Source organism: Phyllostomus discolor, chromosome 3, assembly GCF_004126475.2.
Source record: "Phyllostomus discolor isolate MPI-MPIP mPhyDis1 chromosome 3, mPhyDis1.pri.v3, whole genome shotgun sequence".
NCBI lineage: Eukaryota > Metazoa > Chordata > Mammalia > Chiroptera > Phyllostomidae > Phyllostomus > Phyllostomus discolor.
In genome coordinates this window covers 203,637,703-204,171,364 of record NC_040905.2, presented here as the reverse complement: position 1 = coordinate 204,171,364, position 533,662 = coordinate 203,637,703, and the positions used below count along the sequence as shown (strand labels likewise).

Genomic DNA, 533,662 nt, shown 5'->3' with positions numbered 1-533,662 from the left:
GGTCTGCTGGATGCACTTGGTGCCCAACTGGTTGATGCCCCCCAGCAGGCCCGACTGGGAACCGCTGGCCGGTGCCTTGGACTTGCTGGTGAGCACTGGGGCAAGTGAGAGGAGGAGAGGCAGGGAGACTTTCCCCGTGTGGGCCGCAGTCATCGGCCAAAAACTTTCTAAATAATCCATTTTAACCTAAATCATAAAGACCTTAATTTTGGACATACAATTTTCCATATCACCAATAAATAATAAACATTTAAAATTTTTTTAAAAAATAGAAGTGAGCACAGCCTTTTGCTTCTGCTCAATCAGTAGAGACACCGCTGCATAGCTCATGCACTTGGACAAGATCTACAGGCTCTTTCTTGGTGGTGGCGGTGGTGTAATGCGGCAGCCAGGCCCGGACCTGCTGCGGCTCCTGCTGGATCTTGCCCTTCGTTTCTTTGTCTCATGGGTCAGTTTCTTCAAGAAAACCTTCTGCTTCTCCTGCAGGTCAGCTGCAGGATGGAGAAGCTGGAGGCTCGGACACAAAGAGAGACCCGTGTGAGTTCCATTCTGTTCCCACGGGGTCCAGCTTGCCTTGCTCTTCCCAACTCCTGACTATATTTTATTTCTCTATTGCCTGCCAGCTGGCCTCAGACCTGCCTCTGAATGCAGAGGCCACAGCCGTGCATCAATTATTTATGCAGCTGTTAAGCTCCTATAATTGCATAAAGTCAGGTCCCTAAATATATCCGGATTTTCTATAATACCTAATGGTTCTGCTTCTCCAGATGAACACTGACTGATGCATGGAGTCTTACCTGACCCCAGGTGGGGGGTGGGGGGTGGGGGGTGGGGGAGGGTAAGTGATAGGAAAGGAGAAAAGAGGTGGATGGTGGCCCGGGACCTGAAGGTCATAAACGTCTGACCGAGGGGCTTGCAATCTGTGCTGCCTTGAATGAGGAGCCGTGGAAGGCCTTTGCCCAGGGAAGCAGCCTGGACAGAGCCCAGACGTCCTCGTTCTCTCTAACATTCTTTTTTTTTTTTTTTGAACTAAAAAAGAAGTTTGTTTATTGAGGGCAAGAGGATGAAAGCAATATAAAAATCAAAAGCTTATCTGGCTTTAATTGGCTTTTCTTTCTCTTGTCAAATGGGGGTGGGATTTTATTTGTACATTTTCTAAGGGTCCCAGTCTGCTCATGAAATCCTCATACAGGGAGAAGCTGTGGGGCAGAGATTCCTTAAGCAACCCATTGGGAGACCTCTTTCTCGGGGAGGAAGTAGCTGCTCAGCTGCCCACTTCTTTCCCTTCTGCTTCATGTGTACTACAAAATAGTCATTGCACGCGATGGTGAGCCCAGTGATGAGTGAAAAGAAGCTCTGGAAGCCCACTCGGCCATCTCGGCATTGGTCCAGGTCTTTCATTATTTTGTCTACGGCCAGAGAGTCTTTTTGATTTTCCAAAAACCCAGGGAACTCCTTTTCCATGAGCACTCTCAGGTCCTCCTTTGTTAGGTAGCCTTTATCCCCAGCAAATTTGTGAAACGTGAACATCATCGTTTCCATGGCATGTTCCATTTGAGACGGCATTTTGGTGAGGTCTTGGCCCGAGGCGCGACAAGATCGCTAGGCTGGCTGGGACGTGCGGCCAGTCCTCTCTAACGTTCTTGATCCTTTGGATTCTGTGTTCAGTGTGAGCAGAGCCCTGGCCGGGATCCTGGGAAAGACAGAGAGGTCAGACGTGGATCTCGCCCCTTGGGGGCTCATAGGCACGTGTGAGTTAGGTCTCTCCCATGAAAAGCAACTCCAAGGGAGAGAGTGGTCAGAACCGCTAGAGGAGAGAGCTGGCAAAAGTGTATTTCCTCTGCTAGAGTATAACTTTCTTTTAAAAAAATTCTTTTAAATTGTAGAATAGTTCCAGATTTATTTTTTATGTTTTAAAAGATTGTATTTGCCCTGGCTGGCGTAGCTCAGTGGATTGAGCATGGGCTGTGAACCAAAATGTTGCAGGTTCGATTCCCAGTCAGGGCACATGCCTACGTTGCAGGCCATGGCCCCCAGCAACTGCACATTGATGTTTCTCTCTCTCTCTCTTTCTCCCTCCCTTCCCTCTCTAAACATAAATAAATAAAATCTTTAAAAAATACCAGGCAGAAGGGCATGAATGCTAATTAAAAAAAAGATTGTATTTGTCTATTTTTTAGAGAGAGGAGAAGGGGGAGGAAGGGAGGGAGAGAAACATCGATGTGCCGGAGAAACATCTATCCGTTGCCTCCCACGCACCCCCAACCAGGCACCTGGCCGACAACTCAGGCACGTGCCCCGGCCGGAAATCAAACTGTCTACCTTTCGGTTTGCAGGACAGCGCCCAGCCCACTGAGCTACAGCCGTCCGGGCTCCAGTAAACTTTCTTAAACCACATTTCTCCTCTACTTCCTTCTCCGGGGCTGAGCAGACAGCAGTTGCTTTTTGGATTGACTTGAAAATGTTAACCCCTCTTAACCAGAAAGAGATGAAAAACTTAGGAGCTTATACTAAACAGGGGTTTCAAAATTGTCCTTTCTTCTCTTGTCTTCATTTACCTAAAAGTGTGGGTGGATACGGTTATTAGCAGAGATGGGACGAGGTGGCCTTGATCCCTAAGTCCCGGACATCCTGGCTGATCAGAGTGGGGTTCAGAAACCTTTGGACACATGCCCAGTTAGGCAACACCCCCCCACCCAGCCTCATGCTGTTTGCACCCGCTGATTTAAGAGAAGGCTGAGGAGCTACCTGGGAGAGAGACACGTGACCACAGTCAGGTTCAGACTTATACAGGGATGTGTGGCCGGGTGGGGTGGAGAAGGAGGGAGGGCCTGGCTGGCAAGGCGCTCAAGGGTTTGTCCAGAGGGCAAAGAGTCTGTGTGGCATAGCAGACTCAGCCGCAAGACCAGGGAGGAGGCCCCGGGGCTTGGCGGTTGCTGCTGGACACTGTCCTCATCCCAGGGGTCCTTGTGGGACCTGCAGGAGCTGCCTCAGTAAACTGGACCACCGCCGGGGCCCTTGGCTCTGCTGTGGGGCTCTGAGACAGCGTGCAAGCCCAGAGGGGAGCCTCCTCTGCAGCAGCGGCAGCATGGCACGCGGCAGCAGCAGTGTGAGGTCTTCCAGCGTAGGGGCGATGCTGCAGGCCGAATGTGCATGGTGGGGCCTCAGAGAGGCACAGGGATGGCTGTGTCAGATGTTGCCTGCTCAGCTAGGAGCAGCACTGCCACGGCTTCTGTCGCTTTCTACCTCCTGTCCAGTGGCTTTCCCCTTCCCTGGGCGAAAACCAAGGCATTGGCAGGACTGCATTGCTTCCCGGAGGCCTGACAGGGACAGCCCGTTTCCCAGCCTCCTGCAGTTCCGGAGGCTGCAGCGTCTCTCGACTTGTGGTCTCTTCCCGCCCTCAAAGCTGGTGACAAGGGGCTAAGTCCTTGCATTGCATCGCCCCGCCTCTGCTTCCTTCTCGGACTCTTCTTCTGCCTCCACCTTCCAGTTTTAAAGGGTCTTGTCTTGTGCTCACTCAGATGATCCAGAATTTCTACAATTTTTTAAAGGCCAGTTGGTTAACTGCTTTAATTCCCTGTCCACCACCCCTGCAATTTCCAACCCTTTTTATTTCATTGCATACACGAACTAATCACTAAAATTCTGTGGCACACCAAGAAAATATATTTTTGTCGATTTGACAAAAAATATAATTTTGATTGATTTATAAAAAAAATAATAGTAGTAATTTCCTACCCTCTTTGCCCCAAAATAACTTTTTTAAAAAAATCAGGCCCTGGCTGGTATAGCTCAGTGGACTGAGTGCAGGCTGCGAACCAGGCATCACAGGTTCGATTCCCAGTCAGGGCACATGCCTAGGTTGCAGGCCACAGCCCCCAGCAACCACACATTGATGTTTCTCTCTCTCTCTCTTTCTCCTTCCCTTCCCTCTCTAAAAATAAATAAATAAAATCTTTTTAAAAAATCAGGTGCCTATACTTGTATATCAGGTTTTCTGGTTCCAAGAATTAACCAATCGGACACAACCTTATTATGTGATACAACCAGTAAGATGCAACTCTATTATATGGACCTATACTTGTGGTTCAAGATGGCAGTCACACTGGACAGCTATTGTTGTGTTGGCTGTTGTCATTTTTTCATTTGACAGTCTAAGGGATAGTCAGGTATGGCATGTTTTAAAAATTCTTGCAGCACAGATGTTGAAAACCGCAACACTACCCCGATATTCTGTTTGCCGTGTAAATGGCACGCACTCCCAGGTTCTGGGTTAGGGCGTGGATGCTGTTCCAGGGCCAGCGTTCCGCTTCCACACCTCGATGCACTGCAGGTTCTCTGCAGACAGGGATGGAATCACCGTCGGTGGCTCAGGAGTCTGCACATGACACCTGGGCACTGGGAAGGCGAGCGCTCCATCAACCCACGTCATTCCAAAGGGTCTTCTTCCCTTCAGCTTCCTCATCTGTGTCCTCCTCCTCCTGTTCAGAGAAACCAGAAGCCCTGGAGCAGGGCTGGGGCAGCCCTCACGGCGGGGAGATTAGACCCCAGGTCAGAAGCGTGTGTGTCTGTTTGTATGTGGGAGGCCAGAGGTGGGGAGGCAGGTGGGGTGCCCAGGAGGAGAACTGCAGCTTCTCAAGTGGATCCTCCTGCCTCTCAGAGACCTGACTTTCTATTCTGAGGATCTGTGCTGCCCTGGTGACCTTTGGGCCGTTGATAAGACCCCTGAGGGTCACTGGTGCAGCTTGTGCTGGCAACAGTTATTTCTAGGTGTCTCTTTAAAAAAAAAAAAAAAATATATATATATATATATATATATATATATATATATATATATATATATATTAGAGAGAAAGGAAGGAAGAAGGAGAGGGAGAGAAACATGTGCCAGAGATACATCGATTGGTCGCCTCTCGCATGCCTCCAACTGGGGACCTGGCCCACAACCCAGGACAGTGCCCTGACTGGGAATCCAACCAGCGACCTTCAGGTTTGCAGGCCAACACTCAATCCACTGAGCCACACCAGCCTGGCTAGGTGCCTCTCTTTGAGATCCTAAAATACCTGCATTCTGAGTCACTTAGGGGTGGTAAGCAGAGCATGTGGGGGGCCTGCTGGAGCCTGCAGAGGCACCCCATGGGGGGAGGGGATGTCTCAACAAGGTGGAGAGGAGTCATTTTGTCATGACAAGAACTGGAAGGTGACTCCGCTGATCTGGAATGAGGAGGGCCCTGTCTGAAACCCTCAGGCCTCTACTGCTCTCGGGGTAACGGTGCACGTGCCTGGCCTCAGTTCAGGTTTCCTAGCATCATCGGGAGAGTCAGCCTTGATATCAGGCTTCCCATTTTGCCAGTGAGGAAGCGGGGGCTCTGAGAGTTCCAGCTCCCTGTTCAGAGGCTCCCAGTTCACCCAGAATGGGCGTGGCACTGGAACTCAGGTTGTCGGCCTCCAGATCTCCTGCCCTGTCTGTGGCTGCTGCAGGTGCTGTGGCTCGCCTGGCTAGGAAGGGGTCCTGTCGTGCTGCCCAGCCGGGGGCGGGGGTGCAACAGGAGGGAGGCAGAACAGGGGCTCCCGCAGCGGGGCCAGAGCCATGGTGTTTCCTCCCACAGCGTCGGAGCCAGGGGACCAGTTTTAGTTGAGCTCTTACAAACTCACCCTCCTGGTTCCCACAAAGGAAGCAGAGTTAACTGAGTGGGCGGGAACTGCTCACAGGCTGTCAGGGGCCCTCGTGGCCCTCAGTGAAGTGAAAAGAGAACCGACCAATCATACAAAACCATAGTCACCTCCTGACTTGGGGAAGGGAAAATGAACCCGGGCCTACTGGGCTCCCTGCACGCACAGGTGCCCACAAGTACACACCCTCACAACACACATGCATGCACACATGCACACACACCTTCACAGCATACCCTCACAACACATATGTGTGTGTGCATGCACACGTGCAGGCACACATCCTCACAGCGTAAATGCACATACACATGATGCACACACATACCCTCATCACAAACACACATTCACACATGCATGCACCCACATGCCCTCACAGCACACACCAGAGCCATGCTCACGCACTGCCCTTGCAGGCAAGCTCACAGCCTGCAGCCTCACGTACTGAAAGATGCACCCACACTTCAAATGTACACTCACACCTATGTGTGGGGACACTTACTTATGACACATACCCAGACACCGACATTACATCCGGGCTTCACCCACACCACAGAGAACAAACAGGCACATTCAGATACTTGTAAACATACAGGAATGCACACTCAGCCACACACATGCATAACTATACAGACTCTCTCTCAAGCATACACACATACAGATGGAGCACCTAATATGTGCCAGGCACTGCCTACGCATGGACATACAATGTTCAAACATAGGCACACGCACATAGATGCATGCTCAAGCACACTCACAGTCACAATGACAGACACACACGCAGTTGTGCACACATACACAGGCAGGCAGCGAATAAACACAACTGCCCTCCAGGCACACACCTAGTTTTGGATTTTCCCCCAGCTTTATTGAGATATAATTGACCACACACCGTTGGACTCCCGGTAAGCAGAGAAGACACAGGGTGTTGTTTCTAGAGTCTTGCCTTGGCGGCCTCTTCATGCAGACCCTCCCACATCCTCTGTCCCCTTCCTGCGCTCTCTTCCCATTTTATCCTCTTCTCTCTTCTCCTCTCCAATCTGTCTCCTATGTTCCTCGGGAGTGTGTGTGGCCACAGTGCCGGTGTTACATTGATAAGAAATTCAACTTGCAGTCCTGGCTGGTGTGGCTCAGTGGACTGAGTGCCAACCTGTGAACCAAAGGGTTGCTGGTTCGATTCCCAGTCAGGGCACGTGCCTGGATTGCAGGCCAGGTCCCCAGTAGGGGGCGCATGAGAGGCAACTACACATTGGTGTTTCCCTCTCTTTCTCCCTCCCTTCCCCTCTCTAAAGTAAATAAATAAATAAAATTTTAAAAAAGGAAATTCAGCTTACAAATTGTGTGGACCTGGATTTCTTTCTTCCTTTGCATTGCTCCCAGCACTTCTTCTCTTATTCAGATTAACCTGACTGCCTTTAACTGAGAGCAGGGCTGGGCCCTGGTGGCCTCCTAGAAACAAAAACTAAAATCTGTCCTAGAACTCACAGTTTAAAGAATTTGGTTAGGAAGCTAGAGGAACAAGGGAAGGGTCTAGTCTTTGGCCATCAGGTACACCCCTTGCCCTAACTATCAGGCCCAACCCACTTACCTTAAAAAGAAAAGACCGAAGCTGGGGGGGGAGAGGCAGAAACTTGCTTGAGCAAGGGCTGTATCCAGGCATCTGTTGATCCTGTTCTGAGCAGTGTTCCCCACACCAGCCACATCAGCACCCTGACAGGCTGGGTAATGCGGATGACGGTGGTGGGTGGTGGTGCTGGTGCTGGGGGTGATGATGACAGTGATGGTGTTGGTGGGAGTGATGAGGCTAACTGCTCACATCCAGGCCCTACTCCATGTCAAGCTATTTTCTAAACTTGTTAGTAAATGATTACTCTCGGATGAGGCAGCTGAGGCACAAAGAGGTGACATCACTCACTCAAGGTCTTAAAACTAGTAATAGTGTCTGGCGAACTGGCGAACTGGGAGAAGACTGACTCATAGATGCCCCAGAGGCAAGACATCAGAGCAGAGATGGGCTGGGGAGACCCTCCCACTCTGCTGGGTCACTGTAGAGATGGGACATCTAGAGCCCAGGGGAAGGGACTTACAGACACAGGCCACACAGCAAGATGGCAGCGACGTTTCTTCCAGGGAACATTCTGATGCTGACATTCAGTCAGACCAGGATTCTTCAAAAGAGAAGGAGACGTGACTAAGTCTAGTTTGACTGGGCTGAAGAGGGCGAGTCAGCCAGAGAATCTGACACAAAATGCTACTCGTCAAGCTTACAGCACAAAGCTGAACACTCAGTAGCATCTCAGGGAGTGCTGGCTCTCCTTCTGTCCTAAAAAAGAAACTGGACCCAAGGGCTGCCAATGAAAGAGGTCAGAATGGGGTTAATGTGCAGATGGCCCACCCACTGCACACAAGGCAGGTGGACTTGTGTCTCAGGCATAGGGTGTGGCACGTAGCTGGCACTCAGTGAACTGTGCCCACGTTACAGAGAGAGAAAGTTGTAGAAGACCGTTCTGTGTGGCGTGAGCCCAGCTCTGACTTGGAGATGCACAGGACTCATGCCCATGGATAGGTTCTCCCTTGGGGAATCAGGCCTGCAATGTGCCTAGGCTGCTTTGAGTCTGGCTCTTGCTAAAAAACTCTCTCATCCTGAATTGAGGACATTCACTGCAAAGTAACTTCCTAAAATCCATGCTAAACCTTCCAAGGATGAGTGTAATGGGTTCAACCACTTTTGCCTTTTCATTTGCAAATAACCCTCTTCTATGATGTGATTAACAGCATTGGTTCCTTTGTTTTCTGTGAAAGATAACCACCTAAAGCCAACCGGTGCATAAAAAATGAGGACCATCATGTAATGTCACGAGAAACCCAATAAAGGCCGGTCATGGCAAGGACCAAGGCTTTTGCTCCCCTTGAGAGAAAAGCCATGCTGTCCCTTTTCCTCCACCGGACTCAGTAGTCCGTGTGAATGTCTCATTTCATCCATAATGACGCAGACACTGCAGGGCTGGTGTCTGCATCAGAAAGTCATGATTATAATCAACTGTAGGATGAACAAAAGCATTGACATCCTGTAGAAACGATCCACGGCCAACGCAGCAGCTCAGTTTTGTCCAGGACCCCAGCGTGGTCAGCGTACTGTGTGAGGAGAGACCAGCCACCATAGTGAGCATTCCAAACGGAGGTTATCCCCCACCTCCTGTGCAAAGAGAGATACAGGTCTGGATTCTTGGGTGCCAGAAGCTGGTTATTGCCTACAGTTAAGATCTGAAATAGCCCAAGAATGCCTACCCACACTCTATATCTTCCCGATTGCCTCTTCCAGTTCCTGACATTCCCCCACTTGAGGTTTGCTCCTCCATGTCCTGATAATCATCATAGCTGTCATATATTGCCAGGTGCCTCACACACCTCATCCTATCGGATCCTCTGAGGTAGGATGCCTCATTATACAAACAAAGAGGCCACGGTTCTGAAAGGGGCAGCATCTCGCCTAATGACCCCAGCTAGTAACAATCAAGCCAAGGTGGGGGCCCAGCTTTGTTAGAATTCAGGAGCTTCTCTCTTTGCTGGGCTTGCTGTTGCTAACTCTGGGGTCCTCCGGGCTGTGACGTCTGCCTTCAAATATGGGGTAACACGGGGCCTGCATGTGGGACACTTGCGGAGAGCCGGGTGTGTGGGAGCCTGTGGGCACAGAGGGTGGTAAGACAGAAGAGGAAGCATCAGGCTGTGAGTCTGCCTGGTGGGACACACAGGCCCAGGCAGAGAGCCTCCAAGCAGGAACCTCTCGATACGGTCAGGGAGCAGAAAAATGCATCAGGCTTCCAGCACATGGTTTTGTTTGTTTGTTTGTTTGTTTGTTTGTTTGCTTATTTGTTTTGACAGTCCTGTAGATCATAAGCCAGGGGCCAGATTTTATTTTATTTTTTATTTTTTTTACATTTTATTTATTGCTTTGAGAGGGAGAAAGGGAAGGAAAGAGAGAGAGAGGAACACTGATGTGTTGGCCCACTTATTGATGCAGTCATTGGTTGAGTCTTGTGCGTGCTCTGGTCGGGACCGAACCCACAATCTTGGAATATTGGGATGATGCTCTAACCAACTGAGCCACCTACCTGGCCAGGGCCAGGAGACAGATTTTAATACATGTTCTTAGTTAAAGAAGTTTTCTTTTGAATAAAAAATCTCAGAGGTACATGCTTACCACAGGTAGAGAAGTGACTGTGGGTGCAAAAAGGGCCGCGTCTGGACTGTACTTGGCCTTTTTGAAGGACAGTGCGGCTGGAGCCCAGGGGCAGGGAAGAGTGGCCGTGAAGCTGGAAAAGCCGGCCTTCGTGCTGTTTGTTTCTACCAGAAGCAGTAACTAGAGACAAGGGTTGAATCTTTACGGGCACGTTCTTGCTGGCAACCTGAGAAGACAGCAGGTTCTGCACCTTCCAAAACCGCCTGAACACCTCCTCTCAAACCAACCTTTTTGTAAGGAGAAGCAAGGCCAGGTAAGGGGCTGGAGAAACAGTTAATCAGATAAGAGCTGCAGTCCGGCAGTGCTCTGCTAGTCCTTCTTTGTCTGTTGATCAGCAACTCAGACACCTTCTCCAGCACTTGCGGACCCCCTGGGGCACAAAGGTTGAATTCCCTGCTGACATCCAGGAGTCTGGCAGTCATGCGCTCCAGTTCCTGGAATAACAAGTTTCCACAAGCACTAATCACTTAAGCCTGGCAACTAAGACTAAAATCTTTCTCTCTCTCTCTCTCTAAAGATTTTTTTTTTTTTTTTTTTTTTGGTTTTAGAGAGAGGGGAAGGGAGGGAGAACGAGAGGAAGAGAAACACTGATGTGCAAGAGAAACCAATATTGAACAGTTGCCTCAGCACACCCCAGACTGGGGAACCGGCCTACCACCCAGGCACGCGCCCTGACCAGGAATTGAACTGGTGACCTTTCTGTTTGCAGGACTAGGCTCAACCCACTGAGCCACACCAGTCAGGGTTAAAATTTTTAACTTTTGAGTTTCTCTATCAATAGGCAGAAAGAGGCCTGGGCTGAGACCTTCAGGGGGGAGGAAGGGTTAACGAGGAGCAGAGGACTGGGTGGGGCCCAGTAGGGTGGCCCCGCCCATTCCTGTTGCTGTTTAGTGACTAAAGAATTCCAAGAATCTGTTTACATAATTGATGATAGGAACCCACATTTATTGAGTGTCTATTGTATTTAGAGCCCCTTTTGCAGGGACTAGCTATCTCATCTCTTTAGTTCTTACAAATCCCGGAGAGGCCAAGATAGTTATCCCCATTTTAAAGATCAGATAACTGACGTCACCTCAAGTGACTCTTCCCCCTCAAGGTCACACAATCTGTGGAATCCCAGGGACAGAACTGAAGCCCAACCTGGCTTGTTCTGTGACAAACTTTATTTCTAGTGCCCAGAAGTTCGCATTTGAACCCTCGAGGAGACCCAGCACATGAGCGTTTTAAAGTTGTGTTTTTATCTTATTTTTGTATTTAATTTGAAAAACAGATAAGACATTCTCATGGAACAAGAATGCTCCTCCCAAGTGGGTGACCTCTACGACCTTGTTTGAAGGTTGGGAGAATACTTTAATACTGCTGGAATGCAAGTTTGGTTGGGTAGATAAAATCGTATTGCAGCTGGTAGAATCCTTTGGCCCTGGGAGCACGGACAGATTTTTTGAAAAACAGACCCAACAGCATGAAAAGACTTTTCTGCCTTTTCAAACTACATCTACATACATGATGGAGGTGGAATTGAATATCATTAGAAAACAACTGACTTCCAATTGCAAAGTGCAGTGAAAAATATTTCCCTCCCTGGAAATGATTTTAACAGCGCTCAGTGAAGGACAGAGAAGTCGATGGACGTTTGAAAGCCAAGTCATCTTCCTGTCTCCTGAGCTTGTCAATTCCTCCCATCTTATTTATGGTGCAGCTGGAATGAAGGCAAGGCTCTGACCCCGCCCCAAGTCAGAGAACCTTTCCTACCCTCCTTCTCTTCTCCCTCCCTCCCTCCCTCCCTTTTCTCTTTCCTTCCTTCCTTCCTTTCTGTCTTTCGCTCTCCCCTTTCTTCCCTCCCTGCTTTATTTCCTTCCCTTTGACTTGTGGTCACAAGAATGTCCGAACCTCTACAAGAATTTTTATACGATTTTATTTAAGTCGCACTGCCAGGAAGCAGGGTCTCAAATGATACGGAGAATGGAGTTTGTGGTTTTCCTGTATGCGTTTGAAATTGAGAAAGGGGGCTCGGGAAGATTGCCTGAAGGTGGGAGAAAGCTCAGCAGGGATGGGATTACAGGCTAATTTACAAGATTCTGTGCTCTCTTGAGGGTGGTTATTTCCAAGGCGTGTTAATCTAGGTGCCCAGGAACAATGGACAGCGTTTGTTACAGCCAAGATAAATCTTTTAATTAAGAAGTTATGTGGCCTGGGGCGTGGCTACCCACCACGGCCTGCCCACGCAGGAATTTATGAGAGGTCATACAATGAAGGTCCTTCTCCCAGAATTCCTTTTCATCCACAGACTTCGTGTTTCAGCGGTGACTGGGAGAGCAGGGGCAGGAGTAAAACCTTCAAACACAACTTCCACCACGCTCTTCTCCCTTCCCCTAGTCCTCCCCAGAATCCTTCTGTGGGAAGGATGCCAATCCCTGGTCTTCCCCTTCAAAGCCTCTCTGCTCTGACTCGAGCTTGGCTCCTTGAGCCCCGGGGCTGATGGCCAGGGCCTCCTGTATGGACCTCGCCCGTCTGGTCCTCCGTGCCTTTGCAGGCACAGCTCGCCCTGCCTGCCGCGTCCTCCTCCGTGCTCTCTCGCTCGGCTCAGCCCCACTTCCTCCAAGACTCAGCTCTTACACTAGCCTTCTGTTTTTCCTGACTCACTCTACCCCTTGGTCACTACTTTTAAACACCTTCCCGCTCTCGGGCCCTGGGGATTTCCTCACTTATCTCGGGCTAAGGAACACGTGGGAGAGCTGAGGATGAGCAAAACCCAGCTTGGAAAATTCCTGGTTGGTGATTCTAAGAAACTCACACCCACGTCTGAATCTCAGTTCCTCACGCTAAAGAAAGAAGTGAGGGGCAGGACTCTGCCATCTCAGGATCGCCAGGGCAGGACTCAAATTTCCTTGATCTGGAGTCTCTGCAGAGGGCTCAGCAAACTCTGGAAACCTTGGCCCACCGTCCCCACCCCAGTCCAGCCCACCCTTGTTGGTAGTTCCCTTCCCAAGGCCTCAAGGAGGCGATTTTCCCTGCCAAGGGCCTTCTGGATTTGCCTTCCAGATCCAGAAGTCACCTCACCTCCGTGTTTCCAACAGGGAACATCTGAGGAAGAAAGGGACATTGGTGAGACAGGAGGGCAGGGCCAGGAGAAGGAGGCAAGCTCGACATCTGGAAGAGGCAGCCTATAACGAATCTCACTGAGTGTTCTTCATCCACCAATTTAGGCATCCGTTCCTCCATTCGGTTAACACACATGCTTTGCACCTACAGCGACCCTGATCCAGGGACGTTTCATGCAGGACTTGAGTCAGATGGGAAAATTGAAGAGTACCTGTCTTTTCCTTGTATGGAAATTCCTTGTATATTCTAGATGTCAATCCTTTGTTAGCTATTTATGTTGCAAACATCTTCTCCCAATCTCTGTTTTGTCTATTAATTTGTCGCAGTATCTTTCCTATATATTTTGCATTTTCATGTAGTTAAAAATATCCATATTTTTTCTTTATGGTCAGTGCGGTGTGTGTTTAAATAAACCTTAATTATTCTGAGGTAATAATATTTTCCTTTAAAGTTTTTAATACTTTCTTCATCTTTAGGTCATTTGCCCATCTATTATGTGGGGGCTGTGTATGTATGTGTGTGGATATGTATTAAGAATCTAATTTTATTTTTTGTATGGACAGTCAATTTCGCAGAGACACCTTTTTAAAAATTATAGTAAAGCTCAAGACACTTCTCCAAGGAGGACATACAGAGGATCCAAACACACATGAAACGATGCTCAATATCGCTAGCTATCAGAGAGATGCACATTAAAACCACAATGAGATACCACTTCAAACCAGTCAGAATGGCCATCATAAACAAAGCAACAAACAACAAGTGTTGGAGAGGATGTGGAGAAAGGGGGTCCCTAGTGCACTGTTGGTGGGACTGCAGACTGGCACAACCACTATGGAAAGCAGTATGGAACTTCCTCAGAAAACTAAAGATAGATCTGTCTTTTGACCCAGCAATTCCACTGCTGGGACTCTATCCTAAGAACACTAAAACACCAATACAAAAGAACCTTTTCACCCCGATGTTCATAGCAGCACAATTTACAATAGCTAGGTGCTGGAAGCAACCTAGATGCCCATCAGTAAATGAATGGATCAAAAATCTATGGTACATTTACACAATGGAATTCTATGCAGCAGAAAGAAAGAAGGAGCTCCTACCCTTTGCAACAGCTTGGATGGAACTGGAAAGCATTATGCTAAGTGAAATAAGTCAGGCAGTGAAAGACAAATACCACATGATCTCACCTTTAACAGGAACCTAAACAACAAAACAAAGAAACAAGCAAAATATAACCAAAGACACTGAAATAGAGGACAGGCTGACAGTGACCACAGGGGAGAGTAGAGGGAATTTCAGGGGAGAATGGGAAGGGTTTACAGGAACAAATTTAAAGGACACATGGACAAAAACTAGGGGGAGGGTGGTAATGGGAGGGAAGTGGGGAGGGTTGGGTGGGTGGGCTGGAATGGGAGTAAAAGGGAGAAAACTGTACTTGAACAATGATTAAAATAAAAAAATTATGGTAAAGTTCATATAACAGAAAATTTACATTGAAAATGGCTAAGCCACTTTTAAGTGTATGGTTCAGCGGCAATTAGCACATTCCCCGGGGCGTGGCCGCCAGCCTACCTGGCTCCAGGGCGCTGCTCATCAGCCACCAGGAAACGCTACACCTAAGCGGTAGCTCCCACCTTCCCTCTCCCCGTCCCTGGCAGCTACTTAGCTGCTTCCCGTCTTGTGAATTCACCTATTTTGGCTATTTCATGTGACTCAAATCATGTGATGTGTAGCCTTCTGCATCTGGCATCCTTTCACTTAGCATGATGTTTTCAAGGTTCATCCATGTGGTAGCATGTGTCATTTTGTCAGTATTTCATTCCTTTTTATGCCGAATAGTATTCCACGGTGTGGCTGTACCACATTTTGCTTATCCATTCATCAGTTCATGAATACTTGGGTCAGCCCCAATTTTTGCTATTGTTGCCAGTGACCCTATGAACATCTCTACACGCGTTTTTGTTGGCTCAGTTCTTTGCAGTCCGGCAACGCTTGCTGAACGGTCTGTTCTGATCTGTCCAACCCTGACTTTCCACTCAGGTGTGGGGCTCTTTCTAGGCTCCGAGTTCTGCTCCGTGGGCCTAATAATCCACCCAGAACCAACGCTGTGCTACAGATTCTTCGTCAGAGCTTCGCAGTACGCAGTACGTACCTCTCAAGAGCTGGTGGGCCAACGCCCAGTCTCCTCTCCCTGCTTTGTCAAAATTGTCTTGATTGAATTCGACCCTTTGCTCTTCCATACGAATTTTAGGAGCAGCTCGTCAAGTTCCAAAAAACTCTTTTGGGCTTTGTTTTGAATTTTTAGGTTGATTTGAGGAGAACTGCTATTTTTATGATGTGGAAGCGGTCTAGCTCTCTCTCTCTCTCTCTCAAACACACACACACCAAGACTTTTGCACGTGGCTCTGGCTGGGTCGCTTTCCCCCAACTCTTCACCTAGTGAACTCCTCCTTCCCATCTCAGGGTCCTCTGCACCCTGTATTCCTCCCTCAAAGCCCTGCTCCGTTGATTAGGTGGTTCTCGGTTTAACGTCTGGGCTGCAGACTCCTCCAGGGCTATGCCACTGTCTCTGTGTCCTCAGCCTGAAGAACACAGCTGACAGATGGCAGGATCCCAATAAACATCTGTTAAAAGAATGAAAGATGTACAGGGAAGTTCTTCTGGCCCAGGAGCACATGGGCCACACCTGCAGAGACGCTACACCAAGTGCCTTACTTGGCATACCTCCGCGTCCTTTCCTAGAGAGTGGGGGTGTCATTAGGCTGTGCCGAGGGGGAAGTTGAGCTCAGGAATGTGTGAAGTTCTTGGAGCAAAGCCCGCCCAGTGGTTGGAGCTACCTGTGTTTCCTGACCTGCCCTTCCCTCCACGGACGTTCGGTCTCACGCCCACAGCCTGTTCACCACCACTTATCCATCCTGATTTCACTGCTCCCACAAACTAGTCATCTCATCCCCGTTTTGCATCAGAGACCAACGAGTCTCAGAAGACAAGATGAACCCATCTTAGGCCTTAGGCCTTTAACTCCTAACACCAAACCCAATGTATGTATCATCTTTAAGGTGTTTTCTAGTTCATTCGGTCAGCAGAATTTCTAGTTAGATTTTGTAAACTACATGGCTCCTCTCAAAACAAAACAAAACAGTCCAGACACAATGTTGTCTTAAATTATTCTTATTTTAGTGTTATCGACATAGACGTAAGTCTAAAATTAAGCCCAAAGTCTTCACACTTACAGTTCTATAAACCAGCCATAAAACCAAAACAAATCTTCTAATACAAACATAACCACACCACCAATAAAATCCAAATTAACAACATCAGTTTAATGTGGCTGATCCTGTGTTGCTGAAACCAAGACCCTGACATCAGGTTTAACGGGAGCAGAGTCGTGTGCTGACATGTCTTATGTTTCCCGCATCATTGTATTTGATTTGGATCATGAGTGACATTACTTGAGCCACCGTCAGAGTTAGTCATTGTTTGCTCAGAACACAAAAACTCGTTTGTAGTTCAGTCTGATGTGCCAAGTGATTTCAACAATGCTTTCTCAAGTTTGATAATGAAAAGTGGGAAATAAAGCACTTAGTATAACATTGCTCAGTGCTTATTTACTGTGATACTCACTACCAATGAACTACTACAAGCGTGATCACCAAAGACAATAAAGGCACAATTTATGCTCTGGCAAAGGACCCATTTTGCTCACTAGGGCTCATTCCTGAGGCACCACGTGGGCCTGATAGTTCAGTTCTCCCACCACTTTACTCCACTGGACCCATCACGAAACTTTGTTCTCCGAAGCCCAAGATGACACCTGGCCTGCCTCCAGCCTCGGGTGCATCCTTCAGGTATTTAACCAGACCTTCACCTTTCTCATTAGCATGAAACCATTCAAGTTTTTTCATGAGGTCCATGCTCTGTGTCACTTTTCACGGTGTCAAATTACATTTCCAATGCACTAAAATATTTAAGAAGCTAATCTCCTAGTCTCTGAAATTGATGTTCAATGGAAATGATCTTGGCAAAAGCAAGTTTTGAGTTTTCACTGGTAAAATAGAGGATCCTGAGCTCAAGGTTGGGACTGAGATGACTTTTGTCCTTACAAGTGTCACTGTAAAAAACAAAACATCCAAACCAGTAAGAACTGTTACGAGTTTGAGCCAAACTGGTGACAGTTGCTGGGAAGCAAAACCTCAACAGATTGAGGAAATGCTCCAGAGAATGGCATTTTGCAGCTTTTTTAATACATTACAACCAAAGGAGGACCTGTGAGGGGGTTAAGTGAAATTCACTGGCGATAGATTAGGGAGGCGGGAGAAAGCAAAGCGGGAGAGACCTCTGGGACTGGATAGAAAGTAAAAGGAGACAGGTACTTCTTTCCATCCGTGGGTCCAGGATAGTTAGCAGTTAACAATTAACATGGTAACAATAACAACGAGGGGATTTGTGGTCTCTGGTTGTTCTTTAAGGGGTCCAAAAAAAAAAAGGAAACTACTTTGATATTCCAAAGTTACTGTTATCAGGTATGTTACGTAGATAAAAAAAAAAAAAAAAAAAAGACAGGCTTAGTTAAGGTAAAGATTGACCTTTGTTAGAGAAAAATATCTGCCTAAGGCCAGACTACCTGCCATGAACTGCTTTTAGTTAGAAAGTTTTGATTTTCAACCATCCTATGTGGTTACTTTGGGTCCCCGAGTTTGTAGGGCCACCAGGTGGGCCTCCCCCAGCTTGTCACGTGGCCCCTTTCCATCCACACAAACCGGGAGAGGGCAGCCTGATGCGCCCTCAGCAACTCACCGGAAGTGAGTCGCTGTCCTCCTGGGAACGGAGCACACACTCTGCAATAGACTTCTTTTTGGTTCCTTTCTGGACAATTTTTAAAAATGAAATCATGTATTGATTACTTTGAGAGAGAGACACAGGGAGAGAGAGGAAGGGAGGAGACATTGCTTTGTTGTTCTACTTCTTTATGCATGCATTGGTTGATTTTTGTTTGTGCCCTGCCCCGGGATCTAACCGGCAACTCGGTGTTAGGGTGGTAGGGGCTGGTTGCTGTGAAAGAATTCACAAAGAGAAGGAAGTGTAGAAAGTCAAGTTTTATTTTACTCTCCAAGAAAGGAGAGGCACGTGGTGTAGACAGATACACCAGCCTGGAGGGGTTGAGGCTTTGAGCTTTTAATGGACTATAACTGGATTAAAACAGGGTGGGGTTGCTGCTGTGCGGCCCCTGGGCTGTTGGGGCCATGTAGCCCGAGGCCGCAGTTCGTCCCAATGTTATCTCCTGCCTGTGGCCCTGGGGGCCAGTTAGTAATGCTGCGTTCTGGCTGCCCAGTTCCTTCCAGTCCCGGGGCAGGAGCTCAGGCGAGCAAAATGGCAGTCGTGTTTCACAGAGTCCGGGGCCTGCTCAGCGAACGGCGCTGCCGTGACCCGTCCGCTCGGCACCGCAGAAAGATGCTCTAACCAACTCAGCTGCCCCGCTGGGGCCCCATCTAAACAGTTCCAGCGGAGAACCACAGGGGGTGCGGAGAGCCCGGTGCAAGAAACTCTGGGCTCAAAGATCGCTAAGTCTGTGAACAAGCACAGACAGGACCCGCACCAGATGCCCGAGGAAGAACCCCTGACCTCCCGAGCTCAGGAGACCTGGGGTTGGCGGGAGGGGAGGGCCAGGGCGGCTGGAGCCCTCCGGCCTGTCGCGGCCATGTCTACGCGCTTCCTTCCCCAGGAAACAATGGTGGCTTGGACCTCCCAGGCTCTCCGCTTCCCCACGGTGTGGCGGTGCGCCCGGGCGCGGAGGCCACTCCTTAAAGAGCAGGGTGACAGACCCCACCCCCTCGGACTCAGGGTCGCCCACCCCCACCCTCACCACGTGCCTGCCCGAGGTGGCAAAGGCCCAGCCAGCCACCGTCACCAGGGATTTTCTTTTCTCTCTCTCTCTCTCTCTCTCTCTCTTTTTTTTTTTTTGCTGGTTTCAGGGTTTTTTCTGCCTGAGTGAAATGAAACAAACACCCGCTCAGCCTCCGGGCCACCAGACGCGCAAGCACTGCCCTTCGAGCCCTGTCGCGGCCAGCCTCTCCGCTGTCTGTGTCCGGGGCGGGATCCGCTCTGCATAAATAGCCGCGGGCGGCGCCCTACCCGGAGTGCGCCGCCGCCGCCGAGCGCTCGCCGCTCCTCTGCGCTCCTGCAGGCTGCGCTTTCCCTGCTGCCCCAGGCGGCGCCCGGCGTCCGGCCGGAGCGCAGGCGGCACACCCGGCCGGGCTCGGGCGGTGGCGGCGTGAAGCCGAGCGCGTGTCCCGACAGTGGAGGGCGCCGCGGAGGCCGGGAGCCGAGGCGCGGTCCGTTCCCGAGCGCACCCAGTTTCTGCGGATCAGGTGGGTCCCGCGGGGCGCCGCCCGAGGCCACCGGAGGCCGCGAGCAGGGCCAGATCCCCGGGTTGTGGGCTGGGGCGCGGGCGAAGTGGGGAGAGAAGGGCTACCGCTCCGGCCCTGCCCGATTTCTGCCTCGCGCCCCTGCTTTTGTTCTCGTCTCTGCCTTCCAAATCGGACCTCATCACTGTCCCCATCCGGTCCCCGTCGCTGTCTCTGCTCAGCCTTGCAGACTGGGGCCTGAGGGGCTGCGGGCGGAGGCCTCCGCATCGGGTCCGCGGCGAGAGGGTGGAAGGGAGGAGGCTCAGGGGGCAGGAGTAAGACCACCGAAGAAGTCTCAAAAGCAGTGAGGAGTCTGTCCCCGTCTCTGGGACAGGAAGGAAGCATGGCTCTCGCCCAGGACTGGATGGGAAGAGGCTGTCCCTTGGGAAGGGGAGCCCGGGCGTAGAGCGAGGGGCGCATGGACGCAGGGGAAGAGGTGAGAGCTCGCAGAGCCCAGCACCAAGCCAAAAACTTGGCGTGCAGAAAGTTTCGGGTTTTGTAACTTTTGCAGCGAAGGGCATGCTTCTTTGGGGCGATGGGATGCGAAAGGGCCCCGTCAACTCTGCAAAGAAAGAGACACCACCCCACGTTGGAAAAGGGCAGAAAAACAGCTAAACGGAATGATTACACAAACTCTTGAAAGGCGGCCAAGAAACAGTGGGGGAAAAATGTCAGGCGTGGGGGAAAACGAGCGACCAGAGAGATTCCCCAGTCTTCCCGCTGGCCCGCGGGGGAGAAGGAGGGCCCCCGCGGACAGTGTCAGCGTCTCCTCTCCCCTCAGGAGGAACCCAGACCCGGGCGGCTGCGTTAGTGGCTTCGCTTGTCTTTTGCCCTCTCTCTCAGGGTCGTGAGCAGGCCTTGTCGCCTCATTCATTCACCTGGAAACTGGTGTGTCTCAGGAGGCAGGAGATGCAGGAGAGAACCCTGGCCTTGCCGCCTCCTGGCCGGGAGACGCTTTCCCAGACACGACCTGAGTTTCCGCAACTCGGGAAAAGGAATACTGCTCTGAGTCAGGACGAGCCGAATGGGGGGGGGGGGGGGGGCTTCCGTGCGTTTGGGGCGCCAGGGAGAGGATATAGTTGCTCTGGTGCACTTCTGTGCTGCTTTGGCTGCCCTAAGCCCTTGTTTGGAGTTATCTCTGGGTATACCTTCCCTCCCCTACCAGATGGGGGGCAGGTGCAGATCCCAGTTACTGTTCCAAGTAACAGGTGTCATTGGCTGAATAAGGCAGGTTGGAAGCGGGGAAAGAGTCCCTAGGGTTTACCCGGTCCAGGGGATTTCACATTATGCCCCAAGGATCCTGGTTCAAGGGCCAACACAGTGGAGAACCAGTTCAGTTCTGCCTTTATCTCTTCTATATACTGGGAACTCCCAGAGGTGGTGGTGGTTGTTTTTAACATTTTTTTTCTTTTAACATTTTTTTCTTTTACTGATTCCAGAGAGAGGGGAAGAGAGGGAGAGAGGGAGAGAAACATCAGTGTGAGAAAGAAATGTCCATCTGTTGCAAGTGCCTCTTGCAGGTGCCCCAACTGGGGACCGAACCCGAAACCATGTGCCCTGACCAGAAACCATGTGCCCTGACCAGAATGGAACTTGGGACCTTTTGATCTACTGGTCCCCACCCAATCAACCAGGCTGCACAGGCCAGGGAGAGGCCATGTTTAATACCCAATTCCTCAGACCCAGCCTGCAGATACTGAGCCAAGAGGGGTGCAAAGTGATTTGGGCAAGATCCTCCAGTAGCTAAATCTTACCTGGCCTAACCTGTAGGCCAGGGGTACCTCTCCCTGGCCACTGTGGCGCTGAGCAGACATTTCTCCAGCTCTTAGCCCCAGTTCACTCAGACCCTAACTCCACGGCCCCAGGGTCCCCGCCACCTCCTCACCCGTCTGGGAGAGGAAGCCAGTGAGTCTCAGCCTCGGAGCTTTTCCAGGACTTCAGGGGCTCTCCACATGTGAGTTGGTTTCACAGGCTGAGGTCAGACAGAATCGGGTTCCCCAGCGGCTAGTCAGCACGTGGCTAGGTCTTAGCGCAGCCCCTCAGGGTAGGGTGGGTATTGTTAACCCATTTCACAGTTGAGGAAGTGAAGGCTCACTCATCGGCTCTTAAATTGCAGCTGCGTTTGAATGCAGCTCTGCCTGGTTCTAAGCCGTGCGCTCTTTCCATTGAATCGTCTCTCATGGTGGCTAGAAAACGGCTAATGGACAGATATCCTTAAGATCGGAACAAAGGCGGGGAGAATGACTGAAAGCTGCGGGGGGCAGCATGGGGTGGGGGAACTGGCACTCATTCAGGTGAATTCGTGGCAGAAACGCAATTTTCTTTGAAATGAATGTGTTCTGCCCTGTACTTTCACTTTACTGTTTATTTTACGGATACTTTAAAAGTATGTGCTTCTCAAATTTTGAAAGTGTAATGGATATACAGTAAAATCCACACAACTTAAGTGTTGTGTTTAACAAGTTTTGACCGTTGTTTACACCTGTGTAACCGCCACCCAAAATAAGATATAAAGTATGACCACATCCTAGAAAGTTCCCATTTCCAATTTTCCTTCTGCCCTTGGAGGTAACCACTTACTGATTTTCTCACCATGTATTCACTTTGCTGGCTCTTGGACTGCACATACATGGAATCATACTGCATGGCTCTTTCGTGTCTGGCTCAGTGGAAGACGCCACTGCCCTGGCCACAGTGTCTGTCAAATTCAGCGGTGTGGCTGCTTGTATGAGTGGTTGGTTCCTTTTATTGCTGGGTAGTGTTCCGTTGCATGGACATACCATGATTTGCTTATCCACGCTCTTGTTGTTAATGGACATCTGGGTTACTCTCAGTTTTGGCTGTTATTTCTTACAGAATTCTTTTTTTTTTTTTGAAATTTAATCTTTATTGTATGTTTTCCATTACCTTTTAGTCCCCTTATACCCACCTCCACCCTGCAATCACCACCCTGTTGTCCATGCCCGTGAGTCCGTTTTCCTTTTTGCTCAATCCCTCCACCCCCTAGCCTCCCCCACTAGTTGGTAACTGCTCTCCATCTAGAATTCTTTTGTAGACATTTGTTTTCACCTAGGATAAAACTGTTGGGTCACGGGGTATACCATTGTCCCTTCCACAGCAGTGTACTAACTAGCCTTGTGATTATTCCACATCCTTGACAAGAATTGGTGTTGTCGATCTTTTTGATTTTAGCTATTTCAGTGATTGGGCAGTGGGAGCTCATACCTTTTATTTTATGATGGAACTTTAGGAGTCTCTGGTGAGGACAACACGAGCAGGGTACAGAATACAAAGTAAGATGATGGCGTGGAGGTCAGTAGGAGCCATGACCCAGGAGGGAAGGAATCAGGTGGTGGTTGGAACGGTTGACCTTAGGAAGAGGAATTTCTGACTCAGGAGAGCTCCCTGTGTATCACCTGAGATTTCAAGGTCTTATGCTCTGTAAACGAGGTGAGTTCACCCAGACTCAAGGCCTTAAATGCTACCTCTATAACAATCGTCTTTATCTCCAGATCTCTGTTTTGGGCCCCCCTCCCCAACTCACCTGATCAACTGCTATTCGTGTATCTCTCTTTGAATGTCTCAAAGGCACTGCAAACTTGGCAAGTCTGGAGCAGAATTCATTGTCTCGTGTTGGCTTTCTGCCACGGGTCACCGGGTGAATAATGGTTCCGCTAGCTGAGAGGATACGCAATGAGGACTGTGTGGGGCTGGGGAATAATGAATTTGCTTCCGTGCTAAATGGTGTGGAGCAGAATCAGAAGATAAGGACTGGAAAGTACACTGGGCAGTTTGGAAGATTACTGAAATACATACTGGAAGCAGTTTTGCTGGAATGTGGGGCAGGCTGGCTAGATTGCTGATAGGTGAGAGAGAAAAAAATGGAGATGGTGAGTATATGCAACTCTTTGCAGGAGTTTGAAAAGGCCAGTGAGAAGATTGAGCTATAGAGCTGTAGGAAGATGGAAAGAAGGAAATAATTTCAGGGTAGAAAAGACAAGTGAGATATGGGCTCCGGGGAAGGATCTGGTGCAGGAGAGGGCAGGGCTGGCTAGTAGAGCAAGGTGTGAGAGGAGCAGGAGGAAATGGGGGGGGTTGGCTCTGAAAGGAGGACGGTTGTCTCCACCTCTGAGATTAGATGTCAGCGAATGAAGGGGAGAGAGTTCATCAACGACACAATTCTCTGTTGACTGTCCACGTGCATGACTCCTCATTATGACGTGTAAGGTTCTTTACCATCTGCTCCCTTATCTCACATATATATTGTGTATCAGTTAGCTCTTGGAGCAGCTGTGCTGCATAACAAACAACCCCCAAGTCTTAACTCCTGACCACAAAGGTTTAGTCATTGCTCACACTGCAAGACAGTTGTGGGGCGGTTGCAGCTGCATGGTTTCTATGGCTCTGCTCCATTTATCTCGTCCCAAGACCCAGGCTGGAGGAGCGACTTCTCTCCAGTACATGTTACTTCTACAGCAGGAGCTGGAGGAAAGGTGATGCGATGCCTCTTAAAGCCCCCACTCTGCACTGGAACACTATCACATTCACCCACATTCCACTGGTCAAAGTCAGTCATTCGACCAAGCCCAAAATCATTGGGGCAGAGGTATATGCTCTGCCTCTTGGCAGGGAATGATACTTGGGAACAATAACCCAGTTGACCACATAGATTTGTTAACTCCCTGATACAGGTCCCCAATTATCTCTCTAAACCAACCCCCACCATACAGACTCCAAGTTGGTACAATTGCTATCAAGTATGGCAGTGCCCTTTCAAGTCTCGATATCTTTGCACACATGGTCCCTTTGTCTGGGAGTCACCTGCCTGCCCTGCCCCCCTGCATCTAAATCGTCAAATCTATGAGGTCGTTCAGTTAATCCTACCCCTTTAACAACTCTTCAAATAGTGCTTTCACTTCTGTCCCCACAGCTCCTGCTTAGTTGAGGTGCGCTCCTCTCCACCCCAGACCCTGGCTCTTTGCCTTCCCCGTTCCCCACTCCAGCCTTCTAGTGCAGTCTCTTCACTCAAGTCTTCTTTCCAGCCATCCAGCTGATTGGGTCTTTCAGTCTCTGTAAGCCTCCTCAGGATAAAGTATATACCCCCTCAGGTGAATTTAAGGTCCTGAATGAGCTGTTCTCTGAATCTCTCTTCAACCTCACACCTTCCTCCTTAGAATTTCTGCTTCAGCCTCAAGGAGCTACTGTAACTCTTGAAGCCCTCTCCTGGCTTTATGCCTCTGGGCTTCCCCCGCCCCCCAACCTCTCCCTCTGCTTGGAATGCTCTCCTCACCTCCTCCCCAACCCACCTGCTGTTCCTATCCATCCTTCAAGAGCTAGCTTCATCCTCCTCCTCTCTGTGAAACCAATCTCTCATTTTGCCTCCTATGAGTTAGGTACTTCCCCTTCCTCCCCTCCCCCAGCTCCCTGGGCTCACTCCAGTACACCGCCCCAGTCATATTCTGTTGGGTGTCGTTGCTTCTTCCCTCCTCCTCCACTGTGAGCTGCTGGAGCTCGAGGGGACACTGCTCAGGACCACGGCACTCTTTACGTGACCCGCTCTGGGGGGTCAGTGTGCTCTGGAGGCCGCTGCCTGAGTTTGTGTCCTCAGTGGCTGTCAGACCTGGGGCAAGGCACCTCACTTCCAGCCTAGAGGAGTGGAGTCGAGGTGGGTTAGTTGGCGAAGTCAGAGTGAGGTAGATTTGGTCCGTGGACTGAAAGCAAGGGGGTCATCATTTAGTATACTCAATCCAGACTTATTTCTAAAAGTCCTTCAGGTTGAGGTTGTGGGGCTGGGTGAAAAAGGTGAAGGGATTAAGGAAAAAAACAAACAAAGAAAACTCGTAGACAGAGACAACAGCGTGGAGATGACCAGCGGGAAAGGGGACAGGGTGGGAGGTAGAAGAGGGTAGAGTAGGACTAAATGGTGATGGAAGGAGACTTGACCTGGGGTGGTGAACGCACCATACAATATACAGATGATGCATTCTAGCACTGTACACCTGAAACCTGTATCACTTTATTAACCAGTGTCACCCCATTGGTTAAATTCAGTAAATTCAATAAAGCCCTGGCAAATATAAGAAAAATTAAAAAATAAAATAAAAGCCCTTTAGTTCTAAAAAGAGGAAGTAAAACTATGTCATCTAAATCTCCGGCCCAAGAGCCGGTCTGCTCTGTGTGTCCGATCCCACAGTGGAGGCCGCGGAACCCAGCTGCACGCCATGCAGACCAGCCGTGGACTTGCCCGGACTTGAGCTCCTGGGGTCATGGCACTGTCGTTACCCCAAACAGCCTCTTATAAAGCAGAGGTGTTGGTGGCAGTGGGGTGCAGATCGGAGAGGCCTAGGGCTCACGTTTGTGAGCACCCAGAAACCCCATGCAAGCACTCGCAAGGGAGTTGGGTGGTTGGTGCGTGCTTCCTGTGGTTCTTCTCCGAGCCCACGTGACCTCGGCAGCTGTGAATGGGAGTGAAACCACGAAGTTGCCGCTCGGGTCAGGTCCCCACGAGAGAGGGAGGGGTCTGAGGTGGAGGAGGAGAGCCCTGGAGAGAACCCGTCTGGGGAGTGGGAGGAATGGGAGGTTTCCGGGTGGATGTGGTCAGGAGGGTGGAATGGTGTGGCCAGGTTGGGTAGAAAACATGGACCCTGCGAGAGATGGACTGGTGGCTATGGGTTGACAGCAAGAGCCAGGGGGAAACAGAAAAATAATGATAAAATTATTATTAGAGCTCTCTACCCTAGTCAACAGTTTGAAAAGCGAGGCCATAGATCCATCTTGCTTGAGCCTCACAAAAACCAAATTGGGAATTATTTTACATATGGGGAAACCCAGGCCTAGAGATGTACTGTTTTGGTCCAAGTCTTTCAAGAATAAAGTGGCAGAACTGAGGCAGGAGAGCCCACTCTGACTCCATAGTATGGCTTGGAAACTTGGGTGGGTTGGTGGGGGGAGGTGGTTTCGAAGGTGGGGGCAGCTCCAGAGAATTCGCTGGGGCACAGATCCATCCCAGCCCATGAGAGGGACCCTGCCTGCCGCTACTTAGACAGAAGTCAGCCAGAGACAGCGAGAAGCCGAGATGGGAAGAGGCCGCAGAGAGAGAGGCCAGCCAGGTCTTGTGATTAGTTAATGTAGTTAATAAATGTTTTTAATTCCATCCTAGTTTGGGTGCTCTCGTCTTCATGCCACTTTTGTTTATTGTATTTTTAGAGAGAGGGGAAGGGAGAGAGAAAGAGAGGGAGAGAAACATCGATCGGTTGCTTCTTGAATGCACACTGACCTGGTACTGAGCCCACAACCCAAGCGAGTACCCTGAGCAGGAATGGTTGCTTTATGGGACGACACCCAACCAACTGAGCCACACCGGCCAGCGTCATGCCCCTGTTTTAGGATGCAAAGCTGCTAACGGGTCAAACTTGAGCTGCTTTCCTGCATTCCAAGTACACCTGGTTCGCTCTGCTCTGGTGGGGGTGTAGGGGTGAGGGGGTGGGGGCTCCTGCCACCAAGCTCGGCAGTCACAAAGTCCACCAAAGCCACCGGAAATGGGGGAACCTGTAGTGCCACAGAATCCTGCAGGTGTAAAGTGCCCCAGGACTGAGTGCAAGAGGGAAAAGCCTTCTGGGGACCTCTTGGAGGGGCAGCCTGGTCTTAGTCAAGTTCTTAAACCACTGAACCTCAATATTCTCATGTGTAAAACGGGTTGGTGTGGATTTTAGAAATAATATAACTGCCTAGTGCTTGACATGTGCTACTAATAAAGGGCACTGTTATCGTTACTAGTAGTAGAAATAATAGTACCTTTGGAGAAACAATAGTAACTCGGCTACTAGCAGAACAGTTATGTCTTGAAGGAAGGAAGCTCAGCACGTGGAAATCTAGAGGAATTCAGAAGTGACCGTACACATTTGTAAAGAGATTCTCCTTAGGGTCCCTTTATATTTTTTAATGGCTGGGTACTCACCACAGGACTTAATTTATCAAAAACAAATACCTCAATGAATCACTATCTTACAGACTCTTGAGAGATAGCATTGAAGAGCATTCTCTTGCAGGAAGAGACAGATCTGTTGGGAGACCTCAGATTTGCTTTCTGGCAGTGGAAGCATTGAAAAAGGAAGAGGGAAGTTCACACTCATGTGACAGCAGGCCCGGTCCCCGCCCCGCCCCCGCCCCCCAGAGAATTGGGCTGCACCACCACAGCCTCTGGCTGAAGGCACAGGTGGAAGAGACATGGAGGGCCTGAGTGGGAGCCCGGGGCCGAGGAGGGGCTGCGGCATGTGTCATGACCAGCTCTTCAAAAAGGGAAAGTCCTGGTGGGTGGTAGGTGCCGCTCTTCACCATACCAGTGTTTCCACAGTGACCAGTCTCCAGCCGCCACTTGAGGAACTGGGAGTGCACTGTTTATTTTCCACTAGGTCTGGATACAGTAGGGTTTTGCAACCTCGAGAGTTGAGACTTTTGTGAAATAATTAGGAAGCGATGAGTTTTGATGATTTCCTTCTTAACAGAATTCATTTAGTCATAAGTTTAATTTTTAATCACGGCTGTGTAAGTTTATATAATTTAATTTTTAATAATGGCTCTGTTGAACGACTTGCTTGCCAAATTCCTGAAAATTTACCAATGGCTCTGGCAAGCCAGCGTGAGCCAGCCCCAGCACGCTGCGGGCTGGGGAGGTCCTGGGGGACCCCAGAGAGATGCCAGCACACACAGGCCGCCCCCAAACAGCAGCACCCCACCTCGCCCCAGTCACTCCGACCTGTCGATGTCTCTGATTTGCTTTATAGCCCCTTTTACCGCCTCAAATCATTTCCTTATTTAACTATTTGTTAAATTTTAATGTTATTTATTTATCAACTAGAATGTGAGCTCTGTGGGAACAGAGACCTTCCATGTTGGGTTCAGCACCAAACCCCAGGCCTTAGGACACTCGTACACACAGTGGGCCTGCAGGAGCCACAGGCTAACCGAATGAATGGAGGCAGGGCTGGAGCCTGCAAGGGTTCAAACCTGTCTGTGTTCTAAGGCGCACTTGCCCTGAGTGTTTTCTTCATCTGTAGAAGAAAAGGTTTTTTAAAAAAAATTTTTTTAAAGATTTTATTTATTTATTTTTAGAGAGGGAAGGGAGAGAGAGAGACATCAATGTGCGGTTGCTGGGGGTCATGGCCTGCAACCCACGCATGTGCCCTGACTGGGAATCGAACCTGCGATGCCTGGTTCACAGCCCGAGCTCAATCCACTGAGCTACGCCAGCCAGGGCAAAGAAAAGGGTTTGAGCAGAAACCCGCAAAGTCCCCTTTAGCTATGAAAAGTCTCTGCCCCTAACAAAGAGGGGCGGAGCCAGTGCCCCGGTTCTTCGTTTTCATTCCTCCCCTCTGGACAGCTCTGAACACTGAGGGCAGAGGGCTTCCCTGAGTGTCCATGCCTGTTCCCTGCCCGGCCTTCGGGGCTGTGCCCAGCAGAAGCCAGGCCCTCCCTGCCTCCTCAGTGGCGGCAGATGTTGCAAGGTCCCGTGCCTTTGCCGCGGGGTGAGGTGCTCTAGGGTCCAGGAGGGAGTTCTGCCTGGGGGGGGGAGTCATTCTAGCGAGTCAGGGACCCCCATCTCCACCTTGAATGTGGAGCCCACTGGAGCCAAGTGGGGTGGCCCCAGAGGGCAGAACAATGTGTCTAAAGACCGTGTGGTAGAAGAACCCCTTTTCCCTCCTTCTGTCCTTTCCAATCCTCCGTGGACTGATACTTTGGTAAAATACAACAAAAATGAATTACTGCGGATTTCCACGCCTCCTCGTGGAAGAGCAGACAGCATCTGTCTGTAGCACCTGTCTGTAGCACCTGTCTGCAGCACCTGCCTGCAGCACCTGTTGAGAGGCATGCCCTTGGGCACATCTTCACGGCTACTTCCCTTCTCCCAGCGGCCGGCCTGCCGGAAGCTGGCATTGGAAGTCCCTGGCCTTCACGGTCTGGGCAGGGATCCAGAGCCTCCCGTTGAGGGCCCCAGGGAGGGGGTGCTGCCCACACCTCCAGGTCCCCAGAGGTGAGAGGCCAACAGTCCCATCAGATGGAATCATCTGTAGGGTCTGAGATGACTGAGTCCAGCCTCCTCTTTATCTGCGAGGCACAGGGCAGAGGCAGCAGCCACGGAGATAAACAAACCCGCATCTCCGGTGTCTCAGTGCTCTCCTCTCCGAAGGCACGTCCTCTCCAGGGCGAGCTGGGGATGGGCTGGACCGTCCCTGCAGTCCTGGGCCTGAGTGCAGCCAGAGGCTTTGGGGCCTGGCAGCCCGAGGCCGCAGCTGCCCCTAAACCCGTCTGCTCTGGGGCAGCATCCCAGGATTTTCTGCCTTCCCCTACAGTTCCCGTTTCCTGCCACGCTTGGCTCACACTGAGGTTCATGTTTTGCTTCCTCTGAGGGTTGGGGCTTGGACGTGGCTGTGCAGAAGAGCAAGAGTAATTATGAAACAATAGCAGCTCACGCTACCTGGGCATTCACTGAACCCCAGACACTGTTCTGGGAGCTTGACAGGGACCCTGCCTGGGGTTTCATCACCCAGAAACCCCAGTGTGGCGAATGAGGACCCCGAAGATTCAGAGATTTCTCAGGCCACAGGGTGAGCGGAAGATTTGGGACTTGGACATGAGCAAGGAGACGGTGCCCTTTACCACAGCCCTTACGCTCTCTTCAGAGAGAAAGACATCAGAGGGATCAGGCAGCTGGCATGGCCCCAGCTGGAGCCCCCTGGGAAACCCAGGCCCAGGGGGATATGGGAGCTCCCAGAAGGCCACACAGGGCCTTGCTGGGGCCCAGGAGTCCTGCGCTTCACCTTCTGCTCTGTCTTGGGGTTTTATCACCTTCAGTCAAGCATCAGAGTAAAGTCACATGGTACCATCCCCGAGACCGTTTACCTGCTGAATCTGCCGTGGGGCCTTCTGGGAATACACCGGGGTGGCAGTGCCCCCGGGAGGCCCAGCAGACACCACAAGGTCCCTCCCCCCATGCCATTTGAGAAAGGTCTTGGGCACGGAGTCCTGGCTTGGGCTGCAAAGTCCAGAAACTCTGTTCTCCCCTCAGCCACCCATGCTGCAGAGAAACTAGCTGCTACGATGCTCCTGGGTGTCACCTTTTTTCTCCGTGTGCCTGGGCTGAGGTGGAGCTTGAGGTGAAGGGCAAGGGGGAGGCAGAGCCCTCCTTTTAGGAATTACAGTTGTTAGAGACAGAAAGAGCCTAGAAGATTGTGCCTAAGTGTTTTGTTTTGTAGATAGGGAAACTGAGGCCCAGAGAACACACGAACCTGTCAGTTCACAAAGCATACCAGAATCACCGCAGTTTGGGTTTGTTTTCTGCGTTGTTGATTTTTTTTTTTTTTTTTTGAGATCATAGACTCACAGACTGTGTGAGCTGGCAGAAATCTAGCAGGCGCCCCAGCCTACCCCACCCCCCCTTCCATGTTTCAGAGATGAGAACCTCAGAGAATGGGGGGGGTGGCGAATGGGGAGGGCAGGGTACTGAAGACCAGACAGCTGGCCTTTGAATCAACAGTTACTGGATCAACACACAACGAATACCGTGGATTCTGGGGCTCAGATGATTGGACATGTGTGTCCAGAGAGCGGTCAGTGCCCTACAGGACAAAACCAGGTGTCACCCAGGAGAATCAGAAGAATATGGGGTGACTTACTGAGGAAGTGACTGTGGCTGAAACTGAAAGGACGAAGTGACAGGTGAGCGGCTGTGAGGGGGCTGGGCAAATGTGTCCCAGGAAGGGGAAAGGACACACGCGAAGGTCTTCAGGCAGGAAGAGCCTCATTTTGCAGATGACGTTGGAAACCTATTGTTTTTAAAGGACAGAGGCCGGAGGTAAACAACTGACTAAATAAAGGAGCCAGTGGCAGAGCTGGCATGACTGGGAGCTCTCCCCAGCCCATGCCAGGGGAGTTTTAGAAAACCCTAAAACTGACTGTTTCCTAACTGTGTGACCTTGAATATGACACTGAACCCCTCCGAGCCTCTGTGTCTTTGTTTGTGAAGTGGAGTCCACCTTCCTGCTCCTGGATCTCACCCAGGTTGCTTGTGAAAGGGCCCTGGGCCTGCCAGTCAGTGTGGGAGCCGGAGCCGGCCGTGCGGCTGTCGGGCTGCCCTCCCACGCCTCCCGCGGGCTGTCCCCGAGCCCCAAGTCTGCAGGATCCTGTCTCCATCCCAGTGAGTCACCCTGATCCTGCATTCGGCCACTCAGCGTTAACCACACTAGGTACGCGCCAACGCCCTCCAGCGCCCCACCAAGACACAAAGGAATCTTGGACAGTGAACGTCTAGGAAACGAAGAAGGAAGTTTATGCACACCTACTATGCATCCAACGTCTTAGACACTTTTACTCGGGCAGCATCATTTAACCCTCACAACAAGCCGGCAAGGACGGCCCTGCATGCCCTTCTTCCCATTGGTTCGGTTGAGGGCGCTGAGACCCCAAAGGACACTGCCTGAGGTCACACCGGCAACGAGGGGCCGCACCTGGGTGTAGCCACAGCATGCTTCTCCTGGAGGCTACTTTTGGTCTGTCTGCCCTGGGGCCAGCCCTGAGCAGAGGGACCCCATGGGGCTAACGACAGAGGGCAGACACCCTGGCTGCCCTACAAACCAATAACCTTTTTTTTCCTCCAGATTTTATTTACTTATTTTTAGAGAAAGGGGAAGGGAGGGAGAAAGAGAGGGAGAGAAACATCAGTGTGTGGTTGCCTCTCACATGCCTCCCACTGGGGACCTGGCCTGCAACCTGGGCATGTACCCTGGCTGGGAATCGAACCAGCAACCCTTTGATTGACAAACTGGCACTTAATCCACTGAGCCACACTAGCCAGGGCCAACCCAATATTCTTTAAATATTTGTTCCACATTTATCTGGGGTGGGGCGTGTTGGAAGAAATGGATTTACAGTGAATACAAATGGTGGGCTGCCTTTTGGATTCTTTTTTTTTTAAATTTATTATTTTTTTAAATTTTAATTGTTGTTCAAGTACAGTTTTCTGCCTTCTACTCCCATCCCAGGCCACCCTTTGGATTCTGAATTCATTCTACACAATAGCGTTTTCCAGAAGCCAGGGAATAGAAATTCACCGACAAAGTCCCTTTCCCAGCTGCAGTGAGTTAATAACCTAAAAAAACATTGGCGGTTCCCCACGTTTTGGTAGCTTTCTTTCTTTCTTCTGTTTGTGCTTGAGCTTTTTCAAGCCAGACAACTTCTCGAGAGGCTTATTAGAAGATTTATTTTGGTTCCGTTTTTATTTGAAGTTTATTTAAATATAGACGGGAACGACTAATCTTAGCAAGGAGGACCACTCTGCCTGTCATTTGTTTTGACTGAGTAGTTTGGGCCATACTTTAGCTGCCGTCCTTGAACTTGGTTCCTATTAAAGTACAGAAAGTGTTGCTTGCCTTTACATAAATGACAACAATGCATTTCTGGAACGTGTCAGAGAACCGCCGGGTTTATGTGATGAAACAGCGTTGTGTTTGGTTTTAGAAGTGATGTGCTCTCACTGGGAAAAGCAGAGAGGTAGGACGGGTACATTGATCCCTTGGCCATAGCCCGATTGCTGGGAATTCCGCGCTAGTGCCCCACGAGTGGAGTTTATTGTGGTAAAGTACAGGGAACATAAGACTTACCATTTCGACACTCTGCTGTCTCTGAATTTGACCGCCCCAGGTAACTCATCAAAGTAGAATCATACGACATTTGTTCTTTTACGTGATGGCTTAGTCTACTCTGCGTAACGCCTTTGAGATTCTTCCGCGGTAAAACATTTGTCAGAGTTTCTTTCCTTTTTAAGACTCGATAACATTCCACTGTATGTGTGTACCTCATTTTGTGTATCCATTTATTCACCCGTGGACATTTGCGTTGTTTTCCATCTTTTTGGCTGTGGTGCATAATGCAGGTTGGATATCGGTGTGCGAATACCTCTTTGAGTCTCTGCTTTGGTCTTTTTGGATACAAACCCCAAAGTAGGACTGCCGGGTCATGTGGTCATTCTATGTTGGACTTTTTGAGGAACCGCCCTCTCGTCTAGTAACTTTGATGTGTAACACCTATAGCTGGGACCAAAGTCTATGTACAACTCTGTGTGACTTTCTCACTTAATTTTCCATTTATTAACTATTCTTCAAAAACATTGTTTTTTTTAAAGGTTGCTTCACATCCATTGCATTGTTATGCCACATCCCCCCCCCCCCCCCCGCCCCAACTCTGATTTCTGGATCACAGCAAAACATTTTAAATTATGATAATAAAATAATTTGCTTCTGGTAAACAGCCTCGTGCCCTGTTCATACTTGTTAGAGAAATCCTCAACAAAAATAGGTTCCTGCCTTCACGGAATTTAAAAATTTCTCCCTAGGGATTCTTGGGGGTCATCCAAGGCAGTGGTTTTAAACGTTCTTTGTAGCCAGGGATACTTGACTACAAACAAAGTACCAGATGAAAGCACAGTGTAATAACAAGCAGATAAAAGGAGGGGAAGATCTAAAGAAGGGTGGATGGGCGCTCGGAGACCCGCCCTCCTGGCCTGTCCTCTCCTCCACAGGGAGAGCCTGCCGGATCCAGGGCCCTTCTGGGCTTCTCTGGAATGCAGTTTGAAAACCACCAGGCTGATCCAGCCCTTTAAAGATGGGTAGACATCTTGAGAGAGAAAGGGACTTCCCTGGGGTCAAGTTCATTTTTGTACACGCATTCGTTTCTTTCCTCCACATGAAGCAGCTACGGCCTGCATGCTGGAGCCACTTACGGAGCTTGTTAAAAACACAGGTTCTCAGAACTCTTCCTCCGGGCTTCAAAGCAGGGGATGTAGGGAAAGACCAGGCTGGGCCCTGCGCGGTGCTCACCATCCCCTCTCTGAGTTTGCAGGTGGTTGTCCCCACCTGCAACCCCACCCATGGGACTCCTACTCACCCTCTGGGGCCTACTTCAAAAATAGCTTCTTCCTCTTTGAAGCCCGGCCGCACAGCCCCATGCGGGGCCGCTGACTCCCTCCTCTGCGGCCCCAGAGCACGACGTGGCACTCCCAGCCCCACCCAGCACTTCTTTCTGTTGTGTGTGTGAGAGCTCGTTGCATGGAGGCCAGGCTCCTCTGCCTTCCTTGTGGCGCCGGCACACAGTGGGTGTGTTGTGGTTGCTTATTGACTGGACTCGGATCTGGTGTAGCCCCCTCTTTGGAGGATAACATAGCCAAGGCTCAGATCGTCAACAACTTGCAGAAGGTGACACAGCCCATCGGGTCAATGCCAAGGCCGGCACTGTCCCGAGGCTCCGCACTGGGCCCTGGCCAGCTGGCAAGCAGAGCAGCTGTCTGGTCCGAGCAGAGAGCGCTGGCCCTGGCTGCTGTGTCCCTCAGTAGCCCCGGTTGTCTGAAATCCAGAGGGCTCTGCCTGGTTTGTGATTGGTGTATCTGTTTGGATGCCTGGAACTTACTTTATAAAATTCTAACACATTCAGCAGGGGATATTATGTGACTCCTACCTGGACTGAGTCAATGTGCAGATGCTAAGAAAGCAAGTCTAGTGGGGAATGGTCAGCCAATCAGGGCTCAGGGATGCAGAGTCTGGGGTGGGGGCCAGCTGGCATCATACCCAGATGTGGCCGCTGCAAACCCTTCTGTCACCCACCCCGAGTTGTGATCAACAACTGATGCTTTTCTGGTTAGCACACTGAGGGCTGCGATTTGTTTTGTAACTGGGGAAACAAGCGGCTTGTGTATTACGATGAATGTGGCACATGGGCTCACGGTGCTGCGGTCAGAGCAGTTGTGATATTTACGGATTGACGTCGCATACATGGGCTAACGTAGCTATTAGTCATGCCCACCCAGCGTGGAGGTGGGAGAGGGCCCCTCACCCGGTACCAGCCTGGAAGTCTGGGTTCTGTGGCATAGATGGGGGACAGAATCTGGAACCCTGGCACCTGCCTCCACCCGTGTTCCCAACCTTGATTGTGCATGGGCTGTGGACTGCCCCTGTGGCATCTGATGAAACCTGCAGACAGACCCCTTCTGAGAACATCTCAAAGTGGAAAAGGTAAAATAAACAGGATTATAGAGGAAACGAATCATATTGAACTATAGTTATTAGAATATTGATACTGGGAGCAGGATTTCAGCTCAGCCCGAGATGCCTCGTCATCTGTAAAATGGGGAGTGGCTAAGCTTTTGTGCCAGCTGGACTTGCAGCAGTTCTGGCTCTGACTTTAGCTGTCTGAGCGTGGGCAAGCGATACCACCTCTCTGAGCCTCGGTTTTCCTCTCTGTAGAATGGGGATAACAGTCAAATCTACTTGACAGGGATGCTGTGAGCTCCGCCTCCTTCCCTCCCATCAGCCAGTTAAATCACATGTCCCTCTCTGTGTTTAACCACTTCCCTCTCTTTGACTTTCTGGCTGGCCCACCCCCACACTAGTCAGTCCCTGACTGCCAATGAATCCAGCAAGTTGCTGACTCTGCCATTGCCCCTGGACTGCTGAATGGGACCATGTAGCTGGCTCTGTTACAACCTCAGCAGGGTTGCAGGGCTGCCTGGCACCCTGTGTCCTCATCTGTGGTCAGGGTCCTCTCTCCAGCTGCTAGCCCCACTTGCTTTCATTGTGACATTGCTCCTTATTTCACAGGAAAGGGAGGCCACAGAGAACAACACTCTGAGCTTCCATCTCACTCCTTCAAATTAGGCCGAATGTTCACCCTTCTTTGTGGCTTAGGAGAAAAAGATTTATACAGGACATTGGAGAAATGATCTTGCTTCTACTTCACTTTCCTTTATTCCTGTAGGCCTCTCTTGATGAGGAAGGTAAAGGTTTTATAGGGAAGTGGGTAGACTAATATCTAGAGAATGCCCTATCCTTTGTGAGATGGGCAGTGTATCAGTCAGGATGGAGTAGGTTATGCTGCAGTAACAAACAGCCCCTAAATCTTAAGGGCCAAACCCACAAAAGTTTATTTCCTACTCTAATTAATAAGAGCATCTTGGGTCAGCTGGGGGCTGTGCTCCTCATTCAAGGAGGCAGCTGATGGAGCAGTCACCTTCTTGAATGTATTATATGGCACAGAGGAAAAGGACCCTAGAGAGTCTTGCACTGGCAATGAGTTGCTTGGGCTCACTTGTATTGGTCAGACTAGTAACATGGGCCTACCCAACCACAAGGGGACCAGGAAATGACATCCTCCCATGAAGGTGGAAAGCCAGAAACATTTGATAGGGCATTAAGGAGCACCGCAGGTGAGATATGCCCTTCAGTGCCTAGCAGAAGTCAGCTCAGCAAGCCGCTGCTAACGTCAGCTCAGCAAGCTGCTGCTGTAGCCATAACCAGCCTGGGCCGCACACACACAGCAGCCTCTAGACTTTCCACAGTGAGTGCCAAGAAACCACACCCAGAGGGGAAAAACTCCAAAGCTGCCTCTCAGCCCCAAGTGCCAAGCAGAGGAACAATAGGGCAGCTACAGCTGCCAACACTTCAGTGAAGAATGCAGAAGCCATGAAGAGGGAAGGTGATACCCAGAGCTCTCGGAGCTAAGCCCATGGGGAAGGCGGAGGCAGTGGGGTCCAGTCAGGGCTTCCAAACTACAGTCTTCGTAACAGACACATGTGATGTTTCCTAAGTGGGGCGTGTATGTAGGTGTTTTTACTCCATTTCTGAGCTATTTTATGTGTATGTTTGAGTGAGGGGTGTCCTTTCTGAATGGGATGCTTCGCTTATCTTCAGTCCACCCACTGGTCACCTTTTATTCTGTGGCATTTCTGCACGCACATCAGAAAGCTCTCCGTGGCACTCCCAGATAATGCAAGAGTGGTGGGAAGGGAAGCCATCCCCGGCAGATGCTTCTGGGACTTTTTCAGGTGGGCCCAGATGCGGAGACTCAGGAAGGAGACCGTTGGCTGCAGCCCCCAGCCCCTTCCCTGAGCTCATCCATTTCCTGTGCTGTGGTTAAAAGGCAGCTGGTCTGGGAGAGGTTCATACACCTGAGTGCCAGCTCTGGGCTCCTCCTGTCATTGCCGAGTGGCCTGGACAGGTCGTTTCTCTTCCTTGATGCCTCAGTTTTCTCATCTGTAACACAAAGGGACCTGGGTAGTGAGGATGTCCCTCCAGCCTCGTGGGCAAAGTGGCGTGTGTGATCCGTGGGGCTCAGAGTAAGCGAGTGCCAGAATGTTCCGGCGTCTTTTGTCATTGCCGTCACAGGACGATGACCTCAGCTGCAGCATGCCTTTGGTGGTGTGAAAGTTCTGTTCTGGGCTTAGCTCCCCGTTAGAGGACATATTGGCTAATCCTTGTAGACCTACCAGCCCGAACAGTGCCCGGCACATGGCAGGTGCCAGTATTGGCACTAAAAAAATATTTATTGAGTGAAAGAGTGAACCAGTGAACACATAACTCCCTTCAACGTTGAATCAGTGACTCACAGACTCTCTGTGGGGCAGGAGGAGGTTGGAAGAATTCGTGGCTCCATTCCCAGCGAAGTCACCTTGGGCAAGTCACCAGGCTCATCCCCTGCACACGGCGAGAGCCTCACAGGCTGCGGTGGACGCTCCAGCTGGCCGGAGGATTCAGAGACACTCTGTACAAAGAGCGAGCTGTTGTTTTTAGGACACAGGAACATCGTGGACTCTTTGGGGACGTAGAGCAGGTGGTGCCAGAGCCCGTGAGGTGGAGGGTTCTGGAATAATCATTAATGAGAATTGAGTAGCTACCACTTATGGGCCACTTGCTCCAGCATCAGGCCCTATGCCAAGCACTTTCTGTGGCCATATCTCCTTTACAGCAGTTTAGCGGGGAGGCGTTGTTGCTCTCACTTCACCGAGCCCGGAAGGTTCAAGCGGTTGCCCACGGTGATGCATTTCATCAACACCCCGGCCTGCCGCAAACGCAGGCTCTGACCTCTGTGCGCTCCTGCCTCCTGCCCCACGATGAGGCGCACACGGTGCTCATAGTATAAGCTGCCTTTTTCTAAGTGCCTACTAGGTGCCAGGAACTTTGCAGATGCTCCTGGCCATCCTTCCAACAACCCAAGGAGGAAGGAATTATTATCCCTGGTTCAAAGATAAGTAAACTGAGGCTCAGAAAGTATGAGGTCGTTTATCCAGGATCACACAACAAACAAGTAGGGGGACTGGGATTTGAACCCAGGTCTGTCCCATTTCAGAAACAGGTGGGGAAAAGCCATCTCCACGGTGGACTCAATTAAGAGTTGTTCTGTTTTGTTTTGAGTTTATTGCTAGGGTTCCTGGAAACCAATCATTAGAGACTAATTCTTGCAAGGCCTTTCATGTTCAAGTCAGCTTATTACAAGAAACCCAGGAAAATATAGTAGAGGGGGAAAAAAAACCCAAGACAAAACAACCTAAACATTTTCCAGTCAATTGTTAGACTTTGATGATCTCTTGGCCTGCACAGTGGAAGCAGCGCACGCTGAAACACTCCCATCACAGGTGTAGGGAGGAGCGGGGACAGAGATGCATCAGGAGGGATGGGGCTTGTGCCCCTCTAAGCAGCCTCAGGAGAGACTCCGGATGCCCGAGATGGGTACCCAAGAGGCCAGGAGGAAGGAAACCCAAGCCCTGAATCCTAGAATCAGGAAAAGATCCTGAAGAGGACTTCACCAAACCCTCTTTAAATTTATTTTTTAAAACGATTTTATTTATTTATCTAATTTGTTTCCTGAGAGAGAGAAGGGAGGAAGAAAGAAGGGGAGAGAAACATCAAAGGGTTGCCTCTCACACACCCCCAAATGGGAGCCTGGCCAGCAACCCAGGCATGTGCCCTGGCCTGGGATCAAACCGGTGCTCTTTGGGTTGACAGGCCGGTGCTCAACCCACTGAGCCACACCAGCCAGGGCTGAACCCTCTTTATGTTACAGAGTGACCCTGTGATTCACCCTCCAGACAGGCATACCTTTGGGAGTGAGGGGGGCAGTAAGGCAGTAACCTGTGAACGGATCTGCAGCAGGTGTAAACCAGAGCTGCCCTGGGGAAAGCAGTTTGTTCTGTCTCCCTGATTTTTACACGAGGGGCCGTGACCTCCGCCAGTGGACGCCGTGCAGCCCGGCTCAGTGCCAAGCCCGGCAGCACGCTGGCAGTAGCTGAGCTCTACAGGCGGCATTTGGGATTTGCGGGCACACGTGTTTCTCTTACCTGACGGGGACTTTAAAAGTGCAGGGTTGTCTTGGCTGGTGTGGCTCAGTATTATTAATAATGTTCTGGGAAGCAGAGCTTAGCTCCACACTGAAAAGATGTGTTTTACAATCAGAATAGTCTAGAAATGAAGCGGGGCGGGGGGTGGGGGGCCAGGGAGGTGGTGAGTTCCTCATCACTAGAAGGCTGTAAGCAGAGGCTGTCTGGCACGGGTCCCGTAAATGGGGTGACCAGCTTTGGGAGGCTGGCTGGCGGGACACTGGGAGAGCTGACAGATGGCCACTGCTGTAAAAGCCTGAGGGGCTTGCAGCTTGAGTGTCTGCTATGAGAGTGCTGTGTTTATTCCTCTCGGGTCACCTAGAACACTGTGCCATTGGCCGGCCCTGGGGGTGCCAGGGGGGGTTCCAGGGGTGGGCAACAAGGCTGGGACTGGGAGCTGGCCCCTTGAGAGCCTGTATCTGCCTCCTAGCGGCTGCTGGAGGGAGGACAGGGACCAGCCTGGGCCTCCCATTTCGGCCGAGGGAGAAGGCGTCTTTAGAACTTGACTCTCAGCAGCTCCGAAGGCAGCCCCATAAGCCGTGGATTCAGCACTCCTTTTGACGGGGGGCTCCCTACCCACTGTGCCCTCTCTCCATCCAAGGGCCACCAACGGATCCCATTCAGGCGTCTTCACCCAGAGCCTGCTGCTGGGTGGGAAAGGTGGCGTGAACCCCAGAACTGAGACACAGTGCCGGTGCCGAGTAAGACACACTAGCCCAACTTTTCCATCCAGCAGAGGGGGGTGGGGTGGGAATCAGTCAAGTGCAGCAGGGGGTGCCTGAAGCCAGTGGCAGAGCTGGGAACAGAACCTCTTTGTGCCACACCTCTGTTTGCCCGGGAGCCCTTGAAGTTTGCACCCTTGCCAGGCACATGCCCAGGCCTCCTTCTCTCTTCTGAGGGCAAATGGGACCCAAGGTGGTCCACTGGGAGCGCCTCAGTGGGAAGGGAGGCCGGCGAGCTCAGAGTCTAGACTGGACTCTGCTCCGCACGCTGCGTCCTGGCAGCCTTTCCCACCTTGTCCCTTTTGTTCTCGTTCTCCTGCTTCTGGGCTGTGCCCCTCACCCAGGTTTCAGGGAGGTGCCCATTAAGGACGCCCCTGCTTGCCCTCATTAAGCACAGATCGGACCTGCCGGTTCTTGCCCTCTTGCTGGCAACTTCCAAATCGGGCTGCGCCCCGGGCTGTCTCTCTAAGACGCCTTTGCCGAACTGGCTCCAGCAGGTTCTTTCAACTCAGCACATCTAGAAAGGAACTCAGCAGCTCCCCCACCCCCCACCCCTGCTACTGCGTTTTCCCACCAACGGCAACACCATCTTCTCCCCTTTTCCAACCGGGAGCCTGAGAACCAGCCCAGGACAGAGTTTGGCAAGTTGGAGGAGCACAGGGATCACCTGGAGACCTCGGCAAACACAGATTCCCGGGACCACCCTGGGCATCCCGATCTGCTGGGGCTGGGGGGCTCGGTGCTGTGCATTTCTAACAGGCTCCCAGGGGATGCGTTCGTGGCCACACTTTGAGTAGCTCCAGACTCGTGTCTGTCTCAGTCCCTTGATCCCCTCGCTCACTATCATTGTTGATATTGTTGCCGCCATCCATTTTCAGTAGTTTGTAGTATTGAACGCCCGGGTGCCAAGCACCCAGTACATTCAGTATGAGGCCTGTGTGTCGCCTGCAAAGGTGTGTGAGTGCCAGGTGCTGTCATAGCTACTTTCACATGGTGCAAAGCATACAGAAGTATCCGCCCATACCACTGACATGCTGGTAGAGGAAGAAAGTTAAAAGTTAAATAGCTACACTACAAAAGGAAAGTCATTTTCAATCCAGGAAGTTCTCACCAAGAAGGTGACAGTTATGCCAAGCGTGAAAGTGATTTTGTGTAACCCAAGATCTCAAGATGCGCCCCTCCTTCGTTTCTCTCAAATGGCTGCCACGTTGTCTTCCAGCTCAGTCCCTTTGTTCGGGCCTCCGCTCTCTCACCTGGACACCAGCCAGCAGCCCCCACCCCCAACCAGGCTGGCCCCCCCTGGCTGGAGAGTTTCCCTCTCCCACACACCTTCAGCCAGCAGCCATGCAATTCTTGTAATAAAGCAAATCATGTCATTCCCTTGGCCTACCGTCACTGACGGGTTCCTCAGCACAGTGAGGATCCAGGGTCCCCAGTGATGATTCTGCACGCCCCCCCAGCTTGTCTGCCACCCCTGCAGCCCACCCACTTTGTCCTCCGTACTTCAGCTGCTGTGGATTAGAGCTCGTCAACTACCTACTTTCTCCCTCAAACTCATCAGCAACCCACCCATCCTGTCTCCTTCCCTTTTGCACGAGGGGAAGCAGCTTCTGCCTGTCTTGGGGACACCCCGCATTCTCCCCCGCAGGGCTGCTCTCCTACACCTGTCCTCTCTTCGGCTCTGTCTCATCAAGGGGTTCCCGCTGCCGACAGTACACTCTGGGGTCATCTCCCTTTCTCTCCAGGCTCTCTCTAGCTGGCACCCTCTCCCCGACCCTTTCCCATGCTGGGAAGAAAGAGGTCCCTATGTTTACTGACATCACTTCCTCAGCTGAGGTTCATTCCGTGACCCACTGCAATCTGGCGCCTGGCTGCAGGTGTAGAGACAGAGGCAGAGAAAAGTTGCCCAGGATTGCACAGCCCCAGGGCAGAGCCGGGACTCAACCCCAGCCAACCTCGCCCCAGAGTGCATGCCTGTACCCACCACACTCTGCAGCCCCCTCACCCACTCGGGAGGTGGGGATGATGTTTATCCCCCACACAGAGGAGGAAACCAACCAAATTGTTCCATCACACACAGGCATCGGCCAGACTGTCCTTCGTGAGTGCCCCAAACATATTTAGGATTAAACAAATAGTGGTGGCTTGCAACCTGTTGGTCTGTGGTACTCTTTGCCAAGAAATATCCTCACAGCAGTAAGCACGGGGGCGGGGGGCGGGGCTTGACCTTCCTTTCTCCCAGAAGGAGGTGGTCTGGGACGCAAAGCCAGGGCACACCCAGGCCGTAGTCCCCTTGGCTACAACCCCCATGCCTTGCAGTCCCCTGACTCAGCATGTGGCAGATGGACAGGCACCGAATGCTGGCTGTTATCTGACAGACCCATGGGCTATTAGGACTGGAAGGGGCCTTAGTGACCCATTGAATGATGAGATCAGTCAGCCCTGCCAGGCACCGTGCCACGCACTTACCTGGGCAGCCTCTCGCCTCCTCTGATCAGCAGAGCTGCAGGGCTGAAGCTCACTTGCTATGGTTCTTCGTCTCAGTTAAGGAATGGCCACAAGTGTGGGCTCCTTTGTTCTGAGAATCTGAGCATGAGAGAGCGCTAAGGAAGAGGAAGGTCATGGTGGATACTCCAGAAGTTCAGTGTTTTGACTTCCAGTCTGTGGGCTTTGTCCAGCTGTGGCTACACAGCCTGGAGTCTCATTCCACGGACCTGTAGAACGTCCCCTGGAAGCAGCTGAGGGGAGGAGCAGTACCAGACCCACAGCTGGTGGCCATGAGCAAGGCTCTGAGGCCCCCGGAGCCTCCACTGTTCCCTGACCACCTGCGGGTGATCCTGAGGATCACCGAGATACAGGAGAGGCTGCTTTATAATGGTGAAGTGGGAGACCCATCTGACCCACGATCAGTGCTTGCTTGTCAAAAGGACCACTTTACCTTAGCCCAGCTCCTTAGCCTCCAAACTCTGTTGCCTTTCCCTTCCCACTGACCACAGGTCCAGATTTCCTGGATCGTTTAATGCAACAGATCTCCCCTGGCCCCCTAGTGAGGTATTTAGTGGTGCCTGGCATTGCGGCAGAGGACCCTTGTGAAGGAAAAGGCAGGGCTGTCCACCGTCTTGTGGCCCTGCAGCCAGTGTCAGGGGAAAACCATGTCCAAGGGAACGCAGCTTTCAACAGGAAGGTTCCCGATCATTTTTATTCTTTACACGCAGAAAAGGCCCATGTGTGATGAGTTTGCACAAAGTGGACACATCTGGGAACCACTACCCAGTTCACGAAACATGACTGCACCCCCCATCCCATCCCCTGGTACCTCTGGGCCGTCTCCCAGTCTCTACCACCCCCATCCTGTCTTCTGGCACCACAGACGGGGTTGCCTGCTGTTGAACTTGAAATAAATGGAAACATCCAGGGCTTCTTTCACCCAGTGCTGGGTGCGTGTGAGATTCACCCTGTTGATGTTAGTAGCGGCGGTTGGTTCATTCTCAGTGCTGTGTGTAGTATCCCAAGATCACCACGGATCTAGGTTTTGTTTTTCTGTAACTGTGTTTAAAAAGCCTCAGTGCATGTCACAAAAACAAATAATTTAGACTAATATTTATCAATGCAAGCGTACTTGATTTTTTGCCTTCTATACACAACCATCTTCGAAATGCTAAAAGTGAGTTCCACCTGCGGTTCTTTGGAGACACGGCAGGTGCGCGTGGGACGATTGACGTTCTCAGCGTTCTCTGCAGGCAGTGGGAGGTGGCTGGGCATTGGAGAATCCGGGGTCCAGTCGGCTGGGCAGACTTCTCCATGGACTTCCGCTAATGGGAGCGCGGTCACCAGGCGGAGGGTCTCTTCCTCGCTGTGGTCCAGGGGCATATTACTGACACTCAAATGCTCGATCCCTCCACTGGCTCAGTTAGGGCTAGGCCTCTCGGCCCTGGCTGGGTTTCTCAGTTGGTTAGAGCGCCACCACGGTTGCACGTTTGATCCCCAGTCAGGGCACACAGAAGCAGCAACCAATGGGTGCGTAAATACGTGGAACAAGGAGTGGATCTCTCCCCCCACCCAGCACCGCCCCCCTCTTTCTAAAATTAATTAATAAAGAAAAGAAATAAAAGTAAAAATAAAGAGACTCCTTAGTGCAGGACCATAGTCTCAGAACATCTGCTCAGTCGTGTGTGACCACAGGGCGACGTCGCGAGGCCCCCGCCGCCACTCGCCCTCCGTGTGTGGTCCAGGCCAGTGGCCAACGCGGGCGCGCTGCATGGCCAGCCTCTGCACGGGTCCCATCGTGGGGCCCTCTGAGCTTTGTCGCTCAGAGCAGTAATTCCTGTGGGACACAGGACGGCGAACGCCCAAGGACAGGGGGGGAGCACCCAGTAGTTCCCCTCACAGTCACCGAGGCTTCGTTCTGGCAACTCTCCGCGGATGACGTGGCCCCTCCCAGCAGGGCGTGTGCGGGGTGCCCGCGGGGGCGCCGCAGGGGACGGGCGCTGGGAAGCAGGCCGCCGCGCACGTGCTGCACATGGGTCCCGAAGCAGCCGGCCTCGGCGCTGCAGGCGCGGGGCTGCTCGAGAGACGGCGCGCGTACCTCCGGCCACCTTCCCGCCCGCCATCTTCAGCGCGTGCGGCCGCCATCACGCATGCGGCCGCCATGTTGCCCGCGTGAGCGTGGGGACGGTCCGAGGCGGGGGGCGGGGCCTGCGGGGGCCGGAAAGTTAGGAATGTTCTAGAGCGGCCTGGGGTCTTTTCCAGCTTCGGGCGTCCTCCCAATGTTCTAGCCCACGTGTTTTGGGGAGCTTGTGTGCGTTTTACTTGTGGCCAACCAGCTAATGTCCCCGGAGGAGGGCACTGTGAAATTTGCCCTGGAGCCCTCGCCGGGTGGCTTGGTTGGTTGGAGCATCCTCCCTGCACCCGAAGGTTGCGGGTTTGACCCCTAGTCAGGGCACATACCTAGGTAGTGGGTTGCAGGTTTGATCCCCTGGCTGGGGTGGGTACAGGAGGCAACTGATAGATCTTTCTCTCATATGGATGTTTCTCTCTGTCTCTCCTTAAACACATCCTCGGGTGAGGATTTTTTTTTTTTTTTTTTTAATTTGCTTTGGAGAACAAGAGGACGATGCTGGTTAGGCAGCCTTTGGGGGTGGGGTCAGCCCTCGGTGCCTTCCTCCTGGGGTTGTCCCCTCTCCTTAGTCTGGGGTTTCCGGACTGCACTCCCATGAGGTGTCCAGGAACGGGGTCGGGGGGCTCTCTGTGCTTCACCTCCCTGTTTCAGCGCTGGCGCTCCGTAGCCTCTGTTCCCCTCACTGGAGTTCTGAGAACGACTTCATGTGTTTTTGAAAGAGTTTTGTTTGGGTGTTTGACCTTACACTGCTTCTGAGGTCCCTTCCCGCTGGAAAACTCTATTCTGGGAGCAGGAGGTGGGTGTGGGAAGGGTTAAGCATTATTCAGCCAAAGAGCCGGGTTGGGCCTCATGACCTTTTAAAGTTCTTATGGCTTGGTTTGCAGCGCGGGAGATCTCGGAACATTCTATTAAAATAGCGTTCACACGAAGCAGCTTCCAAAGGCCAAAGGATGCAGAGGACTGGCTTCACTCTGAGGAGCGTTTAGGTAGCATTTCAGCAAGAGTCTTGAGGGCACTATCCTTCACCCAACCCTCTGCATGTACAAGTTTTTTTTTTATTTTATAATTTTTAATTTTTAATTTTTTGTACTTCTCCATCAGCCGTTCCTAGTCGCAGTCCGTTGGGGTTGTTTGGGTTCAGAACAGTTCCCACTTTCACAGAGGAGGAGGAGATGTGGGCAGCCTGTGCATCCCTCTCTGGGGTGCTGGCCTTCCCTTCACCAGCAGCTGGCCCAGCTTGGGCCTGCAGTTTCACTTGATGGAGGAGGGGGGGGCCATTCATGGGCCCAGACAGAAACATCTCTGCCTTGGCCTGTGTAGCTCTGAGTCAACAGGCCTGATAAACAGCCCCTTTCCCAGGGCCTGCGAGGAACAAAGCCCCTGGGCTGCTCTGGGATTTGTCTGCCCCGGTGTTCCTGAAACAGCTGTTTATTCTTTTGACAGGAGCTAGACCACGGCACCTTCCCTTCCTCCCAGCTCTGCCTCCTTCTGCAGAACGGAGCTGGACAGAACTTTGTTTTGCCTTTTACTTTGCGGGGAGAGAAGCAGACGATGAGGTATGTGGAATGTTGAAATGATTTACTTCTGCCTCGTCGGGGTCATTGGGGGAACTGCGAGCTGGCCGTGGCATGGATCCACCTGGGGGGAGGACCCTCGCTGCCCCCCTAACCTCTTGCTGGTCCCCTCTCAGTAGTTCTGGAAGAAGCCAAAGTCCTCCTCTCCCTGGCATGGGATCGAGAAGCGGAAGCTGGCAGGATGCTGTGGATTTTGCTTCCTCTGGCAGCACCTCTTGGGGCTGTGGCTGCGGCCTGGGGTTTTCTCTGCGGGATTCAGCATGATGGTGCAGGGCCAGCCTGAGCCTGGCCCAGGGACTACGCTGTGTGTGGGTGGGTGCGGAGACCTGTTGCCTGGTGGCCCCTTCACTTACCTTGCCTTATTTCTCTTGGAAAACCCCTTGCACAATGTCTGGGCTAGGCAGCAAGGCCAGTCTGGCTGGATCCAGGCTTGAGATCTCCTGAAGGGACTCAAGAAGAGGCATGACAAGATGTACCTCAGAGATCAGGTTGTTCTGTTTGTGACGGCGGGCGCGACACTGGGCCGTGCATGCGGTCTGAGACTTGTCTGCTAGCTCGCTAGCTTCCTCTGTCTGTGTTTGCCCTGGCCCTGGTAATGAAAAACAGAACTGGGAACAGCTTTCCATGCACTTTGTTTTCCCAGGACTTGTACTGAAGTTCTTCCAATGGGGAGCATTTCTCTATAATGCCCACTAATTTATTTATTAAATATTGATTGATTGATTTTAGAGGGAGGGTGAGAGAGAGAGAAACATCGATTTGCTCTTCCTCGATTTGCTCTTCCACTTACTTATGCATTTATTGGTTGTTTCCTGTACATACCCTGACTAGGGATTGAACCCACAACCTTGGTGTATTGGGACAATGCTCTCACCAACTGAGCTACCCAGCCAGGGCCTATGCTCACCAATTCAGAGGCTTCTGGGTAAATCAGCACTCTCCCTCCTCACCTCCAGCATCATCCCCCTGCCAGGAGCTGGGCCTGGGGGTCAGAGGGTCTGTTTTTCAAATTGGCATCCCCTTCTGGGTGAGCCCTGCCGTCTCAGCCTCCACTGAAGCTCAGTTTCCTCATCCAAAAGCCGCTGCACTGACCATGGTGAGGGATTCCCGGATGGGGAGAGGAAGAGCCACACCGGGCACGCAGGAGGTGCCCGGGCATGGCAGAACAGCCAGTGCTCGCCAGATGGGCAAAGGGGAAGCCAGCCCCTCCGCGAGGCTAGCCTGTGACTGGCTAGCTTTGAGCCAGTCACCACGTGATAATCATGAGAAGCAAAATGAGAGAATGTCCCAAAGAAACCTGAGTGATTAGCCCATGGGGAGGCCCTCGTGTTTTCTGAGAAGAGAGTGGTAAAAATGGTGGTCACCAGAGGCCAGTGCCTGGGACCTGAATCCTGGCTCTGCCACTTTATGCTGTGTGATACCAGGCAAGTTACTTAACCTCTCTGAGCCTCCATTTTCATATCTTTAAAGTGGGGATAATTCTGGAATGACTGGGATTGTTGTGAGGCTTAACTTCATTGAGAGACTACTGTTAAAGTGTTTAGCCCAGGGCCTGGCCTGGTTCATTTGGGGAGCATCCCAGTGTTGTTAGGGCCCGTAGCTTATTCAATTTCCAGGGCCCTCTTTAGAAAAGAATGCACAGTTGTAAATACAATATTAGGCATGGAATGCATACTTGAGCAACACGAGTTGGGACTGCACAGGTCCACTTATATGTGGGTGTTTTCTAATAAATACTGTATGTATATTTTCCTTATGATTTTCTTAATGTTTTCTTTTCCCTTGCTTACTTTATTGTAAGAATACAGTATGTAATACATGTAACATACAAATATATGTTAATTGACTATTTATGTTATTGGTAAGGCTTCGTCAGCAGTGGGCTATGAGTAGTTAAATTCTCGGGGCATCAGCTGTTAGGGGCAGATTCGGAACTGCAGGGGGACTGGTGCCTCTAAGCCCTGCATTGTTCAAGGGTCAACTGCATTTAAAATGGGAGGACACATATCACAACAAATAACAAACACTGACAAATACTCCAAATAGGATAAAATTTAGAAAGCATAATGACGTGAAAATAATGTAAAAATGGTATTACGTAGGTGTCTAATGCACCTGCCATATTTCTGCTGCATACCCTCGGGTTTCCTCTTTGTTTGACAAGGACTTTGTAATACCATTTTTGACAGAGACGAAAGAAAGACAAGTCACTTTTGCCCCTAGCACGGTTAATCAGCGGTTGCTTTTTATTACTGAGAGTTTAGAAAAGTTCCTTTTGGCTTCATGACTTGTTACTGGTGATGGCGCATCTGTAAGTCCTTCGGCAGTTTCTTGCTCAGTGGCTCCAGCCAGAGCGCCAGGGAACTCGGCTGTTGGTCCAGCCTGGGGGGCGGGGGTGGAGGGCTCGGGTGCCAGGCCGCAGTGTCCTTATCATCCTGAGCCCCAAGCAGGGAGCAGAGCAGCACCCAGGGCAGCTCCTTCTCCTTGGGATCCAAGTGGAGGGCTCCTGGGTGTGCAACAAGGCCCACCCGGGGACGGCTGTTACTGGGACCCGGGCGGGTGTGCACATAGTGGGGTCAGTCCCTCAGACCCGCCTGCAGCCCCAGTCCAGGCACCGAGGCTGGAGTGACTGCCCCAGCAGGGGACCACCCCTCACCTGTGGGAAGCATCCGGGCCTTACTCACTCCTGACCCCGGTCTGCAGGGGGACCTGACACCAGGCTTCATTGACTTCTGGGTAAGGAGGCCTCTGCATTCAACCTGTGTTGGTGGGTAACGTTTTGTTTTTTAATTGTTCAATTGCACTTGTCCTGGTGGGTGATCTTCTCATTCAGTCATCACTTTAAGGAGTCTGTGGGGCCAGTGCAGTAAGATGTGCTCCTAATGAGACTTCCAGCCCGCGGCTGATTTCTCTTGCACGTCCTGGGTCCATCAGGAAAGCCTGTCGTGGAAAGTTAAGTCTGGATGACTTCTTTCAAGGACAGGGAGACTAAGGCCAGAGACCTCCGTGACCCTGGTTTCCAACGCCTGCGCTGGTGGAAGATGGGGCTGGCCAGCCTGGGCTTCTTCCCCACCCAGCTCGGGCTCCCGGCAGTGGGGCAGCCACGATGCGCAGCTGGGCCCTGAGCCGTGGACAGTGGGAGGGGAGCTGACCGTCACAAAGTCACAGTGGGGGTGGTGGGGGGCTTTCCCTTGAGCTTCTGGGTGGTGCTACCCCGGGGAACCCACACTCCTCTCCCAGATGGAGCTGCATCTCTGCCTTCAGAGCCACCTGTGGCGCATTTACTGACCACGGGTGCAGCGTGCTCTGTACACGCGGTCTCCTCTTGGACCTTTAGGGCCCCCGCAGGAGGGTGCTTGTGAGTGCAAACCAAGGTCACAGTGTCAGAGGACTTGCGCAAGGCCGGCGTCTGGGACCGCTGCTTTAAGAGTCAGCGCTGGCCTGATTCCTCTCTGGAATGATGGATCTGACCGCTGCAATGGAGGGTGTGGAGGACAGAAGACTGGAGTTTTGTCCGGGGGCTGTCATACCCAGTGTGCTCCTGTTGCCCCCTTACCTGTTCACGATACTTGCCACTCAGAGTCTTTGACCCCTTCTCCATCGTGCAAGAGTGGCTGAGGCTGGAGCATGCAGGGGCAGCTCTGGGGAGCAGGGAATGGGTTCCAGGGGCTGGGGGTCGGGGAATCACAGGCAGAGGGGAAGGTTGGGTTTTCTCTGCCACTGCTTTCCCCCTGCAGACTCTGGCTCTCGGAGATAATGGCTTTTCCAGGGCTCCTGAGCACTGCTCTTCAGCGGAGACGTTCATCTTCCCCTGACGTGAGATGGAAACAACAAGGTCCACAGCCCACGGAACTCCTTTCAGGGAGGGCTTCTTCTGTGTGGAGGCAATGCCCCCACTTAGCCCAGACTGAAGTTGTGTGTGTGTGCTGTGCTTTAGGGGACAGGTTGGGGGTAGGCGAAGAACAACTAATTTTTGAGCCACATGGGAAAGTCTGACACTCCAGGGAAATGCAGCGGGAAAGGAAGAGGAGGAAAGGGAAGTGGGGAAGGTGGAGACTTTACAAGGTGGCCCTGCCCTTAGAAACGCCCCCAGGTTTTCAGCAAGAGTTCCAGGAGAGAGGTGTGTGACAGGTGGTTTCCTCTGGGAACCGGTACAGGGGCTGAGTTCTGGGAGGGGCCCGGGAGCTGCCCCTGTGGGAGGTAGGATGGACTCAGGGAGAAACCTTCAGCCCTGGGACGAGAGGGCCCGAGGGCTGGTGGGAGGGCTCTGCTAGGACTGGGCGTGGCTGTGTTCACCAAGCCCTCTGAGGGGCGGGGGCCAGGTGACCCAGAGTTCACGTTCCCACGTGAGGCTGGGTGTCCATATTTGGCAGTCCTAATTCTGTGCTCCGCCCCTTACGTGAAGAATTTAGAAGCAACCCACAGTTTCCTAGTTGGTGGCTAAGATAGTCAACCACTCCTCTTCAGAATTATGCAGTTTTGAAAATTCTGAGAGACAAGCGCATAAGAGAAAGATTTTTAGATCACGCTGGCTGCCACATGCCTCGTTTTTGTCCAGAGAGAAGTACAAAAATGTTTTAAAAGACTCGTTGGCCACCCCGCCAACCCCTCCACCTCTGCAGACATGCATTCCAGATCCCAGGAAGCAAGTCCACACCCACTCCCAGTGCTTCGCTAAAGAACGGGGTGTTGGCTCACTGGCACAGCATCCAATTGTAAGTCTCCAACGAGAGTGATGACTGGCCACAGCAAAAAGTAAGCCGATTCGAGCAATGCGTGAAGTCCAGGAAGAAAGGGGCCTCGTGACCTGCCTCTCATGCTGATTTCTGAAATGAGAAATCGTAAACACTGTGCATGGAGGGGCGATTGGGAGATGTGTGTGGGTTGGGCTCTTCCTGACATTCGTCTCGGTGTTTTCTGCCGTGAGAGTTTGCATGCTTCTCCTTTTCACGTTTTTTCTACTGGGGGACAATTGCATTTGATCCTCAGCTGGTGGGGCCAATAAAGCCTGGGACCCACACTGTGCAGCGTGGTGGCCTCCTCGGCACCCACTGTCAGGGCGTTGTAGTGGGGCCCTCGCCTCAATCAAAGAAACTCAGTCTCCTCCCACTTCCGTGAGCTTTGTGGTGCTGCAGCGAGGAGCAGATGGATAACCTTCAGGGCGCCTAATCTGCATCTCCCTGCACTTTGTTGCTTCTCGTGTTATTCTTCCAGAACCCTCGTTTCTCTGCATTAAATGTGTCTTGAGCTCTGGCTAAATACCAGCCACTGCGCTATCGCACGGGGTCCTCCTGACAGCCTGTTGTATGGATACCAGTAATAAGAATGAGCAGTTTTTCCACATTTGTATGGTACCAGGCCCCATGCTAAGTGTTTTATGGACCTTATCTCTTGCAATCCTGGCCATTTTTGTCTCCATCTTAGAGACAAGGAAACAAACCCGCAATCCCTGTTCCGGAACCTCGGGGCCTGGAAGGCAGGAGGCGCGAACTGTAGATCATACATCATGTAACATTCCCAGTGTGGCAGCGCCAAATGATAACATGCATCCGTGTTTACACAAAGAAATGTTTAAACAGTCTCACTAAGTGGGATAAGGAGTATAAGTAGCCTCACGACAGGGCCACAGTGCCAACTGAATGACAGAAAGGCTTTTGGTTTTCAGAGCTTTCTGGAGACATGGATGAGGGACTGCCACGCGTTCAGGGTTGCCTGGTTTGGTGCGTGTCAGTGCCGGGAGTCCAGTCCCCACCTCACCCCAAAGCCCTTGGGTTGGGTCACTATCCCACTTCTCCGGGAGTGAAGACTTCCGTGTGGAAGGGTGGCCGCCATCTCGATGCTGATCTGCTTGCCCCGAAACCCAGGACTTCCCTAGCGCTCAGCGCTGGTGCCGTTGATGTAGACTTCGAGTGGCTTTTCCAAGAGGGGGGGGCAGAGTCATGTGCTGTTGCATTTTGTGACTTTGCCACAGGCCCCAGGCCAGCCTGCTCACGAGGTCCTCAACGGGCAGAAGCTCAAGAGTGAGGTTTACATGGGCCCGACAGGCCCACCTTTACACGGAACACCACCGATCATAGGTGCGTCTGAACCTGACTGAGCTGTGACCTTGAGCTCCGCATGGGCTTCTCTGCTCCGGAACAGGGCGTACTTTCTAAGCAGGGAGGACTAGAGTGTGGTGGCCGATAACCATGTCCTTTCACTGAATTGATAATAAAAGTGATGTAGCACGTGAGATCCAAGACTGGAATCGTCTGAGGCCAGCCCTCTTGGAGAAGAGTCGCAAAATATCCCCTCTCCTTGAAAACACAAATTTCAGTGTCACTTTCATTTGATGTAATTCTCTCACCGAACATTTAGAGAGGGCCTGGAGGTGCAGGATTGAGGAGGACACTCCTCCGGCCCTCGGGAAGCTCAGACTGGCCGGGAGGAGACTGGGCCGAGTTCGGATGCTCCCGTGTGAGCTGCCTCCCGAGGGGACGTGCGTGACACTGTGAATAATGATGAGGGAGCCCAAGCAGAGACAGGGCGTTTCGCTGGTGGCCAGGGCAGAGGTAGGAAGTGGCTTCACAAAGGCCCATGATGTTTGATGAATGGTACAGCTGGCCACTCTCGCCTTTTGGCTTCTGGGTATCCACCCTCTTGGTTTTTCTCCTGGCCCCCACCCCCACCCCCCCCGGGCCCTCTCCTCCTCACCTCCTTCTCTGTCTTTCCTCTGAGTGTCACTGCAGCCCAGGGCCCTCTTCCGTCCTTTATATCCCTCCGCATCCTCTCCCTAGGTGATGAAGTTCCTCTCCCTCACCTTAAATACCGTCCATGTAGACGACGCCTCTGATTGCATGCCCCGCCCACATCTCCCCAATGAACTTCAGACCTGCCATCTCCGTTTAGATGTTCACACACTCCTCGAGAGTAACACATCCAAACAGAGTTCCGGACTCTCATCCCCAGACCTGGTCCTTCTCCAGCCCACCTGAGGGAATGCTGCAGCCTACCTGCTTAAGCAGAAACCTTGCTGCTTCCCTCTCCCTCATCCCCGATGTCTCAATTGCCAGCCAGGACCTATCAATTCTCTCTTCAGAGTATAGGAATTAATTGGCTTCTGTCCACCTCCTCTCCTCCTTTCCAGCAAGGCCACTCCTTTTTGGCCATTGGAATAGCCTGCCACCTCACGTCCCCGTGTCTGCCCTTGTCCCCACACTCATCCCCTACCCCCAGCACTCCCGAGCACCCACAGGGGTCTCTGAATGAAGTCAGACCAGGTGATACCCCAGCTGTAGATGCTTTCGTGGGTCCCCACCCCCTTGCCATGCCTTCCCAGGCTCTGCCCTGCCCACCCCGCACTTGTTTCAGCTGCTCAGGTGAAAGAACGTCACTCTTTCTTTCTTATTCAGGCTTTTCTTTTGCCTTTTTTTTCAAACACGAGAAACTCTTTCTCCTGTCAGGCTGTCATAGATGCTGTTCTGAAATATTCTCATCCATCTCATGGCCCGCTCTTCACCCCTTTCCTTCCACCCTGTCTTCCTTCCTTGGGAAGCTCTAGTCGCCTCCCCAGCGAGGCTTTCCCTGACCACCCTTAATTAAAGTCCTCCCCCACCTGCTGTCCCCCACCCAGCACCCTTTCCCCCTCAACCACAGTCAGTGCAGCAATCAAGAAATACTCACGTGCTTACTGTATACCAGTTGTTGGCTTGCTGTGGGTTCGGAGGGGGGAAGCCGGGTGGAGTGGGCAGTGGGTGAGCCTGGACTGTCAAGGGGCCGAGTGGTTCCCCCTCTGAGTGCCGGCCGTGTGGTCAGTGTATGAAGGGAAGCAGAACTGGTACACGGATGGCCCCTGCTGTCATTTGCTGAGAGGTGGGTGATCTGAGTTCCGGCAGTTGGCGCCCATGGGAACCATTTACAGTTACCGCCTCACACGTCCCATCCATGGTGGACCTCGAGATCATCGGGGTACTTTCCCTCTGAGCCCCAAAGTGGCCTTAGCATCATTCCCAGCACAAGAGCCCTGTCAGTTCCTCGAACTGGCTTGGTTGGCCTGTGCAGCCCTGTGCACTTCCAGGTAGAGCACCCTCCCTGGGTCTGATTATGCATTCGTGGACCTTTCCCTTTAGAGAGGGCGTGTAGGTAGCAGCAGTCCTTAAAGGCCATATCTTGCTCAGGAGTTACTGAGTCTATTTTCCTCGTCTTTTTTTTTTCTTTTCCAGGAGGAAATAATGAATGTCAAAGGAAAACTGGTTCTGTCAATGCTGATTATCTCAACTGTAATTGTGGTGTTTTGGGAATATATCAACAGGTAATTATGAACCACAATGAACTGATGTTGATGAAAGTCACTCTGATCCCCTAGCATCAGCCAAATCACCGCGCTGAACTAAAGGTGGACTTCACCGAAACCACCAAGAAGAGATTCCACCTTTTCTATATCCCTGAGCCCTGAACTGTCTTCATTTTTTTAACCTTTATTTCTCTTTCCATTACCATTAGTCCCCTTATACCCCCTCTCCCCAGCAATCACCACACTGTTGTCCTTGTCCGTGAGTCCTTTTTCCTTTTTGCTCAATCCCTCTACCCCCTAACCTCCCCCGACCTCTAGTTGCCGTCCTGCTCTCCATCTGTGAGTCTGTCCCCATTCTCCTTGTTAGTTCAATTTAACGCTGAGCAGTGTGTCAAAGTGTTAGAGCTCCAAGTACCTTCTGACTGATGAACTGTCTTCCTGCCACGTTCCTAATGTCTTGATTTTTGTGCTCTTGCAGTTCCGGGCAGGCTGGATCCAGGAATAGTAAGGTCTTATTAAGCCCAAAATGTAATTTAAAGTTATTCATGTGGCCAGATATAGAAATTACGTTAAGGAGTTTCAGACACAAATGCCACAAGAAATCCATCCATGAAATTGGCAATTCTGAGGTATTTGCAGAGTTTAAAGGAGCAACTCAAGTTGTTGACTTTTGCCGCAAAATACACTTGAGTCACTGGTGATTTATGTGTGCCTGGTTAAAACTTTTCTTTTTTAAACTCTGGAAGCAAAGTGGATTAAACATTTCTGAGTGCATTCTCCAAAAGCTGCTTCTGTGCTTTTGGAGACTACAGTGCCGTGCAGGTTCCAGCTGGAGAGGCTTCTGATAGAAAGAAGTCTCCACCAGCAGCTACAAAAATGTGCGACGCCTCTGACTTAAAAAAGCACTGGTATGGTTCGTCCAAAAAGTCCACCATACACCTCTGGGCAGGGAGAGCTGTCTTGGCACCGCTGATATTTTCATGGTGCAGTGTTTAAGTAGCCACCAAGTTCACGGTGACAGCCTGAATTAACATTTGAATGTCTTCCAGTTCTTCAGTCCTAAGACTTAATGAGCCAACAGGACCATCTTGGCTACTAAAAAAGGAACTGCACCTTGAGGTCCGTCAGGAGAAAGAGAATTGCTCCAGAATTGGGGAGCTGTTCACCCCCACCCCTGCCCCGGGGTGCTGCATAGATCTGTTTCTGGAGTGTCTTTCCGTTTCCTTCTGAACAGCTCACCGGTGTGACCAAGGTAGAGGGGTCGGCTAACCAGATCGTTCAAACTGAGAAAACTGGGGCACTTGGTCTGAAGTGCAGAGGGACCGGAGTTGGGCACAGGCGCCTGGAGCCTGCCTCGTGGACTCGAGAGCCGAGGAGATCCCCTGGCTGGAGTCTGGAGCTCGGCTGCTGCCGGGGCTGGTCCTGTGGCACCGCTCACCTCCCCTGTGACCTGGGGCAACTTGCGCAGCCACTCCGTTCCTCACCTTCCCTGTCTTTAAACAGGGGGACAGTAATTCAGTGCCTGCTTCATAGGACTGCTGGGAGGATTAAATAAGTTACTGCATGTAAAGCAGTTAGGGCAATGTCTGGCACTTAATAAGCACTCAGGAGATGCTAGCTGCCGTGTTTATCACCATCATCTTCATCATCGCTATTACCCTCACCCTCTGCTCCAGAGAGCAGGCCAGCACAGGGGACTGTGGCAGCTTGAAGGAAGAGCTCTAGCAGTTGGAAGAATCCAAAGAAGTACAAGTTCCCTTTGGGGGACCTGCCCTGAGTTAGGCTGCTTGTGTGGATAACCTTCAAGCTGTGGCTGCTTGCCTTGATACCCTCAGTGTTCTGAATTGCAGCCAGAATTGTGCTTCCGTATTTTGGGTGACTCACAAAATTAAAATATGGAGCCAAAGGCACAAATGTGCATATTGGCACTGGCCTCCCACAGAGAGGGTCTTTCTGTGGTCCTGGGCACCCTGTCTTTGCTCGGGGACCAGAGCAGGTTCTGGCTGCTCTCCAGGGCCCCGTGCACCCAGACTGGGGCCGCACCGTGACTCACTGTGAGGAACCTGCCCGCATACCCGCAAGGGGCTCGGAAGGCAGCAGGTCCTCTGCCACCTTGTGAATCGGCTGTGTGATGATTGGAGGTGAGCTGAGAGCACCAGCCTTAGACAGGCAATCAGTGCTAGGCTCAAAAGGGTTTTAAAATAACCTAACCGAACACATCAGCTGTTCTCAGCAGAGCCTCCTGGAAGAATGTCATCCAGGACAGCATTTGGTTCGAGGCTGGATGGAAAAAAAATCTTAGAGTTTTAGAGCTGGTGGAAAGTGGTAGTAAAAGGACGATGGCGATGGCGATTGTGATGACAGCAGCTACCGGTGACTGAGTGTTGGAGTGCGCCAGGAACTGTGTGCACACCCTCCAGCTCGCACACCAGCCCTGCGAGGAGGTGTTCGTCCAGGTTTCCAGATGAGGACCACCGAGTCTCAAAAGCTCCCACCTGGATGCAGCATTAGGCTCTGCAGTCATTCCTTGTCCTGTTTCCTGAGGGACAGTGAATCCTGTGTGGAGGACAGCTGAGCCATGGTGATCCCAAGGAGGTCCTGGGAGGGGACCCGTCTGTGAACCTCTCCTTGGTGAAGCCACAGTGAAGAGCTGTCGCCTTTTTACTAAGAGCCGAGTCTCCTCAGACCTCCTTGCCGTGGGGAGCGCTGGGGTGACGGCGGCAGAGCATCCCGGTCTCCCAAGATCCTTGGTTACATCTCCAGGAAGGTGGAAACCTAAGAGGAGCTAAAAGGAGGCTTTCAACTCAGCCCATAATGGTTGCAAAAAAGCTTTTCTCAGAATGAAAAGTAACTCGATATGTTTTTCTTTCTTGTTTGCTTTTAGCCCAGAAGGCTCTTTCTTGTGGATATATCACTCAAAGTAAGTGCTTTGAATTTTAGATGGCTCTGGAGCCGCTCCGGTGACCACTCCCGCACCTCCTACAGCCCCCTCTCAGCGTGGTGGCTGGCGGCAGTGGGGCTCTGGTCAGAGGCGGAGGGCAGGGTAGGGCTCCGGGGATCTGGACAGCCTGCCTCGGCCTCCCAGGCAGCCTTTAGAGAACCGTGGCCGTGTTTCGCCCTTGCTTTTTCTCATGACATGTCTCTTAAGTGGTGTCATTTGGAGAGCATGCCTGCCTTCCCAGTAGAAAGTGTCAGGGTAGATACTGTCCCTTATGCTGCCCAGTACGTGTTGTGTGTTCTTCCGAGAAATTTCTGTGAGACAGGATCATGAAAAAAGTTGGGGACTCGGATGAACTCGTGGGTCTATTATTGTTATTATTCCTGGCAGGAAGAACTACGCGAGCCTTCGTTTTTCTGTGTTCGGCTGGGTTGCCAGGAACCTCAGAGCAGAGTCGTGCTTAACTGCTTGTGCTTTCCTCGGCCTTCGTTTCTGATACAGTTTATCCCCTGGCACTAAGTCGGAGCGTTTATGTGTACAGAGTGCCATGGGACCTTGGCAGTTTTCCTAAGCCCGTTCAGCCATATTGTAGCTACAAGTGAAAGTAAAGGCGAAACCTTTATTCTCACACGTGGCCCGGATGACCCAGGTCATGTGAAAACACCTACCTGATAGACTGAGGAAATGTTTCCCTGTTCCCTTTTGTTTGTTGTATGCTCGCATTGTTTCTCTGCTTACTGCAACCATAGCTTCTTGATCGTAAACCATCTTGAACACTTTCTGAAAGGAGATGAGCTTTCAAACAGATTTACGATGCCTGTTCATGCCTCACCACTCAAACTCGTCCAACCGAAAGGCCTTATCTCTCGGTTTCCCGTGTTTCCCCATCTCCAGAAGGCTCCTGCCCCGGGGAGGCTCTCACAGCAAGTGTGGAAACTTCCGCGTGTGGGCAGGGAAGGTGGTTTCTGATGACAGGTTGTGGGTTTCCAGCTCGGAGACCCTCAGATTCCCTGGGGCTGCGACTGCTGCCTTGGTGGCAGCCTGAATTCTCCTAGGTCGGCAGAAGAGGTCATTCCTGGAAGGGTGCGCTGGTTTCTTTATTAAGATCACAACTCGTTACAGTTATTTTCAACTTATAAAGCTCTTTTATGTATGTTATGTCCCTTAGTTTTCAAAGATACTTTCATAATAGGTTTATTATTATTATTGTATGGGGTTGGGCAAAAAAGGTTTACAACTGTGAGCACACAAAACAGTTCCTGTATTATTATTTATTAATTATTGTACTATATTCCATATGAACAACTGCAAACCTACTTTTGCCCCACCCCGTAGTAGTAGTATTATGTGACTTTTCGGAGGAGAAAAACCAAGATTCAGAGAAGGAAAATGTCTTATCGTAGCCACACAAATAGTGAGTGGCAGATCCAAGCCCCCGGTTTGTGTATCAGGCCCCACCCCCTGCGCCCCGTCGTTCTCCGGCTCCCTGGACGCGGAGCTGAGTGCCGGTCGGGCCGCCCCTGGGAGGCACGGTCCAGGCACCGTCCGGCCGGTCTCTGCTCCTTCCACCGGAGCAGCGCCACTGCTGTCTGCTTTACCAGCTGGCAGTTCAAAATAAAATTTTACGTGATTTTCTGTCATAAAGAGAGTTTGGAAACCCCCAGTTTGGGACAGTCTCATTTTCTAAAAATGTTTCTCATCTTTTTTGTTTCTTAGAAGCCCAGAACTCGGTGACGGCGGCAGCCCGCAGGGCTGGTGGTTTCCGAGCTGGTTTAACAACAGGTGAGGTGCAAGACGGAGGAGAGCTGTGCTTCCCCCACTGAACACTGGCCGAGTCAGGTAGACAGTTCATGGTCACAACCTTCTCGGTCATTCGTCTTCTGGCTTATTGAAGTCATACAAGGTGTTCACTTTGTGGTTGGAACTAGAACATTAAAGGTTTATTGGTTTTGGTTTTCCTTTAAGTTGGGGGTGAGTGGGGCTTGGGCTGAAGTTCAGGTTGCAGAAATGTCCTCGTGAGGACAGCTTTATCAAGTGTCCCCCCCCCCCCCGAAATAATCTGAGGGCTGCCGGGCCGCTAAACTGCCAACTGCGTTGACTTGGAAGGATGACGACAAGGATAGGTGCTGCTGCGCCTTCTCACCCGCAGCGCGCCCTCGGGAATAACCAGCTGGTGCCACGAGCCAGCCCGCTCCGGCCAGTCACGTGCCGCAGGTGTTCCTGCCTCCAGACGCGTTTTCACCGACCGCCCCCCCTGCCTCATTCAGCTTGCTTTCCCTTTGTACACAGGACCCACGCTTACCGAGAGGAAGAAGAAGACACAAACAAAGAGAAGGAAGACGAAGAGCTTCAGCTGTCAGACTGGTTTAATCCACAGTAAGAAAGGGAGATGCCCTGGCACAGTGAATCCGAGGTGTAGCGGGAGGCGGTGGGGGCTGTGTCAGCGACAGTGCCGCCGAGAACATCCCGGAGCGGGGAGACGGGGTCCTCACCTCTGTTGGACCTTTAGCAACAGGTTAAATGAGAAACCAAGAGTCCAGATGTTCTGACTCAAATGCTGGGGCAGTAACGTGGTGACTCTGACAGCAGCTGGCCGATGGCAGCAGGTGAATCACAAAATACTTGGCCAGGAGGGGTCTGACAGGCTGCGGTGTGCTGTGGAAAGCCGCAGGATCCAGAGTCAGAACAAGAAAATTCTCTCTGAGATTCAGCTAACTCATCTGTAAAATGGCAACGAGGATGCAGAATCTCAGGGACCATGTGTGCATCCATTCAGCAAACATAAACAGATGTTTATCAAACATCTGTGACAGGCCAGCTGGTGTCTTCAAACCACTGATCACTATCATCAATGTGTCTAGCTTAAAGGGTTAACACCAGCTTTTTTTTAAAAAATTGAAGTTAAATAGAAGATGAGAGGGTACCACTGTGAGCCAGAGGAAATAAGGATGTGCTGTCTAGTGGAATTTTTGTTTCTGTATGTGTATGCGCGTGTTTTGGGTGTGACGTCAAGTGTATTTCCCACTATGAGTCGTGGTCACATATCCTGTACTGGACATTGTGTTGGACACTGTAAACGGAAGAATCCAGCCCTCTGTGGATCCCCTATGTGTCTTCCAGTGTCATCAGTGTGGGTATGTTCAAGAAGTTCACAGTCTTAGAGTGGCACTTGCCAAGATTCATAAGAAGGTCTGATGAACCTGACTTAGAAGGATGTGGCTTGGGGAGTAAGGAGGTGGGAGCTGTCCAGGATGACCCTGAAGCCTGAGGGGCTGTGTGGGAGTGGGGGTGCTGTGGATCAGGAGAGGGCCCGGAGGAGGAGATGGTCTAGGAGGTGGGGGGAGGTGATGAGCCAGCTAAGGATGTGTGTGAATTCAGGTCTAGATGTGGGGGACATCTAGATGGAGAGTCACAGGGTGCCTGTCTCAGTCTCTCTGGCCTGCTGTAACAGAACACCGTAGACTGGGCGGCTTATGAACAACAAGAAGCTTGTCTGTCACGGTTCTGGAGGTTGGCAAGTGCAGGATCAAGGCACAGACAGATTTGGTGTGTCTGGTGAAGACCCACTTCCTAGTTCCTACCTGGCCATCCTCTCACTGTGTCCGCACGTGGTGGAAGGGGCGAGGGAGCTCTCCGGGATTTCCTTTAAAAGGGCACTAATCCCATTCACGAGGACTTCATCCTCATGACCTGGTCACCACAAAAGCCTCACTTCCAGATACCCCCACGATGGGGATTAGGTTTTAACATGTAAATTTGGTGGGGGCGGGGGGACAGTCCCATCTGTTAGCAGTGCCTGAGCTCGGCAGAAGATATGAAGACGGAGGATGGGGAGCCGTCAGAATACAAGTGGCAGTGGGATCTGGGATGAGGCCACCCAGGCAGAGGAACAGACCTGAGTCCCGCCTGACATCAGCGTGTCAAGGGCTGGTGGAGGAAGAGAGGTTGCAGACCCAGCTGTGGAGGTGGTAGGAGGGTGGGAGAGAAGAACCCTATTCCATTGTGGGGGATCTTGGACTCTGGAAAGACTGAATATGTTCCAGCAAGTTCTTTTATTGTTTTGGGATACGGATGGGAATTTGGGGTCCCCATGTGCCATTTGATCAGCTGGACATCAGGGTAGCCATCTATGAGATGTTCCCATTACTGGAAATGTCAGAGTATGGACACCCCGTTGTTTTGATAAGTCCCTTAGATGTGTGTGTGGGGGGGTGGTGGTGGTAGTGGTGGTGGTGAAGGGCCTCAGACCTCCCAGGGAGCAGGCTTGATAAGCCAGAGATGGTCACCAGGCTCCCTTCTAAGGAGGGTGGCACACTTTTACCGTGACACTTGTGCTTCCTGAATAGAACTTGGGTGGTGGGGTCAGGGCTGAATTGCTGGGGGTAAAGAGGAGGGACAGATGAGAGCCACCAGCTGCCACTCTCCACACGCATGGCTCAGCTTCTCTGAAGCAGTGGTGAGCAGGTATTTAGAGACTATTGGTTGGAAGTGACACCAAATTAAGCCTTCTCAGGGCCCCAGAGCACACGTCTCACATAAGTGAGTGATCAGGCAACCAACTCAATGAACGATTAAACATATTTCTACAAACATGTACTTTTCTGTAAACTACCCAAAACATGTAGTATATTGTGTTCACATTTGCACATCAAGCCCGCTCAGATTCTGTGACATCAGAACCTTGTAGTTTTCCTCCTCCTTTTCCGTCCTCCCTTCTTAGTCTCCTTGACGGGGGCTTCTCCCCCTCCCCAGCCCTCACTCATTAGAGCGTCTGCGGGGCAAGTCCAGTGCCCTCATACCTCGTCTGTGCGCGTCACCTTCCAGGGTGCTCTCACCCTTCCAGGGCGTTAGATCCGTCCGTGTGCGGAGGATTCCCGCACGTAGATCTCCGGCCGAGGCCTGCTCTCGCTGCCTGCCTGATGTCTCTGCGTGCCTTGCGTGATCCCACCCCACCCTGGTTTTTCTAGTTTCCCCTGTCAAGCCCCAGAGTCTGGGACACCTCTCTGATGCAGTGTTCTCCTCCATCTGCCCCTCCGTCTGATTCATTCACGTGTTCTGTTCATTCTTCCTCCAAAATTCTTCCCCTACCGTCGTTCTCTGTGCATTTCACAGCCACCCTCCTTGTCCCTTTCACCATAGGCTCTTTGCCGGATCATTCTCCAGCAGCTGCCACCTGGGAGTTCAGTAAACAGTGCGTTGTATGCATTCCACATCTTTGTTGACATGCACACTTCGTGGAATTTTAACACTCCTTCCACCCAGCCCTTGGATAGGTACCATGGCGTTCCCATACATAAGTACCTAAGATAAGAAAGCTACCAACATCCCGAGCAGGTGTGGGTTTGGGTTCTGGAGCCTCTATTACCTTGTGGGAAGCCTTTGACCTGTCCTGGTGGAACCACGCGAGCCAGCATAACATGGCGGGTGCCCTGCTTGGAAGGGAGGTTTTGGGGGGCGGCTCCGAATCTTTTCCTGCAGCACTTTTTCCTCCTTTTGGAGCCCCACCTTGGTGATCTTGAACATCTCTGGCAGTTGAGAGCAGCAAAGGCTCTTACACATGTGTGGCCTGTCATCTGTCCCTTCTTTTTGGTGGGGGAGGTTTGTGGGTTTTAATGACTGAGTTGTCTTGATACAAACAGAGGTTCATCCAGGAAGCTGATCTCATCCTCTCTCTGCCCCCGCCCTCCCCCTCAACCATCCTGCAGTAATAAAACAACCGAAGTAGCTAAGTTAGATGGCAAAAATGACGGACCTGGCATTTAACCCCAGCTGCATCAGCACAGCACATAACTGTCCACATAGGAAGTGATACAGGGTGGTGGCTTAGCGCACAGGCTACAGAGTTAGCTTATCTGGGTTCAAGCCCCAGCTTTGCCCCTTCCTGGCTATGTGACCGCAGACAAGTTATTTAACCTCTCTGTGCTAGTTTCCGCGTTGGTAGGAGAACCGACAGAGCCCCACTTCTGAAGGGTGAAGCCCTTAGTGTAGTGCCTGGCACTACAGTACTCAGTGTGTGTTAGTTACTGCCATTGGCGGCCAGCCCTGCGGCCTTGGACAAGTTAACAAGCCTTTCTGAGCCTTGACTTTCTTACCTGTACAATGGACATAATATGTGGCAGGTCTGTGGCAAGGACCAAAAGAGAAAGTGCTGTGATGTGAGGTTGCCTGGCAGAGGTTGGTGCACCTCTGAAGGAGCTGTCCTCCATGCGGCCAGCACGTCTGGGTGTGAGGGCAGAGCTGAGTCTCACTTGGAGACTCCAGACAAGGCAGGGTCAGGAGAGCAGCCTGAAAGTGTCCCCCCGTCCCTGGAGGCGACTCCGGCTGTGCAGGGGGCGGAAGAAAGCAGGGCACAGGGCTGTGGTGGGAGGGCAGAGTCGGCTGGAGAGTGAGAGTGCAGAGCTAGGTGACAGAGGGACAGGAGGTATGAAGACAAGTCTTCTAAGGCTCTTTTTCTCTCTGGGGCTAAGGCTGGGGCGAGGTGGGGTCGACGCATCCTTGCCCAGCCTCACTGCGGAAAGAGCCGGCTTTGCTGAGTGAAAACCTGCCTTCCACCCATGTGTGATGGGAGGGGAAGTTCTGGTCGGCCGGATATGTTCTGTGTGCTAACATTTCCCGGTAGCCTCCCCAGGCCCACAGGCACACAGCCAGCAGGAACCTGACGAAGGGGACACCGGGACTTGCCCCCAACACTGGTCTTCTCCCTGCAGTGGATGAAGTACAAGCAAATGCCTAGCCGAGGCCTGGCCTTCGCACGCTGGGGTTTAAATCTAAAGGACTGTGTCTGAGTCTCTGCTCCCCAGTGGGGGAAATGCAGCCGCTTCCTGAGCCAAAGGGAGTCAGAGCCAGTCCCCACCACCCCTTCGAGGCTGAGTCACACCCCCGTGCTGGGCCCCAGCTGCCGCTCAGCTCTTCTGCATTATCCTTTACAGTTTGCTGTAGCTCTGACGTTGCTTCCTGTGTTTGTGTTGGCTTTGCCAAGTTCCTTTCCAGTGTTCTGAGTGCAGAAAACACGCTTTCCCGCTTCCCTTTGTGCCCCCAGTGACGCGGCCCCATGGGCTGAGGAGGGGTCTGTGTGGGGGTCTTCCAGCCTTGGCTGTGGGGCCTGTGCTGTGAGTCCCTTCTTTTCTGGGGGACTCTGTCTCCTTGTGTGTAAAATAACCCCCAAATCCCCTAGTCCGGGGCCCTTTTTGGCCTCTAACCAGGTTCTTACACAGAAATCCTTCTCTGGTAAAAGGCACATTGCAACCGTTTTCTCTCTTTCCGCTCAGTATCACTCTCCCGTCCCCATGCCAAGGACCAGGACCTTCTCAGGCTCAGGTGGCACCCACAGGGATAATGACACCCAAGGATGCCACTGGCAGTTTAGGGAAAGGCGGGGAGTTAGGAAAGGGCATTGAAAGGGAGCAAAGAAAGCAGGAAAAAGGAAAGCGAGCATGAGACATGCAGGTAAGACCCCCCTGAGACAGCCCTCTGAGGCACCTGGGCCTCCGTGCCCCTGCCAGAACGTGCTGCCCCTCAGATGCCTGCGACCCAGCCCCCCCGTTTGCAGTTAAGCTGCAGTCGGGATTCGGGGACAGTGGCCGCAAGTCCCAGCTGACCCCAGGTTTCCCCGGGCTCTGCCCGACCTTAGCGAAGCTGTCCCCACTGACAGGACTCTGTTTGTCACCAGGAAACGGCCGGAGGTGCTGACAGTGACCGGATGGAAGGCACCAATTGTGTGGGAAGGCACTTACGACAGAGCCATCTTGGAAAATTACTATGGCAGACAGAAAATTACTGTGGGTTTGACGGTTTTTGCTATCGGAAGGTAGGTGTCACTGTTAAAATTGAACTTGACTTCTTGTTCCAACTGTCAAATGTTTGTGAGGGTCCCCCTGGGCTAATGAAGGCCGTTCATGACCCATTGAGTCATCAGTTAGGAGAATGGTACCATGGGACCATTTTGGTCTCATTGCTGCTAAGGCCCCCAAAACGTGAGGACGGAACAAGAGTCAGTGAGTCGACTCCTTCCCACCTCCAAGCAAGGGCCGTCTCAGGGTACAGGTAAAAATGTCTGCTATACCCACGGAGCCCAAAGACTACAGCTCACCCACAGCCACCTCCACCCCCGCAACCCCCCACCCGTGGCGCTCCCTGGAAATTTCCCAGAATGCCAGCAGCTAGCCCGAACGTGCAGCATTCTTCCTCCTACACTCTCAAGACCCAGGACGAAAGACAGGAGGACTCAGAGCAAGTGCCTGGTCCAGACCCACCCAAGTGCGGTGGTTTCCACGTCACAGCGTGTGACCGCTCTTCCCTGGGTCCCCCGGGTTCCTCCCTGTCGGGCCCTCCTGGGTCCTGGAGGACTCAGGCCCGGGGATTGGCTGGCCAGGACTTCCTCTCCCAGAGGTTGGCTGGGTTCCTCTTTCAGTGTCCATTTCCTTGTTTAGAATGTTTCTCCCCAAGCTACAATGGTTCCTACTGGAAGTTGGTAGCTTGCAATTTTGGTTTTAAAATATAACTCATTGTGCTCTTTTGGAGAATTCTTTTTTTTCCAAAACAAAAGCAAAAGTTTAATTTTCCCCTTCCTTCCCCGCCCCCATCCTGGCCTTTCCATCTATCTGTACCTTTTCTGAAAGCCATGTGGGAAGCTGACCTTTTTGCCTTGGACAGAGGACTTGAAGGCCAAGGTCAGTCTGAGCCTGAGCTCCGCCACTGTGGGGCCCAAAGGAGAGCACTGTGTGGATCTGACAGTTCTCCGAAGTCCTCCTCCAACTCAGGGCTCCGAAGCCATTGCCGGCACCGTACCAACTGAGTCCTAATGTCACTGACTGTGCCGATCCCAGGGACCTGTGTGAGCAGCTGTAATAGGAAAGGGTAACCCCGGAGTTTTGATGCTTTTACTGAAAGAATCTATATTGTTATGAGTTGGGAGCCACTGCTCACTCAGCTCCCCTCATCCTTTGGCAAGAGAGGGGACAAGCCAGCCACGATGCAAACTGATTCGATCCTGATGTTTCCAAAAGAACCAAATGCTGCCCACTGTCCTGCAGTAACCTCAGCCAGCAGTTGTGTCAGCAAAAGAAACATCCAGACCTACAAAGAATTTTTATAGGAATTTATTTGACCCAAACTGATGACAGTTGCCGAGAAGCAAGACCTCAAATGCTCTGGAGAATGAGCGTTTTGCACTTTCTTTTTTGCATTTGAAACTAATGAGGGCACGTAAGAAAGATCACCTGTATTTTGCCGTGCGTAATGCGCTCCCGTGTATAATGTGCACCCATGTTTTGGGCCCAAATTTTCAGGAAAAAATCTTTAATTTTTTCATTCAATTGTTTATTTGCTTATTTTTAGAAACAAAAACCGATTATCATATTCCAGGGTATTGTTTTGCATATAGATATCGTTACTGTTTTCTAGAGTTACACTTTTAACACATGAGCATAAATAAAAGAATTTGAAAGATTTATATACATATGGAATTCATACTGCCCATGTCTAATGCACATCCGTATTTTTCCCTCAAAAATTTGGGCAAAAAGTGCGCATATACACAGCAATATATGGTACAAGATGGTGGAAGGCGGCAAAGAACAGGATAATTAGGATTATGTGCTCTCTTGAGGGTAGTTCTCTTATTTCAAAGGTATGTTAACCTGGGTGTGTAGAAACAATGGGCAGGACTAGACTAAGTGGAAAATAAACCTTTTACTGAAGAAGTTACGTGTCTGGGGCATGACTGCCCACCATGACCTATCCAGTTAGGAATTTATGATCAGATCACCTTGCTCACATTCCACAGAACCCCTTTTTTGTCCACAGTTGCAACTCTGCAGAACTAAAGGATAAATGGCATATCCTGGTGAAAGCCCTTTGCCCTCTGAGGCAGGAGAGGACTGTAATCAGCAGCAATAAATCCTCAGGAGAGTGGATTTGGACTTTTTAGGAGGTGTGACATTTGGTTTACTGTCAAATAACAGTGCAACCTAAGTGCTTTAATCTCCAAACAATGTTAAACCCTGCTGTAGTTCACTTCTTCCCTTTAGGATTGTCTCCCAGCCTCAAAGCACTATAGATTTTTCTTAAAGGTGCAGAGCACCAAAGAATTTCCCAGCCATCAGCCACAGAGCCATATCAAAGCCCTTCTTTATAGTGCTCAGATATGTGCTCTGCTCTCCATTTAAAGACTCAATACTGTGAACCCTTAGGTTTCCAGAGGCCACCATTAAAAACCCATTTAATTAGGCAGCAAAGAAAGGGAATCCAGGCAGCAACCTCACTGAGAAGTGCCAGTTATTGCTACTCACAAGACATCGTGATTGGCCGGTGCTATGGGAACCCATTAAATTCAGTCCACCTTCACCGAGCGTGAGTCCGGTTTGCATGAGCTGGGTTAGCCGTCTTCCTGCTCCTTCCTCTTCTCTCTGATCTTCGTGGCTTCACAGAGAGAGTGTAGCTGGGTTACAAAAGGCGTCTACACAATATTTTTTGAATGAGTAGACTAGTAGCTGAAAAACCACTGCTCACCCCATTACTATGGCCCAAATCCCAAAACACTGACAACACTAAATGCTGGGAAGTAGCAGGAATTCTCATTCATTGTTTGTGGGACTGCAAAATGGCACAGAGACTTTGAAAGACAGTTTGGCAGTTTCTAACAAAACTAAACATACTCTTAGCATGTACTCCAGCAGTTGCATTCCTTGATATTTACCCAAAGGAGTTGAACACTATGTCCACATAAAAACCTGCAGACAACATATTTACATCAGCTTTACTCACAATTGCCAGGATTTGGAAGCAGCCAAGATGCCCTTCAGCAGGTGAATGGATAAACGAACCGGGGGTCATACAGACAGGGATATCTTATCAGTAGCATCAGTATTCCAAAAAGGAAAGAGCTAAGCCATGCAAAAGACTTGGAGGAATCTCCCATGCATACACTAAGTGAAAGACACCCATCTGAAAAGGCTACCTACTGTATGATTGCATACTGTGACATTCCAGAAAAGGCAAAACTGTGGTGACAGTAACAAGATCAGTAGTGGCCAGAAGCCGGGGTGGGGGAAGGAAGGAATAGGGGGAACAGGATTTGGGGGGCAATAAAACTATTCTGTATAATACCGTACGTAATGATAGGTACGTCGTTGTACATTTGTGCAAACCCTCGGAATGTGCCGCACCCAGAGGGAACCTTCCCATGAACCCCGGGCTCGGGCGCTGGCCGTGTGTTGCTGTAGGGGCTGCTGACTGCAGCATGTGTCCCGTCCTGGCGCGGGCGTTGGAGGCGGAGGAAGATGGGGGAGGGAGGGGCGGCCCGGGGAGTATATGGGAATTTTGTGCTTCAGGCTCAATTTTTATGTGAACCTAAAAATGCTGTAAAAATTTAAGAAAAAATAGTTAAGGCTAAATCCAAGCTTATTTGCATCAGTATTTAGATAGATCTTAAAATGGTGGTGTCTGAACAATGGATCAGGATTTTGGGTGACCAGTGAGAGGCTCACAGGGCGAATCTGTAGTACAGAAGGATATCCGTGTCCTTTCACCCACCCATTCTCTGGGTCCCATCCCAGAGTGGCGATTGTTAGGCCTAATGCCTCCCCAAAGGACCCGAGAGTCACATCATGGTCGCACCTGGTAGGGCGGTAGCAACACTGGGGTGTGGGCTGGGGTTCTTGAAGGAGGCTCAAGAACTAGTGCCCCCGATGTTAGTCCAAGGGTATAAACTTCCCGTTGTAAGGTGAGTGAGTGCCGGGATCTAAGGTAGAGCATGGTGACTACAGTTAATGATACTGTACTATATATACTTGAAAGTTGCTAAGAAAGTAGAATTTGAATATTCTCACCACAAAAAAATTGTAATTATGTGACACGTGGAGGTGTTAGCTAACACTATGGTGGAGTCATTTTGCAAAATATGAGTGTATCAAATCAACACTTTGTACACCTTAAACTTACACAATGTTGTATGTCAGTTATATACCAACAGAGCTGGGGAGAAAAGAACTTCAGCCCCTTTGCCTGCCCAAACGCTAATGAAGGCAGATGACGGTAAACTTAGTCTTCATTACAGTGGAAGCTGGTACTGGAGAATGTGGCTTGTATCTGCAGGCCTTTATAAGGCCTCCTAACATTGAACCACAGAATTAGAAGGACTTAGGGACCCAGGCATCTATAGCACTAGAAATTTCAGGGATCCGGACATGGGAGCAGGGCCTGTACCACTATACGCACTGCTAGGCCCAGAGTACCCATACATCTCCAATTGGTCAGCTTCTGAGAGCAGGAGGAGGGAAGGGGTCAGGGCTGTTCACGGACACTCGCCTTTCCAAAACTGGCAGTCGGATAAGTCACTCCACCCCCCCAAGGCAGTGTGACTGAACAGCAGAAAGTAGTCAGGAATGTCACATCTGGAATGAGGAAAAGACTCCTAAACCTCAAAATACAAACGAAATGATGAGAATAGCACATGGTCTCCCGTCGAGTCCCAGAGATTTCATTTATCCCATTCTTTGTTTCAGGTACATTGAGCATTACCTGGAGGAGTTCTTAACATCTGCCAATAGGCACTTCATGATTGGCCACAGAGTCATATTTTACATCATGATGGACGATGTCTCCAGGCTGCCTTTGATAGAGCTGGGTCCCCTGCGTTCCTTCAAAGTGTTCGAGGTCAAGCCTGAGAAGAGGTGGCAAGACATCAGCATGATGCGCATGAAGACCATCGCGGAGCACATCACGGCCCACATCCAGCACGAGGTCGACTTCCTCTTCTGCATGGACGTGGACCAGGTCTTCCAAGACACCTTTGGGGTAGAGACCCTTGGCCAGTCAGTGGCGCAGCTACAGGCCTGGTTTTATAAGGCAGATCCTATTGATTTTACTTACGAGAGGCGGATGGAGTCCTCAGCATTCATTCCGTACGGCCAGGGGGATTTTTATTACCACGCAGCCATTTTTGGAGGAACACCCATTCAGGTCCTAAACATCACCCAGGAGTGCTTCAAGGGCATCCTCCAGGACAAGAAAAATGACATAGAAGCCAAGTGGCATGATGAAAGCCACCTAAACAAGTATTTCCTTCTTAACAAACCAACTAAAATCTTATCCCCAGAATATTGCTGGGATTATCATATAGGCCTACCTTCAGATATTAAGACTGTCAAGATATCTTGGCAGACAAAAGAATATAATTTGGTTAGAAATAATATCTGACTTTAAATTGTGCCAATAGATTTCTGAATTTGGGAGAGTATTCTGGCTACTTCCTCTGAAAAGTAACATAATTTTAACTTTAAACAATACTAACAAGACACCAACCCAGCAAGTACATACTATTCCTCCTTGTAACTTTGAGCTTTGTATTATGGGAGAATCAGATGTAAATTCTGAATGATTTCTTACCTATTCTGGGTTTGGGAGAAATACTATCAGTCAAATAAAAAAAATTGTCATAGGCGAAGAAAAAGCCAGAAGCGTTCTACACGCACCAGATAATGGACTGTAGAAAAGGGTGCTGACTCTGGAGCAACACGGGTTGCTTTGCAGCAGGGGAGCTGGACGTGAGGACGCCGTCCACGTGGCAGTCCTCAGATGGTTTCATAGCAGGCGGCTTCAGGCCATGTGTAGTCCTTTCCTTTTCTCAGGATATCTGGCTTCTGTGGAAAAGACTGGTTGAGACTCCCAGTGGATAGCACGGTGGTGAGTTTTGGAGTCCCAGAGAATGTGAAGAAAGTGAACACAAAGCGTCAAAGTGAGTTTGCTGTGAAACAGCGGAGAGAGGGTGGGAAGAGAGGGAGGCTGATTACGGCTGGGCAGTGCCACCTCAGAGGAGCACGGGACACGGGTTGGCACTTAAATGCAGCACGCGTGGGCCCAGGCGCTGAACGGGAGGGGCGACGTGGATGGTCTGCAGCCTCCCCCACCCCATGACAACTAGAGCAGAGAGGACCTGCACGGAAGATGCTTCTGGTTTTGCCCAGGTCATGTTCCGTCTGCCAGATTCTGTAGCTCGTACCTTCAGGTTCTCGGCCAGAAGACATGGACAGTGTCAGAGAAGACAAAGGCCCGCAGTGGACTGAAGAGGCTGGTGAGGAGTTACATTTTCCCACACTCGGGCCTCATGACCATCAGTCATCAGCAAGTCCTGCTGCCACTTGCCCTGACCTTCAGGGTCCCTCAGCCTATCGTGCCCCACCTGGAGGGCTACCAGCAGGAGTGGACTGGAGGAGAAGCCCTCCCATCGAGCAACCTCATTTTCCCCTGAGCCGCTGAGGTGCAACAACAGCTAGACACATTTCATAAAATGGTTCATTGATTTTGTATCAAAAGCAGAGACCCATTCCTCATGACTGAACAGCTTACCATTCAATTCCCTTCTCTAAGAGAAGTTATGAAATCCTACATGTTATTTAAAGTAATGCAATCCAGTGTAAAGGAAGTTAGGAAGCAACATTTACATATTTATAATTTTCTTGTGTTCCAGTTTAAGTCATCTGTTCCCATTTGTAAGCGGTTTATTTAAACAGCCATTGCCTTGATGTCCACCACGAAGGGCTTCTCGGATACAGAAAACCGGCGTTTCGTCTGCCATTGCACTGCGCCTCCTCCTCTTCGCTTCTTGCCAAACAATATCACAATCAGCAAAACACAACGAACCGACCAAAAACCCGGGAATGGGCTTTGTAAAAGAAAAAGGAAATCCCATGTCACTTAGGACTTCTGTTTCTCTTTATCTCCAGTTTTCCGGAATACATTCTGGAGTAGGGAAATGGTTTCAATCCTGAACCAAAGAAATGATCTATCCTGAGTGATTAAATAGATGTTTACTTTTGAGGGAATCTTGATTTTTTCCTTTATTCATGTAAATGGGAATCCCAAACGAACAAACTCAAGATCTCATGAACAGCTCTGGCCCGCGTGGTTCAGTGGGTTGGGTGTAGTCCTGCAAACCAAAAGACCACTGGCCGGGTTCACGGTCAGGGGCACGTGCCTGGGCTGCAGGTGTGTCCCCAGTCCGGGTGCCTGTGAAAGGCAACCAATGAATGTTTCTTACATCCTTGTTTCTCTCCCTCCCTTCCCCTCCCTTACTATGAAAAGAACCTCATGAACAGTTATTCTTAAACATTAAAAGAAAATAAAATTCCTCGCTTACAATTGAATAAATTATTTTTTCAGTATATTCTGGTCTGGTCATGGATTGTGCATTTTCTCTCAAAGATGTTTAGAACCGTCAATTCTAGAATTTTAAATTCTTAGACTATAAAAAGTCCTCATGTCCTAAAAATGCACTTGCTATTACAAAGCTAGAAGATGGTTGAGATTTGCAAACTGTTAAAACAAATGCCCCAATAGAGCTTTCCAAAGTGATACGCTGGAGTAGTCGATAACCTGCCAGTGGGAGACCCAGTAGGAAACAGCTTGTTCCTGAAGCCCGGGGTGGGCCCAGGGCAAAGGGAGAAGACAATGCCTTAACTGTATCTGGGCTTACTAGTCCTGACCTTTGGGGACTATGTCTGGCCACGGAAGCCTGGGGAAGGGCTGGATTTCCAGCCGTCTGGGCACCCGTGTTTGTAATGAACAGATTAAAGGGGACCAGCTGATGGGGTGTGGTGCACTGGATGTGCAACAGGGCGTGATGTCTTCACAGTAGAGGATTATCCCCCTTCTGCAGATGAGCAGGCGAGGTTCAGAAAGGTTAGGGCACCCCCGGCTGGGAAGTGCTGAGCTGAAGCTGAAATCAGACTCTGACAGGGATAAATGTGTTGACACCGTAAATACTCGGAGGACCTCGTTTCACAACAAGGCAGATGCAGCTTTGAAGAGGAACTTGTAAAGGGCCATCTCTGCCCTAAGGATATCTAAAAAACTAGGTAGGTTTCCTGCCTCTACTGTTTCCCACTCTTTATGCGCTAAACCGGCCCCAGATGCATGAAATTAAATGGATCATGTGAACAGAACAATACGTGTTCACTCTTTACATAGTGCGTGCAGGGCTGAGAGACGCCCTCTGGGCATTTGAGCTGTTCCGCCCGGGCAGTGCCCTAGAGGGTGTCATTGGGATGAGGGGCAGGTGGGAAGGGACAACCACTCCTCCCACTCCACCTCTAATGGGGTTGCACACTGCTGGAAGGGGAGAAGCTTCTTTAAGGCTAGAAGGGTCCGGTGTTGGGGTTCTCCGTCCTACAGAGCTTCCCCCTGCCACGGAGAATGAGAAGTCTACCAAGACATGATCTGCTTGGGGAGGAACGGCTGACCAGTCTCAGAGGAGAAGGGTGTCAAGCCTCTCTCAGTGGGCTTTCATTGACTTTCGCTTGCACAGGGACACACAGCAAAGAAAGGAGGTGTGGTTTACAGATGACATTTCTGGGATCAGGGGGGTCCTTTTGAGTCAGGGTCTGGTGAAGCCAGTCGGCTATAAAACCTTGGGAAACAAACTTATTTTGTGCTCAGACCCTTAGCATTTAAATTGAGGACATTCTTAGCAAAGCAGGTTTCACAGGACTTTATACATTCTTTCTTAGGCCTGATGGCCCCCCACACACACACCGTCTTGTTTTTTTAAATTTGAGGATGCAAGGAATCACCATCAAAAGCTCTCAATTCATTTGTTAACCATTAAGGAACTCAGTAGACCAAAAACTCTGCAGGAACAGAATGTGGGTCTAAACCCATCACATAGCCAAGCTGGAGAAGCAGTCAAAAGCTGAGCAAGACAGGGCACAGGGAAGTTGTGGGCTAAGGGAGTGTGGAGGAGGAGGAGGAGGGAAGGTTGCCAGTGATGTGAAAATAGCCTTGGAGGAGCTGACTCTGAACTGAGTTTGGAAAGAGAAGGGGGTCACTGTGAGGAGTAGATGATGACATGTCACGGGGAGGTGTGGCACATGGAAAGCGCAGAAGACTGTGATAAGACTTAGAGACCCACGCAAATGGTGCTGAAGCCTTGGGACTGATGAAATCGCCTGGCACAGCCTGTGTGAAAAGCAGCAAAGGCCATGGGAGCCCTTTGGCTGGTTGCGAACTCCGCATTCTCCCAGCATTTGTGGCTCTCTTCCCCACTCCCAGCAATGCTTGGGCTCCTCTACGGAGTCTGTGTGATGTCTATGGACCACTGGGGCAAGTGGTCTCGGCTAAGCTAATCAGCACCTTTCATTCTTTTGGTGGCAATGGCTGCTGCTAACACCTCTGGGTGACCGCAAGAGGGGTCAGCATTAGGAGGAACCTGACAATAGCATTAGGGAAACTGAAGGAAACCCAGCCCTTGATGGCAACCCTTGAGCTACTGGCTCCAGCCTTACTACTGCCTGTGGGCTTTTCAAATGTGTGAGCCAATGAAGTTCCGTTATTGTTTTAAGTCAGCTGGAATTGGGCTTTCTCTTATAATAACAAAATATCCCTGTTGGTCCCATCTAGAGTAATTAGTTTTTTATAGGAAGGGCCGTAGTCTGCTTTTGCATCAGCTCCAGCACCTATTACGTCACCTAGGTCAGAAGCACTGCTTAAGGAATATCTACAAAGATGAATGAATCATCACATCCACTCCCATCAGGGCTCAAAAGAAGTGCTTTTTTAATTAAAAATTTTAAAAATCTTTGATTATGAACTGAGATACTTTTATCTCTGGCACTTGGAACTTTTCCTCCTATAGGGAGTGCACACAGTACAGGCACTCAGGAGGTGCAGCCCGAGCTTCAGGCTCTAACCTGGCACATAACCAGGCTCAGTGCTGCGTAAGGTTCGGTGCTGCTTAGCGTCAGTGATACGTGAGACGAAGCTGCTACGGCAGTATAGAGCAGTGGTTCTCCACCAGCATGATTTTCCACCTCCACTCCCCAGCCCCTGCCCTGACCCCAGGGAGATGTGGCAATGTCTGAAGATACCGTTGGTTGTCACAACTTGGGCAGGGCTGGTACTCACATCTACTGGTAAAGACCAGGGATGCCGCTAAACATCCCCAAATGCACAGGAAAGCCCCCACGACAAAGCACTGTCTGGCTCAAAATGTGCTGAGCTTGAGAAATCCTGGTGTAAAATGTCCCTGAGCTTCATTAAAAAAAACGTGGGAGAGGCAGTATGTGTAATACCCACTGGTGTCTACCCTAGAAATAGTCCCTGATGAACGTCAATGCTTGGGACTCACTCCTTGGTCTTCTATAACTTTCACAGCTAAGAAACACAGAGCAGTTCGCTGTACTGGACACTGGAGGGCAGGAATTTCTGAAAATAAGTTATTCTAAGCAACCGCAGTGATTAAAAACAAAATCTGGACCTGGTGAAGACTACCCATTTGTACAAACAGATATGAATTTTACATATAAATGAAAATAGCTACACATGTTTAAAGTATGGGGCTTTATGGTGGAAAATCAACCAAAGTTAGAATACACTTTGAGTGAACTGACTCTAACTGTTCAGAACAAAAGGGGGTCATGGTAGCTAGGCGTTTAGATAAAGATATTTTGGTTGCAAGGAACAGGCATGCCCCTTGAGTGGTCTGAACCCAAGAGAGGTTATTGGGAGGCCACTGGAGAGTTCCACGAGCTTCGAAGGCAGAGCTGACGACCCACAAGGAGAGCCTGGTGTCCACAATGCCGCCCGGCTCCCTGTTCAGTGACTCCACTGTGGTAGCCTGGTACGGGCCATGGTGGGAGTCTTTACACCATGGGAATCAGCAAACACCAGAAATCAGATCTTTTTTTCCTTTTCACCTTTCTTTTTTAGGAGTTAGTTGTGTAAAGTTTTAGCTGTGCACATCCTTACAACCAGCCCATGAGCAAGTGCCAGGGAAGTTCAAGGGCTTCAATAGCGGAACATTAGGAAATTCCCCTGGAGGTCTGCCAACATGACCCATTTCCAACTACCTCCAGTCTCAGGGTTTCCTCCCTCAGGACTCTAAATTCCTGGGGAAGGAAACCAAACGGCATGACCTTCACTCCTGCTCCCAGCAGCTGTGCCCTCAGGCAGGTTTACTGGAGGGTGGGTTACACGAGGGGGCGGTGTCTCAGACAAGGGCCTATTGCTGTGAGCTGGGCAGATGCCTCTGAAAATGTCTACCGCTTTCCACCTAGAGCTGTCAGGCTATCGATCATCTCCTCCCACATATGTGCAATGTGCCCTGCTACCATAATCCCCAGACATTAGGCACTACTGTAGCACATCCCCATCTCCTCATAGCAGATCATGGAATTCACAGATAATGCCAGAGGGCCACGCTTCTCACAGTCTACCATATCCAGATTCTCATTTGGTTCCTTAGAAAACCCATCTGACTATCCTGCAATCTGTAAAATGAATAATAAAGTTCAGTTCACAGCCAAACACTATAAAGTCAATAATGAGAGGCAAGGAAGGATGAGGGGAAAAAAATTAAGAACTCCTGTTTAAAAAAAAAATGATGGTTATCTGCTCAAGGGGCATTTCCCCGCCCAGGAATTCAGTTGGGCCTCTGCTGTGAGTTCTCTGTCAAGGCTGGCCACAGCCTTCATCCATCACCACAGTCCACTTCAGACCCTCTGCACTATGTAAGATGTCATTGGTCCGAAGAGATCCAGTGCCAGGACAATTTACCTGCAACCTAGACCAACCAGGGAGCTTTCCCTTGTCCAGTGTCCCACTGGAAGCTCATTGCTTTTATATTTACCAGGAAAATGGGAGGCAGCTGGGTACTCTCACATGTGGGATATCACCTCCAAAATCCAAAGAACCCCGTGGGAGTTATGCCTCTCTCTTAGTTGTAGGAGGCATAAAGCACTGGCTCTCAAATTTGGCTGCATTCTGGAATTTCCTACAGAGCTAATATTGATGACTGGGTCTGACCCCAGAGATTCTGACTCTCTTGGTATGGGGCGGGCTTTGAGACTTTAACAACCTCCCCAGGTAAAGAGGATTCTGGGAATATGGTGGAACAGGAAGCACCAGGAATCTCTCTTCCCCACCCAGACAATAACTGCACTGGCAAAATCTGTCTGGTATAATTCTTTTGGAACTCTGCAATCTACTGAAACTTGGATGTAAATTGAGGTTAATCTCAGTCAATGTGTTGAAATTGACTGAAATTAGTGCATGTTCCTGGAGCAACTTTCATGCAGCTTGGGCAAACCAGGGTGGGTATAACAGACCCTGTGTTCCAGGTATCAGAAACCTGTGCTCTGATCACTGAGGTTCAAAGAGGTGGGAGCCATTGTTCTTGCACCTCCTCCCATTGTTTCAAACGCCCTCCCCTCCAGCTGAGGTGACTTTCAGGGGATTACAGAGTCAGTGCCCTCTCTTTCTCCCTCAGTTTTTCTCTTTTCCCCTTTCGTTTCTCCCATTGGGGCATATATTGAAGAACAGGACATTCAAAAACAACTACACATATGGGGAAAACTAGAAAGTGACTGTGCATTCTCAGGAAATGTATCTGAAAAGACCTTAAGTTATACCTTAGGCTGATCCTTGGCACAGAGACAGCTTACAACAACCAAAAAGACAAAGCAACAAATGAAAACAATAACAAAAAAATAGCTAACCCTTGGGAAGGGACATAATCTCCTATCCAGAGTTATGACAGTATGAGATTCAAATGTAGAATTTCAACAACAAAAAAAAATCATAAGACACACAAACAGTAAAGTATAGCCCATGCAAAGAAAAAAATAAACAGAAACTGTTCTTGGAAATCGTGTGGTAACAGATATACTAGACAAAGACTTCAAAACAACTGTCAAAGATACTCAAAACTGACTTCTGGCCAAGATGGAGGCATAGGTAGACAACCTTACACAACCAAAAGAAGGACAATAATTTAAAAACAAACAAACAAAAAACCCAGAACTGACAGAAAATCGAACTGTGTAGAAGTCGACAACCAAGGAGTTAAAGTAGAAACATCCATCCAGACCAGTACGAGGGGCAGAGTTGGGCAGCCAGGGCAGAGAGGACTTGCAGCAAGGTGGTGGCTGGCAGACCCAGCAAAATGGTGGATTGCGGAGCAGGGGAGGAACACCTGGGGAGCCAGACAGACCTTGCAACCGCGCAGGGAAATAAAGCCTCAAACCACCAATTGAAAACACCTGTGGGGGTTGAGGTGGCAGTGGGAGAAACTCCCAGCCTCACAAGAGAGTTTGTTGGAGAGACCCACAGGGTCCTAGAACGTACACAAGCCAACCCACCTGGGAATCAGCACCAGAAGGGCCCACTTTGCTTGTGGGTAGCAGAAGTGACTGAAATCCAGCAGAGAGTGGAGAAAGCGCCATTGTTCCCTCTTGACCCCTTCCCCATGTACAGCATCACAACCCAGCAACGTGAGTTGCCCCGCCCTGGTGAATACCTAACACTCTGCGCCTCACTACATAGCAGGCTTGCTGACACAAAACAAACAAAACAAAACAAACAAAACAAAACAAAAAAAGCCCAAATGAAAGAACAGATCAAAGCTCCAGAAAAAATACAACTAAGTGACGAAGAGATAGCTAACCTATCAGGTGCCTGGTTCAAAACACGGGTAATCAGGATGCTCACAGGATTGGTTGAATCTGGTCACAAATGAGATGAAAAAATGAAGGCTATGCTAAGTGAAATAAAGGAAAATGTACAGGGAACCAATAGTGATGGAAAGGAAACTGGGACTCTTAATCAACAGTGTGGACCAGAAGGAAGAAAGAAACATTCAACCAGAAATAAATAAAGAAACAATTAAAAAAAAATGAGGAGAGGCTTAGGAACCTCCAGGACATCTTTAAATGTTCCAACATCCGAATTATAGGGGTACCAGAAGGAAAAGAGGAAGAGCAACAAGTGGAAAACTTATTTGAACAAATAATAAAGGAGAACTTCCCCAATCTGGCAAAGGAAATAGACTTCCAGGAAGTCCAGGAAGCTCAGAGAGTCTCAAAGAAGTTGGACCCAAGGAGGAACACACCAAGGCACATCATAATTACATTACCCAAGATTAAAATTAAGCAGAGAATCCTAGAAGCAGCAAGAGAAAAGGAGACAGTTATCTACAAAGGAGTTCCCATCAGACTGTCAGCTGATTTCTCAAAGGAGACCTTATAGGCAAGAAGAGGCTAGAGAGAAGTATTCCAAGTCATGAAAGGCAAGGACCTACATCCAAGATTACTCTATCCAGCAAAGCTTTCATTTAGAATGGAAGGGCAGATAAAGTGCTTCTCAGATAAGGTCAAGTTAAAGGAGTTCATCATCACCAAGCCCTTAGTATATGAAATGTTAAAGGGATTTATCTAAGAAAAAGATGATAAAAAATATGAATAGTAAAATGACAGCAAACTCACAGTTATTAACAACCACACCTAAAACAAAAACAAACTAAGCGAACAACTAGAACAGGAACAGAACCACAGAAATGGAGATCACATGGAGGGTTATCAACAGGGGAGTGGGAGGAGGAGAGAGGGGGAAAAGGTACAGAGAATAAGTAGCTTAAATGGTATGTAGAAAATAGAGAGGGGGAGGGTAAGAATAGTATAGGAAATGTAGAGGCCAAAGAACTTATATGTATGACTCATGGACATGAACTAAAGGGGGGGAATGTGGGTGGGAGGGGGTGTGCAGGGTGGAGGGGAATAAAGGGGGTGAAATGGGACAAGTGCAATAGCATAATCAATAAAATACATTAAAAAATATTCAAAAGTATAGGATGATGTGGGGAAAAAGTCAGAAAACACTTTATAAACAAAATGCAAATGTCAATAAAGAGTGAGACAACCTATAAAGTAAACAAAAATCATTCTAGAGCTGAAAACTACAATAACTGCAATGGAAAAAAACTCGCTAGAGGGATTTAAATGCAAATCTGAGCAGGCAGAAGAATCAGTGAACCTGAAGATAGGACACTGGAAATGATCAAGTCTGAGGAATACTAAAAAGGATTGAAGAAAAGTCAACAGTGCCTAACAGACCTATTGGCTACCATTAAGCTGAGCAACATATGCATTAGGGAGTCCCAAAATAAGAAGAGAGAGGGAGAATACTTGAAGAAATAATGCCTGAAAATTCCCCAAGTCTGAGAAAAGACATGAAAATAAACATCTAAGAAGCTCATTGAAATCTACTATGATGAACTCAAAGAGACATATTATAATAAAACTTTTGAAGAAGAGAGATAAAGACAAAGACTCTTGAAAAGAGCAAGGAGAAGTGGCTGGTCACACACAAGGAATCCTCAGTAAGGTTCTCAGGAGATTTCTCACTGGAAACTCTCACGGACAAGAGGGGGTGTCCTGAAGGGTGAAATGAAAGAACATTAGAGAGTGACTCAAAGCCAGAGGGAAAAATAAAGATCTCAATAAAAGGAAATGTAACAATAAAAGCTAGTATTATAACAATGGTTTATAACTCCACTTTTTGTTTTCTACACTATTTAAGAGACTAATACAGTTTCTAAAAAATGTCTAAGCCCTGGCTCTGTAGCTAGGTTGGTTATAACGTCATACCGATACTCCAAGGTTGCAGGTTTGATCCCTGGTCAGGGCACATACAAGAAGCAATCAATGAATGCATAAATAAATGGATGCATAAATTGATGGTTCTCCCCCACCTCTAAACTTAATGCATAAAAAATAATTTCTAATCTAAAAGCTAGTATTATAACTTTGGTTTATAACTCCAAAATTTGTTTTCTATATAATTAAGAAGCTGATGCATTTAAAGGAATTATTAGTTTATGTTTTGGAGCACACAATGTATAAAGGTGTAATTTTATGACATATGATGATCACAAAAGGTAAAAACAGAAATGTAAAGGAACAAAGTTTTGGTATGTTATTAAAATTAAGGTGATATAAATTCTAATTTGAGTATTATAATTCAGGCTGTTAAATATAATCCTCATGATTAACACAAAGAAAACAGCTATAGAATATATACAAAAAGAAATGAGATAGATTTTTAAATATTTCATTATGAAAAAATCAACAGAAAACTTTCAACATCGATATGGATTTTATTCGCTGTGTGGGTCATGTATGGTATGTATTATTTCAGGTTACTATCAGCTATTGGGCAATAGTAATGACAGTTCATTTTCTTAATGGTGTCTTTTGATGAGCAGAGATTTCTTATTTTGATGAAGTAAAGCACATCATCTTTTTAGTTCTCTCTTACTTGTGTCAGAGAACTTACCTGCAAGCTGCAAAGATATTCTCCTATATTTTTCTCTAACTGTGGATTTTGCTTTTCTGCTTAGATCTAGAATTCATTTTGAAATAACTTTTTCTTTGGTGTGAGATACACAGAATAATATGGGTGAGTTGCACAACTTTGGAGTAAAGAAAGCTGTATGTAAAGAGTGTATGTCATACAAGTTTGTTTGCATGGAGTTCCACAGCGGGAGTAACTCAGCTGCGGTAATAATAGAAATCGGACACCGGCGTTTTGGGTGGGAGAGGGTATTGACTCAAAGAGGCACAAGAAAAGTTACTGGGGTGGTGGAAACGTTCTATATCTTAATTAAAGTGGTTTTTACATATATATGTAATATATATGTACACACATATACATATATATGTAGATATATGTGCATGGGTAACAAACCCAATCAAGTATACAATTAAACTATATTTTACTTTATGTAAATTATACTTCCTTTAAAATGCATTATAAAAGCTTTAAGAAATCTACAAGAGAAGAAAGAAACTTAAATGATCCTCTTTTTTTTTAATGGGACAAAATCTAGTCTCCTGGCAATGACGAAGCGAAGTGACAGGCATATGAATTGTTATGATTGCAAGCGTCTAGTTCTTTCATCACCAAGACAGAACCCGATGACATCACCATTCACAGAAGACTGAAACAGTAAACACGAAAACTGGAAAGCATCGTAGAACCAGTAATAGGTTATCTGATTTACGATTTTTCGAAAGTCTCAGAAGTTCCTGCTTGAACACTGTCTGTCCTCTTAATTTTCTCCACGTCTTCCCAAACCACCATCCATGAATGTCAGCTCTTCAGGGAAGAAGCTGACTAAAATTCCTACATGATCTGAGGAACACAAAAGGTAAGAGTGTGTCCCTAGTTTCAACCAAATTAAGCCATAGCCAGTTTTTCTTATACACAGACAATTTTATACTCCACAGATTAAATATTACAAAGGGGTTTTGTAAACTTGATGGCTACAATTCCAAAGTCGATGCACAAATAATCTAAAAATTATAGTTTAGCCTCCACTCAGTGCTCCGGATCAATGACATGTTCAAAGACTTCAGAGAAGGGGCACATATTTTATACTGTTATCAGTTCTAGCATCTGCCTTGGAATGATCAACTTAGTAATATAATGTAATTACAAATAATGAATATGTTCCTTTATAATTATACAACTCTTTAGAGTCCAAGTAGGTGTTTTCATGATCCCTTTTTCTCTGTCACTCTACCCTGAAAGACTCAGGAGGCAAAGTGGTGTAACTTTTCTGTAGAAAAAAAGCCCTTTGTACTTTAGAAAAGATGAACAACGTTTGTAAGATCTCTTGTATCAAAACCAGCTTAGACCAGTTACCATCCTCGGACTCTGGGTGGATAACTCAAATGTGTGGTGTCTTGTCACTAACATAACTCTGTTCTCATATAAATCAATATCCGATGACCAGAAGTGCCCGGAATCCTAGATAGAATCTGCTAAGTCATGTAGTTTAAGTCACAGAGAGGTAGAACTCAACACAGCTTACTCTGTATACATCGTACTTTATTTAATCTACTTCTACCCGTTTCCTTTTCCTCCCAGTGAAAGATGAGATACAAAAGAAAAACAATTCTATTGTCACTATTCTTATTGTCTCTATGGGCCTTGCAAAGAGAGTATCAATTCAGGTAACTTAAAAAAATTAATGAATATTTTATTCTGGTGTTTGGTAAGGGTTTGGTTATATCATAAAAGTGATAGGCTCTGCAAACCAAAAAGTGGCTGGTTCGATTCCCAGTCAGGGCACACGCCTGGGTTGTGGGCTGGGTCCCCGGTAGGGGGCACGCAAAAGGCAACCACACATTGATGTTTCTCTCCCTCTCTTTCTCCTTCCCTTCTCCTGTCTCTAAAAATAAATAAAATCTTTTTTTTTAAGTGACAGGCTCATCCCATGAATAAATCACCATCTATCTATATTAATCCAAATATACCTAAATATATCCAAATGACATCCAAACATATCAGCATAAATGTAGCCTTCAGCATAAAAATTCTTTGTTTCTAATGGGTCAAAGCTAAATGTAATTTTTGTAAGCCGATATGTGTGCAGAGAAGCAATGTTAAGCTGCCAAGACAATTCCTGTGTAATTATGGCAATGTAATGTTAGTAAGCATGACAGAGAAACTGCCATTTTAAATAGGTGGCGTCGTCTTTAAGAAACACCCTTAATATTGGTGTCTTGTGGCACTATGTGTGGTATTTGCCCTCTATACATTTGAGGCAAGCAGAAAAACTTCATCTGCAGTTAGCAAACCCCATTGTTTTAATAATATTAAGTAAGTGCTCTCATGTGTACCTCAAAGAATGGTTTTTTAAGATATAATATATGAGTAATATTTATTAGTCAAATCACCTCAGTGATTTTTAGCATGTTTATTACTGCACTCTAAAACCAACAGTGTCCTTGGCACATAGTATGTCTTGGTCCACGTGGGCTGCTACAACAAAATACCGTAGACTGGATGGCTTGCGAACAGAAATTTATTTCTCACAGTTCTGGAGGCTGGCAAGTCCGAGATCAAGGCACCAGCAGATCTGGTACCCAGTGAAGGCCTGTTCCTGGCCCCTAGCCAGCCATCCCCTCCCTGCATCCTCAGATGGTGCACGGGGTGAGGGAGCCCTCTGGGATCCCACTCTGGAGGACTCCACCCTGCTGACCTAACCACCTCCACCTCCTAACACCATCACATCGGAAGTTAGGATTGCAACAGGTGAATTTGAGGGGGACACAAACATTCTGTCCACACTGTTATGTGTTCATTAGATGTTTGGTAAGATTGGGTAATAAAATTGGTAATAAAATGAATGAATTGACTGAGTATAATCCTAATCATTTTAAATGTGGAAACCCTTCATATATGTTTAAAAGTAACATCATGCTTTTTATTTATCTTAAGCACAAAGAATCTACAGAGGATGTATCGGTGCTGGTAAGTATTTATACACATGCTATGACCTCTTCTTTGAGGACAAAACTTGTTGGAGGGTGAGGGAGAACCTGCAAGTCCCTGGTTCTTGCAGGCAGGGCAAACCAAAGCAGTTTTACAAGCACATGCGGGGACATTTGTTTAAGGTCAGAAAACCAGGAGACAAAAAGAGCAGGCTGGCAGGGCGTTGTCTCTGATTGGGGAGCAGGAACTGGTTACGGGAACAAGTTACAGGAGTCAGAACTCAGTCTGCAGGAACCTTGTGCCTTTTAAAGCTATGGGCAAACACACAGGAATTAAGTCTTGGCTAAAAGACTCTCCGGAGATTGTATCAACCACATGCCACCTGCAAAATCACGTCATCAGAATGTCTTCAGAGAGGAAAACTTCCCCAAAGACTGTGCAAGACCCAGTATCACTACATGTTCTCCAGTGTCTTCTGTAGTCATGGGAACCTACATGAGGAAGTGAATGCAGCGGGCCTTTCTGATGCTTGTTGTGTCCAGGGGCCTTGCCTCTCTGGCGGTTCTGTGATTCACAACACCCCCACTAAGACCGGGACTCCATACTTGGGTGAGCTGTGCTGTGCGTGCAAGTGATATAGTAAGAATGTGTTCATGTACCTGGGAGACTTACAGCCATGGCTAGCAGGGGCAGTAACTTTCGACTACCTGAAAATAGCAGGGAAATCTCTAAGAAAAGGTGGGAACATTCAAGAAATTCTGCTGAAGTAGAGTCTGGGAGAAAGAACGGATTAAAATGTTTTCTGGAACAAGGTATTCAGTGCGACATAATCTTCAGTGCAATACAGTCTAACAGTTATTCTATTATCTAATCAGAATTCTCTAGCCTTTCCACACTAATGCTCAGCATTCAGAGGCGTCATTGTCTGTGGACATGGGTGCTGGTAGAACAGCACATCTCACTTGCACCCCTGATGGTGCAGGTGAGTGCGAGTGCACGTAGCACAGAGACGGTCTCGTGACTTACGACTCAGCCCCGCAGCTGCCCAATCCCCTCATTAACTTAGTCTGGGGTCAGCTCTCCAAGGATGTCCTAGCCAGGGTGCCATTAGAGTGTATAGCGAGGAGGGGAAGTAAAGACTCAGGCACAACTGTTTTTCCTCCGATTCTGCAATTATGGACGAGGTAATAGAGACTCTTTGTGCCTTAGTTTCCTTATCTAGAAAATGGGGAGAATAATAATAATAATAGCACCTATCTCATAGGTGTGGATTAAATTAGATAATACTTAGGGAAGTATTCATATTAGCTTTTATTTTTTTGGTTTGGTAGTGTCTTTTTAATTTAAAAAGATGTTCAGTTATAGTAGGCATACATCTAATCTCATCTAGCAGATTAGGAACTATTTCCCTTAAGAAGGGATATTTAAAATGAGATCTGAAGGCTATGGGGGAATCGGCAGGTTGATTTTACGGCACGTTTAAGGAAATTAAAAAAAGGCCAGTGAGCCTGGAATATTGTAAGTGCAGGGCTAGGTAGGAGACGTGGCTGGAACAGGGTGAAGAGAGAGCATGCGGAATACTATGGCGGTATAAGGAATGAGGGCGTGATCCTCGGACAGTGATCCTCAGACAGTGATCCTCAGACAGTGGAAGACACTGAATTGTGTTCATCAGAATGACATGGAAACCAACACTGGAACTTCAGAACCGTAATACTGGAAGCAGAAGGGAAACACGGAGAACGGGCTGGAAGGGCGACACAAGGGCAGGCTAAGCGGGTACCGCATAGCTCCTTGTGGGGGATGGGAACATCCATTATACTGTATTCGTCTCTTTACAACTGTGTACCTTTGACATTTTTCATACTAAGAAGACTCTTTAAAACGTGCACTGTGGGACCAATTAGGAGGCTACAGTAGTGGCCCAGACAAAAGATGATCGTGACTTGAAGACAAGAGGTGGCCAGGTATGGAGAAAAGGGGTGGGCCTGAGAGATGTTTTGGTGGTAAGCCAGCAGGGTTTAACGATGGAGTTGACGCTGGGACTCCGGGAGCACTCCGAGTGTGGCACAACTCTCACGCCCGGCCGAGTGGGTCCAGGGAGGTGAGGCAGCCTGTGAAGAGGACCTACTCCAGGGAAGAAATGATGACTTCAACACCTTCATTTTGTGGTGCCTGCGTAAACCTCAAGCAGAAGACTTCAGAACATCATTGGATATGCAAGTCTTATATTTCTGAGAGAAGTCTAATTGTACATAAAACTTGAAAGCCACAGGAAAATGTCCAGGAGACTGTCAACTGACCAAGTACAGGGCCTTCCGAGACTAATCGTCACATCAAGGCTCCTGAGCACACAGGACATTCCAGGCTCACCTGAAACAGGAAGTAGGCATGTATTTCCAGTGTGACAGAAGGGATACGTATTTAGCACTATGGGTAAATTTGGATGTGAGGTGGCGGAAAGTTGAGGGAGTTTTCATCTGATGGCTGCTATTTCCTCTGTGAATTAATAAGAATGAGAACTGTGGAAGCAAAGGTTGCTGGGCAGCACATGGAGGTTGAGGTTGAGGAAAATGATTTTTCCATGCCACTACTATCAAAGTTCATCCCTGTTTTTCTTACTGCTTCATGCTCACTTCACATTCTACAGCTTATTATAATACAGCCCATGATTTGACACACATTCCGTTATCTCAAACTCTAATAAGATATAGTGTGACTCTGCGTTATTTTTCTTGATAGGTCAGTGACTCCTCAACCAGAATTAAATCTGTCAGATTGGTTTTTTCCCAGGTAAGAATGCCGAATATTACGTGCGAGATCAATTCATAGATTGCTCAGTAGAAGTTTACAGATGGCGACAATATCACGACTGGCATTCCAAATGGGGGAGAGCAGATTGGTCTTTGGTCACATTTCTAAAAATAAGCAGTGGCCAAGACCCATTGGGAATGGACCTCAAGACCCACACCCTCCATGAATGAGTGTGTAGAGAATGAAAGTACTCAAAGGCCCTAGGATGGCGGCAGTCACAGGTGTAAGGGCGTACTGGAGACCACTTGGTTGATTCTCCTTGTTCCACCAATGAGAGAACCGAAGCCCAAATCACATAGATAGATGGGGTATCTGTGTACTTCATGTTTAAATGCAACAGCTTCCCTCCCTCTAGCCTCTCTGCCTCCGTCTTCTTGTTCTACCCATTTATCCTTCACGCTTGATGCCACAGGACTTCAGGGTGTGAAGTGACTAATCAAAATTTGAAAGCAGACAGCCATTTGAAAGTATTATTGGATGAAGGTCCATGACATCCTCCCACACTACTGGGTTGGCCAAAAAAGTCTGTTTAGTTTTTGTCTGTAAAATAAAAGACACAGTTTTAATTTTCACCAATAACTTTATTGATGTGGATATTTTAAGTATGTGGGCTATCTCCTGTGTGGTAGAATGTTGATTGTTCTCAATTAATGTCTCGATTTGCTCGCTGCCAACTTCAACTGGTCTACCTGACCTTGGAGCATTGTACGCTGAGAAATCTCCAGCACGAAACTTTGCCAACCACTTATGACACATTCAGTCAGTCCCAGCACCTTCTCCACACACTGCAGCAACCTTTTTTTGCACTTCAGTTGCATTTTTACCTTTCTTAAAATAAGAAAGCACGAGATACTGAAAATGTTGCATATTTTCTTCCATTTTCAATATTCAAGTGGCTATATAAAAATTCACTGATTTTGGTAAGCTTTTTTAAATGCACGCTGATATGACAGCTATCATAATACAATCTAACACAATTGCTTCAAATGAAGTTAAAGACAACTAATGCTACTAGAGCCATCTTATGGGAAAAGCCAAATGAACTATTTGGCCAACCTACATCATAACACTTGTCAGATCTAATCAGCAGACAGAAAGCACACCAATTATTTAAACAGAGAATTTGATATAAAGAATTATTACCTCGTATAAAGTTGTTAACTGGGTACTTGAAAGACGTGGAAGAGAATTCTGAGGCATTACGAAGGAAAGAACAGCAGGCAGTAACTATGTCTCCCAGGGCTGAGGAAACAAAAGGAGGAAGCTGGGGTTATTGAACCTTAGAACACAAATTTGCAACCTTTTTCATCTCATGGCACACACTTAAGCCAATTACTAAAATTCTGCGATGCATCCAAAAATGTATTTTTGCGGATCTCATGAAAAAAATAGGTATAATTTTAATTCATTCACATCGGACGGCTATTGTGTTTGGCTGTTGTCATTTTTTTTTTATTTGACAGTCTAAGGGAAAAGAGGCCAGTGCCCCTGACTAAATAGTCAGGTATGGCATATTTTAAAAATTCGTAAGGCACACTGGTTGAAAATCACTGCCTTAGAAACTTAAAGAAGCTCTGGGTACTTAAACTCCAAAGCCATATACATGGTGCTGGTGTCTCGGAGCTCCAGGCAGGCCTGCTGGGGCAGGGAACCAGACCTCTAAGGGGCACAGTAAGACTGGTTTTGTAAATGTTGGAGAACCTGAAAGCTGGAACTGCTATCGCTGTGGCGAAGACGCGCTGCTGGAATGGGACACGTGGGAACAGTACACAGACAAGAAGCCCACAGGAAACAAAGAGCAACTTCTTTCTTCTCCCAACCTGTCACTTTCCTCCAGTGCCCTCTATCAGCAAAGCCTAACAGGGTGCCCGCTGGCAAATGGGCTTTGCAGAGTCCCAGGTCAGCTTAATAAAGCAGAGTATAGGGTGGTGGGTTTAGTTATCAAAGATAGTAAGAGCTTAATAGCTCGCACAGCATCCCACTAAGACAAGTAAAGCACAGCCTAGTGATTCAAGGTGATGATTTCGTCACACAACTGAACAAAGGAGAAAAACATACAATTGAAAAAGATTCTAAATAGGCTACTAAATAAAATTCAACACTCATTGCTTTTTCTATTTTTTTTCTAAGCAACGGAAATTTAGTTTTTTTCCTACTTCTGAAGGCTGGAAGTCGAGGATCAAGGTGTCTGGCAAGTTTTGTTTGTCCTGAGGTCTCTCCTCTTGGCTTGCAGATGGCTGTGCTGTTGTTGCATCCTTACATGGACTTTCCTCTGTAGGCATACGTCCCTGGTGTCTCCTCCTCTCATAAAGACACCAGTCCTCTTCGATTATGGCCACACTGTTATGACCTTATTTAACCATAATTGCCTTTGACCTTTACTTAAAATTAATTGATCATAGTCGTATGGGTTTAATTACAGACTCAATTACATTCCATTAAGTTATGTCTATCCTTATGCCAATACCACACTGTTTTGATTACTGTATCTTTGTAGTAAGTTTTGGAATGAAGAAGTGTGAGTCCTCCAACTTGTTCTTCTTTTTCAAGATTGGTTTAGCTATTTAGAGCCCCTTGCAATTCCTAATGAACTTTAGGTGAAACTTCTCCCTTTTTATATATTTAAAAAAAGGCAGTTAAAAATTGATAATATATTAGTTTCCTAGGGCTGTCACAAACTGAGTGGCTTAAAACAACAGAAAATTTTTTCATCACAGTTCTGCAGTCCAGAAACCCAGAATGTGGGTGACCCAGATGAAGGTGACATCTGGGCCACACTCTCTGTGAAGGCTTTAGGGAGGAGTTCTTCATGCCGCTTCCATGTTCTGGTGGCCCCAGGCGTTCCTGGGCTTGTGGTAGCATAACTCCAATCTCTGCCTCTTTTTTAAATGGCCTTCTTATCTATGTCTCTTCTCAATGTGTCCTTTCATCTTCTTATAAGGACATCTGTCATTGGATACAGGGCCCAACTTATTTCGGAATGACCTTATTAAAATTAATTACATCTGTGAAGATACTTCTTCCAAATAAGGTAATATTCTGAAGTTCCAAGTGGATTTGAATTCCAGCGGTGGGGGCCGGGGGGTACACTATTAAACCCATTACAGAGAGACATTACACTGATTCTGTAGATCACATGGGGTTGTACTGCCATCTTAACAATATTGAGCCTTCTAATCCATAAACATGGGATATCTTTTTATTTATTTAGGCCTTCTTTAATCTCTTTCAATAATGTTTTGTAATTTTCATTGTAAAAATCTTATACCTTCTTGGTTACATTTATTTCTAAATATTTTATTATTTTTGATGTTATTATGAATTAAATTGTTTTCTGAATTTTATTTTTGGATTGTTCATTTCTCATATACAGAAACACACATGATTTTTGCATGTTGATCTTATAGATTTCTTAGAATTTTCTCTGCTAGTACAGATAGTTTCATTTCTTCCTTTCCAATTTGGATGCCATTTATTTCATTTTCTTGTTTAATGTCTCTGGTTAAATTTCCAGTACAATGTTAAATAGAAGTGGGTAAAACAGACATTCTTGTTTTGTTCCTGATTTTAGAGGAAAAGCTTTCAGTTTTCAACAATAAGTATGATGTCAACTGTGGGTTTTACACACCTTTTATCACAGAGAGGAAGTTCCCTCCTACTCCCATTTGGGTATTTTTATCATGAAAAAGTGTGGGATTTTGTCGAAGTCTTTTCTGCTTCAATTAAGATAATTGTGGTTTTTTTCTTTCATTTTCTTAATATGGTGTTTTACATTGATTAGTATTTGTATGTTGAACTAGTCTTGCATTCCTGAATAAATCCCACTTGGTCGTGGTGGGATTTTAACATGCTTCTGGGTTCAGTTTGTTAAAATTTCGTTGAGGACTTTTGTATCTACATTCATAACAACTCTTGGTCTATATTTTTCTTTTCTTGAGAAGTCTGATGCTGGCCTCAGACTGTGTTAGGAAATATTCCCTTTCCTTCCACTTCTTTGGAAAACTTAGAGAATAATTACTGTTAATTTTTCAAATCATGGGTAGAATTCACCAGTGAAGCTATCTGGTCCTGGGATTTTCTTTGCTGGGACATTTTAAACTGCCAATTCAATTTCTTCATTTGTTATAGGTCTATGAAGGTTTTCTATTTCTTCTTGAGCCAGTTTTTGTAGTTTGTGTGTTTCTAGGAATTTGTGCATTTCATTTAGGTTATCTAAGATGTTGGTATATAATAAATATGTTGTTTATCGTATTTTCTTATAATCATTTTCATACCAGTAAGGTCTATAGGATGTCCCCATTTCCATTCCTGATTTTAATAATTTGAGTCATCTCTGTTTTTTTTCCTTAGCCAGACTAGTTGAAGGTTTGTCAATTTTGTTGATCTTCTCAAAGAACCATGGTTTTGTCTCTCTGATTCTATTATTTTCCTTTCTCTATGGCAGTTGTCTCTGCTATAGTCTTTATTTTGTCCCCCTTCTGCTTGTTTTAGGCTTGGTTTGCTCCCTTTTTTCCAGTTCCTTAAGGTGGAAAGTGAGGTTATTGATATATTTCATGTTTTTCAATACAAATATTTAATTTCCTTCTGAGTACTGCTTTTTACTGCATCCCCTAAGTTTTGGTATGTTGTATTTTCTCAATGTATTTTCTAATTTCCTTTGTGATTTTTCTTCTTTGACTTATTGGTTGTTCAAGAGTGTTGTTTAATTCCCACATATTTGGAGAGCTTTCAGGTTTACTTCTACTATTGACTTCTAATTTCAGACCATTGTCAATGGAAAGATAATTTGTATGTTTCCAACCATTTTGCTTATTGAGATTTGTTTCATGGCTTAATATATGATCCTGGAGAATGTTTCATGTGTACTTAAGAATATGCATTCTGTTGTTAGTTAAAGCGTCCTGTGTATGGCTGATTCTTCTGCTTGTTGAACATCACATCTGCCTGTTGAAATCCGATGGTGGGTTTTGTTCATATCTCAGCTCCAGAAATTCTAGTAGGTTCCTTTTTGTAATTTCTGTCCCTTTATTGTGACTCTCTGTTGAAAAAGTGTTCTCTTCATTTCCTTTAGTTCTTTGTACATAGTTTCCTTTGGCTCTTTAGGCATATTTAAAATAGTTGGTTTAGAGTCTTTGTCTAATAAGCCCAATGTCAGGGCTTACCCAGGGACAGTTTTTGCTACTTTTTCCCTTTGAATGGGCCATACATTCTTGTTTCTTTTCATGCCTTATAATTTTTGGTTGAAAACTAGACATTTTGAGTATTATGATGTGCTCACTCTGGCAATCTGATTATTTTGCTCTCAGAGTTTGTTGTGCTTGCTAGCTGTGGGTTGTAGATGTTTTTGTTTAGTGACTTTCCTAAACAATCTTTAAAAGATTGTATTCTTTGTCTTGTTTGGTCTTAGAGATTCCTGTTTATTTAGCTTTTGGTCAGGTAATGGTTTCACAGAGATTTCAGTGAGTGCCTAGAGCTGGGCCTGGGAAAATGTTGGAGGGCAGGAGGAAAAGAGAAAAAGAAAAAGGAGGGGGAGCAAAAGGAGGAAGAGAAAAGAAACAAAAGAAGAAAACTAAGAAGAAAAAACTCAAGTCTTAGAAGACTGGCTCTATATTTAGACCCTCCTGCAACACAGCCCCGTAATTTACAACTATGCTTTAGCCTTCACTGCTGCCTTGCACTGAGCCTGAATATCAGCAAGAGATGACATCACTGGGTCTTCACAGGCCTTTCCTGAGCATACATCGTGCCCTGAACAGATGCGTGGGTTTCTCAGTTCCATGTTACACATGGGATCTTGTCGAACCCCTGACTTTCCAAAGAACTCTCTTACAAGCTCTCCCTCCCAGGCCTTCAGCATACCTAGTTTTTATTTCAAACCATGGTCTTTTGCCCCAGGTGGCAGGTGTTCATTGCTCCTCTTTAAAATGTTTTCAAGGAACACCCCCCACTTAGCCATTTTTCTGTTCTGGGAGAGTTTGGAGTTAAGTGATAGAGCCAGTCCTTCAGGAAACTCTCAAAACAAACAAAATCTTCTGAGAATTAGATCTGTTCTTTTCCCTCTGGACTCTGATACCCACAATGAGAACACACTTTGCTGTTTCATAATTTGCACGGCCATACTGGTGCAAGGCAAAGTTTAAAAAAATATCACAAAGCTCTCCTATTCCTACCATACTGAGTCATCTTTTTCTTGATTTAACTTCATTTAATTGCTCTTAAACTTTGGCTGTCTTTCAGAGGTCTGACAAAGTTGATTTTGGCAGTACACAGTAACATTAGCATTGAAAACACTTGAGATTATGAAAACCGGGAAGTTCAGTTTTCAGAATATGACTTCTGAAAATAATTGATGTCCAAAAGCCTAGGACCAAGAGATTTTGTCCAAATATAAGACAAACGGTTACTTTAGACCTGTGTGTCCTCAAAGGTCTTGGAATCACTATATAACAAATCTGTGAATATACTTTGTAATCATCTGGACATTCTGATAAGCTGTTTCTCCAGTTGTAACCATTAAGGCTTATGGTTAAGAGTAAGGGAATGCTGCAATCAGACAAGACTTATACTTGAGTCCTATCTACTGCAAGTTTTTTAAAAGGATTTTGTAATTCTTATGTCTTTCTTACAGAGCATCCGTGAACGCAACCACCCACTGGTCAGCTCCAGTTGTATGGCATGGCACTTATGAAGAAAAAGTATTGGAAAAGTATTATGCAAATCATAAAATTACTGTGGGGCTGACTGTGTTTGCTGTGGGAAGGTAGGAAGTACCAAATGTCCTTTACATTCAGGCTGTTTATTGTAGAAAATGAGAGATCATCAATAATTCCACCATAAGAATCTAGAAAAGTAGAGCAAAATGAGGCCAAAGCAAGCAGTAGTAAGGAAATAATAAAGAACAGAAACCCATGAAATTGAAAACAGAAAAACAATAGAGAAAAATCAATGAAACGAGTAACTGGTTCTTGGGATAAAGTAAAATTCACAATCATCCAGGAAGTCTGACAAAGAAAAGAAATGACACAAATTACAAATAACAAGAAAGGAACAGGGTATGTTATCTCAGACCTTCAGATATCAAAAGGATGACCAAGGAATACTATAAAACACTCTACACACATACATTTGACAACTTAGATAAAATAAACCTTGAAAATCACAAACCACCATAATTCAACCAACATAAAATAGATCATTTGAACAGCCTGACAGCTATTGAGGAAATAAAATTCATAATTTAAAAAACTCCCAAAATCTCCAGGCCCAGATGGTTTCATGGGAGAATTCTAGCAAATATTTAAAGAAGAATTAACATCAATGCTACATAGTCTCTTACAAAAACCAGAAGAAGAGGGAACATTTCCCAGTTCATTGTATGAAACAAGCACTGCCCTGATAGCAAAATCATACAAAAAATGCAAGAAAGTATAAAGTTGAACAATGTATCTATTACTAATTAAAATTATAAAGTTTATGGTAACCTGTTATTGAGTATTGATATTAATGTATTGTTTGTTAAGAAAGAATATAGACAGAGCAAAGGAGGGAGGACAGGAGGAAGGGAGAGGAAGCGGAGAGGGAAAGGAGGGAACAAAGGAAGGAGAGAGGGAAAGAAGAAACACTTCCCGGCAATGACGTTGTACATCTGCAGGGAAAGACTTCCGTAAATGGTGCTGCAGAAAGTTGATGCCACCACGGGAAAGTTAAAATTGTACCTTTATAGCATACCACACACAAGTATATATAAACATTAAATTGCAGATAATTCAAAGATGAAAAGTTAAAGAAGAACTACAGTTTATCTTCATAAACTTAGAACAGAAAAGGATTTCTTAATCAAGACTCGGAAAATAGCTCCTGCTGGCGTGGCACTGTTGGTCGGAGCAATGTCCCATACACCAAAGAGTTGGCGGTTTGCTTCCCAGTTGGGACACGTACCTAGACTGTGGGGTCAATCCCCTGTCAGGGCATGTATGGGAGGCAACCAATTGATGTTTCTCTCCCACATCGCCATTGTTTCTCTCTCTCTCTCCCCCTTCCTCTGTCTCTGAAATTAATAAATGTATTTTTTTTAAAAAAAGACACAAACAATATTAACAAAGGGGAAGGCTGATAAATGTGACTCTATTAAACTTAACTTTAACTAAGAAATAATCAGAAAAAAAACCCCAAACTGATGGCCGTTCTACAACCTGATCAGGACTCTTCAAAACGGTCATGGTCGTGAACAAGGAGTGAAACTGACACAGGTTGGAGGAGATTAAGGAGACATAAGGACTAAATGCAACGTGTGTCCTGGATTAATCCTGGAAACCAAAAAAGGCCATTGGGGGAAATACTGGTGAAACCCAAATAAATCTGTGGTTTAGTTAATAGTATTTCACCACTGATAATCTCCTAGTTTTGAAAAGTGTACCATGGTTTTATAAAATATTAACATTAGGAGAAGGTGGGTAAAGTGTACATGGGAGCCTTCTATAATATATTTGCACCTTTGAGTAAATCTAGTGACATTCCAAACTAGAAGGATTTTTAAAAATAAAAAAAGTTAAGTTCCCCACTGTAGCTTCGTGCCTGACCATAAGCTTCTTTGATTATGAATGCCTGACATCAGGCTTTCGGTTGCCGGGGCGCCCTTTTCAGACATCCGCCTCAAGTAAGCTCACTGCCGTCTGCGCCTTGGATAGGAGCTGCACAGCTGGACAAAGAGCCAGCTGCCCCACCCATGAAATGTCCCTTTTAGAAAGCCCTGGGGAGCCTTGGTAACTGACCCCTTGAGCAATCCCACTTTGTCCTTCCCACACTTTAATTTCCACTCTCATGTTTTAAATCTGCTAGTAAAAAATAAACTTGTGAAACCCCAGGCACCCCATCCTCTATCAGGGGTGTCCCACCCATGGGCTGTGGGCTGCAGGAAGCTCAGGATGGCTATGAGTGTGGCCCAACACAAAATTGCAAATTTCCTTAAAACCTTTTTTTTTTTTGGCTCCCAGTTTTTGTTAGTGTTTGTATATTTAATATGTGGCCCAAGACAACTCTTCTTCTTCCGGTGTGGCCCAGAGACGCCAAAAGCTTGGACCCCCCTGCCACCCCAACAAAGGCAGAATCCCAGGTCTGAGTTTGCTCTCTCCCTGCCTCCCTGCTTCCCTGTCTGGTGGTCCCGGGCACACTGTGTACCCTCCAGGCCTTGTGGCCCTTGTGTTTTCAAAGCTCCCTGATGGCTGTTCTGGGGTGCATCTTGCAATCATGATAAGAACCACAGCGCTGGGTCAGCTGCACTGTTGCTAGGGAGATGTCGGTGGGGGTCTCACCACAAGGAGTAGGAGCCCAGGCAAATGGCCCCAGGGATTCCTAGGCTATTGCATCACTGTCAGTAGGCTGAGACTGACACAAAACAGCCCTATATCACACCACACTAAAACATTAATTCACATGGATAACAGGCTTCAATGTGAAAGGTCAAACAATAAAGCTACTGAAAGAAAATGCAGCTTTTCACTACCTTGAGGAGGCAAAGATTTCAGAAGCATGAAACAAAAGCACTAACCAGAAAAGAGATGTTGATAAATTGGACTTCTTTGGATTTCAGTTGCTAGCTTCCTAGATTTCATTCTGTTCATTACTGAGGGGTCAGTAGTCCATTGTACATGCATATAAACCACGTCTTCCTTGTGCATTCATCTGTTGATAGACACCTGGGCTTGGCCACTGTAAATAATGCTGCAGTGAACATGGGGTCCATACGCCTCTCCCAAGGAGTGTTTTTGTTCTCTTTAGATAAATTCCCAGAACTTGATTTTAAAGATTAGATAAACATTATTTGAAGCTGAGCCACACATGATTACCTTTCCTGTCTAAAATTTACCCGAGATTATTTATTACCCCGAGACTCTTCTCCTGGCTTGGGAGACTGGAAATGAGAAAGTTTATTTTCCAATCCAGGAAACTTAGCACCACATGAAAGGCCACAAAGCAAAATAAGGGAGCCGGTGCAAACAGTGGGGTATTAACCATCCCACCTCTGACTGTTCATGCGTAACGGACTACTCCTGAAGCAAGCCACGGGTATCAGTGCAGTGACCCAAGACCTTGGCCGCCCACAGCCTCCAAAGCAAGGCCCTGCTGCTCTGACAACTCTGAAGACTCTGGCTCTCACTTTGCACTGGGCTCCGGGCAGTTTCCTGATCTCACCAAGTTTCATTCACTCTTGTGAGGAACTCCTCTCCCTGATCCTTGGAACCCTGCTGGGGAGAGGAAAGGCAGAGGATTTTACTATCTTTTACACTGCTTAAATGCAACTCCAGAAGCATATCTAATATTTGGTTGCTTGGCAGCATTTTCAGATAAACTATAGTCAGTGTAATTTAAATAGTATGTGTCCCACTAAAACACAGGTGGCAAACACAAGGCCCGAGGGCCTAACCCGGCCCTCCACCTTGTTTTATCCTGCCAGCACCTTGTTTCTACCCCGGCAGTGCTGAGCTCTCGCTTAACTGTTAAGGAGTAGTCACATTTATACACTCCTCAAATTACATCCAGCCCTTTGGAGGCAACCTCGAGGTGATGTGGCCCCCAGCGAAAATGAGTCTGACACCCTGCACTAAAATATAAGAAAATAAACTTAATTGTTTCTTTTTTTTTTACTTCACAGATATATTGAAACCTATTTGCTCAACTTTATATTATCTGCTGATAATTATTTTATGGTTGGCCAGAGAGTCATAATCTATATCCTTACAGACAACTTCTCCAAGGTGCCTTGGATAGAGCTGAATCCCCTCCGTACAATCAAAGTTTTTGAAATTAAGCGCGAGAAGAGATGGCAAGATGTTAGTATGATGCGAATGAAGACCATCAGCGAACATGTTGTAGATCACATCCAATATGAAGTCGACTTCCTCTTCTGCATGGACGTGGATCAAGTCTTCATGAAGAAATATGGGTTGGAGACCCTGGGAGAGTCAGTAGCTCAGTTACATTGTTACTGGTACAAGGCACATCCTACAGAGGTACCTTACGAGAGAAATCGGTTATCAGAAGCATATATGCCTATGGGTCAGGGAGACTTTTATTACCACGCTGCTACATTTGGTGGTACTCCCGTTCAGGTTCTCAACATTGCCAGGGAGTGCTTCAAAGGAATCACGACTGATAAGGAAAATAACATTGAAGCGGTGTGGCATGATGAAAGTCACTTAAACAAGTATTTCTTTCTCCATAAACCCACTAAACTCTTATCTCCAGAATACAGCTGGGATGGTGGTGTAGAACGTACTGGTGAAATTAGAGCCATCAAAATAATGTGGGCTCTTAAGAATTATAAAGTTGTTAGAGCAACACGTAATGAATAAGCCCTTCCTCCCTTACCCGTTATGAATTTAAGAGCATCGCTTCGTCTTAGATGATTAGCCCTTGTCAAGCGTTAGCAGTAAAAAAATTGCCGACAAAACAGCAAGTTCACCAACACGACACACTCATACTTCTCCTCATGTTCTTCTGAATCGTCTGGCGTGCGATGCAGCAGGTGCAGAATGCATGCACTCACATCAGATTTTATAAAGTCACACAGTGATTTTTATATCCCCTGTGAGTGTTGACAATCTGTTATTGGTTGGGTCACATTGAACAAAATCAAACCTGTCACAAGAAAGTGAAACCTGAGATATTTTCACTGATCCAAGCAGATACACGTTTCTCACATTACCTGAGGCTACGGACTGTCTGGAGGTGCGGACAGGGGAAAGTCACTGTGACTGTCCTAAGAAGCCGTGTTAAAGCGTGGAGGGCATGAAAGCTGCCACCAGATGGGCAGACAGGTAGGAAACTTCGAGTTGTTCAAAAAGGGCGATGTGTTTTAAAATGACAAAGTTGTTTATTGTAAAAGCTAATACGAATAAAATAAAAATAATATGGAGGGGAAATTGAAAGCATCCCTTTACTCTCTCTTTGAAACCCTGCCCCTCAAAATTCCTTTTGTATGCACTCATATACCCGCCGCATGAACACACACACATACGCACATGTGCTGTATGCTTATATAATATTTTATACAAACCGACTTATCACACAAATGCACACACACACATTTACTGGTAGCCAGGGTCCAGGGAGGAAAACAGGAACTACTATTGTCGGTATTCCCAACAGCAGAAATTTGAGATAGCAAACTGGACATATAGATGATCAGAGAGCTGAGGAGCACGCAAGGGAGAGTGAGGTAACTCATAACTGTTTCTTTTAAATGAGGGCAATGACCCTTCTAGGGCTGGAGGACACATTGTAAGGTGTCCAGAAAGGGCTAAAACTCGGCATGAGTCGCCTGACATGAGCTGGGACAACAGAGAGAGAAATTCTAGTCACTGCTAAAGATGCCATTCAAGTGAGCAGTAGAAAGAGAGAGAGACTGGGAGAGGGAGGCTTTTCTTCTTCTAGTCTGCTCTCTTCTGCCAGTGACGTTCACTGTCTGATGCAAGGGAGTCTGGGAAATGTGGGTCTCTGCCACACTGAGCGGAGGGTGGGGAGAGACGGAGAGCCATCTGAGAGCACAGCAAACAAATGGCTACCAGCCCACCCATCTTGCCATGAAGTTCCCATTCTCGCCCTTCTACTCACACCCAACTCTCATAAAATGTGTTTCCACCTTGCAGAATTCAGCTAACTTTTGTACCAACAAAGAATCACTTTATTCCCCAAAAGTGACACACAAAGCAGTTTCCCTCACCACGTCCAGGAACGCCAGATGACAGGGGGTCCTCTCCCTCGGGACTAGTGGCTCTTCAGTGTGCTGAGCACCCATCTACACGGAAAAGAAAACGAACACTCCTCATTCAAATAGGTAGGGGAAGGAAAAGGACAAATCCATTGGTCTACATATAAAGATATACGCTTTATGTGACAATGCATACCTACAGTAATTATGTTTATATTTATATGTGTGCCTGCTGCAGTCCTTATTGCTGTAGCTGGAGACATCTGCCATAATGTTAGTTCTTGACTGTATTACAAATAATCTCAATAACGGACCTCCCTTAAGGTTCAGAGTCCCAGGGAGAAGAATCTAATAAGCACGCCAGATAGTTTAGAACACGTGCCCGTGTTTTAGCTACAAGGGGCAAGGAGAGGGGATTCCTGCCTCTTTCAGCTTCCATACGGGACAGATGATATGGGTGCGCCTTGATTTTAGGACTGATGTAGCCAAAACATAAAAACGGGCATATTTAAGATTTTATATAAATAAAAGTATACAGTATTTGCTCTTTTATGGGGGGGCCTGGCTTCTTTTACAATATAATTACTTTGGGTCCATCTGTGTTCTTGCATATATCAACACTTTGTTCTTTTTATCTCTGGGCACCACCCCACAGTTTGTTCATCCAGTCACCTGTTGACAAACATTTGGGTCGTTTCCACCTTTTGGCCACTGCCAAGAAAACTGCTATGAAAAACCATAAGCAGACTTTTTTTTTTAACATTTTCCTCTCTCTTGGGTAAATATCTAGAAGTGGAATTGCCAGATTGTATGGTGTGTGCTGAAATTGTAATTAACTGCCAAATTCCTTCTTTCTAATTCTGCTCTTCATTTTATTTTTTTTAAAGATTTCATTTATTTTTAGAGAGACGGAAGAGAGAAAGAGAGGAAGAGAAACATCAATGTGTGGTTGCCTCTCATGTGTCCCCCACACTGGGGACCTGGCCCACAACCTAGGCATGTGCTCCGACTGGGAATCGAACCGGGGCTCCTTTGGTTCACAGGCAGGCACTCAGTCCACTGAGCCACACCAGCCAGGGCTGTGATGACTCTTAAACATGCAAAAGGATGCTCAACATCAGTCATAATAAAATAAATGCAAATTAAAACTACACTGAGATATGATACACACCTTTCAGATGTCAAACACCAAAATTTTAACAATGAACTATATTGATAAGGGTGTGAGGAAATGGGTACTTTCATCCACTGATTGTATGAGTTAAACTGGAACAACCACTATGAAAAACAATTTGGCAACATTTACTTAAGGTTTAAATGGGTATAACCTTTGATCCAGCAATTCCATTTCCAGGAATTTATCCTATAATACACTTCAACATGTGCTCATAGGGCATAGTCAAGTATTTCTACTGTGGCATCTCTTACAACATCAAAGACAATAATCAACCAAAATTTCTGACTATAGAAAGCTGTTTAAATTATGATATGGTCATGCCATAAAATACAGTTCACTAGAATGTTAAATGTATGAGATGTAATGCAATGATCTTCAAAATATTTACTGATGAGTAAGAAATTCAAAGTACCAAAGAGTGGTTTTAGTAGGCTGCCATTTGTGCGAAGAAGGGGGAATATACATACACTATATACATAAAATATAAATAAAACCCAGCAAACCACTAACAGTAGCTGCCCCTGGAGATGGGGGTATGGGAAGAGTCAGGCGCATTAATGTAAACTTTTTCTCTGTTAGAACTTTTTTACTCTGAGTGTCTCTTTTTTCAATATAAAAAACAAATTTATTTTTAAGGAAGAAGGGCAAAACAAAGGTGCATGCTATATCTCAAGTGAAGGGTGGTTATCTCAGGACACTGTGATTATATTTGAGTATCATTTTCTTCTTTGAGCTTTTATGCACATGACAAATTTAATAACGTGGAGATGTGTTACTTCTACAATCAGAAAATAAGCATTTTAAAAACATTCTGCCCTGGCTGGTGTAGCTCAGTGGATTGAGCGCAGGCTGCGAACCAAGGGGTCGTCACTTCGATTCCCCGTCAGGGCACGTGCCTGGGTTGTGGGCCAGGTTCCCCGTGAGGGCCACGTGAGAGGCAACCATACACTGATGTTTCTCTTCTTCTCTTTAAAAATAAATACATAATTAATTAACTTTAAAAAACCCTAAGAAAACATAAGGAGGGATTAGCTTTACCTTGGGTAATTGGACAACACCTAACAGAGGATGAAGAATAAAAAAGTTTCACTTTTGTGTCATCCATACACACAACACACACCACACACACACACACACACACACCAGCACACCATTCACAATATACTTCCATAAGTAAAAACCAGTCATTGAGACAGGTAAGGAAGTACAAAAGCAACAACAAAACCCTAAAAGCAAAATATTTAAAATCCTTTATTTTTTCAAATGAGACAAAGTTCTACGATCTGGTAACAATGAGAAGAACTTGCTACCAAATGTATCATTATGACTTTCTAATGCTTTCATCACCAAGAGTCTGATGACATCACCATTAGCAGAAGATCCGAACACAAGGAGAGTATTAGGTAATATCTTTTTATATTTTTTCCTAAAAACCCGAAAATGTAATGCTCAGAAAACATCCTCAGACAAGAACTAAAGGTAAGGCTCTTAGGAAGAGACTGTATGAAATTTCAGATGACCTGGTGAAATCATAGGAGGGCTCATCCTCAAACCTTGGCCTTCAAAGTGTACCGTACAAGGTAGGTGACACTTAAACATATTTCTGGCCTTTAAGAATAATGGCATTGAGGATGTATTGTCAGAAGCAATCTGGTTAAATGGAATCTTGCCTCATTCACAGGGATTTCTAATGTTTTTTTGAATTTAAAAGTCGGTCATTTCACATTGCTGGACACTGAAATCACGCCCAGTTGAAGCCTTCCCGGTATGGCATTGTCTAGAGGAGAGCTGTCTAAAGGAACACAGCACAAGTCACATCTGTAACTTTAAATATTCCAGTAACCCCATCACCGAAGTATAAAAAGAAACAGCCGACCTTTATGTTTTTTGAATTTCAAATTACACAGTTTTATTTCAGCTCAAAATGTGCTTATTTTTAAAATTCTTTTTAAAATTTTCAGTTACAGTTGACATTCAACATCATTTAGTTTCTCATGTACAGTGTAGTGGTTAGACATTTACAAAGCTTTTGAAGTTCTCTCCCCAATGAGTTAGCACCCGCCTGGCCCCATACATATTTACTATAACATTATTGACTATGTTCCCAATGCTTTACGTCCCCGTGACTATTTTGTAACTGACAATTTGTACCTTTTCCACCCAGCCCAACTCCCTTCATATCTGGCAACAATCAGTTTGTTCTCCGTATCTATGGGTTTGTTCTGATTATTTATTGTTTCTTAGATTCCACATGTAAGTATAATCATATGGTATTTGTTTCCTCCGTCTGACTTATTTCCGGTAGCATGATATGCCCTGGGTTCACCTGTGTTGCTGCAAATGGCTGAGTGGTATTCCGCTGTACACATGCACCGCATCTTCCTGGCCAGTGGTCTATCGAAGGGCACTTGGGTTGCTCCATATCTTGGCTATTGCACATGAAATATTCTTCCTTATTTCCAGTTATAGTCTTTGTTTTAAAGTCTATTTTGTCTGATATAAGTATTACTACCCCAGCTTTCTCTTTTTTTTATTTTTAGTATTTTTTATTTTCTCAATTACAGTTGATGTACAATGTTACTTTAGTTTCTGTTGTACAACCCAGTGATTAGACATTTATACCTTATGATCACCCCAATAAATCTAGTACCCATCTGACACCATAGTTATGACAATATTGTTGACTATATTCCCTGTGCTATACTTTACACCCCCATGACTATTCTGTAACTACCAATTTGTGCTTCTTAACCCCTTCACCTTTTTTACCCATCCCCACACCCCCGCCCCCCATATGGCAACTATCAAAACGTTCATTATTTACAATAGTCAATATATGGAAGCAATTCTGCCTTTTTTTTCATTTCCATTTGCATGAAATATCCTTTTCCATCCCTTCACTTTCAGACTGTGTGTCCGAAGTGGGTCTTGGAGTATTTAATCCATTTACATTTAAAGCAATTATTGATAGGTATGGAGTTACTGCAATTTTATTATTGGTATTTTTTACCTTTTTTTCTTCTTTTTTTTTTTAAATCTTCACCCAAGCACATTTTTTCATTGCTTTTTAGAGAGGGAGGAAGAGAGAGAAGCATGGGTGTAAGAGAGATACATTGATCGATTGCCACCCTTATGCACCCTGATTCGGGATGGTACACACCCAGACTGGGGATGGAACCTGCGACCTGGGCATGTGCCCTGATGGGGCATCAAGCCCACAACCTTTTGGTTACAGGATGATGCTCCAACCAACTGAGCCACACATGCCAGGGCTCTTCTTCTTAAAGAAATGTCTTTTTACTTTTTTGTGATTTTATTTATTTATTTTTAGACAGAGGACAAAGGAGGGAGAAAGAGAGGAAGAGAAATATCAATGTGTGGTTGCCTCTTGCACACCCTGCACTGGGGAGCCTGACTTGCAACCCAGGCATGTGCCCTGACTGGTAATCGAACCGACAACCCTGTGGTTTGCAGGCTGGTGCTCAATCCACTGAGCCACAAAGCCAGGGCTTTAAAAAGACATTTCTGGTAATGTCTGGTTTGGTGGTAATACTGGTGTGGTGGTATTTAACTCCTTTAACTTCTTTCTCATCTGGGACAGATGACATTCATTTTAGTAATGTATTTCATTTAACCCACTATATCAAAAATTTTATTCCAACATGTAGTAAATATAAACAATATTAATAAGATATGTTACTTTTTTTTTCCATGCCGAGTCTTCAAACTCCACTGTTTGAACTAGCAACATTTCAAGTATTCACTAGTCACTTATTGCTAGTGGCCACCATATTGGAAGGTACAGATCTAAAACACCTTGCTTATTAATTATAAGTGTTCAAAAAGTAGGTATCAGAGACCTCAGTTTACTCCAATGCATAACCCAAAAGCAGGACCTGTTCTTGGATGATGCCTGCTAAACACCAGCTTACACTTGCAAACAGAAATCCTGATACCTTCAACACGTGGTGCATGGGCTGGCACAAAACACTCCACTTTAGAGCTTAATGCCTTTAATTTAGACTTTCAATCACTGTTTACAAGGATATACCTTTAAGACAGCTCATATAGTTTTAGGTTACTACTCTTACAGTCGTTGAATAAATTGTTAGTTTTAATATCTTTGTGGGGAAAAGATATATAAACAGTAACTTTGGGAAAGAATACATCCCAGTGCATAAGGATGTCTTCATAAGTGCCTCTTGTTATTTTTACAGAAGCACAAATGAAGTAGAACTTTAAAAAAAAATTTCCTTTATAAAATCAATCATGGTGGACTTTGATAAAGGAACACAAAATGAATGTCACTGATGCTTTGCACCTGATCTAAAAAGGATCGGATGGCATCCTAAGGGAGATTTTGATAGGCACTTCAAAGAAGACAGGTGGTTTCCCTAACTCAAGTCTGCCTTCTTTCTAAGGCTGAGCATCCCAGAGTAAGACACTTGGGTTGGTGGCCGAATTTCCATAAATTAATTTGTTATTAGAAGATGGCAAGGAAGTTGTTTTTTACTTTCTAAAAACCCCCCTCTTTTCTCCTCTTTGTTTCTAGCAGAGAATGAATTCCAAAAGAAAAATACTGTTATTGATTTCATTTGCTGTATCACTGACACTGATTAAGCATCATTTCCGGTAAATATAAAAAAATTAATGAGTCATTATCTTTAGTGATTGGCAGAGTTGATCTAAAATACTGAGCTTCATCCAAAAAGTATTAATAAACACTCCCTTAATTAATCTAAAAAATTATCTCCTCATTGGGGAACAAACAAAATAATAAATATACTAACTCTTTCATTTTTCAACATTCAACAAATATTTCTCAAACACTTTCTTGGTACCAGCTCCTGTTCTAGGTGCTGGGAAAACAGTAATAACCCATACGAAGCAACTTCTCTTAGGAAACTTTATATTCTGGGTGGAGAAGATGGACAATGAGCAAAGAAATATATATACTATAATGTCAGGAGCATTGTATTTTACATAATCATGCTATGAAGAAAGACATAAGGCAAGATAATAGGACAGAGAGCATTGGGGGCTATTTCAGATGTACTTTAGGCTACATCAGAGTTCCATCCAATAGGAACAAGACTCAAAGTAACCTGCAGCAGAAACACAGCCGTACTGGGGGACAAATTTGCTAGCCTTCTAAGATTTCCTACCTAAATAAGTTCAAATTCTTATCTCAACCATGCCTTCCTCCTTATAGTCTTTTTTTTTTAAATAAACAATGCATTGTCACTGAATGCTATTTGAAAATTAGCAATATTGTGGGAGCTAATGACTTTTAAAATTAACCCTGTGCTTTGATATCATGTTCTGTATGTTATTTGCCCTCTGGGGTGTTGTGCCTTAATAGAAAAAAAGGCCAGTGTCATGTCAGAACCGGATGCCATGGGTTACAGAACTGGAGCATTATGGCTGGCATAGAGTAGGAGTTTAGTAACTATCTGGCTAACAAGTGAGTAAATGAAGAAATCTCAATTCTAGATTTTCTGTTATTCTAACTGCAATGGGGATTTGTCCAAATTTCACACTAAATGAATTTTTCTTTCATTTTGATAAAGAATAAAGAAGCAGCTACAGAAGATAAGTCTCTGCTGGTAAGAATCTGGGTTTCATAAATATTTTACAAACTGCATTGAGGGCAAACTGGCTGGAGTCACGTGGGTTCTAACGGGATGGCAATCAGAAAGGACAGGAAACCAGGCTGAACTCTCCAGAGGCAGCCGCAGACACATTTCTTGGGTATCAGTTCAGAAACATTCTACTATGCACACACACGTGTGTGTGAGTGTATTGTGTGTACATCTCCAAATTTGGCTCACTTGACACATTTGCCTGCTTACACCAAACAAGTTTTTGACATTTGCTATAGTTTAAATATCTCTGTCTGGGGTGATATAATATTTTTTTCAGATTGATAGCCCTCATTAGTCAACCATGTTTTCTACTATTGACCATCGTGTAGGACTCCAGAAATTACTGAAATCAACCATCAAAAAAATGAACTTTGAAAAAAATTTTCATTTGTCCCTGTATATTTTTAATGAAGTTCAGCATGGATGATTTCCATTGTGGGGTTTTTTTTGTTTGTTTGTTTTAAAGTATATTTTATTTTTTATGCTATTACAGTTGGCCTATTTTTGCTCCCCTTAGTCCCCCTCTGCCCTGTGGATGATTTTGATTCTGAACGAATGTGAGGCTTGGAAAATCCTATAATGAAATATCTTTGACTAAAAAAACCTCTGAAATGTCAAAAAGGGATGCACTTTGGAAGGTTTTTAAAAATATCTGATTTGAAATACAGATTCTCAGGAAGTTGCAAAGATAGTACAAAGTCACATATACCTTTCACCCAATTCTCCCCAATGTTACACATTACATAATTATTGTACAATACCTCAACAGGAAATCATTATGTTGAAACAATGTATGTGCAAAGTTATATAACATTTTATCACATGTGTAGATTCTTGTAACCACCGCAGCAATCAAGATACAACCTACTCCTTCAGCACAAAGACCTCCTCTGAGCTACCATTTACACTTTACCAACCCTTTCCCCTCGCCCTCCCTGGTACCACTAATCTGATTTTCTCTCTATAATTTTGGCACTTTGACCGAGTTTATAAATGGAATCATATTGGGTCGGCCAAAAAGTTTGTTTAGTTTTTTCTGTAGGATGGCTCTAGTAAGGCTTGGTTGTTAACTTCATTCGAACAATTTTGTTAGATTGTATTGTGACAGCTGTCACATCAGCGTGCATTAAAGAAACTTTTGCAGTTTCTTTAATTTTTGTGCAGCCATTTTAATATTGAAAATAGAAGAAAATATGCAATATTTTGGCATATTATGCTTTACTATTTCAAGAAAGATAAAAATGCAACACACAAAAAATTTGTGCAGTGTATGGAGAAGGTGCTGTGACTGACTGACCATATCAGAAGTGATTTGCGAGGTTTCTTGGTACAATTGACATTTTGGCCAAATGATGCTTTGTTGTGGGGCTGTCTCATGCATTGGGAGATGTTTAGCAGCACCCCTGGTCTCTACCACTAGAAGCCAATAGCGGGAGATAGGTGACATACTCAAAATATCCAAATCAATAAAGTTATTGGTGAAAATGAAAAAGGTGTCTTGGAGTTTTGGGCCAAGCCAATACAGTATATAACCTATTGAGATAAGCTTTTTTTTCATTCAGTATAATGCCCTTGAGATCCAGCCATGCTGTCATGTATATCAGTAGGTCATTTCTTTTTATTGCTGTGTAACACTCCATGAAGGGATGTACCAACGCTTGTTGAACCATTCACCTGCTGAGGGACACTTTGGTTGACAGCTCTTCTGTTATAGCACCTGGAAAATATTGTTCCACTCCCTTTTGGGTCCATGATTTCTGATGAGAAACCCACTTTCCATCAATTATTTTTCCCTACAGGTGAATCATTTTTCTCTGACTGCTTTCAAGATTTTTTTCACCTTTAGCTCTCAGAAATTTGACTATCACATGCTTTATCCTGGATTTCTTTAGGTTTATCTTGTGTGGGGTTCACTCAGTTTCTTGAATCTGTATGTTTATGTCTTTCATCAAATTTGGGGGAATGTTCTGCCATTTTTTAAAACACTTTTTCAGCCCCATTCTTTTTTTCTCCTGGTAGTCTAAGCGCATGAATGTTAAATCTTTTGTTACAGGCCCACATTTTCCTGAGGCTCTGTTCATTTCTTCCTTCCTTTTCTCTCTGTTGTTCAGATGGAGTGATTTCTATTATTCTATCTCTAAGTTCACTGTTTTTCCCCTCCATCCTCTCTATTATGCTGTTAAGCTTTTTCACTGAGTTTTTATTTTTACTGTTGTATTTTTAAGTTCTAAAATTTATTTTGGTCCTTCTTTATATCATCTATACCTCTGGTTAGACTTTCTATTTCTTTGCTGTCACTTTCTATTTTTTCATTTGTTTCGAGTGTTGGTAATTGCTCGCTGAAGCAGTTTTACAATGGCTGTTTTCAAACCCTTCTCAGGTGATTCTAACGTCCGTGTGACCATGACATCTGCAGACTGTCCTTTCTCGTTCAGAGATCTTCTTGATTCTTGGGGTGAGACCTTCCTGATTCCTGGTAAAATGAGTGATTTTTTCATTGAAACTTGGGCATTTGAGGTATTAGGAGACTGCATCTTATTTAAGTCTGTTTTAACAGGCATCCTCTTATACCGCTCAAGCTGGGACACGGGTGGCACCTACTCAATCCGATCAGTTGAAGGGTCAAACTTCGGGTGCTCGCCTCTGCCTCCTCTGAAACCTGGTGGGGAGGGCTCCTTGTTACAACAGCAGGGATGGGAGTTCAGGCTCCCACATGGTCTCCACTGACATGGACGGCAGGAGGACGGCCACGAGTGCTGAGCAGTGGTGGAAGTTCTAACCGCCGCTAGCCTCCTCGAACTCCATGCCAGTGAGGAGGTGAGGCAACCTCATTACGGTCTGCAGAGGATTTCCAGCTGAGCTGTCCACGTGGCTGTTTCTAGAGGGATGGGCGTGGGGCCACCGCTGTTCTGTGGCATTGGGCTGGACTACGCGAGTAGTGTTTACAACTTTTCTGCCTTGTGAGGTTGCCCTTTTCCTGGTCCTCTAGCTGTGAAGAGCAGGCTTTTCTTGGGGTTCTTTTTGTGTCTGCCCATTGGCATTCCTGGGCTGCTGGCTTCTCTAACACCCGGTCTGGGATATATGTGGCAGAAAATCCAGGGGAGTCACTGCCGTGTCCATTTTTGAGACCCAAGGAGTCCACCTGATCTGCCTTCTCTCCGCCTCTCAAAGTCTTTATGTACAACGTCCAGGAGTTTCAGCCATACTTAGTGATAGGAATAAGGAAAATCAGGACTATCCCATCTTTCTGGAAGCAGAAGTTGCTTAAAGTTATTCTATTTTACAAAATGCATAGTGTGCCCATGCCAGAGTAAACTGCAGCCTCGAACCATCGCCCAGCCTCCTTATCTGTGGGCTGTGAGCACTGAAGGGAGTTGTACAGTGTGGAAAAAAGAAAAAATGTCCCTGGTTGATAAAGGGAAATTCCCTCCTAATCTTGTTAATTAAATAATTAACTTAAAAGTTTACAACAAAACCTTGGGTGGCTCCTTCTTCTCTAATAAAAATCAAAGGTGAACATTTGGGCTCCTACTTCAGCCTCTTCATTCCAACACGTAACAGAGTATCTATCACATACTAAGCTACTGATGTTTGATAAATGAAGTAAATCTGCATTTTCTCTGAAAATACATCATTTTTCCTGTTCTGTTAATTTTAAAAATATGTTCCCTCCCAACATACTGTCACTTCCCTCCTGCCTTTGGTCATGACCTCTTCACCCGGTTCACATGCTTCTCTTCCAGTTGGTTTCCTCTGACCCCGAATTTAGGTTAGATGCCCCATTTACATGCATATGCTCCCATGGAGATCTGTTTCTCCCTACTGGCCCTTATTACTCTCTACTATAATTATCTATTTAGTCTTGTCTTTCCTGCTAGTTTACTAGCTTCCTGAGGGCAGGGGCTGACCTAAGTGTTCATAATTACCTACCCAGCACCAAAGAGTGCCTGTCACGTTAGAGGGGTGCCATATGTGCTTGCAGGGTGAGTGGTTGCTCTTAACTTGACTTTCTGTTTGTGCCCAGGGATGGTGAAGCAGAAGAACCTCAGCTCTCCGACTGGTTTAATCCAACGTAAGAACAAAAATTTCTGCTCACAATATAATAATAATACTATACCTCAGTTTGAATGGAGGAAACTTTTTTCCCTATCATCAAATTGTAGCTATCCTCAGAGGCTTTCGGGACTTAGAGTTCTTACTAGTAAGGCTCTTATGTACCAAACTAGGATTTATTTATAAAGAGTCAGGTAATTAAGGGTCATAATAAGAAGGCTATCATCTGGTTTAACATTCCCAGTTTTATTAGGGGAAGAAAAAAAATCACTTTATAAGCAGCCCCCCAAATGCCATTAATGACTTCTCTTGATTTTGGCATTAACACTCAGGGGAGAAGCTCTTTCTTTTTAATAGCTACCCAGTCTCCTATTTTATGGCTACAGAGCGTAATTATTTCAGCCAACTCCCTATTGGTATTGTATTGTGTGTAATTTGGTGGCTATTGTAAGTAATATTTTAATGAATATCCTTGTTCAGATGTGTTTGTGCATGGTTGTGTGAATTTATCTGTGGGATAAATTCCTATCATTAATTTAAGATGATATAAACATTTAAAATTTTGATTAAAGGGCTGCTAAAATGCCCTTTGGTGATTATACCATTTATTTTCCAATCAGCAGGGGATGGATGTTAGTAAAATTTTACTTGCTTTACATATTTATATTTTATTATAAACATGTAGTATCAAACATGTTATTAATGGAAAAACTGTTAGTTAAAATATCTCAGTTCAATTTCATTTCTGTAATTATTAAATTTCAGCAGCTTTTTATGTGTATTTCACCATCTGTGAATTCTTTTCATATTTATATTTTTAAAACAGATCTTAGATATACAGAGTTACATCAATAATAATCCTTGCTTCATGATTCATCTCATTAGTCCATGCAAAATCTGCTCATATTATTGATCTGTATGCTTTCTTGCTTACTTACTTTTAATGAAACAGACATTACCACCTTCAATAGCTTCAAATTACACAAATAGCTCTGTGTTCCTTCCAAGACTCCCGCTCTGTGTCTCTGCCCTGTAACAACCACCACTCAGAATCCTGACTTATCATCTCCTTACTTTCTTTGTTAAATATATATCCTCTATACATAATCTTGGGAAAGTCTGTTTTTAAATTTCAGTTGTTTGTAACTTTATAAAGAGCATACCATACTGTATGTAATCTTCAGGGACTTATTTTTTCCCTCAATATGAGATTGCTAAGAGTCATCCAAATATTGCATATTACAATCATTCATTCTGACGGCTGCATAATAACTGTCTGTGGAATTATACCACAGTTTGTTCATCCATTGCCCTGTTAATGGGCACTTACACTGTTTCTAGGTTTTTGCTATTATGGATATTTAGACCCTCTACTGTTCTAAGATGCTTTCCAAGGAGTTCAAAGAGTTTAAAATGTCAGAAATAATTATGGACGAAATAGCCACCTCGTATCCATCTCTGACCTCACTCCACTCTAATCACAATGGCTCCCTGATGTTACTCGGATACATCACTCATGCTCTCACCTCAGGGCCTCGGCACCTTGTGTTCTTTCTGCATGGATCATTCATCCTTCAATAGCCAAGTGGCTCACTCCTTCACTCCCCTCGAGACTCCAACCTCCCCTTATAAAATGGTACCCACACTCCCTTTCTTCCCTATCCAGTTTATTTTTCTCCATTGTGCTCAAAAACACCCAACATGCTATATATTTGCTGGTTAGTTCATTTATTATCTGCCTCTCCTCACTAGAATGTGCCTAACAAACAGCCTAGACATAGTAGAGGCTCAGTATTTGTGGAATAAATAAATACATAAAACCCTTGGTCTAATGGAATTGATATACTTTTATAACAATGAATAGAGGTAGAAGGCATCCTTAATTGGAAGGCCTGTGCTTTATTATTAAGCATCATGTTGGCTTAAAATAAAGTGACCTCTTCAATATTGAGATATCAGGGAAGAAGTTCATTTTTTTTTGTTTTTATTAATTAGAAAAAAACTAAGTTTTTTTCAAGTAAATATAAGAATATCTCAGAACAGCAAAAGAAAGTGTGAAAAATAAGAGAATTTTGCCTAACACCACTGTGATCAAATCAACATGGAACAGATTATAAGCATGGTAAGTCCAGAATTAGAGCACAGTGTACTGGATGAACATTGATGTATAACAAAGATGGCCTTTTAGAAACCAGTGAAGAGAGTTACAAAGAGAATTCCCAAAGAGAAAGGTCTGATCCTAGTCCTAGACACTTGACAGAGCTCTTATATGAAGATTCCGAAGTTATGACCAAAATTCATTGTTCAGAAGGAAACACATTACACATTTACTTCATGTGGGGAGCGGGGAATTGATATTTTCTATTTAAATAAATACTTATGGCTAATAAAATCAGTGAGGGGAGAATGGCCTATTTCACACTTGACGCCTCACACTTAGACCTAGTGATCTAAGTGGGAAAAATGTGGAGCCCCCATCCTACATCACATACAAAAGTGAATTCCCAGTAGAGTAAAGGCTTAAATGTAAAAAGTAAGGCAATAACAAATCTTATTATGAAGTCAATAAGAAAACATGTAAAATCTAGGTAAGAAGGAAATCTTTTTTTAAAACTATTTAGTTATTTATTTTTAGACAGAGAAGAAAGGAGAGAGAGAGCAAGAGAAACATCAGTGTGTGGTTGCCTCTCACATGCTCCCCGCTGGGCACCTGGCCCATAACCCAGGCATGTGTCCTGACTGGGAATCGAACCAGCGACCCTTTGGTTCACAGGCCCACGCTCAATCCACTAAGCCACACCAGCCAGGGCAGGAAACCCTAATTAAAATGCTGGAAACATAGTAGCTACTTAAGAAGATACCTTTCACTACATAAAATTTATTTTTTAAATTGAATTTTATTGATTATGCTATTACAGTGATCTACATAAAATTTAAAACTTTTATTTTATTTCATTAGAACCAAAATTTAATAGATGAGAAAATCACCTGAGAAAAATTGTTTGTAATACATGTAATTACATGGTGTAATTAAACACAAGGAACTCCTACACACTGCTGAAAAAATCAACAATCCAATAGAAAAATATGAAACTCACAGTAAAGCAAATTGAGATAATCAACAAGCATATGAAAAGATGCTTAAATTCACTGAAAATTAGAGAAATGTAATAAAAAGTAATAATGAGCTGTTATACACATTACACTGGAATTTTCAAAGAGCTACAGTCTGCCAATGTAATGAAAATGCTCCTGGACATGTGAAGTATTACAGCCATTTAAAAAGTAATTGGGTAACCCCTATCAAAAATGAATGTACACAGACAGCAATCCCACTCCTGGGATTATCCAGCAAAACAACAGCAACGATACATAAGGATACAAGATTAAGAAAGTTTATTGTATCACTTCTCATAGTGATAAAAAAAAATCCCAGAAATAGAATGAACACCCATTCATAAGGAACTGGCTAAACAAACTGTCCAGAATTATTCAGCCCTTAGAAAGAATGAGTAAGAACTAGTACAGAACATCTGGAAGGATTTCCACACGGTTGTGCTGAGAAAAGGAAGATGCAGAAGTGTGTGCATTATCTCATTACTTTAAAATAAATAGCATTTTAAAAGCCTGGCTATATATGTGTATTTGTGTGTGTGTGTGTGTGTGTGTGTGTGTGTGTGTTGTACACATATTATCTATAGAATTACATGAGTACAGAGGAAACAAGAAAAGGCACAAACTAGGCTGGTAATATGGTGATCAAGCCAGGTAGACAGGAAGTGGAGGAGGACTTCCTGCTGCAGAAAGGACTTTTTCCATTGAGAACTAAGAACTCTAAACCCACTGAACCCAAGGTCACAACAATAGCAAGTAAACATTCTATAAACTAGTTATTAGATACGACCATGAGTAGGAACACCCCACATCCATCTTGCTTTGTGGACGGTGTCTTTTAGTTTTGGAGGAAATGGCACCTCACACTGTTCACTGATTCAAAGCATTAACAGTGTACTACAGAACAGTTCCTCAACGTTTCAGGAATCATCTCTGAACAAACACCGAAACTGAGACTCTTCCTAGCCATTCCAGCTTTACCAGGCCAGCTGCCTCTGGACAGCGATGCACATACTCAGACCAGAAAACTTTATGGAAGCGAGCCGATTGCCACACTACTTTCACTATGAAATGTGCACCCTGAGGGAGGCAACGTCATGTTTGCAATAGCAATAGCAATAAATTAAATTTAATAGCAATAAATCAGATATTCTGCAAGTCAACAAAGTTGGCAGATCCAACTTTGGCAGGGAAAGCAAATCCCCACCCAGAACATGAAACATTCCTCCAAGGCAAAGATGCTGCCCCTTTCCTTTTGGAGTCTAATATAATCAAGCAGCTGTCACTTGGCTGGCACCCCTGGGAAACAGTGACATATTTAGGCTCAGAGTTGGCTCGTGCTGTTGGCCCATCATCCACTCAGCACTGGCTAATAGCTCCATCTTGGTATAGGGATGTCCATGTCATTGAGCCCAGGCGCAATCCCCATCAGACACCAAGCAGCTAGAGTGGCCACTTTGTATGTAGATACTAAGCCAACAAGGGGGGCTAGGCAAGGCATCCACAGGGTGGGTCATCTTGTCCACCTGATTTCTGAGAGCCTCCTTTGCAGAGGATGGCTTCTGGTCAGCATTGAAATCTAATGACTCTCAGTGGACTATTTCTTCCTCTTCCATTTATCAAACCAGCTTTAAAGATGGGTTTTTAATTGCCTTCTGCTTTCAGAGACTTTTTCTTTCACTCTGGAAACAAATCCTTAATCTGATCTAATGAGGAAAGAGGGACAATCTTCAAACCCTTTCATCTTCTCAAATAGACACTGATTTGTATCTGTAGTGTCCATGATTTCTAAGTATCATCATTGTGGCAAGGATACATCTGGCCAGTTTTAAGACAGAGTTTACGAGTTGTGAGTCAAAGACAGTGAAGGACCCAAAAAACCTGGAATTGTCCTCTGGAGGCCGGGCCCCTTGTAGTGCAGGCCTCCCTGCTGAGTGAGTGCTCCACCTGTATCAGTGTGCCACCTGGTGCTGCTGTGAGAAGCTGCATTCGGCCTCAGAGAATTTTTTTGGAGACTCTTTCAATGTGTTTGCCCATTTCATCATGGGTGGTTTGAGTTTATGAGCTCACCTGCTCACATCATGCTGAGTGTTCAGCAGTTTTTAACCAAAAACAGCTCGCCCCACTCTCCATGCCCCACCCTCCCTGTTCACCTGATCTGCCCCGGAGCTACTTTCCCAGAATGAAAAACAAGTCCTCCAAGGGAAACACTTTTACCAATGTGGAACAGGTGAAACAGAAAAGGGAGGAAACACTTTAACTACATCGAAATTGAGGAGTTCAAAACTGTTTTGAGCATCGGAAAAAATGTCTCAATAGGTGTATTCCATCAAATGGAGAGTAGTTGGAAGGTGACTGTACATTTTTGGTTTTTTTAAATGATTTTTATTTATTTACTTTTAGAGAGAGGGGAAGGGAGGGAGAAAGAGAGGGAGAGAGACATCAATGTGTGGTTGTCTCTAGTGCACCCCCTGCCTCTAGTAATGGGCCCTGGCCCACAACCCAGGCATGTGCCCTGAGTGGGAATCAAACTGGCAACACTTTGGTTCACAGGCCCGAGCTCAATCCACTGAGCTAATGAGCTTCAGGGCATGACTGAAGTTTTAACATGTAATTATAACTACACAATTTTTTAATAAATAAATTCAGGGTTTTAGGGGCCCCCCTTCATATAGGGCTCAATACTATCTGCAATTCCAGGCATCCACTGGGAGCTTGGAATATATGCCCTGACAATAAAGGAGAACTACTATATATTATTAATAATATATCAATACTATTAAGCGTTGCAAAATCCACTTATCTGGGTCTGGATTTGTAATGAAAACCTGCAATCACCAACAGCAAAATGGCTTCTCACTTTGCATGCATTTCCTTCCAAAATGAAGTTCGTAATTTGTTTTACTAGTTCAATGCCCTGCCTCCAGCAAAACTATTACTACTAATGTTGCTAGTTCTACTGTCGTATTGTTATCATCAGAACCAAATCTAATGTCATTCTCCCTTTTTGGACTAATTTTGTTTCCTTGCAGTTTGCATTGATGAGCCTAAAGCATCAGGGGAAACGTGAAGAGAGTTCTCTAGAGCTTCTAGGAAAACCGGAGGGAGGAAAAGGAAAAGGAAAAGAAGGGGGGGGTGAAGGAGACATAAGGAGGCAGAAGTGCGGTCTGCGTCAGCCAGTGATCAGAGAAATGTTCAAACCCTGGGCTACTTAAGTTTAAGCTGCAGTCAGAGCTCAAAGAAAAAAAATCCCCAGGCTCAAAAGGCAACGTGGTGCCATGCCTAAAGCATAGATTCTGAAGTCCAACCAGCTGATCTTAACTCCTGACTCTGCCATTTATTAGCTGTGTGATACTAAGCAATTTAGTCAACCAATCTGTGTTTGTTTCCTCATATGAAAAATAGGATAATAATAGCACTTACATTATAGGATATTGCAAGGACTAGATGGAAAGCACTCAATAACTGTGCCGGCACATAGAAAGCACTTTATAGTCATTAGCATATTCACTTGGACAACGACTTCTGCTGTCATAATTAAATGGCATCTGCTTAATTAGTTTCTTGTTTGTTCCACAGAAAACGTCCTGATGTAATAACAACAACTAACTGGCTTGCTCCAGTCATATGGGAAGAAACTTACAATAGACAGGTCCTGGAAAAGTATTATAAAAGGCTGAACATTACCATAGGCTTGGTTGTTTGGGCTACTGGAAAGTAGGTGTTACTAATAGTCTTTCTTTATTTTGTAAAAGTTGATTGTAGATAAGCACTCAAGGACTTTCTATACCCAAAAAGCTACTCATAATTAACCCTAATCATCATTTCTGGCTGACCTGTATGTTTATTTGTCTACCATAGTTATTTTCTCCTGCTGTGGCTAAGTCTTTCACATTACGTGGGAATCTTTTCATTAATATTCATTTAGCTCTCTTTTTCTTTCCTCACAATGAATTTTATGGTTCTTCCCAGGCCCTCAAATCACTACATTCTCTTCCACTAACCAATAAAGATACAGACCCACCTTCTCTACCCGTACCTACAATGATGAATATGTTAGACAGCATGTTTAAATGGCATGTGTTCTCCTGACGATTTTTACCAAAATAAATTTTTCCTGTTTGTTTTTGTTCGTGTTTCACAGGTTTACAGGACAGCACCTGAAACAGTTCATCCAATCTGCTAATGAGCATTTTATGGTTGGCCACAATGTTATCTTTTACATCTTGATGGATGACTTCTCCAGGTTACCTCCCATAGAGCTGGGTCCCCTTCGGACATTTAAACCACTGACTGTATTAAAAGACAAGATGTGGGAAGACTTTAATGTCATATGCATGAAGAATTTAAACATGTATATTGTAAAATACATCCAGCATGAAGTTGACTTTCTCTTCAGCATGAGTGTAAACCAGATCTTCAAGCATGAATTTGGAGTGGAAACCCTGGGCAAATCTGTAGCTCAACTTCATGCATGGTGGTATTTTAGGAATGCCCAAAATTTCCCTTACGAAAGAAGATCTAAATCAACAGCTTTTATCCCTTTTGGAAAGGGAGATTTCTATTATCACAGTGCCATTTTTGGTGGTACACCCTATGAGGTTTTGACCTTCACTGTAGAATATCAAAAAGGAGTAACTGGTGACATAGAAAATGAACTTGTCAGCACATATGAATGTCACCTAAACAAGTATTTTTTTATCAATAAGCCCACTAAGTTGTTATCACCCGAATACAATTGGGATCCAACTTTTAGAACTCCCCCACAAATTAAACATATTAAGATAGCATGGCAGTTAAAAGGGATTTGATGGTTATTATCATTAGATGTATGGGTTAATAAGTGAATTACAATGAGTACTTAAAGATAAAACATTAAATTTTTTAGTGTTTTGGAAACTTACAAAAATATGTGATCTTTCAAAATAAGTTGTTTTTCTCCTCATAATTTTGAAGTATCTAATTCTACCTATGCTGGATAAATGGACAATTAAATGTTAATGTACAGTAGTGTTATTATCTATGTATTTTTAATAACGTGGAAATATTTTTGGAGGGACAACATGTTTTATGAAGAAATACACCCAGACTCTAGTTCAGAAAATACAGATAGACAGATAACCACAAATGTCAAGGGGATAGATGTAAGGGTAAAGATAAATATTCATCAGTTTGCTCATCAAATATTTACTCTGTTTTCCAGTGTTGTGATAAATAACTACTTGGGATTAATATTCTCGATCTGTATTTGAACTAGTATCTGATTGAACTAAGGTAAACTAGAGACATTCTACCAACTATGTATCTTACTTTTACTATATACAAAGATATTGAGTTCATTTCTTTTAATGCTACAGGAATTTTATTTTTTAAAAAACAGACATTGTCCTGGCTGGTGTGGCTCAGCAGGTTGAGTGCTAGCCTGTGAATGGCAAGGTTGCAGGTTTGATTCCCTGACAAGGCACATGCCTAGGCTACAGGGCAGGGCCCTGGTTGGGTCATGTGTGAGATGCAACCAATTGATGTTTCTCCCCCTTTCTCCCTTCCTTCCCCTATCTCTAAAAAATAAAATCTTAAAAAAAATGGAGATCTACTGAACTTTATCATAAATATATTCTTCTAGGTGCAGAGATAGAAAAATGTTTTAAAATATACAAAATTTGACCTCAAGCAGCCTACAGTCTACTGAGAGAAATAAAACTATTTATAAATACTTATTTTGCAAGTTTAAAAGTGCTTAAACCCGTAAGGAAGACATGGCTAAACTATCATGGTGGTTTGGGAAAGGGAGTAATCACCTCTGTGAGAAACTTTATGTAGTTATATCAACTATGTTTCCATAAATTAGTGGTGAATTACAGCATATCATAAGAACTGGAGAGTCTTATGATTGAAGTCACAATAAGTTATTATTTTAATACTCTTTTATGGAAGAAACACTGAGGCTTAGTGAGCATTCTGTAAAAGTTAAGTATCATTGGCTATTAAAGCACTGAAAAGTAGAAGGAATATTGATAATGCCTGGCAGGCAGACCTTACAGTGCCCGCCAACGACCACCTACCCTGATATTCATGTCCTTGTGTCAGCCACACGCCCCTCCCCCCACTTCTTTGGGTGTAAGCTGAATGCAGTGACTTGCTTCCAAGTAACAGAACATGACAAAGGTGATGGGAAGTCACCTTCATCATCAGGATACGTAAGATTGTGACTTCTGTCTTCTTACTAGCAGACTCTCTTTCTTGCTGCCTTTGCTGAAGTGAGTTGAAATGTTGGACAGGCCCTCATAGCAAGGAGCCAAGGGCAGTGACCAGCCCACAGACAGAAAGGACCTGAAACCCCTCAGAGCATCAGCTCTCAAGGAACTAAGTACTGCCAACAACCATGTAAGTGACCTTGGAAGCAGAGGGATGTGTCCCCAGCCGGGTCTTCAGATGAGACCTCATCTCCAGTCGACGCCTTCCTTGCAGCCTTGTGGGAGAACCACAAGTATCGTAGAAGACCCAGCTAAGCCATGCCCATACTCCCAACCCACAGAAACTGTCAGATAATTAATCTGCGTTGTTTTATACTCCTAAGTTTTAGGATAATTTGTTAGGCAGCAATAAACAACTAATACAGATTTCATACCCGAAAGAGAGACAATTCCATAAAATATACCTAAAACTGTGGGAGTGGTTTTAGAAGCAAGCCGTAAGTGGATGGAAACTGGAAAGATTTTTTGAAGCGGGATAGAGAAAACCTAAATTTCTTTGAACAGACTGTTAGTAGACGTCTGGACTTTGAGGGTGCTGTTCAAAAGGAAGGAACATGTTATTGAAAACTGGAGGAAGGGAAGCTTTGTTATGTAATGACAGAAGGCATGGCAACATTGCCTCCTCTGGTTATGCGGAAAAGAGGGCATGCATCTTCCTTATGGAGATAAGGAAGCTTCCAAGCTTTCTTCTTGTTACTTGAAGCAAAATATAGGGAGAGAGATGGATTGAGGAAAGATGTCTAAAATAAAATAGCCTGCTCTTTTGAGATTTCTGGTCCCAGACAAGATGACATAGACTCACTTTTCCCTGTTACTCCCCTGTAAGTACACGTAAGAATCCAGGGGATAACTAGACACAACCATAAAAGGACTCTGAAAAGTGGAAAGAGAAAGGCAGCCTGGCTAGAGACCTTAGTACTTGAGGGCAAGCATGGAGGTGAGTTTCCTGCAATTTCCTTTTCTTCTATACATCCCAGACCGGGCACAGGAGAAGCCTACAGCTCAAGACCATCAAAAGGTGTAGGCAAAAAAATTAAAATCTCTAGGAAAAGTCAGGTCTTTCTATCTGAAGACCCAAGAAAGAGGCAGCCCAGTAGAGACCAAGTGAAGCACCCCATTCCCACGTCCTACTGGCTGGCCTGCTCTGCCTGCTCCAGGAGCACCCACGAGAGTTGGCAGAGAATTCTATCTGGAAGCACCGACAGGCCCGATGTGTCCTGGCCCTCCACCCAACAGTACAGGGAGACCCAGGTCCAGCATCTCCTAGGCCTCCACCCAGCGGCAGAAGGTAAGGGTGACCCCCAACACTACCACCAGAGGCAGAGAGAGAGGCCCAGGATGAGGCTCCCCTCACTCAGAAGCACTGACAGAGATGGAGCAACAAGCCTGTTAATACCACGTGACCTACGGAGAAGGCTATGGGAGACACTTTCTGTCCCACCGACCCAGCATCCTCCACTCGCCACCTAGCAGCACTGGCATGGGAGCCCAGGAAATCACCTTCCACCCCCTTAGGCAGTACCAGCAGTAATCAGCCAGGCACTGGGTGGCCCAGAGAACAGGTGACCCAGAGAGGCTCAGGGAAGCACTCACTTCCCCATGGCCCAGCATGCACCAGCAGGAAATGCCTGGGAAAGCGCACTTCACCCCTGCCAGCGGCATCAGCGGGATCAAGCCGGAGCCATGGTGGCACCAGGTGAACAAAGTGGACCAGAATAATGCACAGGCTCTGAAACCTGTATGGCATTGGAACCAGGGCCCCCCAAAGTAAACATAAACAGGTGAGTTCTCTTGCTGAAAAAAAAGATACTAGTTTTGGAGTCTCAAAACTTAATACTCAAAATGCCTAGAATACAATTTTAAAAACTACTTATCATACTGAGAACCAGAAAAGTCACAACCCAACTGAGAAAAGGCTGTCAACTGATGCTAATACAGAGAAACCAGATGCTGAAATAATCTGACAAAGATTTTAGAGCAGTCATCATAACAAATGCCGCAACAAGCCATTCCAAATTATATCAAAACAAATGAAAAATAGAAAACTTCAGCAAAAATGTTTATTAAATACATTAATAACATTTAGCATAAAAACATCTATGGAAAGGCACATACCATAGGCTATCATGTATACGCGGTGTGGCAAAAATAGGTTTCCAGTTGTTTGTATGAAAAATATACCATAATTAATAAATACTGATACAAGAATAAACTCTGTTTCACATACTCACGGCTGTGAACCTACTTGTGTCCCACCCTGTATGTTACTTTGTAAAGCCATGCCCTGCTCAAAACTCGGTTATGATTTCCTGTCTCATGCGGAGCAAACGTGGCAGCCCTTACTGAGATCCCCAAGGCCCTCACCTCCTCATTCTTCCCCCCCAGTTCAGCCTATTCCTCCTGCCGTTCCCCAACTCGCCAGACACGCTTCCGCCCCAGGACCTTTGCGCTGACTATTTCCTCTGCCCCAGACGCTCCCTCACCACCTCTGCTTTTTCCTCAGAAGGAGTTGTCTCAGTGAGGCCAACCTGAACACACGATCTAAAGTCATAAGGCTCCTTCCTCCCCGATTTTAGACTTAATTCTTCCTTCCTTGGTTTATTTTTCCCTTTAACATGTATGACTATATAGCACAGTACATATTTTACTTATCTTTGCTTATTTGATTTGTCTATCTCCCCACAAAAATGTAAGCTTCCACGAATTCAGATTTCTGGCCATTTTGCTCACAGCTGTAACCCCAGTGCCTAGAAAAGTAACTGGCATGTAGAAGGTGTTCAGTCAGTACCTGTCAAATGGACAAACAAACAAATGACTGATGACTTTGGAAACTTTCCCAGATTCTTCAGTCATCTGCTTTCTTTTAATAATCTAACTAGGACAAAGGAGAACATGATGGTTAACACTAGGTGGCACCATATCACAAAAAAGTCACTTGAATCAACCCACCCTTTCCTCCTGACAGGAATTGCTTCCAGAAAAAGCCTAAGTGTTGTGTTGACAACATTCCTCTGGCCTCCCCCTCCCCAGCCTGTTGATGTTACGGTTGGCGAGCAACTCAAACTTCACTGCGTGCGCCCCACCTGCATAAGTGTCATTCTGCCCTGCGAATGCTTCAGGTCTGCAGTAAGCCAGGTGCATGACCGAGTTCTCCCTCCCTATCCCTCGCAGCCCCAACCTACCTTCATCTGAAGCCCCCAGTGAGGCCTCCTGTGTCCAGAGCTGTGGTGTGGTGTGGTGTGTGGTGAGGAGTGTCCCCTCTGGGTTGCACTCTGTTAGAGGGAGTCACAGATTTTAATTCCGACATCCTCTCCCCTTAGACCACACTAGATCCATGGATTCCAAGGGCTGGGGACAGATTTCAAGGGCATCAACCATGGAGTATTAAATAAGAATCACCATTTCCCTGCATCACTAACGGCTCTCTTACTGGGCCATGTTAAAGGCATCTTGAGTGCCCACTTCCTAAGGACTGATTATCCCAGGAGGTAACTGGCTCAGTGCTCATGCCAAGAAGCTCCCGTGGCTCGTCTGCCCTGACAGTTCATTTTAGGCTAAGGTGACCAACTGGTCCCAGTTTGCCAGCTACTTTCCCAGTTTCAGCACAGGAAGTCTCAGGTTCCAGGAAATCTCTCAGTGTGGGGCAAACCAGGACAGCTGGGGACTCTGCATTAAGACCAGATCTATCTGAGCTCCACTCCAACCAAACCAGAGCTACATCCCCTAGTGTAAAAATTCTAACACACATACAGACTTTTCTTCTCTCCTCCCATTCCACATGTTGCCAGGCACCAAATCTAACTCCTTTGGGTCAAGTACATTCATTTTCTCCTCCACATTCTCACAGTAAAAGTGGAAAACTACTATAACAACAACAACAACAACAACCACCACCACAAGAAAAGACAAGACCACGGCAGATTCAGAGCCTCCAGGAGTGACACTTGGGATCACACCACCTGGTCCCGGGGCTGCCGCAGAGCAAAGGGAACACAGAGTGAGTAGAAGGAAGTGACGAAGGTCAACCACAGGCTCACGACCAGACAGAAAAAAAGTCTATACCTAAATGTTACTGTCTTCTTTATTTAATGTATGTGTGCTTATGCATTTGTGTATATGTTAACAATTTTTTCTTCTCCTTTCCCATTGTAATTTTAAGAACCAATTAGCAGTGGTTAACTTTACGATTTCATCTTAAGGTTAGCAAATATTCAAGAGGGGCTCTAACCGAACTTGAGGAGTAATTAACGTCATCCAGAGATTAATGTAATAACATTTGGGACCTTTTGTTTGGGGGGAAGGTGAGAGTGCCTATTTCTACAAAAGGTAATTGCATCTTGTTAAAGAAAAGCTGCAAGCCCTGGCTGGCGTAGCTCAGTGGATTGAGCGCTGGCTGGGAACCAAAGTGTCCCAGGTTCGATTCCCAGCCAGGGTACATTCCTGGGTTGCAGGCCATAACCCCCAGCAACCGCACATTGATGTTTCTCCCTCTCTCTCTCTCTCTTTCTCACCCTCCCTTCCCTCTCTAAAAATAAATAAATAAAATCTTAAAAAAAAAGAAAAGCTGCAAATTGTGTATGCTGTATGGGAAGTTGAAACAGATGTAGAAAGTTGTATATAGATAGTTAGTAGGCCGAGTGATGAGCTGTCTCAGCTAGTAAACCATCTGTCTGTTTGTCCAAACCCACACCTTTAATCCTGCTTTGTGATGCTAGAGCAGACTATGAGAACTACATTTCTACTTTGCCAGTCGACTTCCTGTTCAATTCTGCAAGGCAGATAAGGGAGAAAACATGCATTCCTTCCCTGTCCGTTGGTTATCAATGATAATGTTCAGCTTTTTGCGGGGAGGACCCCTCTAGAATCAGCCTCATCATGCCTAACCAAACATATCAGCAACAGTTAGGAAGGGGCCTCTCCTCGGAGGTCTGAGGGGCCCCTCCTGCAAGCTTCCTTCTGTGCCCCTGACCTGGGTGCCGAGGCTTCATCTTCAGTTCCTGTCTCTGGCTTAGCTCACTATTTCCTTTTTTGCTTTTTCGGCTCTCCAAAACGGCTTAGCCAATTCCTTATACTAAATTCTCTGTTGAAATACCAAGTGTGTCTTTCATTGTTCTGAATGTGTCCCGACACAGTCAGCCTGCCAACGACCTGCAGTACTAGCTAGAAATGAAGGAAACGTGGAATACGTGGCAGAGGAAGTGATAAATGTCAACGATGACCTTGTGACTTCTTACAGCAACGAAGACTACAGCACGGATGTACCTTTCCGTTAGGTACATTTTAACCAATGATTTCTACTCTTTTCCCTTCCCCTCTTCCTACAGTTTTGTATGGAGTGTTAGTGGAATTTACAATTTAGTTCATAAGCTCCCAGGCCACAAAAAGTCACATCTGGACCTGCTGAAGAGAAATGACGATCACCAGTAGATTCTGAACTTGAGGTTGCAATGGCTGATAGGACTTGGAGTCTGTCTTGTCTGGGGAGAAGGGGAGAGAGAGTGTCTTTGTACATTCAGACAGAAGTACGAAGGTATGAACATGGGTAGAGGGTGAACTTAAATGCTGAGTAGCAAAAGCAGTGGACTATACAGAGTTTGAGCCCCCATTTCCTGAAATCCATTTTTCGTCCTTCCATTGCTCTGCTCTGTACTATAAGGAGACAGACCTCTATTAACAGGCTCACTGTCAGGTGATTTCTGCAGGACAGGAGGACAAGGGAGGAAAGGAATACACCAGGATATCTCTCTCCTTGTCTCTTTGATCTCAGGCCCTTCTCTGACAGCGCCTACGGCTCCTCAGGGGCCCAGCTCCCACTAGAGAGGTCCTAGCCTCCGGGAGGGACCCCCAGCCCTGGGATTCAGTAACACGGCCTTCTTACTTTTGTCTCTCCAGTGACAAGCAGCGGCTCCTCTGCTGTTGCTAGTCTCTGGGCTGCTCCAATTTCTCAATCAGGCACTCAGTCCTTCTACCACCTGGTAACCACTTCCCTGAATTTTCTCTGTTGCTGTTACTAGAAGTGGTTGCTGTTTTCCTGGTTGTCCCTGACTGTTAAAACAGACGACAAGAGATGACATTAGGTATGCTGTAATACTAAGTCAACATTCTGCAGCTCTCCCACTTCTGCAAATGTAATACAAATATGCCTACACACCTACAGAATGAGGGCTGTACAAGTTATTCAAAGGCAAATGTGACAAACAAACCCAACCCATTCTCCACTGGGAACTGGTGAAACAAACATTGGGACACTCACAGAGCTGTAAAAAAGAACAAGAAAATTCTCTATGTTCTAATATCTATTATTCAGTGAAGGAAACAGCATAGAACTGTATAAATAATGTGATCTTCTGTGTCAGAAGGGGAAGAATAAGAACATACATTTGGACTTGCACCACAAAGACACACAAGAAACGAATAAAAGTAGTTACTAATAAGGGGCAGAGCCATGGAGAACAAGGTAGACAGAGACGGAGAGAGAATTCTCAATATACACATTACATCATTTTGGTTTTCGAGCCACATAGATCCAATACCTGTTGAAAGAGTAATAAAAATTATAAAAATGCATATAAAAAACCCCTGCAACCTAGTCACTAAATGGTAAACAAAACCAGTATCAAAACACATATAAAACTACAGAAAAACAAAAGATGATAAAGAGTATATAGTTTATTATTTCAACTACATTCTGGAAAAGGCAAAATTATGGAGACAATAAAAAGTTCAGTCATAGTTAGGGTTGTGGGGCAGAGATGAATAGGATTTTTAGGGCAGTGAAAATACTCTGTGTGATATTATGATAGATTCACATCAATATATATTTGTCTAAACCCACAGAATGTACACCACCAAGAATGAACCCTTTGGATGACCACAATGTGTCAGTGTAGATTTGTCCTCAGTAAAACATGTACCACTCTGATAGGGAATGTTCCTGATTGGGGGGGGGGGGGGGAGCTATATGTGTGGGCATAGGAGGTACATGGGAATCTTTGTACCTTTCTCTTAATTTTACTGTAAACCTAAAATTGCTCTAAATTTTTTTTTAAAGAGGTGAAAGACAAGAGGGAAAGAGAAAGAGCAAATATGCAGAGGGCAACAGTCATGGTTTACACAAATTTTCAAGAAACTATAGTGTATATTTTAACCAGTGCCCCCACCCCATTCAAGTTTCAGTTGCCTTTGGCTAGCATAGGCCGGTTAAGGTTCTTTGCCTGTTCAACTGACCCAAACTGATTCCTGAAGTGTTGAAGCCTGACCTGTTTTTTGTTAAATTTAATAACAATTGGACATGTAAAGGGAAGCATCTTCTATTCCACATAAGCCTCCCTTTAAACCCAATTTACCTTCGATAATCTGAGCCGATCACACCAACCAACACTAGAAGCCTTACTTACTCTGGCTGTGAACTGAATTTCTTTACTGACCACAATGTTTTATGAAATACAAAATGGTACAGAAAAGAAACTGGAAATCTATGTGAAAAAATAATGAAAGAAAACTTCCCTAATTTGGAGAAAATAAATAGACATGCAAGTCTATTGGAAGCACAGGGAGTCCTAATCAAGTTGGACCCAAAGAGAACCACACCAAGACACATTCATAATTGAAATGCCAAGGATTAAAGATAATCTTACAAGCAGGAAGAGAAAAAAAGAGAATTACCTACAGGAGTTCCCGTAAGATCCTCAGCTGATCTCTCAAAAGAAACTTTGTAGGCAAGCAGGGGCTGGCAAGAAGTATCAAAAGTCATGAAAAGCAAGGACCTACAACCGAGATTACTCTATCCAGCAAAGCTATTATTTAGAATGGAAGAGGAAATAAACTGCTTCCCAGACAAGGTAAATCTAAAGGAATTTCATCATCACCAAGCCATTACTCCATGAAATGTTAAAGAGACTTATCTAACAAAAAGATCAAAACTATGAACATTAAAATGACAACGAACTCACAACTATCAACAACTGAATCTTAAAGAATAAAAACAAAAACAAATTAAGCAAACAACCAGAACAGGAACAGAATCATAGGTATGGGGATAATTTGGAGGTTTATCAGTTGGGAAGGGGAGAGGGGGAAAAAGGGGGAAATGGTGCAGGGATCAAGAAGCATGATTGGTAGGAACGAAAGAGACAGGGGATGTTAAGAATAGTACAGGGAAGGGAGAAGCCAAAGGACTTACACGCACGACCCATGGACATGAACTAATGTGGGGGGGTTGCTGGAGGGAAGGGGGTACAAGGCAGAGGGGGGCTAAGGGAAAAAAATTGGGACAACTGTAACAGCATAATCAATAAAGTATACCTAAAATAAATAAGTAAAAGTTTTAAAAAATTATATTCATTGGTTAAAATTAGTATCTTGCTTTTTAATTTTATGTTTTTGCTTTTAAATTTGAATGTTTTAAAAGAAAAATAAGTAAGGTCTACACTGACTCAGTAAAGGTCTAATATGGCATTATTGTCAATAAATAAAAATGTGAGGTTTCAGTATAATATTTTGCTGAAATTAAAACAAAAACAAAACTTATGGAAAATAATATAATTCATTAGTTTTGCAACCCTTAACTACTCATCCAAACATCACTAACAAATGTCAAGACAAGAGAAAAAACAAGATTTTATTAGTAGTTTGGTTTATAACTTTTAACTATTTAGACATGCGGCACATAGGCCTCCATTAGTATTTGTCCTGAGACACATAAAATTGCACCAAAAGGCAATTTAAATCAGCAACCTGTACAAGAAAGAAAAATCTTTTAAATAAGCAATTTTTAACTTTAGGAAAAGCAAAAAGAAGGAAGAAATATGATCACAATACATTATGTTTGTCTATGAATAATACTTGCATAGGTGTAACATAAACACTGGCTATTTAACTCAACCAAAAATTATGTCGAGAGGAAAGAGAAAGGAAGCAGAGAGGGTGACAACACGGGAGACATATCCTCACCTATCGTAAGGGAAGTCACCGAACACGATCTAAAATTGTTGCTCCCATTCCCCACAACGGAAGGGATCCACTATATCAGCCAACGGAGACTTGGCTGGATGACTAGCAGTGTAATGCTAAGTCCAGACCTCAGAACTGGTGGCTGTTGACAGACTGGGTCTCACCACAGCACGGACCAGGACAGCCTTGGAGAAGAGAAGTCCGTGTTGTTGAGGCCCATGCGTAGCCTCCATCACTGACACCACGGCCACCGTGCTGACAGGCCCATTCGGTAACCACTACCTCGGCTGGAGACAGAAGGGGCATTAACAGAGTGGGCCATCTTGAATGGTCTGGTACCAAGAGCCTCTTCTGCCGTGGAGAATTTCTGGGGAGCATTTCATGAAAGCAAGGGAGATTAAAGGAGAGGAGTCTCAGGAGGGTTGGCTTTATCTATTTTGTTTGGATTTTTTGTTTGTTTGTTTGGCCCTGGTGGATGGGCTAGAAGGGGTCTGTTTCCTTGTACCCACAAGACATGACATTGTTTATTCTAGGACTTCGTCTTGGATTTTTAACAATAAGATATATTCACATATTACTCCTACAATAAAAATAAATTTTGATAAGTTAATTTAACCCTGGTGATAACCTCCATGAAGTTGGATCATCACATTCACCTGCTGTCTGGTGACCATGGCCACAACTTATTCCCTGAGCTGCGGGTTCTCCTTTCACATGCAGCCCTTCCCAGCAGCATTCTCGGCCTAGAGAGGGCACCCAGTCAAGGGCTGTCTACAGATTCTGATAACTTCTTTCACTAATCGGTGCCTTGTGGCAAAACTAAACTGAGGGTCTTCTGGACTATATCAGAGGACATAGGAGGGGTGCATAGGTGGCTTGTGTGATAGATCTAATCTTGCACTCTGTGCCCTATAATTTTTTATCTCTTCTTTTATGCAAAATTCCTTCTAGCTTTTCAGTGCTATTTGGGCTTAGTATATTGTTAGGACCACAGCTCCAGCCTCACTAACTGTCAAATCTCTGCCAAGTGCAATCTTATTAATTAATTCAGTTTAATCTAAAAAACCCATCTTGGGGTTTTTGGGGGGGGGTTAGGATCCTCAAATCCATTCCTGCAAATATCCCCTACAGTTTCATGACATACATTAGCAAATTCCTATAGTTCTTGTGGACATATACTGAACCTTCCCTACTCTGATCCCACATTTTTTGCTTTCTGAGACATGGTAAGTTTAAATCCTGGTTACCAGATAAGCAATAATGAAAGACAGGGCTTAAGAGAATGTCTTAGTTTTCTCTCTCACTAAGTCAAGATTTCTCCAAGCCAGGATTGCACAACAGGTAACACTTTAGTTCTCAAACTGCAGGCAATTTTCTACCTTGCCTCACCTAAGGGGATATTTAACAATGTCTGAAGACATTTTTTATTGCAGTAACTCGGGGCTGGGGTGCTACTGGCATCTTGTAAGTAAGTAGAGGCCAGGGATGCTGCCAAGTATCTTATAGTGCACGGGGCAGCTCCCCAATGGCCCTCCCCAAAATTATCTGGTCTCAAATGTTAACAGTGCCATAGCCGAGACTACTGTTTTCGATGAATTTAGGAGTTTAGGGTTTCTAAAACTTGATTTCTCTCACATATTGTTACTCCATTTGTCAAGACCCTTCTTCCCTAATCTAGCTTAATCTAACACTCATATATAAAATGCCTAGCAAAGTAGGTGAATTCATGTACTAATAATACTCATATAATTTCTAAACCTTAGTATTAATCTCTGAATTTGGATTTCAGTTACCTCTGCCCGGTGACTATACGCTGTAAGAGATTGTTTTCAATGCTCTCCCATAGAGGCTTTAGTTTCATTCCACGAAGGCAACACGTTGCAATGTGAGTATGTCACCTGCTTGCTCTAGACTATCCTATACAATTAAAGGCATCCATCATGGCCCGATCACTCCTGTTTTCTTTTAAACTATCCGTGGCAACAACAATCTGGCTCCCCAGAGCTTCCTTTTCAGTGACTGCACAGTCCCTTTGGCCTATAAAAGATAAATTCATTAGCTATTTTAACATTTCATAGTGTGGAATGCCACTTTATCATCATGGATATGAAAGGAGGTCTCTGCGTTTTGCTTAACACTGTGGAAAAACCATTTCCCTGAGGACGTTGCCTGCAATCCACTGTCTGGAAACCACTAGATAGCAAGCTCCATGGAGACAGGAACTATAATCACTGTATCACTTACTAATCACTGTATCCCTGGCACCTAGGCTGTCCTTGGCACTATAGCACCCTCCTAGTTAATTCTTACTGAATGAATTAATAAAGTCAAATGCCAATTCCTCTAAGAAACTTTTTTATGATAGTGCATATTGTGTGTTTTTGTCCATCTGGTTTTCCTTGACTGAGTCTCTTGAGACAGGAACATAACAACAAAGATCCTAGCAACCGAGGTACAGAAAAGAGCTTTCAAACAACTCATAAAATAAAACCAACACCGGAAGATCCAAGATGGCAGCAGAGTAGGTACACTCACCTCCTCTCAGGATCAAACTAGAATTACAACTAAAATATAGAACAAGCAGCCTGAATCACCAACTGAAGAGTAGCTGAACAGAAGTCTTATAACCAAGAATTCACTGATGAAGCCACACTGAGAGTGGCAGGAAGGGCAGAGATGACGTGCAAAAGGCTGGCTCTGCTCCCATGGGTGGTGGCTGAGATTCCAGAGGGATATCTCAGCTGCGAAGGTTTCCCTGAGAAGCGTGGGGCCTCAATCCCACACCGAGCTCCCCAGCCCAGAGCACCAGAGCTGGAAAGAGGCACCCAGGTAACACCTGACAGTGAAAATCAGCAAGGATTCTGTCCACCAGGGAAAGACTGGAGCCTGCTAGTGACACAGGAGTCTTCTTAAAGGGCCAATGCACAAACTCTTGTTTGCAGCCACTCACCCTGGGCTCTGGTGGAGGGAGGGCAGTGCTGAATAGTCATTTGAGGGTCTGTGGCTCTGGGGAGAGAGCTGAAGGGACAGTCTCCAGAACCCTTGTGCTGAGTCCCTCTCCCACACCACAGACACCATCTTTCTTGGGTGCAGCACTGCCCTCCTTACAGCATTAGCCTGGGGGATGCAATAGCTCCACCCCCTGGGCTCCCTGAGGAGTCAGCTGACTGGGCCACGGTGTGTCTCTGGGCAGACTCGGGGAGTGTCAGTGACTGAGCTTTTGTGGCTTTGGGGTGTGGAACATCTCCCCCAACCACTTTCCTGGAGAACCTGATGGATGCCTCCTCCCACTCTTGGAAGATCCGCTAGCACCACCCTCCTGGGCTGCTGGCAGCCCCACCCTCCTGAATCCTGGTGACACTGCCCTTCTGAGCAGGGGCTCCCCAGGAGGTCTGGGCAGAATGCAAGATAGACTCAATTGTGGGCTCCGAGGCAGGGGCCACTCTTCCCATATTCCCCCAACCCAAACAGTGCCTCTACGTCATGGGAGATCCTCTGTCCCCATCCTCCTGACTCCCGCCAGCCCCACCCTGCTGTGCTCAGGCTCCTGGCAGAATCTGGGACAGACTGAGTTACGTGGCTCTAGGGTGAGGGCCATTTTTCCCTCTCAAGACTGACCAGTACACAGCTTTCCCTTTACATGGCCAAATATTGCTCTATTTGGGCCTGATAAACTCTGCTGGCCTCACCCTGATGGCTCCCTGAGACCCCACCACACCACAAAGATCTGAGGACACCTGGTAGGGGGCAGCTAGACTTGGTATACCTTGGGAGTCTTGTTGAATGGTCTCAGACCCAGCACTGGCACTGAGTTTGAACTTGTGTCAATCTGGTGAACACCACTCGCCCCTTCCTGGTGACTCACTGAGACCTACCTCATGTAACTCGAGTACCACCAGAGGCTCTTTCAGTGACTGAGCCTAATGGGCAGCCAGCAGGTAGAGGCAGGCAGAGGTAGATCTTGAGGTACCTTGAGCCTTTTCTTGACCTGACTCCAGGCTCAGAGCTGGTGAAAGCCAGCCTTGGTGTGCATCTTGGTCCTTCCCATGCACACCAAGGCCCAGCAGAGGCATCCACAAACTGTGGATTGCTCCGTAGCTCCAAACAGGTTGCCCAGGGCCTAGCACAGGCAGCATCTGACACTGAACTGCACCAGAATCCCTCCCAAGAGGTCCCAGAAAAGACACACCAAGTGGTCACCTTCAGACAACATCTACTAGCTGTACAAGTGGCACATCCAAAGGGAGGTCTCAGCAGTCCCTCCTGAAGCAAGTTCTGCTGCATGTGGTCAGCACCTGCATAGCAGCTCGTACACTGTGGTTGGAGTCAGTCTTCACCATCAGCCAGACCCAGGGTTGACCCTATGCATGGATGAGTCATTAGCAGTAAAGATTCGATTACAACAAGAGGGCTCACATACCCACACAAGGGTTATTCCTGGAACATTCAGCTCAGGTGATCAAGGAGGTCGCACCATTGGGTCCCACAGGACATGTACTACATAAGGCCACCCTTCCAAGATTAGGGGACTTAATAGATTTACCTAATACATAGAAACAAACACAAAGAGGTAGCCAAAATGAGGAGACAAAGAAACATGCCCCAAATGAAAGAATAAGAGAAATCACCAGAAAAAGAGCTGAATGAAATGGAGGCTCAAAGAACTTAGTAAGAACTTCAACAGCATGAAAAAGAACATAGAAACCATGAAAAAAAAGAGGAACATTTTTATAAAGAATAAAATTGCAATAAACATGTACCTATCAATAACTGCTTTAAATGTAAATGGCTCACATGCTCCAATCAAAAGACATAGGGTAGCTGAATGGATAAAAAATAAGACTCATATCTATGCAGTCTACAGGTGACCCGCCTCAGAACAAAAGGTACACACAGACTAAAAGTTAAGGGATAGAAAAAGATATTTCATGCAAATGGAAATGAAAAAAGCTGGGGTAGCACTGTGTATCAGACAAAATAGACTTTAAAATACACGCTATAATAAGAGACAAGAAAGGACATTACATAATGATAAAGGGAGCAATCCAACAAAAGGATATAAGATATAACCCTTGTTAGCATGTACGCACCCAACATAGGAGCACCTAATTATATAAAGCAAATCTTGATGGACATAAAGGGAGAGATCAACATCAACAGTAAGACAGTCATAGTAGGGGATTTTAACACCCCATTGACAGCAAGAGATAAATCTTCCAGACAGAAAATCAACAAGAAAACAGTGGCCTTCAATGGCACACTAGATCAGAGGGATTTCATTGATATCTTCAGAGCATTTCACCCAAAGCAGCAGAATATACATACTTTACAAGGCAAGTCAAGAAGTAAGCTTCCATTAATAAATAGACCTGAAACATTGAAAGTTCCTTGTCAAAATATGCAAGTATTTTTATGCCCCAATTGCAATCATAGATTTAAAAAGAGAAAAGCAGTAACATTTTAATATTTATATAAAATATTTGTATTATCCAGAAAAACATATCAATTTAATTAATTTATTAGCTACATTTTCCCAGTATTTTAAGTATCATTGGAACTACATGAAGTAAGCAGGACACCACTTTAAAAGTATTTTCAAACCATAGAAAGAGAGCTTTCCTATTATGTAAATTACTTTAATTTCTAGAAGAACAGAACACATTTCTGTAATTGACATACTCACTGTATCTTTTTTTAAAATAGCTAATTTTTTTTAAGCTAAATAGTTAAAGGATAATAGCATGACTTGATATTTTGTGTTGGAGAAGGCAATGGAGTCCTGAATGTCCACATGGGTCTTTGAGATGTTTTGAAGAATCCATCACAGACACACACACACACACACACAATTTATATATAAATTGTATATATAAAATTTACTCTATATAAAATAAATATATATAAATATATACTAAAAAATATTTTTTAAACAATAAAACCAACAACCCCACCACCATGGTCAAATGAGACATTGTGAAATAAATGAAAGCTTAAGAGCTTATGGATTCATCTGCATAGGTGCATAAAGCTGTGGAAAGCCAAAACTGCTTAGGTTGCTAAGTACGGAGAGAACTCAACTGAGGAAACTGAGATTTAAACAGGTCAAGTAATTTTGTCAGAATCACACAGGGAGACAGTCTCCAGCTAACTCTGACATATCTTTCTGAAACAGGTGTTTCTCTGAAACTATATTTAGGTTTTTCCCTGAAGAATTCATATATATATATATATATATATATATATATATATATATATAAGAAGGGATGGGAGCAGATTTAGAAATCAAAAGGATAAATATCAAATGAAAAAACTGAAAAGTCCATACTGGTACACAGTCATTAATGCTATCCACTCATGTCTAATTATCCTCTCTTTCCTAAACCCAGAAACTGCACTTTTCCCTGCTCATTTGATGTTAGACCTGGCCGTATTATTGGCTTTGGTCAAAGAAATTTAAGCAGCAATGGCATGTGTCACTTCCAAGCAGAAGTCTTTAAGAGACAGTGTACAAGTCACCATATCCCTTTTTTCCCGCCTTGGTGATGGTAGAAGCACGTGTCAAGGTAGAGAGCCTCCATCAGCTGAGTGGCCTTGGTGACTATGATGAAAAAGGACATAAAACAGGAGTAAGAAATAAACTTTTTTGTGTGTGATATATCATTGAAATATGAAAGCTGATTTTTTAAATATTTTATTTATTTTTTAGAGAGGGGGAAGGGAAGGAAAAAGAGAGGGAAAGAAACATCAATGTGTGGTTGCCCTTCACATGCCCCCAACTGGAGACTGGCCCACAACCCAGGCATGTGCCCTGACTGGGAATCGAACCCACAACTCTTTGGTTCACAGGCCTGTGCTCAATCCACTGAGCTACACCAGCCAGGGCTTAAAAAGTTGTTTATTAATGCAGTATGATCTACTCTATCCTAGTTTTAGAGGACATGTAAGACATAAAATGGGAGTAAGAAATAAACTTTTTGTGTTATATATCATTGAAATAAGAAAGTTGTTTATTAATGCAGCATAGTCTATTCTAACCTGACTGATGAACTGGTAAATTTTTTACAGAGCCTAAGCAATTTAAAGATAATTAGTTCTATATTCATCAATGACTAAAAACTTACAGAGGCTGTGTTGAACAGAGGGCAGTGAGGGAGCTTTGGTGTCACTTGTGTATTATAATAATGAAAATAATACATAACTGTATTGTGTACAATTTATTTTAGTAACCAATAACATTTATGAAGGATTTATCATGTACCAAGCACTATGCTGAGCATTTTACATGGATTATTTCACTAACTCTTATACAGATGAAAAAAAGTGAAGTTTAAGGAGGTCAATTCACTTGCCTCAGGCCACGGAGCTAGGAAATGGTGGAACACAGATTCTATTACAGGCAACAGGGCCACAAAGCCTATACTCTTAACCTGTACTCTACATTGGCCCCCGTGTGAATGTGACAAAATTACTTGACCTGCCTGAGTCTCAGTTTCCTCATTTGAGATCTATCAGGCAGGGTTTTTAAGAGAAATAAAGCAGACAATTGGGTAAAGCAATTAATATGATTCTTGGCATATAGTAGGCATTTAAGACATGGTAGTTATTATTTTTTAGTAGTTAATATGGCACCCATTTCTATAAAAAGAGATTAGTCAATATGGAAAAAGGTGACATGAATATTTGTCACGATTTATGGGAATTTAGTATTATAAAAATATAGGTAACAGGTACAAAAATGAAATCCTACATTACTATGCTTGCATTACTTAATAGCTGATATTAAAATGACCATTGTTGACTTCTTGAAAAAAGGTTTTTTAAAAATAAAGATACAGTGTACAAATAGGACCTATGAAGTTCCCAATAATACACTAACTGCATCCAGTAACATCAAGGCCCTTATGTCTGAAAGTACAAGGAAACAGATTTCAAGGACAGTCTGAAGATACCTTATGCTCAGCTAGTCACAAATGATATGCCAGGATCAAATCATTTAAATGACCTTATGTCCATATATTAATTGATGAACTGCATAAGACAACACATATTAAATGTGCAACTATTTGTTCTAGGTCTTTTATTTATTGAATTTCCTCCTTTCGTTTGCTACCTTAAGTAATACCATGAGCACACATACCAATTTTCTATACAATCATGTCTTTTGCAAAGACAGTTTCATTTCCTCCTTTCCCAATCTGTATACATTTTACTTCCTTTTCTTCTCTTGTTCATCAGCTAGGACTTCCAGTATGACACTGAAAAAAGTAGTGAAGACTTCCAGTCAAGATGGCGGCATGGGGAGACATGGCTAGCCTCTTCACACAACCACATCAGAATTACAACTACAGCCACTATGGAAAACAGTATGGAATTTCCTCAGAAAACTAAAAATGGATCTGCCTTTTGACCCAGCAATTCCACTGCTAGAATTATATCCTAAGAATCTTGAAACACCAATCCAAAAGAACCTATGCACCCCAATGTTCATAGCAGCACAATTTACAACAGCCAAGTGTTGGAAGCAACCTAGGTGCCCATCAGTAAATGAATGGATCAAAAAACTATAGTACATTTACACAATGGAATTCTATGCAGCAGAAAGAAAGAAGGAAGTCTTACTCTTTGTGACAGCATGGATGGAACTAGAAAGCATTATGCTAAGCAAAATAAGCCAAGTGGTGAAAGACAAATACCATATGATCTCACCTTTAACAGGAACCTAATCAACAAAACAAAGAAACCAGCAAAATATAACCAAAGACACTGAAATAGAGAACTGGCTGACAGTGTTCAGAGGAGATAGGGGAGGGAATTTTAGGGAAAAGGGGAAGGGTTTACAGGAACAAGTATACAGGACACATGGACAAAAACTAGGGGTGGGTGGAAATGGGAGGGAGGTGGGGACGGCTGGGTGGGTGGGCTGGGATGGGAGTAAAACAGAAAATTGTATTTGAACAATAATTAAAATAAAATTATTTTTTTAAAAGAAAAGTTTAAAAAAAAGTACAACTAAAATACAGAACAACCATCACTCAGGAACATCAGAAATCAAGCTGAATGAAAGTCTGACAACTACAAAATCAAGTTGAATGGAAGTCTGAAAACTACAGAATTAGAGAAACCACATCAATCCAGACTGGTAGGAGGGCTGCAGATGCCTAAGGGGCTGATCTCACACCCACGTGGATAAAAATTTAGGACGAATATCTTGGAGCGAGGAGTTCCAGACCTACACCAGGCCCCCCATCCCAGGATTCCATTGCTAGGAAGATAAGTCCCTACAATTTGTGGCTGCAGAAACCAGCAAGGATTGAGTCCATGGAAGAAACTGCTGGAACCCTAAGCAGTTCCTCTTCAAGAACCCACACACAGACTCACCTACTCGGACTCACTCCTTCTGAGCTCCAGCACCAGGGTAGCAGCTTGAAAGGCACCAGTAGTATACAGGCAAAAACGGAAGTGTCTGGCATCAAAGCGAGCAGAGACCATTGTCCCTTTGCTAAACCCTCCCCCCTACATACACAGAGCCAGTAAATTGGTGCCATATCTGAGACTCCATCAACCTGGCTAACTGTTTGACCCACCTCAGAGATCCCCAGACTTACAGGTCCGCCCAGGCTGCTTTTCCGTAAGAATGGCTGATATTAGCCTCTCAAACAAGCAACAGCTGTCTTCGGTGAGCCCTAGTGGCAGCCAGATTAGATTTATAATTTGGCTTCACCTGGAAATCTCCAAGTTCAGCACAAGTAGCAGAGCTCAGGCAGGGTGCCCCAGTCAAAATGCAAGGGGAAGCTGACCTTGGCCTGCACCATCCAGGAAACCCCAGGGCCAGTGCACCCACCAGTGGACAGCAACAGAGCATGTCAAAGCACCACCAACCTGCCCCTGCACAACTGATCCTCCATGGATGGCAGAGGTTGGAGGTCAGTGGTGACGGCCAGCCCTTACAGATGACGGCCTGGGTAAATCCCTGGCTAACAGCAACCAAGGCTCAACTATAAGAGGAGGGTGTACTCAGCCCACACGAAGGGTGCACTTTGAACACCCAGCTTGGGTAATAGGGGAGGCTGTGCCACTGGACCCTACAGGGCACCTACTACATTAGGCCACACTATAAAGACACCGAGTCAAAGCAGCTATACTTACCACATAGAAACAAACACAGGGAGGCTGCCAATACAAGGAGACAAAGAAACATGGCCCAAATGAAAGAACAGATCAAAACTCCAGAAAAAGAACTAAAAGAGATGGAGATAAGCAATCTATCAGATGCAGAGTTCAAAACACTGTTCATAAGGATGCTTAAGGAACTTAATGAGGACCTCAGCAGCATAAAAAAGACCCAGTAAGAAATGAAGAATACACTAACTGAAATAAAGAACAAGTTACAGGGAAACAACATAGAGTGGATGAAACCAAGAATCAAATCAATGATTTGGAACATAAGGAAGCAAAAAATAACCATGCAGAACAACGAGAAAAAAGAATCCAGAAGAAAGAGGACAGTGTAAACAGCCTCTAGGACAACTTCAAGACGTCCAACATTCGCCTCCTAGGGGTGCCAGAAGGAGAAGAGAAAGAGCAAGAAATTGGAAATCTATCCGAAAAAATTGTGAAAGAAAACTTCCCTAATTTGGTGAAGGAAATAGACATGCCAGTCCAGGAAGCACAGAGTCTCACAATTGTGATGGATTCAAAGAGGCCCACTCTAAGACACATCATAATTAAAAGGCCAACGCTTAAAGATAAAAAGAGACCCCCAAAAGCAGCAAGAGAAAAGAAGTTAGTTAACAGATGGATGCCAGATGGGAGGGGGAGGGGAGAATGGGTGAAGAAGAGGTGAGGAGATTAAGAAGTACAAATAGGTATAGAATAGCCATGGGGATGTACAGTACAGTACAGGAAATGGAGTAGCCGAAGAACTTAGATGCATGACCCATGGACGTGAACAATGGTGGAGGAATAGCCTCAGGGAGTAGCGGGTGCTGGGTGGAAGGGCCAAAGGGGGAAAAATCAGGACAACTATAACAGCATAATCAATAAAATATAATTTAAAAAAGAAAAAAGTAGTGAGTGGAATCATCTCTGCCTTGCTACTGATCTTAAAGGGAAAACTTCAAGTTTCTCACTGTTAAATACGATGTTCAGTGTAGATTTTTAAGTTGTGGTTCTTTAAAAAATACTTTCTTTATTAATTTTTAGAGAGAGGGGAAGGGAGGGAGAAAGATGGGGAGAGAAATATTGATATTCAAGAGAAACATCGATTGGTTGCCTCTGGCATTCCCCCAACCAGGGACCTGGCCTGAAACCCAACCATGTGCCCTGACCAGGAATTGAACCAGCGACCTTTCTGGATGATGCCCAGCCCACTGTGTCCCACCAGTCAGGGCCACTGTAGGTTTTTTGTACATGTTCTTTATCAAGTTGAGGAAGTTCTCCTTTATTCCTAGTTTGAGAGTTTTTATGATGAATGAATATTGGGTTTTATTACCGGGTACTAAGTACAGCATTATGAAATGTTTGAATTTTCTATTTCTTTTTTTTTACTCTGAATGATTAAGAACTTACACTTCAGAGTCATGAAGACTTGGGGCAAACACCACTTACAATCTGTGAGATCTTAGACAAGAGATTACACTTAGTCTCAGTTTCCTCATGGGATAAAAATAAATAGCAATTGGTGGTGATGGTAAATGATGATAATGATATTACTTGAATTATTAAAAATAATACCATTATATAGGCCTCTCTTTCCTTCCACATATAGTGTTAGAAAATACATTTTTTTTTTACCAGGAACCCTTGGTGCCCTGCAAATAATAATCTGTTGAATAGAGAACCCCTTCTCCAACAGAGTTCTCCTTTATTAATTTATGTCACTTTGACAAAAATAATAGGATACGGTGGACACTAGATGGAGCAACATTCCAAAGAAAGTAATATCTTCAGTAACCAAGACCTTTCTTTTATTATTTACTTAAAAATTAATCATGTCTAGAAAAATAATTGCACACAATTTCAGGTTACCTTGATACATTTTTCAGAGAAGCAAAAATGGGTTTGAATACTTCAGAGATGTAGACATGAGAAAACAAGCAAGACAAAGACTGGGATATACCACAGTGCTGTGTGATACTGTGGGCCGGACTGTATGCCCCCTCTCCCAATTCATATGTTACAGTCCTAACCCCCAGAGCCTCAGAATGTGACTGAATTTGGAGATAGGGTCCTTAAAGAGGTAACTAAGTTAAAATGAGGTCATCTGGGTGGGCCCTCATTGAATATGACTGGTGTCCTTCTAAGGAGAGAAAATTTGGATAGACACACGGAAGACAACATGAAGATGAAGAAGCTACACTTACAAGTCAAGGAGCAAGGCCAGGAACAGACCCTTCTTCAGGTCCCTTAGAAGAAACCAACTCTGCTGAACCTTGATTTGGGCTTCTCACCTCCAGAACTGTAAGAAAAATAAGTTTCTGTTGTTTAAGCCAGTGATTTTCAACAAGTGTGCCATAAGAATTTTTACAACATGTACTACCTGACTATTTAGTCAGGGGCACTGACCTCTTTCTCTTAGACTGTCAAATAAAAATGACAACAGCCAACACAATAGTCATCTGGTGTGAATGAATCAAAATTAAACCTTTTTTTGTCAGATGGGCAAAAAGTATATTTTTTGGTGTGTTGCACAATTTCAACAATTTTAGCTTACGGGTGCCATGAGATTGAAAAGGTTGAAAATCGCTGGTTTAAGCCATCTAGTCTGTGGTACTTCATTATGTGAGTCCTAGGAAACCAGTACATGTGAAAAGGAATACTAGAACATGAGCTCCACGAGGGCAGGAATTTTTGTCTTTTTTGTTCACTGATGTACCTCAAGCACCTAGAACAATGGCTGGCATATAGTAGGTGTTCAATAAATATTTGCCAAGTCAACTAATAAATAAAGCAGATCAATAAAATTCTTCCCATACATCACTCTATTAAATACCACCGATGCTTCAGTGACGCTTTTTTATTTTCATAACACCTGAGAACCTGAACTCCCCGTGCCCTTACCAAGTGCCGTGGTGAAGTTCATCTGCTGCCACCGCCCACACCTACAAAACCCTCTGCTGAAACGCTTGTTATGATTCAATTCCTGAAGTAACTTCCTTATGAGAAGAGCTTAGAAGATTAAAAAAAAAAAGCTTCTGTAGTACAGTAAATGTGAATTAGTCCACATAGAGAAACAGATCAAAGAAAGTTATTAGTTCCATCCTGGGGAAAATGCCACAAACAGACTGAACTTGCTGGCATTGCTGTTCCCTCAAAAGTATCTGGTTAGTTGATTTCACCAAAGGCACCGAGAACAGCCTGGACTTAGAATTTAAAGTGAAAAAATAAGCAAGGACTTTCCTGTTGTTCTTATTAAAGCATTTTGTGTGTGGACACAGGAAAAAGACTAATTAAATTTCCTTGACTTATTCAATTATGGATTCATGGTGCATGTCTGTTTTTAAACTGATTTCCATGTCTTAATGTAATCACGATCACCATCAATCAACACTTAATTTGATACCGTGAATATGCTAGGGTAATAACAGCAAAATAAAACATAATAGAAATGTGGAATATATAAAGTACTCTGATTTTAACTTATATGCAAATATCCTTTAAATAACAGCTAAAGGGAAAAAAGCATCGACATTATAATAAGTCTGTTAGAGGTGCTAAGTTTATAAGTAATTCCCTCTCTGTTCAAATTTGTAATTTTATGTCTCTCTTTCTAAAGCATAAAGTTTTCAAAAACCCATTCTAACTTCTAATCACTCCAGAGAGAAAACTTAAGATTAAAAATTCCCCCCAAGGGAGAGGATGATACACTAATATTTATTTTTAAAATGTGTTTAATCAATACATTTATACAGAATATACATGAGAAAGCCAGAATCCACCAGTTTCATAGGCAAGTGAAATTCAGAATTTTGAAACAAAAAATCTGGAAACTCTCACCCATTCTAGTAATTTAAAAATCAAGTTAAAACTTGTTCTCAGTTTTGGAGCCTGCAATCAGCTCCCAAACTGATGCAATCCGAAACCAGAGCCAACACGTGTTTACCAGAGTCTTTGTCCCAAAGGGAGGAGCATCTTTTCTCATTCTCCAGAAGTGACGCTGCTGGCATTGCCTAGACTTGCGCAAAGGTCCCTACTTGTGTAGGAATACAAACATGAAATTCATTCTTGAAATATTTTCCTTTCCAGCAAAAATGAAAGCTAAATACCTTCTCACAATAAGCAATCTGCAATCAAGCTCTCCTCCACTGCACTTGCTTCTCTTTCCTGGGAACCACAGCATAAACAGGAAATTCATGCCTCTGGGGCTTATCCATTGCGGAATGGAAAAAATGAAGCTGTAGGCTTGCTCAAGGATGATTTAGAAAAGACAGGTCATTAAATTACTATACTTCCCTCTTTATCTTATCCAGGAGGCTTATAAATCAAGAATGCACACCAATCCCAGGAATATAAAGTTCTTTGTCCGTAAGTGATTGGAAGGCACCTTGAGGGCTCTGCATCAGGCTTTATCACACAGTAGACTCTGCACCCCACAGCACACCTCTCACAATTGGGCGTACTCATTTCCGTCCTGGCTGCCACAAGAATATACAGATCTAAAATCAGAAAGTCTACCATCTCATATTACCCAAACATTGCAAAGTGTTAGGTGTTTTAATAGCCAAATATTGAGCACATTAAAAAAGAAAAGAAAAAAAGTGCCCCTCACTTGGAATAGCTCTGTTATCTTCATTGCTGTGGTGATTATATGAACCTATGCGTGATAAAATGGCATAGAGCTACACACAGATCTTGTGTCCCTGCCAATTTCCTGTAAACTAGTTGAGGTAACCATTGTGGTGAACCTGGTAGAGGATACATATTAACCTCTCTGTCCTGTCTTTGCAACTTCCTGTAAATCTGTACTTATTTCAAAATGAAATATTTTTGGCCCTGGCTGGTATGGCCCAGTGGATTGAGCACCGGCATGCCTGCCTGCGAACCAAAGGGTCACTGGTTCGATTCCCAGTCAGGGCACATGCCTGGGTTGCAGGCCAGGTCCCCAGCGGAGGGCGCGAGAGAGGCAACCATACATTGATGTTTGTCTCCCGCTCTAAAAAATAAATAAATAAAAATCTTTAAAAAACAAACAAACTAAAATGTTCTTAAAAGTGCACCTTGTGATGTCCATCAACATACTTCGAACATTCCCGCATTAGGACAACTCATGGAGAATAAAACATTGCCTGGTTTTCAAATGTGAGTCTTCAGCCACAACTCAACCCTAGAGGTTGCGGATAACTTGTATCTGCTTCCCCTCTGCTTGGGATGCCCTTTCCGACCTCCGGCTTCCCTCCCCACCTGTCCCCCTTCCCATGGCTGACACCTTCTCATCCTTCAGGTCACATCTCAGTGCCACCTCCTTACAGTGGCTTCCCCTCATCCCCTCGAGTTGATGCCATCTGCTATTCTCTGGTTCCCTTCGCCGCGTTCTTCGCCACGTGGAATGGTTTGGTTAGTGTGTCTGTCGCTTGTCTGTCCACTAGGCTGTAAACTCCTTGAGGGAGGCACCGGGTCTGTGCCTCGTCCACTGTACCCAGCAAGGAGCTTGGCAGGCAGCAGGTGCTCCAAAGGACGCTGTTTTAATAAACGCACGTCACCCGAGTCCACTCCCTTGACTTGAGGGTCGGTTCCTGCCGCTCACACCACTGGTCCTGCAGAGCAGGGACTGTCTCAGCGCCCTCGCTTTGGCCGCCGCGTGCCCTTCTGCTTCCTTTCCTCAGCCCAGACCCACCAGCTCAGGGAAGGCGCCATTTTCGGTTCTCATTCGTCTGTCCAGCAGGGCGCCTTTTCCTCATTCGCAACTTTTCCTTATTCCCGACTGTTCCTCGGGCCATCCAGTTAGCCGCTTCCCCCAAACCTTCAGCCCCCGACCCCTGCCTGTTGACCTCCCTCGGGTTTCTTCTTTCCCGCGCTGCCTCCAGGGGGCCTCACCGCCGCCCCCCCCGACCACGCCCCTTAGCTTTGGGACTAAGCGGGAAGCGCACACCCGAAGTCAGAGCGGGGAGGGCGGGTGGGTGACCGTAGGGGGGGGGCGTGTCCTCTTTAATGATGGCCGTTGATTGGCCTGGCCGCGGGGAAGGGGCGGGACTGCGGGCTGAGTTGCCAGACTCGGGTCATCTCCAGGCACTCTTGGCTGCACCGGGTCTGTCTTCAGCGATCGCGTGCGGATACCAGCGACCCCGGCTCTGGCAGCATGTCTGAGAAGAGGCACGGAGAGGACCCCCAAACCCGGAGGGGCCCTGATACCTTCAAGGGTAAGCCCCGCGCCCCCTACCCCTGTCCTCAGGTTCAAGCCCCAGCCGGGAGCTCCCAGGCTAGTCTCCGTTGCTTAGCAGTGCGATCGCTACTTAAATGTGCGGTTTCCTCACTTGCACGCCGAGAATGACGAACCCTGTTTCACGGGCTGTGGGTCAGGTCTAGGGATGCTAGGGTGCGGAGTGAACAGAGCTGCGTGCCCGGCACACTGTGGACGCGCCAACAGCAGCGCGCGTTTCCAGTACGCGAAGGCGTCCGGAGAGAGGGGCGGGGGCATCTGGCGTTATCCAGTGGTTGCCAAATGCCAGGCCCTGTGCCGGAGCTTTTGGTTCATTATCTCCCGCCACGCACGCGGACAGGGAGATGCAAAGGTGACTCGGGGCCAGCGAGTGGTGAAGGCGGGGTTCACACCTGCACTCCACACCCGGGACCCCGCATCTTCCCTGTCTGCCCACTCCTCTTTCCTTCCCGCCCTGTCCCCTCGGAGTCCACCTCCTCCACCCAGCCTTCGTCCACCCCGCACCCCCCGGCGTGAGCCCCCAGTCTCCGGCATCGGAAAGAACTTCAGCTCCCCTACAAAAACTCCCGACCAGTTCCATGTGTTGTAATAAGCAAGACCGACCTGTGAGGTTTCGCGCCCAGCTCCTGACTCAGAGTGGGCGGTATTTCGGGAAGAAGAGAAGTCTCTTGTTGGCCTTCTTCCCGCAACTCTTCCCAGCTTCACTTTCCACCCCATTCACTTTCTACAACTTTATGTTGTCCTAAGGACCTGGCTTTTGTCCCTCACTAGGATCTCTGGGTTCCCTCACTCTCACTCGCATCCACCAGGGCCTTCCCAGTCTTGAAGGCAGAAACTGTAAGTGGCTCAGTTTTGTTCTCCTGTGACAGAACTAGTGCCCTTGAGAAGGCTATCACCTTGAACCATTATTGGCTAACTCCTTAGGGGGTTCAAAAAGAGAGGCATAACCTCTCAGGAGACATTGGTCCCCTCCCAGGGGCTCTTAGTGACCCAAAAGAATTATTTCTATGGATGGAATTTCAGAGAGGATGACGCTGAAAGAAATTTAGGGGGCTGGGTGGGCTTTCTCAACACCGCCACAAAGAATGCTACAGGGTCCAGCACAAGTAACACCCCTTCTTTATTACAGAATGTTTTATTACAAAATCATAAGCATGTACTTCTGTAACATAACAAAATCACACTCAAGCACACCATATGGCGTTTTAGGTGAAATGTTCAAATTAAAACTATAAATTATTACACCCATATTGAGACCCTACCCACCACACTCAAGCAAGGCGTTACTTCTGCTGGACCCTGTATTTTGAACTCATCTGTTCTGAGTATTCATAAAGCCAGCCTTGTCCACTCGTCCTGTATAAGCCCGATTTGCCTTTCTCAGTGATCCTTGCCGTTAGTTAGTTCCTTCCCAGGAGCATCAGAAGACTTACTGAAACCTTTGTCCCTCACTGTTCTCTGGTAAGCACCTTGCAGAGTTCTCTTCCCAAATCAGGAGTGTAACAGGGAGGATAAACTTGAAGAAACTGACACTCAGAGAAGTTAAATGGCTTAAATGTCACACAGTTTATATGGAGCCATATTTTAAGTCAGGGTTTGACTGACTCTAAAACTTGAAGATAAAAAAAAAAAATGGGCCATTCACTGTTTTTCTAGATAGGAAGGTGGGCAGGTCCTTTTTCCAGTGGGAGACTCAAGGACTATCCATATTCAAAGTTGGGTGAAACTGCAGTGGGAAATCTGTGTACAGAAGTTCTTTGGGAATAAACATGAGCCTTGTACTTAGTGTTCATGTAGTTGTTTTTCATAGTCACTGACCAGTTTTCACTTCAAAAGTTCATTTTATAAATCTTTTAAGAATATAATGAAAACTATACAACTTCTCAGAAAATTATACATGCAAATAAAATTTTGCTTTGTCTATGCCTTTTAACTTTCATTGTTTTATTTTCACTGGATTATTTCAATGTATCAACTACACAATTGATGATAGTATTCTTACCAGTGCAGTAATCATGCAGGTTGACCCGTCTCTACTGCAAATGCTAAAAGAAATCCTCTTGTTCTTCAGTGAAAAAATTAGTGAAAAGGTCTTCAATTAGTGCAGTCACTTTTTTATTTCATTTTTTAACACATATTTTTAATTTTTATTTTTATTTTAATTGTTGTTCAAGTATAGTTTTCTGCCTTTTCCTCCCATCCCAGCCCTCCCCACCTCCCTCCTGTTTCCACCCCACCTTGTTTCTGTCCATGTGTCCACTTTTTTAAAAAATGTAAACCTTAGAGATCTGACACTGGTAGGAATGTCATTACTAGAATTTATTGAGTGCTTACTACGTGCCAAACACAGTCCAAGTGCTTGGCAAACATTACCTAATTGCAATCCAAACCATTTTCCTATCCTAGAGCTACCTCCAGAATGCATATCCAAACTGAGGACCTTGTCAAACATTTTATTTCACTGAAGGTGAAAGGCAAAAACAAAGAAAGTGCCCAGCTCTATTGAGACCTCTTGAACAAGGCAGCTCCAGTGGGCTGCCTCTGAGGGAAGCAGTGGATATAAAAGCTGACAGTTAGTCTTAGGAACATAAATATGACCACACCTAGTGCAAGACTAGTTTTTCTTAAAGCCAGTACATTCATTTCGTAATGAAACAATGCAAGTGGATTGCCCAGAAATGTATTATAATTAAGAGTCATGTCAACAGAACAAATCCTTTTGAGAAAATGCCTGAAAATAAGCAGAAGCCAGGGACTGATTTGTTCATTTCAGTTCTACAGCCATCAGATTGGGCAGAACTTTGTAATTTCTTCAATAATGAATCTAGTTAAACCATCGACGGTCATCATTTAATTCAAACAGGGGACCAAGTCTACAAAAGCTGGTATTTATCTATTTTTTGTAATTATTAAATAGGTTCTTGGTACCACCTGATGGTTTAAATTTTACACTGTGAAAGACAGAGTTAATAATTTCCTGATTACTTTAAAGTCAAATACTTCTTTAATATATTTTATTGACTATACTATTACAGTTGTCCCACTTTTTTCTCCCCTTCCTCTCCATCCTGCACCCTCCCTCCCACCAGCATTCCCTCACCTTAGTTCATGTCCATGGGACATACATCTAAGTCCTTTGGCTTCTCCATTTCCTATACTATTCTTAACCTCCCCTGTCTGTTTTGTACCTACCAATTACGCTTCCTAGTCCCTGAGCTTCCCCCCCCATTCTCTGCCTCCTCCTCCCCACTCCATGTGATGTCCATTTCTGTGATTCTGTTCCTGTTCTAGTTGTTTGCTTAGTTTTTGTTTTTGTTTTTGCTTTTTAGGTTCAATTGTTGATAGTTGTAAGTTTGTTGTTATTTTACTGTTCATAGTTTTGATCCTTTTCTTTTTCTTGGATAAGTCCCTTTAACATTTCATGTAATAAGGGCTTGGTGATTATTAACTCCTTTAACTTGACCTTATCTGGGAACACTGTATCTGCCTTTCCATTCTAAATGATAGCTTTGCTGGATAGAGTAATCGTGGATGTAGGTTCTTGCCTTTCATGACTTTGAACACTTCTGTTCAGTCCCTTCTTGGCTGCAAGGTTTCTTTGGAGAAATCAGCTGATAGTCTTATGGGAACTCCTTTGTAGGTAACTGTCACCTTTTCCCTCTCTACTTTTAAGATTCTCTCCTTATCTTTAATCTTGGGTAAGTTGATTATGATATGTCTTAATGTGTTCCTCTTTGGGTCCAACTTCTTTGGGACTGTTTGAGCTTCCTGGACTTCCATGTCCAGTTCCTTTACCAGATTGGGGAAGTTTTCCTTCATTATTTTTTCAAGTATGTTTTCTATTTCTTACTCTTCCTTCTGGCACCCATATGATTCAGATGTCAAAACGGTCAAAGTTGTCCTGGAGGTTCCTAAGCCTCTCCTCATTTTTTGAATTTTTATTTCTTCATTCTGTTCTAGTTGAATGTTTATTTCTTCCTTTTGTTCCAAATTATTGATCTGAGTCCTGGTTTCCTTCCCTTCACTGTTGGTTACCTGTATGTTTTGCTTTATTTCACTTTGTATAGCCTTCACTTCTTTTATTTTGCAGCCTTACTCAATCATTTCTTTGACCATCCTGATTACCAGTGTTTTGAACTCTGTATCTTGATAGGTTGGCTGTCTCCTCATTGCTTCGTTCTTTTTCTTGAGTTTTGATCTGTTCTTTCATTTGGGCCATATTTCTTTGTCTCTTATGTTGCACCTCTTATGTTATAAGAGGCGGAGCCTTAGGTATCTGGCAGGGTAGGGTACCCCACTTGGCTGGGTTGTGGCACTGTATGTGGGAGAGGGGTCAGAGAGGAACAATGCCACTTGCTCGGCTCTCACCCTGCTTTCAGTCACTTCCCCCGCTACACACAAGTGAATCACGCTCTTTGAGGTGCTGCCCTGGTGCTGATTCCCAGGTGGGTGGGCTTGTGCATGTTCTAGGATCCTATGGGCCCCTCTATCAGACTCTCCCGTCAGACTTCTAGTTTCTCTGGCTGCTGCAACCCCCACAGGATGTTATAGCCAGAGGTTTTGGGGCTTTCTTTTCCTGTGCTGAAACCCCAGGTTGCACGGTCCATCTTACTCCCCAGCTGTCCCTTCCAGTTTATCCACACTTGAATGTAGGACCACCCGGTCCATCAGCTGCTACCCCGCCTCGAGTCCTCTCTGCCCCCGCTGCCCTTCTCTGCCCCTCCTACCAGTCTGGATGGATGTTTCTACCTTATCTCCTTGGTTGTCAGACTTCCATACAGTTCTATTTTCTGGTAGTTCTGGTTGTTTTTTCTTTTTAAATTCAACGTGAACATATCTACCTCTGCCCCCATCCTGGCCAGAAGCTGTTTTTAATTCTTTTATGTATGCTTATGTGTTAAAAGTATAACTCTAGAAAGCAATAATAATATCCGTATGCAAAATAATACCCTGGAATATGATCATTGGTTTTGTTTGTAAATATAAATAAACAAACAAATAAATAATTGAATTAAAAGATTAAAATGAACAATTTTTTCCCTGAAAGTTTGGGCCGAAAATGTGGGTGCACACCATACACGGCCAAATACAGTAACCCTTACTGCAATATCCATCTCCCCAGGTTTTGAGTATCAAATGAAAAGTTTTATGTGAATGTTCTTTTGCAATTTTAAAGTGTAAATTATTAAGATATTTAATGAGGAAAACAAAATTAAAAGGTTAATTATTTTTTAGAAAGCCTAGTAATTATACAAGAAATTTTAAAAAGTTCTAGACCTGAAGATGGTCCAAGAAAGTTTAGAAATCTGACTTACCTCCCTCCCCCAGTGGGGCCTGTTTTCTTCTCCAGAGACGGGGTCCCCCAGCAGATTGTTAGTCTCGATATTTTCTCCGTGGTGTGCAGGTCCCAGAAGGTAATGCACTTAGTAAAAAGCTCATTCCTATAAACTATATCAATAATGACCTTAAATTTGTGGTGATAATAATGGCTGCTATTTAGTGAACACAGCCTACCCGTCAAGCATTTTACGTAGTTTCTCATTCAGTCATCATAAGAACTCTGTAACTACTGTTCTTTTTCCTCATTTTACTAATGAGAAAGTAGAGTTAGAATTGGAATGGGAGCAAGCTCTCAGCCACTGCTTAGCTGTTCAGCCTCAGCTAAAGAATTGGGAACCTTATGATCTAGTTCCCTTATGCTTCTGTTTCACATTCTTTTTTTTTTTTTTTAATTAAAATGATGTTATTCTGTAAAGACTTTTATGAGAAAAAAATTATACTTTTAAGATGCCCAAGTGAAAGAGCAGAAAAAGAAACAAAAAAACACCAAGAAGCAGGAGGGCTTTGTTTTGTTTTAATATATTTCAGGCCTAGACTAGATTTAATTAACTGAATACCGTTATGAAATTGTTTTCCCCTCACATATTTCTGCACATAACTGTTTCTGTTTTTCCAACATGGGCCATCTTCAGCACATTCTTTTGCCTTTCTGAATTCTCTAACTTCACGCGTGGAAGGGTCTGACTTTAAAAAGAGGAAAGGACACTTGGAGGAAAGCAGTGTGACAACTGCTTGGGGACAGAGCTTTGGGGAACTGATTTCCTGGATCCCGTCTGCTGACATGTCGTTTCAGTTTGTCTTACATAAGAGGCCGTCTTTCCTTCCCCACAAAGAAACGGCAGAGTTGCTCTACTCATTCAACAACTATGTACTGAACAAATGTTTTCTGAGTAACCGTTAGGCACTGGGTAACCTCCATATTACCGTAGCTCATTTGCTTTTCACACTGACCCTCTGAAGAGGTACTTTTTTTTTTCAATTTTATAGGAATTCTTTTTTCCTTTTAAAAATCTTCTTCCAGGAAAGTTTGCATTCAGTACAATTTTGTTTTAGTTTCAGATGTACAGACCAGTGGATAGACATTCATATACTTACAGGCTGTTCCCACTGATCATTCAGGTGTCCGCCTGGCACCACAGACAGTGACCACATTATTAAATACGTTCTCTGTCCTTTTCCTTACATCCCATGCCTACTCTGTAACTACCGATTAGTGCTGTAGAACCCCCTCAGCTTTTTCCACTCTGTCCCCCAGTGCTTTCCCATCTGGCATCCATCAGTCTGTTCTCAGTATCTATAAGTCTGTTTCTATTTAGTTTGTTCATTTATCTTGTTCTTTATATTCCACATACAAGTGAAATCATATGGTATTTGTCTTTCTCAGTTTGGCTTATTTCACGTAGCATGATACCCTCTAGGTCCATCCATGCTGTCACAAGAGGTAAGATTTCATTTTTATGGTGGAATAATATTCTATTGTACATATGTACCACAGCTTTTTTTTTAAAAGAATCTATTTATTTATTTTTAGATAGAGAGGAAAAGAGGGAAAAAGAGAGGGAGAAAAACATCCTTCTCCCTGAGGGATGCCTCCCATATACACCTCACACCCATCAGAGAAGCTATCATCAATAAATCAACAAACAAGCCTGGGTCCACACCCACAACCCAGGCATGTGCCCTGATAGGGCATCCAACCAGTGACCTTTTGCTTTGTGGGACGATGCTCAACCAACTGAGCCACACTGGTCAGGGCTGTACCACAGCTTTTTTGTCCATTCACCTATTGATGGACATTTAGATTGCTTCCAAATCTTGGCTATTATAAATAATGCTGCAATGAACATGGGGGTGCATATCACCTTTTGAATTAGTGTTTTGGGGTTCTTTAAATGCATACCCAGATGTAGAATTGCTGGGGCGTAAGACAGTCCCATTTTTAATTTTCTGAGGAACCTCCACAGTGTTTTCCAGTGCTGGTTACACCAATCTGGATTCCCATATCCTTGCTAGCACTTGTTTGTTGATTTATTGATGATAGCTTTTCTGATGGGTGTCAGGTGACATCTCATTATGGTTTTAATTTACATTTCTCTGATGATTAGTGATATTGAGCATCTTTCCATGTTTAGTGGCCATCTGTATGTCTTCTTCGGAAAAGTGTCTATTCAGGTCCTCTGCCCAGTTTTCAGTTGGGTCTGCTTTTTTGGTATTATCTGAGTTCTTTATAAACTTTGGATATTAACTCCTTATCAGATGTATCATTGGTGAATATCTTCTCCCATTCAGTGTGTTGTCTTTTTGTTTTGTTGATGGTTTCCTTTGCTGTACAAAAACTTTTTAGTTTGATGTAGTTCCATTGTTTTTTTGTCTTTTGTTTCCCTTCCCCAGGAGATATGTCAGAAAAAAATATCACTAACAGAAATGCTGGAGGTTTTACTGACTATGTTTTCTTTTCAGATTTTTATGGTTTCGGGTCTTGCATTTAAGTCTTTAATCCATTTTGGGTTTATTTTTATATATAGTATAAAAAGGTTGTCTAGTTTCAATTTTTTGCAGGTATCTGTCCAATTTTTCCCACATTATTTACTGAATAAATCGTCTTTACCCCATTGTATATTCTTGTCTCCTTTGCCATAGATTAATTAGCCGTATAGGCATAGGTTTATTTCTGGGCTATTTGGTTACGTTGATTTAAGTGTCTGTTTTTATGCCAGTACCATGCTGTTTTGATTACTATAGCCTTATAATATAGTTTGATATCAAGTCATGTGTTACCTTCAACTTTGTGCTTTTTTATTTTCAGGATTGCTGTCACTACTTGGGTCTTTTATGTTTCTACACAAAATTTTAGATTATTTGTTCTAGTTCTGTGAAAAACACCATTGGCATTTTGATAGGAATTGCATTGAATCTATAGATTGCTTTGTGTGGTATGGACATTTTTAACGATTTTAATTATTTCTATCCATAAGTACAGTATATGCTTCCATTTATTGGTATCTTCTTCGATTTCTTTCTTTAGTGTCTTACTTTTTCTGAGTACAGGTCTTTTACCTCCTTGGTTAAATTTGTTCCTAGGGAGGTTTTTTTAATGCAATTGTATATAAGATTGTTTTTAGTTTCTCTTTCTGATTGTTCATTATTGGTGTACAAAAATGCAACTGATCTCTGAATATTTATTTTGTATCCTGCTACTTTACTGAATTCATTTATCAGTTCTAGTAGTTTTTTGGTGGACTCTTTAGGGTTCTCTATATACGATATCGTGTCATCCGCAGATAATGACAGTTTTACCTGAAGAGGCACTCTTATTTGCCCTGGTTTAAAGCACAGAATTACGGTGCTTTCCCAGCATCACACAGCCAATACGGGGCAGAGCCAGCTCTGAGGCCATCATGCTATACGGCTTTAATGAGACCAAAATCTCATGAAGAAGACAGTCACTGAATAATTAACAAATGTGTTCAGTGTTGTTTAGGGAGGATGAAGCGCTACAGGAAATTAGGAGATGGGGGCCAATTTAAGACTGAGGGATTTGAATTTAAAATTATGGAGGATACTCTCACCAATTTTTTTCATCTTATTTTACAGCTAGAAACATGTGAATGAAGGAAAGCTATAGAAAATCTTCAAGATGCTTGGGAAAGGAAATATTTATACTTAATTTCTTTATTTTCAGGCTAAGCAAAGGATTCTGTTTGTTTCAACTTTTATTGAAAATCTTTCTTAAAAGGATTAGCCCATTTCCTCTCCTTAATATCTCATGGTAAAATACATTTTAAATTCCGCGACTCAAATCACATAATGCCTTATCAGTATCAGTTCTTTTGATCTGGTCCTTATAATTATAGATGGTTAATAATAGGAAGGAAAGTTACAGTGTTCAGTCATGGTGCTTAACTTGAAATCATCTGGCCTGTGGCCATTCTCGCCCAAAGAATAATGTTTTCCCTAGAGGTTTAAGGATAAGGGCATTCGAAGAATTGTAAACCGTGCCTAATTAAAATAATCACTTAAAAGATGGGCTGGAGCGAGTGCTGGTTTGCTTTGAAAACCTCTGCCCGAGGGAGCTGCAAGTTGTGATCTCCAAAGCAAATACCATCGTGTTTGCAACACACATTCTACTGTGGCCGTACTGTGCGCTAAACTCTGCCCCTCTCTCGTCTCTGTGGTTTTAGTCTTTGTCTGCAGAAGACCACACTCGTTTTCATTGTCCCTGTCCTCTCTAACCCTTTTTCTCCATTTCTTTTAGTTTTCCTTTCCTCCTGTTGTTTCCTTCACGTCTTTTGTCTCTTTCCCCTAAAATTCCAGTCATTTGAAAAATTGAGTATAGCAAGATTTTGATTAATTTAAGGTGTTTTTATCGTCACTTGCTTCATCTGCCCTTTTGCCTGTTTCCACCTTGAATTTTTATTTATCGGTTCTGATAAACACCTTGTTTCAAAACAAGCAAAGGAAGGAGTAACTGGGAGTCTGGGAAGTGTACCATTAATCGATACCTGGGAAACGACCACATGTATTTAATATAATTTAATTTATTCTAAGTCTACCCAATTGCCTGTTTTTGTATGGCTCACAAGCTATGACTAGTTTTTACTTTTATAATGTTTTTTAAAGAAGCAGATTTTGTTGCACATGAAACTCACACGAGGTTTGGATTTCAGTGTCCTTAAGTTAAGCTTTATTGGGAGGCAGCCTTGCTCACGTTCATGCAGTGTTGTCGCCTGCGGCCCCTGCTGCACTGCAGTGGCACAGTGTTCAGTAGTTGTGACAGACCGAAGGCCCACCAAGCCTCAAATGTGTATTTCCTCACCCTTTACAGGAAGAGTTTGCCAAATCCTGACATAGAGTTTCTGATGAGGCATAGTACCGGTCAAAAAGAACACATATCCCGAATGTATGTGCTTCTAAGAAAAATTCAAAAATTGCCGTCTGACCTACTGTCGCCCCTTACAAAGAGCTCTCAGAACCACAGAGCCTGTGTTTCTGAGGCTGAGTTCCTGGCCATCCTGTCCTTCCCCACTCTCACTGTTCTTGGAAGTTTACAACGTGAAGTGTTTCACTTCTATTCCAAGAAGGAAGAAGGAAAAGATTGTCTTCATAGCTTGCAGTTTAGGTATTTCAGTCATTCTTCGGCTAATTCATCTCTTTGTGTGTGTGTAGTGATGCCTATGAGTCTGAGTCAGACTTTCGGGTAAGACATGTTCCTGGCCTTTCCTTGAAGAGGAAATCCAGTACTTTTTACATTGCAGAATAGAGGCGCATTGATAAATGGGATGTATAATATCACTCCATGTGATTCCCAGTACACAGGGCCAAGTTCAGAAGACCTTAAGGTAAACCAGCTGACATGGGACCATTAACGCCATCCAGTGCTCTGAAATTATGCCCGTTACTATTTTGAAAAGAATATTTTACTGCTTTTCTGGAAGCTAACCAAACAAAAATTACGGTATAACTTGTTTTTATCATTTGTTTCATGGTTTTTGTTTTTTTGTTTTCTTTTGTCTCCTCCCAGAAAATCTTTCGCTTTATTACTTTGGGGCCCCTGGGGCAATATTTTATACTTTACAGAATTTTGTAAACATTAGAAATAATGTATATAAGGAGCTAGGGCTTGTGTCCGACATGTAATAAACATTCAGTAAATGGCTTTTATTAGTAGTAGTAAAAGTTACCTCAAGAATAAGATAAATTTAATAATGCAATGTCATCTTTTCAGCAAAGTTAGTATACATAATAAGGATTATGGAAACTTTGCTAAAAGTATATTCAATGCTGCAGTTTCTAACTGAGAAAATTGGACACAACCAAAATGTTCATTATATGAGATAATGGAATATCATTCAATATTATTATTTAGTTATGAATATGTTACCATTTAGCCCATAAGTGGTAGATGACTAGGGTTCATTTATGGCCACGTGGAGTTTAAACCTCATTTCTCTGAGGGATGTGATTTGTGTACATTTGAAAGCTATAACCAAGTGGGAAAGAATTCTAAGAGTTGAAACTAGGATAGTTTTATGTTAAAGGCACTAGAATAATATGGAATAATGCCATTTCCCTAGTGTATACACTCTGGTGAAGGACCAGGCCCAGTTTTCAGAATATCCGCTTAGTTAATTGTTCTTTTTGATGTGTAATTCTGTGTACTCATCTGAGCTTCTCAAAAACATAATGTGGCAATGGAAACTAAGCCCCCCAAAAGAAAAACTGGGCTACACTTTCTAGCTTTTCCTCATGGAGACAACAATTCAATAATTTAGTGACTCAATATGTAAATGAACTTCCTTGAGGGTCTCTGAAGGTCTAAGCCTAGCCTGGCAGGAGGGAGGCATGAAGTGAGGGGAAAATTAAGTAGTTTAAGAGGCTTTAGCACAGAGGGTCAATGCTACCTATTTCCTCATTTATATTGTGAGACTGGGAACACTTGAGTAAAACGGGGATTCCAGAAAACTGCCTTCCATATTTATTGAGCTCTGCTTCAACCCTACAAAACCAGTCAATTATCCTTACACTATAGGTGGAGAAGCTACAGTTCAAAGAGGTGAAGATCATACAACTAGGAAGTAGCAGAATTTAAGTGGAAACGAAGATGCTCCCCATTCTCAGGAAATCTCAATCTAGTATGGGATATAAATGCACAATACACTAAAGTATTGGGCAAAATATCAGTGCCATAAGAGAGGTTTAAAAAGTGCTATCAAGATTCAGGGCAAGGAAGAACACATCTAGCTAGAAAACTTAGTGAGGTTTTATTTTATTCCCACCATGTGCCGGTTACTGAACTAGGCATTGGGAATATAAAAATGAATAATAACCTGGCTGGCATAGCTCAGTGGATTGAGCGTGGCTGCGAACCAAAGCATCGCAGGTTCGATTCCCAGTCAGGGCACATGCCTGGGTTGTAGGCCATGGCCCCCAGCAACCGCACAGTGATGTTTCTCTCTCTCTCTCTTTCTCCCTCCCTTCCCTCTCTAAAAAAATAAATAAATAAATCTTTTTTAAAAATGAATAATAAACATCCCTGCCCTCGGGGAGTTTATAGTCCAGCACATTCGGGACAGAGATGCCGGAGACTTGGGCAATACAGGGGTCTTCAGAAAGCTGTCAGATGAGTCTCTGTATCCAATCTGTTCCTTGTTCGGACTTCATTTCACTTTGGAAACCTAGGCCTGAGTCTGGCAAAGAGCCTTGAGACTGGCTTTTTCTATAAATAGACAAAGCTGGAATTAAGAGGACTTCCTCTGTAGGAATATCAGATTTCACTCTTAGAACTCCTGCCTTGCTTTCCCAGTTTGAATACGACTGAAGAAAATGCTCCAAACACAAACTTCTTTAATGAGGTTTGTTTTTTTTTTCATTCAGAGGCAAAGGGTCAGAGTGAATTGATTTAGAACATGGGCTTTGGAGTAAGATGACCTGTGTTTGAATCCCAGGTCCTCCATTGTCTGACACTGGGAAAGTCACGTTGCTTCATGTACTTCACTCGTAAAACACAATTAAAAATACGTTTCAGGGCTTTGTAAGCAGTACATTAGATACACATCTTAAGTAATTTAGCCCCATGCACTTGGTGTATGATGAACCATCTAAAAATGGCCGCTGTGATGATTATCAGTTACCCTAATAATACCTGATCGAGGCTTCTCCACAACAGCACTGTGGCCTTGCTTGGGATATTCTCTCAGTGAATGTGGTGTACCCCCAAAATTATAACTTACAAACCTCCAGAATTAACAGAGATCACTTTTATTTAACTATGCATAAGGATGTTTATCTCACACTACGACACAGGATCAGAAGACTACAAAGTCACAGGTAACCAAAGTACTCTGTATTTCTGGTTTTTCATCTGCATGTTTTGGAGCACTAGACCTGTGTCTGTCTTTCTCCCGTGCTCCCAGCCTTAACGCTGCTTATTGTTTGGCCTCCTGTTTATTCAGAGCCCTGTCTCACCGCCATCTTTGCCCTGTCTTCTGAGCAGTGACACGTGCCCGGCCTATCTCTTCCCCTCTTGCCAATCTCCTGTTATTAAAACAATTCCTGGAAATAGAGCAGAAGGCTTCCGTGGTCGATAAGAAAAATGATAGTATCTCTTGGCCTAGTCAGTGCCTCTGTCCTTCACACACAAAAAAGAAAAAACAAACTAAAAACGAGGAAGACACTAGATACCGGATGGGAAGGGAATTTCCCAGGATGCTAGCGAGAGGACATCGCCGACAGCGGGGCGCACCTGCCGAGAGAGAGAGAGAGAGGGAGGAGAGAGGGAGGAGAGAGGGAGAGAGACAGGGAGAGAGGAGGGAGAGAGAGGGAGAGAGAGGAGAGAGAGGGAGAGAGAGGGAGAGAGGGGGAGGGGGAGGGGGGGGGGGGGGGGGAGAGGGAGAGGGAGAGGGAGAGAGAGGGAGAGAGAGAGTGTCCAGACAGGGCTCCATGAGAGACTCTTTGTCGGAAGGTGAAATTCATAGCGTCCCTGACCCTTCAGAAAGATTTGGACGACGGATGAAAAGTTTGAGGTTAAATTATTAAGCCCACTGAAAACTAAGCAAAGGGAAGATACAAGGCATGGACTCCGAAAGAGGAAAAACAGTTGTACGGGAAAGGAAAACTGTGCTTCATGGCATGGCTTAGCTTTGAATTGTATTTCTATATTCATGATGATACAGCATTTGATATTCACCTAACCAAAATTATGATGCAATTGGAAGGATGGGTGAGGAATTGGCTAATCAATTATGGTGCATGTACCTAGTGAAATATTTTACAGGTGTCATTTTTAAAAAGAGGCTCTACATGAGCTTATCATCATATATGGTTTTCCCCTTTAATTATGCTGCGCCCTTGGCTTAAATGTCCTTTTCCTTCCTTCCCCTTTCTTTTCATTGGTATTTTCTGGAAACTACATCCCACAAGAAGGCCCTCGGACAACCCAACTGTTTACCTTCCCCATTAAACTTTAACCTTCCTGATAGCTGGGGTTGGGTCTTACTTTTACGACTTCAGTGCAAAGCTCAGGGCATAATTGATATTAGGTGCTTAGTAAATGATTGCTGGGTAAAGAAAAGAATAACGTGGCCCTGGCCAGTGTGGCTTCGTTGGTTGGAGTGTCATCCTGTACACCAAAAGGTTGGGGGTTCGATTTCCGGTCAGGGCACACACCCACGTTGCAGGTTTAACCTAACCCAGTCGGGCACGTAGGGGAGGCAGCTGATTCTGTCTGACATTGGCGTTCCTCTCTGTCTGTCTCTCTCCCCTCTTCCTCTAACAACAATAAACACACTTTTTAATTAAAAAGAATAAAAGAATAATGTGAAAAATACTTGTGTTATGTTAAGTAGATTAGGAAAACCTACACTTAAGGCTGTTGTGTGGATCAGATGGGAGGATTTGCCAGAAACATCCGGTATGACGCCAGGCAGAGGCGTTCGGTGAATAGTAGGGATGGAGGCGGTGCTGAGTGTGCTGGTGACAACGGTAAGAGCTGTGTATTTTTTTTGTTTTCCCAGAGAGCCCCTACACAGGCCTTGGAATCTGTGGATGGATTTTGGTGTTTTTCTCATTATTGTTCACACTCGCAACTTTCCCATTTTCAATATGGTTGTGCATAAAGGTAAAGAATATTTCATTCGCATCTGCAAAAGTGTCAACTCCTAGCCACAGAAACCCACTTTGTGTGTGCACGTGTAGGAGAGGCAGAGGTTGTGGTGGCCTGTAATTCTTTTCCCTCCACCTCTTCTTTGGAAAATTCACACTGGTCACCTATTACAGGGGAATCTTACCAGTTCTTTTCAGCCAGTTCAGGCCGTCCTTCCTGAGGGTTAGATAAGAGCGCCATCCACAGTGTACTGAGCTTCACTGCTGGCTCCATTGTTGAAGGTGTGACCTCTGCCATGTTTCCTCACCTGTAAAACGGGCCATTGTGAGGATTAAATGAGTTAATGTGTTTAAACATACTTATCCCAATGCTTGACACATAGTGAGTGCTTCCCAAATGCTGGCTATTTTTTCTATAAAGTGATTAATACTTTGATAGATGACTATCATTTATATATTCCTAGAAAGATAAATGTGCTCTAAGAATTATTATAATTTAAGAAATTAGGAGACAAATGTGAGAACTTTAGCTTTTTTTTCTGTATTAACGATGCACGAGTAATTGAATAATAATGTTAATAGCTGAGGGGTGAGGTTATGGATTTGCTTCTGTATACTATTCTATACTTTCTAAATTTTATACAATGAATAACTCTTCCTTTTATAATTAGTAAAAAAAGTAAATAAATATACTTGGAGGTATTAACATAGACATATTATTTGTAGATATAATCCATTAGACATATTATTTTTAGATATAATCTGGATTATAGAGAAGGAAATAGAGTCATGTAACCTCTTTAGAGCAGAAACATATTTAAAAAGCTATGCATATAAATATTTGTGCTTATACTAAATTATTATTTATGTTTTCAATCTAGATCATAAAAGAATATGAACGAGCCATCATCTTTAGATTGGGGCGCATTTTACAAGGCGGAGCCAAAGGACCTGGTCAGTACTGGGCTTCTAGGTTGTTTGCCTGGAGACTGACATTCTTTCTTTTACTGATGTGATTTCTTTTATGAGGTTCTCTTCTGTTGACTTAGAAAGGAGTTCTTCATATAACAGGAGCTGTGTAACAATAGCAGGGGTGCTAGCCAGTCTTGCTGTAACCACTCTTTCCTTCCTTCTTCTCCCCTCCCCTTCCCATTGGAGCTGATAAGATTGTCGTAGGCCAGGAATAGCTACAGCTGTGTGAGTTGAAGCATGAGAGTCCCCACTGAAACAAAGGCTTTGAACCCCAGCTGGCGTGACTCAGTGGACTGAGTGCCAGCCTGTGAACCAAAAGGTCAGTGGTTTGGTTCCCAGTCAGGGCACATGCCTCAGTTGTGGGCCAGGTCCCCAGTTGGGGGCGTGAGAGAGGCCACTGGTCGATGTATTTCTTGCACATCGATGTTTCTCTCCCTCTCTCTCTCTCCCTCCCTTCCCATCTCTCTAAAAATAAATAAACTTTTTTAAAAAATAAAATAAAATAAAGGCTTTGAGTTGTTTTTTGGCAAACTTCATTTAAGTTCCCAGCGTCCAGGCTCTGGGAATTCACTGGAGACTCTAACACAGCAATCCCCAGCCTTTTGGCACCAGGGACCAGTTTCGTGGAAGACAATTTTTCCATGGACCAGCGTGGGGGAATGGTTGCAGGGTGATTCAAGGGCATTCCATTCAAGCTCACCTCCTGCTGTGTGCCCCAGCTCCTAACAGGCCCCAAGCAATAGTGGCCAGTGCCCTGGAGGTTGGGGGTGGGGGGACCTGTTCTAACACAGTTCCTGCCCTCAAGGATCTTACTGTCTAGTGGTGGGGCACGAACAAGGAGACAGATAGTTACAATTCTATGTGATGAGCATTGTGATTCAAATAGCTGTGGAAACCCAGAGAAGAGTGCCTGACCCGAACTTGTAGGATGAGACAAGGCTTTCCGGAGGGGACAACTGGGCTGAATCTTGAGGCATGAAAAGGTATTAGGGGAGGTATTCCTGCCAGAAAGAGCAGCATGCACAGGGCAGTGTAGAGGAGAGTATTCCAGATTCAAGGAACCGCGGGTTGCTCAGAGCGGAGGACAGGAGGAGCAGGGGGCGGCTGAAGAGGTACGCTGGGGCAGGTCCCGCAAACCTCGGATGGCTCGTTCAGCGGTTTGTACTTCAGAAAGGAGCGCTCTGCTTGCAGCTTAGAGACTAGGTCGGAGGAGAGACGCTGGAAGGAACAGGAGGATGACCTGGGAAGCGATTGCACAGGTCTAAGTGAAAACAGAGTGACATCACAGTGGAGTAAGGCCACGCAGTCCGCAGGCCTTGGTGAGGACCGCTCAGGTCGGGGAGTAGGCGAGAGGAGTCAAGGATAACGATCCCAGCTTCTGGCTCCTCCGCCGAGATGAACTCACGACTTACAGTGGGTGAGGTCACTGCTGCGAGAACTGAAGGGAAGGGAAGCCGATGAGGTGCTGGTCTCTCCCCATAACCTTCTGTGGGTCTCGGTTGCAGGTTTGTTTTTTGTTCTGCCGTGCACTGACAGCTTCATCAAAGTGGACATGAGGACCATTTCGTTCGATATTCCGCCTCAGGAGGTAAGGCGGCCCTTTGCCGTGGAAGACCGAGGTAGCACGTGTGAGAGTGCGGGGCAGTGAGAGGCGGCGTGGGTGGGGCTACGGCGTGGGTTCATGCCCGTCTGCGCTCACCGTCTTCTAGCTGGGGTCCCTGAGCCAGGTGTTTAACTTCTCTGGGCTTCAGCTTCCTAATGTATAAAGTAGAGATCGTAATAATAGGACCTACTTTATGGGGTTCTTGAGAGAACTGCATGAGTTATACGTAAAGTACTTCCAACAGTGACTGATAGTGAAGGGCCGTGTAAGTGCTTGTTTTTATAAAACGCAGTGTAATGTTAATGTAAGTATATTACATTATATATAATGTAATTATATATATATATAGTAATATAATAATGCGCAGGTTAGCATTATTGTCATTTTTTCTCTACCACATTTCTTCTCTCTGGGTTTCTGACAGAAAATCCTGTTTGGTATGATACTCTTCTCCCTACAGGTCTTGATTTTATTCTAGATACATTGGTTAAAAGCCAAAGAATTACAAACTGCTTATTTGGCATTTTAGATAAAGTATATAATGTTTTAGACTAGTAATTATTTCACGCCTTTTCAAACAACTTCACAAACATTATCACAGTCGAAACAGCAGGATCCCTAGAAAGCGTCTAGTTGCCGTGAGACGATGAGATTCCTCCAGGCCACAGGGGTAGACGCAGGTCGAAAACCCAGCTCTTTGGATTCGGGGTCCAGTGCTTTTCCCACAACCCCATGCTACGTGCATCCTGCATCAGCTCCTTCGTGGCCCTTGAGGTAGAGACGGCCGTGCTGGTACTTTTGTCTAAGGAGGCATAATAACTATTGCAGACAGAAGGCCTACAAACATAATGAGGGGAGGGCCAGAAAAATACTGCCAGTGTTTCCTGGCCAAAAGCCAGGTATCCAGCAGGGTGGTGGGGCCTGGCCACATTGCCTCCTCTTGTCACAGAAAGCCAGAAGCCAGCCTTGGAAGCTCCTTGCTGGGACTGAGCCAAGTAGTTGGTGAGGTCAGACCTCATAGTCCACACAGGTGCAGTGACACCAGAAATCATTTTTACCCCCTAGAACAAGACTGAGAGCATCGCTGTGTTCTCTGCACGTTTTCCCGTGCTTCAGGAAGGACCTGCTCCCAGAAGGAGCCCCTTTCAGCATAGCTGGGAACTCGGACTTTTCCTCTGCAGCACTGCAGGCATCTGGCAGGGTCACTGCCTGCTTCTGCCTGCCAGCTGCTGTCTGCTTTCCTGCCAGCTGTGAATGCAGAGCGCCTTGGAACTTGGCAGGCAGTCCCTTTTCTCATCCCTGTGAACTCGCTGTGGAGAGAGATAAACGCACCGCCTGCGATAAATAGTCGGCAGAGAGGCTGCGGCGTTGGAAGGCTCTGGCCGTGGCTGAGTCACAGTGTCAAGAATTTGTTTAGAAGTGACACACATTTTTCCCATGGCCTCATGGGAAAGAATTACTTTTCACAGAAGATGGCAATGCACTATACATTTATTTACAAGTCTCCCACTTCTCTTTCAAGTTAGAGTGATATATTTAGAATTATATTTCACGTTAGAGCTCTGAAGACTTTCAAAAGGGCCTTGTTCACCAACATTTTCTTATTTGATCTTCAAAGAAATTTGTGTAGAACTGGGCAGTCTTATTAGCTCCATCTCACAAATGAGGAATCTCTAGGTTAAACAGTTTAAATTTGTTTAATCCTCACCTGAGGATATATTTATTGATTTGAGAGAGAGAGAGAGAGAGAGAGAGAAGCATCAATCAGTTGCCTCCTTTACACACCCGACCAGGTACTAAACCTGCAACCTAGGCAGGTGCCCTGACCGGGAATTGAACCTGCACTCTTTCAGTTTGCGGGACAAGGCTCCAACCGACTGAGCCAGAGCAGCCAGGGCTGGGTCAAACAGTTTAAAAGCTAGAGGTCACCGAGGGAAGTATGGGCAGAGTTGAAACTCCAGGTCTCCTCTCACTGCCATGCTCCCCATTAGTCACGGTATTCCAAGGACCCCGTTTCATTTTAACTCATCTCTTGTTTATTGACAACTTGCTATATATCAAGCATTCTGCTGGAGATAGAGATACAGAGACAGATGCCTCAAGAAATTCATAGTCTAATAGAGGAATAATGATGTGAATCGGTAAAGTCACTGCAGCGAGGTTCAAAGGGACGGGCGTGCTCTGCCGTGGCTTTAAAAGTCAGCCGGCGTTACGAGATGTTCTATGGAATGGCATTCCTGACAGCTATATTAAAGAAAGAGTTGGCAGGCAGACATAAAATCACTTTCTTTACATCGTAGATCCTCACTAAGGACTCGGTGACAATTAGTGTGGATGGCGTGGTCTATTACCGCGTCCAGAACGCGACCCTGGCCGTGGCGAACATCACCAACGCCGACTCCGCCACCCGTCTGTTGGCGCAGACTACTCTGAGGAACGTGCTGGGCACCAAGAACCTCTCCCAGATCCTCTCCGACAGAGAAGAAATTGCACACAACATGCAGGTGAGGCGCGCCACTCACTAGAAATCGTGAATTGAAGCAGAGACTCGATGCTTGTTGGAGAACTTACCCACTGAAGTTGGGGGACCACTGGCCTTTCTTTCCTCACAGAAAGGTTTTTCCAAACTTGATGGAAGGGGATGTTTTCCACACAGATAGCTCACGGGTAGTAACACTCAGATGTGTGCATTATTTTTCTTATCCAGTGTATGTATCTTTCCAGAATTAGTATTAACCTTTTCTTTAGCATAGTAGTTCAGAGGCTGTTTGTGTAGTGCAAGTGTCGGTAAAGTTGTGTTCTCAGAGCCCCGTGACCCCCTGGGAAGTCTTATGCTTTCCGGTGCTGCTCTAATCATAGATGATCCGTTACACCTGACCCGTTCAAGAGCACTATCAACCTGACCTCTTGGTACTTGTTGAGACTTCATTGCGTGTGAAGTCTGTGACCTTAGTCGATACCAACAATAACCGTGGGGAATGAACAGTACGACTTCACTCCCGCCGCTGCAAGGGGAGGAAGCCGAAGCACAAAGAAGGAACGTGGCTCACGCAGAGTCACGTCAGCTTGGGGCTTGGCTGACCACCTGTCTTAATTGGGAAAGTCTTATTGGAAGACAGCCATGCCCATCTGTTTGTGTGGTATCCACGGCTGCTTTTGATCTAGAAGAGCGGGGTCAAATAGTTGCAGCAGACTGAAGATCAATAATCACTATCTGCCTTTTTTAAAGATTTTATTTATTTATTTTTAGAGTGGGAAGGGAGGGAGAGAGAGAGAAACATCAATGTGTGGCTGCTGGAGGCCGTGGCCCACAACCCAGGCATGTGCCCTGACTGGGAATCGAACCTGTGATGCTTTGGTTTGCAGCCCGTGCTCAATCCACTGAGCTACACCAGCCAGGGCACTAGCTGCCTTTTTAGAGAAAGTTTGCCTGTGTTAGCATGTTAGTAACCAAATCAGAGCCAGTCCCCAGTGAGCTAGCACCTGGTCTACTTCAGGTCCCAAGGTGCCCGGCAACCTCAGGCCCCGGGACTGGGACCGACCACTGTAGCCTGCCTTCTCTCTTCCTGCCAGACCACCCTGGACGACGCCACGGATGACTGGGGGATCAAGGTGGAGCGCGTGGAGATTAAGGACGTGAAACTGCCCGTGCAGCTGCAGAGGGCCATGGCCGCAGAGGCGGAAGCATCCCGGGAAGCCCGAGCCAAGGTCACCTTTTTTTTTTTTTGTAGTTTGTTTTTCCCACTGAATTCTCTTTTTAATTAAAAAAAGAAAAACATGTTCGTTATAAAAATTAGAAATACTCCTGAAGCATCTAGTTAAGGTGAAAGCCCTCCCAGTCGCTTCACACTGTATCTCCCCAGAGGTCGCCACTCTTAACAGGTTGGTGTGTTTACTTCCAAATTATCGCTTCTGGTTTACTTGGGTTCTATTTGACTAGCTTGTTAGGCTGTCGGCCTGTTTGTTTTACAGACGTAGGTCGCACCATACACACTGTTCTGCACCTTGCTTTTTCACTCAGTATTGCATGAGCGGCGTATCGGCACGTCCAGCGTTCCCTCTTTTACTAACTGTGTGTCCTGTGCTTTGTTCTCCCCGCCCCCTGTGGAGGGCACAATCTCTCAGTCCTGACATCAGAGCAAATGGGCAGCCTCACCGGTTTGCTTGCCATTCATTCGTTTCTTTTGTCTCCCTTCCTGCTCTCCCTTTTCTCTGGATCTGCTTTTTTCTTACTGTTGCTTCTTCCTCTCTCTCTCTCCTCTTTCTAAAAATTTTTCTTTCTTTGTGCCCTGACTGGGAATCGAACAGACAGCCTTTGGGTTCACAGGCCGGTATTCAGTCCACTGAGCCACACCAGCCAGGACTAATTTTTCTTTCTTTGATGTCTGCTTTCCACCCCCCCATCCCTTCCTTTCCGTCATCATCTCTGCCTATGTCTAACCCTGCATAGATGCGTGGCCCCCTTGAGAAGCGCTGAGGCTGTAGTTGTTAACCTGGCCTAGGAAAGAGGCTCTGTGGAGGTGATGCTGCGCTAGGACGCAGGACTGCCTCTCCAGGCAAACCCAAGGGCCAGACATAGAGTCGAGCTGCGTCAGAACTGGAGTCAGGACGGAAGCGAGCGAGTCATTTCGTTTCCCGGGCCTCATCGCGCTGCAGACGGTCTGAGGGAGAGACTGTCTGACTCGAGTCAAACACTGAAGGAGACAGACCAGCCCGGATTCCAAATTCACAGCAGAGAGATGGTCTCCGGCCCAGCCTTGGCCGAAGGGTAAAGTCAGGTGCTAATCGGGGCTCACAGCCCCTTGCCCGTGGATGTGCGGAGGAATTGGGGCGGTTTGGCAGGAGGGGCCTCTGTGGACTTGACCGATCTCCCAAGACATAAGAAGTAAACCCATTTGTTGTTGTTAGAAGATTAGCGGTAGCTGGTGGTGATTGGCTAACTGCAGCACACCGCCCTTCCCTTAGGATGCCCTGTAAGCCACAAATGGGTCACTGTAATTCCTTAACCAGACCCAAATAGAGTCATAGTTCATCTGACACAATACACCCAGAATTTCCTGTTAACCAGAAATTTTAGGTTTTTCTGATGTGATCACTGATGCTTGGGAGGCTACCCTGGTGACACTCGGATCCTTCAAGTGCTTTCTTTCCAATCATCACACGTAGAAGACTAAATTGTATTTTTGATAATATTAAACATGCCCTACTAGAATCTAATTATTTAAAAACTTAGGAATCACTTATACCTACAATATGTCATTCACCAAAAGCCCCATTTCCAAGTCACACTGAACAGCAGAATTTGTCACTACACAGAATGTCAGGGCCCCACGGGTCCATAGCGGCCATCTTCGGAGGGTGACAAGTGCCCGGCCCAGATGCTGCCACCCCACCCTTAATTCCCATGCCGGCAATTAACCACAGCGCTGTTCCCCCCTGGGCTTAGACTTGGCCCTCTGGAGCGCTTCTGGTAACAGCCCTCAGCTGCTTGGAAGTGGCTCTTAAAATGAAACTTATGTGCCAATCCACTGCTCAGATTTAAAAAATTGAAGCCTAGAAAAGCTACGTGATCTCCTGAAGGTCACAGAGTCTGTTAGTGGTGGTAGAGATTAGAAGTCCCCTCTGCCCCTCATGGCCTCCTCTGGAACTTTCCAGGGTGGACTGGGCCTCGTCCGCAAGTGTTCCCAGCAGTTAGGAAAGAGGATTCCTATTTCCTTTCAAAACAGTAAGAAGAGATTACTGAAGCTGGTTAAAATTCTACATCGCTCTGCTCCCACTGGCCTGGGGCCGTAGGGTTGGCCTGGAAGCAGTCCCGTGGCCCCCGGTGGTGATGCTCATCTGTCTTTCAGGCCGGGGTCCACACGCAGAATCGTCGTGAGCCCAGCCCTTCTGTAAAATGCAGTGGCTCTGCAACATCCATAACCCATATATTCCAAACCATGTATTCAAGTTCTCACGGAAAATAGGGCAGGCCTGTTTCTTCAACAAAGAAACAGCAAAGGATAGGAGAGCCTACAGATTAAGAGACTTCAGAGAAAAGTTCCTTTGTTAATTAGGCTTCAGGAAAATATAAATCCAAATCACAAGGAGATGCCACACTAGACATCCACCAGAATGGCTTTAAAAAGAAAGAAGAGAACCAAGTGTGGGTGAGGGAGGTATTGGAACTCTATGTCGTCGGTAAGAGTATAAATTGGTGCAACTCCTTTGTAAAGCAATCTGGCAGTGTGCACCTAACAGAAATGTGTGCATGTGTTTATGAAAAGGCATGCCCTGCAATACTCACAGCAGAGCCTTGTCATTGCCCCAACTGGAAACCACCCCAGTGTCCATTGCTAGCTGTGGGATAGCGCGGTTTGTTCCCCTGAAGGGATACTCTACAACAAAGTGAATGAACACGCAAGTGCTCACGGGTAGAATTTGAGAGAAAGGAGCCAGTCACAGAAGAGGACAGATTCTCCCACCAGTTAGTGAGCTGAATTCTTGCAAGTTTTTAGACCAACTCCTCACGACTTGAATGAAATACAATCTCCTTCCTTTGTCATAACTCTCAGAAGAATGCTTGGCATGCCTCCAAGCTCCTATTTCTGGGCCTGGCCATCCCTTACGTGAGAGGGTGGAGTGCAGAAATACAGATCATTTTTCTCTGCTCTTCTTCCGGACCAGCCCACCTGGGCCACAGCGGGAGACAGCAGTAACCTCACAGACTTGAAAATGCCAGGTTTTAAAACAGTGGTCCAGAAATATAAGGTGTTGACTGATACAGGATTACTGTGCATTTGGCAAAAGCCCCACCTATACCCACATGTACCCTGTTTCGCTTTCTAAAATCCTGTCCACAATGTATGTACTTGGCCTACGTTGAGGCAGAGATGCTGGGTTCACATCTTGGGCAGCTCACTCAAGGCAGCTTTTCTGTGAACAAAGTGTGTGTCCGGCCCAGTGGGTCTGGCTTCCCAGCCAAGAGATTGTGTATTGATCGGTGGTGGGAGGTGAGGTATGTTTGCAGTTGGTCCATGTCTAGACCAAAAAAAAAATAAATAAATAAAGAGTCTAATTGGAAATCCGAGATGACGTGGGGAAAAATCAGATCCCGCTGTGCTCGTGGCAGGGGTTTGTTTACTCATGCTTTCTCTGCTGTGCTTGCCTCGGACAACAGTTACCTGATTCTCTTCCAGCATACCTGGCACTTGCCTTCTCAGAGACTTAAGTAGGACATGATGGGTTTGCCTGGATAAATTAAGTTGTTTAACCCTCTAAACTTGGCCCTCGCCCTCAAAAAGGACCATATCCTACATTTCCAATCTCACCCAATGGCACTCTCCGGCGGCCGAGACCTAGAAACCCGGGACTCGGCCCCTGTCCCCTTTCCTCCCGCACACACTCAGCCCCCCAGGCACCAGTGAGTTGTGCCCGTCACTCTGAAGCACTTCCCTTCCCCTCCTGTCCCCTGCTCGTGGGTCCTCAGTCATCTCTCAGTGTTTCCCCCTCAAAACCCTGCTGGCGTGCTGCCTGGGAAGTTCTGTGCCGCCTGCTGGCCGCCTGCCGCTGTCTCTGGTTTGACCTCTCCTTTCGCTGCCCGCAGGTCATTGCAGCCGAGGGGGAGATGAATGCGTCCAGGGCCCTGAAAGAAGCCTCCATGGTCATCACTGAGTCTCCTGCCGCCCTGCAGCTCCGCTACCTTCAGACACTGACCACCATTGCCGCTGAGAAAAACTCCACCATTGTCTTCCCTCTGCCCATAGACATGTTGCAAGGCATCATAGGGGCGAAACACTGAGGCCTACCGGCCTCACCCACTGGGGAGCTCTGCCCCTCTGAGGACAAAGCAGGGACCAAACTAGCCTTTAACCCGTGAGGAGAGAGTGGGGAGGGCAGCTTGACTGCTCTCCTTCCCCTTCCTTTTCCATATATCGAGTGTGGTGTTCTTAGAATGTGTAGTGACCTGAAACAGATACAGATTGTTAGCTTATAAATACTGTGTTATGAGAGGGAGATTTATATAAGACAGTCTCTTGCTCTTTAAATATAAAGAAGTTCATATTTTTACATCATGTGATAGGTTAAATTCCCACCCCCCCACTCCCTTTTTTTTTTTTTTTTTTTTTTTTGACTTTCACTGAGCCGTTCTACACTCGCAGCCAGGAGCCAGGGCAAGGGAACCCACCCTCCAATGCCCTTGGCTGGAGGTGTGCTTTGCAGAAAACAGTGACCCCGGGCCTCAGCCAGCTTCTCCGGGCCACATGTGCCTTACTTCCGGGGAATCATACCTAAGGAAAATTTCGTAACATCCATTTACTTTAAATCCAAACCATGTTTCAAAATAATCCTCCCTGGAGACTAGGCATTTTCTCCGCAGCACCGGAGGAAGGCCAAGATCAATGAAAGTGATTGCCCTAACCTTTGAAAGACTTAAATCCGCTATTGTAGAGGTCCTTTTAAAATAATGTGGCAGGGTTTTTGTTGTTGTTGTTGACTTCTTGAGGTCTCTCTGTGAGTAAATGAACCTGCTGCAGTGTGTGACTCAGATCAGCTGGACGCCTGCCACACAGTGCTGCCGTCTCACGTTTGCCCGCTTTCATAAAACAGGTTCTAAATAGTTTTGATTTTTTTAAATAAAATTTTCTGAGTTCTATAAACAGTTGTTTTTATAGCCACTTGAATAGCTTAAGGACTAATACTTTTTAAAATATCTTCGGAAGACCATGATATTTCACTGTCGGCATGTATTAACTGTTGTACACTGTGAAATATACTGGTTACAGATCCCACTCATTAAGAGGTATATAGAATTCACAACATGTTAAGCACATACCATCCCATGAGCGTGGGAAGGCGCTGCCAGGCTTAGGATATCTGTGGTAAACGGATGTAGATCTTTATTGGCCTCCGTGTTCTCGATGCTGAAGGAGGAAGCGGTCAGCCCTTCTGAACCACAGCTGCTGTGTCTGTGATCCTGGGAAGCACCTTCCGTGTCTCAGATGCCCGTGGCCTGAGCAACCTGGCGTTCTCTGTGCCGGCCTAGAATGCTGGCTGACAGTGACTCGTCCCCTTCGAGGCCGAGTCCAGCCCCGGAAGTCTAAGGCCAGCTGCTCCCTCACCAGAGCCACTTGACGCGCCTGTCGTTAGCCGGGTTACCCTGTCAGTCCCAGCCAATGAGTGTCCCCTCCCCTTCACCCCATTCCCAAGCTTATCTTAGAAAACCTCGAACCACCATGGATCCTGGCTTAGTTTATTAGATGTATGGGGAGCATTTCGACTTGAAACTCAAGTGGCGTAGAGAATTTGAAAATAATGATTTTATCTCTTTTACGAGGTGGCTCGCCCTTAACAACTACCGAGGACCAGAAAACAAGCACATACTCCAGCTGAAAGTCTCTTCCCAGACCTAGAGTAACAATGCTTTCGGTCCCTTGAGTTTCCCTGTCTCCAGGCACCAAACAGTCTGTGTTTTTCTGCCTGTGGGTTCCTAGCCCAGGAGTCTGAAATGAAACCACCTGGGGTGAGGGTATGAGCGCAAGAGTTTGTTCCCAGTGGCCTCCCCTCCCAACACTGTACATAATAATAAAGAGTGCACTTTTACCGACTTTCTTGGGGTGAGAGCCTGCTTCTTCCTGCATCCAGTGCACGTGGTTTTCGTTTTCCAGAGGTGGAGCAGAGATGCCCCAGTCCCATGCTGCCTGCCATGGCTTTATCATGTGCTCCTCAAGGGCCAGGGGAAGAGAAGAGGCTACGGCAGCCCATCTGGCACCTCTCGCTCTGGTGCACCTGCGCCCCCCCCCCACTTCCCCAGAGAGTTTGAGTCCTTGCACCCCCGAAACCTCCGCTGGTTTCATTTCCCTTTGCCTTAATCCAAGCAAGCAAGAGAGGACTCGCTTCTTGCTGCCACCCAGCTGCTCACCTGGGCAGACCCTCGACTTACAAAGGCAAAATCGATGATATAAAACCAGTGGGTGTCACCTGCAACATTCCACCTTTGAAGAACCGTCTTGAATCGATGGTTACCATCTGTGGAGCACCAGGTACCCGGCTCTGTGCTCAAATACTCATACAGGCATTCTGTCATTTTATCCTCAAGACAGCTTGGTGGAGATACTTCATGGTCCCCATTTTACAGATGAGAACTCTGATGCTGAAAGGTTAAAACTTCCAGAGTCACGTGGCTGGTAAGGAGCAGAGCTGGGAATAAACATGGACTGTCTAATGCCAAAGACTCGAGGTGTCAAAATGCATCTTCACGGGACAGTGCCTGCCTCCACCCCCCCACACACACGCACCCCCAGCGGTGGTCACTGTACCTGTAGAAAACGACTTTGCAAGACTCAGAGTTCATTAGAACTTCAGCGTTACGCCCTCAGACCAGGGTCAAAGTGGAGTCCAAGTGAGGGGCATAGACTGGGGGTTTGTAACCATCAAGTGTAACAACACACTAGCCTGAGCTGGAGGAAACCCAGGTTCCTCGGCCCTTCGAGCTTCCGTGGCCCTTTGCACCGTGTGGTTTCCGTGGTGCTCACGGCACCAGGTCCCCCCAAGCTTGCTCAGCTGGTAAACAGTGAGCCTCCGGTTTTCAAACTTCTGTTTAGCAGCAATCCCCCCCGCACTCTTTTCCGAGGGAAACTGTACATTGGGAAAAGATTGAAAGTGTCTTTTATCAGGATGAATTCTTAAAATTCACACATCTAACATTTGTTCATGTCAACCCATGAGGCTGTTTTAAAAAACAATAGTCAAAGTTACAAAAGACAATTACAGTCTTAAATCAGTCTCTACATTCAGTTAATTTCTCCATTTTGTTCCAAGTGTCTGATATTTATTATCGCTTTAAAAATAGTATCAAATATTCATAAAATCACTGAAGCATCTCATAGGATTCTACAGATCCCGTGTTAAAATCACTGCCCTGGAGTGCCTTCCCCACCACCCCAGACCCTCCTCTGAGCCTCATCTGCCTCACCTGTAACGTGAGAAGCTGGACTCCACCTGTGTGGGTCTCAGACCTTGTGAGAGTGTGCTGGGAGCTACAGAGCACAGCTTTGCTTGCAACCAACCTCAGGGCACGCGCTGACCCCACCATGCTGCCCGTCGAAGGATTTAAGAACCACTGGACCAGATAATCTCTAACATCTTCAAACTTTTCAGCAGCTGGGCCCAGATCAGGCTGGCTTTTGCCTAAAGCAGAGGTATCAGACTCATTTTCACCGGGGGCCACATCAGCCTCGTGGTTGTCCTCGAGGGCTGAATGTAATTTTAGGACTGTGTATAAATGTAACTACTCCTTAACAAGCGAGAGCTCGGCGCTGCTGCCAGGTAGAAACAAGGTGCCGGGTCAGATAAAACAAGGTGGAGGGCCAGATGCGGCCCACGGGCCTTGTGTTTGCCACCTGTGGCCTAAAAGATTCACACCTGCTGATACGATATGGCCCTTTTCAATCCACCCCAATAGCCAGAACAGTTTGTTGAGAAAGGAAATTGAAACCAATGATAAATCTGAGGTTTTAGAAAGCTCTGGAAAGTCAGTTACTACAATGGAGGCTGGGAATCTGCCCTTAAAGGTTCTAGAAATAATAGGCCGGAAGTCAATTCCTCTGGAAGTTACTGGAGGCCACAAGACTAAGGAACCATTACTATTAATGATCATTTTCAGCAATCTGGCCCTCAAAAAGTCTCCAACGGAAGTGGCCATCGACCGATCACCTATTTACCCCCTTCCTCCATCCTAGGAAGCATGACTCTGCTTAGGCGCCTCGCCTTAGCACTCTCCCTCCAGGGGAAGAGGAATTCAACCCCCGAGCCTGGATCCCCTCACCCGGATCAATCTAACTGGCCCCTGATCCGTCGGAAATAGTAACGTGACTCTCTATGGGCTCTGGAGACCAGAGCAGAGATTCTCTGTGGAGCGGGGAACACTTCCTCCTCTCTTTTCTGGGAAAACTAGAAACCACCCCTTCTCTTTTCCTCTGGGCATCGCCCTGGGTGGCTGTGAGAGCCAGAACCCCTGCAGCTATCCCACGACCAGCTCGGGCACGGCAGAGCCAAGAGGAGTAATGGGCCCCCAGACAGGCCCAGCAGTTTCTGTCCACCGAGAAGGTCCCCCCAGATGGTAAACTTTCGTGCAGGAGGGCACGCGAGTGTGCTTACTGTTTAATTTGGTTCAGGTTGGCTTTCCATTGCTTACGGGCAAAAATGACCTTTAACCCACAGTCCTTACCTCCGTGGATGTATGTTAGGTCCTGCTGTGGGCTAGGCTCTTTAGTGACACACAGAAAAAGAAGGGGATTTATTTTATTTTATTTTTTTACCATTTTTCTGCACTTACTATGGGCCAGGCATGTTGCTAAGCCACACCCCCCTTCCTCCCCATAAAGAATCCCAGCATGTAAGCAACGTTCTGATTCCACTTCGCAGCCAAGGAAGCTACCAGGAGTGGGGGTGAGGTCGCACTGCTGGTAAGCGGGGGAGCGAGGACGAGCTCAGGTCGGACTCCAAAGCCCAGCGGGTCAGCACCACAGCACAGCACCTCCAGCTGGGCGCTGTTTTACTACACCAGCGCCACTGTGCAGGTGGGGAAGTTGGGGCTCCTGAGACAGTTTCTATGCTCTCTCCAGTGTCTTGCCCACTGCCTGGCACAAGGTACATGATAAACATCCGTCGAACCGAACTGCCCGACATAGGACCCGAGGATCCCAGCCCAGGGCCCTCTCTTTTAAGACACAGCCCTGTGGCACCCGTCATGACCTTTCACAGTGACTTCCCCATCGCAGGTGGAGTCCGGGGTCTCTCAGAAACCGTCAGCAAAGGAAACTGCATGGCTGAGGTGACTGATAGTGTTCCTGACTCATTACTTTGCCCCCGAGGAAGGGGGCAAAAGAAGTCCAAGAAATTCAGCTGTTTCTGAAAACTCCCTTTCCCAGAGCACTGCAGGGCTCTCTCCGAGCCGAGCCGCAGCCCCCAACACACCGAAGTGCGCCCGTAAACCACCTTGAGTGCCAGTCAGTGCGAACACGGAGCACGTGGGCGGGTCCGCTTGGAGCCCCGCCTCCCGGAGGCTTCCAGGGTGTGAGCTGGCTTCGTCCAAACAGCCCCCAGCAGCCTCCAGTGAAGGCCCCGGAAGCTCCAGGTGCTAAATGCTGCTTTTGTTCCAGATCTTCCCATTTGTCAAGTCGATTGCTTTGACCACGGCGCAGGTGTGGTGAGGCAGGCAGGCAGGCATCACAAGGTCAAGTCCAAACCCCTTCACGTGGCACTCCAGGCCCTTCACAAACTCTCAGCTCAGGCCTAGCACCCCCACCCCCTGCCCCAGGGAGAGTCTGTTGTCTGTCCCTGAGGGTAACACCCCCGTCACAGTTCCCGTCTTTGCACTTCGGGCACATGCCACCTGACTCAACTGGACTTTCCCGGGCTCCACCTGGAAAACTTCTCCACGACCAGCATCACTTCTGTGCTGCATCGGCCTCTCGGGAGGCAGGGCCCCTGGGGAACCTATCCTTTTAAAAAGCTCCCTGGGCAATTTGGGTGGCCGGCCAGCTTTGAAAACGAAAGTGTGAATACATACACACTCTTCCCACCACACACACCCTCACACTGGTTTTTGTCACCTCGTAACTTCGGTTGGGTTGGGGCTAGGGGGGCGGCATGGGGCAAAATGGGGAAAACACGGTGAGAAAAGACCAGAAGGATAGAGGGGAGGCGATGGGGCCTGGCCCCCAGCGGCTGCTCGGAGGGTTCGGAACCTCCACACACAGCAGGTGTACAGGCACAAGTCCCTGGGAAGGTCCAAGAGCGGCCTTGTGACAATCAAGCACGAGCAGCGAGTCAGGGCTCAGGGGACCAAGGGGGGCACAGAGGAAGTCCCTCCCCCAAACCCCAAAGGCAGCAGATTTTGGGAGCCTTCAGGGACACCTCCCAAGAGCTTCGGGGCAGCAGAATGACTTTGGCGCACCCAAGCTCATGGGAACCGAAGGAGGCTGGGAAGGTTGGGGCAGGTGTTCCACGGTGTGGTGGCTACGAGGGTGCACCTTGCCAACTTTCCCCTCCACGGAAGGAGCCCCAGCTGCCGGCTTCGAATGCCATCCCTACGAGCGCTCCAAGGCCATGCCTTGCAATGTGGGAGTGTCCTGGGGAGTTGGGACACACCCTCCCTGGAGACTCACGATTCCTTCGCTGGCTGAGCGGGTCCTGGCTTCACACCAACCCCGACCTAACGGACACCTGCACGCCGACGTTCACGGCAGCGCTGTTCACAACAGCCAGGGGCGGAAAGGGCCCGGTTGTCCGTCAACAGGAGAATAAAGTGTGCTACGCGGGCTCCCCTCGCTGTCCGAAATCAGGGCATTCCTATGAAACCTTTCCTGTGCTAACATGGCGTAAAGCAAAGAGTACCCTCTGCTTTCCAAAAGCCGAAGTCACACTGCTCAGCCTTTCCCAGAGACCTGGGTGAGGACGTCTTTCCGTTAACCAAAGGAAATCGGAAGGTTTTTTCACACAGGAGCCGTTACTGCACTGACGCGGATCGTTCATAAAAGTGAAGTGGCAGCCCTGGCTGGCATAGCTCAGTGGATTGAGCGAAGGCTGCGAACCAAAGTGTCCCAGGTTCAATTCCCAGTCAGGGTACATGCCTGGGTTGCAGGCCACGGCCCCCAGCAACCACACACTGATATTTCTCTTTCTCTGTCTCTCTCTCTCTCTCCCTCCCTCCCTTCTCTCTCTAAAAATAAATAAATAAAATCTTTAAAAAAAAAAAGCGAAGTGGCCTAACTTGATTCTCTGGAAAAAGGGGCGCACCCATACACAGTCCGAGGAATGTCACACAGTCACAAGAAGGAATGAAATTTTCTTACATGCGATGCGAAACGTATGGATCTTGAAAACAGCGTGCCAAGTGACATAAACCAGACACAGGGGACACATATTGCGACCCCACTCATACGGGGCACCTAGAACAGGCATATTCATCCAGACACGAAGTACAGGGAAGGTTACAAGGGGCTAAGAGAATGGTGGGGGCGGGGATGGGGATAAGATATTATTGTGTAACGGACGCCGATTTTATGTTGGAGACGATGACCATGGTCTGGGAACGGCTACACAACATGGTAAAGGGTATTTAAAGCCACCTGAGTCGTCCACGTATAAGTGATCTCACAATGGTATGTATTATGTTATGTCTACTTTATCACACACACAAAAACTCACACGATGGGACCATACCAATAAAACATATTTTTTTACTGCAGCTCAAGGATTCTGCAGAAGCTTCCTCGAGCCTTCCTGGACTGCGCAGCTGTGTGAGCTGCATCCACCCAAGCTCGCTCCCTCCCCTCCACTGGGCTCAGATGGGCCCTGGGGTCTGGCGGCTCCTCTGCCCTCCCCGGGTCCCTCTGTTTCCTCCCACACAGGCGATTCCCCCAGTACAACCTGTGCACACCTCGTCTCGGTTTAGCACCTGCTTCTGGAAGGACCAGGATTAACACACGGGGTGAACGGAGCCCCTCCCTGGGGATCCTCAGAATCGTTACCAGGACGCACTGAGCCACAGCAGGTTAACACACTTCAAAAAAGCTTTTATTGAATTCAATTCCCAAAAGCACAGATACTTGAGACAATTTTGATGGGACCCTGAATTTCTGCAGGGCTGTTTTTGGCTACTGTAAAAAAAAAAAAACACAGACACACACACAAATCTGAGTGGCCTTGCTATGAGGTCTCGTTGAAGTTCTAGAAGGCACTGACCAGGGACAGGGATGGGACCTGCCCTTCCTCAGACGGCCAGCTCGGCAAGGGCCCTGTCCAAGGGGTCCACAGACCAGTAGTTGTCATCCCAGCCGAGGAACCAGCCCACGAAAGAGGGAGGCTCGGAGCCTTGCTTGACCACGGTGATGGGGGTCCGCCTATCGCGATTGGCTGGGTCCGTCTCGATATACCGCTTGGCTGCAGACGCACGTGCAAGGAGAGAAAACCCAGAGGCCCTGAGTGCCCCCCTCGCCAGGGAGGGGCCGTTCAGAGCGGGAGTGACCTAAGGCGGTTCTGGCCCTACTGTCCCTGAGGCCCAGTCTCTTCACTGGACACCACTAACCCCTGAAAGGCAACGGCACATGACTCTTCCACCCCCCTGCCCCGGAACACAGGACCGGACGGGTTCCAGTTTAACCTCCTGCCTTACGAAGCTGGGATCACTTTTTTCTTGCTGCCCCCTGCTGGGAGATATTAAAAAACCAGGTTTGGGATTCCCAGCCCCCAAATCAGGTCCACTGAGCAGCCAAGGATCTGCTTTCTGTCACCTAAACCCTAACAAGTTCAAGGCTTTGGGTGTTCCGGGAACTTGAAGCAGCTGCTATCGCTTCCTTCCTTTCCCTGGCACGAACTCGGGCTCTCTGAAGGAACTGGGCTGTTCTCTCCCCACCGCAGGCAGAGCTCACGAGGGAGGGGCCTCGAGTAAGGAAGTCTCCACCCCACCATCCCGAACTCCTAGGCTCCCACCCCTCCCGTGAAACAGACACAGGGGCAGACTTGGGTCCTCACCAGAGGTCAAGGCTTCCGTCTTTTCCTCTTCTTGAGAATCCTTTCCAACCCAGACAAAGACCTAGAGGGGAGATGTGAAGTAAAAAGAGCATGAGGCGTGCTGGCCAAACTCACCGGCGGCGGCAGAGTCCAGGGAGGTTCCAGGCGTGGGGTCTGGACACACCCCCAGCTGACAGAGCCCACAGACGACTAGAAGGACTTGGAACAGACGCTGCAAACCAGTGACGGGCAAACACGTTCTGTTTGCCCACTCGTCACCCTATGTCGGTCTGCAACATTCTTCCGGACAAATTTAGCTGCCAGCTGACTATGTTAAATCTAGATTTACGACTTCTCTGGGAAACCTGGGGGATCTGGCCACCAGGAGCCTTCCCCCTCACTCGGAGGAAGCCGAGCAGAGGCTGCCCCTCGAGACGGGAAGTTCCAGTTTGCCTCAGACTCCACCACTCCTTCATGTCTCCCCTCCCCAGCCTGCGTCACTCGTTAACACCACCAACCGGGTGCCCTGAGTTGGAGGCCCCTTCAAGAGGCTCATGAATTATCCCTTTACAGGCAATTATCTGTCAACAAGTGAGCCGCCAAACACGTGCCCACAGGCGGAATTCATCTGACAAACATCCGCTGAGCGAGAGTCTGCTAGGCGCCGGTCTCTGTGTGCCCGGGCCGACACGGGCCTGAGGCTGGGAATGAGAACAATTTACCACCACAACTGCCGTTTTGAGTCTTCTCACAAGTTTTGTTACAACAAAAAAAAAACCTATTCACCTGGTTTTTACGTATCACCCATGTTTATGGATATCTAAAATATTTAAAAGCACCTGTCACTGATAAAACAGTGCTGGGCAATAAAAAACCACTTTATGGCTCTGTTTGCATGTGCTCCCTACTGCCCTGGCCTCTCCGCGGCGGGTGGTCCTTTTTGCTCATCCTAGGATCCCCACACTGCAGCAGTTCACAAAAGCTGGTGAAGTGCACGCGTGCACACACACACACACACACACATGAATGCATCAGGCAGCCAGTGGAGCCGGTGGTGACAGGGGCTGGCTAGCTCGAGCTGCAAACGTTCTCGTGCTGCCCTCCCAACCTGGGATCCCAGGACGCTTGTGGGGAGAAGGGTGTCCCGTGCCTGCGTGGCTGCTGTCTCTGCCCCTGACAACCCTGGGGACAGCCGACCTGACAGCAAGGGCCACCAACTGCCACCACCACAGGAAGAAAGCCCTGTGGGGGCAGAGAAATGTCTTCTTTCTTTACAGCTCTGTCCCCAGCACCTAGAAGAGTGTCTGCCACCAAGCAGGTCCCCACCAGGTAATACAGGGTGGGCAAAAGTAGGTTTACAGTTATGGGTAGGCAACACACAGTTAATAAAGCGATTGTAATAATCGTAACCCGCATGCAACCGTAAACCTGCTTGTGCCCCCCTGTACTGGCCGGGTGCATGAATGGCACCCCCCCCCCCCGCCAGGTCCTACACAACGGCCTGGCCTACAAGATGCAGCGGCGAGAGCCCAGAGTCCTCTAGAGCAGGAGGACATGTGTGTCGAAACCTCCAGGTGACCCGGGCCGTTCACACGTGTGCAGGACATGCTGCTGCTACGTGCAACTTTCTTCACTGACATTTTTAGAGTCAGAGTTCACACTTCCTAAAGGCCTGGGAGAGAATGCTGGCCATCTGATTTGCATTTGTATAATGCTTCAGTGCTTCCGCCTTCTTTGCAAGGGGGCTTATCTCCATTCCCTCACACCTTGCTGGGGTATGCAAAGTAGGCACCACCCCTCCCACCTGTGCCTGAGCAGGCTCGAAAGGGGAACAAGGGGAAGCGGCTTGCAGCAGCTCGTGTGTCTCCAGTAACACCTGGCACTTCAAAGTCCTTCAGTTGCCCACCTTAGAGCTGGGAGTCTAGGTCCTCCCATTCCCTCGGGCCCAGAGAGCCTTCACCTTCTGCCCTTTACCCACCTGGTCCCAGGTATCCAGCAGCATGACATCATCGGTGGCTAGGTCTTCCTGCATGAACTCGCCAGGGACCTCTTCGATCTGGGAAAGAACAGAGAGGTTAACGGAAAGCACACCGCCAGCCCTCTTCCCTCCCTGGGAAAGGCTCCCCACAAAGGAGTTGCAGAGCCGGCTCTGGCCAGCAGGGGGCTCCTTCCTCTGTGCTGGGCCACCAGATCTGCTTGTCTCTGCCCCTGCTGCCTGGGGTCCCACTCCTTGGCACATGCCTCCTCCCCAAGGGAAAGCGGGGGGGGGGGGGGGCTCACCACAAAACGTCCGATCTTGTTGGAGCAGGCAAAGAGGCGAGGAGGGTGGGCGTCCAGCTTCTTGTCCTTCAGCCGTGGGGAAGTGCGATAGGCAGCCTTCCCACCCAGGGCCTCCCAGAAGCTGTCTGTGAGGGGAGGCCACACAAACAGCCCACTGACACGCTGGCCTCGCCAGCCCTTCTCATCAGACGCTGGGACAAACCCTGCCCTACAGCACCCACCGCTTCTGGTCCCCACCCTCCAGCTTAAAATCCCAGGGGCCAAAGAGGGGCTCCAAGCTGACCACACAGAGCCCAGTGAGGGCCCCGTGGCAGCGGACGCACAGTCGGGACTACTTCCGGCTGGAGACCGACCGCGGCGCTGCAGGACAGGAACAATGGTCCCCACTCAGCCGAGGGGCGGGCTGCGGCTCCGAGGCTCCGAGACGCAGCCGCACGCTCAGCGGTGCACAGCTAGTGCGCGAGTGGCGGGTCTCCCCGGACTCCAATCCCCATTCTTCCCACTGTACTGCTCCGTCCACACAGGACTCTTTAACTCTTAAGTTCATTACAAGCAAATACAACGGACAATTCAGTCCCTCGTTCTCACTCATTCCCCCCACGGACATTCCGAGTGCTCATTAGCCCCACGTGACCAGCGGCCACCAAGCTGGACCTGGCAGATAAAGAGCACGCCTGTCCTCTCAGAAGGTCTCACTGGACAGGCTGCTCTTCCCCGGGCCTGTTCAGCACCAAGCAGGAGGCAGTGAGCTCAAAAGCAAGAGCAGAAGGTGGCACAGAACGGTGTTCCTGACCTCCGTTCTGGAATCGGAGGAGGTCCGTGGCACCGCTGGACGGGGCGGGGGGGGGGCAAGGGTCAGAAGAGGCCGCTGGCCCTGGGAGGCTGTCACTCCTGCCTCAGTCTTTCTGACCTCCTTCCTCACGCTTGACCCCCCCCCCCCGCCCCGGCCCCGCAAGCCTTCCCTGACTGCCCGGCCCAGGCTCAGCTCCCCACTCTCCGATTCCTGGAGGCCGCTCTCTCACTCACCAAAGCCCTCCTTTCATCCAGCGCCTTTTATTTAACACTCTTTAGCAGACAGGCACTGAGGAGGGAGTGCAGGATATAGAGCCCCCCCCCCCCCCCCCCCCCCCCCGGCAAAGAAGAACATAGGGAAGCTGACAGCTCACGGTGAGCAGCAGGCTCCTTGCTCCTTCCTACCTGGCTCGCTGCCTTCTGCCACCTGCACAGGCTGGGCCCGCAGCACCCGGACCAGCTCCTGAGCCCCGGTCTTCTCCGCCTCGCTGGCTCCTACGCCCACCCACAGGTAGGCCGCGGAGGGGGTTTTCAGGACGAAGGCATCGTTGGAGTTCAGCGCACCAGCCTTGGGCATTATCTGGGAGGACAGTGCTCAGTTAACAGGAATCAGACAGAATGCCCTCAGCCCCTTCTCACGGCCCAGGACCCTGCAGCAGGGCCAGCTCAGGGGGGGACTTGGACGAGCACAAGCCCCCAGCTGCTGTGCCTTCACTATCCCAGCCGCTGAAGGCACAGACTGCGGACACTGAGAGGCTCGGCTGACGTCCAGAGTCCCTAGTGCCCTGTGGCTAGCCAAGGTGATTCTAGAATTCGGGGCTGCATTAACAGAGGCTGAATGCCCAGAATAGAGGAGGTGATAGTCCCCTTCTCCTCTAGGCTGCTCAGACCGTAGGATTATGTTTGGGTGTGCTCCTTCCACCACAAAAGGGACAGTAGCCAACTGAATTCCATCAGGAACAGTGTCCAGATTGTGAAGAACGAACTACTTGTGAGTAGTGAGCTCCCTGTTATGGAAGACATTCAAGGGGCACCGGGCATCCTTGAAACGGGAAAGCCTAAGACATAAAATCCGGCTGCCAGGGCAGGAAGGTACAAAACGCTGCTTCTTAACCCCCCATCCAGCCCCTCCCAATCCTGTGCCCAGAGATCTGTGTGGCAAGCCTGGGAAGTTTTGGGGAAGCCACACCCTCCTGGGGTGCATGGCCTGGGCGTCAGTTACCTCAACAGCTCGGGTGGCTCCAGAGCTGCTGGCCCGGACCTGGAAGAGGCGGGTGCTGGCGGGGGCCGTCTGCCCGCCCTCGCGGGAGGTGCCACCCTTATAGATGATCATGGGCTTCCCGCCAAACAGGCTCATGAGGTGGGCAGGCTCCTTGCCTTGGACCACACGGCTCTGGTGGGAAGACAGGAGAAAAAGTCAGGGAAGTAGGGGCATCTGTTCCTCTGTGTGGAACTGCACCCACCCTCCCTCCTGGGCCAGCACAGCCCAGGCCGACCCCGCAGACGAGGCCGTCACGTGCACACATGTGTGGGATGGAGCTGGCCCTGAGCACACAGGGCTGGGGGGGGAGGGGAGGGGAGTTCCAGGAAAACTGGAGAGGCCGCTCTGACCTGTGGTCTCCCGGGCACTGCATCAGTCGCTCTCCCCTCCCCAGAGAACCTGCCTTGCTGACCCTGAGTCTAGTCCAAGAAGCAAGAGAGCCCACGTTTGCAAATATACCCTTAAATGGAAGTGCAGGGATGGTTCATGGACATGCTTCCAGGACAGTGATGTCAGCTCCAGGCACAAGAGCCAGTGGAGTGGTGAGAACACAACCTTCCAGAGCAGGAGGGACCCTCCCGCACCGCCAGGGCGCCCCAGAGGCAGGCTGCAGGTGTCCGCCAAGATATATCGCATCCGCTCCTGCCCCTGCGCCCACTCTGGTCCCTGCTGTGGCCCTGAGAACTAAATCTAGCAGCAAAATCTCATGTGCATGCTGGGGGCACTGTGGTCACTTCCCAGTAGGACCCACCACTGCTGGGTTAGAGCTCAGGCCCCAGCACCGCCCTCCCAGTGAGAATCCAGGCTCGTGCCTCAACCTCTCAGGGTCTTGCCCTGTAAAATGGGGCCAGGAAGGCTGCCCCCAAGGCTGCTGTTGGGGTCAAGCGAGCTAGAACAGTGATCATCCCACGGGGTGCCCGGTACCCAGGGGACTCCAGTGTCACAGAGTTCAGGGCACCAACCTTGGACCTGAACCTAGAGCCCTGTCCGCTCCAAGTGTAAAACAGAGGAAAGAGAAGTCTGTCTCCTTCCCCTTTATCTCCCCAGCCTGGCTCCGTTGCCCTCCAGGACCCCACACTGTAGCCAGGAGAACCTTTCAGACCCTGGAGTCACCTCACATCAGTTATCCTTCAACAACATCCCCTCGTTCTCAGGGCCAAGGTCAGCATCCTCGCCTTGGCTTCTGGGTTCTCCAGACTCCTATCGTTCTAACACCCAGTGTCTCCTCCCACCTCGGGGCCTTTGCATACACTCTTCCCTCTGCCCAGAAAGTGCTTTCCTTTTTTTACTCTTTACCTGGTCAGCTCTTAGTCATCTGTTGGGCCCCAGCTGAAAAGTCCCTCTCTCAGGAGGGTGAGGGTAGGGGCCTTCTCTAATCCAGTCAGATCCCACCTGGGATCCATGTCCCTAGACTCAACATGCACGTATAGGCGGCCTCCTACGGGCCAGGCTTGGTGCTGAGTGCTTTACAAATATTAACCCTTCGGCCGCACAGCACTCAGATCAGAGGGGCTGTTGTTATCCCCCGTTCGAGAACACAGAAGTATAAAGAGGCTCTGTGACTTGCCCAGGGGTGCCCACAGGTGAAGACAGGACTCAGTCCTAAGAGGCTGCCCCTGTGGGCAGGTCCGAGCTGCTCACCAGGCTGCCTCTCCTGCATCCCTCCTACAGCATCTTAGCATTTCCACTAGCCACACACGCCCCATGTGTGACTGATCTCCAGTGTGTGTAGATGCACCTATTTGTGTGTGTGTGTGTGTGTGTGTGCTGAATGTCTCTCTGCTCTGTTCCCTAGACTGGAAACCCCATCAGGGCAGGGGCAGGTCTGTGTGCTCATGGCCACAGGCGCGGTGCCAGGCACATGGGAGCCCTCATCAGTGTTTGTGGGGTGGATGGACAGTCAGACAGATGAGTGAACAGATGGACAAGGCCCTCGGTGTGACCCAAAGGGGCAGTAGACCGGGCTCACCTGGACAGGAGTACCTCCCAGCTCCTCATCCAGCTGGGCGGTCAGGATGGCAGAGGCAGCGACCTCGTCCTGGGTGGACTGAGCACCCTGCCTGGAAGAGGAAATAATGCCTAGCACCAGGGCTCACACAGAGTCCTGAGTCTCACCCTGGGCCTGGACCTGAGAAGCCCACACACCTCCCGATTACGGGGAATCAAACTGACATGCAGAGAGGGCAAGTGATTCTGTGAAGAGCAACCACGGCAATGTTCCTAATAACAAAAGGCTGGGGTCGACCCAAGCACGGAGCAGCAGGGAATCTGCTACACAAACGCCAGCTCAGGTGCTGCCCCCCCGGATGGGAGCCTCCCAACGCCCTCAGACACATCTCCCAGCCCTGTTTGCCCCCCACGCTTGGTGCCTCCCACAGCCCGCCCCGTGGCATGCGGCCCCGGCCCCTCACCAGTTATAGATGATCTGTCCCTGACGGTTGCCATGACGGTAGTTGTACAGGATGATGTAGCTGTCACCACCGTAGAACTGCCCATACGTGGTGGGATCCACTGGCACTTTGTCGGAGCCTTCAATTCTCCAGATCTGCCGGGGCAAAGCTGGTCTCAGCATGGAGGGGCGCCTGCACCCCCAGATTCAGGCCAGCTGGGAAACCACCCTGAGGCTCCACTATGGGACAAGAGCTTTATAGATGGCTCCACCTGGGCTCAGCCTGAAGTCAAATAAGTTACCCAAATCACAGAGCCACTTGTGTGTCCTGCTCCAACCCTGACACTGCACCCCTGCCCCGCTCCATCCGTGCTCCTCGGAGCAATTGGCCCAGGGACTGCCAGCGGCAAGGTGGCACACCGAATGAGCTTCCCGCAAGCGTGACACATGAGGGCTGAGAGAGCAGGTCAGTATACACAGCCCGCCTCCTTCAAGCTTGTGTGCCTTGGGACGACTGGCTTAAATTGCATGCGCCTCAGCTTCCTCACGTGAACACTGGGAATAATAAGAGTACCCACCTTGGGAGGCTGTCGTAAAAATCAAGTGAGTTTATTCGTGAAAGTCTAGCAGAAACTGACACAGGGTGATTGCTCTTACTATTAGGATTATTATTGTTGTTATCACTAATATCACATTATCTGCATCATGATTGAATTGTCTGGACTTTACAGATCACCTCCAGAGAATTGTCTGGACTTTACAGATCACCTCCAGAGGCAGGGGCATCACTAAGTGACCTCAGGGTGGATCCCTGCTAGCAGATCTCTTTTCCAAGCTGTTTTCCCAGGTGGCCACGAGGCCCTACAGCGCCACCTGGTGGTACTACAGAGACATTGAACCCTTTCAGTCTCAGCAAACAGAAGCCTGCAATCTCTTGACCTTGAAAATTCCTGAAGGTGATGGAATGGGATTAAACCCCATTCTACAGGTGGAAAAAAAGTTCAGCTCAAAGAGGTTAAGTAACCTGCCCAGTGTCACACAGCAAGGCTGCCAGGGCTCCTTCCACACTGCCCCACCCTGGACATTCTCCCTGCATCCTCCCCTCCCACTCAAGTAATGAATGAATAAATAAATGAATGAAGAATACCAATAACACAAACAATAATAAATAAAAATTAACTTTTTGCTATTTCTATCATGCGGAATGGAATCCATGTTTTCCAGAAGCAGACTCTACCTCATAAACATCTCTGACCCCCACCCTACTCTTCTCCATCTTCGCTGTGACCTTCCTGCTGTCAAGGTCACCATCTCCTCCCTAAACTATTGTAACAATTTCTACAGGGTCTCCACCTTCATTTTCTTCCCTCCAATCGATTTACAGAGAGTTGCGAAAGCACAGAACTGAGCCCAACACATTTCTACTTTTAAAGAAAGAAAAAGGAAAAACCTGTGCTCACAAACACCCACAAGTCACAGGGGTGAGTCCACAGCCCTGGACACGGCATTCAATGCCCCTCCTTGAGGGTGCTCTCAGCACCAGGCTCCCGGGATGGCTTCCTGCCTGCGAGGCCCACGGCTCCTCTCTGGCAGCAAATTCCTACAGACTCTGAGGCCCAACCAAAGTGTCGGCACTTTGGAGGGAGCGAGAGCGGGATCTGGACATGCCCCCCAGCCCCGAGGTTACCTGTTTCTGGCCTGTGCCGTCGTCATCCATGCCGTGCTGGGCGGCCATGACGGTGGACGTGTGCAGGGTGGAGGCATCGAAGGGCACCCTCTCCACATTGGCAATGTGGCTGGAGAGGTAGGGCAAGCCTGGGCCATCTGTCTGGTCTGGGTCCCGCCAGTTCTTGAAGAACTGCTTGAACAGCGGGGTCTCGCCACCCTCAGGAAGGATAGAGACCTGAAGGAGGCCAGGGAAGAGTAGAACGTGACTGGACTGAAACCCCCAGGACAGGGACCACCCGCAGGGGTCCCTGGGGAGCCTCAGACTCCCAGTCCACACTGAGGGAGGATACCCACCCTACCCTAGCCCTTTCTCACACCGACTGGACCCGCCCTCGCTCTCCTACCTGACTCCAGACTCACCTGGGTCTGCCTGGGGTAGTTCATCTTGGAGATGAAGTCAGAGGCCGTCTTGAGGGCAGCCTTCCTCTCCTCCATGTTGGCCTGCTTGCCTGTCAGCAGATGGAGGATGAGGGGCCTGGGTCAGCAGTGCCTTAGAGCCCACTCAGCAAGGGGAAAAGCGATCTCTGCCCCAACGACTCCGAAGCCCGCACACCGCACACTCAGACCCGTCCTCCCCCTGGGCCACCTTTCCCTGGTTTGGTGTGGGGGAGGCCCCCTCGACTCCACAGTCTGACGTCTGTCCCGACCCGCAGAGCAGCCCTGTGCCTGGACATCAGCCCTCAGTCCCCAAGTCCAAGGAGCCCAGATGATGACAATGACGATGATGATGATGATGATATGATGATAGCCACAAATGCTCAACTCTCGGTCCCTCTCTCTGCCATTCTCTGCGTACCCATGGCCTCCCTCCCCTTCTGTCCTGTTCCTTGGGGCTAATCACAGAACATCTGAGGGCAACACCAACATGTCCACTCAGAAGTGCCTAGGACAACATCCTCTGGGAGCCTCCCACGATCGGCACCCAACACAGTCCACACAGAGTTCCACGGACCCCAGCACAGCGCTTCTCCAACAGAGACCAGATGGCCCTTGTGGAAAACCCCAGCGTACATTAGCGAGTTAAAGGCATTTTATGAGTCCTGCAGTAAACTGACCTGTGGACATAATTTAACCCAGTTTGGACAATAAGCTTATTGGACCACAAAGCTATATATATTTTTTACATATTTTTTATATTATGCCAATTAACCTGTCTGAGAACTGGTATTATAACACATTTTGGAAACACTGAAGTCTGAGACCCACAGAGGCAAGCAAAGGACCCAAGACCACACAGCGAGTCAACTGCAAAGCCGGGGTTGTGGTCTGACTCCTGGTTCCCCTTGAGGAGCCTGCCGCCGCCCCCGGGCACCTGGAACAGCACTCCCCCGGGCTGCAGTGGCTCCCGCCCGAGGCCCTGGCAGAACCTGCCAGTCCCTGTTACCTTTCCAGACAAAGATTTTCCCATCTGTGCCATGGTCCAGGATGAAGCAGTCCTCCGACCTCAGGGCCCCCTGGGCGAAGGGGTTCTCATCAGCCACGAGTGACACTGACATGGTGCCAGCGTCGTTGGAGACCTAGGGGACAAGGGAGAGTCCAGAAGGTGAGTGACTTCCACCGCCTCAGCCTGCCCTGAGGGTGTCCCCAAGCCAACACATGAGTTGGCCCACTCCCCAACCCCTACCGCAAATGGCAGGGCAGAGGGACACCTGGACATGGGCCCCCTCCTTTTCTGCTCTGTCCAACCACATCCGTGACCTACACCCGGGTGTCACGTAGACACGGCACACGGAAAGGGCAGGGGGTAAAATGCAGGGATGCGACGGCCTCGGAGAAGGACTGTCCAGTTGGCTGAGAAGACAGTCAGTCTCACCAGTCAAAGAAAAATAAATAAAAGCAAAAAATCTAAATGCAGTGCAGTGGCCTGGCTTGGAATCTGGAATGAGAACTTGGGGAATCCGAATAAAGTCTGTACTTTAGTTAATAGTGCTGAACCAATGCGAATGCCTTAGTGTTGACAAAGGTAACTGGTTATGCTAAACGTGAAGCAGACGCTGGATGAAGGGTATATGGGAACCCTCTGTACTATCTTTGCAATTTTTCTGCAAACCTAAAACTATTCCAAAATAAAAAGTTCATTAAATTAAATAAAAGCCAAACCAAAAAAAGGTACCATACTAGCTAAAATTCGATTCATAATACCTAGTGTGGACAAGGCTCTGGGTAAACAGGCACATTCTAACACTTGAGTAGGGTGATTTGGGAGCCCTTCCAGAGTACAGTTTAGTAATATGTAGCAGAACTTTAAAATTATGTGAGTACATAGTGTGTGCCAGCACCGATAACTTGTATAATTACAGAACTCCTTGCCACAACCCTATGGTAGTGCTACTACTATGCCCGTTTTATTCCCGAGGACACCAAGGGGCAGAGAGGTTAAGTAACCTGCACACCCAGAGTACTAGGCCTGGGATTCGAACTCTGGACTCTGACTCTAGAACCAGTACTTTCAATCACCAACTCACTATTCAGCCTGTGACCTTGTGTGGGAACTTGCTCTACTGCCATCCTCAGCCCAAGTGCACAGAGGGACTGCCTGGCCTCGGAAAAGGAGGAAGCACCCTCTACTGCCCATCGTTAGGGATGTGCTGAAATCCGTCCGCTCCCCGCAGAGAACACCTCAGAGCTGTTCTCAAGGGCTCTGTGGGTCTCTAGTAAAGACAGAAGTTCATGACCGTGCTGAGGGGAGAAAAGACAGCCACTGAACAGCATGAATAGTTTGGATCCACTTATATCCAGTGGAGATGGAAAAGTATATAATTAGACACAGAAAGAGGTAATCTGGACTTTCACTAAAGAGTAACTATGTAACTGTGGTAACCTACAGAGAGGGGAGGAGGAGAAGCCGACTTTTTAAAATTTGAGTATTGTTACTTTTGCAATTAAAACACATCTAAAAATAGTACTGATTATCTTAAATCAGTAAAACTTTCTCTATAGCTATATCTATATATTAACTATATATATAAATTTATATATACTTGTTGGACGTTGATTAATAAAATTATTTAGGTTTCGAGTATAAAACTCTATTATACATCACCTGTATATTGTATCTCTTTATACTTCTGAGTATTGCTTGCTACTTTATTTTCACAGTGAACGCGTATTACTTGGTCAGGATAAAAGCCACTAATGTGGTTTTTCTTTGGAGGTAATGACAATCTGTGCCTCAGTCTGTCACTTTACCACAGACAGGCCCGGGCCCAACCCAAGTGGCACAGCTATGCAGGCCAGAGGTCCTGAGCTCAAGGGCAGCCTCCGTTTAGTTTCAAAAACCACAGGGAAGGAATTATAAATAAAGTCATTAACCATAACCCCCCAAACACACGCCCATTTCTGTAGTATTTCCCCACGTACCTTCCCAAAACACTCCCCGCCTGGTTTCTCTGCAGACTCCCAGAAACCCTGCAAAGCTCCCTTCACGGCCCTCCTCCCCACTTTACAGACTGGGAAACAGCGTCCCAGGGAGAGGATGCAGGCTGCCCACATGCTGCCAATGAGCACGACACAGATCTGTCTGCAGTCAACAGCATTCTCTTGCTCTTGGTGCAGGAGGCAAAGGAAAATAGCGGGTGTCCACTGGAGACGTGCAGAAGCCGGGCCACCCAGGCGCGCTCTGTGCGCGTGGAGCTCAGGAAGGCCGAGTCCCCGCCTCCCCATCCTGACCCCGGGAGACGGAGCACAGGAGGCCCACCTTGAAGAGCTTGGCCAGCTTGCGATTGGCTGCATCCTCCTTGGCTGTGTCATCGGTACCCTCGGGCAGAGTGGGCTTGGAGCCCAGCACCTGCAGAGATGGAGAGAGGGAACGAAGGGTGGCTGTGAGCTCCCAGCGGCCTCCTTCCCCAGGGAGAGGCCTGGGCCCCCGACAGAGACCCCTCCATGGGCAGGCAGAGACCATGTGGGCATCCACAGTGGCCCTCCACTGAGGGGAAAAACCTCTGAAACCATCCTGCACTGCCTCACATGCCTCTCGTGGGTAGAGCTCAACCACGTCGGCCCTGCTCCTCTGTCTCCAGGACAGCCCTGCAGACAGTGACTCCCCCATTTCCTCCTGCGGCGTCCAAGAACGAGAACTATGGCTACGGAGCACACCTTCCGACCCGTGCCTTTATGGGACCCCGTTACGTGGTCACACCCATGCTGGGAGGCACAGATCACCACTCTCGTGTCACAGAAGAGGAAACCCAAGTCCGGAGAGATGGGGTGACTTATGCACACAGCTATGGGGTGGCAAAGTGGAATTCGAACTTGTGGCTCCCTATTTCACTCTTCCATCCTGGCTACCTCGACCTTTCACAGCCCCGGCTACCACCCCTCCCCAGCCTCAGTTGTGTCTGGGCCCCTCCTCATCATAATCACCCTCCCCCTCTCCCTGAACACCAGAACCCAACACCCCCATGCAGGAGCCAAGTGGCGTGGTCCCCTCCACTTCCTGGTGAGGTTGGCCCCGTCGGCATGTGCACAAAGCAAAATGACTGACACTCGTGTCACACGGTTGACGAAAGGGGCCATAAACTGCCAGGAGGAGCAGGCAGAAGAGACGAGAGGGGACTGGGCTCTGGTTGTGTTTTCTGACTGGGCTCCAGCACCAGGTCTGTCCTCAAGAGCGGTGGAGATGCTCTTCCCCGGCCCCTTTCAGGGGTCTGGCCCTCCCAGCTGGAGCGCGTGGCTCACAACCCCAGCAAACGCCGGGGCACGGACTCCAGCCCACCTCTCAGGGGAGTCTGGGGGTTGTCGGGGAAGCTGCTCCTCTCCACTCCCTGGAGAGTTCCAGTGTGGCATAAAATCAAATTCACCTCAAACTCGCCTGCTAAATGGAAGAACATGAAGAGCACCCTGTCTTCACGCTTGGCCCCCACCCCGCACCACTGGGACGTGGCTGTCGGTACCTGGATCATCGCCTGGGGCTCGGAGCCCTCCTCAGACACGTGCACTTGAGCCCGGCCACTCCGCTCGTTGTCCCGGATGCCCTTGGACACCTGCGTGGCCTTCAGCCTCTCAAATCGGTTGCTGTTGGAGCCGCACCACTGATAGATGTCCTGTAAGACAGGGACCCCAGGTGAGGCAGTGGCCCGGCGCTCCTGGAAGCCCTGCCCAGTGCAGGGTGGGGAGGGGACTGTGGAGTGCGTGCGCACACCCAAGCACAAGCAGTGCCTTCCGTGTGCACAGGCTATGTGAGTGCATGGCTTAGGACGAGTGTTTTTCACAGCATGTGTGTGAACATGTCTGCCTGCTAGTGAGAGCAGAAATCGGTGCAACCAATTTGGAAGACAATCCAGCCATAGTCACCAAAGCTCGGTCTATCGATAGCCTAGGAGCCGGCAATCCCTCCCCAGGACGTCCGCCGAAAGACCCGTGTAAGGACATCGGAGCAGCACCACGTGTAAAAGCCCCTCACCAGAAACTACACTAAGTGCCATCTCAATAGAAAGCATAAATGGACTGTGGCACATCCAGCCAATGGGATCCTGCAGGGCAAGGGAACTGATCAGTCTACAGTACGGATGGATCTCAGACATGGAATGCTAGGCAGAAGTCCAACATAAAATAGAAAGGTTCCATGTGGGTGAAGTTCAGAGAGAGGCAAAACTACCCTGTGCCACTGAGGGAGTTCCGGATGGACGTTATCCTTGGGGGTGATGGGACTGGAAGGGGACAGGAGGGGCGTTCTGGGGGCTGATAACGTTCTGTTTCTTGATCTGGGAGTTGGTTACACGGTGTGTTCACTTTCTGAAATCCACAGAGCTGTGCACACAGGATTCACACTCTTCTGTGTGCCTGTTACACCTTAGTAAAAATTTCACACTAAATAAGTGTGTGCCTGCTCTTGCATGGACATTACACCATGTGTATGACTGCTGTTGGGGTGCAGTGTCTGCCCATGTTCATCTGCAGGTGTGAGGACATGTGGATCTGGGAGAAATGGGTACAGAGCATTGTGCACCTGTAAGGTGGGCCTGGGAAGTGCACCTTACACACACTGCCATGTGCAACTGCACGAGTGACACATACACATGGGGGTCCTTCACTAACACGCCCAAGTTTACGTGTGTTGACATTCATAATGGTGCCAGGTCCATGCCTGGCGGGCAACAGCCTCTAGTTTTTGCCCATGCCTGCCATGCATTTTTAAGTGAGTGACCCTATGTCAAAGGGTACATGAGACACACATATGAACACAAGACAGCAAGGAGCCCACACGTCAATCGGAGTCTGAGTGCACTGTGCAGGAGGTCTGTGCCCACGAGCATGATGGGCTTGATGCCCACGTGTGGGCACCTAGAGTGCCAGGCACATCTGTACCTGAGGTTTTGCTGGTGTGTCTGACTCATGTATAGAGCACATGTGCGCATGGGGCTCCCGTGCCTGTGGCTTTCCCTGTCTGTGTGTTTGCATGTGTTAACATGAGTGTGTCCACCTCCCCAGAGTCAGGCCTGGCCGGCCCGGGGGTACCACAGTGTCCCCGGGGAAAGGGCAGGGCAGGACTCACATTGCCCAGGTCCAGGATGAAGCAGTCGCCAGTGTTGAAGCTCTCCCAGGACACAGGCACCTCAGTGGCACGGACCACACGCCGCCCTTTGACCTGGAAGAGTCTCTGCACCACCACCTCATTGGGCACCACGTGCTTGAATCCTGATGCCACTCCTCCTTTCTGTTGGGTCAAGCAGACAGCGTCAGTCCGGCCGATGGGTCCAGGGAAGCAGGTATGGGGAAAGGAAGGGAGAGGGTCGAGTTGAAGGAAGTCCTGGTCTATGGACCAGTGGCCTTCCAGCAGACTCCATACCACCTTGCTGCCACCCCTCTGAATTTCACACTACAAAGACCTCCAGGGCCTCTTTCCTGGATCAAAAAGCTGCAAACCTTCCTTTCTCAAGACCAGCATTTCCCAAAGGATGTTCTCAGGAACCCTAGCCCCTAAAACATTCTTCAAGAAAAGGGTTCCATGGGGGTAAAGGAGGAAGGGCTTCCACCACGGCCAGAAATGTACCCCCTCTTTGCTGCCTCACTTCACAGAGTGAGGCCAAGTCTGACTCTCGCCACACAGACGCCATGAAAGCAAGGGGACAAAGGGAGCAAGTTTAATTGGGCTCCTATTATGTCTACACACAGCAGCAACATGCAAGTGTTTGTGACGTGACAACAATGCCCACTGTTCCGGGCACTTTGCATGTGTCATCTATGTGACAGGTATCATTATCCCCATCTTACAGATGAGGAAAGTAGAGCCCAGAAATGACAGGATTTGCCCAAGATCTCACAGGGAGTAAAAGCTGAAGCTACGACTCAAACTCAGATGTGAATGAATCTATAGGTTCTTCCTTCCCCAACATCAGCCTTCTCAGAGCAACAGTGTCTAGGGCCACCCAGGATGAGAGGCAGGAACAAGCCACTGTTCAGAGCCAAGTCTTTCAAGCAGAAAGCACATTTTCCTGTGGTGAGTGGAGCGCCCTCTTGTGTCCTTTCTTGGTACCAGCATGAGACCTTTCAAGAGCATCCCCTTGCTTCAAGGGCCCTCCTGCTGGGGAGCAGGTGAGGAAGGGCAGCTTGGGGGAAAGGTGTACCACCCTGTGCTCACCTGGTAATGGGATGCCACTGACCAAGTCCTTGCCAAGGTCTAGGATACCTGCTTTATGGACATGCAGTGTGGTGATCACGAGCCCCAGGTAGGGGTCTCATTACCCCATTTCATAGGCAAAGCAACTGAGGTACACATAAGTTCAGTGTCCATGGTCCCAACTAGTTGGTGGCAGTGCCAGGTTCTACCCCCAAGCTCACTGTTCCAGGGACCCAGCCACTCCCAAGTCTGCCAGCCCAGTCGTTCCTGTGTGTCTGTGGGCAGCCCGGACCTGGGGGCTTCCTTCAGCTGGAAGTAAAGAGACAGCAGATCTAGAAAGTCCAACAGTTTCCACGGACCCCTCAGAGACGAGGAAGTGGAGGGAAAGAAAGACCCCGAACTTCTTTTTTATGCATCTCTAAAATATTTCATTTGTTCAAGCATGCCTTTTATTTGTTATTTAAAAGAAAAAAGAAAATATTTAAAGGGTTGGTTTGTGTCATAAATCTTGACTCCAAAACATTATCTGTATATAAATGTATACAATAAAAGAATACTTGATTTTTAATAATTCTGGGCATGCACTTCTCCTGATCTATAAAATTAGACTTGAAGAGGCAAGTTAACAAAATAATAAAAGAAAGCTCTTAGAAGACAGTGGATCTACAAATACAGGAGGCAGGAATTTTTTGAAATTTTTACTATTTGTTACTATTTGTATTATAATCTTTAGGATTGTTTATTGGTTTGTATAGTCTAATCATTATGGGGGTAGATGTTAGCACCAAATTATTTGAACAAAATTTAATAGGACAAGTTGTTTTAAAAGCCACTTTCCAAATTAAAGTAATGATACATATATATCATAAATATAGATAGTTCTGTATCTCTTCAAATATATATATATCTATACATTCACATAGAGAAATTACCCACCATTCAGTGTACATTTCCAAGAGCAGAATCATGGGGGGACTTTTACTTTTGAAAACCTATATTTCTATAATGTTTGACACTTTACAATAAGCTCATATCATCCTTGCAGTCAGAAGAAAAAATATATATAAAGATTTACATTTTTTAAATGTTGAACTGTTTATAACACACAGGAAAACGAGTGACTGGGGCTGGCCCCCTCCCCCCCTCTAAGGCGGAGTTCCCCGTCTGAGAACTGGGAGCGACAGGGGAAGGGTTCGAGTGATTCAGCGAGTCTCCCACTGTGCTCCTGGAGGTCAGGGGTGTCTGGGATCAGCCAGCCCAGACTGTGTTTGAACAAAGGGTTTCAAATAACCCAGCCCAAGGGGTCTCTGGGGTTCTGTCTGGAGTCAAGGAGGAAACCAGGAAAAGCAGGGAAAGGGGGAGGAGGAGCGCTCAATGGATTCTGAAAAGTGCAGACTCTAAAGAGGATTTGCAGGTTGTAGAACAAGACGAGACAGGCCCCGTGACAGCCCTTCTCGCGGCTCCTGTCCCCTCCCTGCCCCTTCTCCCACCTGAGCACAGAAGTGGCTCTGAGGTGCAGGCTTTCACAGGAACAAGTCTTGCATAACAAGCTCTGCTCCTCGGGGATCTATAATTGATGAGGGCTCCAGGCCGAGAACCCTGGGCTGAGCCTGCCAAGTGCGGGGGCAGCTGGAGGACTTGCTGAGGGTGCAAAACAGGACCAGCCTGGGACCTCACATTTGCACCAGGAGCCAGGAACTTCCAGGACTGAAGTCCCAAATCTGGGCCTGCTTTGGGAACCCACTCCTCGGAGTATGGGCCAAAAACATCCCAGAAAAATCCCCAGGAGATGGAACAGGCTTGCTACACATGCAGATTCCTAGGCCTCATCTGAGCTAAGATCATGGACCAGGGGACCCTGAAGTGTCCACTCTGAACCAGATCCGTGCTGGCCCTTCACACCTAGGTTTGAATCGCAGCTCCGTCACTTACCAGATCTGGTGGGAGAGGTCGGAGGACAAGCTGCTTAACTTGTCCACAAAACAGCAACAATAAGCAGGCACTTGTTACATAATCGATAAATGTTTGCTGAACGAATCCCAAATGGGGAATGTGTGAGCGCGCACACCCATAGGCACACAACTGGCCAGAGCCTCACAGTTAGAGACGTGTGGCCTTGGGACCAGAACCTCAGTCTCTCCGGCTCCTGGTCAAGCGCTCTTTCCACTTCCTGCTCCAGGAGCTGCAAAAAGGCCGGGTACTTCTTTAGGTCAGGGGACGCTTTCACCTCTCCTCCTTCAAGGTACCACAGCCCCAGAATGGGACAAAGGAAGGAGGGAGAGTTGGACAGCTCTGCAGGAGCTGTGGGCACGTGTGAACTGGCCGACAGGGGGCGCTAGTGAGCTCCTGGAATCCAGCTCTGCCAAGCCTGGGGCCCAAGGCCCAGCCCAGCACACACCCTGTCTTTTGCTATCTCAGCCTCACTAGCACTTTCCCATCATCCAACTCCCTGTGCTTCATTGGGCAGACAGCGTCACCACCCTGTTTACACAAAGGACCCTGAGCCCAGAGAGGGACAATGATTTTTATAAAATCACATGGTGCATCAACATCAGCAACTTAGCTTGAGAGACAGGCTGGTGTAATGAAAAGAATGCTGGGAGTCAGGAGATCTGGGTTCTAGTCCCAGCCGTGGGACTGACTTGCTGTGCGACCCTGGGCAAACTGTTTAATCACTCTGTGCCTCAGTTCCCCTTCCATCCCTGAAAATAAGAGATCTGGACTCTGATATTAAGGTCCATCAAAGCTTGTGATCCCCTCCCTGTCCCCACCAAAGAGAACACCAGCTTCGTAAAACCACGGCTTTGCCTGAGCCCTTCCAAGGTGCCAACCCCCATGCGAGGCATTTCCCAGCTACACCTCCACTAAATCCTCTGCCGAGGCCAGAAGGGCAGGTATAACTCGCTCTCCTGTAACCAAAGAGGAAAGGGAGGCCAAGCGGCCTGCCAAATGTCTCACTGCATATCAGGGCACAGCCTCCCAGGGCTCCTAGCTTGATTGTGCTCAGCCCCACCTGGCTGGGACCTGGAAGAGAAATCTGTGTTGGTTCAGACTCCTTAGAGTTCAAGTTCAAGGGGGATTCTAATGAACAGAAAGAGGAATGTGATCCAGGGTGTCCTTTCAAATACCTAACCTGGAACCCTCTGTTGGCAGGGTACAAGAGTTCGGGGGTGCCAGGACAAGTGAGAGGCCGAGTCTCCACCCACGGCCCCCGCTTTCTGCTGAGGTTAGGAAGACAACACTGTAAAATGATTGGGAATTTTCCTCTCTTCATTTTAAATAAGGAACCAGAGACTCAGAGAGGAAGAGTGATTTGTCCAAGGTCACACAGGAAGGGTACAGGATCCAAACCCAGGGCCGGCCAACTGCAAAGGCTGAGCTCTGACCTATCTGCCCACACCACCCCACAAGGCTGAAAGGAGAGTGGACCCGAATGAGTCCTGCCACTGGTGCATTTGTCCCCACTGCCCGGGGACCCACCTTGTATTTGAGGCCAGACTTGAAGTAGCCGAGGAAGGTGGCCGACTCGAAGCCCTGGACCTCACGGTGCTGCACAGCCCGACCGTTCAGGTAGTCGTCCAGCTGCACGGTGAAGATGGCGGCCGCCCCGCTCTCATCCTGGCTGCACTCATTGCCTAGGGGATGTCAGAGCAGCGTAAGCCCGGCTTCTGGAGAGGAGTCCCAGCCTCCTGCCGAGGAGGAGCCCAGAGCCCCCAGCACCGGCTGTAGAAGCTGGGCAAACCCCTGCCTTCCATGAGCCTCAGTTAATTTACCTGTATAACGGGAAGGCGGAGGCCAGACTCTGTGGTCTCTAAGAGTCCTCCCAGCTCCAACATACTTCCCTACACGCACCTCCTTGCCTGTCCCCCTGCACTCACTCAACCCTGCTGAGCATGAAGTCGTGCCTGGGAGCAGCAATGCAGCTCAGGAAACTGAGGCTCAGGGAGGGGGAAGGACTTACAAAGTCACTCAGCAGAGCTGCGGCAGGGACGCCAGGCTCCCGACTCTGGAGGGTAAACCGGGGCACGGTGGGAGCAGGGCCAGGAAAGCTATGGAGGGGGCTCAGGGTCCCCAGGTCACCCCAAATTCTGAGTGCTGTACTAACTTGAGCTTGTTTAACCCTCACAACATCCCTGAGAGGTAGTGGGGTGCCCCCATCATGGCCACTTCACAGAGGCACTGAGTGACTTGCCAAAGGACAGGGCAAGGCTCCAACTCAAACAGGCTGGCTCTAGGGTCTGGGGGGGTGTAATCCCTAGCCACGGGCCTGGCACACACTTGATGCTCAGCAGTCACTCAGCTCCCGTGGGGCTGCTGGGACACCGCAAAGCGCTGTGCTTTACGGGGTTGGGGTCTGGCCTCACCCAGCCAGTAGTGGAGGTCGTACTGCAGGTTCCCATTCCTCAGCTGCACCGTCTTCAGGATGACATAGGCGTCACCTGTGAAGAAGTCTCCGTAAAGGTTGGTGGGCACAGGCACCAGGTCAAACTTCTCCACACGCCAGATCTGCAGGCCAGGCTCCTTTCCCGCCTTGAGGAACTCGGGGTGTTCCACCACCATGCTGCTGGGCTGGAAGAGACGGGGCAGAGCCTGATCAGGGGCCGTGGCCCTGGTGGGGAGAGAGAGAGCCCAGGGCACGAGGGAGGGTGGTTTCTAGCACCAAGAGCATCGCACTTGAGCCTCTGAGTCTCCCCACCCCCAAGGCAGGCCTGGCCCCTTCTGCAAGCAGACCCCTCCAGTTCGCGCTCTGGGTGAGAGAGCAAACAGAGCGGAGTGCAGGTTCCAGGTTCTGCCCTTGGCCAAGCGTCTGTCTCTCCCACTCGGCTCCCCGGTCACGGGGAAGCAAAGGGTGCTCCCTCTTTTCTTCCCTTCTGAGTGCCAATTGGTTGGGAAAACCGAGGGACAGAGTGGCGAAGTGACTCTGCCCAGGGTCCCCAGCGAGGAAGTGGTGTAGGAGGAACTGCCCCAAGCTCTAAGAACACGACCTCTGGGAGCACGGGGAGACCCCCTCAGATGGAAATGGTAAATCCGGGGGTCCCCAGGGGCTCACTGTGTTCCCTCCCAGCATCCTCAGTGGCTCTTAGAACTAGAAGGCTCCTAGGAGAGCTCATCATTCAACCGCATTCTACAGGTAGGGAAACTGGGGCCCAAAGAGGGGGGGAGACTGGCCCAGACCACGCAGCCTGTTTGCTTTGGCTCTTTGGAAGTGGGAAGGTTTTCCCATGCCCCACCCATGCCCCCACCACACCCCGAGGAGGGTCTAAATGACTTAGCCCAAGTGGCCTCCTGCGCTGTCTGCCTCCTCCCTCCTGCCCCCCGGCACCCCACCCCCAAATTCCATTTCTTGGAAAGGTGGAGAGGATGCAGCCAGGGTCTGCAGGAGCCTGCTGGAGACCAGGCGGTCAAGGATGGGGGAAAGGCCGTCAGGCATGCAGGAGGGCTGGAGATGCGGCAGAGTGGGACTGTTAGCCTGGGGCCAAAGGTCAGAACTCAGCAGGCACGGGTCCCCTGGCCGGAGAACAGATCTGGTGGGAGAGGTCAGAGAAACCAGACGGAGAGAACTCAGGCAGAGGGGTGGAGAAACATAAAAAGAGCAACAGGAAAGAGGAGAAACCAGACGGGACTGAGATAACAGAGAGAACAAATAATGGTAATGATGATAAGCAGGCAGAGGCAAGATCATACACGGAAGAGGGAGAAAATATTGGCAAGGCAGAAATAAATCGGAGGAATAAGAGAAATCTGAAATGGGAGAAATGAGAAGAGGAAAGGAGAGAAATCGGGCAGAGGGAAAGAGACACTGGAGGAGAAAAGGACAAATCAGGGGGCAGGGATGGGTCAGAAATCCCAAGGTGGGGAAGAAAAAGAAATCCGGCCAAGGCGAGGTTAGCCTCTAGGGAGGGAAACAGCCAGGTCCCCGAGGCTCCCACCCGCATCCATGGGAGCCGCGGAGGCAGCAAGAGATACTTACAAAGCAACAAAACAGTTTTTCCATTCTAGACCTGAATTACTCCCCTTTTCCTAGTGCTGTATCTGCAAGAACTTACAATAGAGAGTTACTCCGGGAGCCCCCAGGCCCCCTGGGCACTCACCCGCCCTTGAGTCTGCGGTGCCGGGGTCGCCACCCGCGATCCCCCCCGCGACGCGGTGGCCACACGGGCCTGCGGCGACAGCGCGCACAGCGCCAAGACCAGGGCACAGAGCATCGCGGGCGCGGAGCTTTGCGGAGCCATGGCGGCAGCGACTGCAGGAGACCCAGCCGGCACCCGCCGCGTCCCCGGTCACTGCTTTTAAGTAGTCGCTGGCCCATCCCGCCCGAGTCGGGACCGCCCCGCAAGGACAGCTCGGGGGCAGGGCCGAGTCCGGCCCCCCCCCCCCCCCCGCCCGCCCGAGGGCCCGCCAGGGGCGGGGATCTGGCCTGGATTTTGGAGACAGCTGGGTTCGCACCGGACCAACCCAATCGGGCGTGGCCGCCCCTTCCCACACCCCCACCCCCGCGGCTCAGGGGGGCGGAGACCAGGCACAGAGCTTAGCGTGCACCAGGCGCTGCCTCTGTGCACCCTAAATGGGCGCCTTCACGAAAGTGAGGGAGTCCAGCTCAGCCTCCTGTGTGACCCATGCAAGACCACTCCCACATCCACACCTAACATCTTCAGCATTTAATGAAGGCTTTCCACGCTTCGTAACATCCTTTATCCTTCACAGCGTGGGTACGGCGACGGCCGCACCTTACAGAGGGGATGGATCACTGCGTGCAGGGTACACAACCCACCCGCGCAGCCCCAGGAAACGGAACAGCCACGGTTCGAGCCCAGGCACTGCGGGGCGGCCTGACCACCCGAGCAGCACGGGCTGCCACCACAGCGCGGGGCGGCCTGCACCCCTGGGCCAGCAGGACCCACGAAGGGGCAGGCAGACCTCTCCCCTCCCGCAGCTGCAGGCTTTCCTCCAGTCAAGACCACCCCCTCCCCTTTTCTTCTTTTTAAAAAGTTTTTATTCCTTTTTCTTCAGTATTTCTTTGCATTGGTTCCAGGTGTGACAATCAAGAAAGTTTTTATTGTTTAAATGTTTATTTTTACCAAGACTTCAAGTAACGTCTTTGTGCCCATTTGTTCTCTCTCAACCCCAGTATTTCTCCCCAGGGGCAGAGTATTTACCCCTGATGATGTCAGGGTTCACCTTCAAGTCTTAAGTTCCAACGCCTGCTGCTTTTTGTAGTTGTTTCCAATTTTGTTTTGTTTTGGGGGTGGGACTATTTTTTGGGGGGGGGTGTCTAGATCCTATCTCTTGGCTCCCCGAGAGAAGACAGGGCTGTAAGGCTTCTCCCCACTCCTCCGCCCCCTTCCCATCCCTGCACCTCCCACGCTGAGGCACACAGTCCGTGGGTCAGGAGAAGTGCGATCCCGACTCACCTAGTCCCACCAGCCAGCCCCTCTCTCCCCGATCCCACCACCCTGCTGGACCCAACTTCTCTACCTCCAAGGTCTCGCTGGGTCCCAGCACCCCCTCCCACTCCCCACAGTCCTGTGCCATGACAGGAAAGTGAGCTGGGGAGTCAGGGACCTGGCTTTGGTTCCCACCTCCACTGTGTGCAGGCTGTTTTCCTCTCCTACGCCTCTGGTTGCCTCACCTACCAAGGGGTACAGTAGTTTCTGAGGGCTCAATCGGTCTCTGCGTGTGAAAACGGGCCATCTGACAGCTAGGTCCATGGGAGCCCCCCTCCCCCCTCCCCCCGCCCCACGGCCAACAGTCGCCCACCCCAGCTGCTCCTGCAGCCCAGCTTCCGAATAACCAGGCTCAAGTTTGCCCTCCACCCTCCACAGTAGCTCCCTCCTGCTGAAGAGGGCCTGTGGGCCGGATGAAGGGCTACGGGAACTCACACAGAGTGAAGACGATTCCAGAGTGTGAGGATTTTAAGAAGACTCCGTGGAGAAAACGATTTGCAGGCTGGGCATTGAAGGACAGGCAGGAGGGAGATTAAGAAAAGGCATTTTCGGAGAGGGGCCAGCGTGGGCAAAGGGCAAGCAAACACAGGCCGCATGGGCGAATGGTGGGGGGATCCGGCCTGAAACACAGGGGGCAAGAGGAGAGGAGGCCGGGAGGGCGGCAGGAGTCTCGGGGGCCCATGTGCTGCGTGGAAGAGTGCCTGTCTGAGGTGGGCGGATGGTGGTCACAGAGAGATGCTGAGTTCTCGGGGCCTGTGGAGCCTGCAGTGGGCCAGCTCGGGCGCCAATTCTGAGAGCCCTCCCCTCTCCTTAGGCATTCCGGAGGCTTGGAGGATTAGAAAAACCCCACAGTTCTCCCGTGCTCCGATGGAAGCGTAAACCAGCTTTCACCTCTCTGGATAGCAATTTGATTGCCCAGATTCAAAACACACAATGCAACCACAGACCCACTTCCTTCAGAATTACTTACTAAGGCACACAAAAATACACGTGCAAGGGTGTTCACTGAAGCATTGTTTGGAGAAAACTGGACAGGACCCAGATTTCCTGGTTAAATAAATTACGGAGCCGCCATACAATGGACCACTCTGCAGCTGTGAACTCAGAATGAGCCAGATCTGATCGTGCCTGGCACACAGTAGGCGCTCCGTAACCACAGAGAGATCTCCAAGCACAAAAAGCAAGCCGTGTATCTATTGGCTCCTTTCCTCTTTTTTAGAAGACTATCTGTTTTTGCATACACCCTTGAAAAAAGTCAAGGAAGATGAACAGAAAACTGTCAAGGCCGTTTGCTTGGACGGGATGAAAGGAGAGACAGTTGTTGCGCAGGCTGCCGGAGGCTGCAGCGAGCGAGCGCCAGGTTCCCTGGAGTCAGGGAGATGACACATTCGAGGGTGACAGGAACACTCTAACACTGGATGGTGGAGATGATCACACAACCGAAAACGCTACTAAAATTCAGAGTGCTGTGCATTCAAATGGGTGAATCGTTATGGTAGGTAAATTATACCTTAATATACTTGCTTAAAAAAAAACTTGCTCTGGGGTTGGTTAAAAACAATTTACAAGTATGTATCTAATGTCATGGGTGTTTTGTTTTGTTTTTTTTTTTCAACAAAACACTGATCTAGAAATACTACCTTTAAAAAATATGCTTCAAGTGATGCCTGCTCAATAGACAATCTGGAAAATCCAGACAAATAGGAAGAAGGAATCTCCTCGTCAGCCCAGCCCCCAGCGGGAGCATGGGGCCGGCCGCTGGCCCCGCTGTGCAGTCCCTTCCTGGAGCAGCGTGGCCCTGACCTCCTCAGTTGGTGATTAACAGAGGGCTGCCGTGGCTCGGCCTTGGCCCCAGGGGCCTGACTAGCAGTCCAGGGTGACTGGCTCTCTGATTAATGATCGCAAATGCCGTGTGGCTCTGCCTGCCACACAGCTCTGGAGCGGGGGCCCTCAGCACTGGAGACGCGGTGAACGGGCCCGGGCCCCTGCCCTTGGAGAGCCCACAGCCTGGGAACTCTTGCTGCGGGGCAGAGATGTGTGGAGGCCTGTGATGGGGGCAGCATGGTCTTATATGCTGGCCCCTGCCTGTTGAGTGCAGGAGAGTGGGGGGATTGGGGTACAGGAGAAAGGTCCCTGGGTAGGAAGGAAGAGGCCCCAGTGTTAGGCCAGACTCTGCCACTGACATCCTGGGTGATTTTGGGCAAGTCACCATCCTCCTCTGGGCCTCATGTCTCCATTGCAAAAGATGGGTAGGCTGCTATGCTATTCCCAGCTGTGGCATTCCCAGATACTGGCTGTGCAGCCGCATCCAGCACCTATACATCTCTGAGCCTCAGGGTTCCCATCCACAGGTCCTTCCGAATCTGACAGTCCAGGGCCCCTGCCCTGTGGGAGGCACCACCACCACCAGTGGCAGCATGCCACCTCTCCTCTGGGCCCAGACATCTCTGGGAGAAGAAAGGGAAGGCAGGAGGTGGGAAGGAAGAGGGAAGGTGGGGGGTCCAAGACTCAGTCTCTTCACAGCAACCGGGGAAAAGAGCATTAAAGCTCCCATTATCCATACGGGGAAACTGAGACTCAGGAAGATTCGGTCACTTGCTCAGGGTCCCCCAGCTGGAAAGAGGCATTGCTGAGACTCAAACATAGTGTGGTAGCTCCTGTCCCTGCCTCTGTCTGGAGAGATCAGGCAGGACCTCCTGGCACCGTCCGGTCTAGGCAGGGAGCAGCAGTGTCCTTTCCAGGTAAAGGGTTACAGTTGCTAAACCAGTCAAGCCCAAGCCAGGCCGGGCAGCCAGGAGTCTCTGGGGCAGCCGTCCCCACCACACCTCCCGGGTCAGGGCAGGAGGCTGCATCGGGAAGCGCTCCAGCCCTCCACACACCTGTGTGAGCACCCAGGGCAAAGGCATGTCCCAGGAAGATCCCCAGCTGTGGCCACTGAGTGGAAGATGGACTGTGGCAGCTACACTCTACGGCACTCATGGGCACTCGGGTCAGGTATGGTTTCTGTGCCTGCAGAGGCCGCCTGGCCCTGCCACCCCTCACGATATGAGTGCACCCTAGTCCCTTCCCTTCTCTAACCCCTGATCTGGGGAGCTTCTGGCTCTCACCCAGTGCCACACACACAGTAGGCAGCTTTCTGGTGTCTACCCCCACGAAGGAGCTGTATAGCTCCCACCCCTCCCCTGTAGCTGGCCCCAGAACCCCCACAGCTAGCTCCAGCCTTGCTCCCTCTGGCTCCTTGGGCTAGTTGCCACGTCTCTCTGGGCCTCCCAGCTTCTCTGGGCCTCCCAGCGTCTGGAGGAGACGACCTCACCCTCCCCTCTGGGCCACAGTGTACAAAAGGCCCCTGGCCAGCCTAGGAGACACCGCCCTGTTCTTTCTCTTTGCCCCAAACACTGTTCTGAATTTCCCAGAAACCGGCACTCATGGGAGGCCCCTGCTCGCAGCTTGTTTGCTTCCTGGCTCACACTGTTCTCTGAGCCCTCGTGGGAACACCCACCCCTCTGGCTAGGGCTTTGCTAACTGGGACAGTGGTCAGCTACCAGACACACCAGTTATGAAACTCGTGAAACGGGACAGGGCTTCAGTGTGGTCTGGAGAGCCCCATGGACTTGTGACCAGGGCCTCGGTTTCCTTGTCTATACAATGGGAGGATGATACGTCGCTTGCAGGGCAGTGAGGGGGCCCAAGGGCTGGCACACAATAGGAGCTCCCCACCAGTGAGCCCCTTTCTTCTTGAACTGCCTGCTTCTTTGCAGAGGCCTTTGTTCAGCATTGGTGTACCACCTGAGAGCAAGTGGGGCAGGAGAAAGGTTCCAGACTCCACAGTGAGATTCTCGAGTTCAGGGCCGGCTGTGTCACCTGGAACAAGTTACTGTCCCTCCCTAAGCCTTGGGTCCCTCATTTGTCAATACGGATAGTGATGCCCACTTGCAGGACAGTCAGGAGCTCTGGAGGGAGATGGCTGGGGTACACTGCACACAGTAGGACTGATTAACAGCATGTCCATTGGTCCATCTTCTCTTTGTAGATGATGATGCCAAGAATGACAGTGTCACTTCTCAGAATCCCATGCAAGTACCTGGCAGAGCAGCCCTAGAACCCAGGTCTCCTGGTGATCGGGCCAAGGCTGAGCCTGTTTCCACGACACGACAGGGCCCCCTGGAAGGGCCAGCTGGCTCTCTCTCTGTGTTGGCACAGTCTGTCTAGGGTGTGGACAGTCACTAGGGAGACGGCAGTGGGGCTTGGCTGAAGCCACCTCCAGGGGGCCAACTATCCCAGGGACCAGAGCCACTGGCCTGTGCCCAGCTTCCGGAGGCAACCCCACCTAGTGCTGAGAGCCAGGGCAGGACATTCAGAGCGGGCCAGGCCCCACCACTTCCTGACCCCGTGCCCTGGAAGCAGCCAGATCTGACCATGGGTGTGAGCCCAGGGCCCTGCCTGCCAGGGCCCACTTCACCCTGTTTCCCCTTCTCTGTAAGCCAGCGCTGTTCCGTTCCTGGGAGGCTGGACTGCGGACAATTGTGCTGGCCCCTCTGGCACCCTGGAGCCCACCAGTAGGGCAGCCCATGCACAAACAAATCAGCAGCACGACACGGAGGCCCAGATGCAGGCACCGCGACCACAGGACCAGCAGAAGGTGGGACAGACTCTCCACCAGCAAACGCCCTGGAAGACAGGGCCTCAGATGCCGTAGCCAGAGCCAGAAGGCGCAGGAGCCTGGGAGGCCGCTCCCTGCGCCGCAGAGGAAGGGCTTTCCAAGAGCAGGAAAACAACGCGCGTGACTGTGGTGGGAAGAGCTCTGGCCAGAAAGACCTGGGTGTAAGTTCCTGACCCACCGCTTTCTAACCGTGTGGCTTGAACATGTGGCTCTTGCCCTCTGAGCCTCTGCTTCCTCGGGCGGGGATTACTTCACCTTCCCAGGGCTGTGGTGGGAATCTGATCAGGTCAAGCACATTTGGGGCTAAGCACGGAACTGGGCACCGAGTATGTACCTACAAAGGGGCCTGGGTAAGATTCTCTTTCTGAGACTGAAGCTCCTTAGGTATAAAACTGAAGTACACATGCCTTTCTCAAAGGCACGTGGAAAGGGTTGAGTGAGACCATAAGCGTGGAAGATCCTAGGACCATGCCTGGCATAAAATAGATGTTCGAAAATGCCAGTTTCCTTCCCCCAGGAGCAGGGGCTGAGCCTCTGTAAGCTCAGGATGCCAAGAATGACCAACAGGGTAAGGGGTGCATGACCTTCCAGCCAACAGGATACAGGGGATGCCTGGGGTGTACATGCCCTTGGCAAGTAGCCCTTCTGCAGAGTTCCATGTTCCTCCTCTGTAAGATGGGGCGATGACTTCTACCCTGTGGGATGTCTGGGAGCCCCAGGCATCGTGCTTGACACACAGTAGGTGCTCAGTAAGCATAACATCCAAAGACGAGCCCCCACCATCTGTCCAGGCTGTGCACACACACAGGCCACTGGCCCACATGCCCACCCTTGACCTCTACATCTGCATCCCTGCATCCAGAGAACGGGAGGGCTGAAGGGTCCCAGTCAAGGCCCAGGGACCCAGGGTGGTGGCTGGTGCCGGGGATGGGGAGGCATCTCAGGAGAGGGCCTCGAGCCAGCACGTAAGGGTGCCTTTCATCCCGCCCCTCCACGAGTCTCTCCTGATGACACATTCCCCTCTCCTCTAGCCTGCTTCACCCAAAAGAATAAGGGCTTTGGAGTCACCATCTGACCCTAGCCCTGTCACGTACTACTTGGGTGACCCTGGGCAAGTGACTCAACCTCTCCAAGCCTGTGTCCTTGGGGACAGAACGACAAGACTGTGTCACAGACTTGCCAGCACTTGATTCTAGTACAGATCACTTACGGAAAAACTACAAATGCTCTATAGCATGGTGAGAAATTCTTTGCAATGGCTCTCAAATTCTTAACTACGATAGAACTTCCAGAGATTCAAAGATATTTTTCATTATGACTAATCCTTTTCACTTTAATAGGTTTTCAAAGTACTCTCCCCCTTTAAGTGCAAACAGAAGCAGGGTACTGGAATGCGCTGCTCCTTTCCTGGGTCAGAGGACAAGCATATCTAGCTGGAAGGATTCAAGGAGCCTGGCACACAGAACCCCGTGCCTGGCACACAGCAGGGCTCCAGAACGGTGCTGTCTCCTCTCCCGGGGTGTGCCCCAGCCTCACTTCCAGGGAGACACCAGCCACTGGCATCATCCCCCAGTGCCGGTCCCTCTGGGGGCTTCCAGAACCCTCAGTGACTCTGGGCAGGGCCTACCCAGAGTCATCCCACGGGAATGCACCTAGGGCTGAGGCCGGAGCTGCAGCCCTGTGCACTGCCTGTTTCCCACTCGCTTCCCACCCCCACAATCCAGCACTTGGAGTTCCTGGTCCTGGGTCCCCATCTTTCCTCTGAAACCACCGCACCAGCTTCCTCACTGCCTTCGGCTCTCCTGTTATCCCTGGAGATTGCACCATTCCCTGCTCCAGACCCTTCCACGGCCCCCAGTGCACACTGAAAGCAGACAGGACCCCCCAGCTTGGCACCTAAGGTCCTCTACGATCTGGTGCCCACGTGCTCTTGCAGCTGCATCACCTACCCACCCCCCAACAACAGCCTCTGTGCCATCTAACCTTGCCTCTATACATCCTCAGTTTCCTGCCTGCGGGAGAGCTGGGGTCTAGCCTCAGCTCTGCCTCTGACTTGTGTGACCTTGGGCCAGCTCTTGGCCTCTCCGAGCCTCAGTGCATCAAGCAAGCTATTGGAGGCTCTTGTGCAGATGGGAAGATGAAGGAGTGGGCACCAGAAGCCAGGAGGGCTCGGGAACCACCAGGTTGCTAATAGCTGCCTCCTCCCTGTGCCTCCGCCCCAGTGGCAGAGCCGACTCTCTCCCAGAGCACTGGAACGCAGTGCTCACAGCCAGCAGTGGCAGCCAGGGAGGGGAGTGGCAGGGAAGATGGCTTACAGGAAAATTACTAGGCTCTGGCTAGCCAAGTGCTGGGGCTCATAGCTGCTTCTGAGAGACAGGTTCTGGGGGCCTGGCAGGCTCTTCCTGAGCCATGGACTTGGCCCCAAGACTTGCTCCCTGTGTGAGCCAGTAGGTGGTGGGAGGTACTGGGCCCCAGTCCTCTAGGACACACCCAGTCTTTGGCATGCGAAGACACAGGGAGGAGGTGGCGGAACACAGACAGACCCTTGTGGAAAGAGAAAATTGGCCCCTGCCACTGTGTGCTGGGGCCCCAGGCACTGCCATGAAAAAGGCCTTTCTGTGTCCCATTGTTGCATCGCAAGTGCTATACCCTGGGTACCGCATCCCCACGTCATATACCGTGTACCGTACCAAGTGTCACATACACCATGCTCTCTGTGCCCCCTCCCAGGCCCTGTGTTCCCCAAGCCTTGTCCTGCGTGTTTGCTCTGATGCATGTTCCAGGTACTGCGTCCCATGTCACTCATTCCTTGGATCATGCTCCATGCACCATGTCACATCTGTTGCATGATACGCACTCTGTGCTACACACCCTCTTCGGAAGCCCATGTCCACTGTATCAGGTCCTGTCCCTTGGAAGTGTGTGCCACAACCTTGCCCTGGGCCCACAAGTGGTGTCCCTCGAGCCAGGACTCCCATCTGCGGTGGAAAGGTTAAGGCAGGAGGGCCTGGGACAGACCCCCAACCCTACGCACCATTACCTATGCAGCCTGGAAAAAGTTACCTCCCTTCTCAATGTCTCAGAAATTGTATCAGCACTCACCTAATAAGAGCTGCTGGGGGAAGTGAGAGATAATGCACTGAAGGTGCTTAGCCTAGTGCCTGGTACAGATGCTCGGCATACCACAGGTCAGGCTCCCACGTCCCCAGCTCCCACTGTGCAGCACACACTCAATCACATTAGTGAAGTTCAAACAATAGGCTACGAGGAGGATGTCATTATTCCCTCTCCGACTAAGGAGAAATCCAAGGCTCAGAGAGGGGCAGTAACCTGCATGAGGTCACACAGCCAGAAAGGGAGAAGCCGGGGGGGTGCACACAGGTCTGGGCGTTCAGAAAGACAGAGCGGATTAGTGACAGGCGACGGGGTGGGTGTGGGGACAGCCAGCACGCAGGCATGGGCACCTTTTAGGGGTCACGGGAATGTTCTCAGACAGAACTGTGGGAGTGGAGGCACAACATTGTAAGTGTATTAAAAATCAATGAAGTAATTAAACCGGGTGAATTGTAGGTATGTAAATTACACATAAATTTACTTCAACAATTTAGGGAAATGATACTCAACAAAACTGTTTTAAAGAGAAGAAAAGCCTATACACTTCCTGTGTGCCACTCTGACAAAGAACTCGGCAAAGAAGGGGCTCCGAGGTGGTGGAGTGTTGGGGACGGGGGCTTCACAGCCCCTCTGAGGCCCAGAGGAGGGAGCCTTGCGCAGTCAGTTCCCTGCCCCTCTGCAGATCGGGCGCGAGGCAGAAGCACCTGGGGAGCTCCAGAGCACGTGGATTCCCAGGCCCCACGCCCAGCTCTGAGTCTGCTGCAGGTCAGGGTGGGGCCCGGGAACCTGGGATTCTGAGGCTTAGCCTGGACTGGAAACCACGTATCAAAGCCCAACGTTGCCTTTCACATTTGGGAAAACTGAGGCCAGGCAGGACAGGGAGGTGCCTTGTCTGACCTAGTAGCCGATGGAGCAATGGGAGCACCAGAGCTGGAACTGGGACCCCCTTGCTGGTCCCTTCTCTCCTTTCCCTCCTCCCCTGCCCCACTCCTCCCTGGCCCTCGGGCCTCCTGGTGACTCAGGGCTCTGAGTCATCCGTGGCACCACAGAGGAAACTTCTTAGGAAAAACAATCCCCCAAAACAAAGCTTCCCCGATCTGGGGAACAGAATAGGCCCAGGGGGCTAAGAGAGGGAGGGAGGAGAACAAAGGGCGGAGTTGGACACTAAGATCTGGCCTCTCTTCTTGGCCGCTGGCTCCTGTGGGGCCCTAGAGAAAGGGCTTCCTTGTACGGAGTCTCAGTTTCCCCACCTGTAAGTCATTCCTATTAGGCACACAGAAGCTCATTATGGACCGAGTAACACGAGTACTTAGAAGCTTTATCTTGATGACAATGCTTCCCGAAACCATGGGAAAGTTGAGGCTCAGAGAGGTTCAGCCCAGGGATGACTGTTAAAAAGTGCAGGGCAGCCCTGGCTGGTGTGGCTCAGTGGGTTGAGCGCGGGCTGCGAACCAAAGCATTGCAGGTTCGGTTCCCGGTCAGGGCACATGCCTGGGTTGCAGGCCACGTCCCCAGTGAGGGCCATGTGAGAGGCAACCACACATTGATGTTTCTCTCTCCCTGTCTCTTTCTCCCTTCCTTCCCCTCTAAAAATGAATGAATAAAATCTTAAAAAAAAAAAGTGCAGGGCAGAGTCTGAATCCAGGACGACCTGACTCTGAAGGCTCACTCTCACTCCTACGCACCTTTAAAACATACCTGCCATGTGGAGTGTGGCGCACAGATCATACCTCATCAGACATGTAAGGTGAATGAATGACCAGAGTAGGTGCTCGGTCACAAATGCCTTTCTCCTTTTCTTCCTCTATGTCAGGTCCTTCCTCAGGACTTCCTGGCCCAGGGGAGAGCGCACATGAACTTGAGTCATCGCTCAGGTGACACAAACCAGGGAGCACCCGGGACCTGACAAGCCACAAAGAGGAGCATTTGAGCAGAGCCTTGAAGAATGAACGCAGGTTTGTCTTTGGGGAACTGGCCACAGGCAAGTCAGGTGGCTAGAACAGCAACAGCAAAGGCGCAGAGGTGGGTGGGGAAGGGACCTGGCGAGCAGGAATCCTGAACTGGTAGGAGGCAGAGAAGGACTTTTAAGCAGAAAGAGAACAGGATAGGAACTGGTTGCGTCTCTGCAGAGGGCCTGCCGGCCCCGGACCCAGGAGTCAGGACTGGGACCTCCCCCGAGGCCTCCCTGCATCCCCGCTCTGAGCGAGCTTCAGGGACCACCCCAGGTCCCTTGCTACTCACCCATGGGTCGGAATCGCCCCCGAGGGCCTCCTCCTCCGCCATCGCTGGGCTGGGCAGAGAGGGCAGGCGGGCCTCTCCTGACCACATCAACCTAATCACATCGGCCTATAAATAGGACCCTGTGGCTTTCGCCTGAAGCAGCTGTGCCAGGCCCAACTCCAGACATCACGTGGGCACACACAGTTCCGGGAACGGCCCTTTCCCTTGACATCATTAAAAACCAAAACGTCCTCAGGAAACCATTGTTCACACTGGCTTTCTTTGAACACGAGGCAGTGGGCTGAGGGGAAGAGCCACCCACCTTACTGCTTCTCACTGAAAGTGGGCCTTGTGGCCGCCTCTCTGCTTCCCACTCTCTGGGGACCCCGAGCAGGCTACTACCTCTCTCTGGGCCTCAGTTTCCCCAAATGTAAACTAAGGAGGTCGAATGATACCCTTGCAGGAGTGTCCAACCCATGGCCTGCAGGCTGCATGCAGCCCAGCGTGGCTATGAATGCAGCCCAACACAAAATGGTAAGTTTACTTAAAACATTATGAGATGTTTTTGTGACTACGTGTTGCAATGTATTTACTGTGGCCCAGAGATGCTGAGAGGCTGGTCACCCCTGCCTTATGGCCTTTGTAGCCAGATACTCTCTGGCATGGTTTTGGGGCAGGGGCGCCCTACACCCAAAATATCCACTCCACTGTTACCCTTCCCCCAGCTAACGTGAAATCTCCATTATCGGCACTTTAAAAATTAGAATCGCAATACATATCTGAGCCAGGGAGAAGTGAACAGGTCCAATCGCTGCCACTAAAGGGCTGGTGGCCTTGGATGAGCTACTGTCTTTCTCCGGGCCCCAGCCATCAGATAAAGTGCCGGCGAGATGACACCCAAGGTGTATGACTTTTTTTTGTTTGTTTAAAACTATTTTGTTCAGGATTTATGAGAACCACAAGAGGCCAGCCTTGTGCTGAGCGCTGAAGCTAAGGAGACGAATGAGGCCCCATCCGGCCCTCTGAGCCCGGCCCTGTGCCAGACCCCAGTGAGGAAGCGTGAAGGCACTTCCAAACGGCTCAGAGTCCCACTTGAGGCCTCCTTCGAGGCTGCTGGGAACACCTTGTTCTCAATTCAGATCACAGACGGATGGCTGCAGGCGACTTCCCCAAGGGTGGATTAGGACAGGACTGGGCCGTTAGCAACCAACAGGGAAATAAAGATAAACAGCCATCCCTGTTACACAGGCAAATGCTTAGGACTTTAGTTCCCCCCAAACCCTGTAATCACCCCCATTTCACAGATGAGGAAGCGGAGGCTGAGAGTCGTTAAGGGCCATGTCAAGGGGCACATAGCAAGTCGGGGCCAGAGAGATGCTTCAGGGTCAGACCTGTTTGCCTCTGCAGCCCAGGGTATAGCCAAACCCCAGTGCTGCAGTGCTCCCGTGAGCCAACTGATAGGACAGTCACCCAACCCAGCAAGGGCCGGGGACAGAAAGGGGCAGAGTATTTTACTGTGTTTGTGTGTGTAGGCGGGTGGGAGTGACAAGGCTTCACCCAGTGGTACTCATTCTTTCCAACCAGCTTATAGCATTTCCCCACCCTCTGCCCAATCCACCCTCCCCTCTCAAATCCATCAATCAAGTCGCTCCTAGTTGAGGATGTGTCCAAGGCTCACTGGCACCCAAGGGATCGAGACCTGGCATTCAATGCCTCTCCCAGCCTCACTCTCCTGCCACTCTCCACCTCAACCCCACATTCCTGCTGTGGTCGCACTGCTCACTCGTCCCCAACCACAGTGGTTCCAAGTGGCCAAACTTGCACACGTGACTCCCCTGCCTGAATGCCCAGCACGCCCCGTCCACCTAGTGCTTGATTCAGAAGAGGACAAGGCCTCCCTGGCTCCCCTGGTACTTAGCACAGTGAACTCCAGGCTCAGCCACCACCACAATTCTGAGCTCCAAGGGCGGGGCAGGCCTGATTCCTCTCCCCTCTCCCTGTGGAAGCCCAGCGATGACAAAAGGCAAGGATCCTAGAGAATGCTGGGAAGGGCACATCCCAGGATTGCTCAAGCCTAGTACCGAGGCGCAGCATCAGGCCGCCACAGTGTGGAAGAACCAAAAACTGCACTCTCAGGTCTTGGGTCTATCTCTTTCCAAGGTTCTAATAATGAAATCAGGGCAAATCTCTCCCTTACTTTAGACTTTCCAATAGTTCCCTGCTGGCCTTCCCTGCTTACCCAACCACCTTCCATTCCCTCTTCAGGTCTGGGCTTTTTCAGGAAGGCATCCCTCATCCGTCCAGATAGAAACCCATCACCCCACCCAACCCCATGTGATCTCATGACCCTGGCTGTTTCCCTGACAGCTGAAGAAATGAATGTGTGATGTGTGTGATAACTTACTGTGAGACCTGGGACTATAAGGCCGTTGGGGATAGAAAAATCTTTTCTCTAACACTCAGTTCAAGGCCTAAATTTCTGTCCAGTGAATGTACCCATGAATGAATGAGTGAATGAATGAATGAGTCAGCGAACAAGTGGAGCTATCATGTAACTCAAGACAAGAAAGGCGGCCAGAATCCTGGTACTCAGAGGCAGAAAATCAGGGCCCAAAGAAGGTCAGGGAAATAGGAGACAAACCTGATGGCACAGCCTCCCAGGAGCAAAAACGAGAGAGAACTTCTAAAAGGAGAAGGTATCGCACGCTCCAGGGAGGTGGTACCTGGAGATCTGAAGAAATACCGTCGGGTCTGGACAAGCAAGAGCCCACTCCGTCCTCCTTGGTTGAGCCCAAGTTCAGCAGAAGTGGGTGTGGGGTGGGCACAGTGCAGGCGGCAAGCCGGCCAAGCCTACTTAACAGCTGGGCCCGAGCCAGCCTGGCCCTGCAGGGTCTGCACAAGTGGGGAAGGCAGAAGACGGGCCCCTGTGTCGTTGCTACCAAAAGCATGAACAGAGCGTAACGCTCTTTTCAGTGACAGACGACTTAGGGGCAATTTGCCTTTAGGAGTTGGAGCGGTTTGGGCTCAGTCCCAAAAGCTGGATCTGCAGAACCAAGACCAGCCTCCATCCCTCCTCTCCGGGTAGCATTAAGCTTTGGCTGAAGGGGGGACACGTCCCCTCCCCGGGCCCAGTGGGCCTGCTAGGAATCCCAGCTTTGAGGGCAAAGCGCTCTGGAGACCATCAGAAGGCGCTTTCATCTCAGCTGCGGGAAAGAGGAACAGCCCTGGATGTGGTCGGTGTCACCCCTGGAAGCCAGCTGGCCTGCTGCCGATGAGTAAGCGTGCAGGCATTCGGCCCCTTCTCCTTTTGGCCACTGAGGTGATGTCATGGGCTGGAGGGGTGTTTTCCAGGCTCTCCGCATGGTGTCCCCTATTAGAAATTCACTTCCTTTCCAGCGCTGGACGCTGGGCGAGTCCCTAGCAGTGATACTTCCCATTTCACAGCTCACAGAGTCCTTCAGCATCTGGGGGCTCATGCAGTCCTCACGACAACTCATTAGGGGTGCAGGGGAGACCAACATGCTCGTTTCTCAGGCAGAGAAACCGAGTCCCAAGCTGGGAAGTGCCCTGAGTCTCCTGCCCAGGACTCTGCACCCCAGCCCCTGGATCTCAGCCCACCTCATCAGGTCACCTGTGAATCCGATAGTCAGGTGGGCCCCACCCTGCCAACTCCCCCGGCGTCCCCAGGTGGGTATGACTCATCCACCTTCACCTTGACTCACACACACACAGTCTCAGGTGCTCCTCCTACAGTCAACAAGCTGGCAACTTGGCAGCCACGCCCCAGGTTTTCTCACCTCTCCAGAGCCTCCAGGGAGAATCTGTGCACCTCCTTCCTCCTCAGGGGAGCACACCCTCTCACAGAAGAGCCAAGAGAGGCCTTGGTAGGGAAGGCAACTGTCCTGCAGCCGCACAGCCAGCAAGCAGCACAGCCAGGCGGGGGGGCCCAGGCACCCTGGCACCCAGCCCGGTCAGTCCTTGCTGCTCCCCTACAGGATCACCCTTGCCTGGCCTCCCTCTCAGGGGCAGGTGAGAAGCAAATGAGACAACGGGTGGAAATGCACTCCGAGCTTTACTAGAAAAACCTCAGAAACTACCTCTGGGTCCACTATGGAGACCAGCAAGGCTTCACTGTCCCCTTTAGACTTCGGTGGGGGGAGGGGGGGGCAGTCAGATCCCAGTTTAGGAGGACGTGGGGTCTGCATGGACTCCGGGGTCTGCGCCGCGCTACCTACCTTGCAGGGCTGTGAGGGTGAAGAGGGCTGTACCAGGGGAGGTGCTGGGATCAAGGCAGAAGCTGTAAGAATGGGCGTCAGCACCACCTGTGAATAAAGGGCAAAGACCCTCAGTGTCAAGGGCTCAAGATCATCTGATCAAACTGAACGCTTCCACGCCTCCCCAGCCCCCACGACCAGGGGCACACAGCCCCTGTCTGCAGGCCTCCAGCAATGGGACCTTGCTCCCTGCCGAGGCTTCGAGACCCACCATCATTAGGATGTGCTAAAGTCTCTCTCTCTCTGCGGTCACCCAGCACAGGTCCGTCACCCTGCTTCCCAGAAACTCCTTGGAGACTTGAAAACAGTGATCCTGGGCTGTTAAGTTTTCTGCAAGTTACACAGGCGCTTCCTCCAGCTTCTCCTGAGACCAGGATGTCTGGTTCCCTTTACCCCCTTCTTTGACCTACTCCAAATGAATCCTGTCCCTGGAAACAACAACAACAACAACAACTCAGCCCTGGCTGGTGTGGCTCAGTGGATTAAGCATGGGCCTGTGAATCAAGAGGTTGCTAGTTCGATTCCCAGTCAGGGCACATGCCTGGGTTGCGGGCCAGGTCCCCAGTGGGAGGCATGTGAGAGGCAACCACACATTGATGTTTCTCTCTCTCTCTCTCTCTCTTACTACTTCCCTTCCCTTCTAAGAGGAAATAAATAAAATCTTTTTAAAAAGACCCAGATTTAGACATACAAACAAGCTCTATCCAAAAGCAGGGCAAGCAGAACTCTCACCTCCATCATCCTAGATATCATGCCTCTATTAATCCAACATAAAGTCCCATTAACATTTACGGCAACCTCACCACAGCCTGAACTCCACTTACAATGCTTACCACCAGCTTCAGAGCAGTGGCTGCGGGCGGACTCTGGGACAGACTAAATGGTCCTTCGGTTAACTAGGTATGTACCTCAATCAAGTTCCTGCACCCCTCTGCCTCTCAGTGTCCTTCTCTGTAAACGAGGTATTACGTTAGCACCCACCCCACAGAGTCACCAGAAGGGTTAAATGAGATAAAACTGTGTCTACGGTTTTGGACAGTGCATGTATTTTCTCTGACTGCTAATCAAACCGCTGAGTCTTTCTCTAGAAACGATTCTTCCTCTCACGGGATGACTGCAGTGCTTCCTAGCTGGTCCTCCCACTTCCTCTCTCCTTCCTTGAGAGCGGTCTCCTCAGGGCACGGCTGGACCGTGTCGCTGCTCTGCTCAGGTTCCGCCTTGGCTCCCTGTGGCCCCCAGATCAAGCCCAAGACCCTTTAGCAACTTCTGGACGTCTTTTGTGATCTGCCGCCGTCGGCCCCTGGAGCCTCGACTCTCAGTTCCTGTTTCCCACCCACACCCCCTCCAAGGTGCAGCCGGACACAGCTACACTCTGTGCCTCGCGGCCTCGCATCACCTTTGCCCAGGCGGCTTCCTCTGTTCCAGAACTCGCTTTCATCTCTGTTCTTCTCTTCTCCTTCCACTCATGATCAAGCCCAGCTTTCCTCCAGGAAATCTCCTCTAACCTCCCCTTCCCCTTGGAAGCTGAGCTGCTCTGAGATCTCGCAGGCCCCCGGTCTCCCGGGTCACACAGAGCTGGCTAAGAGTACATACAGGTGCTGCCATCTGTGGGCAAAACGAGCATTACACCCTTTCCCAGGACTTGGACACAGGGAGCTCCCGAGTTTCCAGCTCAGTGGGGTTTAGAATGAGCCTTGGCGAACTCCAAGTTGGTCTGTTTTCCTTTTCAGACCTTAAAGCTGCAGTGGCTTAAAAACAAGGTCCACAAACCGCTGAGTCTAGTCCATTGCCCACAGGCCCTAGACGGAGCCAGAAAGAGAGGCGGCTCCTTCCGGTCCTCAGATCCCAGCCCAGGCTAGCCAGGTGCCTGTTTGCTGAATTACAACTTAGAGCGCAGGGAGAGGAGGCACTGTCTAAGAGCCAGAGCTGCCCACCAGTGCAAAGGCTGGCCTTCGGGTACAGAGCGCCCCATCAGCAGAAGTGTGTAAGCCACCTGGAACTCCAATTGTCTAGAAGGTGGCTGAAGAGGAGCTTTTCGCCTTGGGGGTGGGGTGAGGGCGACTGGAACAGAAGTGTCTTTTCTCCTAAAAGACTGCTCGCAGCCCACCGGGGGGACCTTCAGATTTGGTGGGAGAAACATGGTATCTGCCCAGTAAAGCCAGAAGGGTTCAAAGGGCTACCCCAAGGACAACAGGTACCATCTTCTGAGCACTTACGAGGTGTTGAGCTCGACACACACCATCTCTCATCCTCACAGTAACTCTGCCGGGCAGATACCGTTGTCCCACTTTGTGAAGGAAGGACATGAGCTCAGGGAGGCGAAATAACGTGCACAGGGTCACACAGCTGAGATGCCTGGGCAGTTCCCACCAAACCAGGCTGCTGCCTGCCCTACACCTTGGTCTCACTAAATTCCAAGAGATGGAGCTAAGGCCTCTTGCTCACCAGAGAAAAACAGAAAGTCTTGGTTACGCTACATCGGGGGTTAGCAGACTTTTACTGTAAAGGGCCAGGCAGTAAATATTTTAGGTTTGGCAGGCCCCATACCCTCTGTTTTGCATCTTCTTCCTTGTTTGGGTTTGGATTTTTTTTTAAACAGCCTTTTGAAAATGTAAAAACCATTCTTAGCTCAGAGGTAAAAAACAGTCTGGCGCCTCCCCAGGGCTGTAGTTTGCAGCCTGTAGGTTGAGAATAATGTTTATAATCTGAAGTACAAAAACTTCAGCTGGGAATGTTTAAGCCCAATGTTAGGTCCTCCGGCTGCATTTCTCCCTCTTCGGATGGCTTCCTACTGAGTCACTCTCTCTCACACAAAGACCCGTCCTACCTTGCCGCGAAATTAGGCAGCAAAATATTTCAAGAGCTGTTCAGGTTCTAGAAACACGCAGCTGTGGACCAAATAGTTCAACTCAGTGCTGGGAAGAGAAGAGGGAGGCAGACGTGATGGGTAGAAGAGCATCAAAGAAAAGACATTAAGAAGCTTGGGCTCTTGTCTGAGCCCTGCACAAGGAAGGGATGTCGACTCCCACTATTCCAAGTGTGGGCCCTGGACTAGCAACGTCTGTCAGCTGCAAGGTCATTAGCAACGCAGAGTCTCAGCCTTCACCCCAGACTCTGCATTTTAACAAAACCCGCAGCTGATCTGTGTGCAGGATGAGTCTGAGATGCTCTAGAACATCTTTTATGTCCAGCAGCAACATTGTTAAGCAAACCCTACCCCTGAGGAGGGCAAGGGTCCAAAGATATTTTTTATGCCTTTCTTATTTATTTATTTTTAGGCAGAGGGGAAGGGTGGGAGAAAGAGGAGAGAAACTTTAATGTGTGGTTGTCTCTCTCACGCCCCCTACTGGGGATCTGGCCTGCAAACCCAGGCATGTGGCCTGATTGGGAATTGAACTAATGACTCTTTGGTTCTCAGGCCAGCGCTCAATCCACTGAGCCACACCAGCCAGGGCGTCTTTAAGTCTTAATATGGAGTCTCTGACCTAACATCTGTACTAGTGATCTCAAAAAGCACCCCAATTTAGGATGCACAATTGACACACCTGCCACTGGATCTTGAAATCAAACCTTCAGCTGGCAGAAAAGCAGACCTGGGAAGACTTGAGAAAGCGCCATGCTCCATTTTGCAATGCGGGAAACCGGTGAGAGAGGGGAATGACTTTCTCAAGACCACACTGCCCAGACAAGCTAGGGGTTGGACCACGGCCAGGTTCCTTGATCTTCCCCAGCCTTAGGTTTAATAAGAACTGAACTCATTTTGGCTTCGATGAGTAGCAATCAGAGGCCTTGCTGTGTGCTTTAGGAAATTCACTTGCTCTCTCTGAGTGTGACTATCCCCAGCCATGAAGTAAGGGGGTGGGGCCAGGTGATTCCCAAGGTCCAACTCTAAAGGTCAGAGCCTAGAAACTGTTTTGAGGTAAGATAGGTCTTCAGCTGAAGGTCACCACACTCACACCAAAGTCAAGGGAACACAAAGTCAAGCCCTTCTGTTCTAAGTGAGGAGGCGGAGCAGTGACCTAGCGTAAGTTCAAGGTCTTATGGCAAGTGCAAAGCAGAAACTGCGCACAGAATGAGAACCAGCTTCTCTCCACCTCGTCAGCCTGGATTTTAACTGTTATCCTGTCCTGATGCTGATCTGTGCAAATGTCTTTGCTCAATGAATGAATGAATGAAGTATGATGCTTCCGTAAATGGGCCCTGAGCTAGAATTTGGGTAACCAGCTCCTGAGGCTCCCACAAAAGGCGCTCACCCTTAGGCGTGGCTGGTGGGGGTAAGAAAGGCTGCAAACTTTCCGGGCAGCAATTTGGCAAAATGTAGCAAAAGCTCTAAAATATGTCATTTTCACCCAGAAACTCCAAGTCCTAGGTACCCTTCTAAGAAATAATGAGAGAAGAATAATTTATGCACTAGGATGTTCATTGAAGCATCATTTATAAACAGCCTAAGTGCCTAATACTTAGAGGATGAGTTCAATGAACCATGCTGTATTTACACCATTAATCCAATTACAGAGAGTGATTAAAAATCAGACTGGCACTTATCATTTTCATAATAAAAAGGTAAAGCTTGTTTTTTTGTAAGTAAAATGTATAAGTTCACTTCTTTAATTCCCTGGACTATTGGAACAAAAAATTTAAAACAGCAGTAAACATATTTATCAGCTTAGGTATAGTATACTTTAAAAACTTTTTTAAAATTAAATTTAGATTCCTGAATAACATGAGAAAATATTTATGCCATAATGTTAAAAGAAACAAAAAGTCACAATAGGAAATTATAAATGCAGCATGACCACAATTATGTGGGGGTAAAAAAAAAAGTGCTGAAAATATCAGGAAGGAAATGCACCCAAATTAGAGACAGTTCCTATTTTTAATATTTTTATCTTCCAAATTTCCTATCATCAACATTTGTTATAAATAGAAAAAGGAAAAGAGTCCCTAGAGGAGAGGAGGAAAAAACCCCATAGTCCATGGGTATCCCACCCACACAGCACTTTGCTACTCCCCAAGAATTAGCTAATACTTACTGAGTAGCCCACCAAGGGCCCAGCCAGCCAGCCACAGTCACTACAGGAAGGAAACAAAGGGCCAACCTCCACCCAGAGAGCTTACCTATACCACATATACATTCTTTGCTTGGCAAATAAACCAGACCCACATAGCATCCTTGTTGGGGTTGGAAAGTAATAAAGCTGTTTGCTTAAAAGCAGAAGCAATGAATCCACTCCCACTAGTGTGGCACCTCCATCAAAGTTGCCTGAGACAGACACCATGGCTCAAAAAAAAAATCTCTGGAGTCCCCTCGGGAAGAGCAAATTTCAGGGATGCTTGACAGCCCAGGTGCTATCCCTTAACCCAAGCACTGAATGCCAAAGGCACAGAGGCTCCTTCTGAGAAAGAGCAAGTCACCAGGAAGGAGGAGAATGGGGGGCCTAGGAAGGAACCCAACTGGCCATGTGGCCCCAGGGGACCCCTGGGCAGGAGAGCTCACAGCTCAGGGTCTCCATTTTCTCATCTACAAAACGAGGTCCATCGTGACAATCTCAGGGCTCCTGTGAAGCTCCAAGAAGAGAAAGTAAGTCATTTCAGCCCTCCAGGCCAAGCCTCGGTTTGCTCATCTGTGAAACGGAATCATTATCGCCTCTCTCATAGGGCTGTTAAAAGATGAAACAAGACAGTGAAGACAAATGGTGACCACACAATAAGCATGCTATATATATGGCCAGATTCTTACTGCTTATACAACAGGGAATAGGACACACAAATGAACCCCAGGCCTCAACTTCCTCATCTGCAAAATAGGGCAACCAATTCAGTCCATGAAGACTAAATTCATGAACAGTAGCTGAATCTCCGGCTGGCACTGGCGCAAGTATCTTAAACACTGGGACTGCTGTGGGCTGCTCCGCGCTGGCGGACAAGCAGGCCCCACGTTCCTGCATGGAGAACAAAGCCCTCTGACTTACGGCCATCAGAACCAAGGAAAGCCCGACATTATCCTGTCCACCCCACCCCCCAGTGCCAAGTGAACACTGGGGCCCAGAGAAAGGCATGCATTAGCGCGAGTCACCCAGTACTTTGTCAGTGGCAAAACCAGGCCCACGCCCACCGCTTTTCTCTGCTGTGCCCTTAAATTGCTGATGTGGTCCCAGGCCCAGGGCAGAGCGGGGAGAGGGGGAGCTGAGAGCAGCAGGAACTGAGGCCGCCTGTGGTCTCCAAACTCACAAACCACATCAGGCTGAAACACGACACACACGCTCACTCAGTTCAAAGAGAGAAGATATTTTTACTTAGGCCTAAACACTGGTCTCTTTCTTTCCCTCCCCCTAAAATGCATAACTCTTGGGACCTGCATTTTCTTGCTTCTGCAGGCTTTTTCTCAGGGAATAACTGCGGGGCAGGGGGGTTCACTTTTCCTGGCTCCCCCAGAAAGCTTTCCAGAACTCGGGCCCAAATGGTGAAAGGAGGGGGACTGGTCCTCCTCTCCTAGAGGAGCTGGGCCCCCAACTCAACAAGTGAGCTTGGGCAAGTCTTACGTTCTCTGAAATGGAGGAAAAATGGACCCTCCCTCTGGAGTCCTGCTGGTAGTACTACAGAAAAGTATGCGTTTCAAACAGCCCTGGGAGGCCCCTCCAGGCCTCTGCTGCAGGACTGAGCTCCCGAGCCATGCACACTGACTCATGGCCATCGCCACAGCCACAGCAGAACTCCCCCATCAGCTCTCATGTCAGGACTAGATGGAACCTTCAGGAGAATGTTTGCAGTGATTAAGATCCATGGCTCTCAGACTTCCAGAATCCTGGCACCAATACCAAGTAGCCTTATAGCCCGAGGTACATTTTTTAGCCTCTCCAAGCCTCAGTTACCTCATCTGTAAAAGGGGATCATAGCACACAGGGGATCAGAGGAATGGTTGTGAGGAATCCACAAAGTAATTCATGTTCCAGTGCTTGGTATGCTAAAAAGGTCATTTTCTATGCTCACGATACAGATCAACATCCCCCCACTTTACAGATGAGGAAACTGAGGCCCAGAGAACCAGCATTTGCCCCGGGTCACTCAGAAGAACAAACATTGTGGCTCCACTCCCAAGTTAGTACTTTTAACTCCTCTCAGTCCTGTAGTCTCAAATCAGCAAATACACACCCTCAGATTGGAGGTTTAGGCTGTAAAGTTTTCCTGAAGAAAACCAGAGACCACAGCTTCAGCCAAGGACTGCAGACCTTGCGTAAGTCATTGCCATGGCCTGGCAACTTCTCTTGAAAGACCCAAACTACCCACACAGATGGAGTAGGGGGAAGTGATCTACTGGCACTGGAAACCCAGGAAGTGTGAACGCATCCAATCTATAGCTCTTGCTTGTAATAATTTGGCACAAGTGCACACACAGCTGTTAACCATGGCTGCTGCTGGGGGGAGAAAAAGGGTTTGGAGAGATGAAAGTCACTCGATACTCTTCTCCATGTTTGAATCTTTGTTTTTTTTTAATTTTTTAAAAATTTATTGATTTCCTTTCCTTTTTTTAAGAGAGGGAGAGAAACATTGATTTGTTGTCACTGGTTGATTTCTGTATGTGCCTGGACCAGAGATTGAACCCACAACCTTGGTGTATAGGGACGATGCTCTGAGTTATTCCGCCAGGACTGAATCTTTAACAATATATTTTTTTTACTTAAAAAAGAAGAAAAAAATAACACAGCAAAACTCACAATAACTTAGCAGCTTTAACCAGTAGCTATAAGCTCTAACCAAATGAACCACACCAGATAGGGCTGCTTTTAGATGAAATTTATAGCAGGTCCCGAGATCTTCAGCTGGGTTTCCAGAATCTGCCACTCTGGCTCACCCTGGGGCCACTGCTCTGGTTCAGAACTGGACTCTCTTTCACTTGACCATCCAACAGCCTCCTTGGGATCCCCCTGCCTCCAGGGGAGCCCTTTCCAACGCACCTTCTACATCAGCCACCAGAATGAGAGTTTTTATCGTTGCTCTGGCCAAAAACCTTTCTCGACTCATTACCTTTAGAATAAAGTCCAAACGCTTAGTTCACAGCCTACTTCCATCGTTACTTACCGTCTCAACTCCACCACTCTACCCTGCCCCCATTCTCCATTCTAGCCACGTGGATTATTGCTCGGAAAACCTCAGTGCCTTTGCACAAACTCTTCTGGTTCCTTAGAATGTCTTTTCTCTCAATCCTTTTATCTCCTAGCAAACCAGAACTCATTTTTGAGGACTGGGTGGCCCAGAGGAACTTAGCCACCCCTCTTACAGGCTGAAGCAACTATCAGTATCACACGATTGTGTTGACCACTACAGATGGGAGGTGTCTTGAGGACAGAGAGGGTTGTCCTCCTCGGTGGCTCTTGGGCCCTCACAGGACAAGGCACTGGACCCAAAGAGGACTGAACCAAGGGAGCAGGGAGGAAAGAAATGCCACAGAAGGCAAACCCTGCGGCCTCCCCTCCAGGGAGCTGCCTGCTCTCCCAAGTTCACGTCAGTCCCTAATAAAAAAGATTGGAAAATTCTGGAGTAAAGTTTCCTTCCCTGATTCACACGGAAACCCTCTTTGCTGCTGTGTAACTCACTCTGGTGCCAACTCAAGCTCTCCCGGCTGTTTACAATTTCCCTGGCATTTATAAATAGCGAGGCCTCAGAAAGGAAAATGCAGTTTCAAGGGAGCTGGGTGCCCACCATCCCCCCTCCCACCTTTCCTACTCCCTTTCAAGCCTCTTCCCCTTAACACCCCCAAGAAACACCAATCAGCACTCCCAAGTGTGTGTGTATGCGGGGTGGAAAGGGGGGGAGTAGTCAGTCCCTTAGTGAATGGAACACTCACGAAAGAGTCTAAGGTCCCACCAGCTGCAGGGAGTCAGCTGAGGGCCACCTGGAACTGGGTCCCAGGCCGGCCCCCTCCTCCCTGTGTGACTACGAGCCTGTCACAAATGCTCAGGGCCCTTCGGTTCTATCAACTGTGGAGCGGGGTTGGGGTCAGACCTCAAGCTATGCTCATGGGAAAGTGGAATGCGGCAATGAGGTGACGGTGCCCTGGTCAGAAATGTGGTCCTGGGAGAACGGGATGTGCAGGATTAAGTCTTTCAGAAGTGCTCCAGGCAGCTCAGAAGCAGGACCTCCCCCTGCAGCCCTGCCTTCCACAAAGCCCCAGTTACCCCCAGCACAGCCCTGAACGCCTTTGGCTCTTTAGTGCTCTGGGCAGATGAGGGGCTACAAAGCATGTCCCCTGCCTACCCAAAGCTTCCGAGGGCTCAGGCTTGCCCTTGGGCGTGGCCCAGGGCAGCCTGCTTGCCCTGGAGGAGGCAGACACTGCAGCAATCAGGTCTGGGGTGATCAGACCTGAGAAGAGATGGGGGCCCAGGGAGAAAGGGAGACTCCAATCACGGCCTTCGGCTCTGAAAGGAGTTTGCCTGTGTCAGGGAAGGGGACGAACACGCAGTGCAGAGGAGACAGCATCTCCAGGCAGCAAGTGCAAGATTTCAGACGAGCACAGGGAAAACTTTCTAACAGTGCTGGGTCCAGAAAGAGGAAGGAGGCTAAGGGATCTCCGTCGCCCAGGACGAGCAGGCAAAGACACTACTACCCTGCAGTCAAGGATCCGTGGAGCGGGTTCCCCAGCGGAGCCGCCGCCCACACTTGGGGCGAGCAGCTACCTGCAAGCCAGGGTCAGATACCAGGAGCGCAGTGGTGACCCCGGGCCCAGTTCCACGAGCTGTGGGGGCGGGATCAAGGTTGGCTCAGATGCTTGGGGCAAAGCGAGGTCCGGGGCAAAGCGAGGCCCGTGGTTGGGGGCCCGACCACCCCTCCTCTCCCGCCCTAGCCCCCCAACCCAAACTTCCTTGGTCCTCTGAAAGACGACCTAAGTTAGAGAGGAAGCCCTTTTCCAGCGGTGCCCCAGGCCGAGCTCCAGGCGCGGGAGAGCTGGGACCGGGCGGGGAGAAAGAAGCAGCACTCAGATGCCCGAGATCCCCAAATACCCGGGGCCGGGGCCGCCCCCTTCCCCTACCTGCTGCTGCGGCACCGGCGACGGCGGCTGCTGGGTCCAGCTGTGCTCAGCTGGTTCCGGGCAGCGGGGCGGGAGCGCTGCGGTTGCTCGGCGGGGTGGGCAGGGCGCGGGCCAGAGCCGCCTTCGGGGCGGGGCGGCAGGGATGGGGGTGTTGAGGGGGAAGGGACCGGGAGGAGCACCGGCCCCTCCCCTCGCCGGGAGAATGGCGACTCTGCCTTCAGGCTAACCTTCTTCCAGTGTCTGCGAGTCGCTTTACGGACCGCTCGCTACTTGCCAGAGGAAGGCATCAAGCTCCCTCCTTTACGAGGAAACTGAGGCCCGGAGCACGCAGCAGAGAGCCGCAGCAGCCTGGGGGCGGGGTGAGAAGACCCCGCGGAGCGCGGGGGCTGGGTTGGGGTCGGAGCGCTCCGTGGGGGTGGGCAGCGAGCCCTGTTGCACTAGGACCAGCGGGGACGTGTTTCAGCCCGCACGAGGTCCGATTTGGGGGGGCACAGCCCTCAGCGGGTGAAACCAACTACTCGCAAAAGCAGGGAAGGTCGGCGAAGAGCAGCTAGACCCACGGAAAGGAATAAATGGGAAGGAGGATTCCCAGCTTCATTCAGCACGAAGAAACAGGAAATGCCAAAGCGCGTCCCTGTCCTTAAGTTAAAACCGTGATCGGAGGCTTTGCAGTCAGGCCGCGGGGCTGGAACTCTTGACACTAGTCCTGTAACTTCAGGCAAGTGACTTAACCCGTAGAAGTCTCCATTTCCTCTCTGTAAAACTGCATCTTGGTGGGGCTGTTGGGAAGACTCAGTGAGAGGAAGACTCTTAGCACAATGGCAGGTACTGTGGGTTCTCTATAAATGGAAGTTTTTGCTAGTGTGATGGCAGACATTATTCTAGGTGAGTCAGTAAATCCACATTGTCAGAGAGATTTACGCAAGGTAATGTAAACAAGTGTCCTTTTATTTTTCTCAACAGCGCCTCACATGCATTTGAGAGAGAGCCATCTGTGACGGAGGGGGGCCTAGTACAGCTTCCCAATGGCAAACATGGGTTCCCCCCGGGGCTCTTGCTGCTGCTCTGTGGCTCCAAGTCAGGAGACTCACACAACAGGAGCCCGGACCAGGTGACCAAGATGCCCCTTCTCAGTGTAGGTGCTGGCCGCAGCCCAATGTCCGTAGCTGGGTTGAATCTCCCTCTAGCACAGGGTGAAATGCACCGACTCAATCACTGCACGCTGCTGGCCATCAGAGTCACAGAAGTAAAGAAGCAGGAACAGAGCCCTCAGTTCCTGGTTTTTCCAACGAGTGGCAGCCAGGGAAGCCACAGGGCCTGGGGAACCCCAGCCTGTCACTGCGCCCCACCCCTACCCCCACACAAGGCAGGCATTACCCCGTGCAGTTTTCATTTGAGGAGCCCAAGGCCTAGAGGGTTTTAAGTGGCTCTCGGAGCTCACACAAGTGACGCCACACATGCCTCAGTCTTTGGCCCTCTCTCCTTTGCTCAATGTCCTTTGTCACACTCTGTCATCCTTCCTGACTTGGGAAACTCCGTCCAGTTCCACTTTCTGTCAGAACTAAAGCAGGGTGCCCACCCCCCAGGGAGGCTCATACCTTCTCTCTGCCACTCTCTGCTTTTTCCAGAGGCTTCCTGGGACCCACCGCAGGGCAAGTGAGGAGAAAAGCAGGAACGCAGACTGTTTGGCTCTGAGCTCTTTGATTACAATCTCCGGCGTACACATGTCCTGTTATTATCTAACATATCATTTCCAACCCCAGCAACTTCTCTGAGGCAAAGATAAACCTCTGAATCTGTGTCTCCATCAGATTGGAGAATAGCGTGCTGGGATGGAGGAAACGCTGGAGGACATCGGGTCCAACCCCTCATGGTGGAAATGGGGAAACCGAGGCCAAGAGAGGCGAGGCTCGCACACATAACACTGTGATTGCTGCAGTCAACACTAGAAAAGCCTGCAGTCTACACTGCCACCAGAAAACTGTTTAAAGTAATAATGATGACAGTGATGATGATGACAAATGCTTATATTGGAGGGCCAACCAAATTCCTAGTGCTTGGCTTTCTATATGGACACGTGACTTTCACAGCTGGTCAGGATCTGTCTTGGCCTGACCTTTCAGTCCGGGTTAAGCCTACCTTGCATGGATGCTTAGAAGTCCCTTTTGCCTTGGTGTCTTACTCTTATTCCTTTCTACACTCTGTACTCCTCTCCCCACCGGGTCTAGGCACCGGTGAAGCCTGCCTGCCCTGGTCTTCGCCTTCAAAGTGAATGTCTTCTTGTTCTTGCTGACACGGGTCTCCACTCACGGAAGAGTTCTGATGCGTCTTTTTGCCAGAAGACCACCTCTTCCCGGAGAGTGAGGAATTGGGCCACACCCAGGCCATGCAGTAGACGATTTGGGGGTGCCTGGTCCCCTCTTCTGAGAAGGCCTCTCTGCACCCACAGGGACCCATGTTTTCATTATAACCCCCACTCACCCCAAACACAGTTGGCAGCATGAGGAGAGGTCACTGGAACCAAGCTGGACTATCAGAATTTGGAATTAAAGTTTGGGACATAACAATTTTGAGTAATTAACCAGGCCTGCGAGGACTGGTCATCTCTGCAGGCTAAGGCCACCATTCTGAAGTGGGTGTCATCTGCAAAGAAACCCAGTGCGACCCTCACTAAATGTCTGGGTAGGTGTGGAGAAACTCAGAGTAGAGAAGGCTGGGCTGGCCAGGAGAGACTTGTGGATCCGTGGGGCTTTTTGGGTGCAGACCTCTCCTGGAGCTAGCTTCCGAAAGGATGAGTATTTATTGAGCATCAAATGCCTTATAGCAAGATCCCAGAAGCAGAGCACAAGGCAGAAATTTTGTGCCGAGGATTAACCGAGTGCTCTCGGGAGAGCCTGGAGTACCCCCAGAACCCTAGGGCATGGGTGCAGCCGGGCCTCAGGGTCAGACCGGAAGCAGGACCTGAGTACTGAAGGAACCCCAGAAGGTGCCGGGACTCTCACCCCAGCTGCCTCTCTGTCTCACATCAGACAAGCCCTTCTGCTTTCATCGGCAGGGAGCTGAAATCTTTGTCTGTGGCCTACAGGCTAACTGGGGTCAGAGGCCTACCTGTTATCCAATGGACTCTAGCCGGAGGGGCAGGGTCACCCAGCACAGACCTGGCTGCTCGCACCGGAACTTACGGATAGAGAGAAAATGGGAGGGGACGCGGGGCAAGGAAGACAAGCTTCGCTGTGCAGAAGGGACAGTCGGCCTTGGAAGGAAGGAAAGCAGAAGGACGGAGGTGAAGAATGGGATGGAACCTTCTGCTAAAGACACAGAACAAGCACAGGTGTGCAGGTTGGAGGAAGACGGGCCTGGAAGGAGGGAAGGAGCGCGTTGTTGGCCCTGGCCTGGGCCCCTTCAGAGGTGTGCTAGAACCAGCTTGCAGAAGCGGCTTATTAAATTTCCAGGAGTTTTTCTTTCCTTCCTTCTTTTTTTTTTTAATTATTGTTCAAGTACAGTTGTCTCCATTTTCCCGCCACCACTTGCCCCTGCCTCACCCACCCCCACCTCCCACCCTCAATCCTACCCCCCTTTGGCTTTGTCCATGGGTCTTTTATACATGTTCCTTTCAGGGATTTTGACAGCTAGTTGTTAAACACAGCCTTCAATAGAAATTAATTTACATGAACTCGTAATTAAATAAATTATAAAATATAGCTAATCCCTCCTCAAAACTAATCACCTAAATATTTTTACTATAACGTTATCTATGCTCTTCAGGTTATTTTAGCTATTTATCTATATAGTAAAAATGCCACATAATGGCATGCTACTGCACATCACTTCCCAACTCCACCCTCAGTAACATCGCACGGCTAACCCGAAATCAGCCGTGGGGGGAGTATTTACACCACAGAGATCGGCAAAGACTACAGATCAGAGCTTCCTTCTCCCTGACCCCCGAGCCTACTGTTAACATTTACCAGCACCCCACTCCCCAATACCTGGGTTCCCCCATGTATCCCCTCTGCATGGAGGTCGCCTGTTCATGTGTATCTCCCTCACTGACTGGGAGCTCGGGAAAAAGAGAGAGTGTGTTTGCTTGGTTTTTTAATACATCGCCAGTGTCAAATAGTGCCTAACACAGAATGGATGCTTAGGAAATCTGTATTGAATTAATCAGTACGTGAGGGAAAGGAGAGCTGAGTTTGATCAGATAATGTGAGTTGGGATGCATCAGAAGGACTCAGAGGAGGGCTGTGCTTTGAGTTCCAAGAGCCGCCAATCCTAACATCTGACTCTCTGGGCAGGAATGTGTTTGTCCCATTGTTTTCATGAGAACTTAGAAATATGGGTTCCATACAATCGCTGTCAGCTCAGCCATAAATCCCACAGTTGGTGCATTTCCACACGGTTGGATTCCTAGCAGGCCCGACCCCACAGCTGTGCTCCATAACAAACGCCAGTCAGATGCCAGACAGCCTGAGCCTGACGGAACTAGCAAAGGCACCCAGACCCCTTCCTTTTTCCACCAGGCTCGTCCCTGCCAGCCATAGCTACCCACGGCCGGCCCTGTGATAGCAGCACTCATTGTAATAACAACTAAAATTGTAATGATAACGACCAGTTTTTAAGCACTTATTATATGCTGGCTGCATTATAATTTCAATTAAGCCTTTAGGTTAGGTATAATCTCCAATATTTCAAATAAACAGGTAAGTAACCCACTTAAGCCTGCAGATCCGGGTGAGCGGTACACTAGGATCTGAACACCGGTCAGTTGCCAAAGCCCAGCGCCTTTCAACAGCAGAAGTGGAAGAGAGTCGAGAGGAAGGTAAGGCCTGTTCCACGCCTCCCATTCAGGATCAGGAATGACTTAATTTCATCTCGACAGCGTTAGGGTCTGAGGTTAGTCCTTTCCCTCCACACTTCATGCACTGATGTATTATGGCATGCCACTGTTTCTTTATATGGGCGTTATTTGGAGTTGTTGAAGAAATGTAGACCTATTTTAAGAAAGATTATAAACCCCTGTGCTGTAGGAGTAAAATTAAAAAGTTATTCATAAAACCCCTTCAACACACGCCAAAAACAATTTCGAGGCAGTGCTATTTTTGTATTCTTTTACACTGGACCCAGAAAAGAAGTTCATGTTCTCTTGTCTTTTCCTTACTTATTGTTTACTTACTGCTTTTCTGAGCACCAGCTATGTGTGCGAGCCCTGTGCTCGAGGCTTAGGGCATGAAAATGAATCAGCCACAGACTCAATCTTCGCAGGGCCTGTGGCCAAGGAAACAGACCTTTACGATAGGGTGTTATGGGAACTGGGACAGAGGAAGCTCTGGTGGGGATGAGAGACTGGGCCCAGGCACAGCCAGGGTCCAATGGAGACTGCAAAGGAGGAGATGAGCGGGGTCTTGGAGGATGCCCCTCTGTGCCTCATCTTCCTGATCCATCATGTCCATCTCAGAGAGTTGTGGGAAAAGGAAATTGTCCCTGTCACCTGCTTGCTGCAAAGAGTGGGGCATAGAAAGGGCTCTGTGAACAGTAGCTGGTGTCATTGTGGAAATGCTGTCGGGGAAGGCACAGACGTGTTAAGATGAGTGAGCGTGTCCTGGAGTGTCTGGGATGCAGGGTACATGGACTGACTTAGGATGATGAAACCAGACAGCAGGAGGATTTCGGGAGAGCAAGAGGACGACAGGATTTAGGGGGGCCTGCCCCAAGCCTTATCTCCTTCAAATCTGACAACAAATTCCTCAGGTTGAACGACTCTCACTCCCAGTTCGCAGATGGGGAAACTGAGGCTCAGCCAGGTGAAGTCACTTGCTTACGTAGCACAGCTGGGAAATGGCAGAGCTGAGAACTTGGATTCACTGCAAAGCCACCGTCTCCCACGTGGGGCTGAGAACATGTCAGACTGCAGGGACGGGGTTGGGGGGAAGCTGCCAGAGGCTCTCCTGCAGGAGACTGACACTGTTGGAGCCTGATCAAGAAGTTTCTCTAGAGGGGCACAGGGACCCGCTGGCCTTCTCGCAGCCTGGGCCTGCCAGGGATTTAGCAGGCAGAGCTAGCTTTTGTTCTGGATGAATCAGCCCAGCTGTTTCTGAAAGCCCTGCCCCACTCCTCTGGGCTCAGCGACCAGAAGGCATTCAGCTGTCCCTGAAGGTCACCAGTGGAGTGGGAGGGGCCAGTACTTGCACATTGGACTGCCGTGTTTACAGAGCTATATTATCACAACACGGAACAATGGGCTTTTCAAAAGTTAATCTCCCTTCTCCACTTTCCTCCTCTTGTACTTTGCTCCTCCCCCTTTCCCTTCTCCCCAGTCTTTTGGGCTTCCCTTTTTCTTTTCTTCCCTCTTCCTCTTCCTTGTTTCTTACCACTATTTCAGCGGTGGCAGCACTTTGCTGGAGTCTAAATATCCTCGCCCAAGGAATTAGGACCTCCAAGTCTACTCCCTACCTGCCTCTTTCTTACAGGATGACCCTGGGCAAGTCACACTCCTCTCAGCCTCCATTGTCTCATCTGCAAAGTGGGACAACAGAGGTAACGATTTCTAAGAGAGGTTATGCCTGGCTCATAATACCAGGAGCTTTTCCAGTCCCTGGTTCTATTGCACAGGGCTCAGCATGCGTGTCCTGGCCCAAGGAGAGCCAGAGGGCATCGGCCTGTGAGGTCTAGTAAACTGTCCTTCAAAGCATTTGACTTTAAGTCAAGTCACTAGAGGCCTTATTTTACATCTCTAATGTATAAGAATGTCTCCAAAAACTCCCAGGGCAAATGTAATCACTTTGAGTCTATTTTTCCTCAAATCAAACCACAGGCTTGAGAAACCCAATGCCTAATTAAGAGAAGTGTGATGTTTTCCGGGAGGAGCTTTCATCTTCTCCTGAAGGCGCCCACACTCAGAGGCTGATGCAGCCCCAGCAGGGAGTCAGTCCGCACCCACACTGAGCAGGCAGTCTGGAGCGCTGCTTTCTCCCTGTGCACCAGTCTTGCTGTTTTGACCCTGACCTCAGACGGTTGACCCTACAGGCCCCGTCCCTGGGCGAGTGCCAGGTGTCTCAGGAGCTGTCCAGCAGCCTCACCGCTTGGCCCAGGCCCTGCGTCCGGTTTCACACAGCCTTTCTCTGAGTTCCAGCCTGCCCGAGCTCCGCATCAAATCGTATCTCCGTATACACCATTGGAGACTCCAAACCTCCCCCATTTTTGTCTTCTGGCACCCTACGTGGCCCCCTGCAGGGTCAAGGGAGCATGAAACACACTGATAGAGTCTGGTTTTCAGGACCCGTGGAAAGCTCTGGGAACCTCCTTTGCCCAGGCCAGGGGTTGGCGAGCTCCACCTTTCATCGCCAGTTGGACAAATGCCAAGCTTCTGTAGCCTGGCCTTCATGGCCACATGTGATATGGACTTGCCTTCTCTCTCCAGCTTCACCTTGCCCCACCTGAACCCCGCACCTCGCTGACCCCCAGCAGATCCTGCTTTCTGTCACCTGGACACCTCCAAACCTTTGTACCCCAGTTCTGTCTCTTAGGATTGCCCATCTTAACCTATTCAACCCTTCCTTACCTCTGCAGACTCAGTGTTCGAGGCACCTCCTTGGCAAAGCGTCCCCTGCCTCCTCCAGAGGCCGTAACGTTAGCTGCCCCTCCGTGCTCCCACAGTCCCCTTTGATGACTGCATCCACAGCACGTCCTGGACCACCCTACCAAAATGACCTCCCCTGTCCTCTTACTCTTCATCCTAGAACCCCGTTAATTCCCCTATAAATGGTGGTATTGGTAACGATTTAGTTACCCGGTTGTTTCCTGCTAGCCTGTGGGCTCCCTGAGGGCAGGGCCAGATACTCACTCCCTCCTGCCTGTGAAGGTGCCCAGCACAGCGCCCTGGACAGAGCAGACCCTCAACACGCACTTCTTGAACGGAAATGGCACTGCACCACGCTGTGTTACAGTCACCTGTATGTTTCTAGCTCTACCGGCACACCCCTGTGCCCAGCACAGAACTCGGCACACGAGAGGAGACTAGCCAATGTGGAATAAGTGCATTCCTAAATGAATTCAATGAATAAAGAGAAGAACTAACGCGAAGGCAGGGTGAACAAATGATCACATAAAGGGATCCCAAGTAACCCTTCTGAAACAACAAGTCGATAGCTGTGACTTTCACTGTTTGAAATAAATATAAGCCTTGCTCCTGTTCACTTGCACTGCTGAAAAAAATGAAGAATGGAGTTGGTCAAGGCTAGCCTTTAAAAAACAATCACCACAGAAATCTAATGACTGGAGTAGCCTTTTCATGAATAGGCAAGACATCGATATCAATTTACACTAATTAGTAAGGCTAAGATGCCCTCTCAAAATGTCCCCTTCCTTAACCTTCTAGATTTGTATCAAATATCACCTCTTGGTGTTTCCGAGTTTCATATTTTGAAAAAGTTTGAGTCACTGTAGCTGTGTGTGTGTGCATGTGCATTAAGGGGAAACTACGGTTTCTTTTCTACTACTCACACAAAACTTCACTTCTGGCACCAAGTGTGTGGGTATTTTTTTCCCACACCAACCAATTCTGTGACACCAGTGGGTGACCTACAACTCAGTTTAACGCTAACACTGTCTACCTGGAAATAGCATCAGATCCCACATGTCCAGGGCACTGTCCCACGAGACTGTCCCACTCCCCCTTTGGATGCCCAGCGCAAGTCCCGGCCTCCAACACCTCTGACTCACAGGCTATAAATCAAGGGTTCCCATGACCCCTTCTCGGGTTTCCTCATTTGCTAGAATGACTCACAGAACTCAGGAAAACTGTTTACTTACGAGGGCCCCAGTTTCTTACCAAGGAGAGAACTCGGGCACAGCCAGTGGGAAGAGGCGCATCAGGCAAGGTGTGGAGGGAGGGGTGTGAGCTTCTGGGCCTCTCTGGTCGTGCCACTTCCGTGTGCTCGGCAACCCAGAAGCTCTCTGAACCCCGTGGGCCAGGGATTTTTATGGAGGCCTCATCACATAGGCATGATCAATGATTAACACAATCTCCGGCTCGCTCTTCCCCCACTCCCAGAGGATCGGGGAGGAGGGCTGAGAGTTCCAAGCGTCTAATCACGGCTCGGCCTTTCTGGTGAACAGGCCCCGCCCTGCAGCTATCGAGGAGTCCATCGGGAGTGTCTTCGTGACAACAATAAATGCTCCTATCGCTCAAGAAATTCCAAGGAATTGAGGAGCTCTTGTGTCAGGAACAGGGGTCAAAGACCAACTAGTAGAACAAAAGATGTTGCTTTTACCACTTAGGAAAATATCACAGTGTTTGTTCCATAACAGATACATATTTAAATGCTCATGGTATTAAAAATGCAGTAACTACTTAAATGTCTTCAGTACAGTCCTTAGCTGTAAGTAACCATATGCCCCCAGCTTCCTAAAGTCAGAGCATAGCACCTGATAGAAGACAGACAACAATTGGAAACTTTAAACACAGGGCTGCCCTAGAATATTCCGGATGGGTAGCCAGCACACTCATGAATATTTCTATTTTTACATAGTTTGTGATCATCATATTTAAACAATTATACACCAGTTTTTTTCTCTCATTATATTACTTAGCAAACATTTCTCCAGGGTGCAATAACCTCTTTACATTTCCTCCCAAAAAAGCTAGTACCCTCCTGAGCTGCTGTTCTCTCACCTGTAATCACTTCATCTCCGATGACAGCTCCCCCAGAGCTCTTGGGAGGAGGCATTCTAGTGGATTCGAGAGCGTAGGCTTTGGGGTCACACACACCTTTGTGGCACTCTGGCTCTGCCCCTTCTTTGTTATGTTACCTTTGGCAAGTCACTTGTCACCTTTGATCCTCGGTTTTCTCCTCTGTAAATTAGAAATAATAGTGCCTTATGCAGAGAGTTGATATACAGATTAAATGGGTTTTTAAAAAATGAATGTGTGCCTTGGCTGGCGTAGCTCAGTGGATTGAGCGTGGGCTGCAAACCAAAGTGTCGCAGGTTCAACTACCAGTCAGGCCACATACCTGGGTTGCAGGCCATGACCCTCAGCAACCACACATTGATGTTTCTCTCTCTCTCTCTTTTTCCCTCCCTTCCTTCTCTAAAAATAAATAAATAAAATCTTTAAAAACAAAACAAATGTGTAATATTTACTCCAGTGCTCAACATACAGTAGCTCTTAATAAACAGTGGCTCATATTATTATTGCCGTTGTTGTTACTCTTCACTGTTCCATTGAGCTCATGGATCAAACATCACTTACCCCTTACCAAATGGCTTCCTATCCCTTCCTTCTACAGGTAATTCGAGAATGCGCATTCGCAGCACACGGCTTTTTCTTCCCCCCAAATTCTCCCTTTAGATTCAACTCCCAGGATGAACCAGTGCAACCACACAGTGTTTTGCTCTCTCTGCCTGGTGAGCTCCTGGTTCTTCCAGAGCCTCGCCTTCGGAAAGCCTTCCGAACCCCCAAAGAGAAGGAGTCTCCCTGCCACTGTCTACCTAAAACGTCCCCTCCCTCATAGGCGCCCCTAGGTCCCCTCCCTCTAGTCCCACTTCCACACGGCCCCAGGAGGGAGTTGCTAGAAGCACATGTTCTCTGTGGGAAAGCAGAGTCTCTTGACCACAAGCGAGGCTGTAATTGGGCACAAAGATAAGCAATTAAAATATTTGTCATTCTCTTTGATCCAGCAATTCCACTTCCAGGAATTTTTTTCTACAGGTGTACTCAAAAAGATGCAAGATGGAATATCTTGAGATTATTAGGGCAGCATTGCTTACAGTAGTAGAAAATGGGAAATCACATACGTGTTCATCAATGGGGGATTATTTAAATAAATTATGTAACATGCACACACTGAATACCGCAGACAGGTCAAACTCTTTACGTAGTAAGATGGGGCATTCCCAAGCTATATCTGTACTTTTCATTGAAAAGAGCAAGGTACAAAGCCATGTGTATGGCGTGTCGGCATGTGTGAAGAATAAAAATAACAGAAAGAAGAGATACAAATTTGCTTGTACTTGTATAAAGCACTTTGGAAGGACACATATGAAACTCATAACATCAGTTGCCTCTGGGGAGAGTACTGGTGGCTGGTGGAGAGCGACAGAAGAGAGATTTTTCTGTGTACGCCCTTTGCTGCCTTTGCATTTTAAACCATGTAACTGTATTATGTATTCAAAATAATAACAATAACAAACAGAAAACACACTTGTGGAGACACCAAAATCCTGCGATAAGGGCTTGTTGCTAAAGGGACGGCAGGAGAATTCACCTCCTGGAGAAAACTGCTCCTGTGTTAGGAAAGAAAACCTTCTAAGGGCCTCTTGGGTGTGCAAAGCCAAAGCCCAGAGCCCATTCTGGAGGGGAAAGGTTCAAGTGGTTGGAAAGTAAAGGATGATCTCTTCAGGCGAAAAGGTAGTTCTGATTTTAAGTAACTCTTCATCTCCTTGGGGGTGGACCCGAGACAAGGAAGTTGGGGGCCTTGGGAAGTAGGCAGAGAGAAAAGGAAAGAGAAGGAACTGAATAAGAATAAGAAACAAGAATGGGCCTCCAGCACTGAGAAGCTCTCCACAGAGGTGTAGGGGCTGAAAGCTTTTAGAATAAGTGACTGTTTGGGGGAGGAAGCCGAATCTTGCTGGGATGCGTGTGGCAGGGCACGAAGCCTTGGACCGTTTTCATACTAAAACGGTTTGCAGTTGCCTCCCTTTTCGTGCCGACCTACCACAATAGTCTTTCCTCATTTACTGTGCATTTTGAATATTGAGCCCTCCCCACCCTTAAGCAAAGGGAAACCTATTCTTTTTTGGTTTGTTTGTATTAATTGCTGATGAACCAGGCTCTAGATTTAATAGATCAACAGTTTTCTGTTAAACAGCTAGAGAAGAACACAGGAACTAGAAGAGAGAGAGGAGGAAATACTATGGAGGAGGACAGGAAAAGGGAAAGATTTTTTTAAGAGTAGAAGGAGGTCAGAGAACAGGAAGAGGAGAGGGAAGTGACGAGGACCCCACTGGCTTGGGAGTTCGTCTGGGGCAGTTTATCGAAAAGGAAGAAGACATGAAGCTCAATTGAGCCAGGTGAATGGAACTTGCAAAGAAAGCTTCAAGGGACATTGTTTGAACAACAAAGGGACCGGGCAAGAATTATGTCATTGTCACAGATCATTCACCCATGACCAGAGAGAGAACCTCCTATTCCCTGCACCAAACTTTCCCATATACATTGTTCCTCTATGGGCAGCTGGTGAATAGGTCCCTTCATTAGCATTGATCACTCACTGGATGCCCTGCCCAATTGGACAGATGCCCACCCATACCATAGAACTTCAACATGAACCTGCTCCATTACTCCAGGTGACATAATGGCCTAGGACAAAACCCATAAGCCCAAAGCAAGGGAATGAGGCCCTGGACCCAGTGGAGTGCTGATCAGAAAGCTCTGGGAGTCAGTACTGGTAGGGGAAAGGGAACAAGTCAAGTAGGAGACAAACTGAACAAGCTCAGACCCTCCAGAGATGGGACAATGGTTAATGACACGGCTGTCATGCAGGGACAATAGGGATAGGGATAATCTGGGTGGCAGTGTCTGGCAAATCTTACAACATTACTCACCTGCTCAAAACTTTCTAAGAGCTACTCTCTACCTCTAGGGTAAATGCCACAATTTTCAGCCTGGCGTATTAGTTAGGATAGGCTAAGTTAACCTGCAGTAACAAATTAACCCCCAAAGCCTAATGGTTTAACACAGCATGAATTTATTTCCTGTTCATGGAATATGTCCCATGAATATGCTCCACAGAATCATGCATGGACCCAGACTGATGGAGGGGTCACTGTCATGGATCCATACCACGTAGAACATGTGGCCTCCTTGGTCACTGTGACAAGGCAGGAAAGCTAAGGGAGAGCTTGCTTTTCTATACTTTAGCCCAGAACTGACACGTCACTTCTACTTAAAGCATGTTGGTGAAACTAGTCACATGGTTCCCACCAACTGCAAGGAGACTGGGAAATGTAGAGAGTGGATGGGCGTTTGGTGAGCAATAAGTCTCAAAACTCTTAGTGATCTGGCCCCAGGGTCTCATCCAGCTTCATTTCCTGCCGCGGCCCTGCTTCCTGACACATAACCCACCTCTGGTCATGGGAGTCTTCTCTCAGCTCCCCAACCATTGCTCCCCCTTTGCTTATCCTGGTTCCTGAACATAAAATGCCCCCTTTCACTTTTCCCACCTGCCAACATTCTATTTCATAGAAGCCCAGCTCAGATTCATTGGTTTTTAGTTCGGCTACTTATCTGTTTGGATACTGTATTTCCATCAGCACTTAGGGTCCATGGGACTCCCTTCCTGACACCCTTCACAGAGCCTGTCCACTGTCACACAGTGGACACTAAATAAATATTTGTCAAATAAATGCTCCTACTTTAGAATTTTCCAAATAATACTTTGTTTGTCTTCGTCCACACCCATCTGCCCACCCTTCCCCTCCCATAGGTTGTGTGCTCTGGATGGTACAGACTGGACGTCGTATCTCCATTCCCCTATTATCTACTGGCGCTGGACATTTTTTCAGTAAATGTTTGAAGGAGAATTGATTAATTTGCCTTCTATTTGCTTTTGAATGGTGACTTCAAAATAATTGCAAATGGAATCAGCTGTGTGTGTTATCCTTCAATTTAAAAATTTACTCCAAAAAAAACAAGAATTAAGAAGCAAAAAAGGGAAGTATTTAGAGGGTAATTGCACAAACACAAAGGCACCTCTGGAAGATGCAATCACTGGTGTGTGAGTTTTGCAACAGCATCTGTTGACAAAAGTATTACCGTTCCTTTGGGCGCAGTAACACCGGCCAGAGCTAGCTAAAGCAAAAGGGACCCCACGGGTAGAAACATCCTGGCCTCAGGATCAAGGGGAATCAGGGCCATGGGGAACACACACAGAGCCCTCTTTACTTCTTTCATCTCTTTCTCTAACATATACTTTATTATTCCCTCTCACTAAAAAGCAGCTTTCTTTACTTGTCAGAAAAAAACCATTTGAACTTGAACCATCAGCCAACATCTGGAAGTTTCCAATTCCCTCCCAGGGAGCCTATTCTTTGACCCAGTTTCAAGACCCCGGAGAAGGACTCTGATTGGCCCAGCTTGTTCCGGCACCCAGATGCTCCAATCACAGGAGACCAGAGTGGAAAGTCCCCAGACATGGCTATTTTCCACCATGGCCATGATGTAGGAACCAGGCAGCAGAAAACAGGGGCTGGGAAGAAAAAGCAATTACGGTTCACTGAAATCAGGAAGAGGGAGAACGATTGTTGAAAAAGTAACTTCGGAGAGAGATCATATAAATATAAATCTATCCTCTGAAAAGAAAGGATGATAAGGTCACATTATTCGGGGAGGAATTAAAACGTTAGGAGCCACGTCAGAGTTATCTCTGACTCTCCTATGTATCTCCCTGCAGGTCTTATCAATTCTAGCTCTCAGGTCATTGTGAAATAGCTACTCCCTCACCTTCTCCATTGCCTCAGATGCTACCTTAACATCTTTGGGCTGGACTGTTGCAACTGTTCTCTTAACTGGGCTCAGAGCTTCCAGTCTAACCTCATTCCAATTATCCACCACCAGATGGCCTCCAAAGGATCTTTCTTACAAACAATTCCACCATGTTTCTACCTAAAACTCTCTTTTTTCCCTTTCTTTTAAAAGACAGCAAGAGAAACATCAGTGTGTGGATGCCTCTTCTGTGCCCCCAGCTGAACCTGGCCCCAAACCAGGCATATGCCCTGACTGGGATTTGAACCTGTGACCCTTTGGTTCACAGTCCAGCACTCAACCCACTGAGCCACACCAGCCAGGGCCCTAAAACTCTTTTAACAGCCCTCATCACCTTCCAAGCTTCTTAGAACCACCTTCAAGGCCCTCTTTGATCTCGTACCAGCTTCCTCTTCCCTCTTTCCTAGAAACCAGGACTTTCCTCCTACCCTTCCTACCAGCAGGCTATGCTTTCGTGTCTTCCTAAGCATTTGCTCTCTGTTTACTCCGCCTGGGATGCACTTCCCTTCTCCAATGGTTCTGTCTGGTGATGCCACTTACCCTTCAGGGTCCAGTCAATGTCCTCCCTCCCTGTGTGGTGCCTTCTACATTGTGTCCATTTTTGGGTGTGTATACATGTGTCTCCCCTGCTGTATTCTTTCAGAATAGTAATCACATCTCATTAATCTTTAGTCCCCAGTTCCAAGCCTAGGGTCTGACCACAGCAGGAATCCACAAATGCTTATGGGAGGATGTAAGGAGGAAGGGAGTGTGAAAAGGAAGGAGTGTACAAAGTGGGAGTGTACAAAGGGGAAGGGAAGAGGGAGAGAAGGAAGGAAAAAGAAAAGAGCAGGGAAGAAGGAAGGGAGCGAGGGAGGGAGGGGTGGAGGAAGGGAAGGAAGAAGCGAGGACAGATGGATGAATTAAGGAAAGACCAAGGGTTCTGAGTTGTAATATTTATTTTCCCCACTATTTATCACTGACTAACTTAGACAGGTTATGGCCCTTCTCTGAGAGAGCCTCCTCCTTTGTAAAATTACATCTGTCCTACCCAACTCACAGGCTTGCTGGAGATCAGATAAAGGAAAGAATACGGGGGCACTGTGTTCACTTCTGTGGAACTATTAGTTATTACGAGTTGGCCATTGTGTAGCGTGTATTCCCCCGGCTAACTGAAGACTGCAGTCTTAGTGGACCCCCCCCCCCGTCAGAACCCTCTAGGGGTGTGGGGGTCAGGGGGCAGGGCCGGGGGCCTGAGGCAGCTTTAGTTCCGTATTATCAGTGACTCATTACCAGAACCTTGTGAGTCAGACGGGGCTGACTTTGGGGTTCATTAGGATCGCAGTGTAACACGTGAGTATATGTAATGACATTATTTTATTTTGGATACGTTTGTACTCTTTTTTAAATCTTGGGTGCCCCTTTTCTCCCAATTTAGAAGAATAATAAGAAATATCCACAAATAGGACTATATTAAGAATATAAACTCAAATGGAAAATTTTCTACTCACTTCTCTCTTAATGTTTTGGATCAGCTTAATCGAAAAGTGACTTGAGCCCGCCATCGCGATGGGAGATGGTGAAAAACCGCTTCAGTTTACGACTGCTTGCCTGTGTGAATCAGGGTTTTCTCAAACCTATGTAACCAAAATAGAAGGCGGAGGGAAACGAGAAGCTGCACAGATGGAGGGCTACAGCTGTCATGCTGCACGTGTCCGGTAGACCAGGCGGGGCCTGTGCCAGACCTGCTGGCCTGGTAAGAAACAGAACAGCGTGGGACAAAGGTGGGACCATGATGCGGCACGGGGTCCCTCACCACATGGGAGTGAATGGACCCTTGAGTGCTGGCACCGGTTTTCTGCCAGGGCCATGGCCTGAGCACCTGTGGTCTGGCTGATTCCTCACTCCCCAGGTGGACGGCACTGACCAATGAACTTGAGCATGCCCCTGTGCGGACTCAGGGGCAGCAAGGAGCTGCATCCCCTCACTGGTGTCCTGTCTCATGTCCCTCTTCTGCACTGCGTGTTTGCTTTCCCTGCTCAACCAATAGAACCTGGCCACGTCATCACTCTCCCCAATCTCTGTACCCACTCTAAACCTCACCATTTGGCCTCAGTCAACTAGATGACGCAGCTCTGTCTGGAATCATAAGAGATTGGAAGCAACCAGTTAGTCTTCTGTTGATGACATTTGGGTTGCTTCCAATCCCTAGTGATTACAAAGAGCTGAATTGCATAGCTTCATAAGTACATCTTTTCACGTTTTTGCCACTGCGTCCCTGTGACAGATTTCTTGAAGTGGGATTGCTGCATCACTGCACACCTATCAGAAAGACTAAAACTGAGAGAGAAAAAAAGACAATACCAAATGCCGGTGAGGATGGAGAGCAACTGGAACTCTCAAACATTACTAGTGGAAAGGCAAAATGGTACAACCACTTTGAAAACAGGTCGGCAGTCCCTTATAATGTTTAACATATATTTACAACATGACCCAGCCATCTCTTTCCTACATACTTATTCAAGAAAATGAAAAGTATACTCACACAAACATTGTCTGTGCCTGAATATTTATAAAAGCTTAAATAATAATTGCCAGTAACTGGAAACAGCTCAAGGGTCCTTTATCTGATGGATTAGCTGTGACACATTTCTACAATTGAATATCACCCAGCAATGAAAAAGAACAAACTTACAGTACACTACAATATGGATGAATTTCAAATACATTATTCTAAGAGAAAGAGGCCCAATTTAAAAAGCTATACACTCCCTAATTCTATTTACATGACATTCTCCAAAGGGTAATCCTGTAGGGACAGAGTACATATCAGTGGTGGCCAGGGACTGAGATCAGAGGATGGTTTTATTTCTGAGGGGCAGCATGAAGAGATTTCTTGGGGTGATGAAACTATTGTACATCTTGACTGTGATGGTAATCACTCTACCAGGTGTGTTTGTTGAAACTCAGAACTGCACATGATAAAGTGACTTTTTATGATATGTAAATTACACCTTAATAAACCTAACTTTAAAAAAAAAGATAAATGCACATATAATTCTGCTAATCAGTGCCCAAATTCCCCCCATGGTAGGATGATTCATGGCTCCCACAGACATCCAGATCCTAATTCCTGGATGTTACTTTATATGGCAAAAGGGATTTTGTAGGTGTGATTAAGTTAAAAATCTTGAGAGGGAGAGCATCCTGGATTACCCAGGCAAACCCTAAATACAAGAAAAAGTTTCCTTATAATAGGAAAGCAGGAGATTTTACCATGGAAGAGAAGGCCATAAGGCGACAGAGCACAGAGGGTTTTGAAGATACTGTATTGCTGGTTTTGAAGGTGGAGGAAGGAGCTATGTGCTCAGGAATGCGAGGAATGAAGCTCTAGAATGTGGAAAAGGCAAATAAACAGAATCTCCTCTGGAAACTCCAAGGGGAGTACCAGCCCTGCCAACATCCTGAACTTCAAGAGAATAATTTCTGTTGCTTTTAAGCCACCAAATTTGTGGTAATTTGTCATAATTGGAAACCAGTATACCCTCCATAGAGGCTGTCCTGTTTTTGCAGTCCCACCAAAACTGCAGGTAGGGAATGAGAAAAATTCCCCCAGAGGCCCCAGTGCAGACATGCCCTCGTATCTCATAGGCCAGAATTGTGTCACATGGCCACTCATAATCAAGCTTCCTCCTACCAGGGGTGCCCAACCTTTTGGCATCTCTGGGCCACGCTGGAAGAAGAGTTGTTTTGGTCCACACATTAAATACATTGCGACATGGAATCACAAAACAATCTCATAATGTTGTAAGTAAATGTACAATTTTGTGTTGGGCTGCACGCTGGACACCCCTGTACTTAGCCCTTGCCCTGGGGTTGCGTCATTCTCTCCTGACCCTCATAGCTGTCTGAGCCCACCCAAAGCAGGGTTCCGCCCCAAGGAAGGGGAGGGGCATAGCTTTGGGTTGGCCACCAGCGGCGCCTATCTCAAAAATTACTTGTAGAAGAAGAAATTCCTCAGTTGAATATATATTTTATAAGAGTTAAAAACTCCTGGACTAGACTCTCCGAGGGGCCATGAGCTGTAGCCTCCCTTGTTCGGCCCCATCTGGCTCTGCCCAACTCTCTTCCCCTTTTTCCAGGAGAGGCAGGGCCCAGCTGAGCTGTGGCTGTGAGTCACCAAGGTTAAACAAGGCTCCGTGAGCACATGGCCAGCCTTCCATAAATATGTCCCACTTGCAGTACTGACTCAAGTCCTCTTAAGGGAATCTTCTCTCTTTTCCCCCTGACACACTATCCTAAAATTTCAGAGCTGCAAAGGCCGTTAGAGGTAGTAGTAGTAGTAATAATACTAATCATATTAACATAATAACTGTTATTATTATGACAATTGCAACAGCTACCGCTTAGTGATCATTTACTATGTTCCAGGCACTTTGTATGTATTATTCACTTAATCCTCAAGTCTTCTTGGTGGTATTAGCACTCTGTCTGATAGATTTTGAAACCCATGAAAACAAAAGATGACTTGTTCAGGGTAAATACTGGCACCAGGGCTCACACGGAGATCTGTAAAGACTCCACACTTTGAGTTTTCAAACTCCATGAAGTCCTTAACCGTTCATTCTATAGATGAGAAATGAGAACTCAGGGTGAGAGGGGTGGAGTAGAGGCAGTGCTGGGAGGCATGAGCATCTTACTTGGTTCACGTGACCAGTGACTGGCCAAGTGAGTGACTGCCCCTCCAGTGCCACAAGTGGCTCACATGAGACTTTCTCTCTCCTTGGCAGGAATCGAGTGGTTATACAAATCATCAGTAGCCGAATGTAATAAGAGAAAAGGGGTATGCCTTTTTGCAAAAAGAGTGTAATGAAAACATTTCTCATTGTGATTGTCTAATTTATCTGGCAACATTGAGGGATTATTTAAAAAGTGTAGTTATAGCCCTGGCTGGTGTGGCTCAGTGGATTGAGTGCTGGCCTATGAACTAAAGGATCGCCAGTTTGATTCCCAGTCAGGGCACGTGCCTGGGTTGCAGGCCAGGTCCCCAATAGGGTGTATGGGAGAGGCAACCACACATTGATGTGTCTCTCCCTCTCTTTCTCCCTCCCTTCCCCTTTCTCTGAAAATAAATAAATAACATCTTTTTTAAAAAGTATAGTTATCTCACAAAGAGTGCCTTACAATTTATGAAACACTTTCAAATACTTCTGTGTGATTCTGTTTCAGCTCTGTGAAGCAGGAAGGTATGATTATCCCACTTTGTGGATGAGGAAACTAAGGCCTGAAGAGATTACATTACTTGCCCAAGGTCTCACAGACCATTAAGTGGCAGGGCCAGAGTCCAAACAGAGGCCCTGTCCCTTGGAAGGAAGCTTTTGGCTATGAGGGCCTGACCTCCAAGGACAGGGACTTTTCCTGTGAATTTTAGACTCCTATCTTCAAGTTAAAAAAATCAATTAAGATTTTGATGGGCTGAGGTGATTTTTTTACTGAGATTTTTGCATTGAATAAATTAATTTAGGGAGAAATGACCTTTTTAAAGTATATTTTATATGCTACTATAGTTGTTGCAATATTTTCCCCTTTGCCTCCCATTTGCCTGGTACCTCCCCCCTTCCCTACAGCAATCCCCCCATTAGTTCATGTCAGTGGGTTGCGCATATAAGTTCTTTGACTTCTCCATTCCCCATTCTATTCTTACCACCTCCCTGTCTTTTTTGTACCTATCAATTATGCTTTTTAATCCCTGCACCTTTTTCCCTATTCTCCCCTTTTCCCCTCCCAGCTGATAACCCTCCATGTGATCTCCATACCTATGATTCTGTTCCCGTTCTAGTTGTTTGCTTAATTAGCTAATTAGTTAGTTTTTTTATTCAGTTGTTGATAGTTGTGAATTTGTTGCCTTTTTAATATTCATAGTTTTGATCTTTTTCTTAAATAAGTCCCTTTAACATTTCATGTAATAATAGCTTGGTGGTGATGAACTCCTTTAGCTTTATTACCTTGTCTGGGAAGCACTTTGTCCTTCCATTCTAAATGATAGCTTTGCTGGATAGAGTAATCAACAATGTAGGTCCTTGCTTTTCATTGCTTTGAATACTTCTTGCTAGTCCCTTCTTGCCTGCAAAATTTCTTTTGAGAAACCAGCTGATAGTCTTATGGCTGCGCCTTTGTAGGTAACTCTCTGCTTTTCTCTGGTTGCTTTTAAGATTCTCTGTTTATCTTTCATCTTTGGCATTTTAATTATGATGTGTCTTTGTGTGTTCCTATTTGGGTCCAACTTGTTTGGGACTCTCTGTGCTTCCTGGACTTGTATGTCTATTTCCTTCGCCAAATTCAGGAAGTTTTCTTTCATTATTTTTTAAAATAAGTTTTCAATTTCTTGCACTTCCTCTTCTCCTTCTGGCATCCCTACGATTCAGAAGTTGGCACTTTTGGAGATGTCCCAGAGTCATCTTATTCTCTCCTCATTTCTTTTGAATTCTTGTTTCTTCTTTCTCTTTCGGTTGAATATTTATTTCTTCCTTATGTTCCAAATTATTGATTTGAATCCCAACTTCCTAGCCTTCACTGTTGGTTCCCTGTAGATTTTTCCTTATTTGACTTAGTGTAACCTTCATTTCTTCCTTTATGTTGTTGCTGTACTCAGTGAGTTCTTCGAGCATCTTGATCACCAGTGTTTTGAACTCGGCATCTGATAGGTTGACTATCTCTATTGCATTTAGTTATTTTTCTGGAGTTTTGTTCTGTTCTTTCATTTGGGCCATTTTCTTTGTCTCCTCAATTTGGCAGCCTCCCTGTGTTTGTTTCTGTGTGTTAGGTACAGCTGCTTTGACTCCCTGTAAAAGGCACCTATAAATTGTGTGGAACAGAGCCTCAGGTAATCACCAGGGCGAGGCAACCCACTTCATCACTTTGTGGCTCTGTGGTGGGCAGAAGGCTCAGAGAGGGGACTGTGCTGCTGCCTCACTTATGGGGGTTTGCCTTGCACTTGCCCTGTTTCCAGTCACTTCATCCACTTCCCATATGTGACTGGCACCCTTCCAGTTGTTGCCCTGGTATTAAATCCCAGAGTGGGTTGGTTTGTGTATGTCTTCAGACTGCGAGGGCCCTTTAAGCAAAGTTTCCTGAAAATCCTGCAGTTTCTTCCATTGTGCCAACCCCCACTGATTTTTACAGCCAGAATTTATGGGGATTTATTTTCCTGGCACTGGAATCCTGGGCTGTGCAGTCTGGCCTGGGGCTGGGATCACTTGTTCCCAAAGAATCCCTCTTGATTTTTATCCACCACACGTGAATGTGGAACCACCTATATCCATTTCACCACTGCCACCTCTCCATGCTACACCACTTCTCCTTGCCTCTCTGCCCCATCTCCAAGTCTCCACCCCTCCTACCCATCTGGATGATTGTGGCTTCTTTAAATTCTTGGTTGTCAGACTTCCATACAGTCAGATTTTCTGACAGTTGTGGGTGCTATTTGTTCTGAGATTTAGTTGTAATTCTTTTTAAAAAGATTCTATCTATTTATTTTTAGAGAGAGGGGAAGGGGGAGAGAGAGGGGAAGAAACATCAATGTGTGGTTGCCTCTCGAGTGCCCCCAACTGGGAACGTGGCCCACAAGTCAGGCATGTGCTATGACTGGGAATCGAACCGGCAACCCTTTGGTTCTCAGGCCAGCACTCAATCCACTGAGCCACACCAGCCAGGGCTAGTTGTTGTTCTTTTTGTGGTTGCATGAGGAGGCAAAGTGTGTCTACCTATGCTTCCATCTTGACCGGAAGTCCAGAAATGACATCTTTATATCATGAGTCTTCCCACCCTTCATCCCTTATGCCTCCAAGGAGAATCTGAGACCCTCTGCATTTTTTTGCTCAGTTTAATCCTTTACAAACTGCCTTGGTTGCTAATTTGAATAACATCTTCAGTTCTGTTATGCTACTTTTCTATTTGATTATATTGCATTATTTTTATTTCTAACTAGTAACTTGATACTTCGTTGAACATTCCTGTTGCTTCCAAGAGCCTGTTAGTTAATTTGCTTCAGGTTTCAGGATTATACCATCTGCAAATGTTTAAAAAACACATCCTGTTCTCCTAATTCCACCGTAAGTGCTCTTTCTACCACATGACACTGCATTTTTCCACTACTTTCCACTTTCCAGATGATCCAATGATTCCTTTAAGTGCCAAAATATTTAGAAATATAACTGTCTGAGTTGAAAATCTTTCTCAAGTGAACTACAATGTGTACCCAACAGCTGTGGTTTTATCTGCACAACACCTCTCCCTCCAATCTTTTGATAGAAGCGCCTCTCTTCCTTTGGAGGAACTACCCCTCCCACACCCCATGAGGTCCCAGCCAAACCGCCTATCACTTGATTCTATTCACATGCCCCTAAACAGGCCCCAACTCTACCACATGCTGACCCAAGGGACTCTTCCAAGAATTTGTGTCTTGAGAGACGGGCAGAGAAGGACTTGGGAGCAGTGTCATCTAGAAGACAGGCCCTAAGGAGGTGTCCATGAGTTTTGGCCTGGGGTTGTCCTGATTGCTGTGTCTCCCAAAGCCTAACTGTTCAAGTGCTCCTTTGATTCCAGCAACAACCCAATATCCACCCCCTGCCATACATTCTGTTTGCTTCTGTTACAAATGAGCCAGATATCAGTGCCCAAGAGTGGGCTGCAGACAATAGACCCTGTTATCGATGGAACTGGATACCTTCCCAAAGGGACACTGAAGTACTAATCCCTAAACACCTCCAAATGTAGACTTATTTGGAAACACGCTCTTTACAGAAGTAATTAAGTTAAAATGAGGTCATTAAACTGGGCCTTAATCCAATATGTTTAATGTCCTTAAAAGGGGGAAATCCAGGCACAGAGACAGACACGTAAAAGGGAAGACAATGTGGAGACACACGCAGGGAGAAGGCCACGTCAGGACAGAGACTGAAGTGATGCCCCTACAGGCCAAGAGACTCCTAGACGTGGCCAGAAGCTAGAAAAGACACGGAGAACAATTCCTTCCCTAGAGGCCTTAGAGCACAGGCGGCAAACACAAGGCCCGCAGGCCGAATCCAGCCCTCCACCTTCTTTTATCCAGTCCAGCACCTGGTTTCTACCCGGCAGCTGTGCCAGCTCTCGCCAAGCCCTCATTTAACTGTTAAGGAGTAGTTACAGGTGTACAGTGCTAAAGTTACATTTGGCCCTTTGAAGGCTGATGTGGCCCCCAGTGAAAAAGAGTCTGACCTCCCTGCCTTAGAGGGAGCACAGCCCTGACAACACCTTGATTTCAGAGTTCTGGCCTCCAGAATGTGAGACAATGAGCTTGTGTTGTTTTAAGCCACCAAATGTATGCATAAAGGATTTGTGCAAATGATGATAAAGCATTGCTCTGCATTGAATGAATAAAAGAACCCATAAGTGCATAGTGATATTCAACCTCCCTGCCCCAGAAAAAGAAAAAGAATGAAGAGAGCTCAGCTATACAAAAGATTTCCAGCTTAATAAATAATAGAAGAAATTAGAAAATCACCATTTGGCAAACACCAAGGTAAGAACTGATTCATCATCAAATCATCATCAATAATTTAGCATCACCAATGGATGCAAAAACTACTCTATGAAAATTTGTTGGGAAACAGAATGTTCATATAGCCTTAAAGTTATTGCCCCAGAAATTACTTATTAGAAAGGAAAAGGTAGCTTTACAATAGAAGTCTGGGGGGCACCACCCTAACCAAGTTGTGTAAGAAAACTCAGTTCAGTCCTGTGTGTCTCCTTTACTATTCACACAGAACACTTCACTTCAGCCAACAAATGTGTGGGGGTTTTCCCCAGACTAAACAGTTCTCTGCCACAACCAGCTGGGTGTCCTATAATTTCACTCACTTCTAACACTACCTACCTGGAGACAGTGTCAGATTCCCACAGCTAAGGACAAGACTGCCCCTGCCCCACTTCAGATGCCAATAGCAAGCCCTAGGTCCCTAGGTTACCCATAACTTCTGTCCAAATTGGCTACAAGTTAGAGGTTCCTATGGCCCCCCTCCCCACTTTGGGTGAATTTGCTAGACGGCTCACAGAACTCAGGGAAAGACTTATCTTTACCAGTTTGTTACAGGATATGATCATGGACACAGATACAGAGACACTTCGGGCAGGATCTGGGAGGGTCCCTGAGTGCAAGAGCTTCTGTGCCGATGGAGTTGGGGTGTGTCACCCTCCCGCGTAGATGAGTTCACCAGCCTGGAAGTTGCATCTGTACCTTCGGCACTTTACGGGGGCTTCACCACGTGGGCAGGATCAATCGTTGCCTCCATTTTCAGCCCTTCTCCCTTCTCAAGAGAATGGGGAGTGGAGCTAAAATTCCAAGCTCCTGATCTCGGCTTGGCCTTTCCAGTGACAGCCCATATCCAGGAGCCACCCAGCAGTCCGCCCAGAGTTGTCTCATTAGCACGAAAGACACTCCTGTCACCCAGGAAATTACCAGGGTTTCAGGAGCCCTGGGCTAGGACCCAGGGTCATAGAGCAAATATTAGGACAGGAGCGGCTCCTAGAGCTCTCATCACTTAGGAAATTACAAGGATTTCAAGGGCCCTGTGTCAGGAACGGGAGGAGAGGCCAATGTATACTTTCTATTATCTCATATGAATGACCACATTTAGCTTTGCCCATAATGGGACGAGCTGACAGCATGTGCCTACTGCTGTGATGCACTAGAAAGACATGGTATCCTCCAAAAAGCATTTTTTTGGTTCAAAAGTGTATAATCTGATTGAATGAGGAGACATTTGACAAACTCAAATTGCAAAACATTTTATTAAGCAACTGGCCGGGACTCTTCAAAAATGCCAATGTCACAAAAGACAAAAAAAAAAGTGGGGGAAATTGTTCCAGGTTAATGGACACTAAAGAGACATAGAAATTAAATGCTTCTCATACTGCTGGATGAACACTAAAAAGCTATCAAAAATATAATCAGGCCAGTTGAATAAATTTAAACATGAACTGTTTTTAGGTATTATTGTATCAAATCGTATAGTTATTGAGTGTGACAATTATGTCATGATTGTGTGGGGGGAAATGTTCTTGATCTTTGGAGACATGTGCTGAAGATTTTAAGGGTAAATAGTCATCAATAACAGCAACTTTCAGATGGTCAAGGGGGAAAGGGGTGTGTGTGTGTGTGTGTGTGCATGCGTGTGTGTGCGTGTGCCCTCGCGCAGACAGCACACAGAGATAAAGCAACTGTGGCAAGATCAGCAGATCTAGATGAAGGAGATATGGCTGCTTTTTGTACTGTTCCTTCAACTTTTCTCATTATCTGAGTTTCTTCAAATTATAAAGCTGAGGAGAAAATGGAGGCAAAATAATGCCAATCTCTTAGAAGCAATTTAATGAGATAACATTAATAATATGTCTGGCACCCAGTAGATGCTCAGTAAAACATGGCTCATATTGGGAGATAATAGTTACCTAGGATCAAATGAGTAAATCTTTGCAAAGCGTCACTAATTATTCATTCGATGAACATAGAATCAGCAGCACCTCATATATTCAAGGTCTGTGCCAAGAGTAAGGGACAGAGGGAGGAGAAAGATACATTCTCATCTTATAGGGAGCTCATAAGAACACGTACGAGCTGATGATTACAACACAGACAAATGCCAAAAAAGGGATAGCGAGACTTGGCAAAGGACAGTGGCTGATTGCATCAGGTTAAGACCAAGAACTTGGGGTCAGTTGTCCACTTCCTGTTTGCAGTGGTACAGTAGCCAGCAGGTTGCATCTGAATTTCTGGATGCACCAACAAAATTCCAGACACACCAGGTCACCTCGGAAGTACTGAGTTCCTGCTTCTAGAATGTCTGGACTGAAGCTGGGATGGACTCCTCTCTGGGATGCCAGAGCCAGAATTCCTGAGCTGGAAACGCCCTGCCCAGGCTCCAGCCACACAGGCCCTCCTTTGGTTACTCCGGGTTTAACCCTGGTCCATCCTGACCAGGCCTTACCGGAGCTTCCCTCATCTGTGACCAAGGCTAATTGCCCCCATCCCTCAGATTGCTTCCTCAGAGGCCTTTCCACAATATTCCCAAGGCTCCTGCTACTCTCTGGGTTTCCTCTCCTCACAGCTGTCCTTCCATTTAAATAATTGTTGCCAAATTATCTGTGCTGTGTCTGATGTTCTCATTAGACTATAAACTCCAGGAGGGCAGAGGCTGCCCCATATTTGCATTGGTCTCCCCAGCACCTACGGGGTGCCCAGTATGCACAGAAACAAGATAGATGTTGCTGAGTGAACGAATTAGAGAATCCAGGAAATCTCTGTGGGTTCTCAGAGAAGGGAACCCAATTTTTTTTATAGCCTCATAAGTGGCTCTGTGTCAGGCAATCTGCATCCATCATCTCATTGATTCCTTAGACACATTCTGAGACAGGAGTATCACTAGCTCCTTTTTACAAATGAGAAGATAAGGATTTGAGCTGTCACATAGCTTGTGAAAGAACTGATGAATGCCAGCAGTGCCAGGATTCAAATCCTAGGTAGGTTCAAAACCTGGGCTCTGAGGAAAAGTGATTGACTGGCCCCCTCAGAGCCCCTCTCAGGCCTGCACCTGTGTCTGGTGCTTTTCCACATAAACCTGGGCTGCATCGCTGGCAATCATTCATGAAGATCATGATGGCAGCCGTGACAACTGTGCCGACATTGGTGAAAAAGCCTTTGAACATGGCACATTCACAGGCATTATCTTTTTTAATCCTACAATTGGTCTAACAGCTGGTGAATGCCTAAGTAATTTCTAATACATTTTTGTTTGGGATCTTGTGCAAATTCTTCTGTTGTCGTTCAAACTCCTTTCTAGTATTTTTTTGTTTGTTTTTTGCCATGTAGACATTGTAGCCAAATTTGTCAAATTCATTTTAGTTTCATGATTTGTTTTATAAATCATAGAACTAACTTACTCATGTAGTCCATTTATTTATTTTACATGTTTAAAAAATATTTAAGTGTTTGGTCCATTGGTGATGAAGTGGAAGTTTCTTTCTTCCTTTTTTTTAAAAAAAGTGATCTAGCTAATTATATCATTTCTAGTGACTGACATGGACTTGGATTGGTTCCCAACCCCTCCCACTGGCATTCAGAATGAAGGCAACACTGGTGGCAGGGGGCGCAAGGAGAGATTCTTTATTTAGGAAGAAGTCAGGAAACCCTGAGCTGAGCCCCAGAGCTGCCCCTAACTCACAGAGTGGCCCTGGACTGGCCCCTTCTCCACTGGGCACTTCGCTTGGAGTTTATAGCTCTACCCTGGGGGTGGAGGACGAGAGGCAAAGTGACCTCTGGCACTGATAAGTATCCTTCTAAGAGAGTCCTGAAGAATTCTTGTGATAAAAAGAAATCTTTTTTTAACCTAAGTGGCAAATATTAAAAAATTGATATTACTTGTTGTTGGCAAAGATGTAGGGAAATAAACTTTCCTAAGCTGCTGCTAAAGGGAGTATAAATTAATTCCACTTTTTGAAGAGCGACTTGGTCACATCTCTGTAAAATGCACACTTTCTTGGAGCCAGCTTTTCCACTTCGAGGAATGTGGAGAAGTAGAGAATGGTATAAGCATATTCACTGAAACAGTCGTCATGCAAAAAAATTGGAAACAACCCAAATGTCCATCATTGGAAAGATGATAGATAAACAATATAAAGTAGTAGTTAGGGCTTTGAATTCCAGCTTCCCCACTTCCTAGCTATGTGACAACAGGCAAGTTACTTAACCTCTGTGTATTTTTTCATCAGTAAAAATGGAATAATAGGGTCTACTGCACAGCCTTGTTGTGAGGATTAAATGAGATAATATTTGTCAATTACTTACAACAGTTATCTGACACAGAGTAAGCAACCCCAAAATATTAGCCATTACAGCCTACACACGTTCAGGAGAAAAATTGTGTATGTTTATTGAGTGTCCTTTCAGTGGAATGTTGGGTATTATCTTTGGGGTTAGGTGATTCTATAGGGGCCTGAGTCTTTACTGTCTTTGACTCAGCTATTTCACAGTCCTATAAACTACAGAAAAATGATAACAGTGCAAATTATTCTTGCCCATAGAAATGCAAATTAATTTTGTCCCACAAATGTACAATTTCAGAGATGATTCCAGGCATCAATGTACTATGTTAAAGAGAATAATACATTTTACATCTATTAGAAAATTTATTTCTGCAATCCTGATTGTGTGTATGTGTCTGTGTGTGTATGTTAGTCAGATTCTCCTTTGAATTGGTTTTACTATATTACTGGTTCCTTCTGCTAAAGACTAACTAGAACTTTGAGAAAACAACAATCTCTCCAGAGGGTCTATGGGAGGGGCTAGGGCGTATAGAAGTTCTCACACTCTACAGAATGGGAATCTTGAGACCCCTACAAGCTGGAACCCTACAGGCCAGAACCCTACAGGAAGAACTCCGTGTTTATAATCAAGCTCTATGGCTCTAACTTCCTTTTCTCTTCCATAAATATCCCACCATCTTAAAACAGGCCACAGTGCATATATGGCTTACCATGTCTTCATGCACTGGGTTGCAACCCTTTCTTTTTCCACAATAAATCCTTTTTGGTGATGAAACACCTAGTTGATATTATTTTTCAGCTGACAACTCGTTAATTACTAAGTTAATAAAATCTTTGACATATGTTCATTTTATAGTGTCATGACTCACAATTTTTACCTTTTAAAATTATAAATATTTCTAGTATGGTCCTATCTTCATTATCAAGATACACGTCTTTTAAAAAAAGACTTTATTTATTTGTTTTTAGACAGAGGGGAAGGGAAAGGGAAAGAGAGGGAGAGAAATGTCAATGTGCAAGAGATACATCGATCGGTTCCCTCTCACACTTCCACAAATAGAGACCTGGCTTGCAACCCAGGCATGCGCCCCAGCTGGGAATTGAACCAATGAACCCCCGGTTTGCAGACTGGCACTCAGTCCACTGAGCCACACCAGCCAGAGCTCAAGATATATGGCTTTGTACAGCGTGGGGTAAAAGTAGGTTTATGGTTGTTTGTGTGGAAAAATAATACAATAATTAATAAATAATAATACAAGAATAAACTTTGTGTTTTGCATACTTGCAACTGTAAACCTACTTTTGCCCCACCCTGTGTTTCTTTTTTTTTTTTTTTAATAACTTCTTTTTTTATTTTTAGGGAGGGAAGGGAGGGAGATAGAGAGAGAGAAACATCAATGTGCGGTTGCTGGGGGTTACGGCCTGCAACTCAGGAATGTACCCTGGCTGGGAATCAAACCTGGGACACTTTGGTTCCCAGCCCGCGCGCGCTCAATCCACTGAGCTACGCCAGCCAGGGCTCACCCTGTGTTTCTTAGAGAAAGCCTAGAAGGATGAACACAAAAGTGTTTATGAAGGGTCACTCAAGCAGGGGTAGATAGATAATATTTTAGTTGACTTTTACTCTTCACACATTTCTATATCATTCAAATATTTTTATGCTGAACATCTGTGTTATGGCAAGTTAAAAACAAACCCTATTTTCCTTTTTAAAAGACAAAGCAGCAACCCTCCTGCTGGAACCAGCATTTGGGATGGCACAAGTGTTATGAGGGACCAGGCGTGAGCTGCTTCCTCCATCTATAGAGCTTTGTGGTTGATTATTCTCAGGAGGGGACCAGCTGGGAAGCCAGGCAGCCGGCTCAATTCCCCGCAGGCCCGACAGAGGGCGCCCAGGCAAGAAACAGTCTGAAGTGGCAAAGCATCCAAGTCCTCTCCGTGGCTGGGGTGGTCAAGTATGAGAGCTGGACTCTGGTCTTTCAGCTTTAGATCTTGAACCGGTCAACTAATTCAGGTTCAAGCCACAGCCCACAGAATATCAGCTCTGAAACGACTCGCCTAAACCAATCCTATTTTTCTACCGATGGCTAAACGGAACCCACAGAGGCCAGGCCACAAATTAGGGGTCATTCCAGCACCAGAACCCCGATATCCAGAGTCCTGGCCCAGTGTGCTTTTACCTCACCATATTGGGCAGACTGTGAAGGGCCTTCAATGCCAAGCCAAGGAGGCTGGCCCAAGAGAAGCAGGCATGTTTGAACAGAACAAGTCAGGGCCAAGGTAGGGGCTGGCTGGGCTGGAAAAGGAGGCTACTTTTACAACCTAAGCCCTACCAGACCTTCCATGGACTGCCTTGGCCAAGATGCCTGGCATTTAATTGCATTTGAGGGAAAAACTGGCTGCTCTTTGTGTGTTTGCTTGCTTGTTTGAGGAAAAAGTACCAGGGGACTTTTGTTATGCAGAGAGAGATGGAAACCCTCCTTGAAATGGAGAATTTAGGACAATAAGGAAGCAGGAAGGAAAGGCTGCTCTTCCTGGCTGGAGCATTAGGACCTTAACTGGCTTTTCTTGAGGCTGGAGCTGGGCTGGCTCAAGGGGCCCCTCTGAGAGTCGCTGCCAGGAACTGAGGAGAGAGGTGGCCCTTCAGGACTGAAGAGGCGAGGCCAGGCCAGGCAATATATTCTGGCATCCTGTCTTAAGTTCCTCCTTATTACTATGCCCCAGCCTGGAGGCCCCGAAGCTCACAATATTTACCATTTTAACGAACTAACCATACTATTGCTGGCTCAATATTTTTCTGTAAATATACTAACTTTTGAATAACTTAAATATGTTTTTATACAGCACTTATATGGCTACCTCAATGGGAAATCAACGTCATTGCCATAAAAATAAATTAAAGGAAAACAAAACAATGTCATTAAACCTGAGCTACATTCTGTGGCCTGCTCTTGGTTAGCAAGGGAGATTGGCACATGTTGGAGAACTTTTCAAAGGGGATTAGAAACAACCCCAGGCTTTCTTTAATTGAATCAGAAGGAATGGAAGATAACTGAAAACAGAATACTGTCTCACTGTGAGGTTCAGCTACGTGAATGCTTTTGTGTGAAACAGCTGAAATGAGCTGTGGTTCCTCCGCTGACACCAGCCAAACTCTGGGCCTTGCTCTCCCCCCTGTCAGCCGAATTACCCTGGAAAAGTGCTTCAATCTCTTTGAGCTTATGAGTCCTCACCCACTAAAGGGATAAGTTGACAGAACCTGTCCCCTAGGCTTCTCTGACAGGTAATAATGATGAGGATGGTAATGATGCTAATGTTGCCAGTGCAAATCAGGCTCTTCCATGGGACTGGGAGGAAAGCGTTTCAAGGACCGGTGCACGGGAGATTGTGATGTGGCAAGATTTATTTGGGTAGAAGTCTGCCCCTGGGTTTCCAATTTCCCATCTCCCTCTGTCCCACCATAGCACGAACCCAACTGAGTCTTCAGCAAGGTCAAAACAAAGGCCAAAGTGCAGCGTTTCTGCTTCATATTAAAGCTTAGTCCTTTGGAGCCCACGCTGTCTGTGGTGGTCCCCAACAGTTGCTAGACCCACATGGTCACGCACTCCTGGGAGAGAGAGCGCACAGAAGAACAGGGTGAGTGTGTCACTGGGTGGGGGAGAGGGAGAGGGAGAGAGCACTTCTTTGTTCCCTGGGGATTATATGTTTTGGTATTGGAAAAGACCAGAAGCTTTTCAAAATCACCAATCAACTTCCCAAGCTTTCGTGGGCTTTTGATAGGTCCACATCCCCTAGTTAGACTGACAGGCCTGTATGCTCAAGCGCCTCCCCCTGTACCCCCCAACAATCCAATTCTGAAGTGGGGAGGGAGGAGTGTTCACCCCCTTGGCACAGCAGGGCTATGATTCCCTGAGGTGTGAAGCTGTAGTTTCCTGGTGAAGACAACAGGTTTATGCTCCCCCATTTATTAAACTCAATGTCTAATTCCCTTGGCTCCTCCTTCTTATTAATAATGAGGTAACTATCCATGGTAACACTATCAGAAAGGCTGTGGTAAAATCCCTTAGGCTGAACCATCTGCTCTTGTGTGTTCTTTGGGGGAACTGAGAGAAGAGTCTGGGACTTTGCTTGATTGCGTAGAGGAACAGAGAGAGCAGCGGCAGACAGACCAGTAGAAGAGCTGTCTGGTCGATACACATAGCTTCCATCGGGGTGGTTTTGTGGAAAATGGAAGCACTCCCCAGGTTCTCAGAAATATCAAGGAAGTAAAACCGATTAAAGCTACTGGACTTCCCGTTGACAATAATGGTTGAGTATTAGAGTAAAAGGTGTTAAATAAAAATTCAACTGAGTAATTTAAAGAACTACTTGACTTTATTCAACGATTCATGAGTCGGGCAGCATCCCGTTTAGCAAATAGAAGGAGCTCCAAAGAGCCGCAGAAAAGAAAAGGTTTTTAAAGGCAGAAAGGGATGGGACAAGTAAGTCATAAACAAAAGAAAGGATTATTTCACACAAGAAAAAAAGGAGTCTATCGGGTGAATTACCTCACTAGTGCTGACCAGGAAATTCCAGACTGACCAGTTAAAATTATATTCCTGGGGGAGGTTGAAACTACAATTAGGTTAGGCATCAAGTCTTAGTTTGGTGATGTGGACTTAGCACAAGTGACTCCATTTGGGCCTGCTGTTTGTTTTTAAAGAAGGGTAACCTCTAAATAACAGACAATTTGAGGACTGGAGGAGATGGGTATTATAATTATTGTCCTCTATTGTACATACAAGAAAAATGAGGCTTTGTGGCACTAGGGGACTGCTGCAAAACTCATACCCTTCATTCTTTTCAACGTTTAAACAAATGTTCTGAACGTGCTTAGCCATAGCTAAACTCTGGGTCTGAACAGAGGGTGGGTAAATCTATACATTTACAAAAAGATGAGGAAGAGCATTTGCAAATCAGTATGGACAATATAATCTTAAGTATGTAAAAGAAAAGCCATCAAAGTTTTATCTTTACACATGTGCTCTCATTTTGCAAAGGCTTAGAAATAGGTCTGGTAGCACTATTAATAGCTGGGTGGAGTGGAATGGGGAAAAAAGGACTTTAGCTTTACCTGTGTTGTTTGAGGTAATAATAACAACAAATTTCTATATTATTTGGGTTGTTAACATTTTTTAGAGAAATGACTGTTAGGGGCTAAATGGTACCACTCCCAATTCATGTGTTGAAGTCCCATTCCCAGCATCTTAGAATGTGGCTGTGTATGGAGACAGGATCTTTAAAGAGGTCCTTCAGCTAAAATGAGGTCATTAGGATGGCCCCACTCCAATATGACTGGCGTCCTTAGAGGAAGAGGAAATGTAGAAATGCAGGACACACACCGAGAGAAGACTGTGTGGAAACACCCATCTACAAGCCAAGGAGAGAGTCTTCAGAAGAAACCAAACCTGTGGTACTTTGATCTCAGACTTCTGGACTCCAGAATTATGAGAAAACAAACTTCTGTTGTGCAAGCTGCCCCGTCTGTGACATTTGTTATGGCAGCTCTTAAAGGAAAAACATGGACCAATGACACTTGTTAAAGATGGTGAGGTGGACTTGATTCAGGACCACAATGCTAGGTATAGGGACGACAACGGGATTTCACAATGGGGAAGAAAGGTGAGGCTCAACTCCAAATACGGCATGGGCAAGTGGAAGTTTATAGCCAGGGAGCAGGGTGGGGTCAGTGGATGGAAAATTACTAAAAGGAAACATCAAGGGTAAGGGGGAGTTCTTGCTAAATCGATGTAACAGGGTTTCTGCTGAAGACAGACCTCACTTGAGAAATGGGCAAGGATGAAGAACCTGATTAGATATTGAGGGTGATCAGATACCAAAGGTCAGGGGTTTGGGTTAAACTGACTTAGCAGGGTTCTTGCCAAAACTAGTTTTTTCAAGGAAGTGCACAGATGTGGTTAGAAGAAGGTTCAAGAAACTGACTAAAGTTTGCTCAAGCAAAGAATGTTTGTCATAGCCCTGGCAAACTCATACAGTGACCAAGGTAAAGCTCCTGACTTCCAAGAGCTCCTAGCCTAGGAGAGAAGCGGTGAGTGGTATAACCTCACTGTGATACCTGGAAAACCAGGAGGTGCAACATGCAGACTCAAGGTGCTGTGGAGCCTGGGGTGGGGGACCCTGGGATGCCTGGTAGGGCTCATAGCCGTGGTGGCTTGTGAGCTGGGCCTGGAGTGAGCAGCAGAGAAAATAGGGGCGAGGGTTGTTGGGGGTGAAGAGTGGGGGAGATGGGGACTGTTTCTCAAGAAAACATGTAAGCCTGGCAGTGAAGGTCTGTTTCAGGCCAGGCTGACAGGGAGCTACACCTGAGCACCGACTCCACAAGGAGGGTGGAGGGAGGCAAGTGTAGCTAGACGTGTTTTTTGTAAGCTATTGCTGCCGGCTATGGCCATTGTGGAGGGAGTTGCACTGTCATCTTTGCTTTGTGGAGAGGCCACCCTGACAGCCCATGAAGCCAGGGTTAAAAAGAGACTGAGTGCCTTTCAGGTCCACAGGCAGGTTTTTGTTCGACTCCCCTTGTTATTTTTTCAAATTGATTAAATGTCATAACATTCAATGATAAAATTCAAGTATAATAAATTATACACATTAATTAAAATAATTTGTTTAATAATTTGTACAGTATTTAAATATATTTTTATGTAACCAACCAATGAATATATTAATTAATCGATATATTAATATAATAAATCATTGTATTATATTTTATATATAAAGAAAGATATTAATAAGTTGGAAGAGCTCATTAAATTTCCATTTTCTAAAAAAACCTTTTAACAAGTGTTATGGGTTCACTTGTGTTTTCCCCACCTTCCAAGAAATGTTGAAGTCCTAACCCTTGGGACCCGTGAATTCAATCTTATTTGGAAATATGGTCTTTGCAGAAGGAATTGAAATGTAAATTAAGATGAGGTCATAATGGAGTAGGATAGAGCCTTAATCCTATATCACAGATGTCCTGCCCTGGCCGGTTGCTCAGTTGATTGGAGTGTCATCCCATGCACCAAAAAAAGGTTGTGAGTTCAATACCCAGTCAGGGTACACTTGGGAGGCAACGGATCAATGTGTCTCACACTGATGTTTCTCTCTTTCTCTCTCAAATCAGTGAGCATGTCCCCAGGTGAGGATTAAAAAAAAATTCTCTATCACTGATGTCCTTATAAGAAGAGAAGGGACACAGACACACAAGGGGAGACTGCCATGCGGCTGATGAGAGGAGGAGATAGCAGCAATGCAGCTGTAAGCCAAGGAACAAATGTGGCTGGACAGCCACCGGCAGAAGCTAGAGGAGGCAAGGAAGGATTCTCCCCAACCGTAGAGGGCACAGGGCCCTGTCCGCACCTTGATTTCAGATTTCTAACTTCTAGAACCACGGGAGAATTTATTCCTGTTGTTTTGAAACACCTAGTTCATGGCACTTTGTACACAGCAGCTGTTGGAAACTAGTACAAGGAACCTATATGCCTTCCTACCAGTAACTGGTTGGAGCTGACCAATGGTGGTCACATGGTATTGCTCATTCCTCCCAAGGTGCAGACTCTGTAGCAATAGCCCAGGGGAGAAAAGATGTGAGATCTCATCTATGGCAGGAGCAGAGGAGGGGGTGGGGGAGGCGTCAGGCAATGGGAGGTTGTGAAGAACTGTTTTTAGAAACAGTCATTTTTTACCTCATGAAAGGGAATAAAGTAACATTTATCATTACATATTCTATTTTATATCATTACCATGGGCAAGGTTCTATGCTGAGGTTATGCCATTTAATTCTTCCATGATGATATGTAAAATCCCCACTCCATAGAGAGAACACAGGCTCTGAAACGTTACATGACCTCCATTACAAGAACTAATCCTCCTAGGTGCCAGGCACTGAGCTGAGCACTTAACGTATGAGCTCACTGAACCTCACAACACGCTTTGAGGTAGGTACTGTTATTATCCCCAGTTACCACCTCCACCCCCATGGAGATGAGGAAACTGGGGCACAAGAGGTCAAGTAAATTGCTCAAGTTCATCACTGCCGAATCTGGATGATAAATACAGCAGCCTGTGTTTTTGTTGGATGCAAAGTCCTCGTTCTAAGAGGAGGCACACACTTGTTGGTAAAGGACTTTTTTTCATCTTTTCATTCATTCATTCACTGATGAATGCTGTTATGTTTTATGCATTTCTGAAGAAGGCAGCTGGGTACAACAGAGAGCATAGGCTCGAGTGCTCAGAGACTCGGGCTGTGGTCTAGCCTGGGCTTCAGTGTTCCCGTCTGTGAAGTGTGGGGGCTCTAACAGACGATCTTGAAGTTGCTTCTTGTGCCAAGAGTCTACAGTTCCATGATTCCCCAACTTTGGAAGGAAGTTACCAATTATTAACACAATAGCTCAAAATGCTAACTTGTGTGCTAATGTCTCAGCAAATGACAGAGCCAGGATTTTAATCCAAGTCCACCTGACTCCAAAAGCTGCTCTGCTTCCTCCTGGGTTGGGAAAAGAGAGAGAAACTGAAAAAAGAGACTGAGAAATACTGCTGTGGAACCAGATCTGGGTGAGCAACACAAGTGAGACCAATGACCAGGGGCCAGGGCTTCTAGCTGTGGAGGTGGCCGGGCGTGGGCCTGTTACACCCTCTTGTGGAGCACATCTGAACTGCTCTGTTCTGTCAGCTCTTTCCTTTTGATACCAGCCTAGAGCAATGGATTGGGGTATGAGAGGAGAGTGTGTGTGTGTGCACGCGCACGTGCAGGAAGTGGTTTTCCCAATAGTTTTTAAAACCATTGACCCCAGCTCTTGTCAGTTCTCAGTGAAGCCCAGCTACCCTGTATTCATTTATTGATGAAACTTGTTAATTTTGTCTTTCTGTTTTCACATCTTGTACCAGGTATGAAGCAGTGAGCCCAACAGAAACGACACCTTTTCCTCCCTAGCTCAGTCAGGGTGGGGGCTGTCAGACATTAAATCTGTAAAACCCAGAATAAATATAAGGCAGAAAAGAATCTGTCTTTCCTCATACCACCTTTGTTCCTTAGCTTTCTCTTCGATATGTGGAGGGGAAAAGGATCTTTGGCAAGACCAAAGAATGAGTGATAAAGACTTTTTCTCAAGCATAGTAATGTGTTAAAATTATGTCTGTGCGCTCTCAAAAGTTTCATTTGTCTCGCAGGTACAGTGTTCTGGGGATTCTAAAATATTTAATTACTCATCTGTACTAAAATACCACAAGGAAGGAGATAGCCCCTGAGTGGAACAGAGTTTTGCCATCCCAAAATATGCCTTTTGGGTGATATTATTATTTTAAGCTGGTTATTTTTAAAAAGATTTTATTTATTTACTTTTAGAGAGAGGGGAAGGGAAGGAGAAAGAGAAAAACATCAATGTGTGAGAGATACATCAATTGGTTGCCTCTCACATGCTCCCAACTGGGGACCTGGCATGCAACCCAGACATGTGCTCTGGCTGGGAATTGAACCAGCAACCTTTCAGTTTGCAGACTGATGCTCAATCCACCGAGCCATACCAGCCAGGGCTAAGCTGATTATTTTTAAGAAAGAAAAGTCTTAGGAAAAGCTTTGACCTTTCCCTGATATCCTAAAAGAATTTAGAAAGGGGCCCTGCCCAAGGAAGGAATCTATCATCATAGAGCACTACAGTTTAATATGAACTAAGTGTGATAGACAGGGAGAAACCTAGTAAGGCCCCTTTTATCCAAGTTCTCTGTGTGTCCCATCAATTACCAAACATTCGCTTTCATCTCCATATGAATTGCCTTCCTCCCCTTTGAAGTCCCAAACCACAATCCCCTCTCTCCTTAGCTCAAGATGGCATATAAGCCTCAACTGCCTAATTTGTCCTGGGGCCCTATATTCTTATGAACCACCTCATAGGTAATTAAATTTGGTTATTTTATCCTGCTGAGCTCATGTCAATTTGATTATTAGACAACCCAGAAGTACTAATTTCAGCTGATTTAAGTCAAGCCCCCATTCTCAATTCAGTGTATTATTTATTCCACTTCCATCCCTACTCATCCTCAGTTAATCAGCGACCTTATCCGTAGAAGCATTTATTTGAAATACCAGGTTACCAAAATGTCATCACCAACTTTCACTGTGGCTAAAGTATCTATATTGTGAGCCAAATCACTCAAGATCTGAAGATACTATAAGATTTATTTTTTAAACATTAGCCTATTTGATTTAGAACAGTTTTTTTGTTTTTAAATTAGCTTTTTAAATGTTGCAACCCCAAAGCAGATGGCCCCGGGTTTGTCTTAACTTTACCACCCTCTAGCTATGTGATCTTCAGCAAGCAAATTGACCTCTCTGTTCCCACCTCTGTGAAATGAAATAACATTCCCTACCTTGTAGTGTAATTGTGGATACTAAGTGCTGAACATGGCACTGGATGATGTGCTAATAAGCTTGACAAATCCTTTTTGTGTACACAGAGAGGGAGAAGTACTCTAAAAAAGCTTTATCATCTCTCCTCACAAAATCATACTAGTAATGAGACCCTCTCATGGGGCTGTAATCCTTTACAGTTTATGAATCACAGTCATCCCTGTGGTCTCATCTGAACCTTTGCTCCTTGTCTGAGAGGTTCACAGGACAAGCACTGCTACCTCCACTTCACGGAATGTAAGGCTGAGGCTCAGAGAAGGCACGGGGTCAGTCAGCTAATAAACAGCTCTCAGAGGCTGGCTGGCCCTCTGGAACTGAGTGTGTCTGGATGAAAAGGGAGTCCACTGTGGTAGACTGGATTACTCTTCACCTATGTTCACCTCCCCGGAGGAGAATTCTGGGCTCCAGCTCGGTCCATGTGAGGCTGTAAGCCTGGCTTTGGCCAATGAAATATGAGTACAAGTGATGTACATCACGTTAAAATAGAAGCTCGAAGACCCAGCATGCTGTCCACCATGTCTCTTCTCCTTCTGCCACAAAATCTGGCAATTTTCTGGAGAGAGAGAACGAGTGTGCCACCGGCCTGGTTCCTGGAGGAAAGACGATGTGGATGAACTAGGGATGCAGCTGACCTGCAATGGACACCGGTGCACAAGAAGTAAACCTTTGTGGTTGTGAGCCACTGAGATTGTTGAGTCATTTGTTACGCAGCAAAATCTAGCCTCTTCTAACTAATTTATCTATAAAGGCAATATCCTCTCTAGGAAACAGGGAGTAGTGATGTCAGACTCCGGAAAAATATTGGCTGGTCTCTGTTTGCGTGTGTGTGTGTGTGTGTGTGTGTGTGTGTGTGCGCATGTGGGTGGCACACTGGGGATGGGAAAGCGAAGGACCAGCCCAGTTTACCCTGGACTGAATTCTGGCCGATCTTTCACACCAGCTCAGCCTGCACAGGCCTGTTTCACATTCTTCCCCTCTGCTCCTTCTCTCTCCAACTGTTTTTATTATTCTGCAGAAACCCTTCTGATCTCTGTTGAATTCCATGATAACAAATAAAGGTGGTTTCTCCCCCGCCCCCCATCTCTCTTTCTCTCTCTCTCCCAATTGATATGGAGAAACTGCTTCAGGAGCTGTGGATTGGTTCTCAGAAATAATCATCACAGCTACTGTTTCCAGAGGGCTTATTTACTACCAGGCACTCTGCTATGAGCTTTCCATGATCTACCTCATTTTCTCTTCACAACTACCTGGGGAATTAGATACTACCATTTCCTCATTTTAGAGGCAAGGAAATGAAGAATTAGAGAGTTTACAGGACTTACCAATAATAAAAAAATAATATAGCCAGTAAGAGGCAGGGCTGGGACTCAAATCCAACTATAATATCAGGTAATTTCTGACTTGGCAACTTGGGTCCTTCTTATATCTGTGGCCTGTGTTATAGTTGTTTTTTCTGCTATTTCTAAGCCTTACTCTTTGCTTACCATGGACGGAAGAGGGGAATCCCTTTTTCCTAGTTCTTGTTTCAATGAGGAAGTTTGTTGTTGTTTTTTTTTTTCTGAGCACATTCTGGGTAGAGGAAAGACTGATCTGCTGAGTAAACGTGAGAATGCCTGGTCACACTCAACCCAGCATATCCTTCTTCATAGGAAGGAGCTGTCTCTGTGGCTCCATCACACCCTACCCCCAACCCCCAGCAGGGTGACTGTCCTAGTCCTGCAGCCTGGTTCCGGAATTCATTATTACCTACCGGTCTAAAAGCCTCTTCCTCAACCTGACTTACATCAGTATTACGAGTGATCTTTTGGCCCCCATTTGCTTCTTTGTGTTTTATTCCTCAGCTTGATCGGAAATCAGACACAACACATGGGATGCCAGTTACTGAGATTCCCCAGGGAGCCCGAAATGGGCTTCTGAGGAAATTACACTGGTGGGAAAGCTTCGTGGTCTACTGCTGGTTGCAGTCCTTGCTTTGGTGGCTTCAGAGTATAACTTTAGCTTCCCTAGGCTTTCAAGCTGTAATGCCTGTCCACTTTTATTTAAATGTATTTTTAAATGTTTTATGTATTTATTTATAGAGAGAGGAGAAGGGAGGGGAAAAGAGAGGGAGAGAAACATCAATGTGTGGTTGCCTCTCACACGCCCTCAATCAGGGACCCAGCCCACAGCCCAGGAATGTGCCCTGATGGGAATCGAACCAGCAATCCTTCAGTTCACAGGCTGGCACTCAGTCCACTGAGCCACACCAGCCAGGCCACCTGTCCACTTTTCAGCACTGAATGGTGGTGTGGCAGAAATGGCTAGTTGTTTCTCAATATCTATTCTTTTCTTCCTCTATTAATATAATCCTCCCCAGGAAAAAGACTAAATTTCCCAGCCTCCCTTGCAGCTAGCTGTGGCCACAACTCATCCACTGCACCACTTCTTTTTCTTTGTTTTTCTTAAAATATGTTTATTAATTTTAGAGAGAGAGGAAGGAAGACAGCGAGAGACATCAATGTTAGAGACAAACATCAATTGGTTGCCTCCCACACACGCCCCTGACCAGGGGTTGAACCTGCAATCGAGGTACATACCTTGACTGGGAATCAAACCCCCAAGCTTTTGGTGTACGGGACAATGCTCCAACCGAGTCACACAGGCCAGGGCCATCCACTTCTTTTCTCCTTTCTGCTGGCTGGAATGGGACATGATGATGGCAGCTGGAGTATTTTCAACCATTAGATGGAAGCTATGTATTTGGGATGGTAGTGCAGTAACAAAAAAAAAAATAGAGTAAAAACTGCCACCTTCAATGTACCATACCATGGTACATGGTACCAATGTACCATGGTACATAGTCAATGTACCATAGGTAGCTTGACTACCTATCTAGTCTTCTGTGTGAGAGAGGAATAAACTCCTAACGCGTGAAAGCCATTATCATTATCTTAGCTACAGCATCTAAACCCATATATCTTAAGTAACTCAAGAAGGGACCCAAGAATTTGTTTTCCAATCTGGGGGAGGGGAATAGGGCTGTGGTAGAGGCCTAACTGTGTACTTCACTGTGTGAGGGAATCAGTGAATGAGGAAGAATAAAAGAATTGGGCATTTGTTGAATGCTTAGACTATTCCAGATAGTGTGACTGATACTTTCCATTATACTTTCTCAGTTGATCTAAATGATTCTTTAGGGGTAGATCTATTATCCCATTATTAGTTGAGGCTCAAAGAAACTAAGTGATTTGACTAAGGTCACATACCTAATAAAAAGGTATGTTAGAAACGCAGGTGAGGTCTGTGTGCTCCCAAAACCATATTTTTTCCTCTCTAGCAAACAATTTACTCATTGTCCCCTCCCAGCAAATATAATACAATACAGCACAATAAAATCTTGTCCCTGTTGGGAGAAAACCCTCCATGGGTCTCTTGTGTTTTTGCACATGTTGAGAGCAGAGGCTCTGACTGTCATTTGTCCTAGACTATCTTTTAAATGATGTTTGTAGGACAAAAGTCCATAATTTCCCTCCAGATCAAAGGACAGAAATGCTTACCCTTCACTATAAAAGATTTGGTTTCTGTAACCAAATCTTTTTCCTCTCCTGTAACACACTGGGTATTCAGATATCCAGAAACTGAGGCAAGCATGCTGATGCTTGTTATATGCAGTGCTGTAAAAATGAAATCCTTTGTCTCTGATCCAGGAAATCCCATGTCTTCTGACTGTATCCATGAAACTGCATTACACTAAGCTGTTCGCTTGCACCTGGGACAAGTTCTCAGTTCTTGATAGCACCTGCCATGTTTGTTGCCATGGTGAGAGTCACCATGTTTACTACAGTGTGTCACATCACATGTTTATAATTTACATTATTTCAACTAAATGTACAAAGTCAACAAAACAATAGAGAAAATTTAAATACTACCCTGACCTCCCTTATTCTAAATAAGTGCACACCTTGAATTTAAGCATGTGATGAAAGTATTGAATCTGCTATTTTCTTAAAGGGTCTTAGTTTTCATGTGGATTTCATGACTTGGTCATCTTGCCACACTGAGTATGATTCTAAAATTCAAAGATGCATACTTTTTCATGTAATATGGCATCTAAATCTAAACCCCATCTTCTGGTGATCATTCCAAGAGACAGCTATCAAATTAAACACCAAAGGAAAACTCAGAGAAAATAAATCAGTCTCCAGTGCCAAAGCTCTCCTGGGAAATTTGCAAGTATACTTTTCAGCTTATGTGACTTATGTTGTTGCTATAAGTCAACTTTAGAAGGTCACACCCCCATAAGCTATGACTCCAGAGGATTACATTGCAGGGGGGAGGGGATCAGTATAAGGTATTTGGCTCTGGGGAGAGGTTATTTTAATGATGCTCACAAAATTTCTTTAACAATTGAATACAGCATGTATATATCCTTGTATTTATACATTACTTCTAAAGAATTGGAAACTAATCCTTTTTCATATCCAGAGATTAAAGAGTCCCATGCACTTGATTTTGACTTCTTGGTCAGTGTGCTAAACTTTGAAGTATATCAATAACCATTTATTTATTTATTTTTCTTGTTCGTTTTATTGTTGTTCAAGTACATTTGTCTCCATTTTCAGGCTACCACACCCCCCCACCCAATAACCATTTATTTTTTTTATTAAACCAGTGATTATAAATTGTTTGTTTTTACTTAATTGAATTATGTATAATGAAAGTCAATCAACTACATCTGAAAGTATTCGTTTTTAAAAATTAGATAGCACATGCACGTATAATAAATTTCAGGATACAAACTGTATTGGTTCTGCTCTGCCTTCAATATTACCACAAAAATTGGGACAATGATATTTTAATATCTGAGTCTGGATCGGTGGCAACTCGGAAACCACTATACAACAAAGGATAAGTATAGAGGTAGAGAGAGATTGAGAGAGAGAGAGGAAAATAATCTACAATCCAAGATACTTCTCTGAACCAAAATTCTAAAACATATGAGGAAAATTAACAATTAAGGTTAACCCTACACAAAACCAATAAGGAGATGAATTAACTTGGCTTCAATGAACATAATAGAGAGACTTGAAAATGACTTAAATGTTTAGGCTCTAGAAAAAGATAAAGAATAGAATAACACCTATTTTTACAGGAGATATTATAAGAATATAAACAGGTAAAAATGAAACAGGAACAGATGGACACGACAAAGAATCAGTACCTGGAGTGATCTCATGCACCTCACCTCACACATTTGCCGCATCTTCCAGCTGACTTCCAGTTTGAACATCGCTTGTTGTTCTCTAATCTAGGACTGGGGAGTCAAGGTGCACGTGAACACGGTGGGGGCAGTGTTACTCCCTCTCCTTCTAGAGCCTTCCGCCATGCCGTCCAAAGCCTCCTGCCATGTGGTCTCTCCCCATTTGTGCTTTCCTTAGGAATCAATGGGCAGAGCAGACCAATACACCTGCTGCCTGAACATATATTGAGGTTGGGGAGGGGTTGCCAGTCTCTTCTTCTGCAGGCACGCCCAAAACAGAACACTTATTTTCCTTAAAGGCTGAATTCTGTCCCATATCCTATTCTTTCTTTCCACTGTTTGGTGGTGATGGGTTGTCTGTGGAGAGAGAGGTGAGACTGGGAAACAGGTGGGGAGGAGAGGTTGTGATGGAAGGGCTGGTAGAATAGTTACGGCTCTTCCAATGCCCTGCTGGAATATAGCTGTTTCCAACCGCTGGCGATTCTTTACACACAGAGTGTGGGCTGCTGTGGATGTTTTGGTTCAGATTTGGGCCTCGGCAGCAGTTTCAGGACAACGGGAAAAAAATCCCTTTCAACATCCAGTCACACAAACACACATCTAGTTCCTCCTCCTTTTAGTTTAACAAATGTTGGCATGCTATTTAGTTTTCCACATCTCATTTTTTTCACTTGAAGTATTTCTTAGAGATTGTTCCCTGTCAGGACATATACATGTGCCTCGCTCTTTTTAATTGCTGCACTGCATATATTCCACAATACAGCTGTACTAAAATTTACTGTAATAGCTCTCTAGAGATAGTTTGTCTCTAGGCTCTTCCTATTACAAACAGTCCTGCAATGAATATTTTCAGTATACATGACTTCATATAAACAGCGTTTTTAAAAAGTTACCTAGAAACCCTGACAGATGTTTGGCTTCCAATGGATATTCCTCTTTACAGTGCAATTAGCCACACACACAGAGTCTTTCCTGACTTTAAAAATTCTGTGACTTATCACAAGAATTGACGATTTCTACTTTAATTGCATTGCTTAGTATGTGACAGGTACTCCGTATTCACTACAGTGGTTCTCCGTAATAGTTCATCAAAGTGTAATAATGTCTTTGACATAGACTTAAGCAGCAACTAGGGATCAACATTGAAGCTGCTACAGCACACATAAGGGTTGAAGGATGGAGTGGTGCTTAGGAATGGGAGTTCTGAAGTCATACGTGCTTGAGTTCCAGTCCCAGCACTTCCGATTTTTACCTGTATCACTTTAGACTTGTATGCCATTCAGTTTTCTTGTCCATAAGATGGGGTAAGCACAGGACCAATTTCATGGTTGTAGGGATTAAATAAGAAATCAAGCATTATTCTCAGGAGACTTCCTGGCACAGAGTAAGTGTTCAATAGGCAATAGCTATGCATTAAGGTTTCAGGTCAGGTGACAACTGGATATACAGAAACTTTCAAGTCAGGCCTGAGTTCATTGCTGCACAGGAAATGGCAATTGGTTCACAGCTTTTCCTTTTATTTGGCACATTTCTTGATTTCAGAGGTGTTAAATTGTGACCACAAATGATTCACTAGAACTAAGGAGTATAAGAATAAAAGCACAGGCCTATAAGGGCCTGGAAGGGATTTCAATATTACCTTAGATCAGATTATCTTGCAATAACCATTCCCATGTGTTAAATTTGTATTTGCCAAGCATTTTGCATATCTTATCTCATTTAATTTTACAAGGCCCATGTGATACACAAATCATCACCCTTATTTTGTACAAAAGACTGAGGATTTGAGAAATCAAGTGGCGTGCCCAATGGCAGCACGTCATTAATCAGTTGCAAAACAGGGATATTCGGCCAGGTCCTTCTGTAGGCTGCCATCCACTTCCGATGACATCTCATTTATCCGTGAAAGAACCAGCTCATGGAAAACCTTGAATGCCCAGAGCGAGCTTGAACTCCATTTTGGAGGACTGAGGCAGAGTGGTCTTCTCCGTTAGGCGCAGTGCCTAGGGCCCACAATACTTTTAGGGGCCTACAATAATGTTTTAAGTTCTTTTAAAGTCAGAGAGAAAAGTGAACTTTTAGGTCGAAGAAAATGTCTTGCTCTACCGCACTGATATATTCTTCTCTATACCAATGCGGTTGTAAAATGTGAATGTTATATATAGATCCTCCAGCAACAGGCAAAAGCGCCCAGGATCCACCAAGTCTTAACGGGGCCTTGTGCTAGGTTGCGCTGAACTTCCCGAGATGGTGATAATAGCAGACCAAATTGGAATCCGGGAGCTGATGGGCAAGTTGTGAAAAACGTGGTCACGGTCTCTCTCCTCCTATGTCAAGGCACCCCCCCCACCCAAAAAAGGAAGTTGAGACAGAAGTGAAACTTCTGGGCAGAAAGTGCCACTTTCTAGCTGCCTGATCTGGGTGGGCCAAGTGACTCGACCCATCTGAGCCTCAGAGGCGCCATCGATCAAACGGGGTGCTGTACCTCACGGGGTTGTTGGAGAGGGCTTGTGTGACTTGCTCACCGCTGTCTGCAAGCGCTCTAGAAACACATGTTGAAGGGACGCAGTAATCGTGTGCTTGGCACAGTGGCTGGCGGTAAGCATCCCGTGAGTGGCAGTTACTGGCATTAAAAACAGTAGGAAGTCTTCTGAGAGAGAATCGCCCCATCCTCACCAGACCCAAACGTACCTCAGGGTAGCAGCTACGCGGACCTGCGCAGTAAACTGCGCTTGCGCGTAAGTGTTTTCTCCCGCCCCCTCAAGCGTGAGGACCAGTGAGGAGAGCCTCCGCGGCTGCGCGACTAGTCCGGAGGGGAGGGCTGGAGAAGGGGTGTGGCTTAGCAGGCCCGCCTGGCCACCCTCTTCCGGGCTCCGCCAGCTGCGCGCGCATCCTCCTCCCCCTTCTTTTGTGGTCCGGCCCATTGCGAGGGTGACAGGAAACCCTGTGCAGGGAGCGTCGCCATCTTGGACCTGCCCGAGGAAGATCCTGGGGGAGCCGCAGGAGCAGTGGCCGCTACCGCCGCTTCTGTCACCAGCGCGTCTGCACCTCCTCCGCCAGCCCGCTACCTGTCGGGGCCTCGGACGACCGCCCCCGCCCCTCTCCGGCTGCGCCCGCACTCCTCTTCCTCGTCCTGACGCCCCCCGTCCCGCCCGGAAAGCTGCCCAGCCACCAGCAACCCCCCAGGTAACCCAGGCCTTCCGCAGTGTCCGTCCGGCCGAGGCCTCCTCGCTGGGCTCTCGGAGGGCCACGGGCGGGGACGACGGCGAGCCGGGGCCGCGGGCGGGTGGCGCTGCAGGGCAGGCCCTGTCAGGCCGCGGCGAGCCCGGGGTCGCGGTGGGCGCCGCGGGGCCGGGCCTGCCGGGACTTCCTCGTCGGGGCCAGGGCGTCCCCGCGCTGCTCTGTGGTCCTCCCCGCCCAGCGGAGAGCCTGGAGGCGTGCTGGGAAGGGTGTGCTGCGGCCCGCCTTCCCCGCCTCCTCGGCTGGACCCGGCAGACTGGCCTCCCCGCAGGTCCCTCACTCCCGGCCGCCGTGCGGGCGGCTCAGACCACCCCTGCGGTGTGGATCCGCGCGAGCCGCGCCGCCTCGCAGCCCGCGAGCCCCAGACGTGGCAGTCCCCGTCCCACAGGCCGCGTCTGGCCCTGAGCACAAAAGGCAGCACGCCGGCATCTTGGACTAGCGCGGGTGTCCTTGCCGGTGTGGGCGGCTGCCTCTGCACTCGCGCTCGAGAAGGGGGTCTGTGGGTCCGTGCTTGCGCGGTTCTGGTTTGGGGGAGTCCTTGTAAGGCCCGTGGCATCCTAGTAGGCCCCGGGCCCAGATAGCATCCAGAGGTGTTGAAGAAGCCCAAAAGTTTTGTCTTTTCTAGAATTGAAAAGGAACAGGCGTTGTTTCGATGGTTTGCATTTGTGCCGTGTGCCAGGCACAGATTTACGTGTCTTCATACAGGTTTATCCTGCTTCACGTAGCTCTTGGTGACAAGCCGAGTTATCGCCATTGCACAAGTGAGGAAACTGAGGCTTGCAGTCGCGATGGGACTGGTTAAGGATGGTGCGTGCAAACGGGACTCTCCCTGCACCGTGGCTGGTGTTCACTACACTCGAGTTAGGCCAGGGTTACAGACCTGACCATTTCAAAGGTAGTTACAGCTTCATTCCTTCTTTTTTATCTTTCCATTGGATGACAGCGGGTTGTCCCTTTGTGACCCAGAGTCTGTCGTGTCGGCCACTACACTACCAGTCGTCGTTCTCACGACTCAAGTAGAGATGGCAGGATTTCCAGTTTATGTTTGAAGAAAAAAACTGGGGTTCCCGGAGGCCAGACGCTTTCCTGGTGGCTCCACAGCAAGGGCAGAACCCAGATTCGAACTCTTGCGAAGTTTATCGCTCATTTCACAACTGCCTTTTATTCAGATGTGGTTATTAAGGACAAATTTAATGTTGCACTAATTCAGTTCCCACTTCTTCTTCCCCTAAGACTTTCCAAAGTTTTTCTCAGTGTTCTGCCTGGGCACTTTTACTTGGTCATGCCTTGAGGTGTGTAATATGTAATGCACTTTGACTTCCCAGTTAAGTGACCATAAGCATGTTACCTAACCTTTCAGGCTCAGTGTCCTTGTCTATACTGGGGATAATAGTACCTACATTTTTTAGTTGATGTGAGGCTTAAGTGGGATTAAAAATTAAAAACACTTAGCACATTGCTTGGCATATAGTGCCCCATCACCTGTAACAGTGCCAGGCATTGGTGCATGTAGTGAGTGTATAGTATTTGTTGACTAAATGGCTTTGGAGACCTGTAGATTTACACGTGGGCCCCAGTTTTAGCTTTTCCTTTAGTGGTCTGGGATCGCAGATATGTCACTTCTCTGAGCTGGTTTCCTTGTCTGTAAAATGAGTTTTTAGTATTAGAGATTACTTATCAAGTAGCTGGCATGTATTAGGCTCTCAGTAAATGGCAGTTATTTAAAAGATGTAAAACTTTAGGTTCTAATAACTTAAAAAAAGTCCTTGGAATTAAAGCTACATTTTATAAAGTTTTTGCTTTTTATATTTTATGTTAAACTTTATGGTTGTGTGCTTCAACTACACAACAGAATTTGGGGTGTTCTTACAACTGATTTTTATCACAGTATTAAATATCTTTGCTTAATCTTAGTAAGATATTGTCCTTGGAGGAAACCTTTGGTTAAGACAAGTAGAGTATGTTTTAAACATACTCTACTTGTCTTAAGGGCTACTCAAGGGCTATTGAGAGATGCTTCATGTTTTATCAATAAGAAAACTTGGTATATTTTATATGGTTAATTGCCAGGCATGGCTGGAGACAGCAGTGTACAAATAGAGCTATCAAAGATGTTCTACTTTACTTTTTAAATACTTTTATTATAGACAATTTTAAACATATACAGTATAGAATAGTATGTTAAGGCTTCATATACCTGTCAGCCAGTGTCAGCAATGATCAGCAATCTTGTTTCTTCCACATATACCTGTACCCTCTCCACCAAGGTATTTTGAAGCAGATCTCAGACATCATACACCATTTCATCAGTAGAATTTTCACTATTAAATCCTCATTTTTTAGAGCTAATCCTCTTAACTGGAGTAGTAAGGGCAAGGTTTTTATTTGTTTTTCTCCTAAGTGCTTTACTTTAAGTGAACAGAGGTGCAGTGTTGGAGTACTTTATCTCCTATTCATAGCATCATAGTTACCTGAGACAGTCTAGCTATTGACACATGAGGGAATTCAAGATTTTTTCTTACATTGATTTGTAGAAAAGTACATAACATTAAATAGCTTGTCAGAAGTGAAGTGTTGTTGTGTGTGTATGTGTATTGTAGGTGAGTCTCAGAAATGGCTGATTTGTTTCTGGAGGTCGCTTTACTGTTGAGGAAAGGAAATTGACCACTCGTTTTTATTAGATTATTAGAGTGATTGAAGTAAGTTTTGTGTCCACTTGACTGACACATCAAGTAGCATTCCACTCTACTGGGCTTATAAACAAATCAAAATGCTTCCATTCTTGAGTTTCATGAAGGCAAGGGACAGTGTTGTTTTGCTTTTGTTTTTTAATCATTACTATATTGTCAATGCATAAGACTTTATGCATAAGACTTTAATAAGACTAGCATAAGACTTTATGCTTAGTAGATGCTCAACAAATATTTGTATATGGGAATCACAAAAGCAGTTTGTCTTGATTCTGGTGTTTTTACAAGATACCTTGTATGTAAAAAAAATCTCAACAGTGAGGATCAAATTTTAAATCGCCTGAAATATTTAGTGGTTTGTTTTTTTTTCCCTCATGTTGTCTTGAAACAGCTGTGTAAAAATTACATAGTAACATCATGTGTTTTGAGGAGTAGAATAAAATAGCTATTAACAGTTGTGAAAGGATTAGTCAGATGCAGAGCATAAGTTAACAAAGTAAGGAGCCAAACTATTAAAAAAAAACAAACTGGAAATACCCATGCTTATTGGAGTGTCTTTTTGAGGCTGATCATATGATTGACTGCATGTAATGTTCCCTATATTATTGCTGAATGTGGAAGTAATGTTGGAGATATTATGAAAGGGAGTTCTTTTGGTTTATTTTTTTGACTTGTTTTATATCATAATTGTATATAAAATGCTGTAAGTATATTTAATAGTCCTTTATTTTTTCTCTACTTTGAAGGTTAGAATAGCATATACTTACACTGTCAGTGCAGGGATGGATAAAGAAAGTTAATAATTTATCTTTCCTTTTTCTAGTTTCAGCCCATATGTTCATTTTTTACAGTTTGATGTGTGTCCTTCCATAGTGTGTGTATATAGGATTGAGAGAGTGTGTGTGTTCAAAATGGGCTGTGCTATCACATCAAACTCAAGCTTTCTTTTTAACTTAAAATCATGGATATTATTTCCAGGTTAATACATATATTTCTAAATGGTTTTTAAACTAGGTGTATATTGTTTTATAATACAGATGTATTGTACTTTATTTAGTCATTTCCCTGTTGATAGGAGTTTCCAGGGGTTTTTTGTTGTTGTTGTTGTTTTTGCTGTAAAATGCTGCATTTAATGTATTTGAACCTGTAACCTTGTGAACTGAAACTTTTATTTCTGTAGACTGCTCTTAAATGGGTTTCTTAATCAAAGGGTGATTTGGGTTTTTTTTTAAAAAAGATTTTATTTATTTTCTTTTTAGAGAGGGGAAGGGAAGGAGAAAGAGGGAGTGAAATATCAATGTGTGGTTGCCTCTCACTTGGCCCCAACTGGGAATCTGACCCACAGCCCAGACAAATGCCCTGACAGAATCGAACCAGGAACCCTTTGGTTCGCAGCCCATGCTCAACCCACTGAGCTGCATCAGTCAGGGCTGGATATTTTTTTAAGATTTTAAAATATATACCGATTATATCCCAAATATAAATGTTTATGTCCCCATAAAAATGTCGTGGCAATTCAGACTCCCACAAGCAAAGTGTATGAGAGTGCCTACCTTCACATCTCCATCTGCACTTTTCAAAACCAGTCATTTATATGTCTGTGTAATTTTATTTGGAAAGGTATCTGATTCAGTATATGAAGGTCATGCAATTCTTTTTTTGGCACAACAGTGATTATGTTTAATATGCATTTAGTAACCATTTAGATCTGTATGTATTAGCCTGGAAAAACATCTATAATTTTGTTAAGTGAAAAAAAACAACAACACATTGAAATGTTTTGGGCAGTAGCAAACTCCAATTAAAAAATGTGTTTCTCAACTTAACTCTGGTATGTTTCATGTTCAAGAGATGAGGTTGCAAAATCCTGTTAAAGCAGTATTAAGCATAGTTGGCATTTAAAATAGGCCACACAATTATTAGTGTTTATGCATTTAGTAAACATTTCTTTTGATAGCCAGGAAATTTGGAACTGAATTTTACATGCACTGATAGTAAAACTGTTACCCTTTACCCTGTTACTAACTATTTGTTAGTATAGTTATCCTTCATCTTTTTCTAATTTTGAGTTTTTGCTTTTATTTTTATCAGTCTGTATATTTATGTGCCCTTTAATAAACTACCTTAGAGAAAATTGGGTTTTTTGGAATTAGGCCTGGGTTCAAGTTCCAGCTCTGCCATTTGCTAACTTTGTAACACTGGCCAAATGTGAATTTCTCCAGACTTCAGTTTATTCAGTTTTTACATGGACATGATAATGATTTTGAAGTGGTGTGAGAATTAAGTAAGAATTACGTAAAACAATCAGTAATAGGGAAAAGTACAGATCATCACGTGGTTCTAGACAAATGTTATTTCCCTTCAGAAACTATTTTTGTAAGTAGATGTAATATGAATTGTTTTTACTAGTTATCATTTATTCATATCTATGAGTCCTGATTACAGTGCATACTCTGAACGGAATTATTTACTACTACTTATTCATAATATTAAATTTAGAACCAAGTGAGTGAACTGAGAAAGATTTGTATCCCAAAGTACCACTCTAGGGTTTCATAGATGTACTTACAGGTACATTTCATAACTGTGGAGCAGGGAGGAAGGTGTAGTGGTGAAGAGTGGGGTTCTTCACAGTCAAAACAGTCTAAGTTTAATATAGACTTGACCAATTAGCTGTGTGACCTGGGCAAGTTACTTGCCTGTTCAGTCTTTCCTCATTTGTAAAATGAGGATAATAATCACTGTTTTATTAGGATAGTACTAAGGAATTAAATGAAATTGCATGTAAAGTATTTGTTATTCAGCACATTCCCTGGCTTATATTAAATGTCCAGTAAGTGGTAACCACACAGTTGCATTTGCTATTAGTTTAAATGCTGTTCATATATTTGACGGTGCCTGTTGTCTGAATGTAGTGCTCTTTTTTCCTTAGAGAAATCAAAGGCATTAAAGGCAATCTTACGTACATGTGAATGTAATGTACTTTACATGTACTTTAGGTACATGTACTTTATTGAAATGCTTTTTGTAAAACGTGAATGATAGTGCATTTTAATCATACTAGTAATTGTGCACTAGTTACAGAATATTACCAAGATTTTTTAATGAATGGAGATTGTAGTGTTGAGAGGTCAGACTCATGTTTTCAGAGCATTTGAACTAGATTGACATTTCTTATGCCTTTTTATTTTTAAACCTTTGAGTATGTGAAGCAGAGGCACACCCCTTAAGTAATAGGGGAAAAACTTTTTTCCCCTTCCAAAGCTAGTTGCTAGTTAAAAATATGTTTCTCATCTTATCACTTTAACAGTGGTATGTTTTGTATTCAAGAAATGAGGTTGGGAAATCCTTTGTTAAAGCAGTGTTAACTAGGTAATATACAGTATACACATTATGTATCATAGAAATATACACTTAAAACATTTATGATCTTATTAACCAATGTCGTCCCAGTAAATTTAATAAAGAGGTCATTTGAATATTGTTTTATTGCGAATGCATAATTTTGAGTGAATGTTATCAATAAACTACAGGAGTAGATTTAAAACTAGCTTAGTATCTTACCTTAAAGTAAGAAAGGTGGGATCTGCTGTTTTAGTGGCTACAGTGCTATATATTTTCTGCCTTCCTTGTTACTGAAATTAAGTAATTTGAGTAATCTTTTTTAATTTTGCTGTTAGGGTTTTTACTTGTAATTTTTAAGAAATGTGAACTAGAAAATTGTGTGGTGAAGAAGAGAGAGGCACTAGTATTTGATGTGAAATAGTGATCATTCTCTTTTTAGGAAATAGTTGATAGCAAGTAATGCTTGGAAATTTTTAAAAACATTTTTGAAATTATCTTAATTAATGAATGCTTATGTAATAATAGCAAGCATACAAATTAGTATAACTAGAACTGGGTTGTAATTTTATGAACAGTCTTTAGAGCATTTCGAGTAGAAATTAATATTGTTAGACACCATAGTTTTAACATAAAATAGAAGGAAGCAAAGTATGTGCAGCTACAACTTTCAGTAAGAATAGGGAAAAGGAATAGGAAAATCAGAAGGTGAAGAACATGAGAGAAATAGTAATTTAAAGGTTACTACATTATTTTTTTCCCTTGAGTCTGAATGGGGAGAAAAAGATATAAATTAATTAGAAGAGTCTGGGAGGAGTGAAGGTTAAGACATTATAATCTTTAAGTATCATTTTTATTGTGAGAGATTATTTTTTTCCTTGTATTTGGGATCTGACTCAGAGATCTAGTGAATAATTCAGGCCAATTTTTGCCATAGGACCAAGTTTATTCTTAAACATTTTGAGTCCCCAGTGTCTGGGAAAAAGAAATCAAGATGATCAGAATCAGAGTTAATCTAACCAGAAAACCCCCCTCTTCTGAAGGAACTGGTTAAGGGAGTTTTCTTTGGTGTTGAAGACTCATTATAAATGTGTTATAACAAGTCAGGCTGGAATAGGTAGCAGGTCATCCACTTTTGTTGAATGTAATCCATACAGCTAAGAGAGGAGACTATATTATCTGAAGTGATTGTCTAGTAATTTACAACTTCCCCTTTCCTACTAACAATAATTCACTTATTTTACACATATACTTCTTCTACAGGTTATATTTTATTAGTTATGTAGAAATTTTATTTGAAATATATACAAGGTGTTAATTTCAGTAAATGAATTTACCCAGTCATATCAAATATATAGCTTTTGTAATTTAACAGTTGGCCAGAACAGTAAAACTTACTGGAAATCAAATTTTTTAAAAATGAAGGTTAAACCTTCATATATAAAAAGAATTTTTATCTTTGCTTAAACTGAAAACTGATTTGAGAATAATTTTATTGGAAGTTATTACCAGTATTAGAATTTACCTCTTCTCTAGCACCTAGCAGTGTCAAGGCATTTATTTGAATAAATGGAAGAGTTGTTTTTTTAAGTTACTAAAAGTAGGAGAGAAATTAGAATTCTTCAAGTTAAGTCATCTGAGGTTAAAGAATGGGCTGTGATCTTTTGAAGTATATTCTAATACATAAACTTTCAGATTTTACAACAAGTAGTATTTTATGCTGTTATTTGATATATTGTTAGTCTTCAAATCCTACATTAGGTTGAACCATATGAAATTGCCAGTGATTGACCTTTTTAAAAAAAATCTACAAGAACAACAGTTTCATGTGGTTGTATCTAAATCTGTCATTACTTTGGATTGGAAATAATGATTGCTCTTTCTTTGGATGCTGTGCTAACCATTGATTTAAAATAGAGTAAAAAAGTTTATATTTATAAATTAGTGGTTACTTTTTTAAAAACATTCTTTTGTCTTGGCTGGTGTGGCTCAGGGGATTGAGCACCAGCCTGCAAACCAAAGGACCACCAGTTCAGTTCCCAGTCAGGGCACATGCGTGGGTTGCAGGCTGGGTCCCCAGTAGGGGGTGTGCCAAGGGGGTATGCAGGAGGCAACCACACGTTGTTTCTCTCCCTCTCTTTCTCCCTCTCTTCCCCTCTCTCTAAAAGTATAAAAATAAAATCTTCAAAAAATAAAAAAAACACATTCTTTTGTAAAAATCAGGGTTCTGAACAAGTAGGCCATCACTAATTCACATAATCAATTACTAGGAATGAGACCTTAAGCAGGGGAAAGGACTACTTACAATGATGCGTAACTTGAATTTATAAAGATTTCCTTGTTTAGTATTTTCCAGAGAACATTTGTTGTTGGATATTTCCTAATGTGTAATATTGGAATTGTTTTGATTTAGTTTCTTATATTTCCACGGAATAATACATGAGAATGTTAAAGCAGTGTTCATCCATGAAAATGTGTGCATTTGATCAATTTGGGAAATGCGGGTTTTACTCTTCCAACATTTGGTTTATAATCAGTGTGCTTTATTTTATATATATTTAAAGGATAGCAATTACTAGCTTGGATAACTTGTGTATACTTTTCTACTGAAGTAACACAGTTTTCTTTATTTTTAGTGCCACCATGGCAACTGCACCATACAACTACTCTTACATCTTTAAATATATTATTATTGGTAAGTTTATTTAACTTACACTCTTGTTCTCCAAAGAAGGTTATAATATGCAAATATATGTATATATAAATACTTAACATACCACTCCAGAAGAAGTGGATGCTTTTCTCAGTGCAGACTTACTAGGATTAGTTTTTACATTAACAATGTATACTTTGTGTTGTGGCTCTGGGTACTTTTGTAGTACAGTGCTGAGTGTCTGAAGTGATGTTGACTGTTCTTGAAGGCTACCTGAAGACTTGTTAATACTGGGAATGAAATTAATTTCCTAGGAGTGCTGATAACATTCCAAAAATTTAATAAAAGCCCTCAGAGACCTTTGGATTCCAAAAATTGATAGAGAACATTGATTCAGAATAACTTTATAATATACATAAAATATAATATTGGTAGTTTTCACCCTAAGTTTCAAGAAGATTTTACTCAAAAGACAATGCTGTTTATCCTAGTTGAAAGAGCACAGTTGAAAGTACATACACTTTCTAATTCTTCACATGAGAACTGTTTTAATGTTGAACTTATGTGACTATATTATAATGCTTCCTTCATCAAAGGCTAAATTACTGCGGTACAGAAGTGACTGTTCTATAATGGTATATAGTGTACATTCTTTTCTCTTGTGGAATTATGCAAAAATATAATAAATATGAGATAAGATGGGATCTAGTAAATCAGGCTTCTAAAACTTATTTCTGCTTTTGTATGCCGCTGCCCTATTTGTCATTCCTAGCAGTCTTTTGCTTTTATGCATGATTAGGGAGAGAAAATACAAAACTTTGAAACAGTTCAAAGTAAAAACACAATTACAATTTCTCTTTTAAAAAGGCATTTCCAGGCCGGTGGCTGTTAACATAATTTATAACCAAATTCTATCACTACTAGAAGTTGGGAATAGTGAATTTGTACATCACAGTGAAAATTGACCTGTAGGATTTTTTGAACTCATTGTAATAAATTAAGGAAATACAACTTTTTCTGAGTATCCCAGAAATGTGTGATATTGTAAGGGGTATAGCAATCATTGAGTGTAAAATTGAGAAATGTAATTGCCACTTGAAATTTTTTTTTAAACAGGGGACATGGGAGTAGGAAAATCTTGCTTGCTTCATCAATTTACAGAAAAAAAATGTAAGTTTAATATGAAAGGTAAAACATTAGTAAATTCTTTATTGTTACTTTACTACCTTTTTTAAAGTATCATTTTCAGTGTACTTCATGTCTTGAAACATAACCTTTCCCTACATATGCACTTTTGTCTGTAGGGAGTGATTTTATTTTTAAATAAGTAAATGAAATAAAATATACCCACATATGTAGAGTGTTGATTTTTATATGCCATATATCATTAGATTCACTTCAGATTTTTTATGGTAAAGGTTAATTTTTAAAAATGTATACTGTAATGTCACATTTAAATCGTTTTATTCTCTGACTTTGCAGCATAGAAATTATCAGGGAAAATTTGTTGCATGTATCATTTGTTAACTAATAATAGATTGGAAATACGTAAAATGGAATTCTGTATTCATGACTTGATTAAGATTCAGAGTGCAGCTCTGTGGTAGGAGAAGGGGCCACTTTATTTTATATAACTGACAGGCTAAATATGGTTGAAATTATTTATATATAGTTGAAGTTACTTGTTTTTTTTGTGTGTGTGTGTTTTTTGATATAATATTTTTTGGAGTATCCAGTGGTCTGTGTATACTTGTACCAGAGAATAGTGGGTTTAGGTTTCCAGTGGCCTGATTATAAGTAAAGGACTAATAAATTTGTCTTACTGGGTTAGACATATATAACTTGCCAATACATAACTATAAATATATATTAAATGTGGTGATTTTCTTTGAGGTGTTGATGGTATTTTCCAGGGTAAAAATTTGTTTGACTAGTAACTCTTCGAGTTCTAAAAACATTGATTGATTTGTTATAAGGATTGTCAGGAGGATAAAGGGTGTAACATTGGTGGTATGAAGAGTTTATCACAATGTTTATTTTTAATTAGCAGATTCTTTTAGTTCAGGCATCAGCAAACAAGAGCCAGTAGGGCACATCCAAGTTACTACCTGTTTTTGTACAGTTTTGTTGGAACACAAGTGTGCTCATTTTATGCATTGTTTATGGCTGCTTTTGTTTCAACAACAGAGTTGAATAGTTGTGGCAGAGACTTTTGGCCTTCAAATCTTAAAATATTTGAAGATATTACAGAAGTTTGTTGACCCCTATTCTAGTCCATTTCTGTAACTTACTATTTCTGTGTTTTTGCTGATTTTCTTCCTCATGGTGCTAGCTTTAGTCTGTTTATAGCCTACGAGCATTACTGTCATTTGATTCATCCAGTGGATTTTTCCCCCACTGGTCTTAATTTGAGGCTTTCTTGAAGTTGGAATATTATATTATATATTTTTTTCCTCCCTAACAGTTATGGCTGATTGTCCTCACACAATTGGTGTTGAATTTGGTACAAGAATAATTGAAGTTAGTGGCCAAAAAATCAAACTGCAGATATGGGACACAGCAGGACAGGAGAGGTTTAGGGCTGTTACACGAAGCTACTACAGAGGAGCTGCAGGAGCGCTTATGGTGTATGATATCACTAGGTAAGAGATTAATAATTTTTCAACCTTCATACTAGAAAATATCTTGAGGCAGTGTGATGTCTTTTTTATTGATTTAAGCATTCCTTAGTTTGTAATTGTCTGGCTATACATGTGCTTATTTTGGTTTTATGGTTTCTTTAAATTGCTGTGTAAGACTTGACATAACATATTGATTTCCTTTTCTGAAGGTGGGTGTGACTGAAAAAAAAAACTTTTAGGAGATGTTTGTGTAGCTAACAAAAGAATACTATTGTAAAAAGCAGCACCAGTTGAATTATTTGAAGTGAAATAATATTTTGCACCAAACTTTTCTTTTCATTTCAGTAGAAAGCAAAGAAGTCTTGAGGAATTACTCTGTTCAGTCCCTAGTGTTAGAGTTTACACCTTTTCAAAATTAGAACAAGCAAGGAGTTACGAAGTTTTGCTAATCCAACTTGGTAGATTATATAAAGTTCTTATGCTTGCATCTGAAGGTTTAAATATTTAAATCCTTTTTTGTTCTAAAATGGGTTGAAGTAGTTTATAGTGATTCAGGCAGTGAGATTAAATTTATTTCAATTTGGCCACTTGTGGAAACGCAAAGCACTTTATACAAAGTAACAAAACTGGACTGTAAATGTTTGACTTTTGGAAAACATGGAAAATTGTACCACTTCATTAAACTCGATTGTTTGTCTGCTGTAAGTTAGAACTGGACCCCCTTTCATGTTAATGCAGAGTGTCAACCTAAAGCATTGTGACTCTGACTTTTGGATGATGGGGTTCCAGCAATGAATGAGTGGGACCAAGTGATAGGATAGACTTTCAAGGATATTTCCCTTTGGGAAATGCTTTAAGCTGTTTCCCAGAATTAAGTGTTTCCTGAGTTAAAACAGTGAAACAGCTTTAGTTAGTGCTTTTCATGTAGCCATGCAATGATCAGTAAAATAGTTTTGTGGGAAAACATAAAAACCCTGGCCATCTGTACAGGACATGTTTTTATGAATGAAGCATTCCTGATGATTCCATATAATTAAAAACCCCGTGAATTAATAAAATTTAAATATGGTGATGTGTTCTTATAGTATATTAATGTATAGAGTTAATGGTTTGATTTGCTTTTTGGTATGTGTTTTTTTCTTTTTCCAGCTTTATTGAGATATAATTGACATAAAACATTGTGTAAATTTAAGGTATGTGTATACCCTAAGGTATACACATACCTTAAACTTACACAAACCAGTGTGATGGTTTGATACATGTATGTTTTGGTTTTAAACATATCTTTTAAGCGTAGTAAATACTTTTGGCAAAATGTGTATCTGTTTTAAGTTATCAAAAGTACTTCTTGCTGGACCCTGACTGGTGTGGCTCAGTGGGTTGGGCATTGTCCTGCAAACCAAAAGGTTGCCTGTTTGATTCTTGGTCAGGGCACACGGCCTGGGTTGCTGGCTGGGTACCCTGTTTGGGGTATGTGAGAAGCAACCGATGGATGTTTCCTCTGCCTCTCTTTCTCCCTCTCTTCCCCTCTCACTAAAAATAAATAAGTAAAATATTAAAAAATAAAAAGTATACTTCCGCTGGAAACAACCCAAATGTTCATCAACTGGTGAATGGATGGATGAACAAATGTGGTACTTTCATACTATGAAATAAAATTCAGCCATTGAAAGGAAAGAAATATTGATACATGCTATACAGTAGCTGAACCTAGAAAACATCTTGCTGTGTGAAAGCAGCCGGAAACAAAAGGCCACATTTTATATGATTCCATTTACATGAAATACCCAAAATAGGCCAGTGTATAGAGACAAAGGGAATTGCCAGGATATGGGAAGTGAGTACTAATGGTATGGGTTTCTTTTTGGTAATGAAAATATTTTAGAATTAGATAGTGGTCATCATTGCACAGCTTTGTCAATATTCTGAAAACTACTACACTGTATACTTTAAAAGGTTGAGCTTTATAGTATGTTCATTATATCTCAATAAAACTGTTTATAATCAAACCTCAGTTCTCGAACGTCTCCCATCTCAAACAGTTTAGTTCTTCACAAAGGTTTTCATGGAAAAAAACGTCTCAGTTGTTGAACAAAACTTTGGTTATTGACTAGACAACCTTTTCATGCTGATGATCCCTGTATGATCAGTCACTGTATGATTTGGTTTTCAAACAGATCTTTTCTCAAACAGCCTTCTGGAACAAATGAAGTTCGAGAACCAAGGTTCCACTGTACTGATAAAAAGTACCTGTAGGCTTTAGATAGGTGATTTCTTGACTCAGTGCTACTTCATAGTGACATTGATGTTGCAGCCATGACGCTGTTTTTTTTCCCATTAGTCCTTGACATTTTGCAAACTTAAAAGTGTGCCTACTTTAATAATGCTATTTATTGGCATTAACTCTAATTGTTAAAAGGTACTCTCCTAAATTGACAGCATGACTTATCATGGCAGTTTGTTTGGCTCTGTCAATTGTTTGATATGTGTAATATCTGTGACAAAGTTAGGGATATTTGAGCATTTTTTTTAAAGCTCTAATGTACCATGTAATGAATATTTGGGTGATACTGTATTTATAGATTTGAAATGATGATGAATTTTAAATTAATGAAACAATTACCAGAACAATTAGCAGAAGTTACGGTACATGTAAATAATATGGTTTTCATGATCTTGATACCACTTAAAGGACTGTGTGGATTTTCCCATTTACTAAGTGCTGCCAATTTGTAATTCACTCTTGCTGCCAGCTTTGACATTTTAAAATCCATCAAAATCAGTATAAGTATTTTTGGGCTCTGTTATTTAAGGTTTTTGCACAAAGTAAGATATGTTTGTGTGAAAGCAAGGTATGCTGGTACTACAGGTATTGAGCAATGATAAGGCTTGTGCTTTTTAAAAATGATATTTGGCTATCGTTTACTTACACACTTTAAAACACTGGAAAAGGGTGTTTGGATTTATATGACTTTTTTGACAGTTTGGTGGTTAATTTGTGAATGATGTGATACAGCACAGTAAAAAGAGAATCTGAGTAAGGAGTTCTTTTCAGTTCCCACTAGGAAAGAATTAAATGTTTGGAATATTGAATTTCATATATGCACTGGCAACTGGAGATTATGGAATATCCTGTTCACAAGGTTAAACTTGAAACATTTTGAGGACCCATTGTGTATAAAGGTCCTAGGCCTGGCTCTGAAATCATTTAAATCTTTGTGGGCTTCTGTTTCCTCACCTGTTAAATGAGTAAGATAGATTAATATTCTGTGAATGTGTATAAATCAAAGACATTTTTAACCTTCAAAACTTACTATTTTGACCCCTTTGATAATGTCTGATTAATACCATACTTTATAATATTGTAAATTATTTGGATTTGTTTGCTATTTCAGGGCCTTTTTGTCTAGTGCAAATGAACCTGTGAGTTTTTAAACACTTGCTTGGAGAAAGTAGACAAGTTGGGCAGTTTGAATCCCAAAATGATTTAGCTACTGATAAATAAGAGTACAAAGTTAGGATATACTCACTCTCTGATGTCTGGGAACTTGAATTTCCAGTTGCCTGTATTCAGTGCCCTTTTAAAGCCAATTTTTGTGTTGTTATAATTACCTTACTCTTTAAGGAAAGGTGTTTTTAAATTTTTTAATAATTCTTTTCTTTTCAATTATAGTTGACATACAGTATCTTAGTTTCAGGTGTACAACATAGCTATTAGACATTTATGTAATTTACAAAGTGATTGTCTCAGTACATCTAGTACCCACCTGAAACAATACAGTTATTATAGTATTATTGACTAGATTGCCTATGCTGTACTTTATATCCCTGTGACTATTTTCATAGCTGGCAATTTGTACATCTAATCCCTTCCCCCGGAAAGGTGATTTTATACTAGTGTATCATGTGTAGCATAACTTGACTTGGTTTTTAATTTGAAAAATTTAAAGACAAATGCAAAAAAAGCATGTGTTTGCACTCCACAACTGTTGTTCTTTAGGGTAACAACAATGTTGTCAAAGCAAAAATATTTTTTTAGGATCTGTTGATTAAAGTCTATATTTTAAACATCTATTAAAGTTTCTTTTTTCCTACTGAAATGGCGATTTTAAATGGCAGTCACAAATGTAAACTTTAATTTTTGCAGAAGAAGTACATATAACCACTTAAGCAGCTGGTTGACAGATGCAAGGAATCTCACCAATCCAAATACTGTAAGTTAAATGATATCGATTATACAGAAAATTTAAGATTTAAGCTAACCTTAAAGGAAAGTCATTTGCTAGTGGGAATTTTGTATTTGGGTAGATCTCATTCTAAGAATGAGAATCTTTATTTTATTCTTAAATTAATTGAAGAAAACATTTTCTGGTACTAATTACCACAGGTGTCACACTTTATACTTGGCTTTTTGTCATGTTTGTGGTTAGGGGGGAAAAAATGAAAGTTATGAATGGGGCGGTGATCTCATGTCAAGTGGAGGCTATGAAATACGAAACTGTCATTTTAAAAGAGATCTGCATTAGGTTCATAAAATGTTACCACCGGAGGAAACTGGGCAAAGCGTATAAACGACCTCTCTTATACCTTATTTCTTACAACTGCATGTGAATCTATAATTATCTCTTAAGATTTCAGTTAAAAATACAGTTCTGCATGTTTTAAAAAAATTAGATTCCTAGCCAGACTGAGAAGACACTGAGATTTTTAAAGGCCAGACACACATGCTCTGCAGTATACAAAGATTAATGTGGGTCCTTGGCCCCACAGAAGATTAAAGTCCAGCAGAGAGATTTCGTGTGGGAATATAAATAACTATGCTGAAAAGCAGAGTGAAGTATGAGTTAGAATAGAGTGACTGGTGTGCTAACGGGGACCCAGGATGAGCAGTGCCATCTGGAGAAACCAGCTTTACAGAGGAGATAGAGTGTTTGAGCTGAGACTTCAGGGGTAAGATTTCAGTGGGATGGTGTTGAGGGTATTCCAGGGACAAGTGATGAAAGGCACTGAGTTGTGACTAACTCTGAGCTTCTCAAGAAGAAAACCTGTCTCACTTAGCTATGTACCCCAGCACCTAGCAGAGTTCTGGTTCATTAAACATGTAATCAGTGGTAACATAGGCTTTTATCAGGGAACAGCAATTTAATCACATTAAGGTCAGTTAGCATGATTTGCCTGTTACAAGGGGTGCGGTGCCTAGAACTTTAATATCTAACGTCACATTAAACCATACTGTAGGTACACACACACCTATAGAGGAATGTTCATAGCAGCTTTATTTGCAACAGCCAAAAATTGGAAATAACCTCAGTGACACTGGTAGGTGGTTAAATAACTGGTACACCTGTGCTATGGAATATTCCTCAGCCATACAGAGGAATGAACTATTGATACATGCAGCAACTCAGATGGATCTCAAGGGCATTATGATGAGTGAAAAAAGTCAGTCTCAAAGAATATATTCTGTATGATTCCATTTATAAAGTATTCTGAAAAAGAAAATTGTGGAGATGGAGAACAGATTCATGGTTTCCAGGGGTTAGCAGTGAGGGTGGGAGGGGTGTGAATAGTGTCAGTTGACTATAAAGAGGGCAACACAAAGCATTTCCTTTGTAGTGATGGCACATTTCTATATTCTGATTGTGATGACACAGATCTATAGCTTCAATAAAGTTGCATAGAATACACACACACAAGAGTGTGTAAAACTGTTGAAATCTGAGTATGGGTTATATAGATTGTACCAAAGTCAGTTTCCTGGTTTGAGAGTGTACTATAAATAGGAAAGGTACTACTTTTGGGGAAGCTTGGTGAAGGGTATATAGGACCTCTCTACTCTTTTGTAAACTTCAATGATTCTGTAGTTATCTCAGATAAAATGTTTTTAAAAACAAAAACCCTCACTGTAGTGGGTCCTTCAAGGAGTGTAATAAAAAATTAGCCGTATCCTTCCTGCCTCATTGATGCCTCTTGCAATCTTATCAGATCTTAAGAAAAAAAATTCATCTTTTAAGGTCCAGCTCAAACATTAACATTTTCTATAGTGTTGCCTTTGATTTCTATGTGGAAATGACAATAGTTCCCCCTTATGTGCATGGGTTGCATTCCAAGATGCCCTCTGGTTGCCGGAAATCATGGATAGTACTAAACCCGATACACACTGTTTTTTTTCTTATGTACACATACTTATGATAAAGTTTAATTTCTAAATTAGGCACAATAAGAGGTTAACAACAATAACTAATAAAATAGAACAATTATACTGTAATAAGAGTTATGTGAATGTGGTCTCTAATTAAAGTTATCATACTCTTCTTGTGATGATGTGTTGACCACAGGTAACCGTGGAAAGCAAAAAACTGGATAATGGGGGGACTGCTGTATATACTTTCATATTTTGTTGGTGGTGTACTTTATACCTATGTCCCACTGGTATGCCTTTCAGAATGATAGGAAGCACTGTGTAGAAATTCTTAAGGAACTGGGAAAGGAGGCGATGTTGCTATTCGGCAGACATTGCTTGTTTGAGTATCTGTCTTACAGTTGCCCTGTACTATGTATGCCATTGTGATCTTACCAGCCTTGGTATTTAGAAAAAAATGATTTCTCTTTTTTTTAAGTGTCACTATCTTAGTCTTCAAAAGAACAGTGGACTATATGTGAAAACTTCTTACCCTCCTCAGTGGTCAGTTGTCCACACTGACTGAAGAATGCTCACTTTCATTGTACTATTTAACTGTCCTTGCCCAAGGTTAACATTTCAGATCAAAAGTTTATCGGACACCAGTTTTTGGAAGTGGGCGAGTCAAAGGCCGTACCTTTGCGTGAAAAAATGTTGATGGTAGAAATCCCTTTTAGTTGAACAATTCATTCCTAAAGTATCCCTATCTGGATTAGCACATATGTTTAGAAGGGGTACGGAGGGTTTACCTGTTGGTGTCAAATAAACATAGAGTCAGAGACAGTCTATCTATAAATCTTTACCCCTCCCCCCCAAGCCCCCTATTTCCTAAGGCTGCATACATTTTTCTTAAAACACTTCAGAGCTGCCTTTAACTTTGGCCTAACTTCACTTGTATAAAAGGATTACAAAGTGGGTATAGTTGTGTGACATTTTCCCTTGGATTTGAACTCATTGCATATGTACTTCCTACTGCCCCCCTTGGATACACAGACATTTGTTATCAGTTGCTACAGACTTAGTCCTGCCTGGTGATAGTGTGGATAGGACAGTGTCTAAAGGTCACAGGGCATCCTACCTGGGTTCTAATGTCCTCCTACCGCAAACTTGCTAACTCACCCCCAGCAAGTCTCTTGTCCTAATTTGAGCCTTAATTTTCTTACCTGTAGCATGAAGCAGTTGGAACTAGTGGTTTTAAACTTTTTGAACTTTAGGGACTGTCTCTTTAGGCACTGTCCTTGTTTACAGCATTTTGTGTTTAACTTTAGTGCATTCACAGTTCCCTTGGAGCTTGTTCATAGGCCCTAAATAATGTTCCTCAGGTAAATCATAATCTTTGGCCTAGAGCAGGTATGCCTCATGGGCTGTTCTGTTTTTGAATGGCTTGCAGAGCGAATGTTTTTTACATTTGTAGAAGGTTGTTGGAAAAAAGCATATACAAAGACCACAATATGGGGCTCAGGAACCTGAAATATATCTTCTCGGGACTTTACAGAGAAAGTTGGTGAATCCCTGGCTGAGATAATTGCTGAGATTCCTCTTAATACTAATGGCTTCATGATTCTGTAGTCCTGTCTGATGGATAATTGCTAGTACTTGTTTTTCTTTTTAAACCAATATTTTTTCTGTTAAAATTTTTGGATTTCAGAATTTTTATGGTTGATTTAAATGGTTGCTATTGTTTTAAGATGTCTTTCTTTTGGTCACACATTAGGTAATAATTCTCATAGGAAATAAAGCAGATTTGGAGGCACAGAGAGATGTTACATATGAAGAAGCCAAACAGTTTGCCGAAGAAAATGGTGGGTTTCTTTTAAGATTTTTAATGGCTTTTGCAGGGGGTGGGGTCGCACTTGAGAGAATTTCTAAGGATTTTGATCTTGCACATTATTTGGCGATTATTTTTTAATGCAAACTGCTCAAATTTCAAGGATGAGGAAATAGCAAAATGTGTTTGAGAATTCATTGTGGGGGTAGTACAGTTATTCCCTCCATCTCACACTCATTACTGAAAGCCGATGGGAAACTTGCATCCAGATGTTGCCTAAGAGAATGAGGTAATTTGAAATGTCCTAATCATAGTCTGAATTTTATTTTTAGGCTTATTGTTCCTTGAAGCAAGTGCAAAAACGTAAGTATGGCTAAAATTAAATAATTTTTAATTACATACAAATTCCTCAAAGTAGAATCATATATATGAAAAATATATAATATATATATACATATATGTACATACACAGTCGACCCTTGAACGATATGTATATGAACTTCGTGGGTCTAGTCACCGAGGATTTTTTTTTTTTTTAGGTTGATCTGTGTAGTTGACTTCCACAGGTGAAACCCATCTTGTTCAAGGGTCAACTCGTTGGGAATTGGAAAGCTCAGAGCGGATTTTTGACTGAGAGGAAGGTCGGGGCCTTTAAACCCCATGTTGTTCAAGTCACCTATATCTAAAATATATATCAATGCATAATGCCTATGACTAGAGGAATAATAAACAATCCTTTGCTTCCTATTTGACATTTCAAAATAATTTTTTTGTTACTTAAAAGATTATGCCTTGATTATGCCCATTGGTAATTGATATTAATAAATGAAATTGTGTAAACATTTAAAAAATGTTTGACTTTCACAACAGAGGTTGAGTTTGGCATCTTGGACTCAAGCTTGGTCAGCCTGTTTAATACTTCTGACCATGGTAACGAGCAGAAATACTCAATGTCTAAGATAAAACTAGGAGCATAGTTAACATTTCTACTGGCCATCCCATGTCCATTACTAAACCCCAGGACTTTCATCCTAGTTCTTCATTTATTAAGGCAAATATTCCTGCGCTGGTAAGAAGCTAGCTTCCTTTCGTTCGTCTGTACTGTTTGTCCTAAGAGAATTGAACTGAAGCATGAACGTGTCACCATCACTTGATAAAAAGTGTGGTTCGTGCTTGGCTAATCAGACTCTACAAATCCTGGAATCGTGTTTGCATGTTTGGAGATTTCATTTCTGTTTGGAATACACTCTATTATTACAGAAATGGCCTATTGTAACGGTCATATATTAACATATTAGCATTTTAACGATTTAAACACATACAGTTATCCAAATAGGGTTTGTACAAACAGTACTGTTTATATGCTTTCCACAGAAAATATTCTCCCATGTTGTTCTCTTAGCTCAGTCTTCTGGTAATCTCTTTATTAGATGACAGTGGCTAAGTTGAAGACATCATGGCAGTTGACTAAAAGGTTAGCAAAAGGTCAGTGTATAATGTCTTATCTTTTGTGGAAAACTATGGTTCTCGAATAAATTTGTCAATTGCCTCTTAGGGGAGAGAATGTAGAAGATGCTTTCCTTGAGGCTGCCAAGAAAATCTATCAGAACATTCAGGATGGAAGCTTGGATCTGAATGCTGCCGAGTCTGGTGTACAGCACAAACCTTCAGCCCCACAGGGAGGCCGGCTAACCAGTGAACCCCAACCCCAGAGAGAAGGCTGTGGCTGCTAGTGACCTGTCTGCTGTGGCTCTCATTTGACCTTTCACCTCTGTCTGTTGGAAGCAGTACTTTTTACTGCCTCATTGTCTTCTGTACATCTTACTGGGTTTAATTAAAAAAGAAAAAAAAACAACTCTGTTGTAAAAACAGTTTAACACAATACTAAACTGCTAAACAACTAGATGTAATCAGGTTATCAAAGGCAAGTAGAGTAATCTCTCCTGCATGGTAAATCTAGACTTTTTTTTCCCCCTTGATTGTCCTCGTGATAGGTTATGTCACCAATACGTGATTTAAACTGAGCACTGATGCTGGACTTCATGATTTTTACCCTTCCCTCTTTTTGGCAAGGCTTTTGTCTCACTGTACGGTTTAATTTGATATCTTAAGCCTTTCTGCCCATCTTTAACTGTTCATGTATGACTGTTGTAACCAAGAAGTTTTATTGCTGTGAAATGGCTTCCGGTGATAGAGAAGGGGTTCTGTAACTGCTTTTGTTTTGTTTTTGATGGATCAACTCCCTGTTGTGTGGGTGGCATTTTTTTTTTGAGGAGGTTTGCTTCTGTCTTAGCCTTGCACAGGGAAAATTACCCATTTATTTTTTCTCTTGTGTTTAATTAATAGCTTTATCTTTTTTTACATCATTTTATCCTTTTCTCTTTAGCAGAAAGTAAATATGTATAAAATTTGAAGGAACTGAACTAACAGTACATTCTGTGTATATTATTTTAATGAAGAAAATAAATTGATTACTGGCATTGGAACAGTATAAAATACCAGTTTGTACAGTATGACCTATATGTGACCATGTTACTCCCTTCCATTTCACACAAGGAAGTAGACACAACTGCAGTTCACAAGTAATACTGGCTCTACCATCTGGTGCTGGCAGCGTTTGGGGACATTATGCTGGAAAGAGCTCCTTAGTGTGAGAGGATTAACACTAGCAGATTCTGTTCCATCTTTGCACTGTGGCTTACCTGCTGATTTTCTTAACTGTTCTTGTGCAATCGACAATGTGCTAACCTGCTTTTCTCTTTTTGTAAACATTTTGCATTACAGGCTGCATTTCTTGCCTTACTGTATAGAAAAAGAAAAAAGGCTGGGTTTATTATTGCACATTTTAAGCTTTTATACCTTTATCTTCTTAGAATGGTAAGATTCTGAACTGGACAGCCAGAACTACAGGTCTGCTGTTAAGGGATTTTAAACTGTGCATTTTTAACACTACAGTGAAATTATTTAAGGTATCCCTTGTGTTCTTAGTGTGAGGCACTATTTCTTGTCATGTTGGCATAAATTGTTTTGTAAAAGGGAAAGTGTATCTAACAGTGTTTCAGTGTTTGTGCTGATACAAATTAAGTTATTACTTTGCACGAGATGGTTTGGCCACTGAAAGAATACAGTATTGCAAGGGAAATAGTCTTCTCTCTTTAGACAACAAACTTACGTTTTACCAGGTTCTTTACTTCTACTTCTGTTGGTTGATTTCTGAGTTTGTGGTTCGGGCTGGGAATTCAGAAGTTATTGAAGTGTAGGACAGGTAAACCTCGGTATATTATATAAAATGCACTCAGCTCAACTGCTGTGTTTAAAATACACATTTTAAATCCCTCTTTACAGACACTAAAGTTAAAAAAATACACCTTTCTGGGTTATAAACATGTGGTAGTACCAGAGTATTGTATAGTCAATGTTAAATAAAAGCCAAAACTGGAATGTGCAGAAAATAGGATTTGGTTAATTTGTGGACTCATTTTTATTTTTGTCTTGAACTTTTTTATAAAGAAGATTCCTGGAGTAGATTGGTATATTCTGTTAAAGACTTACAGTGATCCATTTTGCTCACACCGTTGCATCACAAGGGACTCACCCAGGGACCATGACCTGCTGGTGTGTGTATATATTTACAAAGATAAAACAAACAAACCACCCATTGGGATATAAGGTAGCAATCACAAACTAAAGACTTCAGCTCGTTTAGGTGCAATACCCTGATTTCCAAAGTTAGTTACAGTCGGTCTTATTGTTTTTGTGACAGGATTTATTCAGACTGCTGTACTCTTCATTTGATGTAACAAAATGCTATTAATCTAAATATTTGTAAATAAAGTACCTGTATCTAGATTAAAATTGTTTGTATTATTTTCTGAACTATAATAGGATTTTATATCTTCTTCAGATAAAAAAATATTTAGCATAAGTTGTCAGTTTTTATTGCAGAACTGTCCTTATTTGTTGACAGAGAAGTCTACATGCATAGCATATAAATCCACATCACTTGGTAATTGAGGTTTTAGCCTTGTGTTCAGACCATACTTGCAGTGTTTTCAGCCAGCCTTTTTCGGTGTGAGTTCAGCACACTTGGTGCCTGATGTTCTCCCTTAACTCTACTTGGGGCCAAATTCTGATACTTGCATGTGTAACTTGGGTGCTCAAAAATAGAGGAGCAAATTGTCATTGTAGCATTCATGTGCCCAACACTGGGCAAGTGCACTTTGGAGAGAATGTGAAATTCTTTTAATTTTTAATCCATGAGAGCGTATTACTTGTGTGGTCACATACTTCTCTGGGTTACTCATTGCCCTTGCACCTATGAAGAGAGGCCCTCCTGACTAATAGGTGCTTAGTACTTTTTATGCATTAGACATTCCACAATGTTCAAGTATTTTCCACGGATAATAAAGCGTTTGATGCAGTAACCTTGATTATTATTTTTTTCTTTGCTTGATGATGTTCAATATTAGAGGTAGTAAAGTTTCTTTGGAAAAAGGTCTTTTGAACCAGATATTTGGCTTCATACACTAATTGCCTCACCTCTTTAATTCCAGAAGACACTTAAAAGTTTTAAAAACCTTCCCCCATCCCCCCATCTGTTGTTTTAAGTATGATTTTTCGTGTGTGGTTGTGTGGTTCAGTTCACTACCCTTAAACAGAACACCTGTGATCACCTTCCACTCCTGTTTATTTGGGAATATACATAGTGTTCACGTGGCAGTTTAGAAAGATGTTTTACTCTCACATTCAGCACTTGGATAGAACAAGAAAATGGGTCCCTGAAGGATTTTGATAACTGAAGAGGCCAGGATTTTACAGGCATTTTTCTAAGACTTGTGAAAATGAAACAATAAGTGCAAAAGATTCTACCTAATTTTTGTTTTGGAACTAGATGCCTTCTAGAATCTACAATATACTAGTAAATTTTATGTTACTTTCATTGTTGTCCTTGTAACTATATCCCATATCTTAATGGGCCCGTTGTAGCCAAACAACTTTGTAGGAATATAAACCTCAATGAGTGGTAAGGGACTGCTACACTGCTATTCTGTATTGTGGTTAACATGGCATACTACGCATTATGGGTCAGGCTGCCTAGGGGCCTAGAAAAGTCCTTGGGAGCAGTTTAAAGCCTGTCGACTCCGTGTAATCGCATACTTCACCTATCCCATGGGAGTAATTCTGTGGCCACACATTTGATTTTGACAGTAGTTGCTACTCTTGTGTTTAGAAAAATAATATATTTACAGACCAGGAGTTAAGCCATTAATTACAGTAATGCAACATTATAAAAGTCTAAACATAATTTGAACTTACCATTGGATCAGATTCTCTCGAGTACAAAGTTCTTTTTCCATCAAATAGTTTTGATTGAGGAAAGCACCTGAAATGTAATGGTTTTATAATAGATACTTCCTAAGAGGAAATATATTCTTTGATAGGTACAATATACTTCAACCTCCAGCCAAAGGATGGAAGACCATTTGAAAGATTGCCATTTCTTGGAATTAAGGTAATAATATGATGGCTCTACTCTAGATCTCTGAAATGCGAAGTCAGAAGGCAGCCTCAATTTTATTTTACCTTTTATTTTCATAGGAAAATAGATTTTAAGCAAATCCAAAAATAACTTTTGACACTTATAAATGAAGAGGGGCCTAAGTACGTATATTTGTTCTTTGTAACTATAGAGTTTAACAGTTCACAGATTCAAATTTGCAGTTACGTTCATCATTGGTTTTATAAAAACACATTTCAAAGATTTAAAAAAATGCTCACCATCTAGTACCCTGGTTTAAATTGTATATAGCTATTCCCATATGTACAAATGATTTACAAAAAATCCCTGGCCTTAATGGTACAAATAAGATAAACTACAGTGAAGTTTCAGCATCTGAAATCACTGGATCTTGATAAACCAAATGGCATCCCAACTATGAAGTTCATGAGGTAGTGGAGAAGGTCTTTCCTCATAATATTTATGCAAAACAATACTCCTCATCTGGCTGAACCATTTTTTCTCCCTATAGTAAGACAAAGAAAGAGGATAAATTCTTCCAACAGTAAAAACAGGTCTTAACAACTAGCAAGACAGCAATAGGTAAAAAATATATTTGAGTACCTCTGGAAAAATGTTTTAAGATGAACCACTATAAAATTATCTGAGAAGAAAGTTAAAAGATACTTTTCCTAAGACGATAAACTACAATTCAAGATCTTCCAATTGAAAGTGCTAGTTAAAAACTATTTGCAACAGGTACCCTGTGAGCAGGAAGCTGGGAACGGCATCAGTGTCGGTAACTGTCTCGTGATTTTGACGGACCTTGTAGAACTTGGTGGAAGGAGCTCTGAAAAGGGAGATAAAGTATCAGGCTCAGAAGCTAGCCCCCCACTCCAGTGTAGTAGAGGCTTTTGTCTCAGAGACCTGGATTACTACCCGATTCCAAAATAATGTTAACAATCTTTCCCCTATCCATTGTGCCTCTAACCCTCCTTACTCTCTTGAATTTAGAGCACCAGAACTCTTCTGGCTGCCACCACCGACTGATCACTGAACCTGGCTCCCAAACGCCTATACACACATCTCCCACTGCTGGAGGCTGGCGGTCTTATCTCCAAAGCCACCTGACACCCTCTTCCTTAAGGTACACCGTGACACCCATGATGGTTTGGGCCTGTACCTGACTTGGGTCCTACCACAGAAGGTTGCAAAGTAATCATACTTAAATTTTGGCTCTGCTGCTAATCAGCTTGTGCCTATTAAAGAGGCAACTGTCTTTGAATGTTCCTTGTGGCTCAACCATTGCATACACTGCTCTGGTAGACAGGTTAGCCCCTAAGTCCTGGTTTTGTCTTCTGTGATGTTGACGACATGTTTCATCTTACACAATTTCCTTATCTGTATAAAGGGATAATCCTACCTCCCAGAATGTAAAGACTAAGAGAAAATATATGTAAAGTGTTTGGTATGTGCACACAGTAGGCACTCGAAATGGTGGCTATTACCTGTCTCCGATGGTAGTACTGTGTTACTAATTACCAACCCGTGAGTGTATTTTATGTTCCTCTTTGAAGATTAACCATATCTAAGTCACTCAGGAAACCCTTGTGAAATTCAGGGTGTTTGAAAGTAGACCCTGGGTTAAGAGGTCTGTGCTCAAACTTTGCTGAGGAATAACAGTAGGCACAGTCAGTCACCTTCCCCCGGCATACGGGGGACCAGCCCACTACACCCGGACTCACACTGGCCTCCAGGTCTAAACCCTGTGTGAGCCAGTAGAGAAGACAGGAGTGCAGAAGAAGAGGAGGACATCCACGGCAGAATTAAGCACGTCCCTGGCAGGTCATCCAGTCTCCAGTTCTAGTCTATTCCCTAGGACCTCAGTTTCTACATCTACTAACCAGTCGATTGCAGTTTTTCTAGGGACCATGACAGAAACGAGTCTTAATTAGGACAAGTTTTCCAGAGATCTGAAGGTGGCATTTTTTCCTTCTGAGTCTCCTCTAGATTATGTACCCCAAAGCTTTCAGGTGCTTTCCAAGTTTAGGTCAGACCCCTTGCGAAGAGCTCCCCTTTACCTGGCTTGGTCTGAGCTGACAGTCCTCTGCGAGGGAAGAAGACTCCAGCTGAGACACATTGGGTGACGTGGAGTCTGCGGACGTGCTGGTGACCAGTTCCCCTAGTGCATCGACTTGTCTCCGCAAGCTGTGTAACGTGCCCTCTGTCTGCTGCTTCCCTTTGATTAACACTTCCGCTTGCTTGGACATGCAGCGTCGAAGTTGGGCCTGAAAGTGTTAAGGGTAGAATTTAGGGTTTTATACAGAAGAAATGTACCAAAACTATTACTCAGTAGCTTCCCCATGTTTAACACTTGACAGGCAAGTCTCACTACCATAAAGTAGGAATGGCTGCTGAAAATGCTCCTGTCCTAAAAAACTAAAATAAAGAAATAAAAAATAAAAATCTGGAGGCGCACACTGCTGTCTGTGTATGTGAACTTCTACCGTTCTGTGTTGCCATCAACTGGGCCTTTTACTCAGCCTGTTGTCCCCACTGTAACCGTGCTGAGGACCCCTACACCTCTGGACCCCCCATTAAATTACTGCTCCTCTCTCTTCCTTATCTGCCCAGACTCAGAAGACTGGTTTATACCTGATGTCTTTACTGTCTCCCACAGTGGCTTTAATCCTCAAGCCCAGACTACTCTCTGGCTTCTCAGTGCCGCACCTTTGAAATGCGGCTCTCAAAGCCTACAGGGCACCGTCCCTCAGAACTGCCTGCGCAGAAGGGAGTGAGCTCATCTGTAGCCACTGGCGTGTGTGTCTGTTCTCCAAAGACGCGCTCTGTCTTCCCTTGTTCCACCTCACTCTCACTTTACAGCTCTTAGCCCCAGCCTTCAGGTCAGCACCGACCACTGAATCCTGGACTCCGCTTCTTAGCGGCCTACAGACAGATGGGCTTCCCTGGATGAGCTGCTAGGCCTTCAGACTCAACACGCTCTGAGCAACAACTTCAGGTCTGACACCCGAGCCTGCTTTTCCTGTACTCCCAACCTTTCCCCCAGCCACTGGCCTGTGAGCTCCGTGTTATCATTCTCCATCTCCTGTCCCAAATGCTTAGTTTGTCAGTTCTCACTGAGGTGAAGCAGCATTACACAGGTTAAAGAATGCTGGGCTTAACAGCAGAATTCATGGTTTTGAGTACCATCCCTGCCACTCACTATGTGACGCCAACTTCTCTGAGCGTCAACCACGTAATCCTTACAACTGCTGTGAGCACTGCGATGCAGCCAATGTGACAACAGTAGCTGAACGCAAGCAACCTCCCCCACTCTCCTCGGTATGCCAAGAAACAGGCTATATATGTATTTTGCAAAGGGCAACCTTGAGTCGGTCCTCACGGTGACGCAGTTTCTCTCGCAGTGCTTCTCCCCGCCAGTGTTCATCCTTTTTCGGAGGGAAAGGGAAACACCCATCACCACACGCGGCTGCCAGTAACCAACCAGCCTTTCCCTCCCCCTGTCCTCCCACCCTCAAGTCTGACTTTCAGCTAATCCGGGCGGAGGTGGGAACCAAATTATCCTCTACATGGTCCAGAGAATAGCAGGATAAACCCTTACCATTATGTGAACCTGGGAAAAATTAGGTTTTTCTTCAAAAGGTGATGGTCTCTCACTCACGGTGAATGGAAAGTTCTCTTTCAAGCTTTCCAACCCTCCTCCTAGGTTTTCACTCCTTTCCAAAACAGCTTCCAGATCTGGGGGTAGTTCTGGAAGAAACTGATTAAGGTTCTTTAGGCTGGTTCTGATTTCATCTTTCACTTCGGATTTCAGCGTCCTCATTGCTTCACTGATTTCCATTTGTCTTCTCTCCAAGTCGTTTTGGTTTGCCATCTGAAGAGTGAGAGTCAAAGGCCACTGGAAAAGTTTGGGACTGACTTGGAATCGAAATGTTTAATATGTCATGTGTTTCAAGATCTACAAATGCCTGAAGGTTGTGGTTTTTCAACTACTGAAGCACCTATAAGCTGCCGAGGAAACACTTCCACTGCCCTTTTGAGTGCAGCGACTGCCACTTGGACGAGCACGGGCACGGCGCTCGTTGACAGTGTGGCACTCGCAGGAGTCAGTCTCTGCATGAGACCCAGCAGGTTTCAGCCTCTCTGCCAGTAAACTTGGCCACACGAGCTATCGCAAGTTCGCTAACTTCTGCTGAGCCTGCTACCTCATTTCTACATGAAGATGATACCTTGCATTAAAAAAATGTGAGAACTAGGTGAGTATTTATATGAAACACCTCAGTGGTACCCGATAAATGACAACTAAAAGAAAAGGGCCATTTGCTGAAACAGGTCGTAAGTGATCTAGATGATAAAAGTGTATGTTGCAAGGGGCCTTAGAAGTGATCTGGTTGGACACTTCTGTTCTACAGGTGAAAAATCTGGTGGTTTGAGCAGTCTAGAGGTTTCCTCAGGTAGTACAGGCGTGCTGGATACCTGAGACTACTCTATGTGGCTCTCTCCAAAAAAAGGGTAGTGAAGATAATATGGTCATAACCACTGTTAATTGCCCTCCCAAGCTTGCAGAGGCTTGGGGACTTGAAATACATTTTTTTTTCTTGAACCAAAATGGGTGACTTGAGGGGGTGGTTTAGAGACACAGATGAAATTGAACAGCCACATGAGGTTGTCCAAAGGACAAACTGTGGCAGTATCCACTGAGTGGCCACAGCAGCCCGACAAGAGTTCTGGGTAGCCCGGATGCTGACACTGGCTAAGGGACACCGGGGGCGTCTAGGAGGAGACTCTCCAGGCTGAGGGGGAACTCCCCTCACACCCACTGCAGGGTGACAGTGGTTCCCCCGGAGTTACTTTTTCTTGCCCGGGAGTTTGGCTCTTACAGACTTGTTTCTGACCTAAAATCAAACATTTCAATACATGTCTTTGGGACATGATAAAATTTTATGCTAAAGAAGTTCATTTTCCCCTCAAAACTAACATAAAAAACCTGTTGAATTTAAGGAAATTTTAAAAGTATATTTTGAACAAGTACTTTTTTTAAGACTAGAAAGCCAAATCTGACTTAACAGACATTCTTATAGTCAGCCTTCACAATTCCCACAAAGAAATACTCTTCTTTAAGAGCTACTAGAGAAATGAGCTCTGTCTGAGGCCCTGGGGCACACCTGTTTCTTGAGCTCCGTGTACTCGTGCTGCATCTGGTTGAGCTCCTTCATCAGGCGCCTGGCCCGTTCGTGGTTGTCCTGGGCCACCTGTTCGATCGTTGCCATTTCCTTCTGCATGCAGCTGTTCTCCTGCTTTTGCTCCTAGACGGAAGGAGGAAAATGACTCTGGTCCAGCACATGGAGATGTCGCTGCTGGCTTACACACTCACTAGCTCTGTAACTTCATTTCCCATCTGGGCTGCAGCTTCTCTGCCTGTAAAATGCGGGTACTTCTACCTGCCTTCTTTAAAAGCTGTGGTAGAGCTGCGAGGACATACTTTCTCAGAGTCTGTTAGCCCAAAGTCTGAGTCCTAGATCTGCAACATTACTTATGATAATAAGTTACTTTCCCTTTCTGAGCTACGTTAATTATCTGTGAAGATTAAAATCTAGGTAGCTGCACATTATCTTTACAATCACGTTGCCCTATCATTAGTTGTATCTATCACCGTCTGGGAAACACACATGATTTAAACGTGCTCCATGCACACCACAGGGCTTCATGAACTCCCCCAGAGTCAGATAACCCATCCCCATGACAGTCCCTATTGCTGCCTGTCTGCCTCCATCCACCATCAACTGATTTTGGATTCATCTGAGTATTACCTCCCAAAATTTGTTTCAGGAATAAAAGCATGCTAAATGGGGCTTCCTGATTTTAGGATAATGATTAATTAAAGCTAACGTTGACCAGAAAGGGTAGGCTGAGAAAACTCAGTGAGCACTGACTGCAGCTGTGTAAATGTCTTCAGACACCTTCCTTCCCCAGAGCCCCTGCACCGCCTCCCCCCTGGGGGAGGGTAAGCAGCAGCTCGCTAGCTGAGAGTGCTCTCTGCTGTGTGCTGACATGGTCTGTTCACAGGACCGTCTTTCCAGCCAGCCACATGGGGCTCCTCTAGGGCTGCAGCCCGGACTCAGGCAAAATCGACCATCAGCTTAAGAACAAATTATGCCTAAGTACACCAAAAGCAACAGTTGGGTTGACAGGTAATCTATTTCCTCTACACTGAAGCAGTGTTTCAGTTTAAACATTTAAATGCATCATTTGCTCATAAACTGCCAGGGCAGCAGGTACTCACAAGAAGATTTTTCTCCAGCTGGCTCCGCTGGACCTTAAGTGCTTCCTTCAGGCTGAGAACCTGTTTCTCAGATTTCTTCCTCTCTGTCAAGAACTGGTTCCGCAAGAGGCTGAAGTCTGCCCTCATAGAGTCTGTCTCTTTCTGGAGAGCCAGCAGCTCATTTGACTTTTCCATTAATTGCTGTTCCCGTTCTGAAAGCTGTTGTTCTGAAATGAGCATTTTCAGTACTTTAGCCAGAGGTTCTGGGCTGGCTGTGGGCAGAGCTTTCCTTCCCACTCAGGCAGACTGCATTCGAGGGAGGAGCAACGTGTCACCGCCCCCCGCCCCCCGCTCACCGAGTCTTCCAAGTCCCCCCAACACACCAGAGGCCCAGATAAGGGTGCCTCTTGACTTAACTGGTCTTGGGGGGCCTGACTCCAAAGTGATAGCTACTGTGTCCTTTTTAAGTCTTTGACTCAAAAAGAGCACCAATCCTGAGGTGCAGGGAACATGGAACAGGCTGCTGAAGTGTTTTTTATAAACCTTGATTTTAATAAAGGGAGGCACACCAGCACTTACTCCTTCCTTCACAGGAGGCAGTCCCGTGCAAAGAACACAGGATTTGGAGTGGTAGGAGCCCTGTTTCCCAGGGGAGCCTCTCTCCTGGTGTTCAGTGGGCATCACGTATGCAAATACACAGTGCACAGTGAGACTCAGTGAACAATGCTCATAAATAATAGTGACAGCTAAAACAATTTTTTCTTATCACCCTCTTTAGAGTAACACTCTATCCAGGTTTCACTTTTACACCTCTGGCATTGTCATACTTCTTTTTTAAAGTTTTTTTTTTCTTGTTGCTGTTTCATTTTCATAATGAAATGGTTGGGTCTGGGGATATCAAGAATTCTCAGGGAAAAAGGAATAAAATAACCCTTTCAGATCCCCAAGTCCACTGAGTTTACTAGAGGTGGGGAGAGGGGACAACATTTTCTGGTCATTATTAAACCCTGCAGGAAAAAAAAGTTATTGATGTTAGAACAGTCATTTACCCTGGATGTCCATGTCAACTTCATCCATATACAGCTTAAGAGAGAACAAACAGACCTAAAGGCAAATACTTGTATCTTGGTATTTGTCAAATTTGGACAGAAGTAGCAGAATTAATATTGTTTCTTTCATTGGTTGAGATGAAATGGGTGTTGTTTTCAAAGCTCATAAATAATGTACTTCATAGAGCACCTTTTGGCACTTCTTTGCCTTAATGTCCCCCTTTCTTGGGACAGCATTCTCAAAGATGACAATATGGTAACGCAGAAAGGCTTACCAGTCAGTCTCAAATGCCAATAGATAGAAAGTCACCATCATAAAGACAAAGTATTTCCTCCCTTCTCGCAAGTAGGGCTAGGAGGACCCCATCCGTACATGCTTTCCTTTCTGGACTATGTTTGGGGCCTGGATCTCATGCACACACTTTACAGGACACTGGATGATCCCCACCCCCCAAATGTGATGTTCCAGAATACATACGGGTTTGGGAGAGCGACTTCTCCAGGGCCTCACTCCACCTTTCCTCTTCCTGCAGGGTCCTGACACGCTCTTCTGCCACCGACAGCTTTGCGAGCACCTGGTCCAGTTTGCTCTTCTTGTCTGTTAATTCATTTTCCAGCTGGTGCTGCTGCTCCTTCAGTGTCACTTTACTGGCTTCTAATTTTTTTTCTTCACTTTCTTGCTCTTTCTGGAGTTTTTGAAACATCTTAATAAAGAACAACTCTAGTTACTATCCAGTAGCAAATAGTGTTCCAGATGAGGTAACCTTCATGGACACTAGGTATATTCCAGTTCAACAGAGAGTAAGAAACGGCCCATGTTGACAGAGTGAGCTCCTTGTACAAAGGTGACCTAGCAGGGACTTGAAAAAGATTTGGCCAGCATCTGAGAAGGGGATTCAAGCAGCAAATGACACACAGCCATCAAGATTCTTTATAGCAGGGGTCCTCAACTCCCAGGCCATGGACCACTATTGGTCTGTGATCTGTTAGGAACCCTGGAGCACAGCAGGAGGTAAGTGGCTGGCCAGCTAGCGAAGGTTAATCTGTATTTGCAGCTGCTCCCCATCACTGCCATTACCACCTGTCGGATCAGCAGCAGAGGCATTAGATTCTCACAGGGGCGGGAGCCCTACTGTGAACCGCGCATGCATGCGAGGGATCTAGGCTGTGTGCTCCTTATGAGAATCCAATGCCTGATGAGCTGAGGTGGAGCTGAGGCGGTGATGCCAGCGCTGGGGAGCGGCTGCAATACAGATGATCGTTAGCGGAGAGTTTGACTGCACAGAGACCGTAATAAATCAATTGCTTGCAGACTCAAAACCTTATTACTGAGTGGCAAAAGACAATTAGGCTGCATCTGGTGGAAGGCTATAAAGCCATTCTCCCACCAACCCAGTCCATGGAAAAACTGTTTTCCATGAAACTGGTCCCTGGTGCCAACAAGGCTGGGGACCACTGCTTTATAGGACCAATGTTCTAAGGCCATAATACTAACACCGAGAGAGAGTTGGTTGCAATATCCCCTGGTTACACAGAGTAGGTTAGGGAAGCTAGTCCCATGGGGGTACTTCTCAGCAGGATTCTGCCTGGGGGGGAGAAAAGTTCACACGAGTGACAAAGTGTTTTCTGTTGTATAAAATCATAAGTGTGTAGTACCATTTCTTGTTGGGCTAGTTTGGCTTTGTTTTCTTCAATCTCACTCTGGAGCACTTGAAGCTGCTGCTGCTTTGCCTCCCCTTCTCTCAGGCAGTCTTCGTACTGCTTTGTCCACTCACTAATGTCCCTCTGGAGCCTGGTCTGCTCACTGAGCAGTGCATCCTTATGCTTGGTGGCGTGGAGCAGGTCCTTTAGGTGAAAGAACACACTGAAACTTCTAACAAAGCCACCCTTACTAGAAGCGGCTAGTGCCACTCCAGCATCTGCCAGGTCTAACAAAATGAGATAAAATAAAAGTTCCACATCCTTTATTATCTCAACAAACAACAAACTTATACCAAGGTTCCCAGAACCCAACCACTGACCTTCTTTTTAGTACCTATAAAAATAAGATGACAGAAGCTGTCAGAACCTCAGCAAGAGATTCTGAGTTTCAGTTCTGAGCTTCAGCTGCACTGTCACTGAGGTGGGAATAAACAATGCCCACCTCACAGGCTTGCTAAGGATATTAAGAAAAACTGTGAATTCTCATTGAAAATGAACCTAAGTCATGGTTTTGTTATCATTTGAAATATACAGGTTAAAAAACTCAGAAAACAATACATCTTTCTTCAAATTAAGCATTTTTTAAGCTACCGTATTTCTAACAACACAAAAAATATTCATGAGAATCCATGTAAGATTTTTAAAGATAAAATACTTTGATTTTACATTTTATACATCTTAGACAGAATTCTAGAGGTAAAAGGAAGAGAATTTAGATTTCTAATCAAACCCCTAATTTACATAGTACAAACTAAGGCCCAGAACTTGCCTGAGGTTCTTTGAAACCCAAAATATAACATTATTCTGCTGTGGCCAGGTGGCTCACTGGTTGGAACATCATCCTGTGTACACACACACATACACACACACACACACACACAGTTGTAGGTTTGATTCCTGGTCAGGACACATACCTAGGTTGCTGGTTCATCCCCTGTGAGGGACCATAGGACAGGCAATCAATCGATGTTTCTCTCTCATCAATGTTTCTCTCTCTCTGTATCTCTCTGTCCCCCCCCCCCCCCCCCCCCCAAATCAGTAACGTATCCTTGGGTGAAGATTTAAAATACATAATATATAAAACACTATTCTCACAGGACACCACCAAACTGCTTTTAAGTAGATCATCAGACGTATAAGGGTCAAGAATCCACTCTATTCAACATCTGAGAGGACAGGGGCCCGGCTCTGGCAGTTACTCCACAGCTCAATGAGTGATCAAGTCTAAGCCCGGTCTCTCATCTGTGCCACAGACAAGAGAGGGTCTATCTGGTCCCTGAAGCCTCCACAGGGCCTGCTTAGGGGTCGGGCTCTGGTCTAGCTGTCACTTTATTTATTTTGAGTAAAATGTTGTTTGAATCAAGAGTTCTAGGGCTAAGATAAATTAGAAAATCACTGTTCCGCATCAAAATTTTTGTGTTTGTGATGTTTGTGCTATATAAATGGCCCTATGGGACCTGATGGTGTATGAAAAGGAACCAGCCTATCTGATTGATATTTCAACTAATTGTCTGCATGCTTTCAGGATACTACTGGAAGTTCACACATTAGGCTTACCTGTTTTGTTAGGTTCAAATGGTCTTGAACATCAGCTAGTTCTTCCTGTAGTGAGTTTAGTGCCTCTCGTTTTTCTACAGAAATAAATTTACATGTATAAGAAATACATATGTATGCATTTTCCAGATTCCCATAAGCTCCCTTCAAAAGTAGGGGAAGTGTGCCCTGGCTGGCGTAGCTCAGTGGATTGAGCACGGGCTGCGAACCAAAGCATCGCAGGTTCGATTCCCAGTCAGGGGACATGCCTGGGTTGCGGGCCACATCCCTGGTGGGGGCCATGTGAGAGGCAACCACACATTGATTCTCTCTCTCTTTCTCCCTCCTTTCCGCTCTCTAAAAATAAATAAATAAAATCTTAAAAAAAAAGTAGGGGAAGTGAATTTAAATGTATTTCTGAAAATGTGTGACTATGCCACATTATCTTTTTAAAGACCAAAGAGAGAGGTACACGCACAACCCAGAACTGAGCTTGAAGCCTAGGATTTTTTAAAGATCTTAATTTTCAAAACCCAACAAAAATTTATACAGATGGTGCCTAGTGTTGATGAAGTGCATGATTTATAATCAGGTACCTTCAACGCTGCTGGTAGAAACATAAATTTGGTACAACCTTTCAGGAAGACAATTTGGGAATAAATTTTATATCTGTGTTGGTTTTGTCACTTACGAGCTGTGTGAACTTCAGCAAGTCTTCAGCAAGTGACAAAGAAACTCAAGTTCCCTCATTTGTAAATGGGTAAAATAAAAATGTTAGAATGCTTAAAGGAGAAAATGTATATAAAGTACTTGCATCATGTCTAAGACACAGTAAGTAATCAACAAGTATGTTATTAGCTAGAATTACCTAGTAAATTCTCCTAAATAGTAATAAATAATTATAAAGATTTGGTAATAAAGATATTATTTGCATCTTTATTTTTCTTTTTAAAGCTATATAAACAAACACATATACCCATAGGAAAAATCTGGGAGGATATTCACTAAACTGTTAATAGGAGTTATCTCTGTGGGGTGAAATAATAGTAATTTTTATTTCATCTTTCTGTTTTTAAAATTATTCTTTAAGGAATAAAAATTAGTTTTAAACAGCTTTAGATATTCATATACTATGTATTTCACCCACTTAGAGTATACAATTCAGTGGCTTTCAGTATATTCTCAGTTGCACAAACATCATCACGATCTAGATTTAGAACATTTTTGTCATTTCCAAAAGAAATCCCATGCCCACTAGCATGAGTTATTCTATAAGAAGGTCAGACAACTAAAAGACCACGCTAGCAGAGGGCAGAGGCTCCTGCTGTGCTGCCCCTACCTCGGAGCTGCTGCTGCGCCGCTGCCACGTCCGTCAGCAGGGAGAGCTTGTCTCGGTTCGATCGGTCTAGTTCCTGCTGCAGCCTTCTGACACCCAATTCCAGCTTCTCTAAGTTTGATTGCTCCATTTTGCTCTTTTCTTCTGTAGCTGCTAAAACCCTACCATCCAAGTAGAGAATAGACAGACTGTCAAATACTAAATATTCAAGCACACATAAAAGACAACGGAGGATCAGTGCCACGCTTTCACAATGCAGTTACGGGACCTGAATGATTATAAATCTTAAAAAATCTAAGGCTCTTCAACTCATTTTCACAAGAAACCTTATTTTCAGCTTTCCAAATAGGAGACTTTTCAAAAAGTAACTCACTAAATTGAAGTTTTATAAAAATCAGGAAGAAAAACATGACCGACACTAAGAATTCCCAAAATCTGAGTGAGTAAAATGGATCTCTAACTTCTGGTAAGTGCAAAAACAGGCAGCACAACTGTCTGTAAAACAGCCTTTGTCTGCAGGTAGACAAGCATAAGCATGCACTCTTTTACACAGCTGGAAGCACACAGTATGGACTTGGTTTTGTTAGGTTTCTTTCACTGAGAATAATTATTCTGAGGTTCAGCCACATTATTGTATCAACTCCATCCCTTCTTATTGGAGAGTAGTAGTCCACGGTAGGGATATCCTGTAATTTGTCTCTGTTTACCAGCTGATAGACATTTAGGTTGTTTCTAGTTTTTGGCTATGGTGAATAAAAGCTGCTATGAACATTAGTGTACAGCCTTTGCATGGACACAAGCTTTCGTGTCTCCTGAGTAAATATGTAAGAGTGGAATTGCTAAACCTTCCGGTAGGTACATGTTTGAATTGTTTTTGTTTGAATTTTTAAGTAACTGCCAAACTATTTTCCAAGGCAGTCTTAGGAACACTTTACACTCCCACTAATCATACATGAAAGCTCCTTGCTAACATTCGGATGGTCAGTCTTTAGTTTTAGCCATTCTAACAGGTGTGTGATGAAATCTCATTGTGGTTTTAATTGCATTTTCCTAATGGTCCATGATGCTGCACATCTTTTTATGTGCTTATTTGCCATTCATGTATCTCCTGAAGTGAACTGTCTATTCAAATCTTTTGCCCACTGGGAAAATTAGATTGTTCATTTTCTTACTTGAATTTTGAGCGTTCTTTATATATGTATATTCTGGGTGCAAGTCCTTTATAAGATACGTGGTTGCAGTCTCTTATGTGTCTTTTCATTATCTTAACAGTGTCTTTTGAGGAGGTTTTAAATTCTGATAAGTCCAATTTTATCAATTTATTCTTTTATGGATTATGCTTTTGGTCTTATAGGTAAAAAAAAATTGCCTAACCCAAGGTCATGAAAGGTTTCTTCCTAGGGGTTTTATGCTTACAGTTTGTATTTATGGTCCATTTTGGGTTAATTTTCATATATATTGTGGGGTATGGATTGAGGTTCTTGTTTTTTTCTTCTTTGGTTTTGGATATTCACTTGTTTCAGAAACATTTTTTGAAAAGACCCTCTTTTCTCTACTGAAAAAGATGTCTTTGCATCTTTGTCAAAATCAGCTATCCACATATTAAAAGTGGGTTTATTCCTGGACTTTCTGTACTGTTCCACTGATGTGTGTGTCCATCCTTACAGCAGCGCTATGGTGTTTCAGTTGCCACAGCTGTACACTAAGTCTGGAAACCAGGCGGTGTTAGCCCTAAACTCTTGTTCTTCTTTTTCAAAGTTCTTTCAGTGTCATAGCTAAAGTGTTTAGATTTTATTCTAGGTCCTTTGCATTTCCATATGAATTTTAGAACCTGACTGTCAATTTCTATTTAAAAAGCCTGCTGGGATTTTGATTGTAATTGTTTTGAATCTATAGATCAATCTGAGAAGAACTGAACTGTAACAATATTGTCTTCCTAACCACACACAAGGTGTATTTCTCCATTTATTTGTATCTTCCAACATGTATTATTTTACTTAAAAAAAATACACATACAAAACAGGTTATTTAAGAAAATGTGTTAGGGAAAAAAACATAAAAGGAAATGTACCCAAAAATGCTACTGGTGAATTTTATTGTGATACTGAGTTTGTGGACTGTTTTTCCCCCCTTTTCTCTATTTTTCAAATTTTTTTATAGTGTGTTTATAATGTTCTAGCTTTCAAGAAGTGAACTGGAAAACTCATTTGTTCCTGCTCTCACCGTTTGGTTTGTGCCACCTTCTTTTCCCAGCTGTCACATTCCTCTTTGAGATCTTGCTTTTCTTTGCACAGAGACTCAACACAGGACTGTGACGCTCGGGTCTCAGCAGTGATCCGCTCTATTTCCCGTCTGTCCCTCTCGAGGAGCTGCTTCTGCCACTCCGTTTCCCCCTTCTGTCGCAGGGCTGCCTGCTGCAAATTCTCTAACTCCAGTTTTGCCTGAATCAGATAAGAGGTGACTCAAACACGCTGAAAGACAAAGACTGCAGTTTGGTATAGGTAAAGCGGCTTTGTTTATTACCTCCAGCATTTCAACCCGAGTCTTCTCTAACTCAGACATTTTTTGGTCATGTTGTAGCTTCAAGCCTTGTAGCTCATTGTTTTCAAGTTGCAACATGTCCAGAATATTCTTTAGTTCTAACAGAAAGAAAGCGTGGTTCATGCTATTAAATGAACTTGGAAACATTTATAAAATGAAACAGAACATAATTCTAATGACCGATACAAGAAACAACAGATAAAACATACTTGTTGTGCTGAAATAAGGGAGTTAATTAATTGTATTCTTAATGAAAAAAATCCTTTAAAAGTATTGCTAAGCATTAATTTTAACATTTTAACAAAAATATTAATAGAGATCTAGTTCTAAAAGCATTTACCCCACCTAAAAGAATTTTAATCAAAATAAATAGGAAAAATTTTAAAATATGTAAGTCAAGATTTACATAACAATTTTTTGTTCTCCGAAACATAGATTTTTAAATAGTAACTTTTTTCCTGATTATAAAAATATTTGCTAACTACAGAAAATTTGAAAAAAGTATAAAAGAAAAAAAACATAATTATCCCACCATCTATTATCCCACCATCTATTGCCATCACAGTGTGATGTACTTCCAGAGTACATGTACACACACATGCATATATTTTTAAATGAATTTGGATACGACTCTGTATTCAGTTTTCATCTATTTTTTCACTCTCCTCACCAGCATTTTTGCATGTGATTCAATTTTTAAAATATGGCTTTTAAATTGGTCATTTGCTTCTAAATTTTGCTTCAAGTAACCAACTTGAGCAGCTTAATCTGTGAAACAAGGAAATAGAGGCTTCTCTTAAAAAATACTCCTGTGGTGTGCATGTATGTTTGCCTTCTCTAGACAACCAGAAATGGCTAAGTGTTTCAATAGGGGCGAATTTTACAAGTCCTGAAACACTGGCAGAATGTTCCAATTTAAACTTCGTTAAGTAAGTGCTCTTCTTTCATCTCTCCTGGGTCAGCAATGAATATGATTAGTCTGCTTTTAAATAAACCTTGTCAATTTAAATGGCAGAAAATATCATATTCCCTTTAAAATGTTTTTCTTTGCTTATTAGTAGTAAGGTTAAACTTTAAAATTAAACAAGTTTATTTGACAATTTGGTATTTTTTTCTGTGACCTGGAATACAGACATGTCCAACCTGAGACTTTATACGACTGTCTTCCTTTAAACTTACCAGTTTTATGTTTAGACATTTGCCCTAAAACTACCTGAAGATTTTCTTCTTCTTTTTCAATTTCCTGCTTTATGAGAGTAAGTTGAGTTTTTTTTTCACTAATCTGCACATTCAGTTCTCCTTTCTGAAAACTCAGTTCTTCCAGAAGAGATTTTACTTCCTGTGTGAAAATAAATAAATAAAAGTCACCCCCCCTTCACAAAATCATGGATGAGAATTACTTTAGTATCAGTTCTGTTATTAACTGTCTCATTTTATAGAAATTCTAATTTGGAAACAAGCTCATTTTTGCCTTTTATGTCAAGAACAGCACTGTATTTTACACTAACATATTTCTGTATAATAGAAGTAAGAAAGTAACGTGCTACCTTCAGTTAATATGTGTATGTAATATTTGCCATGTGCAAGGCAATGTGTTGTAGAGAACACGGCTAATTCAGGTGTACCTCCTGCCCTCAAAAGGCGGCTTAGTGCCTTGTGGAGAAGTGAGGCTGGGAACATAAACATGATCAGGAAAGGCTAAGATACCCTAGGAAACATGCAGAGTGCTGCTAAACTCAGAAGACAGAGAAAGTCCTTTCAGGGTCAAGGGAAAGTCTGGGAAGTATTAGTGGTATGAACATGGACCATGAAAAATGGGTAGGATCTGGACAGTCTCAGAGAGGGAATTCCTGGAGAAGAAGTGGTGTGAGAAAGGCAGAGGCAGAAAACCTTGGGCACGTCAAGAAAATGTTATTGGGATTGCTACACATAACAGCCACAGCATGGTTATATAATATACCACCGAACAGATGTTACAGAGGAGTCAAGATTCAGGAATTTGTATTTGCATTTGGGGTGGAACCAATGAAAATGTTTCAAAATAAACCTACAACACTATCCTGACTCTTAAGAAAATCCACTGGAAAACGTACCCTAATATGACTGCACTTCTCAGCTACCTCAGTTTCGCCCAGACTCAGAGCTTCCTGGAGGTCAGCTTTGGCCTGGACCATGCTTTCTTGGAGTAGGTGCAGCTCCTCCTTTTTATGCCCTAACTGCCTGTCCAAGACCGCCATCTCCTGCTGCCGAGCCGTCACCTGCATTGAAGAAAAGGGAAGCACACCGAGCTTGACAAAGGCGACACAGCCTTCGTGCTGAGATGGAGTGTCTAGTCCAGCTGGAGGTTGTGGGAGAAGTTAGGAGCTAGCCTAATGCTACTTATCCTAGCTGCAAGAGTCAGAAAAGCTGGGCTGGGGATACAGGCATGAAATGCCTAATAAAGACCTTGAGCTCACATAAGTTAAATCACTCAAGTCACACTAAGAACAAAAATAGGGTGATAATTATCCCTGAGGTTATGGCTGTCAAAGAACTTTCCTATCTATACCTTATTCCATTTGATAACTACATTTGGCAATGGAAGTTAGGCAGGGATTTAAAAAATTTATTCATTTTGTCAATTTAAAAATTACTTACAATTTTAAAAGTAACATATTTGTTTACAGAAAAATGCAAACATGAAAAAGAGAGAAAGTGGAAAAATCTTCATAATCACCCCTTATTGGATGACCACTTTTATACTTTGGTATAAACATATAAACATAAGTAAGTGTTCGTAAACACATTTAACATAAATGATCTGAGGATATCCTGTTCTGAGACTCACTTCTTTTACTCATTAATATATTTTATTGAGCTGGGATTAAAATTTGGGTGGACTCTACTCTTACTCACTAGGATATATAGCCTCATTTGTACTTTAAACCTTTTTTTAATATTTTCCAGTCTTTTCAATAATCAGACATGTATTACTTTCTATGCTCATGAAAAAATGTAGGTTTCAAAGCAACATGAACTGTTTTTTCAAGGCATTTGTTATCATACCTGGCTTTTCAGCTTCTCCAGCTCGGCTCTCTTGGCCTGCAGGAGGGCCTCCGACTCTTTAAGGACCTGCAGGTGGTGATCCTCATTGCGTTCTGCAGTCTCGATGTCTTTTTGTAGTTTCTGTAGCCTGTAAAGCACACAGTAATAGAGCAGATCCAAGTGCAGACTGATCCCCACTCAAGCACAAGCCCCTTGAAGCCCTACAGAGGCCACAGTACTTACTCCTCAGTCAGTTTTTCCTTCTTCTTGTTTAGACACTGGAAGTCTGAGTCTTTTGCTGCAACAACTCTGCTTATTTCTTTCAGGATTTCTTCTTGTTCACTTTTGTGCTGCTCCAAATCCTTTGTGTCATCCTGGATCAATCTAAAACATCACTTTATTCCCTTAGACCGAACATGCACAATTTATCATAAAGCAATTATTATCCTCTTAGAACTAATCTTCCCATTCATCTCACCGAATATATCAACAGCTGAGGGATTCCACCTACCTGAGTTGCTGGTTGGCTTTGACAAGGTTAATAGCAGTTTCCTGAGCTCTCCTTTCTAATTCCTCAGCATCTTTTTCGGTTTGCAATAAATTTCTCTTGGCATCGGTGAACTTTTCCACAGCATTTTTTGTCTAGAAAAGAAACTGTCATTACAAGCAATTCAGCTACAGTACTCCCTCACAGCTATTGGTAGCGTAAATTGGATAACTCTTGGAAAGCAAAGCAATACAGAAATACTTTTAAAAACGTTCATTCATTTTGATGCTCCAATTCTCAGGAAAGAATTCAGAAATAAAGAACTACCACACAGACATGCTCAATGTATATTGAGATAATGTAAGAGTGCAAATAATAGATTCAACAAGTGATAATGTATCAACACAATGGAATACTGTGCAGCCTTTAAAATAGGATGACAATGTAAAAACATGGAAGAATGTTAATGATATTATGTTGACTAAAAAAGATAAATTTAAAATGGTACAAGTGCTATAGGAACAACTATGTAAAACTGCGAATATCTGTGTCAACGAGGACAGAAAAACTATGCAAAAATAAAACTAATCATCTGAGGGTGGTGAAAATGGATGCTCTTATTTAAGAAATAATCTGTAATATTACCACGTATTTTTTTCAACTAGCAATATCTACCTAATTAAGTGGCAGTGAAGTGAATATTAGTAAGAACACTTACTAATATTCCTCTGCATAGAGGATATGGCTGTACTCCAGCTATTTTCATGTTAAGTAAAACCTCATTAATCTGAAGATGATTTAATTATGGCTGAGAAACACAAATATTAGATACTTTTGAAATATTTCAAAATATTCCTATACAAGATTTGGCAAAAGCAGTAATTTTTTTTTATCAACTTGGTTTCTCTTTGGTTCTAAAAATAAATAGCTTAAAACAATGTTGTCGAAAGCCCCAAAACAGAGTGTGGCCTGTACAACACTTAGTTGAGCAATGTGACTCACCGTCAGCCAAAAACCTCAAGTTCTGCAGTTGCACTAAATCAGAGGCGTCTGTATGTTAAACTGGTCTTTAAATATCCTGTGTGAATGCAAAGGGCTAGCAAGCTCTTAAAGAGCCACAGATAATTCACCGAACTTCTTCCCATCTCACATGGCTGGATTCTGTCCGTTTCACCAGTAAAGCACTGGACAAAACTCACTACGAATCCCAGAATGCCCTATTTCCAAGTGGTTTTTTGTCTCCTTCTGTGTCAGGTTCTAACGTGTCTGGCACATTCCTTACAAAATGTAGCACTTTCCCCTTCCTCTTCCTCCTTAGCAAGCTGCTTCCCTGAGTCATTTCTGGAGGATGAAGGGAGAACAGCTCATTAACCTTAGTTCACTTACTATCTCTATCTCTGCCCTCAAACGGTATCATCAATTTTCTTTTATATACCAGTGACATATTTTGCTCTAATCCTGCTCACACCTGTTTTCTCTCACAGTAATCTAACATGCGACAGGAGGGGGAATGGATCATCTGAAAAGGGATGGTTTAGGCTATAAGTGTCCATATTGTAATATTTAAAATACTTTTCCATTCTTATTGAAACCATCGTTCAAAGGATTTCTTTAATAGATACTTCATGTCAGTTCTTGGGTTATAGATTTCTACTCTTTACATCAATCTGTGTTTAAATGACAATATAAAAATAGTAAGTAATTCCTGAAGTTGCTCCATGCAGGTATGGAACTTTATCCTGGAATTCTCATCTAACTAAAAAAACCTCTCTTGGTGGGGCAGAACTGTGTGTAACCCTGGACCAGTTACCAGCCTTTCTGAGATAGTTCTGTGAACTGGGCTAACCACCATCTTACAGGGATGCCAGGAAGGTAAGATGAAGTGATTTTTATAAAACAGCCAATGTGTGGTAAAAGGCAGCTCCTTTTCCTCCCTGACTTCCTTCTGTGCTGCAGTCTCAAGACTGCAAAACTCAGACCCCAAAATACTTGATTTTATATCCTTATCAACATAGACAACCCAGTAAGACTAGGAGTCCTGTAAGGTCTACTGTTGCTTTGTAAGATTGTAAGATTGATCTATTTAATAAATGCAGATATCAAAGCCCAAATAAAAAGAGACCCACATAAGATAAGGAAGTGGCATGTGTTGGGAACTAACGACTTCAGGAGCTTTAAATATGCTATTTCATTTAGTTAATACTAAACAGCCCAGGTATTCTTAGCCTGACCTATGAGTGAGGAAAGCAAAGCTCAGGGACTTAATGACTTGCCCAAGTTCTCACAGCTCCTTGACTAGCAGCGTCCAGCCTGAAACACAGCTGTCTGGCTTGGGCAACAGTACTCTCAACACATTTTCTTTCCAACCCTTCATGCTGACGACAGAAAGTCGTCTTACCCCAAACCCCAAGTGAACGTACTTTCTCTTCTGTGCATGAAAGTTCACTCTCAGCCTCTGCCAGCAGTCGGTCAGCTTCCCTGAGTTCTATTCGACGTTTCAGAAGGGTTTTCTCAATGCACTCAATTTCACCTGCAATATCTTCATGGTGTTGGAATGATTTTTCTATTTCCAGTTCATTTATATGACTCTCCACATTTCCATCAATGAAGTCTCTAAAAAAATAAAATAAAAAAACACACATTATGAGGTTTTAAATATTACAATATGGACACTTATAGCCTAAACCAATGTTAGTATTTCTAGTCTTCAGTGGTATAAAAATAAAACAAACAACTAACACAATGATCATCCATTACCTCAAAATTATCCTTCAAGACCTAGTTCACCAGCTGCCCCAAAGACTACCTAATTTTGTTCTGCCAGAGTAAAATTATGGTGATGCTATCTGACAAATCAAAAAGCATGACACAGGGTTCAGTAACTCAAGACTATCATGTCAAAATTACTTGAAAGTGAGACCATCTATGGCAGAAAAACATAAAAGTAAATGCAGCAACATATTAACAGATTATCTTAAAATGAATGCATACAATGGTTTTTACTTTTTCCTTTGCATTTTTATGTTATCAAATTCTCTAAAATGATCATTTATATTATACTTTTATACCTGGGAGAAGCAGTAAATGGAGATGGAAGCCCTACCACACTCCTCAAACCACAACCCACCCACCCCCACCCTGGCAGGTGTGGCTCAGTTGGTTGGAGCATCATCCTGTGACTGAAAGATGGTGGGTTCAATTCCTGGTCAGGGCACAAGCCTAGGGTGCGGGTTCGATCCCTGGTCTGGGTGCATACAATTCCTGATACAGGTGCATAAGATCCCCAGTCTGGGCACATATGAGAGGCAACTAATGAATGTTTCTCCCTCCCTCCCTCCCTCCCTCCCTCTCTGAGAGCAATGAAAAAAATGTCCCCAGGTGAGGATCCAAACAAACAAAAAACCACCCTCCCACATATACACCTACAAAAATAATAGATATAACCAACCCCTGAACCCTCAAACATCTAGTCCCAAGGCTCTTGCTTTTCCCTACGAGGTCTACTACAAGGCAGAGACCTGGCTCCCTCACTCCCCTGTGTGTCCTCCACAGGTCTCCCCCCAGCCCTGGTGCTTAGGCCAGTCTGGCTTAAATGACAAAAGCAGGGGAAGTATCATAATTCATGGAGTACTGCAGAAGATGGGATTCTACGTAAGTGACCCATTTAGCAGATACTGCATTCGTTCACAGACCCTATGCCAGGTGCTGTGGAATGGAGAGGGAGGCCCAGCTACTGCCCTCCTGGGCTCCTTAAAACATGCTGTGAACAGTACTATGCCCAAGGCTGCTGACCCCAAATTGTGAGAGCCTGAGATGAGAAAGACTTTGTGTAAAAGGGGATCTCTGCTCTTCATCTTGAAAGACAGACTGGAGTTAGCCAGGGGAGTAAGGAAGCTATTCTGGGCACAGGATGGTATGTGTGACAGTGGGAGGCAGAAGAAAATGTAGTGCTTGGGGAAACCACAGCAAAGTAAGGAAAGCCATACCGAATACTGTGGGAGAGCAGGATGAAAAAGGCAGGCAGGGCTCAGATCTTGGGTGGTAGGTATGTTCTGATGGGACTGAGAGTCACAGAGGAGAGAGGCCCTGTGAGATTTGCAGCCAAGCTGACAGGAGTTTAGACTAGATGAAGGCCAGCGTGGAAGCCACTGTAATGACCTAAGGTGAGATGAATAAAGGCCAGTGCAGTGGAGATGAAAGCAGGGACCAGTGTGACGGCTCTTTGAGTAGAACCAGTAGAGCTGGGAGATTAGCTAGATGCCTGGGGGAGGGACGGGAAGGGAGATGTAGATGACACCTGGCATGTTTTTAGTTAGGGTCACTGGGGAGGGGGGAGGGTTGTACCATTCTCCATAAGGGACGACAAGAAGAGCTGATTCAGACTATTGGCTAAAAGAATTTAGGCTTACAGTGTCCAATATGGTGATCACCATGTGGATTATTAGATTAATTTAAATTAAATTCTGTTCCTCAGTTCCATTAGTTACATCTCAAGTGCTCAATAGCCACATGTGGCTTGTGGTTACTGCTTTGAACAGTTCAGGTCTAGACTATTTTCAAGTTCTATTGGATAACACTGATTTAGATGACCTTAATGGACAAATATTATATTCATCTGAATTATAAAAATGAAATGGTTAATAATTACTTTCGCTGTTGATGCTTCTGGATAGTTCTATGTAATTCTTGTACTTCATGCTCTAAGTCTTTCTTCTCTTGCAAGAGACCATCAATATTACGATGTAGTTCTTCCATTTCTTTCTCAGGCTGCCGCTTGGATACTCTCATCCACTGTTCCCATTTCTTTGATTTTAAATGCTGTGTTATGTCTTCTAATCTAGAAACTTCACTCTCCTGAATAATGAAGAAAAATGCAATACTGAAACATCACATGATGTTTTCCTTCTTTCCTGCCAAAAGCTGAGATTAACTGTGGTTAAAGTGGTTATGTTTGACCTGAAAATGGTGGTAGTTTTTAAGGCTTCAGTATAAAAAGGAAAATTAAGTCAATTTTTTCACATACCATAGTTGAAATGGGTGGATTAATAAAGCTTTTAACTTTTCCATCAGTCCAACTGTGGCTGACAAACATTCACCAAGTACCTCGGGTGGACAATCTCTGCCTCCAGAGCTCAGCGTCTCGAAGAAGAGACACACAACAAAGTCTCTCCCTCCTCTGGGTGTGTGGAATGGAAGCCTGGTAAGAAGGCTGACCAGAGGAAGAGGTGTTTGGGTTTTGAAGAATAATTGAAATGGAAAAAACTAAGCTGAAGAAATAACATGTGTAAGTATAGGGAGGTATGAAATTGTACCTGGAAAACTACAGAAACAGCTGGGTACTGCTGCAGGGTAAAAGAACCAGCTTAAGAGATTATCAAATGCTGAACCAACAGAACTGCTATAAATTCAATGTGCACCGAAAAATTGCAAGACAATATGCGTGACTGTCATTTTAACCACAGAAGCATACACAGTCCCCCTGAAACCAGTCTGACCGATTAAAATGGGACTGGTGGCTGGCACCCAGGTGTCCTGGTTCTTTACCTTCTAATCAATCTGCTAAGAAAAGGGAAAAATAAAGAGCTCTGGGTATCTTATGTTAGAAGGAGGAGCTTATAAAATACATTTTTTTCTCTAGAACCTAAAAACTTATAAAGTAAGCTAGTGATTAGGAAATAATTTCTTAGAATCTAAACTAAGAAAAGAACATGAAATACTATAAAAATTACGCACAGTTAAGTCAACCATAGTGCCTACAAATAATGTGTGGTCATGTTATTTAAAAACATTTGTAAAACCATGGGAAAATGCTTGTAACATTAAGTGGGAAAAACGGAAGCAAAATTGTGTGCGCAGTAAGAACAAAACTATGAAAAAGCAGAAATAATGATCAATAAATCTCACTACCCAGATATAATCCCCATCAAAACCTTACTGTGTGCTGTTCATACATGTGTGTACAAACACATACATGTGTATGCCTGTACTCACATATGTACATGTGCGTGTGTACAAGTACAAGCACCAGTACACGGCTATACTTATATATACACATTAATATAGTACTCGTCGGTAGAAAAATATATAATAATCTTTCTAAAAATGGTTATTTTCTGACACCCCGGACTCCAAGATGGTGTGAGTTGTACCATGAAAGGAGAAGAGACTCATGGATGTCAAACTAGGGGAGCTGCCAGGCTGGATACCGATGTGGAATTTCACCCCAAAGGCTTTGCTGGAGTGTTTCAAAGAGGTTACTACTGGGATTACAAGTATGTCAATGGGAAGAAAGGGAATGCTGCTGGAGTTCCTATGGTGCTGGCAGCTTACAGGCTTTTTAACTACTGCTGTTCTTATAAGGAACTCAAACATGAGCAGCAATGCAAGAACCACTGAAGAGGACCCAGTGTGGACTCCATATTCCTGACCATTATTATCTTTGCACAGCACCTCTGAATTCTTTCAGATAGTAATTAACACCTAATAAAAGAGACTGGTACTGGGGAGAAAAGGTTACTTTCTGGATTAAAGCCATTGTTATATAATGAGTTAAAACAGGTTTGTAGACTGGTCTGGCACCCTAACTCCTGTCCGGGACAGTATTTTAGTGAGAGAATGGTTGCTCAGTTCTAAACGTTAGCCTTACAAACACACTTTGGGGGTGTAATCCATTCATAAGCAGGCCAGCTCAGTAAGTATATAACCTTATCCAGTCTCCCACGGAAGCAGTGCGGATAGGGTCTTACGTCTTTCCACTTACTAAGTTATGGTGTTCTGGGACGTTGCAATGCAGCATGCCTATAGGGATAAGGGGGATGGAGAAGTTGGGGGGTGGAGGTCCACAAACGGTGGGAACCCCAGCAGGAGGCGGGCCATAAACAATGGTGCCAGGGGTGAGAGGTTGGCTATCGTTGGGCAAGGGAGGAGGTGGTGCGTACAGGGCCATGCCCTGGGGCACGGGAGAGCCATCAGGAAACACGGTGTACATAATATATCCAGGAGGAGGCACAAATCGGTGGTCCTCTGGGTCATCCAGGTCGCTCTCTTCTGGGCTATTTCCTCCACTGTCCGCATCTTGAAAGAAAGAAACAAGAGTGGTTTACCAGCATGGCTTACTAGGTAAACAAATTTAGCAGAAAACAGCAGCATTTAAGCCAGATATTAGAAATGTGAGAATAAAATTTTATATAAAAGGTCAAAAGCAGTTTTAAAAAGCAGATTAAAACAAGGATTCAAATTATGTTCAACGACTGATACTTGAGGTTTTCTTATGTATATCTGTTGGGGTTTTTTTCCATCTTCATTTGTTCATTCATTTATTCTGCAATCATTTGGGTGCCTGCTTCGTGCAACATAAAAGACCGACAGCGATGTGGTGTGAGACCCCACAGCTCTCAGCGTTGACCACCACACACAGCACTCTTTACGGTGTTGGTTTACTTATCTCCCCTGCAAGCAGGAGCTATGTTTATCACTGATGACAGGGAACCTAGCACACAGCAGGGGCTCAATAAATAGGTCCTGAATGAACAAATTCTTAGAAGCTGATATTCCCATTTTAAAGATTTACAGTTTCAGAGTAGCTAAGTTATTTACCTAGGATCACACAGCTACTTGGTGGAAGAGCTAGGGTTTATCCCAGCTTGACTCTCCCACAAGCTTTGGGAGACAGACCTCTAGCACTTCATTTAGTCAAGTAAATCAGTGCCATGACACAAGGATGTAGCTGCCATCCACCAGCGGCACAGGCAATGAAACAGCTCTGTCTGCCAGGGTGAGGCAGCGTGAAAGAAGGCTCCATAAAAAGACTGGGGTTTGAGGACCTGGAGGAGTGGAAATAGGTTTGGGAGAGGAAGGAAGAAAAAGGACAATGCAAGCAGAGGGCTTAAAACATGGAGGTCTGAGGACCATGGCAGCTGGGTATGGCTGACATGTGGGGAGTGATGGGTGCTGGGACAAAAGGACACAAGGTCACTGGCCAAGACCAAATTACAAAGGGCCTTGCAGAGCAAGCTAAGGAGTTCAGATTGTGTCCTATGGATTTCAGGGAACCTATAAAAGGTAATTAAACAGGCAAGAGAAATGCAACTACCTTATGTGACCTCACTTACCTCTCTTTGAAAACGATTTACGTAACCCACTCTGGATGGGAGAATAAACCCAGTATCCTGAGGCAGGTGGTTTTCTAATAGGAGTTGAGGCTGTGTACTTCAGGCCAACACCAGAGTCCTTGGTAGCCTGTGAACTGTGGCTGGAAACCTAAAATGAATGGCAGCAGAGCACACTGTTACAAAGGAAAAGGCTGATTTGAAGAAATGTCAAAGTCTGGGGCAAAACTGAAAAAAATGTCAATGTCTAAAGCAAAGTTGAGAAAAAAACTTGTTTTTATAGGTCATAAAATTCTCACTTTTCACACAGAAGTGAGGTGTGATTACATGGTCATGTAAAATGCATGGGCATCAGCCTCTCTATTCCAGCACTAATCTTTCCTGGTGGTTTCTCTTTTGTCTTGTCCTCGATGGCCCAGCAACTGAGGCAAAGGACACCAGGGAACTTTCAAGGAATCTGGGGATATTAGCCTCCTGCTGCCCTAGGACCTTCGCATGGCTTTCACGTGCTCCTCTCCCTCTCCTCCCCAGTCGTAGGTCTGTCCTCCAAACCCTCACCCACACTGCTTCCACCTGCAGCCCTGGCTGTGCTAATTAAGGATGTTGGCTTCCTTTAGGTTTCTGGGAGAACTGCAGGTTCTGCTCTTCGGGGCTCTAAGCCTACACAGCCCTGGGATCCTAGCATGTCAGACTGCTTCTCCCTGGCCGTTGCTTATCACCTGAATCTGGCAAGATGTCACCCAGTTCCTCTGCTTTGGATGAGCGCTCCTCCAGTCCTCTCCTCACTCCCCACACTCAGGCCTCAAGCCCTGATCATTCTGCCTCCTGAACATCCCTCAATGCCATCTCTTCTGCTCCTGCTCCACCGCTCTAGCTCTGGCTTCTTCTACCTTTCACTTGAATATGTTCAAACAGCCTCACACAGAGTTCGGCTGCCACAAGTGTAGCATCCATCCTCAGCCCAATATTCTTCCTGAACTACAGCTCTGATTAGACTATTATACATAACCTCAGCTTCCCAAAGCCAACAAAATTAAGTGCAAGGATTTGAGTCCCATTTTTAAAAAAGCATGATCCAAATCTACTTTTCCAGCTTCACCTTTCACTGTTCCCACCCAACCCTCCAGCCCCATAAGTTACCTGCCACGGTTAAACCAACCTTCTTGTTCTACAAAAGGTGTTCCTTCCCTCCTAAAAGCCCATCCCTTGAAGGTTGCTAAGTGTTGACTTCACAATTCTGCTGCTTATGAAGCCTTCCTTCCTGAATCCCCACAAAATGGAATCCTTAACACCTCTCTGTAACTAGAGCACAGAGGTCAAGTCTGCTGTTACATGCACGTCACCGTTTTGTAATTACATTCTGTAATTACATGTCTTCTCTGCCAGCCCATGAGCTCTTTGAAAGCAGGGGCTATGTCATTCATCATGGTACCCCACCATTGCCTAGCACGAGATTTCAGTAAGCACTGAATGGATGTTGTTCAAAATAAAATGAAATCCAGGTGCCTATTTTTCTGCCTGAGCGTCAGCACAATTCTATACCCACTTTTCAACAGGCTTTCTGGGCTCGAGTCATCATATCCCCTTATGGGATCCTCATTCAGGGATCCCAAAATATACCACCTAAGCATGAAAGGGGAACTGCTACATTCCTTGGGACAGCCCTATTTTCATCACAAATATTAACACCACTTAAGAACCTCATTGCATGGTTTAGACTAGATATGTGTTCTCAACACCTGTTCACTAATTTGGGGAAGAATACATTGTCACACTTTCTTCAAGAAAACTCGGTATACACCCCCAGCACCACAGACTTCTTACTTTTGACGATGGCGGTGGAGGCATAAAGTACCAATAGCCCCGTCTTCTGATAGGATCTGCCATGCTGCTGATGTAATCATTCTGATAAGAAACTTCGCGTCGAAGTTCAGCAATTTCTTCCAGAACATTTTCAAAGCTTCCTTTGTTATCTGTAAAGGAAAGCTATAAAGTTGGCTATGAAATCTACTTCCTTTCTCTCTCGAAATACACCAGTGATCCCATAAGAGTCAATGACTTTTATCGATTCCTCAAAGCAGACTTTCATCCTGCTCTTTGGTAATGAGATTTTGCTAATACTTAAAGAAGCATTCACTTATAAAGTAAGCCTGAAGAAGGAAATAAACAGATTTGTAAATATTATTTCTTTTGAAAATACAAAAACTGATCTCCTCTTTGTAATCAAATCCGTTAATAGTGTACTTATATAAAATTTTTAAACAATTCTTTGCTTTTATCTATTAAGCTAATTGTCACAGCCGTGTAAATCAAACATGGAACTGATCTGTCAGCTAAATAAATTTAGTGAAGGTCAAACACAAACAAAATGTTTTGACTTTAGAACAGCTACAAGACCACTACCAACATCAAACCCGTGATTTTACCAGGGCCAGTGAGGTCCAGTAAATTCCGCAGCCTCGCGATCTCTGTCCTTTGTCTCTCCATGGTCTCACTCAGCTTCTCGATTTCCAGCACCTGTGAGTCTGCTCCTCTAGTGCCTGTATCTGCCTTCTCCATCTCAATGTGAAACTATTGAGAAATCACATACACAAAGTTCCCAATGAATGTTCTTTCCCAGATGCACTTATCCTTGCCACTTGATTGTAATCCTGTAACTTTTACTTAACACTTTACTAATGAGGAAACTGAATCACTCCTTGTAAGTAAACTGCACTGTCCCTGGCACACAGTAGAAAATAAAGCACTGACTGACTAGTGAATGCACTTCAAAATTCTTTGAGATGTCACCTGTAGTCATCAGTCTTTTATAAACAGACAAGGACCCACTCAGGAGGAGGTCTCAGGGTGCCAGCACTGACCTGCTCCTCTTTATCCCTGAGAAGATCCTGCAGGAGTTCGATCTCTGCTTCCGCTCGGGTCAGATCCCTGGCCGCCTGTGCTGCCTTTCTGCTGAACCTCTCCGTTGCCTGCAACTCCTACAGGGACAGAGGGATGAGAGAAGCACAACTGCTGTCACACATCGCCTTCTTCATTTTTTCTTCCTCCCAGATTCATTCCTGTTTTCATCAGACTGCCTGCCTGGCTATCCCATGGCCATGTGACGTCGAGTCCCACATTGTCCTGTGCTGTTCCCATCACTTGGCAGCCTGCTCCACCCCTCTATGGGACCAAGTGAGCAGGATGCTGCATCAGAAAAAGTGAGGGCTAATTTCTTCTTCAGGGTTCTACAGTGTTCCATGACTGGTGTCTCTCTGGACTCTCACCATTAGATTCTCGCCTATGATCTGCTGTCTTAATCTCATCGCATTTGCATCCTATAAAGACTGTAACAGACATTATCTCAGTCAGGAGTCATAACAGCCCTTTGAGGTAACATATTAGTCACCTGACTGCACAAGATGAAGAGTTTGAGATTCAGAAGGATTGCATGGCAAGCCTTTAAGACCTCTGTTTGGGTGTGTACTGACAGCTACTGCCTAAGCAGATCCCTACACTTTAAGGTAGGGATGGTATGTTTCTTCTGGTGGTTCCTTTCAGGACTTGATAGAGTGCAGGACCCGCAGCAGGGCTGTGATGGGAGAAATACAACCTTCAGGTCTGAAGGGAAACGGGCAACTTTATAGTGGTTTATAAAACAGCCAAAGTCTATAAGAAGATCAACGTTACAAGTTGTTATTTTTGACAGCTGCAGCACTGGTGGAAACTTGTTCTGTGCATATGGACTTACCGCTGCTCGTTCCTGGTTAATTTTCATAACAGTTCCATGAAGGGACTTCAGCTGGTCTTTAGCAATGGTGAGCTCAGCTGTGGCTAGCTTATCAGAGGCAGCCACAGCTTTCTTTAGTTTCTTTAATTCTTTATCTAAACCAAGGAACTGCTCCTGAGATTTGGCATCTTCAAGTTTCTTCTAAAATAAAAGGAACATTAACTAAACATATAAATCATTTGGTAGCAATGAATTGATACATAAACTCCCACAGGGACAGGGACTCTGTTCACGGCTACATACCCCATGCCTAAAGCAATACCTGGTACACAGTAGATGCTCCATAAATATTTGCTAGGTGAATGAATAAAATCATTTCAAAACTGTATGATAAACTTAGAATAAAATCAGTTTTCTTAATCAAGAATCTTAGTGATCATAAATTCATTCATTCATTCATTGGAAAAACATTTCTTGGCACCATCACCAGGGATGGACCAGCCACTTCGAGTCAGCATCAGGCAGCAGGAATATGGTGGCAAACGAAACAGACTTGGCTGCTGCCCTCAAGCAACTCAGGAGAGACAGATATTAAACAAATGCATAGACAAATGTGGAAGTAAAACTGTGCTTAGTGCTATCAAGGGGCAGACCAAGGTACTATTTGAGAGAACGGCTGGGGAGACGTACATTGGTGGGAAGGCAGCAGTCAGGGAGGACAGCGAAAGGACGTGGTCCAAGAGAGGGAATGGCACGTGTGAAGGCCAGGAGGGAAGACAGAACCTGGCATTTTTGATCAACTGAACGAAGGAGCGTAGTGAGAAAAGGAGAGGACTAAACAGAGGCCACCATGCAGGGCCTCATAAGCTTAAGAATTTTGGTCTTTATACTAAGAATAACAAAAGCTACTAGAGATGGTGCGAGATACGGGTGGAACTGACAAGAGCCAATTCACATTTCTGAAAGAACATGTGGCTACTCTGGGGAGCAGGGTCATGAACGGAAGTGGGAGACCTGGCAGGTAGTCACAGCAGTTGTCCAGAAGAGAGATGATGGCTGGATGAGGGTGGTGGCATTGGAGAAGAACAAAGTACATATACTGCAGGTATATTTTGGAGGCAGGCTCAGTAAGACTTGGGGACTGATGGGTTCTCAGTGATGTATGACCCAAGTCATTCACTGAGGCTGGGAGAAGGGTGAGGGTAGGTGTGGGAGTGAAAAGATGTGAACAACAGAGCACGGGAAATGAGCTTACTAGAGAAAAGAGTAAAGTTCCCATTTAGGGCTGGTGACCAAGAGTTTATAGTGACACTACTATGCCTGAAAGGGTGATTTTTTTTCTCCAGGAATACTTAGCATGTCTGCAAGTCGAAAGAAAGCTAATAGCTCAGTTCTGTTAGACAAGCAAGACAGTAGATTTGCAAAAATGCCTATAGTGGTAAACTATGAAATTTAAGTTGAACAAGGGGGAAAATAAAGACAGGAAAGTTTAATAAACAGAAAAGATGGGGCTAATGCGCTGAAACTCTCCATAAGGTTGAAGAGTTGCTAATACAGGGGTGCTGGTAAGATAAGAAGTTATGATCAGAGTGTGATGCTTTAGTTTGTGATTTCAAAGGTGGTGGGCACAACTCGGACAAGGTCTGGGATCTGACAAGGGGGGAGGGGGAATGCTTAGGTGGGGCTGAGAAGTTCGAAGACAGGCCAGGGTGTCAGAAAGAAAGATGACTACTACTTGCTGTAAAAAAAAAAAAAAAAGAAAGAAAGAAAATTTTACCTTTTGAGACAGCATGGAGGGACCTGGAGAACATTATGCTAAGTGAAATAAGCCAGTCAAGAAAGACAAATACCATATGATTTTACTCATATGTGGAATCTGATGAATGAACTGAACTAGCAAGCAAAATAGAGACAGACTCATAGAGAGTAGGCTGACAGCTATAGTAGGGGAGTGGGGTTAAGGGGTGGAGGGATGGAGCAAAAAGGAGAAAGGACTCACGGACATGGACAACAGTGTGATGACTGCAGGGGGAGAGATATAATGGGGATAAATGGTAATGGAAAAGATACAATAAAAAGAAAAAAGAAAGCTGAAGAGTTTAGAAGTAAGTCCCCATAGATGTGTCCAACTGGGCAAGGGGTTCTGAAGGAGGCAAACTCATTTCACCAGTAGCATTTACGTACCACCTAACCAGCTCTGAAGTCACTCTCTGCATTCCCAATTCTCTTGTTTGCATCTATCATGGCACCCTTGTCTCAGGCCCTTGATTTAATGACATGCATCCAAGTTTCTCTTGGGTCAGGTTCACCTCTGGGCCAGCAATACAGGCAGAGGTGACTGTGGATCACACCCCTTCACAGCTGGCCTGATCGCTGGGGGCATTACCAGGCAGCAGGGACTCACACGTCTTACTTTCCTAGCCTTCCCCACCTTTTTCTCTAACTCTTGGAGTTGGGCCAGAATTCTCTCCTTCTCTTCATCAGCTTCTTGAAGTTGGAGATCTGTAAGACCTTGGATTTCCTCCATGCTTTTTAGATTTTCTTGCAAATAGTGAATTTCATTCTCCAACTGCTGGATCCTTGCTTCGTGTTGCCTCTTATCCAAATTAATCTGTGAGGAAATGGGAGTTTCAAAGATGATTTTTAAGTAAAATGTTTTAAGCAAACTAAACAAAAATTTAAGAGTTATATTTGATTTTACTAAAGAGTGTAATGAAATTTTGTACTCAGAGTTACTGGGGGTGGTTTTCTCTTTAATATTCTCTAGGATCCAGTTTAATATTTGTCTCATTAAAATAATTACATCAAGAGAAATCCAATTCTGGCTCTGGCTGGTGTGGCTCAGTGGATTGAGCACCAGCCTGTGAACCAAAGGGTCGCCAGTTTGATTTCCAGTCATGCCTGGGTTGTGGGCCAGGTCCCCAGTACAGGATGCACAAGAGGCAACCACACACTGATGTTTCTCTCACTCTCTTTCTCCCTCCCTTCCCATTTCTCTGAAAAATAAATAATTAAATCTTAAAAAAGAAGAGAAATCTGATTCTGGCATCATACTATGGTTTAGCAATGCAGCATTATTTACTTGCATATTAAGAAACATACCTCCCTTGCTTCCAGGACAAGGAAAATAGTGTCACAGAGAAGCCTGATTTTGACCTCAGTACTAATATTCAGGATTGAATTTAAGTCACATCCAAGTCGACATGTTATGAGTGAAAACAACAACATTTATATTGTATTTACACAAGAAAGGGAGCATTGTAATTTGTGGAAAAATGTGAATATTTGCCAAACACTTCCCTCCAGCTGCCTCTTGCCCTTTTCTTACTCTCACTTCAAGGGCTCTCTCACAGGCCTGCCTGAACTCTTCTTGTCCGTTTGCCAGTTTCTCTTGTTGCAGAGCCATTTCTTCTTGGAGTTTTCTCTCTCTCACTTGTGCTTCCTCTCTTTCCCACTGGGAGCATGTAAGGATTTCGCTGAATTGTTTCTGCAAGTCAGCAAGACTTTTCCCTAAGACATCTGAAGGACTACAGCTTCTGGTAAGGGGAAAAAAAGATGGTATAACTATGGCATTATATTTTAATGCTAGATGCCAGGCACAAACATGCTGGTAACATCAGCGCAGGAGTAAAGAGTGTATGGAATGAGACTGGTGTCGATCTACACCACATTACTGGGCATCTCCTAAATGCAAACCACTGTTTCATCCAATGACTTAGTCACTCTGAAAACACAGGCTAACAACATTTGCTCAAAGAATAAATACCCATTTCATATAGTTATGTTATCTTTTGATATTTGCTTTCTATTTAAAATGCATAATGTATCTCTATTTCCTAACCATCTGCAGTGAACTTTCCAGAGTTATTCTTAAAACCTTTGTCTTGTAAATTAAATACCAAAAAGCATACAAGATTTAAAGTGTAAAAAAGAAAAAGCAGTGACAGACACTTCAATTAAGCAATCTTGTGTCTCAACCATGGAAATATGATAAAGGGAAACCTTACAAAGAAATCAGTCATTTTACAGAACTTGGAAAGGTGAGATTCATCTCTGACCTTCAAAGCTGGGCCCGCTGTATACTTGGAGGTCTCCATTTTCCATTACCTCATTTCCCCTGCTCCTGATTTCAGATTTCTCCGTAGCTCATCAACACGAGCTGCCACTTCTTCCGGACGAATCAAACCATCAACCACACGGTTAAGGTGATTCTGGAAATCTTTAAGTTGCTGTTTTAACAGGTTATTGTCATCCTATGAAGGGGAGTAAAACCAGGAGGTAAAAGTTAGCATAACAAATTAAAAACAGACCTACATATACAGCCTGTTTTATTTGTCATATGGTAGATTTATTCAACACCTTTACTAATTTTTCAAACCCTTTCCACTCGGGCTGACAATATCTGAATCTAGTAATCCATCTACATTCACAAAAGACACAACCAGGCATTAGGATGTCTCCTGATGTGATGCAAAAAGAAGTTCCTATGAGTGTCTTTTTGCCAAAAACTAACTAACTTGAATTTAAATAAGCCTCCATATGTGACATAATCAATACCATGCGGATACAGACAGCAAAATCTAGAATATGGAATACTCTACAGGGCAAAGGCCTAGTTTTCTTTAACACATAACAAATTTTAAAAGAGAGGAAATCTATAGACTATGAGACTTGAGAATCAAATCAACCAAATGCAATGTGTGCACCTTATTTGGATCCTGATTCCAACAAAACACTTTTAAAAATTTTATGCGATAATTTGAATACTGATAAGGTAGTAGATGATATTAGGGAATTACTATAATTTTAGGTATAACAATGATATCCATGTTTATGCTTTTGTAAAGCCCTCATTTTTTGGAGATATACATATAATAGTATAGTATTTATAGATAAAATGTTTTGGATTTGCCTCAAAATAATTCAGTGTGTGAACAGGTATGAGGGGCAGAGTGTGGAGGGCACTATAAATGAAGTAAGATTGGCCATAATTGTGAAGATGGGTGGTATATATATGAGGATTCATTTTGTTAATAGTATTTATTCTATTTTTGTATATGCTTGAGAATGTCCATAATTCAAAGTTAAAAAGACAGAAACAAAAACACTTTCCCATAATGCTGAGATCCATCTGTCAATCAACTGAAAAACAGAACATCTAATACTGAAGCTTCTCTAATAGCTTATTATTCTTCAAGGGAGATTTATTATATGCCAGCATATTTTCTCCACCAACAAATTCACGAATATATCTACAACTCAGAATGAAATTTAGACAATGGCCCTTTCAAGGAAAAGGAAATTGCTAATCTTTCCTTAAATTGTAAAGAAAAATAATTCTATATCCTAAGTTACTAACTGTATTCCCTTGAATACCTACCTGAGTAATTAATTGACTTTGAACTCTAACAGTATGAACTAAAATGGAGAATTGAGAATTGCAATGAAGGTGTTAAGTGCCTATCCTATCAAGAGTTGTCTTATCTGCAAACTGTCCTTGCCCAATGCCCCAAGGTGGCCATATTTGTACTACTGTCTAATCCTGGCCACAGGTAATCTGACCCAATGCTAGCCAATCCACTGAAAACAAGTTCTTACTCTCTCCAAAAACTGAACCAAGATCCAGCACAGTAATTCTGTACAAGACCTGGCCCTATGAGGATATGTCAGCTCAGGGCTGAGGTCCATGGTGGACTCAATACAATGCCCAGAGAGACAGGAGACCTAGGAGGGCTGTGACGCTCCTGGAAGATTGATAGAGCAGCTCTGGTTCCTGGCAAGTTGTCTGCTTTCTTGGGGTAATGTTAGTAGGTTTCAATTCACTGAAACTAAATGATTTCAGACAGGACAAATGAGGAGTTTAACCTGTACTCCATAGTAGGTTAGTAGGGTAAATAACCAGGGGATCAAGTTCTCAGATAGTTTCACAGCACGGGCCAGCATTCTGGAAAACTGACTTTAGTTTCTACTTTGGAGAAGGCCTCTAAAGAATATATTTTAGGCCTTTTCTTTAAGAGATGCATACTGAAGTATTTATGAGTGCAATAAAGATATATGAGATTTTCCTTAAAATATTCCAGCAAGAAAATAAAATGTGGACTAACTGAAACAGAAGGGCAGAATGCTGAGAATTGTTAAAGCCGAGTCAATAAAAGGTCACCTCTCTGTTTTTGTGATTATTTGAAATTTTCCATAGTAAAAATAAAAATAATAATCCAATGAACACCCAACACACACACAACTCACACAAAAATGGAAAACATGTATCTCTTTCGATATTTGCTTCAGAAGATGAACTGATAGCAGTGAATATTAAATTCTAGGTTCTCAGATTTCTTTAAACCTTGAGGAAAAAATATGCAATGCACTGAGGGAAGAGAGAGAATTTGGAAGGCCTTAGTCTTATTTGTCACAAACTTCCCTGCATGACTTTTTGGAAGTTCTTCCTGAACCATACTCTGCCCCTTTACTTCTGGTGAAGTGTAAGAGCTGCCACCTCAGTCAGCCAAGGGGGCCATGGCCTCACAGATTTGGAAACTGAGTAGTGATCCAGCCACTAGTTTCTTCAGACGTCTGTCCTCTTTGAGAGAGTTTAATTATCTGGAAAATCCTGCTCCCTCGCTTCTCCTGTAGTTTGTTGGTCACAATACTGTGACAGTTGCTATAAAAATATCTGGCTAGAGAAAACCACCTCCCAATGTAAAATTACTGCATTTTTAATAGCATCCCTTCTGGGGGATTATAAAAACTGTTTATAGTTAGGAAGTTCTACTGCAACCCACTCTAGTTAAAATTCTTGGGTAGATATTTCAGTGGAACAGGAAGGAACCAATCTGGTAACTTCAGCTCAGTTGGGTGACAAACATTCTTCTAGGAGAAATGCAAGGCACTGCTTTTGCCATGAGTTTACACAGTAGTCTCTAGTTTACTGCTGACACTGCCCCCAGCTCTTTGCACCACCATAACAACATTAAAGGTAGACATGTTAATCATTTTAAAACAATGGGCTCACAAGGGAACAGAAGCTCTGATACTGTCTCACTCAAAGTTTCTTTTTTCTAATAACTGAAGTTGCTTATTACATGTTAGAGCAGGTGGTCAAGTTGCTGACTAGATGTCAACATCTTTGAGCGTCCCATATAAGAATATATTATGAACCAACAAGTCTCTACCTGCAGCTGTTTAAGTTGCGTGCGGAGCTCCCTATTTTCTTGGTTCTTTTCTTCTGAGAACTGGACTTTTCCGAGGGCATTCTTGAGGGCTTGCTTTTCCTTCTCAAGTTCTGCTTGAAGGGCTAATTGTTCTAACTATTGCCATAGGAAGCAATAATATGAAACAACAAACACAAAACAGCAGTAATTTGTGATCTTAAAAGGAAAAGAGAAGTGTACATACACATGCTGTCCCTTGCAAGCTATGGTTTTATGATAACTCAATTTTATGTTTGTACTCCCAAATTTAAAGGTCCAAAGTGATTTTTTTCACCTTCCTCCTTAAACTATTAACACTTAAGGAAGAGTAAGTATCAAGGTCAGCCCAGTCTGGATACACCAAGCCAGAATCTCTGGGGGTGGGTCCCAGTACCTCCTTTCAAAAGCTCTGTGACTGCCCTGGCTGGTGTAGCTCAGTGGATGGAGCGCGGGCTGCAAACCAAAGTGTTGCAGGTTCGATTCCCAGTCAGGGCACATGCCTGGGTTGCGGGCCATGACCCTCAGCAACCGCACATTGATGTTTCTCTCTCTCTCTTTCTCCCTCCCTTCCTTCTCTAAAAATAAATAAATAAAATCTTTAAAAAAAAAAAAAAAAAAAAAAGCTCTGTGACTAATCTAGCAATTACTGCTCCCCAATATTTCTCAAACTATGGCCCTCAAACACTTCTCAATATTTCTCAAACTGTGGTCCTTAAATACCCGCATCAAAATCACTTGGTGTGCCTGTTAAAAATGCATAAGCCTAGACACATCTCAGACTTGATAGACCAAAATATCTAGGGTGGAGCCCAGGAATCTGCATTACCAAGCTTCACAAGTGATTTCGTATAACTAAAGTGTACCAATCTGAAACCTGTAGATGTCAAAGAGACACCTGTTATGCTACATAGTGTCAATGTGTGGTTTGAAGACCAATCCTGGCACTCCTATTGCCAAGGAAGGGGGTGTGACCCCCTCAATACCAAATGAATTTGTGAAAAGGCCAGACTGTTTTATATATAAAATATAAATTTTATACATACATAAAATATATCTTAAATATATATATTAAGTTTAATGTTACATATATGAAATATATATATATATATATTTTAATCCTCACCCGAGGATATGTTTTATTGATTTTTAAGAGAGAGAAACATCAGTCTCTCATATGTTCCCTCACCAGGGATGGGACCCACAATTTAGGTATGTGCCCTGACTGGGGATCAAACCTGCAACCTTGGCTATTGGGACAACACTTTAACCAAATGTATGTTTAATCTGGTAAAGAATATACTGTAACTGGCCTCTGCCTCTCCATGCTTATCTCACCCTCCTTCCCTACTCCTCCCCTTGTTCGTGGGACACTGGAGGTATACGCGTACTTTCAGCACTTTAAATACACTATGCTCTTTCTCTTCACCCCTATGCCTACAACACTCACCCTTTCTACCCGTTACATTTCCCCCCAACTTCCTATGCATGGCCAAGTCCTACTCATCCTTCAAGTTTGGCTGAAATACCAGTTCAGTAGGGCACTCTTCCCTGACCACCCCCTCTAGCCACAGAACGTTATCCTTTTCTTTCTCCTACACCGGTTTCACCTACTGGACTGTCAGCTTCACAAAGACAATGACCATGTCTGTGCTGTTTTCTGCAACATTCACACCTGGCCCTCAATGCCTAATCAGTAAGTATTTACTGGATGGATAACTATTTCTCTAACTTACAAATATAATTTAAATGAATGGATATTTCATCCAACCAAAATACAAGGAAGCAAAATAAAATTTAGTATCAACTTAAAGGAGGTCTCTTAAAGTTTTGAGAAAGAGTAGAATTTATTGAATACCAGCTGCTAGATGCCTTCACGCCCATTATCTCCTTTATCCTCATCATATTACAAAGGAGGGGGCATTCGTCAGCGACTCAGAGCCGTGAAGTGACTTATATTTGTTTACACAGGAGTAGTACCTGAACTCAAAATGTCTGACTCCAAAAACACGCTCTTCCCATCACTCTACAAACACTATATTAAAAAGCGTTTAATCTTACATTACATTAAAGATATGTTAAGGCCACAGGTTACTTGGTTTCTAGATGGCTTTATGCTCTTACTTACCTGGCTGAGCCTTGTTAGTTTTTCCAAGTCTTCCTTGAGCTGGTTGGCTTCAGCATCTCGTATTTTTAGCTGAGCCTCTAGCTCAACCTCATAGGCACTGAGTTCTCCGTGGGTCAGCTGCAGGGATGCATTCACCTCATGCTGCTCCTGGAGGGCGCTTTCTAGCTCTGCAAGCTCCTGGAAGGATTCAGGGTGTGTTTAATTACAAAACCCTCACTGTTCTGCTGAAGCATCTGCAAATCATTATAAGTAACCTGAGCACAATAAACCAAGTGCCGGCCAGCCTGGCACAGGAAGTGTTCATTAGCAAAATCATGAAGCCACAGGCTATGCATATCCAGGTTGGGAAGCAAAACCCTGACTAAATGTGATCAGAAAATCAGTGAGCTCCCAACATATTTTCCAAAGTGTGACACTTTAAATGTGACACTTTAAACAGGGAAAAAGAAAAAATAAATAAATAAATAAAGGAGAATAAAATTTAAAACCTCTTTTTCTACCAGACTGCAATAAATGTTTTCATATTCATAATTTCATTGCATCTTCATAATAACTGTGTAAAATAAGACATTATTCCCATTTCACAGATGAGGAGAATGAACACTGATGTAAACGTCCTGGGGCTAAAGGAAACAGTGAGAATATGAACGGAGATCTCTGCTTCCAAAAGCCCACGCTCTTTCTATTAAACCACAGCAGGTTCATGTATCAAAAGAACAAAATGGGATGAGTGCTCTCTAATATTAAGGGTGAGAGAATAACTTAAATGAGTGTAAACAAAAATGTAACTACAACTGATTAGCATACCTCAGTTCTGACTCATTTTAGCCCATGTGTTTCTTATAACTAAATATTACGGCTTGCATCGATTTATTTAGGATGGTAAAGAAGCAGATCAAACTATTCTGGATTAAAGAGGGGGTCCTACAACAAAAACTTCTACAGAAGAGTTTCTCAAGGGGTGGCCCCAAAAGCACCAGGCAATCTGAATCATTTGGGTTGCTTGCTTGAAATGCAGACTCCATATATAATCAACAGAGGATTAGTATCCACAATATATAAAAATTCCTATTAATTGTTAAGAAAAAGACAGACAATCCAACAGAAAAATGGGCAAAGAATATGAATAGGGAATTCACTGAAGAGGAACACTGAATGGCACATAAACAAATGAATGGTGCTCAATGTCTCCAGTAATCGGGGAGAAATGAAGTTAGAAGAAGATACTATTTTATAGAGAGCACAGAAGAACAAGTTGAACACACTGTGAAGAAACAATCAAGACAAATCTGTGATGTAGGACGCTCTACAGGATTACCACCTGAACTCGACACATACACAAAAGCTATGAAAGACATTCCCGGCACATTTGGGAACATTTAAATATGGTTCACATATTAGATGACGTTATGGAATTATAGTTAATTTCCCTAGGTGTAATAATGGTAACATAGTGATGCAGGGGAAAATGTCCTTATTTTTAAGAGATTTGTACTGAAGGGATGATGTCATGATATCTGCAACTTTTAAATGACTTAGCAAAAAAAAAAAACAACAACAGGAAAATATTGGTTGATTCTAGGAGAGCACATAGATGGTCAGTAAATTATTCTTTCAATTTTCCTATAAGTGTAAAACTTCATACAAGATCCCATTTCAAATTCAGCAGACTGGCAAACACCAAGTCTGACACAATGTTAAATTCCCTGAATTTGATCATTCTGTGTTTATGTTAGATGCCTTTGATCTTAGGAAGCATATGCTGAAATATTTAAAAGCTAAGGAGTAACATGTCTACAACTCATTTTCAAATGGTTAGGAAAAAATTATATAAAATCATGTGAAAATTATATTTATGAGAGATAAAGCAATGTGGCAAAATATTAATTGGTAACTATGAATGAAAGGCATAGTGACTTAATCTTGCAACTCACCTGTAAGTTGGAAATTATTTCAAAATAAAAGCTTAAAAAGATAAAAGTTGGGTAACACTAAGCTGTTGGCAAGGACGTGTGGTGTAATGGTAGCCCTCACGTTGCTGGTGGAAGGAGAAATTGATAGAATCACTATGAACAATAATTTGACAGTATCTTGTGAAGCTGAGGAGGAAGATAGTCTCTGACTCACAGTTCCACTCTGAACATAGTTCTCATGCTCAAGATGTGTACAAGGTTGTTACTCTCAGCGTTGTTTATAATAGCAAAAGACTGGAAACCACCCAGACATCTCCCAAGAGAAGAATAAATAAGCGATAAATTTGTGATGTACATACGATGGGATGTTACATATGTCAATAAAAATGAAGTAGAACTACATGATTCAATATGCGTAATTATAAAAAACAAATATAAGGGAAGAAAGGAAGTAACCAAAGAATATGTATACTATCATACTTTTTATACAAATCTTAATATTATGCAAATAATACTACATATTGCTTTGAATGGATACATGTATAATAAGAAAGAGAGATGCAGGGAAATAATAAACATATTCATGACATTTTTTACCTATGGAAGAGGATACAACACAGAGGGTTTCAAGTATATTTCAATATTTTATTTCTAAAGCTGAGTTACGTACATGGTGTTAAACACTGATTTTGATATTTTTATATGCCTGAGAAATTTCATAATATTAAAATATATTTATTCAAATTTCCAGAGCCAGCTCTATTAAGGAATAGTTTGGGAATCTGGGTTCTCTAAAGTTTGCTGAACAACTAAAACAGAGCAAGTGAACTTTCCAAATAAGTGGCAACAAATCAGGTACAAAAGGATACAACACTGTGCCTGTCTTACCTGTAAAATAATGTTAAAATTATGAAGCAATGACAAGAAAATTTGTTGTAATTTTGTTTAAATGATTGTTTAAAACACAGATACTAAAATATGAACATTTAATACCACATTTATAATAGCTGCAATTTCAAATTCTTTAGAGTTATTTGATTAAGATCTTTCAGGAACAGAAATTCAGCTAAAATAACCTTCCATTCCTAGTTTAAAAAAAGATAATGATTCCAAGTATCACAACTGAAGGAAAAAAAGAAACTAAATAGCCACTAATACTTATAATTGCACTGTTTCTAACTTGTTTAGCTTATTTAATTTGGACATCATTTACTTCTGAGGCTAGGGAAAATAGGCAAGAAAAAACAAATCATTCATACCTTCCTCATATTTTCTGCATCTATGGCAACTATTTCCAGTTGGTCCCTCTCTTGCTCAACCTCTGTCAGTTTCTGCAGCAATGTCTCCTTCTCTTCTTGTAGCTTTCTGCACTCATTCTGAGCTTGAGTTGCCTGGCCTTTGATAGTCTCCAGGTATTCTTGCAACCCGCTGATAACACCTTCTAAATCCTTTTTCAGGGCTTCATTTGCTGCTATCTGGCCTAGAACAAAAAAAAGGGGGGAAAGTAATGTATATAAGAAAATGCTTTCAAGATATATAAATAATACTGCATTTAGCCTCTTTAGTTATTTGTTACCAGCTAAGAATGAAAGCCTAAGCTTTCAATTATTTCCTATTATTTTATTTTTCTTTTCCAAGATATAATGATAGTTTTTCCCATTATCCGTAGTAGAGGAGGAATAAGCAGGTATACAATAAAAATAGTATATTGAGTGAACATTGCTTATAAGCTATTTAATTCTTACTGTAGAAAGTTTAAAGTAGTGATGTCCAAATAAAATGAAAAAATGTATGTGAAACTGAGTTCTTGCTGCTAGATACACAAAACAACACCCCTCAACAAATAAGGACAAAACAAATAAACAAACAAACAAAAAACCCAACCAAATACAACATACCTACTATGTGACAGGCACTTTACAAACACGATCTTATTTAATCTTTCCAAGAACTAATGATTGAGGTAGAAATAATTTCTCCCAGGTCACACAGCTGATAATGGTGAAACAGGGACTGGGATCTTATGCTGAGGGAAGGCTCTCACCATTGTATCCTCATTTCCATCCTCCCCTTCTGATATTATGACAATGTCACAATTTAAATCTGCATGGCAAAAGTAGATCCTAAAATTCTCTCTACACTCTCCTTATCACTAGACACTGAATCCCTGATGGCAATGGGCTCTTTACTCCTGGAGGGATTTTATGTCTTAGAAGAGGGCAATCACATGCCCGAGTTTGTCATGATCATGTAACTGACTTCTTGTCTACTGACTGCAGTGACCCGACTCACGAGGACATCAACTCAACAGAATTAAATTTAAAATTTTAGTTTTATTACACTTTTGGGTATTGTCCCAATATTTCCCTATCAAATACTAGTACTGAGAGCTGAAGTATATTCAACTATTATCTGGATTAATGTCTGAGTATCATTTACTCTTAAATCAACTTAAATTCTCACCTTCAGTAAGCTGTTGTTCAAGGTCCTTAATCTCTTCAGTTTCTTTAGCAATTCTAGAGAGTATCTCGTCCAAACGGCCTTCAAGTTGTTTGTACTGCTTGTTCATAATGTCAAGCTGTTGTTCTTTACCCCTTTTCTGAGCCTTCATATGGCACTAAATTGAAACAAAAAAACTCTTTTAAAAATAACAATCCTTAACTTTTTTAAAGACCAGAAAATAAAATGTAACAGTTTGCAGTATGTCAGGCTCTGTGTTGTTTTCATGTGAGTAGTTTTCATTTAAACCTCATGATGACTTGATCAGGGAACCATCTCCATTTTACAGAAGAGCAAATTGAAGATAAAAGAAGTTAAATGATTTTTCCAAGGGCACAACTAGTAGGTAATGTAGCTGAGTTCAAAGTTCTTCTAACTGCATTAAAATATGTCTCTTTAAAAAGGTTTTTGAGGACTTTCAGTTAAGATGGTGGCATAGACAGCCATGGTTCACCTCTTTGCATAAACTACATCAAAACTACACCTCAAATATGGAACCACCATCACTTAGAACAGTCAGAAATTGAGCTGAATATGTATTCTCACAACTACAAAGTTAAAGAAACCATCCAAACTGGCAGGAGATGCGCAGACATGGAACAGGCTGGTCCTTTACACATGTGTGGTAGATAAAAATTCAAGAGGGGTATCTCTAGAGCAAGGAGTCCCAGCCCTACACCAGGATCCTCAGCCCAGGGTCCCAGTGCCAGGAAGATAAGTCCCCACAACTTCTGGCTGCAAAAACCAGCAGGGACTGAGTTGGTGGGGAAAAAATGCTAGTGTTGCAAGCAGTTCCTCTTAAAGAACCCCCACACACTCTCACCTACTGAGACTTACTCCCTCGGCTCCAGAGCCAGGGTGGCAGCTTGAGGGGCACAGCAATGTGCAGGAGGAAGCTGAGGTGTTGGCATCTAGGTGAGCAGAGGCCATGTCCCTTTTCTGGGCCCTTCCCACACAGAGCTGGTAGGCTGGTGCTGTATTTGAGACTCCATCAACCTGGCTAACATTATTTGACCCACCTTAGAGATCCCCAGAGACTATGCCCCCACCCAACTTATAGGCCCACCCAAGCAGCTTTTCCATATGAATGGCTGGTGTTGGCTGAAGTGTCACAACTTCCTAAATCCTCTCAAACAAGCAACAGCTGGCCTCAGTGAGCCTCAGACCCAGCACTAGCAGCAGCCAGCCTAGATTCACAGGTTGGCTTTGCCTGGGGATCACCAAGCCCAGCACAAGTAGCAGCAATCTCAGATTGCTTTATAGCTCAGGCAGGATGTCCCTGGGAAAAACACAAAAGGGCTGACATTGGCCCACACCACCCAGAAAACCCCAGTGCCAGCACACCCAGCGGGTAACTATAGACCACGTTGGAGCACCAGCACCCTGACTCTGTACAGCTGATTCCCCATGGAGGGCGGAGGTTGGTAGTAAGTGGTCACAGTCAATCCTTGCAGCTGACTGGCCTGGATAAATCCCTCCCATTGATCTGCCAGCAGCATGCAAGGCTCAACTACAAGAGGAGAGTGTACTCAGCCCACATGAAGGGAGCACCTCAAGTACACAGCTTGGATGAAAGGAGAGGCTGTGCCACTGGACCCTGTAGGACACCTACTACATTAGGCAACGCTACAAAGACACAGAGTCAAAGTAGCTCTACTAATACATAAAAACAAACACAGGGAGGCTACCAAAATGAGGAGACAAGCATGGTCCAAATGAAAGAAGAGATCAAACCTCCAGAAAAAGAGGTAAACTAAATGGAGATAAGCAATCTATCAGATACACAGTTCAAAACACTGGTTATAAGGATGCTTAAGGAACTTAATAAGGACCTAAACAGCATAAAACAAGATCCAGTCAGAAACAAAGATACACTAATTGAAACAAAGAACAATTTACAAGGAAACGACACTAGAGAAGATGAAGTTGAGAATCAAATCAATGACATGGAACATAAAGAAGCAAAAAACAACCAATCAGAACAATAAGAAGAAAAAAGAATCCAGAAAAAGAGGATAATGTAAGCAGCCTCCAGGACAACTTCAAGAGGTCCAACACTCACATCATACGGGTGCCATAAGGAAAAGAGAGAAAGCATGAAATTGGAAATCTATTTGAAAAATAATGAAAGGAAACTTTCCAATTTATTTACTCCAAATTTTCTTGAAGTGGAAGAAATAGACATGCAAGTCCAGGAAGCACAGAGAGTCCCAAACAAGATGGACATAAAGAGGCCTACTCCAAGACACATTATAATTTAAATGCCAAAAGTTAAAGAATCTTAAAAGCAGCAATAGGAAAGAAATTAGTTACCTCCAGGGGAGTTCCCATTAGACTATCAGGTGAGTTCTCTAAAGAAACTTTGCAGGCTAAAAGGGATTGGCAAGAAATATTCAAAGTCATGAAAAGCAGGGACCTACAGCCAAGATTGCTCTATCCAGCAAAGCTATCATTTAGAATCAAAAAGCAAATAAAGAGCTTCCAGAGAAGAGAAAATTGAAAGAGTTCATTACTACCAGACCATTATTATATGAAATGTTAAAGGAACTTATTTAAGAAAAAGAAGATCAAAAAAAAAAAAAGAAAAAGAAGATCAAAACTATGAACAATAAAATGGCAAAAAATACATATCTATCAACAATTGAATCTAAAAAACAAACTAAGCAAACAAGAAGAACAGAGACAGAATCATGGATACAGTGAGTGTCTTGACTGTTGCCAGATGGGAGTGGGTACAGGGGAATGGGTGAAGAGGTGAGGGGATTAAGAAGTACAAATAGGCCCTGGCTGGTATAGTTCAGTGGACTGAGTGCCAGCCTGTAAACCAAAGTGTCGCTGGATTGATTCCCAGTCAGGGCACATGCCTGGGCTGTGGGCCAGCTTCCCAGTAGGGGAGTACACGAGAGGCAACTACACATTGATGTTTCTCTCCCTCTCTTTCTCCCTCCCTTCCCCTCTCTAAAAATAAGAAAATAAAATTTTAAAAAGTACAAATAAGTAGTTACAGAATAGCCATGGGAATAGCCATGGGGATATAAAGTATGGTATGGGAAATGGAGTAGCCAAGGAACTTATACGCATGACCCATGGACATGAACAATGGTGTCAGGATTGCTATGAGGGATACTGAGTGGAGGGATGGTGTAAAGGGAGAAAAATCAGGATAATTGTAATAGCATAATCAATAAAATATAATATAAAAAAATTTTAATGATAAGGTTTTCAAAAAGTTAATTGATTATATATACATATAGAAAAAGACTATATTGCAAATGTTAACAAGTATAATATCTAGGTGGAAGGATTACAGGAAATTTTTTTCTTTTTTTATGAGTTTTTTATACTAAAATTTTTATAATAAACAAGTGATAACTTTTTAATAAAAAACATATGTACTTCTAAAAAAGGTTTCTTACGGTATAATAGAGACATAAAATAAAAAGTTACTTGAAATTCAAGTTGATTTTCAATTCCTTATACAACCAAACATTTTGTTTTTAGTTTCAATAAACTAAGAACTCAGAGGGACTCAAACACCATTCAGCCCAGTGATTCTCAAGATGGAAGGCTGGCCCTATGGAAGAGGCCCTCTCCTCTACTCTTACATATGTCCCTGGTGGAAAACAGAGCTTTCACACACCCACACACCCTTTCCCACCCTGACTGGCATCGATTCAGGGAACTACTGGTAACTGAAAAGACGGGACTGTATTTCTCAGGTGTGCTGGGGGAAAAAAACTGACAACCAGGGAGTAGTCTAACTCTTCCTTTTACACATGACAAAACTGAGTCTCAGATTCATCAAGTGACTTGCCCAGATTACTTGGAGAGTGTTCATATGGACACAAATTCCCCAAAGAGTCTTTGCCCTCATTCACACCCTCACAGGCTCTGTTTGCAGCGCCCCACTCCCATCAGAGGAACAGAGCAAGCAATCAGGGGAATTGTCAGGGGAAAGAACTGCATTACAGCCCAAACAACAAACTCCAAGACCCAACTGACTGTAAAATAACACTTTTCAATTTTAGAGGTCTGCTGCCTCCAAAGACAGGAAAGACCAAATGAATGGCAGCTTGATTGGAAGGTTTTAAATTTCCTTCTGGTAAAACGCGACAGGATTTTCAAAACACTTCTTCCTACATACCCAAAATATCCACCCAAAGTCTTTCTGAAAAAGTAACTGCAGGCAATAGCTTAAATTCAAAGTAAATTTAAGATTTTTATGGCTCAAGAAAGAATTTTAAAACACCCAAAACTGTGTGTTCATATCTCTATCAATAAATCTTGAAAATCCACCATTAAAAATTTCATTGAAATTTCTTTACATGCAAGACAAAAAAATGGTTCAATATGCCCGTGATTTGCACTAAACACATGGATGCAAAAGTAGATTCTGCAGTTTTCAGTACCGTGGTGCTCACAAAAGAATTATTGTAAAAACAGGAACTTACATCTCTGACTCCTCCTCCTTTTAAGCCCTTTGTAGAGAGAGAGAGAAAAAAAAATGATCCTACCTTAACTTAAAATTTGTTCTGTTAAAACTGAGCCGTTGAGAACAAGGAAATTGTGGGCGGAACGCTTTCTAATGTCTTCAAATTTCTGTGCACTTCCCTCTCTGACAGCCACATTTTTGTAAGCGCCTCCAAGTCTCAGTAACTTCCCAGCTCTTCAAACCACATTCCTGGCAGAGTGAGCGACAGCCCAGCCGGTCCAATCACGAGCCACCTCCGTTGGCCCCCACAACACAGGAAGCTCCCAAGGGCCAATCACACACACCCTTTGCAACAGATTACTACAGGCTAAATCTCCGTGGGGTACAATTACCATTTGCTTCTACAGGGCATTGCCATGTAGGGAAGAGAGATATAAATCCTTTATTATTCACTCCTGTGATATATATGCTGCTAGCTATGGCCATTTTTATAACTAAAACAGGATTTGATTTTTAAATTTTTTTTCCTTTTTGAAACCTAGTTAAATAAATGGTTAGGTTTGTTGAAAACCTGCCTTAGGCTCAGCTCTGAGCTAATTTTAAAAATAATTAATCTCTTTAGACTTTTAATTCCTTTGTGGGGAGAGGATCACTGCAGCCGAATAAGCATGGGCTCTATGTCTATCTAAAAGGGAGAGCTTGGGAAATCATTTATACTTTCTAAATCACATTCTCATCTTTTGCAAATTGAAAAATAGTCGACAATCTTCTGGGGAAATGAAGTTCCTCACCAGTATATGCAAAAACCCAGCGCTATGCAAGACATTGTTAGCACTGAACATACTTGCTTTCCATCATATCTCAGCCATATACTGTTTTCAAGTTTTTACTTTTAAATTTCATTTCCCATTCAGAAAGATACCTCATCTAATTACATAATAAAAGTTAACTGAATAAAATTACATAATAAAAGTTAACTGAATAAAGTTAAACAGTCTACATCTGTTTAAAAAATATGCAGGGGTCCCACTCTTGATTCTTTCTCTTTTGCTAAAATGTTCATATTTGTAGCTTAAAATGGGGTGCTTAAAACTAGCCAATAAGGCGACTTTGTCTGCAAATTAGAAAAAGATGCTCCCTCCAGTGAACAAACTAAGAAGAGACATTCCTCTCGTACTTGGACTAAGTCTGTAACCGTAAGAACTAACTTTTAGTAGTTTTGGTTTTCTTTTAATCCTCACCAGAGGATATATCCATTGATCCAGAGAGAGAGGAAGGGAGAGAGAAACATCAATCAGAACCCACAAACTAGGCTTGTTCTCCAAACAGGAATCGAACCTGTGAACTTTTTCTTGGTTTATGGGCCGATGCTCCAACCAACTAAGCTACACTGGCCAGGGAACCTTTAGTAGTTTTAACAATACCAAAAAGGAATCTTAAATCTGGTTTGGATGTTTCATCCCTGCTAACACAGATTGATTATAGCTACCTTCAAAACTTAGATGCCATTCCTACTTCTCATTTAACTCCTTCCAATATGTAATTCTTTGCGTAAATACACTAGCATTAGACTATGTCTGCCAGGAATATCCCTGTCGTTGTTGAAAGGGAACATACAATCTAGGTTTTAACTAGACTCACAGATCATAGAACTGGAAGGAGCAGCAAATGAGCTTGGGTAGTGCCTATAAACTGGCTCCTTCCTGCCTTCTTTGATGCACACAGGCATAAACACAGGGCTGGCCCCTAGGGATACAGTTCCTGTCCTCAGGGGCCTCACTTGGGGTGAAGACTTATGAACAAATAAATGCAATAAAGATTTTATTGACCATATTATACACATTACTTAAAATCTCTAACTTTTCATGTACCAAAAATTATTTAAAATAATTAAGACTACTTTTGGTTTCTATGTTAATACTAAGTGTTATCTTCTGTTAGAAAAGACCTTAAGTCTATGATGATAAGGTCACCCTTTGTCAAAATTAGCTGGTCTGCAATAAAAAAAACCTATAACATTTTACTAAAATGTTTAAAGGAATAATTTAAAACTTCTCAAATACTTAAAGCAATTATAATGCATGGCCCTTACCATGTTAAATTCTATAATTTCTCTTGATCCAGAGATCTTAAAGTTATTTAAAAATCACCTTATTATGCAAAGTATACCATTAAAATATGCAGAAAATATTTCCACTTGTGTTGTACAAATATTGGCTAAAATATAAGTCATTAAGTAAGACTTCTCAGGGTAGAGACAGAACGAAACAAGAACCTAATCCCATCATCCAGCCACCTAACCACGTGGGGCCAAATTTTAGCAAGACATACTCTCATTTTCACTGGAGGCCAGCCATATCAGCCTAGTGGTTGCCTTCCAATGACTGAATGTAATTTTAGAACTGTATAAATGTAACTACTCCTTAACTAGGGGCAAGGAGCTCGGTGCTGCCACGGGGTAGAAACAAGGTGCCAGGCCAGATGAAACAAGGTGGAGGGCTGGATTCAGCCCGTGGGCCTTGTGTTTGCCATCTGTGCTCTAGAAAAATGTTTCCTTTTTAAGGACAAAACAAAAAATATGAAACAACAAATAGCTTTAGTGAAATATTTGCATAAAGGATCAAAGAAGGGATAGAAAAAAGACTCTAACCTTACTTCTACTCTTCTGTATTACCACCTAGCTCTTAGGAATGAAGACAATAAGGCAAAGAGAGAGAAAGGGTAAGATGTTTAGAGAGCACCTTGAAACAGGTTTCTCTTGATTTGAAATATAATGAAATTCAACCACTTAAATATATTATGCATCCCTTTTTCTATTGAAAGCTACTTTCGTCAAACCCTGAGTTATTATGTTTTAAACACATACACATATATTTTATATATAAGTATAGATGCGTATATATGTTCATATACATATATGAACATAACACACACACACATAAAATATAAATATATAACTCAAATTTGCACAACAAACTAAAAAAGAATTTCAAAAAGGATTCTGATGCTAAGAATGATGAAACATAATATCTTGATAAAACAAAATTCTAGTTCCCACAGAACAAGTCAGAATCTCTTCATTTACTTACATGTTTTGGGTCTTCAGAATCCAAGCTATCTAGGACCATTTGCAAGTCCTGGATCTCCTTCTGTTTTTCAGCAATTTCTTGCCTTTGCTTATCCTTCTGCATTTCTAGATCCAGAGCTTCTTGGCGTAGTTTATTTAGAAGTTGTATCCTACCACTCAACTGCTTGAAAAGAAGGTCTTTCTCTGCTTCTGAAACCTAATCCCCCACACCCCAACACACAATTACCAGAGGATAGCAACACTGATTTACAAGTTTAAAGAAAACAACTCTTACAATTTAAAGGTATGCTCTATGAGTTTTTTAAAATAACAAAATATAGAAGTTATCCAGGCATTTCATTCACATCTTATACTTTTATGCTTATTACATGTAGAAAACTTCATTTTATAAAAGTTTAGGAAAACTAATAATAGCAGATAAAAATAAAGTTGTCGCCCTAATATAAACAACTTGTAAATTATTAATAACCATATTAATCATAGCTGACTTTATACAGTACTTACTTTATATTGTACTTACCCTTGTTATTAGCATGTCAAGCAAATTAATAGTGTAATGAAATTTTAGATTTATAGTTACTCATTTAAAATAACTACTTTTTCCAAGCACATTTTGCTTTAAAAGTTGATTATTTATATCTATCAATCCAGCTATATAAAACTTTGGCCAGTAGTATTATAAAACATTCTTATTTAATTATTAAAATCATTCTTGACAGCTCCCTATACCTCATCCCCCACCTTTAATCCATCTTTAAGACCTATCAATCAGTTCTACTGCCAAATTTTACATAGAATCAGTCTGATTTCTCTCTACGCTCACCAGCACCTTCCTAGTACAAGCTATTATCATCTCCTGTCTGTGCTAAATACCCTCCTAGCAGGTGCGTAAATTTCCCTTCTTTCTACCTCCCTCATTTCACTCTCTTGCAGTAGTTAGAGTGCTCCTGTAAAAATGCAAATAGGATTAGCCACTCTACTACCTAAAGTCCTTCAAAGGTTTCCCATTATATTCAGAATAAAATTCAAACCCCTTAAAACGGCCTATGAAGCCTGACATGATCTTTAACCTCATCTTCCGTAACACTCTCCCTCACTCTGCAAAGGAATCTTTAGTTTGCCTGGAATACCTTTCTCCTAACTCTGCCTCACTGGCTCCCTCTCATCCTTTGGGTCCCAGCCTAAATGTTACCTCCTCAGAGAAGTCTCTGTGGGTCCCCACAATTTAAATTATATCCTTTTTATTACTTCTCCTAATTTTCTACTTTTTTCTATAACACTTATATTGTTTAAATATACATTTCTTTTATACTTTTGTTTGTTGCCTATTTCCTGACCATGAGGAAGGGACACACCTGTTTTGTTCATTTACTGAGGGCCTGGTCAGCAACTGCCATATAGTAAGCTTCCAATAAACTTGAATCAATTTCTAGTTACTATATAATCCGAAAGTAACGGTATCTTTAAAAAGATTCTATACTTTGGATTTTACATTCTTGCTCTATCTACTAGAGTATGAATGCAGTTATCCTCATAATTTTGAAATACTGATATTTAAAAGTTGCAATAACTGAAACCTTTTATACACTTAAAAAGTAAAATGTCAAATACTTCCTTTTTTGAAGTTTCTCCCTATGCTATTACATCATGAGTTTGAACTTCCTTCTTCATGATACACTTTGTAATTTCTGTGAGTATATCACTTCCATCTTTTTGTATTCCATATTTTACATCATTTACATTTCTGCTGCTTGCTTGATAATGTTTATGTTGTAGTAGAGATGTCTTCTGGCTTTTAATCTAGATCCCAGGATCTTAAAAGTAGGGAGTGCTTAATTACATTAGGAGATATGTCGGAGAGCAACTTCCCTGGGTAATGTAGGTGATTTTTGTAATAAGTGTAGACCAAATACATCTTTTTACATAAGTTGTAAGTAATTCATTTATTTCTGCACACTTTATAAAATGTGAATGGGATGGCATCATGATTGGAAGGAAAATGTAATTGAAAATGCTAAAACTGTATTTGACTCTGAAATTTGTTATTTTGTAACTAACTAAGCAGCACTGATTTAAAAATTGTTTCACATGGTTATGAAGGGAGAAAACATTTCATTTTTTGCATTTCCTCTTAGCATTGCTGGTTTGCTTTTACATACTTTTTTAAGCTGTATAGCTTCTTCCAGTTGCTTAAATTCTTCAGTAGCTCTTAAGATTTGTTGTTCTGCCTTTTCTATTTCATCATGCAGCTCTGAGAGTCGAGTTTGTGCTGCAAATTTAAAACCATGATCACACACACAAGAAAAATCTTAAATCTTTAAATTTCTACCAGATGTTTTTCTTCACAATAACCTCCTCCCTTTAGTTGAATTATAGATTACAGATTATATTAAATTATAGATCACAGGAATAAAAAATGTAATTTCTTATGATGGTTTTCCTTTCTAGTAATCTCTAGAATAGTTTCATGATATGCTATAGGACTATAATTTATCCTTTTTTTATTGTATTTTTTCCACTACCACGTAATCCCCTTTAATTGATCCTTTAAATTTGTAAAATTCTTAACATAAAAGGGGCTTTAACTGATGATCCCAACACTAAAGATCTCTTTTGAGAAAATAAGGATTTTATTGGTAAATATATACTTATATGTCACTAAGTTATATAATTAGGCTTAGGCTATTTAAAAAAACCTGCATTAGAGGTAAATGCTTTTATAATGGGACTCAATATCAAATTCACTACTGAACAGTTTTTCTCAACTCAAGTAATCTCAAATCAATTAGTTTCTCCCTCAAATTTCCAATTTCTTTTTCTCCCTTACTTCTTCCCTGCCTCCTATAAAATGATGAGCTCCTTGAAGCTAGTCTGCACAGATAACTGATTTACTTTTGTTTTCTCCCTCTGGAGCCTGGCATACAGTGTACATTTAGACACGGACAACTCGGTCTCTTTCTTCCCTCTCCCAGTCAACCTCTACTAGACTTCCATGTTTTCCATTTAGCTACTAACCAAGGGAAGATGAGCTGCTAATATGATTGGTCAGAGCCCCACAATGGGCCATGAATCCTAGTGGGATGCAGGAACCCAAGTCTACTTTCTCCTTTCATATCTATGCAGCTGAATGGGAAAGTGGATTCAAAGTTTGTCACCGGCAGGGTCTCTAAGAGCCCTCCTTGACTGACTTCTTTGTCTTTGTGACTTGCCAGAAGGTGGTAAGATCCCTTGAATTAGATGTTCTGGGGGTGGATGGGAGGGAAGGTTGAGGAGGTAGAATGTGGGACAGGCTGGAAAGAGTCAAAGCCAGCCTCAGGCTCCAGCCTAAGGAGAGTGCCCTGATCCAGTTTATCCAAAGCACAACTTTAGGTTTTGGCTGCATACATAGTAATAAAGCGGTACTTCACTTGCTTCAATTATTACTAATTATGTCTTCGAATGTATAGCTCCAATGGTGAAAGGGATCTGTTGGCAGGAGATTTAAGCATTCTTGTATCCCCTGGATATGTTGTCATGAAATTACTATCAAAAACCCCATTTTCTAACATAATAGAAATAACTATAACCTGCTCAATGAATCACTACTTTTGTTTTAGACTTTTCACATAAACAACAATTTAATAAATGCCTCCAGCATGTTAAGTAAAAGAATTATTAAAACACAATTTGCCTACACAGTCAACCTTTTAATATTTTTAAAGAATTTAAAATGACTTTTTTAAACCTGCATGTATTTTTCTTTCTTTGTCTTCCAGTTGTATGTCCGGTGGCGTGTGGGCTCTCAAGTTCTTCTGCCCGTTTCTAGGTTGTTGCCCCTCATTTGGCTCCATCTTCTTGATCTCTATGGGCTGGGCTTTATCGATAATGTAACTCTCTCTGGTGAACATATTCCTCTTGTATCTGGATTTACCAATATAGGGGCTTTCCTCTGGGGTTTTATCGACTTCAACATACTATAAGCAAAATAAATTAATAGATGTGTGGTTTAATAAGTAACTTATAAACAGTCACGTGACATTCATTTTACTATGAAGAACATATCACAGAACTGCCTAAATATTAATTCTAATGCCTAGAAGTTGAAAAATGCATATTCTTTCATCCTTGTATACCAGAAAAGAACTAGAACAAAAAATGGTCTCAAAGGATTTCTCCTCCTATTCTTGAACAGTGAATTTGGATTTATTGATTAAAGAACTGTATACAGTTATGTGATTTTTAGCCCTGCTTAATCTTTCAAACAAGAAATTTAGGTATTTTATCTTGGTTTCCTGGCTGATACATGAGTAAGGTATCTATTTAATAAATTTTAATAATTGCATTTTTATCTAAATAATATGATGCTGGTTACAATCACCGGGTCTTAGACATTAAGTGGTTTTTCTTTTGCAGTAAGATTTATGGCATACGTATAAATAATGGTTGACTAAGACTGCACCAAGTGGTTACTGAACAAACAACATATGGAGATGACTATACTATTCCATTTGCTGAAGCTGGCAGTGCACTTTTTCTGGAAGTTCAGATTTAAGGGAGATGATCAACCATATTCTTGAGTGAGATATCTGAGGGTTAGAAAGCTGCTTTGGGTTATGGATACGGCTGTAGGTAAGAATCCTTCTGGGCTTTTTACCATATTTTTCCATGTATACTGTGCATTGTTTTTCCCTCAAAATGTGGGCAAAAGAAGTGTGCATTATACACAGCAAATTACGGTATCTCTTTTGGAAACTGCTCTAACATACAGAGCCAAATAACTCTCAGATCCAACCAAAATACATTTATTCTTCTGACGCCCTCACACCAAGAAAGTGGGGTGGTTATTGATAAAAACCCTTGAAAGTCTCCAACACCTGCCCTTCCCTGCCCCACTATAAGCTTGCTTTAACTGTGGATTATTAAAAAATTAATATAACTCACCTCTGATGGATAGTAATTTAGTGGCTCAAATTTAGCATCAATTTTATAAAAGGCCAATTCCTGTTCCAGCTCATACTGTTTCTGACATGCTCGCGTTAGTTCCATGGTCTTTTGTTTTAGCTATGGGCCCAATTTGATAAGAGATAACATATAGCGTCAGTAAGTCAGTATAAAGGTATGATGGTATGAGGCAAGTTCTAATCATAACTAATAGATTGCTTTAAACCCCACAGCAAAGAGCATAATGTTCAGAATATCTTATCATAATTCTTAAATATTAAAAAGAATGAAATACAAAATTATCATAAGAGATCACATAAAAGACCTTTGAAGTTATCTGCTATTTCAGGATACAATGAATGAAGATTTTAAAAACATTTAAATTTGCTTTAGCCAAACATGAAAATAACTCTGTACCAATTATTTTTAAGTAACTAGTCTACTAAGTACCTGCTTCCTGATTTCCCAATAATTAACAATTTATTTAACTCACTCTGCAATTTTAATGGTAGCTTCAAATCATGGATGGAAATGATATTTAACATTAATTATACAGGAATCAGGAGGAGGAATGAGAAGGATGAAAGTAAGTTTGGTTTTAACTGCTGTATTGTTGCTGTAGTATTTTGGCTAATGGCATTTCAGTTTTAGCTGTTCAGAATATTATTTTTTGTAATAGAGGATAAGGAATGTGAATAAGATCAATTAATCAGATTCAAATATATAATACTACATTTTTAATAAAGTAATTCTACTAAAATTACAACTTTTTAGTTACTGGTTAGTCTTAGAAATTTTTGGAACTATAGTAAACGAAATCATCTAGTCTAATTCTGTGCATTTATAAATTAAAAAACTGAGTCTCAGATGGGTGAATTGACTTCTCAAAGTTACATATTACATTAGTGGCAGAGGCTAAATATTTCATTAACTAACAGTACCAGCTCCCTTTCTAGTACACCAACCCTTCAAGTTCATTTCAAAGGTCCACTAAGTGATTTTCACCTTTTTTTCACCAGTGTGTGATAGTAGACACAAGACCAAAAAAAAACCCCACAAAAAGCAAACAAACCAACCATGCAGAAGAACTCTATTAATATAAAAAAAAATGCAAGCTTGAGAGAATAAAAAACAGACAAACATAAACATTTTACAAGGCCCAGGAAATCAAAGTCATGCATGATTTAGCTTACAGTCACCTCCTGATTAGCCATCAAAGGGAAGTGATACTAACCTGGATAAGAGGTAATCTTGACTGAGTCCTCACTGTGTGCCAGACACTGTACTAAGCATTTAACCTGTGCTATCTCACCGAATCTTCATAGCTACCTTATGAGATGACAAAACCTGCACACAGAGGTTAAATAACTTTCCCAGTTGCACAGCTGGTCATGGAAGAGACAGAGTTCAATTCCAAGTCCCCTGATTTCAAATCTAACCCTCTATATTACTATATGCCTTCGATGTCCTGCTGCAGGGTGTCCAGCACATACCCACACTGGTCTTTCAGTGACTGCTCCTAAGTTACCAAGTCTCAGGAAAGCAACTCATAACCAACAGTGTCAACTAATCCTGGGCTCCTCTCCCAAAGACCACTGGCAGTAGGACCAAAGGCAAATACACCTGGAACCACAGAAAATGCATGAACTGGTCTCTGCAGGCAAATAATAATAGACACTCTGTGCATATCAAAGCACATTTGTGTCTTTTATAGCACGGGTTTAGCATACAGTAAGCATTCAATAGATGTTCATTGAGGGAATGCACAAATGAGAGCAAATCAAGAGTCAAAGGACCTGGGAAGCTGGCTAGTTACAGTATTGGCTGTGGATAATCAGGAGCTGACTGCAGTTAACATATTTACCAATAGAAAAAATGATACGAATTCTTTCCCCAAACATTCATATTCATTCTCCTATATACACATCTATTAAAAAATTTATATGTACATACACAAGCACACTTCTTGGGAAGGCAAGCCAGTTTCAAAACTTAAAATGTACATAAGCATATTCATACAAATTATCATGCAAACCATGAAAAACATAGTGTGTAATTCAGTCCTGAAGGAGCTACCTTTAAGGAAGAAAAAAGAATTGGCAGAAAAAGGTCTGCAAGAAACCAAGACAAGGGCTAAAAGGAGAAAGAAGCAAGGAGAAACCATCACCTGGAGAACTCTAGAGTGAGGCTGTATAACATAAGTTGCTCTTTACTGACAAATTACCTTAAAAAGTAATTGTTTTCAGTACTTGCATTTTTCTTATAGGGACACATTTTATCATCACTCTATGAGTTACAGATTTACCACCTTCCATTACTCAGCTTGATTCATTTCAAATTATTTTCATTATGTCATTATGTCATTAAGTCCTCACAACTCTGTAAGACTGGCAGGACAGGTAAGTCAGCCTCATTTGAAAAATGAAGAGACCAAAGGACAAAAGTTAAATAACTTTCAAAAAGACAAAGAGCAATATTAATATCAAAGATAATCAAAGTTAATATTTGTTGGTGGCAGCAGAGGGAAAACTACTACAGCTTAAAGGCCACCAGCAGTTCTACTTTGATGTTGCTACCTTTCTTTTGCAGGTTGACCTACTTAACATGAAACTAGAAAACACTACATAACTATAGGTGGTATTATTACCAGATATTCTGCATAAGAGAATGAAAAATGTTTTTCAAATATAGGCTCTCAGAATAAAACCTAGAATTCTTTAAAAAAAAAAAAAGAACAGTCATGTGTAATAATAAAAGAACAGGCAAAACAAAATAAATTTAAAGAAAAAACTTAAAGAATACAAAAGAGCTAATAATTACATATGCAATACTCAACTCCAACAACTAAAGAAATGTGAAATTAAAGCAAGGAGATTCCATTTTTTTTCTTATTTACAAATTCAAAATAATGTAGTTATTTATATTAAGGAATTACTAGTATAAATGCATTAGATATATATATTTTACATATAAAGATTTTCTCTGTAATATTGTTTCTAATAACAACAAAGCAGAAGCAACCTAATATTCATCAATAATAGCAGGCTACATAAACTATGGAGGACCCACATAATGGAACATAATATAGACTCTGAAAAGAGTGAGAAAGATTTATGGGTAGTGTATGTACAAAGTGTATGTGCACAAGTATGTATGTATTCTTTTTAAACTTGGAGAGCTGTCCATGACATACAGTTTTGTAAAAAATAAGATGCAGAATTAAAAATATATATAGTAAGATATTTTTAAATCACAAAAATATTCAAAGATATATACATTGTATTTAATCACATATACATTATTACCTGTATATTGTATAAGCAGAGAAAACAAAAAGGATATATGTTAACACCAGGCAATGGGGTGGGGGAAGAGTGAGACCTTCATTTTCTACTGTATACATCTGTGTTATCAGAATTCATTATAGCAACTTACTAACTTCACATATACATGTATTTTTACATGGTTAAATATGAAAATAGCATGACATGAAGAAGAGCAGAGTCTATCTTCTAACCAACGATAGTTACAGAAAAAACAAAACAGCAAAACCATCGACAATTTACAAAACATTTATCCACAGCACAAACATATCAACAACATTGTAAACAAATAAAAGAGAAAACTAGACAATTAAAACAATCCATAATTTAGGGATAGTGCAAGGTCATAAAATACAACATTTTGCCAAGGTTTTCAGTGGATTAACTAACATGCACTAGGGAGTCAGCATATAGAAATTATAAGTTCTTTTATCTTAATAAAAGATGAATTCTGTACTACAAAAAAGATGGATAACTCAGGAAAAATGTTTAAATGCTCACAAATATCAAGTGACACCACAGTAAGTACTGGGTGGGGTTTTTTTTTGTATTTTAAATACAAATGTTAAGTGACGGCTTAAAGAGTTCACTGCTAAAATGAAATTGTCATGTAAGTTTCAAATGATTACATTTCCTATCAATCCACTTTATTATGGAATGGAGAGCAACAGAAGTATGTGTAATATAAAATCACTGATAATCACCAAATTGTTAACATATTTTCAGTATGCCTTTAGAATACAGCTGGCATATTTGAAAACTACCTTCAAGTAGGGGCACATGAAGGAACCCACATATGCTCTGAATATCTGACTAACAGCTGGGGAAGCTGCCCTTTCAGCACGTCCCCTGGTATAAATTACCTTTTTTCTCAGGCAAAGAAGAACTCGAGAAGGAGGTTAAGTATTTGAATTTTATGTAACTATTTCCCTCTCTGCACAGAGAAGGGGATACTTTTTCTTGCTAAAAAAATTAAATGCTTAAGCAAAATTCTTGTCAACAAATAATTAAGCTAGAATGCCAGTCTTGAAAGGGAAATGCAAAAAATTGTAACTGTATCTAAGATTCTATAGTTATGTGAGAGGTATAGTTCTCTAAGTTATGATCAGAAAACATAACTCTAAGCATAGGTCAGAAAACGAACTGTCAAAAGAAAAAAAAAGTACCAATAGCTATTTTTTCCTTCAAGGACAAGTAGTATACTAATACTACACCGTCAGATTCTCTGAGTAGAAAAGGCCTTTTAGGATTTGGTCCATCTTGCTGTCTAGCATTTTCATCTTTTCCCCCAGCCCCGAGCATGTGCCTGTTTCAATGACAGCAAACACAGTCCGGAGTTACCCCCATTTCATCTCACGATGGCTATTCGAAATTTCTTCTTTACTACTGTATTTTCTATTCGTTACTTCTTAATTCCACCTGTGGGACCTTGATCAATTAGTCTATGTCCCTTTTCCGTGAACAGTCCTTTAACTACCTGAAGGCAATCATCAGAGCTCGCTGTTTCTCCTCTTCTCCAGGAGAACACTCCCGGTTGCTTTGGCCATTCCTCATAGGACATGGACTCACAACCGTTAAAACCTTTGGGTCAGGTACCTTCTGATCATACACTATCTAGTCTGTTTAAATCTCTTCTAAAATATTCTGTTTATCTCAACCATAAAGCCAAATTTTATAAAATCTATGTATTCCAGATATGCATAAATAGTAATTTGAAAGTCTGTTAATTCCACTCCTCAGAAATAACTACTGTCAAGAGTTTAGTACATTCTACCATTTTTCCCAACACCGATGCCATTATACATAGGATCATCCTCGGTATACTCTTTTATAGCTTGCGTTTTTCACATAGCAGTATGTGTTAGACAGCCTTCTGTATCAGAACATACAGCTCCACCTCATTTTAACACTTAACAAGATTTTTCTACCACACAGATATCCACTGGGGGACAATTTAGTTATTCTCAATATTTTGCTAATATAAATAATGTTCTAGGGAATGTCCTAGTATATATACATGTACTATATATGTATATATATATGTATAAAATATATACATACTTTATATATGTATGTATGTGCATATACAATATCTTTACACATTCTTGCTACCATTTCTACAGAACATCTTATTGGAAATATAGATTATGTAATATTACAACATATAATAATAAATAAATATAACATAAACACTATGTATACTGATATTTCTATTATATAGGATGTAGGGTATGTCCATTTAAATTTGGATAATTTTGCCAAATTGCCTTCTAAAAGTTTTTGCCAATGTACAGTCACCAACGATGTTGTTAAAAAAAAAAATACACACATCTATGGGTAGTTTGACCAGCTCCTACTAGTGCGGGGCCTCACCTCCCTCTTTGGTTCTAGGCCCTGCACTTCACACAGTGCAGCCCGAAACAGCACTCGTCTTCTGGGCAGCCGTATGACACAGCGCCCACTCAACTACAGCTTGTAAAATCTTTAGCACATATTTCTGTTAAACCACATCTCCTCCACTCTATGGTCAGGAATTTGTCTTTTCAGACCACGGACAAAGAATGCCCTATTTCGGGAGAATATATATAGTCAAAACATAGTAAAATACGTAAACAATGTAAAATATGAACTTACCAATTCATTTTTCGTGTTTAGGTTACTTTCTAGCTCCTCACAACTCTGTTTTTGTAACACGGCCTCCTCTTTTAATGATCTGTTCAATTTATCTTGATTTTTAATTTCTTCCAGGAACTTTGTTTGTTTGCTTTTAAGCTCTTCAATTTCCATTATCTTTTTTTCCAGGTCTCCTTCTAGTCTTTCTACTTCTTCTGCCAATACAAATTTAATTGTTTATTGAACATTACAGTTCCTAGCTGAAGAAAGGTTAAGAATATTTCTTAACTAATAGCAAAAGACCTATTAGAATAGTATAAATATAGTCCCACTATTATTTTTTTTAAGATTACTTATTTCTTTTTAGAGAGAGTGGAAAGGAAGGAGAAAGAGAGGGAGAGAAACACTGACCAATTGCCTCTCTCATGCTCCCAACTGGGGACCTGGCTGGCAACCCAGGCATGTGCCCTGACGGGGAATCAAATCAGCAACCTTTTAGTTCACAGGCCAGCGCTCAATCCACTGAGCCACAACAGCCAGGGCTAAATTATGTGGTATGACTGACTTTTCGGGGCGGGGGGGGGGGGGGGGGGGGGCTGTTTTGAACTAGAAAGTGATTTATATTAAGAGGTAAGACGTCATCATTTGCATAACAATTTTAAAAGATAACATTTTCCCCAAATATTTAATTCAGTGTGTTGACAAATGAAGCTTCTTTCCAGGCCTCCCATAAAAAATGCAGTATTTTATTTGACATTTGTAATCAAACATTAAAGGATGCTGCAAGCATGTTTGCAAAATACTATGCTATCTTAAAATCCTTCAGAGGCTTCCCATTATGTTTAGGATAGGATCCAAAAGCCTATATGAAGAATTGACAAGACTCCTCATGATTTGGTCTCAAACTCCCTTTCCAGCATTATTTTCAAGCACATCCCACTGCAGCCCACTGAAATGATTCCAATTCTTCAGATTAGTGATGCCTCTTCTCACCTGCAGGCTTTTAGTCACATTTTCTGCTTGGAACTGGCTTCCTCTATCTATTACTGGCCTATTTTGCATCCTCTAGGTCTTAGTTTTAAAAATATTTTGAAAAGTCTGCCCTGACTCTACCTTCTCCCCAGGTTAGATGCTTCTCAGGGATGCTCTCACACCACCTTGCACCTCTGCTGTGGCCCTTGTCACACAGGGAATTGTAAAATGTGATCAAATAGCTTGGTTTTGTGAGAGCCGAAACTGCATCTATCTGCTTCACCACTGGATTCCAAGAGTTCAGCATGTTAAAGGCTCCTAATTAATATTCAAAGTCATCAACGCATCATAAGTAATAGAAACATCTTCCCCAATAGTACATTTATATGATGACTTTCCTTTGAATTATTTATATTTTAAGAATTCTAAAACATAAACGTCAGGGTAATAAATGTTGAGTATGGAGGATCCCAAACTAATTAAAATTTATAGTTCTCAAGTACTGGATCAAACATTATGAGACTATCATTTTTGTAAGTGAAATAGACTAACATCAATTTCAAATGGTTGAATATACAGGCTCATTTCCTAACATTCTAAAATGAATATTCCATATGCCTTCCTCTTTCTCTACACCCCCACCCCATACTCCTTCTATTTTCTCTCAGTCGATGACCTCATATTTCACAAGAAAACAGACCCTACTAGTGAGAACTTCCTCATTTTCCCACCACCAAAGCAACAAAACTACCCACACCTGCAACATCTTCTCCCCCTTCGACGGAGAAAGTGTCCTGTCCCTCTTATTAAGAGACAATCTTTCTTCTTTTTTTCTGATCTAATCTTGTCTTCTTAAGGACCAAAAGAATTGAGCCATGACTTGTCCCTCCACTCTGCTCCTGAATATTGTCTTTGCTTCTTTGACTGCTAGCTTTGAGGTTTTACCGCATCGGCTTCTGCTCATTTCCTGGTCTGGAAGCTATTGGTGATTTTTTTTTAACTCACTTATTAGGTATTAGGAGGGAGAAATTATGGGAGCAAATTTCAAATCTTCACCGAAATATCACTCTTCCATCTATTATCTAGCATTTGTCCTAACCACGCCTTAACTGCTGTTGTCAAGATCATCATCAGATGTTGCCAATCTCATGCACTTCTCTGTGCTCATCTTACTTCTTCATATCTCAGCAACATTCAATGTAGCTGACCACTTCCTCTCTTGAAACCTTCTTCTCTGGGCTTTTGCAACCCACTATTTCCTGGTTTTCTCCTACCTTGTTGGCTTCTCTGAGCTTGCTTAGCTGGCTTTCCTCCTCGCTCATCCCAAGCCTTGCCTGACTGAGCTAATTGATTCTGGTGGAATTAAATGATCGTTTTCATGCTGACTGACTCCCAAATTTATAGGTCTAGTATAGATCTCTTTGAACTCCAGACTCACATTTCCAAATCTTTTTGGTTTTCTCACAGACATTCAAACTCAGCATTCTAAGTTCTCCTATATTTATACATAATATCACCATCCAAACACTCAAGCTAGAAGTCTGGGTATTTCCAATCCACTAAAAAGTGCTGCTGAACCTCCAAAACTGATCCATCGATATACCAAACCCACCACTGAAACACAAGCCATCAACATTTCTAGCCTAGATTTCTGCAGCAGTCTAATCATGTGTCCCTTTAGCTCCATTTTCCTCTGCTCTAAATCAATCTCCATCCTGCATCAATAATAATCATAATATAAACTAGCTCATGTCCCATTCCCAGTTAAAAACTGTTCAATGGCTTTCTTCTGAAACTGGAATAAAATCCAAACTCCAAGGACCTGTGCTATCTACCCCCCACCACATACAGTCTCCCCATAGTGTTTTCTTGAGCTATCCCTCCAGTCATACTGATCTTCTTTCAGTTCCCTAACTCACCAGGGTCTATCCAACCTCAAAGTAAAAGCTGTTCCCTCTCCATGAATGCCTTTGCTCACGTGGCTAATCCATTCTGGCCTTTGTCTCCAGTCGAAATGTCACGTCCTCATAGTGCCATTCCTTTACACCACACTTTCCAAAAAAGGGGGCTCTCCTCTGCTACTTTATCAGGGTTTACTTGCTTTTTTTGTGTGTCTTCTCCACCAAAACACAAGCTGCACTAAAGCCAGCACCCTGTCTTCCTCACTATTGTATCCTTAGTACCAGATACAGTGCCTGGTTCACAATACATGCCCAATGACTACTTGCTGAATTAATTAATTTATGGTGCAACTTTCTATGCAAATTTTAATAGCATTATAATGTTCATAATATAATATATTTTTATGGATAATTTCTGGGTTATTCTTTTCCCACCCAAATTTAGTTATTAAAAAAAGTCACTTTACCCAAACTGAATCTCTCAAAAGCTTCCTGTCTGTCCTGAGTGGTTACCGGCTGACCTTCCAAGCTTTCCAGTGAACGGAGGTGAAAAATGGTAAACTGGAAGTAATGAGAAAGGGCAACAACTGGATTTTCAACTAGGATCAGAGAAGTCAAATCTTGAAGTGGTTTCAACTTGCTTATATCTTGAAGCTGAAATGACATATAACATTATTGGTATAATTTAAAAATCATAAACATAACTAAAAGGAGTAATAAATATAGAAACTGCTATTAACATGGCAAGGAATCTATTCATGAAACCCATTATCAAAAAGTAGCGCATGAGGGGAGGAATAAGAAGGAGTATTTGAGTATCTGAGTACAGTGCATCAGGGCATTATTAGGCATTTCCATGTACTATTTCATTTGTGACTCCCCACAACAACCTATGATACATAATCATCTTAACTTTACACATGAAGAAACTGGGCTTGTTCAAAGAAGTTAGGTGACTTGCTCAAAGCTCAGAGGTTGTAAGTGAATGAAACAGGATTTGAATTTAAATCTGTGTACCTATAAATCCTCTGCCTTTTCATTATACTGACTGAACGAATTAAAGAAAAACTGGTAACTTCTCAGCTAATAGCTATATTTAATAGTTAAAAGAAATAAGGGTAAGTTTTGAAGTGAGACTTTTATGTTTATCCAAGGATGCATTTTAAAAGGTTGAGAAACTATTAAAAGTTAGTACAAAAAAATCTTACCCAAGTGAATGTGTATCACTTATTGATACCAATGTCAAATATGAACTGGGATGAAAAGTGACAGCAAATCAGAAATAATCATAAATATTTATTGAATGATTTTCCTGTTAACACCAGCTGATTCTGAGTACTAGCTAAGGATCACTATTTGAGGAATACGTGTGGCAAATTTTAGACTCACAGTTACCCTACCACCTCCCAGGCCCCAAGAGTTCCAAGGTGATGCTGTACAACAAGGCGTGGGGCTTGGGCTCTGAGGCTCTTGGGCCATCACGGTGAAGTGGCAGAGAATCACCTTATCAGATCTTCATGAAGATGAAATAAGGAACACGCAGACATTGTTCACTGCATAGCATTAAACAAGTGTTGTTTATTATTACTGCTTCCACTGTTGAAGGTTTAAAGAATACAACCTAAGAGTTAATGTTTTAAAAATTTTAAAGCATTTTCACATCTGTCATTTCACCTGAGCCCATAACATTCCTGTAAAGGAGGCAGGGTAGAAATTGTTTCTCCAACTTAAGCAGTGAGTTTCAGAGAGATGAAGAGTTTCTTCAAAATCACAGAAGGCAAGTCTAGACACATAGTGGAAGGCACATCTTTTTTCTTCTATTTTAAGACTAGTGTTTTTTAAATTGTAGCATGATTGTTCCAATTTTAATACAGATTTAAATATATTAATGTTTTTACTTAGTAATGTTTCTTGAACATCTAACTGTATAACTATCAAAGAAAATCATAAATTATACTCCAGAGAAAAATATACATCATCATCAGATTATGTGAACCATGATAAAGTTGCTCTATTATAAACAGCTAGTGAGTAACCTCCTAAAACACCTAATATTGTAATTGAGATTAATTCATAAATTGGAAAAAAAAGAAACGGTTGCAGGCATTCACTGACCTGAATTCTGGTATAAATTGAGTAAGAGATTTAACCTCCCTGAGACTATAATTAACAATGGGAGTAAAACTATGATACCTAACTAACAGTATTATTTATTTATTTGTATTTTATTGTTTATGCTATTAGTCATTCCTCCTTTTTCTCCCTTTGCCTACCACCACCCAGCCCCTGCACCCCATAGTATTTTAAAAATAATTCCTGCACTGTCTTCTTAAAACAAGTGTTCTGAGGCTCAACTGAAATAACAGATGTGAAAATGCTAAGAGGTCAACTCTCAGTTACCATAGAACCATGTAAAAGTAGGACTGACTATATTTAATTACCTTAGACAATCGCAGGTTATATCTGAATTTGATGTTTCATCAAAGGACTACTGACCTTAAAAGAAGAGATCCCATTTTTTTTAAACTTAGATTTTAACTTTTTCAACAATTCCAAAAATTTGAAAAACATTCTTCCTACTCTGAATAACTTACCGATGATATCTTGTTGCCTTTCAGATTGAGAGCTCGCAAAGATTTCAACTTCTTCCCAAACCATACTGGAATATGTTCAATTTCATTTCCTGCAAGGTTTAGCTTTTGTAGATTATACATATTCTCTATGCCTTCAATTTTGCTGGAAATCAAAGGGTAAAGTCAAACTTACTTAGTACCAAAATAGAGTCCCTCCAGTATATTAAGGTTTTATTTACTTTCAGAATGAAGTGGAGGGAGGGAGAAAGAGAAGGAGAGGAACATCCATGTGTAAGACAAACACTGACTGGTTGCCTCTCTCACACCCCCAGCTGCGGACCTGGCCCACAACCCAGGGATGTGCCCTAATTGTAATCCAACCAGAGACCTTTTGGCTCACAGGCCAGGGCCCAATCCATTGAGCCACACCAGCCAGGGCCTCCACTATATTTTTAGAATTAACAACCTTGGTTTTATGTGAGATTACCTTTCACAATTATAATTTATCAATGCTTTTCATAAATAAGAACAAAAAAAGCAGTTAAAAACAAATTCATCATATCTTTGGTAAACTCTTCATTACTGTGGGCAGAAATCTTACCTATCTTACTATCAAACTTTATGATCCCACAACACAGAAGAGACGAGTCTGTCTGTGGCATTCTTACTAACCGCTATAAAGAGTACTAGCACTGACAGCCAGAGGAGAGCTGGAAAACCCAACAGCACACACTGCTGTGTGTTAGAACCCTGCACAATAGAAGATGTCTATAATTATTACCTTAAGTCATTACTGAAAAATTAGCTATACAAGCAGGATAAAGCTGCCACTTTGAGCTGGTGGACCCCAGAATAATACTATATTTGTAAACACAAATATTTTAATGAGAATATTTAAATTAATAAAACATTCATCACCCATACTGATGAATTTTCACTGATGAAGTATTTTCCCAACTTAATTCCAATTTAATTATCAGAGTAATTACTTGGTCAGGAGAACAGTATATTGGGAAAATATTTCTAAGCTTCTTTATTTTCATTTTAATTTTGTTGAAATTATTTTTGTCAGGATCAATTATTTTTACATAAACTTTATATTAAGGATTGATATATTAAGGATTGGTTAATCAGTTATTTTCCCATTTATTTTTTACCATATTAGAGTTTCTGCCACTGTTAGCTGTTTGTTGGACATTACATATAACAAGTCTAACATGGGGGGAAGTGTACAGATACAAAGATATTCAAGATTTCATATCTGCATTATTTATCTATAACAAGTTTTTTATGTGCAGTTTTAGCTAGTCAATTTTATGTTTATATCTCACAGTAATACATATTATGAAATGGAAACAAGATTGAGAGTATATTTCTTATATCAATCAGCAAAGAAAATCAAGATAAACAAGTTGAAATATCTTTAGGATAAAAATTACAGGGTTAAAACACACGGCTTCATGTCAATGTTCTTAATGTAATAGGTAGTGAATCAAAAACTCTATCTGGGAAAACTTCCTGCCAAAATAGAATTGAGATACAATTTGGTACTCAAAAATTGTATCTCCTTCTTGATAATGCTAGGTAGATATTACTTAGTACTTTAGTAATGCCGGGTCTTGAAGGCAGTCCTCATCTGGGAAGGGCCAGACTATCCACGAGTAGAGGATCAAAGTGCCTGTTGTTTCAAAGCTTTCTTTCAGTCACGTGGGCAGCATTAATCTACTTCTTTAACAAAGACAATGGCCCTGCAATGCTACCTAAAGAAGTCGTACTCACCAGATCTTGTTATACGATAAGTTGAGTTCACGTAATTTTAACAGTTTATCCAGCTTCTCAATCTTCCCTATTAGGTTATGGCCGAGATTCAGTACTTCAAGTTTAACACATTTTTCCAAATTTTCGATATACTAAATAAAACAAATCAATAAATACTTTACACAACAGATGCCCTGACATAAACACAACATGTAAATATGTGAGCAGTCATAGAGAACAGTGAGCCCTTACTGCTCGCCTAGACAGTCCCTTGGCGAGGCTCTCCTTGACCAGTAGAGCTTGAGTACCAGCTCTACTCAAGCCGCCAAACTTGCCAAGCAGACAACACGTCATACAGACTACGAGTGCAAGACCGTCCAACAAGAATTCCCCACCTCCACTCTTCATGCTTCTCCCTCCCTCCTCTCCTTCTTTCTTCAACGTTCAACAAGATATTTAGACTGTTGTATAAACCTACTCCTCCTCTCCCCTCCCCACACACTTACACCTTCAATCTCTTTCTCTCTCCTGGGTCTTCCTCACAAGTTTAGAAACAATCACTATTAAACAGATACTCATTACATATTTACTACAGACCGGGTGTGGCACCAGGCAATGGAGATCATACCAGTGAAGTAGACAAGTGCCCTGCTGCAGAAGCCTATGTCCCACACGCTCAATCTCTTCTATATAAAATAAATCCCTCACACTGAACCTGTTTTCCTATCAAGCCATCATTTTATCCTTCTTGTTTGCCACCATGTTCTCACAAGAATTATGTACATTTGCTCATTCTGCCTTCCATTCACTCTTATTCTATTGGTAAGGCAATGCATCTTCTGCCTTTAATATGTATTCAAACAGTTCTCTCCAAGATCACCATTCATTCGTCCCTTTCACAAATAGTTATGAATATTTATTTCCTAGGACCTGTTTAGGTACTAGAAATATGGTGGTGAATCAGGAAAACAAGGTTCTTGGTTTTTATTCACAGAGAAAGATGATAAACAAATGAAAAAATAAGCAAAATTTTCAGACAGTGAAGCATACTAATAAGAAAATAGAGATGACATGATGTGGCAGAATACAAGGCACTAAGAGGACAGATTTTGTCTGCTGTGTTTACTGCTATAGCACTAATGCCTGGCACACAATGGGTACTAAAGAAATGTTTATTGCCCTGGCTGGTGTAGCTCAGTGGATTGAGTGTGGGCTGCGAACCAAAGCATTGCAGGTTCGATTCCCAGTCAAGGCACATGCCTGGGTTGCGGGCCAGGTCTCTAGTGGGGGTCATGCGAGAGGCAACCACACATTGATGTTTCTCTCTCTCTCTTTCTCCCTCCCTTCCCCTCTCTAAAAATAAATAAATAAAATCTTTTTTAAAAGGGGGCATAATAGTTTTTTTAAAAAAGAAATATTATTGACTGAAAGAATAAGAGAGTGACTGAGGAGAGGTGGCTAACTATGATTGGGTCATGAAAGAAGGCCTAACAGAGAAATACACTGAGCTGAGACCTCAATCACAAGAAGCCAGCTGTGCACACACCTGGGGGGCAAAGAATACCAGGCAAAGAAAAGAAAATGCAAAGGCCCTGAAAGAATGAACTTGGTGAATTTGAGAAATAAAAGGGCTTTAAAATTTATTATATTTTTTATAGAGAGGAGAAGGGAGGGAAAGAGAGAAGGATAGAAACATCCATAGGTTGCCTCTCACAAGTCCCCAGCTGGGGGCTCAGCCTGCAACCCAGGCATGTGCCCTGACTGGGGATCAAACCAGTGACCTTTCAGTACATAGGTTGGTACTCAACCCACTGAGCCACACCAGCCAGGGAAGAAAGGGCTTTTCAACTGACAAACCCAAATGATTTCTAAGTTTTCATCCTATTTGACTATCCTATGACATTTTATATCATCCTTTCCTGCCTTAAGTTTTCTCTGCTTTGGCCTCAATTTACTACCCTCTTGCATTTCTTCCTGTCCCAATAGCTCCTTCACACTTCTTTGTTGGGTGTGCCTCTTCCATGCTCTGGTTCTCCTTCACTATTTCTCCTCTTAATCCTAAGCATTCTTCACAGTAAGCTCTAAGTTCCCAGAGATCACAAACTAAGCTTATTTACCTTTCTGTGTACTTCCACAGCCTAATATAGTGTCTGACATAGAGGCGGCAGGAGAAACTTCAAGCATCATAGGAGAGTTCATTGGAGAGACCCACAGGGTTCTAGAATGTACACAAATCCACCCACCCTGGAATCAGCACCAGAAGGGCCCAATTTGCTTGGGGGTAGCAAGGGAAGTGACTGAAATCCAACTGAGAGCCGAGCAAGCAGCACTGTTCCCTCTCAGACCCCTCCCTCACATACAGTGCCAAACTCAGCAAAGTGGGTTGCCTTCCTTGGTGAACACCTAAGGTTCAGCCCCTTACTACATAACAAGTATGCTGAGACAAAATATATGGCCCAAATGAAAGAACAGATCAAAGCCCCCAAAATAGAATTGAGCAATGAAGAGATAGCCAAACTATTAGATGCAGAGTTCAAAACACTGGTAATCAGGATGCTCACAGAAATGGCTTAGTATGGCCGCAAAATAGAGGAAGAAATGAAGACTACATAAAGTGAAATAAAGAAAAATGTACAGGAACCAACAGTGAAAGGAAGGAAATCAGAATCAAATCAATGATTTGGAACAAAAGGAAGAAATAAACATTCACCCAGAACAGAATATAGAAACAAGAATTCAAAAAAATAAAGACAGGCTTAGGAACCTCCAGGACATCTTTAAACGTTCCAACATCAGAATCATAGGGGTGCCAGAAGGAGAAGAGGAAGAGCAAGAAATTGAAAACTTATTTGAACAAATAATGAAGGAGAACTTCCCTAATCTGGCAAAGGAAACAGACTTCCCGGAAGTCCAGGAAGTCCAGGGAGTCCCAAAGAAGCTGGACCCAAGGAAGCACACACCAAGGCACATCATAATTATATTACCCAAGATGAAAGATAAAGAGAGAATCTTGAAAGCAGCAAGAGAAAAGCGGAGTTACCTACAAAGGAGTTCCCATAAGACTATCAGCTGATTTCTCAAAAGACCTTACAGGCAATAAGGGGCTGGAAAGAAGTATTCCAAGTCATGAAAGGCAAGGACCTACATCCAAGATTGCTCTATCCAGCAAAGCTATCATTTAGAATGGAAGAGCAGATAAAGTGCTTCCCAGATAAGGTCAAGTTAAAGGAGTTCATCATCACCAAGCCATTATTACATGAAATGTTAAAGGGACTTAGAAATCCAAGAAAAAGAAGACAAAAAATATGAACAGTAAAATGACAACCAACTCACAACTATCAACAACCAAACCTAAAGAAAACCCCAAAAAACAAAAACAAACTAAGCAAACAACCAGAATAGGAAGAGAATCACAGAAATGGAGATCACATGGAAGGTTATCAGTGGGGAGGGGGAGGGGGGAAAATGGGGGAAAAGGTACAGGGAATAAGAGGCATCAATGGTAGGTACAAAACAGACAGTGGAGGTTAAGAATAGTGTGGGAAATGGAGAAGCCAAAGAACTTGTATGTATGACCCATGGACATAAACTAAGATGGGGGAGATGCTGGTGGAGAGGGGTACAGGGTAGAGGGGAGTGAAGGGGAGAAAAAATGAGAACTGTAGCAGCATAATCAATAAAATATATTCTTAAAAAACATTTCTTTGAAATTAATGAAACTGAAAACATTTTCATGTTAATATTGGCCACTTTCAATACTTTTGTGAATGGTCTGTTCATACCCTTTGAACATTTTCCATTGAGTTGTCTCTCCTACTGAACTATAGGAGCTCCTTATAGATGTGGGTACCGTTACATAAGTTGAAAACACGACCTGCCGGTTTGTTGTTTTCTTTTAACTTTTTAAATAATGTCTTTCATTAAACACAACTTTTCAATCATTAAGTAAGCTAAATCTGGCAATATTTTTCTTTGTGGTAGTAGGGTTGGTGTTTGCTTAGCAGGGCCTTCCCAACTTAAGATTTAAAAATATATTCTCCTATATTCTTCCCTAGTACTTTCATAGTATTTTTGTTGGTTGACTTGTTTTCATTAAGATCTTCAATCTTTTTTAATTCATTTTTGTAACTAATGTAGTAGGCATCTAAGTTTATATTTTTTCTAATAAAAAAATTGAGTTGAACATTAAAATATGTTCATGTTGTAGTCTATGAATTAAAGTAGTAAACATTCCAGAGAAGAGATCAGCAAACTTTCTCTGCAAAAATCCAGATAGTAAATTTTTTTGGCTTTGTGGGCCAGATAGTCTCTGTGACAAGTACTTATAATACCTCTGCTACTGTGGTGCAAAAACCAGCCACAGACAACAAGTAAACAAATGTGTGTGGCTATAAAATTTTATTCACAAAAATAGGCAGCAAGTCGGATTTGGCCTACAGACTGTAGTATGCCAACCCCTTCTCCAGAGTCAATAATGTAAAAAAAAAAAAAAAAATAGGTACTCATGAATTTGAAGATGTCATATACTTCGGGTATAGAACTTTCATTGGAAATAATAAGGTCTGCTACAAATTAGAAGACATTAAGGTGAGATGTTATTGTAAGTCTAATATCTATTTTTTTCAGTTTTAAGGAACAGAAATAGCAAAAAGAATGCCTATATTAAAAAATGTTGATAACTTACCTTAAATTTCTTGCCACCATCTCTAGAAAGTGAAAGGTTCAGAGATTTTACCAAGGCCAAATTGTCCTGTTTAGTAAGTTTTTTAATAAGGGCCTCTGTAATATATCGGACTCCTGCATGTGAGTCAGCTTCTGAAAGGACAGAAACAGATAATTATCAGCAAAGGAAGACATGAATACTCTGAAAACAAATTGTTTTGATGTTATAAAATAAAAACAAATTTAATCATGCAAATGTAAAGATAGCTGGTGAGTTCTAATTGCAATACTTTAATAATAATATTTTACTTTATACAGCATTTCATAATAATGACGATAACAGTTATACTCTATAAATACAGAGTGGGTCAAAAGTAGGCTTACAGTTGTTCATATGGCAAATGATAAAATAATTAATAAATAATACAAGAATAAACTTTGTGTTTCACGTACTCACAACTGTAAACCTACTTTTGCCCCACTCTGTGTGCCAAGATTTCTGCTAAATGTTTTACATTTAAAAATTTAATTTATACAACAAATCTCTGAGATAGAAATTACTATTCCCATTTATTTAAAAAATTATAATAATTTGCTCAAAATTTTGCAGCTAGTAATATGCAAATCCAGGACTTAAATCCAGGCAGGTGAATCTCAAACTTATACTTTTAATTATATACAGCACTGAAGTTTTTAGCAATTTAAAAAAAACAACCTGGTGGTATTTAGTTTTTGCTTTTTAAAATTCTAATCTAAAGTTCAAAAATGTTTAAATTCTTAAAAATCCTCTTTTCCTTTTTTTTTTTTGATGGTGACAAACTCAAATTTGTTGCTCTTTTAAACAGAGAAGACCACATCATATTTTATAGAGATAAAATACTAACTTGATGGATAGCACACCCTGTCCTACAATCTTTCCGGATATTGCCATCAGAGTTTATTACAGCCGTGTTACAGTTTGCAAAGGCAGAAAATAAAAAGAAAACTGCCCCCTGGTTCTTTCTTTGGGTCAGAAAAAAATTAATCCTGAGTTCAGATCCACACTATGGACCAAAGACTCCCTATGATTATTTATGATGAGTTAATATCACATTTATTTTGGTTCAAAATAAAATGATTTTTTTCTTTAATTTGGGTTGCTCTAGGAGAAAAAAAATATTTTTATACATTAGTCAATATTCTAAAATATCAATCAAATTAGAAGTAACAGTGTACCAACTGACAGCAAGGGTATAGTCTAAGCTCACTGCTGATGATGTTTATTAGTAAGAACTGATCGCCTATTCAAGTCAATAGAGCTTAATAGCTCTGATTCAGTGACTCAGCAAAAACAAATTACATAGTTTTCTTTTACATTTAATCACATTAAACATATTCTTAGAATAAAGAATCTATTTTTGAAAATAGATTCCCAGACTAATGGAATGCTTTTAGGGAAAAAAATATAAATCTTGGTGGAACATATATATGTCCTTATGTGGAAATCAGTCCATTCACAGATGAGCAGTTTTCCAATAAGCAACTGGAATAGCCCAAGAGTAGATAACATTCTTATACTCAGTTATGGCACTCCATTCTGAAGTGAATGGATTTGCCCTTCCCCAAAACCAAGGATGATGATAAATTTGGCAGATGAGCTTTAAGGCACTCTCCCACCACAGGAAATAAAGCTTCCTAGCTTCCTCTTTGTGGAAACTCCCTCCTCCTAACCCTTTCAGACATCTTTGCCCTCACCCTCCACTGTCCTGCATCTTCCACGTCTGTCAATAAAAACACTAGGTCAAGTTAGTATCAGGTTATATGTTACAGTTGGACCAAAAATGTTCAATATTTTCCAATCTCTACTTAAAGAGTATGTGGTCAAATTCTTAGATTAAAAAGCAATACCTTTATGGTCTTGGTAGTCCAAAAGTATAGTGTTTTCACCTGCAATCCCGACTTGCTTACACCGCTGTCCTCCAGAATGAAAAGGCAGAATCTCAGATCCTCCTAATGGTGAGAGTGACCTAGATCTCATATTGGCCATAGATGATGACGGCATCTTTGGTTTGGAAATTTTTTGCTGAGAGCCCTTCCTCATTGCAAGAAAAAAGCCAAGAGTCCACCAAAACCTGTAAGAGTTTTCAGTGCATTTAACAAGGTTAATTTTTTAAAGCTATCAAAACAATGAATCTATTTCCAGAATTTTCAAGACTACATAGTTATCAACACAGAGGCTATAGATGCTAGGACCCACACTACTCCAAGCATGGCAAGGGCAGACACTATTTCAGACATTGCTGATCACCTTGCCAGAGGAAAAGGAGACCTCCATAGGATCTTATATTGGCACATGCTCCAGCCAGAGTCTTATCAGTCATCTCTGTTTTCAATTTATTGGCTGGAACTAGTCTCAATGCCCTTTCTGCCCACAGGCATCCTAGAATGCAGGAAGCTGAAAATATTTGTCAACCGGCAGTACTTAATACTGATGGGCATACTCTCCTTCCTGAAACAGTTTCTTCCTCTGGCTTCGGGAATACCACACTCTTAGCGTCATCCTGCCTCCCTAGCTACTCCTTGGCCTCCTCTGCTGGCTTACGCTCTTCCATTCAATCTTTAAATGTCAGTCCTCAAGTCTTTTCTAGCCTCTTTCTAATCACATTTTAAATAATCTAATACACATCCATGGCTCCCAATGCCACCTTGCTTACTGATATTTATATCTTCAATCCAACTTTTCTCTAACTTCCAGATTGCTATTCCTGACTGCCTACCTGACACTTCACTGGCATCTTAACTTCAACATCTCTGAACTGAATTGATCATTTCCCCAAGTCCTCCCTCATTTTCCTCCCATCCTGTTCCTCCTCCAGTGCTCCCTAAGTAATGAACAATACTCGTGGGAATAAGCCAGAAAATTTAATATGACAGCATTACTGACCTCATGATCTGGTTTCTTAAAGTGACTAGTTTGAAGGAGCAAAAACCTTCTATATTTGTTTTTTTAAGTGATTATTATTTCACAGTTACACAGTATAATATGGCCACCTGCCTTGTCCCAGCAGTCCAGTCCACTTTAAAATGTAAACTTGTAAGTGTCTTTACTTTCTCTTTCATTTTTTCATGTTAAATCATCCATTTAGGTCAGAAAACCTTCCCACCAATTCACATAACTACTTTTTATGCCACAGCCACAAGGTTTGGGGTCCTGATTTCACAAGTGTGGTAAACAATTTTTTTTTGTCTTATACAATTCTGCCACAGAAAAAGTCTCAGTAATATTAATGATTCAGAACTAAGCTGTACTGGCATTCTCTTTCTAAATGATATACTCAAACTTGAGAAGAGCTAAGAGGCATATGTTTTAAAAGTAAAACATTATGTATTCCTGAATTAAATGTAGTTTTCCTAAGGGCAACAGATTAAAAACCAGAAGAGTGGAAGGTCAAGGCATAGTTCCCACTTCTACATATGGTTCTCTATCCCATAGCATGATAGAAAATTGTATAATTAGAATAGTCATATATGCTACATGCTAAAAAATATGCTTTATACTCTTTTAGTTTCTTGGCTAAAAAAAGCACATCCTAAATTTTTATATAATGCAATCAGTTTGTATCCTGCATCTTAATATTCTTTCTGAAGTCTTAAAATACTGAACCATCCTGAATTCTTCATAATATTTATCGACCAAGACCCTTTGGGCCTCACTAGACTATCATGAAGTCCTTTGTTACCTATTCTGATCAGAAAACCCTGCCTTACTTATAGAGTTTAAAAAAATGCATACTAGAATGAATTCCAGAAATCTAGTTCAACTCCTTCCTTTCATGAATTGTAACATAAGTGATGGTTCCAAAGTCGCGGTGCATTCCCAGATCCCCTCCCTGGGTTGCCATAGCTCCTGTAAAGCCTGGACCTTCAAACAATAGAGATGTATAACAATCTCCTAGCATAGTTAACTCACTGAACTGGGCTTAGGGATTTACTGTGTTTGGGAATGTCCAGCATTATTTCAGGGGTTACCACCTGGAGATAGTAAATCTTGAACTACAATTTAAGGAAAGATGAGGATGTTGTTTGACCCTAGGATGTAGTTAGCAATGACATAAACAAAGACTGAACAAAAGAAGAAAGAAGACAGAGCAGAGAGGAAGGGCTAGAGAGTATAAAGAGGAAGGACAGAAAGAAAATAAAACCAGCCCTGGCTGGTGTGGCTCAGTGGATTGAGCGCCAGCCTGTGAAGCAAAATGTCACTGGTTCGATTCCTGGTCAGGGCAAATGGCAAATGCCTGGGTTGCAGGCCGATTTATGTATCTCTCACATTGATATTACTCTTTCTCTTTCTCCCTCCTTTCCCCTCTCTATAAATATAAATAAATAAATAATAAAATCTTTAAAAGAAAAGAAAACCAAACAGAAGTCCAGAGCTGGGGACACATGTTGAAGGCCCCTCAGGTGGTCTGCAGAGGAAGAGAAAGCCACTGGAATGATACGATGATGAGAATCGTATGACAAGGCACCAAACCACCACCCATCCTGTCAGTCTAAGGCTTAGATACCTTCCTTGATCTAACAATCCCGAGCATCTCAACTTGGTAGACAGCACACTTCCACCTCTCTCCAGCATTTCCTAACGTTCCTAACTTTCCAACCTCTTCTCTGATCTTCTTTAAAAGACAGACTCAACAATCCCCAAACCTTCCATCATTTCCCACTCCACTCCAATATGCAGATATCCATCCCCTTTTCTTGACCTCCATATCCCTCTCCATTACATCCCTTGGCCTCTTAATCACTTCTTAGTACTTTCCCTACAATTCTGCTTTATTCCATATTCTTGGACCCATTTAAATACTCTTTAACTTTCTCTAGTCCTAATGTTCCCATTCCTCTCCCAAAGTCACTAACCCAGCTGCTCTTCTTTCCAGAGGCAATTGTCAACCTCTGCCTCCCACCTTCATCCCATTCTGACTGCCAAATTTTCCCACAAATCCTGTCCCAACTGTCTAACGCTCTACTATTCTCCATTTCTCTACACTGCTCCAATACTTCTTTATTCACTCTGATTTCCCAACTGTTCACCCCAGCAAATACTCTGACATCCTAATCCATTCCAGTACTCCAACTTCCAATTATTTCCCTCCTGGAAGAAAATACTCGAATCCCCACCCATTCCTCTTCATCCCATCATATTACCTAGCTGCTTGCTTTTCCCCTTTCACACCCAGAAATCTGTGTCCTTCTCTGTCCTATCAACATCCTGAATTCTCGTCTCACATCTCTCCATTCTTCCCACACATTTCCATTAATTTATTTATTTATTCCGTCATCCAGTTTTATTGAGCACCTTTGTTGCTCCAAGGACTGTGCTAGGCTCTAAAAACACAGAGCTGAGAAGGCAGAGTTTCTACACTCAAGATGCACAGCAGGATTATATCTCCTGTTATACATGTCTCTGCACAAAGTGGTCTCCTTTACAACTTGATGACTGCCTGTATCTTCTAACAGTTTAAGCTATAAGTCAGGAGGGACTCCATTTGACTGTTTGGTGCACAATAAATATTTGTTGAATGAATGAAGAAAGACTGTTGCAAGGACATTAAGACATTACCAAATTTAAATCCTTGCAGATGCCGTATAAGATCAGAATTACTAACCTCGTGTACAAGCAGCAGTACATCATTAAGAATTAAGAGTAGATTTTGCAACTAAACAGCCTGAGTTCAACTCCCAATTTTCCTTACTGTGTGACATTAGGTAAATTACTTAACCTCTCTGATTCTCAGTTTCTCTCTTAAAATGGGGATGGTAATCTCATACAAGTTATTTTAAATACTAAATGAGTTAATGCATGCAAATGATTTAGAACCGAGTCTGACATATACACTCAAAAGTAATTAGTTTTACAAATGAGAAAATATATGCTCCGGAAGATTAAAAAATATGCCCAAAATAACACAGCCAGTTAACAAAGTCAAAAAATCAAGACTTGAAAGCAAGTTTTACATCAAAATTCACCTCTTCCTTAACCCTCTTTTTCACACTTCTTCCCAATATCCTAATTCTCCTCTTTCTCCATGTACTGTATTCCGCCCGATACCATGACACCCATCAGGACAATCAAATCATCCGTTATCCCTGTCACCGGGCATCCACCAGCCCTACCCTCCTTCCCTCGGCACCTTAACGCTCTCGTCCTTAATCCCCTCAACCGCCCCGCAGCCCCACTCCGGACCTCCCCTCCCTTCTGTTTCCAAACCTCCCCACGCCCGTTCCGGGACCTCCCCTCCTTCCCATCCAATCCCTATTCCCAAGCACACGCCCCCGCCCCGACGGCATCCCGGGCCAGTCCAGGCCTTCCCGCCTTTGCCGCGGGCCCCCACCGTTCCGTCTCAGGATGCCGGAGAACACCTTCGACCGCACCTGGCACTCAGTGCTGAGAAGACGAGCCGAGCGGCCCGTGGGACAAGGCCGGGCGGAGATGCCCCTGTCGTTCCCTTCAGGTGCCTAGCGGCACAGCAGCCATTTTGTTGTGTTGTGCCGGTTGCCTGGGGGCAGCGCGCCCGCGCGGCGTGGGCGGGGCCTGCTGTGCCACGCCTCTCCCGGTGCTGTTGGGGGTGGGGCAAAGCTTCCCGCTACTTGTTCCGTCCCAGCCGCGGGCGCGCGAAGGCGCCGGGAAGCTCTGGGCGCGAGGTTTCTCGTGGCAAGCGAAGGTGGAGGGAGGCCTCGTTCCCTGCAGCAGTCACCGTGGAGCCCTTCTCCTGTCACTGAGGCGGAGGGGCTTGATGCCTCACGCCGGGACTCGAACACGCCCCCTGGCGGCTGGGCCAGAGGACAACTTGGGGGAACGACGTAGAGCGGTCGCCGAGCTTCCTCACTTCGAATCTGGCCGTCTGGCCGAGAACTTGCGTGCCTGGCGCCACACTTCTTGCACGACCATTTCTGAGGCGAATTCTTTTCTTCAGGGGCCGACGGGCCAGACGAGGATGAGCCGCTGAGCAGACGCAGCTTGCACGCCAGCTGCAACCCGCGGTTGAGGGAGCGAGACCAGCCTGGGAGCCCCGGGGCAGCTGTGGGCCGGTGTTCCTGCGGGCCGTGTTGGACATTCTTCTTCTGGTTGGGGACAAGGAAGCAAAAGCAAGAAACATTTGAGGAAACTTTAGTTGGGGCTTGCCTGAAAGTCCTGCATTTCACCATATATCAAACATATAGTTTAAGACAATTGCGCATAGACTGTGCAGGGTGCCAGGAGAATAGTGATTTTTTTTTTTAAACGTTGTCCCCAAGGACACTTGCCTCCACTCCAGGCTCCCATTTTTAAGGTTGTACCCTGGATCTTGTCACCTTCAGAGGCTGCACCATCTCCAGAAATCTTCAATACCGTCTCTTCCTCTCTTGTGCCGTAATCCTCAAATTTTTAACAACTTGCTTGACGCAAATACTCCCTTCCCAGCACAATTCTTAACTGAGTCTTACCATTTTTCACAATTGGTTCCTTTCTTCATTGTAGAGATCAAGGCCTATCTTTGTGATACTGTTTTACAAATTCCCTCTCTCCATGCCTCAGTCTCCTCATCTGTGAAGTGGGATAATCACACCTTCTACAGTTTCCCTGATAATTAAAAAGTCAGTGCACGTGAAAGGCTTTAGCACAGTGCCTGCCCCATGGGAAGTTCTTGGTATGTTTTAATTGTTTTATTATTAGGCAAAGGTTTCCCAGCTGTGAGCCCTCATCCTAAGGCGGGAAAGAGGAAAAGAATGTATTCAAGGAGTAAGGCAGTGGGAAAGAATTGGCTTGGCAGAGGGAACAACTTCTGCAAACCCCAGGAGAATGTGGAGAAAAGAGCTTGGCAGTGAGCTGGCTGTAAAGTAGACCAGTATGGCAACTGAAAATCTGGGGTGAGGAAGCTAAAGCTGGAAGATGAGCCTTATTTATAGAACACATTAGGCACTTGTAATTTTTCCTAAAGGCAGAGATGGATTCAGAAATGGGAAATTCAGGTGATTTCCAACAGGGGCATCATTCGCATCCACGCTTAACGTGAACGATGTTCCCCTCTCCACTGATATTTATGCAACACAGAAGGAAGCCCTTGGAATTGTAGAAATGCCAAAATTCTTACAAGTTCCACATTTGAAATTAAAAGGAAGATGTATGCATTTTTATTGAGGTTTGGATCATATGTATTAGTTTGGAATATGTACATTGTTGACTTTCAGGTCTATTATTTTATTTATTTGTTTTGGCACTCATTTCTTTTTCTCTTTTACACCATAGAATTGAATTTATTGTGTAACCTCGCTGCTATGCCCCTCAAGGTCTCTAATGATATTCAGGTGGGATCCATTATCAAATCATGGTATGTTGGTGTCACTCATTATCAATCTTATAAGTAGCCATCAGAAAGATACACAAAGTACAGAGGATGGTGCAAAACCCTTAATTTTCCCTTGGATAGTCTCTTTGTCCATATCCAGTTGACCTTGATGGATAGTCTCCAGTACCTTCTTTGTCAGTTTTCCTCCTTCATCCAGACACAGTACCCTCTACTGGTGTCTAGCATGGTGAAGGCCTTGGATAGTCCTCAGGCCTTAGAAAGGTCAGAGGGGAAAGCTCCTGTAGCTAATTTGAATATTAACTGCCCCTTTTTGCATGCTAAAAGAGTGAGGATAGGAAAGTAGTGAAGGCAACTCTTTCCTTTCACAGTAATTTGCGTTTTTCCAGTAATATGAAGAAGTTGTTACTCTTCTGATTTGTATTTACAATATAAATATTAGCCATGGCAGAGTGACTTAGCTATCCTTCAGTTCTTTTTTCCAAATGATAACAAAGCTATTCTGTTTGTTTTAACTTGCCTCGTGTTTCTCAATCCAGTGTAATCATTTTGCATATTTGCTTTAGAGGAGAATCAGACTGGCTGATTCAGAATCAGACTGGACTAATCAGAATCATCCTTGTCAGGCAGGGATGACAGCTTCCATTAATATCATTTCTGCTTATGTCTTGCTGATGTGACTTTAAAAATTAACTTAATGGCATGTGTTTTTAAATAAAGGTTTAATTTTTTAATCTCAGAGTAGGGTAAAATTTGCAATATAAAAATCAATCATATACTATGTCTAAATGAAAATTCTACACGAGACATCTGTGAATACTGATATGTGAAAACCAGACTCTATATGACAGTACAGGAGGACCTGCCACTGTCTGCAAAACACCAATTGTTGGGCATGGCTTGCAAAGCCCTTGATAATCTTTCATTAGTGTACTGGGTTTGGTTTTGGTTTTTGTTCCTCTTACTGTTCATCTCTCCTTGCTCTTCCTTTTATTTGTTTTGTCAATATATATTAAAACCCTATTATGTGCCAGGTCTGTGGGAATGAAATCGCGAATGAGATAGACACAGTTTCTGCCCTCAGAGAGATTACAGTCTAGTGGGAAATGCAGAAAATGTAAGGCACTATGAGAAAGGAATAGAATTAGAGATTTGGTGTTGTTCTGTGTGAAGCCATATATGGGTTTGGGTCCAGAATGGGAAGGACCCAGAATCTCCAGTGATTAATAGCAACCCTACTCAGGTTGACCTTGGGCTGTTCCCAGTGCCATAGTTTGTGGAGATACCACGACTCAAGGAATTTGGGGCCTGCTTTGTGAGTTCGTATCTATTCTAAAGAGGGCTAGGACAGACGTGGGTGCTCAGGCCCAAACCAGATCCACTTAGGCAAACCCCCAAACTCCTCTGTGTCTGAACTACACCACCTGACTCCAAGGTCCAGCTGCAGCCAATCACTATGTACTCTTTGTTTCTATACTTAGCCTTTTTTGAACATTGATTCAACACAGATCAAATTTACCCAAGCTGGTTTAATAGAAGAAGCAGAATACAGAAATTTGAGCCAACAGGGTTAATGAATGAAATAAAGGGATGATAAATGGCCCAGAGACTAGAAACTAGATAAGGAGCCATGATCATTGCTCAGACTACAGAGGCAAGAAGGAGGAATAATAGTGGCTATTCCAGGATGCCATGAGGTCTGGAGATACCACATGGGAGTAGCCTGGCCTATTGTCTGGACTATAGGAGTTGCATAAGAAATTGTTATTAGATACAAAAAAAAAGAAATCATTATTAACGTTATTGGTGTTAATCTTGTCACCTGAACGATGTAGGAAGCTCCCTGAAGTCAGGGGACATGTATTATTTCATATAACACCCATTACAAGTCCTTAAACTTTGCAATGTTGTAATAATATATTTTAATTTTAATGGAATTCTTTCTTATTTTATCAGTCAGAATAACTTTAGGAAAATAACAAGATTGTACAAAACTGCAATAAAGCAATTAGAAACAGGAATACTAAGACCTTGAGTAATTAATTCATGACCTAAAAAGCTAAGATAATATGAATCCCTGGAAATAATAGCCAGTGTCACAGCCCAAAGGATTGATAGTTCATATAAAACTTCCCCAGATTCTTTTCAATAGATTTATGGACTGTAAGAACTAGAGAGAATCTCAGGGTTTAATCATATCATCTAGCTAAACTCCTTCAATAGTTAACATTCTCATCTTTCAGTTCTAAAAGATAAAGTTATTTTCTTACATAGAAATGGTCAGGCTACACTGTTTAGTCAGTGACCAGGGACTACCTGGAAGAGGATGGCCTGAGCTTGAAAGCTAAGGTCGGTCTTGAAGGCATTAACGGCTAGAGACTGTCAGCTAATGTGCTGCTCCAGCTGGATGGCAAATTCTTTCTTCCAGGGAAATCTGAGCAGCCCGTTTCCGTGGTTGCCACACTGATGTTGATCACTAAAGACACTTGCCAAAGTGCATAAGGTATTTGCTGAGGGCGTTGGTGCCTGTTTGCTAGGAATTCTCCAGTGAAGCTATCAGGGTCTGGGCTTTTCTTTGTGGGTAGTTTTTTAATTGCTAGCTCAATTTCATTACTTGTTGTAGGTCCTTTTTGATTGTCAGTCTCTTCTTTCTTCAATGTTAGTAGTTTATATATTTCTAAGAACTTATCTATTTCATCTGTTATCTAATTTCATCTGTTAGCATATAGTTGTTTGTGGTATTTCTTTATAACCCTTTCTGTTTATGGAATATCGGGAGCATTTCCTCTCACTCATGATTGTAGTAATTTGAGTCTTCTCTCCTCTTGGAGAGCTTAGCTAAAGATTTGTTCATTTTGTTGATATTTTCAAAGAACTAACTTTTGTTTAGGTTTATTTTCTCTATTGTTTTTTTTATTTCTCTATTTCACTAATTCCCAGTCTATTCCATATATTCTTCCTTCTGCTTGCTTTGCATTTACTGGTAGTTTGTTTTTCTCTCCCCAATACCTTAAGGTGGAGGTTAGGTTGTTGATTTGAGATCTTTCTTCTTTTTTTTTTGAAACCCTTACCTGAGGATATTTTTATTGACTTTACAGAAAGGCAGAAAGAGGAAGGGAGGGAGGCAGGCTGGGAGAGAAGGAAGGAGGGAGGGAGGGAGGGAGGGAGAGAGGGAGGGAGGGAGGGAGAGAAAGAGAGTGGGGGGGGAGAGAGAGAGAGTGGGGGGGAGAGAGAGAGAGAGAGAGAGAGATCGATCAATCATCTGCTTCTGTGCACACCCCAACAGGCGACTGAACCTACAACCTAGGTGTGTATCTTGACCTGGGATCGAACTGCAACCTTTTGGTGTACAGGATGACAATCCAAACAACTGAGCCACCTGTCCCAGGGCAAGATCTTTCTTCTTTTTTAATGTAGGTGTTTATTGCTACAGAATTTCCTCTAAGCACTGCTTTTAGCTGTATCCTATATGTTTTGGTATGTGTGTCTTCGTTTTCATTTACCTTAAAGTATTTTCTAATTTCCCTTGTGATTTCTTTCTTTGACTGAATATTTATTTTTTTCAGATTTGTGAATTACCCAAATTTCTTTCATTATTAAGGTCTAATTTCACTCCACTGTAAAGTTCATTTACACAATGGAATACTACTCAGCTGTAAAAAAAGAAGGAAATCTTGCCTTTTGCGACAGCATGGATGGACCTGGAGATTATCATGCTAAGTGAAGCAAGCCAGTCAGAGAAAGACAAATACCATATGATCTCACTTATATGTGTAATCTAATGAACAAAATAAACTGATGAACAAAATAGAAACAGAGGCATAGATACATGGAACAGACTGACACATAGACGCAGACAACAGGGTGGTGATAAAGAGAAAAGGGGGATGGGGGTAGGAGGAAGTGGGGCAAGGGGAACCTAAGAGAGATGGTAAGAGACTTGCTTTGGGCAGTGGGCATACAACGCAGTGTGCAGATGATGTTTTGCTGAACTGTACACTTGAAACCTGTATGATTTGGTGAACCAATGTCACCGGATTAATTCAATAATAAAAAAGAAATAGAACATATTCTGTATTATTTTAATCTTTTTAAATTTATTAAGGCTTGTGTTAGTTATAGCCTAGCATACGGTCTGTCTTAGAGGATGTGTCATGTGCACTTGAGAAAAATGTGTATTCTGCTGATGTTGGTCAAAGTGTTCTGTGGATGTCCTTTATGGCTAGGTGATGTGTGGTGTCGTTCAAGTCTTCTGTTTCCTTGTTTATCTTCTGCATAGTTGTTCTGTCCATAATTGAAGCTGTTATTGTTGAATTGTCTATTTCTTCTTTTAATTTATATTTCTCCCTTCAGTTTGGCCAGTTTTCACTTCACATATTTTGGAGCTTTGTTTGTAGGTATATGTATGTTTATAATTGTTCGGTCCTCCTAAAGGATTGATCCTTCTAGTAGTATAAAATCCTTCTTTATCTCTACTAACTTTTTTGTTGTTTTAAAAGTTTATTTTGTCTCATATAGTGTAGCCACTCCATTTTTTATGGTTTCTGTTTTCATGGAAGACTTTTTTTCTTTACTTCCAACCTACTTGTATCTTTGGATCAAAAGTGTGTGTCCTGTAGACAGCATGTATTTGGACCTTGTTTGTTTGTTTGTTTTTTTAACCTGGGATGACAGTCTCTGCCTTTGGATTATAAAGCTTAATCTGTTCACATACAATGTTATTATTGATATGTCTGAACTTATATCTGCCACTTTATTTTTTTTGTTTCTCTGTACTCCAAATATTTTTCTCTATTCCTCCCTTGCAGTTTTTTTTAAACATTAAATGAATGTTTTCTAGGGTTAGCATTTTAACTCACTGTATTTTCTTTTTTGTTTTTAGAGAAAAAAATTTTTTAAAGATTTTCTTTATTTATTTTAGAGAGGGAGAGGGAGGGAGAAAGAGAGGAAGAGAAATATCAATGTGCAGTTGCCTCTCATGTGCCCCTTGTCAGGGATCTGGCCTACAACCCAGGCATGCGGCCTGACTGGGAATCGAACTGGTGACCCTATGGTTCGTAGGCGGGTGCTCAATCCACTGAGCCACACCAGTCAGGGCCAATTCACTATATTTTCTTAATGGTTGCTCTATGGCTTACCATATACACCTTAACTTACCTGAATCTACTTCATATTTATACAAACCTAATTCCAGTGAGACATAGAAATGTTACTCATAGAAATAGCTTATTTCCTCTTTTCCATTTTTGTACTATTATTATTATACTTATTACCAGTATATATGCTTCAAAGAGACCTATGCTTTGTTAAAATACCTCATTTAATTTAACTTTATTAAAGAAGCTGAAAAAAGAAAGGAGAGCAAGTAAATATTTGTAGAGTATGTTTAGTAACATTCCAACATATGCCATGATATACTAGAGGATGAGTCAGTAACATAAAAATAAGTTTCGGCATGTTTAAACTCTTCCTAAAATGGATATTTTTGTTTATGATTTTAAAAACATTCTCCAGATAATAATGTACTAATTAGGTAGTGCATAAATCTGAGGCTGCTGTCAGGGTTGTCTATGCATGGATTTGTGGTCAAGGGTTTTGGAGCCTGAATAACCAAGTTTGAATCCTAACTCCACCACCTATGTGCTGTGTGTCCCTAAGCAAGTTACTTCATCTCTCTGGGCCTTATTTTTCTGATGACACAATGGAATAGTAATGTAATTTATTCCATTGTGATTTTGAAGGGTTGAGTGGGTTAATATATAATACATGTAAAACACTTAGAACAGTGTTTAGCCTATATACATGCTCATTTGAATATTAGCTACAGTCGTTAGGTGAATTAAAGAAATATTATTTAGTGATACCTAAAATTTTAAATGTTTTGCTTTCACAGGTATGGTTTATGGACAATTAAAACTAAATACAAAGAGGACTTCACAACACCAGGAATTGCATATTTGAAGATTAAAAACCATGGTAATTTCTCATCAATTACTGAAATTTCAAATGTATATTTTTGAAAATTGTTCTCAATAGTTTTATAGACTAAAAATTCATTTAAAATGAAGATGGGGCAGTGAGGGGTGGTGGACAGAAGTGGACTGGGAGACAGAAGGCCAAAGACCTGGGGCTCTCGTTCTGGCCCCTCTCAGTTCAGTCCAGGATCTGTCTGGACCTTGTTTCCGTGTCATAATTCTGCAGAGGGGCAAATCCTGTAGGAGGATAGGATTAGACGATATCTTTATAAGATTCATGGCTCTCTGACACTCTTAGGGATCATCTAGTCTGATCCCCTTATCTAAAAACAAGGCCAAGTGAGGAGGGTCAGGCCCAGAGAAATGGGCAGACTAGTCTAGGTTCTCACACTACTTTGTCCAGGCTAAGAACAAAAATGATAACTCTGCACCCCAAACCAGTGCTCCTTCCCATCAGCCCTAAATATCAATGCTGTGTTTAGAAAATTACAATGTTTGGGGAAAACATAGTATACCTCCTATTTTGGAAATATTCATATTAATTGTACTGATAGTTTACTTATATATGGCTCCTTCTGCTCACTTGTCATAGGAGCTTACTGGAACATTAACTTGTATGCTCTTATGTAAATTTGTTACTAAGCTATTTCAGTCATGTTTTCTGCCCAAAAGTTCATGACAAGGCAGAGGTATTTATAATTAGGAGATGAAAGCAAACACGTGTAAAAATTTGAAACAGTAAATCCAATGAAATACCTTCTGAAGCAATTAAACTCAACTTTGGAATTGTTTAACAACTCATTTGCACACTGTTCGTAGTTACAAAGTCCTTGCTCTGTCATTTCTCTAGTAATCTAGAGGTCATTTTTCTCTGACACCCATGAGACAGATCAATGAGACACTCGCTTTGCCCTTCTACGCTGGTCCCTCACCACCTGCCTTGGTCACGCTGGAGCCTAGCCTCCCTTCTCTCTGACGGGCATCCTTCTCCCATTGAATCAAGCAGCCTGTGAAGCAATGCATGATAAACAGGATTGTGAAACCTAGCATCCCTTAAATGGGCATGAGGAAAAGACAGTCCTGTCAAGAGTCAAAAAAAGTATTATTTGCAAATTGTAGCTTTAAAGAGATGGAAAGTTTAAAACTTCCCTTTGTTTTAATTCTTATTTTTGTGAGGTACTTATTTTCTGTAGCTAATAACTAGAAAGTGTGTTTCCTAGATGAAAGTTTGAGATTTATGCTCATATTTTGGACACTGAATAAAAGAGAATGGCTAAATACCAGAGTGATGCTAAACAAGCAAAAAAATTCCAACTTAACTAACACTTATAAAACACTATGTGAAAGGCACTGGGGGTAGAGGAGAGTTTACACAGACAAACAAGGTCAAGACTTGCGTTTATGGAGCTCATACATTGACAATAACACATGTGCTTTAATAAGGGCATCACTGCAGGAGCAGAAAGATGAGATTGATCCCTGATTGGAGGAAAAAGAGGCTTTCCAGAGAGTTGATGATTGTCATCACGGGGAGAAGGATATCTGTGTTACTGATGTTGATTAACCCCATTGTACCAACAAGTTGCTTATTTGAAATATAGTTTAAACTACCTGATTTTTTTGGCTTTGGTTTATCTTTGGTAAGACTGGACTTCTTTATCTTACTAGAACCAGAAAATTAAGAGCAGAATATATATGCATGCATGAACTTTTAAGTACAAATTGGGTAGTTTTGGTGATTCCACATATCAATTAAATACTCTTATATTTACATTTAAACTGGTATTGAGTAATATACAGATGAATGGTAAAATTCGTGACAATAATTTAAATTTTTAATTTTCCTTGTAGAATGACATAAAAAAACAAAAAAGCAGAATGAAAAGTTGAGGGAGACACAATGGAAGAAAGGGAAAGACTTTATATCTTAATACTTTTAACAACAGTTTTTTTCTTGCTTTTTGAACAAATGGCTCTACGTTTTCATCTTTCACTGGGACCCTCAAATTGTATACGTGGCCCTGGCTACTTTCTATGTGATTCTCGCCATTTTTCCCCTTTCTTCCCCTTTCCATCCTTTGTTCCTTTTTTCCTTCTTTTTAATCCTTTCTGATCATCAGTTCCGATGTCTACAAAATAAGGATAGTGCCAAATCATGCCAACCACCATCAGTGGCTTCCGCTGCAGGGCAGTCATTTTATGCATTTCTTTTTTTCTTTCTGTCTAACTTACATGAAGATATCCATGAAGCACTCTGCTTTAGGGACTGAGGGGAGAATCCTATGGGTAAATAAGAAAAAATTATATCAAGTTGAGGGGGGCAGACTAAGCCTTTGAGAGGTTTGACAGTGATTTTGGAAAAAAAAACCCACTGACAGTTTTTTTCAAAAGGTTTTTTTTCTTTTTTAAAGATTTTATTTATTTATTTTTAGACAGAGGGGAATTGAGAGAGAAGGAGAGGGAAACATTAATGTGTGGTTGCCTCTCATGCACCCCTACTTGGGACCTGGCCCACAACCTAGGCATGTGCCCTAAATGGGAATCGAACCAGTGACCCTTTGTTTCCCAGGCTGGCACTCAATCCACTGAGCCACACCAGCCAAGGATGAAAGATTTTAATATTTTCTACTAATGAAGACTTTTCAGCTTTATAGGCCGAAAGAAAAGACTTGATAAAGTAGGAAAGGCAGGATGCTAGAGAGAATAAGCATAAGAACTTACATGTTTATATGATTTTCAGTTCTCGAGGATATCACATTTCACCATTCCTGTGAAGAAGGCAAGACAGGTGTTGTTATCTCCAGGAAGTAAAGAAGCTAATTCTCAAAAGAAACATAAAATGGGAATCCAGAATGTACTGTACAAAAGCAGCACAGTTAGCTAGCACAGGCTGTGGCCACCAATTATTCTGGCCTGCTTTGGGGTGCTGTTAAGTGAGGAGCAGCAGGTGGCGCTGTCCAGTAGGTCTGTGAGCCTGCTGTTCGTGAAGAAGCTGAAGTCCACTTGCACATTGAAGTACAGGTGCCGATGACTGCGGAGCGAGTGCCCGAGTGCCCGTTGGTGGTGGCAGTGAATGCAAGGAACCATCGTGAGAGTTGCATCTTTAGAGAAACAACTATGTTAATGTACAGGTTAACTATTGCTGTGTTAAAAAAAATTACCCCTAAACTTAGTGGGTTAAAATAACAATAAATATATTATCTTCACAGTTTTTATGGGCAGGAATTCAGGAAGAGCTTAGCTGGGTTATTCTGGCTTGGGGTTTCTCCTCCGTTTTCAGTCGTGATGTTAGCTGGGCTGTGGTCACCTATAGGCAGGACTGGGGCTGGAGGGTTTACCTCCATGGTGGCTGGCTCACGAGCTTCAGGCAGGAAGCCCCCTGGTGGCCTTCCCATACAGACCTCTCCCTGGGCTCCTTGAATGTCCTTATCTCACGGTGGCTCCTTTCCCTCAGAGCAGGCAAGCCAAGAGAGAGCAAGGTGGGAACGGCACTGTCTTGTGTGACCCAACCTGGGAAGTCACCTTCACGTTTGCTTTGTTGGTCAAATGGACCAACCCTCATACCCAGCATGGGACGGGATCATACAAAGAGATAAATACCAGGGAGATGAGCATTGAGGGCTCTCTCGAGACTGGCTACCATATCTAGCCACTGGATTGGTGGATGCCTATGAGTGAGTAGTAGGTATTAGAATTAGATAAGAGAACTCATGGAGAACAAGAAGTAAGGTGGTCTGAAAAAGTGTGGGGCAGTGGAGCCAAAGAGGGCCTTAGTGGGCTCAGCTTGATGTGTTACAAGGTGTAGGATACAGAAAGAATAACCTAAGTGAGGTTGTAAAAGTGAGAGACAAAGGGAGGGTGGGTCCTTTCATTTGGTCACTCTTTTCTCTGAAGAAAATGTGTTCAACTGCATTCTATCATCAACACTCGATTTTCTCTTTTGGCCTTAATATTTTCCACTTCTTCCACACCCTCTACTCAGAAATCCTCTCCTGTTCCATTAATGATTTATAATATGAAGTGGCCTTTTGGGACATGCTACTCCAAGCCACTACCCCAGTGACTTACAAGAATAGTTTGAGCAACAGCTTTCTTCTTGATCGTTCTTCAGTTACCATTTGGGACTTAAAAATACAAATTCGTCCACCCTGGGATCTGAACCACTGTGGTCTCTGCCTCTTCCCTTTAGTGTTTTCAGGTAATCTCCCCCATCTGCCATTTGCCTGGTTGTCATTTTAGCCAGTCTTACCGCATCACCGTGTGAGGAAGACAGACTCAGACATAAGTCAGACTAAGTTCTTCACTTACACTTATTTGTACCTTGTACCTTTGCCCTTTGCCAGAATGTACAGTGGTACATAAACAAGGTTAAAATGTGTGGACTGGGCTACAAATTCTTCAAGAGTTTTTAAAATGGAGAATCAACTACAGAAAAATAGGAGAAAGTATTAAAAGGAAGGTAAGACTTCATTCAGCCTGGTTTGGTATCTCTCTCTCTTTTTCCTACTGATCCCAACGTAAGTCCCCATCTCTGCAATTTACTAGTTGTGTTCCCTGAGACAAATTGCTGTTTTTCTCTGAGCCTCAGTTTTTTCCTCAGTCACCTGAGGGTAATAACATCCTTCAGATTGGTTGTGAAGATTAAAGAAAGTTTATGAAAGTTAATCATTGCAATAACTGATACATGTTAGGAGCTAATACGTATGCTATCATTATGTGCATAAGATCAATAAAAGCTGGGCAAATGTCCTCTATGTCTGAGTCTCATATAGCACATGTTAAAATGCACTGGAGTTTATAGGTCTTGTTGAGATGGTGAATTAACATTTATGACTTTTTTTGGAATTACTACACCAATACCTGGGAGGTAAGAAAATGCTTCAAGAACATCTTGCATAACAGTCAGAGTGAGGAGGACATTTCCGGGGAAAGACCTTTTACAGCTTATGAGATAAAAAGGTAAAGTACACATAATCTGCTAACGGCAATCGATGCCATAAACGAGAGAAAAAAAATTCAGTGCCCTCCGAAAAGGATCTGGTCTGTGGGAACCTTTTGGTGCTCCTTTGCTCACTAAGAATGTCAGACGGTCAGGATGTAGCAATTAGACTTTTAAGAGGTCAGTCATCTAATCCTAGACTTCTCATTGACAGTAAAACAGAGAAACAAAAGAAGTGGATGCAAAATTCTGCTGGGCTCAATGACATTCTTCCATCCTAAGAGTCCTGAGACTCCTAAGCAGGAGGGAAGAACTGTATTAAATACTGATTGCTACAATCCTATGCACATGTTAAAAATAAAGAGTAGGCAACGATGAATATGTCTTAAACCAATAATAATAATAGTGAACATTTTCAGATTCATGCTATTTTAGGTTCAAGTTCAGGGCCAAGGACTTTATGCATGTTTCATTTTATTCTACTATCAGCTCTATGAAGCATCTTATTATTTGATTTTGCAGATGACAAAATTGAGGTTCCAAGGTTTCATTAAGTTGTCCAAGATCACATAGCAAGTTAGATAGAGCCAGAATTAGAATTCAAGTTTGCCTCACTGCCAATCATACTTTTTAAAAAATGAAATATTTCAAACTTTTAGAAAAGTAGAGACTGACCTATCAAATACCAGTATAACTACCACTGACCTTTACTGAATTATTTGTGAGATAGTGCTAAACCGACTTCAGATGTTCCTTTAAAACAAAATGCAATGGATAGAGTGAGCACTCTGTATACCTCTTCCTACCTCCCAATTCTCTATTCCCTTCTGAGATAAAACTACTGTCCTGATTTAGTATTTACTTTTCACCACCGTATTTTTATATTGTTATTACCAATGTAAATATCTATAGACAATAACATTGCCCTGTATGTTTTTAAACTTGTATAAATTTTATTACGCTCTTTGTGTCATTCTGCAAGCTTGTTTTGTCAGCTAACATCACATTCCATTATATGCATATACAGTAATGTATTTGTCATTTTTCTGTTGTTTTAGGTTGCTGCCAAATTTTTGCTATTAACAAATAATGCTGCAAAGAGCATTTCTACACTAGTTTTTTTAGGCATTAATGTAAAAGGTTTTTTGGAGTACATACCTGGAGATTCCACCTTCCCATTTTCCTCTTCTAGGCCTCTGCAGTCTGTGTGAATTCCTGACGTGATGTTGGAATACCAGGGTCTTGGATATCAGATAAAGGTACAGGATTGTGAAGTCACTTGAAAGAGGAATTTTAATTTGCAGCTAAAGCAGTGGATCTTGGGCACAAGGTGTAAAGAGAGTGGTTTCCCCTCCCACTTGATCAACTGACAAACTAATTTTAAGCTGGACTTGGGGGTGTTGGTAGAGGGAAGTAATAGGAATGGTCCAAGTGAAACAAGAACACTTGGAAGATGTTGTTTGGTGCTTTAAGTCAATGTTTTTTAAACCATGTGTCCAAGGACCCCAGGTTTCCCATTGAGCCTCCTCAAGGGCCACCTGGGGATGCCTGTCAGGAAGACAGGCAAACAGCAGGGCCGCCTCACACTGTTTTATATATTTTGTGTGTAAGACTTTGTCTCAATAAACTTTTTGTAGCTCAATGGCTTTTAAAATTCATATAAATCTACAGGAAGACAAGTGACTAATGAGAGATACGCACTTATAAGATCCCCCAACTGGATCTAGTTTATGCCCCAAATTCCCTTTCATTCAGTGTTATGGTCAAAGAACTGAGTGTACTGCATTCAGCACTGCTGGTGGCAGTGACCCACATCTGAACCATGTTTCTGATAACACACCAATTAAGGATATAAACAGACTGATAATAGTAGTAATAATACTTGGTTGATTGTTTGTTGTACTAGGAGCACCTTTATGTGGTGGTGACCTCAGGGGGTAATAACAAGTAATTCAGCTTCTTGTTTGCAGTGAAGAGTGGGAACACTGAGGCTGGAGAATGAAGTGGGACCCAGATCAGGAGGTGGCCTTGTAAACCAAGTAGAATCATTTGGGCTCAATCCTACGGGTAGTGTTGAGGTTGCATTAGCAGGAATTTCAGGTGACCACCAAAGTTTCTGCCAGACCTCAGTTATCCTCTTTTAGAGATACAGGTTTGAATAAAAGCCAAAGACTCGCCAAAGGAACAGTTTAAAATGTAAAGAAGAATCCATCTCGGAGTCACGTTTAAAAGGCAGAGCCATGAAAATGTCAGTGAAACGTTGAGAATCTATAAATTGCTGAACTTGGTTCTACAAAGAACCTTTGAGATCCATCATTTTTTGAAAAGTTTTCTACCAAAAAACCCAATATCACTTATCAATATTGACTTTATAATAACAGCCACTTAGTTAGTTGAGCTTAATATACAAATATTATCCATGATATTTGAGTGTTCTCCCTTTCTCCTAATATCTCTTCCCGAAAATGATGGCAAGAGTACTTTGTTTGTTTTAACTTGACCCATCTTTCACAACCCAGTTTAATCATTTTACAGGTTTTGTTTTGAAACGAATGGGCTAGATGGTCAAACAATGGTGACATATTTTTACCATTTTAATAATATATGCATGAGACACCTTTAGTGAAATTTGTGTATCAAATTTCCTTTGTGTGCCTTTTTTCATGATGAATTCAGTACTAAAGTATTGATAAATTAGAAACATAAATTCAAGGCAAGGAATGCCAATGTGACCATAAAACACCTGAATTATAGAATAATGTTTAGAGAAACCTGTTTTATTATTTTAAAACAGGGTACTTATTATGTACTAAGGTAGAAATGAGTGCTAATAACAGAAAGGTAGTAAAAAAAAGTTTCTTAGTAAACATAAAACATCATAAAATCTTAAAGGTAAAATTGTATTTTATTCCAAATTACTAGACTCATTTGTTATTGAAGGCTTTGTTTTTCTTCAGCTTTTATGTTAAGATCCTCACTGAAAGGTATAACATGAGTTTATTTTTTTGAAAAGAAAGATACTCTGTGTCTGAATGGATATAAATTTTGTATCTGTGGTGTATGAATTAATAGATATTGAGGGATGTCCATTCCCTACCAAATTCTAAAGTATTTGACTAGTTACTTATTTTCTAAAGAATGATGCTGGCAGGCTCAACATGGCATTTTCTTTCATCGCCTGTCACAATCTCTCCTCCACCCAGTGTTCAGCCTCTTCTCTAGACTGGGATAGACCAAGGAACTGTTCCATAGACTTCCTTTGCAGATTCAGCTTATCCTTAGGCCATTGCCAGTGCCAGCAACCCTACTGCTCAGGACTGCTCTAGAAAGACCATGTAGTGAGTCCTGTCTAAGCCAAATGCTCACAGACAATATAAGGTCAGAGCAGTTGCACTGGTCAAAAGAGGAAAGGCCAAAGGCAATGAGACCTACTGGTTTCTAGCTTCAAGCTTCTCGTAATGCCACACTCCCCCGTTAGAATTCCTTTATTTGTTTCCACTGGAATTAATTCTAGATAGATGTTGTATAAATCCCTATACAACATCTCCTATCATTATACCTGGGCATTAAAGGTTGTTTCAGTTCTGGTATTATTTTTCCTACTTAGAAGTCCCTCTTTCTGATGTTAATAATTAACCAGTAAACTAATTTACTCAAATTCTTTAAGCTCAGTTTATTTAAAAGGAGAGTAAATTCAAAAAGATTATACCCATGGTTTACTGCTGTCTCCAGCCATGGGCCTTTGGGGCATACTTTGTTTTTTAATCTTCCTAGGGAAAAGCTGGGGACAGGAACAAACGTAAGTAAAAGAATCCATCTTTATTTTTCCTGTATCTTAGTTGTGATGAATGGAACGTAAATTTGGTTGTCTGTGTTAATTTGAAAATTATACTTTTGAGACTACCAAGTAAATAGTCTCATCTCTGAAGGAGAAAGTCATGTATTTTGATTTGATGAATAGCTAAATACATGGCAGCTTTTATGGGATATTTTTTTAAATTACATAAGTGATTATTCAAATTCCTCTTTGAAAAAGAACTATATAAACTCTAGATAATAAACATTCTTGTCATTTATTGCTTATTTATATTTAGTGCATAGTTTTCTCTGTGTTTTCTATATACTGTGCATAATAAAGCAATGGTTACTTGGGGGTTAATTCTAATATAGTGATTTGAAAAACTTGTACTTACTTTTATGTTTATGAGCTCATTCTTCACAATGTTTAGTGTTGTTATTAAAATACTGTGCATTTAAAAACATACTGTGCATTTTAAATTGTATCTTAAAATAGCGATCTCATATTTAGAAATAACATTATTACCAGACAGGCACCAGCCTGGAGCATGTCTTCCTCAGGCTGGCCTGGAGTGTGTGGGTTCTTGACTTTGAGTAGGAAAGATTTCACAACACAAGTCCAGGTGATTTTGAGAATACATTTATTAAGGCTGGGAACAGTGAAACAAAGGGAGGACTTGGGGTAGAAGAAGTAGCAGGAGAGAGCCTGGGCAGTACTCTGCTGGCTCCCTAGAAAGGTTATAGGAAAGGAATAAGCCAAAATGGTATTCTGTTGTTAACTCACCTGGAAGTCAGGAAAAGGGGGCCTTGGAGACAGGATCAGGGTGTAAGCCTGGGTTGAGCTGCTGCTGCTCACTGCTTACCTGGTTGAAAGTCTCCTTAGGACCCTTGGAATTTAGAAGGAAATAAAATGCACATGCTCAGGAAGGGGGATGGGCATGCTCTAGGGTGAGCCTGTGCTATGTCTTCATTCTGAGGGCTTTTTATCTTTTCCCCTGCCTGTAAGAATCTTAAGGGAGGGCTTTAGCAGAATTACTCAATAGTTTTCCACTTGGATTTTATAAATAGGCTATGTATCACAACGAACATGTAGGGGTTTTGGAAATATTCTTTGGTCCATTATACTGTTTCACTTTTATCTTGGGCCTGTCCAGCTTTTAATGGTGTTTTTGTTATTTGCTTCCCTGGCTTCATTTGTCCTTGGCACAAATGACATTAATCCACTCTTTGTTCTTTATGTCCCAGGCAAGGAAGATTTAAGCTATGTATTCTCTGGTTAGGAAGGAGAGGTAAAAGCCATTCACTCTTAAGTGTCCTTGGTTAGAGGAGATATGTTCTTGCTGGCTGTAAGTTGCTCACACTGTTTGGCCCTGTTTGATTTTCTTATCTCAGTTTCCCCACTCTACTTGCCCAGGAATTTTCCTAGCTTCTTACTATCCTGCCTCAACATTGTTGAAAAGGCACTGAAGAGTATCTAATGGAACCCACTCATTTCCCATACGAGGATAAGTGCAGACACGGGGGTGACTTACCAAAGGTCATGCTGCTAAAGAGAGACAGAAGCAGGACTAGTATGGAGGACTCCTCTTTACCATATTTTTTCCAGTTTGTCATAAATGTATATGTACAAATATGTAAATTGTGAATATAAATGTGTACTTAGAATGTCATAAACCTGATTTTCTTACATTACTTCAATCACCCCAGTACCTTTAGTAGCTTTTATTTATTCTTTTTTGAAAGACAAGTGGCTGCAGTTCAAAGAGATTGAGATTAAGTTGTACAACTAGGACTACAACTAGAACCTGGGTCCCCTGATTCTGAACTGTTTCTACTACATTTGTACTTGCTCTTAATAAGCATTGCCTTTCCTTCTCTCAAAAAAGTGAGCGGGCACCATTTACAATGTCATCAGTCAATTAAACTAATACATTTAATTAATTGATCGATTCAGTAAAAATTTATTGAGCACCTACCATGTGATAGGCACTGGGGATGTAGTAGATGGTATAGAGTTTGCATCTAGTGGGAGAAGCAATGAATGAATGAGTGAACCAATGAATGAACCAATGAATGAGTAAATGAATGAACCAATGAGTGAATGACTAGAAAAGTCAGGTAGTTATTAATGCTATGAAGGAAAAAAGTAAAGGAGAGTAGTAGAATAAAGAAATAATGGGGCACCGTTTAAAAATGTGGACAGATAAGGTTCTTTTTTTTTTTAATATATTTTATTGATTATGCTATTACAGTTGTCCCATTTCCCCCTTCACTCCCCTCCCCCCTGTGCCCCCTCTCCCACCCACCTTCCCCCCCTTTAGTCCATGTCCATATGTAATACTTATGAGTTCTTTAGCTTCTACATTTCCCGTACTATTCTTGCCCTCCCCCTATCTATTTTCAACCTACATTCTATGCTACTTATTCTCTGTACCTTTTCCCCCTCTCTCCTCCTGCCACCCCTACTGCTAGCCCCCCCTTGTGCCCTCTATTTCTGTGGTTCTGTTCCTATTCTAGTTGTTTACTTAGTTTCTTTTGGTTTTGCTTTAGGTGTGGTTGTTAATAATTGTGAGTTTGCTGTCCTTTTACTATACATGTCTTTTCTTTATCTTCTTTTCTTAGATAAGTCCCTTTAGCATTTCATAAAGTAAGGGCTTGGTGATGATGAACTCCTTTAATTTGACCTTATCTGAAAAGCACTTTATCTTCTCTTCCATTCTAAATGAGAGCTTTGCTGGATAGAGCAATCTGGGATGTAGGTCCTTGTCTTTCATGACTTGGAATATTTCTTTCCAGCCCCTTCTTGCCTGTAAGGTCTCTTTGGAGAAATCAGCTGACAGTCTGATGGGAACTCCTTTGTAGGTGACTGTCCCCTTACCTCTTGCTGCTTCTAGGATTCTCTCCTTCGTTTTTACCTTGGCTAATGTAATTATGATGTGCCTTGGTGTGTTTCTTCTTGGGTCCAACTTCTTTGGGGCTCTCTGCGCTCCTTGGATTTCTTGGAAGACTGTTCCCTTTGCCAGTTTGGGGAAGTTCTCCTTTATTATTTGTTCAAATAACTTTTCCACTTGTTGGTCTTCCCCTTCTGGTACCCCTATAATTCGGATGTTGGAACGTTTAAAGGTGTCCTCGATGGTCTTAAGCTTTTCTTCGATTTTTTGAATTCTTATTTCATCATGCTCTCCTGCTTGGTTGATTCTATCTTCCTTCTGGTCCACTGTGTTGTTTTGAGATTCAGATTCCTTCCTTTCACAATTGGCTCTTCTCCGTGTGTCTTCCTGCATCCCTTTTATGGTAATCTGCATTTTTTCATGTAATTTGGATCCAAAATCCACCAGTTCCGTGAGCTTCCTGATCACCAGTGTTTTGAACTGTGCATCTGATAAATTGGCTATTTCTTGGTCACTCAAAAGGATGAGTCCTGGGGGTCTGATCTGTTCTGCTGGAAACATATCTTACGTCTTTCCCCGTCTCTCCTATTATTTTACTTATTTATTTATTTTTTCTCCGGTCTGGTCGCTCTTGTTACGGTGCAGGGCGGAGCCTTAGGTGTTCACTGGTGCTGGGCACCCCAGTCGCTAGCTTGTGACGTTATATGTGGGGGCAGGGGCGGGAGCGGGGACAGGAGGGATCAATGGCGACCCTTCCGTTCTCCTGGAGTCAGACACTTCCCTGGGCTTCTGGGCTGTCAGCTCTGCCCTGATCCCCAGTCGCTGCCCCACTGATTCCCCCAGCCGCTGCTTGCGTACTCAGGGATCACCGCTACACCGCTGCGCTCGCTCCTGCGTCCCGGATTGCTGTCGCTCGGATTCTGCGCCAAATTTCCCCCGACCTACACACGCCTGCGACCCGCGCCAGGCCCACGCCTGCTCGCTGGGCTCGTAGTCCCCTACCAGTCTGGATGTACGGGTCTACTTCAACTTCTAGGCTGTCCGACTTCCATTTAGATAAATCCTCTGACAGTTCTGATATTATGACTGCAAATCATTGTTGTAAATTACTGTGGTTCTGTTCTTGGTTGTGCGAGGAGTTACGGTGCGCCCACCTATTCCTCCATCTTGCCGGAAGTCAGAGACCAGATAAGGTTCTTTAAAGTACTCATACAGAGCTTGACAGAGGCAAGGGAGCAAGCCTTACAAATATCTGGGGAAACAATATTTCAGGTAGAGGCCAAAGTGACGTTTTTTGTCCCCCTGCAAGCTCAGTGGCCTGTTCCTCTGCAAAGAAAATAAGAAAAGTATGAAATTCTTTAGATTAGATTGTGCTACTGATAAATCAGCAAGGACCAAAGTCTGTAGGAAGAGTGGTTTCAGAGCAATCTTTTAGGGACTTGGAAATTGAATATTTTATGTTTCACCACCACTAACCATATTGACAATTTAAAATTAAAACAATCTTAAACCCAAAATACAAAACTTCTAAGTATACTGAAATTAAAATACTCCCCCTCTCCAGATTAGCAAAAGTCTAAATTCAGTGTAGTAAAGCAATTGAAAGTGTTAACTCAGGAAATAGGATGCTCAGGATCAGTTCCTAATTCTATAACTTGTAAACTGTGTGACCTTAGGCAAGTTAATTATTTGTTTTCTCATCTGTAAAATGGGGTTAATAATAAGACCTTCCTCACAGAGTGGTTGTAGCAACACAGTGAGTTTATAAAGTGCTTAAAACAGAGCTGAGCACATTGCAAAGTTTCTGTAAATGTATCTTATTATCATCAAAGCTAAAGTTTTCTCACGTTCTGCCATTCCTGGATAAGCACATGGGGAAATCAGATGATGCTTGGAAGTCTGGAGATCCTTTCCTCTCTTTCACAATGTGCCTGTAAATGGTTCCAAATTAGTTGTCATGTAGAACTGCCAAATGCTTTAAAGGATTTAATTGCTCCCAAATTAATTTCATTGTTATTAAAGACTTAGTGATTTGAAAAGACTTATTAAATGTCAAAATGTTAACAGGAGCCTGTAATAATTCTGCCAGTTGGCGTGAGGGGCTGACTGTTCGGGCTCTTAAATTAGTCAATCATTATGACCTTTTGGGTTGAAACACATTTTTCTATGTAATAGCATAAGTACAACAGCTCTCACTATTCAGATGATATACTTTGTGATAATATCAATAACGTAGATCATATTTGTAGGTTTTCTTTTAATAAACAATAAAAAATCACACATTTAAAATTTTTATTTCAAAAACATATAGATTCACTTTCATTCTTGTATAAATCACATGCAAAATAAAACTCCGGGAACAGCCTGCGGCTGTGAACAAAGCTTGTAACTTTGACCTCAATTTAATCCGTGACAACAAAGAGAGACCTGAGTATAAAGTCCTTCCTCATTCTAAGTCAGGTGACCTTAGTCAAATTAACTTCTTATCACTTGTACAGTTAGAAAACAATAGTATCTAGTCATTGGGCTGTTGTAAAGATTGAAAGAATTATACACTGAGTGCTACTACTCACCCTCATACATGATAAGTGTTCAGTCATTGTTGTTGTTATTGTAAGATTGTGATCATTTGCTCTCTAAGGTTCCAGAACTACTTCCATTTTTTAATGCATTCCCCCAAGATCACTCTTATTCTGGCCTTTTAAAAAATCTACTCACTAGTATAACTCCAGTACTTCTAAGGTTATTTCCTTCCTAATAATTTAGTAAAATTAATGAACCTTAACATTTATTGAGTACTAAGCATGCTAAGTGTTTTCATGTACGTGGTCTCATTCCATCCTTATCTCAGCCTGGTAAAGAAGGTAATAGTTTCACAGTTACTGAGGTCTCAGAGAAGGGTTAGTGATTCATCACAGTAACTCAGCCAGTAGATGGCACAGCTGGAATTCAATCACTGGTAACTATGTTGTTTTTTTGTCCATTGGACAAAGATAGTGACCCTATGTACATGTTCTAGTCAACATCATTAAGTCTTCCTGTGCTGCAGTAGCTCAGGGAAGGTATTATTACTGCCTTTCTAAATGTTCAATAAATTCCCAGTGCTATTTTTTTTAGTCCTAATTTCAAGCTATTTCTTTCTTCTTAGAAACTATGCTGAAATTAGCATAGATCACAAATAAATTTTAATTAAAAATTTATTTTTAAGTTGAGAAAATGTGCCTATTTTAAATTGAATATATCAAGTAAGATAAAAAATCAGAAGTATAACAAAATATGTTATATAGAGCTCCTGATCCTTCTCTTTTCCCATTTCAACAGGTATGTCATATCAGCACCAAAAGTACTTCGTATTGGAGCATCTGAAAATATTGTAATTCAAGTTTATGGGTACACTGAAGCATTTGATGCAGTAATCTCCATTAAAAGTTATCCTGGTAAAGAATTTAGTTATGCTTCGCAATCTATTATTTTATCCACAGAAAATAAATTCCAAAACTCTGCAATCTTAACGGTATGTATTTGTCCTTTAATTTCTTTATATATATAGAATATCCTCAGTAAAATGTGTTCAGAGATTGAACATTGAAAACATAGAGATTTGGTCATTTATACCATTATACCTCCGCGATTGTTAGCTGATGTATGTCAGTCACTAATAATAATACAAAGGGAGCAGAAACCTCTAACTAGGAGAGTTGTGCCTGTTTTTTGAGCAATGCATGTAAATTGTAACATTCTTATTAGAAAATAAAATTGTACTGATATGAAAATATTTGAAAATGAATTGAGAATACTTATTTTCTGTCAAAATTATTGTTATAAAGAAGGAAAAATACGAATATGCCTATTGATCTGTACTGCATTACATACAGGAAGCCATGGATGCTATTGAACATTTGTTTAAATTCCAATATTCTACAATTATAGTTTCCAAGAATAAATTATTAATTACTGAAAATAGCTCTCATTTACAACTTGTGATTAATAGAAAAAAACAACCTTGATCAAATAACTTTTTCTTCTATTAAGATATTATATAACAGGGTCAGAAACATGCTTGTAATTCATTTCTCATTAAAAAGTTTTGGTAACTAAAAAGAATTTTCCATACTTAGTATTTATTCACCCAAGTGAATAGATATAATAAAATATTATTTTAAATTCCAGTAAAAATTCAAAAATCAGGAACCAGAAAAATCGAACACTATGAGACCTGGAAGGGGCTCTGGGGTTCATTTATACCGCTGTCTCTTAAAAGTGAGTTATTTAAGAAAGAAATTAAAATTTGAAATTTTATAGTTTAAAATTATAATTATATCTTTAGCATTTTTAATTTATTTTGATTGTATAATTATATAAAGTCATAAACATAAGATTATACCTAGTTTTAGGTTTGTACATATTTAACATTGTAATAAAAATAGTAAAGGATAAAAGGTCCTAAAAGAGGTAATGAATACTCATTACTCAGTTTTGAGAAAGTGATCTAAATAAATTTAACCAAATGTAGAAATTATTTTATTAGTGTTTTTGGTGGTATATGCCCTAATCTCTTAACAGATATTTACATTTATTAGGGTTTATTAAGAATTAAACTTCATCTCCCAAAAGTATTATTTTCAGCAGACACTTATGTGACTCAAGGTAGCCACTAGCCACATGCAATTGTTACTTTTCAATTTAAATCAATCAGATTTAACAAAAATAAAAAATTTAGTTCCTCAGTCACATGAGCCACATACCAAGTGCTCAAACGTGACCACATTTGACTGGTGGCTGCAGTATTGGACAGCAGAGATAATAAAACATTTCCATCATCACAGAAAGCTCTGTTTGAACAGTGCTAACTTACATGGTTAATTGGAAAGTAGATTAAGGTGGAGAAATCACAAAAATTGATGCATATTTTAAGCATTTAATTTTACCTTAACATTACAATGTACCCTTATTTGCCAGTTGTTTGATACTGTGCCAAGGTCTTTTCTTGAAGTGCAGGCCCACTGACTGGGACGTCAAATCTTATTTATTAGGTGTCACACCTTTAACACATCATCTTTGTTCTACAGTTTATGTTTCCTTAAAGTGGAGAAAGAACTTAAAGACGTTTGCAAAGAGTCTGAGTGCAGAATCTTTATAGAGTTTTACTGTTTTCCCAACTTTTACAGTACTCACATATTTAATTCCACAGCAGTTGATTTTAGTGATTGATTTTTATCCTGCATCCAAAGCCCAAGTTTTCACAGAAGCAATTATCTTTCTTTTATTACTTTTTATGTATTAAATTTGCATAGCATGCAATATAAAGTAGATCATTACAATCACTTACACATTTTGGAAAGTGCACTGCTCGACCGGTGGGAGCAGAAGGATGTAGCTATAATGCACAGTGTCCTGACACCAGTCAGGATGTTGAGGGGAGGGAATGGAGTTCATGGGCTAAGTGAAAGTTTATTAAGAGAGCTTCTGTAGCTTAAATAGTTTTATTAAATGCATATAGTGTTTAGAAAACACTTTAAATTTTGGTTAAGGCATTTAACACTGAAGGGCTTTGGGCAAAATTTATTTACCCTTCTGGCTCCCCTACTACTTTTTAAATGATTAAATGCACACACTTATTTTTCCTTCTAGTGAGATTACAGTGGTATGTAGAAAGCCAATATATTCTTTTTTGCATTAATATATTCTTTTTTGTCAACATTTTCTGTTACAGATACAACCCAAACAGTGGTCTGAAATACAAAACCTAGTTTCATATGTATATTTGGAAGTTGTATCAAAGCATTTTTCAAAATCAAAAAAAATGCCAGTAACCAACGACAATGGATATCTCTTCATTCAAACAGACAAACCTGTTTACACTCCAGAACAGTCAGGTAGAGTATAAGACGCTTTTTTCCCTGGGGAGGACAATTGCCTCTATACTGTAGAGCTTTTTAACACTTGAAATTAACTGGAGACAGGTTTCCAATTTGTTTAAAAGAGTCTCAATTCCCAATCACTTTTACACTTATAAATACTATGTTAATTTTAAATGTATATGGTAATTGCTAAATAAACAATCAAAATTAAAATTTGATTTAAATGCATAGGTAAATTGCAAAATCAACAATTACATAATTTGTCTCATCAGTTAATTTCCACGTAGAAAAGTGTTTTTTAAAAATTGTGAAATGTTGCATTGTATTTTATTTATTAAACAAACATAAGATGTAATTGCCAACACTATAATTTTCACAATGGGGAAATAATTTATTATAAGAGGCACATTCATTTAAAAAGTTCTGTTACTTTGGAGCTAATTGAGAAAACAAATCCAACCCAAGATAAGCTTTTTCAGCAAAGAATAAACTAGATCACAGAAATATATGAATATTATTTTTCTCAGGAGAATCTACCTAAGAAAGTTCCTATTAGGACACTATTTCATATTCATGGTTCTTCTGTTGAAGAGGGAAAGAGCAGGATAGCCCCAAACTCTGTGGTTGAGGAATAACGGAACTTACCCCCAAAGGACCAAAAGTAAAACACAGAAAAGTGTGAATGGTGCCCAGATATGTTCAAGTGTCTGCAAGTCTTCGATTCCTTTATGTCTCTCTCTCATCCTCAATGATTTTTGAGCACATTGGAGGTGGAATTATGAGGGAACTATATGTGGGATGGGAAGGTTATGGAGTTTTGATAATGATATCCCTGGTGAAGGACAGGAAGGGAGGCAGGACGAGCCAGCTTCGTTGAAAAGCTTTTCACACAGTGCATGCTTGCCAAATGTTGGTTGATGGTGACGCTGACAGTAGTGGGATGGAACAAGCCTGTACATTACCCTTCCAGCGGAAGCACCTGTCATGGTCAGCTGAGAAAGGAAAGTCTAGAGAGGGTGGAATATTGCACATGGTGTGGACAGAATATCATTGCCAAAATAGTACCGTTTTTGACTCAAGATGACTTCGTATACAAGGAGATAGTCTCTGCCTATAAAGCTTGGACTCTTTTGAACAAAATTATACCTAGAAACAAATATATCCTTGCCCTGTCCTCCTTCTATATTAGAGGATGCTTCATTAATTGGGGCCCATTAACACTGCCTACCACTTAGGGTCTCCAGTCTTTGTCCAATAAGTAGTCTGATCCCCAAAACTCGGGACTTTTCGTAGCTATAAAGGCTTTCCTTAAGAACAGACTCATACATCATTTCTCTATCAGGACTTTACTGTATGAAGACTTGGTATCTTCCTCTAATCTAATCATAGAGGAAAACTGGAAAATGTTCTTCTAATTTCCACTAAGCAGACTCTAGAGCGAAGTTGTCAGAGTTCACATCCCAGCTCAGGCTGACTAGCTTCGTGACCCTGTGCAAGTTACTCATCCTCTCTGTGCCTCACTTTTCTCGTTTGCAAAATGGAAATAATAATAGAACATACCTCATGAAGATGTATGAAGTGAATTCTTAAGTGTAAAGCACTTTTTAAAAAGTGCCTAGCACAGAGTAAGCACTAGGGAAGTGTTTTCCATTGTTGTTTAATCTGTGGAGTAACACAAAGTCGTATGTACACAGATGAATACTTTTAAGTAATTCTTTTTAAATTGGTTGAATCTTGCTATTTGTAGTTTTGATGTCCTGATGCACACATTTAATCTGATGCACACATTTAATCTGAAGATTCTTGAGGGATTTTTAGTGTAAGCGTCTTTAGGATAAAGGCTTAAATGCTCAAGGCTTTACAGGATAAAGGACTTCAGGATATAGGCCCAAATCCTTCAAATCCATACAAGCTGTGTCCTGCCTTCCCCTCTAGCTTCATCATCCACCAGGCTCCACCTAGTCTGTGGACACCAGCCAAACTGAACTCTTTTCTGGTGCTTGCTCACACCATTTTCCATCTATATTAAAGATGGGATGTACCTCTGTCTGCTACATTCATGACCCTCCATTGCCTTATTACTTCCTACTCAACCATTACGTGTCATCTCAAAGAAGGCAGCCCTGACAACACTCCTAGAAAGCCAGGAAGTGTCCTTTGTGGCACCTTTCATCCCCAGATTTTTACACATACTTGTGCGATCATGTGTTTGCCTCTCTCCTCCACTCCATTAGAAGACTTCCGTGCCTGATTTGTTTCACCGGGTATCTCTGGGCCTAACAGAGTGCCTCACATAGAAGAAGGCACTTAATACCTTTTTTAAAATTCAAAGTCATTATCTTTGGCACAAAAATGTATTGATCTTGCCTCCGGTACACCATTGCTCTAAAGACATGATTAATTTTCTAACCTAAACACAAACTGGTTAGAAAGTAGACATGTAGTAGTCATAGAAATAGTAATAAAAAAGAAATAATAATCATTTGTTGATTAGTTATTATGTGCCAGGCCTGTGCAAAAGCTTTGTCTCATTTAGGTCTCACAACATTATGAAGCAAATATTAGCAGCCCCATTCTACAAGGAGGGAATTAAGGTTTAGAGGGATTAAGTATTATGCTTAGGATCACACTAAGAAGTGGCGGAGGCAGGAGCGGAGCGAAACCAAAGTTTTGAACTCCAGAGCCTGAGCTTTTGTAGCACAACTGCCTATGGTAAACATCCCGGTGATGCTCAGGCCTGGGCCAGGAATGTTCATAAGGCAGAAAGGAGATTTCGAGGCTGGAGATAGGACTGAGCATAAGGGTATAGCAGAGCTGGGGGGATTTACTGAGTATTTTGCTTTAATCCTATGGTCTTAATGAAACCAGTTTCAGAGATATTAATTGGCTTTTTATGTAGAGCTTTGCATAATACGGACTCTTTAAAAAAGGTTTATGATGCCAGTTCACTTTTATTTTGTGGGCCAAGTTTTGGCCATGAAATTATTTGAGTATCAGTAAAACACTATAGAAATAACAATTATGTCATTGGAACTAGATAAGCATATCTCATAAGTTGAAATCTAAGCAGATGCGTTTGTTTAAAAGGTGAGGATATACTAATTGACAGGAAGAAATGAAAGAGAGCTAATTGTTATTGAGTCACTGATATTATTCTTTTAACAATGAGAGAACAATTGTGTGGTCTGGCTCAATAAATATAACAAAACTATACAATTCAAAGAAGACTTTAGCAACAATAAGATAATTTGGGGCTTTGTTATAAGAGTATATAATGTCTGAATCAAACTACCTAATCTTCTATTAATCTTCAACTCTAATGAGATAATATATTACATTCCCATATAACCATATGATAGACATTACTATTTTGCTACTATGAAATTCTTGATAAACAGTAGCCTAATTACAGATATATGTAATTTTGTACTATATATGTGTTCCCCAAAAAGGTTGTATGTAAATATATTTTAACAGTGAACTGTACTTAAATTCACTAGAACTAGCTTTTTAAAGAAATCCAAAAGAATTCTTATATATCTGCAAACTTTTTCTTTCTTTTAAAAATGGATATTGGCATATTGACCATGTATTGATTTACTGTAATGAGACTCATCTTTTAAGGATGATTGTTGTTAAAAACCAAAATACCCTTGTGTTTAGAGGTTTTGATGCTATCAATTATTCTTACAGTAAAGGTTAGAGTTTATTCACTGAATGATGACTTGAAGCCAGCCAAAAGAGAAACTGTCTTAACTTTCACAGTGAGTATGTTATTCATCTAAATAATTTAACTCATTTTTAAAATAAGATATGCTATTTCATAACCCTTCCCTAATGCTATATTGACTCATTCAAAATTCAGTAAATGGTGACTGAACACTTTCTGTGAGTATACCATTGTGTCTATGCCTCTAAAATAGGCATGACTAAAGAGCTCATGAAAATTAAATCCCAACAACTTATGATTTTAAACTAAATAATTGAAATACATCCTTTCATGATTTATTTCTTCAAGAACATCAGTCAATCACTAAGAGTGTCTAACCTTTTAGCATCTCTGAGCCACTGGAAGAAGAAGAGTTGTTTTGGTCCACACATTAAATATACAAACACTGACAAAAACTGAGGAGCAAAAAAATGGTGTTAAGTAAATAAATGATTTTGTGTTGAGCCGCAGTCATAGCCATCCTAGGACACATGCGGCCCAAGGGGCATGGGTTAGATACCCCTGTGTGAATTAATTGAATACCTAGTATAAGATTTTAAAATTTGTATAATTCAAGATAAAGAATTACAATCTATGGTACTTACACTTAAGGAACTTAGAGTATACTAACTAACTAACTAACTAATGTGTTTCATACTAACATGTGTGAAAATAGTACTAAACCATGAGATAAAGATTAGCAGTTATCAACTTTTTGTCAGCCATGACACACATAACAGATGATAGATACAAGTGCAATAAACTCCCATGGCCTTGCCCAGTTTGTGCCACAGCCCTACACAATTTTTGTAGGGAAATAACTCACTGCTCATCTATTAACAGTAGGTATATTAGTAATAGTCTTTCATTATAGGCTACAGCACCTTTTCGCCTACTGAAAAACAGAAAAACAAAACCTTTCCAAAAACACAAGGAAAAAAAAGTATAGGAAAATTCTGAGTCCTTTATAAATCACAAAAATCATAAACCTTTACAAACTTTTACATCTGGCTATTATTAATGAATTACTTGTGAAACATCAGAGTGTTTCAAGATTGTGGTTGATAACTATTGATAACATGTACACTCCAGGAATTTAGAGAGATCAGTGAGGCCAAGGGACACTTCAGGAAAGAAGTGAAATTGGAACTGGACCTGGAACAATGAGTAGAATTTAGATATGTGGAGAAGAAGCAGGAGGATTGCTAGAAAAGGAATGACGGGTAACAAAAAGTCACAAGTAAGAGGGACAGGACAGGAAGAAAGCAATTTCATTCACGGGAGGAGGCATCCCTGGGAAAAGAAGGGTAAATAAGACTTGAAAGTTAGACCAGGCCTAGAAGACTTTGCATGGCAGGTTGTAGGAAGCTCCTGTAGATTTATTGTAGGGAACTCTGACAAAGGATAGAAGGGAAATTTGTAGCCATGAGCACTGCTACGGTGGAAGTGTAGGAGTGTGGAGTAAGGGAGACCCACTCTGGGCTGCCGCAGAAATCTGGAGGCAGAGAGAGGCATTGTCATGTTGGCAGCAGAAGGAATGCAGAGAGAGGCCTGTTAGACTTCCTGAACTAGAGAGTAAGGAGAAGAAGCAAGTAAGAATGGCGTTGACAGGAACAAAGATGCTGATTTATAGAAGTCACAGTAAATGTCAGACTCCAATGTGAATTTATTTGTTTATAACCATGGGTCTGTATGGGCTGAGTTATCTTAAAGCAGGGGCCCAGGAGCTGTGAGGTTTTTTTTTTTTAAGATTTTATTTATTTATTTTTAGAGAGATGGGAAGGAAGGGAGAAAGAGAGGGAGAAAAACATCAATGTGTGGTTGCCTCTCACACACCCCCTACCGGGGACCTGGCCCACAACCCAGGCCTGTGTCCTGACTGGGAATCGAACTGGCGACACTTTGGCTCACAGGCCCATGCTCAGTACACAGAGCTACACCAGCTGGGGCTCAGGATCTGTGAGTTTTTTTTTCTTGGAAACCCAAGGTTTGAGTTTAGGAAAATAACTATACATTCACACAGGGTCTGGCAGAAGCAACATCTACTTAAGTGTGGTTGGTAGGATAATTGTATGGATGTAATAATTTATACTTTTAACTTGAACATTTCACCTAAAATGTCATAGGGTGTGCTTGAATGTGATACTGTTATGTTACAGAATTACATGCTTATGATTTTGTAATAAAAAAGAGACATTATTTGTGCTGGACCTTATATATAGGTACCAGAGAATAAAACCATACTAGAGTAAACAAACCAAATTGTATAGTAGGACAGATGAGATTGGAGCTCAGAGGGAAGACAAAATTGGGGTGAGATTAAAGGATGCTGTAATCCTTTTCTGGAATAGAATAGGTAAAGGAAGCCTTGAGCTGGTCCTAATGAAAAGAATGGCCGTAGGTTTTTTAAAAAGAACAGCGAAGAACTTCTCATGCAATATAGAGCATGAGTTTAGCTATGGCTTCAGGAAGAAGTAAGAAATGATGCTAGTACATAAACTGGCTGACTGATGTCAGAAGTCTGGGAGAGGATAAAGGAGAGGCAGTGTCAGCTTGAATGCCCTTTTTCTGTCGGAAAATGGAGACAACTGTACATGAGCAAAAATAAATAAATAAATAAGAAGAAAGAGAGAAAAGAAAAGAAAAGAAAAGAAAAGAAAGAAAAGGAAGGAAGAAAAAAAATACTACAGCATGTGGACAGATGCTATTTATTTCACCTCCTGTGCCCCTCCATGGTGGAACTTCAGTGATGCAGAGCCCTGACACCACACAAGGAAGAATGAACGCCCTCTGTCATGTGTAAGAGCTGTCCCAAGAAGACAGGATTAAGGAATCAGATCCCAGAACAGTGGGGCATCAGCTTGTAGGGTGTCCTGAAAACAGTACTCAAGAAAGATCATCTTAGAAACACCATGCATAATAAACTGCAGGGATAAAGAACAGACCAGAAGATACTTAGCCTCAGTTCTAATTCTTTTTCAAAATGGACCTTTGCAACTTGAGGAAAAATACCTTAAAATCCCAACCATGCCCCTGTCCAGGTAGTTCAGTTGCTCAGAGCATCATCCCATACTCCAAAAGGTTGTGGATTTGATTCCTAGTCAGAGCACATACTAGGTTGTGGTTTCCATCCCCTGTCAAGGCGAGTACAAGAGGCAACAGATTGATGTTTCTCTCTGTTTCTCCCCACCTTCCTCTATATCTAAAATCAATAAACATATCATCTAGTGAGGATTAAAAGTAAATCCCAACCATGAATTTCTCAGTCACAGCATATGGTGGTCAATTTCTGTGTTAAGACCAAAATGGACCTTTATACGTAGTCCACAGACAATAAAAAACCTCATTTCAATAATTTTCAAACCCACACACGAAAGCTTATGGGAAAGCTTTATGAAAACTTTAAAGTTTTTTTAACTATTTTGAATGTTTTATCAAGCTCAAAATGAACATATTGCATTTATAAAGTATCTAGCTAATAAATGCATTTTATAGTATATTTGCTTTAAAAAGTTCAAATGAACAGATAAGAAATTTAGATGCTGGTATCTATAAAGCCTGTAAATCCACATTTGATTTATTATAACATCAGTTATTGTTACACTTCTTTTTTTAATTATGCCACAGAGAGTTGAGTCTCATCTCTAGATAACTGAGACTAGGATACCTGGATGCTGATTTATACCTTTGTGTATGTGTGTGGGGGTGGGAGGAAGGAGCAGGGGATGGAGGAGGGGAAAGAGGGAAGGAAGTGGCTTAAATGAACCTTATTTGTCTTCAATACATTTAAATAGTCTTTCTCCTTCATATTTAATTTGAAGACATGGATTTTTGTTAGTAAATATTTCTGTAGATCAAATATAATGTAATCAGTTAATTTTTTAATGTGGTTTATGTGCTTTGATGTTGTTTGTTTTTATTCAAAGGATCCTGATGAATCAGGAGTTGACATTATGGAAGAAAAGGATTATACTGGAATTATCTCTTTTCCTGATTTCAAGATTCCACCTAATCCTAAGTATTTAAAAATATTTGTTAATAAAGTTTTCTCTAAAAAGCACATCTGGAGCTTTTGATGGTGAGGCAGATCATCAGTCAAATGAAGCCACCTAGTGTTAATAAAGGGTGTCAGTGTAAAAGAAATGAGGATATGCAAAATCTTTTAAAGAGTAATGAGAAGCTTGACTCATTTTGGTGGGGTGGGACTTCTTAAAACTTCTGGCCAATCTGCTTTACAGACAGAAATTAAAATTTGGAAGCATGAAAAATAGACCTCAGGCTTTTTTTTTAAATCAAAACCATCAGCCTTCCACCCTTTATGGAAATCTAATAGACTATCAGACTAAAAAGGTGGCGTAATCTTATGCCTTGCTGTGAGAGTTATAAAAATATTACTCTTCTATAGGCTTTCTGCATAGACTATCAAATTTTAAGAAAGAGGATGTTCTCAGAGGATGTTCTTTCTCTTGGCCTCATGTTAAAGGATTTAAGAATGTGTTTAAACAGAATCCAATGTAATGAATATTTAGTGAACACATTCCTGGTATGTGCAAAGTACCATAGGAATGAGAGATGTAGAATAGAAATGAAGAATCCACGGTCCCTGCCTTCAAGGAGCTTAGAGTAGGACAAATAAAATAGGTGTACCTAAAAATAGGTACAATATTACTTTAAAGCCAAATCTCTTTATGGTCATTTTTACTCTGCCCTCTAGAAAGGGGTTTGCAGTTAATTTACTATACAGAAGATTATCTAGAGACTTGGATTAAATTGGGAGACATACATACATCAAATAATTTTTAAGTTGTATACTTTCTTGAAAATATTACATGCTCTGAAGCACAAAATTTAACCTATTCTATAACTATTTTCATTTCTCCAACTGTTATCATTTTTTCATCTTGTGCTATTTGCTTTGTGACAGATTATGTGTCAGCCATGGTAGCCTCTCAGGGCCAGGACTTTCCTGCCCCAGTACCTTTGCACATGTTGTCCCCTCTGCTTAGAATGTGCTTCCCCTTATTCTTCATAAGGCTGGCTTCTTCTCATTCTGTAGGACCTGGGGTAAATGCTCCCTTTTCAAAGAGGTTATCCCTGGACACATGATCTAATGTAGTCCCTCTCTTTCTTTTATTCTCTTGTTTATTTTCTTAGTGGTACTTATTTCAATATTGCAATTATTTATTTAGTTATTTACAATACTTGCCCATTTATTCCCCAGTAGACTGTAAACTCCCTGAGGACAGCGGTCATGTCTGTATTGCTCACTGTTATATCCCCACTACTTCAATGTAACGGGCACATTGAATTAAAGATGATGACAATATTGAATTTATTAATTGTGTAAACAATGTGCAAAGTAGATGTTATCTTTCTCATTTCACAAATGAAGTTAAGCAATGTCCCCAAGTCCAGTCTGCTAGTAGATGGAAAAGTAAAAAATTTGAACTCCTGTGGTCTATTAGGTCCATGAAGACAGGGACTCATTTATCTTACTTATTTTTTATCTCCGCTCTTTAATCCAGTGCTTAGTAAATATTTTTGACTGAAAGTTTGTGATTGCACTCAGGTCATTTTTCTCTTTAAACAAACCATACTTTGTCTCCAGCTCCAGTTTCTTTTACACAAGGTGTGAATTTTGTCATCTGGATGGACTTGACCTGCATTATATGTCTCAAGAGACATTATTATGAATTTTCTACTATAGTATAGATTTTAATATTGTGTTAGTATAATTAAGCTCCAACATCAAGTAAATTCTGAAGTATCATAAGCTCTTCAATTCAAAGCTATTGATAATATTAAGATAAAATACCTGAAAAATGTTTGAAAAACTAATTACTAAACAGTTTCTATTTCTATCCTGAAAACACTCAATTTTTTCAGTTTATTGCAAATAAAATATAATTACTTAGGCTATATACATCTTTACTTACTTCTCCCTCCTTAAAACAGGAATTGATTAGGTAAATTAAAACTATTTGATGATTTCTGTAATTTTAAATATTTTGCTTTCACAGGTATGGTGTGTGGAAAATTCAAGCTAAATATAAAGAGGACTTTTCAACAACTGGGACTGCATATTTTGAAGTTAAAGAATATGGTAATTTCTGACAATTAAAGCTTTACCTATAATGAGTTAGTATTTTTGCAATAATTATTTTCATTAATGAGCTTAATGCAGAATCACTCCCTGAAGATGAAATAGCCTACTGGTATGGTTAGACGTGCTGGTGGATGGGTTGGAGGGACATGCTTGTCCCAATGGCTAGGCTTTAGTTCAGCATGGTCTTGTTAACCTTGAATAAGCACACTGACCTCCCTCGACCTGTGTTCCTCATCATAGAACCTGAGGAGACCTAGCCCCTGGAGGAGCATGAGTAGTTAAGGTCTTTTTCCAGAGTTGTGATTTTAGGAGAAACTTAATTAGAGATGTGGTGAGTGGAACACAGAAAGACTAATAGATGGTTTACAAAAGTCATTACAGTCCATTAGGGACAGAACAGGGACAACAACTGGATTTCCTTACCTCTAGTCCAGTGCTATTTTCCTTCTGGTTCACAAATCTCTAGTATATTTATTTGGAAATTAAAGATATTCTCATTTTGAAATCAATCATATTAATGGACTAACAATTAACATATAAATAGCTTAATCTTTCCATTTTAATAGTTGTTTATTAGATAATTTGTGTGCTGTGATATCAAATTTAACTTTCTTTTGCTTGAACTCACTTTTTAATCCCCAGGAGACTGTTAATATGGAGAATAGACAAATTTGAACAATTAACAAACAAAACAATGACAACAAATTTGTTACAATTAGACTCAACTTTGAAGATTATAGGTCTTCGATATATGTAATTACAACCACCCTCCCTTCCTCCAAGTGTTTTTGCCGCTTCCTGCGTATACCTAGAATTCATCCACCTCTTATTACCTGTGGCCACCCTCATTGATCCATCACCAGGCTCTCTCCTGGATTATTGCAAAAGGCTCTTAATTGCTATCTCTGCTTTCCAACTCTTCTCACTTGGCATTAGCCAAAATAATCTTGATGTGCAAATCTCATCATATTATTTCACTATCAAAAGGTCTCCAGTAGCTGCTCATTTCTTTTATAAGGAAAGTCAGGATCATTATTTTGAGCTGGCTCTCCCCCTCTTCAGCCTCATTATATACCACTCTTGCCCTCACTTCCCTCCTGCACTGGTGACTTTGTGCATGATGTCCCATCTGCCTACAACACTTCCCCCTCCCTTATTGCCTTGGCAATTCCTACTCACCTTTCAAATCTCAACTGAAAATTCATTTATTCATAGAAGCTTTCCCCGCATTGTCTTTCCTGAGTAGGATTCGCTGTACTTCTTCATACCAGTTTTCATAACTGTGGGTTGGGTGTTTGTGTGTGTGTGTGTGTGTGTGTGTGTGTATGCTTATGCCTGTCTTCCCTGTTTGACTGTGGGTGCATTGAGGACAGAGTTTGTGTCTGTCTTGTTCACTGGTATGTCGCTGTTGACAGGAATGTTCCTACCACATGGCAAGTGGGTATTAGGTGAAAGGGCAAAATATTTCTTTGCACTTTATATCCTGGAGAGACCATACCTGCCTGGATCCATACCTGGATCTTTGATAACACAAGAATATAGGGCAACAAATTGCATTGTTCTTTTTCTTCTAGCCTTCACCATCTAGAAAACACACGAGCCGTATCTGAAGCCGGCTATCTCACTGAAACTTGTGTGCCAGGCATTGTTTGTCCACAATATCAGGGTCACTTCATCACCCAGTTTTCTATCAACTGTTGTGTAGGTTAATAGAATTAGAATCCATAAGCCCTGGTACACAGTCTGAGTTTGTATAAAGAGAAGACAGTGATGTTTCAACAGGAGATACTGTTTTCTCTTGCGCAATCAAAATACCAAAAAATAGAAAGAAAACAACTGCTTTCTGCTCTAATTTTTAATTTTGCATGGATGTTATTTCTTATAGTTAATTATAACCTCTCTCTTCTTGACTAAAGTTAGAGTTTTGTGCTGGAGTTTAGAAATTGGGTCAATTTTATCTATTGGACAAAAAAGGGAAACATTAAATAAGCAAGAATTTTTATTTTCAATTTAATAAACATTATTAAACATTTACTGTGTTTAAGACTTATGATACAAGTGAAAATAAAAACACAACAATGCAAAATCTATGGGGACATAGAAAAAGATTTATGAGAAGGGTGAGGGGGGAGATATATGAAAATAGAGAACAGTCTATTTTCAAGGAGCCCATACTCTAGTCAGAGAAATAAACAATTGCTTATAACAAATGCTGTAATCCAGGTATAAACAAAGTGCTTCGGGTACATAGAGCTGGGCTGATCTCTGATTGGTGGAATGGGAGGCTTCCTAGTGATGTCATTGTTGTTGATGATAATGATAATGATGACAGCTGAATGTTGTGTTGATGTTCCATCAACTGTACCAGAAAGAAGGCTGCTCCTAAGTGGTGACATTGCCTTTTTCTTTTTATTTTCAGTGTTGCCACATTTTTCTGTCTCAATAGAACCAGAAAGTAGTTTCATTGGCCATAAGAAGTTCAATAATTTTGAAATTACTATAAAAGCAAGGTAAGAAAGTTGTTTATTTTTCATATTGTCCAGCTAAATTGAGTGCCAGCTCTTGTTGGTGAGAGTTGCCCAAAGTGAGATCTGTGATTTCTTCCCCAGTTCTCTTGACATGTAATTGACATGGAACATTGTGAAAGTTTAAGGTGCACAGTGTGTTGCTAAGATCTGTAATTTATTGGCAGTGTCTACCATGACTTTGGGATTGACCAATTGAAGAGACATCATGCCTATAGTTTATTTGCCCATTCTAATGTGGGCTGGTTCTGATTTCAGCTTTGTTGGTATTTACCTGCAAAAAAAAATTTTGTAAAGGATCATGGTGTTGGTTTAGGAACCAGCATAACTCAAGATATTAGGAATGAGATACGAAGCCTTCTCTCCTTGACATTTTTTAATGGCTTAATCAACCAAGTAGTGATACATAAGAATGCTTCAAGACTTAATGCCTTAAAATCACAACCACTTATGAGTTAACTGGGTATTTCTGCTGATCTGGACTAGGTTCTTCTTAGTTGGACTTGCCAATGTACCTGCAATCGTTTGGCAGGTCAGCTGGAGGCTGGCTGGTCTCAGGAGGTCTAATTCGTATAGGTAGTAGTTGGCTGGCAGTTGACTGAAACTACAAGGATGATTGGACCATGCATATCTCTCATCATCCAGAAGGCTAGCCTGTAGCAGAAAAAAAAATCAGAGAGAGAATACAGAAACATAAAAATCCCCTAGAGGCCTACTTGAGGCTGGCACTCCATCACGTCCACCACATTCTTTTGTCCAAAGCAACTTATGATACCAGCCCAGAGGAAACAGATTTCCTTCACACCTTTTGTACATAAGGAGCTGCAAAGATGGTGGATATGTGGGAAAGTGAAAAATTTGGGTTAGTTTTACAAGCACTCTACCACAAAAGTTTAGGTCATTTAAAAATGACAATATCACATAGTTATTAATAATAACCAATTTATATAACTCTATGTGCCAGGCACTTTTGAAGCACTCTGTATATATTGGCTCATTTAATCTTTATGAAAACTCTATGAGGTAGATACTATTACTATCCCTGTTTTACAAGCAGACAAAAAAAAAAAGAGGTACATAAATGTTTAGTAATTTGCCCAAGATTGTACAGCTAGTAAGTCACACAGTTTGTGGTTCCAGAGTCCATGCCCTCAGAAGCTACCCTGCCTCTCTTACTAGCATTTATTGCTAAAATAGAGTGTTTGTTACTTAGTCTAAACCACATAAAAGGCTCACCTGATGTGGCATTATGGAAATTAATTTCTTCTAATGGAGACACTATTTGTTCAAGCTATGAATAAGGAAAGTTAGTTCATGCTGTAGTATTACTTGCTGTGCAGAAAGTTTCCTTTATTCATACTTTAACTCTAAACTAAAAAAAGTAATGTGCAGTTAGGATTAAAATAAAACTTATCTCCTATAACAGTAAAATTGGATATGCTGCTTTTAAAGATGTGAAAGGGAAGAGGAAACAGCTCCCCACTGATATCAAAATCATCAAGGAAGTAATATGTTCTGTAGGAAAGAGCTCCAGACCTGAGTCTTTTGATCTCCACAAGATCAGTTTCTCATCAAGCACATAGTAATAAAATCTGCACTTTGGCTTTGTTATTGTAGTTTTACGAGGATGAGATGTCATAGTAGACGGAAGACAATTTGAAGTGTATCAAGTGCTCTATGTTATTTCAGATTGTTAGTTTATCTGAATTTCATTTTTGTAACCTTGTTATCAAAACAATCTTATGGTATTATTGTTGGACAGATATTTTTACAACAAAGTTGTCAGCGAGGCTGATGCTTTTATCTCTTTTGGAATAAAAGAGGACTTACATGATGATGATAAAAACATGATGCAAAATGCAATGCAGAGCGAAAAGGTAAGATGTTCAGACATTTATTCATCCATACTTGAAGATACGTCATGAATGCTAGATATGGAAAATTACTTCAAAATTATCTAGTCTAGTCCCTCATTTTATATAGCGATGGGAAATGGAAGCTGAAAAATCTCATTGGCTTCTCATTATCCACTTTCTGTGACATTAGCGCCCCCAGCCAGCCTATCCCGTGCCATTTCCCCCTTTTCTCTTCCTTACACTGTCTCTCTTGCTTCCAGGTCTTTGCAGTGCTGCTTCTGCTTGGGAATGCTCTTGTCCTTTGTCCCTTCCTGCCTCTTCTTTGCCTGGCTAATTCCTCCTCGGTCTTTAAGTCTCAACCTTGACACTTTTTCTCTGGGAAGCCTCCCTCATTCCTCTCAACTAGATGAACTGCCTCCGCCAGGTACTCCCTTAGTCCTTGAGCCTCTCTTAGTAGAGGCCATTTGACAGTTTGTTCTAGTGGTTCTCAACCAGCTACTACTTTTACTGTTAAGGGGACATTTGGCAATCAGTGTCCACTGACATCTGTGGTTGTCATAACTGGGGAAGAGGATGCTACTGGCAATTAGTGGGCAGAGGCCAGGGATGCTGCTAAACTCCTATAGTTATCCTTAACAACAAAGAGTTATCCTTCCAAAAAGTCAATAGTGCTGAGGTTGAGAAACCCTTCTTTATTGTATTGCTTTATTTACTTCTCTGTCATTTTTTTACACTAAATTCTTTGTGGGTCTGAATCGTTCCCATTACGTATTCAGAGCCAGCATGGTTCCTGTCAAGTAGTAGGCACTGCTGTATATATATTTGTGAGTGAATGAATCCACTGGGAAGTTCCTTGTCCATGGTTAAGGGCTAGTGGGAGTGGGGACCAGATTAGAGCCCTGGTCCCCCTTTCCCTTGTTTGCTGTTTTTTGCAACATACCGCAGACAATAAGGGCTCATGTCATTCCGCCCCCTGTGGCATATTCCCGTAGTTTGTGTTGTCAATTATTTAGCCTTCGCTTTTTAAAAAGAGTTTTATTTGTTCAAGATATAAATTAGATGCCTCTTTTTAATGCAAGATTCCATGCTAGACACTGAGATTTAAAGCTAAATAATATAAAAATCCCATTTTCAAGTTATTTAATTTTAGAAGAAGAAACAAGGCAAAATCTATTTTACTATTATATTTCATAATTAAATGTTATGGCTTAACCCTGTATCCCTTTACCCATTGTATGTTTTTAAATTAGTGTTTTAATGTGTAAGCCGCAAAGCACAGATTAAATATAAAACCCAACGAAGTAAGCGAATGGAAGCTGAGAGGCCTGGGAAGATGGATCATGACTTAGGGATTGGAAGAAGATATTTTCATCAGTTAATACAAAAAAGACATGTTGAATCAAATGATGTTTAAGACTTTCCATGTCTGTAATTGTATAAACTAGATTAGAAAATAACATTCTGGGCTTAATTGTGGACCCTGTCATTTACTTTACTTGTGATGATAAGCCATTCTTCTGACATTGGCCGTCACTTGAGAGGCTAGTAAAAGCATATTTTGTTAATTTTCCCTTATAAGTTTTTCTCTAAAATAACACTTTCATTTTTTTCCCTTTTAAAAAGCTGATAAATGGAATTGCTAAAGTCACGTTCAACTCTGAAAGAGCAGTTAAAGAATTGTCCTATGGCAGTCTGGAAGAGTTAAACAACAAGTACCTTTATATTGGTGTAACAGTCATGGAGTCTACAGGTCAGTTTCTCTTTCTTTTTTTACTTTGTCTTGGCAAATATTTAGACAGTTATTAAAAGTACAAATAATTTCTACAGTTCTTTCGTATTTTATTTTCTTTTATAGTCAAATTTTACTTTTTATATCATTAAAAGCCAGGATTAGAATATAGTTCTGCCACTCTCTAGTCACAGGGTTCCCATTGCCCCAACTTCAGGATAACATCTGCCCAGCTGACATTCTGCATGTCTCTGCAGGCGATCTGGCTTGAACCTCTGGTACTGCAGTGTTCTCACCTGGTGAGAAACAAAATAAAAATAAAATTATGTATGTAAAAATGTTTGATAAAGTATTATGCAAATGAAAGTTATTATTATTATTGTTTTAGTCTCCTTATATGTGCAGTGACGAAGTTGAACCAAATGCCTCCTGAAGCCTTTTCCAGGAATGTAATGTTCAGGAATTCTATCTAAAATTGGAGGCAATAATGTTTCTAAAATGGGTATAACAGTATACACCTCACAGGGTTGTGGTGAGGATCAAAGTGTCAATATATCCAAAGCCCTTAAAACAGTACCTATCACATAGTGACCGTGTAAGTATTGGCTGTCCTCCTCCTCCTCATCTTCTTCCTTCTCCTTCTTGGGTCCAGCTACTGCTTTCTTACCATCCTTAATATCTTATATAGTGCTCTCAATTCCACTTGAGTGGTTTTTAATAGTTATTATTATTCCAAGCTCAGTCATATGGTCTTACTTCTGGTATATCTTGATTACTAATATTCTTTGTATTTTTAGGTTTATATTGAACCCCCCACTAACCTTGAACAAATAATTTAACCACACCAAGTCTATTCTTTTTCTGTAAAATTAAAGTTAAACCAGATGATCCCTAAGGACTCTGCCACTTCTTTAAATTTGTCCTTCTAGGATAGCAGAGTGAAGAATAGAGATAATTATTCAGATATTGAGCATCTCATATATATCAGATGCTCAGTAGATGTTGGAGAATGATGATGACTTCACACTCCTTGCCCTGGCTAGTGGTTCTTTTTGACATTATTTCGATAATGTTTCTTTCTTACTTTTATTTTTCCTGAATTTATTTTAAATCAATTCAGTTTAATAACTACTTATGAAGTAGTCAAAGTGCGTTGCCAAACATGCAGGCTTCCAAATGTGAATGATGTATAAATCCAGTGTGCAAGTGGCTTACATACTAGTGTCAGCCGTAACACAGGTAAACAAAGAATTCTGCACCAAGGAGGAATTCCATGCATGCTTTAAGCAAAATAGTGTTATTGACCTTGAGAGAAAGGTGAGCTCCTAGATGATGGTTGAGCAACCAAGAACAGTGTCCTAAAGATGGTCATCCTGCAGGATAAGCAGGGTTTTGAGGCAGGGCTAGTTGATGGAGTGAAGTGGGGCACCCTCCATAGAGGGACATACCAAGCACGGGTGGAAAGTGAATCTTGACCTTGGAAAATAACAGATTATCCAGTTAGTTGAAGTATAGGGGATAATAAGGATGTAATATTGGGAAGGAGTTTGGGGACACTAGAACTTTGTTTGTTATTCTTAATAGTTTAGCTTAAGTTTTAGCTGGAGTGTAATACCACTGGGCTCCTGCCAGTGGACCCTCAGGGCAGTCTCTACCTCAAGTGCTCTTTTCTGACTTCCTCTACATTTCTCTCCATATTTCTACACTCGAATGCTCAACCCTTTGTAAGGCTCAGTCTCTGTCCTGCCCTTTCATTCTCTCCTTAATCCCTTATACATACTCACCTTCCGCTCTGATCACTGACAAAACATCGTGTCTCTTCTTCACATTTTTTTTTCAGTCCAGTCCTATAGCTCTGATTCTACATGGGGCATGTCTACATATAAGCCTTGTACATGAGGCTTTGGACACTCCTGAGATTTAAACTCTTCTCTGCACTGGCCCCCTGAACCAAGACCTATGTCCTGCTTATGACTGGTAAATGAATGAGCGCAGAAATGGAGTGAGTGAAGGAATAAGTCTGTGGAGACACATCAGGATGAAATAGATCCCCATACAAATCCTACTTCAACAGGTCAACATGATCCTTGTCATTTCTTTAGGTGGATTTTTTGAAGAGGCAGAATTTTCTGGTGTCAGATATGTCCTCTCTCCCTACAAACTGAATTTGGTTGCTACTCCTCTTTTCTTGAAGCCTGGAATTCCATATTCTATTAAGGTAGATGAAGGCGGGTGGTGGGAAAACCACTGAATATAACTGTCTTTTTCCATTTACAGAAAGCATGGGGGATGGCAAATGGGGGAAGAATGCTAGAGAGAAAAGTCATGGAGGGAACTCATTCTGTAAGAGCTGCCCCTCCTGTGGATATGAACGGGGCGGGGGGGGGGGCGGGCAATGGCAGGTCAGCTTCAGTCTTAGAGCAGCTATCGGTATTTAATAAGATAGCCTGTGTTAGGCATTTCCTAAAGAAGCATTGCATTAAATTATAGGTAAATAAAACCCCGTAAGTTTATAGTTCAAAAATGCTAACATTTAAAACTATTTGGTGGCACATTCCTAAAAAGCCTGAAGATGGAGATATTATTGCTTGGAAAGAAACCCCTATCTCTTGCCATTTTTTACGTTTGTGTCTCTGAGTTTGTAGCTCTGTGCTTTTCACTCTGCGTTTTCCTTGGGTGTGACTCTGACTGATCTCATCTGTCTGTGTTGTTCTCCATCCTTTCCCGACTTGTCCTGTTCCTCTCTCTGCTGTCTTTTTTGCTTCCTCCTTCCTATTTCATGTTTTCTCTCCTTCCTGCACTTTTTCTTTTTAAAAAAGCAATAGTATGGAATTAAAATATTCACTTGACTTTTAAATTATATTTTATTATATTTAGTATATATTTTATTATATATAACATATTTTTAAAGTAAAAATTTTTGTCCCCATCCTTGGTTTTGAAAGACAGAGCAACATAGTATTTTATTCTTTGAAAATGTGCTGCTTTTAAAAGTCAACTTTTTTTTTAAGATTTTATTTATTTATTTTTAGAGAGGGAAGGGAGGGAGGAAGAGAGAGAGAGAGAAACATCAATGTGTGGTTGCTGGGGGCCGTGGCCTGCAACCCAGGCGTGTGCCCTGACGGGGAATCGAACCTGTGATGCTTTGGTTTGAAGCCCACGCTCAATCCACTGAGCTATGCCAACCAGGGCAAAAGTCAACTTTAGTATAATTAAAATGTTTTACTACTTACTATAGGTCATTGGCTTTTAATGTCACCTATAAAAATAATATAAAATATATCTTTGTGGAAATTATATATGTTAGATGTATGGCAGTGAGAGACAGAGGTTAAGAGGAAAAAAGGATGCATTTATTGTTTCTCGTATCCAAGAGAATCATTCCCAGAAGTGACTGTCTCATTTTCTCTTTTATTCAGTCCTAAACCAACTGAAGAAACACAGAAGTTAGGTAGCAGAAGACCTTATCACATCTACTCGACACAGTTTAAAAAGATAATATTTATGTTCTGAGTCAGCTTGTTATACAAGAGAATCTATTCCAAAGTAATTTAACTAAATAGAATTTAAGTATTTTTTTAAGCTAAGAACATACTTCTCTTTGCTGAATTGAATATGAATAATTTATACTTTGGGGAAGGAATTATTTCAGAATTGCTATGCTTTAAAACAAGTGCTGAACTGTTTAATTGAATTTTGGCTGCTCTGACAAACAGGTGCAAGTTAAGGATTCACTGGATGAATTAGTAGGAGGGGTGCCGGTGACCCTGAGTGCACAAACGGTCGATGAAAACCAAGAGACAGCTGACTTGGAGCCAAAGAAAAGTGTAACAGGTTCCAATGATGGAGTAGCTTTATTCGTGGTTAATCTCCCGACTGGAGTGACAGCCCTGGAGTTTAATGTGAGCTGAATTCTGTTAAATTTTCTAGGACAGTGTGTACTTTTGACTGTGTGTTTTGGCTAGTGTGCAGAACAGATGCAGCAGATTTTGTACTTGAGTTCAGTGAACAGTTCTGCATCCAAAAGTAAGGAAGGAAGTAAATAAATAAATAAATAAATAAATCACCAGAGGAAGATTAATCTATCACTCTTTTATTTGGGAACTTACTATTTTCTCTTATATCCATAATAATCTAGAAGCTTTAGAATGGGTAGAGCAGTGGAAGTCAGTGGTAAGATTATTCTCTCCCAGTACCCCCAATTTTTTCTCTATTCAGGGCCATAAAAGGGTTAAATATGGGAGCTCCCCTTTTTTTCCTAACTGCATGGACCACTCTCCCAGCAAATAATATTTAAGTTTCTAATTCCAAGCAAAAAATTAGTAACTTAATAAAGCACATTAATGACTGCAGCATGCATACTCTTATTGCCATCTACTGTGCACTTACAAAATGCTAAGAACTGGGCTAAGAGCTCTAGATAGATTGCATTTAATACCTACTTAATCAGCTCTAGCAGGGGTGTCCAACCTTTTGGCCACACTGGAAGAAGAATTGTCTTGGGCCACACATTAAATACATTGCAACACATAATCACACGAAAAAATCTTGTAGTGTTTTACGTAAATTGACGATTTTGTGTTGGGCAGCGTTCATAGCCATCCTGAGACACATGCAGCCCATGGGCCTGAGGTTGGACACCCTTTTTAGAGAATATTATCTTTGCCATTTTGTAGCTGAGGAAACAGAGGCTTCAGACTTCTCTTGAATAACTTATCCAGAGTTGTTAAGTGGCAGCATTGGGAGGAAAACCAATGCATATTACACTCCAGAACATGAACTACTAATTCCTTTGCTGTCAAAAGTGGATATTGCTGCCATTACATCACTTCTGCCCCACCCCATGTTATTGTACACGCTTCTGTGCCACTACTTCACAATGGAATTGGGCCAGAGAATCTCTGTGATGTCCGTCCATTCATAACTCCTGCCTCCCCCCACCCCGCCCCATGCTGGTCCTCATGACCTCCCCACCACTACCCTGAATTTCTGCCATCCCAACCCATAAGAAGAGGAATCCCCAACTTGCCATTACTTTTCCGGAAGAGTGGCAGGACTTGTTCCAGGAGTATCTTTCTCTTTCCCACCATAGCCCACAATCCCACATGATCCTAATTATTGTCCATAGTCTTTGTAAACTCACAGCAGTATAAATATGGGAGTAGTGGAGGTTTTTCTTTCTTTAGCATTTAGTGGTATGAAATTTAGAAATTTATAGAACAAATAAAGGAATTTAAAAGGCATATTTCACAGAAAACATTTCATCATAGTCCACATGTCTTCTCTGAAATGTTCCTTTTTAGGTCAGGACTAATGATCCAGATCTTCCAGAAGAAAATCAGGCCAGCAGAGATTACAGAGCAATAGCATATTCATCTCTCAGCCAAAGTTACCTTTATATTGACTGGACTGGAACCTATAAACCTTTGCTCGTGGGAGAACATCTGAATATTATTGTTACCCCCAAAAGTCCATATATTGACAAAATAACTCACTATAATTACTTGGTAAGTACTAAAATGATAGATTTATATCTATTTATTCTCCCACCTGGAACGTTTTCCTTTACTTATAGAGAAACAATAGATGACCCTTATTTTTATTTTTAACAAAGCATTTCAACAACTATTTGTCATCTAATTTGATAACCAGCTCTTCAAAAACCTTTGAGATTGGGCATGATTTTCATTACCATTTCATAGATGAGGACTGAGAGAGAGGTTAAAAGACTTGTCATGGTCACTCAGCTCAGAAGAGGAGATTTTGATTTGAACTGGGAACCTCTGCCTTCTTGTCTGATCTGCTTTCACCAAAGAAGGCTGACTGCTCCTCAGAGAGAGCCTGATTAAATTCTCACATCACCTCTGCCCTATACCATGGCCAAAAACTACACACCTAGACCTACTGAAAACATGTACATTTCACTGGACTAAAAGGAGAGCCCAAATCTTGCTTTTAAGTGTAGAGTCATATCATACCTGCTCCAATTCTACAGCTCCATAACATCCCTTAGTATGTCACTAATATTTGCAGAGGTGGTCAGTCAAGCCTGTCGGTGAAACCTAGGGAAGAATGTGTGAAGAATGTTAAGGGCTTCCTGACGACTGTCAAAGAAATGGAATGAATTATTCCAATGGTCAGGCCAAACAGGTGGTGATGGATTTTTCAACATTTTCTGAGAAGGAAATTAAAAAATAAATGAGGATCAAAGATTATATCGACTGATGAAGAATTAGGGGACCTATTTAGGAGCAGTGTACCGAAACTTGATGTCTATTGGATGCAGTCCTGCTAAGGACAACTTAGGTATCTTTGAGGACGTTTTGGCTTCCTGTAATTTGTAATTTTAAAAAAAAACCCAACTTATGCCTCCAATTTAGAACCTAATCTCTGCCTTTAAAAGTTAATTGCCTAATAAGATATACTCTGCTTACCTATTTTTTAAAGTCAGTAAAACAAAGGAGATTTTAATGACCATTATGGCTTTAAACAGATTTGGAATGAAATTTTAATTCTCTGTTTTACTAGTTATGTGATTTTGAACTAAAATCAGTATGGCATTTTGTTAATTCCTGAGCCTCAGCCCCTTCATTTGCACAATGGAAATAATACTTCTATCCTACTGGTTATATGAGAACTAAAGGAGTTAAAGTCAGTATAAAAGTCCCTGGCACGTAGTAGGTTCTTACATGTTAACTTACTTTTTCTTTAACATAGTTTCTACTCCAGCTCCAAGCTCAATCCTAAAGCAAAAGTTTTTGTAGTTTTTGTTGCTGCCATTCTTTATTTTCAGATATTATCCAAGGGCAAAATTGTTCACTTTGGCACAAGGGAGAAACTTCCAGATTCCTCTTACCAAAATATAAATATTCCAGTGACACAGAACATGGTTCCTTCTGCCCGTCTCCTGGTCTATTACATTGTCACAGGAGAACAGACAGCAGAACTAGTGTCTGACTCAGTCTGGTTAAATATTGAAGAGAAATGTGGCAACCGGCTCCAGGTAAGCAATAAACTATGTCAATTGAATTTTCTTTTGAATAAAAGATACAGTAAACGCAGAAACTTATGATGATTTGTCTCATAAAAACCTTTTTTTTTTTTCTTTTTCAAATGACCTTTAGGTTTCTCTGACTCCAGGTGAAGATGCATATTCTCCAGGTGAACGTGTGTCTCTTAATATGGAAACTGACTTAGATTCCTGGGTGGCTTTAACAGCAGTGGACAGTGCTATATATGGAGTCCAAAGGAAAGCCAAGAAGTCCCTAGAAAGAGTTAAGTGGTGCATAGTCTTGGTTATTGCTGCGTGGGTGGCTCTATGCAATACTTCACAAAGTGTGGCCCCAGAGTAGGTTGTGAGAGAAGAGTTAAAGGAAGACTGGGCCTGCTTTTCCATAATCAAAATTTATACTCTAATAGTGGTTCTTAGGAAGGTAAGCCATTGTCATGTTACTCCCCCAAAGCACAAGTCCATCCTTCCTTATTCTAGTAAGTGTAGAGTTAAGCACTTTAAAAACATATGACTGCGATAGCAATTATGTTCATGGGACAAAAGCGCCATCAGTTAGGAGGGTTTGGGGATTTGGGCAGGCCAGGCAGAGGAGGGGGGCATTATAGTAGCAGCACAAGAGAAGACTGATAGGTGACCTCTGGGGTTTTTTTGTTTGTTTGTTTCTTTTTGTTTTTCTACTTTCATAAAAGTCTATGGCACAACAGAATTTGAGAATGATTCAATTTCCCTAAGTTCCCATTTATCTCCGTCATGCTCTGCTACTGTTTTCTAGGCTTCAATTTCTTTAAACAAGAAAGAAAGAACTAAGAAACTAAAGTTAAAAGCGTTCAGGTAGAAAAACATTTGGGGTCAAAATTAAAACTAGATTAAACACCCCAAATGAGTTCTCACTTACTTAGAACCTAGAGCCCTCCTTCCCCAAAGACAAGAGGTTATACTCTTTTTTTTGTTTTAAGCAACTTAAAAATTAATTTGTTTTGCAATCCACTCATTTATGCACTCACCCATTTATTTTTCTTTTGTTTGAGGAAGATATGATATTGATTGTATTAACAGTGGAGTTAGACCTTGGTTCTTGAGTTTGGCTAAGAAAGAATTCAGAGTCAAGAACTGTGATGCAAAGAAATTTATTTAGAAAGTTACAGAGGTAGAAGAAGTGAGCCAGCTGTATGGACTCAGGAAACAAGTTACACAGTCAGTAGAAGAGCCCTTGGAGATTAGGAGAAAGAAAGCAAAGATAATGTGCCCAGGGAAGAAAAGGGAAAAGCTCAGGAATACAGGCCTGCTCCAGAGAGAGCACCTGAGGCAAGAAAGGGGAGGGGAAAGGCACTGGCCTGCTAGAGAGGGAGACAGAGATGGAGAGAGCGCTGGGTCCATTGTCTTAAGGGTTTTTATCCAATTCTCAAAGTCAGGGATTTTAGGGGAGGTCTCAGGGGAGGATCTCAATATTTCAACAGAATATTCATCAGCTTTCTAGTTGTGTCCTTTCAGGATCATGGTCTCTACTGATTGATCGGCACTAGGGGAGGAGGTCATTAGTCATTGCATCTGGTCCTGATGTCAGCCCTTGTGTCGCTTCATCTGATTTTGCTGCTTTTCTTCATCTGATTTTGCTGCTTTTCTGGACCTGGAGCTAAAACATAACTGAGGCCTAGATATTATCTCTAGTTTGACCAAAACTTTGTCTCTTTGGTCAACAGACCTGAGGCTTTATTCCTGAGATTATCTGATGTAGGTCAGAACCCCATTGTCCTAAGGGCTTACTGCTTAAGGGAGTGGTCATGCAACGGCTTGTGTGGGAGTGTTGTGTGAGTCTATTCTTTTATCCCCTGGTTCCTCCTCTGAGGGGTTCTAAACCACGTAACTACTGATGTGCTAGAGGAAGAAAGGTCGGGGGGTCTGAACCACACTACTAGTAATGAAAAAGGTCATGGTCCAATCCAAATGAGTAGCAACATGCTAGGGGAGGCACGGTCACCCTGGGGATCAGGTCCCAGCCTGTAATACTTGTTTTACAAATTTTTCCCATTGCTAGGCACCCAAGATGTTGTGCCTTGGTGACATTCCATACCTAGCCTATTGTTCCTGTTTTGCTCATGGTTGTTTAACTACCTACTATATCAGTTGAAGCACATGTTCTAAGTACAAAATACCTAAGATCAGTTTCTAAGAACCTGCTCACCAAAGCTTAAGACATAGCTCTTGATTTAATTTTGAATAGGTATATATGTATAAACACAAAAGAACAAACTAAAGGGATAAAGTTGAGAAATTTGGACTTTGGCCATTTGGTAAGTGAGTGGCCTATGCATTTCACAGGTTTGTTATAACTATGGAATAACTCATACCTTTAGTTCTGTAAAGGAATGATTTCTACACCTGAATAGACTCAACATTTTGTCTATTTGGACAGGTATTTCAAGCTTTAGAGAAGACTGACCTGGGCTGTGGGGCAGGTGGTGGCCGCAACAATGCAGATGTATTCCGCCTGGCTGGACTCACCTTCCTCACCAATGCAAATGCAGATGACATCCCAGAAAATGGTAAAACACTCAGCATATTTTGTTTATTCTTCAAATTGATACTGAAATTTACATCAATCATTTGCCTCCCAGGTTTCATTTTTGTTTGTCCTCCAGAATATTCTCTACACTGATCTTAGAACAATATGACTATGTAATACCCTTGTATAGTACATTTCATTAGCCTTTAAAGTAAAGGACACTTTTTTTAGTGTAGTGCTTAAAGCCTCCTACGATCTTCTCCCCAACTCTCTCCAACTATTTTTCATCCTGCACTACCTTACCTTACTTTACCTTATGTTTAACTATATAGAACCAAGTGTGTTTCTTGGATGGCACTTTGCTTTTTACAGCTTTGGGCCTTTCCTCATCAGAACTGCTTTCCCTTTTATTAACCTGGAGAAGCTAATGCAAGCCTCTGTGAGGCTTCTCCCTTCACCTCTCCCTGCCAAAATTGATCATTCCCTTCTCCTTTCATAGAGAGAATATTGTAGGGACTAGCTCTGTTTATAAATAATATAATAGCAGTGCATCATTGCACATTCTTATACTTAATTATACATCTTTTCTTAGCCACTACACTGTGAGCTCCATCTGTAAGGGCAATGAACACATCTTAATCATCTTCTTTTTGTGGTTTGAAAATGGTTCATAAGTATACTTAATACTATTATTTGTAATAATATAACACAAGGAACAAATAATAAAAACAGCATAACCAGCAAAAACAGCCCACTCTAAATACTCAGCTATTTCTCTGTAAACTACAGATCAAAAAGGTTGCAGGATTCAAATACAAACTGAGATCAAACAAGTCAAACTATGTAACACTAGGTCATGAGCTCCCCTAATGTAAAACTAGTCACAGGAAGATGTGTAGTATGCAATGCCTAAATGAAAGCAGGCCCTCAATATTTTTGAATGAATGATTTGTGAATATTTTAAGTACTTACATAATTTTATGGAGTTTTCTTTCTTGAGATTTTAATCTCCTTTTTTCTTTCTTCTCTTTGTCTTTATCATTTTTTTAAAAAAGCAGGTGAACCTTGTAAAGAAATTCTCAGGCCAAAAAGAATGCTGAAACAGAAAATAGAGGAACAAGGTACTCTAAGAGTTTCATGTTGTGGTCCTATCATTCAAAAGCTGGAGAAAGTTAAACATTATCTAATGTCCCCTAACTCAGATAGAATGGGCAAAAATAAAGCTATGTACAGACATCTAATTCATCTCTCTCAAAAAGATTAATCCAAATAAAGACAATAGTTCATTTGCCATAACTTTAATTTGAGGAAAATAAGTATTTCTATCTCCAAAATCTAAAAGATTAACTTTTATTTGTCACAAATATTTCCTCTCTACAAACTTAGTCTAGCAATTAAATTTATATTCTTTCATTTTATTATGAAAAATGCATAATTTTATTAACTTGGTATACCTAGAAATCTCTTTTTTCTATTTCATATATTAATAGTATTTTAGATTACTCTTTGGGAAACAAGTCTAATAGAAATTATTTAAAACAATTATTTAAATAAAAATTTGATAATCAGCAGTGTTACAATAGAAAGAATATTAAACTGGAGGCAGTGACTTGAGTTCAACTAATAATCATGCTCACAATAATATAATTTCTTTCATTTATATGTGAATTATTCTAACTTTCAAGTTTTAATGCTATGAAAAAAGAGACACATTAATTTGAGTACTTATAATGAAGAGTGATGTCACTAGTGAAGGTCCACAAACCATATCACATAAGAAGTGTTTGGGAAAAAAAAAGGATATTTAGTTGAAGAAGGAAATCCTTGTGCAGTGATGATAGCTATCCTGAAATATTAGAGGGCTTCTCAGATAGTTAACCTATTTTAGCCAAAGGGTACTGAACCCAAAGTGTCAGTTTCAATACAATATTTAGCTTAGTTGCAGGAAGCCCTTTAACCATTTAACATGAATCAGAGTGGGCTACCTATCTCATGAGGCCACATTCTCCCCATTTCAAGAATAGTTCCAAAGGGAGGCTGGCCAGCCAACTAGCCATGACTATTGTGGGAGGTAGGGGGGCCTGACAGCTGGAGAAACCAAGTATCCTTTCAGATCCCTTCTAAGCCTGGGGTGTTATGACTTTATGTATCACCAAGGGCACCGTGTTATTACCATTTTAGCTGCTAAGTACCAACATGTAAAAGTGAAGAAATGTTGTTACGATGGAGCCCACCGTAATGAGTACGAAAGCTGTGAACAGCGAGCTGCCCGGATTAGTCACGGCCAACGATGCATCGCAGCCTTTAAGGAATGTTGTGACTTGGCCACTCGGATCCGTGATGAACATCATGATAAACTTATACAACTGGGAAGACTCAGTAAGTTTGACGTTTTCTGTCAGAATTCTGCCCAATATGAGGAATTTTTGTGTAATTTTATGCTGCTAAGGAAGGCAATGTTCATGCTCTACTTAAAATTGGGAGTGGAAAAGATAACTTGTAAATGCCCGTAAGGAAAAAATCTGTTAATCGTTTTTGGGAATCCAAAGATAGATATATATATATATATATATATCTATCTTTGGATATCTTTGTGTGTGTGTACACACACACACACACACACACTATACTATATACTATATATAGTATACTATATATAGTATATATATAAAATCTATTAATCATTTTTTGGGAATCCAAAGATACACACACACACACACACACACACACACTATGTATATTATATATATATATTATAGGGCAGAGTACACTAGTTCATAGTCAAGACCCAGGGCAAGTTTAAAGCTAACTCATTCTATAAACTTGAATGATTGTTTATCCTCTCAGGTCTTCAACCTCCTCATTTTTAAAGCAAGAAGGTTAGGTCAGATGATCTCCAATATGCCTTTGAGCTTTAAAATTCTGTGGTTCTGTGATATTACCATCAATAAAAATTCTGTTTATACCTATATAACCAAAATAGTAAAAAATTTCCAAATCTACCTTAAGATTAAGTGTGCTTATGTAAAAGCTGAAATCTTATTTCAGTTTCAAGCACAATATATACGAGTATTTTCAGATTTTATAGAATTTGTATTAATATTTTTTCAGAAATTTTAGGGCTTTTGTTTCATTTATATTTAGTCAAAACAAAACAGACAAAAGCAAGGAAGAAGAACAAAGTAGGAGGGATCACAATACCCAATTTTAAACTATACTACAAGGCCACTGTAATCAGTACAGTCTGGTAATAGCATAAGAACAGACACATAGATCAGTGGAACAGAATAGAGCGCCCAGAAATAAACCCAAGTCTCTATGGTCAATTAATATGGCAGCACTATATACAACAGCCAAGTGCTGGAAACAGCCTAAGTGCCCATCAGTAAATGAGTGGATCAAAAGACTATGGTACATCTACACAATGGAATACTATGCAGCAGAAAGAAAGAAGGAGCTCCTACTTTTTGTGACAGCATGGATGGAACTGAAGAGTATTATGCTAAGTGAAATAAGTGAGTTGGTAAAAGACAAATAGCATATGATCTCACCTGTAAGAGAAATCTAGTTAACAAAATAAACTAATGAACAAAATAGAAGCACAGGCATGGAAACATGGAACAGACTGACAGTGACCAGAGAAGAGAAGGGAGGGGGATAATGACAGAAAGAAGGGAAGGGACTAGTCAAAGAGCATGTACAAATGACCCATGGGCACGGACAACAGTGTGGGAGTTGACTGTGGGAGTAGGGGGGTGGGGTGGGCAGAGGAGGGCAAGGGGGGAAAATTGGGACAGCTGTTATAAAATAACAATAAAAAAGTAAAGGAATTTTACTTATTAAAAAAACAGATAAAAGAATAACAGCTGCTGTTTTATAATCTGATTGTTTAGCTTAATAGTGTGTCTTAAACATTGTCCATTTAAATGGATGCATTTTGGCAAACATAAAATTTTGCGGGTACTTACCAAAATCATGTTATTAGCCATACTTAGGTTTTCAGGCTTTTGGCATATTACAATCAGCATTTTCATGAGCAATCTGGTACATATATTTTTCATTGTCCAATTTTTCAATTATAATCATCTGGTTTGGCTTCAGCTGCATGGAACTCAATCTCTGCAGCTTCTCTCTGGTACTTTGCTCCTCATTCTAGACAGCTTGACTTCCCAAAACTCCAATGTGTGTTGCTGCAACTCTGCAGAGGTCTGCATGGGCTTCTCTCCCTGCCCTGCAACCTGTAAACTGTCTTCATAGAAAAAACCTGGACAACTTTAGGGTTTACCTAATCTCCTTTCTCTCAGGGAATCACATTGCTGGGTCACTTATGTTCTGGTGTCTGAAAACTGTTTTGTATGGTGTGCCTGGTATTCTCTTTTTTCAAGACAGAAGAATAACCCTAGTCCCTATTAGTTTATCTTAGACAGGAACAGGAGTTCTATTCATTTTGAGTAAAGGGAATACATGGTAAATGAATTTCTAAGCAGAGAATCACACAAACAGAATTATTGCAATTATAAGAATGCACATAACTTTATAGACTGATTAGTACCTTGTATAACCTCAGGAACACTAAACATTTAATAATTTAGAAAACAAATAATTAGATATTTTTATGCCTGTTTTATCAATGCTATTAATGGAGAAGTTCTAATAGTTCCATTTTGAAATCATTAAATGACATGTTTCATTGAACTTTCAGAAAATGCTTGTTTTAGATTAATGTCCATATTTTAAAATTTGGCTATAAATGGAATTTATGTTGTTTTTCTATAGTAGAATATACTGTTTTCCCCAGATCTACGGACCCTGGAACCAATAACCAAGACAGAAATAAGGAGCTATTTTCCAGAAAGCTGGTTATGGGAAGTTCATCATATCTCCAGACAGTGTCAGAAATTTCCAGCAATTGCCCACAGAATTCCAGTGCATTCTGACATGGATGACATCTCCTGCCTTCCAACGTCTACAGCAAGGTAGTTTTATTTACTTTCAGCAAGTAAAGCAGGCAAGGGATTCATATCCAAAGCTTTTCCTCCAAATGGGAGGCTTAGCTATTGCTTATATATACTGTTTGGTCAAGTTCATGTTGATTTCTTCTTTGCAGTTGCCTACACTTACCTGGTTGGGTTCCTGTCGAGCTTATTCCATTTACAGCTGTTGCAAAATACTGTGCTACATTTTAACATTTAGCAAGAATAGCATTTAGTAAGAATGGCTCAGACCTTGACACTCTTGTCCTGTCTAGCAAAGGTATTATACTTCATTGACATTACTTTGAAAAATGTGAGAATTTGCAAATATTATGGCCAAAAATCTGAAGACTACTCATTTCCCAATAGTTTATTTAAGAATTAAGATGATACTACCATTTGGCCAAATGTTTTTTGCTTCACTTTTCTTTTTCTTAAGTATGTACTTTGCGCTAGTAATTGAGTCCAAAGCAGAAGAGCTCTGTTCATTTAATTTCACTTCTCTTCCATAAGCGTTAACCGAGCACAACTGTGCTGTGCACTGTGAAGCAGCCCTTCTTATCCTGAAATATCTGCACCATAAAACAAATGTTGGTTAATAAGAAGAAAGTTTTTTTTCTCATTAAATTCTGGTATTCAACACATTTTTATGGAATCACTACTTGGTACCAGGCACTGAAAACCATGATAATAATGCCAAGTCCCTGACCAACACCCTTCCTTGGGGGGCTCAAAGCACCGACTTTTCAAGGAGCAGTCAAGGAACTGAGTCCCGGGCCTGGCGTCAGTTTTCTAATGAGTCTCCTTGTCTCTGCCTTTGTCACCTCTAAATCTTCCTGCACAGTGTCATCATTTCAGCTGACATTGCCCCTTGGCAATGCCCAGAAGTGCCCCTTGGCTAGCACTTCTCTGGTAAGCCTCCCCATCACTGTTCCCTACCCTACCAGTGATTGGATAAATCACCTTTCCTGATTAATTCTGTTGCACATGTCCAGTATTATAAGGGCCTACTTACCTGCCCATCTTCCACATTAAAATGTAATTACCTCCAGGGCAAGGGCTAAATTCAGATTACTGCTTTACATCTAGGACCTGGCATAAAGTCTGTCTGGCTTATAGAGGCACTATAATGAATGTGTTGAATAAATGCAAACTGCATCTGAATTTTTAATGCTTTATCAGTACAGTTATTATAATGCATTGCAATTTATTTACTTAACTATTTTTTCTACTAGACTGTAAACTACTTGAGAGCAGGCTACATCTTTTTTTAATATATTTTATTGATTATGCTATTACAGTTGTCCCATTTTTTCCTCCCCTTTATTCCCCTCCGTCCTGTACCTCCCACTCCCACCATCATTCCCACACCTTAGTTCATGTCCATGGGTCATACATATAAGTTCTTTGGCTTCTCCATTTCCTATACTATTCTTAACCTCCCCTTATTTTGTACCTACTGTTTTTGCTTCTTATTCCCTGTACCCTTTCCCTCATTCTCCCTCCTCCCCCTCCCCACTGATAACCCTCCATGTGATCTCCATTTCTGTGATTCTCTTCCTATTTTGGTTGTTTGCTTAGTTTGTTTTTGTTTTTTAGGTTTGATTGTTGATAGTTGTGAGTTTGTTGTCATTTTACTGTTCATATTTTTTATCATCTTCTTTTTCTTAGATAAGTCCCTTCAACATTTCATATAATAAGGGCTTGGTGATGATGAGCTCCTTGAACTTGACCTTATCTGAGAAGCACTTTATCTACCCTTCCATTCTAAGTGAAAACTTTGCTGGATAGAGCAATCTTAGATGTAGGTCCTTGCCTTTCATGACTTGGAATACTTCTTTCCAGCCCCTTCTTGCCAGCAAGGTTTCTTTGGAGAAATCAGCTGATAACCTTATGGGAACTCCTTTGTAGGTAACTGTCTTCTTTTCTCTTGCTGCTTTTAAGACTCTCTCCTTATTTTTATTCTTGGGTAATGTAATTATGCTGTGCCCTGGTGTGTTCCTCCTTGGGTCCAACTTCTTTGGGACTCTTTGACTTCCTGGACTTTCTGGAAGTCTATTTCCTTTGCCAGATTAGGGAAATTCTCTTTCATTCTGTTTTCAAATAAGTTTTCAATCTTTGGTCTTCCTCTTCTCCTTCTGGTCCCCCTATGATTTGGATGTTGGAACATTTAAAGTTGTCCCAGAGGTTCCTCAGTCTCTCCTCATTTTTTTGAATATTTTTTTTCTTCATTCTATTCTGGGTGAATGCTTATTTCTTCCTTCTGGTTCAAACCATTGAATAAGTCCTGGTTTCCTTCCTTTCACTGTTGGTTACCTGTACGTTTTCCTTTATTTCACTTTTCATAGCCTTTACTTCTTCCTTCTTTTTGTGACCATATTCAGCCATTTCTGTGAGCTTCCTGATTACCAGTGTTTTGAACTCTGCATCTGATAGGTTGGCTATCTCTTCATGACTTAGTTGTATTTTTTCTGGAGCTTTGATCTGCTCTTTCACTTGGGCCATATGGTTTTCTCTGGGCACACCTGTTATGTAGTAAGGGGCAGAGCCTTAGGTATTTGCCAGGTCAGGGCAACCCACACTGTATGGCACTATATGTGAGGGAGGAGTCCAAGAGAGAACAATGCTGCTTGCTCAGCTCTCAGCCAGCTTTCAGTCACTTCCTCTACTACCCACAAGCAAATTGGGCCCTTGTGGTGCTGATTCCCAGGTGGGTGGGTTTGTGTATGTTCTAGGACCCTGTATGTCTCTCCAATGAATTCCCCTATGAGGCTGGGAGTTTATCCCGCTGCCACCTCAACCACCACAGGTTATTTCAGTCAGAGGCTTTGAGGCTTTATTTCCCCTCACTGGAACCCTGGGTTGCATGGTCTGTCTCGCTTCCCAGTTGTTCCTCCCAGTTTATCCACATGCAAATGTGGGACCGCCTGCTCTGCCAGCCACTGCCTCGCCTGGTCTGCCAGCTGCCAGCTTGCCACGAGTCCTCTCCACCCCCGCTGCTTGTCTCCACCCCTCCTACTGGTCTGGATGAATGTTTCTTCTTAAACTCCTTGGTTGTTGGACTCCCATACAATTCGATTTTCTGGTAGTGCTGGTTATTTTTTGTTTTTAAATTTGTTTTTGTCCTTCTTTTGGTTGTGTGAGGAGCCAAAATGTATCTACCTATACCTCTATCTATCTTTGCTGAAAGTTTCAAGACTACATCTTCTAAGTGCTATATACTCAGCACTATGCCTGACATAAAATTGGTAGACAATAGCTGCTTGTTGAATAAATCTATAAACTTAATTTTAATGAGCAATTTTTAGTTATGACAACTTTGTTATGAGCACTATTAAGGTGCATTGCTTTGCTTACCTATTTTAGAACATACTACGGAATAAACATAATTTTTCTTTGTTTTGTATGTTTCAAATTTGCAATGTTTCAAATTTGCAATGTTTCAAAGGCATCCTTCTGAATTTTAATTCTCATCATACAAGTGAAGAATCTAAAAACATATAACCAATAAGAGATTTATGGAATATATTTTTCTTGCTTAATTTTCCTTAATACTTGACATGATTATATTTTGCGGTGATTTTTTTCTCTTCTTCAAAAGTAGTGTGTATCAAAAATTCTGCTAATGAGTGCTGTCCAGTTGGATTAATCAGTGCTCCACTATATTTGAACATTAATGTTTTAACTTTCAGAAAGCAGTTGCAGTTTGCACTACCTGATTCTCTAACTACCTGGGAAATTCAAGGTGTTGGCATTTCAGATAGTGGTAAGCAAGTTTAAGTTAGATACTCATTTAAGAAGTAATTTGACTGTCAAAATGTAGTTTGATGATTCAGTTTAATAATGACATTGAAAATGCTATATTTTTACCATCATTAAAAAAATACATAGTTATTTGGCTATTATCTGTTTACGGGTAGTTTACCCAGGACTTAAGTGGTGACATTTTTTTAAAATATTCTTTTTAATATACTAGAAAACAACTTAGATATGCCCATTTTTTACCATATCAATTTCCTCTTTTGTCTCCTCTCAGCCATCATTTTGTAAATGCTGATGTCAAGCCCCTATTTTCCTTTATTTTTCTCAGTAACTAAGAGCTTGAGTAGAGTTGGAAACAAGTGTATGAATGCTCTCCTGAGCTGATGCCCTTGTATGGTGCTTTAGTGCAGAGACTTATAAAAATAACTTCACTATTGATTCTGTTCGTTTGTTTCCTGTTTTTTTGTTTTTATAAAATCTTGGTTTCCACGGTCAAAATTTTATACCCATTAAATGGAGCCAATGATAAATATCTAAAAAGAGATTTGGTGCTTTAATTGAGAAACTCATGCCATAAACAGAATTCAATATTTATTGGACAATAGAGATTTCTGTTAATAGCAATGATTAATGAAATAAAGATCAATGAATAGAAAATTCAAGGACACGGCATGACAATGATGAAAAAATATGATCGAATTTTTTTCTTGAGACATTTTAATACTAATAAAGTATTATAGGAATTCACTAATACACCTCTACTTTGCTTTTACTTTGTGCTGAAGGTATATGTGTTTCTGATACTGTCAAGGCAAAGGTGTTCAAAGATGTCTTCCTGGAAATGAATATTCCGTATTCTGTTGTACGAGGGGAACAGATACAATTGACAGGAACTGTTTACAACTATAGGTTGTCTGGGATGGGGGTAAGTAGGTATTTATGGTATGTACGAGTAAATGGGGGGAAAAAAATTCTCTTTCTGATAATTCTATTAATGGAATTATCACAGACACAAAAAATAAAAACTCAACTCAGCTCAACATTATAAACCAATAGGTTTGTTTAATTCGTACCCCACCCACCTTAGTTGTTTGTTTCTGAAGAGGGAGAAGGAACTTTTCATTTTTTAGAAATTCCTCAAAATTTGTTGTTGAATATTGGCACTCTTTTTTGTTTCTTTATTTAATTTATTCTGGTTATTATATTCTTTGGGGTATAGTTCTCAATTCCATCAGTTCACTAGATTTTGGAGCAGAAATGAAAAATATTCACTATTTGAGCCAGAAATTAGTAGCTAGTATTATTATCTTCAGTACAAATTTGGGGAAATGGAGACTGAAAAAAGTCTTACAACATGCTCTCATCATACAGTAAGAGGCAGAGCCAAGATTTGAACCAAGGTCTTTCTGGAGCCAGAGTCTAGTTGTAAAATTAGGTACAAGTGGGAAGTTAATAGGTAAGATTGATAAATTTGGGGACATATCGGGCAAGGCCTTAAATTCCAAGAGATGGAGTTTTCAGTTTTTCATAAAACCATTTGTTGAATACCAAAGACTGAGCTAAAAGATATGAAATGAGTAAGAAAGAGTACCTGAAACTACTATTAAGGACACATGGACAAAACCAAGTGGGGGCATGGAAGCAAGGGAGGGAGGTGGGTTTGGCTGGGGAGGGGGGAAAATGCGGACAACTGTAATTGAACAATGATTAAAAAAAAAAAAAGAGTGCCTGAGCCTGGGGTTCCCACTGTCTAAAATAAAAAGAGACAACGTTACAAATGCTATCACATCAACATGAACAAAGAACTTCAGTAGCTTTGCCCCTGACTTAGTAGGTAACAGTATAAGGAAGAGAAGGTATTTCTGGGAGATGGCAAGCTTTCTAGACATCCCTTCACATTACTAAGGTATAGCAACTCATATGTGTGTTTTGGAAAATCTGAAATTAGCTTTCACCTCTGCCTTAAATATAAGGGATTATTTAACACGTAAAAGTACCAGGAGAGAGTTTATATCCAGATGAACAAAATCAGGACATACTTTCCTTATCATAAAGTGTTTTGATGTAACTGTTCTTCGGTGATATTTCAGTTCTGTGTGACAATGTCTCCTGTGGAGGGGATCTGCTTTTCAGGAAGTCCAGTCGTCAACCAGCAGGGGAAAAAGACCTCCAGATGTCTGCGCCAGACAGTAGAGGGCTCGTCCAGTCACCCGGTGACCTTTACTGTGCTTCCTCTGGAAATTGGCCTCCACAACGTCAACTTTTCATTGGACACTACGCTAGGAAAAGAAGTCTTAGTGAAAACATTACGAGTGGTGGTAAGAAAAACATGTTTTGCCTGATTCTTTTAAAATCACTTTTTTCATTCTGAAAAAAAGTTATCAGCAGCCATATGTGCAGTCATTCAGAAAGAGACACAAAAAATGATAATGTACATGTAACAAACTGTTAACATTTGGGGAAATCTGGGTGGAGGTTACCTCAGACTTTTTTGTGCTATTCTTATAACTTTTGTTTAACTCTGAAATTATGTTTTTAAAATTTAAATAAAATAATACTTGCTTATTATAGAAAATATAGAGTACTGGAAAAAAAAACAAAGAAAATTAAAGTCACTGATAAATGCCACAGCCAGAGATATCCAATTTTAACAATTTGGTATACAGCTTTGCAGGGTTTTTTTCCCAACACATTTAGAAAGTATGTTCTTTAAATCTATATGTGTGCCAGATATTATACTAGCCATCAGACATATGCGATATGCCTTGCATTTAGACTGTAGAATTTATAGTCTAGAAAATTTTCCTTTTCATAAAAGAGTAAGTAAACAGGCTGAAAAAGGAAGAAAACTATCATGTTTTAAGTATTATTTACCCACACAGTCTGTTGAATGTCTTAAGATTCTTGCTCAGAGTCACATGGCTAGTTCATGAGACAGCTGTGTCTTCCATGAATCTGCAATTTGGGGTGCAGGAAAGAAGCTTTATTCATTGCAAAACAGCTACTTGTGATATAGCACAACTGTAAAAACAGCACGGCTGTGAGGCAGCCCTGGGGCCAGGCCCCTCTCCAGCTAGAAAGCTCTGCTCCGCTCCTTGATGGTTTGGTTTACCCTGTGCTGGTCTGCTGTCCTGTGATTTGGCCTACTCCCTTTTGTGCCAGTCTGCTCTGCCTGCATTGGTTTGCTCTGCTCCCAGGTCCCAGAGACATTTCCAGTGTTTCAACTCAGCCAGCGAAGTGCAGCCTTCAACCTTCTGGAAAGGGAGCATGTGCTCTCAAAACTAGAGGGGAGCTGCTTATATGGACAGAAGTCCTCACCATTGATCCTTGATTGGTCTGTCCTTATGCAAATGAGGACTCCAAATCCTCATAGTTTGTCCAAAAGACACTGTCTTGAGTGGTTAGAAGAGAACCACTCTGGTTGGTTAGAGCTGTGCAGCTTTGATTGGATGGGGAAAGCCTCAGTCCTATTGGTTAAAATAAGAATCCAGGAACTCCTTTATAAAGGCTTATTCAAATGGCAGAAATACAGTGCAGGTGGGCAGATGCAAGCAGTTCAGCATAGGCTTTTCCCTGAAGCACAGTTTGTGTGAGAAGCCCCTGTGTACAATGGCTGCTAGGCTTGTTTTCTTTTCTTTTCTTTTTTTTTTTAATTTTTTTTATTTGAGCCCAGCTAGTCACCAAAAGCCCTCTTAGTAGGTGTTTTCTTTCTCAGGGTTCACAGTCTTCATTCTCTGAGTTCTGAGGTCAGCCATGAAATTCACTTCAGTAAACATGTATTGACTTACTTTGTGCATGACTTGTTTTATGCATCCTTGCATGGTAGTTCCATACACAGGCTCTGAAGCCAGGCCCCCTGGGTTTGAATCTTGGCTCCACCACTTTCTAGCAGTGTGCCATTGGATACGTTTCTTGATCTCTCTGTGTCAGTTTCCTCATCTGACAAATGGAAGTAATAATAGCACCTACTTCACAGAGTAGTTTTGAGGTTAAATGAGCTAAAGCATACAAAGCACTTAGGTCAGTATTGCCTGCCTTAGAACTTCTATTTTAAATGTTTGCTCTGATTATTATGCAAATTGCCAGAAAATCTTATTCCTGCATGTATGCATTTAAGTATTTAAACATTCTTGCCTTCTTCCCCCAAAAAGGATTTTTTAATTGGAAACGTGGTCTAAGAATTCATGTCATATAGATATAATTATGTTATTAACTGAATGTTTTCTGCCTTTATTTTAGCCAGAAGGTGTGAAAAAGGAAAGTTATGCTGGTATTACTCTGGACCCAAAGGGTATTTACGGTAGGCAAAATAATTTTGTATTTTGTGCGTCTTTTACTCTAAAAATTATGGTGTTATGTAACTTGAAACACTATTTTTCAAAATGTTAATTGTCTTGAATGAGGAATGTCCACCTCTTAGTGCATTGCCATCCTTGATAGCATGTATCATACTGTGATCCAGATGGGTTTAGAACAAAGAAATACAATTCCATTAGTTTTAAATGCAAGCATTCAAATAGTAACAATTGCATGATTTCCCTTAGATAGTAATCATTTTCTATCCAACACAATAATAATTGTAGTATTTTTATTGTGCCATCAGTCCAAAGAAAACATAAGAAAAAGTTATTTACATACTTACTTAACATGCATTATTTGAAAATACAATAATCACTTTTACAAGGTGATTACAAATGAACAACTACATTTGTAGTTATTCCTGCTTCCCTTTTTTCCTTTAATTCAGATGTCCCAAATCTTCTCAAGGTTAGAATTTTTGCAAAAATGTAAGCACTTAATCAAGGCCTAAATATATTGCCTATTTATGAAATTTACAATGTGCTCAGTTAACAATTCTTTTCAAGAAAAAGAGAATTCTGAGTCCTGGCTGGCGTAGCTCAGTGGATTGAGTGTGGGCTGCGAACCAAAGTGTCGCAGGTTCAATTCCCAGTCAGGGCACATGCCTGGGTTGCAGGCCACGGCCCCCAGCAACCGCACATTGATGTTTCTTGCTCTCACTCTCTTTCTCCCTCCCATCCCTCTCTAAAAATAAATAAATAAAATCTTAAAAAGAAAAAGAGACTTCTGTTTCTTCTGTAGTCCTTATTAAATGGTTAAAGTTTACCTTACTGTTTCATTGAATCATTTTTTTTCTTTCAGTGATATAACAATGAGGATTAAAAAAATAGTTTACTTCAGAATGCCATTTCCTCTGGGAAAGCAAAGAATTAAGACCTTAACATTTTATTTATTTTTTTTAAAGATTTTACTCATTTATTTTTAGACAGAGGGGAAGGGAGGGAGAAGGTGAGGGAGAGAAGCATCAATGTGTGGTTACCTCTCTTGTACCCCTTACTGGGGCACAGGCCCGCCCTGACTAGGAATCTACCTAGTAACCCTTTGGTTTGCAAGCCAGTGTTCAATCACTGAGCCACACCAGTCAGGGCAAGACCTTAACATTTTAAACTAGCTGAGTATCATAAGCTGAATAAGGACTTCAATAGAGTAATAAGAGAAAAATTCATCATATATTCATGTATCCATACACTAATGTTTTTCTCTAATTTTATCTGCACACAGTCCTCCTCCCACCTTGCCCACTGTGGGGAATCTGTGGGAAGGGATATCACAAGTTATGAGGGTTTTAGCCTCACATGGTAACCTCATGACTCCAAGCCACTGCATCCTTTGGTTTTCCCTCCTTTTTACCCTTGTGCCTCCTATACTAACATTATTGCAAACAGCTTTCCAAAATGGTCCTGTCTTACCCATCCTAGGTATGAACACCAGATCCATAAGATGGGAATGAATGCTCTTTTAACTGGTAATAGATCTCTCCATCAAAAATCTTTTTTTAATAAAGATTTTTATGTATTTTTAGAGAGGGGAAGGGAGGGAGAAAGAGAGGGAGAGAAACATCAATGTGTGGTTGGCTCTTGAGCACCCCCACATTGGGGACCTTTCTGACAACCCATGTGTGGTCCCTGACTGGGAATTAAACCAAGCAACCCTTTAGTTTGCAGGCCAGCTCTCAATCCACTGAGCCATACCAGCCAGGGCTCCATCAGAAATCTTGGTTAAAAAAATTTTATGCCTCTTTCCAATCTTGTAATATGACTTTTTCCCCTCATCATTTTAGGTAACTTAGGTATCTTTGTTACTTTCTAGAATGCTAAATAGGGTAAAGATGGCAACCAGTTCTGTCCAGTTTATTTCAGAGATTTTATTGAATACTACCATTATTTATATGTATAAGAATTGCTATACCAGAATAAGATTTTATAGAGTTCTCTTTTTTTCTTAGTCCTCACCCGAGGATATGTTCATTGATTTTAGAGACAGAGGAAGGGAGAGGGAGGGAGGGACGGAGGGAGGGAGGGAATGAGAGTAACATCAAACAGTTGCCTCCTGTACGGGCCCCAGCTGGGGACTGATCCTGCAATTTAGGTGTATGCCCTGATGGAGAATCAAACCTGAACCTTTTGGTGTACTGGACAATGCTCCAACCAACCGAGCCACATGGTTTCTGGGTTATATTTTTTTAAAACCGCAATGTATTTGGAGAAGTATATGGACAGTAACATTAGAAGAAATCTGAAAAATCTATCAGTGAGGGAGAAGGAGGTATCAAAACAAATTGTAAATTAATAGTAATTAACATTGTGGGATATCAGCTTAGAAAGAGACTAAACACAGACTCAATACTCAAGACTAGCCTTAGTTGTTAGTTTCTTTTTTTAAGTATATTTTATTGATTATGCTATTACAGTTTCCCAATTTTCCCCCCTTTATCCCCCCTCTGCCCTGCACCCCCAACCCTCCAGTATTCCATGCCCCCTTAGTTCATATCCATGGGTTATCCATATAAGTTCTTTGAGTTCTCTGTTTCCTATACCTTTTTTGACCTTTCCCCATCTATTTTATGCCTACCAGTTATGCTTCTTCCCTGCACCTTTTCCCCCTATTTCTCCGTTCTCCCTCCCCACTGAAATCTCTCATGTCCATTGCTCTGATTCTGTTCCTATTCTAGTTGTTTGCTTAGTTTCTGTTTTCATTGTTTTTCTTTTTTTTTTTAGGTTCATTTGTTGATAGTTGTGAGTTTGTTGTCATTATACTGTTCATATTTTTTATCATCTTTTTCTTAGATAAGTCCCTTCAACATTTCATAAAATAAGGGCTTGTTGATGATGAACTCCTTGAACTTGACCTTATCTGAGAAGCACTTTATCTACTCTTCCATTCTAAATGAAAGCTTTGCTGAATAGAGCAATCTTGAATGTAGGTCCTTGCCTTTCATGACTTGGAATACTTCTTTCCAGCCCATTCTTGCCTGTAAGGTTTCTTGGGAGAAATCAGCTGACCATCTTATACAAACTCCTTTGTAGGTAACTCTCTCCTTTCTTCTTGCTGCTTTTAAGATTCTCTCTTTTATCTTTAATCTTGGGTAGACTATGTACCTAGGAGTAGGACTGCTATGTCAAAGGGCATACATTTATTGAATGTCATATACTTCTGTGATATTTCTCTTCATAATGGCTGTACTGTTTACACTTCCACTAGCACTGCATGAGGGATTTCATGTCTCTACTCCCTCACCAACACTTGGTGTTCCTTGCCTCTCTAAAATGCTCTACTTTTCAGGGGTAGAAAGTGATATTTCTTTATTGTTTTAACTTGGATTCTTCTGATTACTAATGATTTTGGGGGGGAGTTTGTGTGTGTGTGATTTAAACATGTGTTTATTTTGTTATGTAGAGCACATCCAGATATAGGCATTCTTGGACTGATATGGCAGCTTCACAATGTCAGCAGAAACCCAGGCCTCTTCTGCCTTTCTGCTCATACATCCTCAGTGCATAGCTCCCATTTCCAAGCTAACCTTATGGTCCAAAATGGCTAGTGGAGCTCCTGCTATTACATCTACATTCCAGACAGCAGGACTAATGAGCTGTGAATGGGCAAAAGGCTCACTATCTGAGTTAGTTCATTTTTTAAATATATTTTATTGATTATGCTATTACAGTTCTCTGATTTCCCCCCTTCACTCCCCTCCACCCTGTACACCCTCTCCCACCCACATTCCCCCTCCTTTAGTTCATGTTCATGGATCATAAGTTCTTTAGCTTCTAACATTTCCAATACTATTCTTGCCCTCCCTGTCTATTTTCTACCTACCATCTATGCTACTTATTCTCCATACCTTTTTCCCCCTCTCTCCTTCTCCCACTCCCTTGTTGCTAACCCTCCATGTGATCTCCATTTCTGTGGTTCTGTTCCTGTTCTAGTTGTTTGCTTAGGTTCTTTTGGTTTTGTTTTAGGTGTGGCTGTTAATAATTGTGAGTTTGCTGTCATTTTACTATACATGTTTTTTTATCTTCTTTTTCTTAGATAAGTCCCTTTAACATTTCATAAAATAAGGGCTTGGTGATGATGAACTCCTTTAATTTGACCTTATCTGAGAAGCACTTTATCTGCCCTTCCATTCTAAATGAAAGCTGTGCTGGATAGAGCAATCTTGGATGTAGGTCCTTGCCTTTCATGACTTGGAATACTTCTTTCCAGCCCCTTCTTGCCTGTAAGGTCTCTTTTGAGAAATCAGCTGACAGTCTGATGGGAACTCCTTTGTAGGTAACTGCCTCCTTATCTCTTGCTGCTTCTAGAATTCTCTCCTTCATTTTTACCTTGGGTAATGTAATTATGATGTGCCTTGATGTGTTCCTCCTTGGGTCCAACTTCTTTGGGACTCTCTGACTTCCTGCACTTCCTGGAAGTCCATTTCCTTTGCCAGATTGGGGAAGTTCTCCTTTATTATTTGTTCAAATAACTTTTCCACTTGTTGCTCTTCCTCTTCTCCTCTGGTACCCCTATAATTCGGATGTTGGAACATTTAAAGATGTCCTGGAGGTTCCGAGGCCTCTCCTGATTTTTTTGAATTCTTATATCTTCATTCTTTTCTGTGTGGTTGTGTATTTCTTCCTTCTGGTCCACTCCATTGATATAAGACCCAGCTTTCATTCCATCACTATTGGTTCCCTGTGTACTTTTCTTCATTTCACTTATTGTAGCCTGCATTTGTTCATCTAATTTGCGACTAAAATCAACCAATTCTGTGAGCTTCCTGATCACCAATGTTTTGAACTGTGCATCTGATGGGTTGGCTATCTCTCGGTCACTTAAAAGGTTGGGTTCTGGGGCTTTTATTTGGTCTTCTGTTTGAGCCATCTCTCTCTCTCTCTCTCTCTCTCTCTTTTTATCTTATTTTTTTTTTGGTCTGGTTGTGCCTGTTACGGTAAGGGGGCCTTAGGTGTTCACCAGGGCGGGGCACCCCAGTGGCTGGGTTGTGACGTTGTATGTGGGGGCGGGGTCGAGAGGAAACAATGGCTCTTGCTGTGTTCTACTTGGGACCTCAGTTCCTTCTGCTACTTCCCCCAAGCAAACTGGTCCCCTCTGGTGCCAGTTCCCATGTGGGTGGGCTTGTACACGCTGTGGGACCCTCCAAGGGCCTCTCCTTTGAGGCTGGGTGTCTCTCCGTGCACCTCAACTCCCACAGGTGTCCTTAGTCAGTATCCTGAGGCTCTATTTCCCAGCGCTGGGATCCTGGGTTGCATACAGTGCCTTGTTTCACAATCGCTGCCTCACTGGGACTACCAGTTGCCACCCCTCAGCTGGAGTCTGCCAGTTGCTGGTTACTCACTCAGGGTCCACCCGGTGACTTCTTGCACTCCTCGGATGCCTTACGCGCCCCCAGATGCCTTACACGGTGGTCCCAACGCTCTCGGCTCTCCGTGTGGTGACCCAGGCCTGGCTGCCCAACTCCACCCCTCCTACCAGTCTGGATGATCAGGCTAATTTCAACTTCTTGGTTGTCCGACTTCCATTCAGATCAATTTTCTGTCAGTTCTAGTTGTTATTCTGTCTCTAAATTGTTGTCGTCCCTATCTTGGGTGTGCAAGGAGGCACAGTGCGTCCACCTATGCCTCCATCTTGGGCGGAAGTCCTGGTTACTAGTGATTTTAAACATTTTTTCGTATTTGTGTTAGCCATTTAGGCTTTCCCATCTATACATTACCTAGTCCTATCTTTTGCACTTTTTCTATTTTCCATTTGAGTTTTCTTACCCATTTCTTGTTGATTTTGCTTCTGGTTTACTTCATGCAGTGATGATCCACAGTGTGTTTTGATTTTGAACAGGAATCCTTTATTCTGATACAGTCAAATTCATTATAATTTCATTTTATTATTTTATATTTGGGGGGTAAGTTTTAAGAAGTCTCTCCACATTATTAGTTCACAAACATATTTTATCTTATTGGTTTTACAGATTTAACTTTTAAATGTTTTAATCTCTTTGGCATCTACCTTTATATGGGATGTCTTGATGAGTTTTACCATCATCTCTGACAAGGGAGTAAAACTGACTTCTTTTAGTTTTAACTTTGTTTTCTGTACCTTTTCCATCTGGTAGCAGAGTTGATAGTGAGAACTGAAATAGTCAAGAACAGGTATTGATGGAAAAAATGATGGAGGATCAAATTAAGATGATTTCAAACAACCAACTATCATTAAGTACCGTATATAATTCATGAACTGTTTACCAGATTTTTGGGTTATATTATTTTTACTCTCACAAAACCCCTTTAAGAAAAATACTGTTACCTCTGTTTAACTGATGAGCAAACCAAGGCATAGAAGGATTAAATGTTTTGCCTAATGTCACATATAGAGTAAGCTCTTTCTGAACTCCATGCTCTTTTCAATCACTGAACCTCTTAAATGTCTCCACTGAGTTTATTTTAATATTATATCCTCAGCACTTATCAAAGATTAGTGAAGAAAGAAGTTAGCTGAGGAATGTTCCTGTCTCTTCTGCAAAGTCACATTACTTGTCCCTTAAATTGCAAAATGTCACTATTTTTTTAAGCATCTGCCATGTGCCAGGGACTGTATTGAGTGCTAGGACTATAGCATTCAGTAAGGGATGGTTTCTGCCCTTACAAAGCTTTCTTAGCAGGACGACAGGAGGTAGAGTCTCTTTGTGGTGACTACTATGGGCTAAGCAGTAAAACTTCTGGAGTTCAGATCACAGATCCATCTGTAGTAGCTTTGTGACCTTGAGCAATTTGTTTTTAAGACTGTTTCCTCATCTTTAAAATAAAAAAAATAATAGACCTAACATCCAGGGATGTTGTGAGGATCCAGTGTAACAATGCATTTAAGGAACTTCGCAGAGTTCTTACTATTCTATTAGTAAAATGGTAAATATTATACTCTTTATGAAGTAAACCACTGGTTACAGTAGAAAAATGCTCTGGTACTGGTATGCTAAAACTCTGTGATTGTGCATGGAGAAAAAGTGTCTCAGTAAGACTAAGGAGAGGAGGTGGAAAGAGTTTCAGGCATGTTTCCTAATGGAACGAATCTTCATATTTCCTTAAATTATATGTTAGTTATTTTTAGATTTCAATTCTAAGAACAATTTCTTCTTTGAACAAAATAGCAATCTTACTTTTACTGGTGAATACAACTTATATAAACTATTTGTTTCCTCCCTTGTAATGACCAGGAAGCTTACAACCAAATTAAATGCTTTATTTCAAAAGATTACATAAGCCTAGGCTTTGATAAAAATCCTTGATTATTTTTAACCTCCTTCCAAAATTTTAATATTGTTATTAGAATGTTTTGTATTAAAACATCCTTAGAGGTAGCTATATTATAAATAATCTGCAAATAGCCTCCCCTCGAGAACTCTGTGTAAGTCTAAGAATTTTTTTTTTTTTAATTTCAGGTGTCACTAGCAGACAAAAGGAGTTCCCATACAGGGTACCATTAGATTTGGTTCCCAAAACAAAAGTCAAAAGGATTGTCAGTGTAAAAGGTAAATTAACAAATGCCACTTTTATTTCTCATTTCACTTTGTGCTTCAAACAAAAATCAAATATTCTATTTCTCCTCTGCTCTAGTCAATAGCATATACAAATTTACCTCTGGGAGTACCCGACTCCTACTCCTACCTTTGAATCCTGAACCATTTTCCAACTATCTTCTCCTATTGGCCTGATTTAAATGGAGCTTTATTCTCCATGCTGAAGGGTGGGGGCTGTCGCTGGCCCAAAGATGTCTCTCCCATGGGGGTGCAGCTGCTTCTGGACCTAAGAACGTCCCGTGATCTTGGTGGCTAGGCCTATTCCAGAGAATTCTTTATGAACTGTAAATGTCCCCCAAACAGCAGCACTGCTCTGCTAAACTACCCCCCAGAGGGGTTCTCTTCCCTCTAATGCATCTGTAAAAGTGGTGTCTTTGGTGGTTTTTTCCCCGTCTCCAGCCTTTACAATTCAATGACATATCATCAAAGTGATCAACAGTCCTGATTACACTTTATCTCAGATAAAAATCTTAGAATCACTAAATGTTAGTACTGCAAAGGACTTTTTCAATCATGTGCAACCTTGTTGTGTATATAAGAGTGCTGGTTGCCCAGGGTGGCACCGTGTATCATGGGCAGGGCCCTCACAGCACTCACAGGGTGTTCACAGTTCAGACACTTTGCTGTGCTTTGCTTTGCTTTGCTTTGCTGTGCTGTGCTTTGCTTTGCTTTGCTTTGCGGAAGAGACTGATTAATACCATTTACAACGTCTAACACTATCAGGTTGAATGGCAACTAATTTGCCATGTACTCTATGTAGTAATCCACCCACTGTATCACACCAGTTTACCACCATATGACAGTGGTAGTTTTAAGCCCACTTTTGGTATTTCTTTTAAATTTAGCTTCCTAACCAGACCTTTTTATTTTTTGCTCCCCAGTACTGAAAAGTAATTCAACTGCCTAGATAAAAGTGAAAGAATAAGGATGCTTGCTCTTACCACTATTTAAAATATACTGTTACTCAAAAATTCATAGAAATTGATTGTGTCTACTTTGAATTTTGTGTGCGCGTTTCAGGAATGCTTATGGGTGAGATCATGTCTGCAGTTCTGAGTCGGGAAGGCATTGATATCCTTACCCACCTCCCCAAGGGGAACGCAGAGGCGGAGCTGATGAGCATTGTCCCAGTATTCTATGTTTATCACTACCTGGAGGCGGGAAATCACTGGAACATTTTATCCCCTAATTCATTAACTGAAAAAGAGTACCTGAAGAAAAAATTAAAAGAAGGTAAAAAAAATCTACTTCACTTATTGTACATAAAAATTTTGTGTTTCTTAAACTAATAGTTTAATTCAACTAATATTTATGCTGTTATGAGTTATACAAAAGCTTAACTGTAAAAGTATTTCAGCAAAAAACATAAGGCAGACTTCACTATGTGAGTAAATACTATCTGCTGTTGTGTCTTGGCTTCACTTACTGAAACGCCTGGACAAGAGTCAAGACACCTGCATTCCAGATCTGCAGAGCACTTCCTTCCTTCTTGAGTGAGCTCAGAAGGTCTTACTTGGTAGTTCCTAGTTTAAGTGATTTATATACTTCATTTGAGAAGTTCAATGTCGGCCACACATAGAGCATACGCTTGCGGCCCAAAACCAAGAGAAATTCACCACTACCAGGGGCTAATAAAGCACTCTTTGAGTAGAAATGGAGGTCACTGAAGTACTTCTTTTTCTGGTACCTCTTAGGGATGATAAGCATCATGTCCTACCAAAATTCTGACTATTCTTACAACATGTGGAAAAATGGACAAGGTAGTACTTGGTAAGTAGAAGCTTTGACTTGCATTTTATATATAGTAGTCAATTAATTAACTGAAGAATAATAACCTTTATGGAAACTTTATTCACCTAGTTGCTCAGGCTAAAAAAGCCTAGTCATCCTTTACTGACTTCTTTCTCTTCCAAGCCACATCTGATGCAGCAAATACCTTTGGCTGCACCTTCAAAATATATCCTGAATTTGACTCCTTCTCACCAACTCCACTGTACTCTCCTGGTCCAAGCCACTCTTATTCTCTGACCTGGATTATTGCACTAGCCTCCACAGGTTTTTGGCTTCAGCTCTTGCCCCTCTTCAATCTGTGCTGCATAGCATCTAAAATGACCTCATTAAAGTTAGTTCATGCCATTTGAAATGATTCAGGAGCTTCCCATCTTACCAGGACAAAAAACAAAGTTCTTACTATGACCTACAAGGCCCTCCATGATTTGGCCCCACCTCACCTCTCCATCTGCATTCTCTTCTACTCTCTTTCATTCCACTCCAACCCCAGTGGCCTCCCTGCTGTTCGTCAAACACACTAATCATGCTTCCAAACTCAGGGCCTTTGCATTGACTGTTTCCTCTATCTGGAATGCTTCCCCCAGGTATCAGCACGGCTTTCTTCTTTATCTCCCTCATGTCTTTTCTAAAAGTCAGCTTCTCAGTGAGGCCTCTGCTAATCATTCTATCTAAATCATACCCCATTCCCATCCCAACACTTTATTTCCTTCTCCCCAACTTTCCTTTTCTCCTTAGAATATATTACTAAATTTTTTTTAATTAAAAAATTATTTATTGAGTTTGAGAGAAAGAGAGGAAGAGAGGGAAAGAGAGCAAAAGAGGGGGAAGCCTCCATTTGTTGTTTCACTTGTTTATGCATTCATTGGTTGCTTCTTATGTGTGCCTTGACCAGAGATTGAACCCACAACCTTGACACATCGGGACAATGCCATAACCAATTTAGCTACCTGGCCAGGGCTAATCTTCTTTTAATTGAATTTGTTGGGATGATATTAGTTAATAAAATTACATAGGTTTCAAGTGTACAATTTTATAATATATCATCTCTATATCATATTGTATGTTCCTTATCCAAAGTTAAGTCTCCTTCTGTCAACATTTATCCCCCTTTACCCTCTTCTACCTGTCCCCATCCCCCTTTCTCTCTGGTAATCACCATAGTTGTCTATGTCTATGAGTTTTTAATTTTTTCTTAACCCTTTCACCTATTTCACCCAGCCTCCCAACCTCCCGGTCCTCTATTACTAATATTCTTACTTATCTCACTTATTGTCTGTCAAACAGCCACTACAATATAAGCTCTAGATGGGTGTTTCAAAGTATACCTAGCACCTGGTACATACCTGTCACACAGTAGGTACTCAAAAGTACTTATTCAGTGAAGCATAGTAACTTCCATAATTCTGATGATTTTGAGGGAAAGACTGTCTGAATTCATTAAATCCATACAGGAATCTATTTTCAAAATATACTGGACTTCCAGCCAAGATGGAGGCGTAGGTAGACACATTGTGCCTCCTCGCACAACCAAAAGAAGGACAACAACAATTTGAAAACAAGAAACAACCAGAACTGTATGACAGAAAATTCAACTGTATGGAAGTCCAACAACCAAGGAGTTAAAGAAGACATATTCATCCTGACCAGTAGGAGGGGTGGAGATGGGCAGCTGGGCAGAGAGGACTCGCAGCAAGGTGGCAGCTGGCGGACCCAGCGAGGTGGTGGATTGTAGAACAGGGCGCACAAGGCTGCAGCTAGCCAGCAAGGCAGCAGCAGGGGGACAGGCGAGGCGGCAGATTGCAGACTGGGTGGTCCCACATTCATGTGCGGATAAACCAGGAAAAACAACTAGGGAACAAGACAGACCCCACAACCCAGCGCCCCAGCTCAATGAAATAAAGCCGCAAAACACTAATTGAAAACACCTTTGGGGGTTGAGGCAGCAGTGGGAGAAACTCCTAGCCTCACAGGAGAATTCTTTGGAGAGACCCACAGGGTCCTAGAATGAACACAAACCCACCCGCATGGGAATCAGCACCAGAAGGGCCGAGTTTGCTTGTGGGAAGTGGAGGAAGTGACTGAAATCTAGCAGAGAGCTGACCAAGTGCCATTGTTCCCCCTTGGAACCCTTTCCCACATACTGCATCACAATCCAGTGATGTGGGCTACCCTGCCCTGGTGAACACCTAAGGCTCCAACCCTCACTATGTAACGGGCGCGTTAAGACAAAAAAAAAAAAAAATGCCCCAATTGAAAGAGCAGATCAAAGCTCCAGAAAAAAATACAACTAAGTGACAAAGAGATAGTCAACCTATCAGATGTGCAGTTCAAAACACTGGTAATCAGGATGCTCACAGAATTAGTTGAATTGGGTTGCAAATTAGATGAAAAAATGAAGGCTATGCTATGTGAAATAAAGGAAAATGTACAGGGAACCAATAGTCATGGGAAGGAAACTGGGACTCTGATTAACAGTGTGGACCGGAAGGAAGAAAGAAACATCCAATTAGAAAAGAAAGAAGAAATAAGAATTCAAAAAAATAAGGAGAGGCTTAGGAACCTCCAGGACATTTTTAAACATTCCAACATCTGAATTATAAGGGTATCAGAATGAGAAGAGGAAGGGCAACAAGTGGAAAATTTTCTGAAAGTTATCTGAAAGTTATCTGAAATAATGAAGGAAAACTTCCCCAATCTGGCAAAGTAAATAGACTTCCAGGAAGTCCAGGAAGCTCAGAGAGTCCCACAGAAGTTGGACCCAAGGAGGAACACACCAGGGCACAGCATAATTACATTACCCAAGATTAAAATGAAGGAGAGAATCTTAGAAGCAGCAAGAGATAAGGAGACAGTTGCCTACAAAGGAGTTCCCATCAGACTGTCAGCTGATTCCTCAAAAGAGACCTTACAGGCAAGAAGGGGCTGGAAAGAAGTATTCCAAGTCATGAAAGGCAAGGACCTACATCCAAGAATGTTCTATCCAGCACAGCTTTCATTTAGAATGGAAGGGCAGATAAAGTGCTTCTCAGATAAGGTCAAGTTCAAGGAGTTCATCATCACCAAGCCCTTATTATATGAAATGTTAAAGGGATTTATCTAAGAAAAAGAAGATAAAAAATATGAACAGTAAAATGATAGCAAATTCACATCATTCAATCATTCAATCATTAACAACCACACCTAAAACAAAAACAAAAACAAACTAAGGAAATGACTAGAACAAGAACAGAAACACAGAAATGGAGATCACATGGAAGGTTATCAACAGGGGAGTGGGAGGGGGTGGAGGGGGGAAAGGTACAGAGAATAAGTAGCATAGATGATAGGTAAAAAATAGAAAGGGGGAGGACAAGAATAGTATAGGAAATGTAGAAGCCAAAGAACTTACATGTACGACCCATGGACATGAACTAAGGGGGGAGGGGATGTGGGGGGATGTGCAGGACAGAGGGGAGTGAAGGGGGGAAAATGGGACAACTGTAATATCATAATCAATAAAAAAATACTGTCATGCTTTGCCAAAACATTTACTAAAAGCATGGTATGCCATGGCTTTGTGGGTTCTACAATATGAAGCACTTTTAAAGAATGTATGACTTAGAGTAATTGACTTTTAGATTATGCCCTTTAACTATTAAGAGGCCTCAGGATTTCATCCTGGACCCTTTTATCTTCTGTAATCTCTCCTTGTACAATCTCACCTTTGCCCATGACTTTCATAACTTCTATGCAGATGATTCCCTAAGCAATATCTCAAGACTTAACTTCTTTCTTAAGCTCCAGATCCACATTTCTGGGGTGTGGGAGCCAAAGGCCCTTCAAACCCAATCATACCAAATTCATTCTTTTGTTTCTCTGGTCCCTTATTCAGTATACAGCAATGCTCTGTACTTTAACCCTGACTTGACTCCTCCCCCCTTTTTTTGGCTTTATATCCAATCAGTCACCAAGTCTCACAGATTGTACCGTAAAAGTGAGTCTAACCTTGTGTGGATGGCACATTTTAAAAGACATGTAAATCCCTACAGCATGCCAACTAGAAGGTAACTATGTGGATACAATGGGTGGGTATTGATCCAGACTGGAAACCACCACAACAGGAGCTGGGAACTAAATGCCTAGAGAACAGAATCCCCACGGGAAGATGCAACAGTCTCAGGAAACACCCAGAGCTTCTTGAGAGTTCTAGGCAAAACTCAGTGGATGGTGTTGCAGCCAGAACATAGAAACACTTATGTACTGTCCTAGACCCAATTCCACAAGTTCTTAAAGAGAAACATATGCATAGAAAAAAAATGACTTGTACCTAAGTACTTTTTAAAAAATGGTGGGGGGAGAGATGCAAAAAAATACAATGAATAAATATCATTAATTTTAAAAAGGAAAATGAAAACAAAATTTTTACGTGACGGAGGGAGTCAAGTATCTCAAAGGCATCTGAGGAGCTGAAGAAGGGCCAGATCTAGGGCAGCTGAGTGAATGAGGGGACCAGAGGAGAGGAATGAGGGTGTAAACGGCATTGTGGAGGTTGTGGATTTGATCCTCTCTGATACTGTTTGAGAGATATTAGTAAAGACTTAAATTGCTTTTTGACTGAGTAATTATGATAATTAAAGCTTCCTTATGAGGTGGCAAGTCCTGAATCAATGGCATAGCTTAAGCGGAAGAGGATCAACACTCTCACCGATGTTGGGGAAGGGTGTTCAGGCCTCAGACAGGGATTTAGATTAGATAACTTGTACAAATTTTACAATCTAGAATTGCATGAGTTTGCTCTTCCACATCTCAGGTTCATGGATCAGTGCCCTGACTCAATACTATGTGTTTTCACCACTATTGTCTTTAATTTTAGACAGTACATTCTTTTTATCATCAGGCACCTACTTTTAGCTTGTGTGCAGGCGAACAATGTGGCAATCACAGAAGATGTGTAGTTCACATTTGTTGACCGAATGTTTTTGGAGATCTTCCTAAAATCTTCCCTTCTTTTGTAAAATAGCGACAACTTTTTTTGAAATTGCATGTTTTAAAGTATTGTCTTTTAAAGAATAAACACTGACCCTGGCTGGGTAGCTCTTCATTAAAGCGTGGTCCTGAAATGCCAAGATTGTGGGTTCAATCCCTGGTCAGGGCACATACAAGAATCACCCAATGAATGCATGAATAAGCAGAACAACAAATGAGTGTTTCTCTCTCTCTCTCCCCCACCCCCTTCTTCTCTCTCTCTCTCAAAATCAATCAACATATTTAAAAAATAAACATTGTATTAACTAAAATATACTGTAAATAGAAAGCCAAAAGGGATTCCATGTCTTAATATTTATTTATTTGATTTTGTCTTAAAGGTTAACAGCTTTTGTTTTAAGAGTACTGGGACAAGTACATAACTATGTACCTCAGAACCAAAATTCAATTTGTAATTCTTTAACATGGCTGATTGAGAATTGTCAACTACCAAGTGGATCTTTCAAGAAACATTCCAATTATCGAGCACTAAAATTACGGGTAAGGAAACCAAATGTACAGGTTAGCAATAGTTTTATTTACAAGTTTGAGTTTTGTTCTCATCCTATTTTAGGAGGATGAAGAAGAAAAGATAATACACATAATCCTGTAAGAAAATCCTCTTGTATACAGGCAAAGAATTTAAGTGGCCTTCTCATACTGCTTTCAGACTATTATAGGTCAGATAAGTGGTATCTTAGACATCTGCTATAACAGGCATTGATGGTTCCTAGGCAGCAAGTGCTAGAGACCTCAGAATGGGTAAAATGCACTAATCTGTCCATGTACTCTTGGTATAGGATCTGTACCTGAAGTTCAGAGCCTTCTTACAGGTTAAGGCAGCAAGGTGTCATGAAAGATGGAAGGGACCCTATTTAAACTCTGTTGGAAAGAGAGGTTGGGGGGTCAATTTATTGCAAGGTGTGACAAAGTGTTGTTTGAGATTAGAATCTATGTATATGCTTGATATACAAAGTAATTTCAATATTGCTCTAATATATTTTGCTCCTTAATTTGTTTTAAAGATTCAACAATTTTGTTGTTGTTGTTTTGCCTGCCCCAATCCAGTCTTTTTAATATCAGACACAAGGAACTCCCTGGCTAACAGGAGTCTCCTAATGGTCCCCTGTTGGACCAATAGCAGATCAGGACTCCCTCGAGATATGGGTGCAACTGACAACAACATTTGAAGAGTAAAATGCTACAATGATTTTTTTCCTTAAGATGTCCACCCACCCATCCATCCATCCATCTACATTCATTCAACAACCATTCACTGAGCACCTAATACATGCAAGAGCCTATTTTGGGCAGCCTGGGGGAGAAAGAGTAGGAAGGATGGACCAGACAGGATCCCTGCCACTAAGGAGCTCACACACTAGTAGAGAAGTGGAGTAAAAATACTAGTGACTCTAATCTAGACATAAATGTGTGTGTTCGTTCATTTCTTCAATAAATATTAATTGAATGTGTACTAAGTACTACATGGTAGGGACACAACAGTGAACAAAACAGGTGTGGTCACTGTGGCCACAGAGCTTATGATTTAACAGAGATATTGAATAGGTGATTTCAAGTTTGTGATATGTGTTAAGAAAAGGGAAATATCATTTCATTGAAAGCAGGGGATCTAACCTAGATTGGAGGAGTTGAGAAAATAAGTTTCTAGGCTTTTGGGAGCTAGGTAGGAGGGGGTCAGGAAAAGTGTTCCAAGTGGAGCCAAGAGCATGCCTGGCATTTTTGAAGTGGGGAGAGAGGGTGGTTCTTTCAAAGAGATGGGACCAAGAGAGCAAGGGGGTGAGTGGCTTGAAATAAGACTGGAGAAGTACTAGAGGTCACTTCACAGAAGGTCTTAAAAGCATTGCATTGTAATGTCACTGCCCCAAGAGAAAAAAAAATGTGGGAGAATAGTGACAGAATACTGCTTTATACATTTAACAGTATCTTGAAGGAGGAGGAGAATTTGAATGTGGTTAAGGAGTGTGAAGTGGAGCTTCAAGGTAGAGTGGTAAGGGAGAGAAGGGCATGTGAAAGCACAAAGAAAGAAAGAAAGATCCAGAGTTTACTGAGAAATGGCAAACAATCCAACTGTAATGTATAGAAGGAGACAGGGATATTAAGCTCAAAATGGAGATTAGAACCAGGTCATTTCACTTTAAAGACACCATTTCACTCTCCTTTATCATTATTTTTAGGGTACCTCATCTACTGAAGCCCAAGAGAATGCCTTATATCTTACAGCCTTTGCTGTGATTGGAATTAGAAAGGCTTATGATATATGCCCACTGATGGTAAGTAAGAGTTTTCTTTCTCCGGTACCCATCATCTATTTCTGCACCTTGAAAATAACTCCAGAATAAGATTGATGGTAGATTAGAGACCACCTAATCCAACCCACTCAACGGTTGAGAAAACTGAGGCCTATAGTCAGGCGAATTTAATTGTTCAGTTTTACAGGCTACTGAATTGTAGCGCTGGAACTAGAACTGGTAACTTCTGACTGTGATGAGGTAATGAGCCAGCATCCCCAGCTTCCTTCTCTTGTCTCTGCCCAGTCTGATGACCTGTGTATGACTCATATTATAGTTGAAGCGCTCTATGTCACGGAGCTACTGGTAATACACAACAGCATGTTTGCTTATTTGGGTTGTACTGTTTCATTTGCTTGGAAGCTGAGGGGAGAAAGGAGAGAATTCACCTGAGTGAATCAGCATAAAAGATTCTAAGGCATAATAGAGCTGAAACTCTGCTCTGGGAAGAGACAGGTCCCTGAGCTGAGGTTAAACACTCCTGCCTACAAATCAGAAGTAAATTAGATAAGTCCTTCAAAACAGCATGCGGAATGGAGATGGAAAAACCCAAGGGCGGCGACAAACTCAAAACTATTAATAACTGAATCTAAAAAATAAAAACAAAAACACCAACAAACTACGCAGACAACCAGAACAGGAACAGAATCATAGGTATGGAGATCATTTAGAGGTTTATCAGTTGGGAAGGAGAGAGGGGGGAAAAGGGGGGAAATGGTGCAGAGATCAAGAAGCATGATTGGCCCTGGCTGGTGTAGCTCAGTGGATTGAGCACAGGCTGCAAACCAAAGCATCACAGGTTCAATTCCCAGTGAGGGCACATGCCTGGGTTGCAGGCCATGGCCCCCAGCAACTGAACATTGATGTTTTTCTCTCTCTCTCCCTCCCTTCCCTCTCTGAAAATAAATAGATTAAAAAAAAAGAAGCATGATTGGTAGGAACGAAATAGACAGGGTATGTTAAGAATAGTATAGGAAAGGGAGAAGCCAAAGGACTTACACGCACAACCCAGGGACATGAACTAAGTCGGGGTTGGGGAGGGGCTGCTAGAAGGCAGGGGGTACCAGCCAGAGCGGGGCGAATGGAAAAGAAAATCAGGACAACTGAAACAGCATAATCAATAAAATATACTTAGAAAAGAAAAGAAAAACCCAAGGGGATTTGTAGGACTTGAACCATAAAACAAAATAATGTTTTTAGTTTGCTTCAAGAGAATTTTTATGTATACTTAACAAGACAAAACAATCGATGAGAACCAGTTCCCGGGGGCCTAGAGGACCAGTTGACACCTCGCAGGGCATGAGTGAGGTACAGACGGAGCTGGCAGAGAAGGAGCCAGACAAGATGTCAGTGGCCCTGCACCACACCTTCTTGTAACCACTTACTCAAAATAACTATTTCAGTTGTCTCAGGACAAAGGGGTAGAGACTATTTTCCCAGGAATCCTTAGCATCAAAAAAGACTTTGGCAGCTTGGCTCTTTTTTCTGCTGGGTATGGTTTTACTTAGTAAAATTCCTTTTGAAAACGTGAATCTGTCTGTTCTGCTGAGGAAGAATGCTGGAAGCTGGGTCTGTACTCAGGACTTTGTCTTCCCAGAGGTTAGGTCTGACTTGGGAAGTAGAAACTAAAGGGAAAAGCCTCCAGAGGGAGGAGAGAATTCAGGGGCAAAGAGCTTGACCCAATTTGGACAACCTCGTTTTCGCTTCTGTGATTATGCTCTGCTCCTTCTCCCAGAAGGATTTGCTTCAGCCAGACACCATCCATTTCCATTAGGTCACTTCTCTTTCCACCCTTTATCTCTTACCTACCCCAGCATGATGCCTCCTAGGGGTAGTTCACATTAGTTGATAGGCTGGTGCTGCCTAAAGAAACTTAGGATTCTTCTGCCCTTATTTCCAGAAAATCAGCATAGCTCTAAGTAAAGCCGACACCTTCCTGCTTGAAAATGCCCTCTCGGCCCAGAGCACCTTCACACTGGCCATTGCTGCTTATGCTCTTTCCCTGGGAGATAGAAGTCACTCACAGTTTCGTTCCATTGTCTCAGCCCTGAAGAAGAAAGCTTTGGTTAAAGGTACGTGTTGTTCCATATATTTTTTCAGCAAGCGTTTACTAAGTATGCAGAGTCTGCTCATTCTGAGAAGTAGGTAGTGCCATGCAAGTTGAGTAAGCCACAGTCCCTAGCCTCAAGGAACAAACCATTTCAGTGCGATGCAGTAAGTGCCGTTATTCATTTATTTCTTCATTCATTCAACATATATTCATTCATTCCTGAATCTAATAAATATGTATCAAGTACCTCCTATGTACCAGGCACTATTGTAGGGTCTGGGGATAAAGCGACAGAAACAACAACAAAATCCAGACCCTCATGAAACTTACATTCTACTTAAGGACAAACAGATATGATAAATAAGTAAAGTATTGCATTTAGGGAATAGGTTGATGATGGCTTACGTGAAGAAAAATCAAGCAGGGAAGGGAGACAGGGCAAAGTAGTGGGTTGTAACTTTTGATAGGGTGATCAGGCTTAAGCCTCACTGAGAAGATGGTATTTGAGTTGAAAGCTGGAGGTGAGGTGACAAAGCCAGTCAGTGGCTACCTAGAAGGACATGTCTGGTGGGGGTAGAGTATGTGCATATACCCTGAGGCAGGAGCCTGCCTGGCACCCCAGGAATGGCAAGGAGGCCAGTGTGGCTGGAGAGGAGTGAGATGAGGGGTAGAAAGTGAGGTCACGGAAGGAAAGGGGGAAGCAGTCTTCTAGGGACTTAGAGGTCATCACAGGAGCTCTGCAGGACTCCTGGATACAGTCATGCGATGTGCAAGGCACTCAAGCAAGCCAGTGAATTGAGGCTGAAATCCAGCCTGTGCTCCACTTCCTCAGCCAGGCACCACGGTTTGGGTTTGCTTCCACCCTGAGCAAGGAGTGCCTGTGTCTCATTCACATCAAGGTGCCGTGGGGAACAGTGGGCCCTAGAACTTTAATTTCCACTTTAAGTAAGAAGGGGAGGCATTGGAGGATTTTGAGCAGAAGAGTGCATAACTTGCCTTATATTCTACCAGGTTGGCTATAAAGATATATATTTCGTTTTGAAGACTGAAGGTGAAAAATAAAGAAAGAGAGAGTAGCAGTGGGCATTGGCTAATGTGCCTGTGTCAGCACAGGTGTGATTGGGCACTTCTTAGCCCTCTCTTGGGTGAGGTTTTCAAAAAGTTTAATAAATCTTACATGAAGTTTATCTCCATCTACAAAATTTGACTTCTGTCATCATTTAAAAATGACAGGATCTTAACATATATCTCAAAACCACTTATATAATACTTACACTAACACAAAAGAAATGTCTTGATTATTGTAAGATATGGATCATAAAATTATAAAATTTAAGAGCTAGAGCAGAACTTAATTCAAATAATGTTTGAGCTGGAAGTATCTTTAAAAAACAAATATTTCATTCTAAATACAGAAAATCTGAGTCTCCAAGAGGAGAGGAAAACATCTTGTCCAAAGTCATGCAAATAATAGAATCCTGAATTTTAGGCAGACACATTTTCACTAATCTTCAAAAATAATTTCTAGCCCTGGCTGGTGTGGCTCAGTGGATTGAGAACCAAAGGGTCACTGGTTTGATTCCCAGGCAGGGCACATGCATAGGTTGCACGCCACGTCCCCAGTAGAGGACGGGTGATGTTTTTCTCCCTCTCTTGCTCCTTCTATTCCCCTCTCTAAACATAAATAAAGATCTTTAAATTTTTTTAATTATTTCTAAATATGCTTTACTGTTTTTTTAAAAAGTAATTTAACAAAGGATTTGAGGTTACAGGCTTAAATTACTAGAACAATAACAAACAAATATAATTTAGAACCTAATTTATTAAAAGTGCTGCTTATATGAAATTATCTTTTGTGCTTTAAATTGGGAGCAAATAATAGAAGACTGAATAAAGGCTTTGGGTGTGATCTCACAATTTCCAGAATGTAGATCTTTTTCTGTCAGAAATTTCCAAAGTGCTGAAAGTGGCAAAGGTGTCTTGTTAATGAGATGACTTTTGGAAAGTCCTCAGGTAACCTCAGGATGGGGCTGGTTGCCTGGGGAACCCACCACAAGATGAGTGATGAGAACTTTCAGTACCTGCCCACCCACACCCACCAGGAAGGGGAGAGCGGCTGGCAGGGGTGTCCAACCTTTGGTGTCTCTGGGCCACACTGGAAGAAGAGGAGTGGTCTTGGGCCACACATTAAATGCGCAAACACCAATGAAAACTGATGAGCAAAAAAAAAGGTTTTAAGTCAATTTACAATTTTGTGTCAGGCCGCAGTCATAGTCATCCTGGGCCGCATGCAGCCCCTGGGCCACGGGTTGGACACCCCTGGAGAGGTTAAATAAGTCATCAGTGTCCAATGATTTGATCAGTCGTGACTGTGTAATTGAAGCCTCCATAAAAACCCAAGAGTGCAAGATACAAAGGGATTCCAGGTTGGAACACATGGAGATTCAGGCAAAGTGGTGCACCTGGAGAAGGCATGGAAGCTCTGCACTCTTTCCTTATGCCTTGCCCTGTGCATCTCTCTTGTCTGCTTATTCCTGAGTTATATCCTTGTATCATAAGCTGGTAATAAGCTAGTAAGTAAAATGCCTCTCTGAGTTCCGTAAGCTGCTCTAGCAAATTAATCAAACCTGAGGAGAAGGGTCTTTGGAACCTCCGATTTATAACCAGTTTACTCTGAAGTACAGGTAACAACCTGGCTTTGGGATTAGCATCTGAAGTAGGAGCGTGGGGGGAGAACATCTTGTACTACTGAACTCCTAACCTATTGAATTTGATATTATCTCTAGGTGGATAGGGTGAAAATTGAGTTGAAATCTCTGACACCCTGGAGGTGTCTGAGAATTGTTTGTTGGTGTGGGGGAAAGACTCTCCCCCAATGGAAACTGAGTCTCAGAACTGTCCTCTGCTACCAAAAGTTGTGAACATTCCACATCAACCTTTTTATATAAGGCAAAGAGCGCTGTATAAAGGGATCTTGTTTTGTATTGGTCACCTTGAGGAAGCTCTTACAAAAGGATAAGAAACTTCTGAAAACCAGAAGGCCTGGATCGAAAGAAACTGCTAGAATTGCTGTGTCAATTCACATTTTTAATCGTATTAATCAGCGTGATTTGTTGATGTTCAGGTAGTTTACCCACTTATCGTTTTTGGAAAGAGGATCTTCAAGAGGAAGACAGCCCTGTACCTAACACTAGTACAGCACACATGGTGGAAACCACTTCCTATGCTTTACTCACCTTTCTGAACTTGAAAGATATGAGTTATGTGAACCCAGTCATCAGATGGCTATCTGAAGAGCAGAGGTATGGAGGTGGCTTTTATTCAACCCAGGTAATGTTTCTTTGTCTTGTTTCATCCTCCTGAAACATGCTTGCTGCCTTGCTCACCACACATTCCATACTCATTCTTGCATGCTATAGGCAACAATAAGTGACTAGCATCGAAGGACTCTTAGAGTCTACCTGCATTGACACCTTTCTAAGACAGAGGAGCAGAACAACCCTGAGAGGTTCATTCTTGGAGTTAGTGGCCAAGTCAGACTCAAAACTCAGTTCTCCTGACTCTGAGTTTAGCTCTTCCTCTATGACCCTAGTGACCACGAGTCCCTAATAAGTTAATCAGCAATTATGTTACACCCTATGTGATAAACAGTGGCTGCCTTGTAGACAAAGATACTGACATTTCCTCCCCCAAGAATAAGTAAAAAGTGAGAGAAATACTGATTGCTACATGTTTATCTACCAGTTGTAAACTCTTTTGATGTATGGTATTTCACATTACAACTGATGCATGTATTTTACATTATAACTATGTAGGTATATAAAATACACCTATATTCAAGTTTAGTTCAAATGTTAATATCTTCTCTATTCCCTGGATGTTTGGACAATGACAGAGTGTATGAATGTATGAATGTATGAATATATGAATAATGTAGAGCTCCAGGGGTTCTTCGGGATTACTCTAGTAATCATCTGATCCTGGAGGCAAATAGGTTTCATCTTGGGTACACTAGAGGCTTGACAGGAAACAGTGACCCATTGATTAGCATTGGCTTCCACAGACATGGGCAGACAAGACGGCCATGTATTTGACATCTCTGATATGTTTACATTTCCTGATTTTATAGATGAGAAAGATAAGGTCAGAAAAGTTAAGTTCATTCACTTATCCCTTCAACAAATACTTGTTGAATAGCTACCATATGTGTACCGTATTTTTGGACCATAAAATGCAACTAGGTTTTAGAGGAGGAAAATAAGAAAAAAAGTTTTGAAGCAAAAAATTTGGTAAAATAACATATAAAGAACATAATATTTCACCAAACTAAATGTAAACAGAACTCAACGGCAGCATTAACAACCATTATTCCTCCCAAATTGGCAGAGGGGCGCGGGGGCAGGTTTGCATCTTATAGTCTGAAAAATACGGTACATACTAAATGTGATGGATGCCAGAAAAGATACAATCCTTTCCTTCTGACTCTTACATTACAGCAGAGGAGGCCAACAAGGAACTATACATAAAAATATTACAAATTGAGGTGAATGGTCTAAAGGGCAGAAGGGGAACCTTAAATAAGGGGAAGGGGAAGCTTATTTATGGCTTCAAGCTGAAATCTAAGGAGAAGGAAGGAGTCATGCAAGAAGTCGGAGTCATTCTTCGAAGAGCTCAGGACTGTGGAGAAGCCTGCACATGAGGCCACACATCTTTACTGTCGTTGCTGAGAGTAACAACCTCACTGGGGAGGAGAGAACTGCCTCCCGCCTCCCCAGCCAGCTTCACTCAGTCTGCTCCACCCACTCATAAGAGAGTGATTTGCAAACAGAGAGCGTGTAAATAAGCTGAACCTGTTTTTATGCCTTGCTGCTTGTTGCTAGGATACAATGAATGCCATCGAGGGCCTGACAGAATATTCACTCCTGATTAAACAACTCCACTTGAATATGGAAATCAGTGTTTCTTACAAGCATAAAGGTGACTTCCAACATTACAAGATAACACAGCAGAATTTCCTTGGGAAGCCAGTAGAGGTAAATGAAAGATGTTTTATAATATTTTATAATTGGACAGGACCTTAGAAATCATGTTTCACCCTTATTTTACAAATGTGTCTATTCACTACTTAAACATATAGCGAGTACCTTTTGTATCCTAAGCAAGGGTACAATGTTCTTGGCACTGAAGACTCAAAAGTAAAGTGCCAAGAACCTGTGTATACATGTGTGTGTCAGGCATGGGGAGAACAGTCGTTTAAACAGACAGTGAAAAATAAGAGCTGGGTAGGTACATGGAAGGACAGAGGGGGACCTCCTGAACCAGCCTGAGAGGAGGAGGGTTTTGTCAGAGGCATCCAGATGAGTAGGTTACATCTGGAAGCATTTAGCCAGGTAAAGGAAAGACAAGAACATGTCAAACACAGAGAACAGCAAGCACAAAGGCACAGCAGTAGAGGAAGAGAGAAGACAATTTGGGAGTCCTCCAGTGGTTCCATCTGGCCTGGTCATGCATGCAGACTGTGGCCAAAATGGAATTGACCTTTAGGTTCTCCAACACCTTGCCCCATGTCCTTTGCTACTTACTACTGCATTTTTAAAAATGAAAACCTTGGTGGCCTATGAGAATTTTCCAAAGAAAAGGACACACTGGAAAAACTAGGGTCCATATTAATAATAGCTGGCAGCTACTAATACATGTTTTTCCAATGACTGCATTTTAGATGATAGTTCTTACTGTCCACGATCTCCACGAATTCATGTTTGTGAAAGGTAAATTTAATGTAAAAATTGCAAACTAGTAGCTCATAGTGTGTCTTATATGTATATAAAGATGGATATGGCTAGAGATGTAGATTTAGATATAGATATATTCCAACATTTATTTTTTATCTAATATTTATTTGTTTATTTTTTATATTTTGTCCTTACCTGAGGACATGTTTATTGATTTTAGAGAACGGGGAGGGAGAAAGAGAGAAAAAGAGGGAGAATAACACTAACGCAAAAGAGAAACACTGATTAACTGCCCCTCGCACATGCCCTGAACGGGGACTGAACCCGCAACCCAGGCATGCACCCTGACCAGAAATCGAACCTGAGACCCCTTGGTTTACAGGATGATGCTCCAACCAACTGAGCCACATTAGCCAGGGCTAATCCAATATTTAAGTCAGAAAAAAAGCAAAGCTACTTTGGCTGAAGGGATGAGATGGCCCAGCTAGCCACTGGCCTCATCTTTCCACCCTTCTCCCCACTGGGAGAGTGCTGAAGCACCTCCACACACCCCCTGGGACTCTGGCTCTCAGGAGGAAGATGATTGTGAAACGACTTGTCCCTGGGCGACTGTTAGAGTGGTCGAGATTCCACAGTTGTTCCTGGTTTTCAGCAGGTCCTCCTTTATCTACAAACCACAAGAGTCCCTGGTTCTCAGTGCCGGCCAGGGAGCATAGCTGCAGCTCCACAGCCTGCATCCTGAGTTGTTTTCTGGAGGTGTTCCACTTCTAGATGTGTGTAAAAGTCTCAGGATATTTGGTTTACATTTTAAGTGATGCAGGAGTTGAGAGGTCAGTACTGCCTAAATGCCAGAAAAATCCCCCAAACATCCAAAATGTTCAGACTCAGGATGCCAAACAACATCATCTCTATAGTAAGTTTCTGCAGTAAATATAACCTTTTGTTTCTGAACTGTACACAAATAGTCACTTTCCCAGTGTGTTCAGCTATCTAATTTTGTAAAGTAAACTATCTCAAACCTTAGTGGCATAGAATAATACCACTTTATTATCTCGTGATTCAGAGTCAGAAACGTGGGCCGGGTGTATCCGTATGGTTCTTCTGCTGGTGTGGCATTGACTGGGGTGACACGGCTGGCAGCTCACGCCAGCCTTGGCTGGGAGCTTAGTCACCGCTGTCGGCCAGGGGCCTCAGTTCTCTTTCCTCTGGGTCTCTCCGCCTGGCTGTCTGGGCTTTCTCGCAGCCCAGCCAGCTGGATTCCAGGAAGAAGAAATTTTTCTAAATTTGAAAGCATAATCTAAAGATCTCTTAAGATGTGTATCTTAAGTTATTCAGAAGTTACTCAGAGTTACTTCTGCAACATATTCTCGGTCAAATGGGCCAAACAGTCGACCCAGATTGAAAGAGAAATGTCAAGACAACATTACAAAAGAGCATGAGGGAGGAGAAAATATTTGCTAGGCATATATCTGATTCATATTTAGAAAATATTGTATAAAGAACTTGCCCTGACCGGTGTTATTCCAACATTTAAAATCCAGAGATTTCAGATAAAAACCTGATTTCCCAGTTCTGCTGAAAAACCTAATATCTGGCAATAGGGTGCTGGCAGTGGCATGCATTCTTCAATTTGTCACAGTCCCCAGTTTTGTGACGTGCGTATATGTGCTTATGTCCATACTTGCTTTGCGCCTGGGTCTCTGCAGGCATTTGTGCTTTTGGCCGCCACTCTGGTAACCTTTCTCTGGGAGCATTTAGAGTTCACCAGACATTCACAATCTGAGCCAAGGCTCCAAGCTCTGATGAGGAGCTCTTGGCCTAAAGATCATGGTGAAGAACCAACTTTTCAGGCCACTTACTCAAAATGATCTCTCCCATGCTTTGTACAAATTAGAGCATTTCTATGGTAGATTTTCCCTGGAAGGGTGAACTAACTCAGTTCATGTCTTCACTCTCCTCTTAGCAGAGTGGGGAGAAGAGCAGCAGCACCTAAGGATTTGGCAGGCTTGGGTGGGGTGCTAGGTGAACCAGGTGGGTTGCCATGGGTTTCCATTACAGAGTCCAGAGGAAGTAGGGAAAACAAGCCATTAGGAGGTGGAAGAGGTGTGCAAAGCAGAAGGTAGGAGGGGCAAATATAGAGTGCACCTACTTTAGAGTTATGTTGACGTTCCCTGTTCTTGCTAAGGAAAAGGATCTCCTTTGGTACATAGGAGGCTAGGCTCTGAAAGGAATTTATTTAGTCGGCAAAGGAAATGAAGAGCTTATTTTACCATAACCACATAAAAATGAAGATGTAACCAAAATGTTTTCTTACATGTTAGTTTTGCTGGCTTACTTAGGCGACTTCAGACACCTTATTTAGCTGTAGAAGGGAAAGGAAATTCCAGTATTTTTTCAGTGCCTACTCTGTGCATAGGATCTCCAATGCCTTATCCATTCAATCTCACATGAGCTTTGAGTGAGGAAGCTGGCGGGTGTCTGCTCACTCTTCTCATTGCTCTCTCCTCCCTCCCTATCAAATAATAAAAGAAAGCATGGTTTCTCCATCCACCTTTCCAGGTGCCTGTCGATGATGACCTCATTGTCCGTACTGGATATAGCAGTGGCTTGGCTACAGTGCACGTAAGTATTTCATTGAGAACCAACTTATTTGGGAGTTAGGTGTCTGCTTACCCTAAGTAACATATAATGAACTAGGGACTTTGCCACAAAGTTACAGATATCTAGGCTTTGGTAACTATGACTGAGGTAGGATTCATTTATCTAATTCTTTTTAGCTATCTTATTAACTGTACACATAATTTCTTTTTGAAAATAGCTTGTATTTTTAAACCTTGTATGTATATAATCTGTGTATCTGTGGAAATTACATACATAATTGCATATACAGGGTTAGGCAAAAGTAGGTTTGCAGTTGTCTGTATAGAAAATAATACAATAATAAATAAGTAATAATACAAGAATAAACTCTGTGTTTCACATACAACTGTAAACCTACTTTCCCCCACCTTGTATATGTACATTTACAATGTCATGCTTACATGTGTGTATATACATGTGTATGCATACACATGTATATTTTCTAAGATTGGTAACAGAGTCACATCTCATTTATCCACCGTCATTGGGGGTTGAGAGAGATATATGTATATGTATCTATGTAAGGGCTTAAGTTTATTCTATTTTAGCCATAGACTACATGGATACACATAAACAGAAAAACTTTCCACTAAATGGCTAAATTAAAAATGAAATATGTTTTCTGAGCATAAATTAACATTCTATTGATGACTTTAATTATGCTCTTATCTTTAGTACATTTATTCCTTCAAAGACTGTATCAGATTTCATGGGCAGGGGATTGATGGTCCTTTTCTGTCACTTCTAGTTGTTGTTGATGTAACTACTTCCTGCAACACCCTGCCCATCCATACACACCCGTAATTTGTTCTTTCCCACGGTGGTGTGTGGGGTGGGAGAAAACAACACTTCCTTGTAGTGTTACGTGTAAAATCGGAGTGTACAGGCTCAAAGATGAGAATCTTAAAGTTTTCTGAAGAGTGAGGTGCTCAGATTTAACTATGTGGAATTTGGACCAAGATTCTGCCTAGCCAAATACTATATGACCTCACCTATAAGTAGAACTTAATCAACAAAACAAACAAGCAAACAAAACAGAACCAGAGACATGGAAATAAAGAACAAACTGACAGTGACCAGAGGGGCGGGGAGAGGGGAATAACGGGGGAAAGAAGGGGAAGGGTCAAGTCAAGGAACATGTATAAAGGACCCATGGACAAAGATGGGGTGGGGAAGAGGATTGGATGTGGGAGGTGGGGTGTGGGTGGGGCAGGGAAGGGTAATGGGGGAAAAATGGGGACAACTGTAATCGGACAATGGAAGAAAAAGAAGAAAGACCTAAAAGAAAAAGAATAAAATTTAAAAAGAAAAAAATAGATTCTGCCTGACCAGGGGTCAGTTTTTGCTTACTTTGGGCTTCTCAGCTATGTTTCAGGTGGTGGAGGTGTTGAAAGTCCAGCTGCTGAGAAAATGGGTCTTTAATGTGCACCATCTGCACTGGATCTGGAACATGACACTTTAAGCATCCATCCCATTTATAGCAGCAGGCCTGCCGTAATACGTTTTTCCCCTTCCCACTTGAAATCAAATCTTCTTGTTTACTTGTCCCAATGTAGGTAACAACTGTGGCTCACAAAACTGGTACCTCTGAGGAATTTTGCAGCTTTCATTTGAAAATTGAAAGCCAGGACATCAGCGGTAAAACAGCATGCTTTACACTGTAATTTTGCCTAAGCGTAAAGACTGTCAGAGAGCTTCCCTGATTAGAAAATTGTGCTTGCCCAAAAATCAAAATTTCTTAATCAGGTTCTTTAGCAGGTTCACATCAGAGTGAACATTACTGTAATTTATTATAATAGAAGTAACTCTTTAATAATAGTTGGAAATCTATGTTAAACAACTTAGTAACTAAACTAAAGGTATGCACTATTGATCAAGATATTGTTTTGACTAATTTACTTTTTCAGAATGAAACTAGTTGTCTAGGCCAGGTCACTCAGTTGGTTGGAGTGTCGTCCCCATACACCAAAATGTTATGGGTTCAATTCTCAGTTAGGGCACATACATACCTAGGTTGTGGGTTCGATCCCTGGTCAGGGTGCATACAGGAGGCAACCAATCAATGTTTCTTATGTTGATGTTTCTCTCTCTTTCTCTCTCTCTGCCCCCCACCCCCATCTCCCTCTTCTCTCTCTAAAATCAGTAAACATATCCTTGGGTGAGGGTTTTTTAAAAAAGAAGAATGTAACTAGTTGTAAAGCTCCCCACTTTCACCCAGAAATGTCTAATCTCTGATCCTTGAATTTCTGTTACTTTCAAATCAGTGTTCCATTCTACGACCCTGAATTTCCCTATCACCCTGTCGGATTTCTACCCCTTACACTTTCTGTATCCCAAGGGTTCTGACAAATACACATTTCTCTGCCTCCATCTTCAACTTGGTCTCTCCAGTACTTATGGCCACTCATTAGTGTGCCATTTTTTTTCTATTTCTGGCCTTCACATTCCTCTCTGGTGGGTTAGTTCTCCCCTCAGTCCAAAAGCAAGTCCACATGCACACTCCAGCCCCCTTTAGCCGTGAGCTCAGGGTGTGTTTCTCTTTGCCCTGATGGCTTTCGTGTGTGGCTCCGAGGCCTGTTCCTGCAGGAAACTTTCCAACCACCCACGAATCCACACATCTGCTCTTCCTCCCTACATCCTCCCCCCAAACATGTTAGTTACCAACACATATTTACCTTTAATGACTCCTTCCTTAACTCATAAGTTCTTTGAAAGCAGCAAATCATTCTAATGGTTTAAAGATTTCCTGGTGTTGTCAATAGCCACAAATTTTCAGTAAAATCACCAAAAGTGCCAACTTCCAAACCACAAATCATTTTTAAGTGTGTTCGGAGGTATGCTCATTAATGATTCTGTTCTGACAGTTTCAAAAACAGTAAATAATGGTTCATTCTCATTTTTGTTTGTTTGCGCTAGGATCCACAGGCACCTCGGACTACAAGCGCCTAGTAGCATGTGCGAGGTGAGTGCATTTCCACAGAGGGGACTATAGGCTTCAGGAGCTCACATCTGCCACTGTACTGTTTCTTTACATCTTTTTGAAATCTAAGATGGCCAGAAGATGCAAGTTGTCCACCTGTTTAAATGTGGAATGTAACGGATATTCTTAAATAGCTATTCACTGTACAGAACGGCTTTGGTTTTTGTTCATACCTAGTTTTCCCCCCTGTTTTTGGCCACCTTCTAATTCAAACACTGTATTTTTTATTTGTCTTTCAGAAAGGTAGAGATGTGATGAAAGTATTAGGAAAAGAAAAAGAAAAAACAGTTCTCTCTCATAAGCAGCTCCTACTCTCTCCTTTAGAAAGACAACCTGCACCCAGCAAAAGCGCTGGCCAGCATCAGCCAGTGAGTGTGGCTCACTCAGGCTGCACATTGAAGACAGCTGGTGGGGAAGGCCTGTACTGCAAGGGGCCTGCCCTCCAGAAGATAATCCAAAGATTATTCCAGTTTTTTTTAATCCCCCGTTATATAGCGTGGGGCAAAAGTATGTTTACAGTTGTGAGTATGAAAAACACAGTTTATTCTTGTATTGTTATTTATTAATTTCTGTATCATTTTCCATACAAACAACTGTAACCCTAATTTTTCCCCATCCTGTATAAAAAGTCTCTCATCAAAAACTCATTCATTTGAATTCATTGACAAGAGGCCTAAGTCCAGATTGTTAGTACACAAAAGAAAACAAATAGAGATGCAATATTGAATATTTATAGTTTGGTTTTTACAAACTCGGGGCAGAATGTTCAAAAAAGCCAGGTGGCCTGCCTGGTGTAGCTCAGTGGAATGAGCATAGGCTGCAAACTAAAGGATCGCTGGTTCAATTCCCAACCAGGGCACATGCCTGGGTTGGAGGCCAGGTCCCCGGTGTAGGCCACGTGAGAGGCAACCACACATTGATGTTTCTCTCCCTCACTTCCCCTTTCTCTAAAAGTAAATAAATAAAATCTTAAAAATACACACACACACACACACACACACACACACAATCTGGGGGGGGAAGCTGGGTGGAATATTAGTTCTGTGATGCTGAAGTTACATTGGATAAATAAGAGTAATTATATAGTACTTATTCATGTGAGAAATTCTTTGTCTTTTAATATTCTCTCTCCTGATATAAAAAATGCCAGCACACAGTTTCTGTGTTCAGAGTCTCTTTCATGTATTAAGCTTTTTACAACCTCTCTGTTGTATTTATAAGAAAAGAAAAAAGGATTTTATTTCTCTCCTTCTCTTGGAACAAAATGCCTTTGGTAAAGAGTGCTGTCTTTGGCAGCACGCAAAGGGCTTCTTGAAAGGATGGTTTCCTTCCACGGTAGAAACCGTCACCATGGCAATCAGTCACCAAGGCTCCAGCAACCTTTCATAGATACTTTCCAGTCAGGAGGCCCTTTTCCATCCTGTTGACAGAGTCTTTGCATCTGTGAGCAAGAGTTCTCTGCTTCTGGTGATACTCACCCAATTAGGGACATGTCCAGATGTCATATTACATTCCACCTTGCTTTTTATTCTGTGAAAATTGTTACTCTGGTGAAGAATGGACTTAATATTTTATAAGCCATAAATCTTATATTTTAAATTATTATGGTGAATATTACACCTAAAACTTTGAATAGGGTCTGCTTTGTACACGCTCCGTGAAGTGTGACTGGGGACAAGAGTACCTCTGCCTGCCCCTAACTCAAGTAAGACCTCCCGTTTCAGCGATACTCACTCATTTAGGTGAGATCAGTTCATTTTTCCCCCGTGTGAAGCTGTTTTCCTGGTTTCTTCCTTTAGTCCCGACTGCTCTTTCAAGTTTCACTCTTGAGTGGCCAGCTGCCTCTGAATCATCTTGAGGTGAAGCTGGAACCTGGAACTCGGTCTCTGCAGGACCACGCCCACTCTGCCCCTGCCCCCCATCTCTAGTCCTGGACCCCCCAGCTCGCCCCTCTGTACTCTTCTAACTCTGCTTCAACGTTTAGAATTATAAAGATAAATGTAAAACACAAGTTTACATTTCTTTATTAACAATAAGAAAATGAGCTCTATAAAGGGAAGATGATTTGTAGAAATCTCGCAGTAGAACTGGGATAAAACCCAAGTTTCCTGGTATTCTTTTCTCTCTTACCAGAAGAAGAAAAACCCAGAAAATCTTCCATTTTACTCCTGCCACCTTACTCCTTAGCTTCTCCACAAGCACAGTTCTTAGGCAAAGGATAGTCCTTAAAACATTTTTTTAAAAATAAAGTGTTTATTGTGGAAAATTTAGAAAATAGAAGCATGGAAAAGAGATAATCACTTATAATCTTACCATACAGAAAAAAATAGCTGCTAATATTTTAGCATATTTCCTTTCATTATTTTCCTGATCATGCTCATTAAATTGTTTTCCCATATACAACTAATTTTCTTCTTTGAATATTCTCTGTTGGAAAAAATACAAAAATGAGAATTAAGAAACATGCAGCTCTGGAGCTAACCAGTAATGTGACCTTTGACTGAGTGCCTCACTTTCATCCTCAGTTTCCTCAAGGAGTTAGTCAAGAGCTTGGACTGAATGGCTTCTATCTCTTCCAGCTCTGTTCAGATTAACCGTCAAGTGGGTAAACAGTTAGTATACATGACTAAATGGTCCCTTGCAACTTAAAATTCAGAGATTGCTATGCATATATTGTAGTGGGGATCCGACTTTGAAAATTAAAGCCTACTAAGGAATATGGCCTTTTCTTAAAGAATCTGATCTATTTATTTACTCCATTTCCCAATCTCTAATTATTTTAGCTACAAGCCCAGCAAAGAAGAATTATCATCCGAGTCCTCCCATGCAGTGATGGACATCGCTTTGCCCACTGGAATCAATGCAAACACAGACGACTTAAGAGATGTGAATGTTTTTTTTTAATATTATTATGAATTTTTGGTTTTCTTTACTGCATTTTTTCTCTTTTTAATATATTTTATTGATTATGCTATTAAAGTTGTCCCATTCCCCTCCCCTTTACTCCCCTCTGCCCTGCACACCCCCTCCCAGCCACATTCCCCCCCTTTAGTTCATGTCCATGGGTCATAAGTTCTTTAGCTTCTACATTTCCCATACTATTCTTACCTCCCCCTGTCTATTTTCTACCTACCATCTATGCTACTTATTCTCTGTACTTTTTCTCCCTCTCTCCCCCTCCCACTCCCCTATTGATAACCCTCCATGTGATCTCCATTTCTGTGGTTCTGTTCCTGTTCTAGTTGTTTGCTTAGTTTGTTTTTGTTTTAGGTGTGGTTGTTAATGATTGTGAATTTGCTGTCATTTTACTGTTCATATTTTTTATCTTCTTTTTCTTAGATAAATCCCTTTAACATTTCATATAATAAAGGCTTGGTGATGATGAACTCCTTGAACTTGACCTTATCTGAGAAGCACTTTATCTGCCCTTCCATTCTAAATGAAAGCTTTGCTGGATAGAGGAATCTTGGATGTAGGTCCTTGTCTTTCATGACTTGGGATATTTCTTTCCAGCCCCTTCTTGCCTGTAAGGTCTCTTTTGAGAAATCAGCTGACAGTCTGATGGGAATTCCTTTGTAGGCAACTGTCTCCTTATCTCTTGCTGCTTCTAGAATTCTCTCCTTCATTTTTACCTTGGGTAATGTAATTATGCTGTGCCCTGGTGTGTCTCTCCTTGGGTCCAGCTTCTTTGGGACTGTCTGAGCTTCCTGGACCTCCTGGAAGTCTATTTCCTTTGCCAGATTGGGGAAGTTCTCCTTTATTATTTGTTCAGATAACTTTTCCACTTGTTGCTCTTCTTCTTCTCCTTCTGGTACCCCTACAATTCGGATGTTGGAACGTTTAAAGATGTCCTGGAGGTTCCTAAGCCCCTCCTCATTTTTTGAATTCTTATTTCTTCTCTCTTTTCTAATTGGATGTTTCTTTCTTTCTTCTGGTCCACACCGTTGATTTGAGTCCCAGTTTCCTTCCCATCACTATTGGTTCCCTGTACATTTTCCTTTATTTCACATAGAGTAGCCTTCATTTTCTTTTGTTTAATTTGCAACCCAGTTCAACCAATTCTGTGAGCATCCTGATTACCAGTGTTTTCAACTGGACATCTGATAGGTTAGGTGTCTCTTCATCACTTAATTGTATTTTTTCTGGAATTTTGATCTATTTTTTCGTTTGGGCCATTTTTTTATTTTTGTCTTGACACACCTGTTACATAGTAAGGGGCGGTGCCTTAGGTGTTCACCAGGGCAGAGTAACCCACCTCTCTGATTTGTGACTCTGTATATGGGGCAGGAGTCAGAGAGGGAACAATGGTGCTTGCTCCACTCTCTGCCAGATTTCAGTCACTTCTCCTGCTTCCCACAAGCAAATTGGGCCCTTCTGGTGCTAATTCCTATGTAGGTGGGTTTGTGTACATTCTAGGACCCTGTGGGTCTCCCCATAGGTCTTTTCAATCAGTGGTTTGAGGCTTTATTTCCCCAAGCTGGGATCCTGGGTTGTGCGGTTAGTCCTGCTCCTCCTTTGTTTCGCCTGGTTTGTCTGTGCATGAATGTGGGACTACCTGGCCCACCCACTGCTGCCTTGTCAGCCAGCTGCAGCCTGGAGTGCCCTGTTCCACAATCTGCCACCTCACTGGGTCTTCCAGCTGCCACCTTGTCGCCTGGCTGCCCAGCTCCACCCCTCCTACTGGTCTGGATGAATGTGTCTTCTTTAACTCCTTGGTTGTTGGACTTCCATACAGTTTGATTTTCTGTCAGTTTTGGTTGTTTTCTGTTTTTAAATTGTTGTTGTCCTTCTTTTGGTTGTGTGAGGAGGCACAGTGTATCTGCGTATGCCTCCTTGGTCAGAAGTTTTACTACAGTATTTTACAAAGATACTTCCCTCGTTCTAGTATGTCATTTTCATAGATTGACCAGAATATTGTTTCCAGACCAACGATCTACCTAAATTTTGATTTTTCAGTGAAGTTGGTGCTGCTGTAGAAGGATTCTTGTGGTGCTGTAAGAAAGGAATTTCAAAGGGCATTTGCATAGGAGAAGTTTGAGTGTAAATTTATTGGGGTGAAGGGAACTGATATGCTGTCAGGGATGTAGGAGGTAGGCAAGCTCTAGTAGCAACTGCTTTGAGATCCTTGATGATCTTCCATATATTTTCTTGTTTTTGGGGAATGAGCAGGCTTTCTTTCAAACTATCCAACCGACCTCGTGGTTTTCCCAGGGATGTGTTCGGCCCACCCCCAACCAATCCCTTTCCTGGATTTTCTGGGGTTTCATGATTTTATCCAACCTGATTCCCCACCCCACCCCCCAGGTTTTCCTAGGCTGAATTCCACCCTTTTATGTCATCATTTTGGCTCCAGTTCACATGCTCCAAAATTCTGCTGCATCATCTGGCTTCTGCTGTATATGCACTTACCTACCCCTGCACCATTTTGACTTCTACTGCATGTGTGCCTAGCAAAGGAATTCCCCTTGCTGTTTTTATCCCTCCTTCAGTAATCCCAGCTAATGACTGGTAACCATTTTTCCTGTCCACTTTGGGATTACGTCCCCTTGGAAGACAATGTAGCAGGCCCCTAGGGAGCCTGTGAGTGCTGTGGCACCCTGGTAAATCAGGCTTAATGTCCCATTCAGCTCCCTAGTGGGTCAGGTTTGATGTCCAATTCCATTTGCTCCCCTCCTTAACTAACTAGCTACTTACAATAATAAAGTAAGGGCATATATTTCTATGGCACAAAAACTGTGAGTGCATATGATAACGTTTCAGCTTTTTAAAGAGAGGGAGCTGCTCTTCAACTTCTTTGATTAGTGACTTATTTCCCCATGATCTAACATCTCATTGGGTGAGTGCATTTAAACAAAAAGATCATAAAATTTAACTCATGCTTTTCTCTTTCCTCCTTTAGCTTGTGGAGAGGGTGGATCAACTATTAACTGATTACCAAATCAAAGATGGACATGTTATTCTGCAACTGAATTCAGTAGGTTCTACCTCCCATCATTCTTTATTTACTATTACTATTCAAAATGTACAAGCTAAAATATTATCAGTCTCTTCTCTCACATAATTTCCTTAAACCTTGAATTTGCCAGATTCCTTCAGATGAGTTCCTCTGTGTTCGATTTCGGATAGTTGAATTTTTTCAAGTTGGGTTTCTGAATCCTGCTACTTTCACAGTGTATGAATACCACAGACCAGGTAACCAACTGTACTCCCAAATTTCTTCAGAAGACTACTTTGTGTTCATTACAAAACCTTCATAAATCCACTAGAGGCCTGTAAATTTTATATATTGCCTCTTCTGGGCTCACTCTTCACAAAAGTCCCAACTTGGACATACAATCTATAGCAGAACTTCGAGCAAATCATCCCACCTCTCTGGTCCTCAGTTGCTTTATTTTTAAAATAACTAAATCAGATTGCTCTCAGATTTTAAATCCTGTGCCTCAAGTTTATTTTTGGTGTGTATTTTTATTGCCCCTTTTCTTTTTAGAGAAGCCCACTTAGTTTCCAACTTCTTAATCCTTCCAGAATCAACTTCCTTCCACTATATTCTCATCACATTTTGCAGAGAGCTGTATCAGGGTAGTTGTCACATTCATATTGCATCGTAGTTACTTGTTTGTATGTCTTTCTCAGCAGCCCCAGACAGAATATTTCCATCCAGTGTGTCCCTAAGGATAGATGTGTCCCTATCATCTAACAGTGTCAGGTACATAACGTGTACCAACAAATGTTTAATGAATGACCCCAACTTAATCACTCTGCCACTTCGGAGAATATTAAGTGATTAGAGAGCCCTCTGGTTCACAAGACAGATAACTCCACTTTGGACAGTTCTACTTCTTAGAAAATTCCTAGAATGAACCACACTCTGGTATCCATTCATTTTAGTTTTAACTTCTGAAATTACATAGAATACACTTAACCTCAGTTCCCCCTGAGAGATAAAATACATGTGCGCACACACACACTTCCTTTCTTCTCCAGTCTAGACAATTACAGTTCTTTTAATAGACTCTCATGGAACATAATTTATTTCCTCTCATTCATGGAAGCACCAAATAAGTTCACTCTAAGAAATGAGTGTCGAACAGTAAAACTTCAAGCACAGAAGGGAAGGTCATTTTGAGGGTAGAGGGGCCCATGCCAGGACAAGCAATTCAAAATTTAACCTCTGTGAGCCTTTCATACAAAAAAAAAAAAGGATTTGGAATTGATGATCTCTAAGACCCCATGGGCAAGATTCATGGGGTATTGAATGCCCTGTGTGTTGATCAGGCCCCTCTCCTAACCATGCTTTTGTTGCTACAGAAAAAAAGTGCACCATGTTTTATAGCACATCCGATAGCAAGCTTCAGAAAGTCTGTGAAGGAGCAACATGCAAGTGCGTGGAAGGTAAACTTTTTTTAATATGTTTTAAAGTTAATCCAGGGCTAATCTGGGGGAAGCTGCGTGACAAACCATCATCCCTCAGAAGGAGAAATGTCATCTCAGCCGATTGAAAGCTGATTCCTTGAGCACTGTGAAACTACGTCTCAGCAACTCCTGAACAACCCGATAGTTTCTACCGTACAGAGGTGGAGAAACACTATCCGGACGGCTCTTGGCTACCAGAGGGATAATATGATGTGAAGTTCTTACTTTTCACCTGGTCTTTCTTATGTAGTAGGACTACAACCAAAGAGAAGAGGCTCCTCTTTCTTTCCCATGTCCTCCCCAGTTAGTGAGTTCTCCATTCAGTCTTCATAAATCCAAGGCAGCCTTCTTGGCCAAGAGAAAGACCCAGAGCTCACAAATAATCACCTGACTTCATGAGGGCCTGGGTTGGTTTGGTTTTATTTTGGTTTTCCAAATTCTTAATGTCTACACATTTCTTGGTTACTTGTCGCACCATTTTATAACTATAAATCAGTGAAGTTACCATTTTCTTCCTTCAAGGGACATTTGATTAAATTTAAAATGGGAAGCCCTGGCTGGTATGGCTCAGTGGATTGAGTGTGGGTCTGCAAACCAAAAGGTTGCTGGTTCAATTCCCAGTCAGGGTACATGCCTGGGGGTTGTAGGCCAGGTCCCCAGAGGGGGCCACCTGAGAGGCAACCACACATTGATGTTTCTCTCCCTCTGTTTCTCCCTCTCTTCCCCTCTCTCTATTAATAAAAAAATATAAATAAATAAATAAAATCTTTTTTAAAAAATGGGAGATTTTCCTCCATTCTTCCATGGAAGCATATACATTTCTGAAAAGCTGACTGTGGAGTGGACTCTCCATTCTAAGAATAAGTCTCACGTTCAAGACTTTGTTTTTATTTGTTTTGTTTTGTTTTTGCTTTATATACTATTTCACTTTATGGAAGAGGAGAAAATAGGTCTTAGCAATCTAGTATTTGTAAGATTATATTAGTTTGTCTCCTAGCTCATGGACACTGTGTTTTCTCTCATAGAGAGTGTGCTTCCTATGTTAACCTTTTACCATTTTTCACAAAATCCAGCTGACTGTGGACAAATGCAGCCAGAACTGGATCTGACAGTCTCTCCAGATGTGAGAAAAAACACAGCATGTAAACCAGAGATTGCGTATGGTAAGTTCAAAAGTTCAGTATATAGTTCCATTAAACATGACATTTTACGAATACATAATCAGGAAGGTCATTAACTTTATGTTGTGATCATATGAATACAACAGTCCGTATATTTCTTTGCAGGAAAGTGCTATCAGTTTTCAGCATTAACATGTAAAGTTATTTATCCTCAACAAGAAACATGATCTTCATTAAAAACGATGGAAGTGATGTGCACACCCAGCCAAGATACTTTACTCCAAGAGATCCCGTCGAACTAAAGGCCCTAAAATATAATTAAAGAGACTTTTTGAGAAGTCACAATGGTATAAGATTTTACTCATAACTGCACTCTTCCAGTCAGTAGAGCAGAGGCAGAAACAAAGGTGGTTTTAAGGTTTGATTTAAAAAAAAAATCTTCAAAGACACAGTAAAATATCAATACTAAATAATTTTTAATATATCTAGAATTTCAGTGCATGTTTGAAACTCTCCATTTCAAAAGAATCATCTCCTTCTGGCTGTCCAGAGCTCAGCACTAAATTAAATGCCCAAGTGCAGTTGTAGTCTTATCTCAGGTTCCTCATAGAATTAGCTCCTTTATTTTCTGTCCATAGTTTCTAACATTTATTTCTGGATTTTTTTTTAAGAGAGAGGGAGAGCACATTGTACACTGTCTCAAATCTTTTCTTGGTAGTTGGTAGGGCATTATTTACAAATAAAAAATCAGCACAGTTGATTTGGCATTATGCATTTACCAACTGCTTTCATGTAGTTTCTCCCTGGAGTCCTGTAAGTCACCTTTGAGGTAACAGAGGATCATTCTTATTTTACCAGCGAAGAAACTGAGGCTCAGGGAAACGAAATAATTTTCTTAAAGCTATGCCAGAAGTAAGTAGTAGAACTGGAGCCATTCTGGTCTCCAGTATGATTTTCATATATTATACTAAACTCCCTTAATGGAAAGACAGCCATCAGAATGATTTTTGTGTGGTTTATAGTCTTTCTTTCCTTTTAAGTCATCTTGATTGTTTTTAAAAAACTAAAAGGTTGCCCAACTCAGCCAAGACCCACTGTAGTTTTTAAAACTCACTGAGGTCTGAAGAAAATACTTTATTCTTATAGCAAACAAAAATTCCATTAAATTCTTCCTTCCGTTTTAGAACTATTTAAACTCTTAACCATTAGAAATCTATTTAACATGGTGAATAAATGCAAGCTGGAATTAGTTTATTACATTAAAAAATAACTTAGTGGCCTTTTCAGGGGACTCTGGGGTTCTACTGGAATAGTAGAATAGAAACAAAATAAAATGGTTTCCTCTCTCCACCTATGCCCATAGTAGGTACGTCGCTCAAATCCACCATAAAGGTTTATGAATCTAAAATTCAGAACAGTTTTCATCTATTTTAAGCCACTAATTTAAACAGCCTTTTTTTGTTTCCCACAATGAGTTCATTCATTCATCTATTATGTCTTTTATTGAAAGTAATAAACTAAATCCAAATTGCATTTATTCTTTGAGTTAAAATAGGTTTCTGATATCTAGCTAGCTTGCTAAGATCTGAAAAAATGGACAAACATTTTAGGTCATTCAACCCCATCAAAAGCAAAAACAGAAGGGTCTTTTCTCAGGCCACATGGAAGGGATGGGTCCCTTCAAGCTGGTCATTCCCGAACTGAGGTCAGACCCATGGTAGATGCCCTAATGAAGAGAACCTGCATAGGGAGTGGCTCGTGTCAGGGAGCTGCCAATCCAAGCAAAGTCAGAAAACAGAATGCTATCAAAAACCAAAGATGAAAGCCGGTGGAGGCATCCAAGGAACTGAAGCAAGAGAACCAGGAGTCTCACAAGGCGAGCCTGAGTGATAGACAAAGGCCCCCACTGTGGCTGTGCAGAGAAGGGAGAGGCTCTTCAGGGTTCCCCATGGCCATGATCTCCTAATCTCACAGGATCAGAATCTGATCTTTATATCTGACAAAGCCTCCTATTGTTTGTTTTGTGTGTTTCTGTCTTTTAATTTAATATTACTCTTATCCAAGCCAGCCTGTTCCATAACAGTAGCCAGGGCTAATGATTCTGAGTGGAATGAGTCATTAGAGTAATGATCGGTAGAATCAGACTGAGAGTATCTGGGAAGGCCTCTTGGAAGAAGGAATAAGATCAACCTCAGGCTGCCAATAAGAGCTTGCCACAGGCTCCCTTTCTCATCTGTTTGACAAACTCTGGCCTCTGTTGGACATGATATCAGTAGTATTTAGTATGAACTGTTGTTTTCTTTTTTACCAGCTTATAAAGTTAGTATCACATCCTTCACTGAAGAAAATGTTTTTGTCAAGTACACTGCAACCCTTCTGGATGTCTACAAAGCTGGTGAGCATTCATTCATTCATTTTTCCATTCAACAAATACTTAGTACTTACTACATGACAGGCATTTTATTAGACACAGAGGATGCAACGTGAATAACACAGTCAGAGTTAGTGTTTTCATAAAGTTTATGTGCTATGTCAGGAGACACATTTTTAAAGAAAGGAAATGGACAAATAAACAATTATAAAAATAAGACAGCCCTGTTTGTAAAGTAGGTTAACAAATATTTGCATACTGTTATCTTCATTCTAGGTGTACATTCTTAATATATGTAAAATTTAAAGCTGTACAAATATCAAAACACCACACATGCAACAGTTTGTATAAGAATCGTGAGCTATACAGTTCAAGGCTAATAAATTGGTGTTTCTCCTAGAACACAGTGTGCTTCCAGTAGGTGAGGATATAAATAATAAAAAGATTAGTGATTGCTGAAGCTGAAGTTAATTAACTATCCTGTCTTCACCCGAATATGCTTGAAATTCTCCATAAAAAATGTTTTAAAAAAACGTGGTGAGGCACCACGTAGCCACGCTGCTAACCGTGCAGGGGTGAATTGGCAGGTGGTGCTGAGAATGTTGTGTATGTGTTGCTGCAACAGGAAGTCATAGATTCATGGTGATCAGAAAAGCCTAAGGAAATTAGCCTGAAGTAATATATGCACACAAGAATTTGTGTTACCAGTGATGGGGATTGTTCACATAGTTACTATTGTTTACTATTTACCAACACATTCAGAAGTCTTTTCAGGATTTAATAATTAGGATGACTTTGCCAGAGTTTGATAATTCACCAACTCTGTTGTTTTTAGCTACCGACTTTTTAATTTTGGTATACAACATATGGAGATTAATATTGTTCAACTGTAGAGAGGGTCTTTTAATTCCTGTTTCTACAAGAATAATAACAGGCAAATATATACTGCTTACTATATATATAGTTCTAAGCACTTTTCATATATCAGCCCATTTAATCTCATGACAGTTCTACAAGGTAGGTTTTATTTCCATGCCCATTTTTCAGATGAGGGGGCTGAGCCCTTACACAAAGAGCATAAATCACTTGTCTGGGGCCACACAGCCCGTAAGTGGCAGATCTGGGGTGCCACCGAGGCTCTGGAGTCTGAAGTCTGAACCACAGGGACATTGTTGCTCTTCCATAGCCATTAGCCTCTTAATATAAACTTATACTCACTAATAAATAGCCACGAGGGGCTGAAATACTTAAGAGAGTTTATAATGGTGACACTGTAACACGAATGTGATAAACTTCACTTGTATGTCTCTCAGGTGAAGCTGCTGCTGAGAAAGACTCTGAAATCACCTTCATTAGAAAGGCAACCTGTGTTAATGCTGACCTGCAGAAAGGAAGCCAGTATTTAATCATGGGTAAAGAAGCTCTCCAGATAAAACACAATTTCAGTTTCAAGTAAGTCACCGATATTTTGGCGTCTGAGGTCTTCCCTCCAAAATTGAGTGTAATTTATTCTTAAATACACTACCTGTTTCTTACGTGCCCTGCTGTTAACCAACAAACCATTAGGAGAAATGATTGAAACTATTTCAGTTATTTAAAATAATTGAAACAGTTAAAACAAAGTTTAAAACAAAGAACTATTTAAGACCATTAGGACAGCTGAGGACTCGCTGACACATAAGCCGAGAGCCTGCGTTGGAAGATGAATCTGAGGGTGCTCATCCGAGCCCCAGCACCACAGCTGCACACTCCAAAAGCCTTCAGATAGCTCCGTTTGTAAAGACAAAAATGTTTATGCATTTTACTATCATTTTTTAAAAAATAGACATCAAAACAGATGCCATCCCTGCCTTTAACCGTGGGAGCCCCACGCAGCTTCATGACCATCAGGGGTCTGAGGACCTTCCCACAGGGAGGCGGGTCCCTACGGGCTGGCCGGCAGCCTGACCCTGGGGGACCTGTCAGGCTGAGCCCAGTGGAAGCTGGCGCTGCTCTCTTTGTGGGCGTTGTCACAAACGCTTTGTTTTCTTGTTTTCTTGGCAGGTACATCTACCCTTTAGATTCCTCCACTTGGATTGAATATTGGCCTACCGATACAACATGTCCATCATGCCAAGCATTTTTAGATAATTTAGATGAGTTTGCTGAAGACATCTTTTTAAATGGCTGCGAAAATGCCTGACAAATTCACCTGCGTACAGTTTTCACTGTGGACTCCTGTTGCTGAAGTTTTTTTCTTTCCTTTTTTTTTTCCCCCAAACATTCACAGCTGGTCTTATTTGGAAAGCTCACTTTAGTTAGAATTAGTGGCACTTGCTTTTCTTAAAGAACGATTTTAAGAGCTGTAACTTTCTGAAATAACGTGGCCTTGGGGGCATGGAGACAGATGCTCATTCCAAAGTTATTGGACACCAGAAGCAATAAATTGGACCATCTAAAACCCACCTCGCTGGAATGTTTGCTGGGGACAAAAGAATAGCCCACTGAAATGTAGTACCTTACAAAAACACAGCCTCTGCTTAAAAGAAAATACCAAGGAACAGAAAACTGATCATTAAAGCCTGACTTTGCTTTCAAAGTGTGCGGAAAAGAGTGTTAATTTATGCTAGGTCGGCTTCCCCTACACAAAGAGGTGAATTGAGGGAGCTGAAGAAGGCGGCAGTAGAGACCTGAGAAGGCCGAACCTCAGAGCCCTTTGCAAGCTGAGAAGGTAGGAGAGTTCGTCCTTGCCCTTCCTCCTCTGTTGCCCTTGCCGCAGCCCCTTCGGGGCCCCTCTACTCCCTTCCCCTACCTCCCAGCGCATATTTGTTTCTCCAGGAACTCACTCCTGCCAGCCTTAGCTCTCCAGGAAGGCAAGCCCAGCACAGCAGCCTGGCAAAAAGAAACTGCAGTCATCAGGAGACGTTAGTTCTAGTAGGTGTCTGGGCCTCAGTTTGAGCTTTATAAAAAGGATTTATAACGGGAGGCTCATTTTCAAGTGAGATTTTGCAGCCCATTAGAGCTCCCCCCTATATTCCCATTTAATGTCTCAAACAACCCACAAGGTACAGGAATTATTATCCCCATCTGACAGGAGGACACGAAGGCTCAGAAAGAGGAAGCAATTTTCCCAGCCCAGTAAGGGACAGAGTTGGTGACCCACCTCAAGGCTGCCTCTCAGTCCCGACACACCCCCTTCCACGTCACCGAACCATCACACTGCTTGTCAGGTTTCATTTTCTAAGACTCAGGCAGGACGCAGCTGGGCATTTCTTGTTTAACCGGCCTCACCGAAGTAGCACATAGAAATATGAAGATAAACTCTGGCTATAACAGTAATAGGGACTAAAAACACATTCTCTTTTTGAAAAATCTGCATTTTTACCAGTTAGTTAAAACTACAGGAAGCCTTGCAGTGTGCCTTATAAGTAATACTAAGATTTTCCATTTCCAACCACCTCACACCAGTCAGAATGGCCATGATAAACAAATCAACAAACAAGTGCTGGAGAGGATGTGGAGAAAAGGGAACCCTAGTGCACTGTTGGTGGGAATGCAGACTGGTGCAGCCACTGTGGAAAATGGTATGGAATTTCCTCAGAAAACTAAAAATGGAACTGCCTTTTGACCCAGCAATTCTGCTGCTGGCATTATACCCTAAGAACCCTGAAACACCAATCCAAAAGAACCTGTGCACCCCAATGTTCATTGCAGCGCAATTTACAATAGCCAAGTGCTGGAAGCAACCTGAGTGCCCATCAGCAAATGAGTGGATCAAAAAACTATGGTACATTTACACAATGGAATTCTACGCAACAGAGAGAAAGAAGGAGCTCCTACCCTTTGCAACAGCATGGATGGAACTGGAGAGCGTTATGCTAAGTGAAATAAGCCAGGTGGTGAGGGACGAATACCATATGATCTCACCTTTAACTGGAACATAATCAACAAAAGAAAAAAGCAAGCAAAATATAACCAGAGTCATTGAAATTAGAACAATTTAACAATAGCCAGAGTGGAGTGAGGAGAAGGGTTTTCTGGAACTAGTATAAATGACACATGGACAAAACCAAGGGGGAGGGAGGAAGCAAGGGAGGGAGGGAGGTTTGGCTGGGGTAGGGTGGGGAGGGGTGGGGAGAAAATACAGACAACTGTAATTGAACAACAATAAAATAATTTAAATTAAAAAGATTTCCCATTTCCAGGAACTAAGGATTTATTATTATTATTTTAATATCAAAGCTCACGCTGTAGACACTGCCTTGGCAAAAACAATGAACATGCCCCATACGCCCAAACTCTCTGCCATCAAGGGTTGAGGGCCCCTCCAGAGCAGGCCCGAAGTGCCTCCTGTCACCTTCTTTCTGATGCAGGATGGGGGAGGGGAACAGACCACTGCAGCGCTCCAGGGGCCCCGGGGTCTCCCAGCTGTCTGGTTGCCTCCTCTCTCAGCACTGTGGCCAACAGGTCGGCCGCGGTGGTCTAATTCTCAGTGTAGCTGAGCTTCCCAACATCAAAGCAGGCCTTTGTGAGTTAGCCCGGCACCATTTAGAAACCTGCCAGCTCCTCTTCAGCTAATTCCTATTATTTTAAACACACTTCGTCAGGGACACTTGTGTGTCCCTCCAAACAGGCTGGGGCCCCTCCTCCACCCTGCACTTATATTCCAAGGCACTTGCAGTTATTTACTCAATCGTGTATCTTGTTTAGTGGCAGCTTCCTGGCTCCACTGTGAGCTCCATGTGGGCAAAGTCTGGGTCTGTTCTATTCACCACTATCTCCTGTGCCTGGCACACTGCTGGAAATGTTACAGGGACTCAGTAAGTGTGGATTCCCCACAGAGCATGGGCATCAGAAGACCCAAGTTCCTGTCTTGGTTTTGCCCCAGCAGGGATTTGGGACAAGCCTCTTCATCTCTTTGGTAGCCGATAAAACAAGGGAGTTGAACACTCTGGTATTTCTTTTCTCTATAGCTCTTAAGATATTTCATAATCTTATGTTGTTTGAAACAGAAAATGAAACTATGTGGCCTATATGCATCCAAATGTGGGTGTGGGTTTCTTCCTGTAAGTGTGAAGGGAGCTCAGGGACTGAGGGACCGGGTGAGCTGGAGGAGCTCCGGGAGGTTTCCTGAAGAAAGATGGCGGGGTTTGGACAGGAGAGTCTTCATGGTTAAAAGGAAAAGCACAAGGCAGGTTGTATTGGGGGTAAAGAGGATGACTTAAATGGTACAGGTGAACACTGTTCATTATTTTAAATTTTTATTTATTGATTTTTAGGTAGAGAGAGAAACGTTGATTTGTTGTTCCATTTACGCATTCATTGGTTGCTTCTTGTATGAGCTCTGGGGATCGAACCTGCAACCTTGGTGTATCAGGATGACACTCCAACGAACTGAGCCACCCAGCCAGGGTACTATGGTTATTTTACTATGTTTAGATGGTTCCTGACTCGTGATGGTCTGACTTATGATTTTTCAACTTTTCAATGGTGCAAAAGTGATACATCGAAGGTTGATCTCTTCCCAAACTAGCGGTATGTGGCATCATGCTTTCTCACAACGCTGCACCACAGCAGTCGGCCGCAGGTCCACCAGCCATGTGATCACACGGGTAACAGCTGGTGCTGTGCGGTGCGCTGTGTCGCCTGAGCTTGTGGGATATTGTGTTCTGAGCGTGGTTAAGATAGCCTAGGCTAAGTAAGCCATGGTTTCTTTAGATTAGGTATATTAAATGCATTTTTGACTTACAATATTTTCAACTTATGATGGGTTTACTGAGATGACCCAATCATAAGTCAAGGAGCATCAGTATTTGAAAAACTATAAGTAGCACATAAAAACGAAGATATATAATTTTCTTTTAAAATAATTTTATTTGTTAAAAAGTAAGTCTATTTGAGTAAATAAAAGTACAGGTTGTTCTTAGGACAAACGCATGGTTGAGGCTGGCATGCACACGGCTGAAGTTCAGGAAACTCTGCTTTGTGAGAACACGTGGTGCTGACCATGAGCCGAGCTGAGACAGGCGGCCTCCTCTCTGCTCCTCAGTGAGGGATCCTCAGCCATTCAGTCATACTTTCTGGCCCCTGTGATGCTAGTGCGTTTAGCAATATTCAACAGACTTGTATCAATAGGTAATTGGAAGCCAGCCCCAATTCTAGATGTTTGGTTCCTAGATCCTTGTCCTGCAGAATTTAGATTCCAGCCGAAGGAGACATGCACTGAACAGTAAAGATAATAACTAGGGGACTGGCCTTGAATGTCAGAAGGTGATCAGAGCCATGGGAAAAAGAAAATGTAAAGCAAAGTAAGGGAGATTGGGAGTGGTTGAGGGAGAGGTTACATTTTAAACAGGGTGGTCAGGTCAGGTGGGCTTCAATGGGAAGATGAGGTTCCAGCAAGGACTTGAAGGCAGTGAAAGAGCGAGCCCTGTGGCTATCTACAGGACAAGTGTTCCAGGCACAGGGAGCATCCGGTGCCCCAGACAAAAGCAGGAACATGTCTGGTGTGTTACAGGAAAGACAAGGAGGCTGTGCAGCAGGTGCAGAGTGAGCAAAGGGAAAGGTAGGTAAGCTGAGGCCAGAGAGGCTACAGGAACCAGATTATGCAGGTCATGAAAGGGGCGTCACTGGCTTTGCTCAGAGGGAAGGGGGAGCATGGTTTTGAGCAGGGGAGTGACAGGGTCTGTGTTACCTTTTAAAAGGATTACTTGAACTGCTACATTGCAAATAAAGGCAGGGTAGTAACGACCAGTCAGGAGACTACTGCAAGTAGACCAGGCAAGAGAGGGCAGTAACTGAACTACGTTGGGTTTATGGACTCCGCAGTGAAAGAGAACACACACCGTGAAAACCATGAGCTTCTCGGTGCAAGGGTGTTAGGGAGGATTTATTACGATATTTTAGGGAGGGTTCAAGAAAGGCGGGCCTTGCTCTGGACTGGGTGCTGTCAGGAAGCAGGGCCAGGCCTCTGAGTATCTTCAATCTCGTCCAGCCAGAAGGAGCAGAAGCAGCAGTCACCCCTCACATTGGGCAGAAAAGGGGGATATTTGGTCACTTTTGTGGTTTGGATAATGTTCTTGTTGCGTTCTCTTCTCAAACATGATTATGGAGAACTTTTTGGTTTTTGGTCTTGATTAGTTTTGTTTGATGTTGGTGTGTTCTGTGACATCAGACACAGAGAACACCACAGCCGGGGTCTGAGTGCCAGGCCAGCTCCGGGGGACACCAAGGCCCAGCTCCCAGTCTAGCGGCCAGCTGTCAAGGGCTGCTCTTCCCTTTCACACACCCATGTTCCTAGAAAATGCAGTGATGCATGCCACACACAGACTCGCACACTATTTCCGAGGCCGCCCCGAAAGCCCACGCAGCACTGCAGGGCTGAAAACGCCTGCCTCCAGAGCTGGGGACCCAGCAGCCAGATCCGGGAGGTGCTCAGAGACACAGAGCACCCGGGCCGTGTTTCTGGGGGCTTTCCCCACTCCCAAAAACTGTTAAAGGTAGATATCCAGGTCGATTCTGCGTATTCAGTGCGATGTCAGAAAACTGTTGCCGGGGGGTGATCTTTAACTCTGATTGGGAGATTAAAATTTTCCTTCAGGCCTCCGAATCAGAAAGAAGGGAAGAAAGGAAGTGAGGAGGAAGAAAGGAAAGAATGAAGGAGAGAGGGTGGAGCTGCAGGAAAGAAGGAAGGGGAAATGGAGGAACGGAGGCGGGTTTTGTTTTAAGACAAGATGAGAACTCCATTTCTAAGAACCTTCTGGACTCTTGTCAGCTGGCAGGTCCCCCACCCTGACAGACGTGCTAGCAGAGACGCATCTGTTCCTTGGAACGCAGAGTCCACTCTCTCACTGTCTCGCTGTAATCAGATAATGTGTGTACCACAACCACCGCGGTGAATTATACAGTCCTAAAATGCCCAAACAAGGAAGAACCCAGAGCTCAGCCCATCCAATTCCTTCATTTTCACCCAGAGGAGCCATGTCCTTTCCAGCACACAAATGAGTGGAGGTTTCAGAGAAACTGATTTTGGTTTCCTGTAAAGTAGCAGTCTTATGGCCAGAACCATTCAAAGACAGACTAGGCCCCACACTAGGAGGCCCACACTCCCTTTCACTACCCCCTCCCAGAAACGTTGCAGGAGCCATTCAAGGTGGAAAGCTGGCCGCCATGATGTCCGATGGCCCTTCGACTCTGAGAGGCCGTTAATAGATCACGCATATGACATGATGAGCACAGTGCCTGGTGTGGTCAATATAGCTTGTGGCTGGTGGTAACACATCCCTGGCTCACAAGAAGTGGTGAATTCAAAACTTCCCGCCTGGCACGGTCTGGCTGCATTTTGTGGAGTATCCTGTCGACATGTCACAACCACCCTGCGGTGATTGTCACCATCCTTACTTCTAGGAAGGAAGCAGCTGGGGCCCCGGGAGGCTGAGTTCCACACCTTCATGAGAAACAGGGCGTCTCTGGGGCTCTGCGGCCCACGCTCCTGGCCTCTGAGCCGGACAGCCTTCTCACATACTGGCGGGGTAGTAACTGTCCTTGTGTGATCCTGGCAAAGACTCTGCCTCTCCGGGCTTCGGCGTCCCCACTGGCCACCAAGTGTGTTTCATTACACAGTCTCTAAGCTGTCTCCCGTGCTAGGACGGCAGGTGAGGCAGAGCGAGGCAGATGAGGGCTTGGAGTCCGTGGTACCGAGGCAGTGGGCACACTGGCAGTGGTGCAGAAAAATAAAGGAAGGGGGCACCAGAGATGAATAGCTTTGCAAATTGTGTCTTCAGATCATGTTCTCCACGGATACAACACAATTTGTAGAACTCAGTTGACAGGTTCCCCTGCCACAAAGGACTTGAATTTGCCAGTGGAGTTCACGTTTTTTCCCATGTGCAACTCGTACTTAGACTCAAAATACGGAAGTTTAAAGTCCCCTAGAGATCATCTAATCAACCTTCCCCGCCATCTCACAGATGAGAAGCTAGGTGGGGAAGAAGCAGGGACTCTCCAAGGGTCCCAGAGGGGAATCAGGGCTGGAACCAGAGAGCCAGGCTCCCTTTCCCAGTGTTTAGTGCCTGGTATCACCTCCCACTGTAGTAGACTGTTCTGTGTGGCATGGGCCCAGCTCCCACTCAGAGATGCACAGGACCCACGCCCACAGATAGGTTCTCCTGTGGGGAATCAGGCCTGCAATGTACTTAGGCCTCTTTGAGCCTTGCTTTTTGCTAAAACTCCCTCACCCTGAATTGAGGACATTTACTGCAAAGCAACTTCCTAAAATCCATGCTAAACCTTCCAAGGATGAATGTAACTGGTTCAACTACTTCTGTCTTTTCATTTGCAAATATCCCTCTTCTGTGATGTGATTAGCAGCATTGGCTCCTTAGTTTTCTGTAAAAGGTAACCACCTAAACCGAGCCTGTGCATAGTTAATAAGGACCTTCTTGTAATGTGTCCAGTAAGACAATAAGAGCTCATTGGAGCAAGGGTGGGGGCTTTTGCTCCCCTTGAGAGAAAAGCCATGATTTCCTTTTTCCTCCACCAGGTTCGGTAATCCATGTGAATGTCTCATTTCATCCATAATGACTGGGACCCCACAAGCCGAGGTCCGCATCATCCCACCAGCTGGGCCAAACAGACCAGAGCCCCTATGGGGTCCAGGGCTCACATCTCTTGCAGATGAGAGGAGAGAAATCCAAACTGTCCTGGAAAGAGGGTTTTTGTTTGGCTGGAGTTTGGGTTATTGGGGTGTGTGTGTGTGTGTGTGTGTGTGTTTTCTGTTGGTGTTGTCAGGGGTAGATGGAAGAGGAGTTGATGTTGACAAAGGCAAGAGAAAGTGGAGCTGAAGAAAGAATTACTTGGTTTAATCAATTTTTTCCAAATAGAAAATCTTGAGGAAATCAGAGCCAAGAGTGAATTCTAATTCTCTGAGCGCAGAGAACGAGAAAGGAACTATGCCACGAGTGGGAAAAGGAAACGGAAGGGAGGTTTCCCAGGTCTTCGGGGGCTTGGGCGGGGGGAGTCATCCTTCACGCTCCTCTTGCCTTCTCCTCGCACTGCTAAGGGCAAGAGGCAACGCTACTGAGGCCTGTTCCTTAAGTCATGCTGAGTGTGAAAATTAAAACAGCCCCTTGATTTGGCTACTGTGTGTGTTTGTGTGTGTGTGTGTGTGTGTGTGTGTGAGAGAGAGAGACAGACAGACAGACAGGCAGACAGGCAGACAGGCAGGCAGAGACACAGCGAAAGGAGTTACTACTGCGGGGAAGTGACATGGTGAAGAGTAAGAACTCGCCCCATTTGTGAGCTTGGGAAAGTTCCTGAATGTCCTCAAGCCTTTCAGTTTGCCCCTCTGTAAAGTAAGAGCAGCGCTGTCGGCCCTGCAGGGGGGTAAGGATAAGAAACACCACCTGTGTGCCCGCTCAGGTGGCAGCGGGTGGCAGCGAGCTGGCCACGAGGCCTGTCACTCTCATAGCTCTCGGGTCTTCAGTTCTCTCTTTGGGAAATGAGCTAATACTTCCTCCTGGTAAGCTGAGCTAATACTGGCTCAACTTACTGAGTTGCTGCAAGATGAAATAAGAGCAAACAAATGAAAGAACTTTTAAACTGTGGAATTTTGAACAAATATGGAAATAGCATTCATAATCAAAAGCATCTTTGTACTAAGATACCACAGGCAGGGACCTGATGTTCTCTTAAAAGACTGGGAAAGGGCCCACTGTCTTTCAAAGCAGTTTCCCCTGATGCCTCAAACATCCCTGGTGGAGCTGGTGGAGCTTCATTGCGCGGGTCCTGGGGGCTGTCGGGTCTTAGAACAGCGCTTCACAGAGCGCGGTCTCAGGCCAGCACCACCCCGGCCCTGGGAGCTGTTAGAAATGCGAATTCTCAGGCCCCACCTCATACCCGCCGAATCAGAAACTCTGGCAGTACAGCCCAGAAACCTATATTTTAAAAGGATCTCAAGGAACACCACAGGCACATTAAAGTTAAGAAGTATTGTTTTTAAGTGATTTTTTAATTGTTTTAGTTACAGCTGACGTACAATATTACATGAATTTCATACAATATTACAACCTAGTGATTTGACACATATAACTTATGAAGCAACCACCCTGAAAAATCCAGTACCCATCGGACGCCATACATAGTTATGACAATATCACTGACTGTGTTCCCTATGTTGTACTCAATGGGTAAAAAGAGGGAAGGGACTGAGAAATACGAATTGGTAATTGGAGAATAGTCATGGGGATGTAAAGAAGCATTTTTTTAGAACTCGTCAAAATGCAAATTCTGAATCCGCAGGTCTGGGGTGGCCCAAGATTCTGCATGCCCCCAGTGAGGCCCGCTGTCCAGGTTTTGGACCCCCAAGGTCAGAGAGTGTCCTGCAAAGTCAAGGAGTCTTGCGTGAAGGAAAGCAGCCCTTTGGCAGCCGGCCCTTCCGTTGAGAGTAGTGGTGCTCGAGGCCTTTCAGGAACAGGGGGCAGAAAAGGCTAAGGAATTCTGGGGACAAAAGAGACACAAGGCGACAAACAGAGAGCTCGGGGGAAAAGAGGAGGTCGAAAGGTGCCGAGGGAACAACAGGCTGACTTTGCAGAACGCGCCAGGGCAGGTCTGGGCACGAGTTAATATCCATTCACCCACTAAGAAGGTCCATCTATGTGTTGGGTACTGCTCTGTGTTATTTATCTTCATCCACTCAGTCGCTCCACAAAACAACCCAGTGAACTTGCTGCTGTTACCCCCATTTTACAGAGGAGTAAGCTGAGGAGCAGGGAGGTCATTTGCCCAAGGTCACTCAGCTGGTAAGCGGTGAGCCAGGATTTAGGACGCAGGCAGCCTGACTCATTAGTGCTAGACTATTCTGTCTCCAGTACAGCCTCGGTCCCTGGGAAGCTTGCAGCCCAGGGAGATATATGGCCTAGGACCAATGGCCGACACTTGGGTGATGCCAGTTATGTGCCAGGCATTATGCTGAGCACCTTACGTGCATTTACTTCTTTAGCTCCTGTAGCAATTCTCAGAGACGGGCAGGGCACTGCGGACTGGGCCTGCCTGTGTGCAGCACTGCGCAAAACAGGCCTCTCTATTCCTGGAGGCTTACGGCGGAGGTGCTCGAACCGCCCCACGTTCCGAACTCCACGTCCTGAGCAGAAAAGCTCCAACCCAGAAAGGGCCTCGGCAAAGGGGCCTGGGGACCCAAGCCCCACTTTGGGCCCTCCGCTTCCACCCCCTCACCACTTCCTCTTTAGCGAGAATGCTCTGAAGAGCAGGTGAACTTGGGTCAGCCCTATAGCCAGTCCCAAGCTCATGCCACAGAAGGCTGCCCCAGGCGGGCCTGTGAGCTGTTGCTCACCCCGACAGGCACTGGCATGAGGGGTCTACTCAGTAGCTTGGTCACTGCTGCTGCTGTCGGGTGCCCTGACCCACCCCCCTCCCTTCTGCCCCAGGCCCTCCCTCCCTCCCCCACAAACCGGAAATCGCTGCCTCCGGCACTTGGGATTCCAAAGGTTGCCTGACCAATGAAAATGGACCTGACCCCTTTGCAAAGTGATTTGACAATGGATTTCAAGAGCCAAAATAGGTTTCCATCCCTTCATCCTTCTCCTGTTAGATTATTCATATCAAGTAAATTCCCAAAAGGGAAAGAAAAGTCTGTACACAAGGGTCTTCTGTGCAGGCGCAATTATTCATCCAATAAATATTTCTTGAGATCCTCCTGTGGGCCAGGCACAGTGCTAGGTGGTGGAATCAAGCCAAACAAGGCCCTGCCCTCCTGGGGACTGTGTTATAACTGGAGAGAAAAATAATAAAAACCCACGTAAATGAGGAAAGTAATATCTCTACTAAACTTGAGGCAGAAAATTAAAGGTCTGTGATAGAGAACTGGGTGGCTGCTCTGGAGTGGGTGGTCTGTTAGGGACAGTCTGTCAAATCACTAAACAAGATGACATTTAAGCTGAGATTCTCATGACAAGAAGGGGCAGCCACATGAAGGCCCAGAGAGAGCCTTCCTGAAAGGGAGGCCCGTGGTCCAGGCAACCGCAAGAAGCTGGTGTGGCTGGGTCACGGAAAGCAAGTGATGGGAACCAGGGTCGGTGGGGTGGGAAGAGCCAAATCAATAGGACTTTGTAAGCACAGGTGAGGTGTTTGGACTTTACCCAGTGGAGAGGACCAAGCAAGGGTGTGAGGCCAGGCTGTCAAGGAGAAAGGGGCAGGGAGCCCAGTTAGGAACTGCTGCAGCCGTCCCGGAGGGGGGAGGGGTGGATGAACTAGGGTGGGAGAGAAGCAGATGAAGAGAAACAGGTGGATCCAGGATATTTCTGGAGGTAGGACTGAAGGGTTTGCCGAAGGTCAGTACGGAAGTGATGAATGCAGAGGAATCAACGATTCCTCATGGACTCTCCACCTGAGCTACTTCAGGTGCTATCTATACGGCTGGGGAAGACAGGAGAGTGTGCAAATTTAGGACAATGTGGAGGGCAGATGTCATGGGTTGAACAATGTCCCCCCCACACCCCCGCCAAGACAGATTGAAATCCTAACCCCCAGCACCTCAGAATGTGACCTGATTTGGAAACAGGTTTTGGCCGGTGTAATTAGTCAAGGTGAGCGGAGGTCATACTGGGGCCTTTACTCCAATACTACTGGTGTCCTTATAAAAAGAGGGAGATCTGGACACACAGACAGAAGCACACAGGAAGGAGAGCTCCATGTGAAAACACAGCCACTCGAGGGAGGCCAGCCACGTGAAGGCAGGCAGAGACTGGTGCGATGTGGCTACAAGGTAAGGAGCGCCAAGGGTTGCCGGCCCCCGCCAGAAGCTGCCAGACAGGCCTGGGGGAGACTCTCCCCCGGAGCTTCAGGGGGAACCAGCCCTGCTGACGCCCAGACCTCAGACCTCTGTCATCTCAGAGCTGCAAGAGAATGGATTTCTTTCATTACAAGCCATCCAGTTCGTGGTCCTTTGGTATGGCAGCATTGGGACTCTAGCAGGGAAGAGAACAAGGATTTCTGTGGGGGCCTTGTTGTGTTTGAGGAAATCTTTAGACATCCATGTGGAGAGATCAAGTTGCAACTGGACCGATGAGTCTAGAATTATGTTCTGTTATAAAGGAACGCACTGTGGTTTACCGAAGTACTTTATGTGATATAGGAAACATGCCATATAAAGTGAAGGCGTAAAATGGGAGGAATCATCACATAAATAATGGAACACACATTGTATGAAATAGTACGCTGCCTCTACAGAGAATCATTAGTTTAAAAAACCAGGTAGCAGCCTGGAAGATGCTTATGATCAGCTCTCACACACACACACACACACACACACACACACACACAGAGCCAGTGATTGCCACTGTGTGATAACTGGATGAGAAGCCGGTGTCGAGCTCTCTGGGTTCGGGTCCCGCTCCAACTCTCCTGAGTGGCCTGGGGCAAGCTGCGTGTTGCTGTCTCCTGCAGGTTACTGTTTGTTCAGCGTGTCTGTGGCACCAGGGTAAGGGGACACAAGGCTGAACCGCAAGGCCCTGAGATGGCAGAGTAAAGAAGCAGTCAGCGCGCAAGAGGAACGCAGCAAGGAGGATTTCTTGGAAGGGCTGACTGTTGCCAAAGCCTGGGGCAGCCTGGGGCAGACCCTTACCATGGGGCACTGCGGCAGCATCCAGGGGTGGCAGACCCAGTAACACCTCCCAAAAGCCATGCTCTGTGAGCACACCTACGCCAGAGCTCTCCCCACACACGGAGAGTTCCAATTTCGTGAGCTCGTGGAGGACAGGGAGCGTTCTTCTCTGGGTCCTGAAGCACCAGGCTTGGCGCAGGGGAGACATGCATTCAGGTCTGTTCCATTCAATAGAAAACAGAATCGGAACTCGACTGTCACACGGGACCTAGCAGTAAAGGCGCATTGATACTGAGTTCATCGACCTTTGGACACGAGGCCCCTTAAAACCCCCGGGAGACAGGGGTCTGCCGCCGAAGCACAGCTGAACGTTCAGGGGGTGGTTGTTCAGTTGCCATACGTGAGGTGAGCGCGGGGACGTCATTGCTCTGGAAGAGGCGAGAGAGGCAAACACCAGCAGTTAGAAAAGTGCATGGAAGGAGACAAGCCGCTTTACAACAGCAGTTAGAATTGACACCCTGAGTAAATTAGACTCTCAGTGCACAGTCATCAGTTACCTTTGTTTTGTCTCCCAGCCCCTATAAACATTTATTCGGAGGAAAGGGAGGGAAGTCCTCCCTCTGCCCATTAGCGAAAACTCACGCTACAGCTTTTCTGACCACTGGTGGGAAAGAACGAGTCCTCTATTCCTAAACTATATGCTCAGTGCCCCCCAAAAAGAACAATTCCAAATTTGATTTAAAGTTCAAAATTTTCTCCCACCCAGTGCTTTCTCCCCCCTGCTGCAGGCGGGACCCCTACAGCTGCGGACAGGGACACGGACAGCTGCTGCTTTCTTCCCCCAGACCCCCTCCCCAGTTGGCTGGCTGTGACTGCCGACCTCTCCAGGGCTAGAAGGGTGCGGTGGTGAGGAGAGGCAGAAGAGAGGGGAGCAGAAGAGCCCTTGCCTGGCCAGTGCTCTCGTAAGAAGTCTTTAAAGATAACTCTGTGTGGGAACAGGCACGGACTCTTCAGACGGTGCTCTGAGGACCTCTCACCCTCCTGTGGGTGCCACCCCACCTTGCACCCCATCATCCGGTTCTTCTGCAGCCCGAGGAAGTCAGCAGTCCCTTCAGTGTGTCCCCCCGCCCGGCCCCCAAACAGACCTAAGAGGGCTTCACATCAGTTCTCCCTTACATGGCCCACTTGTGGTCCACGGGAGCCACGTCCTGCACCCAAGCCAGCTTTGGGTGCTCGGGCTGACCCCAGCAGTGCCGCCTGTCCTTGGCCTTGTTTGTCTGAGATGGCCCCCGTCTCTCATCTCTGGGTTTCTCTGGTGGCTGTTGGATACGGTCCACCGTGTCTCCCCATCTCAGACTGCTGTGCACACGCGCTCAGCTCTCTATGTGACTCCACAAAGCCCCTCTCTCTTGACTTGAGGAGGGGAGACACACGGCAGCTTTCTCCATCCACATCTTTGTTCCACGCTGCTCTCCCGGTCTCCTGGTGGCACAGCTGGGGTCCCGGGACTCTTTCTACAGCACCGTCCTGCTCAGCGGTGTAAAGGGTGGGCACGCACACACACCCACACCCTCATAGGGGCATCAAAGCCGGATCCCCGGGGAACCAGAACACGCGTCTCTAAGGCTGGCTGGCACGAGGCAGGGCGGTTCCCATAGGGCACAGTGGAGAAGGCTCTGTGGACAAGGCGACCTCCAAGAGGGGCCTTGAAGGATGACTAAGAAACGGATAAGCTGCAAAGACAAAAGACATCTTTTCAGAGAGAGGAAATAATGTGAGGAAGTGTCCAGCGAAGGGAATGAAGGGAGGGACACAGAGACCCCGGGGCGGGGGGGGCTGTTTAAATGAGACAAGTGGACGAGAAGGCCAGGCCAGCCCCAAAAAGCAGAACAAGAGCAAGGGGCTGGGTTTTTTCCTGCAGGAAGTGAGAAGTCCTGAAGGTTTTGGACAGGGAATGGAGGATGGTTGGAGAAGGGCAGCGACTAATTCTTAGTGAAATGTGTTCTTCATTCCCTTGTGTCATTAACCAGAACATCATTAAGAAGAAAAACAGAACAAAAACCTTCCAGGACCTGCTCTCTCTTCCAGGAAAACCCTTGCCCTTTGGAACCTCCCACGAGTTCAGTTTATAAAGACATCCAATCCTGTTTTTACTGGGACTGAAGGGGCTTTGGAGCAGCTGCCAGTCCCAGGACCCCCCCCTCCCCCAGCTCTGGGGCTCTCAGCTTCAAGCCTGATGGGGCTGCTCGACCCATCTGCCCTCGGCCCCCAACACAGCCCCTGGAAGAGGCCGGGGACAGGGGCTTCCCTTTCTGAGCAGCAGAACCATAAAAACCTTGCCCCTGTGAGCCCGGCCACCGAGGCTCCACCCCGTGCCCACTGGAGCCAAGTGGGAAAAATCCAGCAGGCCGCCAAGCCAAGAACACAGCAGGTTGGATTCCAGTCCCCGCTCTCCCCCTTCCCTTTCAGATCCCGAGACCTCGCTCAGCCTCTATGTCTTAATCTGTGAAACGGAAACAAAGCCACCTACCTCCCAAGGTCGCTGTGAAGATTAAACGGGAGAGGATTTGCAAGCCTAGCTAGCACATAGCAGCTGCTCAGTAAATACCCCTCCCACTCCTCCTCCCGACATCTCTCTGTGTCTCAGTTTCCTTGCCTGTTACCTGTGGTGGTGATTCAAGGACAAAGTTAAGCCTGATAGACTTTTAAGCCTCTGCCAATGCAGAGGCCCTGGGGAGAGCAGAGGGCCTTTCCTGGCCGTGTGTCTGAGCTCTAGAAGCCGTTTATTCTTTTACTATTTTCAGCAATGAAAAGAAAAAACCACAAAACCTGGCATATCCTTGGCATGAGCCCCGCCGCCCCAGCCTCTGCCCATTACCGCCATCTGACTCAATTTCCCCGTCCCTAAAGCTGTTGGGTCTGAGACAGGTCCCATCCTCCTTCCCCTACCCCTGGCCACTGTCCACTAGGTTGAGAAGATGGTGCCCAGCAGAGGGCGCTCTGAGCACAACCTCCAGGCCAAGGCCCTGGGGAAAGGCACCAGGCCAAGGAAAATTCTAGTGGAAAAAACGAAGGATCCAGGTTTATGAGTCCCAGACTTTGAAAAACAAAACTGCTGAGCTGTCTCCTGAGTTAGGGAAAAAGAACACCACAGCCGCCTCAAGATTTCCAGGAAACAATTTGTGAAGGCTTTGGGCAAGGCTGACGGGGGGGGGGGGGGGGGGGGGGGGGGGGGACCTGCGGGGACCCCGCTGGGTCTGGTGCCCTGGGAGGTGGGTGGTGGGCGTGGGTGGGGTGCCTGTGGGAACTCGAGGGGTCGTCGGGTGTTCTCGGGCACGGTCGGTATACGTGCGTGCGTGGGGGTTGGTGTGTGCCTACGCGCAGTCCCGCAAGTACTGAGCACCTTCTGTGTTCCGCGGGGCACAGGGCTAGGTGATGGGGATTCAGCAGCAAATGGAAGTCTGGACTCAGAGCTGAGCTTAGTGAGGGAGGGAGGCAGATTAGCAGGCAATCCCGTTCCCAGTGCAGGCATCTGGGAGGCGGTTTGTGTGGCTATTCAAACCACTGGCTTTGCAGCCGAGGGCTGCGAGTCTGCATGACCTTGGAGATCCCCAACACTGAGCCCCCTCAGCTGGAAGGTGAATCCGTCACCACGCCATCCTAGGAGACAACGTGTGCGTAAATGTTCAGTGACTGGTCTCCGCTGTATGCACTCAGGGTCCGCACCTGAATAAACACACGCTGTGGGCAGAGTCCGGTCGGGGAGCGTCTCGCGGGGCGTCAGCTCCTCTGCTCAGGGTGTCTGTGTGGCGAGCTGGGCTCTGTCTGAGGTTGCAGAGAGTTGTCCGCAGACACGGTGTGTGGGGACGATCGTTTGGTTTGAGTCTGGGGTTGTTTGGGGCTCCTAGAGTGTTCTAAAAATCAAGACATTTCACGTAAAAAAAAAAAAAAAAACTAAAAACGATTTCCAGTTTCTCTTGAAACTTCGCAGGGTCTGGCTGTCCTGCGAGCCTTTGCGTGTGCGCGCCTGCATGGCACGGTCTCGGCTTCCCACTGATGTGTCCTTCCCAGGAGCACCCTCTCTCCTGGCCCGTCTCCAGGCCTGTCCTTGGAGGAGTGCCCAGGTGGCTTGGGAGGGCTCATGTGCAGACATGTTTTCTGTGAAAGGAGAAGCAGGACCAGGCAGGGGCGGGTGCCAGGGCCCCGGCCTCCCCGGGCCGCTCCGGTTTCAGCGATCACGGCGGCCGGGGAGAGCCGTGGGCCCTCCCCCAGGCTCTCTGGCCGAGGAGCTGGACACTGGTTACAGAAAACAGAAACCGAGGATGGCAGCTAGACAGAATGGCTTTTTTGTCCATCGGATTTTACATTTTAAACTTCCTCAGTTACAGTTCCAAAATGATTAAGGCAATGATCTCCCCAGAAACTGTTGCTAGCTGTGTATACCACGGTTCTTTTAAAAAGGAGCAAACTGACTCATAGTAGAAGCTAAAAATGTGTTTGTTAAATACATTTTGGGAACCCGCAGAGGTGAAAGGTGGAAATGATATTTTCCTGGATCCTGTTAAGATGGCAGACCGGTCTCTCTTAATAGGTATTTACCGTGCCCCCCTCGACCCCTCACTGCTGGTGCACAAGATGTGCGCCAGGCACACGGCACCCACAAACACAAACGTGCCCTGTTCTCAGGCCCTTCTCTGGAGAAGTGGACAGATATCCAAAGACACGTGACTGCAGGAACAAAAAAGGGTAGGGCATTATTGAGACGTTTTGAGACAAAATGGCAGCAGAACATAGAAGAAGAGGCCTCTGGACGTTGGCCCTACTGTGTGAGCCCCTGCCTCTCCCTGGGCCCGTTTCCCATTTTGTCCGGGGAGCGTGTCAGAGGAGACTAGCACACACCAGCCCTGCGCCCGGCCCTCTCTGCCCCCAGCGTGGGCGTTCTCAGAGGCACCCCGGGCTGGCGCTCGCTCAGTTCTCAGCCTCTCACTCCCCACCCCGCAGCCCTGCTTCCAGTCCTGCCTTGTGCTGGGAATTCATCTGGCCTGCGCTCTAAAAAAAAAAAAGAGTGCTTCATATTCTTTTTCTTGGGGGAAAAAGTAATGTCTGGAGTCCCCAAAGACCGGAGCATCTAGTGGAAGCTTCCAGCATCTGTTATGAAGGTTCCCGGTGCAGGTGAGGGGAGCAGCTCCTACACAGGTGGACGCGCTGTGCCCCTTCCACAGCACCAGGGGGTTCATGGGCACAGGGTTGGCCCGGCGGGATTCCTCTGAGGCCACTCTCCCACTTTGCAGATGAGGAAAATGCGACAGCAGGATGGGAGGGACTTTCCTGCAGTGGACAGCAGAGCAGGCAGATGTCCTGCTTCCTGAGGAAGGGCTCCCCCGCTCCCTCATTTTCTGTCAGGCCGGGTCCTCAGGATGGGATAGGGACCGCCAGGCTGCACCCGTCCTCTGCCAGATGGTGACTGCTGCTGAGCCAGAAGATCGAGTGATTCTCACCTGCGCCAGCCCAGAGCCCAGGAAACCCGGCTTCACAGAGGTGAGTGTGAGACAAGAACAGGGACTTCCTAGCCCAGCGAAGGGCCTTGGGGGCCTGGGGTGTCCACCTTCGGGAGAGCCTGCATGGCAAGAATCCATGCAAGTAGGAATCTGCCCTGAGGCTGCACCCACCTCTTAGGACAGGGCACAGGGTGGCCAGTGCTGGCAAAGAGAAGCAGCAGGTTGGCTGGTCTTAATCCAAAGATATCTGCCTTCCTCGCTGTTGGCATCTTAGGAGCTTCTCTTCTCGAAAGGCCTGTCTGCGGAGCGGCTCGCCCAGACCACGTCACCATCCCCGTGAGTGCCATGGGTGCCCCCTTGCAGTGCCAAAATCCCCACGGCACTTTCAAAGGGGCCAGTCCCACAAATAACTGGGAAAACCCTAGGGGCAGTTCTCGAGCCTGCAGGTCAAAGCCCCTCCTGGGTGCTGGGTTTCTGTCCTGAAAATCTGGAAACCCAATGAGATGGCGAAAATCACCAGCCGTAGAAACTCCCTCCAACAAACACCCCCAGATTTCTTTGCAAAGGTTTGTTACAATGCTATTTCTAACTGTGTGACACCCTCAAAAAGGCCAGGCCAAAGGTGCTTAGTACATGTTTTCTGATGGTGGTAGGTGACACCATTAACTATTGTTAATGTCAGTAAAAATGTGTATGGGTAATCTCTTCCGTATTAGCCATTCACCGAACCAATGTTTATTGGATGCTTCCTATGTGCCTCGCAAAAAACTAGTGAACAGGTGCATTTTGTGAATTGCTAGTTATAAGTGCAGTAAAAACCAGGATGAAGATCCAGAAGAGGAAGCCTGGGGCATTTTTAATCATCACCAGAGCAGAAAGTGCATAGTGTAGGCTGTAGTTTTTACAGTGTCACTCGGTGTGTTTCTTTGTGTTGCTGTTGGTATTAGCTGCATATAAGTTACCATTGGGGAGGTATTGAATCTGGGTTGATGAACCCAGCACTATTTGGTCTTCTTATCTACTGGAGACTGATAGCCAGGAGTCATCTGTCTAATTAAATGTTCTGCATCAGGAATCAGAAGCTATCAGAGGAGATTAAGACGATGCTGACAGGAAAGCTCTTCACTAGTTGTTTTTGCTAAACATAAGCCATGGGTATGACGGGGACGAGGCAGGATGCTGGCAATGGACAGAAGCAATACAGGGCACCAGCTGGGTTTCCATGAGCAGAGGGAGTGACAGCCCATCCTGGACTCCACGGGATGTTGACCCACAGGAGCGTGGCTGTCTTAGGATGCAATCACTGGGTTTGTTCACGTCGAGGACGTAGCAGTCACGAGGCTAAGAGCCCTGTGTACCTCATTCCCAGCTATAGTCTGGGACCCTGCTCATGGCCGAACACACCAGAAGCCTGCACAATAAATATGTGGGGGGTGAAGTCGACAATGTCTGCAGCAGCGGTGACCCCCCATCCTGCCCTTCCACCCTCCACGGAGCCTACCTCCCCCCAGACTGGGCTCTCGGCTTCCTTCTCTCCAGCCAGCCCTCAGAGAAGACTCTCCTCCTGACACTTACCCCGAAGTGGGGGTCACCACGACTGGGCTCCTCTCCTCTCCTCCGCTCTCCCTGAAGGACATGGCGATCTATCTCTTGTTAAAGAAATGCCAAGAGTTAGGAGACTGGAGACTAGGCTGGGCTATTGGCTGGGATAGGAGTTGGGTGGCCCCCTTCCTGCACCCCAGGCCTGGATTTTGTAAGCTGAGAGCGACAGTGAGCAAAGGATCAGGGGTGTGGGGGGTTAACTCTTCCATTCTTGTCACCTGGCAAACGAGAAATTGAGAAATCGAGAAATCGGAAGCCCAGAGAAGTGGAACCATTCACAACTCGCCAGTGGGGAGCCAGGTGAGATACCAGCTTGGTGTGAACCAGTGGAAAAAATACGCAAAGCCTGGAGCGACTGCCCTCCTACATTCCAGGGGGGGTGCTAATTCTGGCTGCTCAACCTTGACCAAGTTAGCAGACTCTCTAAGCCTTAGTTTTCCCATCTGGACAGTAGAAAATAGTTTTCTCACCTCTTCTTGGTGATTTGTAGTAAATGAAGCAATTCATGTGATACCCTCAGAGCAGTCTCTCCTGTTAAATAAAGGGCATTCACTATTACTGTCCCGGTTCGTATTTTTAATCACAACCACAGACCCCAATCCTCCAGATGCTTAGGCTCTAGTCTGGGCCTGCCTCCCTCAGGCCGGTGTAATCCCTCCCTCCTCTGCCGCCTTTGGCTACCGGCATCCTGAACTATATGACATGTGGAAAAGCAGTTGTCAGAGAAAACTTGAACAGACCAGGACCGCAGAGGCAAGCCAGTCCAGGAGACCATCCCAGTTTTCATATCTCATTAGGTTCATGATTTTCTTTTTTAAATTTCTGTTAAGGCTCGTGCTTTTCAAACGGCGTACCTAGAGCCAAGAGGTCAGGATGGGGAGGAGAGAAGCCCCATGCACAGACCCCTGGCCACGCGCTCTGCTTCACAGAGCATCTCTGCTTCTAGCCAGTTTATATATTTGGGCTCCACGTGAGAACGTATTCAAAGACACAGTCCTACAACTAACACAAAGTTTGAAAAACCTAACATGTTCTATGACCTTTATGATCGTTTTCTGCTTAAAAAAAGTATGAGTTATAATTTTTTAAATTATTGCTTAAGCATTCATTGATTTATCTTCCCACCCTATACCCCCCCACCCCCACCCCCACCCCCACCCCCAACAACTGGTTTCGTGGCTGGGGGTGGAAACCCAGAACATACATCTCCTGACCTCTAGTCCACGGCTCATTTCAGTATAGAAACACAGTCTCTAATACCTCGCTACAGGTGTCAGACAGGGGCCAAGGGAAGGAAGGGAGGCACAGTTCCTTTCATCCCACTTGTCAGGGCCTTGTCCGTGTTCACGTGTTTCTATTCTGCTTCTGCAAGAGGATTACAAATCTCTACTCTAGGAAACAGGGCAGGCCAGGAGGTGCTCAGACCCCGAGGGAGGGGTCCTAGATGCTCCACCATCTTCGATGCAGAATGGCTCACAAAATTAACTTCCAAGTCCTCCTTACCATTCAGTCCTTAGCTCCTTGCAGGAGCTAGGAGCTCAAAAGGCTATAAGGCTAGGCAGGCAACTTTAATGTCAAGAGCCCGACAGCGAAAGGATCAGGACCCCACTGGAGAAGGAAAGCCTTTTGGTTCCTCTCTGAAGGTAGAGCAGACATGGGCGTGGAAGGGACCGCTGGGGCCCCACCGGGCCCTCCTCTCCTGGGTTGACTTTCTTCTTTCTCAATCATGGTCCCACGCTCAGACCACCAGATGGTAGGCCTTAGCCAGATGGACTACTTTTCTTGTTAAGTTTATTTTTGAAAGAAAATTTTTTCTCCTGGGTAGACATGAGTGGTCTCCGGAGGGTTTCATTTCCTTTCTGAGTCAGGTTCAGCCCCATGAGGCCTGGCTTTCGATTTCTGCGGCCTTGCCGCTCCCTGAGCTCTCAGAGGTCCCCCGGTGATGCCCCCTCGACTTCAAGAGCCCCCCGAAATAAGCTGAGTGACTACAGATAAGTTTTTGGTACTTTCCAAAATTAAACTATTTCCCTTGGTAAATTTCCACCAAATGAGCTCATTAATCTGAAAACAGGATGTGGCACATGAAGGGGGTGAGGTCAGGCTGCCTGCCTGTTCATTTACGCTGGTTTGGGGCGGAGAGGAAGGGGTGGGTGGGAGAGAAGTGAGACCAGAGAATGGCTCTGGTAGGCCCCAAATCCTGCATGGAGTGGACTGAGAATCAATGAATTTTTAAATCAGAGACTGAAAACTCTGAGTCCTTTTTTCCCCCCTTAGAACTGGAAGTCTCCACAGAGACCATGTCTGGGCAACCTCCCACGGACTGCCTGTCTTGGAGGCGCCGGGAGACCTCCTGCTGGTCCAGAACAGGTGTCTCCCCTGGGGGAGGACCCAGAGGCCCTCCTTTCACGGGAGGGCGGGAGGGGGTCTGCCCTGCAAGCTTCTGTGTCAGAAGGTGGTCCCAGGTGCAAAAGCAAACAAACAAAAAACCACCAAAGAACTAAAACACAGTTTCCAACTCCAGCTGGGTGTCAAGACAAAAAATGGGACCCTGACACCTAAAGAGAATGTAATGGGTGTCTCCTGGTAACTAAAACAAACCTAAACCAACAAAGTAGACAGCTCACCCCTCAGCTGACAGTCCTGCAGACCTTCAAGGTCTGATGGAGTAGAAGCCTTCGTCAAATTCACAAAAATAAAGGAAGGTTGTATTTCATAACAAAAATTCTGTCTCAACACCAATTCCGTAAGTATTTTCATTGAAAACACAAATTCATAGGGAATAAGTGTGTGTGTGTGTGTGTGTGTGTGTGTTATAGACGAAAACAGACATGGTTCCTAGAAGCATCCAGTTTTGTAAAAGCACCCTGCCCATACACCAGTTTGTACCGGCCCTTTGCTTGTTGCGCCAATCAGAAAGGGTGGATGAGCCTGGCATTGCGCCAGCCTCTTCGTAGGAATCCAAGAAGGCAGGACTCGGTTCCGCGCGTGCTCACCCCACCTCCACGCGGGGTTTCTGGCAGGCAAGAGGCAGGGGTGGCGCAGGCCTCAGTTTCCCCATCACGGGGAGGCCCCGCCCCGCCCTCGGGGTGGCCACCCGAGCCGGCTTCGGCTGCGGAGACCCGCCCCCGCTTTCTCCGGCTTCCGCCGCCCGGCTACGTCCTCCGGGCCCCACCGGAAGCTTGCGCTGCGCCGCGGGGAGGCGGTGGCTGCGGCGGAGGCGCCGAGGTTGGTCGCACTGCACCCCGCCCCCACCCCACACCCGCCCCACCCCCACGCCGCCCTGGCACTGCGGGCGGTGCCGGGCCCCCGCCCCGGGCCCCGCGCTCCCCGCCCTGGAAGTCCCAGGTGCCGCTCGCTGGGGTGGGGCTCCCCAGTGCGGGGCTCCCCACGCGCGGCCCGGGCCCGGGAGGCGCGGCTGCAGAGCCCAGCCGGGACTCGCTGCCCCAACCCTTTCTGCGGGCGCCCGGGCACCGCTGGGGTTGTTAGCTCATGCGTGAATGGTCGCTGGCGCTGCTCGCTGCTTACTCAACAGGAGCAGTGGCGGTGGCGAGAGGACAGACACTTGTCGAAGTGGGGTTGGCGGGGACGGAGCTGGGGACCATCCAGGCAACCCGGGTTGCGGGAGGCAACGGAATCGCAAAGGCGGGCGCCCAGCCCCATCCTTCGGGCGGCCTACAGAGACTCCCAGGGAAAGTGGGGTATGGCCCAGGTGGGCCCGGGAAAACAAGTGGGGAGGTGTGGCTGCGCGGCTGAGAGGCTCCGCGTGTGCGGATCCGGGGGGCAAAGCCACAGAGATGAATCCCCGGAGGCCCCGAGAGGAAGAGAATTCGAAAGGAGGGGCTCGGAGTCGTGCCAGGTGCTGGCCAGAGGGCTGGTTGGATGAAAAGTGGGGCAGGCCTAGGACGCTGGCGACTCTGACGTTGAGAACCTTGGGGCGGTGGAGCACCTGTGCAGGCAGTCTTTGCTAGAAGTTCTCTTCAAGTGAGGAGAGAGTGTAGATACGACGGGGGAATCGGGATGAAGGTGAAGAGCGTTTCCAAGCCCGATGTGGGCTTAGAGCCCAGGCTCTGGGTTCCGGAGTCCGTGCTCACTGTGAGACCTTGGGCAATCACCGTCTTTGAGCCTTCATCTGTAAATGGAGATGATGACAGTACCAGCCTCACAGCCTATGTGAAGATCAGATGAGGCGGTGCCTGTGAAAGCACTTTGCACAGCACTAAAAAGTAGTACTTACCATTTTTATTGTTGGAGCAGCTGGGGCCTATTTTGATGCTGATGGAGAGGGAAGCATTGAAGACAGAGGGGAGAGAAAGGGCATCAGGCAGAAGGGGACCCAGAATTTGGATGGGGAGAGAAGTCTTAGGTGGCTGTCTGTATCAAACCAAGGGAAGAGGGAAGAACAGTTGGGGATACGGGAAAGTTTGCAGGTTTGGGGCACGCGGTGAAGGGAGTGCGTTTCTGACAGCCTTGTCTGAAGGCCTCAAGGTCATTTGCTGAGAGGGCCAGGCCAGGGCTGGCCCCCGGGAGGGTGGAGGTTCCGGTTTACACTGCAGTGCCAGGGTGCCATGCCCTCTTTGCCAGCAGCCCGTGGTAGCCCCAGTTTTGCTCCAGGAAAGGTGGGCAGTTGAATTTAGCATCTGACCTGTTTTGCCCACTTGCAAGGCTCAAATAAAGTTCATAGGTGGGAAAACACTATATTATAAGCATCATTTACCACTTGAAGCCTTTCCCCTGATCTTGAGGAGCTGGGAGGCCTGTGGCCATCATCAGAATAAGTGTCAAAGCCTTTTGAGTACCTCAGTTGGGCCACGCATCACGCTGCACTCTCACCTATGACCTCGTTTAGTCACAACAGGTGAAGTCGGTATTATTGTTATCCCCATTTTACAGATGCAGAAACTGAGCTTCGGAAGTTAAAGAGCTTGTCCCAGGACGCACAGCTAGTAAAATGGTATTCTTAAGATCTAAGCTCAGATTTCTCAGACCTCAAAGCCCATGATCTGAAACCATTATAAAAGATTGCAAACCCCTCACTAGCTGCCCAGCAGGATGGAAAGAAGTGGAAAGATCATCTTTTCCATTTGGCAGGTGAAAAAGCGGAGGGTGGGTGCTCCGGCCTCCGCCTGGGGCTCTGTGTTCCCCCGCCGCTTGGCCTTGCTGTCATCTCTCGTGTGGGTGAAGGAACACGGATCTTGGCGTCCCACAGACATGGCACGAATCCTGCTCCACTGCCAGGGGCTGTGTGACTTTGGACCAGGCGTCTTGCTTCTCTGTGCCTATATGTGGCCGCAGAATTTCCAGCAGGTTACTTGAAGGAATAGGAAGGGAAACATTGCCCAGCCCACTGCAGACACTCCAGGAGCCATGGTTCCCACACAACAGTGGATCTGCGTCCCACTTGGCCACTGAGGCCACCAACTCCCTGTGGCCTTGTATTTATTTAGAGCTTTGCTCTCCCCAGGGCCAGGAAGTGGTAGTGCCTGACCTGAGTATGTGGCCATCTATGACTTCCTGCATGGGGCCTTGAGGAACACCCTGAGCCATGTATGGTTAGGAGGCCTTGGACTTGAAAGAAGGGGAGGGCCCTGTGTTGTCATGGGGACAGATGAGGAATGCCACTGGCAGGGCCATCAGAAGCTTCCTCCTCTGTCTGGTTGCCTTGCCCATAGGGTCCCAGGATCTTAGAGCCCAGAGGAGCCTTGGAGACCATCTGTTGCAGCTCATTTTTTTACAGATGGGGTAACTGAGACCCGCTCTGAGGAAGTGAATTTACCTGAGACCCTGGACGGGCCAGAGCCAACTCGCCTGGAACTTGCCTTTTTGGATCTGACACCAGGACCTGGGGATTTCCACCGGGACAGCGAGCACTCCCACCCAGAATTCCAGGCTGTTCAGAGGCCCCAGGGAACAGAGACAAGTCACCAGCCGTGGCTCTCTGTGCTGAGGTTCCCTGGGGCAGGAGGAAAGGTTGGAGGAAGCCAGCGGCAGCCTGAGGCTCTCCGACAGGGGAACTCTGACTGCGGTTCCTGAAAGTCCGTGCCACAGTGGTTGTTTTCTCTCTGACTCGCTCTCTTGCTCTCTGTCACTCTGAAGAATGACTGGACACTCCTCGAGCCTACAGTCAGCATCCAGGGGATTTTCTCTTTTCACCACAAAGGGTAATTCCTGCTCCATCCCTGCTGTGACTCAGCTGTGACGTCGAGCCACCCAAGTCAGTGAGAAGATAAAGTCATCAGATCCCTGCTCACCAGAGAGGGTGGCCCACACCAGAGCTCACCTCTGCTCCCAGCACAGACTCCACGAGGCTGGTCCCCTCCCCAGAGGAGCTTAGCCGGCCCCCCTGGCCAGGCTGGGACCTCAGGATGGCCTCTGGCTCAACCAGCGGCCCCCGCCCAGCCCCTGATGAGAACGAGTTTCCCTTTGGGTGCCCCCCCATCGCCTGCCAGGACCCACCAGAGCCCAGAGCCCTCTGCTGCACCGCCTGTCTCTCTGAGAACCTGAGGTGAGGGGTCAGGGGGAAGAAGGTGCCAGGGAGGGACCTGTGATGGGAGACAAGGGTGAGAGGAACCTGTGGCTTTGGGCCAGTGACCTCATCTCTCTGGACCTCAGCTTCCACACCCTCTCCTTGCAGTCCCTGTTGCTGCGGCTCCTTCTGACTCTTGGTGGGAGAAGTAGCCCCAGACAGATGGCGGCTGCCACAGCAGAAGGCTGTCCAGGGTGGGGAGAGCCTCGGGCCCAGCTGGGCCGTTTGCTTACTGTGAGGCCCAGTGCGAAGTGCTTCGTCTCGAAGCCTGGTCCTCCTTCTCTGTGAACTGCGGGTAACGCTGCTTTCTCCCTCAGGAGTAAGAGCCACTGTCAATAATGTTCCAAAAGGCATTTGTAATAGTGAACGTAAACTTTCTTAGTAAATGATGAACTACTATAGGAATATACCCCCTTCCACAACATTTCCCATCACCTTGTACTGTTTGCCAGGAACAGTTTTAAAGGGAACAAAGATATCTATGTTTGTATATGTATGTATTTATCAGTAATATATTTAGATTTCATTGAACATGCATATATTTATCAATGAAGACTGTATTTTTCAGACCATAAGACGCACCTGGGCTTTAGAGGAGGAAAATAGGGGAAAAATTTTTGAAGCAAAAAATGCGGTAAAATATTTAATAACATAAATAACATAGTATTTCACCAATGTAAATGTAAACAGAACTCAGCAGCAGCATTAACAACCATTATTCCTCCCAAATGTGGGGGGGCAGGGAAGGTGCGCCTTATAGTCCAAAAATAAGATATATGCATATGTAAATACACGTTTTACACATATATACAATATTTAAAATATCAGTAACTACAGGTATGACATCCACACCATCATCAGCCTGCCACCTTAAGCAACTAGTTTGAACCTACTATGTGCCTCTTTCCTTGGGTCTTCAGAAGAGCCTTGGAAAGGTGGATACAATTATTATCCCAATTTACAGATGAAGACAGTGAGGCCTAGTGGAGAAATTAGGTCAGCCTGCCCTGGGTCAGGTTCCTGGCAAAAGTGCTCTTTAACTGCTTATGCCCCCAGCGCAGCCTTTGTTTAGGGCTTTACAGGTAAGAACGTGGGAAAACTGAACCAGGCCGGTTTGAAAAGTTCAGATGCTTTGATGAAGTCGGGGGAGGTGTGGCCAAGGAAAGGTCAGGTTGTGGGGGCGGAGTGGCCAAAGCTTGGGCTTTTGCACTGTGTCTCTTGGCTCCTCTCCCGGTTCTTCCAAGACCTGGCAGAGGTGGGGAGGGAGCTGACTGGGTGTCGGAGGGACCGGGGCCCGGGGTGTGCAGCGTTCTGCCCAGCTCTGCTCCTGACCCTGTCTGCCCTTGGCCAGTCCATGTGCCCGCCAAGGTCTCCCGTCTGGGGCCTGGCCAGTGGCTCTGACTGTGGACCAGAATCCCCTGGGAGCTTTGTAAAAGCCCAGACCTCGTGCATCACCTGGTCAGAGTCTGACACCCGCTCCTGGTGAAGAACCTCAGACCAGGTATTCTCCGAGGCCCCTTCTTATTGTGAGCAGCCATGGTCGTCGGTAATTCCTGCACCGAGGAGACCAAAACCAGATGGAGTAAAGCGGAGAACAAATACAGCCACTCATCCACAACCCCTTGCCTGAACCCCTGGCTCAGGTGTATTTTGAAATTCAGAATGTTTTCAGATTTCAGAAAAGCAAATCAACACATTAATACATAATTCTTCCCGTGGGGATTGGGACAGCACCGTATGATCGAGCCTATTACCATTTCTGCAGTGAAACCAATGTTCACACTAAATGGCGTCACAGCCTCCGGTCACTTCGGGGTCAGATTTGGCTGCCAAAGACGCTCACTGCAAACTGCAGAAGATGTTGGGTCCCCAGTGCCTTTGAGGTTTGGGAATGGTGGGTCTGGGATTGTGGACCTGCATGCGCACTGGCATCAGGCGCCACGCTGGGCAGGGCCTAGGTGTTTGGAGCTTTCAACACAGAGGTTGGCGCCGGGGCGTCGTGAATGTCTCACTCAGCCAGATGTGCTCCTGTGTCTTTAGGAGCAGCGAGGATCGGATCTGTCCCAAGTGCAGAGGAGACGACCCCCAGTCTGTGAGCCCAGGAAGCCTTGTCTCTCAGGAGAAGGTATGTCACGTCGGCGCACCCAGGAAAGGGCATTTGTCCATTTTCTCCATTTGTCAAGGTTGAGGCCAAGTAGACAGCTGCCTGCACAGTCCCTGGCAGGGGCCTCCCTCTTTGGGCTGAGCCTGGACTGAATCTGGGGTGTGAACAGTGAGGGGACTGACCACACGCTGGCGAAGCAACTTGCCTGACGCCACCTGGCTGATGGTGACAGATTCAGGGCAAGAACCGCAGCCTAGACCGGGTGCCTGCAAACCACGGCCTGCACGTCCAACTCAAACCCAACTTGTCGGCCCATGAGCTGGGAGTGGTTTTTATATTTTAGGCAGTTAGGAAAAAAAATCAAAAGAAGAATGATATTTTGTGACACCTGAAAATTATGTGAAATTTGAACTTCTGTGTCTGTAAATACAGTGTTCCCGGCACACAGCTGCACCCACTCATCACCTCTCAGACTCGGAGCAGCCGCTCCGGGCTCCCCTCTGAGGCTCAGCTACGCCACACCGTGCTCCTGAGAGTCAGAGGGGGCTCTGGAAGTGGGAGGGGCCAAAGGGACATTCTCAGGACCCGTGGTCTAGAACCCTGTCCCTTTTGGGTTGGAAGGGCCCTCACAGGCCATCTGTCCAGCCCAGAGGTTCTCACATGCTGACCAGAGCTGGTCTAGTCCTAAAAATAAGGAAACTGTGGTGAGTCGTTTATAAAACTAAATTCTTTCCACCTGTAGAATCAACCTTGACTCTGAGATTATGCCCTTCCCATACGCGCCTTTGTATAATCGAAATGGTAGTGATGGTAAATGATAGAATCTTTGGCAAAGCCTTTACCTGGCAAATAAAAAGATGGCAATCTTTATGTTAATATCACAATTAGAAAAAAAAAACCTCGTATCGACCCATGAGTCCAAAGCTGTAATGGAAGAATCACTGCTCTAACCCTAACCCCCTCGTCTTACACGTGGGGCCCCGACACCTGCTGGGCAGCCAGGGTCTCACGGCTCAGCCGCCCTCGCTGTCCTCATGGGGTCGCCCCCTGCTCCTTTCAGCCAGAGCCCCCTTGCCCTCACCTCACCCCACAGTGCAGGGGTCTGGAGCCTGCTGTTCAGGGATGGTTCTGTATACGTCAGTTCATGGCCAAGATGAGCCTGTGCCTGTTTCTCCGTCTGTAGAGGGAGGAGGCTCCGCAAGGCCTCTCCAGTACCTGCCATGTCAGTGGCTGGCAGGGCAGCGCTCCCCCCACCTGTAGGACCCTGAGGCTTGTGTGTCTCCACACCTCCCCTCCCTCCTCCCCTCTGGCCCCTCATTCAGAGAGCTGGGGGAATGTCCTGCCCTGCCTGGAGCTGGCTTCTGGCTTCCGGTTCCCAGGGCTCTCCCGTCCCATTCTCAGCTGCCCCTTCCCCACGGGCCCCCAGGGGAATCAGAGCACAGATCCGGTGCATTTTCCCAGAACTGTACAGTCAGATCCACGGAAGAACTTCCGGAGCCTCCCTGTTTGGGCATCTTAGTGCACTAGCCACGGGAGACGGGCAGAAGCAGCCCTCTGTGGACCGCTGGGCCCCCCTGCACGCGGGAGGGCAGGGCTGGATGCTTCCCGAGGCCCCTGCCTGCTTAAATGCTCCAGGCCTGTTGTTTTTAACTTGTTTCAGCCGGACCTCTTAGCAAAATTAATGTACATTCATTGATAACCTTTAGATAATACAGAGAAATGTTAATATCCCTTAATCCCAGTGGCTTTACCTTTTTCATCTGTATGTGAAACCAGATGACAATGGCAGTGACCTGATGGAAGGGGAGTCTGGAACCCGGCCCCCTTGGTTACCCCAGTGCCCCAGCCCCTGAGGGACCCTGGGAACTCCTAGGGGCACATTTTGAAACCTGCTGCTTTAAGCCAAGTGAGATGACTAATGGTGGAATTACAAGCATTGTAACAGACAACAGGGTGGGGGGGGGGGGTGCTGCCCACAATGGGGACAAGCAGACCTCCGAGCAGCGCGGGTCCTGGCCCCACCCCCGCCCGAAGCGGTTATCACTGCGCCCCCATTGGGATGACACGGTGGTTCGGCCCCCACACAAAGCCACATAATGGAAAGACCAGGGACTCCTCCGCCTCCTGACCCGGATTCCCAACCCTGATGGGAACTTTGGGGGACTTTTGACCAAAGGAAAGCAGCTGATTATAAGTCAACACTTTGCATACACGGTAATTGCGAAGTCTGTCCACGTGCAAGTGGGGAAACCTGGGGCGCGGCGGCGGTGGGTGGACGGGCCGGGCGGAGCCCAGCCGGGCTAAGCCCGAGGCACCGTCCTTGCGAACACTTTCCACAGCAGCTGCTTATCAGTTTGTCCTCATCCTCTGACTCCCTTAGATCGCTGTCTCTCGGGAGCGCCGTGAGGTAATAATGTCAGAAGCAGATATGAAAGGATTACCGTTGGCCTAGTTAGAGGCTCGGTTCTTGCCTGGAATGACCTTCCTGCAGAAGAAGTGACAGCGAATGAATAGGGGATGGGCGGCGGGTGGGCAATAACACTCAGTTCTCACTGCCTGCGACCCCGCGACTGGGGTCGTTTCCTTCGCTCTCTCCCTTTGGGGGCCGCTCGAGGTCAAAAGCGAGCTGGCATCTGTTGCCAGTGGCTTGCAGTGACGCCCTAACTTACTCCAGAATCAGAAGATGGCAGGAGGTCAAGCTGTCTAGTCCTATTTCCATTCTGCGCTGGACTCCCGCCAGGTGGCTGTACGTCCCTCCAGTGACGGGAGCTCATTATTCCATGAAACGACCACTTCCGCCACGGGGGCCTCGGACTGCTGTACCGTCTTCCTCTTTGTGTGTACTGAGCTGAAGTCCGCCGGCATTAGGGCCACGTGAGGCCAGTCAGTCAGCACCCCGCCCTCTGAGGCAGGCCTGCACAGGCGGGAAGAGGCTAACCGCCTCCCCCTTGAGTCTGCCCCTAGTCTCTGTGCCTGTGTCCTTTGAAGTGTGGTGCCTAGAAAGGCACCCCTGAACCCACGCACTTCTAAGCCTGACAGTGGCATCTGTCACCTCGCTGACCTGGTGACATCCTGCGTGGGTGGCAGTCACATCCCTGTTTCACTGCGAGGTGATGCACGGAGGCCAAGAGAGGAGGTGTGCCCGGACACAGCAGGCCACATAGCAAGAGAGAGTCAAGGCTGGCTCCGACACCTGTTTCTGGGGCCGGTGGCCTCTTCTCCGCCGCCTCCAAACAGCAGATCACCTCGAGCGTTTTAGGCAGGTTTAAATACCACAGTCAGCCATAAGTGCTGGGATCCACCTAGGTCTGTGAAAAAACAGGAGTGGGCAAGACTACCTTCAACTAGGAGAATCAGGCAGGGCTCCCTGGAAGAGGTGGCAGCTGAGCTGAGCAGAGAGTGCCAGAGAGGACACTGGCCCGGGTACGGGGGAGGGCAGGGCCTGGCGGGCAGAGGCAGACTGACCCGGCCTGCCCTGTCATGGGGGAGTACCTCTCCCTTTGCAGCAGCTGGGAGCTGAGCGAAAACAGCCCCTTAGTCCTCCAAGGCCTCAGGTAATCTTCGTGCCAGCGCAGGGGCGGGGGCCGCGCCAGGCACGCCAAAACCCGCTGTTCTGGGCAGCAGCCTCCCAGAGGCGGCCCCCCTGCTCCTGGCACCCTCTGAACACTCACACTCACATTCTCGGGGGCCCGCAGGTCCCTGAGCGAGGGGCTCTCAACGGAACCAGCCTCGGACCCCATTACAAAGGGCCCGGTTCGCACCGCAGACCCGCACGCAGACTGCCCAGATGCAGACAGAAGGACGAGTGTTCCCTCAGGGTTGGGATTTCTTTCTCTCTGTTCCTGTTTCCTCCTCAGAGGAAATTCCACTGCAGATTTTATTTTTAGCAGTTTGAAGCATGAGGCCACTTCACAGGGGCCTCCTGCGGCACCAGACGTACACCAGGCTAGACGCAGGACAGACGTCCCGGTCTTCGTCTGCAGCCCCAGCCTCATTCCCTTTTCTGTCCCCTCAAGTCCGCGGCCTTTGGGCGAGGCCACCCTTCAGTCAAGGTGAGGACTCCCTGGTGTGGAGAAAGGACCCTGGACATGGCCTCCAGGCCTCCACCTCGCCCTTGCCCCAAACATTGCCTCCTGCAAGTCACGGCCCACCCTGCCTGAGCTTTGGCTCCTCCACCCACAGGGGAGAAGCAGAGCCCCAAGCCCCACCCTCCTCCTGGCACCGGGAGGCCTGATGCGGGGGCGGTACGCACACAGGTGCTCAGAGAGCAGTAAGGCTTGCCAGGTCTCCTAACTACAGGACAGAAGACCCAAATTCGGTCACCTACTCAAGTGTGCAAGCCTGGTGTGGCTGTGAGAGAGCCAGTCACCCAGCTTTCCTATCTGTGTGAAGGTGAAGGTCATCTCGCCCAGCCTGCCACAAAGGATGACGGCAGGGATCCTGTGGCAGCATTTGAAAATGTGTTGGTCCCGTATAAATGCAAATGCAGTTAGGGGTGCCCCTCACCTGCCCGAGGAAACCCAATGGGGAAACAGTGTTTTATAGACTCAGTTATGAAACGTTAGAGATGTGAGGGTTACATGGGATGCGTGTGTATGGCAGCCATTCGATGGAGAAAAAAAGATGTCCCAAGGGCAGTGCTTAATTGCAGCGACACTACTGCTAATAATGCTGCTACTGATAATGGCTAACATTTGTTGAGGGTTGTGTTAGGCAGAACGATGTTCCCCCAAGATGTCCACATGTTAATCCCATGCACATGTGGCCTTACGTGGCTGTGTTCGTCTAGTCGTGCTGCTGTCGCAGACTTCCACGGGCTGGGGGCCCTGAACAACAGAAGTTTGTTTCTCCCGGCTCTGGGGGCAGGAAGGTCAAATCCGAGCTGGTTTCTCCTGAGTTCTCCCCGCTTGGCTGGTAGATGCCGACGCCGTCTTCTCCCGTGTCTCCATCTCGTCTCCCTCTGTACATTGGTGTCCAAGTTCTCTTTCCTTACAAGACACCAGTCCTATTATTGATGGGGCCCACGCTGGTGACCTCGCTTTAACTTAGTTACCCCTTTAAAGACCCCATCTCCAAATACAGTTGTGTTCTGGGGGTCAGGACTTCAACAGATGAACGGAGGGGGGGTGTGCACGCGGGGGTGAGGCATATAACTTAGCCTGTAACAGTGGCAAAAAGGACTTAGCACATGTAATTAAATTAAGGGTCCCGAGGTGGGGAGAGTAGCCCAGGTTGTCGAGGTGAGTCCAGTGTGGTCACAAGGGTCCTCGCACGACGCAGACTAGAGACAGTCAGAGAGAGACAGAAGATGCGCTGCTGCCGGCGTTGCAGGTGGAGGGAGCGGCCGTGAGCCAAGCAGTGCAGGCGGCCTCTGGTCTCCAGTCCTGGAAGGTAATAAATGGGAATTGTGTTAAGCCGTTAAGTTTGTGGCATTTTACTTATAGCAGCAATACGTAACTAAGACCAGAATTTACGTGCATTATCTTATTCAATCCTCACAATAACTCTCTAAGGGGAAGTACTAGTATTATCCCCATTTCGCAGAGGTGGAAAGTGAGACGTGGAGAGGTTCGCACTCTCCCAAGGCCACACGGCTAGTCTGGGGCTTGACTGAAGTGGGCTTTGCACCCGGACAGGCTGAGTCCCGAGCCCATCCCTGTAACCCCTGGGGCCCTCTAAGGAATGAGTGACTGATTAACTGACGGGGGCACTGTGGGCAGGCTGGGTGGCCACCGAGGCCTCTGAAGGCCTCTCAGGTCACCCCTGCTCCTCCTCTGACAGCCACTGAGGCTGCTCACAGCCCACATCCATCCGCACATTGTAACAAGGAGGCCCCTCCATCCGCGCCTGGCCGGGCTTCTCACTGCGCTGCATAACCCTTTTGGGCTCCTCCACAGCCAAAGAACACGTGCCCCGCCCCCACTGGCATGGCGATCCTGAAATTCCACCGTGTTAGGTCTCCCACCTTTCCATCCCTCCTGTGGCTCTCACTTCCAGCGTAGAGCTGCAGAGGATTCAAATCAGGGACTTGGAGGGAGCTTTAGGGCCTGAGAGGTTCCTCCAGTCCATTCACCAGGACCCAGCGCCATGTGGGCATCGGTCCCTCCGTTGTTCCCACAGGTCACTGTATGCTTGCCAAAGCCAGTGCAGTCCCTCTGCCAAGGCTGCCCTCTGCCCCGCCCCCAACAAAACATCTGCTCTCCATTCTCTGTGAGGAACATCCTGTGCTTGAACCCTGGGGTAGAGGGCCCTTGGCTGAGCTGGTTTTGCGCCCTGAGCCAACCACACTCAAGCCCATGCTCTCGTTTATTTTACTTTTAAAACAATAACCAATGAGCTTTGTATTTGCTCAGCCCAAAAGACCTCTGTCCTCCCCTTCTGCTAATGCAAGTCTCCATTGTGCCCCATTATTCTTTTTTCCTTTTTTTAAATTTATTTTTTTAATCATTGTTCAAATACAGTTTTCTCCTTTTTACTCCCAATCCATTCCCCCCTCCCACCCCTCCCCACTTCCCTCCCATTACCACCCTCCCCTTAGTTTATGACCATGTGTCCTTTAAGTTTGTTCCTGTGAACCCTTCCCATTGTCCCCTTAAATTCCCTCTACTCTCCCCTGTGGTCACTGTCAGCCTGTCCTCTATTTCAGTGTCTTGGGTTATATTTTGCTTGTTTCTTTGTTTTGTTATTTAGGTTCCTGTTAAAGGTGAGATCATATGGTATTTGTCTTTCACTGCCTGGCTTGTTTCGCTTAGCATAATGTTTTCCAGCTCCATCCACGCTGTTGCAAAGGGTAGGAGCTCCTTCTTTCTTTCTGCTGCATAGAATTCCATTGTGTAAATGTACCATAGTTTTTTGATCCATTCATTTACTGATGGGCATCTAGGTTGCTTCCAGCATCTAGCTATTATACATTGTGCTGCTATGAACATTGGGATGCATAGGTTCTTTTGAATTGGTGTTCTGGTATTGTTAGGATAGAGTCCCAGTGCACTGCTGGTGGGACTGCAGACTGGTACAACCACTATGGAAAGCAGTATGGAACTTCCTCAGATTATTCTTTTAAAAAACCAACAAAGCTCTTCGAAAATCAAGATATTCACGTGCAATAAAATGTATTGTAAGTGTACAGTGTGATGAACGCCGATAAATTTCCGCATCTGTATGACCACTGCAGGCAAGATGGGGAACGCTGCTTTTCTACGCCAGAGGGAACGTCCGTGTGCCCCTGGCTACTCAGCGCCCCCCAGCTGCAGCCCCGGGCAGCCCAGCTACGGATACACATTCTGTCCCCGTAGCTTTCTTTGCCTTTTCTAGAATCTCCTAAGAGTGGAATCATACATAGTATGTGTTTGAGGGCCCTCCTCGTTGCATGTAGTCTTCTAGTCGCTCTGACTGCTGAGCAGTATTCCAGAAAAAACCCATCATCCATTCACCGGATGACGGACATTTGGGCGACATCTAGTTTAAGGCTACACTGAATACAGCTGCCACGAACATTCTCTCACACACACGTTTCAGCTTCTCAGGTAAATTCCTAGGCATAGAATGTGGCTTGTGTGGTAACTTTATAAGCATGGTTTATGAGTAAGTTGCTTTGTACATTTGATTGAGCTTTATGAGATACTGCCATAGATTTTTTTCCCGAAGTGGCTTTCCCACCAGCAACATTCATACGTTCCAGTACCTTTGGGTCCTCACCAAAGCTTGGCGTTGGTGTCCTGGTCTGATCTTAGCATCTAGTGAGTGGACGGTGGTACTTCATCGCGGTGTTTCATTCCAATGCGCATGTCTCTGTTGGCTAGTGATGTTGGGCATCGTTCCATGGGTTGTCATTTTCACAATGTATCTCCTTTTGTGAAGCATCTGTTCAGTGCTTTACCCATTTTTATTAGTTTTTTTGGCCTTCTTATTACTAAGTTGTAAGAGTTCTTTACATATTCTGGATACAAGCCCTTTCCAGATAGATGTTTTGGGAAAAACCTTTTCTCCTGGTTCCCCATGGGCTTGATCTTGGAAAGAGATACAGTTGGCCCTTGAAAAATGCGGGAATCAGGGGCACCAACCCCCACAAGAGAAAACCTGTGTCTAACTTCTGACTGCTCCAAAGCTGAATCACCACCATTGCCCTCAGTATCCACAGGATGTTGGTTCTAGAACCTCCCACAGATACCTAAATCCATGGATGTTAAGTCCCCTGTGTAAAACCGCACAGATCAGAAACAGTGCAGGTATTTACTAAAAAAATCCAGCATCAGGGGGCCCACACCGTTCAAACCCATGTTGCTCAGGGTCAACTGTAGCCGTGTGGTATGGGGAGAGCCTGTGCCCGGGCTGCTTCCTCGCTGTTCCCCGTGGGCAAATCCCTTCCTCTCTGCAAGCCTCAGTTCGTCATCGGTGAAACGGGAACAGATGACCCACTGCCTTCCCCGAGACATTGTCAGGGGCCTGAGGAAGAGCTGTGACCGGGAAGGCCTTTTGTAAACTCCTCGGGCCCGTAAACAGGTTTAACAGTGTGGTTGGGTTGCTGTTGAGACCCGAGACCCTTCTGTGTGCCTGCCCTTGGGCTGTGCATTATCTGGAAGGAGAGCAGTGCAGGGCAGACGGCAGCCTCGAGGGGCGTCCCCACGGGTTTCGGAGGAGGGCAGGGCTCGCTCATGCAGCTAGCGTGTCCCAGGTGTCTCCTTTGCGCCAGGCCCTGCCCTCCGCACTGGGTGGGGGGCAGCCAAAGCATGCATGGGGATCGCAGGGTTGCGTGGGTCCTGGTCTGACACGAGTAGCCCCGCTGCCCAGGACTGCAGCAGGGGCCCTGGGCCTGTTTTGAAGGAGGATCACAGAGGGGGTCATCCAGGCAGAACACAGCACGTGCGAAGCCCTGTGGCCCTGCCCGGCACACGCCCTGTTGGATCCTGGTGCTTTGCAGAGAGCCCCGGTGCTCCCAGGGGGACTCCTACCTGATGACATGTTACTCTTTCCAGGATCACCCCGAGGTGGCTGTGGATGGAGTCGGGTGCCCCTTTTCGGGTGTTGGCTGCTCCTTCAAGGTAAGCATCTGGGTGTGAGAAGGGACGTCTGTCCACGACAGCCCTAGGCCACGGGGTCTCCCCGCTTCAGCCCGTCCAGGATTTTCCTACACTTCAAGGTTCTCCTCTGGATGACCCTTACACTGATGACCTTCTCAAGGCAAACAGGTCTCACTAGTAAAGCATTCCCGTACTCAGGACAGTTGTTCTTGGGTCTTATCTCAGTTGTGGCCTCACTAAATCGGCTGCCCCCCAGGCCACCCCCAGGCCTCTCTCCATGGTGCTGAACCATCACCGCACTCAAGGACGGGCAGAATTGTTGCTCCAGAGGCTGGGGTGCACACGGCTCGCCGTGGGCATGTGTGATGCCAGGGTCCTCTGCATCCCTCTCACTGCACACAAACCCACGCCCCCTTTGCTGGGCGAATGGATCTGACTTTCTCTGGGAACCTCTTTCCTTTTCACCGATCAGCCCCACTCTCTTGGCAGGGGAGCGCAAAGTTCATGCAGGAGCATGAGGCCACCTCTCAGGCCACCCACCTAAACCTGCTGCTGGGGTTCATGAAACAGTGGAAGGCCCAGCTGGGCTCAGGCCTGGGGTCGGGGCCCATGGCCCTGGAGCAGAATCTGTCAGACCTGCAGCTGCAGGCAGCCGCGGAGGCGGCTGGGGACCTGGAGGTGGACTGCTACCGGGCGCCCTGCTCCGAGAGCCAGGAGGAGCTGGCCCTGCAGCACTCCATGAAGGAGAAGGTCCTGGCCGACCTGGAGGGGAAGCTGCGCGTGTTTGAGAACATCGTCGCCGTCCTCAACAAGGAGGTGGAGGCCTCCCACCTGGCCCTGGCCGCCTCCATCCACCAGAGCCAGCTGGACCGCGAGCACATCCTGGGCTTGGAGCAGAGGGTGAGCACGGGGGGCGAGGTTGCCTTCAAGACTGACTCAGGGGGTCCCCTCTGCCCTGTCTTGTCTCCAGAGCAGTGTGTCAGCCTTTCTCCTAAGCTTTGTCCCTCCCCAGCAGTCACGCCCCCATCAAAAAGTATCTGTCCAAAAAGTATGTGTCCCAAGACCTTCTAGGTGCTTGAGTTTCTCCCGTGGTAGGACACTCCCTTCCCAAGCTGCCCATTCCATTGCTGGACATTTTCCAACACTAGAAAGTTCCTACACCAAACTGAAATCAGCCTTTCTGTGTCTTTCCTGCCTTGTTCCTGGCCCTGCCCTTCAGGGCCCACAAAACAAACCTGCCTCCCAGACCCTGTGGAAGCCCTGCAGAGATGAGCAGTCAGTGGTGATGTCCTCCCTGAGTATTTCCTCCTTTAGGCGAAACACCCCCAGGGCCTCCGCCCCCTCATCACAGCACGTTGTTGTGCGCCCTTCTCGTATGCTCTGGCTCAGTCCCCGAGGATTCCACACACTCGGAGTGTGGTCCCAGAACAGCTCCACATAATCCACTTCTCCGACAGTTCTTGGTTGAGCAGGACTGTCATCCCCTCCTTTGTCCCAGAGCTTATACTTTTTTAAAAAATATATTTTATTGATTGTGCTATTACAGTTGTCCCATTCCCCTCCCCTTCACTCCCCTCCACCCTGCACACCCCCTCCCACCCACATTCCCCCCCTTTAGTCATGTCCATGTGTCAAGTTCTTTAGCTTCTACATTTCCCATACTATTCTTGCCCTCCCCCTATGTATTTTCAACCTACATTCTATGCTGCTTATTCTCTGCACCTTTCCCCCTCTCTCCTCCTCCCACTCCCCTGTTGCTAACCCTCCATGTGACCTCCATTGCTGTGGTTCTGTTCCTGTTCTAGTTGTTTGCTTAGTTTCTTTTGGTTTTGCTTTAGGTGTGGTTGTTAATAATTGTAAGTTTGCTGTCCTTTTACTATACATGTTTTTTCTGTATCTTCTTTTCTTAGATAAGTCCCTTTAACATTTCATAAAATAAGGGCTTGGTGATGATGAACTCCTTGAACTTGACCTTATCTGAGAAGCACTTTATCTGCCCTTCCATTCTAAATGTCAGCTTTGCTGGATAGAGTAATCTGGGATATAGGTCCTTGTCTTTCATGACTTGGAATATTTCTTTCCAGCCCCTTCTTGCTTGTAAGGTCTCTTTTGAGAAATCAGCTGACAGTCTGATGGGAACTCCTTTCTAGGTTACTGTCCCCTTATCTCTTTCTGCTTCTAGGATTCTCTCCTAGCTTATACTTTTCTTAATATAACCAGTCACCATGTTAACGTTGCCTTTTTTCTTTTCTTTCTCGACAACACCACATCACTGTCTCATGTTGTCTTAGGCCCAGATTGTAATTCCAGCTCCACCATTAACTTGCTCTGTGGGTGTGAGCAAGTCACTTTCCCTCTCAGGACCGCAACTTTCTCACCAGTAAAATGAGGGATTCAATTTCTTGAAGAAGACTCACTTCCACTCCTGATTTCCCTACATGAGCACACCCAAGAATAACTTTGTATTCTTTCAAAGGTCAATGGGGAAGCCTACCAGAAGAGCCAGGCCTTGGGTTTGAGTGACCGGGTAACACCTTTGTTTACACAACCCTTGCCCCAGTTAGAAGGTGGGCTTCCCGAGAGCAGCGGCCATGTCTTCAGTCCATCAACAAACTCCCTGGCCCTACGCCTACATGCCAGGCACGGTGCAAGGCCGGCACGCAGAGAGGAAGTGGGCATGGGCCCAGCCCTTGGCAGGGGAGGCATCTGTCTGGTAGGAAAGGCAGAAGAAATGAACCTCATAAAACTGCTGTAAGGGCTCTGTAAGAACTCTAAGAACATAGATCAGAGAGAGAGAGAGACACCAGCTGAGCTAGGGCAGTGGCTGAACGCTTCCCAGAGGAAGGGCCGTGCGAGCCAGATTTCAGATGGGTGAGCAGGAGTCAGCCAGTGCATAAGGAAGGCAGTGGAATTCCAGGAAGGAGGAAGAGTGCATGCAAAGGCAGATGCACGTACCTGAGGGAGACACGGTCAGGAAGGCATATTTTTGGCGGGTCTGTCTCCATATTGAGCCATCTCCAAGCCAGGCCTGGTGTCCCTGGCTGAGTGGGCTTCTCCACAGGTGATAGAGCTGCAGCAGACGCTGGCCCAGAAAGACCAGGCCCTGGACAAGCTGGAGCAGAGCCTGCGGCTCATGGAGGAGGCCTCCTTCGATGGCACCTTCCTATGGAAGATCACCAACGTCACCAGGCGGTGCCGTGAGTCGGCCAGTGGCAGGACCGTCAGCCTCTTCTCCCCAGGTAACACATCCCCCAGGCACAGAAACCCCCCAGGTACAGAGACCCACCCCCCGCCAGGCACAGAGACCCACAGCGTGGGGAGCAGCCAGCTCTGTGACTCCATGCTGTGTCTAGTCGGGCCAGCGTCCCTTCAGGCCGCCTACCATGCTGGGACCCGGGGGAAGGAGGTGCCCGGCCCAGCCACAGAGAGCACGGGCTCTTTGCACTGCCCGCCTTCCACCTTCCCGAGTGTCCGTCACGTTCTAGAGATAGGAGTAAAACTGTCATCGCTTGGCGTGGAGGTCGGTTGTGAAAGACAGTGTGCCGTGAGCCAAAGCCTGTGCAAACGCAGGGTGCAGAGGACGGTTCTCGCAGGCGAATACCGTGGGACCCCTGCCCTCAGGGAGCCGGCGGGCTGAGCTAGGACAAGCGGAGACTAAGTGTATGACTGCAGGTGACGCATTAGGAAGCATTGTGTAAACCGGGGCAGGTCTTACTCATTCCTGGGCCCCGGGGCCCGGCACAATGTCTTGCATAAAGTAATTACTCAGTAAATGTCTCCCTTAATGAATTGATTTATGTTTATAAAACAAAGTGCATATTTGTGCATAAAATGCTTCAGCCTCTGAGCTCTTCCCCAGTCCTTGTTGATGGGTGCCTAAGTAAACGCAGGTGAAATCAAGGGAGATTTCTGCAGGTGATGAGGTGGACCACCTCTCTCTCACCTTTGTGCCAGCTTCATACCTTTTCTGTCCATCGCTCCTCTGATTCACCCAAAACCAACAGGGCCGGGATGAAGAGAGGCATCGGGATCTGTTGCAGACCCCGGGGTGGGGCGGGGCCCCAAAGCCAGGCTCCTTTCCTCGGGAGCAGGGGCAGCCCCCTTCCCGGGGTGGCCTCACCTCCAGCACGCAGGCATCTCCTCCTCTCCTTCCCAAGGAGGGACAAAGCAGGCAGTGTCTCTGGCTTCCTGTTCTACCCAAACGTAAGGGGCAGGATGAGTCAGACTGTCCGTCTGTCCCTCCTCCACCCCTTCCTGCCTGCCCCTCACACCTTCCCCCGATCACCCCATCCCAGAGGGTGAGACTGGCACCTACACCGCTTGGCCCTTCCAGCTGCTGAGGGGGAGAGCCCACTGGCCCCTGTGCTTTGTCACCAAGGGGTGAACCATCCCTCAGGGGCCTTTGCCAAGGGTGCCTGGCAGAACTGTGAGCTGCCCCACTCTTCCCCAGCCTCCAGGGATGCCCAGCCTCTCGGCCTAGGGCAGCAGAAAGGAGTCAGTGTTGAGACAGAGGAGGCCTGGCCCCCAATCCTGGCTCTGCCCCCAGCACATTGTGGGGCCAGACACTTCTGCTGCTGGGCTCAGTTTCCTGACTGCAGAGTACAGGTTGGTTAAATCAAAAGTATGGTCCCTGGGCCAATAGCATCGCTGTGTTCTGTAGGACACACAGAGCCCCAGTCCTTCCCCAGCACTGTGGAGCCCGAAACTCCGGGGGTGGCACCTGGCAATATGTGATTCTGATGGTCACTGATAGCCAGCAGTCTAGATGAGCTCCAAGATGTGGTCCCCTGGACCATATATGATCGAGAAGAATGCTGGGCTCCAACCCCAGGTTTCTTAGTCCTGAGCTGCTGACCTTGGGCGTGCCTAACCTCTCGTCCCAGTGTCCTCATCTGCAAAGCCAGCGCTCTCCAGCTGCCTCTGGGCTGACTCTGCTTCCACATTTCAGCTTTCTACACTGCCAAGTACGGCTACAAGTTGTGCCTGAGACTCTACTTGAATGGCGATGGGACCGGAAAGAGGACCCACCTGTCGCTCTTCATTGTGATCATGAAAGGGGAGTACGATGCTCTGCTGCCGTGGCCTTTCCGGAACAAGGTACAGGTCAAGGGGAACGGTGGGGTGGGGTGGGGGAAGCCTGGGTCCTGGTCCTGGTTCAGCCATGAACTGGTGGGGGGATCTGGGCGAGTCCCTCTCTGTGTTATTAGCTTTCCCTCTTATAAAACAAGACCCTGAGTACACACCTAATAACATCTAATGGCCAAGGCTCCCTCCAGCATCATGAGTCCAGGGGCACATGTGCCCGGACCAATATCCCTGAGAGGCGTGTAGAAATGAAATTCTCTTGGTGGGCTGAATAAGGAAAACTTCCTGGAGGAGGTGCTGTGGGGCCAGCCAGAACTAGCAGCATTTTCAGAGCAAGGGAAGGAGACAGATGCTACTACACACCTAGTAGAAGGGCCAAAATCTGGAACACAACAATACCAAGTGCTGACAAGGATATGGAGCGATAGGAACTCTCGTTCATTGCCAGCAGAAGTGCAAAGTTGTGGGGGGGCTCCACCCACAGGGCCCCCCCATCCACCACGGATAAGAATAAGTCTACTAAGACATGATCTGCTTGGGGAGGAAAGGTGGCCATCTCAAGAAGGAGAAGGGCCAAGAGCCTTCTCCTCAATGGCTTTTATTGGGTTCATTTGCATAAGAATTCAGGTAAAGCTCATTACTCATTGTCAGGCAGTAAGGATCAAACAGCAGATAACAAGGAACTCTGAGGGTCTATTTTGAGTCAGGGTCAGATAGCTAAAGAGCTGTAAAACTTTGAGGAACAAACTTACTTCTTCCTTGGACCCTTATCATTCAATTGAGAGCATTCTAAACAAAGCAGGTTTCACAGGATTTTACATATTCTTTCTTAGGCCTGATCACCTGGGGGAACCCGCCCTTTCCAGCACATGGCTGCACCACCCTCTGTCATTGTTTCAGGTTTAGGTGGAGCAAGGGAAATAAGGCAGCCAAAGAGATTAGGAGACTTTCTTGCAGACAATGAGGACTCAGTCTTTGTCAAAGCCAAGGGGTGAGGGTCCATCACCCCCTTTTGCTGTAGCCCCCAGTCCTTCCTTGGTGGCCTCCCATGTGATCATGCCTGTCTTAGGTCATTACCCCCTTGGGGAATCTTACCCGTTATTGGCTAACCAACCAAGCATTGGGGGCCAGTTACGGATGAAGTAAAAGGAGTAGAAGCAGCGCTCCAGACAGGGAGATGAGCTTTTGTCTCCTTAGTGGCTTATGGTCCAAGGTCGTTCCCTCAGCCTTAGCCTTGGTGGGGGTTTCAGCTTCTGATACCAGGCAGGGCGGTTCCCAACACAAAGTGGTGCAGACACTTTGAGAGACAGTTGGGCAGTTTCTTACACAACTTAAACGTACTCTTGCCATGTGATCCATAATCACACTCCTTGGTATTTACCAAATGAGCGGAAAACTTAGGTCCACACAAAAACCTACACGTGGATATTTATCCGTAACTACCAAACTTGGAAGTCGCCAAGATGTCCTTCAGGAGGTGAGCGGATAAACAAACCACGGCGCATTCCGGTGACTGAGTGCCACTCAGCGCCAAAGAGAAACGAGATGGAAGCACCTTACATGCGCAGCGCGGAGGGACAGAAGCCGGTCTGAGAAGGCTGCTCACTGTACGACTCCAGCTCTGTGACATTCTGGGACAGGCACAGCTGTGGAGACAGTACAAAGATCCGCGGTTGCCAGGGGCCGAGGGGCGGGAGGGATGAACAGGCAGAGCACAGAGGATTCTGGGGGCAGTGAAACCATTCTGAGTGACATTATAATGATGAATACATGTTATTACACACTTGTCCAAACCCAAGAGTGAACCCCGAGGTAACTGTGGACTTTGGTGGTGGCAATGTGTCTGTAAAGGTTGATCAGACATAAAACACGTCCCACTGGTGTGCGGGGCGCGGACAGTGGGGTAGATTGTGTGGGGGCAGGCAGTGTATGGGACAGCTCTGTATTTTCCATTAGGTTTTGCTGCCCACTTAAAACCGCTCTAAAAATAAAACTTGTTAGAAATGTTTGAGAGGGCGGGAGTGCCGCGGAGGTCTGGGTATGAGTCAGTGGGTCAGAGTCCCCACGCCTGCTGGGGAGGTTTGGCACACACCTACCACCGGGTCCCCACTGCAGTAAAAGGTGAGGCCTGAGCATCAGACCGTTAAACCCTTCCGGGGTGGGGGTGGGGGGGCTTCTAAGTGCAGCCAAGTCTGAGGACCGCTGCAGTGGGCGATGGGGAGACGTTTCTTGTCCTGATGGGTATTCCAGTGACAGGTACCAGGGCAGAGGGTTGGTGTCCCCGAGGTCCTCAGCGTCTCGGGGGGGCACGCATGTCTGCTCTGTGCAGACGGAAGTGCCGTTCATGGCTCCGGGCCTCGGCGGGCAGCCCCTCAGGGGAACACCTGTCTGTTCTTGCCCCCCCCCCCCGGCCTCGCCCAGGAGGTCCAGAGTCGTTCACCGCCAAACGTCTCGGAGCGGGAAGGGGCATTACCAGTTATGAGTGTGGCCTCCTTGTCAGAGCTCAGGCCCACCTGCAGCCCCCAACAGCCAACCAAAGTTGACAGTGACATCCGAATTCCCTTTCCCCGCTGGACGCACCGTCAGAGCCCTAGTTATATAGGACAACCCCCAGGCCTGCTCAGGATACCAGGCGCTTCCGTCCCCGGGGCTCGCTCTGCTCCAGGCGTGGTCCCTGCTCTGCTCCAGGCCTGGTCCTTACGTCGTTTCTTTGGCTCCTAACCCGCCTGAGCTCAGGGTCGGAGGGGCTGCACGGGTGGCAGACGCAGACCAGCTCTGAGCCCCTGGGTGCGCTGCCCAGAGCCTGACCACCCCCTGTCCTGGCCTGCAGGTCACCTTCATGCTCCTGGACCAGAACAACCGTGAGCACGCCATTGATGCCTTCCGGCCTGACCTGACCTCCGTGTCCTTCCAGCGGCCCCAGAGCGAAACCAATGTGGCCAGCGGCTGCCCGCTCTTCTTCCCTCTGAGCAGGCTGCAGTCGCCCAAGCACGCCTACGTGAAGGACGACACCATGTTCCTCAAGTGCATTGTGGAGACGAGTGCTTAAGGCTGACGGCGAAGCGCAGCCGTGCCCGCGTCCTGAGGGAGCGCCAGCCCAGACTGGAGGGGGTCCTGCCCCCGGTGCCCAAGGTCCCGAGGCACCGTGATAGGCTTAGGGTGGCAGGGCCTGGAGCTGGGCCCACAGAAGCAGAAGGTCCAGAAGGAGGTGGCGGCAAAATTGTCCCTTCTGCACTGGCCATGCAACACTGGAGGCCTGGCAGCCACTCCAGCCTGAATGTTAAGGAAGACTCCTGCCAAGACGGGGAGGGAATGGGGATTGAACCTGGGGCGCGGATGGTGATCTAGAGGTAAAGGGCCTGAGTGTGAGACAGCCTCTGCAGGGCCACCATGGAGACCTGGAAACATTCTTGCCATCTTCCTGCCCAGGGTCAGAACCAAGGGGTGGAAGGGACAGAATCCAGTCTGTCCAGGCATGCACTGAGTTCCCCATCACTGGAGGTGAGCAAGCAAAGCCAGACGGCTACACCGGAATGGGGGAAGGCATCAAGTTGGGGGTTGGATCTGAAGACCTTCAAGATTCCTTGCAGCCCAGAAAGTGTCTGATTCTAGGCCTCCTGGCCCAGGTGAGGCCTGCAGCTGCTGGGGTTCTGGAAACATTCAGGTGCCTCATGTCCTCCAGGTTCCTCACTCACCTCAGTGCCACCAGGGGGGCTGGGCTGGCCCCCACAGCACCTGCCACCCAGGCCTGGCAGCTCAGCTTCCCCAACATGCAGAGAGGCATGCAGGCCCTGCGTCCTATGCGGGCCCCCACCAGACTCCCCTTCACCTCCTCCAGGTGAAACAGGGTCACTGAGCTCCCAGGAGCCTCCAGAAGGAGCGTGAGGAAGGAAAGAGGCATAAACTCTCTGCTCCCTGCCTGGGGGGCCACCGTCCACGCTCTCCTGAACCCCATGACCCGACAAACCACGGCATTCACTTTTCTCGTTGACTGATCAGGATCTCTGAGCCCCTAGCAGAGGTTGTCCTTTTCAATATGTATAAAACCAAGAGAGAATTCTTTTTTAAAAAAACCTCTTCTGAAGTTGTCATGATGTGCGTGGTCACGGGAGTTGGCCGTGACTGAGCCACATTTGAAGAGGCCATTGCTGCGTCTCGGTTGCACTGCTGGTTTTGCGGGCAACCTCCAAGGCCGGCGTGCTGGCCGGACAGCCCTGTCCGCCCCCGTCTTCCCTCTCCGTGTCAGGGAGAACCACACAGCCTGTCTCCCTGGCCGGGCTGTGTGGGCCTCCCAGGAGATGCTAACAGGAGGGAGAAAGGCCCGGCCCAGCTGTGGTCCATGCTTGCCTTCTCCCCTTGGAGGCCTCACACAACCAAGTCCTACGGGGACCCTCGCCCGGCTTTCCAGACCCCCGAGGCTCATGCTGCCCCTCAGAGCTCCGGGGCAGGCTCTCCACCCCACCCCCAGCCTTCGCTGCGGCTTCCTCTTTACTTGCAAGGCTGGGATAACTT

The 533,662-nt window shown here is 44.4% G+C and overlaps 11 protein-coding genes and 2 pseudogenes across 27 annotated transcripts in view; 9 read left to right on the top strand and 4 right to left on the bottom strand.

Annotated features, from left to right (window-relative positions):
* Positions 1 to 153, bottom strand: part of LOC114513067 (cleavage and polyadenylation specificity factor subunit 5-like) — a 755-nt gene extending 602 nt beyond the window's left edge. Inside the window, 1 exon segment of the mRNA XM_036020131.1 lies at positions 1 to 153. This exon segment is cut by the window's left edge and continues 490 nt beyond it. Coding sequence (XP_035876024.1) covers positions 1 to 153 — 153 coding nt within the window.
* Positions 154 to 1,025: 872 nt separating this feature from the next.
* On the bottom strand, positions 1,026 to 1,640 carry LOC114500501 (protein S100-A10-like). The gene has a single exon (XM_036022164.1). The coding sequence runs from the start codon at positions 1,564 to 1,566 to the stop codon at positions 1,174 to 1,176; it is 393 nt and encodes a 130-aa protein (XP_035878057.1). The 5' UTR covers positions 1,567 to 1,640; the 3' UTR covers positions 1,026 to 1,173.
* Positions 1,641 to 19,146: 17,506 nt separating this feature from the next.
* On the top strand, positions 19,147 to 72,551 carry LOC114497325 (N-acetyllactosaminide alpha-1,3-galactosyltransferase). 2 transcript variants are annotated; one of them, XM_028513034.2, is made up of 8 exons: positions 19,147 to 19,380; positions 46,394 to 46,506; positions 54,726 to 54,814; positions 57,681 to 57,716; positions 59,451 to 59,516; positions 60,024 to 60,110; positions 65,404 to 65,541; positions 70,238 to 70,931. In XM_028513034.2, exons 3-8 carry the CDS (start codon positions 54,735 to 54,737, stop codon positions 70,929 to 70,931), a joined length of 1,101 nt encoding a protein of 366 aa, XP_028368835.1. In that variant the 5' UTR covers positions 19,147 to 19,380; positions 46,394 to 46,506; positions 54,726 to 54,734. The 2 variants fall into 2 exon arrangements, with proteins under 2 accessions (XP_028368835.1, XP_035878056.1); XM_036022163.1 differs by lacking the exon at positions 57,681 to 57,716 and having other exon boundaries at positions 19,148 to 19,380; positions 70,238 to 72,551.
* A 14,258-nt stretch (positions 72,552 to 86,809) lies between these two features.
* On the top strand, positions 86,810 to 99,001 carry LOC114513139 (N-acetyllactosaminide alpha-1,3-galactosyltransferase-like). The gene is given in 3 exon segments (XM_036020130.1): positions 86,810 to 86,886; positions 94,210 to 94,356; positions 98,248 to 99,001. Coding segments are annotated over 3 exon segments (978 nt in total).
* An 11,012-nt stretch (positions 99,002 to 110,013) lies between these two features.
* On the top strand, positions 110,014 to 119,105 carry LOC114513209 (N-acetyllactosaminide alpha-1,3-galactosyltransferase-like 1). The gene is made up of 4 exons (XM_028532452.1): positions 110,014 to 110,087; positions 111,152 to 111,199; positions 117,874 to 118,011; positions 118,439 to 119,105. Exons 1-4 carry the CDS (start codon positions 110,014 to 110,016, stop codon positions 119,103 to 119,105), a joined length of 927 nt encoding a protein of 308 aa, XP_028388253.1.
* On the top strand, positions 110,417 to 110,511 carry LOC114514472 (annotated as a pseudogene).
* Positions 119,106 to 145,705: 26,600 nt separating the features above from the next.
* On the top strand, positions 145,706 to 172,977 carry STOM (stomatin). Its single transcript, XM_028508876.2, has 7 exons — positions 145,706 to 145,855; positions 160,728 to 160,831; positions 161,697 to 161,769; positions 163,293 to 163,375; positions 165,691 to 165,894; positions 166,964 to 167,098; positions 170,976 to 172,977. The coding sequence occupies exons 1-7, from the start codon at positions 145,795 to 145,797 to the stop codon at positions 171,168 to 171,170; spliced, it is 855 nt and encodes a 284-aa protein (XP_028364677.1). The 5' UTR covers positions 145,706 to 145,794; the 3' UTR covers positions 171,171 to 172,977.
* A 5,952-nt stretch (positions 172,978 to 178,929) lies between these two features.
* GSN (gelsolin) lies at positions 178,930 to 227,760 on the bottom strand. 4 transcript variants are annotated; one of them, XM_028508836.1, is made up of 19 exons: positions 227,636 to 227,760; positions 217,570 to 217,656; positions 201,867 to 201,937; positions 200,260 to 200,464; positions 199,376 to 199,530; positions 194,831 to 194,992; positions 193,230 to 193,379; positions 192,035 to 192,124; positions 189,722 to 189,854; positions 188,698 to 188,786; positions 188,297 to 188,512; positions 186,632 to 186,765; positions 186,190 to 186,280; positions 184,182 to 184,352; positions 183,365 to 183,539; positions 182,168 to 182,292; positions 181,866 to 181,943; positions 179,909 to 179,969; positions 178,930 to 179,317 (listed from the first exon to the last, which is right to left on the bottom strand). In XM_028508836.1, exons 3-19 carry the CDS (start codon positions 201,888 to 201,890, stop codon positions 179,148 to 179,150), a joined length of 2,229 nt encoding a protein of 742 aa, XP_028364637.1. In that variant the 5' UTR covers positions 201,891 to 201,937; positions 217,570 to 217,656; positions 227,636 to 227,760; the 3' UTR covers positions 178,930 to 179,147. The 4 variants fall into 4 exon arrangements, with proteins under 4 accessions (XP_028364637.1, XP_028364646.1, XP_035878055.1 ...); XM_028508845.2 differs by lacking the exon at positions 201,867 to 201,937 and having other exon boundaries at positions 227,636 to 227,746; XM_036022162.1 differs by lacking the exons at positions 201,867 to 201,937; positions 217,570 to 217,656; positions 227,636 to 227,760 and adding an exon at positions 213,356 to 213,376.
* Positions 227,761 to 274,560: 46,800 nt separating this feature from the next.
* On the top strand, positions 274,561 to 298,043 carry RAB14 (RAB14, member RAS oncogene family). Its single transcript, XM_028529825.2, has 8 exons — positions 274,561 to 274,879; positions 283,602 to 283,660; positions 284,735 to 284,788; positions 286,083 to 286,260; positions 290,387 to 290,453; positions 294,135 to 294,222; positions 294,521 to 294,551; positions 295,744 to 298,043. The coding sequence occupies exons 2-8, from the start codon at positions 283,609 to 283,611 to the stop codon at positions 295,919 to 295,921; spliced, it is 648 nt and encodes a 215-aa protein (XP_028385626.1). The 5' UTR covers positions 274,561 to 274,879; positions 283,602 to 283,608; the 3' UTR covers positions 295,922 to 298,043.
* Positions 298,044 to 298,256: 213 nt separating this feature from the next.
* On the bottom strand, positions 298,257 to 379,972 carry CNTRL (centriolin). Of its 6 annotated transcripts, none has more exons than XM_036022158.1 (45): positions 379,794 to 379,972; positions 375,313 to 375,536; positions 373,448 to 373,578; positions 368,785 to 368,915; positions 367,027 to 367,168; positions 364,900 to 365,086; positions 361,581 to 361,774; positions 357,700 to 357,756; positions 355,624 to 355,743; positions 354,428 to 354,656; positions 352,863 to 352,972; positions 350,705 to 350,899; positions 343,148 to 343,301; positions 341,944 to 342,164; positions 338,772 to 338,948; positions 336,629 to 336,763; positions 333,564 to 333,709; positions 332,785 to 332,992; positions 331,888 to 332,067; positions 329,478 to 329,657; positions 328,609 to 328,725; positions 328,174 to 328,318; positions 327,572 to 327,720; positions 325,751 to 325,898; positions 324,400 to 324,713; positions 322,288 to 322,493; positions 320,060 to 320,252; positions 317,664 to 317,794; positions 317,396 to 317,536; positions 317,174 to 317,300; positions 316,222 to 316,386; positions 315,308 to 315,467; positions 314,111 to 314,226; positions 313,811 to 314,028; positions 311,591 to 311,748; positions 310,276 to 310,349; positions 308,674 to 308,862; positions 307,496 to 307,721; positions 305,990 to 306,195; positions 304,872 to 305,012; positions 303,308 to 303,580; positions 303,072 to 303,134; positions 301,767 to 301,973; positions 300,449 to 300,535; positions 298,257 to 300,211 (listed from the first exon to the last, which is right to left on the bottom strand). In XM_036022158.1, the coding sequence occupies exons 2-44, from the start codon at positions 375,503 to 375,505 to the stop codon at positions 300,476 to 300,478; spliced, it is 7,017 nt and encodes a 2,338-aa protein (XP_035878051.1). In that variant the 5' UTR covers positions 375,506 to 375,536; positions 379,794 to 379,972; the 3' UTR covers positions 298,257 to 300,211; positions 300,449 to 300,475. The 6 variants fall into 6 exon arrangements, with proteins under 6 accessions (XP_035878051.1, XP_035878052.1, XP_028361029.1 ...); XM_036022159.1 differs by having other exon boundaries at positions 379,834 to 379,970; XM_028505228.2 differs by lacking the exon at positions 357,700 to 357,756 and having other exon boundaries at positions 379,834 to 379,970.
* LOC114491081 lies at positions 323,773 to 324,143 on the top strand (annotated as a pseudogene).
* Positions 379,973 to 396,326: 16,354 nt separating the features above from the next.
* Positions 396,327 to 487,300, top strand: C5 (complement C5). 7 transcript variants are annotated; one of them, XM_036022156.1, is made up of 41 exons: positions 396,327 to 396,459; positions 402,671 to 402,863; positions 405,063 to 405,225; positions 408,904 to 408,974; positions 412,846 to 412,937; positions 414,940 to 415,022; positions 417,445 to 417,535; positions 419,313 to 419,427; positions 421,030 to 421,156; positions 423,238 to 423,353; positions 424,852 to 425,037; positions 426,439 to 426,642; positions 427,929 to 428,138; positions 428,260 to 428,409; positions 430,561 to 430,690; positions 431,709 to 431,771; positions 432,832 to 433,029; positions 435,449 to 435,626; positions 439,316 to 439,389; positions 440,171 to 440,310; positions 441,476 to 441,703; positions 443,625 to 443,685; positions 451,174 to 451,263; positions 452,332 to 452,544; positions 453,006 to 453,081; positions 458,448 to 458,607; positions 460,302 to 460,397; positions 462,316 to 462,487; positions 465,590 to 465,795; positions 467,346 to 467,498; positions 470,757 to 470,819; positions 472,394 to 472,475; positions 473,754 to 473,799; positions 476,601 to 476,703; positions 479,717 to 479,791; positions 479,904 to 480,009; positions 481,126 to 481,209; positions 482,304 to 482,393; positions 484,663 to 484,746; positions 486,036 to 486,174; positions 486,766 to 487,300. In XM_036022156.1, the coding sequence occupies exons 1-41, from the start codon at positions 396,395 to 396,397 to the stop codon at positions 486,902 to 486,904; spliced, it is 5,115 nt and encodes a 1,704-aa protein (XP_035878049.1). In that variant the 5' UTR covers positions 396,327 to 396,394; the 3' UTR covers positions 486,905 to 487,300. The 7 variants fall into 7 exon arrangements, with proteins under 7 accessions (XP_035878049.1, XP_035878046.1, XP_035878044.1 ...); XM_036022153.1 differs by having other exon boundaries at positions 458,448 to 458,628; XM_036022151.1 differs by having other exon boundaries at positions 432,832 to 433,032; positions 435,452 to 435,626; positions 458,448 to 458,628.
* A 22,072-nt stretch (positions 487,301 to 509,372) lies between these two features.
* On the top strand, positions 509,373 to 533,215 carry TRAF1 (TNF receptor associated factor 1). Of its 2 annotated transcripts, none has more exons than XM_036022147.1 (8): positions 509,373 to 509,643; positions 512,576 to 512,920; positions 514,982 to 515,066; positions 524,021 to 524,086; positions 524,555 to 524,965; positions 527,127 to 527,304; positions 529,014 to 529,162; positions 531,981 to 533,215. In XM_036022147.1, the coding sequence occupies exons 2-8, from the start codon at positions 512,781 to 512,783 to the stop codon at positions 532,197 to 532,199; spliced, it is 1,248 nt and encodes a 415-aa protein (XP_035878040.1). In that variant the 5' UTR covers positions 509,373 to 509,643; positions 512,576 to 512,780; the 3' UTR covers positions 532,200 to 533,215. The 2 variants fall into 2 exon arrangements, with proteins under 2 accessions (XP_035878040.1, XP_028381501.1); XM_028525700.2 differs by having other exon boundaries at positions 512,153 to 512,920.
* Positions 533,216 to 533,662: the final 447 nt, after the last annotated feature.

Bases quoted from the DNA above. Each gene is read 5' to 3' on its own strand.
- RAB14 (XM_028529825.2), top strand. From the start codon at position 283,609: ATGGCAACTGCACCATACAACTACTCTTACATCTTTAAATATATTATT. The intron at 284,789-286,082 runs GTAAGTTTAATA...CCTCCCTAACAG, and splicing joins TCAATTTACAGAAAAAAAAT to TTATGGCTGATTGTCCTCAC. The intron at 294,223-294,520 runs GTGGGTTTCTTT...TTTTATTTTTAG, and splicing joins ACAGTTTGCCGAAGAAAATG to GCTTATTGTTCCTTGAAGCA.
- STOM (XM_028508876.2), top strand. From the start codon at position 145,795: ATGTCTGAGAAGAGGCACGGAGAGGACCCCCAAACCCGGAGGGGCCCT. The intron at 165,895-166,963 runs GTGAGGCGCGCC...TCTTCCTGCCAG, and splicing joins AAATTGCACACAACATGCAG to ACCACCCTGGACGACGCCAC. The intron at 167,099-170,975 runs GTCACCTTTTTT...CGCTGCCCGCAG, and splicing joins CCCGGGAAGCCCGAGCCAAG to GTCATTGCAGCCGAGGGGGA.
- LOC114513209 (XM_028532452.1), top strand. From the start codon at position 110,014: ATGGGCGTGGGGCCACCGCTGTTCTGTGGCATTGGGCTGGACTACGCG. The intron at 111,200-117,873 runs GTAAGAACAAAA...TTTGTTCCACAG, and splicing joins TCCGACTGGTTTAATCCAAC to AAAACGTCCTGATGTAATAA. The intron at 118,012-118,438 runs GTAGGTGTTACT...CGTGTTTCACAG, and splicing joins GTTGTTTGGGCTACTGGAAA to GTTTACAGGACAGCACCTGA.
- LOC114500501 (XM_036022164.1), bottom strand. From the start codon at position 1,566: ATGCCGTCTCAAATGGAACATGCCATGGAAACGATGATGTTCACGTTT.
- LOC114497325 (XM_028513034.2), top strand. From the start codon at position 54,735: ATGAATGTCAAAGGAAAACTGGTTCTGTCAATGCTGATTATCTCAACT. The intron at 60,111-65,403 runs GTAAGAAAGGGA...GTTTGTCACCAG, and splicing joins TCAGACTGGTTTAATCCACA to GAAACGGCCGGAGGTGCTGA. The intron at 65,542-70,237 runs GTAGGTGTCACT...TCTTTGTTTCAG, and splicing joins ACGGTTTTTGCTATCGGAAG to GTACATTGAGCATTACCTGG.
- C5 (XM_036022150.1), top strand. From the start codon at position 396,395: ATGGGCCTTTGGGGCATACTTTGTTTTTTAATCTTCCTAGGGAAAAGC. The intron at 396,460-402,670 runs GTAAGTAAAAGA...CCATTTCAACAG, and splicing joins AGCTGGGGACAGGAACAAAC to GTATGTCATATCAGCACCAA. The intron at 460,398-462,315 runs GTAAGTAAGAGT...CCTTATTTCCAG, and splicing joins ATGATATATGCCCACTGATG to AAAATCAGCATAGCTCTAAG.
- GSN (XM_028508821.2), bottom strand. From the start codon at position 202,128: ATGGCTCCGCAAAGCTCCGCGCCCGCGATGCTCTGTGCCCTGGTCTTG. The intron at 188,787-189,721 runs GTAACAGGGACT...ATCTGCTGACAG, and splicing joins GAAAATCTTTGTCTGGAAAG to GCAAGCAGGCCAACATGGAG. The intron at 188,513-188,697 runs GTGAGTCTGGAG...GGCCTCCTTCAG, and splicing joins ACTACCCCAGGCAGACCCAG to GTCTCTATCCTTCCTGAGGG.
- CNTRL (XM_036022158.1), bottom strand. From the start codon at position 375,505: ATGAGGAAGGGCTCTCAGCAAAAAATTTCCAAACCAAAGATGCCGTCA. The intron at 338,949-341,943 runs GTATGAATGATT...GAATCCTTCCAG, and splicing joins ATGCAGAAAATATGAGGAAG to GAGCTTGCAGAGCTAGAAAG. The intron at 307,722-308,673 runs GTACTACACACT...TTCTTTATTAAG, and splicing joins AACTAGCCCAACAAGAAATG to ATGTTTCAAAAACTCCAGAA.
- TRAF1 (XM_036022147.1), top strand. From the start codon at position 512,781: ATGGCCTCTGGCTCAACCAGCGGCCCCCGCCCAGCCCCTGATGAGAAC. The intron at 527,305-529,013 runs GTAACACATCCC...TCCACATTTCAG, and splicing joins CGTCAGCCTCTTCTCCCCAG to CTTTCTACACTGCCAAGTAC. The intron at 529,163-531,980 runs GTACAGGTCAAG...CCTGGCCTGCAG, and splicing joins CGTGGCCTTTCCGGAACAAG to GTCACCTTCATGCTCCTGGA.